The 406960-nt window shown below is 42.2% G+C and overlaps 3 protein-coding genes across 3 annotated transcripts; all 3 read right to left on the reverse strand.

The window, feature by feature from the left end:
- Nucleotides 1-1178: 1178 nt before the first annotated feature.
- LOC124550986 (XK-related protein 7-like) lies at nt 1179-49804 on the reverse strand. Its single transcript, XM_047125812.1, has 5 exons — nt 49384-49804; nt 30914-31015; nt 19428-19642; nt 7291-7446; nt 1179-2133 (listed from the first exon to the last, which is right to left on the reverse strand). Exons 1-5 carry the CDS (start codon nt 49659-49661, stop codon nt 1385-1387), a joined length of 1500 nt encoding a protein of 499 aa, XP_046981768.1. The 5' UTR covers nt 49662-49804; the 3' UTR covers nt 1179-1384.
- A 15192-nt stretch (nt 49805-64996) lies between these two features.
- On the reverse strand, nt 64997-264076 carry LOC124551013 (peroxidase-like). Its single transcript, XM_047125858.1, has 14 exons — nt 264009-264076; nt 252005-252154; nt 187015-187264; nt 173194-173399; nt 163715-163891; nt 144995-145185; nt 133441-133639; nt 122857-123054; nt 114679-114826; nt 104660-104816; nt 91951-92121; nt 80713-80902; nt 66636-66741; nt 64997-65155 (listed from the first exon to the last, which is right to left on the reverse strand). Exons 2-14 carry the CDS (start codon nt 252144-252146, stop codon nt 65089-65091), a joined length of 2202 nt encoding a protein of 733 aa, XP_046981814.1. The 5' UTR covers nt 252147-252154; nt 264009-264076; the 3' UTR covers nt 64997-65088.
- Nucleotides 264077-381895: 117819 nt separating this feature from the next.
- Nucleotides 381896-388963, reverse strand: LOC124550717 (testis-specific gene A8 protein-like). Its single transcript, XM_047125437.1, has 2 exons — nt 388658-388963; nt 381896-381985 (listed from the first exon to the last, which is right to left on the reverse strand). Exons 1-2 carry the CDS (start codon nt 388961-388963, stop codon nt 381896-381898), a joined length of 396 nt encoding a protein of 131 aa, XP_046981393.1.
- Between the last annotated feature and the right edge of the window lie 17997 nt (nt 388964-406960).

The raw sequence follows: 406960 nt of genomic DNA on the forward strand, positions 1-406960 counted from the left end.
GAACATGGTTCTGGTAGGCTGTTCCTTTCTACATGAAGTCGTCCTATTATAGCCATGGAGAGGAAGTGGATACAAAATGAAACTCTGCATTCACAACAATGAAATTGTGTCTGGCACTGTTGCTTGAGAATACTCATCACACACTGTCACTTTTCACTATTTATTCACAGTGTGGTGCTAAGAATTCACAGTTCATTGGGATAGACCACTTTTTTCTGAGTTTCTTTATTAACCTGGAATTCCAGTCCTGTGCAAAAAAAGCTGTGAAGCTTTTGCAAATATTATACTTCCTTATTCTGTCCATAATACTGCAGAAACTGCTTTCTAAAAACACATTTATCTGTACAATCAACAAATTATTATTTGTGTGCAATCTGCTTATTCTACTTTGGGGCATTGTGTTCCTCTTTCTGCAATTTGCACAAAGTCGACTGACTATACTATTGTTTGTCAGCATTTGCTTGGACATCCCATCACCTTCCTTGTCAGTGCTAATCACACCTTACTTGTTCTCATTGTCTGTCAAATTAATGACATTAACAGAAATGGTGTAAAGTTCCTGGGCATTAGGTGAGATAGCACCAGATTAGTAAGTGAACTAAAAAGATCACTTGCACCCACTTTGCACACAGTAATCTTCCGTGTTGTGTTGACCAGCACATTCTTCAACTCAGTACTGTCCTATAGCATAATATTCCAGTGCAGGTTGTCAATCTTTTCAACATGTGGAACTTCTTTTAATGTCTGCTTTTATTGTCAAACTCCTCATTTGTTTTTAATTTAAAATTCTGTAAATTAATCCTTTTTAGGGTTGGTGGTTTGTGTGTACAAAATTTTATACATTAGCTCTATTTACTACTAACAGATTTATGAAGAACTGCAATTTTCAAGACATACATATTTGTTGTCTTATTCCCCTAGCTCTGCTGTTGCTAAATTGTAATGACATTCCCCCTTTCACTGCCTGAATTTTAACACATTTGTTTAAATTAACTTAGTCTGAAGATTTTTCTGGTGCCAGCTTACAGAAAAGCACTCAAATGCAAACCTTAGAGGATGTATTTTTAGATGGATAAGTAGGACCGGACATGTATGACTGAAATAGCAAACAACAACTAAACAAATTTTTTCTTTTGTATTTTATAAAACAAAAATGTAACATTTCCAAAATAGCTGCAACAGCTCAGTGCTTGGCACCTACAGTTTGAGATGTATATTACAAAATTTAAAAATCCTTCGGAATTATTTGAGCAGAAGGAAAAAATGTTTTGTTAACAAAAATAAAGAGTATAAATATTATAAATATTTGATCTGTTACACAAATCAAAAACTATCACTCCAGTTATAAACTTTGTACTCAATAACAACTTCAGTAAATGCGTACCTATGCTGTACTCTGTGGGTCATTGTTACACTGGTGTACTTCCATATCGGATACAGAAGGTACATCCTGTTCACCGTTTTCCAGACTTTCTTCATCGTGCTGTCGCTGTGATTGCTTGTGAGATTTTATCTCAATTCTGATCACTTCGGCACAACTGTTGCCTGCCTGTTCACTGACTGGGTCACTAGCTCCATTGGCAGATTCATTGCTAGGTTCGTGCGTCAATGAATTCCGTTCCACACTGCCACTGTTGCTACCATGCAGCTCCACATCTCCCCTTTTGGACCTGTCGTGGGACTTACCACAACACTTTACCCTTTGTAGTCTAGGGTGAAAACACAAGTAATAGAGAAGCATAAAACCTATACCTATAACAAAAGGCACAATGCACCCAATCAAAAGTGGGTAGAAGTACCACTTCTCCTGCATCACCGTGTCAGCTGTGGCCCACGCTGTCACTGCCAGAACGTTCTCTGCAAAGCAGACCATGTAGTAGATGGTATACCGAGTCCTGTTCCGCCCGTCCTTCGGTGTCACGTACGTAAAAATGTAGACGAGTCCGAGGACGGAGCAGAAGAGTATCTCTGCAGCTTGCTGCTTTGCCACAGAAAATTTCCGTGACGAGCAGAAGTTCGTGCGTTCCCACAGGGACAGCCAGCCCGTCATGATTAACCAGTGCACACCACACGCCACAGCGGTCTCTGCGGGAAACATCGCTGAAGCCACAGAAATTGACAGAATTCTCGAAACTGAAACAAATTGATAAACATGCTGTGCCACCAACTGAAAGTGGACCTAATACAGTAAAATAAGAAACATGAAAAAAAATTACACACATTACTCTCCGTCTATTTAACTATCAAGTTCTGTGGGAAAATGTGAGCCTGACCTGGTATGTGTCGGTGTAGAGAAAACTGACCAGAAAACATATAAAAAACAAAAGACTCAATTAAAAAAGTAGAAAAACTGTGATAATGTATGCAAATAAGTAACACATTGAAGATAAAAGCTCTCAATTACTGCAAGGAACTTGTGTTCACAACAGCAACAAAGAAACCTTTCAGCTTGGATTTGAATATTCAGGGTTTATCACAAAATGCTTTCAGCTCTATTTGAAGTCTACTGAAAATGAAACCTGTTGAATTGTACTCACCTTCCTGTACAATGCTTAAGGAAGTGTTATTCATCCATATATTTTTTCCACCTAGTATTCCCTGAATGTATACTTCTGAATGAGTCAGTACTGTCAACAAGATACATGATGGAATATAAGTACAGGGATGGCACAGTTGTAATTCCTAGAAATCCAAAAGCAGCTTTTGAAGTGATATGACAAATCAGTCTTTCCATCCTTTTTTGAGCCAAGAATATTCTTGGCGAGTGCACAGAATGCCCCAAAATATAGCCCCATATGAGGCAAGAGAGTGAAAGTAATCAACATGAACAAGCCTTAGAGTATCAGCGTCAGAGACAGTGGAGATTATTCTTGTAGTGAAGAAAGCAGTATTCTGTTTCTGAACATTTTAAACATGATTCTTCCAAAAAAGCCTCTCATCTACCCTCAGTCCTAAAAATTTTAAATATTCAACTTCACTAAATAACTACCTTGGGACAATAAAATTTCGTTTTTACAAGAGCTCCAAGCCAGAAAAAATATGCACTGCATTTTGTTTAACCCCATATAAACAACAGAAATGGATGTATGTGCGAGGGTCGTTTGATAATTCTGGTAAATTTCCATGAAAGAATGGAAATTTTGTTGTTGTGCCTTCATAGTTGATATCCTTTATTACTTCAAGGATTGTCTAAAAATTTCAACAATGCACAGAGTAAAGTTCATGGTTGACAGCGTCTGAATTGGCCAGTGTGTCAATTGCAATTGTAAATGGAGAAAACCGAGTTTTGTGCTGTTATTAAAAATATTGATTTAAGGGCTGGACTGCCACACAAATCAAAACAGAATTGCATGAAGTTCACACAGACTCTGTATCATCATTGAAGACCATTAATGAATTTAAATGTGGTCAGATAAGCATCAGAGACGAATCGCACTCTGGCCATTCAATTAAGGTCATCATAAAGGAAACCACTGAAAAAAAAAAAAAATCAATCATATGGTAACGGACACTGGAGAGTAGCTACAAATGAAACATCCTACAAGGAAATAGAACCAGTAATAAGTACAATCAGGAAGAAACACATTTCATTTTTTTGGCATCTAATCGGAACAACAGAGAACAGGATCATCAGGAGGATAATAGAAAAATTGTGGAATAGTAAGTGCAACATTATGTCGATTTCAGAAATCAAGGAAGATGTGGATGAGCTACAGATTACCTTGGAAGACCTAAGAAACAAAACTGACAAAATCAGGAAACTCACAGACAAACACACCAGACTGCAAATGAGAATCAACAAACAGACAATAGCAAGGGTGATTTCTGATGAAGGAAGAAGGATGAGATCCAAGAGAATGAAGAAGTACTGAGCTGACAGGAAACTGAAAAATTCTTTGTATGAAGTTGGCTAAAGTGGTCCAATGAAGGCCATAAAATGTAAATAAATAAAAATGCAAGACCACTGAATAAAAATTCATGAGATTGCTGAGATTGTGGCCATCTCAACGGAGCAAGTGCATAATATTCTGCACAGAGAATTGGCTACGAAGGAGTTGTGTGCGAGACAGGTGCCACAATTGCTCACAATTGACCAAAAGCTCATCTGGTGCAACATTTAAACAGAATGTCTGGCAATGTTTAATCGCAATCTGCAAGTCTTTTTGTGCCAGATTTGTGACTGTTGCTGAAGCCTGGACCCAACATTACAGACCAGAGTCCAAAAAGCAGTCAAAACAATGGACAAAGGCTGGTGAAAGTACAGCGAGGAAGGCCAAGACCACTTTGTCAGCCGGTAAGGTGATGGTCAATGTTTTTTGGGACTTCAAGGAATAATCCTCATATATTACTTGGAAAAGGCAGAACCATAACTGGACCATGTTGTGCTTCATTGCTGGGTCATTTGTGTTGGCTGAAAAAGAGACAAAGGCTGGGATGCAAAACAGTGTCTCATCACCAGGGTAATGCACCATCACACACAAAGTGATAACAATCATGAAAGCGCATGAATTGGGCTTTGAATTGGTTCATCATCTGCCCTATTCACCAATTCACCAGGCTTAGCCCCAAGTAACTTCTTTCTGTTCCCTAACTTGGAAATTTGACTTGCTGGGAAAACATTTTCATCAAATAAGGAAGTGATAGTTGCAGTCAATGAGTATTTTGTGGAGTTGGACACAACCTACTTTCCAATTGGATGAAAAAGCTGGAGAGTTGCTGGACCATGTGCATAACTTTCAAAGGGGACTATGTCAAATAAACATCTTTTTTTGCTTTTTACCAGATTTATCAAACCACCTCATGTGTGTGTGTGTATGTTCCACATGTCCTCCTAAACCACTGTACTGATTTCAACCAACTTGGTACACATATCCCTTACTGCCAGGCAACAATCACTGTGGGGATAAGAACCACCTGTCTATCACAATTCAGAAGATATAACAACTTGAACAACAAGGTGTGTGAAAAACTGCTGCATCATACATGGCACTTGAAGATATTACTTCTTTGCTACTAAATCTATTTGTAACATTTTTCACAGACAGTATCCACACATGTCACTGAATGTGACTACACAAATGTGTCACTGTATGACTCATACTTCAAGAGATATGACATCAAACACTGAGACATGTGAAAAATTTCCACATTGTACATGATGTTTAAATTAATTACATGTGTCCTACTAACTCTATTCACAATAAATTTTGCAGACAGTATTCAAATATGCTGCTAAATGCACCTACACAATTATGTCAGGGTATCACACATAGTTCAGTAAATATGATATCATAAACACTGAGATGTGTGGGAAACTGCCACACACAGTGAATGAAATTTAAATTTATTAATTCTTTGCTACTAACTCTATTCACAACGTATTTTGCAGACAGTAATCACATATGCTGCTGTATGTATCTACCGGTCACTGGCTACATAAACATCCATTTTAGTTGCAACTCTGGCTGTCTATTTTTGCATCACAATATAAAAACTTATCAATAGATCTTTTTGGGAAGTGCTCTCTTCATTTTCTTTCATGGAAACTTGACATTTTTCCTTCCAAAAATATATTAGGAAACTTTAGAAACAAGGAAGTATTACAGAATGGAATTAGCGATTTCTTGAGGACAGAATTTGAACTCAGAGTAAACCAAAGAAAGATGTAAGTTGTGAGAAGTGCCAGAATGAAGTTAACCATAAAAAAAATTGTGGATCCTTTAGTTGACAAAGTGAAGAAATTCTGGTGCCTTGGAAGCCAAATAATGAATAACAGATGAAGCAAAGAGGAGATTAGAATCCCATTGGACCAGGGTAAGGGGTGGGGGGAGTCATTCTACACCAAAAAGAAGCCAACTGGTGTCTAACGCAGGTCTTAATGTGACAGAGAAATTGTGAATATATTTTCAGAACACAGCATTGTATGCGACTGAATTGTTGACTGGGGGAAGTCTGGAAAAGATAATATCCAAACCATTTATGATGCAATTTATAAAAGGATGCTGTTAATCAAGTGCATTGATGACATAAAAAGATGTGGAGATCTTTTGCAGATGTAGTGAGGACAACAGGACATGTGTTAAGACATCAGTTGATAGTAACTTATGTGGTACTAGAGGAAATTATACAGGGTGTTACAAAAAGGTACGGCCAAACTTTCAGGAAACATTCCTCACACACAAATAAAGAAAATATGTTATGTGGACATGTGTGTTTTTCCATTCCATGATTAATGTGATTTGAAGAGAAGTAATAAAATGAGCTCTAACATGGAAATTAAGTGTTTCCGGACACATGTCCACATAACATCTTTTCCTTATTTGTGTGTAAGGAATGTTTCCTGAAAGTTTGGCCTTACCTTTTTGTAACACCCTGTAGAGGGCAAATGGGAAGAGGACATCATGGTGGGCTGGATAAAACCAGTCAGAAGACCAATTTGGGTGGAGCCAGGATGTAGGGCGGTGGAGGGGGGGGAATAAACACATCATCCATTGTTCGCTAGGATTATGACTCATTGTAGTCATCCTCTGGGCATAGCTTTCATTTTGTTCCCATTGATAATGTATGTATATATGTAAAGCAGATGGACAAGTCCAAGCATTTAAATTTCTAAAATTCAGTGAAGAGCAGAGCCCTAAGATAACAGCAGTCTCAAATGAAGACAAGACTTGTAAACACCATGTGTTCAGTCTCAACTAACTTTCAGAGTATCTTATGCTTGTCTCCACATTATCTGCCTCTTTCCTTTTACTACAAGGTCACACTGATGCTCTATAGTTAAAATTTACTGTCATATTTAGTGTTAGCACCAAGTATACCACAACATTTATGCCTGTTGAGGATGACGATTACAGCTATATTACTGCACGTTGTATACTTTTAAGTCCATAATTTATTTTTAGGCCTCCCAAAGAGTAAATTATATTCCACACTAATCCGTTATTTACAGAAAGCAAGTTGAACTGTATTACATGAAGATTTCAAAATATGCTCATTTATTTGTATTACCGAGTAGTTTCACACTGTTAACAATTTTTAATTAATCCTATTGACTATAATAATAATAATAATAATAATACTGCCAGAGTTGGCAGTGATTTGTGAGAGAGTTGTGCTTGCTTGGATAAATGAAGTGTGTTTCTCTCTTTCTGATGAAGGATGAGGCCAAAAGATCGTGTGTAAGTGTCTTAATTGTGTCTGTTTGCAACTTGGAGTGTTACCTTTACAATAAGGTGCAGTCTACCTTTTCTTACATGGTTAATAACAATTAATAAAGAAAACAAACCTTACCTGTAACCATAAAGTGCCAGAGGAACTGCATTACTGTTCCTTTCCACGTTATGTTCTCTTTATCTTGTTGTGCAAACCGTATTACTCTTTGATAGGAGGCCATAGACCAGCCCATGCTTAATATTGAACTTCCAAAAGATGCTAACTGACTGTAATCTAGAAAGAGAAACGTGCATTCAATGTTACTGAGCAGATATTTCACAATGAAATAAATAAATAAATAAATAAAGTGCATGTTTGATTCACAGAAACATACTACTGTTTCCACATGATTGTAAAGATACATAGTGAACCAAAATTAACTCCAGTATGATGATGTACATGTAAGCAGACTGACAGAAAATGGTGTAGTAAGAGAAGAAACATACATTAATCATTTCTCAAAAGGAATGTGCATGAACTTGAGAAGTATGTGCACAAGGAATATATAAATCTTTTTCTTTTCTAAGGTGGGGCTTTCTCCAGTTGTGCAGCATAGCACCCACATAGCTTACACAATAATCAAATACAGAGAAAATGTTAGTAACATGGAAAATTTACTTTTGTTAAGTCTGGCAGTTAAAAAAAAAGTCGCAGATACCCAGCAGCAACAAACTGAAGCACCAGTGGTCACTATGTATGAGTGACAGAGAGAAAATGTGTGCACAGAAACTTCCCGGATGCAATGGTTCGCCCCCCCCCCCCCCCCCCTCTCAGACATACCAAAGTTGGTCTCTCTGGCCAGCCAGCGAGTCTTCCTGGCATGTAGTAGTAGTAGTAGTAGTAGTAGTAGTAGTAGTAGTAGTTATTAATCTCACTGGCTGATGCAGCCAGACATGGAGCTGCTGCTGCTCAGACTGCCTTAATTCTTGTATCCGGCTACGGCGTGAAGTGGTGCTCACTGCAAGAACCACACAGCTTCACTGCTAGGAAACAAATTTTGGAGCATGGTAGTGGGGAGGAAAAGATTGGCACCAGGTATCATAGCTTAGTAGCATTCAGGCCACCTTACACCTATGTTCACAAAATGCAGCAATGTGAGATGATTTTAATAATGACAATATAACAATTAGAGGCTTGAATCTCTAAACACCAGGTGTTAATGTGAACGGTGATGAAAAGTGTGTTTGACAGTACTGAACTACAATGAATATATAAACCACTACGACAAATCCACAGAAATGAAAGCCCACATAAAAAATGATGCCAAGTTTAGGCACACCCTAGGTGTAAACCCAACTCTTTACATTCCAAAGGCACTACAATTATAGTTGCAGGAGCTTTGTATGAGCTTCATAATGGAAATACCTCTTTTAAAGTAATATATCAGGTTCTCTCTGAGCATTCTTGAAATGGCACCTTACTTCCCCTACTAACATGATCTATTATTTCCCTCCAGGTAACTTCCAAGGAGAAAAAGAAAACTTTTCTTAGAGCAAAGACATTCTCCAGTGACACCATTACTTTATTAGCAATTCTCTACGCACAGTGGAGTATCTCCACAAATGTGATATTGACTCAAAGAAATTTTTCTGGTAGAACCAAGTATGTTATTCTTGACGATGAGTGTTCAACAGAAATGAAAGTAATGCTAGGTATGCTCTGGAAGTATAGTAAAATGTTCTGAATATCATGGAAAATTCGACAGTTACACTAAAGCATTGGTCTGTGATGTTTTGTTGACTGTTGGAATTTATGCTGTCTAGACCAAACGAAAATGTAGCATGTACTGTCAGGGAATATAAAATGGAGGAAAGGTGATATTGTTCTGACCGAACACTGACAAATTTAGAGAACTGACATTTGATGCTGGCTATACAGCAATTATTCTACCTTCATCACACATCTCACATAAAAGCTGTGAGGATAAGATAAGAGGGATAGCACGTATACAGTCATTTTTCCCCTCCTTCAACATGCAAATGAAAACTGGACAGTAAACTTGCCCATAGTTGAAGGTGGGATGACAATTGTGGCAGCTTGAGAACATGCAGTAATAAAGGGAATATTCAGCTTTTGCCTGCCGAATTAATTTATTCAACACACAACAGATTTCATACAGATAATATTATATTACTGACTTTTCCTTTAGTAGCGAAATTTACATATGTATGTGGTGCCTTTTCTATCAGTCATATCCAACAAAACAGAAGTCATATCCAACAGAACAGACAACAAACAAATATATACATTTCTGTACGAGAGTGACGGCTCCTTGACATTTGCCTCAGTGTGGATCCACTAATATCGTCCAAACTCCTACAGGAATCAACAACTTGCAAATAGAGAGTTAATAAACAAGGGATGCTGCACTGCAGCATGCAGTAAATTGGAAATTTGGATCAGTCAGGGCCCGTGTCTGGATGGCCGAAGTGGTTAAGGCAACTACTCGTGAGAAGCGGTAAATCCAGATTCGAGTCCTGGTCTGGCAGAAATTTGCAATTTTCACAATTGCATTATCATAATGCCCTGCATGACTGCAAGTCACAAATTCCCATCCATCCCTTCCCTTTCTTTCCCCATTCTGCATTTCACATTAGTACAAGAAGTTACTCTGTTGTGAAAACATGCCTTGCGATCGAAACAAGCATTTGGAACACGAACACCTACAGTAGGTCCTGTTATATGCAGATTCATTATCTGTGTTTTCACATACGCGCAATTTTATTTTTTACCTCCTTCACTGCTATTTGTTAACACTACCTCGAAGCAGTAATGTGTTACGCATCTCAACAGGCATCTTCTGTCATGTTTGTCGAGATGAGAATCATCGATTCAGGTTAGTAGAGTTGTGAAGTTGCACTTGACAGGTTCCATAGGGAAAAAGGAAAGAAAGTGTGACTGCCGAGGAAAAGAAGTGTGTATGAAGGTCGTATTCATTAGAAACAAGGATAGAAGTTTCGGACTGCTGTACAAAAGATGGATGTGATGTAAACGTTCAGCTTTCAGCTTGGAGGAAATGCTAAGCCACTGGATTGAGCAGCATAACAAACAGCACATGCCTCTCTCTGGAGCAGCTATTCAGGCTAAAGACAAGACGTATGCAGATTTATCTAAAGAAGAGACTGTTCCAGCACCTTCCAAAATTGTTTTGACCACTCCAAACATCGTTTTGGATTTCACAACATTAAAATGACAGGAGAGGCAGCTGTAGCAGATTATGTTGGAGCTGAGAAATTAAAAAAAATGTTTAAAGAAGTTGTGGCAGAAAAAGACTATATTACGAAACAGGCTCATTTTTGAAATGAGTGCCTAACTGTGTATTCACTTCTGTTGAAGAAAAAGCAACACACGATTTAAAGTTTCAAGGACCGATGCAGCCTTCTATTCAGATGAAATGTTGCAGGGGACTGCAAATTAAACACTTTATGATCTACTACTCTCAAAATCCTAGGAACTGAAGGGTTGTCACAGGAGCAATCTGGGAATTCAATGGAGAATGAATAAAAAAGGTTGGATGACTTCTGCTATTTTCAGTGACTATTTTTTAACTGACTGACTAACTAACTAAATAGAAAACTGAAAGCCTACTATGGGGGGTGGGGGTTGATTCAAATAAAAATACTGAAGATCTGTTTCCACTACCAAAGACATCAATCCTGCAACCCATGGACCAGGGAGTTATTTCTACATTCAAGGCATACTATCTGCATAAAATTTTATTCAATCCCATAGAATATGTGATTTGGGTGACAATCTTACCATCAAGATTTTCTGGCGATAGTTTAATATTAAGGTGATGACTAATTTTGTTATAGATGTGTGGACTGACATCACTCCAAAATGTACGAGTGGTGTATGGAGGACACAGCGCCCCGAAGTTGCATCAGTGCTACAAGATGAAGCAATTACTGATATCACCATTGCAACGAGATAAAGTGCATACGTGGCATGATATATTGGATTCAGTGATGTCAACAAAAAGAATGTGCGTGCTCTCCTACAATGTCACTGTGAGGATGAGAGCAATGAAGATTTGAGACTTTTCAGTGAGAATAGTAACAAAGAAGAAACAGAAGTCAACAAACTCCAGCCTGTTAGAAAGTTGACAAAAAAGAAAATGGCCAAGTCTTTCAAACTGATAAACACTGAAATGATGATTTTTGAGGAACAGGATGCTGAAGGAGTAAATAGTGCAATACTAGAGAGAGAAGTTGAACATTCTCTTAAATGTTACAAAGAGTTCTGTAATCAAATGGCAAAGAAGACTCCACAGCTCACAAACATTTATATGGAAAACACTGTGGCAGTTCAAATGAATGACAAGCACCTAGGAAGAACACTTCACCTATAAAGAATCTACATGTGAGGAAATTCACCACGGAAACTGAATGGACTGTACCATCATCAAATTTTTCTGATGTAGATGATCCAGAGGCTATTTAGGATGTAGGCTTAATTAAAATAGTTTGAGAGTATTCTTGTGTGTTTCAGTGTTAATAAGCATATAAATCTTGCATTAAAATGAATTTCAGGAAGACGGTAATGGTTATTTTTCATAAAAATACTGAGAAACACTGCTATTTTAAACTTAATGTGTGAATATACATGAACCTAATCACTTATTTTATGTAATTCGCTAATTCGGCATATGTGCCAATTCCACAGAACATAACTATTCTGTATAATGAGGTTTACCTGTACATCTACATCAACATTTACACTTACTTACATATCTGCATTGACAGAGGGTACCCTGTACTACTACAAGTCAGTAAGTTTCCTGTTCCACTCACCAACAGAGTGAACAAAAACAACTGCCTTTGTACGGCCCTCAATTTCTCTAATCTTGTCTTTGTGATCTTTATGGGTAATTTATGATGGCATAGGTGGAACTGTTCTACAATCAGCTAAAAATGTCAATTCTCAAAATTTTCTCAATAGTGTTTTGTGAAAAGATCATCTTCCCCACAGTGATTCCAATTTGAATACACAAAGCCTCTCTGTGACACACTTATGTTGACTGAATGTAGCAGTAACAAATTTAGCAATATGCCTCTTAACTGCTTCATTGTCCTCCTCAATCCAACCTGGTGAGAGTCCCAAGCACTCTAGCAGTATTCAAGAATGGACTGCACTGGAGTTCTGTATGTCATCCGCTTTATAGATCAGCTATGCTTTCCCTATATTTGTTCTTATATGCTATTTCCATTTCATACCACTCTGTAATATTACACTTAGGTATTTCATCAATGTGACTTTGTGAATCAGCACACTACTAATACTATACTCCGAAATTTACACTGTCATTTTTCCTACTTGTCTGATTTAACTTAAATTTTTCTGTATTTAGGGCAAACTGCCATTCATCACATCAAATAGAAATTCTCTCTAAGTAATCCTACACCCTTCTACAGTCAACAATGACACTTTCCCATACACTTACACTGTTTTCAGCAAACAGTTGGTGGCAACCTTGTTCATCAGATCATTCATGTATAAAGATAACACTAGCAGTTCTACCAGACTTCACTGGGGCATTCCTGACTACACAATTGCCTCTGATGAACACCTGTTGTCCAGGACAAAGTGTTGGGTTCTGTTACAAGAAGTCTTTGAACCACTCACCTATCTGGAAACCGTTCATAGACTCTGACCTCCATTAAGAGTCTGCAGTGGGGCACCATGTCAGATGCTTTTTAGAAATGTAGCAATAGCGAATTTGCCTGTTGCCCTTCAATCGTGGTTTGCAGGACATGATGTAAGAAATGGGTGAGGTAAGTTCCACTTGTTTTTTAAATCCATTTGTGGACAGAAGCTACTCCATCTCAAAGAAATTGTTTATATTTGAACTTAAAATATGTTCAAGAATTCTGCAGCAAACAAATGTTAAGGATGTTGATATTTTAATTTTGCAGGTCCATTATTTTACCCTCCCTCGGGAGAGCCTGTAACTCCTAGAGGGCGCGTCCCCAGGTGGCGGATCGGGGAACGCCTCCCAGATATGGGTGGTAGGAGGGAAATCAAATACCTCCCGCGGACCAACAGGCCGGGCAGAGCAAGTTCGTTAGCTGAAGTGAAAGCAACTGCTCTAGGGGTAGGCATCCCCGAAATCAAGACCCTGGTCCTCCAGGTTGGGGGTTGTGCTTAGGGCCAGCGACCCTATCACAGGATCCTGTAGGAGAAAATGGATTGCTACGAATCAGAATGACAAGAATGCTGGGCCACCAAACTTGATGACGAACTTGCAAAATTTAAAGGTTATGAATATGGGAACATGGAATGTATTAAGTCTCTATAGATCAGGATCACTGATAAATGTCATACAGGAACTTGAAAGGTATAAAATGGATTTAGTTGCAGTACAAGAAACCAGATGGACGGGTAATGGAAGTATAAACAAAAATAAGTATACAATAATGTATGGGGGAAATGATACACAAATACATGCACTAGGGACAGGATTTATAATAAACAACAAATTGTTACCTTTTATTAGGAAATTTGAGGCAGTGAATGAAAGGATATCTCACATTACGATTCAATGCAAATATAAGACTTTAAATGTTATAAATTGCCATGCTCCAACAGAGGATAAAGAGGACAATATTAAAGAAGAATTTTACAACAAATTGGAACAGGTATATGATACATTCTCGAAAAATTCAATTAAAATAATTCTAGGAGATTTCAATGCCAAGTTAGGACATGAAAATCATTATAAACCTACAATTGGACCTCATAGTCTACATCAGCAGAGTAATGAAAACGGAACAAAACTTATTAGCTTTGCCACTTCCAAAAACATGTTGATCAAAAGTACATATTTTGCACATAAAGATATACATAAACAAACATGGGCTTCAAGAGATGGCATCACAAAAAATCAAATTGATCATGTATTAATCGAAAAACAACATCATAAATGCATACATGATATCAGAAGTCAAAGGGGAGCAGACTGTGATTCGGATCACTTTCTTGTAAAAGCCAAGTTCAAGATCTCACTCTCAAGACATAAATGGTCTAAATTAAATGGTGTTCCTAGGTTTAATACAATGAAACTGAAAAACCCAAACATTCTCAACCAGTACATTAGAGAATTAGAAACACACAAACCTGAAGTGGAAAGTAAAATTAACAATGATGATACTAATCAAGCCTGGAACGCTCTGAAAGAAAATATCACACGAGCAACTACCTCAGTTTTGGGACATTTTACTACAACTAAGAACCCCTGGTTTGATGCCGAGTGCTCGAACGCTATCGAAGATAGAAAATTAGCAAGGGAAAAATTCCTACAAAAACCAATAACACAAAACAAACTTATTTTTGAAGAGAAACAGAAACTTGCCAGGAAACTCATTAGGAAAAAGAAAAGGGATTTTATGAATTACAAATTAAAAAGAGCTGAGAATGACCGTACCACAGACTCCAGAGGATTTTTCAAGAGCATAAATATGTTTAAAAGTGGGAATATAAAAAATTATGGACAGTTCATAACAGACCCAGATGGCTCCTTGCTAACAGAAAGAAGTGACATTGCTAACAGATGGAAGGAATATTTTAATGAGTTACTAAATGCTCCAACTATAAGCGTCTCTCAGGAAGATGACAATGAATATCTTACTGCTGACCCATCGGACGAAGAGCCCAGCTTAGCAGAAATTAAAGAAAGCATCAAGAAGCTGAAGAGACATAAAGCTCCTGGAAGTGATGGTATAGACACAGATATATGGAAGCTCAGTAAATTTCCTTTTGTAAACTGCCTACACAAAATCATCACCAACATCTGGAAGCAGGAAAAGGTCCCACATGATTGGAAAGAAGTAGTTGTGTGCCCTATATACAAGAAGGGGGACCCAACAAATTGTTCAAACTACAGAGGAATTGCGTTACTAAACACAACATATAAAATTCTGACAAATATACTGTTAGCAAGGATAAGCCCTTACGTTGAAGACTCCCTAGATGATGCCCAATGTGGATTTAGACCTAACAGATCGACTATTGACAATATATATGTCCTAAGGATGTTGGGTGAAAAGAAATATGAATTCAATCAAAATGTACATATGCTTTTCATTGATTTTAAAAAAGCTTTTGACAGTATCAACAGGGAATATTTATGGAAGTGCATGAGGCAGATTGGCATCCCTAACAAATTGATAAATTTAATAAAATCTTGCACTTTAAACTCAAAATACAAAATAAAAGTAGCTAGCAAACTTTCTGAAGACTTTGAGGTTAAAACTGGAGTCAAACAAGGGGATTCACTCTCACCAGTTCTTTTTAACATAGTAATCAATAGAATAATCCAAAAAGTAAAGCTACTACAAATTGGAGCACAACTGGAAAGCAAAATTAACATTGTAGCATACGCTGATGACATTGCATTATTATCTGACAGTGAGAATGATTTGAAGCTTCTTACAGCACAATTAATTAAAGCCACAAATGGCACAGGCCTCCAGCTGAATACAGACAAAACAATGTACTTTATCTTATCCCGCTATCCATCAAATAATAATGTACTGCAAATTAATAACACAGCTTTCACAAAGACAAATGAATTTAATTACCTTGGTACAATAGTAACCTCTGACAACTCCATAAAAATTGAAATAGAATCACGAATTCAGAAGGCTAACAAATGCTACTATAGTCTCTTGACAGTTTTCAAAAGCAAGTTAATTTCTAGGAACACCAAACTACAAGTATACAAATCATTGATTATACCAGTACTCACCTATGGATCTGAAACCTGGACTCTCACAAAAAAAGAGGAAAACAGATTAAGAGTATTTGAACGAAAAATTTTGAGAAAAATATTTGGACCCATAAGAGATAGGATCAGTGATGAATGGAGATTGCTAAATAACAATGAAATTTACAAATTATATAAAGACTCCGATATAGTGGCCAAAATTAAAGCCAAAAGACTGAAATGGATAGGACATGTCATCAGAGCACCACCAAACAGGACCATCAAGAAAGTGACTGAAGAGATTCCCACCGGAAGACGACCTCTTGGACGCCCACGCATGAGATACTTGGACAATATTCAAGACGATCTCAGAAAACTAGGACATGACAGACAGTGGCAAATTACTTGTAAAGACAGAGCAAAGTGGTTCAACATTGTCCATTCTGCAGCAAAAAGCCTTCATGGATTGTAATGCTTAATAATAATAATAATAATAATAATAATTATTTTACCCTTCTTATATACAGGAGTCACCTGCACTTCTCTCCCGTCACAGGACTTTCTACTGGGTGGTAGTTCCGAATAAATATAAACTACGTGAAGAGGCAACACTATAGGGTACTCTCGGTAAAGTCAGACAGATTCCATCCGGATCTGGTGATTATTTGTTTTCCACTCTTCAAGTTGCTCCTCTATGGCAGAGATGCTTGTTAATTACTATATCCTCCATAAGGGAGTCTGTGTGGCAATCAAATGAGGGTATGTCTGTACAACACTCCTGCATTACTAATTTCTTAAACCATTCTTTGATGAACAAATTCATTCAATGACAGAAACTGAACAGTTTTTTTTATTGCTGCTTCAATAGATCAGTGTTTTGATAACACTGCTAAAAATAGCCTCCTCACCAATATTGTACAGTGGCTTGTGGAACATAGTTGTGTGCACAGATACTGAAAGAACTGTTCACCTGTTCACTGCCTCCATACCTGCAATTCATCAATATAATGATACGTATATGTGCACAGAGAGAAGGGCAAAAAGAGAGAAGGGACAAAAGTAGTAATTTACGTAGTGAACAGTATGTATAAATGTTTATTGTTGTTATAAATTTTCTGCAATAGCTATGCTGAAATAAAAACACACACATATTCATTAAAATTACAGGAGTATGGAGCAGCTGCATGGAGAGGTACTACCAAACCTGTCAAAGTTCTGATTTGGTTTTAAATGATGTTCACCATTATCTGCATTCGAGGAACATTTATGTTTAAGAGGTTCACAAACATGGGAGATTCAATTAAATTTCCCAATGACAACAGAATTTTGCACATAAAAACTTACAGCCATACAGGAAAAAATGGTATGCATTTCAGATACTTTCATCTCTCATGACTTAGTGCATAAGGATTAAATCATTGGGGGTATACAGGAAAGTTCTTAAACCTTCCAGAACTTCACTGTGCATTATTCAACTTAAAAAGTAAAATGCAATGTGTATTTAAAAAAACAAAATAACAGTAGTTATATAATGTTCCCAGTAAAATATTTATAAATGCTACACTATTGTCTCTCTTTCAGCCACAACACACAGTAAGCCAACAGTAAAAATCATTGCTTATGTCCATCAGCAGATATTTAACCACAGCTGTAATGGATGTCCTGTTCATTCATTCACTGTAACACTAAGTATATAGCAAGGAAGGGGCGCACACACACCAAATCATTTCTGAATCCACGTGAAAAGATATGGCTTTGAGGTCACTAACATAATAAGATGTGTTAAATCTTGGGAATTACAAGAGTCTTACTGAAAGTTGTGAGCAATGGTTTGTCATGAAAGTAATTCTTACAATATAATAAAAATGACTGCATTATCATAATACACAAACTTTACACTATGTGGTGACACATTGTAACATCAGATTGTACCCAAGCGCAGAAGTCCTTTTGCTATAGTAAAAAATAATTGTCCATGTAATCATTGTGGCATTAGCACCAAGTGAGAGCAGAGAAATTGCTTATGCTGGCTCCCATGTTTTGTCAGATATGTCATTGAAAGAAACAAGATTAACTAAAATAGAATAAAAAGGCAGAGTTTGAAATCTCTTAGAATGCCGACATGTTTAATGTTTACTGGAAGGTCCAATTGTACACGTAGTATTGTTACATTTTAAACACTGAATTACCACAAAGAAAAAAATATACAGTAATATAGAATTTTACGTGTGAACTACATTATCTATATTAATTAGAATTCTGATTTGTGTTAAAGATCCACACATCAGTGTAAGCCAGATATAACACTGTGATGAAAATTCCTATTATCTATCATTAGCTTTATTTACACAATGGCAGACACTGGCATTTCATGATGACAGAATGCCACCTTCGAATTCTTTAAGTATGCAAATGGATATTTGCACATTTGTGTTAGCAGTGATAGAAGACACCTAGATGGGAACTGTTGCATCCTAAATGAGCCTCACAGTGGTTGACATCAAACTGCTCCGTAGTGCACAACAAGGAAACAGTTGAATAGTCCTTTGGAGATTACTTAAGTCTCGCTATCAATGAAATCACAACAAAACTTTTATTAGAAGATAAGCAGTATAGGTGAGAATTTGAAGCTCGGTTTGGAAGGAGACTACTTTTGGCAAGTACTGTGACATTTAATGAAAGCTATTTCCATCATTACGAACCCGAGTGAAAACACCAGAGCATATAATGGCACCTTTTGGATTCGCTATCACAAAAGATAGTGAAGAGCGTGCAGTATGTTGGTAAAGTTATGGGCACTATGTTATGGGATGCAGAGGGTTGTAATTCTTGTTGGTTGCTTTGGAACTTCTCAGGCTATATATGAGGGCATGCTGGAGACTAATGCCTCTAAATTTTTTTTACATGAAAACTCTTAAAGCTTTTTAAATAAAACAAACTTTGTTAACACACTAAATTTTTATTCTTCATGTCTACATATTTATTTCTCAACACAGTCACCCTGGTGACAAACACATTTCTCCAAATGAGACACTAGTTTGTTGATACAGTCACTGTAGAACATTGACTTTATTGACTGAACTGCAACTTCAGGTCTGCTTGCTTTGCTTCTTCACTATCAAACTGAAGTCACTGAAGGTGTTCTTTAAGTTTTGGAAACACAGTTGTCCACTCTGAGGTGTGCCACACACACACCGAGGTTAGCATGACCAATTCCTCCATTACGAGCATGGACAACCCAACATTGCACATTCCTGCTGGCAATACAATCATCAGTGTAGAGAACTTTCCTCCTTCTATGGATTTCAATTGGAGTCACATTTTCTGCAGTTAGAAACTTGATTACAGCATGTTATTTCTCATACACTGACACAGTTATGTTACACATTGCCATGTTACAATTAGGAGCCATCTAGTGGGAGAGGGTTGCAACTTGTGTCAGTATAACGAGAAAGTCAGCGAAGTAATAATGATTAAAATATAAAAAAGCAGCTGTTCCATAAAATCTTACACGTAAAAGTTGAAACTGCTTTTGTTCTTGTTAGAATAATAGTTGCCTGTAGAACCTGTTGAGGTGCTGCTTCCAAGAAGCATTCGAAGAGACGCAGAAGTGCCGCATCTGAGTCCTCCTTCACCATCAGTTCGTAATACTTGCGCTGGTTTATGAAGTCTTTATCTTTCTCTGCTTTCCACGATTGCAAAGCATACATCAGAACATCGCAATGTCTGGAAACGTTAAAAACACCAGTCAACATATCAATTTCTACGGTGGACACAGTAAAGATAATACTTAAATTACATAAGATAATGACAAAGATGGGTGTGTTCAACCTGGCAACACCAGAAGTAGGCTTTGATCCATGATAATGCTATCAAAGGTACACAGACAGAGAGAGAACGGAACAATGACAATATTTATTTAAATTGTGGTGAAAGCAACAACATACACAGCAAGGGCCTGAGGATGGGGGCATGTGCTTCAAGGGCCTGAAGATGGGGGCATGTGCTTCACCCTCCCTCACATCCCCCCAATCTGAAGGACAAAAAATCTTTGCAAATCAAACTCGCATCCTGTCCTGACAGACAGGCAGACTTATCAGTTCAGTATCTGAAGAAAGTTACAACATGTGATTTATTTATCTGTTTATAACATGTGACAAAACATGCAGGAGCTTAACTTGTAACATTACATTTACAATTCTGTGATGCTCAAATTAATAGCAAAATACTGTGGATTTAAAATACGCATATTCTCAAGTGTCAAAGCTAAACTTCATAAAACAGTTAGTAGCACAATACTTTAATCTTTCCCTTCCCCAGTCCTGGGGCATATGGACATTTACCTATAATCCATTTCTTGGTTTTCACTTCAACTTTTTGTCCTCTTAACATTTTGAGCGCACTGGGTGATGAGTTTTAGTAAATGGCTCCTGTGATTAAGAGTGTTCGTGTGATCCTTAATATTTCTGAATTTAGACATGAGGTTACTCCCATAAAGCATATTGACTATATGTTACTTGATTACATATATGATAAACTTGCGGTTTCTATATGCATCAAAGATTTGCCAACAGGGCTTCTACTGTCCAGTAGACTCTATTCATCATATTCTGTTCATTTGATCCACCATGCTGAAAGTACAATTACACTGGGTTTTTGAGAGGTTAACCATTAAATTTTCATTTTCAGTGTGATTTTGAGTTTTCTCCATCAACTTTTGAACTTTCTTATGAAAATTACCTGGATCTTTTTCTGCAGTAAAGACCAGATGTACAATAACATATGTGATAATGACTGGTTCATAACTTAGGTACTTGGAAGATCATTTACACAATACAAGGTGTCCCTCTCAAAAGAGGCCCCACAAACATTTAGCAATTCCGTTGAAACTGCTCTGTGTAATTTGTGACTTTTGACAAGGGAACACTGCACTCTGCAACATCATTCGACACAATAGTGTGTTTCTGCATGTCGCTGTTGCTGGAGTTCAGAATTCACTGTTTAGTGATAATGTATCGCTATTCTGTCATAGAGCGCGTATTTCTTGTGAAACAATATTGGATTACTCGTTTCATTAAGACATGTCAGTGAATGTTTGTTGAATGGTTTGGTAACCAGCATATACCATTTAAATGCTGCAAGATGGAGAGCAGTGGAACGGTGTTTTGAATCTACACAGCAGGGTGTGACCGCCATTAATGGAAGAAAGTGGCTGACATGGAACAATGATTATTGGTCTTTCCTGCACATTTGTTTGATGTTTATCTCAGGAATGTGGAATGTTGTGGAGCACATGTCACAGAGCTGCCATTGGTTTCAGAAATTTGTGGCTCAGAGGCCATGAATATTGCAGGACACATTGTTCAGTGATGAGGCATGGTTCCACTTCTCTGGTTATGTACACTCTCAGAATACATGTTCGTGGTGTAATGAAAATGCACATGCACGGGTCGAACAACACCTGCATTCACAAAAGATTGGTGTGTTCTGTGCAATATCACAGTGTTGTGGACCAATTTTTTTTGAGTCTACTGTGACAACTGCAGTTTACATCAAAATGTTTCGGTAATTTGTGAACCAGTTAGACACTTAAGAACTTACCCTTGGATCGTACCAACAGAAAGGTGCCACATGCCACACATTTCGAGTGACCGTGGCTGAGGTTGAATCATTTTTCCAAGTTTAATCATTTTTCCCAGCAGAGTGATTTTGGAAAGACTCTGGCCCCCAAAGGTCATCTGATTTAACACCACCTGACTTTTTCCTCTTGGGTGGAATAAAAGGCAAAATCTACAGTAACAAACTATACAACTTGGAAGATTTACAAGAATGCATTATACGTGAAATCCAGGCAGTGACACCAGAGGTTTGACCGCAACACTCAAGTTGGTTGGTTGGTTTGTGGGATTGAAGGGACCAGACTGCTACGGTCATCGGTCCCCAACATTCAAGTCTGTAGCATCGTGTTCAACTGTGTTTGCAAGTCGAGTGCAGTCACTTCCAGCACCTTGTGTTATTCACCTCAATTTCGCCATGAACAGTATTACAAGTTCATTTCATTTCCTGATTTTTATGCAAAGCCTCATTAACTGTAACTTAAACAAAAGATTGTGGGGCCTTTTTTTTGAGGGGGCACCCAGTATCTTACAAAAAGAAAAGGTCCAACTATCAAGCCCAATGACACACCGAATTTTATGATCCTCATGCTGAACCTTTTCATGTCTACAATGGTCCCACTGTTTTTACAATGCTAGTGCATTACTGCTCATTTATCAAATATGACTCATGTAATGTCATAAGTTCTCCACTGAGAGCATCATCTGCATGTTTTCAGAGAGCAGTGTAGCATAGTGAACCTACTAAAAAGCTGTGTTTATTGACTAGTAGATAGCATACCCTGCAGCTCTTGTCATGGGATTTCTAAACTATATCGTCATTGAAAATGCAATTAGCATGACTTGCTCCCACTCCTTCCCTAATCTTCCAATGCTCAGAGCCTGGGAACACTGTTGGGTGACAGACTGAAGTGTAGCATTGGCTGAGGTCTACATCAGGATCAAATGTGGAAGTATGGCTCTCAGTAGGTAGAATCTATAATGTGATGACTCAAGTGTATGAATCTTCTTGTGGCATATATTTAAAGCATACTAGATTTAAATGAGCAGTTTCTATCCACCATTTTGATGATGTCACAGATCATAGCAGACAAACGGTATTGGTATGTTCAATAATCTCATCAGACACTTGCAAAAGTACATAAACACTAATAAAACAGAGGAAGAAACTTAAAATGAGATAGACATCTCAAGCTCATAGCATGAAATACTGAATTGTTCAAAATGAATACAAAGATATTAATTGTTTAATGTGTATCACAGATGTGATGCAAAACATAATTCAACATGAGAATGAAAGAACAAACTTTTCAATGCACCTGTGTGCACACTTTAAAGTAATTTACAATCACCACTGTTTGAAAGTTTCCAAACAGAAGTCTTTCACGTTACAAAGGATGAACATATACAAGGGGCATTCACATATAAACTGGAATACTGTAACATATCAACACAACTGGAGTGCCTTACTTTTCTACACAGTTTCTTGTAGTAAAAGTACCTTTTTCCATCAGACAGAAAAATTTTCCTTCACAGAAGAAAGTAACTGGCTGCCCCAATAGTGCGTCTACTGTTTGATTGCAGTGTCATCTTTGAAACGATCCCCTCCTAATTCCTTCCTCTGTGGACCAAACATGTAGTAATCATATGGAGACACGTTCAGACTCTAAAGGCGGGTGTTCAAGAGGCTAGTGTAGCTGACTGCTGTACATGGCAATGCAGAAGAAGTGCCAATGTACTTCTTACTGGCAAGCTGATAATATTATAGTGTTGAGCAAACAATAAATAGGCATTAACTGAAACTTAAAATACTGACAGTGTTATTTGATTATTTGTAACTGATCTAAATGCCTACTGATTCATCCACTGGATGAGAAATGAAAATGTTGATCAAAGCAATTAAGGCCAAATGGTAACCTTTCAGAATGCTGTGGTGGCCAGAAGGGAGATGACAAGGCTTCTTTTCCAGTGGCCTCCATTGTCACCTGACCTAATACTTTTGAGATTTATTTTTTAAAGCATATGTAAAAGACTGATTGTACTTGCATCTGCAGTTTGGTGACTTTCCCAAGTTAAGAAAAGCTAACACTAACTTACTTTTTAATTCTACATATCACTTAATTGTCTAAATCAAAATTGAGAAATGATATTGTTAGTCCATATTTAGGTGAAATTTGAAGTACTACTGATAGAAACATTTAAAGTTCAGAAAAAAACTGTTTTCCTCATATATACAATATGTAGTACTTGGAATTTCACCACCTGAAGCTATGTCACTGATCAGCCACTCTGCCTCTTTATAATGTTACAAACTTCCTTTTTGGTACAGTTAACAAATATGAAACAGTTTTAAGACCCCGATATCCTTATTGGCACACTTGACATAGAAAGAACAGGTTTTACCCCTCCAGATGTTGGTATAAGGTGATTAAACCTTTGAAGAGAAATTTATGAAACAACTGTAAAATGAAATTAGACAGTAGAATAACCTCTTCTTCATCATTACACTCTGTTGTTGGTTTTGTTTTTATAATAATTGTGAAGAACTAGCCATCTTATTGGTTTCTGTAGCAATCTTGATAAGATCTAAGAGGAAAACTTTTACTTAGTAGACAGCATCAATGATAAAGTTATGGGTACACAAACGGATAATACAACTTCTCTAAAAGTTGTAAAAGCCCAAAGACAGTAGGAGAGAGGGGAAGGGGACTTTGTTTGTTTGTTTGGTTTTTTAGGGCGCAAAACTTCTATGGTCATTAGCGCCCAGTCCGTGACTTAGGAAACAGTAAAAAGCCGAAATTGAAAACCAGCAGCAATGGGAATGAAAGTCATAAAATTGGAGAAACTAAAAGCAGAAGGATGGCTTAAAAATCCACTACAGAAAGGGGTTGGTTGTCCCCAAAAAAGGCTTCAAATGACTGACGTCATTTCACTGGCACTAATAAACTGTAGAACGCGGTCAGCTGAGCGCGTGTCATCTGCTAAAATCAACGATAGATCAGGCGATAGCTGTAGACGGGAGCGTAACGGATTAAAATAGGGGCATTCAATTAAAAGGTGTCTGACCGTCCACGGCTGAGAGCAGTGGGGACAGAATGGGGGAGGATCACCGCTTAAAAGATGTCGATGACTAAAAAGACAGTGCCCTATCCGGAGTCTAGCTAAAATTACCTCCTCCCGACGACGCGTTCGGGAGGAAGAGGTCCATGCGCAAGGAAGGGCTTTCACTTCCCGCAATTTATTATGGGGAAGTGTTGACCAATGCGCATGCCATAAATGAGCAACTTGGCGACATAAACCGCTCCGTAGATCGGTAAACGGAAGAGACTGAATAGCTGGCCGAGGAAGAGAGACTGCAGCCTTGGCCGCTATATCGGCCGCCTCATTTCCACAGATACCAGCGTGTCCCGGGAGCCAGAGGAACGCCACTGAGACGCCCCCCAGGTGGAGCAAGCGCAGACAGTCCTGAATCCGGTGGACCAGAGGGTGCACAGGGTAAAGAGCTTGGAGACTTAGGAGAGAGCTGAGAGAATCTGAGCAGATTACGTACTGTATCCGCTGATGGCGGCGGATGTAGTGGACAGCCTGGAGAATAGCGTAAACCTCCGCAGTATAAACCGAACACTGGTCGGGAAGCCGAAAGTGATTTGGGGTGTCGCCAACAATATAGGCACTCCCTACACCTAACGATGTTTTCGAGCCATCGGTGTAAATAAATGTAGCTTCCGTCATTTGTGCACATAGAGCAGCAAATGCCCGACGGTAAACAAGTGTAGGGGTACCATCCTTGGGAAATTGACATAGGTCTCTGAGCAAGTCGATCCGGGGACGGAGCCAAGGCGGTGCTGTACCCCAAGTTGTCAAGAAGGTTTTAGGGAAGCGGAAGGAAAGAGAATGAAGCAGTTGACGGAAGCGGACTCCCGGGGGTAGTAGGGAGGAGGAGCGGCCTGCATACCCGACATCAAGGGAGGCGTCGAAAAAAAGGTCATGGGCTGGATTAGCAGGCATGGAAGACAAATGGCTAGCATAACGACTCAGAAGGACTGCCCGCCGATTGGACAGCGGAGGTTCAGCAGTCTCAGCATAAAGGCTTTCCACAGGGCTGGTGTAAAAAGCTCCAGACACTAAACGTAATCCACGGTGGTGGATAGAGTCGAGACGCCGAAGAATAGACGGCCGAGCAGAGGAGTAGACTATGCTTCCATAATCCAATTTCGAGCGCACTAAGGCGCGATAGAGGCGGAGAAGGACCACTCGGTCCGCTCCCCAAGAGGTGCCATTCAGGACACGGAGGGTGTTAAGGGAACGCAGACAGCGAGCCGAAAGTTAGGAAACGTGGGAGGACCAGCACAGTTTTCTGTCAAACATGAGACCCAAGAATTTAGCGACGTCGGAAAACGGAAGGTTGACAGGACCTAGATGTAAGGAGGGCGGAAGAAACTCCTTACGTCGCCAAAAATTAACACAAACGGTCTTACTGGGTGAGAAACGGAAGCCGGTTTCGATGCTCCACGAGTGGAGGCGATCGAGACATCCTTGAAGACGTCTTTCAAGAAGGCTGGTCCGTTGAGAGCTGTAGTAGATCGCAAAATCGTCCACAAAGAGGGAGCCCGAGACATCAGGAAGGAGACAATCCATAATTGGATTAATGGCGATGGCAAACAGTACAACACTCAGCACGGAGCCCTGGGGTACCCCGTTTTCTTGGGAGAAAGTACGGGAGAGAGTAGTGTTCACCCGCACCCAAAATGTGCGCTCTGCCATAAATTCGCGAAGAAAAAGGGGCAGCCGGCCTCGAAAGCCCCAAGAGAACAGTGTGCGGAGGATGCCTGTCCTCCAACAGGTATCGTATGCTCTCTCCAGATCAAAAAATATTGCTACCGTTTGGCGTTTCCGGAGGAAATTGTTCATGATATAAGTGGAGAGAGCAACAAGATGGTCAACGGCAGAACGATGTTGTCGGAATCCGCATTGGGCTGGTGTTAAAAGACTGCGGGATTCCAGCCACCAAGCTAAACGGTAATTCACCATACGCTTCAAAACCTTACAGACACTACTCGTGAGAGAAATTGGGCGATAGCTAGAGGGGAGATGTTTGTCCTTTCCAGGTTTCGGAACGGGGACGACAATAGCTTCCCGCCATCGCCTGGGAAAGGTACTGTCGGTCCAAATTCGATTATAAAGGCGAAGGAGGTAACGCAGGCTATGGGTTGATAAATGCAGCAACATTTGGACATGGATACCATCCGGTCCTGGGGCGGAGGAGCGAGAAGAAGAGAGTGCATGTTGGAGTTCGCGCATGGAGAAAACAGTATTGTAGCTTTCGCGATTTTGAGAGGAGAAAGCAAGATGTCGCACTTCCGCTGCACGTTTCTTCGGGAGAAATGCTGGCGGGTAATTTGAAGAGCTCGAAATCTCAGCAAAGTGCTGACCCAATGAGTTAGAAATTGCGACGGGGTCCACTAAGGTATCATGCGCGACAGTGAGCCCAGAGACCGGGGAGAAACTAGGCGCGCCTGAGAACCGTCGAAGCCGACTCCAAACTTCCGAGGAGGGAGTGAAGGTGTTAAATGAGCTAATAAAGAATTGCCAGCTTGCCTTCTTGCTATCGCGGATGACGCGACGGCATCGCGCACGGAGCTGCTTATATCGGATACAGTTGGCCAAAGTTGGATGGTGACGGAAAATGCGAAGAGCACGTCGCCGCTCACGTATTGCGTCACGGCATGCCTCATTCCACCAAGGAACTGGGGGGCGCTGGGGCAATTCGGAGGTGCGTGGTATTGAACGTTCCGCAGCTGTGAGAATAATGTCGGTAAAATGTGTGACCTCATCGTCGACGCTGGGAAAGCGACGGTCATCGAATGTCGCTAGAGACGAAAAAAGTGTCCAATCGGCTTGGGCAAACTTCCAGCGTCGCGAGCGCATATATGGCAGTTGAGGCTGCAGTCGAAGAACACATGGAAAGTGGTCACTCGAGTGTGTATCATCAAGGGCGAACCATTCGAAGCGCCGAGCTAGCGGAACAGTACCGACCGCAAGGTCCAAATGAGATAAATTTGCAGTGGATTCAGACAAAAATGTGGGGACCCCAGGTTGAGGCAGACTAGATCCGCTTGGTGGAAGACGTCTAGCAATAGTGAGCCACGTGGACAAGGATGTGGAGATCCCCAAAGCGGGTGGTGGGCATTGAAGTCCCCAACCAGCAAATAGGGGGGTGGAAGCTGATCAAGAAGATGAAGGAGATCAGCTCGTGCCAGTGGTGTAGACGATGGAATGTATACCGTACATAGAGAGAACGTGTATCCAGAAAGGGAAAGATGGACGGCGACAGCTTGGAAGGAACAGTTTAAGGGGATTGGGTGATAATGGAGAGTATCATGGAGCAGAATCATGAGTCCTCCATGGGCTGGAGTGCCTTCAACAGAGGGGAGGTCATATCGGACGGACTGAAAATGAGGGAGAACAAAGCGGTCATGGGGACGCAGCTTTGTTTCCTGAAGACAGAAGATGACCGGCGAGTAGGATCGTAAGAGGATCGACAATTCATCCCGATTGGCGCGAATGCCGCGGATATTCCAGTGGATAATGGACATAGGGTGAACAGAAAATGGAGAAACGTGACCAAGGGTGCTGTCAACTCAACGACTGCTCAGAGCTTGCGACCGACAGCATGGAATGGCATTCAGTCGAAGGCAGAAGATCCTGATCCATAGGTTGGTCAGGAGCAGCTCCTGCCACCAACGATCGGCCAGTTGACCGGCCACCAGCAGTGCGCCTCGGCGACACAGAAGATGGCCGAGGGCGATTTCCGCCTGGTGGTGCTGTAGTTGGGACACGCCTTGGCGGAGAAGGAGAGGAACTGCGTTTCTTCGTAGCCTTCTTGGAGGTATGATGTTTAGATGAAGGAGGAACCGATGGTTGTGAAGTTGCAGTACGTAAAAACTCTTCACGAGAATGCTCTTTTTTCGAAGACTTGGCGTCTGACTTTTGGGCTCGAGATTTAGCAGAACCCGACGAAGGGTGAGCCACAGAGTGGGCAGGCGAAAGTGGTGAGGTTGAACGGGCGATCTTTGCGCTGGCCGATCTGACGACCGTGGTACTAAATGTGAGGTCGCAAGTCTGCGTGGCCGCCTCCTTTGTTGGCCGAGGAGAAGCAAGGACAGTGCTGTATTTTCCTTTCTGAGGCACGGTGGGCTGTCGACTGGCGAGTAACTTTCGAGCAGCAAAGGTCGACACCTTTTCCTTCACTCTTATTTCCTGGATGAGCTTTTCATCCTTAAAAACGGGGCAATCTCGAGAGGAAGCAGCGTGGTCACCCATACAGTTGATGCAGTGAGGGGATGGAGGTGGACAAGCACCCTCATGGGCATCCTTGCCACACGTAACACATTTGGCCGGATTGGAACAGGACTGGCTGGTGTGATTGAACCGCTGACATCGATAGCAACGCGTAGGGTTTGGGACATAAGGGCGAACGGAAATTATCTCATAGCCTGCTTTGATTTTTGATGGGAGTTGAACTTTGTCAAATGTCAGGAAGACAGTGCGGGTTGGAATGATGTTCGAGTCAACCCTTTTCGTAACCCGATGAACAGCGGTGACGCCCTGGTCAGACAGGTAGTGCTGAATTTCTTCGTCAGACAATCCATCGAGGGAGCGTGTATAAACGACTCCACGCGAGGAATTTAAGGTACGGTGCGGTTCCACCCGGACAGGGAAGGTGTGGAGCAGAGAAGTACGCAGCAATTTTTGAGCCTGGAGGGCACTGTGTGTTTCTAACAACAGGGTACCATTCCGTAATCTGGAACAAGACTTTACAGGACCCGCAATTGCGTCGACACCTTTCTGAATAATGAAAGGGTTGACCGTGGAAAAGTCGTGACCTTCGTCAGACCGAGAAACAACAAGGAACTGTGGCAACGATGGAAGAACCGTCTGTGGCTGAGACTCAGTGAACTTACGTTTGTGAGCAGACATAGTGGAAGGTGAGGAAACCATTGCGGAAGAATCCCCCATGATTACCGGCGTCTCCGATGGCGCGCTCCTCCCTTGTGGGGGCCCTCACCGAGGGCACACCCGCCTTAGGTGATTGTTCACACCTCAGGTCACACCTCCCGACAAACGGACGGAGGGACCAATCGGCACTTTCGGAAGGTATCAGCTCGGGTAATCACCCCTCCCTGGGCCTGGCCGTTACCAGGGGGTACGTACGTGTCCTACCTGTCTACCCGGGGCGGGGAATTACGCGTTACCCCGTCACCGGCTATGCATGGAAGTGCGTGGGTCGGCCTTCAGACACGCACAGGGAGGAAAAAAGAGAAAGGGAAAGGAAAGAAAAGGGGGTCTCAAACGCCGCAGCGGAGAAAAGGGCAAGGAGAAGAGGGAAGGAAAAGAGAAGGACAGAGGAAGGACGAGGACTTGCAAGTGTAAAAGCAAGGAATTTGGAACAGTTTCGAGCGTCCGTCTCCGGACGTAGGCACAAACCATACTCCCAGAGGGGGAGAAAGGGAAGGAAAGAGACAGAGGTGAAGGGGGGGGGCGAAGATGGGGGACGGGGAGGGATGCGGAAAGGGAAGGGAAGGTATGCAGCCCGGAAAGGAAGGAGGGCCACATTAGCTCGGGGTCCCGTGCTCGCTACGCACGTGTCCACAAAAGAGTTGTGGACCCCCTGGGGGGGGGGGGGGGAAGGGGACTGATGGAGCAGTCAGATATCCACATCAAGTCATTAAAGTCATCTAAGAAACAATTACTACTGAAATCGTTCTGTTCATTTAGCACTGACCTCCTTTTACTGTGTGGAAATACTTCCACACCAAAATGTTAAGCATGTGCCCCTTGGGTGCAATATGTACCCATAATGGCTTTCTGTCTTCTACAAATAGGGGAAGCCCTGCTGAGTTTCATTTTAAAGCTGAACTCATTTCTCTTTAAATTTGCAGTCATAATAACTAATTGTGTTACTGACTGGAACTCTTCCAGCCTATATCACAAGTTCCAGTGGAATTAACACCGAGCTGCAAGTTGTTATGCAAGGATCACTACTTTTAAAAAAATTAATCCCACTACACATGCACTGTGCTTACACAAACACAGATTCATGGCTACTGAAATGGCACCACAATGACAACAATGTCTAACTACATAACAATTCAAATGCATAGTACTTGAGTCATTATAAATCAAAAACTCTCGGATCTTTTTGCTACACCCTGAAAAATGATGTCAGAATCAAGATTTGTGAGAATATCCAGTAGACAAGTGTTACATACACCTACTATGTCATACAATAGTTTTGCACTGGTGCTAAGCTATCATATGAATTACATAATGAAAAGTACTACATTTTAAATAAAATGCTACTATTTAATATAAAACTTGCCTTAAAATTGGTGCAATCTGGAAAAATAGCACAAACATTCGAAGTAGCCATCTCTTCGTGGCTATCTTAGTAAGTGTCATGTTATCTTCATCCGCAACATACCTGTGAGCATCAAAAGTATTTAGCTGACTGAAATAATCTTAGGTTTACATCTTAATTAACCAACAACAGAACAGTGACCAAATAAATTAAACATAGCACTTTGCACACAGATATCGCTGCTCCAAATACACACAGTCAGAAAACAGAAAATGGCCTGGAATGAGAGGGCCAGACATAAAGATCTTGGCAATTACATAAAATCAATGCATGCTTGGTGTCCCAGTCATGACATCTTTGGTCATGAAGGAAACTACTAGCAACCTACAGAACCCCAAACATGCTGCTGAAAACAGCAGGGTTGATTGTATGGGATGTTTTCAGAATATTTCGTAGTGTTTACAGTGTGTGTGTGTGTGGGGGGTGGGGGGGTGGGGGGGGGGGGGGGGGAGAGGAGTTAATAATGAACTGGACCACTTTTAAGGATCCTTATCATAATATTTTTAAGCATGTAAAACTGAGACATTGCTGAAGCAGTGGAAGGGATCCACAAAACTGCTGTCCAATATCCTTAGCATCCATTTGTTATAGAATGTTAGAACATATGCTGAGTTCAACAGGGCTGGTTTAAGGCCCGAGCGACACAAGCCGCTGCTTGGGGCACGGAGCTTAGAAGGGCACTAGAGGTGTACCACAACTATAATATTTCTATATGGGGCTTATCAAAATTAGTAGCATATAAGTCCCTTATATGGAAAAATTTTCTCTACCCAACCCTGGAGATGAAATACAACAAGTTGTTTACCAACTCTGTGCCACCCAACACAGATCCCAAAAACATGGATTATGTGAAACCCAACTCTCACTTTTCTCACATGACATGGAGGAATGGATGAATGGTATTGGCAGTAAACAGAGTAATAATCAGTGCCCTTTCCGAAGAGTGTGGTACTGGTGTATTAGTAGCAAAGGCAAAGGCCATACCATTGTCTACATTAATCTATATAAAGAAAAGTCACTTTGCCAACTTATTAATGATGATTCAGATGGACATCAGCTATATACTTTTTTTTAATGTATATAATATATAAATGTATACGTAATATTTGAGGGAGAAAGCGTTACCAAAAATCTCAAAACGTTGTCGACTGATTTACTTCAAATTTTTGGATGATAATCTAATAACATTCGGACAGAAATAGGCTACAGAGATTTTTTTTTATTTTTTATGACAAAGTACAGGTCTTCTGTTAAAACACACAACAAAAGACTATGCTGTGAAAATGTGTGGCATTTCGATTTCTTTCTCAAAGTCAGTTTCAACTTTGATGCAACAGCATCTAAACCATGAGACAAATTGTTTCTCCTACATATGTTAGTTATCACTGCATTTTTGTCAGATGCAAATTGTATACCCAAAAATGTGCTTTTTTGTTTTCTTCCTCACCATGTTTGACAGAAAACATAAAAATTTTCTGATCAGACTACTACTACTACTACTACTACTACTAGTACTAGTACTACAAGTAGTAGTACTGAATCTGAATAATCTAAAACTTCATAATCCTACCCTTTCACAGATAAAAACTATTTGAAACACTGTCACCGAAGCTACTATCATGACAGTTGCGGCACCTGGCGATGTGTCACTCATACAGTATATACCAGGGGAACAGGTGATGCACAGAGAGGGAGGGTAAGAGGGGGGGGGGGGGGGTGAGGAGGAGATGTGCAGAAAGAAAAGGGGTGGGGAAAGGCTTTAGGATGTAATTCATTTCCCATATACAATATATATTTAGCAATTATGAAGTATTACCGGGTTCACTAGTAGTAGTCATAAAATAGTGGATGCCATTAAGATGGCTGCCTGTTTATGGAAATAGTATGAGCCAGCCACACATACATACATTAAAACCTTTGTTCAATAAAATTGGGCAGAAGTCATGACGCCACACAAAATGTCAACAATTGCTCACTACTGTTTCAACACCACCTAAATCCCTCACTAGACCAAAGGCTTCTATCGTATCAGCACACAAAACACATGATGATAAAACACAGTGCACCACGAATATGATGCTGCAAACACTGTCTTCCGATGGATCTCCGTGCCGCAAAAGATAAGCGGGCGTCACTATGTTGTGTAGAATACAAGGGTGACTGACGACCACTTTCTCCCTTCTCGGAGTTTGAAAGGAATTGCGCCACGGTCTAATAGTCAGTCTGATTGGTGGCAGCACACTGTTCGGCACTTCTGCAGGCACTACCTTTCCCACACAGCCAACACTATCTTTGACACTTACTACAAGACACCCTGTACTAGGCTGTTAAGGGTATTTTCCTCACCAGCTGTTTTTGCTGCTCTGTCAGCTTTCCCATTTCCCATGATTAACGTGAATGCAGGGACTCTGCAGAAGGCCGCCTCTTTCTTCTGTCTGTGCAGGAGGTGGATATTGTTGGTGGACCATCTGAACTACCCTGTCTGCAATGAACATTTGCTGACTAGCCATGCAGAGCACTAAGACAGTTCATGCAGATAAGAAATTTCCCTCCACCAAAAAGACTGATGTGCTACAAAGGCTAGCGGGCTTTCAAAATAACTACAAACCCTCAGACTCAACGTTGCATACTCAGAGTTGCAATATTAAAAGTTTTCGCTGGTTTTGTTGTCTAGGGGCTGGGATACGTAGTTGCCGCATTACAGGCCAAATACTGCTGAGTCTACACTATATGATAAGAATGCACAAGTGAATCAGATGGTCGAAGGTTTCTATCACTCGGCAGTTGCAAATTATGAAAGTAACATATAAATTTATAAATGAAAAATTGCAATTAAATAAAATCTGCATTTACTATCTTAATGACTTTAAATGATGAGTACGATAGTAGAAGTACTTTCAAGATTGCGGTATATTTCTGCAAAACTCTTATTGATGTCAACGGTCCAGCAATTAAATGAAATATAAGTTGAATAAACTGCCACACTTCCAGAACTAGCTCCCACCCAGTCTCCCCATTCACAAGCGCTGTCATTGGCTAGAGCACTCGTGCCATATTTTCAAGCCAACGCACCGACACACATACTTAAGCACATATGAAATACTGGATTTACATTTAAATACTTGAAATTAAATAAAGATTCCTACGGCTGGACCATAAACACACTCTAACACACATTATTAACTAAACAAACAAATTAAATAAACATACATAAAAAGAAAAGAAGCAAAAGTTAGGCGAGGAGCCTAATGTCTCTGTGCTTTCTACAACACAGTAAATAATTGACCAGTTTCTTCATGAATAGCATATATCGGATATTAACAAAGATATAAATGAATCAATATATTTATAAGCATGCTGCTACCATTTTTTCATGTAATTGTGGAGTACTTATGGCCTGACGCGATCGATAGTAATCGGCCACTTTGACCTCCAATAACTCATGTACTATTTAAGTTACATGCCTGTAATTCATACCAATTTAGGTTTACACTAATAGCATTTTAAAGACATGGCAATAGACAAAATCGGATCAAGCATTTATATTTTGGAAATTCATTGCTGGGTGTTACTCGTATAATTTACCGTCAGATACTAAACTTTAAACTAATAAAGATACTGAAAATATGATTACACCATCAGAATCATCGTGCAAATAATGGTAATGTACATGTTTCTTTTTGAGGTATCATGATTCATCTGGCTACTATTAATTTCTGTACATACTGTGAAATGTCTGCCATTAAGGTTTCACACAGTCCGCCACCTTTGGCACTCCCGGCATAGACATATCCTTCATCAACATAAAGCACTGTCCTTTCGAATTGGTAGGGATTCCCAGTTTCTGTGTGTGTGTTAGGTGTGAACTTGTCGAATATCAAACCACCAGAGAGCGTAATACAATCACGAAAACTAGACAAGGAGTCAGTCTACATGAAAATCACTTTTATGTGTTGTATTGGGACTATGTACATCGCAGTTCAGTTGAAACAGTTTCTACTACATCAAAGCTTAAAGTTGCAATATCAACTGTATACTGTGGCTTGTGACATCTTCAAGATCGTGAGTAGTCCTATTTCAAGCCCACCCCTTGTGGTTACAATTACTGTTCAGTTACGCACAGAGGCCCAGTGTGGACTGTATCATATGGCAAGCAAAACTTGGTAGATATTATAATGTGTGAATGCGGAACTGATTTATGCTGGAAAAAAAATTAGTTTCAATTTTCGCCACAAGGTGCAAATCTGGCACTGCACAGCATCTCGCCAACGTCTCCGGTGCTATTTTGAACAAACTGTGTAAGCAGCAGTTAATAATACCAACATTATGACTATCTCACTTGTTTGACCTGTTCTGCCCATGTCCTGTCCCTAATCCATTACATATGAAAACATTTCTATGAGGTGAATGAAAATCAAGCAATGAGATTAACTTTTTATTTTCCAAAGTTTTTATTTGTAAACAACAATCTTGTTCCCTTTGGCAGCTATACACCGTTTAGCCATCACGTTATGGCAAGCAAAACTTGGTAGATATTATTCCCAGTCTTGGTAGCAGCACTGAAATGTTTCTATTGGTAAGGACTTTAACACATCGTTCACATTCTTTTGAATAGTCTCCAGAGTCCCAAAATGATGTGCTTTTAAGACTTTTTAAATTTTGAGAAAAGAAAAATTTCACAAGGACTAAGATTTGATGAATAGGGGTGGGATGAGGGGGGGGGGGGGGGGCTGTGAAACACACAGGAAAGAGATCAAAACTTCTGTAATGCAAGTGGCCGTGTGACATGGAGCATTGTCAAGATGTACCACCCACTTGCCTGTAATGTCAGGTTTCACTCCGTTCATCCATTTCCCGAGCCATTGAAGGAAGTCTTTGTAAAACACTTGGTTGACAGATGGTCCTAGAGGAATAAATGCCTTACGCATGATACCCCTACAGCTAAAAAGCAAATCAGCATTGTTTAAATCTTCGATTTGCTCACTTGAACTTTTTCCAGTTGAGGAGATATCTCAGCATGCCACTTCTCACATTGCCGCTGTCTCAGGATCATACTCAAAAAATCCAGGATTCATCACCTGTCATCACATGACTGAACCAATCATGGTCATTGGAAATCCTCTCAGGAGATCAATGCATATATTTCTTTGATTGTCTTTCTGTTCATTTGTGAGGTTTTTTTTGGGGAGGGGAGGGGGGGGGGGCGCGGAGGAGGGGCACCATTTTGGCACAAACCTTTTGCATGTGCTAAACTTCAGTCAAAATTTGATGTACGATGAAAGTGTAAGTTTTAACACATCACCCATCATTCTTATTGTTAAACGTCTGTCTGATCTCACAAGAACAAACACGTTTGATGATTTCACCAATTTTTGAAGTTGAATGTCTCCCTGAGGAAAGTTCATCTTCAACGTGTTCTCAGCCTTCCAAAAATCATTTGTGCCAGTGAAAAACTTGTGCTCTTGGTACAGAATGTTTCCCATAGGTCTGTCTCAACTTTTCAAGGGTCACACTTGCAGATTACCCAAGTTTAACACACAAAACTTGATGGCATCACATTGCTCTAAAATTCCAATTTTCCATTATTGTGAAACACAACAAAAAACAATTTCACTGATGGCGCTCTCAAACATAACGTGATGGCTAAATGGAGCTGAAACATAGATTGAGCATCTGGAAAGGATGAATACACAGATCTACACAACTAGAACAACATAGCATTTCCAGATTGCTCACACTGTTTTCAGTCTCATTACTTTTCTTGTACACCTCGTAAATGTCTTTCTTGCATTGACAGTGCCAGATCTGCATCTGGTGGCCAAAATTGGAACTAATTTTTCTTCAAATGTAGATCAGTTCTGCATTAATTCCTTAGCATAACTACCAGGTCCCACTGTCATACAATACTTACAGCCCACACTGGGCTTCTATGAGTAGGTGCACTTTAATTATAACCACGTGGTACAATATGGTGACCACGATGTCATTCATTACATCTGCAAACAAACATAAATAACATTAACTCCTACAATAAAATGAAACTAACAAGACAGCTAAGGGAAGTAGCAGTTTTGTGCAGCAACTAAGTAAATATAAGCCTATAAGAATAATGACACTAACCCAAAAATGAAGCACATGGAATTCTCAAAGGTGTACTTTTTAGAGCCTATGTTTATTAGACTTTTTAACTTTGAATGATCATTCCTGTCATATCGCTGCATATTAACTGTTCCTCCTAGAACACCCTACACAGCTCATACGAGGCCCTCGATACCACAGACCAGCACACTACTCCAAAACTCAATACTGCAAATTTCACCTGGCCTACATGGCAGCTACAACAAAACCCACAGTACTAAGAGCAGCACACTCAAAAGTCATCTGCAATCAGTCCAAATAACTATAGGGACTTTGTCTTACTAGCTAACATTCTTCGCCCATTGCAATGAGCAGAGACCTACTTGTAAATTTCCATCATATCTATGGCTAACAAATAAGGAAATATAATATTAAATCTCCAAGCATATTAAACACAAGGCACTAGTAATTAAGCACTAGTAATTAAGCACTAGTAATTCCGAACATAAACAGTCCATCAGTGATAATACATAAAGTTGAGTTAAGTCAATAGGAAACTAGCATAAACTCTTTGTAACAACCTGATACATTCAGTTCACAAATGTCAAATGACTCACTAACATACCTAACGCACAACTTTGTAACATAGACATCTAACGCAAGAGAGAGCCACCAAATACTACAACACACCATCTACAGATATGATGTGACTCAAGAACACTGAGCCACTATAATGTCACACAAAAGAACATAGTTACATCATGGGTCGAAGCAAAAAATGGAATCACAACTCTTGGTTGATCCTTAATAACCAACAGCAAAAACTTTTAAGGAGTAAATGCACTGGAAAGTGTGTGTAAGTATTCTAAAATCCTCAAGAAACACTTCTACAATATTTACAGCTACCTACTTTACACAATATTCTTACTACTTACTTGTGCTGAACAAATGCTATACTTCCTTTAGAAGCATGGCCCAAAAGATAAGTCTATAAGACGACAATATGCAAAGTAAGTCAACATAGTTTAATTATAGCCTTGAAGAGTAGATTAAAAGTGGTAGTGTTAACTGAATGCATTGTACATCTGAAGAACCACTTCACAGATTTTTAAAGAACCATACAATGAACCTAAGAAAACCTACTTCAAAAGTTAGATTACAAACATTACAGGAACAAGTGAGCAGTTTACACCTTACACTCCTTGCATTCAACCACTATTTACTATTACCACAAATTTTATGGTAATAAAGTGAATGAGCACTGACTGAATAAAGGCTTGTCAGAAACGACAACTCCCTCAGTTCAAATTGGAGAACATGTTTTGCAGAGAAATACTCAGGAATGGTGGCAGTTGCATATTGGTAAAACATAAAATTCAGCAACATAGCCAAATTTGAGAGCTTGTTCAATGAAAGAGACATAGAACTCTCAACAGCAGAGCTGCCACATCAAGATATAATTATCCATATATTTGCCACACGGTGTCAAAAATGTTGACATGGTCACATGGAATAATTCGTTTAAAAAATATGTACACCGGCAAGTAAAATACTGTCTCATACATGGAGCCTTTAATGTTGATTTAATGTTGATTTCCTCAAGGCCAATAAATTTAAATGAAATCAAATATTTACTGAAATCCCCTAGCACAAAACTAACCATAGCTGACACAGCTCAAATAAACAGTACTTCTACAAAAACTATTTAGTAGATTTTTATACATACAGACAAACAGGCCGGAAATACAGAAGGGTCCGATTCCACCCGTCTGCTTTGAGTCACGTCGTCACAAATATGGCAGAAACGACCATACACTATGACTCCAATATGGCATCTATGACGTCATTATGTAAACATGACAACAAAGACAAAAATACATTGAAAAACCGACACACACACACACACACACACACACACACACACACACACACACACACACACACACACACACACACACACACACACACACACGTTCCACAAAAAACCTAATGAAACTAACAGGACAAGCATGGGAAATTGGGGGGGGGGGGGGGGGGGGGGGGGGGGTTTGGGTGGGGACAAAGTAAATATAACCAAATTCAGACAGACACCACCATACCAAACCACACAAAACGACGAAAAAACAAGCAACACAAAACTCCCCAAATTCCACTAAAAACAATATCCTCTGGAATCGGACACTTCCTTTGGCCTATATAGCTCAACAGCAGCTCCCGATCCCACAAACTGGAATTGAACACTTCCCTTGACCTATACAGCTCAACAGCAACTCCCGATACCAGAACGCAGCCACAACCACACATCGGACTCTAACACTTCCCCTGACCCAAACACACAACAAATACACTACAAACAAGAAAAATAAAAACTTACCACAACAAAGTTCCGGCGCCATAACCTAGGTCGGCTACCACAATCACACACAGGTACACACACAGGCGCGCGCGCACATGCACACAAACCAATGGAAAAATACACAACCAAAAGAAAGGCCCAACCCACCCACACCCTACCCCCAACTCAACCTCTTCCCTCACCCCAAAATAAAACACCCATAAACAAAAAACAGACGCAAAATAAAAAAATCTCAATCACACACTACAACTCAACAAAATAGATCCTACACAACTAAATCACAAACCCCCCCCCCCCCCCACAAACAGTACCAACAATTAAACCTCCCCCCTCCCTCCTCCGACTCCGAGCTGCAGCCACCCAAACCACCCTAACCAACAACCTTCAGCCTGTACATCTTACTAATAGCCCTTAAAAAAAAAAAAAAAAAATATAGCCCTCAGGGACGCTATTCCGCCAACAGTACTCATCTAAATGAGACTAAAGGTTAGAAGAGCACCTCTTCACACTCCCAAGAACTGACTTAACGGCCCCTCACATTCCCATCAAAAGTATTTGTACAAGCCCCCGTCTTATAATTTTTAAACTCTAAACTATGGTTCACAACTTAATGATAATACCCCCTCTCACCCAACCCCCTATAAGAAGAAAAAGCATCGGAGACTACAGTGGAACCCAGCTCTATAAACTCCTCAATTAACCCCACTAATTCCGCCTTAGACCGCCTCTACACAACCCTAAAAACACATCACGAACACCCACTCCCCGGTACAATAGCCCACCACCCCACACAACCTGAGACCAACCACTGACTTACCCCTCCCATACTTCCTTTTCCCAAACTGCAACTCGTCCACTTCCAACACAACCCCAGGGCCACTCAACTTACCCCTGTACTTAATAAACTCAGAACATACTTCACGACGAAACAAAAAATCAGTCAAGCACACTCCTCTCACTCACGCCAGACTCATGTGCGCAAAAACTTTGAGAGTATCTATAACAAAAGTAATATGTCAAAACACAATCTCGCGCAAGCCTAACCTAAACTTCTCGAATCAGGAAATGCGACGTATGGAGCGCCATAGGTTATCCCTACGGCACCGCCACATATAACTGTCCCTGGTCCGAGACACCGGAACTTTTGCCAATGTCATTTCATGCCAACAAACAGCGCACTTAACCATCTCCGCAATCAACCAAAACAGGTGTAGAAATTTTATCAACTCCAACGGAGTCGCACCCATCATAGCATGTAATCGCACACTATTAATTTTATCGGTCCTATCCATACCTAACAAGAGCAACAACAAATTAATTTACTCAAATTAACACACAACAGTGAACAGCACTACAATAACTTTCACACAAAAACAATAAATCGTTAACTCACTGAAAATTCCGCTACACACACAGCCAAAATGAGAACCAGCCAGAAGAAGCAGTAACATCAAAATGAATACAATACACCAGACAACACAAAACCCCTAAACACACCACCAGAGGGCACCACGAATGGCAACAACGACCTACAAACACGCCACACTCACAAACCAAACTCCGCACCATCATGACGTCACACATCACAACAGCCTTACATCACGGGTCAAAGCCGACGCGTGGGATCGGATGCTCGGGTCGACCCAACAGGCCTACAAGACAAAAGGCAACATTGGTTTTAGTGATCACCATTCGCAGATTCTGAAATGGCTATTACATGAAACCACAAAAATCAGAGCTAATGTATGTAAGTTCGGTGATGAAAATGATGTTGATGAACACCCCCCCCCCCCCCCCCAAGAAGAGGAAATGGGGCTGATGTTTACAGTTCAAATATCACACACACATATTCCAATAAATTTAAGGCCACATACAAACCTGTTATTTTTTTATAGTTTTTCCAAAACAAATATCAGTAAAAATTCTATACAAAATTCAAATTAGTGATAATATCAGGAATTAAAATAAAATCCCAGAATAAGAGGAGATTCTATGAATGCTCAAAGCAAACCACAAAACATGTTTTCATTGTTTTAAATAGTATAAACAGGTAGCACAGTTAGAAAATGACAATCAAAAAGCAAATTTCAGGCTTGAGACAAAAGCAATGTTGAAAAATAACCCAAAAAGATGTGGGAGCTACAAGAGTTCACTGCAGCAACTTTGAACTTCATGAAAGTAACAATAAAATAAATAATTCCAAAATAGTGGCTTGTATTTGTACAATAACACTACTCATGTCTCTTATTAACACATGAGGAACAAGCCAGTAAATATAGTAATTTACACAATTACAACACCAGAACAAAATATAACTATAAATTTCTTGTAACACAGGTCCATAGTCTGTATAAATATACCAAAAGGAAGTCACATTTTGCTTATACCCTTCATAGTTATAGGTGAAAAGATTTCCTTTCAAAAAGAAAATAATTCCTTTCAACAAAGTGGAAAATGAAAAGTGACAGATCTAAGTCTCACTACAGGTGGCTTACTATCACTGTGCAGTCTGAGTGACTGCAACCCCTTTAACCTTCTCTTAGGTTTTCCTCGAGGAATGAACTATTATTTTCTCAAAAGCATTTAACATGGTTCCCCTTGCATAAAGTATGAGAACATGGAGTAGGTTCCCAAATGTGTGAGTGGCTTAAAGATTTCTGAAGCAATAGAAAGCAATATGCTGTCCTTGACAGTGAGTGTTCATTCACAAAGGTATCATTAGGAGTGCTCCCTAGGAAGTGTGACAGGACTGCTTTATTCCCTACAGACTTATAATGTGGCGGACAGGGTGGGCAGCAATCTGTGACTGTTTGCTGATGATGCTGTGGTGTCTGGGAAGGTGTCTTCAATGAGTGACTTAGACAAAATTTCCAGTTAGTGTGATGAATGGCAGCTAGCTCCAAATGCACAAAAATGTACACTAATGAGGATAAGTATAAAAAACAATCATGTACTGTTCAAATACAGTGCTAGTAATGTGCTGTTTGACACGACCATGTTGATTAACACTGCAGAGCAATATGAAATGAAAAGAGCACATGAGGACTTTGGCAGGGAAGGAGAATGGTCAACTTCGGTTTATTGGGAGAATTTTAGGAATGTGTGGGTCATATGCAAAAGAGAGCATGTGTAGAACACCAATGCAACACATTATTGAGCAATACTCGAGTGTTTTGGATCCCCACCAGATCAGATTAAAGGCAGATACTGAAGCAATTCACAGGGAGGCTAGTGTTAGTTTTGTTACCAGTAGGTTCAATCAAGATGTAAGCATTACAGAGATTCACTGGGAACTCAAATTGGAATCCCTGGAAGGAAGGCAATGTTCATTTTGAGGAACGTTACTGAGAAAATTTGGAGAGCCAGCATTTTAAGCTGGCTGCAGAATGATTCTGTTGTTGTTGTGGTCTTCAGTTCTGAGACTGGTTTGATGCAGCTCTCCATGCTACTCTATCCTGCGCAAGCTTCTTCATCTCCCAGTACCTACTGCAACCTAAGCCCTTCTGAATCTGCTTGGTGTATTCATCTCTTGGTCTCCCTCTACGATTTTTACTAAATTGGTGATCCCTTGATGCCTCAGAACATGTCCTACCAACCGATCCCTTCTTCTTGTCAAGTTGTGCCACAAACTCCTCTTCTCCCCAATCCTATTCAATACAGAATGATTCTACTGCTGCCAATTTACATTTCGCCAAAGGACCACAAAGAGGAAATAAGGGAGATTAGGGCTAATACGGAGGCTCATACATAGTGTTTTTCCTTCTACATCTGTCTGTCGGCAGTGCTGGTCAGCAATTTTGACTCTTAATTTATTAGTTACCTCATTTGCATTTTCCTTTGGTACAAGAAGCACATTTTCCAAGTTTAATTACTCTTACATTTCAAGTTTGCAACATTCACCTATTTGATGTCTACAAAACAAAAAAGTAAATGTAAAAAAATAAACACCTTTCTGTTGGTAATTTCCTTCTTTCTTTGCCATAAGTTTCCAAACAACTCTTATGGGTCACAAGCAAAATTTAGACTTTGGAAATGTTCTCTGAATGCAAAACACAAACTGAAGTAGCACGCAAGTTCTCGTTGGTCCATAATACAACATGTTTTATGCTTAAAAGGATAATAAAAAAGGGGTGACAATATCCAATATGGATGGCATAATTTCACCAAAGATAGCACCTAACATTTAATAAGAGAGAGAGAGAGAGAGAGAGAGAGAGAGAGAGAGAGAGAGAGAGAGAGAGAGAGTGAGTGAGTGTGAGTGTGTGTGTGTGTGTGTGTGTGTGTGTGTGTGTGTGTGTGTGTCGGGAGGGAGGGAGGCAGGCGCACTGTAAAACAATAGATGTTAACCACATGCAAAGGGCATCTCAAGTAAAAAAAACAGTTAAATTTTATGGCAAACATGTCATATCCCCACTCTAATGGTTGGACCAAGCATATTCTGCATCACCAAAATGAAATTGTGTGTTATCGGTGGCAATGATAATGCTGTGTGTGTCGATTGTATTAGACAGCTGTAGACTCCTGCAAAACGAAAAGCACAAAGCAACAAGCCACTGTCTAATTTCTTCACGGTAAGTAGCAATCTGAGTCAGTCCATGTCAAATCAACACACCTATTTTACCTCACCCTCTTAGATTTTGCTGAAAGTTCGTATACTTATAGTGGGCACTGAGACTAAGAAAAATACCAAATTTCAATTTTTTATCTCAAACCATTCCTGAAATATGGCTATGTAAACTTTTCAAAAACCAGCCAAAAATGTGTGAACGACTTTTTTTTAATTGTCCTAGGAGCTGCCCTAATTATATTTCCATAACTTCTTCATACTGTTGTAAATCACATGGCAAAATATAAATCTGGGGTGATGATGGGTTCATTGTTAAAAAAATTATTCCGGACTCTTGTTTTTCACTAATGGCCCTAGTTTGACCGAATTGACCTTTAACAATCAGGAATTTCTTTAAAATATACTGAAAGGTAAGTAAAAAGAAGTATTAGAAATATCAAAACATCACCTTATTAAACCAAAACTAATCATCATATTTTATAATTAAGTTGATTGCTTATTTTAATTTCATACAACTTCACTAACAGTATATTAACCGATATAACAAAAACAAGACATTGAGCCTTTAACTACAAACTGAAATAACTACAAGTATTTACATAATAGTTCTGGTCCATGATGTTTGAAATGGAACTATTAAAGAAATTAAATACGTAATGTTTCTTTTTGAGTAACAGGTATCTGTACATGCTAGATTTAACACAATAGGTACTAACAATAATTTTGAAACAACTTTCTATAAAATATATGTTAACACTAACCTGAGACAAAAATTAAGTTTTGAGTTGAAAGCAGTTTCCCAATAAATTGTCTTGGAACTTCACATACTACATTTTAATAAAGCTGACTGGGCTTGGTTTACATCACTTTCATTAAGAATGTATGTTCTCCCTGTCGGAGTAAATGGGTTCACTTTTGTGAGAACATCCACAACTGACACCCACAGGACATCTGCATGTGCAGGATAAGAGAACGACTTAGCTGGTTCCCATGGATGAAGAAAAGTTATTTTCACTTCATCAAGTTCTTCGTTTTTTTCTAAAATTTATCCAAGCCGCCAGTTTCTGCCATATACAGTGGTGACATAGCCTGATACACCTTGTAACTTCAGTTTGTCTGGTGATGTAGTTACTTCTCTCTCCCAACTCTGCATATCACCTGAGAAGTATTTGACTATTAATTTTGATGCAGTGTTGGGAATGAAAGTGTGAAATTGCTGTGTTCCTTTGATTGTCAATGCCTCTTCAAGTTGGCTTTTTAAGAATATTTCTGAAGCAGCATAGTCTTCTTGAATGGAATATGCAAAATCAACATTTGTGATATTATCTACTGCCCACTCAAATAGATCTCGTGCAGTTTGGATCTGATTTTGGTATGGCCTTTGCAAACTTGCACGAGATGCCAGTCTCTTTACTGAACCCCCTACTCCATCACAAGGCCCTTTCCCATGTGCTGTGGCTGAAAATTGCCACTCAGCTTTTATGTTGAAGTCTTCCTCCTGAAGGCAAAAGTTCAGGAAGTTTTTCTTATTTTTATACTGAGCAGCAGAACTGTCAGAATAATAGTATATCTTTTTTGGAATCTTTTGAAATGTACACTCCTGGAAATGGAAAAAAGAACACATTGACACCGGTGTGTCAGACCCACCATACTTGCTCCGGACACTGCGAGAGGGCTGTACAAGCAATTATCACACGCACGGCACAGCGGACACACCAGGAACCGCAGTGTTGGCCGTCGAACGGCGCTAGCTGCACAGCATTTGTGCACCGCCGCCGTCAGTGTCAGCCAGTTTGCCGTGGCATATGGAGCTCCATCGCAGTCTTTAATACTGGTAGCATGCCGCGACAGCGTGGACATGAACCGTATGTGCAGTTGACGGACTTTGAGCGAGGGCGTATAGTGGGCATGCGGGAGGCCGGGTGGACGTACCGCCGAATTGCTCAACACGTGGGGCGGGAGGTCTCCACAGTACATCGATGTTGTCGCCAGTGGTCGGCGGAAGGTGCACGTGCCCGTCGACCTGGGACCGGACCGCAGCGACGCACGGATGCACGCCAAGACCGTAGGATCCTACACAGTGCCGTAGGGGACCGCACCGCCACTTCCCAGCAAATTAGGGACACTGTTGCTCCTGGGGTATCGGCGAGGACCATTCGCAACTGTCTCCATGAAGCTGGGGTACGGTCCCGCACACCGTTAGGCCGTCTTCTGCTCACGCCCCAACATCGTGCAGCCCGCCTCCAGTGGTGTCGCGACAGGCGTGAATGGAGGGACGAATGGAGATGCGTCGTCTTCAGCGATGAAAGTCGCTTCTGCCTTGGTGCCAATGATGGTCGTATGCGTGTTTGGCGCCGTGCAGGTGAGCGCCACAATCAGGACTGCATACGACCGAGGCACACAGGGCCAACACCCGGCATCATGGTGTGGGGAGCGATCTCCTACACTGGCCGTACACCACTGGTGATCGTCGAGGGGACACTGAATAGTGCACGGTACATCCAAACCGTCATCGAACCCATCGTTCTACCATTCCTAGACCGGCAAGGGAACTTGCTGTTCCAACAGGACAATGCACGTCCGCATGTATCCCGTGCCACCCAATGTGCTCTAGAAGGTGTAAGTCAACTACCCTGGCCAGCAAGATCTCCGGATCTGTCCCCCATTGAGCATGTTTGGGACTGGATGAAGCGTCGTCTCACGCGGTCTGCACGTCCAGCACGAACGCTGGTCCAACTGAGGCGCCAGGTGGAAATGGCATGGCAAGCCGTTCCACAGGACTACATCCAGCATCTCTACGATCGTCTCCATGGGAGAATAGCAGCCTGCATTGCTGCGAAAGGTGGATATACACTGTACTAGTGCCGACATTGTGCATGCTCTGTTGCCTGTGTCTATGTGCCTGTGGTTCTGTCAGTGTGATCATGTGATGTATCTGACCCCAGGAATGTGTCAATAAAGTTTCCCCTTGCTGGGACAATGAATTCACGGTGTTATTATTTCAATTTCCAGGAGTGTATTTATTAGATATGAAATTAGCTTCTTTTGAAAGGTGTAAACCGCAGTTGTAGTGTGCTCCAGGCAATCAGAAACAATGACAAAGCTCATATGCTCAATTTTGTCTTCCTGTTTGTAATATATAACAAAAGGATGAATGGTAATCTGTTTTCTTGTCCAGTGGAAACTCTGAGCTTCATCCTGTAGAACTATACTATAATTTTCTGAAAAATCACATATGACAACAATTCCATGAGGTTTAGTTAGTGAAAAACAAGAGTCCGGAATAATTTTTTTAGCAATGAACCCATCATCATCCCAGATTTATATTTTGCCATGTGATTTACAACAGTGTGAAGTAGTTATGGAAATATTTTGAAAATTTTCAATTATGTACTTTTTGTAAAAAAATTAAATCAAAATATTAATTACCATTTTGAAAAAGGTTATTAATTAGAATCTATGTTTTTTAATCTATCACTGGAAAGAGCATGAAAAATGCTGCAAAATGACACCTTTCCCAGTTCTCTAGCTCAATTAGGGCAGCTCCTAGGGCAAATTTAAAAAAGTCTGTTCACACATTTTTGGCCAGTTTTTGAAAAGTTTACATGACCCTATTTCAGGAATGGTTTGAGGTAAAAAATTGAAATTTGGTATTTTTCTCAGTTTCAACACCCACTATAAGTATGCCAACTTTCAGCAAAATCTAAGAGGGTGAGGTAAAAATTGTATTTAAAGTGTGTTGATTTGACAGGGGAATGACTCATCTATCTTTTCCCACAGTGTTGATATTCCTACCTGGAGTTTCCATTGTTTGATTGTAACAGCATTCTCTAATGACAAATTATGACCCAACAGCACTCCTACAGACTGACTGTTCCATATTACATTAACCACTGTCAATAACTGATGTGATTCATTCGTTAATTAGTTCTTAATTCATTCATCAAAAAGGGTTGTGCTTTTGGGTTCATACTAGACCAATGATTCATGGGATAAGTATACGAAGTATCTAAATGGTAAACTGCCAAGTGTGATTTTTCTACTAAATAAAGTAAGGTATTGTATCAACAAAAAACTACTGGTTCTCGGCTACTATGCATTCTTTCAGTCACAGCTGCAGTATGGGGTACTGTTATAGGGAAATCTGCTACATACAAACTGCATTTTCTGATGGCAGAAAAAAGCAGTCAGATGTATTCAAAGATTGGTCAGAAAGAATCCTGTAAGAAATATTTCAGTCAAATCAATATAATGACAATCCCATGTCTTTATATGTATAACTACTTAATATATGCCAAAGAAGAAATAAAAAAATTTACTCCAAGAATGAATGTACATGTACACAGTACCAGAAACACCTGCAGGTTACACATTCCACATTCAAAGGCAAACACTAATACATAATAGCCACAAACACCTAAGTCTGACAATGTATAATAAACTTCCACAATCGGTAAAAACCCTGACTAAGTAAATTTAAGATAGTAACAGAAGCACGACTTTAAAATACGACATTATTATTCAGAGCAGAATACCTTTAAAGCAAAACATTGGACATGAATAATGAGGGAAAAAAAACTCGTAAATACGAGTATCATAGCTGTGTAATCAAAATATACTTTTTCGTTCATGTAAAGTGTAGATAGGCCCTACATCATGTACAGAATGTGAAACGGTAAAAAAATGTGCGTACTTCTGCAGTTAACACGCAGAATGGATGAGATGATGTTCTTATTTAGATAGGATTATGTAGATATGCAATGATATATACTAAATTATGTAACGAAAATCAGTTTGTAAATGTGTTACTAACTGCAAAAATTTAACTAAAAAGTACACATGTAACTTCAACTGATGAAGCCAACTGCATGGTAAACATGCTGAAAGGCTAATAAACAAACATCTAAACTTCATGTACAAATTGTGTAAATACTTAGAATCTGGGATTCTTCCAGATACCATCCATTCACACCACTGTCTTATACCATGAGATTTTTTTAAAATTGCAATTTCAACATAGCATTATGCAGTATAGTATGTATCGTTATATTAAAAGTAATCACTTCATTCAATGACACACAAACACATTAGAAACTATAGTAAGTTTATGAACGAGAATGTGGAGGGGGATAACAAATATTTGCCCAGTATTGTGTGACACAGTTAGGAATGTATTAACAGAGTATTTTGGTGTAGTATTAAGATAGAAGCACTTGGCCAACAGAGAACGCTGATGATTAAGAAGACAAAGAGTAACAACAGTAATGACAAACTAAGACCAAATTGCAAGTGAAAGGTGAAGACCATTATTCCAAACGTTTGTTTGTCATGTAGCGTCCAAATACAGTTCATCAGTTTAGGATTGCATGACACCTGGGATAATTAATCGTTTAAAAAAAACACGCATAATTTTGAAATAATATTACTTACATTCTTGTGCTAATCACGGTGTTTACGAGTGCTGGGAATAGTATAAATAGAAGTGTTAACTTGAAGTAAACATATTCGGCGCTAGCGTAGTAAGAATACGCCAGATTAGCATCGAGTGCAACGTCTGCAGTGTGACTTATTATTGAAATTATCGGTGATAGTATGTCTCGATATGTAATACGACTGGTTTTTGGAACATAGTCCGTATCGTCCAGTCTCGTAGCTGGACGACAGTTTTCATCTTCTGTTTCACTGGTATCGCTTCTAATAAACTGCATTTTAAGCCCCTACACAGTACTCGCTCACATATCGCTTTTCTATGGCTTACTGTTAGCTCTTTGTTACACATTACATCACGCGTATTAGCCTCCTTTTCAACTGACAACTTCGCACATGTCAACAACCTGTACAAACTGTTTGACAGCTTATACCCCGATGTCGTAATCGATTGTTGAGCATGAAATAGTATCGTATCGAAAAGCTAGAACTCTGGTAGAATTCCGGCAATACGTTCCAAGAAAGAGAAATATTATCTGAATACTGTCTATCATTTTAATAATATTCTTTATTATTGCGCCGATTTGAATAACATAAAAGTATTTTGTCGAATTACGCTCCACCATTGATGTATTTCTTAGCAGAGTCGACAGGTTTGTATTTGTTAGTAATAATATCAAACAATATCGGAATATTAGGTACTATTTCACTTCTTTAATTCAGTGCAGTGATACAGTATTGTAAAACTGTATTATGCACCCCAATATTAAACATTTGGCTGTTTAATGACAAGTACTTGAGGCGTTAATGGAAATCAGTCACAAAATATTTAGAAAAACATAAACTTATAAATAACAGTCAACATGTTTTCGAGCAAGGTACAGTTCAGAAACATCCATCTCGGACTACGCAACAGAAATGGTAAGAAATTTGGAGTTAAATAAATATGTCGTTAGAATTTATTTAGATTTGTCAGAAGCTTCCGATAATGTGAACCATTAACACATACAGGTCGCTGCCCATTAGAAACTACGAGTGCGCATTTATTGCCGTAGCAGTCGGCGCTCGGAAAACCTCCGCGCGCCAACTTCTTGATTTTTATTTCAGGTTGTGCAGCACTGAGCAGTATATCTGTGCGGTGATGTCTGGCGATGAGTTTTTCGTTCTTGTAGTACATCGGATGACCGATAGATGGCGTTCCTGCCTCCTCTCAGCTGTATGTGACTCGAAAAAGGCGCCAAAACAATTTCCGCGCATTCGTTCTTGCAGTGTGCTTCTGTAGTTCTCTTATCGCAAACGTTTGTTGTAAAATGGGGGACAGTTTGGCCGAAGAGGAAATTCTGAGGCTGCTCGAAGAATATGGATCTGAAATTGACGATAATGGGTCTGAAACTGACAAAGTTCTTCTGAAATAGATGGTAATTACAGTGGTCAGTCATTGTGTTTAGGGATCACAATTATATTATCGGCAGTTTCACTGACTCGTGTAATTTATTTTGAAGGTAATAACGAGTGTTCCGAAAATGAAAATGGGCCATCAGATGTATTTGAAGAGTGTGAAGCTCCCATTCAAAGAGGCAAAGGCAGAATACAACAACAGCAGGAATCTCAAAGCAACGTCATTGAATGGGTAAATGACGATGTGCAACATCAATTAAGGCCCTTTGAAGGCATAAGTAATGTCTTGGCACCTTAGAACGCCGAAAGCACTGAATACGACTGTAGGAGCGTCTTCATTAACGCGAATGTCATAAAAAACATAAAGCCAGAAACAAACCACTACGAAGCAGCAACAATTTCCAAATTGCGGAGGCACAATAAGATAACTTCCTGGTCGCTTTGGACCAATTGGTCTGCTATGACACTATCTGAGATATATCAGTTTTTTGCTATACGTAACTATTCACATGTGCCTTGCGCACAAACCTAATGTTGACGGACTATTGGAGCAATGAGCTAATACTAGATTCCTCTTTACCTGTAAAAATCACGAAAAGAGACAGATTTAGGTCAATTTACTTTATGCTTCAGGTGAATAACAATGATAATTACGTACGAAGGAGTCAACCAAACCATTATCCTTTACACAAAATCTGACCTTTTTTTGATAACTTTGTACTGAAAAGCAAGAGCAGTTTTTATCCTGGCGAAAATCTCACAGTTGATGAAGGTTTATGTCCAGTCAGAGTGAGAATTCGATTTCGAGTGTACATCAAGAACAAACCGAGCAGGTATGGTATAAAATTTTGAAGTGATTCAGCAACTGGATATGTTTTGAACTGCGAAGTGTACACTGGTGCAGGTGAAAAAGACAACAGTGCAGATTCAGTGGTGCTAAGTTTGTGTAACAGTTATCTACGTAAGGGTCATACACTGTACATGGACTGGTTTTATACTTCTTTAAATTATTTGGAAGATTGTTTGATGAGGACACATCTGCTATTGGCACAGTAATGAGAAACTGAAGAGACCTACCAAAGGAATTCAAACAGAATATAGCCGGCAGAAGTGGCCGTGCCGTTCTAGGCGCTGCAGTCTGGAACCGCGAGACCGCTACGTTCGCAGGTTAGAATCCTGCCTCGGGCATGGATGTGTGTGATGTCCCTAGGTTAGTTAGGTTTAACTAGTTCTAAGTTCTAGGGGACTGATGACCTCAGATGTTAAGTCCCATAGTGCTCCGAGCCATTTAGCCAAACAGAATAAGCTAAGAAGAGGTGAAATAATATTCAAGAGAAAAAATTCCATGCTAGCACTCCACTGGAAAGATACTAGGGATCTGTTTGCTCTTTCTACCAAACATAGAATGACAAGTAGTGTTACAAAGACAAAATCCAAGGCTGGAATGGTATAAAAACAACTACAATTATTTTCAATGATAAACAATGAAATGGTGGGAAAAGGTATTTTTTCATGTATTTATGATGTGCGTGATCAATTCTTACATTCTGTACAAGAAACTTCGGCCTATCTCTCACAAACAAACCAGCTTGTTTACTTTTATGGTGTCCACCCCCAGTAGCAGAGTGGTCAGAATGTCAATCCTAGGGGCCCGAGTTTGATTCCCGGATGGGTCGGAGATTTTATCCACTCAGAGACTGGGTGTTGCATTGACCTAATCATGATCATTTCACCCCAATCGACGCGCAAGTCGCCAAAGTGGCGTCATATCGAAAGACTTGCACCTGGCGAACGGCCTACCCGATGGTAAGCCCTAGTCACATGACATTTACTTTTATGGTGAACCTGGGAAAACAAATACTCGAGAAATCAGGTGAAGCTTTCAACGAAGATGAAAAGCAGGGTTCAGCAGCAAACAGTTTAACAGCAAGACATTTCCCCACTCACATCCCATCGACAACAAGCAAGAAGTATGCTTCAAGATACTGCATTGTTTACACACAGGGCGCACACGTACTGGCAAATGAGAGACCAGATGGTGGTGTGAATAATGTAATGTAGGATTGTGTCTACCTGGCTGTTTCAAGCAATATCACGCAAAGACAAATTTTGCTCAATGAAAAGAGTTGTATAAATTCAGTTACATAGTTTTGTACATTTATTGTATAATAAATTCTGATTTATTGTAATTACAAACTTTTTCTACCTCTGAATCATCTAATTTTCAAAATATAATGATTCTGTAAATATGTGATATCTTTCAAACAACTTTAACCAAATGTTGAGGTATAGGATGATAAGACAAACATTAGTTAAAAGGTTTTACTTTTGTTCATTATCTTTTGGTCAGGAGCCAATGAAAAAAGGTGCCAAAATGTACGACTTCTAAGGGACTGCAGCAGTCCCTGTGGCCCAACTGCACTGTGTTAAACACTATTATGGAAACTTGAAGCAATAGTTATTAGGGGTACTGTCAAAAAAAGTTTTGAATTGTACATGGAAAACATGTCACAAGTTGTTGAGCTGAGTCATCTCTCAATTATCATAATATTAAACTCCTATCAGAACAAAAAAAAAAAAAAAAAAAAAAAAAAAAAAAAAAAAAAAAAAAAAAAAAAAAAAACCCTGTAATAGGTGTTCCACAGGGCCGCATCCTGGGTCCATTGTTGTTTCTCATTTATATCAATGATATTACAGGTCCCACAAAGCTCTACCAAAATTCTGCTATTTGAAGATGACGTAAAAAGTGTCTTAGTTGGCGATATAGAAGAAAAAGTGCCCTAATACTTACAGTCATAGTTTTGTTTAAATAATTTGTCTTTAAATAAAAAAAATAACTTTATACAGGGTGTACAACTTTGCTTCCGCCGTTTTTTCGCCAACATTTGAGGGTTTAATGAAACAAATTGGTTACGCATGTATCATTCAAAGTATTTTCCATCGCTGGCCACTACCTTCTGCCATCTTTCAGGCAGTGTACTAATCCCATGTCGAAAAAATTGTTCATCTTTTGAAGTGAACCACGAATTGATCCAATTTGTAATTTCTTCACGAGATGTGTTGGTCAGCCAGGCCACGTGTCATTGATCTAAACAGGTGATAGTCAAGAGGGACCAATGTCTGGAGAATATGGCGGGTGGGGTAGGACATCCCATTTTAACGTTTCCAAGTATGTTTTGACCTCTTTTGCAACGTGGGGTCGAGCGTTGTCGTGCTCCAAAATCACTTTATCGTGCCTCTCATTGTATTGTGGCCATTTGTCTTTTAATGCTCTGCTCATACGCATTAAATGCCTTCGATAACGTGCACCTGTGATTGTTTCACTTGGTTTTAACACCTCATAGTACATGACGCCGAGTTGGTCCCACCAAATGCAGAGCAAGATCTTGGGGCCGTGAATATTCGGTTTGGCTGTCGACATGGAAGTATGACCAGGATATCCCCATGATTTTTTGCGTTTGGGGTTATTGTAATGAACCCATTTTTCGTCCCCGGTCACAATGCGATGCAGAAATCCATTCCATTTTTGCCTCTGAAGCAACTGTTCACAAACACACAAATGCCGTTCAACATCTCTTGGTTTCAGCTCACACTGGACCTAAGTTCCTTCTTTCTGAATCGTGCCCATAGCCTTGAGACGTTTTGAAATGACTTGTTGTGTCACTCCCACCAATCGTGCCAATTATTCTTGAGTTTGACGTGAGTCTTCACTCAGCAATGTCTCCGATTATGCATCTTCAAAAACATTCTCTCTTCCACCACTTTGCCGGTCTATGACGTTAAAATCACAAGCGTTGAAACCACTCACGACACATTCTTTCGCTAATAGCGTCCTTACCATACTTACTTGACAGCATTTGATGAGACTCGGCCACTGTTTTATTCATATTGAAACAAAACAGTAACACCTCCCGCAAATGATGAGAATTAGGCTCGTAAACTGACATTTTCAATCAAGAACAACTTTATAATGCAGACACAAACCGACTAATGTTTGAGTGAGGTTATGTTGACCAAGGTCCAAGCTAACTGCCTGATGTCTGCGATCTGTTTCTTTCGACCGCCACTTAGTGTTGTCGCCACCTATTGGCAAATGGCGGAAACAATGTTGTACACCTTGTACATTATGGGAGTAAATGTCAAGAGGGAAACAAGTGCATTATGCTGTAAAACAAACAAACAGAAAAGGTGTGTACTGCAAAGCTTCTCAGAGTGTGGATTGACCAACGTTTAAACAGGAATGAACAGGCAGCAACAGAACTCAATGGGGATACAACTACACCAACCAAGACTGCGAAGAAGTATTCAAATGGGCAGAGATGCACAATATTTTTCTAATATATGACCCCAAAGGAGCACATTCCATTCTGCTAGATAGGGTAGAGACTACTGTCCAGATTTGTGCTTTGTCACAAAAGATGTACAAAATATACTTTTATGTTGCAACAAGAAAGTCCTCTCCGATTTTCCTTGCAGTCAACATAGGCCTGTTCTGCTCAACATGAGGACACAAATTCCTGTCAGCAGATCGATTCCTAAACCCCAATGGTATTTTGGTAAATCTAACTGGGAGAACTATATTTCTGAGCTAGAGTTTAACATTCAATGGATTCTCCTAAAAGCAGAAAATTATGGACGATTTGTGGGCCTGCTATTATTCATCGCCAGAAAGCATGTCCTCAGGGGATATCAGAAAACAAACATTCCTGCATGGAGCCAGGAATTCACTGTAATCCATAACGGATACTTGGAGAATGCCGGCACTGACGAGTTTTTGCAATGTTTGGACTCACTCGCCGAGAAAAATGGCACACATTAATGAATGAAATGAGTTTCGAACATTCTGGTAGAAAGGCATGGCACTTACTGTCAAGGCTGGGTGTGACTTCAATGAAAACAGTACACAATAGTTATGACATAAGTCCCAATGATGTTGCCAAAAGGATTTTGAAACTTACACATAGAACGCCAGAGACAGATAGAAAGAAAACCAGAGAAAGCAGAGCAGAACTGAAGAGCGTCAAAGGAAGAGCATGTGAAACTGACGCCTCAAAGAATTTTGAGACATACAAGATCTCCAAGGCCATTAAGGACCCAAAAACAGGGAAAACCACAGGCATCTAGGGCATATACCCAGAATTTTTGAAGCATTGCAGGCCCAATGCTCTACATTGGTTGAGAGAATTCTTCAACAACATATTGCAGACTGGAAGGCTGTCGGCCCTTTTTATGAGAAACAGAGCAACAGCAATCCTAAAACTGGGAAAGCACCCTGAAGACTGAAGTGCCTGCTATAAATTGCTAGAGAGGCTCATTCTTAACAGAATAAAACCCACTGTTGAGGAGAAGATACCAGATGAACAGGCTGGCTTTAGACCTTAAAGGAGCTGCACCGACCAGGTACTGGTAGTAACTGTACATATCGAAAGGGGCTTTGAAGAAAAGAAAAAATCCAAAGCTGCATTTATTGATCTGTCATCTGCGTATGACACAGAATGGAGACAAGGAATGCTGTTGAAATTCCTATGCATCATACCTTGTAAAAAACTGGTCACACTGCTTAACAACATGCTGGCAAATAGACACATCGAAGTACACCTTAATAGCAAGGAAAGCCACAACTACCAACTCAATCACACCCTTCCCCAGGGATCAGTTCTTTTGCCTCTGCTCTCCAATATACACATATCTGACCTACCAAACACTTACTCTAAAAAGTTCATTTAAGCCGACGACATATGTTTAATTAGCCAATCTGTCGACTTCCAGACATTAGAAATTACTCTTGAAAACGATCTGAAAAAGATGGAGGAATATTTCCAAGTATGGCGAATTAAACCCAACGCCATGAAGACAGAGACAGCTTGCTTTCACCTAAACAACAAGCAGGCACACTATGCACCCAGAATCGCTTTTAGAAATCATATGTTAACCCTCAACCAGAATATCTGGGATTAACGCTAGACGCACTCTCACCTTCAGAGCCCACCTGGAGAAGACAGCCAGCAAAATAAAAACTAGAAATAACATAAGAAAAAAACTGACAGGAAATGGCTGGGGAACGAATGTGATAACCCTCAGGACATCAGCCCTTGCTCTTGTCTATTCAGCAGGAGAATACTGCAGTTCTGCGTGGTTAAACAGCAGTAGATACGCGAGCAGTAGATATTCAACTCAATAATACTATAAGGCTGATACTGGGAACCATCAAGTCAACACCAACCCAGTGGCTCCCTGTTCCCAGCCGAAGTGGCCGTGCGGTTAAAGGCGCTGCAGTCTGGAACCGCAAGACCGCTACGGTCGCAGGTTCGAATCCTGCCTCGGGCATGGATGTTCGTGATGTCCTTAGGTTAGTTAGGTTTAACTAGTTCTAAGTTCTAGGGGACTAATGACCTCAGCAGTTGAGTCCCATAGTGCTCAGAGCCAGCTCCCTGTTCTGTCCAACATCCATCCTCCCCACTTACGAAGACAGCTAGCACTGAAAAAAGAGTGGCAAATATGCCTAGACAACTGTCAACTCCCTGTACATCTAGACCTCATCTCCCAATCTCGACTAAGGTCTCGTAAACCATCATGGAAGGTGGGAGTGGGTTTAGTAAGAGAATGTTTTAACACTGATGATGCTTGGCGCTGAGAATAATCTTCCTCCAATCCAGACTCAAATAATCTAATCAAAGTTCCGAGCCAATGCCCTGTCAGATTTGAGCTACCAAGGAGATCCTGGACATCACTCAACCAGTCCTGAACCGAGCATCAAAATTGTCACTACTGAAGGCATAAATTGGGCATGGTTGATAGAACTTGACTGCGACTGTGGACACATGAAACAGACACTACAGCATATCGCCACTGAATACCCTTTAAGGAAATTCCAAGGCACCTTCCAGGACCTTCATTTGCTTAAGGGAGAAGTTACTGCCTGGCTGAAAGGACTGGACACCCATCCTTGAGCAGTAAAGTAATCACAACTATATGCTCACCTTATGAAATTGTACATGACTTATTATTTTATTCTATGTAACTTGATATTATGTACATTTGTCAATATCAGTGTTTTATCTTATAAACAGTATGTATTGTACATATATCTTTTATCTCAAAATGTACCAGATGTAATCTGATGCTGTTTTTAAAGCCATATGAAATAAATAAAATAAGCAGTTTATGTACCTTCCTCAGAAACACATTTCAGCGTATTTTGCCTTAAGAATAATATTCAAGTTATGTAACCCAGAATGTGCTAGAACTGTGTACTTTGATTATTTCCAATAAGTTGGAACGCCGTAAGTTTTTGGGGCAAAACCAAGTCAAGATTAAAAGAAATTTTTGTTATACAAAAAAGAGCTAATCGCATCATGACTCACAGTGCACCACAAACACACTGTAGATTCTTATTTAAACAGCTAAAGATATCAAAAATGCCACCTATATGTATTTTAATATGCCTGGAAATGGTTAGTAAAAGTCTCTGTAATCTTCAAACCAACTATAGCTACTATAACAACAATACAAGGCATTGTGAAGACGTCCACATTCCCAATGTAGAATGTAGCAAATCAGAAGTCAGACTCATGTAAGCCATTTACGAAAAAAGCTCAAATGCAAGTCCATCCCAAATTAAAGAGATGGAAGACAAAAGTAAATTCAAGCATGAACTAAAAATATACCTGACGGATAAATGCTTCTACAGTGCCAATGAATATCTGTCTCAGACAATAAATTGGAACCTTTACTTGCTTCCAATAATTCAAACGAATTTAATTTTTTTAAATTATGAAATATTTGTGAAGATTCTGTTAAATGCCCTCTATACATTTTGTGTATAAAGTGCAGTTAATACCCTACATACGTTTATCATGAGTATGCGTTTTGAATGTTCTGTTTGTTTTTATGTACTGTGAATATGTAATTTGCGTTGCTTGTTTATTATGTAATGCATTGTTGTCATGTGTTACATGCTAAAATTCTAATGACATATCCTGAATCACTTGTATAATCTTTCGGATGATGAATAAAATAAATACCCTAATAAAATTTCGGCCAACGTTAAAGTTCGAGAAGATTCTCTGCGGAAAAAGAGTTAATTTTGCCATTAAAAAGAAGACGTGTGCAAATTGTAATGACGAAATCACGAAGTTAAAAGAACGTGTATCCAGCTTACAATTTATAATCAGTGGTCTGAAAGTGGATATCTCGAATTTTCATCTTGGAAAAAGTGAGCCGAATACTCAACAAGTTCTGCAAACCATCGCGCCTGCCAGCGAAAAGTGGTTTAAAGTCACTTACAGAAACAGCACGCATGACCTGCAAAATCGTGTAAACGGTAAAACTACCGGTGACACAGTCTTGGTGCACGAAAACCCGTTTGAAGTGCTTTCAACTGCAGACTGTGATAGATCAATGAGCTGCGTCGAACCCAATGGAAAGAAAAAGGATATCATAAAAAACGACAGAGTTGCTTTCAACCACAGGAAAAAAACAGTTCAACCGTGAGTGTAGTCATCGACAGATAATCAACATCAAGTTAAACAGACAGTGCCACCACGCAACATCCAAGTACCGGTAGGCATAAAAATAGTTATCATCAACCAGCAAAAATGTGTAAAATAAAACTATTTGCAGATAGTCAAGGACGGAACATAGCGGCCGAATTTCAATCTAGAAGCAGCCAAAAAATAACTAGCATAATGAAACGGGGGGCAAAATTTCAGGCAGTGACTTCCATGAACCACGACATGAAAACAACGACAAATAACGACTTTTCGTGTTATTAGCGGGAACAAATGACGTAGCAAAAAATGAAACGAAAGACCTAGCGATCTATCTTAAAAGAAGACTACATGAGCTGAGAAGCTAAAACTTGATCGTCTTCTCTGTTCCACATTGTCATGACTTGCCATCTTGTCGTGTGTAAATAGAGATATGCGAAGCGCAAATAAACAGATCCTAAATATATGCACGAGGTTAAAAAATGTTACACCTGTGGACATAAGCTGCGTAGGAAGAAGATTCCACGTGTCCCATGGCCGACATCTCAACAGACTGGGGAAGGACTTAGTTATAAAACGGATTCAAGAAATAGTGAACAGCAAACTGAATGTGCAGTGTTGTGCCATCCCTCTCAAGGACAAAAATAACGAATACTTGGGACAATGAACCACGAAATGCCAAGTCAGTAAAACAATACATCAGCAGGACGAGACCGATATTTTTTTAAGACAATAAAACCTTTCACCAGAACAACACCAGATGCAAGTGTATGTGTTTCATATGTGCCTCAAACAGACGTCTCTCCACACGAGAGTAAATTATCACTTTTGCATTATAATCTACAGGGTTTGGGAAACAGAATAGGTGCTTTTGAATCATTTATCAGAGGACTATCTCCACATGTAGTAATAGATACTGAACACCAGAAGTCAGTGAAGAACATTCAGTATTGCAAATTAGAAGGCTACACCCAAGCTACGTTCTACAGCAGAACATACAACATAGGTAGTGGTGTTGCCAGCTACTCAAGGAAATGTAAGATCATAACCACCACGGAAAAAGTGTTGTGGGGGAACAATTTCTGTGTTGACAAAGATTTCGAAATTGCAATTCTTAAAATCACTTTTTGCACTGTTCCTTTCTGTGTCATTGGTGTATATAGACCACCCTGTGGAAACTTTGATGGTTTTCTGAAATCACTTGATGGAGCTCTAAGTAAATTTATTGTCACGCTGTATAAGTGTAAATTTTGTCATACTGGGAGGTTGGGAGATCTGAACAACAACACTTTACATGATGGTCAGGAAAGCAAATGTTTTACAGATTGTATCCTGCCTTTTGGAGCTAAAGATTTTCTTAGACTAGTAACCACCGGAATAGCTAACGCACACAGCAGTTCAATTGGTCATGTTATCACAAATTGTGACCACATCATCTCAACAGACATAATAAATGGTAATTTCCAAGAATGATTGCCTATCGAAGTGGCGGTGTCAAAACGATACATTTGAACTTGTGATCGTAAATCGATCATGTGACTCTGCTGGCGGGCATTATGTTTACGGTGGTCGCTACAGCAAAATGCAAAGGATCATTTAGGCCAAACACTAGTACGAGTACAGGTGAATATTATCTGCAAACAACATTGCTACACTAAGACATAGTTTAAGCCAGGAATTATGGGAATCAGTAATGACTATCATTGGGGGTCAACAAAAAATGGGACATGTTCACAGAAATTATGACTGAGCACTGAGCCATGACATTAAAAAAGTAAGTGTACAGGAAAATCAACCTTCAAAATTAAAACCTATGCCATTAGATTTTAAAACAAAAGGTCTGAAAGAAAAAATGGAAAACATGTATAGCTTACACAGACTGACTAACTCAGAGTTACATAAAGAACTCTACAAGCAGTACAACTGTGAGTACCACAAAGAAGTCAGGACATTAAAATCACAGAGAATCAGCCAACAGATATGAGGTTCAGATAAAGTTTCAAAGACCTACTGGTCAATTGCAAATAAAATCAGAAACAATGAAACAGAAACTGAAATTAATAATGTACAATTAACTGTGAATAATGAAGACATCTCTGACCTCTATTAGTCAGCAATATTTTTAATAATTACTTCATAGATACTGTTGAAAATGGTGTCTCTATGAAACAGGATTTACAGCACTCATTTGAGTCCTGTAATAAACAGCACTGCAATACACCACCCACAGTAAGCCCATATGCCAATCTGCAGCTTATTGATAACCTCAGGAACAAAAAATCAGCAGGATTAGCTGAAATTTCTACATATCTATTGAAGAAATGCAAACATGAACTAATGAAACCACTAATTCATCTAATAAACTGTGTTCTTGAAGACAGTATGTTCCTTGACAAGTTGAAACTGTCTGTAGGGAAACAATACACAAAAATGGGGAATAAAGCATGTACAGAAATACAGACCTGTTGCCCTAATCTCAGCTATCAGGAAACTGATACAGTTGAAACTTTACAACAATGCTGACATATTATGTGATTACCAGAAAGGTTTCAGAAGAGGTCGAAGTACCACATCAGCAGCAGTACAATTTGTCCATAATGTACTTGAAAAAATAAATTAAAGATCACAAGCAGCAGGAGTATTCCTGGACCTCTCAAGGGCTTTGGTAGAGTACATCATGACGTGCTCTTATCAAAAATAGGAAAGAGTGGTGTCACTGGAAAACTCATGCAATTGCTATAAATGTATTTAAAGGGTAGACAACAGTGCACAGAGATTATGTACTCTAATGGAGAAATACTGGAGAGGAGAAGGTCAAGTATAAGAAAGATACATTTTGGTGTTCCTCAGGGCTCCATTTTATGTCCAGTCGTATTCATATGCTATGTAAATTATTTCTCAAGTTCTCTTGACAATAAGCAGTTGATTACTATGTATGCAGACAATACATTTGGTGGATGTTATGCAGACAATGGCCCAGCCTAGTTGAAGAGATACATAATTTTATTGAAAAGGCTAGAGCTCACTTCGAAAGAGAGAACCTAAAAGTAAACATAGAAAAAACCAATATTATTCATTTTAAACCACGTGGTCCAAACAGACAAAATACTGTGATTGATGAAACGCTACCAAAAACCTGTACAGATTGTAAATTTTTGGGTTTATGCATAGAAGATCGACTTTCATGGAAGCAGCAAGGTGATTATGTATGTAAAAAAAAAAAAAAAAAAGCATCACCCAGTCTATATGTATTAAGGCAATTATCACAATATCTTAATTCTGAAACCCTAAAGACTGTACGTTATGGATTAGTGTATCCTTTTTGTCTCATGGAATAGTACTGTGGGATGGGACATGCCAAACTAATATGAAAAGAGTTTTCATATTGCAGAAGCAAGCCTTGAGAATCATAGCAAAACTAAAACCACAAACTTCTTGCAAACCCGTATTCATTCGACACAATATTGTTACTCTTTATGCCATGTATATACTAGAAACTATAATGCTAGTGAAAGAAGACAATAAGGTCACAAAAAGAAACATGGATATTCACAACTATCAAACAAGGCATAGAAAAGATTTTCATGTGGGTAACTGAAGATTAATTTTAACAGTGAAAAGCCCCTATGTCAAAGGGGCTGTTTTTAATAACTTGTTACCAAATGGAGTTAAGATTTTGACAGTGGATACTTTTAAAAAGTGAGTCAAGCAGTGGCTTATCCAAAAATGCCCTTTGAATTTATCATGAATTATAATGTAATAAGAAATTATGTAAACTAAAAAAATTGTAGTTGTAAAAACTGTATATTTAGCTGAAAACACACCTGCTTGTAAAATTACATGTTATGAGCAATAAACTGAATTGAATTTTAAATGAAAGTATGTTTAAGATGTATTCTACATCTATGAGGTCCATCTCACTTTGAATCTCTGGAGTGCACATTAGTATACCTGTTTTACTTTGTAAATTTTTACATAGTGTTTATTGTTGTTTTCTGACATATTCTACACCCTGGACCTTCCTCCTGTGAGTCTATTAGAATAAAAAGTACATACAATCTAATTTAAACACTATTTTTTTTCTTAATTTCAATCCAACTAGCGATTATTAACTAAATGAAAAACTTTGTTAGCCTTGTTTCACAAACTTTATTATTATTGTGCAGCAAGACTTCAGATTATAAGCCCATTTTCTAGTACATAACTGATCCCAAAGATGAGAACCAAGAAAAGACAAACATGTCAACATTTTAAATCTATCAATTCTTGACTTAAACTCTAAAAGTTATCTGCATTGACAATTTTGAAAAATTACACATAGATTTACCAAACACATTAATGCATCATTTACAATGTGTATGACTAAAAATACACTACAGTAGAGCTGTGCACAGGAGTGGAACTTTTTGCTATGTGAACGAAGGCAAAAAGGTTCTTTTTCTATGTAGGAGCTGCAGTACTGTCTAAAAGGGGCAAATAATTGAAATGAGTTTGTTCATTCAATAATAAATATAGGGGATATACATATCTGTTTCTTTAATTTCTAAATTTCTAACTGAGTGAGCTTTGCTCTCTTTCTTTCATGTATCAAACCTCTACATCTATTGTATAGGAATTTTCAATTATGCAATGTTTGGCAAAGGAGGAATTTGGCTTCTTTAATCTTCAACTTCTACAGTGTTCTCTGCAGATTGACCTCCCAGTCTATCCAATTTAACAACACTGAAACTTTCAGAACAAGGTGATGATTATTATTATTATTATTATTATTATTATTTTAAACTGTTTTATGTTACCAGAACGGTTTGTGGTCTTAACCTAGAGAATCATGTTGGAAGCTTTTTCCAAAATTATAGGAGTATATATATTAAAAGTAATATTTCTTGTGAAACAAATTAAATCCATACTTAAACTGTGACCTACACCAGAATGATACAAGACAAAAATTACAATACCATGTAAACATATGTGATTGCAGTCTTTCTCGGCATATTCCACTGATGAATTCTTCTTAGGTTATCAGCCAATGTGGTGGCGTCATCTTGTCACAGCATTTCAATGAGTTTCACACCCATCAGTTTCTGGCGAAGTCATAAATTCTTTGAAACGTTGTGACAAGATGACGCCACCACTCGACTGATAACCCAAGAAGAATTCATCACCATGTAAATAGCCACAGAACACCTATATAGGAAAAAAATGCACTTCATACCTGGCTGAAGTTAGCCGGTGCCTTACTAAACAGTCTCACAGCCCTTTTTACTAGCAAATTAAAAGCCCAGCTAAAAAGAATTTTAACTGAAAATCCATTTTATTCCCTGGATGAGTTCTTTGTCTTTATGAAAAGTGTTTTGTAAGTATGCCAAGCTCACAGTTTTAAGAAATACACATGTGATAAAATCATAAAAAATATTTGTTAACACTGTCATTTGTATATTATCAAACGCAAAACTCATTAAAATGTTAAATTTATTGTTACACACATACCTTTAGTTTGTAATTTGTAAACTAATGTATTCAGAAGAATAATCTGTACAAGTCCAGAAACTATATTATTTCTAGGGATTGTATTCGATTATTCAGTGTTGAATAATAATAATAATATTAATTATTATTATTATTATTATTACTGAAATTGACCAGCTTTTTGTTTACCAAATTTTATAAACAGAAATTTTTGCATGGGAACAGAGAAAGGAGTTTAGTATGGATTAAAAAATAAAATCAAGTTGAAGTACACTGTTCACAAAAGCACATTTATTATATTCTTCAGTATCAGTGTAACATGTAACAAGATCATCATAACTGATTTGGAGTGCCTTCAATTGTCCTCTTTCCAGAAGTCCAGTTTCACAACAGGCAAATTTTTGCAGTCCGTCACCTGATTCCTTGAGAAACAAACAATATTTTTAATAACACTACCGAAACACACTTACATTTTAAATTTGAAAATTTACAGATATTACGCAGTGGTTGTGATATGTCTAGGCACTATAACAGTTTATACTTTACTCTTTAATGTGGATGCTTAATAATAGAAAAGAGCACGCTCTTTGGAATTTGAAGCTGTCAAGGATAAAATCCAAGAAGCAAAAGGTTATCTAGAACTTGTACAGAATTTGTAATAATTGAAGGACACAGAAGGGATGCAGCAGTGGAGAAAGGCATGAGCCAGCACTGTAGTCTATTCCTGTTGTTATTCATGCCACACATTGAATTAGCAGTAGAGGTTGAATAAGCAGCAGAGGAAAGGAAGGAGAAATATGGAAAAAGAATTTAAGTTTAGGTAGAAGAAATAAAACTCCCAAGGTTTTCTGATGACACTGTAAATCTGGTAGATATGGTGAAGGATTTGGAAGATCACTTTAACTGAGTGGACAGTGTCTTGAAAAGAGATTATAAGATTAACATCAACAAAAGTAAAACAAAGGTAATAAACTCTGGCACTGTTGAAGTAGTTAGATTAGGAAATGAGAAACTACAAGTGGTGTGCTAAGATTTGCTTTTTGGATGACAAAATAAGTGATTTTGGTCGAAATAAGGAGGATAAAATAAGTAAATTGGTAATAATAAGGAAAACATTTCTGAAAAAGAGATACATGTTAACATCTAATATAAATATGTATGTCAGGAAATCTTTTCTGAAAGTGTTTGTTTGAAATGTTGCCTTATGTGAAAGCAAAATGTGTTAGATAAATAGTAAAAACAAGATAAACATAGAATCCTAAAGATCAGTCTGTGAGGGTATAGTGTCCCCTCATCACAATGGATTCGCAGTATACATGATGGAGTGAGCTGAGCTTCGATAGTGCATTCATCAGCACTGCTTGGTAGCAGTTTTAAGGCTTTTATAATGTGACCGTGCTGCGATTGACCATTGCTTAACTTTCAGCATGGAAGCAATCAGTTGTAAATTGTGGTATGTAGATTGAAATGCTGAATGTAATCAATAGTTTGATGTTCAGTGAGTGTTTGAATAAATTATAATTTGTGACCTCTTAACTATCGATGTTATCACTTGGAACAGTCATTACAGTATCCCTGGAGGGATTATTTTATGAGATTCACTGTATGGAAAGTGTGTTGGAAAAGTATGGAGAGACTGTGATCTAATACCGCAGGGTCATTAAAAGTTAACAAGACACATTCTGAGGCATCAAGGAGTTGTCAGTTTGTTAAAGGATGACAGTGTGAAGTGTAAAAGTTGTAATGGGAGCCCAAGGCTTGTCAACAGTAATCAGCTTCAAGAGATAGTAGGCTGCATGAGTTATGCTGAGATGAAATTATTAGAACTAGGATTCAAGCTGTAGTTTGAAATAAACAAATGGAAGGAAAATACACATAAAATGTATGGAAAAATCAACTTACTTGCTGGAAACTAATTTGAAACTATTGGGCTGTATTCTTGTTATATTATCAGCATTATCACATAACAGTCTGGACATGGTTGCCTTTTTGATTTCATTGATCTGATCTGGAAACAAGGAAAACAAAAATAAATGTAATACAATGTTGTTTTCTGTTTATTAACACTTGCATGTGGTCAGTTATATTTTTCTGTTTATTAACACTTGTATGTATTAAATTATATCCCTGCCCTCCCTTCACTTCAGCATTTTTGTACTTAACATCTTCCCCCTCCTCCCCTTCCCCCACAAAAAAGAGAAACTCAGTATCTTTGTGTCTTATATACTTCATATATGTTTTCGCTTTTTGATTAATATTCAGCATTCATCTGAGCACTACTCAGTTGTTTTTTTCCCAGTGGTGGATAGCCTCCTACTTCATTGCCAATTTTGTTATTATCTAAACACAATCTTAATTGCGTTAAATTTTGACTTTTTGGTTGTTAACTGCAACACATGAGTTTGATATATGTTCAGATTCAGCCATTCTTCAGATTCTTGCCCAAGTCTTGATTATACCCATAAACTTGTTTGTGTGTTTGATTTGTCAGGCAAATTATAGCACATATATAAATGACAGAATGGTGTCACACAAAGTCAAAGAAGTTCATCGAATGTGTAGTGTAGTGAGACAGAGATCTCTGTCTGTGGCAAATTAATCATAAAAATAATAACTGTCACCAGAAGGAACAAGTTATGTATCCAAAATTTATAGAAAAACTGAAGGAAATAAAGCTTTCATTCAACAGACTGTAAGTTCCAAAATAACAGTATTGAAATCAGTTATAAGAGGACTTTTCTCATAACAATACCTTCCATCTCAATCAATGGAGGAAATAGCTAAATGGGATAGAAATATAATGTCACCGAGCATTCATAAATAATTATAGTAATTTAGGAGTACCCTGAGATAAGTGCAACAAATTAACATGGGAATATGCTTGACTTTTCTTCAGACATTTCTTTATGCTACATAACCCTTTTTTCCCAACAACATTCAAAATGGTCTTGGCTCAAAATGGTCTTGGCTTGTCAGAACTAAATCAAGTCTTTTAAGCACGCAGAGGTATCATTGGAAGATGCTGAATTATCAAGTACCATTATGTCTATATCAAGTGAGGGCACTACCAGTAAAGAAAATACAGTTTCTCTCGCTCACCAGAGACTAGCCAGCCATCAAATTTAAGCCTGAATGGCCACAGGCTCTCTCTCAATCTTTCAAGTTTACTGATGCTATGTTCTAATATCAACCATTGCTTCTCTAGACAACAGACGCTTGCTGGTAACAAATTAGGCTGCTTGTAATGCTATGCATTTTCACTATGCTTGTGTGCGAGATTGCTAGAGTGTATTTATGCTTCAGCACCTATGAACTGGTATACCTACTCAGCTATGTGAAATAAATCCACCACCACCTTATAAATTTCCTCACACCTGTGTTTCCTATATCCAGTTTAACCAGTGCGGGTTAGTTGTGTGAATGCTTTTAATTTTCTCGTGACTCAGAAAAAATATTTAAGTGTGAGTAGTTGATTTTTGTTTCATGTTGCATTGTACTTATGGAAATGTAATAAATAACTGTTGTCATATAACAGTGAGGTAAAAGCCAAGTAATGCTAGATCATCATCAGTTGAGTCTGTGATTAGCCAATATACTGACACATCACATCAACTGTGACTGACTGCCTCTAGCTGGCTTAAGTCTGTATGCAGAAAGAAAAAAAAAAAAAAAAAAAAAAAAAACACACACACACACACACACACACACACACACACACACACACACACACAGCTTAGAACTACAATGTATTGTCTGGAGGTAAATAAATGGAAATGTCGTGTGGCTAGGGCCTCCCGTCGGGTAGACCGTTCGCCTGGTGCAGGTCTTTCGATTTGACGCCACTTCGGCGACCTGCACGTCGATGGGGATGAAATGATGATGATTAGGACAACACAACACCCAGTCCCTGAGCGGAGAAAATTTCCGACCCAGCCGGGAATCGAACCTGTCTGGAGGTGAAGGACTTAGTAGTGTGTTAAGTGAAGTAGGTGAGAGGAATGTGGGGGAGAGTGGAGAGGTGGTACAATGGTACGCAATGAAATAGGAAAATACGAGATTTGGTTTAGGGGCAGGGGGTGGTTGCTGGATTTAACAGAAGTGAGAAATTTTGGAGCAAGCACATTCTATCAAACAGGAGTTCCAATTTGTTGAAGAAGACTTTAAAGGACTCATGTTTTTCATTTATTTTGAAAATTTCTATAATGAATGGTAAATCATTTTATTCAAAAATTATTTCAGGGTTTTCACCAAATGGAGATACAATCTCAGTGCTTAGGAGTGCTGTATTTAGGCAAACCACTAGGAAGTATTCATGTTCCAGTCTCCCTTCCCCCATCATTTGCCTAAACTGAAAATGGGAAACTACAGAAAACCATTTTCAAGACTGCCGACGGATGGATTCAAATCAACTCGCCTCCCAGATTCAGGGATTGCTAGCTTAGTGGCTTAACATGCAAAGCAACCTCAAATTGGTGGAGAATTTGGAAAAAACTTGTTGTTGTACATTATTTAAAATAAAATGAGTCACAACAAAAGATTGAATTCTGACATTGTAAGTTTTTTGTTTAATTGTGCATGTTTAGTTATTTGATAGTGCATGAATGCATGTATATTTAAAGATTTAATTGTGCATGTAATTGCTGGCTTCATTTATGGGTAGGCTTGTAGGGTGCAGTCGGACAAACTCAAGCAGCCCGCTTAAAAAAAAAAAAAAAAAAAAAAAAGATCTAGAAATGAATGCGCTTTCATCACATAGCCCTTCTGCTCTGTTTTGTATTGGAACTGGTTTTCATAACTGAGTACCACCCAGATGAGCAGATTGGGCGATACTTTGCCATTTGGGATACTAATGATAAAATTTTGAGCAAATTTTTGAAAGAAATGCATTCATCGCCGTTTAGGTGATATTTTTGTTGATCGAAGTGATTTTTGGGTGATACAGACAGATTCAGGTGTATTTTTATGCACCAATTTTAATTTAACGATATTCATAACGATGTTTGCCATTCCACTGCCTTTTAACGTACTGGAATATTGCAGCCACAAAACTCTACTGGCCTCTAAATAACAGCTCCAGTGCTATCATCAAACTGCTGTAAATAGAGTTAGGCTATTATAGTAGTGCATACATATTTTTAACTTGATATAACGCTAAATCAAAATAACTTTTCCTAGACTTTCTTGTTACAAACTTATCCCAAATTGTAAACTACCACATCAACAAAAAGCACATGAAAAACAAATGGTAGCTCTTATATTAAATTCAACTGCAAGTAAGAACTGAACTGATTAACAAAACAATTGACTTGAGGCTAGTTCAATAACTGGACTCTGCTAAAATAGCAACGGGCGATAGCCGATAGTGCTGTGGATGTATACGTAGTTTAAATCTATCATTGGCCTTGCTGGCTAATGATAGTGCACACCCCTTGTCGTATGACTGAAAATCAAAATATATTTCAGTTTCACTACACAGCAACTAGGTCGTACATAATTTCCTTTAGGTCAGGGCTTCACAACATACGTGCTCGCGGAGCAAGCTGTGAGCAGCAAGGCGCGAGCATGGAGCAGCGCGAGCTCGCTACCCCCACTACCGGACCAGAGCGGAGAGTGAGGAAAGTCACGTGGGGCAAACAACAGCTGCCGCCAGTCAATGTAAATCCGCGGCCACCTGCAGGGATATCACCCACGAATTATTACTGCAACAAATGAAACAAATAAAGGAGAATGTACACGTGCCACATAATTTTATTAGCTTAGTGTATGCCTCTACATTCGCATTAATTTGTGAACTGTTACACAATAAAAGGTGTCACTGAAGTGTGGGATTCTCGGTAATCTTGTACTTTTTGCCCTTTACAATTGCGTCTATGTTCGGAGTAATTGTTCTTGTGCATTTTAGGCGCAGCGTGCAGTTTAAATTTCGATCAGACAATGCGTTTCTCAGGCGCGTCTTGTTACATTTCACTGTAGAGAACAGTTGTTTACAAACATACGTGGAACTGAACATTGATATTATTGTAGCCGCCAGTTTGTGCAAACGAGGAAATCTATCCTGAGGGAAGTGTCTGTAGAATTCCAAAATGTTTTTCTTGTTCTGAAATTTGTCTCTGTATTCTCTGTCACACTGCAGGTCAATAATTTCTTGCTGCAACTCAGGACGAATCTCTTAAATATTCGCTGAATATGGAGAGAGCAGATCACAATCACTGTCTAGTGCTGTCAGATCTTGAAAGCACTGATCAACTAAACTATGTGAATAACGTTCAGTCTTTGTGAACATCTTGCATGGATGATAATTTAGGAAAATGAGCTAGGTTTCCTGTTTCCAGCTGACTCACCCAAAGTGTCAATTTCATTTTAAAAGCTCGTATTCGATTTATGAAATGAGTAATTAGGAGATCTTTACCTTGTAGTAAAATGTTCAAAGCATTCAGATGGCTAGTTAAATCTGCTACGAATGCGAGATCACATTCAAACGTGCGCGCGCATTTCCCCTCCCTCCCTACTCCGCGACCTTGCACCTGCTCGCGTGCAAGTGCCTGAGCAGACGCGAGTACTCGTGCTCAAAACCGGCTAGTTGTTAAGCCCTGCTTTAGGTTATAGGGCGGGTACAGATCTGCTGGACTCCCCCTTTGGCTATGCCCTTGCATGGAGGCATTAGTGTAGGTGTTGATTAATAATCAGACGTCTGAGCTAGAGTTAAGTGGTGGGGGGCTGTTGGACTTGCAGTAGTGACTCCCAGTGCTGGAACATCTTTCTCAAGATTGGCTATGGTTGTGATGATGGTGTTCTTTGAATGAGAGCATCCTACAGACATTCATTCTGATTTAACTCTGGAGAGTGAGCTGGTCATTATTTATGCATAATGTCCTCATACTGCAAATACTCATTGAACAGGCGAGTCCTGTGTTATTGGGCATTAACCTCCAACAGATTATACCCAGATATGCACACTTTTGGAAGAGGCGCACGCACCACTGGTCGATGTCATCACTACGGAGCACAACTGTCACATTAGCCTAAAGAAATGTAAATAGTAGAATGCATACTCCCAATGTGATGGTCTTTTGGACAAAAGCACTGATGGCAGTTACACAGGTACCCACATGGCAATGTTTATGCTAACCTGTTGATGGACCACCTAAAGAAATCCTTCCTATCTATTCAATAACCAACATTCTGGTTTTCATTTATTGAACATATCTTTAATTGCAACCATGGCAATGATTGCAACCATGGAAATGATGACCCCTGCTCTTTCCTCCTAAACCACATCATCTATTCCCTAAGTTGCTTCACCTCCTTCCTCTCAGTTCAGCATGTTGTTTTTCTAGACGCTGCTCCCTGCTTCTTAGAGTTCCCCGTACAAATGCATCTATATCAGATGCACCAACCACCAACAGTATTTTTTTTAAACAGCTGTCATCCAATTGACATAATAAAGTGCCGCCCCTACAGGATTGACACACATGGCCACTGCATCTACATCAGTAAGTACACATTATCCAAATTTGCTTATAACCTTGTTAAAGTCTCTGGTGCCGTACTTCCTATGGTGTTAACAAACCCGATTTAACTATGAATCAGTCACTGAGCAGTACTCCTCCTATCACTTACACCTGGAGAACCTCAACCACATCCTTCATCAGGGTTTCAACTACCCTCTTAATTCTCTGAGATGCCATCTCCTAACTCAGTCCTGTGATTGGCATTTCCTACTCTATAAAGACGGTGCTACATATAGCAAACCAGAATTTGTAGAAACTAATATGTTCTCTAATATCAAATTTCTGTATTTAATTCAGTTACCAGTTTCAATCTTTATGATCATCATCAGATTCATAAAATATGTGTATATTTATGAGTAAGAGCAATATAGTATACTACAACAGTATTATTAGTAGTAGTGATTCATATGACCCGAGAAGCATCTGACAAATAACGTACCTGTTTCCTTAACACTTAGAATGGAACATCTATCTGACAGGTGGATACAGTTTATGTTTGTTCTGCCAGAGATGCTGAAAATCACCCTATGGTTCTACATAGCTACAGGCATCTCATTTGGTACATAGTTGTACTGTAATGGAGGTCACGTGTCTAACAGCATTGATTTACTGAACAAAACTTGCTTTCATTCCAGACCAACACCACCTCCCAGGTGGGTGTTCTGAGTAAGTGCACATATTCACCTGCCTCAAAGACTGATGTTCCTGAACTCACAGTGGTGCCTCACAGGCAGATAATCCAACTTACTCTTTTTTAAGTTCTTTTTCATGGCATTTTCAGGTGTTTGACTACTGTACAGCTAAATTTGTTTCAGTGAGTTTGCTTAGAGGAATTTGGAGGGAATAACTGTGCGTGTAACATCACACGTACCAAATTATTTACTTTTAAACGCAGTTTCAGTTCTTTTTAGTGCGTTTCTCATTCTTTATAAACTACAATTTTACTGATTCAAAATGTATTCTGTACATAGGTATGTACTTCACACAGTAACAATTTTGATTTAATTTATTATGATTCATTCATTTCACCATTGTTTCTTGGTTGTTTACTAGTTTGTGAAGACAGGTAGCTCTTTTTACAACTCTTTTCATCACTTACATTCCACAAGGAAGTCCTGACAAATACTGGTTCCTAAATCAGGCTGGAAAAATACCTGAAAATGTCTCTAACAAAAGCAGATGAATTATGCAGATGATGGATGAGATGTTTTATGAAGACTGACTCTGAAGTTGACTCCAGTGATTCATATGCTCCTGATGAAATTGTTCTATCAATGGTACTGCGCGATAGAGTCTCAGACATATCAAAAAATGAGCTGGATAGAAATATTTTTTATGAAAATGGTTCAAATGGTTCTGAGCACTATGGGACTTAACATCTGAGGTCATCAGTCCCCTATAACTTAGATCTACTTAAACGTAACTAACCTAAAGACATCACACACATCCATGCCCGAGGCAGAATTCGAACCTGCGAGCGTAGCGGTCACTCGGTTCCAGACTGAAGCGCCTAGAACCGCTCAGGCACACTGGCCGGCTTTTGTTTTTTTATTTTATTTATTTATTTTTTATTGTATGAAGACAATGCAAGTACTACTACTGAAGTTGACCAACATTACCCAATGGAAAAAGTGAGCAATCTCAGTTCTGATGATAATGTGCTAGATATGATAAAGATGGAATGTGACATTATAGATTTCCCATGAGTTCCATATTCCTCTCTTAGTTTATCTTTGGACTACTGAAGCTATTTTCTTCAGCTAAAATATTGTACAAGACTGATAAAACATTTTTAAGAATGACGGATTTTCATTGTGAAACTGAACAAAAAATTAAACTCTTTGAATATTAACACTTCTTCATTAATTTTAAATTTTCAGGTAAATTCCAATATTTAACACTGGCTTAATACATGTCAGAAAAATCAATATTTGCACTACAGGTGGATGTTCCTACTCGCTACCCACCTCCCAGGTGGATATTCTAACACCCTGTCCACCTCCCAGATGGACGTTCCCCAGAATACAGTGTAAAACGATGTCCCTACCTAAGTGTTAAACTCGTAACTTATGCTAAAAGCTGGAGATAAAATAATACCCGTGGTTGGAATCATTACAAGATATAAACACATGATAATAATGAGATCAACACTCATAGCCCATGATGCAGGCTGGCTGCTAGCACACTTTGCTTATAGCTGCAGTACAAACAGCTGTGGGTACTTAGCTGCTAAGTGCTGCTGTCTAAGCACAGTTTACAATGGCTTCTTATAGAGCGAGGAATGGGATTTAAAGATTCTATGTAAGCCATAGTAAGATGAGTTAAAGATGTAATGAAAATGGAGTTGGAACATAAAATTGGGTCCACAGTGAGATATTAGTTGGAATTACGAATGTTATTTCTTGATAAGTGTCTATAACATTAGTACATTATGAACTTAGCTGAAAGCAGCATACTAGGGGGAAAGAAAACCACCACAGGTGCAATGAGCTCGTGAAAATGGTGCCATGAATATGCGAACACTCTAAAAAAGAAATGGCATGTATATTTGCAACCGAGAAGTGGGAAATTTGGGGTCAGGGATAGAAATAAGAATGGACAGAGTCAGGAAAGCAGGATGTGCAAGAACTACAACAGTCTATCATACGGTGGAAAATAAGTGTCTGGGTTGAATTCATTTTGTTCATTTAGAATTTTATCAGATGGTATTCTTCTTTTAAATTTTTTGCATCTTCCTGGCTGTGTTTTCTCGAGCCTGTTGTGTCTGCAGCTTCTTGCATGTCTCGATGAACTACTTTCATCCAATTTCGTAGTGTACCATGTACGTCATAGGAACCTATAGGGTGTCCGTGCTAAACATACAATAATATAAAACATAATAACTTGAGACGTAATAGAGATACAATTTGTTTCTAAAAGTGTGGTAAGTCAAAATGATTTCCGTGTTTGCTTGCAGCAGTTGGCACTGCTTTCACATGCACATAATTGCTTTGTTGATGTAAATGTGTGTTGGTAGCTATGCAGACTCTACACAGAAGGTGTTCTGTGTGCTTCCTCTCAAGGAACTTAAGTCTTTTACACAGGTACAACATTGTTTCTGATATGATTACGGATTGCAACTGAGTGATGATGTTCCCATTTACATAACAATCACAAAATGGGACAAGTGGCTTCAGGAAACCGAGAGTTTGCTTTCAGTGTCGGGCCACCATACCAAGCCTGTCCTTCCAGTGGAGCTGCAAGTCAATCCAGCTAGCAAGTAGGCAGTTTCAGTTAACTCATATGACAGTACACAATGTCACCCATGAAAATGTTGCCTCTACAGGCATACAAACAGCAGATTCATCACAAAATCAAGCCTGAGGAGAGGCCACAATGGAAAACATTCAAAGAGACAGTTCTGGTAAAAATAGATAAAAATGAGGCATTGCTCAGTTTCATCTGTTCCTTGGACGAGGCTACAGTCCACACTTCTGTCATGGTAAATATGCGCAACTGTCACGTGTGGGGAACTGAATCCCCCCTGTAACGATAGAGTGTGAACATGACTCTCCAAAAGTGGATGTGTGGTGTGGATTGTTGAAGGACAGGGTTATAGGCCTATTCTATTTCACGGAGCCTACAGTTAATCCAACATGTGTGCAGACGTGTTGGAGCTGTATGCTGTGCTCCAGCCTCCTCATGGTGTGATCTGTCAACAAGGTGGTACATCATGCTATTTTGTGAACGCTGTGAGGGATTTCTTGGAATAGGAGTTCTCAGATCGCTGGACTGGGAGAGGTGGTCTGTCGATTGCTTGGCCCCTAGAAGCCCAGAAATTACAACACTTGATTTTTTTCTGTGGGAGTTTGTCAAGAATCAAGTGCACCAGACATCAGTTCGTGATCTACCAGATGTCTGCCTTCTCACTCGTGCAGCTGTTGTTCCTGCAAAGCTGCAAAACACTTGAAGAGAACTGGACTGGAGATTACATGTTGTCATGCCACAAGGCACATATGTTGAGATGTATTAGGTGTGTAAAAAACATTTTTAGTTACCATACTTGTGAAAACATGTTGTAAATAAATACCTGAATTACTTCAAGTTATTCCATTTTATGCTATTATATGTTTAAATCAGACACTCTGTATTTGACAGCTGGTATTTTTAATTTTAACTAATATCTTACTGTGAACTGAATTTTATACTCCAGCTCTATTTTAATCACATTTTTAACTCAGCCTATTTTGGCTTGTGTAGAATCTTATACATCCTGTCACTGCACTTACAGTGAGCAGCACATACTGGCCCAGCCACCTCGGCTGTTGGTATAACAGCTGTAAGCAAAGTGTGCTAATAGTCACCCTACATTTTGGCCATGAATGTTCAGCTCATTATTGTCATGTTTTTATCTCTTGTAACAATTCCAATTGTGACTAAACATTTTATGTGCTTCTATTCCTAAGTTTAATGAGACAAGTATGGCATTTGTCAGATGCTTCAAGAAAAGTCTTTCCTTCTTTCCTGGCCACTAAGCCTCCCCTGAACTGGAGTTCTGGCTGACTTTTCCTCCGAACTGTACCCCTTTTCCTAAACCTCTCCAGTCCTTTTCCTTCTCCCCTCTTTTCCTTCCCCTTCAGCTCTTCTGGCAGAAGAGGGAGCCACTGGCTCCAAAAGCTTGCATAAGTTAAATCTTTTTGTGTGTGTGTTTACTGCTGCTGCCACTTGTAGACTTTTTTTAACTATCCAATTATGTTATATTGTCAACAATTGATAATTTTCGTAGTTATATTAGTTCAGTTGTCTTGTGTGAAGAAGTGAATGGTATCTGTGCAGGATCCACATGACACAAGTCATGGAGCAGCCACACACTGCCACTGGGTTGTCCAAGTCACAGTCTGATGGTTGTCATTTGTTCAGGTGAAGATGTGGTTGGTGTTTATGTCCACATGAAAGACAATGCAGAAAGTTCCAGTGGACTCGATATATGACACAACAGCTTTCACAGCTGGCCCTGCATGTGATGGTGTAGGATATGCCTGTAACTATAGTCAAATGCAACAATCATTCTTACAGTAAAAAATGTTTCGATATGATCAGTTGCACAATTCTCCCCACACCCTTGCTGCCGTGTCATACACCTTTCTAACTGTTGGTGCCAGTACAGCACTAACATCAAACACGAGTGTTTACTTACTGTTTATTAATGTGATTTTAAAATGTATGACAAGAGAAATGATCCCACTGAATGTGAGATTTATGAATGCAAAAATAAGATTTGCAGACAGATAACTGAAGTTCACAGAAATGTGATGAATGAAGATTCAGTTCCAAAATGGTGTATAACATTTAATGGTGGGAGAATGAATGTTAATGGTGAAGAATGGTCAGGCTGATCTTCAGTTGTGACAGAGAATCGAGGAAAGAGGAAAAATTTCAACAGAATAGACATCATTTTCCTATTGATGGAATGAGCTGCTTCTTTTCTGAAGTTTCAAGATAAGTTTTTTTTTATAAAATTATTACTGGTGATTTACATAGTAGAAGAATGTATGCTAGGCAGGATCCTTAGCTTTAGACAGATGGACACAAAAAACAACGAACGGAATCAAAAGGGCATTCTACACATCAGCACATCAGCACCTTCAACAACTGAGCTGAGCAACTCAAAACAAATGCTATGGACTTTTGTCCACTAACATTTTGCTTCTCCTCAATAATGCTTTCCTGCATTTTGCTGCACTATTGAATGATTTTCTTTGACAGTTTCAGCGGGAAGTTTTTGAACATTTGCCTGTGACCTGTACTTGACCCAAGTGGTTACCACCTTCAACCTAAATGGAAGGAATTTTTGTGCAGAAAGGACTGTGGAAATGACAGTGAACTGGAAGAGGGTGTTAGTGGGTGATTCAATGAGTCCGTGGCAACTAACTGTGCAGGAAGCATTTAAATTTGAACAGCAGCCATACAGAAAATGACCAAGGTATGAAATTACACTGCTGGAAGAGAAAATTGGTACACCTGGAGAGACAAGATCAATTTCAATCTGATGACAGCATATGGCACCTAGCAGATAGTAGATCTACTGATAATGGTTTCAATGTCGTCTGCCAACAGATAGTGTTGTGGCAGAGCTATCAGAGTGCCACCTGTCTAATCTTTAATAAGGAATGCTCACAGCCAGAAGGCTCAGCGTGGTGGAAACATGTGAAGCAAGTAGGCGCCCAAGCAACGAATATACACTCGTGATTTGTGCAGCCAACTGAGCAAGTTTGAAAGGGGTCTAATTGTGGCATTCTGAGTGGTGGATTGGTCCTTTCAGAGAACTAGCACAGAAGTTGGAGGTGCTGAGTCAGTTGTGCAACAATAATGGTATAAGTGGTCACATGGACATTTTCGCACTCATAGGTGCAGTTATTTGCATTCATGTGGCACAGATGCCAGGATTGTCATATTGTAAGGGCAGTAGTGACAGATTGTACAGCTGCAACTACACAGATAAGAAGATTTGTGAGCCCAGACGTGTCAACACGAACTGTTGCAAACTAGTTATTACCAGTGGGACTATGGGCATGCACACTTGTAGACTGTCTTCCACTCATTCCACAGCACTGACACACAAGGCTCAACTGATGCTGTCAGAGAATCACTTGGAAGATGGAATGGCATGCCGTGATCTTCAGTGATGAAAGCAGATTCTGCATGCACACAAGTAATGGTCGTTTACACATACAGTGTAGACCTGGTGAGCGCTGTCTTATTGAATGCATTCATTCATGATACATCCGAGGCATTATGCTCTGAGGTGCCATAAGCTACAACTCTTGATTACCTTTGGTGTTTTTGGAGGGGATGCTAACAGGTGCCCGGTACATGCAGAATGTTACTAGACCTGTTCTTTTGCCGTTCTTGCAAAAGGAAGGTGACATTTTGTACCAACAGGATAATGCTCTCCCACACACTGCCCCTGGCCAGCACACTCTCTGGACTTGCCTCCAATTGAGCTTGTATGGGATATGATGGGATGAGAAGTGATTTGTGTGACTCATCAACCGACAACTCTTACAGAACCACATGAACAGTTCGTGCAGGTTTGGCACGATGTGTCCTATGACAGTACTCACCATCTGCATGATTGACTGGGTGCCATAGTCAGTGCCTTCATTGCCGCCTGTGGAGGCTGTATCACATATGAATGCAAGTGATTCAGCATGAGTCAATACTGGGGGTACCTCAGAATCGCTTGTGCTATTGATCTGCAAAGTAATCATTTCATCTCCTCCATATGCACTGTTGCAACAATAAATCTCGAGTGAATTGGAAGCTTCTGAGGGGTTTTAGGTGATCACTTTGAGAGGGATAGCAAGGAGTTTGGGAAGGGAATTCATAGCACAATGAAATATAGTTATGCTGGCAGTACTGGGTAATAAAAAAAGGGTAGGGGGAGATATGATACTTTGCATATCGTTAATGAGAGCTGTTGGAATATTAAGAGAATGTTTGAATATGACATGGGAAATCTGTTTGCGGATTCAGTTTCAAGGGTAGGGGCTGTCACCGAAGGCCTTAGTAGTAACTTCAACAGCTCGTCACAGTAGGTGCACCATCTATGGGCAGATAATCTCTTTTAGTAACCAACAAATTCCACATTCCACATATAAACAGGTTTCTATTTTAGTTATCATGTTGACATATCCCATGAACATGTTAAATTTAGATACTTACATAACTTTCAGTTTTATAAGTCAGGACAGTATTAACTTCATCTCATCTATCATTTCCTTTTTAGTCTAAAATGATACTTTCACCAAGTCTTGGCAGCATGTCCAGCTTCAAAGCACAAATCACGCTCTCCCCCCCCCCCCCCCCCCCCTTACAACCCTACAAATGTACCAGTACCACACGAATCAATACTGGGGCAGCTGTTGTTCTTCATATATGTGAATCAATTACTATTATATATACTAGAAACAGAAATAGCTTCTTTGCTGATAATGCAAGCACTATAATCAAGCATAGTAGAGAAACTTCAACAGTTGAAAATGAAAATAACATTTTCTTGGAAATAATAACACATTCCCTGGAAATGGACTCTCACTGCAGATAGATAAAACAAATTCGATGCAATTCTATACTCCCCAAGGTCTGACTACACCATTAGCTACAGTCTGCACTTAACTATATAATAATTACAGACATAGAAGAACTGAAGGTAGCTAAGAGAAATGGAAGGAGGGAATTGATGTTTTCTTGTGAAGGTCATCACAAAATCAGTATTAAATTCAGTATTAAATATGTTCAAACCATTTTGGAAAAGAGAGAGAGAGAGAGAGAGAGAGAGAAAAGGAAAATATCATTGAGCAGGCTGTTCGGAAACTATCTGCTACTGTAATAAAATGAAAAGTCAAGGTTAATTACAGCAGCAACAACTTCATAAATGACTAAGTTAACAGAGTACAAATATAAGAAAACCCGAAATTTTCTGATACCTTGTGTGAATGGGTAAGGAGATCCACTATAATCATAGAAAAATCTGTCTCCACACTTCCAGCGGTAGAACTGTTCGCAAAGTATAGCCTCCCGTACACTCAGTATATCCTGGTTCTTTTTTTCGAGCAGCACCATCATAAGTTCAACATCATCTGGATGCTCATAAAAGTGGGACAGGGCCATGGCATCCTGAAAAATGAAATTTTATTACTGTAGGCACCTTGCAAATCTGGTCTTACATTTGCACTGTTGCTTAGTGAGAATAAAATTAGTTATAAATTGATGAAATTCTTTTCAGTAGGTGGTGCTCCATATTTTGTTGAAATTTATCAAAACCTGTACTATTTCTACCTATTTCTACCAGTTTCATTAATCACAAATGAGATAGGACATTTTTGTGCAGGATCAATATTATTATCAGTTTTTTCCTAGAATATTTCAGTGAACAGCATGTAATCAATTAGAAAAGTGTAACAAAATGCGTAACATTGCTCTAAATAATCAATATGGATTTAGGAAGGAGTGAAATATTGTGCACACTATTAAGAGCTATTCACTAAAATAAGGAAATGTCATGATAACAAGCTGTGCATATCTGATATTTTTTGTGACCACATTAACACATTTGAAATGGAAACCCATAAGCTGCTGCTTCACAAAATGGCTGCTTATGGTTTCCATGGAAAATCTTTATGCTGGTTCTCTAAAAAATAGAAAGCAGATAGTAGTTGTACAACAAAAAGGTGAAAGAGATGGTCTAGCTAGTAGGAGATACAAGCAGATGTACCCACAAAGATTGATACTAGGCCTGTTTTGTTTCTGTATTAGATAAATGTAAGTAAGATGAACTCACTGACAATTCTGTATGCAGATGACTCAAGAGCAGTAGTCTGCAGTAAAAACAATGAAGAACTAGCATAGGATACAAAAAAAGAAAGAAAGAAAAAAAAATCTCTGTAAAAATTTGAAACTTGGCTAAACAATAATGCTATGAATGTGAACCTTACAAAATCACAAACAGTACAATTCAGGACTAAACAAACTGCTGAAAATATATCACAGTTAAACCATAAGGATGAAGAGATGGTCGCTGCAGACTCTGTCAAATTTATTGGAATTACTATAAACAAAAACTTGTCATAGGCTGATCACAAGAGTTGCTTAGTGAAGTAATTAAACAGTTTTGTTTGTGCAATGAGAGTTCTAATCAAAGTAACTGGCTTACTTAATAAGAAAATGCTTTGTAATTCATATGTTATACCTATGGTGACATCCACTACAATACACATCACTAACATACTGTAAGGGGATATCTGTGACCAAAGATGACACGGTGTCACAAGATATGGTTTGGTGTAAGGTATGCGTCTGTATGTTGTGGCTAAATAAAATAGATTTAGGTATAGCAGCCTTGTGTACGCTATTGGAACACTCCCTATTATTTACGTAAGGATTTTGTCTACAGATGTGATACTGACAATTTGCGATGACCACACACGAGGTAATTTTTATGCCGATACGGTTACTATATGAGGACAAAGTAACCCTCGCGTAATTGTTGCATGCCAGAATTCACATGCCACACTGATGGTTTCCATTCTGACCAGTGCAGTGCTTCTCAACTGACTTTTTGACCAGCTGGATTCATCAATTGTTCAAGTGACATCCATCAGTATTGTGATTCAACATATGACACTAGTTCTGAACAAGTCAAAGCAACAAACAGTTTATTGTGTGACCTCATTGCTGCTCCTGTCTTGCAGAAACACCAGGCAATGGTTGAATAGCAACATTCGATATCTGCTCAGATTTGTGAGTCATTCACCAGTATTTGATGCATTTCACGGACAACTGTGGACTAGTTACATTGAAAAATTCCACTGATCACCAACAATGCGCCCACACCATTGACAACAGTGCTGGTGGCCATGTGGTGCAGTATCAGCTTTGGCGTGCTTACTCCCATGCATCAGCGGAGCCCCACCTACTTCACCTGACTATTCTGACTCTAACGTCACTGTGCCCAGCTGGAATGATGACCTTCATACAACACCGACAAATACTGTCACACGTCATGTCTGCACAGCCACAAGATATGGCTGACCACACCACACTACACCTGAGCAGAACCATTTTTGTTCATATCATGAAACGCACGTGAGCAATCCAGTGACACTACATGCAATTGTTGTCTGTGATGCAACTACTTAACAGTGTGGACAAGTGATTTACAGGTTCAACAAGAGTGTGCTCCCTGCCACCGTTGGATAAGCAGCTGCAGCAGCAAGTCGTATACTCCTAGCTCACTCATTTGTTACATAGTTTAATTCTTAATTTCTTTGCGTGTTTTTGGTACTTGCATTGTCTAATTCATAAATTTCGGGCGTATTATAGTATTTAAGAGTTGTAGCATCGCGTTTTAGTACCTGAATAGTGTAAAATTGCGTAGTCTCCTTCCGCCGCCGAGCAGTGTGTCAGCAGTGCACAAGTAGCAGCATTACTGCATTTACTAGGCAATCTTGTATTTTAATAACCGTTTAAATTTTGTGTCGATTTGTTTGCGCTCTCTGTAGATTAGTTCAGACGTTCTTTGCACAACAGTTTTTAGCATGGATAGGGACTGCAACTGCTGTGTTCGGATGCAGGCTGAGTTGGCATCCCTTCGCTCCCAGCTTCAGGCAGTGTTGGCTTCGATCACACAGCTTGAGGCTGTTGCCAATGGGCATCACTGTGGGGTTCCGGATGGGGGTTTGTCGGGGATGGCCAGCTCGTCCCACGCATCCCCCGATCGGACTACGACTGTGGTTGCCCAGGATACTGCCCGCATTGAGGCTGATCCCTCACCTGTGGTAGAGTGGGAGGTCGTCTCAACATGTGGCAGGGGGCGAAAGACATTCCGGAGGGCTGAACGGAAGGCCTCTCCAGTTTGTCTGACGAACCGGTCTCAGGCTCTGTCTCAGGCTGATACTGATCTTCGGCCTGACATGGCTGCTTGTCCTGTTCCAGAGGTTGCCCCTCAGACTGCAAGATCCGGGCAGTCACAGAGGGTGGGCTTACTGGTAGTTGGGAGCTCCAATGTCAGGCGCGTAATGGGGCCCCTTAGGGATATGGCAGCAAGAGAGGGGAAGAAAACCAATGTGCACTCCGTGTGCATACCGGGGGAGGTCATTCCAGATGTGGAAAGGGTCCTTCCGGATGCCATTAAGGGTACAGGGTGCACCCATCTGCAGGTGGTCGCTCATGTCAGCACCAATGATGTGTGTCGCTATGGATCCGAGGAAATCCTCTCTGGCTTCCGCGGGCTATCTGATTTGGTGAAGACTGCCAGTCTCGCTAGCGGGATGAAAGCAGAGCTCACCATCTGCAGCATCGTCGACAGGACTGACTGCGGACCTTTGGTACAGAGCCGAGTGGAGGGTCTGAATCAGAGGCTGAGACGGTTCTGCGACCGTGTGGGCTGCAGATTCCTCAACTTGCGCCATAGGGTGGTGGGGTTTCGGGTTCCGCTGGATAGGTCAGGAGTCCACTACACGCAACAAGCGGCTATACGGGTAGCAGGGGTTGTGTGGCGTGGGCTGGGCGGTTTTTTAGGTTAGATGGCCTTGGGCAAGTACAGAAAGGGCAACAGCCTCAACGGGTGTGGGGCAAAGTCAGGACATGCGGGGACCAAGCAGCAATCGGTATTGTAATTGTAAACTGTCGAAGCTGCGTTGGTAAAGTACCGGAACTTCAAGCGCTGATAGAAAGCACCGAAGCTGAAATCGTTATAGGTACAGAAAGCTGGCTGAAGCCAGAGATAAATTCTGCCGAAATATTTACAAAGGTACAGATGGTGTTTAGAAAGGATAGATTGTATGCAACCGGTGGTGGAGTGTTCATCGCTGTTAGTAGTAGCTTATCCTGTAGTGAAGTAGAAGTGGATAGTTCCTGTTAATTATTATGGATGGAGGTTACACTCAACAACCGAGCTAGGTTAATAATTGACTCCTTTTACCGACCTCCCGGCTCAGCAGCATTAGTGGCAGAACAACTGAGAGAAAATTTGGAATACATTTCACATAAATTTTCTCAGCATGTTATAGTCTTAGGTGGAGATTTCAATTTAGCAGATATAGACTGGGACACTCAGATGTTTAGGACGGGTGGTAGGGACAGAGCATCGAGTGACATTATACTGGGTGCACTATCCGAAAATTACCTCGAGCAATTAAACAGAGAACCAACTCGTGGAGATAACATCTTGGACCTACTGATAACAAACAGACCCAAACTTTTTGACTCTGTATGTACAGAACAGGGAATCAGTGATCATAAGGCCGTTGCAGCATCCCTGAATATGGAAGTTAGTAGGAATATAAAAAAAGGGAGGAAGGTTTATCTGTTTAGCAAGAGTAATAGAAGGCAGATTTCAGACTACCTAACAGATCAAAATGAAAATTTCTGTTCCGACACTGACAATGTTGAGTGTTTATGGAAAAAGTTCAAGGCAATCGTAAAATGCGTTTTAGACAGGTACGTGCCGAGTAAAACTGTGAGGGACGGGAAAAACCCACTGTGGTACAACAACAAAGTTAGGAAACTACTGCGAAAGCAAAGAGAGCTTCACTCTAAGTTTAAACGCAGCCAAAACCTCTCAGACAAACAGAAGCTAAACGATGTCAAAGTTAGTGTAAGGAGGGCTATGCGTGAAGCGTTCACTGAATTCGAAAGTAAAATTCTATGTACCGACTTGACAGAAAATCCTAGGAAGTTCTGGTCTTACGTTAAATCAGTAAGTGGCTCGAAACAGCATATCCACACTCTCCGGGATGATGATGGCATTGAAACAGAGGATGACACGCGTAAAGCTGAAATACTAAACACCTTTTTCCAAAGCTGTTTCACAGAGGAAGACCGCACTGCAGTTCCTTCTCTAAATCCTCGCACAAACGAAAAAATGGCTGACATCGAAATAAGTATCCAAGGAATAGAAAAGCAACTGGAATCACTCAACAGAGGAAAGTCCACTGGATCTGACGGGATACCAATTCGATTCTACACAGAGTACGCGAAAGAACTTGCCCCCCTTCTAACAGCCATGTACCGCAAGTCTCTAGAGGAACGGAAGGTTCCAAATGATTGAAAAAGAGCACAGGTAGTCCCAGTCTTCAAGAAAGGTCGTCGAGCAGATGCGCAAAACTGTAGACCTATATCTCTGACGTCGATCTGTTGTAGAATTTTAGAACATGTTTTTTGCTCAAGTATCATGTCGTTTTTGGAAACCCAGAATCTACTATGTAGGAATCAACATGGATTCTGGAAACAGAGATCGTGTGAGACCCAACTCGCTTTATTTGTTCATGAGACCCAGAAAATATTAGATACAGGCTCCCAGGTAGATGCTATTTTTGTTGACTTCCGGAAGGCATTCGATACAGTTCCGCACTGTCGCCTGATAAACAAAGTAAGAGCCTACGGAATATCAGACCAGCTGTGTGACTGGATTGAAGAGTTTTTAGCAAACAGAACACAGCATGTTGTTATCAATGGAGAGACGTCTACAGATGTTAAAGTAACCTCTGGCGTGCCACAGGGGAGTGTTGTGGGACCATTGCTTTTCACAATATATATAAATGACCTAGTAGATAGTGTCGGAAGTCCCATGCGGCTTTTCGTGGATGATGCTGTAGTATACAGAGAAGTTGCAGCATTAGAAAATTGTAGCGAAATGCAGGAAGATCTGCAGCAGATAGGCACTTGGTGCAGGGAGTGGCAACTGTCCCTTAGCATAGACAAATGTAATGTATTGCGAATACATAGAAAGAAGGATCCTTTATTGTATGATTATATGATAGCGGAACAAACACTGGTAGCAATTACTTCTGTAAAATATCTGGGAGTATGCGTGCGGAACGATTTGAAGTGGAATGATCATATAAAATTAATTGTTGGTAAGGCGGGTATCAGGTTGAGATTCATTGGGAGAGTCCTTAGAAAATGTAGTCCATCAACAAAGGAGGTGGCTTACAAAACACTCGTTCGACCTATACTTGAGTATTGCTCATCAGTGTGGGATCAGAACCAGATCGGGTTGACGGAGGAGATAGATAAGATCTAAAGAAGAACGGCGTGTTTCATCACAGGGTTATTTGGTAACCGTGATAGCGTTGCAGAAATTTTTAACAAACTCAAGTGGCAGACTCTGCAAGAGAGGCGCTCTGCATGGCGGTGTAGCTTGCTCGCCAGGTTTCGAGAGGGTGCGTTTCTGGATGAGGTATCCAATATATTGCTTCCCCCTACTTATACCTCCCGAGGAGATCACGAATGTAAAATTAGAGAGATTAGAGTGTGCACGGAGGCTTTCAGACAGTCGTTCTTCCCGCGAACCATATGCGACTGGAACAGGAAAGGGAGGTAATGACAGTGGCACATAAAGTGCCCTCCGCCACACACCGTTGGGTGGCTTGCAGAGTATAAATGTAGATGTAGATGTAGATGTAGATGTAGACTTGTTACTGGCCTTCCAACAGGATTTTGCTACAGGTTCACAACAGTACCTGCATACCGCCAAATGGAACTTATCCCACATTTCAGTGTGTTTCAAGGGACAACCACATATTACACACTGTGTGTTGTGACTGGTCTTTGGCACGCTCCAAACATGGTCTCACAATTGGTCACAATATGTGCACTTCTGCGAACCGTGTTTTCAATTGTGGGACTGTCCCCATCTTGCCATGTCACATGGGCGTTCTCTGACAAAGACATCATAAAACCACACTTAGGAATGGACTTTTTACATTACTTCATCTCTAACCAGTCGTTCGACCCACCATGCTGCTGCATTTTGACATGGGCTGCAGGGTCCCAAGATCTTTTTCCCTGGTGCCTCCACTCTTGCCTAGTACATTGACAAACAGCAAGAAGAGAACTGTACATCCACCAACACACTCAAGGAGTGTGCCTCCTCAGCCAACGAGCTCTTAAAGATTCCCCTAATGCTACGTCAATTGCTGTGCGGCACTGGATACATTCTATTCAAAGAACACATTGTTCCCACACCATAATAATGATATATCCACTGTTTTCATAGCAGGCAGTTCCTTCTTCAGGGAGAGAGTCAGGGGAATGCTGGAAAGAAAGGGTGGGAGCCCAGGATATGTGACAAGATATTGGAGTTTTCTTACTGCTGTACTTTGCACCTAAGCACTTACAGGTGTGAAACATATTAGTAATCTAATATGTATCAAAGTGATTTATTTGTGTATTTTATTCTCTTGGTGAGATTAAGGGCTTTAGGCCAGTCTTACATCTAACCAGATTTCCTTAGTGAGTAAGCATTACAATTTGCATGGCACATGAGCAATATACAGGGTAATTTTGCTAAGTGGGAACAAACTCTAGGAAACAATCCCTGGGAGGATAAGGAACAAAAAAGGTCATCATTATGGACATATATATATAAAAAGGATTTGTACCCTTGTGTTTGCGTAGTGATGAATTTACAATATCTTCATATAATGATACCTCCTGAACTAATTAACATTAAGTAAAACCAACTGCAACATAGTGTTCAGAACTGAAGGAATTATACATCTAACAATAAGAATTTATCACACGAGATTAAATAAGCAATCGAGAGCTGTTTAGAAACATCACACTTATGCAGAAACATACAGAAAAGAGAACAGGAAATAAATGGAAGGGAAAACAGTGATTGTAAGAGGAGACTCTGGGAAGAATGAAGGAACAAGACAAAATCATGACTACTCATATTCATACGTTTTCTTAAAAGGGAATATTTGAAAATAATATTAATAATAACTTTGTAGAGAACCAGGTAATACTTGAGAAGGTTCAGTTCCCAATATGAGCAATAGCTATACACAAAATAATGATTTATTTATTCATCTATAGAACAATATACATTGTATGGATGTCATTTATACAACAGTTCTTATTAAAATAATCTTTCCTCTTATAGTGTTTATAGCTCCTATACTTCTAATCGTGTAATAAATTGTTATGCAGTACAACATTATTTAAAAAACAGTCATAGGTTGCACAATACTATTTATTAACTTAAGAACAATGTGTTTTACTCAGATAGGACATCATCGAGTTATCTGAAAATATAAGAGGACGATGACATTACAATAGAGCCAGCATGGTCCTATCCTGGACTTAAAAAAATTTTCTGCCAAAAAGCATCCATCGAGAAGGCACGATACCAAATAAAATGTACTAAAAGGCAATCTATACACAACAAATATTGGGAATTAATGAAATAGAATCATTGGGATTAGACATGAGTAGAGAATGAAGGAGAAACCGAAAAATGTGTATTACATCATGGAGGCGATGTTAGGCAGAGCAGCACAGAACAGGACATCACATACGAACTGTAAACACAGCCATACATTACAAAGGCCCCAGAGGCCCATCTATATTCACATAGTGAATAGTTGTTGTGTACAGCTGTGCTTACAGGTAGAACGTGAGTTCCTGTCCTTCGCTGCTATGCCTGTCGTTGCCTCTTCGGTTTTTCCTTCGTTCTCTACTCATGCCCGATCCTGGTGATTCTATTTCACTAATTCTTAATGTTTTTCCATATAGGTTGCCTTTCATTATGTTTTACGTGGTATCATGTCTTCTTGATGGATGCTTTTTGGCAGGAAATTTCCGATTTTATAACATGAGTTACATTATGTTTCTCTATATAATTTGGTTTGGTCAGTTTTTGAAGCTTATTTTGTTTCTATGGTAGTCCAGGATAGGACCACACTGGCTTTATTGTAATATTGTCATCCTCTTATGTTTTAAGATAACCTAATGATGCCCCATCTGCGTGATGTGTTGCTCTTAAATTAACAAAGAATATTGTACAACCTACAACTGTTTTTTATGTAGCAGCAATGGAAACTTGCTGCACCACCATGTCACAATGGAATGGAATAATTTTTGCATAGTGTAATGATAATGAACATTAAGTTACTATCTATAGTTATTTTAAAGATTCATTTACAGTGTAGTATATATTAGTTAGTAAATATTATTTTAGGCTTTGGCGAAAGGTGTAGGGCTCATTTGCAATTATTATTTCTTGTACTAGTCTATCGTACAATCTTAATTCAGGGCGTAATACACCATTTCGAGTTTTTTTTACTTTTTTCTTCTGTTTAGATGTAAACACTGTCTGGATTTGGTTCCATGGCCATGTATTGTGCTGTTTGTGGTGTACAGACTAAGATTTTTTCTTATGCACATTATGTTGTGGTAGATGTATTCACATAGAACTGTTAGAATTTCTAACTTTTTGAATAATTCTTTAGAGTGTGTTCTGTTAGGGCTATTTGTCACTATTTATACAGCTATTTCTGTATCTTAAAAATAATGTGTATGTTCCCAGCAATTATTCCTCAAAACATGATCCCATAGCTGAGAATTGAATGCATATATCCGAAGTAGGCTACTGTTGCTGTCATCAGCAAGTCATATTTTTTCTCTGTGCCTGACACACTGTGTAAAAACAGTCATATATGTATAAGGAAGACAATTTGGTCCAAAACACTCCGTAGGGGATGCCTATATTAACTTATTTCAGGTCTGATAAGTGTTTCACTACTAGTCTTTTAGAAATAAGTGAGATTTCAACTCTTTGCACCTGGTTTTCCAAGCATGACTTAAGCCAATTCTGTGCCATACCCCTTATTCATAATAACTCTGATATGTGCAGTAAAATTATGTGGCCAACTGTGTTGTATGCCTTTGATAGATTTTTCTTTTTTTTTTTAAAAAAAAAAGGAAGAAGAAGGAGAAAAGGTAAAGTTTGTTGCAGTCTCACCCTTAACTAGGGTCTCAAGTAAGAGAAGTTTGTATTTATTTAATTACTCCATTAGTGTATTTTTCATTATGATTTATGTTGTTTTGGAAATGAAACATAATAAAGAAACTGGTTTGCAGTTTTCTGCATTTTCCTCATTACCATTTTATAGTACTGGTATTACTTTTGTTTGTTTCAGGAAAGCAGCCAGATGTGAAATATTCATAAATTATTATTGTTAATGGGTTTTTATGTTGTTTACACATTTCTTAAGGACACTGTCTAGGATCTCATCTAACCCTGTGGATTTATTATTGTTCAACTGGTATATTACCAGTGCCACCTCTTTCTCTATTGTTGGAAAGAGCACCACTGAGTGTGGTTACTGGTCCTTGTGATGCAGAACATATGTGCATGAAAATTTCTCTTGCAGTTTTGAAGCAACGCTACTGAAGTGTGCATTCATGAAATTTGCTTGTTCCTTTGGGTTGCTGATTTGAACATCTTTGCTTTCAATCTATTTTTCCATATGTTTTTGTGCAACATGTGCTGTCTCCTGTCTGGTTACATTCCAGATTGCTTTGCTTTTTTACCTGCCTTCAGTAATGTTTTACTGTTTGTAAGATTTTATTTTGCAGGTAGCAATACCTTTCTATAATGTCTCCCATAAATTTTGTAGATTCTGAAACAGCTGAGTCAATCTGGCTATTTTGGATAGATACGAGATCCCTTAGAGTTTCAGAGGATTTTTGATACCTGTGGTCACCATAGACATTTTTGGAGCTCCAATGAAATGAAATGTTCTGGGAAAATGCTTCCTCAAATTTTAATTTTAATAGTGTCATAAATATATTAAATATTTGTTTATATTTGTTTCTGCACACACTTTCTCCTACCTTTCATGTTGCAACTGGGATGAGAAATGATGTAGGTTTGATTCTCAGAAGACCCTTTTGAATGCATTCAATTCAGCAGACTTTTCTGTGTAAATGTTTGCTTTTGATATATGCCAGAAATGATCTGATCAGCCTAGATTTTGAACAAGTAACTGGCAGTGATTTCTTTCTGTGTCTGTTGCTAGGAAGATTGTTGAGGAAGATTGTTTGGTCATCACTCTTGTTTGGAACAACGAGTTACTTTTTGTGGTAGAAAAGAGGAGGCAGAGGAAACTGGAGGTTGGAGGGTGGAGGTTGGGAGAGGGGGAGGGAGTGAGAGGGGGGAGGGTGCAGGAAGAAAGAAAGAATAATACAGTACAGTAAATTTCATTATACGCTAGCTAAGAAATATGACAGAGAATTATTGTATACTATCAGTGAGAGGTTCCTCATCATATCATCTTTAATTCAGTTAAATTCTAAACATATGTTGTTACAACTCAGTTTATAATATTTACAAGCAAATAAGAGTGCAGAAAAATGATTGTTGATGTACAAACCTCATATGACATAAGATCAGCAAAGTCTTCAAATTTTTTAGCTCGTGGTAGGTTTATTAATTCCCGGTAATCATTGTAGCTTCCCAAACCATTATCCCTTCCTCTAAGAATGTCAAACATATCTAGATCTTGACCATAAGCCTGATCTACTCTGAACAGGTTTCTGTTAAGCTGAAATTGTTAAAATTACACCAGTCACATTATTGAGAATAAACAAATTAGTAATAGTTACAATTCTGCAAACAATTAAGAATTTTAAAATATCTGTGACAAACAACATATAATTTGATGCACTATCATTTCATAGTCCACAGGTACACCCACTGTCATTGTCTTGGAGAATGCCTAATATGGTAAGTTTAGTACAGTATACTCATGTGTAGCCTGTAACCGTTAATTTGTCAGTAGTTTGCCATCCTTTTGGTGACAAGTTGCTGAAAATCATAATTATTGTAAAACACCTTTGAGTAATCATGAGGAATGACCTAACTGGCATGTGATCTGATGTTTCTCTGGCGTATTTCTAACTTGTAGAATTCTTAGAGGTCCATCCGGATCACAGTATAAGTACTTCATCAACATATGATGTGACCTGCATGGACACCTGTGAATTCTGAAAGACTTGGACTGGAATGTCCACTTAAAACAGATAGTAGGAAGAACAGGTGCCAAGCAGAGATTGATTGGAAGAATCATAAGGAAATACAATTTGTGTATGAAATAAGTGACTTATAAAATGCTCGTCTGAGCAACACTTGAATATTGCTAAACAGTCTTTTACACCTATAAGGTTGGGTTAATAGAAGAGAGAGAGCAGATTCAATGAACAGCGGCACATAATGTTACAGACGTCTGTGTAGAGCACATGAGAGCATTATGGAGATGATCATCGAACGTCAAGTGCAGATGCTACAAGAGAGGCTTTGCGCATCGCAGAGAGGTTTACTACTGAAATTCTGAAAGAGTATGTTTCGGGAAGAGACAGACAACATATTAATTACTTCCCCTCACAAATTACTTCCTTCCATGTGTTAGTTCCTCCCACATATGGCTGTGTCCCACATATTACTTCCTTTCTCCTGGATATTCCTTTCCACATATTACTTCCTCCCATGCATTACATCCTCCCATATCTTATTTTGTTACATATATTACTTCCTTACACATACAGGGTAACAATTATTGAACTGTATGAAAAAAAAACATAAATTAGTTACAAACTAAGCTGTGCACACACTTTATTCAACATGTAAACATCACTACCGATATTTGGATTTAGGTTATGGCATGTTAGATATGTCTGCCATCATTGGCGATGATGTGGCACAGATGAAGAGCAAAGTTCTGCATGACCCGCTTAAGTGTCAGAACATCAGTGCTGTTGATGACCTCTTGAATGGCTGTTTTCAGCTCAGCAATGATTTTTGGAGTTATTGCTATACACATGATCTTTAATATAGGCCCACAAAAAAGAGTTGTATGTGTTCAGATCCAGAGAATATATAAGCCAATCGAGGCCCATTCCAGTGGCCTCTGAGTACACCAGAGCCAGAATGATGTCCCCAGAGTGCTCCTTCAGGACATCAATCACTCTCCTGCTTTGATGGCGTCAAGCTCTGTCTTGCATGAACCACATCTTATCGAAATCAGGGTCACTTTTGATAATGGGGATGAAATCATCTTCTAAAACATTCACATACCATTCAGTAGTCAACGTGTCATCAAGGAACATCACACCATCACGAATCTGCTCCAGTCCGGAATCCCTGAACCATTACACCAACAACCTGACAACAGCTTTCGCATCCCGCAACTACCCTTCGGACCTGGTACAGAAGCAAATAACCAGAGCCACTTCCTCATCCTCTCAAACCCAGAATCCCCCACAGAAGAACCACAAAAGTGCCCCACTTGTGACAGAATACTTTCCAGGACTGGACCAGACTCTGAATGTGGCTCACCAGCAGGGATACGATTTCCTCAAATCCTGCCCTGAAATGAGATCCACCCTTCATGAAATCCTCCCCACCCCACCAAGAGTGTCTTTCCGCCGTCCACCTAACCTTCGTAACCTGTTAGTTCATCCCTATGAAATCCCCAAACCACCTTCCCCACCCTCTGGCTCCTATCCTTGTAACTGTCCCCGGTGTAAAACCTGTCCCATGCACCCTCCTACCACCACCTACTCCAGTCCTGTAACCCGGAAGGTGTACACGATCAAAGGCAGAGCCACATGTGAAAGCACCCACGTGATTTACCAACTGACCTGCCTACACTGTGATGCATTCTATGTGGGAATGACCAGCAACAAACTGTCCATTCGCATGAATGGACACAGGCAGACAGTGTTTGTTGGTAATGAGGATCACCCTGTGGCTAAACATGCCTTGGTGCACGGCCAGCACTACTTGGCACAGTGTTACACCGTCCGGGTTATCTGGATACTTCCCACCAACACCAACCTATCCGAACTCCGGAGATGGGAACTTGCTCTTCAATATATCCTCTCTTCCTGTTACCCACCAGGCCTCAATCTCCGCTCATTTCAAGTTGCCGACACTCACACCTTTCCTGTCATTCAACATCATCTTTGCCTCTGCACTTCCGCCTCGACTGACATCTCTGCCCAAACTCTTTGTCTTTAAATATGTCTGCTTGTGTCTGTATATGTGTGGATGGATATGTGTGTGTGTGGGAGTGTATACCCGTCCTTTTTTCCCCCTATGGTAAGTCTTTCCGCTCCCGGGATTGGAATGACTCCTTACCCTCTCCCTTAAAACCCACTTCCTTTCGTCTTTCCCTCTCCTTCCCTCTTTCCTGATGAGGCAACAGTTTTTTGTGAAAGCTTGAATTTTGTGTGTATGTATGTGTTTGTTTGTGATTCTATCGACCTGCCAGCGCTTTCATATGGTAAGTCACATCATCTTTCCACATGGGAAAAATATATCTAAAAACAAAGATGATGTGACTTGCCAAACAAAAGCGCTGGCAGCTCGAAAGACGCACAAACAAACACAAACATACACACAAAATTCAAGCTTTCGCAACAAACTGTTGCCTCATCAGGAAAGAGGGAATTACTAAGAAAACGGCTAAAAATTATCAGTGATGTGGGAAAAACGGAAATGGAAATAATGCGAAAGTTATTAGAAATAGCTGAAATGGTTGTTTAAAAGGTGAAAGGAACTGTTTGTGAACTAGAAACGGTGGATTTTATAGCAGCGGTAGTGTTGAAAGCGGAAAAAATTTTTTTTCGGTTACGGTTTGGAAGTGGGTTACGTATTATTGAGTATATATAGGCGGGATAAAATTGTATAGCAGATCCTGATGAGGCAAAAGTTTGTTGCGAAAGCTTGAATTTTGTGTGTATGTTTGTGTGTCTTTTGACCTGCCAGCGCTTTCGTTTGGTAAGTCACATCATCTTTGTTTTTTGATATATATATATATATATATATATATATATATATATATATATATATATATATATATATATATATATACAAAGATGAGGTGACTTACCGAACAAAAGCGCTGGCAGGTCGATAGACACACAAACAAACACAAACATACACACAAAATTCAAGCTTTCGCAACAAACTGTTGCCTCATCAGGAAAGAGGGAAGCCTTGTGTCTGTATGTGTGGACGGATATGTGCGTGTGTGCGAGTGTATACCTGTCCTTTTTTCCCCCTAAGGTAAGTCTTTCCGCTCCCGGGATTGGAATGACTCCTTACCCTCTCCCTTAAAACCCACTTCCTTTCGTCTTCCCCTCTCCTTCCCTCTTTCCTGATGAAGCAACAGTTTGTTGCGAAAGCTTGAATTTTGTGTGTATGTTTGTGTTTGTTTGTGTGTCTATCGACCTGCCAGCGCTTTTGTTCGGTAAGTCACCTCATCTTTGTTTTTATATATAATTTTTCCCACGTGGAATGTTTCCTACCATTATATATATATATATATAAATATATATATATATATATATATATATATATATATATATATATATATATATATATATATATAAATATATATATATATATATAAAAAACAAAGATGATGTGACTTACCATATGAAAGCGCTGGCAGGTTGATAGACACACCAACAAACACAAACATACACACAAAATTCTAGCTTTCACAACAAACGGCTGCTTCATCAGGAAAGAGGGAAGGAGAGGGAAAGATGAAAGGGTGTTGGTTTTAAGGGAGAGGGTAAGGAGGAGTCATTCCAGTCCCGGGAGCCCAAAGACTTACCTTAGGGGGGAAAAAGGACAGGTATACACTGGCATACACACACATATCCATCCGCACATACACAGACAGAAGCAGACATTTGTAAAGGCAAAGAGTTTGGGCAGAGATGTCAGTCGAGGTGGAAGTACATAGGCAAAGATGTTGTTGAATGACAGGTGAGGTATGAGCGGCGGCAACTTGAAATTAGCGGAGGTTGAGGCCTGGTGGGTAACGAGAAGAGAGGATATACTGAAGGGCAAGTTCCCATCTCCGGAGTTCTGACAGGTTGGTGTTACTGGGAAGTATCCAGATAACCTGGATGGTGTAACACTGTGCCAAGATGTGCTTGCCGTGCACCAAGGCATGTTTAGCCACAGGGTGATCCTCATTACCAACAAACACTGTCTGCCTGTGGCCATTCATGTGAATGGACAGTTTGTTGCTGGTCATTCCCACATAGAAAGCTTCACAGTGTAGGCAGGTCAGTTGGTAAATCACGTGGGTGCTTTCACACATGGCTCTGCCTTTGATCGTGTACACCTTCCGGGTTACGGGACTGGAGTAGGTGGTGGTGGGAGGGTGCATGGGACAGGTTTTACACCGGGGGTGGTTACAAGGGTAGGAGCCAGAGGGTAGGGAAGGTGGTTTGGGGATTTCATAGGGATGAACTAACAGGTTACGAAGGTTAGGTGGATGGCGAAAAGACACTCTTGGTGGAGTTGGGAGGATTTCATGAAGGATGGAACTCATTTCATGAAATGTAGCGCATTGTATCTTAGTGCTAAAAAGGTGCTGACCATAAGAGTGCATCATTGAGAGTTTACTGTCACAGGAACCCATCCACTTCAAATAAGTATGGACCAATTAACCTGACTCTCTGAACCACACACAATACAATAACATGGTTGTTATGTAATGTAGTGGTTTTTCATGAAGGTCATGAGGGTTCTGTCCACTCAAAAATAAAAAAATTCTGATTATTAATGCAATCCAAATAAGTGAATATGTGTTTTATCATTGTAGGCACATTTCAAGGATGTTTGCATATGACCTCACAAGCTATCATAATCACGTTTAAACAATTTTTGAACAACAATGATCCTCTATGGATGAAACTGCAAGTCTGTTGAAAAACTCAATGCACACTCTGGGAAGTGCCTCTGGAAAGATATCTGGGCAGTGGTGATGGAATAATCATTTACCAGAAATGATTCCACAGTATTACCATGTTCTTTACCCATCCACCGCATGACTGGAATTCATTACAGACTACAATTTAAAGTAGCTGAATGTAAATTCCATGTATTCAGTGTCCTATCCAATCCTTGTTATTTTAATCAGTCTATCGCTATGGCAAAATGTGGGAACAAAACTTCCAACTTCATAAATATCAGTCATTTTAATATAGTTTATTTATTTTGATCCATCTCTTTTCGATTTGAACTTTAAATGAGGAAGGATGTTTTTCTGCATCCTTTAAATGTACATTAACTTTAAAAACTACTTCAGTGGTGGCTTGAAAAGTTATTTAGTGTTCCTAGACATCTACAACTCGCTTTATGGAAGAAGAAAATGTGTATTAGGAAGACCATTGACAGTTAAGTAAACTTATAAACATTCAAATGAAAAATATCAAGCCTCACCCAAAATTTAAAATACTTCACAAAAACAAAGTGAACTACAAAAATGTTGACACAAAAGTATTATAACACGAGTGAATGTGGCATGAATTGGCTAATTTCTGTTAGAAGAAGAAAGTGACACCATCAGGATGTGAGTCTCAGTTATAAAAAACAGCCAGCCAGGAAACATAACCATCCCGTTCCAATCTGCAGGTAGTATGGGTCAACTGTACTGTCTCTTTGTAAACTCATCACAGAGACATACTGAACCAGAAAAAGCAGGATGAAATGCAAGACAGTGAAACAAAAGCTAAGAACAATTAGTGGTGTCAAAGTAATAAGGCGTAAAGAGCCTTTGGAAAACAGTTGAGGTTGGATACTTCTTTTCCCAATTGTATCATTTTGATACCCTATCCATCACACACAAGACTTCACTTGTAATGAAACTGGACAGTGTGTTGCACTCAATTTTGTGTATAAGGGGTGTTCAAAAAGACACGAGCCAGAGGCATAATTACAGAAACCAGTACCTGTATGTTAGAAGTAGTGACCATGGTTGTTGAAACACTTGTCCCACTGTGACGTAAGGCAGTGAATGGCTGTCTCATAAAATTCCCAATGCTGAGATGTTAACCAGCTCCGCGCATACAGCTGAATTCGTCATCCGAGGTGAACTATTTGCCCCTCAGAGCAAAAATGGCGTAATCACAGGGAGAGAGGTGCAGACTGTATGGAGGGTGGCCGAGAACCTCCTATTTGAATATCTGCAGGAGTGCCGCGACTGTGTTGGCCATATGAGGCTTTGCATTGTCAAGGAGCAGAATGACCCCACGGGTGAGATTGCCCGGTCGTTTTGATTTGATCGCTTGGCAAAGGGTGGTCGAGGTTTGCAAGTAACGCTGGGCATTCACTGTTGTCCTGTGCTTCACGAAGTAGATCGGAAGGGTGCCATCTTTGTCAAAGAAGAACGTCAGCATAACCTTTCTTGCACTCGTGTGGATGGCCTTGGTTTTTTTTGGTGGTGGTGACCCTGGATGCTTCCACTGGAGACTGTCATTTTGAATCTGGTTTGAAGTGATGACACCATGACTCATCTCCAGCCACCACTTGTTCCAGGAACGCATTCCCTTCCCGAGCATAGTGCTGCAGATGAGCAAGACAGTGGGCCATTCGACATGCTTCCTGGTGTGGTTGAAGACTGTGGTGCACCCACTGAGCACACCCTTTGTGCACGTGCAGTCGTTCCTTCATGATGGTGTGAACACTTGCCAACAACTCTGACATCACAGTCCACGGTGCCACTGAGCTCCGGCTCCAGCTTGCACCAGAACTACAATTCCGTTAGACCTTGCATGTTGCTACTGTGGTTTGATTTTCTTAAGCATTTTGGTCTCTCTCCCAACCTTCATTTGTCCGCCTTACCAGCACGTGCATTTCTGGCTCCTTCACTCCTTCCCCTCTGCCCCCCACCACTAGTTCAGTACGACCCCCTTTTTGTGCTACCTCCAAGTGCTGCCATTTGACAGTAAACTTCGTCATCTCGTTAGCTGAGCCTGCAACTCAGTGCTGCGAGATCAATGCCCTCTGCTCCAACAACAATATCCTTCATCAGCTGGTAGCCAACATTTCAGCCAACCTGGCACAGGCTCTTTGCACAGTCAACAACCTCACTGCTTGCTGCTTCACGTCATTGGTTGTATATCCACACTCATCACTCCCTCACCCCTGACCACACTTCATAAATGTTGGGTCAGTGACATTGAAACAATCAATGTTTCGTGTGGTCAGATACTTCATCTCTTGATACATGTGTGTTCCTTCCATAGTTTATCCATTACAGAAGATCCTCCAGTTCATTATAAGGCCCAATGCCTAACCTCTAAGAAACTTCATCATGCAAAAGCAACCATTCATGAATTCTTACATGCAAGAATCGCGCACCCATCAAATAGCAATTGGTCATTGCCCCTTTATCTAATCCCTCAAAAGGATGGTTCATGCTGATTGTGCAGGGACTACTGCAAGCTCAATGCACATACTGTTATGAACAACTACCGTATTCCTCACATACAACACTGCTTGACAATTCAGTGGGGCATGGGTTTTTGACTTGGTTGACTATCACAAAGCATATGATCAGATCCTTATGTACAAAGACTGCATGGCAAAAACAGCCATCATTATGCCATTCAGTCTGTTTGAGTACTGCTTTATGCCATCTGGTCTCAAGAATGCTGTTCAGACTGGCAACAGTTTGTACTTCTTTCCCTACATTTTTGCTCTATCTATCTTACCGACATTCTCATCTAGTCCATCTCCACTGAGTGGCATGAGCAGCACTTAACACAGGTCCTTAAAGTGCTTGTCGACACAGTGTGGAGATTAACCGTACCAAATCACAGTTGCGCTACACTAGTGCTGCTTTCCTTGAGAATACTGTCACAACTGAGGGAAACCGTACGACATTAGACCATGCCTCTTTTATTGGTGACCTGCCATTACCAGAAAACTACCACATCTGTAATGATTCCTCAGAATGGTAAATTTTTTCCGGTGCCATATACCTCAGCTGCTTCTCTCCAGACTCTGCTGATAGATGCCATGGCAGGCAAGAACATTTCTGTGGTGTGGAAAGTACAATGGTCTGATGATATGATCCACACATTCCGTGCTCTTGAGACTTTCCTTATGAGTGCCTTTACACTTGCTCACTCACTTACTGATGCTTACATCTCTAGCATGACTGACATGAGTGCATTGTCAATCAGCATCGTTCTTCAGTGACAGGTCAGTGACATGACCCGACCTCTCCATTTCTTCTCAAAAAATGCTCCCCTCCTCAATGCAACTGAGCAGTGTTCAACCAGGAACTCCTTGCAATGTATGAGGCTGTGTGATACTTCCATGAGGACACTGAATAACATGAAGTCACAATTTTACCAACCAAAAACTGCTCACAGATGCGCCCTGCAACCCTGCTAATTATCTTCCCACTAGACATTTCTGTCACATGGACCTCATTAGTCAATACACCACAGGTGTGACTAGATCAGGGGACCTCATAATGCTGTCGCTAATTACATGTCACATGTGCAGGGCATTTCATCTTCCTTCTGCAGACGACGACTGAGACATTCAAAATTTACTACAGTACACTACCAATGTGTTGACAGTGGAATACCACGTATTCCTGGCTCCTCCCATCCAGTGCTGTGTGATACCTCTACAAGTGCTCTCCACCCCCTGGTCCTGTCTTCCCTACAACATATGTTTTCTTTGGCCATTCATGATTTTGCACACCTGGAAATAAAGGCTACCACATGCCTAATGACAGACAGTTTCGTGTAGCCTGCAGTAAAAAATGACACGCATGCTTACCTTGCCGCCATAGCAAGGTTGTTTGTCATGTTCGACCCCTCTGTAGGACAATGCGACAAAAGAAAGGATGGTTCCTTCACGTACATCTCAACCTTGTGGGTCCTCTTCCTCCTTCAGAAGGTTTTATGTACATACTACCTGACACTGATAGTGCCAGCAGATGGGTGGAGGCTGTTCCCATCTCAGACATATTTGCTGATCTGGGCACATGAGCCTTTGCCACTACATGGCCCTCCCAATTTGGCTGTCCATCTTCTATAATGACCAACCAAGGGAGACAATTCAAGTCACTCCTCTTTACCAGATTCTGCGGCCTGTGTGGTGTCAACAAATTCCACATGACTGCGTATCCCCCCTTGAGCAACGGACTCGTTGAGCGTTGGAACTGTACACTTAAAGTGGTCCTCAAGTGACTTCAGGCTCATAGTCAGAGGCTGTTCTATAGATGTTACTCAGCATCAGCACTGCCTTTAAAGATGACCTAAATTGTTTCTTAGAAAAGGTATTATGTGGTGTGCCTTTGACACATCCTGTTGTTTGTTGAAGATTGAAGACTATGAGCTACTCCCCCCTCCCCCCCCCCCCCCCCCTCTAATTCCCCTCCTCACTACCAAGCTCCCCTCCTGTCGAACACATCCACTCGCACATTACTAACATCCACACTCTGCCCCCACATGCTTCCCACCATACTGTGAATGTTTGTGCACAAAGACCTAGAAGACTGCAAGTTTTTTATGCTCCAGGATGACGTAGTCTGGGAAGCGTTTCAACCTCCTAGCTCCAGCCTGCACAGGGGTGTTTTCACACACAAATAATACTTTAGACATTTGCCTCAACAAGAAACAGCAGACTATGATGGGCCCTTGACGAGGATCCTCTATCAAAATATGATTCTGAGATGTCATCCAGGCCATGGCTTACTCTGTGTGTGTCAAATAATTGACGTTCACGTTCACCTCTCCATGTATATCCACTGATGCCAGTGTCCATCTGATGATTCCCTGCTGGACAATGTGCCCTCTCACTGTGTGACCTCTATACCATCATCACTTCACTCTTCTCGTAATGTTGTGATATTCACGCTTGACATACCTGCATTATGTGTTGAGGATCACTCTCTCCAACTCAGAGATGGCACTCTCTACATTCTCTGTGGTTCTCCACATACACTTGATTCAACATCTGCCAACATCACTCTGCTCGGCTCCCTCCATCTTGTGCATGGTGCCAATGAGGGCAACATCACAGCTTCCTTTGACAACAATGGTCACCTCTCTAACATGGTCCTGCTCTTTGTGCACCCTCCCTCTACAATCCCTCTCTCTTGAGTGGGAAGACCTATGCATCCTCCTCACTGGCTTCAGAACTAAATGGTCTCTGGTATCCACAACCTCACACCACCTGTGGCCTCAAGAGATGGTCCACTCATGTTTTCGTCACAAGCCTGCTGTGAAATGATTGGTCGCACAGTCTTGCACAACTCCTTGCCTGATACCAACCAGCCGCCTCTCCACCACTTACCAGTAAAGGGTCATTTGTTGTTTTCTAGAAGGCTTTTTGCACTATTCTCTATGAGCAACTTGTAATCAAATTGTGTGCCTATGAAGTATCACCTCAGTCTTGCGATTTCATTAATGATTGCCTGTTACAAGGGTCACAGTTTGTGTAATTGATGGGAAGCCATCTATTATAACCAAAGTGATATGTGGGGTACTCAATGGAAAAGTTATAGGTCCTCTGTTGTTCTTAATCTATATAAATGATTTAGGAGACAATCTGGGAAATGCTCTTGCAGTTTTTGTAAAGAATGTTGACATATGTAACATCTAGTAAAGTATTGAAAGATAAGAAAGAATTGCATAATGATTTAGAAAAGATGTCTGCACGATGCAAAATGTGGCAGTTGACCCCAGAAGATAAAAAAAATTTTGAGTTCCTCCACATAAGTACTAAAAACTTGTGTTAAATTTTGGTTACATGATAAATCACACAAATTTAAAGGTTGTACATTCAATTAAGTGCCTACGGATTACAATTACAAACAACTGAAATTTGAACCATCACTCATGAAATTATGAGAAGATGTCAAACCAAAGACTATGTTTTATTACCAGAATACTTTGAAGATGCAACTAATCTACTAAAGAGACTGCCTACACTACACCTGTCTATTCTCTTCTGGAGTATTGCTTCATGTTATGTCATCTTTACCAGATAGAACTGAAAGAGGACATTGAAAAAGTCCAAAGAAGGGCAGCTTGTTTTGTATTATCAAAGAATTGGAAGAGAGTGTCACAGATATTATAAGCAAGATGGAGAGGCAATCATGAAAACGAAGTCATTTTTCATTGTGGTGAGATTTTTTCATGAAATTTCAATCACCAACTTTGTTGCTAAAATGGCAAAATACTTGGTGTACTCCCACCCATATGGGGAGAAATGAGCATCACAGTAACATAAGAGATATCTGAGCTAGTGTGGAAAGATTGAGGTGTTCATTTGTCCCACATGCTGCTCAAAGTGGAACAGTTGAGAAAGAGAGTACTTTTACAAACCCTAAGCCAATACACTTAAGCATGAATTGTGGACTAATTATGTAGATGTTGAAGTCACACAAAATTTATGTAGAAAAGTAGTAGTGTAAAAATTACAAACTTGTGTCAAGAATATTGGTTAGAAAGTTACACTATGTGTAATCCTCAAGGGCAGTTTGCATTTGGAAGCACGTAGAGTAGAATGTTTACAGGGTATGTGTGAAACATTGTATATGATTATGAACTGGCCAAATATGCTAATGTTAATATTATACCACCATGCCCAGAATGTAGATCAAAAAATAAATCACCAGCAGCAAATAAAAAAATTGAAAAACCTTAGAAATATTTCAGAAAATAATCACCCTTATAAAATGAAGGAAAAAGATGTGCAATATGATGGCAGGTACATTAGAACAGTATTTTGCTAATCACATACAGTTGTTCAGACCTGGTGGAAACTTGCAGTAACCGGCAGATAAATTCCAAAAACCTCAGTTGAACAGTGAGAAAGCACATTTGGAAGTTGCCAAAAACCCATGAATAAAATTTAATATTTTTCAGTCTCGCAATGAAGTTTATATTGTTTTAACAAGTGAGAGGCCATTTAAAAAGCTTTCTAAAAGTGGGACCTGTCATCATCTACTCAAGCCTTAGAAGATTCTAGTTTATTTGAATACAAGGCTCTGCAACAGATTAAAATTTTGAAACCCTTTTAGTTTACCACAAAAATAATGTCACATGTCCTCTGACTGATAAACTTTTCAGTGTTTTGCCACCTTTGTGATTTTGTGCATTCATATTTCCAGTAAGAAACCACTAGACCAACTTAAATGTTCACTTAACACAAATATAGGATCAAACTTCTAGGTTTACTAAAGAAAACCATTTGACTTGTAAAATCTAGATGTAAGTCACCAGAATTACAATTTATAGGACACTTACCTCATACACTGTCCATTTATCATCTTTTGTGGCAGGTTGTTGAGTAAGACCAAGTGTGAGCTGATTCAAGTGCTGATCTTGAACAAGTACTTCTGGCTTATCCATCCATTTACTTATTTTGATTTTTCCAACTGGACATCCTATGTCTTTGTACATGCTGAAAATGTGAATTTGTTAGTTCTGTTCACTGATAAGAAACTGTTCATTTTTAAAAATACACAGTCTTGAAGTCTGTTGCCTTTGTTTTTCCCAACATGACTCCTACGTGGAGAGTGGTTGTCTATGTCCATAGAGTTATTTGTGCCCCGACACCAAGTAGTCATGAAACAAGACACCAGGCGATCACAAAACAAGTAGCAGTTTCAAACCATGAATTAAAAGTTTTATATCAAACCCTTCTTCACAATCTACAACAGTTACGTTTTGTCTTCTGTCAGTATCTCATGAAAATGGGCAAGATGCTGATACCAATTTAGCAGGACTGTAAATAGGTATTTACATAATACAGCTTCAGCCAATATTTTCTTATCAAAGATGATCTTAATTCAACATATTCAGGCTAACGAGCACTAAGATTTTAATGATTCTACATAGAATTTGCAGCTCAGTTAGCTCCCATTTCAACCACAATGTACTCATAGATTCTCAAATAAATAATTCTGCACAATGTGAAACATAGCAAAACCAAGTTATTCCACCCACCATTATTCTACTCCTTTGTAATACTATTTTTTTTGTTTATCTGGTGACTATGTCCATCTAAGTCACTACTCATCATAAGCTAATTGAATAAAAAACAAACAACTGGTCTTATAAAATAGCTGAATGCTTTATTGAAGTTACAGAAGATCTAGAAATATCCTGATAAAGAGATAGCCTTTACGTAGACTTTTTAGATCACTGTATTACCACTTGTACAATTTTTCCTTTAGTTTCCCACTTTTCCTAGACAGTATCCATAAATTTTAGACAGCCTTAGTTTTAGGTGGAACAGTGTTGAAATTTTTATTACAGTCATTATTATTCAATTATAACCACCTTTGTACAATGTTTTTAAAACAAAAAATTATTAGAAAACATCTTCACAACAGGTTAGAAACAATAGCAGAGGTGTTTGATTTAATAGCATTTCACTCTTGTGTTTGCATCTATAATTATCTAAAAAAAATATAGCAGTGCACTCTGGTATTTGTATCTACAATTATCACAAACAAACAAGATTAACTTAATTTTTCCAATGGGTTACAATGGGTAGTGACTTTGGCCCATCCTGTATATATAAATACTGTTTGTAGAATATTTTACGTAACCTTATTGCACAGTCTGCTGAATTTAATGGTGTGTTTAATTTTTTTTAAAACTTTGTTAACGAAGAGAAGCTATTACCATAATTCTAGTTGTCTCAATGTCACATGACTAGAAAAAAGTCAAGAGCTAATCAGTAAATTTTGAGGGGATGGACACAGCTAGCCTTGATTTCACTCTTTACAATAACCAATCTCATTTTTCCATAAACTAATTATGTTAGACAATATCTGAAATTAAATTTAAGCCACATACAAAAATATTTTCATTACTTGAGATTTTGCTTAATTCCTAGATTTGACATTATTCTTTTGCTGCCTTAATTTTTTTTAAAAATCAAATAGGGCCATTAGTTTTCCGAATCATCCATTTATAATTAAGAAATTTTCTAAAGTAGCTAAATTATGAACCTGGAGATTTTACACAAAAATAATTCACCATGGAGATGTAGAGAGTATTAACCAAATAATAATATGAGTATTAATACTTTTCTAATCACCTACTATTCAGTTAAACCAAATTATTCTTGAGCTGAACAATCAAAAGTCTGCACTAAAATTTTGGCAATATTATAAATAGGATAGAATGCTACTAATAGTAAAGGTGATATGCTGAGTTGCAGATATGCACAATGAAAAGACTGTTACACACTGACACACAGAGCTTTTGGCCACAGACTTCTTCAGAAAAGAAAGGAAAATATGAGCGCGCACGCGTGCACACACACACACACACACACACACACACACACACACACACACACACACACACTGCATCTGGCTCTCTGGCCATACTGTAACTGTGGTGTTGAACAAAAGCACCGGTATGGGGTAGGGAAGGGGGAGGTAGGAGGGTACAGATGGGGGAGAGAAGAGCGCTGTCTGACAGCACGTGCAGGACTAGATGGTGTCAGGACAAGGCTGATGCAGAATTGGGAGGCTGTGTGGATGAAGCTGGGGGAGGGGAGGAATTTTTTTTTTTTTTGGTGGGGTTTAAGGGCGCTCAACTACTGAGGTCATTAGCGCCCAGTCACCGTTGTTAGAGCACATGGAATCTAGTAAAACTCAAGGGGAGGGGGGACACCAGAAAGACCTGACAAAGATGCAGATAAAAGAAGTAAAAAGGTCAGATATCTTTGGACAAGCCAGTTAAAGTTATAAAACGCAGAACACGAGCAGCTGCTCGAGCGTCGTCAGCTAAAATATCCGGTAAAGTAGATGGCAGGGACAGGACAACACGAGATTGACTAAAGCGGGGACACGACAATAAAACATGGCTCACTGTGAATGCCTGACCACAAGGGCACTGCGGGGCTGGGTCACCGGAGAGCAGGTAGCGGTGGCTAAACCGGCAATGCCCAATCCGCAACCTGGTCAGAAGGACCTCCTCTCGCCGAGACGGTCGGGAGGAGGTTGTCCAAGCAGTTGGGAGCGGTTTTACTGCCCAGAGCTTGTTTCCTTGGAGGGATGACCAAGCATCCCACCACAACGACACAAGCCTCTTACAAACATCCCCACGAACGTCGGATGACGGGACACAATGGGAGGCTGGCCGAGGCAGGAGGACTGCAGCCTTGGCTGCAGCATCCGCAGTCTCATTCCCAGGCACTCCTACATGTCCGGGAACTCACAGAAAGCTGACAGGAGAACCATTATCAGCGAAAGAATGGAGGGACTGCTGTATCTGTTGAATCAAGGGATGGACCGGATAGGGAGCTCCAAGGCTCTGAAGAGCACTGAGTGAGTCAGAGCAGAGTACATACGAGGAATGGCGGTGGCGGTGGGCATACTGAACGGCCTGATGGAGAGCAAAAAGCTTGGCCGTAAAGCTCGAACATTGGTCGAGGAGCCGGTATTTAAAGGTGGCGGCCCCGACGACAAAGGCACAGCCGACACCATCGTCAGTTTTGGAGCCATCGGTGTAAATAAAGGTGTGACCGGCAAGTCAAGCACGAAGTTCGACAAACCGTGAGCAATACACTGCAGCCGGAGTACCCTCCTTCGGGAGTGAGCTGAGGTCGAGATAAATATGAACCGGAGCCTGGAGCCAAGGTGGTGTCGGGCTCTAACCCTCTCTGAAGGTGGTAGGGAGGGCAAAATCCAATTGTCGAAGCAGGCGACGGAAGCGGACTCCGGGGGGCAGCAGGGCAGACACAACCCGTACTGACGGTCAAGAGAATCGGCGAAGAAGGACTGATAAGAGGGGTGGTCGGGCATAGACCACAGCCGGCAGGCATACCGACACAGCAGTATGTCGTGCCGGTAGGTCAATGGTAATTCAGCAGCTTCAGCATAAAGACTCTCAACAGGACTAGTGTAGAAGGCTCCGGTCGCAAGACGTAACCCCCAATGGTGGATGGAGTTGAGATGGCGTAAGAGGGATGGCCGAGCAGATGAGTAGATGAAGCTCCCATAATCCAGCTTCGATCGGACTATGGACTGATACAAGTGAAGCAGGACAGTGCGATCCGCTCCCCAAGATGAACCACTACGAACTCTGAGGACATTAAGGGAACGTGTACAATGGGCCGCCAAATAAGAGACATGCGGAGACCAACACAGTTTCCCGTCCAACGTGAGCCCTAGAAACTTAGTCGTTTCCACGAATGGGAGAACAATGGGACCGAGATGTAAGGATGGCAGAAGGAATGCTTTATATCGCCAAAAGTTGATACAAACTGTCTTCTCTTCAGAGAACCAGAAGCCATTTGCCACGCTCCATGAGTAGAGGCTGTCTAGACAACGCTGAAGGCAGCGCTCCAGGAGGCATGTTCTCTGGGCACTGCAGTAGATCGCGAAGTCATCGACAAAGAGAGAGCCTGAGACATTAGGTGGAATGCAATCCATAATTGGATTGATCGCGATGGCAAAAAGGGCTACGGTGAAGATGGAGCCCTGAGGCACTCCGTTCTCCTGGAGGAAGACGTCGGACAATACGGAACCCACACGTACCCTAAACTTTCGATCCGTTAAAAAGGAATCAATAAAAAGGGGCAGGCGACCGCGTAGGCCCCACCTGTTCATAGTGCAGAGGATACCTCCTCTCCAACAGGTATCATAAGCCTTCTCCAAATCAAAGAACACGGCTACCATTTGGCGCCTTCGCAAAAAGTTGTTCATGATGAATGTCGACAAGGTCACAAGGTGGTCAACAGCAGAGCGGCGGTGACGAAAGCCGCATTGGACATTGGTAAGCAGCCGTCGAGATTCAAGAATCCAAACTAACCGAGCATGAACCATGTGCTCCATCACCTTACAGACACAGCTTGTAAGAGAAATGGGGCGGTAACTAGAAGGAAGGTATCTATCCTTCCCGGGTTTGGGTATAGGGACAACGACGGCGTCACGCCAACGCATGGGGACCTGACCTTCGGTCCAGACGCGATTGTAGGTACGAAGAAGGAAGCTTTTGCCCGCTGGAGAAAGGTGTGCCAGCATCTGAACGTGAATGGCATCTGGCCCCGGAGCAGAGGATTGGGACAGTGCAAGCGCATGTTCTAGTTCCCGCATAGTAAAGGGGGCATTATAAGTTTCCAGATTCAGCGAGTGGAAGGAAGGTCGCCGAGCCTCTTCTGCCTCTTTTCTGCGAAGGAAGGCAGGGTGGTAATGGGCGGAGCTTGAAACCTCCGCGAAAAACCGGCCGAAGGCGTTGGAGACAGCCACAGGATCAACGAGGACCTCATTACCTGAGGTCAGGCCAGGTACCGAGGAGTGGGCCTTAATGCCCGACAGCCGCCGCAGGCCACCCCATATGACAGAAGAGGGAGTAAAACTGTTAAAGGAGCTGGTGAAAGAGGCCCAACAAGCTTTTTTGCTGTCTTTGATGACTCTACGGCATTGCGCTCAGAGTTGTTTGTACCCAATACAATTCGCCAACGTAGGATGGCGGCAAAAGGTGCGTAAAGCACGTCATCGAGCACAGATAGCGTCTCTACAAACCTCGTTCCACCAGGGGACGGAAACGCGACGTGAAGAAGAGGCAGTACGAGGAATGGAACGTTCGGCAGCATTGATGATAACAGCCATGAGGTATTCGACCTGACTGTCACAACTGAGAAAATCGTGGTCCGAATAGGTCGCCAGGGAGGAGTAAAGTCCCCAGTCAGCTTTCGGTATGTTCCAGCTCGAAGGACGTGGGGATGGGGTGTGGTGCAGGAGACGAACGACACAGGGGAAGTGGTCGCTCGAATAGGTGTCAGAAAGGACATACCACTCGAACCAACGGGCAAGAGTGGTAGAACAGATCGAAAGGTCCAAGTGGGAGTAGGTATGAGTAGAGTCCGAGAAGAAAGTCGGGGCGCCAGTATTGAGGCAGACAAGATTGAGATGGTTGAAGACATCCGCCAAGAGTGAGCCTCTTGGACAGGATGCAGGAGAGCCCCAGAGGGGATGATGGGCATTGAAGTCGCCAAACAATAAAAACGGCGGGGGAAGCTGAACGATCAGGTGCATCATGTCAGCCCGACTAACAGCAGATGACGATGGAGAGTAGATGGTACAAACTGAAAAAGTAAAAGCAGAAAGAGTAATATGGACAGCTATTGCTTGGAGTGGGGTGGTCAATGGGATGGGATGGTAATAGATATCGTCCCGAACGAGCAACATGACCCCACCATGAGCTGGGATACCGTCCACAGGGGTGAGGTCATACCGCTCCGAGGTATAATGGGTAAAGGCAATACGGTCAGTCAGGCGCAACTTGGTTTCCTGGAGACCAAGGACGAGCGGACAGTGCAGGCGGAGGAGCAGTTGTAATTCCTCCCGATTAGATCGAATACCTCTTATGTTCCAATGTAACAAGGCCATCGCTAGTCAAAAAAGAGGGGGAACGAGACGGGGGAAGAGCTGGTCACCTCGACGGCCGCGGAGGGCCAGGTGTCGAGGGAACAATGCTACAACCGACGGGAGGCGGATCCTGTTCCATCGAGTCGTCGCCAGCTACGGCCGCTGTCCCTGGTTGTGTAGGAGGGGCAGCATCATTTGCTGACGAGAGGCCAGCTGAGCGCCTGGCAGCAGAGCGTCCCGGCGAAACTGAGGACGGCTGGGAGCAGCGACTCACGGATGGAGCATCAGACGAAACGCGCCGGGGTGGAGAGGGGGCACAGGGATGGTGGGCTGGACCCGAAGAAGGTCCTCACACGCGGGGTCCGTTTTGGAATGCCGGACCTTGGAATCTGGGGTCCGGAACGTTTCCCCGGTGGACGCCTGAGAAGAGGATCGCTTCTTTGGCGGCAGGGGGGGGTGGGGAGGAGGAGGAAGGTTGGCCCCTGGGGCAGAGGGGGCGGGGGCCACGGGGGAGGAGGATTTGGAAGGGAGGGATTTGGGAGGCGGAGGCAGAGACCCCGGATGGGGGGAGGAGGCGGAGGGGGGGACAGGATAGAGGTGAGGATACCGCGGAAGGAGTGGACACAACTGAGGCAAACGAAGTGGTCAACGGCACGGGATGGAGGTGGTCATACTTCTTCCTGGCCTCAGAATAAGAGAGCCGATCCAAAGTTTTGAGTTCTTGTATCTTCTTCTCCTTCTGATATGCGGGGCAGTCTGAGGATCTAGGCGAGTGGATGCCAGGACAATTAACGCACCGAGGTGGTGGGGTGCACGTATGTTCCTCACGAAGAGGACATCCACAATCACCACAAAGGGGCTCAGCCTCACACCGTGACGACATCTGCCCAAAGCGCAAACACCGAAAACAGCGCATAGGAGGTGGGATGTAAGGTCGCACGTCGCACCGGTAGCACATCACCTTTACCTTCTCCGGGAGAACGTCCCCCTCGAAGGTGAGGATAAAGGCCCCGGTGTCGGTGTGACGGTCTTTGGGGCCACGCTGGACTCGCCGGACGAAATGCACACCTCGGCGCTCCAGGTTGGCCCTGAGCTCCTCATCAGATTGTAGCACGAGGTCACGATGAAAAATAACCCCCTGTGTCCTATTTAGTGCCAGATGCGGGACAATGGACACTGGGATGTCCCCTAGGCGGTCGCACGCCTGGAGTGCCACCGACTGTGTGGCGGAGGTGGTCTTTATTAGAACGGACCCCGAACGCATCTTACTGAGAGCCTCGATTTCCTCGAAGATGTCCTCAATGTGCTGAACAAAGAACATGGGCTTGGAGGTGGCGAACGTCCCCCCATCGGTTCGAGAACAGACCAAATAGTGGGGGAAGTACTTCGCCCCAAGCCGGCGGGCCTGTCCCTCCTCCCAGGGAGTGGCCAAGGGGGAAAGGGCAGGAGAACCAGAACTAGAAACAGTACCTTTCCTTTTGAAAGACTCGGCCGCTGAGCGACCTGATACGTGTTGACGTTTCATCTGCGAAACGTCTGACCCGATACCACCCACTCCGACCAGGGGCTCTCCCCACGGGCGCCACCCAGCCTCAGCAAGGGTCACCTGGCAGGATGACCATTGCCGGGAGTCCTGATGCCCCAAGGAGACGGGCATCTACTCCTTGGCCGACGTGGGGAGGGTGCAGCTCAGGTATTGGCAGTACGATCCCTGTGTTGTCAGGGGGCTACAACCTAGAGGGTACATGATGACCCCACCACAACGGGCTGGCTACCGTGCTGGATTTCTGGTGCCATGGAAAGTCCATCATGATCGTAGGTGCAGATGGGGATGCACTATGGGCGTAACTTGTACAACCCATCAGGCGTTTAGGCCCAATTTGAGGAATAGTGGGTATGGTTACAACGCCGGTACAATGCTGAGTGCCAAGGTTTTAGTGCACTGAGGACCAGTGGTACACCACGTAAGGCGTCCTTCCCCAAAAGGCTCGTACTTCTGTAGAATTTTGAAAAATGGAGGTCAAACCCCAAGGGGGACCATCACATGGAAGGCCGAAACGGTTGAAACTCCTTTTAGTCGCCTCTTACGACAGGCAGGAATACCTCGGGCCTATTCTTACCCCGGACCCGCAGGGGGGGGGGGGGGGGGGGGGGGGAGGGGAGGAAAGGCTGTATGGGAGGGATTTTTGGTGTGGAAGGAATGGCAGATCTCTAAATGCAGGCACTCTTTGGGATTGGTTGGTGTAATGTGGACAGAAGTGTGGATGGAACCATCAGAGAGGATGAGGTCAACATCCAGGAAGGTGGCACACTGTACTGACGAGGATCGTGTGAAGAGGATGGGAGAGAAGGTGTCGAGTTGTAAAGCAGTAACAATAGGGCATCTTGGCTTTGAGCCTAGATGAAGAAGATATTATCAATGAACCTAAACGAGACCATGGGATTAGGGTTTTGGGAGTCTAGAAGGTGTCCTCTAGGTGTCCCATAAACAGGTTGGCATAAGGGGGTGCCATGCAGGTACCCACGGCTGCATTGTAGATTTATTTGTGTACCTTCTCTTCAAAGGAGAAGTAGTTTTGAGGAGGACAAAGTTGTTAAGGTGTATAAGGAATGATGTAGTGGGTTTTGAGTCCGAAGAGTGTTGGGAGAGGTGGTGTTCAAAGAGGCATAACAGTGGGTGTGAGGGATGTTGGTGTATAAAAAATGTGGCATCAACAGTCCCTGGAGGTAAGGGTGTGGAGTTGATGGAGAGTCAGTGATGGAAGGGTTTGGTATCTTTGGTCTGGCAGGCTCAATTACAGGCAGCTGGATGGAGTTGTTATCCTTCCGATAAATATTCCAATTTGGACTTATGATTTTATGGCTATTCATTTATGGTTCCAGCAAACTCTCTGTTTTTAATACTACCTGAGCATTAAAGCCTTCACGTGGCAATACTAATTCTGAGACTTTTCCTTGGGTGCTTCTGAGCTATCTCAGCACAACTCACAACCTGCCCTTGCAGCTGTACTTCCACCAGTACCTCTTCTCCTACTTTCCTAAGTTTCTCTTTTATACTCTGCTGGTCTAGCTACCCCAGAAGAAAAGGATATTGTGGGGATGGGGCTTACTCACAATCTGCGTGATTATTTCCAGGTGCTCTGTTTTGAAATTTCCTCACAGGTAAAAACTTTGCACCAGACAGGGACTAAAACCTGTGACCTTGCATTTTGTGGGCAAAGGAGATGATGTTCTGGAAGTAAAGCTATGAGGGTTTGTCATAAGTCATGCTTGTATAGCTGATTCAGTAAGAGCATCAGCTGCTAAAGGCTAAGCAGGATTGAGTTCCAGTCTGGCATACAGTTTTAACCTGCAAGGAAGTTTCAAATCAGTGCATGCTCTTCTGCAGAGCATTCCGGGTCATTGAGGAAGCTTAGAGAAGCAGCATTTCTGATAGACTGCGGAATGATTCCAACAAATAAGGATGACTAAGCATTTTATGGAGGATGCAGTCACCCAGTTTTTTTCCCTCAGTTCAATTGCGTGGAACAGGAAAGGGAATATCTAGCAGTGGTGCAAAGTACCCTCCATTGTGCACAGCAAAGTGGCTTTCAGAGTTTGTACATAGACGCAGACATACCAAATGTTCAAAATGTTTTCATTTGGTGCCATTACAGTACATTACAAATACACAGAAGTCTTATTTCTCAGTATCACATTAGTTGTTTTGACTACTCCAGTTTGAGTTGCATGAACATTTAATTTTTAAGTTTGACCTTTTGAATCGACACAGAATTTCTGTAGGGCTCTGGAAGAACTCTATTAATGTGCAGACCACATAGTTTGGCTACCACTGACACAGAAACCTGATGAGTACTGATTACACGGTGATAGATAACTGTTATTTCTAAATTTCACCATTTTAAAAATACACAATTAAGTACTACTTACAGCAAGTCACTTTGAGCAACCCCATGAAATACTCTGAATATAGCATGAGTGAACTCTATCATTGTTGCTGGGTTTATGGAGGTGTCATAGCAATTACTGTAACCCGTTTCATTTGGTTTTAAATGAAACTTCTCCAACCATTCCTCACCTGTAAACAACAGTCAAATCATACTGGAAATATAATCTGTAATTAGGAAAGACACAGATACACAGAAAAAAGTAAGTAATAATATGAAATCATTCGATGCATTTAAGCAGCAGCATTAAGGGGGCAAAGAGAAAAACGAAATAAAACAGCACAGCACATCTTCCAATGCTATTATTAAAAGAATTTGTGACAAATATTCCTATAGAATGGAAATCCATAATCTAATTGTAGTTTTGAGCCAGGATCTCAAATCCTTATTGTGTCACCTATTTTTGTAGGGATATTCTTGCTTTTGATATGCTGGGTTGTGATGAAACACTGGATCATAGCAAGATGGAATAGACCCACTTGCTATAGTTTCAGTCATTAAATAATTTTTTTCTTTTCTGTTTCCTATTACAGGGAAAGGTTGGGTAAAATGGCTGGGGGTTGGCCACTGTATGTTTTTTGCCGTGAATAGTGCTTCTTGCCTGCCAAGAAGTGGTCAGACTAGTTCTAATATACACTTTCTTTGTTGGCAGTGAGTTGTTCCATTATTTTTTAGTAAAAGATTTTAGGATTTTTATTCATTTGACATAACATATGCCATTTACATTATTCTCAATTACTTATACGCAGAGTAATATGTCTTACACCAATGTTTAAACAATGTCTTTTTGTTTGCAAATGTAGTTTCCTGTAGTTTCTTTCAATTTGGCACCTTCATCTGTGAACTACTAATGCCACCATGGTGCCCAACTGCAGCACTACATTTTTAATCTGTTTACCCCAATAAGAGTTAGTTACTACCATACATCACACTTAATATTGCACACTGACTTCTAAATATTTCTATATACAAAACTATTACCCATCATTTTACAACTTGGTGACAGAGGCTGGAAATCAGAGTAACAACACTGAAGCCTGTTGTGAACAAAAATGAAGCTAAGGCACTAAAAAAATGATTGTACGCCTACATTAGAATGAAGAGTTCTGGAAGAAATATAAATACCTAACATTAGTGTAACAAAGATTTTAAGGTCAACATGTACAAGTTTTTTGATACATTTAAAACAGTCTAAGATAAACAATTTCATCGTCTTCATCATATTTATAACCATTGGCAGTCCAGTCCAAGAATAGTGAAGTGCTTGTACTTGCGGTAGCAAGCAGGTGGCATTACTTCAGCTAAAAAAGGATTGCTGTCCACTTTTGGAGTATATACGTGCACAATGAAAAATGTTTGTCATATTCATTATATATTTTTTAACTATAAATATTTAGTATGATAGACTATAATATGTAGATTTAAATATATGAGCGGCAAGCTTCTATTAATAATCATGTTTTGGTGAAAATCCAACTTTCTTAGAGCAGGCACTGTACCCTCTGTCCCCTTACATGAAACAGATAAATTATTATCCTTAGTGTATTAAACTAAACTTTATTATTGAATGTATAATTTTTAGACCACTAATGATAACAGTATAATTAGTTTTTGAGAAAACATTTTCTTTGATGAAATATGCTAAGTGTACAATTCACTAAAACTGTATGCTCCTCAAAATTTGATGCCACTAATAATTATTTGTTTTAGGATTGACATATGTTAATTGTAAACTCTTTTTTTCCACTTTCTAATAACATTTAAATTTTTCCAAAAACTACACATTTAAAAAATTATACTTATTCAAAATTATTATTTCCAGATTGTTTAAATCTTAACATATAATCCAGTAAAAATTCCACTGTTATAAATTTGTCAGCCAATTTTTATTTTATAATTTTCCTAGAATAACATGTTAGTTCATAACCATTCCAATAAGAAAATTTAACTTTCCAGAAAATCCTTGGTGTGGACTTTGGCAATCCCAGTACACACTAAAATTTCCACATCATAAAACAGTGTCTATTATTTTGTCATTTTTCAAATTTTAGTGTCTTTAAAAAAGAAACAAGCTGAAAGCTGTAAAATGAAAATCTATAAAGGAATTGTAATGCTGCTGCCTAAGGAAGAAACTGTGATTCGTATAAAATCTCTGAGGCTCCAGACTCACTGCTACAGGGACACACACACACACACACACACACACACACACATGTATCGACAGAGCAAGAACATGTGTGAATCAACCATCTACTGCACTCAATAGTAATGAAAACAGAGGAATCGAGACTTCAAAAGAAGAGCAAAGAGGTCTCCCTTACATTGGAGCAAGTGCGGGGAATGAAATTCATCAAAGAATGTCTGCTGCAGTTCCAATGCTCAGCCTGACCTTTGCGAAAATTGCTGCCTCCATAAGCTTCCAGTCTTCAATAATGAGGGTATCTACCTACTGGGCTGTGATACGGGTAATGTGGTGTGCCATTTCACATAATCTGTCATCGGTCGATGACATCCATCCCTCCTCAAATTGCTTGTACCATGCCTTGATCCTTGCAATGGACATTCAGTGCTCTCTGTCCAGTTGTGGTATTCTTTGATGAATTGACAGTACTCTTTCTGCTGTCAGGACCCTTCTTTTGAAGCTTCCATTTCTCTGTTTTCAGTCCAATAGAGTACAGTGGATGGTTGACGAGTGCAGGAGCTGGCTCTGTAATCACTTAGGTGTATGCCTCTGTCCCTCTAGTGGTAAGTTTGGAGCCTCAGCATACTTTCTTCTGTCAGCAAAGGCACTACAGTCCTTTCAGCAGTTTTCATTGTACACATTTTAGAGCCTCTGTCTTGTTTCTTTGTGAGTGATGCTAATATATAGTTTGTAGTTAATTGAGGCAACTTCACTGCCTTACGTTGTTTTAGTATTTTTTGTCTCTGATGTCTTTTGTGTCAACATCACAAATATAACAGCATTGTACTTTACCATTTTGTAGTTCCTCTATTACACACATCTTTATATATGTGCTATTCACAAAGCATGTCAGCCTGTAGGAAGCATTCAACACATAAGGTTGCAGAGTAAGTCAGTGCTGGACATTCCATATGTACAATCACAATGTAATTAGTCTGTCAGGAGTGAGCATTTGGTCAATGCCACCATTTTGTTAACTGGACTAGTCTGTTCATTCTTTTTTTGTCATCACTAAGCAAGTTACTATACATTGTCTGTGTTGCCACTTGTGAAACTTTTTTAGATCACTTGTAGACATTGTGAGCTGCTGACTTGGTGATATTAAGTGTCAAAGTTACTAACCGAAAGGCTGACTTGGTGATATTAATTGTCAAAGTTACTAACCGAAAGTTGATCATCGTAGGTTTAAACCATTAAATGCAAATGAAATAAACAAGTCAAGTAGATTGTGTTGTGATGTTATGTCATCATTTACTTTTGAAAGACTCTATTAATTAGCTGATGAAGGGTCATGAAGATGAAAATCTATGAGACTTGAAGAGCCACAATGACAGGCAGTAAATTTACATCATCACTCATGTGCAATAGAGCTCACTTTTTTTAATGTGTAATATTTTGCAAATAGTAAATGCAGACTTGTAGATATATTGTGCCTTATATTTTCAGAAGACATTCAACATTGTTCCACAATATCAGCCAATAATGAATGTTTCCAGACTGAAGATGTAAGAAGTGCCTTCAATAAAACTACAGCCTTAAGGATTATTTTCTCTGGTATGCAGCTGTCTCAAAGAATATCTGACTTAGAGAATCTAGTATGTTGCACCAGATGGCAAATTTTAATAGAGACTAATGTAGCTTGTTTTGAAATTTCACATGATGCAACGAGGAAACTACGTTCAGAGTGGAATTTATTGTGGGATACTTGTCCATCTTGTTAACACAACAATTTTTATTGATTACTGGTTTGTAATTTCACAGAGTTTTTTTCCAGATCTATGGAAACAGAAGAAAAAATAACAGAAAAGATTATAACACACACATAAAAAGAACACATAATGCTATCATACAAACTGCTCTCTGCAGCAAATATGAGTGTGTAAAATAATGTGGAAGTAACTGCCATAATTATCAGTCAATGTGAGTAGACTAGCAATAGCCATAATTTGTTGTTCTACACTTTACAAAAGTTGCTGCCAGTTACCATGAAACTTGATACATTCCACATTCACAAAAGCTCTTCTCCCTGACGGGCTTGGTGGAACATGATGTATAACTGAATGAATGCATCACGAGTGTCGTGTTTACCCTTCTGTGCACTATACCTCCCATCGCTGAGTTCAGGCGAAACCTGCTAACTGACCACAGTTGCCTGAGGTGCAGCATCAAATTTTCATGTGTCAATGACACAATGTGACACAAAACAGTTTTCAAAAGACAAAGGTTGGAATGGTAAAAAGTATAACCAATAACTTCCAGAATCAAAATGGCAATGACAACAACAGAAATGCTGTGATTTTAGGCATTCCTGTCATATGATTATTTTGAAATGTTCTCGGGTATTCGACTGGTGGTGTCATCCAAATGGTGCTGACTTTGTGCTGATTTGGCAGAAGCACACAATTAAGCTTACTTGTTGCCATCTGCAGTTCCCTCCCACTTCCAAACTCAGGTCCCCAGTACCTGCCAGTCAGTGTGTTACTGGGTTATGAGTCGCTTTACTCAGCCTCTGCAGCACCACTGTGGGGTCGGATCACTGCTGATGCATGATGCAGAGGAGGTATGTCTACGTGGTGTGAGCTCAGCTCTTCAATAGGCATCGCACAAATGGAACTTCTAATAGACTGTCATCATGTTTTGAGCATGCTGGCAACTGCTGTCTTTGTCATCTCATTCTGTACCACGACCTTCCCAAATTCCTTTAAAACACAATTCCAGCAAGTGCTGACCTGTTTGAGCAACTTGGTGCCAGTATAATTCATGCTATGTCCATTGGAGATGTAGTGCTCCATCACAGCCAACTTTGTCAATTGACCTTCATCTATGTGATACGTTTCCCATATCGTCTGGACCATCTGACCTAAGTATATTTTTCCACAATGGCACGGGACATAGTAACCCATTTCTAGTAGTTCTAGGTCATTCCTAACAGACAAGAGCAAGGCTTTTTTCTTGGGTGGTGGGTGAAAAACGCACTTGATGTTACTTTTCTGGAATTTTCAAAGCAGGCCAATAGATCCTGAGATTGAGTTTTAAAAGAATTTATAGATCTGGCTACACCTTCCAACACCCAGCATTGAGCATTTACAAAGATTTCTCAATGGTACTGTGCTCCTTACTTAGCTCACATTTATCGCAAATCTCTCACCCAGCACAAAACCCCGAGTGACTTGAGAAAAGAACAGGTGACTCCAGTGTATAAGGATGGTAAGAGGATGTACCAACAAAATTACAGACCAATATCTCTAACATCAGTTTGCTGCTGAATTCCTGATCATATTCTAAGTTTGAATATAGTAATTTTCCTTGAGATTGAGAAGCTTATGTTCACAAATCAGCACAGTTTTAGGAAGCATCTCTCACATGAAACTCAGCTTGCCCTTTTCTCAAATGATATACTGCGAACTATGGAGGAAGGGCTGCAGGCAGATTCCATATTATAGCTTTCTCAAAAGCATTTGACATTGTGCCCCACCGCAGACTGTCAAGAAAGGTATGAGCATGTGGGATATGTTTTCAGATATGTGAGTGGCTCGAACACTTCTTAAGTAATACAACCTAGTATATTGTCCTTGACGCTGAGTGTTCATCAGAGACAAGGGTATCACGAGTAGTGACCTAGGGAAACGTGACAGAACCATTATTATTTTCTATATACATAAATGATTTGGTGGACAGGATGGGCAAAAATCTACGGTTGTTTGCTGATGATGCTGTGGTGTACAGTAAGGTGTTGAAGTTGAGTGACTGTATGAGGATACAAGATGACTTAGACAAAATTTCTAGTTGGTGTGATGAATGACAGCTAGCTCTAAATGTGGAAAAATGTAAGTTAATGTGGATGAGTAGGAAGAACAAACCTGTAATGTTCAAGTACAGCATTAGTAGTGTCCTGCTTGACACAGTCACATCATTTAAATATCTGGCCATAACACTGCGAAGTGATATGAAATGGAATGAGCATATGAGGACTGTGGTAGGGAAGATGAATGGTTGACTTCGGTGTATTGGGAAAGTTCTAGGAAAGCGTGTTCATCTGTAAAGTAGATTTTATAAGATGCTAGTGCAACCTAGTCTCGAGTACTGCTCGTGTGTTCAGAATCCACACCAGGACGGATTAAAGGAAAATATCAAAACAGTTCAGAGGCAGGTTGCTAGATTTTGTTACTGGTAGGTTAGAATAATATGCAAGTATTGTGGAGATGCTTAAGGAGCTCAAAAGAGAATCCCCTGAGGGAAGGCAACATTCTTTTCAAGGAACACTACTGAGAAAATGTGGAGAACTGGAATTTGGAGCTGATTGCAGAATGATTCAACTGCTGGCAACATACTTTGCACATAAAGACCACAGAGATAAGATCTGACAAACTAAGGCTCATTTGGAGGCACATAGACACTTATTTTTGCATCGCTCTGTTTACTAGGGGAAAGGAAATAACTAGTAGTGGTACAAGGTACCCTCCATCATGCACTGTATAGTGGATAGTGGAATGTGTATGAAGGTGTATTTGTAGATGTGATACTGAAGTCAGTATGACTGTGTTGGTTGAACAAGCCTGCATCCTCTCTTACAGAGAAAAACTTGTTTATTTTTGAATGTATCTTATGGACTTTAAACTGCAAAACCAAGCAAGCATAAAATATTCAAACGTGAAAAAATCTTTCTTGTAAGACAATTAAACTCACCTAAGGTCAATGAAAGAAGGTATGAAAAGTAAAAATGTTTCAATATCCAAGCAATTCCAACCGTGGAAATGTCCTATTCTAAAGCCCATTGTTGGAGCGTTTGATGTCAGGGTAAGCAGTGTTTTATGCAAGAAAACATATGTGGTCTGTTTTACTACAATGAAAAGCTGGGCTATTATTTTGTTCCAAGACTTCCTTACCTCCAAACATGATTAATTATATTATTATTGAGTTCCTGATGTAAATCTACAACAATAATGTTTGTATCACCTACAAGCAAAACTTAAGAACTATTTGCAGGTACATATACTGAAGAAAACGTAATTTTTGACCTCAAGCAGTTTATTGTGAATGACTTGACACTCATTCTTCCACCAATTTGTATCTTAAAGATTAAGCATTAAATGTCCTGGTAAATGAGGATAAAAACCCAAAATTTCTTAATGAGAGTGTAGCAAGATTTGCAGGTATTTACTTTACACAATGTTCTAACTACTTTCATCTGCTCAATAACTATTTTGTATTCTTTAAGTGAATTGTCTGGAAAGATACTTCTGTAAGATTACAGGGAACAAAAACAAACAAAATAATCTAAAACTGTTGTCTTTATGTCAACAAAATGAGAGACGCTTCTAAGAGTAACATATGCGTAACTGGTCTTGATTAATTTATGGTGTGTTGAGTCCATGTTAACTTTTTATCCAACTGGATCACAAGAAATTGTACATAAATGTTTCATTTAGAGTACGACCATTAATATCTCCCTCTGGTGCTAGCAGGTCATTTTTGCTGTTGAATTATTCTGTTGATTATTTGTTTTTATCAATAGTGTTTCTGTTAAATACAAATCTCAGTAGTTGTACAATGAACTACAGTCCAGGGAACTTTTTAATTTGTTTGCCAGCATTTATTTTTCACTGGTTTCCATTTATTAGATGGTATGTTGAATATGACGAAACAACTGAAAGAAAGTAGAACATATGATACAGCAGAAATAAAACATAGTTCATTGTTCATAGATAACATCTTGCTAACACAGATTTCTGAGAGGCATTTTGGCACTATGCTACATTGTTGACTAGTAACCAAGATGTGGTTATAATGGGGACTCTTCACAATATGAGACTGCACTGATGAACATGTAAATATCATCTATCATAAGGAACATAAAAATCTAGAGTAAGACAAAAAAGAGTCATAGAGTCAGAATATTTTCTTCAGAAAATTTGGAAAGGAAACAATAGAATCTCTTTTGATAAAACATATTTGTGTACACATATAAGTAACACTTACGCAAAATCTGTGGCAAATACTCATTGTAGACGATATGTTGGTATTCAGCAATAAAAATTCTGCGGGCCTCTTGGTATATCTTCTCATCGTTCCAGTGCGGGTTCATGGAATACAATTCGTGAGCTATTCTGTTGTGTTCTCGTAAAAATACAATTTGAAGTGCTGACAGCTGGGTATTTTGATTCACTCGACCATCACCTAGTTAAACAGTTTCATCACACACTAATCAATGTACATAGAGCCTTGACAGAATTGTAGCTAGTGCAATTAAGTTAGTGTAGAGTGTGATAGCTTAGTCAAATGTACTTAGCTCTACATTACCAATGGTAAACACTGGGAAAGAAATTTTAAACCGCCACTAATTCAAAGGAAATTTTAAATACATGAAATGCATTGATAAAGTAAGTTTCAATGGCTGATAAAGAAAACAAAAACATCTAAATAAGCAATATTTATTGGAATATTTACATAAATTCATTAGTTACTTCTCAGCATAGTCACCACCGTCAAGGCACGTATAGTAATGGAGCACCATCAATTGAATGCCCACATCATAGAAATCTGCCGCCAACATCAAGGGCTATAAAGTCTGTACTTCGGAATCATTGTGGAAATGTTTCTCTACCAAAAATGTTTCATGAGATGGAAGTCACTTCGGACACATTTGGGGTTGTAGGGTTAATGATCGAAGATCTCTCATCTAAACTGATTCCATACATTTTGTGTGCTATTGACTGTGTGGGGTGTTGCACAGTCAGGCACAAGCATAATACCTCTTGTCAACATATGACATCTCTTGTTCTGGATCACCCTCCTCAGATTTTTCAATGTCTTATAAAACCAGTCAGCATGTACGGCATCCCATCACGATAGAAACTCACACAGGAGGACACCACATTGATTCGAGAAGACACTGCACATTATTTGTTTGACAGAGAGTGTCTGCTTGAATTTGGCCTTGACTGGTGAACCACTAGGCTACAAATGCACAGACTGTTGTTTTATTTCTGGTGTGGCATTTGACACCCTTGTTTTATCCCAAGTCAGAACATGGTCAAAAACTCCTCACATTTTTAGTGTACCACTGTAAGAATGCCAATGCTGTGACCCGACATTTGGTTTTGTGCTCCTCTGTCAGTTGTCTTAGCACCTATCTTGCACACACTTTGTGAAAACCAAGCCACTGGGAAACAATTTTGCACAACAGTGAGCGGGACATCCGTGGAACTGATGAGAGAGGTCTGAAATTGTGAAGTGCCGGTTCTGCATAACTGCTTGCCACGCACTTTCCACGAGTTCTGGTGTTACCAGGGATGGTTGGCCACTACGGTCTTCATCATGAGTATCAGTTTGTTCCTCTGTGAACTGCCTGCACTATCATCTAACCATACTGATACTCATAATGTCATGTCTATACAAGTGGAACAATTAGCAATGATTCTCTTCTGGAGACTGCTTCTGAGTGTGCAAAACTTGGAAACTGTACAAACCTCACAGCTGGTGGGAGACAATATCAGCGGAACCATTTTATCCCATCTGATCCACGAATGAGGGTGGATCGCAAAAGTCAAGGCACTGATGGGGATTGCATTGTTGTTGGCCCCAAGTGACAGCTGCAGTATGCATGTACAGGTGCTTTGCATTTGTTGAAAGTGTGTATCTTGCAAATTATGCTTCTCACTTGCTTATGCAGAATTTGTCACTTACCACCACCATCAGCTATGACAACTCACAGCAAATGGAACAGAAGTTCACTGAGCCACTCGCTATGATCAACTTTAATGCTCACATTAGCTACGGCATTCACAGCACAGCACTCAGAACAGTAATGAACTGCCATTGGCTGTTGAAGAATATATGACATTGGTGTGCAGAAGAAGCCTGAACTCAATCACCATCATTCATGATTCCAACTATAGCACTGTGCGACAACCACAGCCATCACAAGACAAACTGCAGTCCATTATTCCCACATATCTCTTCTCTCTCTCTCTACTCTTGTATTTGACATTCCTATCCAACTACTTGTACCATCTTTGAACACGATCAGATCTTACTTTCAGGATGCACCTCATATGTTATTAACAGCACCTTCTACATTACGTCATCATTAATTCATTCACACATTCTGCACCACAGGTACCATAAAAAAGAAAGAACTTCAAGGATGTGGAATCTACATCTACATGTACATACATTAACAAAGTGTAAGAAAAACATAGAAACTTAACTAGTACACAGTTTTAACAATAAACTTTAACTGTACAGCTTGTCATTATTTGTACCCATGACTGTTAAATGTAACCTAGTAACCCACAAGGAAAGTGAAATGTAGCAAGTTTGAATTTAATATATTTGTTGTTTTCTGCTACTAAGAATAATTTTTCACTTTTTTATTTTATATCTAATGCAATTGTACACATAACAAGTAATTTCTACAGGAATTTGTAAAATTATATCTAAAAATAAAGATGATGTAACTTACCAAACAAAAGCGCTGGCATGTTGATAGACACACAAACAAACACAAACATACACACAAAATTCAAGCTTTTGCAACCAACGGTTGCTTCATCAGGAAAGAGGGAAGGAGAGGGAAAGACGAAAGGATGTGGGTTTTAAGGGAGAGGGTAAGGAGTCATTTCAATCCCGGGAGCAGAAAGACTTACCTTAGGGGGAAAAAAGGACAGGTATACACTCGCACACACACACATATCCATCCGCACATACACAGACACAAGCAGACATTAGACATTGCTTATGCAGATTTTGTCACTTACCACCACCATCAGCTATGACAACTCGCAACAAATGGAACAGAAATTCACTGAGCTAAAATGTCTGCTTGTGTCTGTGTACGTGCTGATGGATATGTGTGTATGTGCGCTAGTGTATACCTGTCCTTTTTTCCCCCTAAGGTAAGTCTTTCCACTCCCGGGATTGGAATGACTCCTTACCCTCTCCCTTAAAACCCACATCCTTTCGTCTTTCCCTCTGCTTCCCTCTTTCCTGACGAAGCAACTGTTGGTTGTGAAAGCTTGAATTTTGTGTGTATGTTTGTGTTTGTTTGTGTGTCTATCAACATGCCAGTGCTTTTGTTTGGTAAGTTACACCTTCTTTGTTTTTAGATACAATTTTCCCATTTGGAATGTTTCCCTCTATTGTATTCATATCAGGAATTTGTAAAATTGTTAGTTATATAAAATCTCAGTTACACTTATACTGTAGCTCAGTTGTTTATATTTATCTTCCTGATTACAATGATGCACTTAATTTTACTAGAAGCCTTAGGAATTATAAGTAACAGCTAACTGAAGCTTCAACAATGATGTATAATGGGAAGAAACATTTTGTATATGAAGATGGTATCTGTAAATATATATCTGTATATCTAAAAACAAAGATGATGTAACTTACCAAACGAAAGTGTTGGTATGTTGATAGAGACACTAACAAACACAAACACACACACAAAATTCAAGCTTTCACAACCCACGGTTGCTTCATCAGGAAAGAGGGAAGGAGAGGGGAAAGACGAAAGGATGTGGGTTTTAAGGGAGAGAGTAAGGAGTCATTCCAATCCCGGGAGTGGAAAGACTTACCTTAGGGGGAAAAAGGGACAGGTATACACTCGCACACACACATATCCATCCGCACATATACAGACACAAGCAGACATACGTAATGGCAAAGAGTTTGGGCAGAGATGTCAGTCGAGGCGGAAGTACAGAGGCAAAGATGTTGTTGAATGACAGGCAAGGTATGAGCGGCGGCAACTTGAAATTAGCGGAGGTTGAGGCCTGGTGGGTAATGGGAAGAGAGGATATATTGAAGAGCAAGTTCCCATCTCCAGAGCTCTGATAGGTTGATGTTAGTGGGAAGTATCCAGATAACCCGTATGGTGTAACACTGAGCCAAGATGTGCTGGCTGTGCACCAAGGCATGTTTAGCCACAGGCCAGCACATCTTATATATATGATGGTATCTGTTCTTTTGGACATGTCTGAAAGAACAGATACCATCTTTTTAAGACTTACCTTAGGGGGGAAAAAAGGACAGGTATACATTCGCGCGCGCGCACACACACACACACACACACACACACACACACACACACACACACACACACATACACACACACATATCCATCCGCACATATACAGACACAAGTAGACATTTGTAAAGGCAAAGAGTTCGGGCAGCTCTGCCAGTCTTAGAGTACATTTGGCAAGAAGTTTACAATATAGTCAACTCAAGCACACTCAAGCAGTAATCTGCAATGGGAGCCACAGGCGTTTTGTAAGGAGTCTCCCCTAAAGACTGACTGCTTTTTCCCAGTATCCTACCAGTAAAGCAGTTGCTTTACCTGCAGCTGAGTCTTGTGTGATCTTTTGCTTAACAATTAATTTATTTATACATTTGTGTTGGCTACTGCTGTCATCAGATCAGAACTTAGAACTTGTAAAACTACATTCAGTGTCATCAATAACACCTACACTTGAGTGAAGTATAACCAATCCCCTCATCCCATTTCATACCCCCACAAATTATTACACCCAGGTATATGTCGAGTTGACTGATAGAAGTTCTCATTATTATTGTCATGAAATACTACTTTTCTGCATTTTATGAAATGCTCCATTTTACATTTTTGCAAATTTAAAACATGTTGCCAATCTTTACTCTACGTTGAAAACTTATCAAATTTTGAATGAATATTTGTACAGCTTTTTGAAGACAGTATTTACTCGTAGCCTCCCCACCTCTCGAATCTTTAAAAAATCAAACTCCCATGTACAAGACATGTTTAATATTTGTTGGAAGTTGCAAAATGCTTTCATAATCAAACATTGCATGAGTGTAGTCTATTTAATGGGTGCTCCATTTTAAAAAAGATAGTTTCTTATGTATTCTACCTGTATGATGTGAAATCTTCTGAACTATGTGCACACAGTGACATAATTCTGGAGGTATATTCAGGAGTATAAAGGTGCGATCAAAAAGTTCCTGTTCAAATGCTGTACAATCCAAAATCGATATGGCAATTACGCAAAATCTTTGTGAGAACTGAGGCAATCATCCCATCAATGCACCAGGTTGAAGATACCCATTTGGTAAAACACCATGTCTGGCTGTGTGAAGAATTCTGTAACAGCCTGTTGCACATCCTCGTCTGAGAGGAATCGTTAATTCTTCAAAGGCCTTTTCTAAGGGCTGAGGGTATGACAATCACATGGAGAAGCATCAGGACTGTCAGGCAGGTGCTCAAGTGTCTCAAACTTGAGTTTGCATAACTCTGTGTTATGACATATATGGGGACGTGCATCATCGTGAAGCAGCAGCATCCCTTGGAGCACCATTCCACAACGGTGGTTTCTGACAGATGTGCTACCTCATACACATTCTTCATTCCCTGATGAATGTTTACTAGTGTTTCTCCTTTGGCAGTCAAAAGAAGAATAACCCATTTGGACACATTTGGTAATAACATTGCCACAGTCCACGTTCCCACATTTATGTCAGAGAGACACGAATGCCACACGAATCCTTCGCCAATGTGTTGGTGCTTATATACCCACAATGGAGTTTTACTATGCTGCATATTTGCTGCAGCAACTTCCTCAAATGGAAACTTTTTAATTGTCCATTATATACATGGATACTGTCTGCAAAATATGTTGCAAACAGAATTTGTAGTAAAAAAGTAATGAATTAAAACATAATGCCTGCTGCTAAAGTTTTACTGTATGAATGACAAAAATGTAGTAAGTGACAAAATATTTTCCTTTCATTATTTTGTGATGGTGTCAGAAAGATAAAGTTTGGAAAAGTTTCAAATTATGCATAAAGTTTGTTGGAAGTTTCTAGGTACTCTAACTCTCAAATATTGGATGAATGCAGCTGACACAGTCTGTAGGCCATGAGTTATGTTGCCTCAAGACATATGTACACCCAGCTCCTGACTTTAATACTGGACTTTCTGTGTTAAACCTTTAACATACAATTATTATAATCTTCTTAATGAAAATATTATGACATCATTTTAAATTTTTAAATTTGGGCAATTATCATAGGAAATACTGAAAATCAAATTCTCTTTGCCTTTCGAAGTCATCAGATGGACAATCTACAGCTGGGACCATATGACCATTCTAGCTGTTTAGTAATACAGAAGACCGATCGACCACAGGCCTGACTACACCATTAGCAAGAAGGCTGAGATTACTGCAGTATCGTCTGCTGGGTGATTAGTACACAACATGAACTTGCCTGGTGCACACTTTAAATTAATTCTACTTTTGTCAATGACTCTCTATCCGAGATAATGGTCTGTGTCTGCCCTTACTAAATTACCCACTCCAGCTACAAATTTTGTTTGATTCCACATTGACTGTGTTTCTGATAATAAACATTGGGTTGATACAGAGTCACAGGGGATGATTTTTGGAAGTCAAGAAATACTCCATCCACGTGATTGCCATGTTCCATAGCATCATCTGCCCTCACAACATTCAGTCCTCCACACTGGTGATATGTGCAAGGTCTACCACAATTGTTTGTCATTGCTGCAAATGATGATGTTTCTTGAAATTCACTGGAATAACATAATGAAAAGTTTTGCAGGTGGAATGTAGTGTTGTGGATACCATTCGGAGTACAAAATGATGATGTTTCTTGAAATTCACTGGAATAACATGATGAAAAGTTTTGCAGGTGGAATGTAGTGTTGTGGATACCATTCGGAGTACAAAACATGGGCCTGTTTGTTAATGCCATTATCTAAATCATCCCAAAACATGGAGTCTGTCAGTTCCTGCATCAATCAAATTGAATGTAAGGAAATCAAAATCTATTCATTCTTTGACTGTGTTCCTGTTTCCTCTATTGTGTTTATATTTTCCTTGTTTCCTTCCTTTCTTCCACTTCAAATTTCATATTCATAATATTGTTTCAAAATTTTGCCTCTTTTATTTATCATTTCCCTGTTGATTTCTGCTTATTTCAGGTCTTCCTTCTATTTATTGAAGCCAATCATTTTTTTAATCTGTTTACCACATTAAAAATCCTCTTAGTGAATCTGTTGCTTTTTTGTTCTGTGCAAGTATCCATACAATGTTAGTCAATGTTTTCTGATATTGTATGTGAATCTGTCTGTGTGTGTTCACATAATTCTTTGGTTGGTCTCTTCATCCATACGTACTCTTCAGACCAAAGAGTGATGCACAGTGAAAGAATTATCTGAATGGTACAGAAATTGGTACCTGTGATCTGCTTGTACAGGCAAACAAATGGGTACAATTTCAGAATAACTGGATGATTTATTTGGGAGAAAGATCTCCACAAATTTAGCAAGTCAGTTACTTGTTGGTCTACCTCGCCCATTATGAAAGCAGTTATTTTGCTTGGCATTCATTGTTGCTGTTGTAGGATGTCCTCTTGATGGATACTGTTTCAGATTCTGTCCAGTTGTCGTGTTAGATCCTCCAAAACCTGAGCGCGTTGGAGGGCCCTTGCATAATTCTCCAAATGTTCTCAATTGGTGGGAGTCCCACTGACCTTGCTGGGCAAGGTAAGCTTTGGCAAGTATGAAGGCAAGCAGTAGAAACTCTTTCCTTGTGTAGGCAGTCATTATCTTGCTGAAATGTAAGCCCAGGATGGCTTGCCGTGAGAGGCAACAAAACAGGGCATAGAATATTGTCGAAATACCACTATGCTGTAGGGGTTCTACGGATGGGAATGAAAGGAGTCCTGCAATGTAATGAAACGACACGTCAGACCATCACTCCTGGTTGTCAGGCCACATAGTGGCTGACTGTCGGATTGATATCCCATTGCTGCACAGGGCATCTCCTCACACATATTCGCTAGTCATTGGTGCTCAATTTGAAGTAGGTTTCATCATTGAAGACAATTCTACTCCAGTCAATGACATGTATGGGGATATCCCAGACAGTGGTGGGATACCAACCTGACTATCGCTCACCAGACAGCCTGACAGTCAGGAGTGATGGTTTGGGGTGCCATTTTTTTCATGGCTAGATGCCTTTCATTCTCAAGCACAGCACCACAATAGCACAGTGGTACACTTATTATATTCTAAATCCCATTTTGCTGCACTTCATGGCAAGCACTCTTGGGCTTGCATCTCAGCAAGATATTGCCTGCCCTTATATGGCGAGACACGCTACTGTTTGTCTAAATGCTAGCAAGTCCCCACATTGGCCAGCAAGGTTGCTGGAGCTCTCCTCAACTGAGAACGTATGGAGCATTAAGGGTAGGATTCTCTAACCATCTTGGGATTTTGATGATGCATCCATTGCACAGAACAAAGCATGATATACCTCAGAAGGACATCCAACAACTCTGTCAATCATTATCAAGCCCAATAAATGCTTGCATAAGGACCAGGGGTGTGCCAATGTATTACTGACTTCAGAATGAGATTTTCACTCTGCAGTGGAGTGTGCGCTGATATGAAACTTCCTGGCAGGTTAAAACTGTGTGCCCGACCGAGACTCGAACTCGGGACTTGACCAGTTTGTGATGCTCTTTCTACTGAATAAACCATTCAATTTTTCTGAAATTGTAATAATTTGTTTGTTCATACATGTACATCACCTCTACTGATTTCTGTCCCATTTGAATAATTCCTTTGTGTTGTGTCCTTTTCTTGTCTTAAGAGTGTTCTTTCTCTGTGTATTGCTCCAAAAATTTTTCTGAGGGTTTAACATTCTATTTTTTCTGTCTCTGTGATACCTGATGCTCTAATTGTGGTTCTTTATGATGCGTAGTGGACTTTAGGTAGTACAGTTGTTTTGTATTGCATGAGTTTGGCTTGTCTTGATATGTTTCTTTCATCGTAGTGCACCTATGTGAGTCTGTAAACTTTCTGATGTTTTTTGGTTCTTAGTATGATTAATGCCTTGCTTGATCCTCCTATTTGCATATATTCCCCTAGATACTTCAATTCACCTGCTCTTTTAAACTTTAAAATATATATACTTTTGCACACATTAAAACCAATTCTAGAAACATTTATTTCTGATGTTATATTGGTACCACAAAAACATGGTTTTTGAAAGATTCAGCCGCTTCTTGAAGTGATGAAAATCACTGTCCACATGTTCTTTTTTCCTGTGTTGATGAGAAAGAAGGCATTAAGGCAATAAATGAGGCAAAATCAGGACATGAGGCATTAATTCAGTGTTTTTCTCTTTCAAATACTCTATTGTTTGACATGTATGACAACTGACATGTTAACAACGCAGAATGATGTAAGTTTTCTCCCTGATTTCATCAATAACTTGTTGAAAATAAATTATTGTGTAGCATTCAGTATAACTGTTTTCCAGTCCTTTAAATCAATGATCATGACATGCCCAGTGTGACCAAAGTAACAAGATATCATTTTCTTTGAAGTGTCTCACAAACAAACCATTTTTGTAGCCCTCAGTTAATCTTGGAACAGCCAAACATTTGTCTGGTATTTACTTTCTGGGATGTAAGAATATGGCCAAGTTTAAACTACTTTTGTGATGCTGTATGTGGATTTTTCATTTCCTTGGTTGACTTATTTTTGTATTTGCCCAGCTCATATGGCCCTTTTTTCTTTAGCTCCAGTCAAATTATGCAGGATCCACCAGGAAAGATGTCTTTTCCATTTAAAAATATATGCAGAATCTAATATTCTATAATCTTCAGTTTGTTTAAGGATGCTTGTATCTCTCTGTGTGCAGGAGAGAGTCATCGATGAGTGACTCTAGGAGGATACAAGGTGACTTAAACAGAATTTATATTTTGTTTGATGTATGGAAGCTTGCTCTGAATGCTGGAAAATATAACTTATGCAGACGAGTTGGAAAAACAATACTGTAATTTTCACAGTAATGGAACTGTGCTGGTTGATGCAGTCAAGTCAATTAAATATCTAGGCATAATATTATAAAGCAATACAAAATGGAATGAGCATATAAAGTCGGTAGCAGGGGAGACAAATGGTCAGCTTCAGTTTATTGAGAGAGTTTTAGGAAAATGTAGCTCATCTATAAAGGAGACAGTCTTGAGTGTTTCATGTACCCTTCAGCCGAGATTAAAGGAAAACATTGAACCACTTCATAGGCATGCTGCTACAGCTGTTATTTGTAGATTTGATCAACATATCACTATTATGGACATGCTTTGAGAACTCAAATGGGGATCATTGGTGTTAAGGCGATGTTCATTTCGATGAGCACTATTGATAAAATTGTCATTTGTGGTGACTGAAGAATGATTCTACTGCCACTAACATACATTTCATATAAGGACTGTAAGGAGAAGATAAGAGAAATTAGAGCTGATACAGACAATAGTTTTTTCCTTGCTCCATTTGTGAGTTGGACAGGAAAGGGTACCCTCTACCATTGTATTAGCAATAACAGATCATAAATTTTAAAACAGTAGTAAATTTACATCTCAGTAGTGCCATCTACCAGTCATTTATAAAAACTTAAATTGTGACACGGTGTCAGAAAGTTTGTGGGACACTTTTGTTTAATTATTGTTTATAGAACTTAATGTTAAGAAGGACTCTATGATCCTCACCAGCAAAAAAACAGGTTCCATTATTCGTAGGCAGGCTGCAGGACTGCATTGGATTGTCATTCTGGGGCAACACCTTTCTGCCATCAGGAAGTTCCTGTGTCCTGAGTTGTCCTTTGTCGAATTCTCTTAACTGATCTGCTCGATCCTTGTCAGATCCGTATGTGAAAGAACAATCTAGTATATGATTATCAGTGTTAGTCTGGAACAAAAGGCGATGGTTATTAATATATACAAACAAGTAATGTTGAGTACAGAGATGATGCTAATAATGTCACTAAAAAGCAAATACTTGTATGGGCTGGGTAATGTACCAGATTTTGTTCACAAAAAAGGCTCTGATTGCATCAAAACCATTAATGCACATAGTTAGCACATCCTTCACAACTGGAACTTTCCCCAGTGCTGTTCTTCTTCTCCTTCTTCTTCTTCCTGCAGTATGGCTCCAATAGGGCTGTGGGCAGCCCCTTCAGGGATTGCATTTTCCTTTCCTCCTGTCAAAACCTCTTAATGCTTTCTCTCCTTCTCTGCTACTCTTTCTGAGACCTTCAATAGCCTCTTCTCTCATCTGCCCATTGGCAACTATAGTTTCCCTGTATCCTTCTCTGTTGTCAAACTACAGTATATCATTTGGCGTGTATTTGATACTCCAATTTTCCTTTCCCTCCACCTTGAGCCCCAATTCTAGCCAATTCTTCCAGGGTTCAATAACCCATCTGGATCCTTTCTTTCCTCTTGTTCTCCCTTTTGATCATTCTATCTGTATTCATCTATATAACATGTCCAGCAAGCCTTGTATTTCAATTTGATTTCTTCTGATATGGTCCTCTTGTACCACATGGTTATAATTAAAGTGCAGCTACTCATGGAGGTCCAGTGTGGGCTTTAATTATCATATAGCAGTGAGACTTGACAGGTATGCTAATGCATTAATGTGGAAATGGTTTATACTGGAAAAAAATTAGTTCCAATTTTGGCCACCCATTGTAAATCTGGCACTTTATTTATTTATTTCGTGTTCCATAGATCAATATGGGAACATATCCCTGGATATAGAACGAGTGAAGGTTTTTACAGATTATTGTTTTGTGCACAGATATATTGATCTTATCATTAGATTAAATAAACTGTGAAGTTAGCATATACCCTTACATATTAGTTAAGATAGATAACATCTGAAAGAATATACAGTCATACATAAATTTGGGTACTGTTCTTAAGTTATGCAGGCGTCATATACAGACATACACAAATTTGGGTATTTTATTAAGTTACACTGTACTTACAGAGTATGATTAATCAATTGTAGAGGTCACGCAGTAAGGTTTAAGCATGAACAAGAGATTCTATGCATTTTTGCTAAGAAATTCATCAATACTGTAACAAGATTCAGCTATCTGTGTGTTGGTATGACATCCACACTGTCATTTGACAGTCCACTGTACACTGTACACTGTTAGTTGAACTGTTTTATGTGAAATGTAGCAATTACAGTGGTGCATGGAGAGAGTGCTGCCAACTGAAAGATTTGAGGAGAGACACAATGTTGTTGAATTGTTTAAAAGAAGATAATGAAATTAAGAAACACAGATGATATTGGTGTAGCACGTGGAAGAGTATGGCATCCTATTGCGTTTGAAGTTATTGATGAGGTTGCTGTTGCTGTGAGCCATTGCACTCACTGTATGTGACTGTGTGTTGTGGATTCACGAGCACTCTTATTTTCACTCTTTTCCTCTTTGAAGAGAGTAAACCCAGAAGGCCTTTCAGGTGTACTAAGATATCCGCACATTATTCAGACCTCCTTGTACAGCACACGTTCCTGCTTTGTAAGAATGGAGCTCTGTGCAAAGTACTGTTTTCATGCAAGATGGGGCAACACATCATATTGCTCACCTGGTGAAAGATCTGCTTAATGCAACCTTCCACAAATGTATTATATTCAGAGGTTTTCTATATGAATGGCCTGCAAGACCACTTGATTTGAATCCATGTTAGTTTTGGATTTGGGGATATCTGAAAGAATGCATTTACCAGGGACACATTCGGTCTCTACCTGATCTGAAGGCAATATACAGGAACACACGGCTCAGATTATACTAGAACTGCTGTGAGGAACAGCTGATCACATCATTTTATAGAAGCAGCATCTTGTCGATGTCTGCAGTGCTTGTACTGAACAAATTATGTAAGTGGTAGTTAATAATAAAACCAACATTATGCCTTTCTCTCATTTGATATTTTCTGCCTACATGTCAATACTAATTCATTGCAAATGGAATTTGTATGCATTTTTCTCGCATTCACAGCACCAGATTTGTAGCTGGTGATCAAAACTGGAACTATTTTTTCCAGTGTACATCAGTTCTGCATTACACTTCAGAATATCTATCAAGTTTCACTGTTGTACATTAATTACAGCCCAAAATGGACCCCTGTGGGTGGTTGCACTTTAATTACAACCACTAAGTACCAGTATATTCTGCTTGTGTCTTCACATTCAACTCTTGCCATTTCTTTTATGGCCTAGTATTTTCCTCAATATTTTTTTCTCTTCTCTCTCTAGCCAATCTGCGCTATTTCTTCTTAGTGTTATCATCTCAGCCACATACAGAACTGCATTCCTCACCACTGCTTTGTAGTGTCTGATCTTTCTGTCTGCAGATACATTATTTTATCATATATATTTCAGCCATGTATAGAATCTCATTGCTTACCAGTGTCTTGTGGTGTCTGATCTTCTTGTCTTTAGGTGGTATTCCTTTTATTGTATATATCGCTTATCATACAGGCTGACCTCATCTTCTTCATCCTGTCTATTAGTCTCTCATTGTTCCTATTTCTTGCTGTTATATACCTTCCCATGTATTTAATCTTGTCCACTTTTTGCACAGTGCCTTCTGGCGTTTTCTGATCCACAGTAGTATTCAATGCCTCTGTCTTGTTGTAGCTGATCTTCAGTCCCACACTTCTGGCTATCTTTGTTAGGTTTTACAAATGTGCATTTGTGTCTTCTTCCATCTCACTATTACTATGACATCTGCAAATGCTAGGCAGAGCTGTCATTTTCTCATTTACCTCTCTATACTGCCTGATCACTTTGTTCTGCACTATACTGAACAAAATTGGTGATGATCCATCTCTCTGTTTGATACCAGTCTTAATCTCAGACTGTCTCTCTAGTGCTCCTCTCACCTTCGTCAGAATGTCTGTTATCAGTTCTTGTGTAGTGCTGTCTTGTCCTCTGTTCTTCAGGGTCCTCCTAAGAGCATGTCTGTCGATGGAGTCACATGCTTTCATGAAGTTCGTAAAGGTTTCAGTTGCCCGAGACTGCAGTCGTGTGTGTGTGATTTGTGTCAGTCGTGTGTGTGTGATTTGTATTTGTGTGTGTGTGTGTGTGTGTGTGTGTGTGTGTGTGTGTGTGTGTGTGTGTGTGTGTGTGTGTGTGTCTATTGTTGATGAAGGCCAATGGCCGAAATCTTTAATTGTGAGAGTCTTTTTGTTGTGCCTATCTGCGACTTAGCATCTCTGCTGTACGGTGAGTAGCAATTTTCTTTCTCATAATACTGTTACTAACATCTTTGTTCTTTAAACATGTATGTTCCATCAGTTTTTTCAGGATAAATATCTGTTCTATGCATCCTCTTCCCTTGCTACACTCCCCTTCATAGTCTCCAATTGTACTTTCTACCTGTTCTTCTAATCTCTCGAGGAGGAGTTTTGACAGCATCTTGTAGCCGACCTCTAGTAGTGATATTCTTCTGTAGTTGGCTGCAGTACCTCTCATCCCTCTTCTTATGTTTTAGCACTATGATCACATTCTTCCACCCTTCTATTACTCTAAAAGTAACTGAAGCAAGTTCTCTCTCCAATAACTCAACTCAGCAGCTCTCTCTCTCAGTTTCTATTAAGTAATGGAAAGAGTTCCTTTTATACTGTTCTTCAATAGTACATTATACAGAATTCTTTATTACCACAAGATTGCCATGGCTTTAGCAAATATAAAAGTCTCTGTTAATCACTGCATTTTAGCACTTAGAGTCTCTCTTCAAAGTACTGAGTGACAGTGACATATCACTGATACTTTTCTAGGCCTCTCAAATGCATCTTATACGAGAAAAAGGAGAAAGAGAAAAGTATGTATGCTAATACTGGTTGAGAGACCCCAGTGGGTGAGTTCACCCACTTGGTGGGAAAGGGTTTTCTCCTCCTGCACACAATGAACCCTCTCCTGGCATGTGTGAGGGGTGTGTTAAGGTATTTGTCGAGTGTAGGTGTCTGTAATGGGTGTGTGCAGTGTGATGTTATTTTAGTGTCGAATGATGGTGAGAGAAGGCAGATTGTGAAACACAGAGCCAGCACGTATCCTACTCCTCTCGAGTGCCACTGAGGGGGCTGCCTGGCTTAACGGCCCCCTCTGACGGGCGGATCACCACTGTCTGTGTCACGTGCCCCCACCCCCTGACACACTGTGGAGAGGTTTAGAACTTAACCGAGAACATTGGCAAAAAGTCTGGCGATTGGGAACTTCACACCACTACATTTCCTGCTAGAATTTTCCGGCTAAATACTAGCAGTAGTAATTTTGCCCACCTCCAGGATTTCAGCCAGCAACAATCTAGCACCTTTGCTCAGCTATGGAGGCAGATAAGATGAGACATAAGTGGCCATGACATTCTTATTCACTAGCAAAAATAGGTGTCAGAAGGGCATACCAAAGCAGTGGATAAGGTCTTACCTGGAAGACAGGCCACAATCATATTAACGCGTGTCGATCCAAAAGAAAATGTCATTTTAAAAACAATACATTTATCCAATAAATCACTGATTAAGTATGGTGTACCACAAGGGTTTTATACTAGGAGCTCTTTACATTGATGATGTCAACAATTTTACTGAAGCAGAAAAATAAATTTTATTTGCAGATGACATCAATATTTTATTTATGGCTGTAGGGATCAGCAGATGACATTTCAATCAGTGTGACTACTAAATGGTTTCACCAGCTATTAGAGATTCATGCAGGCTTTTGTTGTGAAAATCAGACACATACTATTGCTCTATATGTACATGTTGGGGGCATCACTATTTGTTGAAAGACATGAAATTAATCAGGAAAATACGAAAAAAGGGTACATCACATAACTAATGAGGAGGTATTGAATAGAATTGGGGAGAAGAGGAGTTTGTGGCACAACTTGACTAGAAGAAGGGATCGGTTGGTGGGACATGTTCTGAGGCATCAGGGGATCACCAATTTAGTACTGGAGGGCAGTGTGGAGGGTAAAAATCGTAGAGGGAGACCAAGAGATGAATACACTAAGCAGATTCAGAAGGATGTAGGTTGCAGTAGGTACTGGGAGATGAAGAAGCTTGAACAGGATATAGTAGCATGGAGAGCTGCATCAAACCAGTCTCAGGACTGAAGACCACAACAACAACAACGAAAGAAGTCCAGATATTTACAATTGTGCAAGACAGTGAGATAATCTTCATATTTTGTTTACAGCCATAAAATGATGCCAGAAGGAAACCTGTCAGATGGGGATGAAACTATGCAGTGAATGTCCGAACAGAATAAAATCTATGACAGATGCAAAAAGTTTTCAGACACGTAAGGGCATATCTACAGTACCGCTTTAAATGAGAAACTCGACAATGTTTTATAACTGTATATATGAATTTCTTTAAACCTGTGAAACAGAATGTGCGAATGTAAATAAATGCTGTATAACCTTAGGTTTAAGTTGTCCAGTATCAAAGTATGCTATACTGTACATGATCCAGTGGACAGATAATAAATAATAAATCAAAAACATAATAGAAAGGTTCCAATTTGGAACTGCAGGGGTTGGACTCAGTGATATGGGTCCTAAAAGATGGCACCACACCAGTGAAGATCTTGTGGGAAGTCGGTTCAGCAGCAGAAAGTGGATGCCAAAGTAGCCAAGACTGACCAGAATGTTCCTTCTACAATGTTGCAGAATATTCTACAAGAATGTAGAATCTTCCAGAAGGTTCAAGAATGTACTAGAATTTTCCAGAATGTTCAGCAATTTTTCAGGATGCTCGACCTTTTGTGGTGGGGTATGTTCCATCTCAGAATGGTATATAGAGTAGCTGGAGAGATGTACATGTGAGTATATTTTTGGAAATCAGTTAGAGCAGAGCAAGGAAAAATGAAATAAATTTAAGTGGAAGTGAATTAATTAAGGTAGAGAACAATGTATAAAATGGAGTTTTAATGCGTTAAATAATATTAGCATTTAACAGGATGATGGAATATAAAACAAGACGAGGTCTTACCAGCTATGAATAGAAAAGAAGGAAACAGAAAGAATGGTGAAGAAATGAAACAGATGAGGAAAGAGAAGCACATTTAGCTTCGCAAGGGAGGAGAATGAATAGAGTAAGAGAAAACTTAACAGATCAATGATGAGATGAAATTAGAGAAGAGGATCAAGTGAGAAACTCAGCAAGCAGATATAGAGAAACTGCTGAAGAAACAGGATTACAAAATTAACTAAGTAGAGTTATAGTGAACAAAATTTGTGAAATGTAATGATCAATTTCTGTATTTAAAGGTTCATATTTAATTGGAGCTGGCTGGCTTTGTTTGAGCAAAGTGAGGGTAGCTCCATCTACATATATTAAAATCCACCCACCACTAATCACTGGCTTTTGTGTATGGTGCTATCGTTGGTTCCTGTGTTGAGCATTGTAGTGGTTGTGCCGTGTTTGTGGAGAAATGAGTGATTGAAGTAGTCAGTATCACATTGTGGTGGTCCCCAGGGCACTTTCTTTCTCCTTTGCATCAATGCATACTTCAAGGGAAAAGATTCAAGATTCATCTTGCCATATCCTAGCTATTGCCTGTAGCTACAGCAACCCGGTGACACCACAGAGCAGCAGGTTGCCACACTCCAGAAGCACAGGAATCTACCAACAGAGCCTCCCGTTGATTCTGGGCATCAGTACTTGATTTTTCCCAGCTGTTTTTGACTTCCAAGGCCTGCTGTCCAAGACTGAGTCTGTCTGGACTTAGACTTGAACTGATAAACAGTGTGTAGTGATTGAAGTCTAAACCCAGAAACATTTATTTCAATTGTTAGTGCATTTGACACACATTGCAGAAAGCATTTAGTCACTATCAATTATTAATCAGGAAGGTAATTTATTTGTGATCAGCTGAACTTGCTAATTAGCTGCTTCTGCAGATATTTGCAGTGAATCAGTAATTTCATGCTAATTAAAATAAAGAGTTTATGGTTTTATCTCTACTTGGGAATCTTGTCTGGTGTTGTGAATCCCTGTAAGGTCACCACACATCTACAATGTTCTCAAGCATTTACAAATATTCTTGGATGTTAAGGAATGTTTTTGAATGTTCTAAAATGGTCTTGAATGTTCCAGAACCTCCAAAGCGTTTCAGATTATTTAAGAGTGTTCTTGAATACTTTAGGATGTTCTCCATGTTCTATAAAGGAGTGAACAAGTGAGTGACACAGTACTTTATTCCAAATTAGGTTACTGTTGAATAATTAAGTTGATTTAAGAGTGTTTAGGAGTAATTTTGAGCATTCAAGAGTATTTATGAGCATGAGATACAAACATTTCTACATTTTCTTTTTTCAGTGTTCATTTCTACAATATTCTCAAATGTTCTTGAGTGATCTGAAATGTTCTCAGAAAACAAATGAGGATAAAGACAAAGCAAAATGATCATTTTTCCATCTAATAAACAAAATAAGATAATAATGAATAAAGATAAAAATTGTGTTGATGAATTTCCTCTTTTCCTCACATCTACAATAAAGAAGTTTGACAATACATTATTGAAGTCAGTTTATGAAATTAAGTTCTATGAATGACACTGCAAAGTCACTTTAAATGGGATGGTTATGCGGAAGCTCTAGAAAAAGACTAAAAAGCTTGCCGCGCTTCACATGTGTTAAGCGAGAGTGAACACAGGTTACCTACCAGTGATTCAAAAATGTTGTGCTCATTTCCATTAATTTGTATGGTTGGAGCTGGTCTTCTGGGGAAACCCATCTCACAGCAACATCTTTAGGATGCAGAGAAAGCTGGCAGGCCTTAAATATCTAGTCAGATTTTGATAAGATTTCAAAGTGGTACAAATGTTCAGAAATATAAAATTATAAAATTGTTAACTTTTCCAAAAAAAAAAGTAACAACACTGTGGTACCCTGTGACTACAACAGCAAAGAGTTACATTTGAAGTCAATCAACTCATACACTGAAGGCCTTCACTTAATGGCTGAGAGCAGCAATGTTTGCACAAGGTTGTCAGTACTAACAAACATGCAACACTGGATGAAATAACCACAGAAATCAATCAACCAATGGAAAATCCAGGATGGAATGTAACAATATTATGAAAAGGAAAGTTGCTACTCACCATATAGAGGAGATGCTGAGTCGCAGATAGGCACAACAAAAAGACTGCCCTTGCCTGAGACTGTGTGTGTGTGTGTGTGTGTGTGTGTGTGTGTGTGTGTGGTGAAGGCCTTAATGACTGAAAGCTTCATTTACTTGTGACAGTTTTTCTGCTGTGCCTATCTGTGTCTCAGCATCTCCACAGAAATCAATGTGTGATATACGACAAACGTATCCAGAACAGTGTGGTGAAATTTGACATTAACGGGCTATGGTGATAGATGGTTGATGCGAGCATCTTTACTAATAGCATGACATCACCTGCAGTGCATCTCCTGGGCTTGGAACCATATCAGTTCGACTCTAGATGACTGGGAAACTGTGACCTTGTAAGATGAGTCCTGATTTCAGTTGGTAAGAGTTGATGGTATGGGTTTGCGTGTGATGCAGATCCCGTGAAGCAGTGGACCCACGCTGTCAACAAGGCACTGTGCAAACTGGTGGTAGCTCGGTAAAGGTGTGGGCTGTGTTTACGTGGAACAGACTGGGTCCTCTGGTCCCTCCAAATCTATTAGTGACTGGAAATTGTTATGTTCAGTTACCTGGAGATCATTTGGAACCATTCACAGACTTCAGTCCCAAAACAACGATGGAATTTTTATGGATGACAATGGGCCGTGTCACCAGGCCTTAACTGCTCACGATTAGTTTGAAGAGCATTCTGGACAGTTCAAGCAAATGATTTCGCCAACGAAACTGCCTAACATGAATCCCATCGAACATTTATGGGTCATAATCGAGAGGTCAGTTTGTGAACAAATCCTGCACTGGCAATGCTTCCGCAGTTATGGACGGCTGTAGAGGCAGCATGGCTAAATATGTCTGCAGGGAACTTCCAACAACTTGTTGAGTACAGCCACACTGAGTTGCTGCACTACACCAGACAAAAGAACTCCCAGAATGATATTAGGGGGTATCCCATGACTTCGTTGCCTCAGTGTACAAAAACCTGGGTATAACAATTTGTGGTGATATCAAATGGAATGATACACAGGCTGATTCATAGGTAAGACTAGTGGCAGACTTCAGTTCATTGGTAGAAGAGTGGGAATATGCAGTCAGTTTGTAAAGGAGATTGTTTACAGATCACTTGTAGTCTCAAGTGTGTGGAACCCATACCTTATAGGATATTGATTGTATACAAAGAAAGGTGGCACAAATGGCCATAGGTTTGTTTGACTCAAGGGAGAGCATCACAAAAATGTTGGAAAATCTGAATTGGCAGACCCTTGAAGATATATACCAATCACCCCACAAAAGTTTACTTTCAAAGATTCAAGAACTGGTCTTAAGTGAAGAATCCAAACATTCTTCAACTCACTGTATATTACTTCCTCAGGGATCATAAAGATAAGCTTAGACTAATTATTAATGAATGGGAAGAAGCAGTAACATGTGGTACCTAGCTGAGTACCCTCTGCCACGCAATTCACACTGGTTTGAAGAGAGTGTGTTTACATGTAGGTGCGAAGAAACTTCAATTGTGTAGAAAATGCCTCATTCAACTGAAAATAATAAACCTACCCAGCCTTTACAAGTGTAACTCTATCCTGTCTGCAGATGAGTACCTTTTAAACAGAAGTTGGGAACTGTAACATTCAAAAGTCTACCAAATCACTTAAACCAGGAACAAAATAACAGTTCCATTGAAAATAAATCTATATGATTTCTGATGGAACATAGCTTTTATTCAGTAAAAACATTATTGAATTACTACTACTACTACTACTACTACTACTACTACTACTATTACGTTGGCCACACAAATCAGTCAGTCTTTGGCTTCACCATTCAGCCTGCTCCACCTTCTTAGTTGCATATATTTTTCTCCAGCTAGTCCCATCATACTCATATCCTTTCTGATCCCTTCCATCCATCTCAGCTGCGATCTCCCCCCTCATCTGTTACATATGATGGCTTCTTCCACCACCTGCCTGGTGATCTAGCTTTCTATGCACATTATGTTCCTGTACCACTTCAGTCTCCTCTCTTTCACTGGTGCTAAAATGTCCAGTGCTTTGTACAACTCCCACAGGTCACACTTTTTTCCTTTTACTCCAATCATATTTATCCCCCTCAGGTCCAAAAATCTAGCCAGGAGTTTTCTTTCTGTCTTTTGGGCCAGAGTCCCCATCTCTATTCTGTATAGGGCAACAGACTGTACTGTATTACATTTTTGTAGATCCTAATCTTCATGGATCTCAATAGAAGCAGGAACTTTAGCAGATTCCAGAGTGCAAATCTAGACCTGTTTCCTGCTTGAATTCTCACCCATACTTCCTGGTCAGTCTCATTCCCTTCACTAAGTACTTCCCCAAGATACATTAACTTTTGTATCCTTTCAAAGATTTTACCATTCACATCTAAAGGTCTGTCATCATTCTCTTTGCTCACTGTGAGGTATTTGGTCTTATCTGTATTCATCTTGCAGAGTTACTGTTATGGTTGTTTAGGTGTGGTGTGGTACACTTCATGTACGATCTGTCACCCTGATGCACATGTGTCAGCTTTACCTCTTAAATAATTTCTGGTTGCTGTTATTGAAGTGCTCATGCTGTGAAGTGCCAGAGACTGTGATGTCCGACTTCTTCTCCTTAAGCAGTGGGGGCAGGTGCAAGAACAACTGCCTAAACTACATTCTCAGTTTCTACAAATACCTTTTGTCAGCCTAAGAGAACAAAGGTATAACATATTATTCTGTATAATCCCATCTTATGCTACAGTCCTCAATCCTGCTCTCACTGCTTCTTCCATTAATCATGCTATCATCTGAATCAAATCTTGCTCATTCTGTGCTTTAAAACTACATCATCTGCACAGGCCAATGTGTTGATCCTCATATCCAGCTGAATTCCTGTCTCCAGGCTTGTTACTTTTTTCAGTGCTCCTTCTAGTACTTATTAAATTGTAAAACACAATATTCACAAGCTGAAATTCTAATTATTGGAATATTGTAATGGTTGATTATATCTGTAATTTGTAATTTGAAAATTGCACTGTGTTTCTCTCTGCATTTGTCAGATTGTACTTGTCCTGTATTGAGTGAACTTTTAAACCATGTAATATATCAAAATGGGCCAGTGTTGATGATCAAACTTACACCCTCTCCAGGGCCTAGATATCCTCCCACTGTGTACTTCTTCATTGACCTCGCTACACTCATGCATGTCACTCCTTTATCTGCGTAGTATTTATCATGTTTTGAAATTTTCACTGGGTAACATCCAATGCTGAGGCTCTTACATGGGAGAGGAGTTGCATTATGTGAACAGCATTCAATGCCAAGTCCATCTGTAAGAGATAATAAAATAGATTTTACACACTTTATCAGTAAAATTAGTTTTCTGAAGAATCATTGCATAATTACATGAACATATGCCTGCAGCATTATTCTAATTACATTTTGCAAATAAAGCCTAATTTTCACTGTGTCTTCCTTGTCTGACACAGGGAGCCTAAGTAAATGTAATTATTAGCACAAATATCAGCATGTGTACATAAAATACAAATGAACCTCTGATGTAGCTCTCAGCTGCCAATAATGGTGTTACCTCTATTAATCTAACGCAGCATCAACAAAGAAATGATGTATATGATTTCAATGGGAAACCATGGTGTTCCAAACTAATTCAAGAACATAGTTCAACAGAGCATAGCAGTACAACAGAGGATCTTGTTATTTCCTCAGAATCAAGGATATTATCTTGTGGTGTGAGAATTGTTTAACTGACTGATAATCTTGAAGCTGAATGCCAGTGATCTGTACAGTGTGAGCATACAACATGCGCACTAACAGTGTCTTCAGTACAGAGAAATATGATACTAGACAACATAATCTGTATCACTTCAGGCAGGGGGGTTACATTCATAGTCTCGGATGTTACTGAATTTAGCATAAGTTAAAATTCAGAAGTAAGTAAGAAACACACATTTTTTTGTTTTCTCCAAAAAATCTTTGTGCACAGAGATACAGGCCTCCAAAGACAACACTGTGAACACCGTTTTGATGATGTGAATTTCGGAAACAGTTCTAGATATTTTGTTAGAGTTTTTTCATTTGAAAGTATTTGCTTTATGATTTCATTTGGACATATCTGTCAAAGTTCTTTTACTGCCTCCTTTTGAATTTTTTTATAATTTACAGAATTATTTTTTTCAAAAATGCCAACCCAGAAAAGTTAGATTTTTTTCTGTTGATTAATGCCATGTAGTACTATATTCTCTGTAGTACTATATTCTCTGTAAAGGAGAGCTTCCACTTTTAAGTTGGAAATGTCTTCTGACTGGGACCACATGAGCGTGAAGTGTGCTGACTATTTGCATATCCATAAAAGAGTGATATATAAGACAAACAAAAAACAGACTTTTTTCCAGCTTGGGAATAAGTGTTCTCATTTGAAGACTCTGTTTCAAAGTGAAGATGTCTCCAGTGACGACTTTTTGTGTTCTAAATGTTTTGGCAGAATAACAACAATGATGGTGTATGAACAAGGTGAAGCCTCCCATGGTGCAGTTGATGTAGATTTTGCATCAATAGAGGAAGAATTAAATACCCTGAATCAGCCAACTACAGAGGTAGGTGTTAGTCCTGTTAATAAACCGTGGTCAGTGAAGTCGAGTCATAAGCTCTATGCACCAAGAAAGTGCAGAGAAATTATTAAAGCTATGGATGAATACACTACAGCAAAACTGACCACACTGTTCAAAGTATAAATTCCATCTTCAGAAGAAAATGAACCCAAGCACTCCTGCACCTCTTGCCAGGAATTTTTCACAAATATCAATTCAGCTGTTGAGTATTGAGCATCCTACAGTGAAAAGATGCAAGTTTTAACTATTTATCCAGACATTGTCAAAGAAGACAATTTTGAACCACGTTCCATCAGTATCAAAGTACATGGTAGACAAATCAAGATATCTGAGGTCTGTAAAAGGAGTCTTTGGAAGACCAGATCCCTATTATGGTGCAGTCATTTTATCTGGAAGATAAATGGGACTGTTCTTGTCAGAGTGCCAACAAAAAAGACGCTATAACTGTAACAGTTGAAGGTAAAAAGGTTGTGAAAGTGAAGAGGTACATGACTTGCAGTATAAAAGAAACTTTTGTAATGTATAAGAGCAAATAAACAACTTCACACTTTGGAAGATCAGAATTTTATGCACTACGACCTAAGTGGGCAGTTCCACACCCACCTAGAGATGTCTGTTTATGTGGGTACTGGGTGGATTTTGAACTTTGTGTGGTAACTTTGAAGAACTTACTGAAGCATGTGACATATGACACCTCGGTTGGGCACGTGAAGTCATTTGTAGTCTGTGGCGTAAAGTGAGAGACTTGTTTGCTTCAAGAATGTGGTGACTTCCCTGGAAAGGTGGGACTGTTTTTACAGACACTTTGCCTGGAAGACGTAGCAGATAACCTAGCAGAAATTACTTATGGGACATGGTAGAAGAATAAACTAATTAAGAAAACTATTGCCTTTGACAGTTTCATTGATGAACTTGGTAAATGGTCAGTGAAAGCAGTAACACACCAGCATCTGAAGAAATTGCAACAACAACACATTGCAGAAGTGAAAGGGTGTGTACAGGCTGAAGAACTATGTTTAGTGCATCACTGTGATTTTGCTGAGAACTGGTCTGCAATTCTCCCAAAAGAAGTATAGTCTGTCTGTAAACTCAAGAGCGAGCAGCGCTTTTGGTGGGGGAAGTGGCCCTTCCCAGAAGAACGCTGACACCGGCCTACAGGGGCACCCAAAATCAGTTGCCCATTACCTGTCCAATGGTGTAGATCAGCGTGCAGTGATATACGTTGTTTCTGTTCGGGGATCGTAGTTTCCAGTGTCAGTCAGTTAACTTTGTATACTCACTGATATACTTAGGTATCCGGAAGTGATGGATAATCGTCCTGCATTGCAATAAAATGTGCAGAATACGAGGAACTGGATGTGTTTGCGGGCTAATGAGCGTTCAGTCAGCGTGTGTTAAGGAGGCGACACAAAAAGAACTGTTTGCTAATTTTACCAGTCCCAATCAAAGGGCAGCAAATTATGCAAACGTCAGTCTTGCCACAATAGGACACATGTTGTTGTTGTTGTGGTCTTCAGTCCTGAGACTGGTTTGATGCAGCTCTCCATGCTACTCTATCCTGTGCAAGCTTCTTCATCTCCCAGTACCTAATGCAACCTACATCCTTCTGAATCTGCTTAGTGTATTCATCTCTTGCTCTCCCCCTATGATTTTTACCCTCCACGCTGCCCTCCAATACTAAATTGGTGATCCCTTGATGCCTCAGAACATGTCCTATCAACCGATCCCTTCTTCTGGTCAAGTTGTGCCACAAACTTCTCTTCTCCCCAATCCTATTCAATACTTCCTCATTAGTTATGTGATCTACCCATCTAATCTTCAGCATTCTTCTGTAGCACCACATTTCGAAAGCTTCTATTCTCTTCTTGTCCAAACTATCTACCGTCCAGGTTTCACTTCCATACATGGCTACACTCCATACAAATACTTTCAGAAACGTCTTCCTGACACTTAAATCTATCTTCAGAAACGCTTTCCTTGCCATTGCCAGTCTACATTTTATATCCTCTCTACTTCGACCATCATCAGTTATTTTGCTCCCCAAATAGCAAAACTCCTTTACTACTTTAAGTGTCTCATTTCCTAATGTAATACCCTCAACATACCCGACTTAATTCGACTACATTCCATTATCCTCATTTTGCTTTTGTTGATGTTCATCTTATATCCTCCCTTCAAGACACCATCCATTCCATTCAACTGCTCTTTCAAGTCCTTTGCTGTCTCTGACAAAATTACAATGTCATCAGCGAACCTCAAAGTTTTTATTTCTTCTCCATGGATTTTAATACCTACTCCGAATTTTTCATTTGTTTCCTTTACTGCTTGCTCAATATACAGATTGAATAACATCGGGGAGAGGCTACAACCCTGTCTTACTCCCTTCCCAACCACTGCTTCCCTTTCATGTCTGTCGACTCTTACAACTGCCATCTGGTTTCTGTACAAATTGTAAATAGCCTTTCGCTCCCTGTATTTTACCCCTGCCAGCTTTAGAATTTGAAAGAGAGTATTCCAGTCAACATTGTCAAAAGCTTTCTCTAAGTCTACAAATGCTAGAAACATAGGTTTGCCTTTCCTTAATCTTTCTTCTAAGATAAGTCGTAAGGTCAGTATTGCCTCACGTGTTCCAGTATTTCTACGGAGTCCAAACTGATCTTCCCCGAGGTCGGCTTCTACTAGTTTTTCCATTTGTCTGCAAAGAATTCGTGTTAGTATTTTGCAGCTGTGGCTTATTAAACTGATTGTTCGGTAATTTTCACATCTGTCAACACCTGCTTTCTTTGGGATTGGAATTATTATATTCTTCTTGAAGTCTGAGGGTATTTCGCCTGTTTCATACATCATGGAACGTGAAAATAAGCCACATAGTTTACTGGAATTGCCACAAAGTCAGTCATATGATAAACGATTGAGGATTTTTACATAAACCAAAAACTAGTGACATTATGGAAATTGCTTACTGTCGTGAAACAGAAAATAGATTTTCCTTGGCAGAAAGATGTTTTACACAAGACACTGCGTGAAATGGTATTTCCCTGGAAAAGATCTGTAAGTAAACGAAAGATTCTGGTAAAGAGATGTAAGTACCTGATCCAAGTGAGGAAATTAAGGGAGCTAGGCAGAAAATTCTTTTATATTGATGAAACTTGGGTGGAAAACAACATTACTTACAGAAAATGTTGGCAGGGCCCTGGCGAAGATGGCATTATGGACACTGTTAGCGGAAACAATAGGATCATACTGGTCAATATTGGATCAAAAGATGGGTTATTACCCAACGCACAGTTGATTTATAAACCAGGATGTGCAACGGGATACTACCATGGGCAAATGATAGCCGAAAAATTTTCAGATTAGATATCGACTAAAGTAATTCCAAATCTTCCACTGAACTGTGCTGTTGTTATGGACAACGCTTCACATTACAACAAGGAGCATTACAAAGCTCCAATTAGGTCTTCGAATAAGAGAGAGATGATCGCTTGGTTATTAAATAAAGTGGAAGCTGACTCTTCAGCGGGAAAAACAAAATTATTTATTTAATTAAACAACATAAGCTGGAGGAAAAAGTAATTGAAATTAATAAAATACTTGAAGCTCATGGACACATTGTGCTGCAGCTTGCACCATACAACTGAGACTTAAATCCAATTGAAATGGCGAGGGCAAAACTCAAAAATTTCGTCAGAGGAATAAATATTTTTAGAGATATTTGCATGACGATGTTGCTACAGTTGGGGAAAGAAGGTATGTAGCCATTTTATGAGTTCCTATTTTTTATTCGATACTAAATTTTACAGTAACCAAAAAATAGCATATACAAACACTTGTCCCGATTGTTACAGGTTTTGAAATGATAACTCAAGATGACTGGAGTGCATACTGCCTCCACCTGGAGAAACTTGAAAGACAGCACTGGGTTAAGGATGGGATTATTGGAGATATACTAGATGCCATAGTTATTAATTTAGAAAGTGACGACGATGACAGTGATACTGTTGATGATGACCTCTAAAATACGATGTATGTAAACAGGCAATGAATAATTTCTTAAAAAATACACTGTGTGTCCTTTCAAGGGTGACTATGCTCATACGCTATAAAGTTTCTTTTGGTAGAAACGTACTACATGGTAGTAAAAGTGTTAAACAGTTTTCCAAGATAAATACACCCAAATATGGTCCAATGCAATAAATACCTTTATCACTAGTTGTAAAAACTCAGTAATAATATAAGGACTTCATAGTCCTCTTCGCTAATAGAATGTGATTCAATACTTAAAAAATTTGATGCTTATGGAACAGCAGCATTTCAATGTATTCTGTCACAAAGTCTCGGAGATGCATTCACATATTACTTTTTATTTTTGGTAAGAACTTTATTTGTTAATCTACAGCAATGTTATCCTCTTCAAAACATTCCCCGCTACAAACTATACACATATGACAGTGCTTTTTCCAATTCCCAAAACACTTTAGGAACTGTTTCCTTGGTATAATTTATAGGTCTCTTAACTATGCATTTTGAATCTCATCCATGCTTGTAAAACTGCTGTCCTTTAAGGCATGCTTTGAAATGTTTATACCACTTGTATGCCCTTAGTATACTCAGACTCATCAAAAGCAATATTGAACATTTCTAAAAATTTGATACACTTTATTCCATTCTTATGACAAAATTTAATACAGAATCTCTAATCTATTTTTATGCAAAACAAATAATCGTTGCTGCTACTAAAACACAGAAACCTTTTTGGCAACTGACAACAGAGTAAGTACCCAATATCCATAACATTGTACAGATACTTTTCAGACTTGTTTATGAAGGCAGGCAAAAAGAGTTATACAACGCAAGAAATTATAAATTTCTGGTTACTTTTTAAATACTCTTCGTATTGCAAGAATTGTTAAGTTTCAATGCAGCCCTTTAAAGGAAACTCCTAACTTTTAGTAGAAACACAAAGTAGGAACAAACCTTAAATTCTACAGATTGACTGCACTATATGGGATTCGCTTTACGAATAGCAATAGAGGAACATACATTGACATGAACAGGCATTCGGTTCTATGTTTGTAATAGAATTCTGACTTCTGTTCTTTGTTAATATTATTTACTCTATAATGTTGTGTTTCGGAAGAAGCTATGGTCTTTTGTAATCCTTATAGTCTTAGTGCATTTGTCTAAAAATAAATGCTGCCGGAACATATCTGTACACGGCATTGCCACAGATTTAAAGTGCGCGCCGCGGCAAGGCTGGCACTACGTTGTGAAACAGCCTGTAGAAGTGCCTTGTGACGTAGCTGGGTAGGCATAGTGGGGACTCGCTTGCTCAGTCTTCAGTTTACCCACAAACTATACAAGGGTATCATTTGAGTAATGACCAGGTTTCAGTTTTTACAGGAGTGATATATTTTCAAAATAAGACCACAAGTGCTGTAATTATAAGTGATGACACAGGACATGACTCAGCACATGCTTTGCTAGCAGTGTGCAAAATTCTTCAACCGCAAACAGGGGCAGAGAAGATCATCATTATTTCTGATGGCACTCCTAGCCATTTTAGAAAATGTTACCATCTGTTTGAATTGATTACATTGCTTGTGCCAACTGACTGGGTATACAGTGCTACTGGTCAAAGGAAGGGGCCTTGTGATGGTGTAGGAGGCCTGCTGAAGCACCATGCTACTAAACGTAATCTTTCCAGACTAAATATAGCTGCAGTTCAGAATGCTGAGGATTTTATGAGTCATGAAATCTTACACATCCACAACCCTCTTTCTTTTGTCCAAAGAGGAAATCAAAGAATTCCATGGAAAAAAAGAAGAAGAAGAAGAATGGTTAAAACAAAGTACTCATGTGAAAGGAATTCGGAAGACACATTTTTGGACTCAAAGTGATGGGAAAACTCATATTGCATGCTTTTTAAATAGTTAGAAAGGAGAAATTTCATTTGTTCGGCCAACATCTCAGAAACAGCAGGATAATATTCAGATTCACAACCTGAGATGGGGGATATTTGTGGCATGTGTGTGTATGACTGCGGCTGGTGGATTGCAGAGATTATAGACACCAGTTATGAGTTAAATGAAACTGTAGTGAACTTTGTGCTGCCACATGGACCAGCTGCTGGATGTAGGTTTCCAGCTGAAGGACACCAACAACATCATCAGTGCTCACTTTCTGTTCACAATGTTTTGAAGATTGTAAGTGCTCCAGTTCCTATTGGTTCAACTGGAAGACATCACTCTATATCAAAGGAAGATACTGAAGCAGTGGAACACATTTTTAGTTCATTGACTGGCTAATTTGAGTGCAAAACAGAGTGCACAGAAGTTGTACAAATTGAAACCTTTAAGTCTTTGTACTTTTCACATACATTTTGGAACCTTTAATGCTTGAAAAATGAGTCTCTTACTCATCTTTCAAAACTAAAATTATGTTAAATAAGGCTAGGTTTTGTTTTTTTATGAGCCTGTTAATGTGGTAATAAAACAGGTTTTATGTATGGCAAAAATTTCAATTGTTTATAAAATCTATATGGTACTAATCAACACAAAAAAATCAAAATTTTGTGGATTGGTAATTTTGAAATTTTTTTGTAAAAGAACTTTGACAGATAAGTCCAAATGGAGGATTTCTTTGTAATTATAAAGCAATTATCTTTCAAATAAAAAAAAACAACTAAACATCTAGAACTGTTCCAGAGATACATTTTAGAATTTTTTCCAAAATTCACACCTTCAAAATGGTATGCGCAGCGTCATCTTTGGAGGGCTGTATGTCAGAGCAGAAATTTTTTTGAAGAAAACATAAAAATATGTGTTCCTTACTCAGTCCTTCATTTTAACATATGCTAAATTCAATAACATCTGAGACTATGAAGGTAAGAGTTTTCCCTAGCCTGCCTGAATTGATGTGGACTATGCCAGATGCACAATGAAATGCGAAATTGACATGTACTAGTAAACAGATAACTAGAATTGGCTCTCACTCAGCCTGACAGCTAAATGCAGTCCAGGCATGACAGAGTATCCAATGCAACAGACACTATAATGATTTTCCAGGTATGGGATATTGGTCCATTGAGCATTCATCTCCTTATTTTCACTGCAACATGGTATCAGTTAATTTATTTTATAATTTTCATTATGTGGAGATTACTTTTACAATTTTCTTTCCATGTTTTAAATAAATTTATTGAAATATGATTGTGCTTGTGGTTCTGTCACAACCAGATCTCCTGTGAATCATTTTTATATTTACTTGATCATGCTGTGGACTGTAAGTTTAAAAAAAAAGTTATTTCATTTTATAAAATCAGTTATGTACACCAGAGCACTTGCAGTAATCATATTCAAATTCAAAATGTAAAAAATTGCATACAAGATAAACATTTAACAATATTCCCTTCATCTTTTTGAACTGTGTATCTTGTATGATTATATGTGATTTTGGCAAGGTCGCAATGTTTTTGAATCATTTCACATTCAAGTGTTGTTGGGAGAGGAATGGAAGATGAACTTTGCATTTAGATTAAATGCGCTGTGACCAAAAGAAAATAAATAATGTGTTTGCTGGAAATTCTTCATGATTCTTATCTTTCCCTCGCAATCCTTACAGGGGATGTACGCTGGTGGCAATATAATCATTATACAGTCTCTTGAAATTAACTGTTCCCTAAACTTTCTCCATAGTATTCCCCTCTATGGATTCCCATTTCAGTTCACAGAGCATTTCCATGATACTCCTATGTTGATCAAAACAACCAACAACAACGCTAGCGAGATGCCTCTAAGTTACTCCTGTGTCTTTCTTTAATCTGATCTGGCGGGGGATCCCAAACACTTGATCAGTACTTGAGAATAGATTTCATGAGTATTTACTTGCCATAAAGCGGAGATGCTGAGTCACAGATAGGCACAACAAAAAGACTGTCATGCAATAAGCTTTCAGCCAATAAGGTGTTTGTCAAAAATACCCAACAGACACACACACACACACACACACACACACACACACACACACACACAAACATTTTATTTTATTTATTTATTTCTTGTTCCGTAGATCCAGTTAGTGAGTCAATCACAAGGATATGGAACGTGTCAAATTGTACAGGTTTCAATTTAAACTTACAATAAGTACAAGGGCAATTCAATGGCAAATTGTACATAGTTTAAGTAAGACATACTATAAATACAGTAACAGATACAATGTCAGCTAGATAACATAACTACCATTTGACAGAAAAAGGAGTTTCAAATAAAGGTTAAAGATAAGAGCACAAAGTTAAATCAGATATTAGGCCTACAAGAGTAAATACATGTACAGCCAATCTGTTGTTACAAAAAGTGCGCTAATGCCCAAATGCACAATAAAATCAATTGAACTAATTCTAGACACAATAAGTTTAGTGATGGTATACATTTTCTTTCAGGTATTCATCCACAGTATAATAAGATTTCTCTGTCAGGTAATCTTTGAGAACTTGTTTAAATTTTGGCAGTTCTGTAGGAACACATTTGATATGTAGTGGTAGAGCATTGAACAGCTTAATGCTGGATTAGTAAACTCCTTTTTGTACCAGAGTGAGACGTTTCATTTCTAAATGTAGATTGTTTTTGTTTCTGGTGTTATAACCATGGAATTTACTGTTGACTTGGTAGATGGAATAATTTTTGCACACAAAGGTCAGCAAGGAAAAAATATACTGTGAGGCAGTTGTTAGGATACCTATCTTACGAAACAAGCGCCTGCAAGAGTGTCTTTGATGGACCCCACACATTATTCTGATTGCTTTTTTTTTGGATGGTGAAAACTTTTTTTGCAAGTGGTTGGTTCCCCCAGAATATGATAGCAAATGACATCAATGAGTGGAAGTAGCCAAAGTAGGCAACCTTAATAGTGTCAACTTCAGCCACTGAAGAAATTACCCATAATGCAAATGTTGCCGAGCTAAGTTTTTTACATAGATGAAGAATGTGAACTGACCAATTACATTTACTGTCTATGTAAGCACCCAGGAATTTTGTGTCTTCAACTTTCTGTATTGGTTGAGCTCTACATTTTATGTTAATTTCATCGGGATTACTTTGTGATGTATGGAACCAGTTTCTGGCACCTGAAGCCAGACTACAAACAGCAGTGCATGATGAGAGAGGCAACCGGATGGAGGCAAGGAAGAGGCTGGGGCAGGGAGGGGAGGGTTAGGAGGGTAAGGGTGGGGAATAGTTTAGTGCTGCTGCGGGAGCATGCAGGAATGAGGTGGAGAGAGGGTAGAGCAGCTAGGTGCAGTTGGGAGGCTAGACAGAGGGCAGCGGAGAGTGGGGTAGCTGGAAATGAGAGAAGTAGAAACACTGGGTGCATTAGTAGAACAGAGAGCTGTATAGTGCTGGAATGGGTACAGGGAAGGAGCTAGATGGATGAGGGCAAGGACTAACAAAGGTTGAGGCCAGGGGGTTATGGGACTGTAGGATATACTGCACGGAAAGTACCCACCTGCGCATTTCAGAATAGCTGGTGCTGGTGAGAAGGATCCAAAGGCACAAGTTGTGAAGCAGCCATTGAAATGAAGAACACTGTGTGGGGCTGCATGCTCAGCAACAAGGTGGTCCAGTTGTTTCTAGGTCACAGTTTGTCGGTGGCCATTCATGTGAACAGACAGCTTGTTGGTTGTCATACCCATGTAGAATGCAGCACAGTGGCTGCAGCTTAGCTTGTAGATCACATGACTGGTTTCACAGGTAGCCCTGCCTTTGTTAGGCATAGGTGATGTTTGTGCCTGGACTGTAGTAGGTGGTGGTGGAAGGATGTATAGGACAAGTCTCGCATCTAGGTATAATACAGGGACACGAGCCCCGAGGCAAGGGATTGGAAGCTGGCGTTACATAGGGATGGATGATGATACTGTGTGGGATTGGTGGGCAGCAGAATAACAACGAGGGAAGAGAGGGGGGGGGAGGGGGGAGGGAGGGAGGAGGGGGAAGGACACTTCTCATTTCAGGGCACAAAACATGGCAGTAACAATCCTCATGGAGAATGTAATTCAGTTGCTCCAGTCCTGGGTGGTATCGAGGCACGGGGGAATGCTCCTCCCTACCAGAACAGTGGGACTTTGGGAGGTGGTGGGTGAGTGGAAAGATGAAGCACAGGAAATCTGTTTTTGTACAAGGTTGGAGGGATAATTATGGTCTGTAAAGGCCTCAGTGAGACCCTCAGTCTATTTTGAGAGAGACTACTTGTCACTGCAGGAGTTGCTAGGCTGTATGGAAGGGACTTCTTGGTATGGAATGGGTGGCAGCTGCCAAAGTGGAGATATTGTTGGTGTTTAGCAGGTTTCATATGGACAGAAGTATTGATGTAGCCATCTTTGAGGTGGATGTCAACATCGAGCAAGGTGGCTTGATGGGTTGAGTGGGACCAGTTGAAACAAATGGGGGAGAAGGTGTTGAGGTTATGAAGGAATGTGAATAGGGTGTCCTCACCCTCAATCCAGATCACAAAGATGTCATCAATGAATCTTCACCAGGTGAGGGGTTAAGGATTCTGGATGTTTAGGAAGGTTTCCTCTAGATAGCCCATGAATAGGTTGGCATCGGATGGTGCCAAGTGGGTGCCCATGCCCAGGAGAAGTAATTGTGGGAGGATATAGTTGGTCGTGGTGACTAGGAAGGAGGCTGTTGCTTTGGAATCCGTTGGGTGTTGGGAAAGGCAGTTTTCAATAGTGGTAAGGCCATGAGCATTAGGAAAGTTACTGTAAAGGGAGGTGGTGTCAATGGTGGCAAGCAGGGCACCGCGTGGTAAATGGACAGGAACTGTGGGGAGTTGGAGGAGGAACCACTTGGTATCTTTTAGATAGGAGAGTAGGTTCTGGGTAATAGGTTGAAGGGGTTGGTCTATGAGAGCAGAAATTCTCTGAGTGGGAGCACAGTAGCCCCATAGAAATATCGATCCTTTCTACAGGCCTCATCTTTTGCCCCACACCCAAATTCAATCATGCAGGACTTGTTACAGAACTTCTCTCCTTCTCCCAGTTGCTACAGTGGAAACACTTTTTCACCACCAACCCTACCAATCAAACTCAACCAAAGATCAATGTTGAACTCTGCTTGACTCAGTTCATTTCTCTAGCCAACTGTTATCCACCCAAAATGCACCCAAATCACCCGCTGTTAACTTTCCAGAATTTCTTAACTTTGAAGCTTGCCTCACCATCATCCCCCAAATCCCTTAAATGCAAATAAATCTTATATCTGCAGAAAGAACTGCAGTCTATCACCTATGAACTGATCCTGTACCTATAATCCTACCTGCTGACAAGGCTTCACCACTGTTGTTTGAACTGCAAAGATTACCTGGCAGGACTCTGCCAGCTGTCAGATTCAGACACCTACAAACCCTGCCACAGTTATCCCATAACTGAGATCTAGCAGGATCTCTAGTCTCTCCTCAAATCCTTTGGCCCATCCGAGGACCTCTACCTGGAGGCAATCTCTGCTCACCCCAACTACTCCCCGCACTCCTACTTTCTACATGCTTCCTAAAGTCCATAAACCCAACCACACAGGATGCCCCACTGTGGCTGGTTACTGTTCCCCCACTGACAGAATCTTTGCTCCTGTAGACCAACACCTAACAGCCTATCACCCGCAACTACTCTCCTACTAGAAAATAGCAATCGTTTCCTCCACCGACTCCCCACAATAATTTCTTCTATGAAGGCATTATCTACAAATAAATCTGGGGTATCATTATGGACACCATGTGGCACTATTCTATGCCAACCTATTCATGGGCCATTTAGAAGAATCTGAGCTATGGTAAAATTTGCTGTTTGAAGAGTGCACCGCAGCAGGTAGTGTAAAGCAGTCGCCCTCCGTTTCTGGCGGAGCCACCGCTGTGGCAATTACAGCTTTGGTGTCTCCCTCTGGTGTGAAAGGGGAAAGGTAGCCTGTTCACGTGCATTTAAGGGGTGCTGTAAGGTCGTGAGTTGCAGTTGGTCAGTCGGAGAGAGGCTGGTCAGTTGCTCGGCTGCGTCAGTGTGGGGCAGTCAGTGTCTGTCTGTCGTCCGGAGTGCTAGTATGTGTTAGGCCGCCAGTCTGCTTGAGTTGTTCAGGCAACGGTCATTTGTGGTTGGATCGATCGGTTGGTCGGTCGCACACTGAGACACAAGATGGCTTGTCCGCCTTGAGCATTGGCACATGTGAGGTACCATTTCCATTCCTCCTACGGGGTGCATAGTTTATGTGTTTGTGTGAGTTGTTAAATTTTTAGTTTAAAGTAATCTGGTGTGTTGCAGATTAGCAGAAGTGTGGTCTGTCAGAGGTTGTTGTGAGCGGTCATGTTAAAAGGGAGCGGCAAGCTTCTCAGCCCGAAAGCTCATACTGTCAAAAAAAAGGGGGGGAGGGTATTTCTGTCTCAGAATAAATTGTAACTTGATATTTAGAGGGTGCTTTCTGATTATAATTTTTAAATCTCTCTCTTTTTTTATTTTTTATTTATTTATTTTTTTTATTTTATTTTTTTATTTTTTTTGTAAGAAAGGATTTTTAGGAATAAAATTTCCATTAGTTGAAATTTAATTTGTTTTCATCAGTTACCCATTGGCAACTACTTCCACATAATGTGATTGAATGTGTTAATGTTCTTGATGAATCGTTAGTAAATAAAGTAAATTCTTTAAGATAAGGTTTTGAAAGTAAATTCACGGTTCAGAATCATTCCTAAACATCATCACCTGGTCCAGATTCACTTATGACAGCTTTGTGATCTGGACTGAGGATGAGGACACTATTCACCTTCTCCAGAACCTCAATACCTTCTACCCCATTTGCTTCACCTGGTCCTACTCAACCCATCAAGCCACCTTCTTTGATGTTGACCTCCTCCTTAAAGATGGCTACATCAGTACCACTGTCCATAACAAACCTACCAACCACCAAAATACCTCGACTTCAACAGTTGCCACCCATTCCATTCCAAGAAGTCCCTTCCATACAGCCTAGCCTTTCATGGCTGTCGCCTCTGCATTGACAAGTGGTCCCTCTCAAAATACACCAAGGGTCTCTGATGCCTTTACTGACCGTAAGTATCCCTCCAATCTCATACAAAAACAGATCTCCCGTGGCTTATCTTTCCAGTCACCCACCACCTCCCAAAGTCACACTGTCCAGCCTCGTGACTCGGTACCACCCAAGACTGGAGCAACTGAATTACATTCTTCACCAGGGTTTCGACTACCTCTCTTCGTGCTCTGAAACGAAGACTGTCCTGGCCACTACCCCCCCCCCCCCCACCTTCCCCCACTGTTCCCCCCTGCCAGCTGTGCCATTCTGCCACCTACCAAACATACACAATATCCTTATCTATCTTTCCACAACCCCTGCTCCCAACTCCTTGCCTCATGGAACATATCCCTGTAATAGACCTAGATGCAAGACCTGTCCAATACATCCTCCCGCCACCACCTACTCCAGTCCGGTCGCAAACATCACCTATCCCATCAAAGGCAGGGCTACCTGTGAAACCAGTCACGTGATCTCCACGCTAAGCTGTGCTGAATTTTACCAACAAGCTGTCTGTCCACATGAATGGCCACCAACAAACTGTGACCGCCTTGTTGCTGAGCACACTGCCCAACACAATGTTCTTCATTTCAATGACTGCTTCACAGCCTGTGCCATCTAAATCCTTCCCACCACCACCAGCTTTTCCGAACTGCCCACGCAGGAACACTCCCTGCAATATATCCTACAGTCCAATAACCCTTCAGGCCTTAACCTTTTTGTTAGTCATTTTCCTCACTCATCTAGTTGCTTCCCTGTAACCATTCCAACACTATACAGCTCTCTATTCCGCCAATGCACCCAGTCTTTGTACTTCTCTTGTTTCCTGCTAACCCCCCCCCCCTCTCCCACCACCCAATCCTCTCTCCCCCGCCCTCTGTATAAACTCCCAACTGCCCCTAGCTGCCCTACCCTCTCTCCATCTCGTCCATGCATGCTCCTGCAGCAGCACTTTATCATTCCCCATCCTTACCCTCCTCCTCTCCTCCCCAGTCTCTTCCTTACTCCCACTCAGTTGCCTCTCCCATCTTGCATTGCTGTTTGTAGTCTGGCTTTAGCTGTCAGAGACTGTGGTCATGTGTGGTGTGTGTGTGTGTGTGTGTGTGTGTGTGTGTGTGTGTGTGTGTGTGTGTGTGTGTGTGTTTTGGCTATTTACTTTGGCTTGTTGACCAATAGTTTATTGTGTGACAGTCTTTTTGTTGTGTCTATCTCTGACTCAGCATCTCTGCTTTATGGTGAGTGGCAACTATCCTTTTCATTATATTGTTACATTTGAGCCTGGCTTTTTCCCTTGTTTGATTTTGCATGAACACTTGGTACAGGGTCTCCTTTATGGATAAGCCACACTTTCGTAGAATTCTTCCAATAAACTTCTTCCAATAACCTTATAACAGACCTATTGTGCTTGTTCCATTGATGTCACTTCACAACATTATGCCTAAACATCTAATTGACATGACTGTGTCAAGCAGTACACTGCTAATACTGCATTCAAACATAACAGGATTGTTTTTCTTACTCATCAGTATTAGCTTACATCTTTCTACTTTTAGAGCAAGCTGCCATTATAACACCAAATAGAAATTTTAAGTCATCCTGTATCCTTTTGCAATTATTCAGTGACACTTTTCCGTATACTACAGCTTCATCAGCCAACAGCTGCAGACTGCTGCTCACCATTATCTGTCAGATCATGTATGTATATGGAGAACAATAGTGGTCCTATATCACATCCCTGGGACACCCCTGATGATGCCTTTGCCTCCAATGAACACTTGCCATCAAGGACAACACACTGTGTTCTATTATTTAAAAAGTCGTTAAGCCACTATGTATCTGAGGACCTATTCTTTATGCTCAGAGGTTTGCTACCAGTTTGCAGTGTGGTACTGTGTCAAATGTTTTCCAGAAATCAAGAAACACAGAATCTACCTGTTTACTTCATATATGGTTCACAGGATATCATGTGAGAAAAGGAAAATCTGAGTTTTGCATTGCTTTCTCATTATATGTCAATTTAAGGATATAAGCTCTTCTCTCACAACAAAATTTATTACATTGGAACTCAGGATATGCTAAAGAACTCAGCAGGAAACTGATGTTAAGGATATTAGTCTGCAATTTTGCAAATGTGCTCGTTTACCCTTCTCCAACACAGGAATCATCTGGGTTTTTTCCTGTCACTCAGGATTTCTTTTGTAAAACTGACTTCAAATTCCATCTGGACCAGGTGAGCTGTTTTGTTTTCAACTCTTTTAGCTACATTTCAGTGCCACGGATGCCTATTTTTATGACCTCCAAGAGAAGGTTGTGTGGCAGTCAAATTATGGTATGTCTGAACAAAATCATGTGTGAATGATTTTTAAATGTGAAATTTAAAACTCCACCTTTCCTTTTGTTGTATTCTTCAGCAACACCAGACTGCTCTTAGACTACTCAACTTACTTAGTGACTTTATGCAGGACAGAATTTTCTTGGATTCTCAGAAAGATATTTTACTAATGTGTGATGGTGGAAGTTGTTGCATGCTTTTGTGCATTGATCTTTTTATAGCTGCACGAGTTTTGGCCAACATTTGCATGTTGATACTCCTGCATTACTTTTTGAAACAAGTGTGCACCAATCTCTGCTTCCTCAGCATTTTCTGAGTTTTGTTATTAAACCACAGTGGGTCTTTACTGTCTGTAATCCAATTATCAGCACATACTTCTTCATATTGCAACTAAAAGACATCCATTCTTAGTGTACATAGGAAGTTAACAACTGCTTATTTGTTCTTTCCAGCATAAAAACTCTCCTTGCATTTTTGATGGAGTTGTTAGCTTTAGTACTATTCTGGCTATGATAACATTATGATTGCTAATCTCTGTCTCTATACTGACACTGTCAATAAAGTCAGGACTACTCGTAATTACAAGGTCTAAAATATTTCTGTTGTGAATGAATTATTGCACTATTTGCTCAAGACGGACCATGGGGAAAGCTTCCAAAATTTCTTTGCAGGGCTGTCTATCCATACCACCTGCAACAAATCTGTAGACATCCCAGTCTATATTGGTATGTTAGTGTCACCTCTAACCAGTATTGTATGATCAGCTTACATCCGTACTACTGAGTATGGAGTGCCTTTGAATGATTCTACAACTGTTATAGCAGAATCATGTCGACAGTAAAAACATCTGATCATTAATTTTAGTTTACTTAGGCTGGTTGCTGGTATCAGGCTGGTTGCTGATATCCAGACAACTTCACAGTCAGGTTTAATACTTTTTTCAATTGGAATGAATGGTCCCCCTTATGTGATCACAAATCTGATTTATTTCAAGAAACTAAATCTTGTTTTGCAAATCTAGTCCTCACGTTGATACCCTACTTGTCCACTTCCCTCTCTTTTCTCTGGTATGAAAATTCATACAAAAATGTATTTCAAATCACTAATTAATTTTTCCATTCATTTATTTCCCACTCTTTGTTTGGGTATTGAAATCCATACAAGAATCCTTCGTGAAGATTTCTCTCAAATAACTATGTTTTTCTTAATCACCTTGATTACTTTCAAACAAATTAAATGTATTTTTTTTGTAGAAATAGACCTCACAATGTTCTATTCAATACATTATTTGTCTATTTCCCTCTCTTCATATGACTATGAAAATTCAGACACAAACCCATTGTATACTTTGTGGGGAGCCATGTTTTCATTATACAAAAAGTTTTACAAAAACACCGCTTCAAAAAGAATTTTGATATTTCATATGCACACAGTATATTGATTAAATAAGCAAAAGGAAGACAAAAGTCTTTGTATAAAGAGTGATATGAGTGCAAATGGAGTTTTAAGCTAATGAACTAACACAACGCCAAAGGAATGTTGGAATGGCTAGAAAACATCACTGCTGTAGTATGGAAATAAAGGATTTTATTCTTGTTCTCCATTCTACTTTTTTAAAAATGTATTTTATATTTAATGAATTATGAGTACGACTTTGTGATAGTGAATGAGTAAATACATACATTGCATTTGGGAGAAGTCAATTCCTAACACTTGCCAGGAAAGCCTTTATAATTCTTGTTATTTTTCCCATACTTGATATGTGCAAATGGGATGTTAACTATAGTTTTTCTTCCTTACTTGGAAACATCATAAGTAAGTTACTACTCACCAAATCCAAGCGAGTCTGCACTGAGAGCTGTGTCATGTGCTATTATTTGCCCAAACTGCATGTACATGAGAGAGTTGATTTTGTCATTAAAGTCTCCAGTAGGAAACAGATGTGTCCTCAGAACTCTGGGATTTGGCAGCTCTTTCCCTGTTACAGACTTTTTTGGTTCATTGATACCTGAAGAGAAAGAAGTCTACGATTACTATTCCAAAGAATTTATTGAGCATCTTCATTCATTCCAGTGAATAAATGTAGAAAGTCGTCATTGAGGTCTTCCATCTGAAGACTGGTTTAATACAGATCTCTATGTTAGTCCAGCATGTGCAAATCTCTTCATCTCTTAATAACTACCTCTTACTAAATTTAAGCTGTGGTCTCACTTTACACTTTTATCCCCCAGGCTTCCCTACATCACCAAAAATTAACAACTGTTTCATGCCTGGGGATATGTCTTATCAACAAATTTCTTCTTTTAAGCAAGTAATATCACAAATTTCTTTTCATCCTGATTTGATTCAACATCCTTTCATTAGTTCCCCTCCCCCCCTCCCCCTCTGCCTCCCTCTCTTTTTTAACCACATTTCAGAAGCTTCTACTCTTTTAATGTTTATCATTCACATTTGATTACTAGGTAAGTCTACACTGCAGACAAATATTTTCAGAAAAGACTTACTAACACTGTTGTACAGATTAACAAATTTATTTTCTTCAGGACAGATTTTCTTGCTATTGTCAATCTACATTTCATATCCCCTTTCTTTTGGTTATTGTCCGTTGTTTAGATTCCCAACTTGCAAAACTCATCTAATCCTTTAAGTCTTATTTTCTTATCTACAGTGCCTGACAAGAAAAGTGAACCACTCAGAAGGGAAGGGGAAACAAAATGAAAGTCGCCTTTTGAGAGTCCGCGTGACGTTATTTCAGTGATTACAAAATTGAGTAAAATTTACAGAGAAAATGGCAATCTCAGCCCACTTATCAGTATGACACTATCTCCTCTGGTGTGGATGCACACACTCATCAATTGGAATGCTGTCATACAGCTTTGTATCCTCTCTCGAAGCACGCTGGCCTACAAGTGCCGCAAACAGTGTTCAATATCCTGGATATCGGATACCGACTCTGCGCCGGAGCTGACGTCCAAACTGGTCCTACATGTGTTCTACCAGGATTACCTCAACATTGTGCAGACACATCATCGAGATATGTATTGTGTGTAGATGAGCACTTTCCATTGAAAAACAGCATCATGAAATGTCGCACAAGAGGCAACTTGTGGCAACACAGGATGTCCGTGATGTATCACTGTGCAGTCAGAGGACTCTCAATCGACATCAGCCGTGACCTGAGGTCATACTCAGTGGCTCCACAAATCATGATGCCAGGAGTAACACAACTTTGTCTCTCCAAAACAAAGCAAGGATAAGACCTCTTCCCAGGTAACCGCCACACTCACCAACGGTGGTCATCCAGGGTAGTACAAAATGGAAATTCATCACTGAACACAGTGCGATGCCATTCATCAACAGTCCACACTTGCCAGCCATAGCATCACTCCAAACACAACTGTTTGTGCTGTGTTGTTGCCTACAAATGATATGATATTTCCCTAGTACATCTGCAGCTAGTCTCTAACTGATGGTGTAGGCTGACACAAAATGTCCATCATTTTTTGTCAGGTGGCAGGCACAAATGTGAACAAATCACAATGTGCATAGTGTACATTACGGCGATTCCCCCCTTGTGTGGGTGAGATATACAACCTCTGACAAAGTTCAGTGAATAGTCCTGTAACATAAATGAACTATGAACTACAGTTACCTTACTGTCCTTTGAAACAGTCATCTCCCATAACTATGCACCACTGAGCTCAGCGATACATGTCCTGGAAACTTTGCAGGAAGTCTTCCTTTGGTATGGTGTTCAAAAGCCACGTCACATTTTGTTGGATGTCAGGAATATCACGAAATCTATTTTCTTTCATAGCAAAGTTTGAGTTGAGGGAAAAGGAAGAAGTCTGGAGCATTGAGATCCGGTGAGTATGGTGAATGTTCAAGTTGCACCACACTCTTTTTTGGCAGGAACTGTTTGACGATATTGACTGTTTATGGTGAGCGTTGTCGTGAACAAAAAACCAGGAACCTTGTTGTGTGTGCTGGGATTGTACCCTACATAGATGTTGCATGAAATGCGTCTCAATTTCAATGTAATGTGCAACTTTCAACGTCATTCCCTCAGGTAGGAATTCCTTGTGGATAATACCTCAACTATCAAAAAAGGTGATGAGCATCGTTTTGGTGTGTGATTTTTTGGCTCTGACCTTTTTCTGAAGAGGTGATATCGGAGAACACCATTCCGTGCTTTGTTGTTTCATTTCAGGGTCATACCGTAGACACCAGGTTTCATCCTCAATGACAATACAATTCAAGAAATTGGGTGTTGCAGCCACCATTTTCACAAAATCCTGTGAAGCCTCTAAATGTGCCTGCTTCTGATCATCAGTCATGTGATGTGGCACAAGATGACAGCACATTTTCCTCTTCCCTAACTTGTGGGTAAGGATTTGTCACACGGATTCACGGTTCATCTGCAGTTCATCCACTATGATGCGCACAGTTAATCGACAGTCATTCATGATTAATGTCCTCACTTTCTCAATATTTTCATCACTGACAGCGGCCACCAGTCGTCTGCTACGGGGATTGTCAGAAACAGTTTCCCGGCCTCCTTGAAAATCGGTGAACCACTCGTACATACACTTCATGGGCAGTACTGGATCCCCACAAACATGTATCAGCATTGCAGACATTTCTTTTGGTGTCTCGCCAAGCTCAAAACAAAACTTTAAATTGATCCTTTGTTTGTTCATTGTCCTGTTCTCAGTTCAGAACCAATGCACTAAACAAACACTTTGCCCAACAGGTTTAACATGGAACACACACGATGTTCAACTGAACTACAGTGTGGGAGGTTGTCAACACTGGCCACTACACAGGTACAGTGTTGTGAGTCACCAGTGTTGCCTGATTGATCGTTCTGACTTCATTCACTGAGCTTTATTGTCGGAGGTTGCAGTTGCCAGGAACCTTGGCCTATCCTCAGGTTCATTTGCCATCCAACATGGGGCTACTATCACACACAAATGTCTCACAAATCTGGATATCACACGATTCCACCAGCTGGTCAAATGCAAACCCAAACGAGGCCTCTATCAATCTCTGTCAGGTGGTGACAATGCTACCTCAAATGAGTAGATGGCATCTCCATGTCTTTCATGAATGGACACAGGCAGACAGTGTTTGTTGGTAATGAGGATCACCCTGTGGCTAAACATGCCTTGGTGCACGGCTAGTACATCTTGGCACAGTGTTACACCGTCCGGGTTATCTGGATACTTCCCACTAACACCAACCTATCCGAACTCCGGAGATGGGAACTTGCTCTCCAATATATCCTCTCTTCCCGTTATCCACCAGGCCTCAATCTCCGCTAATTTCAAGTTGCCGCCACTCATACCTCACCTGTCATTCAACATCATCTTTGCCTCTGTACTTCTGCCTCGACTGACATCTCTGCCCAAACTCTTTGTCTTTAAATATGTCTGCTTGTGTCTGTATATGTGTGGATGGATATGTGTGTGTGTGTGCGAGTGTATACCCATCCTTTTTTCCCCCTAAGGTACGTCTTTCCGCTCCTGGGATTGGAATGACTCCTTACCCTCTCTCTTAAAACCCACTTCCTTTCGTCTTTCCCTCTCCTTCCCTCTTTCCTGATGAGGCAACAGTTTGTTGCGAAAGCTTGAATTTTGTGTGTATGTTTGTGGTTGTTTGTGTGTCTGTCGACCTGCCAGTACTTTCATTTGGTAAGTCAAATCATCTTTTTTTTTAGATATGTATTTCCTACGTGGAATGTTTCCCTCTATTATAACCGTATCAAAGTTATATTGACATTGACTATGTCATCTGTGTGCTTCACTTTTTTTGTCAGACGGTGTAATTCATTCAGCATCAACTGATTTAATTCAATTACATTTGATTGCCCTTGATTTAATTTTTCTACATCAAGGAAAAATGTGATTTAATTTTATAACATTTTATAGCCATTGCTTTAATCTTTTTACATCAAGACAACACCCCACCTCATATTGCATTATATCTTTTCAAGAAACTACATATTTTCTTCAACTGATCTTCCAAGTTCACTCATCTCTGACATCATTTCAATGGCATCAGCAAACCTCAAAGTTTTTATCTCTTCTCCCTGAACTGTAATCCCCTTTGCAGATTTCCTCTTGGTTTCTTCACTGCTTGCACAGTTTAAAAACTGAATAACACTGGGGACAGACTACAACCCTGTCTTATTTGCTTCTCACATACTGCTATGGTCATCAACTTCCACAAACCCCAATATGGACGTCAATGATAACTCCAAATTTTTATGCCAATCAGCTGAGATTTTATTAAGTGAAGAATGTGCAGAATGTGCTAATCAGAAAACTTATCTTAATCAGTTGAATATAAAAAACTGCTCTAATAAGTTCATATTTAAATGCTGCAGAGCTTTTATAAATACTCAGAAAACATTTGAAATATTGAACATGAACGTACACCATTCCATCATGAGGCAATTTTCTGACAAAATTTGATTTATCTATGTTTTCTAGTTTAGTCAACTTTGTCATTTATAACAATTAAAAAAATTCCTGACAACTGCAGTTATAAGTTATAACTTAAACATTTTGTCTTGGACAAATTGTTATTGATGTGTGCTATCCATGGATGCTTCTTTTATCATATTTCCATAACTTATTTAAGAGGTGAATTATACATTATTACTTTGATGTTAATCATATTCATACAGCAAAATACTAATACCAAGTGTTGGCTGTTGATGTTTGATGTCTATTGTCTGCACATAATTGCAATCTGTTTGGTGCTACAGATAGTATGGCTTCTTTTGAATGGAGCATCATTCATTGTTGTCCAAACTTTTCAAAACTCAGTTCTGACAAATGGCTTTAAATTAGGCAAAGTCAAATGTAAATGCATGTCTAATTATAAGTAAGCAATTGATATACCATAATGTGATTCTGACAAACGTGTTGTAAGACAAATTCATTCTTCAGTGTACTGATCAGTGACATATAGGCCTAACATTGATGGAATTTTGACAAATCAGTTACACAAGAAAGACAAATTAGTGAAAAGCATTACATTAGCATCTGTACAAGGTGGATAAAGGACAATTTTTTTAACCTTGATATACAAGAAATCCCTTACTATATGGGGCTGCTGGCAACCCTAACTACTGCTTTCCTTTCATATTCTTTGACTCACATGACACCAGCCTACTTCTGCACAAGCTATAAATAGCCTTCTGATCTCAGTATTTGATCGCTGATAACATTAGAATTTCAATTAAGAAATGAATTAAAAATGACAGTGTAATCATTATTTATACATTCCAAAATAAGTACAGCAATCAAAGGCACATTCATAACAGTATGGCTTTTGTAAACCAAGGAAAATCATGAAAAAATATGAGAGACAAAGCTTTAGACAAACACCATTGTGTCAGCCTGGTATAGGGCATGTAATGTCTTTTTACTTCCACCTGTTTCCATTCTGCACTATCATTATCTCTTGGTTTCTTCACTAGTATCTACGTCCTTTTCTGTAGCTCCTTTTTTTAATGATATTCTTATTTGCCCACTTTGCGAGGTATGATACTGTGAATAGAATGTCACAGAGCACTGAAAGATCTAAGTGGAAATGAGGTTTCTGGAGTAGATGACATACCCTCAGAATTATTGGTCCTTGGGAGAACCAGCCATGATAAAATTATTCCACATGATGTGCAATATACATGAGACAGGGAGAATACTATCAGAGTTCACGAATAATGTAACACTTAAAATTCCAAAGAAAGCAGGTGCGGACAGGTGTGGATACTGCCAAAACACAAGTTTAATAATTCATGGTTGCAAAATATTGACATAAGTTGTTCACAGAAAAATGAAAACATTGGCAGAAGCTTATAGCAATCCAAGACTTTTTCATTCTTCTAAACTAAATCATTTGATACCATGTTTGATTGAATTCTGGCGATCTTCAATTTTTGTTAAAAACTCAGTTTTCCATTACTTTTATCTCGATTTGCTATTTCACTATTAATTTTATAAATTATTTAAACATTTTAGTTTGATTTACACAGACCACCTGGTTAGCCTGCAGTCTAACGTATGGCTTTCCGGAGTGGGAAGCAGTGCCTGGTCCCTGGTACGAATCCGCCCGGCGGACTTTTGTCAAGGTCCGGTGAGCCGGCCAGTTGGTGGATGGTTTTTAGGTAATTTTCCATCTGCCTCACCGAATGTGGGCTAGTTCCCTTTATTCCGCCTCAGCCACACTATGTCGGCAATTGCTGTGCAAACAAGTGCTCCACGTATACGTGTGAAATCAAGAGCCAATTCATATGGAATTGTATTTGAAAGTGGTAACTATTACTGGTGTTGAAAAAAAGAGCTGGTAATAAATCAGTGATGTTAAAATGGCATTAGTGTTCTGAGAAATTCTGAGACCTGAACCAACTAATTTCAGATCATGAAGAAATTTACTCTGCCTCTAAACAACTGCATCCATTCCAAAATTACTGACACAAGCACGCAACAGCCACACAATATTATTATTATTATTCATGTTGCAAGATGTTATTGTTCAATTATTGGTTGGTCATGTATAATGTGTGTGCTGAATGCAGGGAGAATCAGTTTGGGTTCTGGAGAAATGTAGCAAAATGTGAGGCAATACTGACCCTAGAAGTTATCTTACGAGGGACACACACACACACACACACACACACACACACACACACACACACGTATAAACCAGTTCTCGATTTAGAGCAAGTTTTCAACAATGTTGTCTGGAGTACACTCTTTGAAATTTTGAGGGTAGCAGGGATAAAATACAGTTAGTGAAAGGGTATTCACAACTTGTACAGTAACCAGACAGCAGGTATAACAGCTGAATGGCATGAAGGAAAGCAATAGTTGAGAAATGATTGCAACATTGTTGTAGCCTAACGTCTTGTTTTTCGATGAGCAAGCAGTAGAGGAAACCAAGGAGAAATTTTGGAAGGGGATTAAAGTTCAGGGAGAAGAAATAAAAACTTCAAGGTCTGCTGATAACATTGTAATTCTGTCAGAGATGGCAGACTTGGAAGAGCAGTTGTATGGATTTGATAGTGTCTGCAGAAGAATATATAAGATGAACATCAACAAAAGCAAAACAAGGGCAATGGAATGTAGTCAAATTACACCACGCAATGTTGAGGGAGGTAGATTAGCAAAAGAGACACTAAAAGTGGTAGAGGAGTTTTGCTATTTGGGCACCAAAATAACTGATGATGGCCAAAGTAGAGAGGATATAAAATGTAATCTGGCAATAGCAAGAAAAGCATTTCTGTTAAAGAGGAATGTGTTAACATCAAATAGAAATGTAACCATGGGAGTGAACGATAAGCATTTCAGACAAAAAGTGAATAGAAGCTTTTGAAATATCATGCTATATAGGACATATGCCGAGACATCACGGTTTTGTCAGTTTGGTAATGGAAGGATGTGGGAGGATAAAAATTGTAGAGGAATACCACACTGTAAACAGTTTCAAATGGCTGTAAGTTGCAGTAATAATACAGAGATGAAGAAATGAAACTTCCTGACAGAATCGTTCTGGAAACATCCCCCAGGCTGTGGCTAAGCCATGTCTCCACAGTATCCTTTCTTCCAGGAGTGCTAGTTCTACAAGGCTCGCAGGAGAGCTTCTGTGAAGTTTGGAAGATAGGAGATGAGGTACTGGTGGAATTAAAGCTGTGAGGACGGGTCGAAAGTCGTGCTTGGGTAGCTCAGTTGGTAGAGCACTTGCCCACGAAAGGCAAAGATCCTCAATTCGAGGCTTGGTCCGGAACACAGTTTTAATCTGCCAGGAAGTTTCATATCAGCGCACACTCCGCTGCAGAGTGAAATTCTCATTCCAGAGATGAAGAAGCTTGCTTCACTAGGAGAGCAGAGTTGCAGCAACCCAGTCTTTGGACTGAAGACCACAACAAAAATAGAATTTTTTCATTTTCAGTTGTAAATAGTGCCACAAATTTTCAACACAGCTTATCTGTGATTGCTGCTACACTTTGGATCTTGTAAACATGTAGTGAGTTAGCTTGCTTAGCTTTTCACATTGCAACTAATTGAAGATGTATTTTTGGGCCTCCCACTAGGTTGAATATTCCATTTTACACATAAAATCTGAATTGTTAACCTGTCTGGATACGTTGTTGTTCATGATTCTAGCACCTTCATTAGCCCTGGAGCAAAAATGTTGTAAACAAGGAGTAGGCCAGACATTTAACAGTAAAGGTGAACTTATTTCAATGTTACTGGATCAGATTCAACTTTTAAAATGTCAATATGATGCATTACTGAAAAAAAGCCAGTAAAGTGTACAGGAAAACGTGATTCTCCATTCCAATTCAAAACAAAGTTTAATAATCAGTATGCCTACAGCATACAATTTGAAACCAGTGACCATTAGCATCAATATTCCACCAACACTAAACCACCTGAGCTTTCCTTATGGAAAACTAGAGTGATATAGAAGTTTTTGAAAGAAATTTCTGCCACCTGACTGTTAATTGTTGATTTGTTTTACACAGTCATGATTTTATAGCTATTCTCAAGTGCATATTGAAATTTTAAAACATGCCTGATCTGTGTGACATTTCATGTCATGTGTCATAATTGAAAAAAACATTTCTGGTCTTTTAGACCAGTTGTCATATTACAGGATATGAATACATATCCAAGATACATAATATGGCTGACATTGCATACAATGAGAAAGCATTAACACATAGTGTAGCATATTTAACACCAATAAATGCGTACATGCTGGTCACAGGAATATACTAACTGTTAAATATGCCATATTGTATGTTATCAGTTTTTCATATTGGGTATGTACTTGTATCCTGTATTGTATTCACAGGAGAGGAAGGAGAAATTATCAGCAGGGCTCAAGAGATATTGGGAATGGAAGAGAGCATCGAAGAACTAGTCATAAGAGCTCCTTAGTGGGCTTAAATCAATAATAATAATAAAGTATCCTGTAATACAACAACTGGTCTGTAAGACCAGAAATATGTTTTTTTGCCAATGACATGTCACAGACAAGTCAGACACATTTTAACATTTCAATATGCACTTGTGAATGGCTACAAACCTAAATCATTAAGGTTTACTATGAATGAACAATTAACGCTCAAATGGCAGACCTTTCTTTTGGTTTCTTTTAAAGAAATAAAAAGAAGATACTCTATCTATCTAACTAACCCAATTTAAATGGCTGGAAGCACAACAAGCTTTTATTAATATGTATTATCATGAGGCAATGCATTTGTAATATACATTTATGCATAAAATATCTTACCATCGAGGAAGACCGATTTGACAAGACGTGTATATGCAGTACTTGTCATTGCCCATGCTGGATGCTCCAAATTGTTACATGACGCATTGTGTGTTCTGTAGATATCAGAAGCATCACATGTAGGTATTTGCAGAACATGAGCTGGATCTGCAGGAACTTTTAAAGAAATCAGGAAGTCTCCCATGGCCTCCGGGGGTATGTTAAATCTGTACAGAAGTGATAATTCAAGAAAGTTATGTACTCAAAATTTACAACAAGAGATTCAGGTATAATTTTTTATGAATTCATTTACACAATTTTCCTATGGAATTGCATTCATGATGTAACAGTTAAAATCTGTACAAACCAAAATTTCTGTGTGATTTAAACGTTGGAAGGGACATACGAGGTGTGATTGGAAAGTTGTAAGAATGGATCTGCTACTGCTTACTGGTTTGGCGGACAGGTACACGGAGGGTGGGGAGTGAGTCATTGCCTTGTCCTAGAACGCACTCTGACAGGAAACTGCATTTCTTTCATTCAGTTTGTTGTGGCAACTGGTTGAGTGCAAGCCTGTTAGGGCTCCAGATTCTGTCTGCATGAATAAAGATGGAGCAACGAGTTTGTGTGAAATTTTGTTTTAAAACCAGGAAATCAGCTTCTGAGACTTATGAACTATTAAAAACAGTTTCTGGAGATACAGTAGTTGTATGAGCCAGTCAAATGTTTTTGTCTGGTTCAACAGATTTAAAAATGGCCGCAAATCATTTGAAGATGCACCATAGTCTGGCCGTCCTTCCACCTCAAATAACGAATGAAAATGTTGTGAAAGTTCATGACTTACTGCACTCTGATCTTAAACTTACAATTAGGGAGATGGCTGATGAACTTAATTTAAGTTTCTATGCAGTTCAGTCAATTATAACAAGATCTGAGTTGGGAGCTACTCATCGTGCCTCCTCCATCATTGAATTTTTGATCAGATTCAAAATTCCTGTGCTTCTACAACCGCCATATTCCCCTGGATTGGGCCTTCTACCTGTTTCCTAAAATGAAATTTTCATTGAAATGGAAGCGATTTGACTCAATTTAAGACATCCAGCAGATACGGAGAGCGTCCTTAACACACTACAGGAAAAAAATTTCCAGGAATGTTTCCAAAAGTGGAAACACTGTTGGAGTTGGTGTGTTCAGTCAGAAGGAGTCTATTTTGAAGGAGATGCATCACAGTAGCTTGTAAGTACAATTACAGCCCATTCTTAAAACTTTCCAATCACACCTCGTATATATGAATTACATTTCAGACAAATATTTAATGCATGGGTACTTCAAAAAGTAAGTTACACATTTTGTCCTATACTAAGACCATGACACAACAGTAACTGCACATTTTCAGACGAGAGTACATGTTCAAGGTTTCCTGCAGACACTCTCCTACTGCAGGGCAGGTAACAGGTGCATCAAATTTGGGAATGAAATGACATGCAAACTGGAAACGTACTCCAAAACTAAAGTACATGGGGCAGCACAAGTCTTGTGGGCAAAACATCTAAGTTGCACACTGACTCAACACAGAATTCTGGCAGTATAAGGACCAAATGCAATGTTGTATCCAGACAAAGTGAAATAGTGCCAGTAATTCAACAACGGCTGCACAATTGTGGGTGATACCAATTGGGAAGAGAGGCCATTAATATCTACGGCCAATGATAGTGTCCAGTCAATCCAGGATCTGATTTAAAGCAATTACAGATTTTTTTATGATTTGGAAGTTCATACTGTAGCTCTCGAAAGGATCGGTGAACAAGATGCAGACTTCAGTTTATGAGGAACTGAATGATTAGCGGAATGTTCCAACAACTGTATACAGAAATTGGTGACTATACTGAAAAATAGTAGTGTATCTGTGTTACTTTGAAGTGTAATGCAGGATTTAGTAAAAGTTAAGTTGGTTTGCCATAATAATCTGTAACTTACCATACTTTTTTAAATCCTCTTGTACACTTAAATAACACAACCAGGAACATTAAGGTCAATGCTTTACAGGTCACTGGATTCTCTTACTGTACTTCTGCAAATATGGCAAACCATTTTGCAAATAGCTTAATATCACTGATATAACAACGAAAACAATCAATTTTGTTCATATCACTGGTGTGTTACATACAATCAGGAATTTACATTTGAAAAAAGAACTCAAACCCATGTGAAATATCAGTCTTGTGCAGCACAGTGTTTGTGAGTATTACAAGGAGGATTTTCAGAATCTGTTGTTAGAAATGGGAATATCAGATTTTTCAGTCATCTATTATCATTAAAAATCATACCGGTTGATCTGATATGTAATTTATGTTGGTGGTGTATGATGTAAACTATAAAGAGAGATTTATATGAATTTTAGAGTTCCTAACACGTTTTTTACAGTGGCCAACAAAGGGCACCAGTCGTTATGCAAGATACCCAATAGCACGTATAATGGACCTCCGTGGTATGACTTCTTTATGTATTTTAGGCAGACCATACAATGGGGTCACCCAACAGAAAATTCCTCACTGTGTATTTGGAAGGGACACTAATACAGGCAATATTATTTCATGCATGTAGGTAGGCATCTTGTGGAGAGTTATATAAGGACTTGTGAGCATGCTCATGGGGCACATACTGTATCATTTTAGTGGGCACCAGAGTGTGATGGATTGCCACCCTGGCTAGTAATAGTGTGTTGGTGGTGATTAAGAAGTGATTCCCCAAGTCCTACCCAGAATAACTGACTGGGTAAGGGGGCTGTATGCACCCAGGGTTGTTCTAATCAGAATCGACAGCAGACCAACACCAACAACAATAGTTCAGGTATACATGCCGACGTCGCAAGCTGAAGATGAACAGATAGAGAAAGTGTATGAGGATATTGAAAGGGTAATGCAGTATGTAAAGGGGGATGAAAATCAAATAGTCATGGGCGACTGGAATGCAGTTGTAGGGGAAGGAGTAGAAGAAAAGGTTACAGGAGAATATGGGCTTGGGACAAGGAATGAAAGAGGAGAAAGACTAATTGAGTTCTGTAACAAGTTTCAGCTAGTAATAGTGAATACCCTGTTCAAGAATCACAAGAGGAGGAGGTATACTTGGAAAAGGCCGGGAGATACGAGAAGATTTCAATTAGATTACATCACGGTCAGACAGAGATTCCGAAATCAGATACTGGAGTGTAAGGCGTACCCAGGAGCAGATATAGACTGTGATGAAGAGTAGGCTGAAGTTCAAGACATTAGTCAGGAAGAATCAATACGCAAAGAAGTGGGATACGGAAGTACTAAGGAATGACGAGATACGTTTGAAGTTCTCTAACACTATAGATACAGCAATAAGGAATAGTGCAGTAGGCAGTACAGTTGAAGAGGAATGGACATCTCTAAAAAGGGCCATCACAGAAGTTGGGAAGGAAAACATAGGTACAAAGAAGGTAGCTGCGAAGAAACCATGGGCAACAGAAGAAATACTTCAGTTGATTGATGAAAGGAGGAAGTACAAACATGTTCCAGGAAAATCAGGAATACAGAAATACAGGTCGCTGAGGAATGAAATAAATAGGAAGTGCAGGGAAGCTAAGATGAAATGGCTGCAGGAAAAATGTGAAGACATCAAAAAAGATATGATTGTTGGAAGGACAGACTCAGCATACAGGAAAGTCAAAACAACCTTTGGTGACATTAAAAGCAACAGTGGTAACATTAAGAGTGCAATGGGAATGCCGCTCTTAAATGAAGAGGAGAGAGCAGATAGGTGGAAAGAATACACTGAAAGCCTCTATGAGGGTGATGATTTGTCTGATGTGATAGAAGAAGAAACAGGAGTCGATTTAGAAGAGATAGGGGATTCAGTATTAGAATCGGAATTTAAAAGAGCTTTGGAGGACTTATGGTCAAATAAGGCAGAAGGGATAGATAACATTCCATCAGAATTTCTAAAATCATTGGGGGAAGTGGCAACAAAACGACTATTCACATTGGTGTGTAGAACATATGAGTCTGGCGACATACCATCTGACTTTCGGAAAAGCATCATCCATACAATTCCGAAGACAGCAAGAGCTGACAAGTGTGAGAATTATCGCACAATCAGCTTAACAGCTCATGCATCGAAGCTGCTTACAAGAATAATATACAGAAGAATGGAAAAGAAAATTGAGAATGCGCTAGGTGACGATCAGTTTGGCTTTAGGAAAAGTAAAGGGATGAGAGAGGCAATTCTGATGTTACGGCTAATAATGTAAGCAAGGCTAAAGAAAAATCAAGACACTTTCATAGGATTTGTCAACCTGGAAAAAGCGTTCGACAATATAAAATGGTGCAAGCTGTTCGAGATTCCGAAAAAAGTAGGGGTAAGCTATAGGGAGAGACGGGTCATATACAATATGTACAACAACCAAGAGGGAATAATAAGAGTGAATGATCAAGAACAAACTGCTCGTATTAAGAAGGGTGTAAGACAAGGCTGTAGCCTTTCACCCCTACTCTTCAATCTGTACATCGAGGAAGCAATGATGGAAATAAAAGAAAGGTTCAGGAGTGGAATTAAAATACAAGGTGTAAGGATATCAATGATACAATTCGCTGATGACATTGCTATCCTGAGTGAAAGTGAAGAAGAATTAAATGATCTGCTGAACAGAATGAACAGTCTAATGAGTACACAATATGGTTTGAGAGTAAATCGGAGAAAGACGAAGGTAATGAGAAGTAGTAGAAATGAGAACAGCGAGAAACTTAACATCAGGATTGATGGTCATGAAGTCAATGAAGTTAAGGAATTCTGCTACCTAGGCAGTAAAATAACCAATGATGGACGGAGCAAGGAGGACATCAAAAGCAGACTCACTATGGCAAAAAAGGTATTTCTGGCCAAGAGAAGTCTACTAATATCAAATACCGGTCTTAATTTGAGGAAGAAATTTCTGAGGATGTACGTGTGGAGTATAGCATTTTATGGTAGTGAAACATGGACTGTGGGAAAACTGGAACGGAAGAGAATTGAAGCGCTTGAGATGTGGTGCTATAGACGAATGTTGAAAATTAGGTGGACTGGTAAGGTAAGGAATGAGGAGGTTCTATGCAGAGTCGGAGAGAAAGGAATATGTGGAAAACACTGATAAGGAGAAGGGACAGGATGATAGGACATCTGCTAAGACATGAGGGAATGACTTCCATGGTACTAGAGGGAGCTGTAGAGGGCAAAAACTGTAGAGGAAGACAGAGATTGGAATACGTCAAGCAAATAATTGAGGACGTAGGTTGCAAGTGCTATTCTGAGATGAAGAGGTTAGCACAGGAAAGGAATTCGTGGCGGGCCGCATCAAACCAGTCAGTAGAATGCACCCACGTATTTAAAAGTGAGAGGCCCACTGTTTCTCCACAATAACATGAGTAGCCCGCAACGCTCATGCCACGTAGTCACACAAATCGAACTTAATGGTATAAGGTTTTCTGAATGCTTGTATTCCTGACTGGGAGCACTGTGTGGCGTGCCATTAAGTTTTGTTGTGGCACAATTACATAATGCACAAATCACTGAGTGATGGCATCTGAGGTGTTGCTTGCTCAGCATCCTTGCGGGAAGTGTCAGTTGTGAGGCAAAGGCTTCAAAGCCACACTCTCTTCAGAGAAAAACCCGCCTATGGCAAAGAGGTTGTGGGGGAGAGAATCTTTGCCACATTTGGATGCTTACTACATACAAACAGTTTGGCGCAAGTGCACAAATCGCCTGCTATAGTGTTTGAATGCTGGGGAGCATGTCACCACAAATGTCATTTTTCAGTGCTTCTACAAGAAAGGTGACAGGGGCTTGTAACATTTAAGACGGCACAGCCCCAGGGGACAGAGAGGGGAACACCTCCATGACATGGGTGGTATCATGGGAATCAAATACCTCCTGTGGACCAAAGGGCACAGCAGCATCTGATTCCAGGTGAGCAGCATGCAGCAGTTAACAGTGACTGTCTCCATGTTTATCTTGAGTGGCTGACATCTTGTGATTTGGGAGACGGGGGGGGGGGGGGGGGTGAATGTACTAACGTACGAAGTGAATAAAGCTGAGCACATGCCCCTTGATGCCTTCCTAAGGCGTTTGTGTGAGGAGATTTGTGTCTCGACGAGTGTGAGGGATAATTTGTGTATCCTTTTCAAACACGAAGTGTTACAATTGTGGACATAAGTAGAAGTAGTGCCACCAGCCTCACTGGAATAAGAGTTGTACGGATCATCAACAGCATCACGGTAACGGTAGCAGGGGATGAAGAGGTCAAAGCAAGTAGCTGTTAAACATAAGAGGAACCAGATGTTCACCAAAATGTGTCACTGTTAAAATTAGAGATGGAATGTGCATTAGTGAGTGCATTGATGGAAAAGAAGTATAGGTTTTTATTAGAAACAGGGGCACATGTGTCTGTAGCCAGTAGGGACCTAGTGGGTCAGAGGCACTGAAACCCACTATGTTATATATTGGGTAGGGTGGAGGATAATTATATAAGTCAGTGGAAATGGATTTTTGGTCAGAGGCAGTTGGGTTTCAGCCATTTGTTGATATGGTGCCTCATGTAAGCAGTTGGGTTTAAGCAGTGTGTGGAGGTAACGGCTCATGTAAGGGGGCGGAGGGGACTACAGCACGATCCTGGAGCTAGACTTTTTGGATCAACATGTCATAATTGACCTTTGGCAGTGTGTTGTGGAACTTAGTGGGACGACATTCCAGCTAGGGGCAGCCAGGGGAAGCCATCACCAATGACAATCTTTTGTGAAGTGCATCCATCACAGTGGGAAACCTGATTAAACCAGGTACAAATACTCTAAGGCTTGACTGGCCTGATTGTGTGGCAAGTAGCACTAGGAAGTCGCTTTGGGTGAGTGTGGAGCCATACTTACTAGTCAATATTTTATGCATAGTAGAACCACTGGATAGGAACAATGTATTAAATTCTATGAGTTGTTTGGTTAAATGGAGTGTTGTATGTGTATGGGAAAAGAGTGATGGGAAGGTACTACCTGTCAATATTGACAATTTTGGCACTGAAGTAGTCAAGGCCACAAAGTGGAGTGGATGCTGATAGCGAGATTAGACATTCTGGAGGAGGAGGATTGCTGCACAGATGCAAACCATAAACAGCCACAGGACGCCACTGCTCGCACTGCGTAAGAAGGGGAGCATCTAAAGGGAATGGAGAGAACCTGGATGGAGAAGCTATTGGTTGAGTTTGAAGATTTGGTTTTTCTTCTGGGTCTGTTTCCTGCAACACCTGTTATGCAACACAGAGTTCTGACAGGAAATGAAGCACCAGTGTACCACTAACCATATACAATACCTCAATATTTGCAACTGATTCTGGAGGAGTCTATAAACCAGACGTTAGCTGATGGGATAACAGAAGACAGTAATAGCCCATTGGGAACAGGAATTGTGCTTGTGCTGAAAAAGTCTATGAGTGATTCCAAGAGATACTTATTTTTCTGTGATTAGCAGTAAGACTGTGACAAAAGCACACCCCATATCCAGTATCACAGAGGACACTGATAATTTGGGGCCATTGTAAGGCACCACTCTGTAATTTGTTGATTTCTTCTTAATTATTACTTGCAATAGTTTGTCTGGTTGGAATACTAGGTGTCAGACATCCAGAAGTAGCCAGTCTTCGAAGGTGAACTTACTCCAAAGGCACACGTGCCAATAACTAAAGTTCTGATAATGTACCTGTGATGCATGCCCTATCTATTGTTCCACACTGTTCTATATTCCTACAATAATGAAGAGGTTGCAATGACAAAAGTAATTTACTTCACTTGAATTTCAAGTATCATGTCCCCACTTGATCTGATTGCACTCACACTTTAAATACAGTCACTCATTTAACATGAAATTAAATGAGTTCATCATTGCTGATTCCTTATAGGATAGTTGTCATTTAATTATACCGGGTCATCAAAAAGTCACTATAAATTTGAAAACTGAATAAATCACAAAAAAAAATGGTTCAAATGGCTCTGAGCACTATGGGACTCAACTGCTGAGGTCATTAGTCCCCTAGAACTTAGAACTAGTTAAACCTAACTAACCTAAGGACATCACAAACATCCATGCCCGAGGCAGGATTCGAACCTGCGACCGTAGCGGTCTTGCGGTTCCAGACTGCAGCGCCTTTAACCGCACGGCCACTTCGGCCGGCTAATAAATCACAGAACAAAGTAGATAGAGAGGTACAAATTGACACACATGCTTGGAATGACATGGGGTTTTATTAGAGCTAAAATAGCAATAATTAGCATAACAAAGTAAGACAAAGCAAAGATGATGTTCTTTACAGGAAATGCTCAATATGTCCACCATAATTCCTCAACAATAGCTGTAGTCGAAGAATAATGTTGTGGACAGCACTGTAAATCATGTCCGGAGTTATGGTGAGGCATTGGCGTCAGATTTTGTCTTTCAGCATCCCTAGAGGTGTCGGTTGATCACAATACACTTGTGACTTCAGGTAACCCCAAAGCCAATAATCGCACGGACTGAGGTCTGGGGACCTGGGCGGCCAAGCATGACGGAAGTGGCAGCTGAGCACATGATCATCACCAAACGACGCACGCAAGAGATCTTCATGCCTCTAGCAATATGGGGTGGAGCGCCATCCTGCATAACCATCATACATTCCAGCAGGTGTTTATCAGCCAGGCTGGGGATGATGCGATTCTGTAACATATCAGCGTACCTCTCGCCCGCAGCACTTAAAAAACCAGAATCACGCATTTCCTCAAAGAAAAAAGGCCCGATAATGGTAGATGTGATAAATCCAACCCATACCGTGACTTTCTCGTCTTGCAATGGAGTTTCCACGACAGTTCTAGGATTTTCGGTAGCCCAAATTCTACAGTTGTGGGTGTTGACAGACCCTTGGAGCGTGAAATGAGCTTCGTTGGTCTGCAACACGTTACTCAACCAATCGTCATCTTTTGAAATGACCACACCGCATATGCCCTCCACTTCAGTAAATCACCAGGTAACAGTTCATGATGCCGATGGATTTTGTACAGATAGCATCGGAGGGTACGCCTCAGTGCCAACCAAACAGTAGTGTATGGAATGCTGGTGCAACGTGCGAATGCATGACCGCAGACTTCCCCGTGCATAGACGAACCCACTACAGTCTCCATTTTTTCCTGAACTGTCTCAGCAGCATTATGCCTTGTGCTCGGTCAGCCACTATGGGGTCTATCGTCTAAGCAACCCATGGCTTCAAACTGCAAAATCATTCTCGCCACAGCTGCATTTGTCAACGGACCTTTACCCGTTCGAATTCCCTTCCTATGGCGATAGGATCATAATGCTGAACTAGCACATTCCCCATTCTGATAATACAGCTTCACTAAAAGCGTCTTTTCAGGTAACATCAACATGCTGTGACTGCTGGCACATCTGATACTCTCTCATTACAGCTCCTTTTATACACAAGTGTCATGCGCAGTCACTGACGTTTTGCTGTCCAGCGCCATCTGTAAACATTTTGTGAACATTTTTTTTTCCCCTAATAAAACCCCATGTCATTCCAAGCATGTGTGTCAATTTTTACCTCTCTATCTACATTATTCCGTGGTTTATTAAGTTTTCAAATTTATAGTGACTTTTTGATCACCCGGTATAACAGCCCACTCAATACAAAATTAATCCTAGGCTTCAAAATTATTTTTAACCATGATCACTTTTCTCACATACATACACATCCTACTCGTATGAAGGCTTTGACATGGCAGACTCACTAATCCATGCCAAACGATCTCTAGACACCAATCAGTCCCTTCTAGAACTATGGGGGACCTGCATCAGTGATGCCACTGTGCTGTAGCAAAGAAGCATAAGGGTAGATCCAATCCATCAACTATTGGATGGAGATCTGTACCCTTACACATTGCTGGTATTTCTCTACCATGGATTTAAAAGTGAATACTATCAGTTGCAAGTGGTTCCAGAGGGCCAACTGAAGACAGCTTTCTTATTACCCTGGGGCCATTACCAGTATCGGAGAACACTGTTCAGGTTGAAGAGTGTTCATGCCGTCTGGGCTGAAGAATGCTTATCATGTTTTAGCCTTTGATGGATGGAATATTGTAGGGGCTGAAGCCTCACCAGTATTGAATTTAAATGATGACATAACTGTGTTCTCCAGGAACAGGGAAGAACATAGAGAATGTTTGAGAGAAATATTTAAGAGGTTGTGGGCGGCATATCCGACCTTGAGTATGGAGACATGTAATTTTGCATTGGAGAAGTTACTTAGGATACGTGATTAGTGAATATTGGGTAAGAACAAATCTGGGCCGGGTATAGGGAGAGCAAGATTTTCCAGTGCTAAAGATGACAAAAAACCTATAATCATTCTTAGGTCTTTCAAACTTTGGGAGGAAGTTCACAAAGGGGTTCTCTGACACAGTGCGACCATTCACATAACTAGTGAAAAGGGGCATGAAATATGTGTGGTCAGAGGAGTATCAGGGTACATCTGAAGAGCTTAAAAGATGCTTTGACATTGAATACAGTGTTGGTGTTCCTGGATTTCCAGAGGGAGTGTACAGTCATCGGAGATGATTGACATGTATGTGTAAGGACTGTTTAACAAGACTCCAGTGGAGAATCATTTCATAGTAATGATGATCAGGCATTTCTCTCAGTGTGTCAAATGATACCAATGCAAAACCAGAAAGCAGTTACGTCACACAGGCAATGGTCAGTAGGTGGATACTGAATTTTTGAATACTGGAAACAATGATTACGGATTGGGGGATGAACTTCATGTCAGACTTAATGAATGATGTCATTTGTTACATGTGAAGAAATTAAGAAATAGTCCATTTCACCTTCAGTTGAATGGAAGGAAGAATTAGGTTCACTGGATGATTGGGAGAATGTCGAGTTGCTATGTGAACTTTGATAACAATGATTGGGACAAGTATCTTTCATTTGTAGTGCATGCATACAATTCAGAGATCCACACTAGTTCAGGGTTGTCACTGTATGAGGTAATGTATGGAAAAAATGCCATCACCATTTGATACATTGTTATAGGGACAGCAGTTTAATGTGTGATGCACGATGCAGCCATAATTACAGTAAGTGTTGAAAATGGTTTACATGTGCCTCAGTGTAAGCGTGTATGCACCATAGCATGTTCTGTCTCACACATTCACATCGGCCAGGCTGCATCCGAACAGTGTCAAAGGTAGCATGAATATGCTGCTCCAGTGTCTCCACATCTGGAACACATACACGATACTTCTGACACGGCCCCATAACCGGAAATCTAATGGATTACGATCCAGTGAAATAGCACGCCACCTCATCCCACCCATCAACCAGGGAAGACAAGATTGATATGTATCCGGATGTTAACAGTGATATGTGCTGGAGCACCATCACGTAACAGCCACATAACACTTAAAATCATCAATGGCACTTCTTCCAGCAGGGGAGGCCAAGTTACCTGCATGAAACAAGTCTGTTAGGTGACATGGAAGGAAGAATGGTCCCAAAATACGGTTGCCAATTATCCCAGCCAATTGCGGCTGCACCGATGCTTATGACTCCCTGTCACCATATCGTGGGGGCTCTGCATACTATGCCACAAATAACATAATGAAAGCTGAAGATACCACTCTGGGTAAAGGTGGCCTCATCTGTGAATAGGATGGAGAATACATATTCCAGAACTGTGATTGCCTGGTGAAGAAACCAGTGACAAAACTGCTACCAATGTAGAAAGTCTGTCACTAGTAAGCCCTGCACATGCTTTAAATGATAATGGTAGTAACAGTTGTCGTGGAAAATGTTCCATACAGTCATCTGGCTTACCCTGTGCTGGCAGGTCAACTGCCTGATACTGACACGGCAGTCACTTTCCCTCCAAGTCTGGTGTCCGAACATTTCGGGTATGTCCTTCATGATTTCCTGCTTCCTGAAATGATCCTGTCTCAGACAAATGATGAAACACTGTTGCAAACATTAAATGCCATGGTTATTGTTGGCAGGAATAGGTCTCCTGATACAACCTTGCTGCCTGCCACCCATTGCCATTTGCCTTTCCCCAAGTAAAAACCGTGTCAGCAAGCTCTCATTTCGAATATAGAACCATTGTGCACAATGCTGTATCACATCCACTACAAGGTGAGTCAGCAAGAGAAGTGAATCGGACACAACATTACCAACTGCAATGGCAGGCGAGGGTGCTAGGGCATGAGAAAGAGTATGACTCTCTGGGAGGAAACCATGCATACTGTAGCTGTGGTTACATGATGCAGCACATATTAGCTTGTATGACTGAATAAATTGTCTCTAGCATGGAAACCATGCACTTTCAGACATAAGTTTATTACATATCTTTGGTCCGTATCCTCTCATCGATCACGCTGTAGGGTTTGCACATGGTGGAAACAATTATTCTGTATAGCAATAATTTAATGAACTAATATAAAAATATATGTTACAGTTGCTCAAAGGAAGAGTAATGATTTTACTTTCATAAATATCACATTCATGAAACAAAAAGAAATTTAGTGCAGTATTAGTGCAAAAAAGCATGAATAAATTTTAATACTTTGTAAATATAATACCGATAAAATTTGTTCAAAAAGAGAATGTAATGTATTTTGAAAATATAGCTTTGAAAACAAGGGAGATATGATTTTCCAACCTGCTTATGGGGTCATGTTGATGCCAGTGGTACTAGGCAAGGTACAGCAACAGCTGATGCAAGAAAGCCTAACAATGCATACAAAAGTAAGTGGGAAATAATATTTTAACTGTAGCAGGTGTTTCGTATAACAGCTGCCCAACATAAAATTCATCATTCTGTTTTCATAAATCACAGTCAGAAACAAACAAACAGTTTATGCTGGGGTCATATTGTTTTGGTTGGCAGGAGAGCCAACACCGTGTTACTAGAGGAGGCCAAAAGGCACGCGTTTTAGCTCACGCAGGCTGGCGTGAGGTCTGGAACAGGACAAGGAAATTAGAATTTAGAAAAATGGAGGTTGCTGGTGGAATACATAACTTTAATCCATTAATGAAGAACGTCGGTCTTGCCGGTGCATGATTCACAATATCAATGATAACTAATAATGGCGCCTTGCTAGGTCATAGCAAATGACGTAGCTGAAGGCTATGTTAAACTATCGTCTCGGCAAATGAGAGCGTATTTTGTCAGCGAACCATCGCTAGCAAAGTCGGTTGTACAACTGGGTCGAGTGCTAGGAAGTCTCTCTAGACCTGCCGTGTGGCAGCGCTCGGTCTGCAATCACTGATAGTAGCTATACGCGGGTCTGACGTATACTAACGGACCGCGGCCGATTTAAAGTGTGGTGTCTGGCAGTGACACCACACATATTGACCCCTGTGGTCCTCATTGTCAGTGCAAAAACCAAGAATAAATTTTTAAATTTGTAAATATAAAAATGAATGGAATATCTTTGGATGCAACTGACTCATGGGAGAATTCCTTATATTTTGAAAATAAAAGTTTTGAAAACAAGGGATATATGTATTTCCAATGTGTTTATGGGGTCACATTCACCCCATTGGTACTAGAAGTGCTGGACACATCATACATGGTCTACATTTCACAAAAAAATTGAACATGGTCTATGTTTGACACACACATGTCAAACAAAACTGCACATTGCCTAGTATTTGACAAAACTAGTGCTGTTTGACAGATTGTTTGGTAGTTTACAGAGGCTTTGTGCTTTCCCATGAAGCAGCTAACACATCTGAGGCAGACTGTCATACTGGGCCTGACAACTCGAGTGCCGTACTCACTGCTTTGAGAGGTGCCTTGCGAGTGCGGTGGCATTGGCGAGGTCCTGGAACACGCCCTTGACCTGCTGCCTGTCACTGTCGCTCGCCTCATTGGTGAGGTAGTGGTGGTACTCCGGCGTAAACAGCGGCACGTTCAGCCACTCCGACACCTGCTTCTCGTGCTCCAACAACTTCTGTGCCAACCTGGCACCCTTCTGCAGCCCTGTGTGCACCTCCTCCTCCAGCTCGGCATCACTCACGTCCAAGTCGTCTGCAACACGACACGTCAGAGCGTACCACATATGGCCCCACTGTTTCCTTTTGCAGAGTTCACAGACAAATATGCAGGGTTTTGTAATCAGTGTCAAGCTCACTAAAAACCTTCCCAGATCAGCTTAAAAATTAATTAAAAAGCTAAAATACTAAAATCATCGATGTTCGATGTTGCTGCAGCAACTTTCCTTGAGGCACAGACTTATTAGCTGGGGAGTGAGGGCCACAGTGTACTGGGTTTCTAAAGGGATCTTAAGACTACATTTGTGACCTGGTGCAAATACACTGCCTGACAAAAGAGTGAATCATCCAGAAGACACTGTCGGTTGTCAATGTAACTTTGTACACATACTTTGTAACTGATTAGAGTTTCTGTTGCCTGTGGCAATTAAAAAGGGCACAAGAGAGCATTAGTGTAATTCATGTTTAGTACTGCCAGGCCTGGTAGAATATATAAGGGGCATGAACAGCGTTGGATGTTGAGTGATCACTGTGAGGGAAAAGGAGATGCCACATACCCAAATGAGACAACACTGTCAGCACCTGACAGAGTTCAAAGAGGGCCTCATTGTGGGTCTCCATTTGGTCAGCTGGGCGAATTGTGCAACATGCAGATTTGTGGGATGTCCTGATGAGACACTGGCCCGGTAAAGGATGGCAGGAATATTTGTGCTCAAGGTTCCAGTCGACCATGTCCGAACACTGCAAGGAAGGGTCACTGAATTGTGCACCGAGCACATCTCAAATCCTGTGCCTGCCATCGAAAACAAGGGTAAGACATCCCTGCAACATTCTGTGTCATCCAACACCACTGGTGAGAGTTAGCTACAGATGACCAAAGGAATGCCTACCAATGTGTAAACTCCACTATACAGATGACTATGTCTAGAGTATTGCTGTGGCCAAGAAACATGAACTTCTAATGAACGGTGTTGCAAGGTATTCAGTGAAGAACTGTGTTTCTTCTTTACTTCAGACGATCAGTTTTGTCGAGTATCGTGGCAAACTGAGGAAAGGTCCCATTTTTCAAATGTTTTGGAGAGGAACAGCGGTATTACTCTCGGAGTCATAATGTGGGAAGGCACGGGATGTGCCTTCAGATCATAGATGGTAGTGACAGAGTATGTGACTGTACAATGTTACGTGATGGACATCCTTCATCCTAATGGGTACCTCTCACGTGACAGTATCCTGTTGCTATTTTCAACAGGATAATGACTGTCCACTTGAGGCATGTGTCTCTGTGTGCTGCTAAGGTTCTCTCATGGCCCATAAGCACCCCAGATTTGACCTTGATAGAATATACATGGGAACACATCCTTCCCAGTGCCAATATCCAGAATATCAAGTATCGATTATGTCAGTTGCAAGTCTGCTTGCTTCAAGAGAGGATACAACAACTTTATGTCACCATTCTCAACAGAATGAGTGCATGCATCCAGGCCATAGGGGGTGCAATGTCATGTTAATAAGTAGAAGAGTTCCTAGATAACAGAATGCAGCATATCATTCTCAATGGAGAGAAGTCTTCCGAAGTAAGAGTGATTTCAGGTGTGCCGCAGGGGAGTGTCGTAGGACTGTTGCTATTCACAATATACATAAATGACCTTGTGGACAACATCGGAAGTTCACTGAGGCTTTTTGCGGATGATACTGTAGTATATCGAGAGGTTGTAACAATGGAAAATCGTACTGAAATGCAGGAGGATCTGCAACGAATTGATGCATGGTGCAGGGAAATGCAATTGAGTCTCAATGTGGACAAGTGTGATGTGCTGCGAATACACAGAAAGAAAGATCCTTTATCATTTAGCTACAGTATAGCAGGTCAGCAACTGGAAGCAGTTAATTCCATAAATTATCTGGGAGTAGGCATTAGGAGTGATTTAAATTGGAATGATCATATAAAGTTGATCGTCGGTAAAGCAGATGCCAGACAGATTCATTGAAAGAATCCTAAGGAAATGCAATCTGAAAACAAAGGAAGTAGGTTACAGTACACTTGTTCACCCACTGCTTGAATACTGCTCAGCAGTGTGGGATCCGTACCAGATAGGGTTGATAGAAAAGATAGAGAAGTCCCAACAGAGAGCAGCGCGCTTCGTTACAGGATCATTTAGTAATCGCGAAAGCATTATGGAGATGATAGATAAACTCCAGTGGAAGACTTTGCAGAAGAGATGCTCAGTAACTTGGTATGGGCTTTTGTTGAAGTTTTGAGAACATACCTTCACCAAGGAGCCAAGCAGTATATTGCTCCCTCCTACGTATATCTTGCAAAGAGACCATGAGGATAAAATCAGAGAGATTAGAGCCCACATAGAGGCATACCGACAATCCTTCTTTCCACAGACAATACGAGACTGGAATAGAAGGGAGAACCGATAGAGGTGCTCAAAGTACCCTCTGCCACATGCCATCAGGTGGCTTGCAGAGTATGGCTGTAGATGTAGATGTGGACTCATAGTGCAAGCTCTTTGACAATTTGACTATTTTCTAATCACTGAGATAACGTCACATATCCTCTCAGCCAGCTAAGTTTCAAATGTTTCCTGCTTCCCTTCTGCATGGTTCACTTTGCTTTTGTCATGTAGTGTATTTCAGTTGGCACAGTAAGTATACTGAAAAAACAGATGCGGTGGCAATGGGATCCCTGGTCACAATTCTAGTAGCGGTGGACATCTTCATGTAAGCACTTGAATGAAATGCCTCAAGCTCCACGTTGTCCTCACCACTATGTTGGCTGTGATACGTGGATGATAACTTCATCATTTGGCCACATGGGAAAGCAAAGCTGCATTAAACTCCATCAGAATATTAACAGCTTACGATAGAACAGGATTATAATGGTTCAATTCCACTCCTAGATGTGGACGGCTATAGAAATCCCAATGGAAAACTCAGACATAAAGTCTACCGAAAACTTATCCACACCAACCAACACCTGTAAGCCAAATCCCACCATCAGCTGATTCGGAAGCCTTCCAGTTTTTATTAGATCAACTGAACAACTGTTTTGCTCATCCCTCCATTTAATGCTCATAACGGAGAAAACTCTCTCTGTGAAAGCATTTTAAGTAAATACACTCAACACAAATGTCACTAAAACACGGCACAATTTTGATGCACCAACCATTTCTATGATGTATTTCCATCTCTGTGATATTGCTTTCAGCCGGCCGGTGTGGCCGTGCGGTTAAAGGCGCTTCAGTCTGGAACCGCAAGACCGCTACGGTCGCAGGTTCGAATCCTGCCTCGGGCATGGATGTTTGTGATGTCCTTAGGTTAGTTAGGTTTAACTAGTTCTAAGTTCTAGGGGACTAATGACCTCAGCAGTTGAGTCCCATAGTGCTCAGAGCCATTTGAACCATTTTTGATATTGCTTTCAAATGCTTATTCCCTTCTCTCCAAAACAACTCAGAAACCATAGTGACCTCAAAATACGTATTATCTGCACTAAGAAAACCAACAATACAAAGTTATTCGGCTAATTTCAAAATATTTTGAAATTAAGGTTTTTTTTCAGGTGACACACAGTCCATTAACGACAAAAATAATCAATCCATTTATTTCAACATTTCAGACAAACTTATATTCTTCCAGTTGTGTTTGTTTTTCACCTGGGGTCAGGTCCTCCAATTTATCTAGCAACTGTTGCACCTTATAACCAAAAACCAGATCATTTATCCTATGTTCCAACTCCATTTTTATTTTCTCCATCACACGGTATACTCTACAAATTGACAGTTCATTTTTTTTCTAAGTTGAGTACACCCTTCAAGAAAATGTTAGTTAAATGCATGGAAAGTTGTAGATATAATTCCACTAAAATAAGTTGTTTTCCTGAACCAGACACACCTATGAAGTTGTTTTTAGTGAAGCCACAGTAGAAAAGTATGATATAATTGCAGGACGATTTTCCAACAATCTTTCTATGGCAGGCTTTAAGCTTAACCACCTTGTAGGCACTTGCCTCAACAAAGTGTTGTATTCTATATCAACAAATTGATAGAGATCTTTCAACAGAGATTCCCCTTTTAGCTGAATTTGAGAAATAGTTAAAAGTCTTAATTATTAACATTTCATTATCTATTGACACATAGCATTCATGACACATTTACAGCAACTATGGACTATATGCGCACAGCAATTTGAGTTTGCTATACCACGATTTTCCCTTTTTTAAGTGAACGTAAACAGTATTTTTTCCCAGTAGTTTGTATTGTCTGCAGTAAAACTTGAAACATGGGGCAAACTCAAATTGTGTTTTGGAATCCTTTTCAAGATCTGCTCAAACATTGCAAATGCAGATTCACCAGAACCCTCATAGAGATCTAGATTTTTATTTATTTATTTATTACATATTCCATGGATCTGTAGTGTGATGAATCACAAGGATGTGGAACGAGTCATGATTACATAACACAGAAATAATACATGTATATAAAATGACAAAAATGCGCCATAAAATGATGAGTAAGCTTGATAGTTAAAATCAAATCAAAGGTATAGCTCAAGTAACATGAAACAATTACTGAAAAAGAAAATATAGCACATTCTCCAACTTAAACAGTTAAGATGAGGTATAGCAAATCACATTAAAACAAAGTTTTAGCAATATAAATACCAATGGCAATTTAAAAAAAAAAAAAAAAAAAAAAAAACAATCATTGCTTTATCTGCAGGTACTCATCAAGAGAGTAGAAGGAATTTCCCATTAGGTATCCTCTTAATATACATTTAAAAGTAGGTAAGACATTAGCATGAAATTTAATAACTGAACGAAGAAAGGTGAAAATTTTTGTGGCAGAATAATGAACACCTTTTTTGCACATGAGTTAAATGTTTCAGATCCCTAGTACTATGATCATGACATTCAGTATTAGTTTTGAAAAGAGACAAGTTATCAGAAACAAAAATGATCAAGAAAAGTATGTATCGAGAGGAGACTGTTAATATTAGTAACTTATGGGATTTCTGCAAGAATATCTAGGATGAACACTGCTCATGATTCTCACAGCTCTCTTCTGTGCAGTAAATATGTTTTTGGCTAAAGGCCAGTTACCCCAAAATATTATTCCATATGACATGATAGAATGAAAACAGCCAAAGCAGGTAGCTTTGACAGCATCCACGTCACCAATGAGATTGACTACACGCAGAGCATAAGTTGCCACACTGAGCCTTCTATGTAGGTCTACGATATGTACAGACCAGTTCAAGTTGCCAACAATCAGAATGCCCGAGAACTTAGATGATTCACAACGTAGTATATTTAGTTTAGCACAGTTTAAGTAGCATAATTAATTTTCTTGCCCGAGGTGTGTGATATTGTGTAAACTGAGTTTTTTTTTTCAATATTTAGAGTTAGTCCACGGCACTTACACCAGTGTAGGATGTCAACAAGTACAGCATTATATTTATTTTCTAGGTCATTGTTAGTTCGACTTTCAGGCAGAACAGTGGTATCATCAGCAAAAAGAGCAAATTTACACTCCGTGTCTGTACATAGTGGGAGATCATTGATGAAGATAAGGAAAAACAAAGGTCCCAAAACGAATATCCTTGAGGCACTCCACACTTTAATGTGTCCCAATCAGATGAGATGGGACTATAATTGGCACCATTAATTATCACCTTCTGTTTTCTGTTTGTAGGTATGATTCAATCCACCTACCAATGCTACTTCTCAAGCCATAAGAATTAGCCTTCTGTAAGAGAAGTCACAGAAAATTCCAATAGGCGACATTGTATAGTTTATTGACTCCAAAATTTCATTTGTGAGAGTAAAAATAGCCCGCTCAGTTGATCTACCTTTTTGGAAACCAAACTGGTCTCTGTTGAGTATGGTGTGGATGTTCAGATGTTCTACAATTCTTTTAGACATTAGCTTCTGCAATACTTCTGCAGTTCCAAGATGGCGCCGGGTAGAAGTGTACAAATTGCCGATCCTCCAGTTCCAACGAATTTTGACCGTAATAAGTGCAAAATATGTTAAAAAAGAGTTATATGAGGTATTCTGTGTATTAACTGTAATTACTTGAACCACGAAAAATGCGTCAAAGTTAACCTGAAATACTTTAACAGTGAGGATCAGTGGACATGCCGCCAATGCATTATACTTGCTACGGAATCCAAAGCAAACAATACTCTAAAAACGCAGGATCGCATACTTACGTCGTTGAAACAAGAAATAATGGCCCTCAGCCTCAAGCATGAAAGCCTATTGATGAAGTATCAAGAACTATTTGTGAAGTGTAATGAACTTGAACTGGCAGTAACCAATAAACACACGAACAATTAACTCGCTATCCGCAACCAGAACGTAAATATAGGTAACAAAAACTGGAGTTTGACGGAACAGCGTACTACGAGAAATAGTCAAGCCGTAAATCATGCTCAGAATACGATGCTGGATCCGAACAGAAATCGTGTGTTGTCTAGCGCGACGTGTGATCGTAGCCCTGTACAATCTGCATGTAAACAAACTGCACGGTAAACAAAGCTAATATGATGGTAGGCCTACGTGAAATGGATCCAGAAAGTGATTATAGAATTGTAACTTCTGATAACCACCTGGTGCAAGATGCTAGCAAGGTCAATATACAGTCTAACGTTGCACAAGATCTTATGCAAAAATTAACCCAAAGTGAACAATCTGCCACACAGTGTATGAGTAATCCGCTAGTGGACATAATTCCTCAAGCACCAATATATGCGCAGGACAAAACCGAAAGAAATTCCAGAACGTTACATAGCAAGAAAATCATGGATAAAATGAAAGTACTAATATTAAGTGACAGTCATGGAAGAGGCAGTGCTCAAATACTGCAAGACAAACTAGGATCCTCATACCAGGTAAAAAGCATAGTAAAACCTGGCGCTTCACTAAAAGAGGTGATAAAAAACGGAGAAAATTTGACAAGAAGCTTCAGTATTCGTCATACTTTGATTGTAATTGCGGGCGGGGAGGGGGGGGGGGGGGAGGGGGTTCTAACAACACAGACAAACTTCGTGATCTAATGATGAAACATGTGGTAGAACCATTGGAACCAATACTCGCTCTAAGTCACAAAATGAATATCATTACACATCCTATACCCAGGACATATGAAGTTCATAATTTAAATAGTAAAATTAATACTGCAAACCTCCACCTGATACAAGCACTGAATTTAGCAAAACGTGCATACAAAAAAAGAATTGTTGTGAACTTTGAAATAGAGAGACTAGCCAGAAACCACTTCACAACACATGGTTTCCATCTAAACAAATGTGACAAGGAAATTATCTGCAATAGGCTGGCCTTCCTGACAACTAAGGGAGACAATAAGAAACCAAAAGTCAGAAACCATAAACAGCCGCTTATAACCAATTGGATCAAGACAAACAAGATTGGAAATAAAAAGAGTAATAGTGGCCATACTGTGCAAACTACACTAGACAAATGGGTCATGAAGTCACAGGACGAAACACAAACCCCCTGACCCCTCAAAAAGGTCAGGAACCTGAAAGGATCAATAATGTGGTGGTGAACATTATTGAGACAGCCTTCCAAAATGACAATGTGATGCCTCAGCAGTGTGATGTGCATGTGGATAGTTTTCAGGACCAGCTGGTAGATCAGCTGCCAGGGACAACTAACAGAACCAGCACAACTGCTCTGAAGTCAACATATCTGGAATACAGCACAATTTAAACTAAAGGTCAGTGACACAGTAAATATGACTTTGAGCCCCCTAAGGAAACCCCACTCAGACCTGAAAATCTATTATCACAATGTCCAATCCTTAAGCAACAAAACTGATGACTTAAGCATTTTGCTGACCAGTGAACTCAGTGATATCTCAGTACTATGCCTAGCAGAGCACTGGCTCTGCACTGGCTTAGTTAAGTTAATCTCACTACCAAATTTCAAATTGAGTGAACACTACTCCAGATCAAATGATGGATATTTTGGGGTTGCCATCTTCATGAAACAACATGTAGAATTTAGTCAACTGCCTACCGTAAAGGAAATAGGAACAGACAAGACCTTTGAACGTGCAGCCATAAAGCTTACAGATCTAAATGTAATTGTAGCTACAATTCACCATCCCCCCCCCCCCCCCCCCCTCCAGTAGTATTAATGATTTTCTGTTACAAATGGACTTGTTTCTATCCAAAATAAGTCACTGGAAACAGGATGTAAGTATATGTGGTGACTAATATAGACTTTCTCACCCACAACAGAAACAGGGAGACATTGATTAACATTGCAAAAACTCATAATCTGGATGGCCTTGTAAATGAGCCCACTAGAATAACACCCACATCCAAGACAGCTCTAGATCAAATTTTTGCAAATAGAAATAAACTTAATCCAACACTAGAAGGATACAATGCAGGATTCAGTGACCACCAAGGTGTCATTCTAAAGGTCAATGTTAGCAAAGATACCTCAAACCCAGTCCCACCTAAAACTTTACAAAGGTTTTTCACTCAAGATAACTTGAACAAGCTAAATTCCCTCCTTAGTAAAGAAAAGTGGACAGAGGAGTACCCAGCCAATGATGTCAACATGAAATTCAACATATTTCTTGACGCAATGATCCACCACTTTGAAGAGACTTTTCCACAAAAACCAGTAAGAATAAATAATAATAAGAGAAACAAGACTCAGATTACACCAGCTATAAAAATCTTTTGCAAACATAAAAGAATACTCAACATGTTATGTGTTGGAATTGTGTGAACAATATATTTCGCGTGTCACAGCGCAAAGTGCAATGTGTAAAACAGACCTCTTTGGCATTGTCTAACACTCTTTGTGTGCGCTAATTATTCTGTTGTTTTCGCTGTAAATTTTTTGTTGTTCTTGAATGTGCAAATATAGTTATTAGTAAAATGTCCTTTTTTATCCTTAATACTTATTCAGCTGCGCAAATCCCAATAGGTTATGGGCCCAGGCTGCATTTGGAATAAGTATATCAATAAAATAGTAGGGAGAAAGTATTGGAAAAGTTCCAATTTACGTGAAGTGTGAGTTATCCTTACAAGACGATCGCAATTTTTTTCCGCATTATTTTTCGGTGTTCTTTACGGCAATAAAAAGCAAGTTACCGTTAAGAATGAGTGCGGCACAAATTCCACAGATTGAAAGACTTATAGGTCGCGAAAACTATGCAACCTGGAAGTTCGCAGTAGAAGCGTATTTACGTTTAGACGACCTATGGGACGTGGTAGATGGGACAATGAAATCCACAGATCAGAATTATTCAAGTAAGGATAGGAAAGCAAAATCAAAATTGATATTACTGATTGATTCGGTGAATTATGTTCACGTTGAAAAAGCTGCTACAGCGAAAGAAGTCTGGGACAATTTACGAAGTGCATTCGAGGATGGTGGTCTTACGAGAAAAGTAGGATTATTAGGCGAGTTAATTACCACTCGTCTGGACAAATGTAAGAGTGTAGACGAATACGTTAACAAAATAATAACCACGTCGAACCGACTGAGAAACATCAGATTCGAGATCGCTGACGAATGGATAGGAACATTGCTGTTGGCAGGACTGCCCGAAAGGTATGCACCTATGATTATGGGACTTGAAAGCTCGGGTATACCAATCATAGGCGACAGTGTTAAGGTGAAAATCCTGCAGGACGAAAAGAGTGCTCCAAGCTGTTGTACATTGGAGAAGGAAGGTGCGTCTGCTCTCTACTCAAAAAACAAAAAGAAGAAATCGGTGAGGTGCTATAAATGTCAGAAGATGGGACATATTGCGTCTCAGTGCAAAGAAAAAGTAAGCCCAAGATCAGACACTCAGCAAAAGAGGTATGTTACTGATAGCCCAGATAGAAGGACCAATAACAAAGGTAAGGCACTCTCATGTTTTTATTCTTTTGGTGGGATGAGTAATCGTGATATGGAATGGATTTTAGGCTCAGGTGCGTCTGTGCATATTGTTAAAGATAAATCACTTCTTTATGACATCAAAGGTAAGACTCATATGGGAATATCTACTGTTGATGGCAACAAGCTCCAGTGTCACCTGGCTGGGAAACTAGACCTACATGTAAGTGTAAATGGTGTCTCAGATATGGTTACAGCACACAATGTTCATTATGTGAAAAATGTGGCAACTAACTTGCTGTCTGTAGGGGAAATTGTCAAGAAAGGAAATACAGTCACTTTCGACATGCAGGGTGCAAGAGTAATCAGTGAAAGTGGTGAAGTTATAGCTACAGCAAGTAACGAAAGGGGTATTTTTAAGTTGGTTACCATTGACAGTAAACATGAAAATGTTAGTGATTCAATATATTCAGCAGAAGGTTTTTTATGGCACCGGAGGCTTGGACATCTAAATAGAAAGAGTATGTCTATAATAAAGGATATGGTAAAGGGAATACAGAATTTTAGTGTGTCCAAGGATCCTTGTGAGACATGTATAAAGGGAAAACAAGCAAGGTTACCCTTCAAGACTAGTAAGAGTAAATCCACAGAAGTCTCAGAGTTAATCCACACAGATGTATGTGGCCCGATGGAGTGTGAATCCATAGGTGGGAGTAATTATTTTCTTACGTTTATTGATGATTGCTCACGATATACTGATGTTTATTTTCTTAGTTCTAAAGACCAAGTGAGAAATATCTTTGAGGAATATTGCAATATGGTTGAAAGGTGGACGGGAAAGAAGATCAAGATCATCAGGTCTGATAATGGGAGAGAGTATATTAACCAGAAATTGAAGAAACTTCTGGCAGAAAAGGGAATCAGAAATCAAACTACCATAAGGTACAGCCCATCTCAAAATAGGGTTGCTGAGAGGGCTAATAGGACCATTGTTGAGAAAGCAAGGAGCATGATGACTGACTCTGAATTATCCAAAGATTTTTGGGCAGAGGCAGTGTCAACAGCTGTATATTTGAACAATAGATCACCTACAAAAGCATTAAAGAATAGAACCCCTTATGAGATATGGATAGGAAAGAAACCTGATCTAAGCAATATAAGGGTTTTTGGGTGTGATGCAATGGCACATATTCCAAAACAGCTAAGGGGAAAATGGGATCCGAAAGCTAAAAAGTATATTTTTGCAGGCTGTTGTGAAAATTCAAAGGGCTACCGATTAATGGATCCATTGACTAAAAAGATTGTCACAAGTAGAGATGTAATATTCTTTGAAAATAGAAAGGACTCAAAAGAGAGCAAAACCACTAAGTCAACTGCACCTAGTTCAGAAGGTGAAACCTTGTGTGAGGAAATAGAAAGTGAAGAAGAGGAAGACGACAGCCAAGGACAAATGGATACAATTTATGATGGCAATGAGTTAGAGGATGAAAAAAATGAAGAAAACAATGTAAGGCGTTCTTCTCGTGTACCAAAACCGAAGGAATATCCGGATTTTGAGATGTATACAGCACAGTCTTTTAATGATGAGCCAAGAACAGCAGAAGAAGCAATGAGTGGCCCAAACTCTCAAGAATGGAAAGAAGCGATAAGAGAGAATTAGAATCTTTATATCAGAACGAAACCTTTGAATGGGTAGATATGCCAGGAGATAAGAAACCACTGCAGGCAAGATGGGTATTGTAGTGTTGGCAGAAGCGCCAACACTGGGTTGCTAGAGGAGGCCGAAATGCACGCATTTAATTACACGCTGACTGGCGTGAGGTCTGGAACAGGACAATATCTTTAGAATTGCAAATAAAATACGTAGTTGATATAATATTTAACTTAAATCCACAATTGTAGAACATCGCTCTTGATGATACATACTTCACTTAATAAATATCAATTGAATACGGCGCCTTGCTAGGTCGTAGCAAATGTAGCTGAAGGCTATGCTAACTATCGTCTCGGCAAATGAGAGCGTATTTGTCAGTGAACCATTGCTATGAACGTCGGCTGTACAACTGGGGCGAGTGCTAGTAAGTCTCTCTAGACCTGCCGTATGGTGGCGCTCGGTCTGCTATCACTGACAGTGGCGACACGCGGGTCCGGCGTATACTAATGGACCGCGGCCGATTTAAAGGGTACCACCTAGCAAGTGTGGTGTCTGGCGGTGACACCACAGGTATTCAATTTGAAGAACCCTGAAAGCTCATCACCAAAATACAAAGCAAGACTTGTGGTAAAAGGATATTCACAAAAACAAGGGGTAGATTACGAAGAAACTTTTTCACCTGTAATCAAGTATGCATCATTGACATATCTTTTAGCCTTGGCAGTAAAACGAAATTTAATAATTCATCATATGGATGTTAAAACGGCATATTTAAATGGGAAATTGGAGGAGGAGATATATGTCATTCCACCAAGGGAAGCCATAAAAACCAGATCAGAAAGTAAAAAGATTTGGCGTTTGAGAAAAAGTATTTATGGACTTAAACAAAGTGGTCGTTGCTGGAATCGATGTCTACATGAAACTCTTAAATATGAATATGAAGCAATCCAAGGCAGATCCCAGCATTTACTATAAAGGGAGAAAAGAAGAAATAATAATAATGGCGATATGGGTGGACGATTTCTTTATCCTGGCTGAAAGTGAAGGCCAAATGAGAATTTTCAAGAAACAGTTGCAAACCAAGTTTAAGGTGCATGATTTGGGAGAAGTCAAACGTTATTTAGGTATGCAGATTACTTAGGATGAAGAAAGACAAGAATTGAACATAAGCCAATCATCATACACGGAAAAAATATTAAAGAAATTTGGCATGAGTGATTGCAAAACTATAAGTACTCCAATGGAAGTAGGAGTGAAGTTAAGTGTAAATGAGACTGATGTGGAATGTGACAAGAATGTTCCTTACTTAGAAGCAGTAGGGAGTCTGTTATATTTGTCTCAAACGTCACGACCGGACATTGCTTTTGCCACCAACGCAGTGAGCAGATATTGCAGAGACCCAAAGGAAAAGCACTGGAAAGCTGTAAAGAGGATATTCCGATACCTGAGAGGAACCTCAAACTATGAGTTAAAATACCATAGAGATGGTAACGCAAAACTAGAGGGATATAGCGATGCGGACTGGGGGAGTGAATTGGGGGAGAGATACTCCACCACTGGCTACTGTTTTAAAGTAATGGGGGGCCTCACATCATGTTCCTGTCAAAAGCAAAGAACTGTTGCATTGAGCACCGTAGAGGCCGAGTATATGGCACTATCTTACACCACACCGGAAGCATTATGGCTACGAACATTAATAAGTGAAATAGAACCCAATTTAATTGAGGAACCTATAACCATCTTCTGTGACAATAAGGGAGCCATAAACCTAGCTAAAAATGATGTTACTAGTGGTAGGACAAAGCATATTGATATACGGCACCATTTCATTCGGGACCACATAGAGCGACAGAACATTGCCATGGACTATCTGTGCACAGAAGACATGTTAACTGACCTTCTGACCAAACCCTTGGAAAGGGAGAAGTTTGAGAAGATTGTGGGACTATTTGGTTTATCTTGTGGAAGCAACACACAAAATATAAGTTCAAGGAGGGGTGTTGGAATTGTGTGAACAATATATTTCGCGTGTGATGGCGCAAAGTGCACTGTGTAAAATAGACCTCTTTGGCATTGTCTAACACTCTTAGTGTGCGCTAATTATTCTGTTGTGTTCGCTGTAAATTTTTTTTTGTTCTTGAATGTGCAAATATAGTTATTAGTAAAATGTTCTTTTTTCTCCTTAATACTTATTCAGCTGCGCAAATTCCAATATTATGTAAACAAAGTAGTGACTCCCCCCATCTAACAGAATACTATAAAAACTACACATGTATCCTAAGAAGAGTGATAAGACAGACAAAAAGCATGCAAAACGATGAGTACATTGACAAATCTAGCAATAAAGTAAAAGCAATGTGGAATATTATAAAAAGGGAAAGAGGGGAAATCAAAACTACACACACGAACATGGAAATCAAACTCAACAATGAATCTATATCTAATCCCGAAGTTGTGGCGAACTTTCAACAAATTCTTTACGAGTATAGCTGAAAAACTGCCCAAAAATAATTCTAACACCAACTTCCGACCAGCAAACCAAAAATATCACCCATGTGCAGAGCAAGACATCTTCCATGAGCTTTCACACAACACAAAATGCAAATTCCTCTCAGCCACTTGTCACTGTACATAACCAGCCAATAGATGCTGACACTATTTTCAGATTCCTGGGTCTACGGGTTCAAGATAACCTGAAATGGAATACCGATACAGGAAAGGTAAAATCCCGAGTTAGTACTGGCAGTTATATATTGAGTGTACTGAAATCATGTGCCAGCCTGAAAACATTAACCAGCGCGTATTATGCTTACATTCAAGCTCATCTAAAATGTGGTGTGATATTCTGGAAAAATTCTCCAACTGCCCTGAGCACATTCTAAATCCAGAAGAGAGCAATGAGGATTATCACTGGGAGCATACCCAGAGACTCCTGCAAACTCATCTTCAGAAAGTTGGAAATCCTTATACTGCCTTGCCTATACATTCTCGAGACTAAAATTTTTCAGAAACCACATAGTGCCAACTGACTCCAGGTTCGTAAAAAATAATGGAATACATAAATTCAACACCAGGAAAAACTCAAATCTGCATGTTTTACGTACAAACACTCGACTGTGAAAAAATGGGAGCTTTCCACATGGACCTCCTACTGTTCAACAATTTTCCCACAACATAAAATTTAGCAAAGCCGTGAAGTCATATTTGTTGTGTCTGTTTTTACTCTATAAATGAATACCTAGAACAGTAATCTTGCTATTTATGTTAAGTTGAAAACATTGAGCAATGGAGTGAAATATACTTAACCAATCTTTGCAACATAACACATTAGGATACTGTATGTTACTATATATTAACAATGTCAACTGATATTTTCTGACATCTGTAACACACTGTGTACCATCAGATCACATGGAATAAATAAATAAACTACTTAGTAGTGATATTGGACGGTAGTTAGATAAATTGGTTTAGTCACCCTTCTTGAAAAGTGGTTTCACAACAGCAAGCTTTAATCTCTCTGGGACGTCTTGTTGCATAGACTCATTAAAATGTGACACAGGACTTGACATATGTGGTCACTACAACGGGTTAGAATTTTTGGTGAAATGTCAAAATCTGTGGAATTTTTATTTTTTAAGGCCTTGATGGTATTTTTAACTTCAGTAACAGTGACATATGTGGTCACTACAATGCTTTAGAATTTTAGATTAAGTTGTGTCAAAACCTGTGGAATTTTTATTATTTAAGGCCTTTATGGTATTTTTAACTTCAGTAATAGTGACGGGGGCAATACAAATTGGGTCATATGTCCTGGGATTAGCTCTGTGTAATAAATGCATAGCAGCATTTAAGAAACCCCTACAACCTACATGTTCTGCTGCAGTTAATAGAGGATGGTGAGCAACGTTCATATCCCCTAGATTTACAGAAAAAAAATCTTACTTACTTTTGAGACTCCTGATATTTGGATGAAAAATAATAAGATTCTTACAGATACCTTCACCGTCCTTTTACAGGTCTGTTTGCCCATTCACACCAATTTTTTCGCAGTTGCACTCAAGACTGTGTTGGATACATTTTGATCTATGTCGCAGCTGGAGGTTTGTTCACTCCAGCCATGACATAGATCAAAATGCTCCCAACGCAGTATAGAATTCTGTGGGACATGCCTGCTTGCAAATCAAAGTACCTTACAAACAGAGTTAAATTATTGACGCTGTTTGGTCCCAAAACACCAGTAATTAATGCCCCACATTTTGCTTTACCAAACGTGATTTTTTTTCCTTGGCAATTTTTGAATCTGGGAATAACCGAGAAGATATTTTTACATTGCAGTCACTGCTGGCATAGCTAAAATGATGATTAACTGTGTGAAACGCGAATGTAAGCTCAGACACTGTTATAAGAAAACGAGGAAAGAAGCACTAATAATAGCATCTTTTATAATTGCCTAAACAGGTCTAATATTAGCTTGAAAATTAGAAATGTTGAAATTAGCACGCACCTGCCACATACCTTATCTGCTTGAACAGAGTCCACGTTGTAGAGACTTTTCATCAGTGTGGTTTATACCGATGTTAAGCGCCTGAGTTTGTGGTTGACACTGTTAAAACGATGCCTAACATCGGTTACACTGCCATGTGAAATCGAAAATCCCTCTCCAGCTTTTCCAACACATAACGTATACCTTGTTTTATATACATTTCCTGGAACTAGCCGCAATTCTTTTTCTCAAACTGGTCTTCTATTCCGTTGTGTGCTGGTTTCAATATCTAATTTTCTTTTCGTGTGGTTTGTCACAGTCCCATCCATTTTGAACACACTGCTTCCACAAATAAATAAATTCTAAGACGTAAAATATACGATGGCTTGCAATAACCAGTTGAACCTGCTCCCGAAATTAACAAAACAATGTGCCATGTTGCATAGAGTGGAAGTACAGCTTGGTTACAAAAAGAAGAAAAATTCTGATTTTTTTTTTGGGGGGGGGGGCGGTTTTGAGAGAATAAGCCGCACTTCCATCACGCAGTGCTAGTACTACACTCGCACTTACAAACCGGTATCAATTTATGCCCAAGAAAGGCTACAATCGGAATTGATGGTGTCACATTGAATGATAATGCTCTTTTTCTCCTAATACTGTACCATAGACATTTCGAAATTGGAAAGAGCCAGTAATAAAATTTACGTTTTGACGATGAAAATAACATACTACAACAATCACTTGGCAATGACTACAACACAAGGTTCTGTATTGGATCGCTGAGGTTGGCAACGACCGAGCCAGAACTGGGCAGGCCTCGCTGATGACGCAGTGCCGCTTCTGACGTCACATCCGTCTCACTCTCAGTCTCAACTGCTATCACACGCGCGCCCTAGCATGAAAAACGTAATCCACATAGTAAAATTTGGTACTGGACGATTAAAAAATATAACTCACTATGCCTCATGTTCAAAATTGGAACATTCGGCGGACAGTTTAAGGTTTCTACCGTGCCCCGAACGAAACGGGAAAATTCCGTATTGTTCGGGCTAAAACTGCCCGTCTGGCAAACCTAATCCAGAGGTTTGAGGGGAGGTGTGGAACATACATACATATCTACACACATACATTTTAATGATATGCATGGATATCTTTTTTTTCCGTGATCTCCGAGTTTGATGAACTGAAGCCTACAGTGCTCCAAACTATACTCTAGTTATCTCCGGAAATCCCAGGAAAATCGTCAAGTACTTTAGGAGATTAGTGTGTTCAAAGACAGACACACGACTGCTTTACAGATTTATTATTAGTATACAGGTTTTTGCGTTATTTACATAGTAAATAAACCGAGCTAAAATTGACTATACTGTGGGTTATTTGGCGTCTATCTTGAAGCGGCTGCTAGTTCAAGTTCTTCAACATGTGTGTATCGCTCTCTCATGTCTCCAACAAATCTTTGACTGTACGTTTCGCCCTTCTTTGCACATGTCAACTATCCCCTGTTACTCCTTTGGTGCAAGTCTCATCCACTTGAGCAACACTCTTGGATGGGTCGCACAGGTGTTTTCTGTGTAAACTTCTAGACTGATAACATTTTCCTGGTATCCTATGGGTAAATGGAAGCCTGCCACCAACTTTATCTGTGACTTACACTGAGTGATCATTACATATTGCTTCCTTTCATATTGTTAGGCTCAGGTATTTGTATGAGCTGATTGATTCCAGCTGTGTCTCAACAGTATTATAGGCATAGGATACCACTTTCTTTGTTTTTGTTTTGTGACGTGCACAGTTTCACAATTCTGAACATTTGACGTAACTTACCAATCTTTCCACCGCTTTTAAATTCCATGAGGATCCAATGAATCCTTGTGCAGCGTTTTCACATGGTACTTCATTGTAGATAACTGCAGCATCTGCAGAAACTGTTGAGGTTCAGAATTTGCAAGGACAGAATCTGTTGTTGCAGCGCAACGTGCATTCCGTATTAAGTTCCACTGTAATCAACCTAGTGATAACAACATTTGTGGATGGCATCACCAATTTGGAGACACCAGCTGTCTTTGCAAAGCAAAAAGTACAGGAGGACCAAGAGTGACTGAAGAATGCATTGAACGAGTGAGAGATCTTTCATGCATACACAGACCCAAGAAATCAGTTTGGAATGCTATTCGTGAATTAGCAATCCCAGTGATCTCTGTGTGGAGACTTAATGCAATGCTTACAACCGCATCCTTATCGTTTGCAATTGTTACAAGCTCTAAAGCCTAAAGACTATGGTTTATGTGTCACGTTTGGAAAAGGAATTTTGCTGCATTACGATGAAGATTTTCTGATATTGTCTTCAGTCGTGAATCGGCATTTCACCTACATGATTATGTGAACACTCAAAGCCTACATCTGTGGGTCAGCAGAACCCCATGACATGGTATAGTTGCACCGAGACTCCCCTAATACTGATTGCTTTTTTATGAGTTTATGGGCCTTTCTTTTTTTGGTGAAGCAATTTATCATGAAGTAGTAGAACTATGGTTCTGTCCTCAACTGAAATTAGATGCAGCACAGATCTTCATTTGGCAGCAAGATGGAGAGCCACCCGAAGGGCATAGTTCAGTACACGATTTGTTAAACGATGCTGTACACAACCATTGGATTGGCCACAAGAGGCCGGATAACAGAACTTGTTTCACGTGGACTCCACATTCACACTATCTGACTATGCGATTTTTACCTTTAATGGTTCGTAAAGGATCATGTGTATGTGTCTCTGCTCAGAGGTGATAAAACCCAGTTTAAGAAATAGGGATGAAGCAGTTATTGCAACGATTATACCAGACAAACTGGTCAAGGTTTGGGAAGAACTACCTCACAGAGCCGATCTGTGCTGTGTGGCGAATGTTGGTGACATTGAACACTTCTCATAAAAACTGTTTTGAGCTGTTCTTTCATTTGATGTATTCACAGTTGTAATAAATGCTACAAAACCTTACACACTGATATAAATTCTGGAACACACTGTATCTCTCCAGTAACATCCCATCCCCACTAATTCTTTAAAGAATCAAACTCTTATTTTCATACACCAGCTGCTTCATATGTCTCCGGAGGAGAGTTGAGGTTAGATGACCTGGTTGGCCAGGCCACAGGACTGCCTTGGCAAACCCATCAACTCCTGAAGGTGGCTGTTAGATGATTCTACACAGCAGTGCTGAAATAGTCCAGTGCAGATCGTGCTGGAAGTACATCCTTTCTCTAACATTCAGAAGTACATCCTGCAGTAGTTCTGGATACACTGACGTGTAATGAAAGAGTGCATGGTCCAGTCAACCTGTCACCAAGAGTGCCGGCCCACACAGCAACACTGAATTGCTGTTGTTGAGCACTAGGTCGAGTACCTCGTGGATTCACATGTGACAAAACATGCGAGTTGTGGGTATTAAAAATGCCGACATGAATATACGAATCTTCATCAGTGTATAGGACCTCGGCCAAAGATAAGGGGTTTGTCTGCTGTACAAACAATTCTGTGAACTGTATACAGTGGGGAAAATCTTCAGGTTCTAGTGCTGCTGTGTGTTGAAGATGCAAAGGATGAACTTGCTGGCCATGCAACACATCCCATACGAGACTATGTTTGGCGCCAAGGATGTGCGTAACAGGTTGTGTACTTGTGGAGGGAGTGTCTTCGACATGTCGCAAAATCTCATCTTCCATTTCAGGAGTTCGCACTGCTCGATTCCGACCTGTATGATGCATACCTGCACGGAAATGGCTGTTTCAAGTAGCATATGATGCAGACGTGCGAATATTTGGTGTTGTGGAACTTTCAGGTGGGTAAGCATACACATAAACATACATTTTTTTATACACTACTGGCCATTAAAATTGCTACACCAAGAAGGAATGCAGATGATAAACGCACATTCATTGGACAAATATATTATTCTAGAACTGACATGTGATTACATTTTCACGCAGTTTGTGTGCGTAGATCCTGAGAAATCATTACCCAGAACAACCACCTCTGGCCGTAGTAACGGTCTTGATATGCCTGGGCATTGAGTCAAACAGAGCTTGGATGGGGTGTACAGGTACAGATGCCCATGCAACACGATACCACAGTTCATCAAGAGTAGTGACTGGCGTATTTTGACGAGCCAGTTGCTCGGCCACCATTGACCAGACGTTTTTAATTGGTGAGAGATCTGGAGAATGTGCTGGCCAGGGCAGCAGTCGAACATTTTCTGTACCCAGAAAGGCCGTGCAGGATCTGCAAAATGCGGTCATGCGTTATCCTGCTGAAATGTAGGGTTTCACAGGGATCGAATGAAGGGTAGAGCCACGGGTCGTAACACATCTGAAATGTACCGTCCACTGTTCAGAGTACCGTCAATGCGAACAAGAGGTGACCGAGACGTGTAACCAATGGCACCCCATGCCATTACACCGGGTGATACGCCAGTATGGCGATGACGAATACACACTTCCAATGTGCGTTCACCACGATGTCGCCAAACACTGATGCGACCATCATGATGCTGTAAACAGAACCTGGATTCGTCCGAAAAAATGACGTTTTGCCATTCGTGCACCCAGTGTTAGTCGTCGAGTACACCATCGCAGGCGCTCCTGTCTGTGATGCAGCGTCAAGGGTACTTGCAGTCATGGTCTCTGAACTGATAGTCCATGCTGCTGCAAACGTCGTCGAACTGTTCGTGCAGATGGTTGTTGTCTTGTAAACGTGCCCATCTGTTAACTCAGGATTCGAGACGTAGCTGCACGATCCGTTACAGCCGTGCGGATAAGATGCCTGTCATCTCGACTGCTAGTGATACGAGGCCGTTGGGATCCAGCACGGCGTTCCGTGATACCCTACTGAACACACCGATTCCATATTCTGCTAACAGTCATTGGATCTCGACCGACGCGAGCAGCAATGTCGCGATACGAGAAACCGCAATCGCGATAGGCTACAATTCGACCTTTATCAAAGTCGGAAACGTGATGGTGCGCATTTCTCCTTCTTACACGAGGCATCACAACAACGTTTCACCAGGCAATGCCGTTTAACTGCTGTTTGTGTATGAGAAATCGGTTGGAAACTTTCCTCACGTCAGCCACCGGCGTCAAACTCGTGTGAATGCTCTGCATTTGCATATCACAGCATCTTCTTCCTGTCGGTTCAATTTCGCGTCTGTAGCTCGTCATCTTCGTGGTGTAGCAATTTTAATGGCCAGTAGTGTAGTATGTGTGGATTTGTCAACAGTAATCATTAAACAGATACACAGCCACAAACTTCCTATCATCATTTTGCATTTATATAATGGTTAGTATTGAGCAATAAGGAGTATATGGTTACTTGAATATACATTTGTGGGAACTGCATGATTAAACTTCCATTTAAGGCCACGGTTTGAAAATGGATGTGATAATCCAAAACTGGGCGCCACAACGAAATGGCTGTTATCACATCTATGTTGGATATTGAGAGGAAATAAAGATTAAATAATGCAAGTTGCTGGTCCTATTCTCCATAAATATGTCAGAACTTCGTATAAATGTGTCTGTCTACTTTTGGGCCTAGTCATTTCAGTCCATTGACATCCTGCATGGTGTTGAGTGTGGCCTTCCTGAAACCATAAATTCCATAATCATTTGACAGGTGTGGGATGCTGCCCAACACGAGCAGCAACACCGCTGAATGGTAAACCGTATTCTCGTTAGTCCAGTATTTTAGCGTGTGCTGAGAGATGTTTCTCCTTCACATCCGAGGCGTAACATGATGTTCTAATAAAGATCTATTTCTGAGCGAGAAAACCATTGTGTCACCTTTCTTTATACCCTATCTGATCAAAAGTTTCTGGTGACCTTTTAGTGGACACTAATGTCTGTTGTGTCAATCAACATTTCACCTTCATGGTGGCTTGAACTCTGGTGAGGGCACTTTCAGTGAGCTGTGCGAATGTCTGTAGGGGAATGGCAGCAAGTTTTTCGTCATGAGCCGGAACCGGAGTAGGTAGAGATGTTGGATACTGGGGTATGGAGGAAAGTCGACATTCTAACTCATCCCAAAGGTGTTCCACTGGGTTCCGGTCGGGACTCGGGGCAGGCCAATCTGTTTCAGTAAGGGTGTATGAGGGGCGTTTGAAAAGTCCGTGCAAAAATGAAAACTACTTACGTATTTGGTGTAAACCTTTTTTATTTTTCGACATAGCCTCCTTTCAGACGTACACACTTCGTCTAACGCTGTTCTAATTTGTTGATCCCTTCCGAATAATAGGGATTGTCCAAGTCTGCAAAGTAGCTATTAGTTGCTGCAATCACCTCCTCGTTTGAATAAAATCTTTGTCCCGCCAACCACATCTTTAAACTGGGGAACAAATAGTAGTCCAAGGGAGCCAAGTCTGGAGAATAGGGGGGATGTGAAACGAGTTGGAACCCTATTTCCATTAATTTTGCGACCACAACTGTTGAGGTGTGTGCTAGTGCATTGTCATGATGGAAAAGGACTTTTTTGTGGTCCAATCGCCTGCATTTAACTTGGAGGTCGGTTTTCAAACGGTCCAATAGCTTGAATAATATGCACCTGTAATAGTTTTACCCTAGTCGATGAGGAATATCCCTTGTGAATCCCAAAAGACAGTCGCCATAACCTTTCTGGCGGAAGGAATGGTGCTCGCCTTTTACGGTGCAAAGTCTCCCTTGGTAACCCATAGTTTAGATCGTTCTTTGGTCTCAGGAGTATAGTAATGTATCCATGTTTCATCCACAGTGACGAAACGACGCTTAAAGTCCTGCAGATCCTTCTTGAACAGTTCCAAACCATCCTTGCAACACTTCACACGATTCCGTTTTTGGTCAAGCGTGAACAGTCGGCGGCACCCATCTTGCGGATAGCATTCTCATGTCCAAATATTTATGAAAATTATAATGTACCCGTTCATTCTAGATGCCCACAGCACTAGCAATCTCACACACCTTAACTCTTCTGTCATGCGTCACCATATCATGGATTTTATCAATGATTTCTGGAGCTGTAACCTCCACAGGGTGTCCAGAACGTTTCCCATCACTTGTGCCCATATGGTCACTCCGAAAATTTTGAAACCACTTATAAACTGTTCTAACCGAAGGTGCAAAGTTACCGTAATGTTTATGAAGCTTCTCTTTAGTCTCCTGAGGCGTTTTGCCTTTCATAAAGTAATGTTTAATCACCACACGAAATTCTTTATAGTCTATTTATCAATGTGGCTGAAACTTGGTGTGTGTTCTTTCCAAAGATGCTATTAACTAACACGATACACGCCGGGAGTATCATCTCTCGGACTTTGCACGGACTTTTCAAATGCTCCTCGTATTGTCAAGCAAGTACAAGCAATCATGGCCTCAAAACTATTTCTCTGTTGTAGGCAGCACGCAATGCTGCAAAATGTGCTCACATGCTACCGCATTTATCATTTTCTTAAGCGCCGTAAGAAGACTACATCAGAAGCACAAAAACGCCCTCTATACAATAACACTACCTTCTCCATACAGTACTTTGCTGTTGGCGCTAATACAACGGCAGGTAACGTTCTCCGGGCATTCAGGAAACCGAAACCCTTCCATCGGATTGCCACAGGGTATACTTTGATTCCCCACTCTAAATCACTCGTTGTCAGTGATCCAGTACCCAGTGGCGTTGCTCTTTGCACCACCTCGTCAACATCTACGTCTACGTGATTACTCTGCTATTCACAATCAAGTGCCTGGGAGAGGGTTGAATGAACCACCTTCAAGCTGTCTCTCTACCATTCCACTCTCGAACGGCGCGACAGAAAAACGAGCACTTAAATTTTTCTGTGCGAGCCCCGATTTCTCTTATTTTATAGTGATGATCATTCCTCCCTACGTAGGTGGGTGCCAACAGAATGTTTTCACAATAGTAGGAGAAAATTGGTGGTTGAAATTTCATTAGATGATCCCGTCGCAACGAAAAACGCCTTTATTTTAATGATTGCCACTCCAATTCACGTATCATATCTGTGACGCTATCTCCCCTATTTCGCGATAATTCAGAAGGAGCTGCCCTTCTTTGTACTTTTTCGATGTCATCCGTCAGTCCCCCTGATGCGGATCCCACACCGCACAGCAGTACTCCAAAATAGGGCGGACAAGCGTAGTGTAAGCAGTCTCTTTAGTAGACCTGTTGCACCTTCTAAGTGTTCTGCCAATGAATCGCAGTCTTTGGTTTGCTCTACCCACAATATTATCCATGTGATCGTTCCAATTTAGGTTATTTGTAATTGTAATCCCTAATGTTTAGTTGAATTTACAGCCTTCAGATTTGTGTGACTTATCGCGTTATCGAAATTTAGCTGATTTCTTTTAGTACTCATTCGAATAACTTCGCACTTTTCTTTATTCAGGGTCAATAGTCACTTTTCGCACCGTACAGATACATTATCTAAATAATTTTGCAATTCGTTTTGGTCATCTGATGACTTTACAAGACGGTAAATGACAGCACCAATTGCAAACAATTTAAGACAGCTACTCTGTCTCCTACGTCGTTAATATAGATCAGGAATAATAGAGGGCCTACAACACTTCCTTGGGTAACGCCGGATATTACTTCTGTTTTACTCGATGACTTTCCGTCTATTACTACGAACTGTGACCTTTCTGACAGAAAATCACGAATCCAGTCGCTCAACTGAGGCGATACTCCGTAGGCACGCAGTTTGGTTAGAAGACGCTTGTGAGGATCGGTGTCTGAAGCCTTCTGGAAATCTGAAAATATGAAATCAATATGACATCCCCTGTCGACAGCACTTATTAACTTCACGAGTATAAAAAGCTAGTTGTGTTTCACAAGGACGATATTTTCTGAATTCGTGCTGACTATGTATAAATAAATCGTTTTGTTCGGAGTAATTCATAACGTTCGAACACAGTATATTTTCCAAAACCCTACTGCAAATCGACGTTAGTAATATGGGCCTGTAATTCAGCGGATTGCTCTTATTTCCCTTGTTGGGTATTGGTGTGACTTGAGGAATTTTCTAGTCTTTAGGTACGGATCTGTCTGTGAGCGAGCGGTTCTATATAATTGCTAAATATGGAGCTATTGTATCAGCATACTCTGAAAGGAACCTGACTGGTATACAATCTGGACCGGATACCTTGCCTTTATTAAGTGATTTAAGCTGTTTTGCTGCACCGAGGATGTCTACCTCTGTGTTTCACATCTTGGCAGTTGTTCACGATTGGGATTCAAGAATGTTTACTTCGTCTTCTTTGGTGAAGGTGTTTCGGAAAACTGTATTTAACAACTCGGCTTTAGTGGCACTGTCATCAATGACTTCACCATTGCTATTGCGCAGTGAAGGTATTCATTGCACCTTGCCACTGGTGTGATTTATGAACGACCAGAATCTCTTTCGGTTTTCTGCAAGATTCAGAGATACAGTTTCGTTGTGGGAACTATTATAAGCAACTCGCATCTCAAGCGTCGCTTAGAATTGACGAGAGATATGTGTAACCTTTAGGAGCGGGTCTGGAACCGCGTGACCGCTACGGTCGCAGGTTCGAATCCTGCCTCGGGCATGGATGTGTGTGATGTCCGTAGGTTAGTTAGGTTTAAGTAGTTCTAAGTTCTAGGGTACTGATGACCTCAGATGTTAAGTCCCATAGTGCTCAGAGCCATTTGAACCTTTAGGAGCGACTCGACCATGTTTTTAACTTCCTACACAGAGTCATTGTGCTAGCTAGACTGCTGGTAGCACTTTGGATATCGCGAGTGTTTCCTTCTATTGATTTCGTGCGACATGTTTATTTAAAACCACCCTCCACAATGCTCGATGCTCCCTGTCCATCAGTATGTGGGTCTGCCAAGTCTCTATTCAGCTGCCGTTATTCCTTCGCATGCCTACTTCAAAATCTCCTTGTCGCCAACAGTCGACTTCGGCAACTGTATAATGGTTGCAAAGTCCATGATGGATCTGTTACTCAGGTGACATTCAACAACTCGTTCTCATTCGAAGCCACTCAGCTCTCCTGACCAACCCTAACAACACAATAGTCTCTGCCCCCTTTCATACTGACAGATCTGTCTCTCGTGACAACTGGTGGTCAGTCCCACATTAGGTAGGCGTGTCTGGATAGTTTTGATCAGACAGTGGATCCAGGATGTAGGCGGCATCGCCGTCCGCTGTGGCCGAGCGGTTCTAGGCGCTTCAGTCTGGAATCGCGCGACCACTACGGTCGCAGGTTCGAATCCTGCCTCGGGCATGGATGTGTGTGATGTCCTTAGGTTAGTTAGGTTTAAGTAGTTCTAAGTTCAAGGGATTGATGACCTAAAATGTTAAGTCCCATAGTGCTCAGAGCCATTTGAACAATTTTATTTTAGGTGGCATCACTCCTACCTGCTTTGGAGAAATGTGCTGAAATGCTAATCATTTACATATCTAAGCATGTAGTAATCTTAATGCCAGTTGATGTATTTAGTGTGCTGTCTACATGGTTTTGCATTTTTCAATGGCCATTAGTCTATTGTAGGTGCTTTTAGGAGAAGAGGGAAAGCATAGAAATGTTGGAATACTCGAGGCAATACCGACCCTACCACTTACCTTTGAAGATACATTAAGAAACCGCAAACCCACGTTTCTAGCATTTGTACACCTTGAGAAAGCTTTTGGCAGTGTTGAGTGGAATACTCTCTTTCAGATTCTGAAGGGGAGTAGGGTAAAATACAGGGAGTGAAAGACTATTTACAATTTGTACAGAAACGGAATTGTGGTTATAAGAGGCGAGGGGCATGAAAGGGAAGCAGTGGTTGAAAAAGGAGTAAGACGGGATTGTAGCCTATCACTTAAGTTATTCAGTCTCTATATTGAACAAGCAATAAAGGAATTAAAATCCATGCACAAGAAATAAAAACTTTTAGGTTCGCCCATGACACTGTAATTTTGGGAGAGATTCCAAAAGATCTGGAAGAGTAGTTGCACGGAATGGACAGTGTTTTGATAAGATCATAGATGAACAACAACAAAAGCAAAACGTGGATAATGGAATGTAGTTGAATTGAATCAGATGATTCTGAGGAATTAGATTAGGCAATGACACTTAAAGTAGTAGATGAGTTTTGCTATTTGGGGAGCAAAATAACTGATGATGATTGAAGTAGAGATGATATAAAATGTAGACTGGCAATGGCAAGGAAACCGTTTCTGAAGGAGAGAAATTTGTTAACATCCAGTATAGATTTAAGTGTCAGGAAGTCTTTTCTCAAAGTATTTATATGGAGTGTAGCCATGTATGGAAGTGAAACATGGACGATAAATAGTTTAGACAAGAAGAGAATAGAAGCTTTCGAATTGCGGTGCTGCAGAAGAATGCTGAAGGTTAGGTGGGTAGATCACGCAACTAATGAGTATGTACTGAAAAGAATTGGGGAAAAGAGAAATTTGTGGAAGAACCTGACTGAAGAAGGGATCCGTTGGTAAGACATTCTGAGGCATCAAGGAATTATCAGTTTAGATTGGAGGTATTCGTGGAGGACAAAAATCGTAGGGGGAGACAAAGAGATGAATACACTAAGCAGGTTCAGAAGGATGTAGGCTGCAGTAGTTACTCGGAGATAAGGAAGCTTTCACAGGATAGAGAAGCATGGAGAGCTGCATCAAACCAGTCTTTGAACTGAAGACCACCACCACCACCACAACAACAACAACAACAACAACAATAACAAGCGACGTCAGCACTGTAACTACGGTTGCATCTTGAACTAATAACTGTAAACAACAGACGTGCATTCGACCAGTCATTTGTGAGCAGGCAGTGTTAAGCACTCGACGTGTGGGCGTAGAGAGTCACTGCTGTTGTGTCACGAACCGTAACAGAGCAAAGAAATGAACACCTCTAAGTCAAGCCTTCTAAATATTCTCCAGTATATTTTGTGGCAGAGAAAACTGTGTGCGAAGTTCATTCCGCACACCTTGAATCCCGAGCAAAAATGGCACCTGCTGCGAGTTGATTCAGATGAAAAACGAGGACAATTCTTTTCTAAAAAAATCGTCACGGCTGATGAGATTTGGTATTATCAATACGAATGTGCCACAAAACATCGCAGGACGTATCTCTGACGAGGCCCAAAAACAAAGAAGGCGCGAAGTGAAGTACGTGCCGAACAACATTCCAAACAAGGACTTTGAGAGTTTTGCATGGTTGTACGAACGCCCTGTACGTTGTACTTACTACTCAACTGTGGGTGGGGGCTATGTCGAACACGTGAAGCATTTAAAGTACCATCTTGACTTATGTGTGATTTGAATCATGCTTATCTAATAGATACCAGAAAGTGAAAATAACTCATGAAGGTAAAACCTACATTTCTGGATATGAGAAAGTTACTCATGGACTACCTCAAGGATCGGTGTCGGTTCCCCTGTTGTTCTTGATATTAATAAATGACTTACCAAGTTATTTAATACAAGATTATGCTGTACAGTTTGCTGACGATACTGGTCTCATCGTTAAAGCTCAGAATGTGACTTACACAAAATAATTGACATAACAAATGAAGGAGTAGTTAAATGCTTTGGAGAAAGGAGTCTATGGGTCAATGAAAAGAAAACGTTATGGCTGAATTACAGGCATACATCATATAATGTAATCCCTAACATAATAGTGAAGTTAGGCGAACAGCAAATACTACAAACTTCAAATGCCAATTTTTTTAGGAATTTGCTTAGATGAGCATATTGAATGGGATAAACATACAGAATGTCTCAATAAAAAGATAAGTAAATGCAGTTACGTACTAAGAAAGCTCAAAAATTCCTGCAGTGAAGAAACAGTGATGAATACTGACACACAGTGGTTACGGTTACTACAAGCCACACCACAAGTTGGGAAACGGGGCCAAATTTCTAGTAGTTTACTGTCGAGTTGAGATTTTCACAAATGTTTTATTCTTATCTTACAGAAACTAGCAATACGGCAATAAACAGCCTTTTAAACATGCCGCTAACGGCAATCCAGTAATTTATAGCAATGCAACAATTTAAAAAAGAACGCAGATGCTAGCACTACGGCAATAAACAACCTTTTAAAACACGCTGCTAACGCCAATCAAAGTAATTTATAGCAATACAACAATTTAAGAAAATTTAAAGAACATTAGTAAACAGGCTACTAAAGTAAATACAGAACTTTGTTAATAAAGTATGATGAGGTAGTGAAGCTACCAACACCGCCATTTAAAAAAAATTAAACAGTTCTCAGCAAACACACGATTAATGGCAATAAAAGGAGTTTACAAACTTGGAAGAATTTAAAAAAAAATTTAAACAAAAGTATCCTGGAATATCATTAGAACATAACAAATATGACGGACCCGTGTAAGGCGGCCACAAATCACCCACTCAGGGATGCTCAGGCTAGGCAGAATACTGACCAATTTAAATACGCCCGTAAACACAATTGCCACTCTCAGGCTGGTCACTGCACCGACTTTTAGCCAGCGAAAACATGTTATAAGATGGCTTAACTTGCTGACAGAATTAGGGCTAAACTCGTGCAAGGAAATATTACACCACACAGTCCTGAATGAGCGACCACATGATCAACCAACAAGAAGCATGAGTTTACTCATAACACACGACAGAATAGCGAAACAATTAAACTGCCAAAACTACACCTCCCATCGGACAGAAACGAGAGGAGGAGGAAAGATCACTGTCTTCAATTACACCGGTGCCAGGGATAGGAAACCCGGTCGCCGGAGGCCACAAGGCAGAAGAGACGCTGGTTACACAAAATTATTACTTAATGATTAAACCTTCCACGAACTTAACTTGCAATTATGCTCGAACAGGCAGTACACGACCTCCGATGGCAAGGATCCACACATCCGACCGCGCACGCGTCGCCAGCGTACCCAACACGCCACGGTCACGCGACAACACGCTCTGTCACCGGAGTTCACGTCTTCTCTGCAACATTGACGGGTAGTGACCGCTCCTTCATGTTAGGTGTCTCCTTTTAAACTCCAGTGTTGAAACGGAGGACTTAAAGAAGCTTGTTAACGTCCCACCAAGGCGAAATGAACAGGAACCATTCGTGGGGCGATTCTGTATACAACCAACACGCGGGGAGCTCTTCCGTCAACTCGACCCGTTCGTTTCACACAACCGACATCCATCACGTGGCGACTCTCTCCCGCGTCCACCACGCTCTCTGCGAGCCACGCTCCTACTTCAACGCCACCACACGAGGTTACAACCGGTCAAAGATCTCACTTCCTCCATAGCAGTTTCCCGGAAGCAAAAACGCAGATATCGATAGCAGAGGGAAAAGACAACCAAGCAGCCACTTAATGACAGACAACATATCAAACAAACATGTCAGGAGAAGAAAAGGAAAACCAATGTAATCTAAACACAAGGTGTAGCACGAGTCGATACACGACTCAAATACCTATTATACGCTCAATCATAATCTATTGCGGTATGGTTTCTTATTTTGGGGTTTTCCAAGTCTAGAAATACACTCCTTTACTATTCAAAAACGAGGAATAAGAATTATAAAAGGGGTTGTACGTAGGGAGTCCTGTAGGGAAATATTCAAAGAACTGAAAGTTGCCCGCATCTCGTGGTCGTGCGGTAGCGTTCTCGCTTCCCACGCCCGGGTTCCCGGGTTCGATTCCCGGCGGGGTCAGGGATTTTCTCTGCCTCGTGATGGCTGGGTGTTGTGTGCTGTCCTTAGGTTAGTTAGGTTTAAGTAGTTCTAAGTTCTAGGGGACTGATGACCATAGATGTTAAGTCCCATAGTGCTCAGAGCCATTTGAACCATTTTTGAACTGAAAGTTTTGACTCTTCCATCTATATATATCTATGAAAGTCTATGCTTTTTGTAATCCCGTCCCCAGCTCTTTTCTATGAACAGTGATTAGCACGATTATTAAACTAGACACAGAACTGACTCGCATAGAGAAGTACATAAGAAAGCCGTGTATCAAAAAATTCTAATATATCATCCCAAAATTCTTTTTAGTGCCCTCCCCTTAAGCGATAAAAAGATACCAAAGTTGCACATTTCTAAAAATGAGCTCAAGAAAATACTTATAAGTGAAAGCTTTTTCAATGTTGACGAGTACATAAATTTTATGAATTTGAGGACATCCATAACTTAAGATAAACATAGCCACTGGATATAATGTAAATGTAGACTTTGTTTGGTTTACGTATTTGGTTAGCCGTATGATTTTATCTGTATCTGTATGATTCGCTTCTGTTTATGTGCTTAATTATCTGCATGAGTTGTATACAGACTTACGGTTTTTTGTATCAACATATGACAAGTCCTATATCATTGTATATGATAAAATGCACTCCGTCTTCAGGCCACAAGTGGCCTATCGGGACCATTCGACCGCCGTGTCATCCTCAGCTAAGGATGTGGATAGGAGAGGCGTGTGGTCAGCACACCGCTCTCCCAGTCGTTACGATGGTTTTCTTTTACCAGAGCCGCTACTATTCGGTCGAGTAGCTCCTCAATTGCATCACGAGGCAAATGGAAACTCATGGCGGCCTGGATGGTCACCCATCCAAGTGCCGGCCACGCCCGACAGCCCTTAACTTCGGTGATCTGACGGGAGCCGGTGTATCCACTGCGGCGAAGCCGTTGCCTATATGATAAAATGGATGATCAATAAATCGATCAAGCATTTTATTAATTCAGTTTTGAAACATTTTGGACTGACAAGTTGTTAAGCAATGGACACACCGTTCCTATGTAATAAAGAGGTGTTTTCATTTTTATATTTAGATAAAACTTTTGAGCGTATTGAAAAATTGAATTACTATATACTGCAGTTTCACTAATTTTCTAGTTTATCGTGGAGTCACATAGTGACAAGACAGTATATGTTGGAAAAACATTGTGTTCAGGTATGGATTCTTCTTCTATTTTGGCTCTACAGCTCATGATGAACCTTGGCATCTTCTACAATTTCCTTCCATCTCACTCGGTCCTTTGCCAATACTCTCCAGTTTCTATAGCCCATCTTCCTAAGATCTTCGATTACTCCATCTTCCCACCTGGCTCTTGGCCGACCGCGTCCTCTCTGCCCTCCTGGCTATCCTTGTAATATTCTTTTTGGTACTTCTGTGTCATTCATGCGAGCCACATGTTCCGCCCACCTCAGTCTGGATGATTTCACTATCCTTCTGATGGGTTGGTCTTTGTATATGGTATACATCTCATGGTTGTATCTCCTCCTCCATCTTCCTCTTTCACAGATTGGGCTGATAATTCGTCTAAGTACCTTTCTTTCAAATGCATCCAGTGTTCCAATATCTTTAGTTGTTAATGTCCCGGCTTCAGAGGCATATGTCAGCACTGGTCGTATAAGTGATTTGTACACAGCTAATTTAGTGGTACGAGTCAGGAGCCTTGAGGATAGAAGTCTTGTTGCGCCAAAATAGGCTCTGTTGGCCAGTATTAATCTCTGCTTAATTTCAAAGGAGGTATCATTTAGATGTGTAACTGTCGAGACCAGACACTTGAAATGTTCAACTCTCTCAAATGTATAATTGCCCATTGTTATTGCATTTGGCATATTTTCTCTATATACTTTTCCAGCTACCATATATTTTGTTTTTTGTTCATTAATAGTTAACCCCATGTTCCTACTGGCCTGTTCGAGAGCTCTAAATGTCTCTTCCTTTGCTTTTTAGGTTCTTGCTGTTATATCTATGTCATCTGCGTAGGCCAGTATCTGCACCGATTTATAGAAGATCATTCCTCTGCTCAGAAAGTTTGCGTTTCTCATCACCTTCTCCAGGGCGGTATTAAAGAGAAGGCATGCCAATGCATCCCCTTGTCGCACTCCATTTTTAATGGCTCTGAGCACTATGGGACTTAACATCTGAGGTCATCAGTCCCCTAGAACTTAGAACTACTTAAACCTAACTAACCTAAGGACATCACACACATCCATGCCCGAGGCAGGATTCGAACCTGCGACCGTAGCGGTCGCGCGGTTCCAGACTGGAAGCGCCTAGAACCGCTCGCCCACAACGGCCGGCTACCCCATTTTTAATACTCAATGTGTTGGACATCATTCCTCCTATTCTTACACTACCTTGTGTTTCGCTCGTTGTCATTCTCACCAGCCTTACCAACTTTCTAGAGATTCCCAGTCCATCTAGAGCTTGATATAACTGCTCTCTATTTATGCTATCATAAGCTGCTTTGAAATCTATAAAGAGGTGATGCGTGCCAACTGTTAATTCGTTTGTTTTTTCCAGGATTTGTCTTAAGGTGGATATTTGATCTATGGTTGACTTCAGATATGGATGAAGTGCCCAAAAACACCGTAGGAGGAAGTCAACGTATAGTAAAAGGTAACAAAAGATATTTTTTCGCTGTCCCGTGTTATCCACGATTTCAAGGTGAAAGTGAATTTGTGCCACCAGAACGACCCTGAAAGCAGTAGGCACTAAGTGGTTCGGTTACATTCGCACGCGGCGGGTAATTAGAAGAGTGCTGGCTGCTAATGCAAATGAAACGAGGTGGCTGTCCGCTGTTGTGATACGGGCAGCCTGCCTTACGTAACCTGTCCGCTATCAGGATCAGTGTCCGTCCCCGGAAGCCGAGTGGCCGCCGGCACGGTAGCTCAGCGTGTTCGGTCAGAGGGTTTAGCTACCCTCTGTAATAAAAAAAAAAAAGTGAGTGAACGGATCAACGAACAACCTGAACGAGTGTCATTGGACGTCCGCCACGAACAAATTCAACGAACAGTACAGAACAGAAAAAAATAACAATAAAAAAGTGGTCAGCGCGACAGAATGTCAGTCCTAAGGGCCCGGGTTCGATTCCCAGCTGGGCCGGAGGTTTTCTCCGCTCAGGGACTCGGTGTTGTGTTGTCCCAATCATCATTTCATCCCCATCGCAAGTCGCCGAAGTGGCGTCAAATCGAAAGACTTGCACCCGGCGACCGGTCTACCCGATGGGAGGCCCTAGTCACGCGGCATCAGGACCAGTGTGACTACAGTAGGATTGGCGCCACGTAACTTCTTTATGTACGCCTTTCCTTTCTTTTTCGTGTCCAGAGATCAAAGTTTTTCGGTCCAAAACTGAGCTACGTCCGATGCTTCCTTGCCACAATTCAGTGAGGGTACAGTTACCAGGTGTACCGGTATGAAATGAGCGTTAAGATACAAATGTGTCGATAGGGAACATTTGTTGTGAACGAGCCTTAATTTTTTTTTGTTTGGTTGGTATGGCATCTGTCAAAGATATTTAGTATACATCAAGTCATGGAACAAACAACATCATACGTTTTCATCGTGTTAACAATGTCGAATTTTGTACCAGAAAGCAATGATTTGCGGCAAGCATTAATATTTTCTTTTCATTTGAAAAAAAAGTGCTACAGAGTCGCATCGAATGCTTGTCGAGGCATATGGTGATCATGCTCTATCAGAAGCAACATGCAAAAGATGGTTTCAACCGCTCAGAAATAATGATTTTGATGTAAGAAATGAAGAACGTGGAAGGCCGCCAAAAAAGTTCGAAGACGACGAATTGCAAGCAATATTGGATGAAGATATAGTCAGAAGCAAGTAGCAGCAATGCTAAATGTTGCACAGCAAACAATTTCTGACCGTTTGAAAGCTGTGGGAAAGATCCAAAAGTCTGGAAAATGGGTGCCACATGAATTGAATGAAAGACAGATGGAATACCGAAAAACCATTTGTCAAATTTTTCTTCAAAGACATGTAAGAAAATCAATTTTGCATCGAATTGTTACTGGCGATGAAAAATGGATTTATTTTAAGAATCCTAAAAAGGAAAAGTCATGGGTTAATACGGGACAACCATCAACGTCAACTGCAAAACTAGATCGATTCGGCAAGAAGACAATGCTCTGTGTTTGGTGGGATCAGAAAGGTGTGGTGTATCATGATCTTCTAAAACAAGGTGAAACTGTGAATACTAATCGCTACAGACAACAAATGATCAATTTGAACTATGCATTGATCGAAAAAAGACCAGAATGGGCCAGAAGACATGGCAAAGTAATTTTTTTACACGACAATGCACCTGCACACAAAGCAAAACTGGTTCAGGATACAATCAAAACACTTGGCTGGGAGCTGCTACCCCACCCACCGTATTTACCAGACTTGGCCCCTTACGACTACCATTTGGTTTCATCAATGGGACACGCACTGGCTGAGGAAAAATTCGATTCCTATGAAGAAGTCCAAAATTGGGTGCCTGATTGGTTTGCTTCAAAAGACGGACATTTCTATTGGCGTGGTGTCCACAAATCGCCAGAAAGGTGATCAAAATGTTTAGAAAGCAATGGTCAGTACTTTGAATAAAATGTTTTTAATTTTCAATTCAAAATTAGTGTTTCATTTTCACAAAAAAACCACATTTCATACCGGCACACCTGGTACTGTGACAGGACAGATCAGGAGATACTTCATATCCTGACATTCTCCATAAGCACATTCTGTCGCCATGTTAATCTACAAAACCCTACGTGATCAGGGTTAGCTTCAGTGGTGTTACGCCCGTTCTGGTGTGGTTCCGTATCTCCCCAATCCTACGACTCGAGTTCTCGCCACTGGGCGTCTCCTGAACTGGAAGGCAGTCGTTTGAAGGCTCACGAGCATTTAGAGGGGCTTTATAGTCTTCCAGTTTCACAGAGAGCTCGAAATAAGGAGTGGCGATCATCGATGATATACTTCAGCTTCTCTGTATAAGTGTACCCCCTGTTCGGAGGCTGCGCAAGGAGTCGACTCGACCTAACGAACCCATCGGTCGTTCTTGTGATCTTTCGACTAGACCCTCCGACAGACAGATAATTCCCCATATACTCAGAGAAATACAGTAATTGAATTTGCTGCCCATTGGATCGCATAATAAGAAAAGAAAGGCAGCCGTAAGTGAGTCCTGGATGTCGGGTCTTACAAAATACACTGAAGCGCCAAAGAAACTGGTATAGGTGCGTACGTATTCAAATACAGTGGTATGTAAACAGGCAGAATACCGCGCTGCGGTCGGCAACGCGTATATAAGACAACAAGTATCTGACGCAGTTGTTAGATCAGTTACTGGTGCTACAATGGCAGATTATCTAGATTTAAATGAGTTTGAACATGGTGTTATAGTCGGTGCACGAGCGATAGGCCACAGCATCTCCGAGGTAGCGACGACGTGGGCATTTTCCCATACGACCGTTTCACGAGTGTACCGAGATTATCAGGAATCCGGTAAAACATCAAGTCTCCGACATCGCTGCGACTGGAAAAAGATCCCGCAAAAACGGGACCAACGACGACGGAAGAGAATCGTTCGACGTGACAGAAGTGCAACCCTTCCGCAGATTGCTGCAGATTTCAGTGCTGGGCCATCAACAAGTGTCAGTGTGCGAACCATTCAACGAATCATCATCGATATGGGTTTTCAGAGATGAAGGCCCACTCGTGTTCCCTAATTGACTACACGACACAAAGCTCTACGCCTCGCCTGGGCCCGTCAACGCCGACACTGGACAGTTGACGACTGGAAACATGTTGCCTGGTCGGACTAGTCTCGTTTCAGATTGTATCGAGCGGATGGACGTGTACGGATATGGAGACAACGTCATGAATTCAAGAAAACTGCATGTGAACAGGGAACTGTTCAAACTGGTGGAGGCTCTGTAATGGCGTGGGGCTTGTGCAGTTGGAATGATATGGGACCCCTGATACATCTACATACGACTCTGACTGGTGACACGTACATAAGCACCCTGTCTGATCACCCGCATCCATTCATGTCCATTGTGCATTCCGACGGAATTGGGCAATTCGAGCAGGAGAATGCGACGCCCCACACGTCCAGAATTGCTACAAAGTGGCTCCAGGAACAGTTTTCTGAATTTAAACACTTCCGCTGGCCACCAAATTCCCGAGGCATGAACTTTTTTGAGCATATCTAGGATGCCTCGCAACGTGCTGTTCAGAAGAGACTTCCACCACCTCTTACTCTTACGGATTTATGGACAGCTCTGGAGGATTCATGGTGTCAGTTCCCTCCAGCACTACTTCAGACGTTAGTCAAGTCCATGCCACGTCGTGTTGCGGCACTTCTGCATGCTCTACATGATATTGGGCAGGTGTACCAGTTTCCTTGGCTCTTCAGTGTAAGTAACGATCAGCAGCTGGAGTAAGTTGTCTATCTACAGAATTGACAACACTGGTCCAAATTAACCCCAATTTTATTTACTCAATCCGAGCACAAACACGAAAAGAAGCACGCATCAATCTTATTAAGAAAATACAAGAACAAAAGAGATCATTAGTGAACATCGGGATAATGTACTAGAGCCCGCAAGGCCAAAAGTGACAGTCATCTCAACAGGTAGTGTCCAGTGAAGCGCATAACTGTTGTTGGGTTGTAATGATTGCTCCGAAAGTTATCTCAGCGGGTAGAAAATTAGGCACCCCAGTGCGCATGCACCGATGAATAGTTAAGCCTTTACAGATAGCGCAGCGATAGAGTCACGAGCTGAACCTCGTGCACACTACCTCTATGTGAGCACAAGGCGGTAGCGATGAGCGCAGTGGCGGATACATATGGTGGCGCCCCTCCCCCCACTCCCCCAACCCTCCGTCCTCCATTGTGGGGTCGCCAGCATTGCCCCCGCCCCCCCCCCCCCCCCCCCCCTGTCAATTCGCACGCTATTCGTTCGTTTCCTTCGTCAGTCGACTCGACTGAATCGAGTTATCGAGTAGTTGTACTTTCCTATGTAGCACGCGCGTCCTCGTCATCGTATTTTATACGTTTCTGTCTAGCACGTAGATAGCTAACACATACGTCCGAGAAAATTCGCGGCCATTCTAGTGATATCGATACGCTACTCTGTCTGGCATTTGTTCGAGAAAAGTCGCGAATATTTTCCTGTTTTCTTGTACAGAGAACCTTCGATACGTAGCGTTATAAATACGGACTATTCGCCGAATAGGAAGTCAGTTTACATTCAGAAGCAGAATGAATAAGTAAAAAGTCCTAGTTGTAGCAAGTGTAAGCGTGAAGATTAGTTAAAAGTGAGAGTGATCAGACGATTGAGAAGTTATAATAACAGTATTTCATAATAATTTCTTAGTAAAAATATTGTTACGAGACTCTTAACAATATTTTTAGTAACAACGTTACAATAGTTTGCCATACCTAACTCGTAATACGAGTATTACAAGTAATGCGATGGTATTGTCTTGTATACCTGTATAATCAGTTTAAATAAAACTTTCTTAAACTCTGCATGTGACAGAATTATTTTTTAATACGGTAAAGTATATGTAGCTTAAGATATCTTTAGCGCCCCCATCTTTGAGGTTTTTCTGTATACGCCACTGGATCGTCGAGACACTTATGGTTCAAATGGCTCTGAGCACTATGGGACTTAACTTCTGAGGTCATCAGTCCCCTAGAACTACTTAAACCTAACTAACTTAATGTCATCACACTCATCCATGCCCGAGGCAGGATTCGAACCTGCGACCGTAGCGGTCGCGCGGTTCCAGACTGTAGCGCCTAGAACCGCTCGGCCACTCCGGCCGGCGACACTTATGTCTCAAGGAGACATTGCACGGAAACATGAGTAAATATAAGGACATGATAGAGTAGCAAAAAGGGGCAATCGTGTTCGGCCGTGCCGGTGGCCATGTGGTGTCTCAAGTTGCAGGATGACAACACAACACCCAGTCCCTGAGCGGAGAAAATCTCCGACCCAGCCGGGAATCGAACCAGGGCCTGTAGGACGGCAATCCGCCACGCTGACCACTCAGCTATCGGGGCGGACAAGTTGCACGATTTATTGGTGCTTGGGGTCGGATTATTAAACGTGTCTACAAGCAGCGGTGTCACTCTCGTGGCCACGAAACGACGTCAGAATTGTGGGCGGAAAAAATCTTGACCGAGAAGGATAGGAGACACGTTCCAAGGCTTGTGAATCAATATCGCTTTCAAACCCGGTAGGAATTGCTGCAGCCAATGAACGACGGTGCATACCAACCTGGTAGCGTTCTCAGTTGGGGCTCCATGGCGCATACAGCCCGATCGGTGTGGTACCACAGAGTCTCGATTAGGTTCAAAGCCGGGGCGTTTGCCGGCCGGGGGAGTACGTTCAACTCATCCTGGTGTTCTACTAACCACGCACGTACACTGCAAGCTGGCTGACACGATGCATTGTCCTGCTGGTAGGTGCCATCATGCTGAGGGAAAACGGGTGGTATGTGAGGGGTGCACGTGGCCCCCAAGGATAGATGCACACTTATGTTGATTCACAGTGCCTTCCAGAATGACGAGGTCATCCAGGGAACAGCACAAAAACATTTCCCATACCCTAACGCTTCCTCCTCCTGCCTGGACTCTTACAGCGATTGTTGTAGGGTGTTTGCCTTCAGATGTTTCATGCCGTACACACCAACGGCAACGGCCAACAGCATAAATTGTGATTAACCTGCAAAGGCCACCTGTCGCCAGTCATTTTGGTTATTCTGGCTTTTGGCAGGTAGTCACATTAATGTGACAAGACAGTGTAATATTGTCTGCAAAGTCATTAATACACAAACGAACAGCATGGGTCTCAAGACACTTCCCTGGAGCGCTCCTGAAGTTGACTCTACGTCTGTCAGTAACTCTCCAGTCAAGATTACATTATGTGTCCTTGTCCTAGTCACAAGTCTCGCGTGGTGCCCCATTTTATCGTACTACAAGTGCGTGTGAGATACTGATTCAAATGCCTTTCGGAAGTGAAGAAACATAGCTGCTACCTGGCCGCCATGATCCATAGCTTCCAGGATATCACGTCTGAAAAGCGCGAGTTCTGTTTCACACGATCAGTGTTTTCGGAACCCGTGCTAGTAGACGTGAAGAAGGTCATTCTGTTCGACATACCTGATTGAGCTCTAGGATTCTACAACTAATGGATGTCAAGTTTATTTGACGCTACTTTTGTACATCACTTCTGTCGCCCTTCTTGTAGATGCGGGTGGTCAGTGCTATCTTCAAACTATTGGGCACAGACATCTTCAACTTTTATAGTCCTGTCTTCCTCAGTTGCGTGTAATATTACGGTATATTGATAATTTTTACTTATGGACCGTCTGACACACACACACACACACACACACACACACACACACACACACACACAAACGCACACACAAATGCATACACGAGCAGACCACAGATACTTCAATAGTTACACTCATAAGTTTGGCAATAACATTCGATCTTTGGCAAAAACATTTGACAGTCGGCAACAGAAACCAAAACATTGCTTTAAAACAAGCGTTCAGTGCATAGTGCTGTGGAATGTGGAAAAAAACCGCAAATTGGCGTTCATAAGAAGAAGAACAACACCAAAAACGCAACAGGAGCGTAATATGTAAGAAATTGTCCACGCAACCTGTAAGTACAGTTCAAAACATTACTACTTAATAGGAAATACCAACCACCAGAACTGTTTATAACCTATAGGCACAATGACAAAAACGTAAATAAAATAGCTAACATATGTACATATTCCAGGCCACTGATGATGCCTTGCAGAAAATAAAGACGAAACGCGTATGCCACTAAAATTGTGTTTTATTCAGTTGCTGTCAGACGGTCCATAAGTAAAAATTATCAATATACCGTAATATTGGGCACAGTGTTTTGTTGGAAGGATCCTCGGTATATTACGGATAAAAGAGGGCTAACTCAGTCACAAATTCCGTACAGAACCTGATGGAGGTTCCTTCAGACCCTGGAGCTCTCTTCAGTTTTAATGATTTCAACAGTTTCCTTACACCAGTGCGACTAATGTCTGTTTTACCATCTTTGCAGTGGTAAGAGAATTGCATTGGAGTAATGCTCCTGTGTTTTCCTTTGTGAAGCAGTATCTGAAAGCGGAGTTAAATATTTTTGCTTGTGCTTGGTTACCCTCGAATTCAGTTCTTGGCTTGTCCACGAGTGTCTGGACACTAGCTTTGGTATCTCTAGCAACTGTTACGTAGGACCAGAATTTCTTCGGGTTTTTTGAAAGACTATTTGACAATATTCTGTAACGGTAATCACTGAAGGCTTCACGCGTTGTTATCTTAATCCAAACGCGTTTCATTTAGCAGCTCTCTATCTGTAGCCCTGTACTTTGTTTTACACCCGTTATGCAGTAGTTTGGAAATTTCCTTGTAGTGACTGTATAGTGGTTCATGGTGTGGGTTCCTGTAGTCATGTCCTAGTTCATGAACCACGGGCAACGTATGAGTGGCCAAGTAAGTGGTCCCGACAGTCGGATACCAGTTACTTTGGAATAAGGCTGGGCATCTCGGACATATTCTGAGGCGTGGTCACCTTTGTGCTCATGCGGCAAAGACTACCAAATCCACCGGTTAGTCCCTCAACCGTTAGGGGTAAAACCCAATCGGACTCGGGGCTAGTAAGGCTAGCAACCTGCTTCCCTGGTACTTTAAATATGATGCTGGCAACAATCAGAACAGAATGCCTCGGACCTTTGGAGGTGACCGAGTCCCACCTCTAACTGACAAACCAGGGACTCCTAAGATACGACTTGGCAAACAAATGGTAATGAGATGGGGAGCTATTAATATCAACGGGGGCTACTCTGGGAAGAAGGTAGAACTGGCAGAGGCTGCAAGTAAGATGGGGCTGGACGTTTTAGCTGTTAGTGACATTCGGGTAAGGGGTGAGAAAGAAGAGGAAGTGGGAGAATACAAGGTCTACCTGTCAGGAGTCAAAGCAGGAATAGCACAATGGGGTGTAGGGCTTTACATCAGGAAAGAAATGCAACCCAGCGTAGTTGCAATAAGGTATGTAAACGAACGACTGATGTGGATAGATTTGACAGTGTCTAGCAAGAAAATTAGGATTGTGTCAGTATATTCGCATTGTGAAGGGACAGATCAAGATAAGATGGATAGTTTTTATGAGGCACTCAGTTGTTAGAGTAAAGAACAAGGACAGTGTTCTGTTCATGGGTGATTTTAACGCTAGGATTGGAAACCGAACAGAAGGGTATGAAAAGGTTATGGGTAAATTTGGAGAGGATATGGAGGCCAACAGGAACGGGAAACAACTCTTGAATTTCTGTGCCAGTATGGGCTTAGTAATCACAAACTCCTTTTTTAGACATAAGAACATTCACCGGTATACTTGGGAAGGCAGGGGAACCAGATCTGTCATTGACTATATAATAACAGATCAGGAATTCAGGAAGGCTGTGAGGGACACACGTGTATTCAGGGGATTCTTTGATGACACTGATCATTATTTAATCTGTAGTGAAATTGGGATTGCGAGGCCGAAAGTGCAGGAGGTCAGGTCCATATGTAGGAGGATAAGAGCGGAGAAACTTCAGGATAAGGAAATCAGGCACAAGTACATAACAGCGATCTCAGAAAGGTAGCAGTTAGTTGAATGTAGTTAATTACAGTCATTGAAAAAGGAATGGAGAAGATACAGGGACACAGTACTAGAAGTGGCTAAAGAATGTCTTGGAACAGTAGTGTGTAAAGGAAGGATGAAGCAAACAGCTTGGTGGAATGACACAGTCAAGGCAGCCTGTAAAAGAGAAAAGAAGGCGTATCAAAAATGGCTACATACTAGAACTCAGGTAGACAGAGAAAGTTATGTTGAAGAAAGAAACAAAGCCAAACAGATAATTGCAGCATTCAAGAAGAAATCTTGGGAAGACTTTGGTAACAGGTTGGAGACTATGGGTCAAGCTGCTGGAAAACCATTCTGGAGTGTAATTAGCAGTCTTTGAAAGGAAGGTAAGAAGGAAATGACAAGTATTTTGGATAGGTTAGGAAAACTGCTGGTGAATCCTGTGGATGCCGTGGGCAGATGGATGGAATGTTTTGAAGAGTTGCTCAATGTAGGTGAAAATACGATCAGTAATGTTTCAGATTTCGAGGTAGAATGGGATAGGAATGATGATGGAAATAGCATCACATTTGAGGAAGTGGAGAAAATGGTCAATAGATTGCAGTGCAATAAAGCAGCTGGGGTGGATGAAATTAAGTCGGAACTCATCAAATACAGTGGAATGTCAGGTCTTAAATGGCTACACAGGATAATTGAAATGGCCTGGGAGTCGGGACAGGTTCCATCAGACTGGACAAAAGCAGTAATCACACCAATCTTTAAACATGGAAACAGAAAAGATTGTAACAACTACAGAGGTATATCTTTAATCAGCGTTGTGGGTAAAATCTTCTCAGGTATCGTTCAAAGGAAAGTACCAGTATTAGTTGAGGACCTCTTAGAGGTTGTCAGGACTAGATCTTTAGCTTACGGCAAATAATGGAGAAGTGTTATGAGTGGAACAGGGAATTGTATCTATGCTTTATAGATCTAGAAAAGGCATATGACCGGGTTCCTGGGAGGAAGTTATTGTCTGTTCTACGAGATTATGGAATAGGAGGAAAACTTTTGCAAGCAATTAAAGGTCTTTACATGGATAGTCAGGCAGCAGTTAGAGTTGACGGTAAATTGAGTTCATGGTTACGAGTAGTTTCAGGGGTAAGACAAGGCTGCAACCTGTCTCCACTGTTGTTCATATTATTTATGGATCAGATGTTGAAAACAATAGACTGGCGGGGTGAGATTAAGATATGTGAACACAAAATAAGCAGTCTTGCATATGCCGATGACTTAGTTGTGATGGGAGATTCGATTGAAATTTTGCAAAGTAATATTTCAGAGCTAGATTAGAAATGTAAGGACTATGGTATGAAGATTAGCATCTCCAAAGCGAAAGTAATGTCAGTGGGAAAGAAATGTAAACGGATTGAGTGCCAAATAGGAGGAACAAAGTTAGAACAGGTGGACGGTTTCAAGTACTTAGGATGCATATTCTCAAAGGATGGCAAACATAGTGAAAGAACTGGAAGCGAGGTGTAGCAAAGCTAATGCAGTGAGCGCTCAGTTACGATCTACTTTCTTCTGCAAGAAGGAAGTCAGTACTAAGACTAAGTTATCTGTGCACCGTTCAATCTTTCGACCAATTTTGTTGTATGGGAGCGAAAGCTGGGTGGATTCAGGTTACCTTATCAATAAGGTTGAGGTTACGGATATGAAAGTAGCTAGGATGATTGCAGGTACTAGTAGATATAAACAATGGGAGGAGGGTGTCCACAATGAGGAAATCAAAGAAAAACTGGGAATGAACTCTATAGATGTAGCAGTCAGGGCGAACAGGCTTAGATGGTGGGGTCATGTTACACGCATGGGAGAAGCAAGGTTACCCAAGAGACTAATGGGTTCAGCAGTAGAGGGTAGGAGGAGTCGGGGCAGACCAAGGAGAAGGTACCTGGATTCGGTTAAGAATGATTTTGAAGTAATAGGTTTAACATCAGAAGAGGCACCAATGTTAGCACTGAATAGGGGATCATGGAGAAATTTTATAAGGGGGCTATGCTCCAGACTGAACGCTGAAAGGCATAATCAGTCTTAAATGATGATGATGATGAGTGACTGTATAGCATGGAGGGTCCCTGCCAGCTTGAACTGACCCACTAGGTACGTCTCTATCCAGTACATTGTCACCTATTATTTTAAACTTAAGCCGTAGTACCTCTACGTGCTTCTACCCTGACGTAAAAGTTTCCAGCTATTTGCTGAGATGTGATACTACTGTTGTTTTACCTAGTTTACGGAACATACACGTATTTCTAGTTTTTTTTGTTGTCCTTTGGTAATCAGTGTTTGCTACAACTGCCTCAAGGTCAATGACACCAGATTCGATGTGGACGTTTTCAAAGAGATCAGGTATACACTCCTGGAAATGGAAAAAAGAACACATTGACACCGGTGTGTCAGACCCACCATACTTGCTCCGGACACTGCGAGAGGGCTGTACAAGCAATGATCACACGCACGGCACAGCGGACACACCAGGAACCGCGGTGTTGGCCGTCGAATGGCGCTAGCTGCGCAGCGTTTGTGCACCGCCGCCGTCAGTGTCAGCCAGTTTGCCGTGGCATACGGAGCTCCATCGCAGTCTTTAACACTGGTAGCATGCCGCGACAGCGTGGACGTGAACCGTATGTGCAGTTGACGGACTTTGAGCGAGGGCGTATAGTGGGCATGCGGGAGGCCGGGTGGACGTACCGCCGAATTGCTCAACACGTGGGGCGTGAGGTCTCCACAGTACATCGATGTTGTCGCCAGTGGTCGGCGGAAGGTGCACGTGCCCGTCGACCTGGGACCGGACCGCAGCGACGCACGGATGCACACCAAGACCGTAGGATCCTACGCAGTGCCGTAGGGGACCGCACCGCCACTTCCCAGGAAATTAGGGACACTGTTGCTCCTGGGGTATCGGCGAGGACCATTCGCAACCGTCTCCATGAAGCTGGGCTGCGGTCCCGCACACCGTTAGCCCGTCTTCCGCTCACGCCCCAACATCGTGCAGCCCGCCTCCAGTGGTGTCGCGACAGGCGTGAATGGAGGGACGAATGGAGACGTGTCGTCTTCAGCGATGAGAGTCGCTTCTGCCTTGGTGCCAATGATGGTCGTATGCGTGTTTGGCGCCGTGCAGGTGAGCGCCACAATCAGGACTGCATACGACCGAGGCACACAGGGCCAACACCCGGCATCATGGTGTGGGGAGCGATCTCCTACACTGGCCGTACACCACTGGTGATCGTCGAGGGGACACTGAATAGTGCACGGTACATCCAAACCGTCATCGAACCCATCGTTCTACCATTCCTAGACCGGCAAGGGAACTTGCTGTTCCAACAGGACAATGCACGTCCGCATGTATCCCGTGCCACCCAACGTGCTCTAGAAGGTGTAAGTCAACTACCCTGGCCAGCAAGATCTCCGGATCTGTCCCCCATTGAGCATGTTTGGGACTGGATGAAGCGTCGTCTCACGCGGTCTGCACGTCCAGCACGAACGCTGGTCCAACTGAGGCGCCAGGTGGAAATGGCATGGCAAGCCGTTCCACAGGACTACATCCAGCATCTCTACGATCGTCTCCATGGGAGAGTAGCAGCCTGCATTGCTGCGAAAGGTGGATATACACTGTACTAGTGCCGACATTGTGCATGCTCTGTTGCCTGTGTCTATGTGCCTGTGGTTCTGTCAGTGTGATCATGTGATGTATCTGACCCCAGGAATGTGTCAATAAAGTTTCCCCTTCCTGGGACAATGAATTCACGGTGTTCTTATTTCAATTTCCAGGAGTGTATTTATTGACACTAGATCTCATACACTTCTATTACGAGTGGGGTTACGATCTGTGTGTTCTAGGCACATAGTTTAGAGAGAAGGCGTTTAGCAATATTCCGCAGGATGCCTTGTCACACCCACCAATAACACAACTGTAACTGTTTCAACTGACTACTTGACGATGAAAGTCTCCTCTGATGACTACAGTATGATCGAGGAACTTGCGTAGAAGCTAACTGAGGTCTTTGCAAAAATTTTCGATCACGGTAAGGGTACGTACGGTGGCAGATAGAAGGATCTAACTATAATTTTATGCTCATCCTTCATACTCTTATCCAAAAAATCTCGTACGAGCTTCAATTTCTATCTCGGTGGACCTAAGTTTCTTGTCTACTGCGACGAACACAAAATCTGCATTTCCCATTGGCTATGCTTTTGATTTACGCTTAAATTTTTCCCAAAAATCATACTGCTGTCAATTTCGTGTTTTAATTGACTTTCTGTACCTGGCGTTGTGTGAGCGCCACTGCTTTTTAAGACAGCTTACAACTCTCGCATTTCCTTTAATGTAAGGCCGTAGATTACCCCCACAGCTTTTTCGCCACAGATGGCGTACTCCAAAGAGTAACGACGTACTGAAGATATTCTGCGACATTTTGGACGGCTGCGACGACAGTCGCAAATCATATGTTAAGCGAGCGACGCAATTTACGATGTTCCTTGCAGTACGTACAAGGCGCTTCTACAAAATAATGGAAATAAAACAAGGGGGTACGGATTGCTGTACTGAACCGTTTTCGACGCTGTACTAAAGTACATGAGGTAAAAAGATACAGAAATGCCAAGAGGTTTCACATACAAATTATATATATATATATATATATATATATATATATATATATATATATATATATATATATATATATATATATATATATATCGGAGCAAGGCTTTTATTCAGTAAATAACTTTTTGGAATAAGGCTATAAACGTCAACTGGTCCGTTAATAAATGTTCTCTTATGCATGCTAAATTGTGTGTTATGTGTATATGGCTCCTTAACGTTATGTTATGTTATGTTATGCTATGTTAACCGGGGACCTAGAAATGACGGAGAGGCTCCGTCCCCGCCGCAGTGCTCCGCAACCCCACGACGACTGCCGCAGTCCACTTCACCACTCCGCCGCCCCACACCGAACCCAGTCTTATTGTGCGGTTCGGCCCAAGGTGGACCCACCCAGGGAACGTTTCACACCAGACGAGTGTAACCCCTATGTTTGCATGGTAGAGTAATGGCGGTGTACACGTACGTGGAGAACTTGTTTGCGCAGCAATCGCCGACATAGTGTAGCTGAGGCGGAATAAGGCAGACGGAAAATCGGCTAAAATCCATTCACAGACTGGCCGGCTTACCGGACCTCGACACAAATCCGCCGGGCGGATTCGTGCCGGTGACCGGTGCTCCTTCCCGTCCGGGAAGCCGTACGTTAGACTGAGTTTGTCTGTATTTGTTCTTGTTTTTGCTCTCGTCATGTGTCATTGTACCACACATTATTTCATCTTACAGTGAAAACAAGTTGCAGCGTAGTAAAAATAAGTTGTAGTCTACCTCTAGCGACAATACTGTACATAGTACCTCATCGAAAGTTTCCGGACACCTGTTAGTAGACATCAGTGTTGGGTGTGTCCGCCTTTCACCTCTATTACGTCTCGAACTCTGCTGACAACACTTTCATAGCGCGATTCATCACTCCAATCACTCGTTTCTAGACATTCACTGTCGTGTGTTTTCCCTCGTCACCAGTTATTATTCTCTTAAGGAACACCGCGTTCTCACCTGCACCATCCAGAAGCTCTTCACAGATTTCTAGGCGAAGGTCTTTCTCGTCTTGACTCATGAGTTGAGGGACGAACTTGGCGACAACACGTTGTATTCCAAGTTGCTGCGTCAGGATTTCATGACATTATCCAACTGAAATGTTACGTTCTCTCGGACAGTCAGTCTTCGATTGGTACGCAGAGTTACATTGACGTTCTTGGCATGAGCGTCGTCGGTAGGAGTCGAAGGGCGTCCTGAACGAGAGTCATGTTTAACTTCCGTCCGGCCATTTTTAAACTGTATGAACCACTCGTAACACCGTTCTAGGATTAAGCACTCATCGCCATAGGCGTCCTGCATCATTTGGCGAGTCTGTAAAGATTTTCTCGAGTTTCACTCAAAATTTAATGCTGACGCCTTGCTCCCCTAACTCTGCCATTTTGAAATTCGCAAACTGTGTGACACAACGTTCTACTCAATACTGCACTGAACAATAGCTAACAGACATACAACAATGAAACTTCCGTCAGTTACACACTAAGCAGAGGCGTGAGCAGGGATGTCAACCGCGTTTCGCTCCAACACGTCATTATGTTCCGTGATGTTTTGAACGGACCTCGTATATTAGAATTGTCTGATCACTTATCGGCCGGCAGCATCTCTGTTCAGGGTAGAAAAATATGCAGTGGCCACCTTTCCTGTCCTGATCACTTTAACGCACCTACCCCTGCCGTTCTTACGACTAATTGGCAACTACATAAAATAGTACGTTGTATAAATTAATAACCGTAATTACAATGTGAGACACGATCACAGACGTTTACTGTGTGTTTTGTCATGTTTCCTTTACTCACTGTGTTGTGTTACAACAGCCGTAATTTGATTTCATACTACTTGCTACAAACATATGTACATTTGAAAATGACAGTGTCTATAATGTGCATTCACGAATCCGTTTGACATTTGCACCACAGAAGCGGATCGGTGCGAGTTGCTCCCACTCGTGAGTTGTCAACATTGGAAGACAGAAAATAGAATACTCTCCGGCTTACTTCAGCGGTGTTCGCGCTACACCCCACTCCGCTTATGATGTAAGCGGCAAACTTTACCTTGTATGTTGTATGTTAACCGCGGACCTAGAAACGACGGAGAAGCTCCGTCCCTGCCGCAGCCGCAGTGGTCCACAACCCCACGACGACTGCCGCAGTCCACTTCACCCCGCCACACCGAACCCAGGGTTATTATGCGGTTCGGCCCCTGGTGGACCCTAGGGGAACATCTCACACCGGACGAGTGTAGCCCCTATGTTTGTGTGGTAGAGTAACGGTGGTGTACGCATACGTGGAGAACTTGTTTGCGCAGCAATCGCCGACATAGTGTAGATGAGGCGGAATAAGGAGAACCAGCCCGCATTTGCCGAGACAGATGGAAAACCGCATAAAAACCATCCACAGACTGGCCGGCTCACCGGACCTCGACACAAGTCCCCCGGGCAGATTCGTGCCGGGGACCAGGCGCTCCTTCCCACTCCGGAAAGCCGTGCGTTAGACTGCTCGGCTAACCGGACGGGCAACTTTGCCTTACTTCACTGCCGAATTCACCAACGTGAATTAAAATTAAACACATCTTAAAATATTACCGTCACTGTAAGTACTTTTGTTTGTTACTGAGCGAGGAAAAAACTCTATAAAAGCTCTTAATGTTAGCTGACGTTTTTGGATTTGGCTGTTAGTTGCTAGATGCATATTATTATAAAATACGACTAAGAACCACTGACAGCACCCACACTCGTTCCTGGCGTGTACCCCAGTCTAACATATCAGTCGCGACACTCCATCTTGTTTTTGTTAACCCCAGCGATAGCAGCGCCCCAAGTGGCAGTAAAGCGACACTAATGCGTAACGTATCGGGTAAGTGCGAATACTAACGTCTATATTGATTTTTAAGATAGTATTTGCGATAGGAAGTGTATGCAGTGCCATAAAAATTGACAATAACTATAAAATTAGACTGTATTTTTGATTATTTAGTTTCCTAAGGACCCTGGAAGATACGAAACAGTGCATTACAGGACAATTTATTTACGATTCTCTTGTAACGTACAGACATATACTGAATAATATCGTTTTCCTTTAATAACAGGAACTTGCTAGGTAACACCAGCAGACCTGACCTTTTACAGAAAGACGTCTTATACGTATCCAACAAAGCAGAGTTTTGTTCGCTACACTTTCAGCCAAATCAGTAAATTTGGAACGTGGGAAACCTATGTGGAACGTATTATTTAACGTATCCAATAATTCCCCCACAATTGAACCTTAAGGGAAAACCATAGAGATGTGATAATACTAATTCCACAATTGTTGCTAAATCTGAGGCAAGACTCTTCACCATATTCGCTTTTCATGCAGAAATAATTACATTTACAAAAATATTCGTATATTGGAAAGTCGAGTGGGGTGCAAGAAAGGGCGAATCATTGGATTCCATAAAAATTCTTTTAAATGTCAAGGAAAGTGCTTGTGATAACAGCAACAGATGACGACAGAAATGTGTGTGGGCAAGCATTGTCCTGCTGAAATGTAAGCCCAGGATGGCTTGCCGTGAAGGGCAACAAAATGGGCCGATGTACCGCTGTCCTGTAAGGGTGCCATGAGTGACAACCAAAAGGGTCCTGCTATCAAATCAAATGGCACCACAGATCATCACTCTCAGCTGTCGGGCAGTATGATGGGTGACAGCCAGGTTGGTATCTCGGCAGTGTTCGGGACATCTCCAGACATGTCTTCGGTATGGTATCTCACTGACTAGAGTAGAACTGTGTCCAGTGATCGCTGGTCATTGGGACTCAGTTCGAAGGGGGACTCATCACTGAAGACAATTCTACTCCAGTCAGTGAGATTACAGGCCGAAGACATGTCTGGAGATCTCCCGAACAGTGCCGAGATACCAACATGACTGTCGCCCGCCATATGCCCGACAGCTGAGAGTGATGATCTGTGGTGCCATTTGATTTCATAGCAGGACCCTTTTGGTTGTCTCCAATGGCATCCTTACAGGACAGCGGTACATCGACCCAATTCGTTGTCCTTCATGGTAAGCCATCCTGGGCTTACATTTCAGCAGGACAATGCTTGCCCACACAATGCGATAGTTTATGTTGCCCGTCTTCGTACTCGCCATACCTATCTTGGCCAGCAAGATTGCTGGATCTCTCCCGGAAAGAGAACCTTTGGAGCACTATGGGCAGGCCCTTCCCACCAGCTCAGGATATTGAAGATATAACGCTCCATTTGGACGGAATTTTTCAAAAAATCCTTCAGGCTGATATCTAACAACTCTATCAAATCAATACCAACCCGAACTAAGTGCTTGCATAAGGGCCAGAGGCGGACCAACGCGTTACCGACTTGCTCATTTTGTAATGCTGTTTCTCTTGAATAAATCATCCAATTTTTCTGAAATTCTAAACATTTGTTTATCTGTACATGAACATCACATCCTATTCGGATAACTTCTTGGTGGTGTGTCCTTTTTTGGTCTTACGAGTTTATCTAAGCGATCGTTGACTTAATAAATTATGATTGGCCCATTCAGTTGCTCCATATAGGGTTCTAGTTGTGGCTTCTTGATCAGAGTATAAATTTCTTATGAGGTGGATGAGGTGATCTGGTACTCCCGTGTTTAGAGTGCTTCCCATAGTTTACCTTAGTGGACAGAATAAAAGGCTATAGCATAATGAATGAAGCAGAGATAAACATCTTTCTGGAATTCTCCAGGCTGCTCCATATTCCGTCAGATGTTGGCAGTTTGATCTCTAGCCCATCTTCCTTTAGAAAATTCAGCTTGTTCTTGAGGTAGCTCTCGAGAGGAAGTTTATTTTTAAAACTTGAAGTATTACGTTACGTAAAGGATATATTATTTGTTGAAATGTTTAGTAGGAATCCGTTTCTCGCGAATGTGTGGACTTTATTTATTTATTTTTGAATACGTGAAGGGTTGATCGTAAATCTCTGTAAATCAAGAAACATCTACTGTAATCGCAAAGAATATCAGCGATATGAAATAAAAACAAAACCCATGTTTAAAATTGTTTTTCGCTTGTCTTGTCTTATGAGCATAGCTCAGGGTATCTTTCTTATGTCTTCCTCCTCGGCCTTTCGTAGCGAGCAGACGCATTTTCTAAGTTCATTCGGTGTTTGCTGGTTTTATTCTTAGAAGCAGATGTAAAAAGCGTTTTATTATTATCACCAGTTCTCCTAGTATGGATATTTACTAATTCTGTACAAATTAATACAGTTTCAGTCACTATGGCTGAAATAACAGAGTTAGCAGATGATTATGAAGAGATGTAATGAGATTAGGTATTAACTTGTTACTGCTCGTAGCAAATCGCGGCCCTGATTTTACATGCTGATGATTTGAAGGCATGTTGCGCTTATTACGTGCATGAAATTATTGTGAATGATTCGGTCATTCATCTCTGATCAATGATTCTGTCGGGCTTCGATACCATCAGATACAGGCCTCCCTAAATAATGCTGATCAATGGTGGTTGACAAAACTAGCTCATGTATTTGTTAGTAACATGTCTACGACTTTTACTGAGCATATATATTGGCCACGACATCTTGGTAGATGATTGTTGCAGTGTCTGTGTGTTTATGGGTTGCATTTTTTCGTATGACTTGTCAAGCCAATGGCAGCACGGCATCTCTTGCCGCAATTGCCACAACTGTATCTCGCTGCTGAGGCAGGAGCAGTGGTAGCATTGCGAAGCTTTTTCTGCCTTAATCTAACAAGACTTCATCGTGCTTCGACATTCCAGATGATATATCATCACGCCACTCTGGTCTCATGCTAGCCCGTGCCTCCCATCTGTTTGTGTCGATTCCAAAGCTCTCCATATCTCGTTTACAGGAGTCCCCAAAACAGGACGTCCTACAGATCTTTTGGCTATAGACATCTCTCCAAGCATCACCTCACGTGGTAATCTGTCAGGATCCATACGATGGACGTGTCCCAGCCAGCATACTGCAAGGTAATACCACGTACAATAGCGGTACGTTATTAAGGCCGCATTCCTACTATCTAAATGATGTCGGCATATCCATCTTTGTTAAACAGGAAGATAGAACCACAGCCGATAGGAATAATCTGGGTTAAGTTAAGTATCAAAGGTGGGTCAGATATGATAGTCGGATGCTTCTATAGACCACCTGCATCAGCAACCGTAGTAGTTGAGCGCCTCAGAGAGAACCTGCAGAACGTCGTGAAGAAGTTTCGTGATCATACTATTGTAATAGGGGGAGACTTCAATCTACCAGGTATAGAATGGGATAGTCACACAATCAGAACTGGAGCCAGGGACAGAGACTCTTGTGACATTATCCTGACTGCCTTGTCCGAGAATTACTTCGAGCAGATAGTTAGAGAACCAACTCGTGAAGCTAACGTTTTAGACCTCATAGCAACAAATAGACCGGAACTTTTCGACTCCGTGAATGTAGAAGAGGGTATCAGTGATCATAAGTCAGTGGTTGCATCAATGACTACAAGTGTAATAAGAAATGCCAAGAAAGGAAGGAAAATATATTTGCTTAACAAGAGTGATAGGGCACAAATCGCAGAACATCTGAGTGACCACCATCAAACGTTCATTTCTGAGGAAGAGGATGTGGAACAAAAATGGAAAAAATTCAGAAACATCGTCCAGTACGCCTTAGATAAGTTCGTACCGACTAAGGTCCAAAGCGAGGGGAAAGATTCACCGTGGTATAACAATCATGTACGAAAGGTACTACGGAAACAAGGAAAGCTTCATCATAGGTTTAAGAGTAGTCGAATCATAGCTGATAAGGAAAAGCTGAACGAAGCGAAAAAGAGCGTAAAGAGAGCAATGAGAGAAGCATTCAACGAATTCGAACATAAAACATTGGCAAACAATCTAAACAAGAACCCTAAAAAGTTTTGGTCATATGTAAAATCGGTAAGCGGATCTAAATCCCCTATTCAGTCACTCGTTGACCACGATGGCACCGAAACAGAGGACGACCGAAGAAAGGCAGAAATACTGAATTCAGTGTTCCGAAACTGTTTCACTGCGGAAAATCGTAACACGGTCCCTGACTTCAGCCGTCGCACGGACGCCAAAATGGAAAATATTGAAATAAACGATATCGGAATTGAAAAACAACTGCTATCACTTAGTAGCGGAAAAGCATCCGGACCAGACGAGATACCCTTAAGATTCTACAGTGATTATGCTAAAGAACTTGCCCCCTTTCTATCAGCAATTTATCGTAGATCGCTGGAAGAACGTAAAGTACCTAGCGACTGGAAGAAAGCGCAGGTCGTTCCCATTTTCAAGAAGGGTCGTAAATCAGATGCGAATAATTATAGGCCTATTTCGCTTACGTCAATCTGTTGTAGAATAATGGAACATGTTTTGTGTTCTCGTATTATGACGTTCTTAGATAATACAAATCTCCTTCATCATAACCAACATGGATTCCGCAAACAGAGATCATGTGAAACTCAGCTCGCCCTATTTGCCCAAGAAATTCGCAGTGCCGTAGACACTGGCGAGCAGATTGATGCCGTATTCCTGGACTTCAGGAAGGCATTTGATACGGTTCCGCACTTACGTTTAGTGAAAAAATACGAGCTTACGGAATATCGGACCAGGTTTGTGATTGGATTCAGGATTTCCTAGAAGAAAGAACACAACATGTTATTCTTAACGGTTCAAAATCTGCAGATGTAGAGGTAATTTCGGGAGTACCGCAGGGAAGCGTGATAGGACCTTTATTGTTTACAATATACATAAATGACTTAGTTGACAACATCGGTAGCTCCGTGAGGCTATTTGCAGATGACACGGTTGTCTACAAGAAAGTAGCAACATCAGAAGACTCGTACGTACTCCAGGAGGACCTGCAGAGGATTAATGCATGGTGCGACAGCTGGCAGCTTTCCCTAAACGTAGATAAATGTAATATAATGCGCATACATAGGGGCAGAAATCCATTCCAGTACGATTATGCCATAGGTGGTAAATCATTGGAAGCGGTAACGACCGTAAAATACTTAGGAGTTACTATCCGGAGCGATCTGAAGTGGAATGATCACATAAAACAAATAGTGGGAAAAGCAGGCGCCAGGTTGAGATTCATAGGAAGAATTCTAAGAAAATGTGACTCATCGACGAAAGAAGTAGCTTACAAAACGCTTGTTCGTCCGATTCTTGAGTATTGCTCATCAGTATGGGACCCTTACCAGGTTGGATTAATAGAAGAGATAGACATGATCCAGCGAAAAGCAGCGCGATTCGTCATGGGGACATTTAGTCAGCGCGAGAGCGTTACGGAGATGCTGAACAAGCTCCAGTGGCGGACACTTCAAGAAAGGCGTTACGCAATACGGAGAGGTTTATTATCGAAATTACGAGAGAGCACATTCCGGGAAGAGATGGGCAACATATTACTACCGCCCACATATATCTCGCGTAATGATCACAACGAAAAGATCCGAGAAATTAGAGCAAATACGGAGACTTACAAGCAGTCGTTCTTCCCACGCACAATTCGTGAATGGAACAGGGAAGGGGGGATCAGATAGTGGTACAATAAGTACCCTCCGCCACACACCGTAAGGTGGCTCGCGGAGTATAGATGTAGATGTAGATCACAGTTTTCAACACTACCGCCAGTTGTAATTTCATTATCAGTTTTTTAGCAACCGGGTTCGACGTTAAACTTCGTCATCATAAGGCCCCCTAGATACATATCGGCTTAATTTTCCCGAAAGACATCAGTCGGAAAGTTTCACGTGGAAATAATGGCATCCACATCAGCTCTTGCAGTAAGCAAGAACACACAGTGAGACCGCAAACGGATGTCAACACATTGCGTATACTGACCAAGTGCTCATACCTCTTGAGGTAGGATCTTAGACCCCATGTTTACTGGATATTTCCTCTCTTTTTTGGTCCGTACTATCTCCTCCAGAAACATGGAAAGCAGAGAGCTAGTAATAGAAGAGGAGTGTTTCACAGTATCCCAGAGTAACAAGTGCTGATAGCTCTTCAGGTAAGCATTTTAGAACCCATGTTTACTAGGCATTTTTTGGTTCATACTACCCCATCTGAAAGTTTGTCGGTGTAGTTATGTTTCACCTGTATACTGTGCAAACCGCTGTGAAGTGCATGGCAAACCACTTACTAGGGCTTCTTGCTGTTCCCCGTGCGTATGCGACTTGAGTTTTCTGTCGCACGAGAGCTGATATGGATACTGGTTACTTGCACGTGGGGCTTTCTGTTTGATCTCTTTCGGGAAAATTCAGCCACCATGTATTTAGAGGGCCTGATGATAAAGTGTGTCGTCGAAACCGGTTTCCAGCAAATCGATAATGAAATTACAGATTGCGGTAATGATGAAAATTGTGATATATCTAAATGATATGTTGCTCTGTCTTTCCCTCTGGCGTTAGTTACATTTATGTTGAAGAATTTCGTTAACGTCAATTACCACTAAATTAAACTGATCGCCACACTTGGGAATCTTAAGCTCAACCCAAGCTGCTACTAACCTCTAGGAGAGAAACGTGTCAGACTAGAACATATCCAAAATTTTTCTGCGCGTGTGTCCATCCTTGCGCCAGGAGGTCTGAGGGACTACGGCCGTTCACTATTGCAAGGAACACCTACAGCCATCCTTACGTTGTCATTTATTGTGTAGCCACCAGTTTCGGTGCTTCAATGCACCATCTTCAGGCCCCGGGCGATGCTTAAGGGGTTATCACAATCTATATATACACTCCTGGAAATTGAAATAAGAACACCGTGAATTCATTGTCCCAGGAAGGGGAAACTTTATTGACACATTCCTGGGGTCAGATACATCACATGATCACACTGACAGACCCACAGGCACATAGACACAGGCAACAGAGCATGCACAATGTCGGCACTAGTACAGTGTACATCCACCTTTCGCAGCAATGCAGGCTGCTATTCTCCCATGGAGACGATCGTAGAGATGCTGGATGTAGTCCTGTGGAACGGCTTGCCATGCCATTTCCACCTGGCGCCTCAGTTGGACCAGCGTTCGTGCTGGACGTGCAGACCGCGTGAGACGACGCTTCATCCAGTCCCAAACATGCTCAATGGGGGACAGATCCGGAGATCTTGCTGGCCAGGGTAGTTGACTTACACCTTCTAGAGCACGTTGGGTGGCACGGGATACATGCGGACGTGCATTGTCCTGTTGGAACAGCAAGTTCCCTTGCCGGTCTAGGAATGGTAGAACGATGGGTTCGATGACGGTTTGGATGTACCGTGCACTATTCAGTGTCCCCTCGACGATCACCAGTGGTGTGCGGCCAGTGTAGGAGATCGCTCCCCACACCATGATGCCGGGTGTTGGCCCTGTGTGCCTCGGTCGTATGCAGTCCTGATTGTGGCGCTCACCTGCACGGCGCCAAACACGCATACGACCATCATTGGCACCAAGGCAGAAGCGACTCTCATCGCTGAAGACGACACGTCTCCATTCGTCCCTCCATTCACGCCTGTCGCGACACCACTGGAGGCGGGCTGCACGATGTTGGGGCGTGAGCGGAAGACGGCCTAACGGTGTGCGGGGCCGTAGCCCAGCTTCATGGAGACGGTTGCGAATGGTCCTCGCCGATACCCCAGGAGCAACAGTGTCCCTAATTTGCTGGGAAGTGGCGGTGCGGTCCCCTACGGCACTGCGTAGGATCCTACGGTCTTGGCGTGCATCCGTGCGTCGCTGCAGTCCGGTCCCAGGTCGACGGGCACGTGCACCTTTCGCCGACCACTGGCGACAACATCGATGTACTGTGGAGACCTCACGCCCCACGTGTTGAGCAATTCGGCGGTACGTCCACCCGGCCTCCCGCATGGCCACTATACGCCCTCGCTCAAAGTCCGTCAACTGCACATACGGTTCACGTCCACTCTGTCGCGGCATGCTACCATTGTTAAAGACTGCGATGGAGCTCCGTATGCCACGGCTAACTGGCTGACGCTGACAGCGGCGGTGCACAAATGCTGCGCAGCTAGCGCCATTCGACGGCCAACACCGCGGTTCCTGGTGTGTCCGCTGTGCCGTGCGTGTGATCATTGCTTGTACAGCCCTCTCGCAGTGTCCGGAGCAAGTATGGTGGGTCTGACACACCGGTGTCAATGTGTTCTTTTTTCCATTTCCAGGAGTGTACGATGCGTGAGTGGCCAACAGCTGGTTTACGCAGACTACCTGTAACTGACGTTGTCTCTCCAACCATCAGGAGCTGATGGGTGGGAGAGATGACGTCACAGATACAGGTAGTCTGCGTAAACCAGCTGCAGGCTACTGATGCATCGTACACTGAAGAGCCAAAGAAAGTGGTAGAGGCACGCCTATTCAAATACAGAGGCATGTAAACAGGCAGAATACGGCGAAGTTGTTAGGTCGGTTACTGCTGCTACAATGGCAGGTTGTCAAAATTTAAGTGAGTTTGAACGTGGTGTTGTAGCAGGAGCAGGATCGATGCGACACAGCATCTCCAAGGTAGCGATGAAGTCGAGATTTTCCCGTACGAACATTTCACGAGTGTACCGTGAATATCAGGAATCCGATGTAGCATCAAATCTCCGACGTCGCTGCGGCCGGAAAAGATCCTACAAGAACGGGGCCAGCGACGGCTGAAGAGAATAGCTCAACGTGACAGAAGAGCAACCCTTGCGCAAATTGCTGCAGATTTCAATGCTTGCTCAACAACAAGTATCAGCGTGAGAACCATTCAATGAAACATCATCGATCAAGGCTTTCAGAGCCGAAGACCCGCTCGTGTACCCTTGATGACTGCATGACACAAAGGTTTAATCCTCGCATGGGCCCGTCAACACCGACATTGGACTGTTGATTCCTGGAAACATGTTGCCCGGTCGGACGAGTCTCGTTTCAAATTGTATCGAGCGGATGGACGTGTAGGGGTATAGAGACAACCACATGAATCCATGGACCCTGCATATCAGCAGGGCACTGCTCAAGCTGGTGGAGACTCTGTAATGGTATAGAGTGCGTGCAGTTGCAATGATATGGGACCCCTGATACATCAAGATACGAGTCTGACAGGCGGCACGTACGTAAGCATCCTGTATGATCAACTGCATCTATTCATTTTGAAACCTCCCCTTACAAAAATTTATGAATAATTGTGCTGATAAACTCCTTACGTTATTTGATTTTCAAACAGCTGAGTAAAACTGAACGCGCACAGACATTTCTCTCTTTACTTATTCAGATCATTAATAAACTGACACACAATATTTTTAGCACAACGCAATCTGACTTTCAATAATCCCTAGGAAAGACTGGCCCTGAGTTACTATAACCTATACCTTTCATGAATCACTTACTTCACAAAAATCTTCGTTACTCGAACTACTGCAATACAGCAAGCGCCACTACTGCCAGCTAAATAAAAGTGAAGGCACTAACTACTGATAAGCACAGTTAGCAAAAGAAAGATTTTGATAGAGAACAAACAATGTATTTACCTTAATAGCGCTCAAAAATCAGTATATCTTACAAATTTAGTCTTTCTGATGGACACACTTTCAGATCATCCGCTCTCAAAATTCCGCCATCTCTCTCCCCACATCCACCAGTGCTGGCGGCTCAACTCCAACTGCGCACCGCTACGCGCTGTTCACATCCAACTGCCCAACACTACAATAGCGAATATTACAACAATGCCAACCAACCACAAACTGCACACAGCACAGCCAGTGATTTTCATACAGAGTGCTGCGTGGCGTTACCAATATAAACACCTAAACAGACTACTTGCAATGTCCATTGTGGATTCTGATGGACTTGGGCAATTCCAGCAGGACAATGTGACACCTGACTCGTTCAGAGTTGCTACAGAGTGGCTCCAGGAACACTGTTCTGAGTTTGAACACTTCCGCTGGTCACCGAACTCCCCAGACAAACATTATTGAGCATATCTGGGATGCCTTGTAACGTGCTGTTCAGAAGAGATGTCCACTCCGTCGTGCTCTTACCGATTTATGGACAGCCCTGTAGGATTCATGGTGTCAGTTCTTTCCAGCACTACTTGAGACATTAGTCAAGTCCACGCCACGTCGTGTTGCGGCACTTCTGCGTGCTTGGAGGGCCCTACACGATATTAGCCAGGTGTACCAGCTTTCTTGGCTCTACAGTCTATGTATGGACGCTGTGGGAAGGTTTGAAAGATACAGATAAGCATCGCTATCTTTTACAGGTTATTTAAATGTACAGAGACAATAAGGTATAGATTAAAAGAGGTTCAGAACTATCAGGAAGAGTAATCACAGATCGCACGGAAGGATTTAACTGTTCATTTCTACTGCACGGTGTTAAGAGGGGAACAGTAGATAAATAGTTCGAAAGTGATTCGATGAGCCCTCTGTCAGGCAATTAAGCGTGAATTGCAGAGTAGTCACGTAGGTGTGCAGGGTGATTACAACTAAAGTTAAGCTTTCGGTAGAAATAACACCACTGGTCAAAATTGGCGTCAAATTGCAACGTAATATTGTCGGAGAAGGGGGAAGACGTATGGCAGAAGAAAAATGTAGCAATAGATGGCGCTGTATGCATGATGGTTTAATATTGGTCGACTATAAATGACAAATGAATCACACAACAATGCCTAAGGTGTACGTTTGACAATAAACAAACTGTACTACTCAGTGTTCAAACGGCTCTGAGCACTATGGGACTTAACATCTGTGGTCATCAGTCCACTAGAACTTAGAACTACTTAAACCAAACTAACTTAAGGACATCACACACATCCATGCCCGAGGCAGGATTCGAACCTGCGACCGTAGCGGTCACGCGGTTCCAGACTGAAGCGCCTAGAACCGCACGGCCACACCGGCCGACACTACTCACAAGGGAACCTCTCCACCGCACCTCCCTCAGATTTAGTTGTAAGTTAGCACAGTGGATAGGCCTTGAAAAACTGAACATAGATCAACCGAGAAAACAGGAAGAAGTTGTGTGGAACTATGAAAAAAATAAGCAAAATATACATACTGAGTAGTCCATGTGCAAGATAGGCAACATCAAGGACAGTGTGAGATCAGGAGCGCTGTGGTCCCGCGGTTTGCGTGAGCAGCTGCGGAACGAGAGGTCCTTGGTTCAAGTCTTCCCATGAGTAAAAAGTTTCTTTTTTTTATTTTCGCAAAGTTATGATCTGTCCGTACGTTCATTGACGTCTCTGTTCACTGTAATAAGTTTAGTGTCTGTGTTTTGCGACCGCACCGCAAAACCGTGCGATTAGTAGACGAAAGGACGTGCCTCTCCAATGGGAACCGAAAACATTTGATCGCAAGGTCATAGGTCAACCGATTCCCCCACAGGAAACCACGTCTGATGTATTCGATACGACACTGGTGATGGCATGTGCGTCACATGACAGGAATATGTTGTCGACCCACCTAACTTGTACACTTGGCGAATGGGTAAAAAGGTTCTTCTACCTTGCCCGATTTAGGTTTTCTTGTGGATGTGATAATCACACCCAAAAAGTGATGAAAACATAAGAGTTTGTGACATAAACTGCAACAAATGAATGCAACAGTTTCACAGTCGCACAGTTTTCCCTGTGCTCTGTCAAAGCATGTGTTTAACGTTTTCAAATTTTTCCGTGTGTAGACCGTCAAATCCTGCGTATGTCCAAGCAAATCTGAACATGTCCTGGAATTTTGGAACGCGAAGTTTTTGTGTCAGTGCCTGCACTTTGATAAGTGTCTGAAAATAAAAAGATTAAACTTTTCACTCGAGGGAAGACTTGAACCAAGGACCTCTCCGCAGCTCCTCACACTAACCACGGGACCACGGCGTTCTTGAGCTCACTTTATCCTTCATGTTGCTTATCTTCCATATGGACTACTCAGTTTGCATATTATGCTTATTTTTTCATAGTTCCACACAACTTCTTCCTGTTTTCTCGATTGATCTGTGATCAGTTTTTCAAGGTCTATCCACTGTGCCAGCTTATAACTAAATCTGAGGGGGGTGCGATGGGGAGGTTCCCTTGTCAGCGTGCATCGGTGTCCAGGTGTGATACTGTTAGTTACGTCAGCCCATTGACGACGGCAAGGGTCATATCAAATCGGATGGAAAAATCGGTTTTAAATTGTGTCGAGGCCAAAAACCGCATAAAAAGTATCAATGACATTGGTTTTTAATTGTCCTGAGGCCATAAACCGCATAAAAAGCATCAATAAAAATAAAATCGGATTATTAATTTCCGTGTGACAGCTGCAGAACATGTTCAATATGGTGTCCACCGTTTTCTGCAACAAGTTGAAATCGAGAAACAGCGTGTTCCACAACTGACCGAAGTGTCAGCTAACGCGTGAAGGCGGTGCAATGAAGCGCCGAAAGTGGTAGCTACACTGTAAATGACGACACAAGGATGGCCGTAGGTGTTTCGTTGTCTTACAATATCCACCGAATAATCGAGGAAGTCGGGCGGACATGAGACTCGGAGATGAAGAAGCTGGCACAGGACAGCAGATGGTGGCAGACCGCAACAAGTGTTCAAATGTGTGTGAAATCTTATGGGACTTAACGGCTAAGGTCATCAGTCCCTAAGCTTACACACTACTTAACCTAAATTATCCCAAGGACAAACACACACAACCAAGCCCGAGGGAGGACTCGATCCTCCGCCGGACCAGCCGCACAGTCCATGACTGCAGCGCCTCAGACCGCTCGGCTAATCCCTCGCGGCAAATTGTTTGTTACACAGTTCTACAATATAAGCGATAATACCCGCTGTTGCTAAGAAAAATGTAGCCTTTTGGCAGTTACATTTCACTAAGCATCCAATATATCTAGCAGCGTTCGCAGGGCGTCCCAAAAAGCAACGAGAAACTTTAGGGACAGGTTCTCTACACAGAAATAAGAAAAAATGTCCAGTAAACGTGCGCTCTAAGACACATACTTTAAGAGGTGTCAGCACTAGTTCATCTTCGATACTAGAAAGTAGAGCTCTTCTACTGCAAGGTCTTTGCTCTCCATATTTTTGGAGGGAGAATTATTGACCAAAACAAGAGAAAAAAGCCTGGCAACAATGGACTCTAAAATGCATACTTTAAGAGCTGCGAACACTTGCTCATTTTCACTAGTGTATACACTTTAGAGTCCACGGTTACTAGACATTATTTTTCTTTTTATGGCCCATATATCTGCTCCAAAATATGAAAAGCAAACAGCTTGCAAGAGAAGAGACGTTTCATAGTATTCAAGAACAAGAAATCTCTTAACCTATGCGCTTTGCAGCCCATGTTTACTAAACACTTTTTTCTTGTTTTGGTGTAATGAAACTGTTTATAAGTTTTTCGGATTTTTTCCCTTTGGGGTCATACGTTTCAGATATGTTTGTGTGGCGTGCGTACTGTAAGCCCTTCGGTACACACATCATCAGATTATTCGACTTGTCGGTCTAACGAAGCAGGCAAGTGTCAGCAATATGTCTCGTGGTCTTATCATGGAGTGTTTATCTTTTGCCGTTAGGTCAGACGATAGAAATGCCACTTGCACGCTTAGAGTAGCAGTTTGACAGTGACCAACTTTAAACAGAACTTGATTAATTTTCACACACATTTATTAAAATAATAACAACCATAAAAATAACTTAACTTGGTTCTGGATGCTATCTACAATTGACAATCTGAAGTTCCTTTGGTTTTGGTACGTTAATCTTATTCTCACATATCTCTGATACTTGACAAAGTGTCTATACATTTCTCTCCATGGCTATGTACAGGAATATGGTAATCTTATTACGCGCGGACTGAAACTTGACTATAGACTAATGCAGACTGGTACAGACTGGAGCAGACAAATGCAGACTGACTAATCAGAGGTCTGTGCACTCGTTATAATACCTCGAGCGTTCAGGTATCACCGCGCGAGTGTGATCCGCGAGGAGAAAAGGTTCTACATTAGCAGCAATCTCATTGGCTGTGTTACGTATTAATATGCGGATCGGCGGAAGCAGAATTTGGTCCGTCTCTATGGCTGCACCATCTCGTAGTGCAGAGACGGACGAGCGCTGCGCCTGCGCTGTTGTGCTTACCGGGGTGTGCTCTAGTGGGAAAGTTGTGTACTCCCTGATTATGCGGAACTATGTACACAACAGTTTGACAACACCATGAAAACTCCCGTGAATCGGACATATACACAATGTGATCAAAAGTATCCGGACACCTGCCAGAAAATGACTTACAAGTTCGTGGCGCCCTCCATCGGTAATGCTGGAATTTAATACCGTGTTGGCTCACTCTTAGCCTTGATGGCAACTTCCACTCTCGCAGGCATACTTTCAATGAGGTACTGGAAGGTTTCTTGGGGAATGGCAGTCCGTTCTTCGAGGAGAGATGCACTGACGAGGGTTATCGATGTCGGTCTGTGAGGCCTGGCACGAAATCGGAGTTCCAAAACATCCCAAAGGTGTTCTATGGGATTCGGGTCAGGAGTCTGCAGGCCAGTCCATTACAGGGATGTTATTGTCGTGTAACCACTCCGCACAGTCCACGACTGCAGCGCCTGAGACCGCTCGGGTAATCCAGCGCGGCGCAGACCGCAACAAAAGCTGGCGTGAGACCGGGCAGTCAGCACAAAGAAGAGGCGGAGTACTCACCCCTGGAGGCCCTGAGCCGGCAGGGCTCGGTGTGGAGGATGTAGGGCGGCACCACGTTGTCGCCGCAACCGCCGCGCTCGCCTGCAGCCACCAGACACGCCCCCAAGAGCGCCAGAGCCAGCCATGTCATCGCCGTCGCCATGCCGACACCTGTGGGCACGTCACGCACTCCACACTCGCACCACGGCCCATGCACGCGGCAGCGGCGCCACAGCCCAGCTCAGCTCAGAGTGGCCGGCGCGGGCAGCGGAGAGCGCGGACACGACGAACGCTGCCCGCACCACATCCGCGATTCCCTCAGCCACATCCGTAAGTCGTCTATCTTGTTTTTGGGGCTGAGTTGTCTCATACCAGGGGGGACCCAAAAGAAACCGGATTGTTGTCATAAAAAATTTATTGAAGAACCTTTTCACAAAATTACTTCAGTCACCTTCAAAACACTCTCCATTACATGCAATGCACTTGTCAAGTCTCTTTTCCCACTGTTGGAAGCATGTTTGCAACTCTTTAAGTTTGATATTGTCCAGTGACCTTTGCGAAGCTGTTTTTACTGCCTCCACATCGTCATAACGCTCCCCTCTTAGCGTTTTTTTCATTCGTGGAAATAGGAAAAAGTCGCACGGGGCTAGGTCCGGCGAATACGGAGCGTGGGGAACGACAGACCACCTCTGAGGTGCCAAATAGTGGGTCACTCGTAAGGGCGTGTGTGCTGAAGTGTTGTCGTGATGCCGAAACCAGTCACCTGATCGCCAAAGTTCCGGCCGTTTCCTCCTCACATCCTCTCGCAGACGCCTTAAAACATCCAAGTAAAATTGCTGGTTAATAGTCTGGCCAGGGGGTACGAATTCCCGATGCACAATTCCACGAACATCAAAAACAATGATCATCTTCTTCACATTTGACCTCACTTGCCTTGCTTTTTTTGGTCTGGGAGAGTTGGGAGTCCTCCACTGGCTTGACGCTTGCTCGGTTTGTGGGTCATACCCGTAACACCAACTCTCATCCCCTGTAATGACTTTGTTCGAGAAATTTGGAGCACGTGTAATCTCCATTCTCAAGTTATGACACACATTCATGCAGATGGTTGTTTGCTCCTGTGTGAGAAGGCGCGGAACAAATTTAGGAGCAACACGTCTCATGTGCAAATCCTCGCTCAAAATCCGCTGGCACCAGCTCCAACTGATTCCTGTCTCTGCTGAAATTTGGTCGATCGCTTGGCGACGATCCTCGTTGATCTTTTGGCGGACCTTTTCAATGTTCTCCTCATTTCGTGATGTTGAAGGGCGTCCAGAAGGAGCTTGGCCTTCAACACACATCTCACCACGTTTAAAGCGCTCAAACCACTCGAAAACCTGTGTGCGGCTCATACGTCCTCCTGGAAAGCTTCCTGAAGCATTTGGTGTGTCTGCGTTGCAGTTTTTTTAAGCAGGAAACAAAATTTCACACACGCTCTTTGTTCTTTTCAAGTTGGCCCAACGACTTCGCATAGGTAACACGCCAACAGTCAGAGAAACGCAATACCACACTTGCACGTTCAGCTCTGCACAGACGCGGTCTGGACTGCTGTTTCATGAAGGTCACAACTAACACCATCTAGTGTGAGAACCTTGCACTACGTCTACGAGTGGCAACGCCCTCGGAGTCCGGTTTCTTTCGGGTCCCCCCTCGTATATACACTACTGGCCATTAAAATTGCTACACCACGAAGATGACGAGCTACAGACGCGAAATTTAACGGACAGGAAGAAGACGCTGTGATATGCAAATGATTAGCTTTTTAGAGCATTCACACAAGGTTGGGCGCCGGTGGCGACACCTACAACGTGCTGACATGAGGAAAGTTTCCAACCGATTTCTCATACACAAACAGCAGTTGACCGGCGTTACCTGGTGAAACGTTGTTGTGATGCATCGTGTAAGGAGGAGAAATGCGTACCATCACGTTTCCCATTGTGATAAAGGTCGTATTGTAGCCTATCGCGATTGCGGTTTATCGTATGGCGACATTGCAGCTCGCGTTGGTCGAGATTCGATGACTGTTAGCAGAGTATGGAATCGGTGGGTTCAAGAGGGTAATACGGAACGCCGTGCTGGATCCCAACGGCCTCGTATCACTATCAGTCGAGATGACAGGCATCTTATCCGCATGGCTGTAACGGATCGTGCAGCCACGTCTCGATCCCTGAGTCAACAGATGGGGACGTTTGCAACACGACAGGCATCTGCACGAACAGTTCGACGACGTTTGCAGCAGCATGGACTATCAGCTCGGAGACCGTGGCTGCGGTTACCCTTGACGCTGCATCACAGACAGGAGCGCCTGCGATGGTGTACTCGACGACGGACCTGGGTGCACGAACGGCAAAACATTTTTTCGGATCAATCCAGGTTCTGTTTACAGCATCATGATGGTCGCATCCGTGTTTGTCGACATCGCGGTGAACGCACATTGGAAGCGTGTATTCGTCTTAGCCATACTGGCGTATCACCCTGCGTGATGGTATCGGGAGCCATTGATTACACGTCTCGGCCACCTCTTGTTCGCATTGACGGCACTTTGAACAGTGGACGTTACGACCCGTGGGTCTACCCTTCATTCGATCCTTGCGAAACCCTCCATTTCAGCGGGATAATTCACGACCGCATGTTGCAGGTCGTGTACGGGCCTTTCTGGATACAGAAAATGTTCGACTGCTGCCCTGGCCAGCGCATTCTCCAGATCTCTCACCAATTGAAAACGTCTGGTCAATGGCGGACGAGCAACTGGCTCGTCACAATACGCCAGTCACTACTCTTGATGAACTGTGGTATCGTGTTGAAGTTGCATGGGCAGGTGTACCTGTACACGCCATCCAAGCTCTGTTTGACTCAATGCTCAGGCGTATCAAGGCCGTTATTACGGCCAGAGGTGGTTGTTTTGGGTACTGATTTCTCAGGATCCACGCACCCAAATTGCGTGAAAATATAATCAAATTAAAAGGTAAACTTTCGAAACGCTGTAGAAATAACACCACTGGTCTGAATGACGTCAGATTGCAAAGGATTATCATCGGAGAAGGGGTAAAACATATGTTAGAAGAAAAAAAGTGTGAAAACTGATCAATAGATGGCGCTGTATGTGTCATAATACGTAAATGAAAACACCTGTCATTCGCACGACCCGCTGAAATTGGTATAAACACGCTGGGTACATGGCTTTTCCTCCTTTCGCGCCTGCGATGTTCGCCATGACTTTCTCAATGCAGGATCGCGCTCTGCTTGTAAAGCTGTATTTCAAGAATGACCTCTGTGCACTGTTGCTCTGCAGACGTTCCAGACACTGAAGCGCTGGAAAAACAGGCTTTGGTCCGATGACTGCTGTGAGTCTGGAGAAAATGATTCGGAAATTCGAAAAGACGGTTTCTTTTGATATGTAATCTGGTAGAGGGAGGAAACGAATTGATTCGACGTCAGTGGAAGCAGTGGCCACAGAAATGCAGGAGGAGACGACTGTTGGTGTGCAAACGTTTAGTACACGGAGAATTCCCCGGACATTGGACATATCTGTGATCACGGTGCGTAAAATTCTACCGAGCATCCTTCTTTGCTATCCACTCAAAATTACGCATGCGCACGAGTTGCTCCATGTTGACCTGCCAGCAAGAGAGACCTTTGCTTTAGAATTTCTTGTTTGCATGGAAGTGGACAATGGTTGGCTGTGGAAGATGTTGTGGAGAGACGAAGCCCACTTCCATCTGACAGGATATCTCAATACACAGAATTGACGAGTATGCGCAACGGAAAATCCTCACGCAAATCAACCATCCTGAAAAGGTCACTGTGTGGTGTGGGTTTACGGCATCATTTATCATACGGCCATATTTTTTCGGAGAGACAGGCGCTTCCGGTCCTGTTACCTGTACCGTCACTGGTAAGCGCTACGAGTGTCTTTTGCGCTACCACGTCATTCCAGCTCTCCAACAGCGTGGATGTGTGGATGGGATCATTTTTATGCAAGATGGCGCACCTCCACACATTATAAATCCAGTGAAGCAGCTGCTGAAGCACCATTTCGGAAATGTTAGAATTATCAGCCTTCATTTCCGTAAGGCCTGGTCGTCCCGATCAACTGATCTTAATCCGTGTGACTTCTGGCTGCGGGGCTATCTGAAAGATGTTGTGTTCAGTGTTCCGATTGCAAAATTAGCTGCATTGAAGGCACGTGTTGCACAACACATTGTGAACGTAACCCCAGAAACACTTCGATCAGTTGTGGAACATGCTGTTTCTCGATTTCAACTTTTTGCAGAAAACGGTGGACAGCATATTGAACATGTTTTGCAGCAGTCACACGGACATTAATAATCCGATTTGATTTTTATTGATGCTTTTCATGCGGTTTATGGCCTCAGGACAATTAAAAACCAACGTGATTGATACTTTTTATGCGGTTTTTGGCCTCAGCACAATTTAAAACTGATTTTTCCATCCGATTTGATATGGCGCTAGCCGTCGTCAATGGGCTTACGTAACTAACAGTACCACACCTGGACACCGATGCACACTGACAAGGGAACCTCCCTATCGCACCCCCCTCAGATTTAGTTATAAGCTGGCACAGTGGATAGGCCTTGAAAAACTGATCACAGATCAATCGAGAAAACAGGAAGAAGTTGTGTGGAACTATGAAAAATAAGCAAAATATACAAACTGAGTAGTCCATATGGAAGATAAGCAACATGAAGGATAAAGTGAGCTCAAGATCGCCGTGGTCCCGTGGTTAGCGTGAGGAGCTGCGGAATGAGAGGTCCTTGGTTGAAGTCTTCCCTCGAGTGAAAAGTTTAACCTTTTTATTTTCAGACACTTATCAAAGTTCAGGCACTGACACAAAAACTTCGCGTTCCAAAATTCCAGGACATGTTCAGATTTGCTTGGACAAACGCAGGATTTGACGGTCTACACACGGAAAAATTTGGAAACGTTAAACACATGTTTTGACAGAGCACAGGGAAAACTGTGCGACTGTGAAAGTGTTGCATTCATTTGTTGCAGTTTATGTGACAAACTCTTATGTTTTCATCACTTTTTGGGAGTGATTATCACATCCACAAGGAAACCTAAATCGGGCAAGGTAGAAGAACCTTTTTACCCATTCGCCAAGTGTACAAGTTAGGTGGGTCGACAACATATTCCTGTCATGTGACGCACATGCCATCACCAGTGTCGTATCGAATACATCAGACGTGGTTTCCTGTGGGGGAATCGGTTGACCTATGACCTTGCGATCAAATGATTTCGGTTCCCATTGGAGAGGGACGTCCTTTCGTCTATGCACGGTTTTGCGGTGCGGACGCAAAACACAGACACTAAACTTGTTACAGTGAACAGAGACGTCAATGAACGTACGGACAGATCATAACTTTGCGAAAATAAAAAAAAAAGGAAACTTTTTACTCATGGGAAGACTTGAACCAAGGACCTCTCGTTCCGCAGCTGTTCACGCAAACCGCGGGACCACAGCGCTCCTGATCTCACACTGTCCTTGATGTTGCCTATCTTGCACCTGGACTACTCAGTTTGTATATTTTGCTTATTTTTTCATAGTTCCAGACAACTTCTTCCTGTTTTCTCGGTCGATCTACGTTCAGTTTTTCAAGGCCTATCCACTGTGCCAGCTTATAACTAAATCTGAGGGGGGTGCGGTGGGGAGGTTCCTTCGTGAGTAGTGCCGCCGGTGTGGCCGTGCGGTTCTAGGCGCTTCAGTCTGGAACCGCGTGACCCCTACGATCGCAGATTCGAATCGTGCCTCGGGCATGGATGTGTGTGATGTCCTTAAGTTAGTTGGGTTTAAGTAGTTCTAAGTTCTAGTGGACTGATGACCACAGATGTTAAGTCCCATAGTGCTCAGAGCCGTTTGAACACTGAGTAGTACAGTTTGTTTAACGTCAAACGCACACCTTAGGCATTGTTGTATGATTCATTTGTCATTTATAGTCGACCACTATTAAACGCCAGCCGTTGTGGCCCTGCGTTTCTAGGCGCTTCAGTCTGGAACACGTGGCCGCTACGGTCGCAGGTTCGAATCCTGCCTCGGGCCTGGATGTGTGTGATGTCCTTCGGTTAGTTAGACTGAAGTAGCTCTAAGTTCTAGGGGCCTGATGACCACAGATGTTAAGTCCCATAGTGCTCAGAGCCATTTCAACCATTTGAACCACTATTAAATTATCATGCTTACAGCGCCATCTATTGCTACATTTTTCTTGTGGTATATACACTCCTGGAAATGGAAAAAAGAACACATCGACACCGGTGTGTCAGACCCGCCATACTTGCTCCGGACACTGCGAGAGGGCTGTACAAGCAATGATCACACGCACGGCACAGCGGACACACCAGGAACCGCGGTGTTGGCCGTCGAATGGCGCTAGCTGCGCAGCATTTGTGCACCGCCGCCGTCAGTGTCAGCCAGTTTGCCGTGGCATACGGAGCTCCATCGCAGTCTTTAACACTGGTAGCATGCCGCGACAGCGTGGACGTGAACCGTATGTGCAGTTGACGGACTTTGAGCGAGGGCGTATAGTGGGCATGCGGGAGGCCGGGTGGACGTACCGCCGAATTGCTCAACACGTGGGGCGTGAGGTGTCCACAGTACATCGATGTTGTCGCCAGTGGTCGGCGGAAGGTGCACGTGCCCGTCGACCTGGGACTGGACCGCAGCGACACACGGATGCACGCCAAGACCATAGGATCCTACGCAGTGCCGTAGGGGACCGCACTGCCACTTCCCAGCAAATTAGGGACACTGTTGCTCCTGGGGTATCGGCGAGGACCATTCGGAACCGTCTCCATGAAGCTGGGCTACGGTCCCGCACACCGTTAGGCCGTCTTCCGCTCACGCCCCAACATCGTGTAGCCCGCCTCCAGTGGTGTCGCGACAGGCGTGAATGGAGGGACGAATGGAGACGTGTCGTCTTCAGCGATGAGAGTCGCTTCTGCCTTGGTGCCAATGATGGTCGTATGCGTGTTTGGCGCCGTGCAGGTGAGCGCCACAATCAGGACTGCATACGACCGAGGCACACAGGGCCAACACCCGGCATCATGGTGTGGGGAGCGATCTCCTACACTGGCCGTACACCACTGGTGATCGTCGAGGGGACACTGAATAGTGCACGGTACATCCAAACCGTCATCGAACCCATCGTTCTACCATTCCTAGACCGGCAAGGGAACTTGCTGTTCCAACAGGACAATGCACGTTCGCATGTATCCCGTGCCACCCAACGTGCTCTAGAAGGTGTAAGTCAACTACCCTGGCCAGCAAGATCTCCGGATCTGTCCCCCACTGAGCATGTTTGGGACTGGATGAAGCGTCGTCTCACGCGGTCTACACGTCCAGCACGAACGCTGGTCCAACTGAGGCGCCAGGTGGAAATGGCATGGCAAGCCATTCCACAAGACTACATCCAGCATCTCTACGATCGTCTCCATGGGAGAATAGCAGCCTGCATTGCTGCGAAAGGTGGATATACACTGTACTAGTGCCGACATTGTGCATGCTCTGTTGCCTGTGTCTATGTGCCTGTGGTTCTGTCAGTGTGATCATGTGATGTATCTGACCCCAGGAATGTGTCAATAAAGTTTCCCCTTCCTGGGACAATGAATTCACGGTGTTCTTATTTCAATTTCCAGGAGTGTATTTCCCCCCTTCTCCGATAATATTCCGTTGCAATTTGACGCCATTCTGACCAGTGGTGTTATTTCTACCGCGGTTTGAAAGTTTAATTGTAATCACCCTGCATACCTACGCGCTTCACGCTTAATTGCCTGACAGAGGGTTCATCGAACCACTTTCGTACTGTTTACCTACTGTTCCCCTCTCTAACACCGTGCAGTAGAAATGAACAGTTAAATCCTTCCGTGCGATCTGTGATTACTCTTCCTGATATTTCTGGTCGTGCATATCTGTATCTTTCAAACCTACCGACAATTTTGCTCTAGGAACAGAGTCATGCGCTTCTGCTAGAGCTGCAGCAACACGGCGTCAACTTTAGCGCCGATGCCTGCGGCGCCGTGGATCTCGTCGAGGACGCAGTGAGCTGAGTTTCGCAAGATCTCCGCTTTCGCAATGAGTGTTGCTTTTTTATAGGGGAGATTTTCCTTCTCCAAAAAAATCGTAATACCGGAGCATAAAACATGTTGCATATCGGTGTTTGACGCTATTTTATACGTGAATGTTTGATTCTTTAAACGCTCGACGGGTTTACTGATTTCTACCGAAATTTATATGTGTGGATTATGATACGCAGGAGGAGTTAGAGCACGAACGGAAAACTCCAAGGGATTGAGTGCCCTAGAAGAGCCTTCATTCCGCTTCGTGGGAGCATTCGGTAACTGCTAAGCGCCTTCTGTTACTACGAAACGGAACTGGAATGAGTGACGCAATGCAGCAGCTGGTAGGACGGAGCACACAGGATACACGTGTGAAAGTCGCGGAAAACCGCGAAGAAGGGAATGTCGCCACTTTTACTCTTTCCAGATGTCCGCAACATCTCTGTCCCCTGCAGGAAATAGCGCTTTGAAACCGATATAGTGGTACTCGGTCCTGAATGAACATTAAACAATAATACACTGCTGACCATTAAAATTGCTATACCAAGAAGAAATGCAGATGATAAACGGGTATTCATTGGACAAATATATTATACTAGAACTGCCATTTTCACGCAATTTTAATGCTGTGTACCAACGTTTGCGTGATACCGGGTCATTCTGCAGATTACCTGGGCAGGGACGCTGTCGCACCGTAAGAACGCTGCAATTTGAGGAAGCTGTCTTGCAGCGGGATCCTTCAATCTGCACTCGTGCAATTGCACGTAACATGGGGACAAGTCAGACGAATGTAAGAACAGTCCTTCACATACAGCGTGTCCACAACCTTGAACCAGTTGATTATCCACCCAGAGCACAGATTTCGCAGTGGTACCTAGAACAGTATGAAATGCAACCTACATTTCCATCCTCTGTGTTGTTTACCGATGAAGCAACGTTCGGGCGTGATGGAGTCTTCAACATGTACAATTCGCATGTTACTAGCGCTCATCAAGTGCGGTTCATCGTTAATGTGTGGGTCGGTGTTGTTGCGAGCTGTTTAATTGGGCCGTATCTGCTACCTAGGCCATTAAATGGCAGGCACTATTATCATTTTCTCGCCAGAGCATTGCCATAATTGCTGGAAGACGTCCCGCTCCCTACAAGACAACGCATGTGGTTTCAACATGACGGGGCGCCGGCACGTTTAAGTCGTCGTGTGCGTCGATTCCTGGACCGACGGTTATCAGAAACGTGGATTGGCAGAGGTGGTCCTGTACCATGGCCTGCTCGATCACCAGATATGTGCCCTCTGGACTTTTTTGTGTGGGGAGAGATGCGCAACCTTATTTACGCAACTCTTGTTGCCTCAGAAGAGGATCTGGTTGCCCTGATAGTAGCAGCAGCAGGAGCAATTCAGGATACTCCTGGGGTTTTTGCCCGTGTCAGACAGACCACGAGCCGACGGTGTAATCTTTGTTTACGTGTAAATGGAGGCATTTTTGAAAATTTGGCCGGTCGTGGTGGCCAAGCGGTTCTAAGCGCTGCAATCCGGAATCGCGCGACTGCTACGGTCGCAGGTTCGAATGCTGCCTCGGGCATAGATGTGTGTGATGTCCTTAGGGTAGTTAGGTTTAAGTAGTTCTAAGTTATAGGGCACTGATGACCTCAGATGTTAAAGTCCCATAGTGCTCAGAGCCATTTGAAACATTTTTGAAAATTTACTGTAATTGAAGTTGGGTTGTGTTAATGTGTTACCGCTTGGTCATAAAAAAATTAGGAAAGTGTTTGTTGGTTTAATTAATTTGCCGCCAGGAAATCTTCCTCTACCGGCTTAAATACTCCTCATAGGAAAAAATGGCATTTGGGAAAAATATTTGTTTTCATGTCCCCTACAACCTCCCAGAGTTTGTCGGTTTAAATACTTTTCACCCTGTATAAAGGCTTTCTAGAGCTTCACGCAAACTTTAATGCAGACGCGTTGCTCCTCTGTCTCTGCCATCTCGAAATTCTTTGAGACACAACGTTATTCACAATACAGCACTGGACAATAACTAACAGACATACAACAATAAAACTTCCGCTAGTTACACGAGCGTGTGCAGCCGGCGTGGGATGCCGAGTGGTTCTATGCGCTACAGTCTGGAACCGAGTGACCGCTACGGTCGCAGGTTCGAATCCTGCCTCGGGCATGGATGTGTGTGATGTCCTTAGGTTAGTTAGGTTTAAGTAGTTCTCAGTTCTATGGGACTGATGACCTTCGAAGTTAAGTGCTCAGAGCCATTTGTACCATTTGAGCATGTGCAGGGATGCAAACCGCATTTCGCTCCAATAAACCATTATGAATGTTCCGGAACTTTTTTGAATAGACTTCGTACATCAAATGCTCTTATTTTTTGCCCTTTTCGGATAATTGATTTGTAGATTTTTGGTCTTAGACTATATTTTTATTTTTTTCGTGCTTTCTGAACAAAACTTGAAATTACAAAACTAAGAAAAGGCGGTCGGAAGTTTTATGAAATGTTTCGTCTAAAAGTAATAAACAAAATACACTGAAGCGCCAAAGAAACTGGTACAGGCACGCGTACTCAAATACAGAGATATGTAAACGGACAGAATACGCCGCTGCGGTCGGCAATGCATATTTGAGACAAAAAGCGTTTGGAGCAGTTGTTAGATCAGTTACTGCTGCTGCAATGGCGGGTTATTGAGATTTAAGTGAGTTTGAACGTGGTGTTACACGCATCGCACGAGCGATGGGCCACAGCATCTCTGAGGTAGAAAGATTTTCCCGTCCGACCGTTTCACGAGTGTACCGTGAATGTCAGGAATCCGGTAAAACATCAAATCTCCGACATCGCTGGAGACGCAAAAAGATCGTGCTAGAGCGGACCAACGACGACGGAAGAGAATGGTTCAACGTGACAGAAGCGCAGCCCCTCCGCAAATTACTGCAATCTTCAATACTGGGCTCTCAACAAGTGTCATCGTGCGAATCATTCAACCAGACATCATCGATATGGTCTTTCGGAGACCAAGACGCACTCGTGTACTCTTGATGACTGCATGACACAAAGCTTCAGGCCTCGCCTGGGCCCGTCAGCACCAACATTGGACTGTTGATGACTGGAAACATGTTGTCTAGTCGCACGAGTACGGTTCCAAATTGTATCGAGCGGATGGACGTGTACGGGTATGGAGACAACCTCATGAATCCCTGAACACTGCATGTCAGCAGGGTGCTGTTGAAGCTGGTGGAGGCTCTGTAATGGTGTGGGGCGTGTGCAGTTGGAGTGATACTACTCTGACAGGTGAAAAGTACGTAAGCATCCTGTTTTAATTCCAGCATTCATCTGTGTCCATTGTGTATTCCAACGGACTTGGGCAATTCCAGTACGACAATGTGACACCCCACACGTCCAGAATTGCTACAGAGTGGCACAAGGAACCCCGTTCTGTGTTTAAACACTTCCGCTGGGTACCAAACACCCCAGACATTAACATTGAGCATATCTGGAATACTTTCCAACGTGCTGTTCAGAAGAGATCTATACCCCATTGTACTCTTACGGATCTATGGACAGCCCTGGAAGTTTTATGGTGTCAATTCCCTCGAGCTCTACTTCGGAAATTAGTCGAGTCGATGCGGCGTCATGTTGCGGAACTTCTGCGTGCTCGTGGGGGCCCTACGCGATATTACGTAGGTGTACCAGTTTGTTTGGTTCTTCAGTGTAGATAAGAGAAACATTTGATGCGTCTCGTTTACCGCATACGACTTCGAGCATCATTCCAACATTCCTCAAATGGTTTTTCAAATCTAGTTTGTTTATTGCTTTTAGACAAACCATTTCACAAAAGATTTTACCGTATTTCTTCCCAAAAAATTTTACATGTAATAATTATTCTAACGAAAGTGAGATAACAGCGCCTGGCTTACCTGTGATGCTCACCCAGCCAACGCTCAGTCACTACGACAGTGGGAATGTCGTGCGCCTCCGTTTTTAAAACATCAGCGCTAAGTCGAGGCCTATCTAATCAGGGGGGTCAGACTCCTGGACTCGGAAAACTTCTCGCGATTGGCGACGTGGTCACACCTGTCGGGCGGCCCCACCCACCACCACGGCGCACCGGTAGACCCCGGAACGCGGGAAACTGCCGGCGGGAACGCCCCTGGCTAATCAGCAAGGACTGCGCAGGAAGGCAAACGAATTAGCGGCAGAAAAAAAGTGAGACAAAACGCCCGCGGCGGGACAAAAGATGGGTATTCACAGTGCAGGCAGCGGTACCTATTGTTCGCTTGATTTAAGACGTCCCGGAAAAGCGGGCGACCGGTCCGAGTATCGACTGCGGCGATAACGTCACTTCCTCCACATTTGTCTCAGAGACAGGTTCTAGCGGAGGGCAGGCACTTGTCCATTTCACGTCCAGTCGAAAATTCATTCGGCGTGACGGAGTGCGCATATCGTTCCGGTAAATAAAAAGAGCAGGGTGTTACCCACGTGGCGTATGTGTCCAGTACTGATGGGAGAAACTGACCGGTAAAGGCCGCACGACAAGGTGAAGGCCGAAAATATTGCTCAAATCCAGGATTTTTTATATCCGTGCCGGAATTTAGTAGAGAAATGCAATTTGCTGAAATGAACAAAGCGTACTTTGAAGTTATTATTGGTAATTTTTAATGAAAAATATTAATATGTTGACTGTGTAATGAGATTTTTCCAGCCGGCTGAAGTGGCCGTGCGGTTCTAGGCGCTACAGTCTGGAACCGCGTGACCGCTACGGTCGCAGGTTCGAATCCTGCCTCGGGCATGGATGTGTGTGATGTCCTTAGGTTAGTTAGGTTTAAGTAGTTCTAAGTTCTAGGGGGCTGATGACCGTAGATCTTAAGTCCCATAGTACTCAGAGACATTTGAACCATTTCGAGATTTTCGCGAGGTAGCTCTCAAACGAGATAGATCAACGGTAGCTGCTGTAACTCCGGTTGTGGTTTTACGAAACATGAAGTTAACATGTTACCCTGGTCCTTACAGATACACACTGAAGAGCCAAAGAAATTGGTACATCTGCTTAATATCGTGTAGAGCCCACGCCAGCATACAGAAGTGCCGCAACACGACGTGGTGCGAACTCGACTAGTGTCTCAAGTAGTGCTGCAGGACATTGACACCATGGATCCTGCAGGGCTGTCCATAAATCCGGAAGAGTACCAGGGGGCGGAGATCTCTTCTGAACAGCACGTTGCAAGGCATCCCAGATATACTCAATAATGTTCCCGTCTGGGGAGTTTGGTGGCCAGCGGAAGTGTTTAAACTAAGAAGAGTGTTCCTGGAGCCGCTCTAGCAGTTCTGGAAGTGTGGTTTGTCGCATTGTCCTCCTGGAATTTCCCAAGTCTGTCGGAATACACAGTGGACACGATTGGATGGAGGTGATCAGACAAAATGCTTACGTAAGTGGCATCTGTCACAGTCGTATCTAAACGTATCAAGGGTCCTGTATCACGCCAACTACACACGCGCCACACCATTACAGAGCCCCCACCAGCTTGAACAGTCCCCTGCTGACATACAAGGTCTATGGCTTCATGAGGCTGTCTCCATATCCGTACATGTCCATCCGCTCGGTACGATTTGAAACGAGACTCGCCCGACGAGGCAACATGTTTCCAGCCATCAACAGTCCAATGTCGGTGTGGATTGGCCCAGGCGAGGCGTAAAGCTTTGTGTTGTGCAGTCATCAAGGGGTACGCGAGTGGGTCTTCGGCTCCGAAAGCCCATATCGATGATGTTTCGTTGAATGGTTCGCACGCTGACACTTGATGGCCCAACACTGAAATCTGTAGCAGTTTGCGGAAGGGTTGCACTTCTGTGACGTTAAACGGTTCTCTTCAGTCGTCGTTGGTCTCGTTCAAATTCAAATGGTTCAAATGGCTCTGAGCACTATGGGACTTAACATCTATGGTCATCAGTCCCCTAGAACTTAGAACTACTTAAACCTAACCAACCTAAGGACAGCACACAACACCCAGTCATCACGAGGCAGAGAAAGTCCCTGACCCCGCCGATAATCGAACCCGGGAACCCGGGCGTGGGAAGAGAGAACGCTACTGCACGACCACGAGCTGCGCACTTGGTCTCGTTCTTGCAGGATCTTTTTCCGGCCGTAGGGATGTCGGAGATTTGATGTTTTACCGGATTCCTGACATACGCGGTACACTCGTGAAATGGTCGTTAAGGGAAAATCCCCACTTCATCGCTATCTCGGAGATGCTGTGTTCCATCGCTCATGCGCCGACTGTAACACCATGTTCAAACTCACTTAAATCTTGATTACGTGCTATTGTAGCCGCAGTAACCGATCTAACAACTCCGCCAGACCCTTGTCTTATATATGCGTTGCCGACCGCAGCGCCGTATTCTGTCCGTTTATGTATCTCTGTATTTGAATACGCATACCTACACCAGTTTCTTTAGGTCTTCCGTGTAATTTTAGTTCATCGTAGCGATTTGCAAAAAATTATTTTTTGACGAAATTTGACAAAAATGGAAATTTTTAACCTTTGTTTTTGGGCTGATAAAAATATTAAATATCAATATAAAAAAATCGGCTACGATGTACTGAAGGTAATTCATCTTTCATTCTTGAAGGGAAACCGAAAAACATTAAAATCGGATGAAAATTGTAGCGTGGGCGACGAGAAGCATGCCGAAAAACATGGTTTTGAGAGAAACGCGTTTAAAGTTTGACAATTATTTATCATGTAAAAGAAAGGGTCAAGGCTTGAATCTTAAGCGATATCGTTGATGCCTGGTCCATAATAACTATCGCCCCGGCTACTGGATCGCCGCCCTCTGCTACTTTGACCAGATAAGCCCTCATTTTCTTCCTCAAAGCCCTTTTCGTAGGTGAACGCATCGCCGCTGGCGTCTCTGTTTTCACAGAATCGGCGCATTTCATCGAATATTCCGATTTTTAGGGCGTTTGCCCTGTGCATTAGTGCAGTATGCCCTACATTTGATACGTATACGGACAAATTTGAAGCAATGTGTAATTTCCAGAATGAGATTTTCACCCTGAAGCGGAGTGTGCGCTGATATGAAACTTCGTGGAAGATTAAAACTGTGTGCCGGACCGAGACTCGAACTCGGGACCTTTGCCTCTCGCGGGCAAGTGCTCTATCATCTGAGCTACCCAAGCACGACTCACGCCCAGTCCTCAAAGCTTTACTTCTGCCAGTTGCTGGTCTCCAAGGAGACGAGGAACTGGCAGAAGTAAAGCTTTGAGGACGGGGCGTGAGTCGTGCTTGGGTAGCTCAGATGGTAGAACATTTGCCCGCGAAGGCAAAGGTCCCGAATTCGAGTCTCGGTCCGGCACACAGTTTTAATCTGCCAGAAAGTTTAAATGTGTAATTTCTTTAACCAGTGGCACAGGGCCATGGATGGGGTGGCATTAGATACTTAACTGCTCAATAAATCAAAAAACCTCCGAACGTATATGGTTCAAATGGCTCTGAGGTCATCAGTCCCCTAGAACTTAGACCTACTTAAACCTAACTAACCTAAGGACATCACACACATCCATGCCCGAGGCAGGAATCGAATCTGCGACCGTAGCGGTCGCGCGGTTCCAGACTTTAGCGCCTAGAACCGCTCGGATACCCCGGCCGGCTCTGAACGTATACTGTTCGATAAAAAAAGTCTGAAGAAGGCAGCAGTAGATGCTATATTTGAAATTCAAAAGATTCCACTGGCCTGCTTCTTCAAAAAAAGGAGAAAAAGATGCACAGATCTTGACAACAGGTTAAAAGACATAGCCCCCAAATCCTCCAAAAATAAACGATAAATATACCTATTCAAAAAAGCTTGTCGTTTTCCTGAGGGACAATCTCCACTCCTTCCAAATTAGCTGTGTAAATGTAGACCAGATGTAGTTTGAATTCAAAGAAATAGTATCGACAGCAGTTGTGAGATTTATACAAAATAAACTAACAAACGACAGAGCAGATCCTTCTTGGACACAAAACGGGTCGCAACACTGTTGCAGAAATAACGAAAAAAACATGCGAAGTTCAAACGGACGCAAAATCTCCAAGATTCGCTATCTTTTACAGAAGCTCGAAATTTAGCGCGGACTTAAATGCGAGATGTTTATAATAGTTTCCACAACGAAACTTTCTCTCGAAGTATGGCACAAATCCAAAGAGATTCTGGTCGTATGTGAAGTATACTAGCGCCAAGACACAATCAGTGTCTTCTCTCCGCCATACCAATGGTAATACTATCGATGACAGTGCTGCAAAAGCACAGTTACTAAACACAGCCTTCCGAAATTCCTTCACCAAAAACGACGACGTAGATATCTCAGATTTCGAATCGAGAACAGCTGCCAACATGTGTAACGTAGAAGTGGATATCCTCGGAGTAGTGAATCAACTCACTTAACAAAAGCAAGACTTCCGGTCCAGACTGCATACCACCGTACTTAACAATCATATACAACTGTTGGATCGGCGAAAGATCCATATCTAAACACTGGAAAGTTGTACAGGTCACACCAATATTCAAGCAAAGGCAGTATGAGTAATCCACTAAATTACAGGCCCATATCATTAACGTCGATATGCAGCAAGATTTTGGAACATGTACTGTGTTAGGACATTAGGAATTACCTCGAAGAAAACGGTCTATTGCCACAGAGTCAACAAGGATTTAGAAAACATCGTTCTTGTGAAACACAACTAGTTCTTTACCCTCACGGAGTGTTGCGTGCTATTGATAAGGGATTTCAAATTGATTCCGTATTTCTAGATTTCCGGAAGGCTTTAGAGACTGTAACACAAAAGCGGTTTGTAGTGAAATTGCGTGCTTATGGAATATCGTCTCAGTTATGTGACAGAATTCGTGATTTCCTGTCAGAGAGGTCACAGTTCATAGTAACTGACGGAGGGTCATCGAGTGAAACAGAAGTGATTTCTGACGTTCCCAAGGTAGTGTTATAGGCCTTTTGCTGTTCCTTATCTATATAAACGATTTGGGAGACAATCTGAGCAGCCTTCTTCAGTTGTTTGTAGATGACGCTGTCGTTTATCGACTAATAAAGTCATCAGAAGATCAAAACAAACTGCAAAACGATTTAGAAAAAATATGTGAATGGTGCGAAAAGTGGCAGTTGATGCTAAATAACGAAAAGTGTGAGGTCATCCACATGAGTGCTAAAAGGAACTCGTTAAACTTCGGTTACACGATAAATCAGTGTAATCTAATAGCCGTAAATTCAACTAAATACCTAGGTACTACAATTACCAACAACTTAAATTGGAAAGAACACGTAGAAAATGTTATGGGGAAGGCTAACCAAAGGCTGCGTTTTATTGGCAGGACTCTTAGAAAATGTAACAGACCTACTAAGGAGACTGCCTACACTACGCTTGTCCGTCCTCTTTTAGAAAACTGCTGCGCGGTGTGGGATCCTTACCAGGTAGGAGTACATGGAGAAAGTTCGAAGAAGGGCAGCACGTTTTGTATTATCGCGAAAAAGGGAGTGAGTGTCATAGAAATGATACAAGATTTTGGATGCACATCATTAAAAAAAAAAGGCGTTTTTCGTTGCGACGGAATCTTCAAGAAATTCCAATTACCAAATTTCTCCTCCGAATGCGAAAATATATTGTTGACACCGACTTACATAGGGAGAAATGATCATCACAATAAAATAAGGGAAATCACAGCTCACACGGCAAAATATGTGTCGCCATTTTTCCACGCGCTGTACGAGAGTTCAATAATAGAGAATTGTTGTGAAGGTAGTTCGATGAAGCATCTGCCAGGTACTTAAATGTGATTTGTATTGATGTAGATGTAGATAAGAATGTATAACGACTCGTGGGTTTTAAGAAGGTTTAAAATCTCTGGATTTCGTACAAAAAAGTGAGTGAATAATTAAAATTTCATAAAAGAATAGAAGAAATTTAATCATTTTCTGCAGTAATGTTGCAGAAACAAAAGGTAAAATAAAAAATAGAAAAGGTAGAAATAACAAATTAAAAAAAAAACAAATTTAAAAATCTCCTATGTATCGTGTGTATGGCCATTCCTAAGCATGGACAAAACGTGAAGGGAAATTCGTATTACACGACGGTCGGCAGAACCTCCCTAATGCGGCGTCCTTTGACGGTCGGAAACACCACGATGACGTCACAGGTCAGGTCGCGAAGCCCGCGGCCGGAAAGCCCACACGCCTTGAACGCGGCCGCTAGTTCTACTGGCTGAGGGCCGGGATTCTAAATATTTCCGTGGAGCTCGGGAAATCGGGGAGTCGCCCGAAGGCCCTCGTGGCGTGCAGAAACGGGGTGCCCTCTGGAGCGAAGATGGCGTTTTCGTCGTGAGTTTCTCTAACTGCGAACGGGTGATACTTTGTGACGAACCAAGTTGCTGACAGCAGTACAGAAGACTGAAAAAAAAAAAATAAATAAATAAGGGGAAAAAAAGAAAATGTAAGTGTCGTGTGGCATTATTTGATGGGATATCACACGGCGTGGGTTCAGGCGACTGCCCTCTACCCACATTCGCAACTTCCCTTGTGGATACATGAGACTTGTGTCTTACGTGTACTTTGCAGAGAGTGGTTGAGTGTAATGGATGCGCGTATACTGCAGTCTCATGTGTGTGTTGTAGGATGATACTGAGAGAAGAGAGAGGGTCAAACACGGTGTTTGCGCACAGATTGGCTCTCTTGAATAGCTCTACATCTACATGGATACCCTGCAAATCACATTTAAGTGCGGGCAGAGGGTTCATCGAACCACCTTCACAATTCTCTATTATTCCAGTCTCATATAGCGTGCGGAAAGAATGAACAACTATATCTTTCCGTACGAGCTCTGATTTCCCTTATTTTATCTTGGTGATCGTTCCTCCCTATGTAGGTCGGTGTCAACAAAATATTTTCGCATCCGGATGAAAAAGTTGGTGATTGGAATTTCGTGAGAAGATTCCGTCGCAACGAAAAACGCCTTTCTTTTAATGCTGTCCAGCCCAAATCCTGTATCATTTGTGTGACACTCTCTCCCATATTTCGCGATAATACAAAACGTGCTGCCGTTCTCTCAACTTTTTCGATGTACTCCGTCAGTCTTATCTGGTAACGATCCCACACCGCGCAGCAGTATTCTAAAAGAGGACAGACAAGCGTAGTGTAGGCAGTCTCCTTAGTAGGTCTGTTACATATTCTAAGAGTCGTGACAATAAAACGCAGCCTTTGGTTACCCTTCCCCACAACATTTTCTACGTGTTCTTTCCAATTTAAGTTGTTCGTAATTGTAGTACCTAGGTATTTACTTGAATTTACGGCTTTTAGATTACACTGATTTATCGTGTAACCGAAGTTTAACGAGTTCCTTTTAGCACTCATGTGGACGACCTTCATTATTTAGGGTCAACTGCCACTTTTCGCACCATTCAGATATTTTTTCTAAATCGTTTTGCAGTTTGTTTTGATCTTCTGATGACTTTATTAGTCGATAAACGACAGCGTCATCTACAAACAACTGAAGAAGGCTGCTCAGATTGTCTCCCAAATCGTTTATATAGATAAGGAACAGCAAAAGGACTATAACACTACCTCGGGGAACGCCTGAAATCACTTCTGTTTTACTCGATGACTTTCCGTCAATTACTACGAAGTGTGACCTCTGACAGGGAATCGCAAATTCAGTCACATAACTGAGACAATATTCCAAAAGCTCCCAATTTCACTACGAGCCGCTTGTGTGGTACAGTGTCAAAAGCCTTCCGGAAATCCAGGAATACGGAATCGATCTGAAATCCGTTGTCAATAGCACTCAGTACTTCATGCGAATAAAGAGCTAGTTGTGTTTCACAGGAACGATGTTTTCTAAACCCATGTTGACTGTGTGTCAATAGACCGTTTCCTTCGAAGTAATTCATAATGTTCGAACACAGTATATGTTCTAAAATCCTGCTGCATATCGACGTCAACGATATGGGTCTGTAATTTAGTGGATTACTCATACTGCCTTCCTTGAATATTGGTGTGACCTGTGCAGCTTTCCAGTCTTTGGGTATGGATATTTCATAGAGCGAACGGTTGTATATGATTGTTAAGTATGGAGCTAATGCATCAGCATACTCTGAAAGAAACATAACTGGTATACAGTCTGGACCAGAAGACTTGCTTTTATTAAGTCATTTGAGTTGCTTCACTACTCCGAGGATATTTACTTCTACGTTAGTCATGTTGGCAGCTGTTCTCGATTCGAATTCTGGAATATTTACTTCGCCTTCTTTTGTGAAGGCATTTCCGAAGGCTGTGTTTAGCCACTCTGCTTTGTCAGCACTGTCTTCGATAGTATCTCCATTGTTATCGCGCAGAGAAGGCATTGATTGTTTCTTGCCACTAACATACTTCACATACGACCAGAATCTCTATGGATTTTCTGCCAGGTTTCATGACAGTTTCGTTGTGGAAACTGTTATAGGCGTCTCGCATTGAACTCCGCGCTAAATTTCGAGCTTCTGTAAAAGATCGCCAATCTTGGGGATTTTGCGTCTGTTTAAATTTGGCATGTCTGTTTCGTTGTTTCTGCAACAGTGTTCTAACCCGTTTTGTGTACCAAGAACGATCAACTCCGTCGTTTGTTAGTTTATTAGGTATAAGTCTCTCAATTGCTGCCGATAGTATTTCTTTGAATTTAACCCACATCTGGTCTACACTTATATTATTAATTGGGAATGAGTGGAGATTGTCTCTTAGGAAGGCGTCAAGTGAATTTTTATCTGCTTTTTTGAACAGGTATATTTTTCGGTTATTTTTCGTGGATTTGGGGATTACAGTATTCAATCTCGCTACGACAACCCTGTGTTCACTGATCCCTATATCGGTTTTGATGCTCGTTATTAACTCAGGATTATTTGTTGCTAAAGCGGTCACGTGTGTTTTCACTACCGCTTACTATTCGCGTGGGCTCATGAACTAACTGCTCGAAATAATTTTCAGAGAATGCGTTTAGCACAATTTCGGATGATATTTTATGCGTACCTCCGGAATTAAACATGTATTTTCGCCAACATACCGAGGGTAAATTAAAGTCACCATCAACTATTATCGTATGAGTCGGAAAGGTGTTTGAAATCAAACTCGAGTTTTCTTTGAACCTTTCAGCAACTGTATCATCTGAACTGGGAGGTCGGTAAGAGGATCCAATTATTATTTTACTCTGGTTGCCAACAAGGACCTCTGCTCTAACTCACAGGAAGTATCAACTTCAATTTCGCGACAAGCTCATCTACTTGTAACAGCAACAAACACGCCACCTCCAGACGTGTTTAGCCTATCTTTTCGGAACACCGTTAGCTTCTTCGCAAAAATTTCGGCTGAGCTGTATCCGGCTTTAGCCAGCTTTCAGAGCCTATAATCCAAGGCAGTGCTTTCTATTAGCGCTTGGAGCTCTGGTACTTTCCCAACACAGCTACGACAACTGTTATACTAATGGTTCCTGTATCTAGCTTCTTCCTGTGGTCAGCCTGCACCGTTTGTGACTGAAGCCCTTCCTGTGATTTCACGAGACCCTCTAACCTAAAACACCACCCAGTCCACGCCACACAGCCCCTGCTACCAGTATAGCCGCCTCCTCCAAGGAGGAACCCGAACTTAACGTCCCCATCTGGTGGACGGATCACCATCTACAGTGTCACATACTCTCACTCCATGAGACACTGCGGTGAGGTTCGGAATTTAATCCAAGGCAGTGAGGCAAAAGTCTGGCGATCAGGGACCTTACGTCACCGCCTCTCCTCGCCTTGCCTGCGACTCAAGGGCAGTGAAAATGTCATCCACCACAAGGATTTAAACCGGCTGACCTCCAGGTGAAGCGCCATGCACCGGCCTGCGTTAGCGAGTTACATCCGCTGAAGCGCCAAAGAAACTGGTATAGGCATGGATATTCAAATGCAGACATATGTAAATAGGCTGAATGCGGCGCTGCGGTCGGCAGCGCCTATATAAGACAACAAGTGTCTGTTGCAGTTGTTAGATTGGTTACTGCTGCTACAATGGCAGGTTATCGAGATTTAAGTGAGTTTGAACGTGGTGTTATAATCGGCGTGCGAGAGATGGGACACAGCATCTCCGAGGTTCAATGTGACAGAAGTGCAACCCTTCCGAAAATTGTTGCAGATTTCAACCCTGGGCCATCAACAAGTGTCAGCGAGCGGACGATTCAATGAAACATCATCCATATGGGCTTTCGGAGCCGAAGGATCATTCGTGTACCCTCGATGACTGCACGACAGAAAGCTTTACACCTCGCTTTGGCCAGTCAACACCGACCTTAGACGGTTGATGACTGGATACATGTTGCCTGGTCGGACGAGTCTCGTTTCAAATTGAGTCGAGCGGGTGAACGTGAACGGGTATGGAGACAACTTCACGAACCCAGGGACCCTGCATGTCAGCAGGAGACTGCTCAAGCGGGTGGAGGCTCTGTAATGACGTGGGGCGTGTGCAGTTGGAGTGATATGGGATCGTGATACGTCTAGATACGATTGTGACTGGTGACACATACGTAAGCATCCTGTCTGATCACGTGGATCCATTCATGTCCATTGTGCATTCCGACGGACTTGGGCAATTCCAGCAGAACAATGCGACACCTCACATGTCCAGAATTGCTACAGAAACACTTTTCTGAGTTTAAGGGGAGCCGGAGGTGCGTATGCTGCCCACGTTAAAATCACTAAGTTTGAGGAACATTTATGAATAAACTACCAAATAGAAAAATTTGAATTTTTTTTTACATGTAGAGTGGTTTAGTATTGCAGTTATGACAGAGGGATTTTGGAGTATCTTTTCTAGTTTCCTTCCAATTTTTTTTATTAATGACCCAAAATTTTTTACAAATAATTGCTTTATAATTAAACTGAAATGAAACTACTGAACATATTGCCAAATGGCTGTGTTACAATGTAAGTTCGACCACTAGGAGTGCTGTATAAAAATTTCATCTCTCTAGCTTGAGTGGATTTTGAGAAAATGTTCCTTATATTCGAAAAATTCTAATTTACGGGAAATGTCTATCAAAGTTTCTCAATACATTCCTGCACTATAGGATGAATTATCAGGGTCTTCTTCTTCATCCTCCAAAAGCTTCCTCTTCTGTCTTCTTTTCTGGCCTGTTGTTCCATCATACTTCATATGCCTTTCTCTTCTTTTTGCTCCTCTTATCCTTTCTCTGTCAATATTTCTTAGTGCTCGTAGAGTGTTCACCCCAGCTGTAAATCCTAATGCCTTCAGAACATCACACTTCACACTGTTCCCTTGGTTGTAGGTTGCTACTGCATCATAAATGCCAAAGTACAGTGTTTTTATGCTTACAAACACCCTTTTAGGAATCACTTTCCAAATCAAATTGTTTACGCTCTCATTAGGATTCTGCGTCTTTCCGTGTAGACATTTGTGTAACAATTCTGGCTGTGCTAAGTCATGAAAAATTGGTTTTATTGTTCCCTCCTGATTCTTGTACATACTGCATATTACCCGCTTTAGACAAGAAGTATAATACTACCAACAACAGGCGCTATGAACATTATTGAGCATACCTGGAACATCTTGGAACTTAACCATTCAGAAGAGATCACCAGCCCGTTGTATTGTTACGGATTTATGGACAGCCCTGCAGGATTCACGTCGTGTTGTGGCACTTCGGCGTCCTCACGGGACGGGGACCCTACATGATATTAAGCAGGTGTACCAGTTTCCTGGGCTCTTCAATATACTCGTATATATATATATATCGTGCACTCTGTCTTCCCTGCGCGAATTTCATCCCGTGCATATTTCGGGCAGTAAATGGACTTTAAAGACTGGGTCAGCGGTCGCATCGGATTAGGGAAGGAAGCCGGCCGTGCAGTTTCAAGGGAACCACCCTGGCATTTGACTGAAGCGATTTAGGGAAATCACGGGAAACCTAGGGTAGACAGATCACGTGACTCATTGTGGTATAGTGTGCGAAATTTCATTAACGAGACGGAGGGAGATCTGCTGGCACGAGCTGTGGTCGCTGCACTAGAAACTGAAGAGACACCAGGTGAGATGGAGACAGTGTACCAGAACATGCGTGGCAGGTACAACATGTGCAACAACGCTGGTGGTCGCCACATCGAGTCGCTGTTGTAATGCGTCAGTACTGTTGAGTACGTACAGTATGCTGCTTTCTTTATTGTTCTGGAATAATGAGACCATGCAAGGTTTAAGTGTTAGTGCAAACATATGTCCTTAGGTGATAATTGGATATGTTTCGTCATGTTTCCTTTCGAACTGACATGTAATAAGTGTACTGCGTCACACCCAATTCAGTTCGTCAAGCAGAAGTGGATAAGTTGAACATCTCAACTGAAACTGTCGTGGAACGGAAACGATATGTTTATGGACATGGGTTCCTATTCAAATTATTATGTACTCACTCCCCTGTACATGTCCTAGAAGTTCGTAATGGGAATTTCCGAACACTCTGGAAAGACATTGTTGCTTTCAGAAGTGGCAATTCTGTGAACTAATCACGCATCCTGAATACTCCGAAATCACAAACTTAATACGTATTCTTCCATATGTACTACAAACGCTCAACAAATAAAATATTGTTGTTCGATATCATTCTTGATGTTGCAATTGTATACCTACAGGTAATTGGCACAGTGACTTATCAAATACCACCAAGACGGTTACGTGAGGTCACCTGCGCGACCGTGAAACAAGAGGCAATCGACGGATTTGTAAGAAATGGACGACGGACGCTTATCAAACTTCGCCTTGCATATAATTATGAGTTTCTGTTCGCGACATGTGACTTAACAACCAGAACTTCGTTGAGATACTATGTAGGGAGAAGGAATTCTTGTTCCTTTTATCGCTAAAACTACGTTCTTGGAAATTGACGCTGTTGTCAGTATTAAAGTAGTAGTTTGCATGAATTAGCTACGTGACAAATTGCCACCAGTTCTTCGTACTACGGCTCTTGAATGACAAGCAGCTTAGTACTCAAGGCATAGCACCTGGGCTGTGTGACATCTCCATCCTTAAGCATGCAGTACTAGTCTGTGGGGGTGAAGGTAGTGATCTGCAAACGCCGCCGACTTCATACTAAATCCGCGTCTGTATACAACACCAGAAAAGAATTAGTATACCCCTTTGGAGGTTTCCAATTCAGGCAAGATTTATTGTTGCAACAGTGCGTATGGAGTACATGAATCGATTACGAGGGTCACTCCAAAAGAAATGCACACTACTTTTGTAAAAATACAGTTTTCATTCTGCATATGTGAAAGTTTTAAAGTGTGTAGGTATATCCTTCCCGCTTGTTTTCAAACTTAGTTCAACCTGTTCCCGTGACTGGCTCCGTCACAGCATGTCTTCAAGATGGCTGCTACACTTTACGTGCGTCAGAAGCAACGTGCTGTCATAGAATTCCTGTGCTGTGAAAACTAGACAGTGGGAAACATCCACAGGAAGTTGAAAAAGGTGTATGGAGATGCTCTTGTCGATCGCAGTACAGTTAGTCGGTGGGCAATCAGGTTACGTGATGAAAGCGGGCACAGCAATATTGAGGATTGTCCTCACAGCGGCAGGCCTCGTACTGCACACACTCCAAACAATGTGCAGAGAGTTAACGAATTGGTGACTGCTGACAGACGCATCACAGTGAACGAATTGTCACGCTACGTTGGGATAGGGGAAGGAAGTGTTTGCAGAATACTGAAAGTGTTGGCGTTAAAAAAGGTTTGTGCCAGGTGGGTTCCCAGGATGTTGACAGTGGCTCACAAAGAAACACCAAAAGCTGTATGCAGCGATCTTTTGGAACATTACGAGAATGGTGGAGGTGAATTTCTTGGAAGAATTGTGACAGGTGATGAAACATGGCTCCATCATTTTTCACCAGAGACGAAGAGGCAATCAATGGAGTGCCATCATGCAGATTCACCCAAGGAAAAAAAAAAAAAAAAACAAAACCACACCTTCTGCTGGAAAAGTTATGGCTACGGTGTTTTTCGATTCCGAAGGACTCTTGCTTGTGGACATCATGCCAAGTGGAACTACCATAAATTCTGATGCATATGTGACGACAATGAAGAAACTTCAAGCTCGTCTGAGTCGTGTTCGACCACATAGGCAAAAGCAGGATGTTTTGCTGTTGCACGACAATGCACGGCCACATGTCAGTCATAAAACCACGGAAGCGATCGCAAATCTCGGATGGACAACACTGAAACACCCGCCTTACAGTCCTGACCTGGCTCCGTGCTACTATCATCTCTTTGGGAAACTGAAAGACACTCTTCGTGGAACAAGGTTTGAAGATGATAGCTCCCTTGTGCACGCTGCCAAACGGTGGCTCCAACAGGTTGGTCCAGAATATTACCGTGCGGCTATACAGGCGCTGGTTCCAAGACGGCGTGTGGCAGTTGAGAGGGATGGAAATTATGTGGATAAATGATGTATCTACACACTGTAAAACTTTCAAACATGTAGAATAAAAGATGTATTTAAAAAAAATAGTGTGCATTTCTTTTGGAGTGACCCTCGTACATTTTCAGATGATTAGCACGAGCGGTTCGGAGGTACCAGGTATCGTCCCATGCTGAAACACCCATATTAGTACATGGTGTAGCTTCCACAGGCGGCAATACAGGCACTGTGGCATCCAGTCGATCGTACAGATGGCGAATACTGCTCTGGGATACGTTGTGCCACTTCTGCTCGAGCTGTTCATGTAGTTCTGTAAGAGTTGTTGGTTGATGAGTCGCACAAGTCACTTCTCGTCCCATCATGTCCAGTACATGTGTAATTGGAAACAAGTCCGGAGACTCGTGCTGGCTGGGGAAGTTTGCTGCACGCCTTGCAGAGCAAGTAGAGCTTCAGGGATAGTGAGTTGACACACACAGTGGTTACGGTTACTACAAGCCACACCACAAGCTGGGAAACGGGTCAAATTTCTAGTAGTTTACTGTCGAGTTGAGATTTTCACAAATGTTTTATTCCTATCTTACAGAAACTAGCAGTACGGCAATAAACAGCCTTTCAAAACACGCCGCTAACGCCAGTCAAAGTAATTTATAGCAATACAACAATTTAAAAAAAATTAAAGAACGTTAGTAAACAGGTTACTAAAGTAAATACAGAACTTTGTTAATAAAGTAGGGTGAGGTAGTGAAGCTACCAACACCGCCATTTAAAAAAAATTAAACAGGTCTCAGCAAACACACGATTAATGGCAATAAAAGGAATTTACAAACTTGGAGGAATTTAAAAAAAAATTAAAAACAAGTGTCCTGGAATATCATTAGAACATAACAGATACGGCGGACCCGTGTAAGGCGGCCACAAATCACCCACTCAGGGATGCTCCGGCTAGGCAGAATACTGACCAATTTAAATACGCCCGTAAACACAATTGCCACTCTCAGGCTGGTCACTGCACCGACTTTTAGCCAGCGAAAACATGTTATAAGATGGCTTAACTTGCTGACAGAATTAGGGCTAAACTCGTGCAAGGAACCATTACACCACACAGTCCTGAATGAGCGACCACATGATCAACCAACAAGAAGCATGAATTTACTCATAACCCACGACAGAATAGCGAAACAATTAAACCGCCAAAACTACACCTCCCATCGGACAGTAACGAGAGGAGGAGGAAAGATCACTGTCTTCAATTACACCGGTGCCGGGGACAGGAAACCCGATCGCCGGAGGCCACAAAGCAGAAAAGAGGCTGGTTACACAAAATGATTACTTAATGATTAAACCTTCCACGAACTTAACTTTCAATTATGCTCGAACAGGCAGTACACGACCTCCGATGGCAAGGATCCACACATCCGACCATACACGCGTCGCCAGCGTACCCAACACGCCACGGTCACGCGACAACACGCTCTGTCACCGGAGTTCACGTCTTCTCTGCAATGTTGACGGTTAGTGACCGCTCCTTCATGTTAGGTGTCTCCTTTTAAACTCCAGTGTTGAAACTGAGGATGTAAAGAAGCTTGTTAACGTCCCACCAAGGCGAAATGAATAGCAACTACTCGTGGGGCGATTCTGTATACAACCAATATGCGGGTAGCTCTTCCGTCAACTCGAGCCGCTCGTTACACTCAACCGACATACATCACGTGGCGACTCGGTACAACCGACCACGCCTGCTTCGCGCTGGAGAGCCACACTGCCCTCCCGTGTCCACCACACTCTCTGCGCGCCACGTCCCTACTTCAACGTCACCACACGAGGTTACAACCGGTCAAAGATCTCACTTCCTCCAAGGCAGTTTCCCGGAAGCAAACGCAGATATCGATAGCAGAGGGAAAAGACAACCAAGCAGCCATTAATGGCAGACAACATTTCAAACAAACATGTCAGGGGAAGAAAAGGAAAACCAACACAATCTAAACACAAAGTGAACCACGAGTCGATACACAGCTCATGAGTGTGCGAGCATTATCTCGTTGGAACAAAACATCACCGCCCTGTTGCAAGAATGGCAAAAGAACAGGTCTAACAACATTCTGCATGCAGCAAGCGCTGGTTAGCGTCGTCTCCAGAGACACCAGAGGTGAACCAAAATGCAGCTACTGACACCCCAGACCATAACGCCTGGGGTCGGCCTGTGTGTTTTGGACGAAGCACTCAACGAGACAACGTTCGCCAGGTCTACGTCATATGCACAAATGACCACGACTTGTGGTCATGCTGTATGTGCTTTCATCGCTGAAGACTACGGCGCGCCATTCCACCTTCGAAGTGATCATCTGATGGCACCAGTCAAGCCGTGCACGTCGTGAGTGGAAGACGGGCTAGAGATGTGTGTACCAGTAGTCTCTTTGCTAATAAGTGGTTAGCAGCAGTTCGTGTTGACACGCCTGGATTCATGTGCCCTCTTACCTGCGCTGTGGTATCTACAGAGTGGTCCCTTGATAGTGACCAGGCCAAATATCTCACGAAATAAGCATCAAACGAAAAAAACTACAATGAACGAAACTCGTCTAGCTTGAAGGGGGAAACCAGATGGCGCTATGGTTGGCCGCTAGATGGTGCTGCCATAGGTCAAACGGATATCAACTGCGTTTTTTAAAAATAGGAACCCCCATTTTTATTACATATTCGTATAGTACGTAAGTAAATATTGTAAGACGTGTATATTTATATTGTCTATTGTCAAATTTATATTTTATTAATAGGATTAAGTAGGAATAATTAATATTTGTCATGTTGGAAATAATTGTGGTAGCGGGGAATGTCTGCACCAAAGTATTGTTGGCAAGAGAGACCGCAAATTGATATAATTTTAAGAAAAGAGCGGGAAAGACCGCACATTGATACATTTTGTAATGGTAGCAGGGATTGTCTGCACCAGAAAGCATTGTTGGCAGGAGAGACTGCACTTTAGCGTTCGTAGGAAGTCAGTAGTAAGCGAGAAGTGAAGCAAGTCGGTAGCAGGTCTGAAGCGAGAGGTTGAGAGGAGCGGTGTGCCTGCCAGCCACCAGCTATGATTTACAAGAGATTATAAACGGATGTACAGAGACGTCAGCTAACTATTATAATAAGCGGAACTAAAATTATTGAATTAATTTTTTTGAGAAACTTAAGTCCCATTTGAACGTTTGTAAAATCATTTCATTACCAGCAGTAAATATTTGAAGCGTTTTCAGAATATAATTAATTTTTGCCAGGAATGTTGCATTACTGATTATAATCCATCCCAAAAACGATTAACGTAAAACTTTGCAAAAATTTTATTGGTGTCAAGAAAAAGTGTAACTATGAATTACGTAACTTCAGTCAAATTAATTAAAGAATAACGTCAGCTTTGCTATTAAAGAATAACGTCAACTTTAGTAATAAATACAGCCACTTGTTATGAAATCCCACTTGCAGCTAATAGAGTATAGTAAAACAGAGTAAGTATATTCGTGTCACAGTTCTATGTAGCAGTCAGATGGCGATCCAGTAACAGTAAAAAAGGTAAGGAACAGTTTTGGGTTATTGCAGATAACGACTGAGGGCCACGACGACGACACATTCTATGTTTCGTCGAAATAATCAGAAAATCACTTTTAATAAGCAGCAATAAAATTTGTTTGCGAAGATTGAGAAAGAGAATAAATTTCAAAGGAAGATTTCATTTGTTATCATTTATCAAGAGATAGAAATCCTAAGGGAAGTTTACATAGGTTGTTGTAAAAGGGAAGGTTATCATTAACAAAAGAAGTATAGAGGAGACGGTTATTGCGTAATAACAAAAGAGTTATAGAGGAGACGGGAAGGTTTCAATACGAATTTTTTAGTTGGACCACTTTTTTCGCTTTGTGATACATGGCGCGGTAATAGTCACAAACGTATAAGTACGTCGTATCACGTAACATTCCGCCAGTGCGGACAGTATTTACTTCGTGATACCTTACCCGTGTTAAAATGGACCGTTTACCAATAGCGGAAAAAGCTGATATCGCGTTGATGTACGGCTGTTGTGATCAAAATGCCCAACGGGCGTGTGCTATGTTTGCTGGTCGGTATCCTGGACGACATCATCCGAGTGTCCGGACCGTTCGCCGGATAGTTACGTTATTTAAGGAAACAGGAAGTTTTCAGGCATATGTGAAACGTCTACCACGATATGCAACAAATGGTGATGCCCAAGTAGGTGTTTTAGCTGCTGGCGCGGCTAATCCGCACATCAGTAGCAGACAAATTGCGCGAGAATCTGGAATCTAAAACGTCGGTGTTGAGAATGCTACATCAACATCGATTGCACCCGTACCACATTTCTATGCACCAGGAATTGCATAGTGACGACTTTGAACGTCGTGTACAGTTCTGCCCCTGGGCACAAGAGAAATTACGGGACGATGATAGATTTTTGCACGCGTTCTATTTAGCGACGAAGCGTCATTCACCAACAGCGGTAACGTAAACCGATATAATATGCGCTATTGGGCAACGGAAAATCCAAGATTCCTGCGGCAAGTGGAACATCAGCGACCTTGGCGGGTTAACGTATGGTGCGGCATTATGGAAGGAAGGATAATTGGCCCCCATTTTATGGACGGCAATCTAAATGGTGCAATGTATGCTGACTTCCTACGTAATGCTCTACCGATGTTACTACAAGATTTTTCACTGCATGACAGAATGACGATGTACTTCCAACATAATGGATATCCGGCAGGTGGATTGGTCGTCGAAGCACCATACCATGGCCCGCACACGCTCATCGAATCTGACGTCCCCGGATTTCTTTCTGTGGGGAAAGTTGAAGGATATTTGCTATCGTGATCCACCGACAACAACTGACAACATGCGTCAGCGCATTGTCAATGCATGTGCGAACATTACGGAAGGCGAACTACTCGCTGTTGAGAGGAATGTCGCTACACGTATTGCTAAATGCATTGACGTTGACGGACATCATTTTGAGCATTTATTGCATTAATGTGGTATTTACAGATAATCACGCTGTAACAGCATGCGTGCTCAGAAATTATAAGTTCACAAAGGTACATGTATCACATTGGAACAACCGAAATAAAATGTCCAAACGTACCTACGTTCTGTATTTTAATTTAAAAAACCTACCTTTTACCAACTGTTCGTCTAAAATTGTGAGCCATATGTTTGTGACTATTACAGTGCCAACTATCACAAAGCGAAAAAAGTGGTCCAACTGAAACATTCATATTTCTTTACGTACTATACGAATTTGTAATAAAAATGGGGGATCTTGTTTAATAAAAACGCATTTGATATCAGTTTGACCTATGGGAGTGCCATCTAGCGGGCCAACCATAGCGCCATCTAGTTTCCCTCTTCGAGCTAGACAAGTTTCGTTCTTTGTAGTTTTTTCGTTTGACGCTTATTTCGTGAGATATTTGGCCCGGTCACGATCAGTGGCCCACCCTGTATACGGAGTGCCACTGCTGCCCTTACAATACGACGATCCTTGCGGGCGTCTGTGCTCCGTGGGTGTCCAGAACCACGTCTAGGAACTGTAACGTTCCAGGCATTTGGGCGAGCCAGTGGGCTCCTGGCAGGTGAGGTGTGTTTGATGTACGGCCGAATGCTAATGGGCCCGGGACTCAGGCTGGAGCACAGAGGTTGCTTCAGGCCGGCCCAGGACAAACACCGGATGCGAGTAAATGCCAGAAGTAGCAGCTGGACAATTGTCGCTCGCTCGGTAGAATGGGGAATGAACAGCAATGGCGGACTCAGATAGAAGCTGAAAGATGGCGTCTTAGAGCTATTAAATGCAGATCTGGATGCATCTGCGATCTCAGAAAAATGAGGCACATCCAATGACGCAACAATATTTCAAGATACTTAAAACTACTGAATATAATTTTTCACAGTGAATAAAATTTAACACAATGAACGTCTGAATTCACAACTTTTAACGTCTTCATGCGATTTCAACAAACGGTATCTCAGATGAAAACACTGCATTACAGCGATCATCCTTGAAAGCTATGTATCTGTATCTATTTTATTTATCGATGTATTACGTTTTTGCGTGTTTTTACCTCGCAGATGTTTGTCGGAACGTCGTATTCGCCACATAAACATAACAAATGAAAACAGCATCTGTACCTCATATTTTGCCATATTTGGTTTTTTTTAATGAACGGTTTACTATTGCCAGTAACTGTATTTAAATGTTGATTACATGTGCTATTAAAATTGTGCTAATTAGCGTTACCAGAAGTAACAAGACGTCCATATTCAAAATTTACAGGAAAAATACAATGACCGACGCCAGAATCCCTTCAACATCGTATCACTCAGACATCCATAATCAGGCAGCATACGGATCAGTGCAGGGCGTGAAAGCAGACTTGCGTGTCTCGACCCTGTGACAACATCGAGCTACTGTTTTTAAAAAGAGCTGTGCATAGCCCAAGTGCCTAAAGTACGAGTTACCATGGGTAAAGGCGCAACTCGTTTGCTCGTACGGATGGAAGTGCAACTACCGGTAGGTGCCGTCGCAGGGTGTCAGAATGTTCACGTGACCACTGATAGAAATACGTCCAACTTGTGTGGAAATTCTCCGCAAGGACCATTCCGACACTCGGAGGGCCATAATTCGACTTCTTTCAAACTCGCTCCGTTGGCTGTAGGAAGCACGAATGCATCTCTGTGGCATGGTTGCCTGCTTTCCTCACACGTCTGCACCACACTGAGATACAGAAAGCGCTCTGCTAGTTTTGCCGCTACGCTATCTGTTGGCGGACAACGCTGAAACCATTATTAGAGCCTCTACTTTTCCTAGGTGGCATATGCCGTCATCGGATCAAAACTGTCGTCGTCTTTCCAGGAGCTCTAATTCTTTCTTCCGACGGTGTACATATTCTGCGATCAATCGTATGATGGCGTACATTGTACCACTACCAGTGATTTCCTTTCCTGTACCACTCGTAAATAGAGCGGGAGAAAAACGACTGTGTATATGCCTTCATATGAGCCCTAATTACTTCTATTTTTGTGGTCCTTACGTAAAATGTGCGTTGGCGGCAGTCGAATCGTTCTGCAATCGACATCAAACGACGCTTCTGTAAGTTTTCTCAGTAGCGTTTCCTGAAAAGAACATCGCTTTCCCGCCAGGGATTGCCATTTAAGTTCCCAAAGCATCTCCGTAGTACTCGCGTGTTAATTGGTTAACAGCCCGCCATTGAACTGCTTCGATGACATCCCTTAATCCGACCTGGAGGGGATGCCAAACACTCTAACAGTACTCATGATTAGGCTTCACTAGTGTTCTATATGCTGTTAAATTTATAGATGAGACCCACTTTCCCGAAATTTTCCCAATAAACCGAAATCTACCATTCGCCTTCCGTAGTGCAATCCTTACACGATCGTTCCATTTCATATAGCTTGGCAACGTTACGCTGAGATAATCAATGTGACTGCGTCGAGCAGCTCACTGCTCATGCTGTATTCGAGCAGTATGGCATTGTTTTTCCTACTCATCTGTATTAACTTTCGTTTCTCTACATTTAAAGCAATCTACCATTCATCACAACAACTACGAATTCTGTATAAATCATCTTCTGTGCCCCTACAGCCACTCAGCGGTGGCACCTTACCGTACACTACAGCATCATCAGCAATCAACCGCAGATTGCTGCCCATCCTGTCTGCAAAATCGTTTATGTATACAAAGAACAACAGGGGCACTCCGGACGATACCCTTTTCTCTGATGAAAAATCGCTGCCGAGGACGACATACTGTGTTGTATTGCTTTGGAAGTCTTCGAGCCACCCACATATCTGAGTACCTATTCCATACGCTCGGACCTTCGTTAACAGCTTGCATGGGGCATCGTGTCAAATGCTTTCCGGAAATCTACAATTATGGAATTTGCGTGTTGCCCTTCATCCATGACTCACAGGAGGACAGGAGCATTTCCGCCTCAAAGACATTTATTAAATTCGAACTGAGAATATGTTCAAGAATTCTGCAGCAAACCGATATTTAAGGAGATTACTCTGCAATTTTGCAAGTCACTGTACGTGGCTGTCGTATAATGTTGATTGTTTACATTTTGCGTTAAGACCGGAACTTTAATATTACACCTATTTCCACTATTTTTACATAGTTATTTCTTAGAAACAGCAATGGTGAACCGATTTAAAAAAATACTTATAATGGGTAACGGCGACAAAAGTTCATTTACAGTAATCTAAGTACAGGGAGATTATAAATGAATATCGGGGTTTTAACGCTTTATAACCGCAGGGGGCCCAATGACAGGGCTTGCTTTGCCTGGCCTCCACGTTCACCCGACCTAAAGCCACGCAGTTTTTTTTCCTTTGGGGCTTCATCAAGGATCGACTGTTCATGCCTCCGCTACCAGCAGACCTCCCTGAATTAAGAAACCCGATTGAAGCAGCTGTTGCTACAATCGCTGAAGACACACTTATCAATGTTTGGGAAGAACTCGGTTACAGAATGGATGTGTGCCGTGTGACAAATGGTGCTCACATTGAACATTTTAAGGTTCTTGGTAAAACTGTTTGAGTTGCTCTTTCATGTGACATATAATTTATAACTCTAAGTTTAATGTAATAAATATTACAAAGCGTTAAAACCCCGATATTCATTTACAAACACTCTGTAGTAAAGCGCGCAATACGTGTTGCAGACTTTCGGGAGATAAGTTCTGGACAAATATGGTAGCATGGAGGACGCTGGCAGTCAATCCGTTGAATGTACACACATTTCGAACAACTTTCACCTGTAGATAAGATTTATATATGAGAGTCAGAGCTATTTCGCGCAGGTTACACATATCTCAGAGCGATTGTTTTAAAATAGCCACAATACCAAAGTCTACAACTAGGTGGTTTACCTATGACGTGGAGAATGATTGCGTGATATTTATATTTTTCTTTCCGCGCGGATGAACAAAGGTTAAAAACTTGGTACCAGAAAGTAAATGCGGAACGGAGAGGTGTGATAAACGCCTAATTTGTTGCATGTCATGGCTCCAAATTTGAAGTGTTTTGGGATACTTACACTTTTGAGTACTGGGAAGCCATTTCGCAACACCGTTACGAGGTGCAGCATGACGCGTCTGCTCACGCTAGATTACTGAAATTTGGTTTTAAGTAGTAATTCAAATTAATCACTGGAAAGAAAACTGTTAAAATCAACTGGAGCAGACAGCCGTTTGTGATGGTGGGTGCATATTTGTCAGCTACAAAACTGACTTCTAGAAAAACGCTATAAAATTTAGAGAAGGTTGCATCTTTTAATACCACCATCAATTTTGCGGGTGCATTACCAAACCCGGCTCGCAGCAGCCCTTCCTGGACCGCTGCTTCGTCACAGTACCGAGGTAACCCCCTTAGAAGTGCCTTGGTGGTCTTCTGCCTTCCAGCGGAAGGTGCCTTTTCACGCACTGCCCGGCGGTTCGACAATGTGGACAACCAGGGCGATCCTCGATCGCCCTGTGATCAGCCACGTTTGCTGCCCGAACGCAGATCAGCGAGCCTGTGTCGAGACACTCATAGACCACCTCGTTCTGGGCGCAATTCGTCATTAGGTCGCCTTTGATGTACACTCTTTGACATAAAACTCGACCGGCGGCCGGCCGCTTCAGAGGCTAAGTCCGCGCCGATCGCGACATGGGACAAAATAACTGGCCAACTCGCTAATTCTCTAAGTCCGGTTATCTGCACAATCTGGCAACACTGTAGACTGCGGCACTTCCTGGAGGACAGCTTGTCCCATGATAGAAAAACACTAGTCTGATTACGCCTGTGGTCTAGCGGTAGCGTGCGTTGTTTCTGTTCGTAATGTCTGTGGATCGAGAGCAGCGGGCATAAATTATTTTTATAGCCTCTTCTGTCTGAATGCTGAAGACGTGAATGTAATGGTAGCGCAGATTCAATCTATTTCGCTTTCTGACACACCGATATCAAAATTTTATCCAGTAACGATTTTGCGGCAGATTTCCTGCAGACTGTCCTCCTCTGGACGCCGTATGCGGCAAAGCTCCGGGATCCATTTGCTGGCTACCGGCAGCGGCCGTGGCGACAGCAGCGGCGCTGCACTCCCCCGTTCTTTATCGAAAGCGCCTGCTCCCGCTCATCGCTTTTGATGATTTAAAACGCTTTATTATTAAATGTTGCTCCACAGAAAATTTCTACGATTTTCATTCACGCTCAAAAGCAACGGAGACAGACGCCCTGATTAGTAGGCGGGTATTATATTACATTAATCGGCAAGAGCTGAGTATGGCCCAAAATTAATTTTATAGACTGGGACGAAATTAAACCACCTCGCTACATTCGATGAATTTATAAATGCTTCATACCTCGTTTCTTTTCCTTTCAAACTCAATTATTTGTGCAACTTTTGGTCAATGTTCGGATGTTTTCGTCAAGCCGGGGTGAACGTCTGTGGTGTAAAGTGTATTACAGTTCTTGTTTCATTCCTTATGGTAACTCTATGCGATAAACTGTGTGAATACCTCGCAATCCATGCTCTGTAGCAGTGTAGGAACACTGCACATTTGGAGTTCCTTGTATGGGTTCATGAAGTATTTAATGTTGATCGGAAGTGATAGTTAAGGTCATCAGGTTTAGACCAGAAAAATTTGTCGTTTTGGAGGTTTCAGAGAACGGAAAGGAATTGCTAACGCCGGTGTTAGAAAACGTCTACAGTTAAATGCTATTGCAAAAATTTAGAAGAGGGGAACTATATTAATCAACATGTGCACTTCATAAACAACCTTCTGACATGTTAGACCTATATGACGAACAAAACTCAAATTTATATCGTTGACAGTCGCTTTGAATCTTTTCAGGATCTATTTTACAGTGAAGCACCTTCGCATTTGCAAAGCAGACATCCATGATATTAACTTAATTTACTAAGTCGAATCGGACGAAGATTGATGTTTGAAGGCATTCTTCAGATTTCGTATACAGAATTTTTACTAGCCGTTTGCAACTCCATTAATTAAAATGGAAAATAAAAGGTTGTAGTCAGCGGCTTCCACCGAGATTGGAACTGCTATGTCATACAGTACGACCACCGCAACGCACAAGGGAACCTCTTTTTTTTTATTTTGCTCTTTTTCTTTTACTTTTTTTGACGATTACCCTTTTTTTCTCTCTTATTTTAAAGCCCCTTAGGAAAAAGGCAATAAAAAAAGAAACTAAGTGCCACCGCCACTTTTCATCCTATTACAAAAAAAAAATCTGGTCCACTTCAGGCGTTGGCTCCTGACTAAACCTACAACAAGAGCTGCCTATATACCAGGGGAAATATGGGAATTCAAGGTTAGGGCTATCATTACAAACAAAACAAAATCTTCCTTTTTCTGAATTTTATTTTCATTTTGATTTTTGTTTTGTTTATTTTTGTTGTGTATTTGATCAGACGCCTTCTGAGCCCCGCTGGTACTATGTTGAGTCACGTCTTCTCGAAATTGGTGTGTTCCGTTCAGTAGTTCAGAAATGTTCACTGGTTCAAACTGGAAACCTTCTTCACTCTTGGCTTAACACATTCCAGCTGCGAGGCGGGTCGTGGAAAGCACTCCCAAGGAAGTTCGAGATAAATTTTCTGTATTTTGGGTAGCGGACAACGACATAATGACGGTCGTTGAGGTATGTCCAAAAATCGAGTACAGAGTCTACAGTTTGTCCAACTAGGTAGTGAATGGCATGTCCGCGAATACAATTCACAGCATTGGTCTTTGTCCGAGGAAAATAGTCACGTCCCGGAACTAATAATGAAAGGGGAGTATTCCGATTCAGAATGTCCCGCGTTAGAAAAGCCACAATATGACGAATAACCTCTGAGCTAACGACACACTGGCGACCACAGACGGACTATAGTCACTGCGATGTTGCCTGAGCCTCAAAACGCAACCTTAAAACACACAAACAGGTGTTACTTATGTGAAGAACGCCGTTCTTGGAGTCCAGAAATTAATTATACTTTCTAAGTGTCTCATCTTACAGTGGATTCTATCGTACGAGTTTTCGATGTGGAAAACGAATGTCAAGTGAATTTAGCGAGGTAACGCCGGCCTACATACGGAAGTAAATGCATTATCAGAGTGTTGACAAATACTTGCTACGACGCTGCCATTTCTCGGTTCTCTTACGAGGCAGCTCTTCAGCGAAATGCTTGCCGTGATTCTCCATACGGTCCTTCAGAGTGGAGACGCGCGCGCACGTTTGGTTTTTATGCGGCGTTCTCCCCTGATGGTTTCTGACGTCGCCTTGTGGGATATGTCTACATTTGAGACATTCAATTATCATTAATCCAGAATGATACAAGTTTCAGCTACCGGCGTGGGAGAAGGCTGTTGACGCCGACATTATATCATTTCAACGTAGGGAAAGCAAAACGGGTCATTCAATGTTTCTCATTCAACATAAAGCATGTGAGATAATTTTCCGTAACGTTCATAATCATCTAAAAATACAAACGAAGTAAAAATACACCTGAAGCTTATTCGAATTGAATATAATGTAAGATACCAAACGCTTTGCTCCTCGATGTCGATTTCTTTCCACGTGCAATCTTTTGCAGCATACAAAAAGAATGTCATGATTACCACGAGAATGAAGAAATATGTTGGTACGGATGGAAGCAAGGGGAGACGCAGTCAACAAATATTCGATTCCTCATGGCATTCATTTCATTTGAGACGTAAGAAGAGTTAAAGTGGGATATTACTTTCGTTAACACGAAAGATATGCCGCACATATTGATAACGAGGAAGTCTGCGTCTTCATACGTTTCCTCATTGAAATCTGTATGCTCTCTTATATACTAAGTAGCCTGATCATTGTTTCAGTAATGTTACCCTCTTGTTTGACCCCGTAACGATGAACAGATTCCAAATGCATGTCTCTGCATGAAAGTAGCTGTTCGAACCCTTCCTGGGTTGCTTTTTGTGTTTTATTGCTTGGAATTCCTGAAGCAGACCACTGTGCCTTCTCCCCTTGTGGGTTAGGTCTCAAAACTAAACCGCTTTTTATCCAATGGCATAATTTATTCAGACAGCATCAGCACAAGACTGTCAAACAAAGCCTTCCATTTACAGTTGCAACACTCTAACCAGCACTGACCGAAGTGTAATCCACGGTCATGGTCCGAAATTAGCAGCTGTCTGCTACTGTGGCAAAGTCCGTACTACACTTTCGATTCCGCAGCACCATTTTATCTGGTAACACTGTGCAGTTGCAGAGTTGTGCCAGCATGTCTGTCCTCACACTGTCAACTTTATGTATCTCACTTCTCCTGTAGCGTTGATCACAAGGAGCAGAAGTAAATGAGTGTATTCTGCATGACGTAACATTCAGTATTCCCTTCTTTCATAGCCACTCTTCATGTGCATCGATACCAAATAGGAATGTGAAAACTCTTGCGAGTGAGAGAATGACAATAACAATCGTAACAAGAACAATCAAATAATGAATAATGTTTATTCCAACGCAGAACGAGAATGGCTTTAAATATAAAAATCTATATCTATATCCATATCTATTGATCTTTGAGTTGGCACAATGCAAATATATTCTTAGCATTTAGTTACTGAATTTAGTTCGGGATGTTTGCAGAGAAAAGGAAAAGTCGGTACTTCTCGCTAGTGTAATATAATGTGAACCAGCAACTACCCTTTCCTTAGAACACGACTCAAGCAGGTCCCCAAGTAGCTTCCGAGCCACTGCTGCATTCTGTTCCCTGACATTGCTCTGACGACGGTTAATGCAGATAGTTCCGATTATGAAATACAAAACGTATTGCAGGTTAGTTCCTAGGATAGTAACATTAAATTTGCGTTGTAGACGGCACATGAACGTGACGACTATCCATATTACTCATCAATATAAAAAGACAATGTTATGGGCATTTAGCAGGATTACTCAACATGAATTCTGAAATTGGTTGACTGACCGCACAGGTGCTAAACGTCGTCAAGAGTATACGATGGCCTAATCGCATTAGGAATATGAAGATCGTCTTCGACAGCTCGCAACTTTCACATTGCTATCTCCACCCTACTCCAGACAGCCCTCGGTGGAGTTGCACTAAGTTGCCGTTGCAATGTAAGGCCTTCAAACCGACAACAGACCACATATTGAAAAATACAAGCGAGTTCTCTTGCAGCGTAAGCTTATTGTAACTAATCTGAAAATTATTGGACAGGAACATTGGCCTATTCAAAAAAAGCTGTCTAGCAGGTCCTCTAATCGCTCCTTGGTAGAGTCGTTTGACTATTGAAAATGGTTCCAACAAGTCACCACTAGAAAACACTGCTATGTACCGCAATAACTCAAGATGTAAAGTAATACCACGATACTACAAATATCAGGGAACACCTTATCACAGGTAAGACTGTCCTTAAGGCTCGTAAGCTCACATTTATTACAATAAATGACATACCTGAAATGTTACCACTCTCATTATTACGTCAGATTGGTAATGCACGTAGTAAGTTCGTCGTATTCATGATTTCCTCTTCAAAGTAACATACCGTACTTATTATTTAACACAAAATGACATTAAAAATTTAAGTTATTCGCGAGCAGCTAGTTGAGAATATGTATGAACTTCAAATGACACGACGAACCGTCTTGTTCCGCATATGGATTCAAACCCAGCTCATGCAGACTAAGCAAAGATTTCGTTACTGACGGAAACTAACAGTCATTCCTGATTAAGCATACAGAGAGTGATATACCTCGATTTTAGACAGTATCAGTTAGCAAATATCAACTTTAAATTGCATAACGCAAACATGTTTAACAGACGCGAATTCCTACCCATCATCTATTGTCCCTGTTAACGAACTACGAGAGATGTTAAATATTGCTTCTTCGCAAGTAACTTACTTGAAATGCCTCGAGGTAAAGCTTTGTGTTAGACACGGATTCGAACCCAGAACCTAATCGGATTGCTATCGAAGCACAGTCAAATGTGACATATCGGATTTTCGCGGCAGTAGCTAGATGTTTTAACTGAAATGACGAGACGAAACATTAATTTTTTCCTTCCCAGGACTCCTACCCGGCACCTATAGCTGTTATATTCTAGAGAAAACGAACGTTAAATATGGGTTTGTTGCGCCAGCAGTGATATGTGAGCATATTTGAACTAGAAATAATATGACGAAGAGTTCAGCGCTCACTGGGAATAGAGCCCCACACATATCGTTGTTGACTACACACAAAGAGACGTCAGCTACCGAATTTTTCTCCACCAGCTGCTCAGAATAACATCTTGAACTTACAGTCATCTCGCAAATAGTTCTGTGTCTCACTGGGAGTTAAAAACGTCAGATATCGTTAGTGTTGACAACAAATGAAAATACATTAAAAATCATAGTTCTTATCCACCAGCAGATAGGTGTTCTCATGCTAGAGCTTGATAATACATAATTAAATCTTTAGTGCCGGGCCAGGATTCGATCCCATTCACGCGCAATATGTGGAGATGTTGAGGAATCTGCAGTTTTGAACAAACAACAAATTGTAGCCGAGCAGTATTGTCACGAAGGGATCAAATTCCGCGTTAAGGGCGGTCTGAGTTGCATTCCCAGTTCAGAACCAATCTTATTGACATACAGAAGCTCAGATAAAAGATGGAATAAGTGTCCTGTGACCATACATAGCGTTTGTTTCGTCACTTGAAATAAATAACTAGTATAAGAAAGGTTACTGGTGATAGAGTTTCTACATGTCGCCACTCCAGACTTTATTGTGGTTCAACCTACCGTCTACTTGGTAGAGAAGGAAAATCATCTTTAATGTGAATTTTCAGACCACACTGCCATTACACCTCCTTCACTTGGTGTAGCCAGGAGAGAATGGACTCTGTCTCTCCCTATCTAAAATCATTGACAGAAGTGGGAATCCAACCCAGACCATAGGTATAACAACCTACCATCCGTCCAACAGACCACGAAATCCTCTTCTCTCATTTTTCTATCGTAACGCCGTTGCGCCACACTGGATGAGAATTCTGACACACAGGCGTCCTGTAGTAATTTGCACCATGTTCAGTAAATTCATTTACTTGGTTGACCGAATCACCATGAACTAGCTGCCTCGGCTACCCAGTGCATACATTCCACTCTATATTTTGTAATCACCGAAATAAAATCACGTTACTGCCACCTACACAGAACTGCCAACAGTGTAGGATGCAGAAGTTTAAATAGGAAGTGTTCCTTTCCACTTGAGCTATTCTATTGCGCTATCTGTTTGTAGAAAACGTCGTTAAGTAAAAAAAAAAGAAATGCTGTAACTGTTTGTCTCTCAGAAGTCAAGACCTGGCCATATGCATAATCTCACAGTGCTGTGGAATCAAAAAGTTCTGGAGGAATAGTTGTCGAGCTCTGGAGCTGTTGTAGCTACGTGTCAGCTAGTAGCGTAGATAAGATGTCGCGAGTTCGAATACATTCAGTGCTACATTTTTTAAAACGCAATTCTGCTGTCTGCTGAAGTTGTCAATCTAATGGAACTTTGAACATACTTCCCTTCACTTCTCAACCCAAAGTAGTTGCATGTGAAAAAAGGGCTAACTACTGTGACATTTTGTTCTGTTCAGGTTTAATACACAGCAGGCAGCAGATGCATCTCGAAGATGTGTAGGGAGAGCGCATCATGCCATAGTATGTCAGAAAAGTATTTTTCTACATTAGCTGTCGTGTGGTAGTGAGTTTTTATTCTACTTCAAACTTTGTTTGACAGCTTTAACTCAGAACAAGTTTTCTACATGCATGTAATCAATAAACTGCACGTGCATTGTCATACAGTCATAGATAACATCAGAGAATTCGCATATATCGTTGATGATTAATTTCTCTCTCATGTTTACTATTGTTTTAACAACACTAAAGGAAACCTTACTAGAATTGTGCACTGTATTATAAGAAATGAAATACAACTAACCACGATAACCTTACGACGAAAGTATGTTTTAATAAAACCGAGTATCTGTACACAAATGTGCCTCTATCGACACGAATTAGTAAAATACTACTCACTTAGATTTTGATTGGGTCTGTGTTTCATTGGTATGCTATGTCGTACTCAAGAGGTATGCAAATGTGGCATTTCATAAACATAGTTACGTATTCCTAGAAACCCAAAATTCGCTTGTCAGCAGCGGAAAGAGGCGTTGCCTGTTGTGCAGCATTGTAAGTTTTTCAACATTGCACTATGAGCCGAAAGTATTTTCTTGCGATTTCCTTACTGATGTTTGATCCGACTCCTTGTAGCTCTTTCACAGAAGGGATAAATACGTTTCAGTCAGTGAGACTGGAACTGCAAACCATAACAGACGCTTTTTCACAGGTCAGCATGTTACCACAGAGCTGGCGAAGAGGTATGGGTCTGAGCGTCCTCTTACGACGGCAATAGTGCCTAGAACTCGTAAACCGCTATTTAAATGTCGAGATTAGTTGCGATTTCCACCTGCAACGACTTTCCTGGGCTGAAAACCGTAAATTTACAATCTTTTGTTACCCTTCAAGCGATAATAACTCAGATTATTCAATGGAAATGACAGGTAAAATCAAGTGAACTTTGAGGCTTAATTCCGTGCGCACCAGAAAGTAACTCGTCGATCACAGAGTTGCCAAACATACGTTGCCTTGTTGCCAAATCTCAGTTATAGTACCAGCAGGAAGAAGACGAACCGATGTGATCCTACAGCGGGCTGGGAAGTGACCATAGCTGGTGTCTCCAAGTCGCGGCTGCTACGGCCTGGAATACGTAATGCGTCTGACACGCTTACTGTAACTAGGTTTAGGGACTGGAGCGTGGTTACTAATAATACTCAGAACTGACTGCAAACTATGCATCATAAATCAGTAACTCTCATTGTTGTTTTTATATTTCTTTAGTAAGTGTACTCAAAACTAAGAAACTCATTCACAGGCGTTTTCGTGCCTCGCCGATAGTCGAGCACAACAAACAAATAAAAATAAAAAAGAATGTTTATATGTGTGTGTGTGTGTGTGTGTGTGTGTGTGTGTGTGTGTGTGTGTGTGAGAGAGAGAGAGAGAGAGAGAGAGAGAGATAAAAAAGAATGAGAGTGTAAAAAATTGTTGTAAAGAAATTGAATCATGGTATTTAAAGAAATCTTTCATTGTAATGACACGTTCCATATCATTACGAAATGTCGTATTCATGATCTATGGAACAAGAAGTAATCTAATGTAATATAATCTAATCTAAATACATAATATTGATGACTAGCCATAAAGAGTCATGAATTACCGAAATTGTTACCAATACCAGTAACCAAATCTAAACTTGAAAATAAAAGACGACAAGTTTTGTAATAAACCGTGACTCCTATCAAGACCCTTTCGTCCCTGTTATCTAACCACGAAAGATGTCTGATATACCTCCATTCTGAAGCAACGGAGTGTGCATGAATTTAAAGATGAAGTGCATGATGTGACGTTCTGTGACGGAGATACAAACCCAACACGTAATCGGATTGTTAACTAAGAAAAATCAAATGTTACGTATCGGTTTTTCTTACGAGCCGCTAGGTGTCTGAATCTAAAATAAGGATACAAACTTCTGTGCCTAAGATACAATCGAACTGCACACCTACCGTGCATCCACGAAGGTAGCTTAAGTATCAGTTTCTTACTCACGAGCAGTAAGATGTGTGCGTGTTTGACCAGAAATAACGACACCTATTGCGATTGTTGGCAACACATGAGCAGACATTAAAAATGCGCGTTAATTTTCACTAGCAGGTGGGTGTGCACTTGATAGAGCTGGAAATGAAATTATGAATATTTTTGTACTGGATCAGGATTCGGACCCACATATTTGCCTTTGGAGGAGACCTAGAGAAGACTGCAGTCTTGGGAAAAGGAACGAAATGATTGAACTATACTGTTCCGAGAGATTCAGATCCTCGAAAGAGGAGATACGAATGCGAATCACAGTCCAACACCAAATTTTTCAACGTCTCTAGTTCAATCAAGTACAAGTAAACTAAGAGCCCTGTCCCTTTAAATGGCTATCGGTTCATCAAATAAAATAAAATTTGCTAATGTAAGTAAGCTTGCTGGCGACTGTATTTCTGTTTACCATGACTTCCGCTGTGTCATTTCCCAACGTAAACTGGCTCTGCCCAGTTGGTAAAGAAGGAACGTGATGCTTAATGCTGATTCTGGATTATAACGTCTTTCTCTTGAGGTTACCAGAGGTAAAATAAATCTGTTTGTGCCTCTTAATAGCAAATGCATGAACCCACGAATGCTGTAACGGATGATGTGCTTAGCTTACAAAATTAATCACGGTGGAAAAAATGCGAGTCTGTTAAATGGTTAAGTAGAAGCATGCTTCTGACGCAGAGATTATGCTATTCTCATGTCAGCAGGATGTAAAGACTCTTCTAGGCATCATAGGCTGGATGTGAAGCCCTTTTTGATTTTCCACAAATTCAGCAAATTTCTTAGTTCGAGAAAATCCACTGTGAAGTGTGAAGTTGCCGGATAATTCGATTATTACTGTTATTATTACTATCATTTAATTCATGCCGCTGCTGGAACACAAGTGCTTGAAGATCATTTAATGCCTTTTGGTTACTATAGAAGTAGTTTCCCAAGAACAGGTTCTTTCCCTGTCTACGGAATCCTTTTCATGTAAATATCAAACATCAGCAATTACTCTTAGATTACATTAAAACTAAAGTAATTGACGAAGATGTTACTTGATGGCAAAAACGCGCTGCCTTTCGTCATTTACTTGCACCTAGAAATGGCTATCGAGTACTGACAAACCAAAAGGCAAGAGATCTTACTGCCTTCCGATATAAGTCGCTGTCAGTTCTTCCACATGATTTGGTCGACATGACCTGTTTCAAGTTGTGTATGACAGACAATGTTTTAGAAAATCTATTGTTTCCCTTTGAAATAAACGGAAGTATTTTCATTCTAAGCTGTGCAAGTTCAAAATTTTCGCAATATTAGTTCAAATTTAATATTCGCTTCTATAATGTAGGAAAGTATTTCACAGTTGCAAAACTCGCATCCGAAACTTTGACCTGACCATAAATTCTAGCTCAGAGTGACACCAGTTTAAATAACCTCATGTAGCGAAGACTGTTTGCCAGTGTTCTTTCTCACCGGAAAATACGCAATCCACTCATTTGGCTCCATAAGTACACTGTAACAGTAATTTCTGTCTGAAATTTGTTAGTAAGCTTTTGCCTTCCAACCGGCGAAATACGGCAGAGTGCGGCCGGTAAACAATTCACAAATCAAAGACGATTTCTTTAAACATTATCGAAGCTGAGGGAATTTAGTTTCTGCTTAAGTCGTCTTAAGGAGCAACGTTCACAGATATCTCAAATAGGAAAAAGCTCATTATCCAGGTACGAAGGTTGTGAAACAAACTTCCCACAGTTTGTGTCAGGTTGATCTTTTCGTCTGATAACACTGCTTAAGTATTTTGTCTAAGAGGTATCACAAGTAGTGTTCCTGTAGCTATGGGAATCATTGGTTGAAAACGAGTTTAAAACCAATTGGTACAGTGCTGCTAAATATTCAAAATTATTATCAACCTAAGTCTGAGCTCATCCGCAAACTGAGGCGTATTTATAATATTGAAGCTAGACTGTGTATCCTTGTCTTCCTTGAGTGGTCATTGGAAGGCGTTTACACACACGTATACAATACTATGAATACTTCGAACGCTATGGTTAGCGTTGCTCTCATAAACTACTTTTGTTTTTTTAATTCTTCTGGGTCTTCAGCATGCAATATGTGTTGTAGATACAGTCTTAGACCAAAAAATTGACCGCCGAGTCCTTCACGTAAGGTGGACAATATAGTCGTGCTCCTCTCAGAATTCTATGTCTGGCAACATGCTCGATCTGGCAACATGTAGACTGCGGCACTTCCCAGAGGAAGTCTTGACTCCAGTCTTAGTACATTACTCTTCACTACGACCGTAGTCTTGAGGTAAAACGCGAGACCAGATAATATTATATAGTAGATTCGCTTGAATTACACTCATAGCTTCAGCACCGAGAGGAAAGGGGCGATAAAAATTTTGTCGATATGTGCTTTCGGTCGCCAGACGTCATATTAGCTGGTCTCGCGTTTTACCTCAAGACTACGGTCGTGTTCCAGCAGCGGTATGAATTAAATGATAGTAACAATAACAGTAATAATCGAATTATCCGGCAACTTCACACTCCACAGTGGATTTTCTCGAACTAAGAAATTTGCTGAATTTGTGTAAAATCAAAATGGCTTCACATCCAGCCTATGATGCATAGAAGAGTCTTTACATCCTGCTGACATGAGAATAGCATAATCTCTGCGTCAGAAGCTTGCTTCTACTTAACCATATAATAGGCTCGCATTTTTTCCACCGTGATTAATTTTGTAAGCTAAGCACATCATCCGTTACAGCACACTCCAGGGGCTGGGAAATGTGGCCACAATGGTCTGGTGGAACGAACTATCACAGGTGCAATTCGTGGGTTCAGGCATTTGCTTTTAAGAGGCACAAACAGATTTATTTTACCTCTGGTAACCTCAAGAGAAAGACGTTATAATCCAGAATCAGCATTAAGCATCACGTTCCTTCTTTACCAACTGGGGAGAGCCAGTTTACGTTGGGAAATGACACAGCGGAAGTCATGGTAAACAGAAATACAGTCGTCAGCAAGCTTACTTACATTAGCAAATTTTATTTTATTTGATGAACCGATAGCCATTTAAAGGGACAGGGCTCTTAGTTTACTTGTACTTGATTGAACTAGAGACGTTGAAAAATTTGGTGCTGGACTGTGATTCGCATTCGTATCTCCTCTTTCGAGGATCTGAATCTCTCGGAACAGTATAGTTCAATCATTTCGTTCCTTTTCCCAAGACTGCAGTCTTCTCTAGGTCTCCTCCAAAGGTAAATATGTGGGTCCGAATCCTGATCCAGCACAAAAATATTCATAATTTCATTTCCAGCTCTATCAAGTGCACACCCACCTGCTAGTGAAAATTAACGCGCATTTTTAATGTCTGTTCATGTGTTGCCAACAATCGCAATAGGTGTCGTTATTTCTGGTCAAACACGCACGCATCTTACTGCTCGTGAGTAAGAAACTGATACTTAAGCTACGTTCGTGGATGCGCGGTAGGTGTGCAGTTCGATTGTATCTTAGGCACAGAAGTTTGTATCCTTATTTTAGATTCAGACACCTAGTGGCTCGTAAGAAAAACCGATACGTAACATTTGATTTTTCTTAGTTAACAATCCGATTACGTGTTGGGTTTGTATCTCCGTCACAGAACGTCACATCATGCACTTCATCTTTAAATTCATGCACACTCCGTTGCTTCAGAATGGAGGTATATCAGACATCTTTCGTGGTTAGATAACAGGGACGAAAGGGTCTTGATAGGAGTCACGGTTTATTACAAAACTTGTCGTCTTTTATTTTCAAGTTTAGATTTGGTTACTGGTATTGGTAACAATTTCGGTAATTCATGACTCTTTATGGCTAGTCATCAATATTATGTATTTAGATTAGATTATATTACATTAGATTACTTCTTGTTCCATAGATCATGAATACGACATTTCGTAATGATATGGAACGTGTCATTACAATGAAAGATTTCTTTAAATACCATGATTCAATTTCTTTACAACAATTTTTTACACTCTCATTCTTTTTTATCTCTCTCTCTCTCTCTCTCTCTCACACACACACACACACACACACACACACACACACACACACACATATAAACATTCTTTTTTATTTTTATTTGTTTGTTGTGCTCGACTATCGGCGAGGCACGAAAACGCCTGTGAATGAGTTTCTTAGTTTTGAGTACACTTACTAAAGAAATATAAAAACAACAATGAGAGTTACTGATTTATGATGCATAGTTTGCAGTCAGTTCTGAGTATTATTAGTAACCACGCTCCAGTCCCTAAACCTAGTTACAGTTAGCGTGTCAGACGCATTACGTATTCCAGGCCGTAGCAGCCGCGACTTGGAGACACCAGATATGGTCACTTCCCAGCCCGCTGTAGGATCACATCGGTTCGTCTTCTTCCTGCTGGTACTATAACTGAGATTTGGCAACAAGGCAACGTATGTTTGGCATTTCTGTGATCGACGAGTTACTTTCTGGTGTGCACGGAATTAAGCCTCAAAGTTCACTTGATTTTACCTGTCATTTCCATTGAATAATCTGAGTTATTATCGCTTGAAGGGTAACAAAAGATTGTAAATTTACGGTTTTCAGCCCAGGAAAGTCGTTGCAGGTGGAAATCGCAACTAATCTCGACATTTAAATAGCGGTTTACGAGTTCTAGGCACTATTGCCGTCGTAAGAGGACGCTCAGACCCATACCTCTTCGCCAGCTCTGTGGTAACATGCTGACCTGTGAAAAAGCGTCTGTTATGGTTTGCAGTTCCAGTCTCACTGACTGAAACGTTTTTATCCCTTCTGTGAAAGAGCTACAAGGAGTCGGATCAAACATCAGTAAGGAAATCGCAAGAAAATACTTTCGGCTCATAGTGCAATGTTGAAAAACTTACAATGCTGCACAACAGGCAACGCCTCTTTCCGCTGCTGACAAGCGAATTTTGGGTTTCTAGGAATACGTAACTACACTCCTGGAAATTGAAATAAGAACACCGTGAATTCATTGTCCCAGGAAGGGGAAACTTTATTGACACATTCCTGGGGTCAGATACATCACATGATCACACTGACAGAACCACAGGCACATAGACACAGGCAACAGAGCATGCACAATGTCGGCACTAGTACAGTGTATATCCACCTTTCGCAGCAATGCAGGCTGCTATTCTCCCATGGAGACGATCGTAGAGATGCTGGATGTAGTCCTGTGGAACGGCTTGCCATGCCATTTCCACCTGGCGCCGCAGTTGGACCAGCGTTCGTGCTGGACGTGCAGACCGCGTGAGTCCCAAACATGCTCAATGGGGGACAGATCCGGAGATCTTGCTGGCCAGGGTAGTTGACTTACACCTTCTAGAGCACGTTGGGTGGCACGGGATACATGCGGACGTGCATTGTCCTGTTGGAACAGCAAGTTCCCTTGCCGGTCTAGGAATGGTAGAACGATGGGTTCGATGACGGTTTGGATGTACCGTGCACTATTCAGTGTCCCCTCGACGATCACCAGTGGTGTACGGCCAGTGTAGGAGATCGCTCCCCACACCATGATGACGGGTGTTGGCCCTGTGTGCCTCGGTCGTATGCAGTCCTGATTGTGGCGCTCACCTGCACGGCGCCAAACACGCATACGACCATCATTGGCACCAAGGCAGAAGCGACTCTCATCGCTGAAGACGACACGTCTCCATTCGTCCCTCCATTCACGCCTGTCGCGACACCAATGGAGGCGGGCTGCACGATGTTGGGGCGTGAGCGGAAGACGGCCTAACGGTGTGCGGGACCGTAGCCCAGCTTCAAGGAGACGGTTGCGAATGGTCCTCGCCGATACCCCAGGAGCAACAGTGTCCCTAATTTGCTGGGAAGTGGCGGTGCGGTCCCCTACGGCACTGTGTAGGATCCTACGGTCTTGGCGTGCATCCGTGCGTCGCTGCGGTCCGGTCCCACGTCGACGGGCACGTGCACCTTCCGCCGACCACTGGCGACGACATCGATGTACTGTGGAGACCTCACGCCCCACGTGTTGAGCAATTTGGCGGTACGTCCACCCGGCCTCCCGCATGCCCACTATACGCCCTCGCTCAAAGTCCGTCAACTGCACATACGGTTCACGTTCACGCTGTCGCGGCATGCTACCAGTGTTGAAGACTGCGATGGAGCTCCGTATGCCACGGCAAACTGGCTGACACTGACGGCGGCGGTGCACAAATGCTGCGCAGCTAGCGCCATTCGACGGCCAACACCGCGGTTCCTGGTGTGTCCGCTGTGCCGTGCGTGTGATCATTGCTTGTACAGCCCTCTCGCAGTGTCCGGAGAAAGTATGGTGGGTCTGACACACCGGTGTCAATGTGTTCTTTTTTCCATTTCCAGGAGTGTATGTTTATGAAATGCCACATTTGCATACCTCTTGAGTACGACATAGCATACCAATGAAACACAGACCCAATCAAAATCTAAGTGAGTAGTATTTTACTAATTCGTGTCGATAGAGGCACATTTGTGTACAGATACTCGGTTTTATTAAAACATACTTTCGTCGTAAGGTTATCGTGGTTAGTTGTATTTCATTTCTTATAATACAGTGCACAATTCTAGTAAGGTTTCCTTTAGTGTTGTTAAAACAATAGTAAACATGAGAGAGAAATTAATCATCAACGATATATGCGAATTCTCTGATGTTATCTATGACTGTATGACAATGCACGTGCAGTTTATTGATTACATGCATGTAGAAAACTTGTTCTGAGTTAAAGCTGTCAAACAAAGTTTGAAGTAGAATAAAAACTCACTACCACACGACAGCTAATGTAGAAAAATACTTTTCTGACATACTATGGCATGATGCGCTCTCCCTACACATCTTCGAGATGCATCTGCTGCCTGCTGTGTATTAAACCTGAACAGAACAAAATGTCACAGTAGTTAGCCCTTTTTTCACATGCAACTACTTTGGGTTGAGAAGTGAAGGGAAGTATGTTCAAAGTTCCATTAGATTGACAACTTCAGCAGACAGCAGAATTGCGTTTTAAAAAATGTAGCACTGAATGTATTCGAACTCGCGACATCTTATCTACGCTACTAGCTGACACGTAGCTACAACAGCTCCAGAGCTCGACAACTATTCCTCCAGAACTTTTTGATTCCACAGCACTGTGAGATTATGCATATGGCCAGGTCTTGACTTCTGAGAGACAAACAGTTACAGCATTTCTTTTTTTTTTTACTTAACGACGTTTTCTACAAACAGATAGCGCAATAGAATAGCTCAAGTGGAAAGGAACACTTCCTATTTAAACTTCTGCATCCTACACTGTTGGCAGTTCTGTGTAGGTGGCAGTTACGTGATTTTATTTCGGTGATTACAAAATATAGAGTGGAATGTATGCACTGGGTAGCCGAGGCAGCTAGTTCATGGTGATTCGGTCAACCAAGTAAATGAATTTACTGAACATGGTGCAAATTACTACAGGACGCCTGTGTGTCAGAATTCTCATCCAGTGTGGCGCAACGGCGTTACGATAGAAAAATGAGAGAAGAGGATTTCGTGGTCTGTTGGACGGATGGTAGGTTGTTATACCTATGGTCTGGGTTGGATTCCCACTTCTGTCAATGATTTTAGATAGGGAGAGACAGAGTCCATTCTCTCCTGGCTACACCAAGTGAAGGAGGTGTAATGGCAGTGTGGTCTGAAAATTCACATTAAAGATGATTTTCCTTCTCTACCAAGTAGACGGTAGGTTGAACCACAATAAAGTCTGGAGTGGCGACATGTAGAAACTCTATCACCAGTAACCTTTCTTATACTAGTTATTTATTTCAAGTGACGAAACAAACGCTATGTATGGTCACAGGACACTTATTCCATCTTTTATCTGAGCTTCTGTATGTCGATAAGATTGGTTCTGAACTGGGAATGCAACTCAGACCGCCCTTAACGCGGAATTTGATCCCTTCGTGACAATACTGCTCGGCTACAATTTGTTGTTTGTTCAAAACTGCAGATTCCTCAACATCTCCACATATTGCGCGTGAATGGGATCGAATCCTGGCCCGGCACTAAAGATTTAATTATGTATTATCAAGCTCTAGCATGAGAACACCTATCTGCTGGTGGATAAGAACTATGATTTTTAATGTATTTTCATTTGTTGTCAACACTAACGATATCTGACGTTTTTAACTCCTAGTGAGACACAGAACTATTTGCGAGATGACTGTAAGTTCAAGATGTTATTCTGAGCAGCTGGTGGAGAAAAATTCGGTAGCTGACGTCTCTTTGTGTGTAGTCAACAACGATATGTGTGGGGCTCTATTCCCAGTGAGCGCTGAACTCTTCGTCATATTATTTCTAGTTCAAACATGCTCACATATCACTGCTGGCGCAACAAACCCATATTTAACGTTCGTTTTCTCTAGAATATAACAGCTATAGGTGCCGGGTAGGAGTCCTGGGAAGGAAAAAATTAATGTTTCGTCTCGTCATTTCAGTTAAAACATCTAGCTACTGCCGCGAAAATCCGATATGTCACATTTGACTGTGCTTCGATAGCAATCCGATTAGGTTCTGGGTTCGAATCCGTGTCTAACACAAAGCTTTACCTCGAGGCATTTCAAGTAAGTTACTTGCGAAGAAGCAATATTTAACATCTCTCGTAGTTCGTTAACAGGGACAATAGATGATGGGTAGGAATTCGCGTCTGTTAAACATGTTTGCGTTATGCAATTTAAAGTTGATATTTGCTAACTGATACTGTCTAAAATCGAGGTATATCACTCTCTGTATGCTTAATCAGGAATGACTGTTAGTTTCCGTCAGTAACGAAATCTTTGCTTAGTCTGCATGAGCTGGGTTTGAATCCATATGCGGAACAAGACGGTTCGTCGTGTCATTTGAAGTTCATACATATTCTCAACTAGCTGCTCGCGAATAACTTAAATTTTTAATGTCATTTTGTGTTAAATAATAAGTACGGTATGTTACTTTGAAGAGGAAATCATGAATACGACGAACTTACTACGTGCATTACCAATCTGACGTAATAATGAGAGTGGTAACATTTCAGGTATGTCATTTATTGTAATAAATGTGAGCTTACGAGCCTTAAGGACAGTCTTACCTGTGATAAGGTGTTCCCTGATATTTGTAGTATCGTGGTATTACTTTACATCTTGAGTTATTGCGGTACATAGCAGTGTTTTCTAGTGGTGACTTGTTGGAACCATTTTCAATAGTCAAACGACTCTACCAAGGAGCGATTAGAGGACCTGCTAGACAGCTTTTTTTGAATAGGCCAATGTTCCTGTCCAATAATTTTCAGATTAGTTACAATAAGCTTACGCTGCAAGAGAACTCGCTTGTATTTTTCAATATGTGGTCTGTTGCCGGTTTGAAGGCCTTACATTGCAACGGCAACTTAGTGCAACTCCACCGAGGGCTGTCTGGAGTAGGGTGGAGATAGCAATGTGAAAGTTGCGAGCTGTCGAAGACGATCTTCATATTCCTAATGCGATTAGGCCATCGTATACTCTTGACGACGTTTAGCACCTGTGCGGTCAGTCAACCAATTTCAGAATTCATGTTGAGTAATCCTGCTAAATGCCCATAACATTGTCTTTTTATATTGATGAGTAATATGGATAGTCGTCACGTTCATGTGCCGTCTACAACGCAAATTTAATGTTACTATCCTAGGAACTAACCTGCAATACGTTTTGTATTTCATAATCGGAACTATCTGCATTAACCGTCGTCAGAGCAATGTCAGGGAACAGAATGCAGCAGTGGCTCGGAAGCTACTTGGGGACCTGCTTGAGTCGTGTTCTAAGGAAAGGGTAGTTGCTGGTTCACATTATATTACACTAGCGAGAAGTACCGACTTTTCCTTTTCTCTGCAAACATCCCGAACTAAATTCAGTAACTAAATGCTAAGAATATATTTGCATTGTGCCAACTCAAAGATCAATAGATATGGATATAGATATAGATTTTTATATTTAAAGCCATTCTCGTTCTGCGTTGGAATAAACATTATTCATTATTTGATTGTTCTTGTTACGATTGTTATTGTCATTCTCTCACTCGCAAGAGTTTTCACATTCCTATTTGGTATCGATGCACATGAAGAGTGGCTATGAAAGAAGGGAATACTGAATGTTACGTCATGCAGAATACACTCATTTACTTCTGCTCCTTGTGATCAACGCTACAGGAGAAGTGAGATACATAAAGTTGACAGTGTGAGGACAGACATGCTGGCACAACTCTGCAACTGCACAGTGTTACCAGATAAAATGGTGCTGCGGAATCGAAAGTGTAGTACGGACTTTGCCACAGTAGCAGACAGCTGCTAATTTCGGACCATGACCGTGGATTACACTTCGGTCAGTGCTGGTTAGAGTGTTGCAACTGTAAATGGAAGGCTTTGTTTGACAGTCTTGTGCTGATGCTGTCTGAATAAATTATGCCATTGGATAAAAAGCGGTTTAGTTTTGAGACCTAACCCACAAGGGGAGAAGGCACAGTGGTCTGCTTCAGGAATTCCAAGCAATAAAACACAAAAAGCAACCCAGGAAGGGTTCGAACAGCTACTTTCATGCAGAGACATGCATTTGGAATCTGTTCATCGTTACGGGGTCAAACAAGAGGGTAACATTACTGAAACAATGATCAGGCTACTTAGTATATAAGAGAGCATACAGATTTCAATGAGGAAACGTATGAAGACGCAGACTTCCTCGTTATCAATATGTGCGGCATATCTTTCGTGTTAACGAAAGTAATATCCCACTTTAACTCTTCTTACGTCTCAAATGAAATGAATGCCATGAGGAATCGAATATTTGTTGACTGCGTCTCCCCTTGCTTCCATCCGTACCAACATATTTCTTCATTCTCGTGGTAATCATGACATTCTTTTTGTATGCTGCAAAAGATTGCACGTGGAAAGAAATCGACATCGAGGAGCAAAGCGTTTGGTATCTTACATTATATTCAATTCGAATAAGCTTCAGATGTATTTTTACTTCGTTTGTATTTTTCGATGATTATGAACGTTACGGAAAATTATCTCACATGCTTTATGTTGAATGAGAAACATTGAATGACCCGTTTTGCTTTCCCTGCGTTGAAATGATATAATGTCGGCGTCAACAGCCTTCTCCCACGCCGGTAGCTGAAACTTGTATCATTCTGGATTAATGATAATTGAATGTCTCAAATGTAGACATATCCCACAAGGCGACGTCAGAAACCATCAGGGGAGAACGCCGCATAAAAACCAAACGTGCGCGCGCGTCTCCACTCTGAAGGACCGTATGGAGAATCACGGCAAGCATTTCGCTGAAGAGCTGCCTCGTAAGAGAACCGAGAAATGGCAGCGTCGTAGCAAGTATTTGTCAACACTCTGATAATGCATTTACTTCCGTATGTAGGCCGGCGTTACCTCGCTAAATTCACTTGACATTCGTTTTCCACATCGAAAACTCGTACGATAGAATCCACTGTAAGATGAGACACTTAGAAAGTATAATTAATTTCTGGACTCCAAGAACGGCGTTCTTCACATAAGTAACACCTGTTTGTGTGTTTTAAGGTTGCGTTTTGAGGCTCAGGCAACATCGCAGTGACTATAGTCCGTCTGTGGTCGCCAGTGTGTCGTTAGCTCAGAGGTTATTCGTCATATTGTGGCTTTTCTAACGCGGGACATTCTGAATCGGAATACTCCCCTTTCATTATTAGTTCCGGGACGTGACTATTTTCCTCGGACAAAGACCAATGCTGTGAATTGTATTCGCGGACATGCCATTCACTACCTAGTTGGACAAACTGTAGACTCTGTACTCGATTTTTGGACATACCTCAACGACCGTCATTATGTCGTTGTCCGCTACCCAAAATACAGAAAATTTATCTCGAACTTCCTTGGGAGTGCTTTCCACGACCCGCCTCGCAGCTGGAATGTGTTAAGCCAAGAGTGAAGAAGGTTTCCAGTTTGAACCAGTGAACATTTCTGAACTACTGAACGGAACACACCAATTTCGAGAAGACGTGACTCAACATAGTACCAGCGGGGCTCAGAAGGCGTCTGATCAAATACACAACAAAAATAAACAAAACAAAAATCAAAATGAAAATAAAATTCAGAAAAAGGAAGATTTTGTTTTGTTTGTAATGATAGCCCTAACCTTGAATTCCCATATTTCCCCTGGTATATAGGCAGCTCTTGTTGTAGGTTTAGTCAGGAGCCAACGCCTGAAGTGGACCAGATTTTTTTTTTGTAATAGGATGAAAAGTGGCGGTGGCACTTAGTTTCTTTTTTTATTGCCTTTTTCCTAAGGGGCTTTAAAATAAGAGAGAAAAAAAGGGTAATCGTCAAAAAAAGTAAAAGAAAAAGAGCAAAATAAAAAAAAAGAGGTTCCCTTGTGCGTTGCGGTGGTCGTACTGTATGACATAGCAGTTCCAATCTCGGTGGAAGCCGCTGACTACAACCTTTTATTTTCCATTTTAATTAATGGAGTTGCAAACGGCTAGTAAAAATTCTGTATACGAAATCTGAAGAATGCCTTCAAACATCAATCTTCGTCCGATTCGACTTAGTAAATTAAGTTAATATCATGGATGTCTGCTTTGCAAATGCGAAGGTGCTTCACTGTAAAATAGATCCTGAAAAGATTCAAAGCGACTGTCAACGATATAAATTTGAGTTTTGTTCGTCATATAGGTCTAACATGTCAGAAGGTTGTTTATGAAGTGCACATGTTGATTAATATAGTTCCCCTCTTCTAAATTTTTGCAATAGCATTTAACTGTAGACGTTTTCTAACACCGGCGTTAGCAATTCCTTTCCGTTCTCTGAAACCTCCAAAACGACAAATTTTTCTGGTCTAAACCTGATGACCTTAACTATCACTTCCGATCAACATTAAATACTTCATGAACCCATACAAGGAACTCCAAATGTGCAGTGTTCCTACACTGCTACAGAGCATGGATTGCGAGGTATTCACACAGTTTATCGCATAGAGTTACCATAAGGAATGAAACAAGAACTGTAATACACTTTACACCACAGACGTTCACCCCGGCTTGACGAAAACATCCGAACATTGACCAAAAGTTGCACAAATAATTGAGTTTGAAAGGAAAAGAAACGAGGTATGAAGCATTTATAAATTCATCGAATGTAGCGAGGTGGTTTAATTTCGTCCCAGTCTATAAAATTAATTTTGGGCCATACTCAGCTCTTGCCGATTAATGTAATATAATACCCGCCTACTAATCAGGGCGTCTGTCTCCGTTGCTTTTGAGCGTGAATGAAAATCGTAGAAATTTTCTGTGGAGCAACATTTAATAATAAAGCGTTTTAAATCATCAAAAGCGATGAGCGGGAGCAGGCGCTTTCGATAAAGAACGGGGGAGTGCAGCGCCGCTGCTGTCGCCACGGCCGCTGCCGGTAGCCAGCAAATGGATCCCGGAGCTTTGCCGCATACGGCGTCCAGAGGAGGACAGTCTGCAGGAAATCTGCCGCAAAATCGTTACTGGATAAAATTTTGATATCGGTGTGTCAGAAAGCGAAATAGATTGAATCTGCGCTACCATTACATTCACGTCTTCAGCATTCAGACAGAAGAGGCTATAAAAATAATTTATGCCCGCTGCTCTCGATCCACAGACATTACGAACAGAAACAACGCACGCTACCGCTAGACCACAGGCGTAATCAGACTAGTGTTTCTCTATCATGGGACAAGCTGTCCTCCAGGAAGTGCCGCAGTCTACAGTGTTGCCAGATTGTGCAGATAACCGGACTTAGAGAATTAGCGAGTTGGCCAGTTATTTTGTCCCATGTCGCGATCGGCGCGGACTTAGCCTCTGAAGCGGCCGGCCGCCGGTCGAGTTTTATGTCAAAGAGTGTACAAAGGGGGAACAGGCTGCGACTCGTCTTCTCGGGTCTTCTTTGCTTGGTCGGGAGACTCAGTGAGTTGCTCAACCGAAGGACCCCTCGTAGCAGCAGCTTTCCTGTGAGCGTACTTCCCAAGCTGTGGGGCGCAGAACACGACAGTCTGCTGCCTTCGTGAAAGCAACACGTGACAATTTGCTTCCCGCGGCGCTCACAGCACAGAACGTTTTTACGAGCTCACCGTGGCCGAGTAAGCGTAGCGCGCAGCGGCAGCGACGCGCCCACCTCGCTAGCTCAGGCCGTTCGACGAACAGTAGTACTGTGTGATTTCGAGTTTCTCCCGGCGTATTTCACAATCAAAATATCCACGGGTGTACTGCCGGTCTACATCTACATCTACATCTACATTTATTCTCCGCAAGCCACCCAACGGTGTGTGGCGGAGGGCACTTTACGTGCCACTGTCATTACCTCCCTTTCCTGTTCCAGTCGTGTATGGTTCGCGGGAAGAACGACTGTCTGAAAGCCTCCGTGCGCGCTCTAATCTCTCTAATTTTACATTCGTGATCTCCTCGGGAGGTATAAGTAGGGGGAAGCAATATATTCGATACCTCATCCAGAAACGCACCCTCTCGAAACCTGGCGAGCAATCTACACCGCGATGCAGAGCGCCTCTCTTGCAGAGTCTGCCACTTGAGTTTATTAAACATCTCCGTAACGCTATCACGGTTACCAAATAACCCTGTGACGAAACGCGCCGCTCTTCTTTGGATCTTCTCTATCTCCTCCGTCAAACCGATCTGGTACGGATCCCACACTGATGAGCAATACTCAAGTATAGGTCGAACGAGTGTTTTGTAAGCCACCTCCTTTGCTGATGGACTACATTTTCTAAGCACTCTCCCAATGAATCTCAACCTGGTACCCGCCTTACCAACAATTAATTTTATATGATCATTCCACTTCAAATCGTTCCGCATGCATACTCCCAGATTATTTACAGAAGTAACTGCTACCAGTGTTTGTTCCGCTACCATATAATCATACAATAAAGGATCCTTCTTTCTATGTATTCGCAATACAACGGGCACATTGCAAAAGAATACTTGACCATGCAGTTGACTGATACGTACCCAGTAGAACAGTTCATAATGGGAGGCTATGGTGTAGAGTCTTTGTTAGGAAACTTCTAAAGAAACTGAGAGCACTACACAGCAGTTGTAAAAAAAAAAAAAAAAAAGCATAGGACTCTAGACAGACTGCAACGCGTTTGCTGTCGAGAGAGCAATGCGTGAAGTCTTCAATGAATGCCGTAGCAGAATATTGTCACTTGGTCTTTCATATAACACAAAGAAATTCTGGTCGTATGTATATGCTGTTAGTGGCATCGAAGTTCGCGTCCACTCAGTCCTGAATGACACAGGAATGGGACAAGAATTGAAATTAAGGGTAGCAGTGCAAAACCTGCAATGTTTAACTCAGTTTTCGAATGTTTTCAAAGGAAAACCCTGGAGAAATTCCCCAATTTAATCCTCGTAATACTGAAAAGATGAGTGGAGTAAGTGTCAATGTCAGTGTCGCTGAGAAGCAATTGAGATCGTTAAAACTGAACAAAGTTCTAAGTCACGATGGAACCCCTATCAGATTCTGTGCTGAATTTCCACTGAGTTAGCCTCTCTTCTAACTATAATCTGTCGTAGATCCCTCGAACAAAGAATCGTGCCCAGTTGTTGGAAAAAAGCACAAGTCAAGCTCGTCTACAAGAAGGGTAGTAGGTGTGACCCACAAAACTACCCTCTAGTATCACTGATATCGATTTGTTGCAGAATCTTGGAAGGTATTCTGAGCTCAAACATAAGGAGATACCTTGAGCAGAATGACCTCCTCAGTGCCAACCAGCACAGACTCCGACAACATCGATCATGTGAAGCTCAACTCGCACTTTTCTCACGTGACATTCTGAAAACTTCGTATCGGGACAGTCAGGTACTTCTTTATTTCAGAAAAACACTTCACTCAGTACCACACCTACACTTATTGTCAAACGTATGGTCATATGGTGTATCAAGCGAATTTGCGACTGAGCTGAGGAGTTTTTGCTAGACCGGACGCACCATGTTATGTCGGATGGAGTAGCAATTTCGGGTGTGCCCCAGCGAAGTTAGTTGGCACCTTTGCTCTTAATTTTGTATATTAATCATTTTGCAGACGATATTAACAGTAACCTCAGACTTTTTGCAGAAGATGCAGTTATCTGTAATGAAGTACTGTCTGAAAGAAGCTGCGTAAATATTCCGTTAGACCTTGATAGAATTGATGGTGAAAAAACTCGCAACACGCTTTAAATGATTAAAAATGTAAGACTGTGCACTTCACAAAGCGAAAAACATAATATCCTATGACTATAATATCTGTGAGTCACTGTTGGAATCGACCAACCCATACAAATACCAGAGTGTAACGCTTTGTAGGAATATGCAATGGAATGATCTCATAGGTTCAGTTGTGGGTGAAGCAAGTGGTAGACTCTGGTTTATTGGTAGAATACTGGGGAAATGCAATAAGTCTACAAAGGAGATGGCTTACAAATCACTCCAGCGGCCCATCGTAGTATATTGCTCAAGTGTGTGAACTTATACCAGATAGGACTAGCAGATGATATAGAGCATATACAGAGGATGGCAGCACGAATGCTCACACATTTGTTTGCCCCTTGGAAGAGTGTCACAGAGATGCTCAAGAAACTGAATGGGAAGCCCGTTTAAGGTAGCTGTAAAATATACTGAGAAAACCTAATTACTAAGTTTCAAAAACAAAAACTGGCTACAAATATCATTCAAAAAAACGGAACGCATGACATACAATAAACAAGCACCAAAGTTTTGAACACGAAATATGGAAAAATGAAAACGGTGTCTCAGTTTAAATACTTGGGGGAAATACTACAAGAAAACGGTCTGGAAAAAGCTGCAAATGAAATTCGCTGTCAAAAGATGGCAACTGCATTCAGATTAACACAAAATATTTATAATAAAAAAACACTTTCTAAATTCAGTGAACTTAGACGTTACAGCACTGTAATCAAACCTGAATGTCTTTATGGAGCAGAAACTTCAATTTTAAATAGGAAGAGGGATACTGAAGAAATTCAAAAGAAAGAAATAAAGATTATTAGGAAAATATAAGACCCCAAAATTGCTGTTGGAGAAACTTATAGGCTGAGAAGTAATAAGGAAATAGAAGAATACACAGACATACAAGGTGACACGAGAAAACGAAAACTTAAATTTCATGGGCACATTAAAAGAATGGCACCCCCTAGGTTGACAAAACAAATAGTAGAATTCTACGAAAACAGAAGTAAGGCCAAAACTGAGCCAATGAAATGGATCGCTGCGATTAAGGAGGATCTTAAAGCAGCCAGTATAACCCAGTCAGACCTTACAGATAGAAAACATTCAGACAAAAGATATTTGATTGGAAAGTTGGTCAGAGGGAAATTAGAGAACGGACTGGAACACCGTTGTCTGATGAAAGAAAGAGACTTCATTTTGAAAGGATGAAACAAATTTGGGCACAAAGAAAGGCCAACCACCAAACGTGACACTGATGGATTCTACCTCACGTGGTCCTACTGGGCCCATACGTGAATAATAAATACCGTAACCCCCTAAGTCTCGCTCACATAGGGATCACTGGGAGAAGATTAGATTAATTACAGAATGCACAGAGGCATTTAAATAGTCATTCCATACACAAAAGGAACGGGAAACGTGCCCTCTGCCATGCTCTCTACAGATGTAAATATATAGGAAGAAAGTTGAATACTATCCTTTATCAATGGAAAAAGAATATATATTAAACTTCTATTGAAGGGCTGACGAGAGGGTTGCATAGGGCCTGTAACACTATCCAGCAAGATTTTCGTAGTAGAAAAATTCAGAAAAATAAACTGGATGGACAACAAACAAGACAAGGAGGAAAAGGATAAAGATTTTGGAATGTGAGCAAACTACTCTCGGGAACCAGGAATGTTCTTGGATTAGCTAGTAAGGAAACAGAACTTATTTGAAGAATTAAAGGAAAGAAAATCTAATTTAGTGGTTCTAACAGAAATAGAAAAAAAACTGAAAGGATCTCATTATACAGGAAATTACACCTTGATTTTAGTGGAGTTAGTAAACAACAGAGAGCAGGTAGTAGAGTTGCAGTAATCCTTGATAAAACATGGTCCCATAAGAGAGTCTTACACTTTTGTTAATGACAGAATGGTTACTGTTACATTTAAAATACCTAGTGATCATCTAGTCGTAATTGGAGTATATGCCCCAAAGAAGACAAAAAGGAAGATAGTGAAAAATTCTGTAAAGAACTAAATAATGTAATGAGTAACTATGAAAAAAGTGATTACCTTATATTATCAGGGGATCTGAAGGCATGAGTGGGTAACTTACCGATTACAGATGTTATAGGTACTTTTGGTGAAGATACTTTGAGCGATAATCGAGAGAAGCTATGGCAGTTTTCAGCATTTAATAAATTAAAGATAACAAGTACTCTCTTTAGGAAAAGACATCCATAAGTTTGCTGGGTGTGCAAGGGGAGATAGATCGCTAATTGAATATGTCATTGCAAATAAAATTTGTAAATAATAGATTTCAGCTATCAGTCGTCCTTTTGAAATTTAATTGGCAGATCTAGATTTCAGCTAGAAACTAGCCATTCTCAATGCACTTTCATTTTTGATCAATGCATGTAATGCCTGTTGGTCGGGCTTCATCCACAGTTCATTGAATTCAATGAACTGTGGATGAAGCCCGACCAACAGGCATTACATGCATTGATCAAAAATGAAAGTGCATTGAGAATGGCTAGTTTCTAGCTGAAATCTAGATCTTCCAATAAAATTTCAAAATGACGGCTGATAGCTGGAATCTATTATTTACAAGTCAAAGTAACGGTCGCTGCGTGCAACAGGCTCTGAATGGAGGGCAACCTGATGAATAAAAAATTGTCATCCCAAGTAAAAGCCATTAGAGTCTATCCGAGAGGTGATATATTAATGGACCACTATTTGCTAATATCAAAAATACGTATCCTAACAAGGTGGAAGAAAATGAAAAGCCGTAAAGAGCAAATTATGAAGTATTTAAAATATACTTGTCACAACAAGAGAGAATAAAAACTTTGCAACACAGAAGGTTATCTTCTTACCTACGAGAACAAGAAATTAGCCAAGATGTTTATGAGGAATGGGGTAACATTATACAAGCTGCAAGAACTACAGCTAACGAAGTGTAGGTAAGAAAAGGCAGTACTGGAGAAGAAATTGCAAATCCAATAAGAGACAAGAAAGTAGCTCATCTGCAAGCCTTACAAAAACAAACGGACGAAGCAAGAAAGATATGTAAGGCAAAACTAAATGAAGCAAAAAGTATTGCAAGGAAAGTTCACCACGAATCTTGAAACAATTTTATAAGCACCATTGCCAATGATATACATGGAAGAAAAGTGATGGCTTATAACGTGCGTAACCACCTAGATGTGAAGAAAAAGATGTAGCCAATATACATATTATTGACGAATGGATACAACATATAAAGATTTGTGGTCTAATAAATCCCTGGAAAAATAATAAGAAAACGATGACACTGTGTATGGAAATATACGTCGCTTTACGTGAGAGGAATTAGAAACAGCTCTGAAAAATGAAGAATAGGAAGGCTACAGGAGAAGATGGAATAAGCGTAGATTTATTTAGATGTGGGGGCGCAATGCCAAATCGTAGATTTCTGAATCCTATTAATAGGTGTTGGTATGGACGTCATATTTCAAGATTCTGGTCACATGCTCAAGTTATGCCAATATTTACAAGGGTGGTAGAAACAGGTGTGAAAATTATAGGTGAATAAGTGTTTTAGATACAGGATATAAAATATATGCAAGGATGTGAAGTAAAATAGTTTGAGCCCTCATAGACGTTTTACTACTAGAAGACGAAAGTTGTTTTAGACAGGGTCGAGGCTGTACAGATGCCACTTTCACAGTTAAGCAGATAACAGAAGATAATATAACGTTGAAACACATACAGTTTTTTTCCATGTTGAAAACGCTTTCGACCAGGTAGGTAGGGAAAAATTTTGGGAAATAGTGAACAAAGAGGATATTAAATAAAAGTATTAAAACGGATATTTAAAGAAACAACCATAAGCGTATATGTCGGTAATGGGAGTGAAGTAAAAAATACATATAGGGTGATTGAGCTGACCCTATTGATTCGTTTTATGCAACCCATACTGCGTCTGTACCAGGAACGGTACACAGACAGGTGACAGCCATGTAATCGATACCTTCCCTCCCAGAGCGTTGGGCGACTCCTAGGAAACCAAATCATACTATATAAATACAAGTGAGGATTGGCGAGGCGTTACACCGTATTTTTTGGACCAAGCTGTACCTTACTTCTGCCATAGTCATCCATGTGTCTTCGATCTCCCTCTGCGTAGTTAAAGGCGTACTCATACAGGTTTTGTTGCCTTATAAAATGTGTTTCACCATCTAAAACAACGAAACTAACGGCAGATATCAGAATGGGAAACACGAATAAAACAACTTTTATAAACGGAAGAAACTTACAGAGACATCCAGAACCGGTACGACTACATCGCTAATTACATAAAGAAAGACTTGAGGCACTTGGATACGTATGGACCTGTATATCGATTACGTGGCTGTCGCACGTTGAATGCCGTTCTTGATACAGACTTACTGCGGGTTGAATGAAATGAATCGGTGGAGCCGGCCGCTGTGACCGAGCGGTTCTAGGCGCTACAGCCCGGAACCGCGTAACTGCTACGGTCGCAGGTTCGAATCCTGCCTCGGACAGAAATGTGTGTGATGTCCTTAAGTTTGTTAGGTTTAAGTAGTTCTAAGTTCTAGGGGACTGATGACCACAGATGTTAAGTCCCATAGTGCTCAGAGCCATTTGAACCATTTAAATCGGTGGAGGCAACTAAAAAAATTATTGAGTGTCATGTAATATTTTGCCTAAAGTAATATCTTGTATAGACACCTTTTATTAACCTGACACGTTCCACATCATTACGAAGTGTCGTATTCATGATCTGTGGAACAAGTACTAATCTAATCTAATCTAAAGCATAAACCAAGGTGTAAGCGATGATCGTAGCTCGTCTCCTATTTTGTTTAAAATTTGTATAGACGACCTGATTAAAGAATGGAGGACAAAATCTACAGGGGCATTTTTATTGCACCAATTTTTGCACCTATCTGCTGGTGATAAGATTTATTATGAGTAAAACTGAAGACAAGATGCAAAAAGCAGTGTACATTACAGAAGTAATATTTGAGAATTACAGTTTTAAGGTTTCCGTAAATAAGACAAAAACAATGGCTTTCACTGGTAAATACACGTTAGAAGCAATATTGTAACCAATGACATTATATTAGAACAAGTTACGGATTTTAGTTATTAAATCTAAACATATATCAGTTACAAATATGAAAAAGATTTTAAAAACACATAACTCATGTTTCAGCAAACATGCGGTGAAGCCTAAAAACTAAACCCAAGAAAGAAACATGGATGAAGTTCTAAAAAACAATGTCTGTGCCTGATTTTCTCTATGAATCTGAAACACATACGTAGACGAGCTGATGAAAACAAGATACAGACTGCCGAAATGAGATTCTTTTAAGCGAAATTTCCAGTGTCAGGGTGCCATATTGTGGAAAAATACTCCAGAAGAGAGCGAACAAGCTTAGTGCAGGCAGTCGCTTTAGTGGACCTGTTCATCTTCTAACTGTTCTACCAATAAAACGCAGTCTTTGGTTCACTTTCAGCACAACTATATCTATATGGTCGTTCAAATTTAAGTTCTTTGTAATTGAATTCCAAGGTATTCAGTCGAACTGACATCCTTTAGATTTGTGTGGTTTATCGTGTGATCTAAATCTGATGGATTCATGTGGATGACTTCATACTTTTCATTATTTAGAGTCAGTTGCCACTTTTCACACCATACATGTACAATATCTAATCAAAAGTATGCGTACACCCCCAAAAACATACGTTTTTCATATTAGGTGCATTGTGCTGCCACCTACTGCCAGGTACTTCATATCAGCGGCCTCAGTACTCATTAGACATCGTGAGAGAACACAATGGGGAACTCCGCGGAACTCACGGACTGCGAATGTGGTCAGGTGATTGGATGTCACTTGTGTCATATGTCTGTACACGAGATTTTCACACTCCTAAACATCCCTAGGTCCACTGTTCCCGATGTAGTAGTGAAGTGGAAACGTCAAGGGACATGTACAGCGCAAAAGCGTACAGGCCGTCCTCGTCTGTTGACTGACAGAGACCGGCGACAGTTGAAGAGGGTCGTAATGTGTAATAGGCAGACATCTATCCAGACCATCACACAGGAATTCCAAACTGCATCAGGATCCACTGCAAGTACTATGGCAGTTAGGCGTGGGGTGACAAAACTTGGATTTCATGGTCGAGCGGCTGCTCATAAGCCACACATCACGCCGCTAAATGCCAAACGACGCCTCGCTTGGTGGAAAGAGCGTAAACATTGGTCGATTGAACAGTGGAAAAACGTTGTGTGGAGTGACAAATCACGGTCCACAATGTGGCGATCCGATGATAGGGTGTGGGTATGGCGATTGTCCGGTGAACATCATCTGCCAGCGTGTGTAGTGGCAATAGTAAAATTCTGAGGCGGTGGAGTTATGGTGTGGTCGTATTTTTCATGGAGGGGGCTTGCACCCCTTGTTGTTTTGCCTGGCACTATCACAGCACAGGCCTACATTGATGTTTTAAGCACCTTCTCGCTTCCCACTGTTGAAGAGCAAGGGGATGGCGATTGCATCTTTCAACATGATCGAGCACCTGTTCATAATGTACGGCCTGTGGCGGAGTGGTTACTAGACAATATCATCCGTGCAATGGACTGGCCTACACAGAATCCTGACCCGAATGCTACAGAACACCTTTAGGCTGTTTTGGAACGCCGACTTCGTGTCAGACCTCGCCGACCAACATACCTCTCCTAGGTGCAGCACTCCGTGAAGAATGGGCTGACATTACCCAAGAAACCCTCCAGCAACTGACTGAACTTACGACTGCAAGAGTGGAAGTTGTCATCAAGGCTAAGGGTGGGCCGACACCATATTGAATTCCAGCATTGCCGATAGAGGGCGCCACGAACTTATAAGCCATTTTCAGCCAAGTGTCCGGATACTTTTGATCACATAGTGTATCAGTAAGTAGGTGAGATACTGCTGTAGCGTGTTGTCTTTTTGCATCCCTAATGAGGTCGGATAACCGTGGTAGTCTTGCGACTTCAGGTATCCCAGCAACTAGTAGTCACACGGAACGAGGTCTGGGGACCTGGTAATGGCGGCTCAACACGCGATCCTCACCAAGAGATGTGCGCTAGAGATCTTTCACACGTGTAGCAATATGCGGTGGAGCGCCGTCGCACCTTCCAGCAGGTGTTTGTCGGCCAGGGTTGCGATGATCTGACTCCCTCTCTCACTACAGCTCATTTTCTACCCGATTCTCATACGGCGTTACTGGCGTGTTGCTGTCCACCGCCATCAGTTGGCCAGTTTCTGTACTCGGTTTCAATAAAACCCACGTCATCTCAGGCATGTGTGTCGATTCTTACGTCTACCTACATTATTTGGTGAATTAGCGCATTTTCAAATGTTAGCGGCCTTTTGGGTTAGCAAGTTGAGGGCTGCTCATCTAACGACTTCCAGCGGCAACAAAAATTTGATTTCCAGATGGCATCACTATCCTCAGTGAAGAAAGATTACGGGACGTGTTGAATGCAATGAACGGTCTAATGAGTACGGAATATACAGGGTGAAAATTATTTCAACCGACAAACTCTGGGAGGTTGTAGGGGACATCAAAACAAATATTTTTCCCTAACGTCATTTTTTCCTATGAGGAGTATTTAAACCAGTAGAGGAAGATTTCTCTGGCGGCATATCAATTAAACCAACAAACACTTTTCCACTTTTTTTATGACCAAGAGATAACACATTAACACAACCCAGTTTCAATTACAGTAGATTTTCAAAAATGCCTCTATTGACACGTAAACAAAGGTTACGCCGCCGGATCATGTTGTGTCTAACACGGGCAAAAACCCCAGGAGTATTCTGACCGAGCGGTCTAGGGCACTACAGTCATGGACTGTGCAGCTGGTCCGGCGGAGGTTCGAGTCCTCCCTCGGGCATGTGTGTGTGTATTCGTCCTTAGGATAATTTAGTTTAAGTAGTGTGTAAGCTGAGGGACTGATGACCTTAGCAGCTAAGTCCCATAACATTTCACACACATTTGAACATTTGAACAAGTATCCTGAATTGTTCCTGCTGCTGCTACTATCCGGGAAACCAGATCCTCTTCTGATGCAACAGGAGAGGGAGAAACAAGGTTGCGCATCTCTCCCCACACAAAAAAGTCCAGAGGGCACATATCTGGGGATCGAACAGGCCATGGTACAGGACCACCTCTGGCAATCCACGTTTCTGGGAACCGTCGGTCGAGGAATCGACGCACAAGACGGCTGAACTGTGCCGGCGCCCCGTCATGTTGGAACCACATGCGCTGTCTTGTAGCGAGCGGAACGTCTTCCAGAAATTCTGGCAATGCTCTGGCGAGAAAATTGTAATAGTGCCTGCCATTTAATGGCCTAGGTAGCAGATACGGCCCAATTAAGCAGTCCCCAACATCACCGACCCACACATTAACGAAGAATCGCACTTGATGAGCGCTAGTAACTGTGGCATGTGGGTTATCCCCACTCCAAACATGCGAATTGTGAATGTTGAAGACTCCATCACGCCCGAACGTTGCTTCATCGGTAAACAACACAGAGGATGGAAATGTAGGATGCATTTCACACTGATCCAGGTACCACTGCGAAAACTGTGATCTGGGTGGATAATCAACTGGTTCCAGGTTGTGGACACGCTGTAAGTGAAATGGACGTAACAATTGCTCTCGAAGGACTGTTCTTTCATTCGTCTGATTCGTCCCCATGTTACGTGCAATTGCACGAATGCTGACTGAAGACACCCGCTCCACATGTTGCAAGGCAGCTTCCTCAAATTGCAACGTTCTTACCGTGCGACGGCGTCCCTGTCCAGGTAATCTGCTAAATGACCCGGTCTCACGCAGACGTTGGTACACAGCAGCACAGGTCGTATGATGCGGGATATGGTGATTAGGATATTATTGCTGATAAACAGGCTGTTCAGCTCGTCCGTTGTGGTGCGCTACGTAGTACGTACCAATCATATCAGTGTACACGCTCCACGTGTATCGCTCCACTGGTAAACAGAGACAATTCACTATTACACTGGTGGACAGCAGTTGCCTACAACTGAAGAGCGTAATACGCTGTCTAACAACTGAAGATCGTAATACGACATCTAACAACTGAAGAGCGTAATACGGCCTCCATCGGTTTAAATAATCCTCATAGGAAAAAATGACATTAGGGAAAAATATTTGTTTTGATGTCCCCTACAACGCCCCAGAGTTTGTCGGTTTAAATACTTTTCACCCTGTAGATTGAGAGTAACCTGAACAAAGATCACGGTAATGAGGAGTAGCAGAAATGACATTAACAATAAAATTAACATCAAACTTAGGGACCACGATGTAGACGAAGTTACGGAAATGTGCTACCTTTGGATAAATAATACAAGACGGAAGGACCAAGGAGGACATAAAAAGCAGACTAGCTCTGGCAAAAAGGGCATTCTTCGCCGAGGGAGGTCTGCTGGTATCAAACATGTGCCTTAATTTGAGGAAGAAATTTTTGAGTAGTTTTGTTTCGAGCACAGCATTGCATGGACCTCGGGAAAATCGTGGACGAAGAGAATCGAACCATTTGAGATGTGGTGCTACAGGAGGGTGATGAAAATTTGGTGGACTGATAAAGTTTGGAATAAGGAAGTTCTCTGCAGAACTGGCGAAAGAAGAAACATATGGAAAACTGGCAAGAAGAAGGGACAGGATAATAGGACACGTGTTACGACGTCAGAGAATAACATCGTTCATACTAGAGGTTAAAAACTGTTGGGGAAGACAGAGATTGGAATACAAAAATGGTTCAAATGGCTCTGAGCACTATGGGACTTAACATCTTAGGTTAACTAACCTAAGGACGTCACACACATCCATGCTCGAGGCAGGATTCGAACCTGCGACCGTAGCGGTCGCGCGGTTCCAGACTGAAGCGCCTAGAACTGCTCGGCCACACCGGCCGGCGGTTGGAATACATCCAACAAATAATTGGAGACGGAGTGTGCAAGTTGTGCTGATAATTTTCCGCCACACGATACAGGGACAGTGAATAGTTATAGGTATCGTAATTTTAGTTACAGGAATGATTTCCTGTTATTGATGATGTAGAAATGTGTGTTTTCTTAGTATCGTGTTTTGAGCGTGGAGCGTGGCAGCCGCGGAGGGAACAGGTTTTCTGTCAAGAGGCACCCACGGTCGCACGGCTACAATGGCGTCGAATCGATGGCCGCTTCCCAGAAGAGACATCCTGAACCAAATTGCCTGGCCCCGTGTTAACAAGGATGACAAAAGAAACACAAGCACTTTGTATTGTAAAATTAAGCAATGTATTCAGTTCGTGTTCAGTTTTGGCCACAGTTAGTTCGAATCAACTGACTCATTCATTAATGTTTGAGACGTGGTGGTATTATCAGTGTGTGTAAAGTTAATTAATAAAGGTTGAAAAAGTGAACAAAAAATATTGAAGATTTTAATCCTACCTGAAGAACATTTTCATGAGTCATTGCCTTAGGTGAAAGTTTTTTCAGATCAAGCGAGATAGTCTAAGCTGAAGTGCCATTTAAAGAACGTGGGGCATTCAATAAGTAAAGCAACACACTTTTTTTCCTCGGCCCGTTTTAGGTTGAAAAAATGCGGAATTTCTTGTGGGACGTCGTGGAATATTCCTACATCGGCCTCTATAGTTTCAGGAAGTTTTGGTAGGGTGAGGAACTATACGTAGCCGCCGAAACGGAGCCTGTAATGAAGGTGCGTTCCAAGCAGAGAGCTGTCACTAAGGTTTTTTTTTCTTTTTTTTCTTATTGGCGTAAAATCAGAGGATCACAGACCTTCATAGGCGCTTGGAAAATGTCTGTGGAGACATGGCAGCGAACAAAAGCACGTTGAGTCGTTGGGCGAGGCGACTGTCACCACTGCAATAGGGTCGTGTAAACCTGTCAGATCTCCCGCGTGTCGGCCGACCAGCACACAGCTGTGACTCCTGCAGTGTTGGAGCGTGCGGACACTCTCATTCGAGGTGATCGACTGGTCACACTGAAACACTTCGCTGCTCAACTGGACGGCTCTGTTGGTAGTGCTGACACACTCGTCCACCAGTTGGAGTACTCAAAGGCGTGTATCCACTGGGTTGCTCGCCACCCAGCTGAAGACCATAAAGCGCAACGAGGGACCATCTGTCCAAAATTGCTTGTGCATTACGAGGCTGATGGTGACAACTCTTTGTTGGGCGTTGTGACAGCTGATGAAACATTTCCAACCGGAAACAAAACTGCACTCCATGCAGTGACCCCGCACCACCTCTTCTCCGATGAAAAAGTTCAAAGCCAGGACGATCACGGTGACGGCCTTCTCGGCCACTGAAGGTGTTATTCTGTTCGGTGTTTTCCCTCGTGATCCAACGACCAACTCAGAAGTGTATTGTCCTACCCTGAGGCAATTGAAGAATCGACTTCAGCGTGTTTGTCGTCACAAAATTGCAAACGAACTTTTCCTTCTCCATGACAACGCAAGGCCTCACACAAGTCAGTATATCCGAGAGGAGCTCACAAAAGTTCATTGGACTGTTCCTCCTCTTCCACCTATAGCGTCCCCAGTGCTATATTACGACAAGACTTAAAAAACAGTGTTTATAAAGAAGAGACATTTAAAAATTGAACAATATATTTTTATCATGTAGCCGTAAAACAATAATTTCTCTATCGAGAAATGCAGGGAAATGCAATGCAAAGAAATAATTTATGACAAAATGATCTAAAGAGACGACAAGATACGCTCTTTTGTTAATTTTTTTAGTCGACTTCACTTCTTCACTTGTCTTGATGTGTACAGACGGACATCTTGCGAGTGCTGGCAAATGTAAGCATATTTGTATGAGTTAAGCATATAATATACTGATTTAATATTATTGTGCACTTTTAATTTGTAAGAGGTGATCCCGATTTCATGTCCGGCTTCCTTGAATTAACCTGCATTCGAGTAATTTACAGTTCAACAATCGCAGTGGCCGATGCAGCCAACGGCGCCATTACGTGGCGATATTAACTTATGAAAAATTAGCGGAAGCGGAAAATTCGCCCGCTATTAACATAATATTAATTTTTCTCCACAGCCGCCCGACGTTGCAGAAAATACCTAGCTTTAAGATTCTTATTTTCAGTACCATAGCCGAGAGCCAGAGCCAGGACTTCGACTACAATACAATGGTTAACGGAGGTAAGAAAAATACTCTCGCGCGTGTGTGGGCCCAAATTTTAATTAATAACTAAAGATCTTTTGCTTTAAAGTGAACTGACTAGCCGAGGAAATTAATATGAAAGGTTTATTCCAGTGTTCAACTTATATACTCATGTTTTAAGATTCAGCCAGTCTAACATTCATTAACATAACAAATAATTTGAAATTAATATTGTGAAAAAGGAGAACTTCAGGAAAGCTTTTAATCGTAAAATCAAAATTAAATGGAATATCATTTTTATTAAGGCCCACCACGTAAATCGGCAACAATCAAAAAATAATAATAACAATAATAATATATTAAATTGCGACGGCCGATGGACGTGAGACACCCTACACCTCGGATCTCGCACTTTCCGCCTCCATCTGTTTGGTCCAATGAAAGATGCTCTCCGTGTGAAGCAGTACATGGGTGATCAGGAGTTTATCGATGGAGAAAGATGTTGGTTCAGACGTCGACCAATAGAGTGGTAGCATGGGGATATACAAGCCCTCCCAGAAAGTTGGCGAGAGGCGTCGCACTGAACGGAGATTATGTTGGGAAAGAGGGTTTTATAGGGAAAAGAACGGGAAATAATATGGTGTACTTGAGTCCTAGATAAAACCACCTTCCTTTCAGAAGAAGGTGTTGCATTAGTTATGGATGCCACTCGTATATCTCGTAAGACATGATACGAATAGTAACATTGTTTAGTCACTGACTTTACGGTACTGAGTTGATCTTATTTCACGATATTTTGTTGAGAAAGGTATGAAGGGCACTTTTCCAAGACTAGACAGGATTTATTTCAATTTTGGACTGGAGGAAAATGAATTAAACTGTGGAAAAGGATTTAAGTGACAGTTCTTGAATAAAAATATAGAGATCATTCCGGCGAGTAAAGCGGAGCTTAAGCAAGCAACGATACTGATGTCTTCTGACGCTATAAATTGCAACACCTGTGATATTAATGCTGAGTATTATCGTGCCTAGGAAAGAACTGTGATGAAATAACGTCTTCATGCTGAAAGCATTTCTTATGATTGGCTGCACAGGTTTATATTTCGTCAGTTGGTTCTACACAATCTCAAACTGAATGTTGACGGACCAGAGATAGTACACTGCGTCCAGCTGACACGAATAAACAACACGGTGATCACGCTATCCAAATCTTCAACATTACAACCACTATTAATGATGACGAGCTTAAGCCCCCGACTTTCGACCACCAAAGTATAATCTGCGACCTACTTAGTTTTATCTTCGGAACTGTACAGTGGTTGGCGCCTATTGTACGACTTAAGCATTACAGCAGCAACAGCTCCATAAGCGAGAGGGTGGCACGACCTGGGGTACGTGCACCTACCAACCACTCTAAAGTGCGTGTCCGAGGTAAAGAGGCTTGCGTTGCGGGCCTTAAGAGCCCAGTCAGAAGACTTGCGACTCCAAGCGACAAAAGAAGTCATATAATAATTGACCAAATTTGTTCCCACTTCCAACTAAGTAAATACTTAAGTTCCGTCTCATATACACGTTACGCAAACGTTGAGATCAAATTCTGACACTTGAACATGAGATATACTTTACACACAGAGAGGTGGGGTACACATATGCCATCCCGGAGGACGGGGGAGATGGGGGGGTGGGGGGGGGGGAGGGGGGACTTTAACGATGGCCTCAGGAAGGGCATCTAGGCATCCAGGTACTAACAAATGGTTGAAATGGCTCTGAGCACTATGGGACTTAACATCTGAGGTCATCAGTCCCCTAGAACTTAGCACTACTTAACCCTAACTAACCTAAGGACATCACACACAGCCATGCCCGAGGCAGGATTCGAACCTGCGACCGTAGCGGTCGCGCGGTTCCAGACTGAAGCGCCTAGAACCGCTCGGCCACACCAGCCGGCCAGGTACTAACATTGCATCCGCTAGTATCACAATGCCCACCCCGCAGAAAACGTGAACAAGCAAGGATGATGAAGATGATAAGATGATCATCTAAAGTCAGTAGGACTCAGGGAACACGAGAGGAGGATGTGGCTCATACCATGCAGCCAGTCTGCGACGGCGGAACTCCGCAATGAGGACGGAGGTCCCGACAGCAGCCTCAAGGTCACGTGGCAGTGAAACAAAGGCCAGCGAGAGGTTTCGAACAAACTGTGGACTGTCAGCTATCTCAGTTATTACAAACTGCCTTGCCTGCAATTACCTACCTCTGTTTCCGGCTTACAACTTCACAAACAGGACTTCGTTAAGCTTTTTCTTAGCGCTAAGAAAATGTTATAGGAAATCAACTGAGTTGACAATCCACACAAAGTACTAGTTTGCACTAGCTTCTTGATAAAAACTGTGGACTTATCTCAGTTATTACAAACTGCAGTTCCTGGAATTACCTACCCCTGTCCCTGAGTTACAACTTTAGACACAAAACTTTGTCAAGCTTTCTGTTAGCGCTAAAAATATGTTCTAGGAAACCAGCTGAGTTGACATTCCAGAGAAAGTACTGGTTTGCACTCGCTCCTTGATAAACGACAGGCAGTTCCTTTTACTTCAGCTTATGGACGGTAGTGACGTCCGGGGTCAGTGCAAAGTGTTGCCATATCCAATGTGCAGAACATGGAGTCTTAGGGATTCGTAGCTTAAAAAATCAACTGTGCAAGGACCTAAGGGTCGAGACGCAAAAAGAACAAATCATAAGATAAATATTTCCTTATAATACAGAATGTCTGGTACACAGGAAAGGTTTCCCCATTATGACATAATGTGACAGTACACGGAGAGAGCCGCCAAGCATCCAAACAGCAGATATGCACTTGAAAATAGACGCATTACAGGAAGTGTTCCGCATGCATAACGTTCATGCGAAGGAAGGCTTCAGTACTTTCCTCATCAATGGCTGTAGACATTAAGAAATCCCAGGTATGCTATGAATATACTGAAAACCATCCACAATACGTTCCCAGTGCCCATCGACACTACCAACATGGCTGGAATACACAGAAGTCTTCAAAAATCTCCACAAAAAGGTTGGTTGAAGCCACAGGAGCTGAGAGCCTGTGGTATGGGTGAGCCACGGCCAGTGCATTTAAATAGTTGTTAAGTACCCAGAACGATGATAAAATCAAATGAGGGCAGTTCATCACTTTGTAATTTACGCCTCACTTGCAATGTTTCGAAATAAACGTAGCCTTAGACATGAATAATGTTATAATATTGGCACAAGTGCATTTGTGCGTACATCGCAGTGGAAAAGCCATTGCTTTCCTGGCCTATGTTTATTAGGGTTATTTGCTTGTTTCAATGTCCTCTACTCGTCCTTTCCTTTGTACCTTGGAGGTCAAACAGCTTCTGTATTATGAACAACTCCGGAACAACTATACTGGAAAGTATTGGTACCGCATCGCCTGTTGTATCTGCCTGGCAGTTGTTTTTTCCGCACATCACGCATGCTGTGCTGGCAGCCGCCCCGCCAGGAGCACGTGTTTAAGCGGCTCCCATCGAACCAGAGATACACTGAATAGCCAAAGAAACTCGTAAGCTTGCCTGATATCGTGTAGGGCTTCCGCGAGAACGCTGAACCGCCGCAGGAACTTGCGGAAAGGTTGCACTTCTGCCGCGTTGAACGATTCTCTTTAGTCGTCGTTGGTCCCGTTCTTGCACGATCTTTTCCCGGCCGCAGCGATGTCAGACATTTGATGTTTTGCCGGATTCCTGATATTCACAATACACTCTTGAAATGGTCGTACGGAAAAATTCCCACATCATCGCTACCTCGGAGATAATGTGTCCCATCACCATGTTCAAACTCGCTTAAATATTGATAACTCGCCATTGCAGCGGCAGTAACCGATCTAACAACTGCGCCAGACACTTGTTGTCTTATATGGGCGTTGCCGACCGCAGCGCCGTATTCGGCCTGTTTACACATCTCTGTATGTGAATACGCATGCCTATACCAGTTTCTTTGATGCTTCAGTGCACTATAGAGTACTAATGATGTAATCTGTTTAATGTTACGTTATCGATTTAACTGCGAGTCTCACACGTAGTTGTTTTCTTTCTCTGAGTGCGAGATGGCCAGCGTGTTATCAAGAAATTCATTTTACTGAACTGTTAATCCAGTCCACGGTGTACAGTCCCAGTCGCAGGTATCCTAGCCAGGGGCAAAAGCAGTTTTTTTCAGTCTTTTGTATAATTATTTACTATAGAGCGGGAGTTCTGACGTTGCTGTTGATAATGGAATCAAGACAACAAAAATCAAGACACGTTCATAGGATTTCTCGACCTGCCAAAAATGCGCTCGACAAGGTAAAATGGCGCAAGGTTTTCGAACTTTTGAGAAAAATACGAGTAACCTACAGTGGAAACGGGTAATATACAGAACCAAGAGGGAGCAATAAGGATCGAGGACCAAGAACGATGGGCTAGTATTAAAATGGATGTAAGAAAGGGATGTAGTCTTTCCCCCTACTGTTCAATCTATACTTCGAAGAAGCAGTAATGGAGATAAAAGAAAGATTCAAGAGTGACTAAAATTCAGGTTGAAAGGTTGTCAGTTGTAAGTTTCACAGATGACTTTGCTATTCTCAGTGAAAGATAAAGAATATTTAGACGGTCAATTGAATGGGATGAACAGTTTCATGAATACGGAACATGGAATGAGAATAAACCGTAGAAAGACGGAGGTAATCAGAATTTGAGACTGGAAGTTGAGGAAGTCAAGGTTTTCTGCTACATAGTAAGTATAATAACATACGACGATCGAAGCAAGGAGGGCATAAAAGCCAAACTAGCACAGGCAAATAGTGCACTTCTGGGTAGGAGAAATCTACCAGTATCAAACATTTGTCTCAGTCTGATCAAGAAATTCCTGAGAATGTACGTTTGCACATGGTATTGTACGGTAGTGAATCAGAGTGTCGGAAAACTGGAAACGAAGAGAGTCGAAGCATTTGAGAGGTGGCGCTACAGAAAAATGTTGAAAATTAGGTGGACTGAAAAGATGAGAAATGAAGAGGTTCTCTGGAGAATCGGCGAGGGGAGGGACATATGTGAAAACAATGACAAGAAGCACGGACAAGATGACAGGACACATGTCAACTCATCAGGAAATAACTTCCATGGTACTAGAGGGAGCTGTAAAGGGTAGGACAGAAATTGAGATACATGCAACAAATAACAGGACGTAGATTGCAAGCGCTACTCTGAGATGAAGAGGTTGACACTGGAGAGGAGTTAGTGGTAGGCCGCATCAAACCAGTCAGATTACTGATGACTCAGTATTATTTACAGTGATTTCAGTGACTAGAATTCATTCCATGACATTCTTTCATGGGATAGCTGTTGCCTCTGTTCTGATTTCTGGGCCGCTCATTTTATGTCCTGACGGCACGTGACTTCCATATGTATGCTCTGGCCCCATGGTTGGGAGTCAGTTGCAGCAATTTCTACAATAAATAAAACCATCCCATAAAAAAACACCGAAACACCTTAACCGCCATTTTCCCTCTCGTCTGTAATAAAATTTAAGACCCTTCCACACAAAGCACTTGCTCTTCGTGTTTTCTGTGTTGATAAATCAGTTGTTTCAAAAAAAAAAAAAAAAAAAAAAAACTTCGACGAATTGTACAGTGTACCAAACTCTATTGGTCAGCTGCCTACAAAAGTGATTTATTTATCTCCAGCCCCATCATGGCTACTACATTCCAGTGCTCTTTTAGGTACGTCGCTACTCGCTTTTATCACCACATAAAAGTCAATGAAGAAAGAAACCGAAAGTAGTCATTACTCAAAAAATGAGAAGTGAAAGTGGTATTCGTCAAGTAGCAGAAGACAATGAACTACTTGTTAATCGTTAGGGTACCATACAAGTCTTTTGTACGGTTTCTTTGGCTGAACTACCTCATTCACTTTAACGAACTGTATTGAAACGCCCGCTAAACCTGCTGGGCAGAACAGGTGACTACGATTGTGGAAAGGGCCAAATAAGGTTGGGGTCAGTCTCACCTTAAAATTGTAATTTAATAACACATTTACAACTAAAGCGGCACATAGCCGCACAAGTACGAGTTTCAGACTCCGTATCTTTCACGGCTGAAGGCCTCCAAACAAGAAATCTTAAAAATCAACAAATTAAATTTCAAGTGACTAAAAACACGCAGATGCAATTACAGCGACAACAGGTGAGGAAAGGACACTGCCTGAAATTACGTTAGTGGCCACGGCAGGTAACCGGAACACTAACAGCCACAAGGCAGAAAATTCCGCTGGTGCACTTGAATTGTAGAGGTGAACTTGAATTGTAGTCAACCAATATAGTTAATTCCACCGCATGGCGGTTAAATTTCAGCAATACAAACACTCGGTGTTGCTCACAGGAAAACCTCCTCAACAGCGAACGACCGAAACGAGCCACACAACATGAATGGACGTGGCCTGGGTACTTGAAACCACTACTCAACTTTGACGTCCAGGGTCGGTGAACCACGAAACTCGTAGCGATCGAACAGCTCCACACACGCTACCTTTGGTACACGGTGCAAATATCGATACACATCGCTGCTGCCACACGTAGAAGGAAGAAGAACCACGGCGTAACCGCAACAAGGGCGGGAGACCAAACACAGATAGACAGCCAAGTTCACGAAAACGCATAGCTGGGAGTGAGCACGGCTCACGTATGAAAACTTCAAGCGAAACAAAAACCACTTCCTCATTTTTCTCAGAGTTGTCTCATTGCAGTAACGATAAGGGGACATCTGTGACCACGTGCTACGCTGCTCCCCTGCATCCACAATACAGACTGTCTAGTTCACTGTTTTCTAGTAGTTCTTAGCAAGGCCTTCAGCACTGTTTCACGTAATATCCTAATAAACAAAATAGAATATTATGGAATTAAAGGCAGTGAACTAGCACTTCCGAGGTCGTATTTAGCTGACAGCCAGCGAATGGTGATTAAAAAAAGTGTGATTTTCTGAATGTACGTTATTGAGTTCCATAAGGTCCTGTACTGAGTCCTTTCCCACTCGTTATATATGCAAATGATTTGCCATGTCTTGTAGCATGTAGAGCCGTGGTGTATGCAGATGACACGACTTTCGTCAAATCTCAAACAGATGGAAAGGTCACGATACAGATGAATGATGCAAGTCAGTGGCTCAAGAATAATACACTAAAGCTAAATGATGATAAAACAGAACTTAGACTTTCTTCCTCAGGAATCTTGATACTGACCTGCACAATCCCAATGAAAATTCAGTGAAATTGTTAGCCACCCATTTCGGCAATAAGGTATGTTGGAATACTCAGACAGAAAAGTTTGCCATAACTCAGCTAGAGTAGCGTACCTGATAAGAAAGTTAAAAGTTAAAAAGCTGTGTCAATGAAGACCTCATCCGATTGCTTAGTCTGCTTTTTTCCAAACACACTTGAACTGTGGGATAATAGTCTGGGAAAACTCTGGATTAAAGAATGCATTCCATTGGCAGAAGGAAGTATAAGATGCATGTTCCGTCTAGGAAACACAACTTTCTGGAAAAAATGCTTTATTCAATACAAAATACTTAAATACTTACTGTTGCCAGTTTGCACATACTTCAAATTCTTGTTTATACCAAAGAGAGAGGAAAAGTAAACACACACACACACACTTTATGTATAAAGTTTTGCATCACTTCGGTTTCGAGAGTTCCGGAACCTGTATAGAAAATTGGAATGGAGATCAACATAAACATAGTTTCCGCCGTTTTTATTGCTCATGAAATCCACGCATTACATGTTGTACCACCATACAGAGAGTCCTTCAGAGGTGGTGGTCCAGATTGCTGCACACACCGGTACCTGTAATACCCAGTAGCACGTCCTCTTGCATTGATGCATGCCTGTATTCGTCGTGGCATACTATCCACAAGTTAATCAAGGCACTGTTGGCCCAGATTGTCCCACTACTCAACGGCGATTCGGCGTAGATCCGTCAGAGTGGTTGGTGGGTCACGTCGTCCATAAACAACCCTTTTCAAACTATCCCAGGCATGTTAGATAGGGTTCATGTCTAGAGAACATGCCGGCCACTCTAGTTGAGCGATGTCGTTATCATGAAGGATGTCATTCGCAAGATATGCACGATGGGGGCGCGAATTGTCGTCCATGAAGACGAATGCCTCGCCAGCATGCTGCCGATATGGTTGCACTATCGATCTGAGGATGGCATTCACGTATCGTACAGCCGTTATGGCGCCTTCCATGTTCACCAGCGGCGTACGTCGACCCCACATAATGCCATCCCAAAACAGCAGGGAACCTCCACCTTGCTGCACTCGCTGGACAGTGTGTCTAAGGCGTTCAGCCTGACGGGGTTGCCTCCAAACACGTCTCCGACGATTGTCTGGTTGAAGGCATATGCGACACTCATTCATGAAGAGAACGTGATGTCAATCCTAAGCTGTCCATTCGCCATGTTGTCGTGCCCATCTGTATCGCACTGCATGGTGCCGTGGTCGCAAAGATGGACCTCGCCATGGACGTCGGGAGCGAAGTTGCGCATCATGCAGCATATTGCGCACAGTTTGAGTCGTTATACGACGTCCTGTGACTGCTAGAAAAGCATTATTCAACATGGATGCGTTGCTGTCAGGGTTCCTCCAAGCCATAATTCGTAGGTATCGGTCATCAACTGCAGTAGTAGCCCTTGGGCGGCCTGAGCGAGGCATGTCATCGACAGTTCCTGTCTCTCTATATCTCCTCCTTGTCCGAACAACATCGCTTTGGTTTACTCCGACATACCTGCACACTTCCCTTGTTGAGAACCCTTCCTGGCACAAAGTAACAATGTGGACGCGATCGAACAGCGGTATTGTCCGTCTAGGCATGGTTGAACTACAGACAACACGAGCCGTGTACCTCCTTCCTGGTGGAATGACTGGAACTGATCGGGTGTCCGACCTCCTCCGACTAATAGGCGCTGCTCATGCACGGTTGTTTACATCTCTGAACAGTCAAAGGGAATGTGTCTGTGATACAATATCCGCAGTCAACGTCTATCTTTAGGAGTTCTTGGAACCAGGGTGATGCAATACTTTTTGCATCACCCCAGTTCCTAGAACTCCTAAAGACAGACATATATATATATATACTACTGGCCATTAAAATTGCTACAACAAGAAGAAATGCAGATGATATACGCGTATTCATTAGACAAATATACTAGAACTGACATGTGATTACATTTGCACGGAATTTAGGTTCATAGACCCTGAGCAATCAGTACCCAGAACAACCACCTCTGGCCGTATAACGGCCTGGATACGCCTGGGCATTGAGTCAAACAGAGCTTGGATGGCGTGTACAGGTACAGCTGCCCATGCACCTTCAACACGATACCACAGTTTATCGAGTAGTGACTGGCGTAATGTGACGAGCCAGTTTCTCGGCCACCATTGACCAGACGTTTTCAATTGGTGAGAGATCTGGAGAATGTGCTGGCCAGCAGCAGTCGAACATTTTCTGTATCCAGCAGGGCCCGTACAGGACCTGCAACATGCGGTCGTGCATTATCCTGCTGAAATGTAGAGTTTCGCAGGGATCGAATGAAGGGTAGAGCCACGGGTCGTAACACATCTGAAATGTAACGTCCACTGTTCAAAGTGCCGTCAATGCGAACAAGAGGTGACAGAGACGTGTAACCAATGGCACCCCATACCATCACTCCGGGCGACACGCCAGTATGGCGATGACGAATACACGCTTCCAATGTGCGTTCACCGCGATGTCGCCAAACACGGATGCGACCATCATGATGCTGTAAACAGAACTGGATTCATCCGAAAAAATGATGTTTTGCCATTTGTGCACCCAGGTTCGTCGTTGAGTACACCAACGCAGGCCCTCCCGTCTGTGGTGCAGCGTCAAGGGCAACGACAGCCACGGTCTCCGAGCTGATAGTCCATACTGCTGCAAACGTCGTCGAACTGTTCGTGCAGATGGTTGGTGTCTTGGAAACGTCCCCATCTGTTGACTCAGTGATCGCGACGTGGCTGCACGATCCGTCACAGCTATGCGGATATGATGCCTGTCATCTCGACTGCTAGTGATACGAGGCCGTTGGGATCCAGCAAGGCGTTCCGTATTACCCTCCTGAACCCACAGATTCCATATGCTGCTAACAGTCATTGTATCTCGACCAACGCGAGCAGCAATATCGCGATACGATAAACCGCAGTCGCGATAAGCTACCATCCGACTTTTATCAAAGTCGGAAACGTGATGGTATGCATTTTAAATAATTATGGAATCACGGCTAAAAAGAAAAGCCTTCTGTAATGTTGAAGAATTCATAGGTAATAGTGTAAAGGATTTAATAATTTAACCATAATTTAAAGTAAATGCTGTACATTGTAAGAGGTGTAATATGCAAATGTAAATTGCAGTTTACTTAAATTAAATGTAATTCTGTGTAACATTATATTCTGTAATGAAGTAACTTCTACCAGACGATATCTCATGCAACAGCAACGTTGTCTTCAGGCAATTAAAAAGATTTGATTTGACAGCAGCATTGATGCGTTCTCTGTGCTGTTACAGTGTTCTTGGGAGTGGGCTTACGTGAACTCGGTTCTTAATGAGTCACAAGGCACTACGTCAAGCGACTTGGGGAATGAAAAGGGGGGGGGGGGAAGAGAACAAGGGCACATCACTTTCACCACAGCGTCCAGTCCAGCGGCGCAGAAGTTCCTCGTTCAGGTCGCAACAAATATCGCTGCTCTACTGAGGGGCGTCCCGTCTTATTGGAAGATGAAGTTTTCGGAATCAGCAGTCAGTTGTGGAAACAACGACAACTGTCACCATCAAGGCAAGATGTGCACGTTACAGTTCTCTCACAGAAGAAAAGCGTCCCATACAGCTTCGTCTGCGACTTTGCACAGAAAACACCATCCTTCGGAAACAGTATGGGGATTGAGTCCGCACTGATGCAAAACAATTTTTGTTGTTTATTTATGGGGAATAAATAAATAAATAGATGACAAATAGTGTTTTGTATCAAGGTGGACTCACAGTTTCCATATCGTTGTTTTTGTGCGCAAACACGGACCAAATGGAAGGGTTTCAAGATAACACTATTACTACACTTCGGCGAATGTCGTTCATGCGCCACAATTGCCGATGCGAACGCACAATGCTCTGTTTATATGTCGGTTGTTTACCTTAATTCCTTCTGAGCGCAAGTTGCACTGTTGTAACAGCTGGACATCTCGCATTACCAACAGAAAACAAACTCTTATCTTCCTTTGTCGCCATTTTGTCAAGGCACTCCAGCCGCAATGCCTGCTGGTGGGTACAACACAAACTGAGTGAGTTTACGGTTCTACTCGTGCCTCGATCGTATTTGTACATGTAATACTTCGGAAAACATAGAACCCTGAAAACGAGTGAACCATTTATAGTAGCTCCGTTTGAGGCAGCACATCGTACATACGTCAAAGATGCTAAGTTGCTGGCTATCATAACTACAACTCCAGGATTGTGCATATACAGTATGTATAGTAGGAAAAATTCATTATCAAATTTCTGGATTATTTTGGGATGTAGAGAGTGCGAAATTTCTTACAGAGATCAGCTACCTGTCGCTTCAGTACTGTCTCTAACCTGCGTGCGAATCTTGGCAGACCTCTACCCTGCGCCACTGTACATCAGTCTTAGTGGCTGGTAAATGGTGGCGGCAACTCACGACCACATGTTTCCATTAAGTGGGAGTGTTTGGACGTGACGGCCAGGGCAAAAGTTGCTATATTTGACTGAAAGCCACATTGGTATTCTCTGAGGATACTTTCAGCGCACTTTTCATCCTTTCATTCAACACCCCAGAAAATATATCGTAGGCAGTGTTTAATAAATTTATGCCTCTATAATTTTGACAAGATAGCTTTTCTCTTTTCTTATACGAGGAGCGATCAATAAGTAATGTAACAAATTTTTTCTCCGTTGAAAAAAAAATGCTGAATTTGTTGTGTGACATGGTGGAGTTTTCGCGAGTCAGCGTCTATAGTTTTACGAAGTTCCGATAGATGGCGGTGCTGTACGTAGCCTTCAAAGTGGCGTCTGTAACGGAGGTGTGTTCCAAGCAGAGAGCTGTCATTGAATTTCTTCTGCGGGAGATCAGAGCGCCGCAGATATTCATAGGCTCTTGCAGAAAGAATACGGAAACCTGACAGTGAACGAAAGCACGGCGAGTCATTGCGCAAGGCATCTGTCATCTTCGCAAGGTCACGCAAACGTGTCCGACTTCCCGCGTGTCGGCCGGCCGCACACACAGCTGTGGCTCTTGCAATGTTGGAACGTGCGGACACACTCACTCGAGGTGATCGACGGATTACAATCAGACACCTCTCTGCTCAACTGTTGGTAGGTACTGCTGACACATTCGGCCACCAGTTGCGTTACTCAAAGGTGTGTGGCCGCTTGGTTCCCTGCCTCTTAACGGAAGACCGTGAAGAGCAACGAAGGACCATCTCAGCAGAATCGCTTGCACCTTACGAAGCTGATCGTGACAATTTTTTGTCGAACACCGTCACTGGTTATGAAACGTGGTTTCATCACTTCGAACCGGAAACAAAACGGCAATCCGTGGATGGCGTTTCACCACTTCTCCTCCGAAGAAAAAGTTCAAAACTGCACCTTCAGCCAGTAGAGTCATGGCGACCCTCTTATGGTACTCTGAAGGGGTTATTCTGTTTGATGTCCTCTCTCATGGTGCAGCGACCAATCGGAACTGTATTGTGCTACCTTCCAGAAATTAAAGAAACGACTTCAGCGTGTTTGTTGCCACAAAAATGCAAACGAACTACTCCTCCGCCATGACGACGCAAGGCCTCCCACAAAACTGCTCGCCCGAGAGGAATTCACAAGCTGCATTGGGCTGCTCTTCCTCATAAACAGTACAGCCCCGATCTCTCATCTTCCAACATGTATCTGTTTGGCCCAATGAAGGATGCGCTCTGCAGGAAGTAGTGAGTGGATGAGAGGGAACTTATTAATGCAGCAATATTTCGCTCCTACGTCAACCAGTAGAGTGATACCATGAGCATATACAGGCCCTCGCAGTAAGATGGTGTGAGGTCGTCGCATTTAACGAAGGTAATGTTCAAAAATAGGGTTTTGTAGAGAAAAGAGTGGGGAATAACGTGGTGTGTTGGAATCCTGAATAAAACCAATCTGTTTTCAGGAAAAAAAGTGTTGCATTACTTACTAAACGCCTCTGGTTTATGGGGGATTTTATTACATTTTTCCATTGTTCAGGCGTACTTTCATTTTCTCGTAAGTCATTTGTTAGTGTTCTTCAAATTCACGTCCGACCTAACAGATTTATGATTTCTGTCATTTCCCTCCAGGCAAATTCCGGGATGTTTCCCTTCAAAGAGAACGGTCAATTTCCTTCCCCTTTATTGTTACAGTCAGAGTTTGCGATCCGTCTCCAATGACCTCCTTGTCAAAAAAATGGTTCAAATGGCTCTGAGCACTATGGGACTTAACATCTGAGGTCATCAGTCCCTTAGAACTTAGAACTACTTAAACCTAACTAACCTAAGGACATCACACACATCCATGCCTTAGGCAGGATTCGAACTTGCGACCGTAACAGTTGCACGGTTCCGGACTGAAGCGCCTAGAACCGCTCGGCCATCGCGGCCGGCTGACCTCCTTGTCGACGGGTTGTAAAATCCTAATTGCCTTCCTTCCTTTCTTCATTTCGTTGCAATTTCACTGGCGATCTGTGTAGTTCTCGTACTGAACTCCACAACGTCTCACTGCTTTGTTGCCTGATCATTTACACATATAATCCCCACTTGAATGGGACTGTAGGTTAATTTCTTCCGTATGTCCTTGCAAGTGCCACAAATGGAATAGCATTCACAACTGATAACGGCTGTAATCAAGCAACTGAACGTTTGTTTTTGTTCCACTGCATTACCCATTTTTGTGACAGGGTAAAAAATATAGTAGCAGACAAGGGCTGGAATCCTTAAGCACTTCTATGGCGGGGAGTTGTTACGACGATTACCATTCTGTAGCCCGCCATTATACTCACGCGAGATTTTTGGATTAATGATAACTGCAGGAACGTAATTAGAATCTTATACTTCGCGAACACGGGTTCAAAGTTTCCGAAATAACATTGGTAGTTTTTTCCGTTGTTTGTCACAGAGGGAAAGGGCGACGCTTCTATGGGTACGAATTACCAGCAACGTAGGCAGACAGAACCTATTTTGCTACTCTCTAATTACAGTAACACCGACGGGGGCAGATCCAACAAGGGAGGGGACGAGGGTGGTCGTGGGGAACAAGAAAAGTTAACGTGGCCGCATTTATATTTTTTAATACGAACAGCGTTAAAAAATCTACGGCAATTATTTTTAATAATTTTATTTACTCCTCTACATCAGTGTTATCCCCATCAATATAGCGCCAATAGGACATTGTACGTTTACGCCGGGGCTTTCTCCAATTCCCGAAACACTTCTGGGACGCGAATACCGGGACAGCTTTCAGGTCTCACAGTGATGCGTCTTTAATCTCATCTACGTTTGTAAAACGAAGTCACTTAAAGCTTTTCTTTCTTATGGGAACATTGGGCTATAACTGGCGAATTTGAAGTCTAGGGCATCGTTGTTTTGGGCCAAACCTCATTAACAAGCAACAAGGATTCAGCACGTGCTTTATCGCAGAGGGAAAAAAATGAATAGCTTGTTTCGCCACGAATCCGGCTTTTTCTTTCCAGGCTGCTTCACGCAGATAGCGTTGAACTTGTAAGCAGTACTCGTCATTGATCGTTCGACGCACGTGCCATAAACTCACGGCCCATTATGCTCTTAAAACCGAACAACAGTCAGCACAACCTTCATATTTGACCACACTTGTCCGCCTTGGCGAACCACAATGTTTCCACTTGGACGATTGGGACTCGTTTTAGACTTTGTATCCACAAATCCATGTTTCATCACCCTTTACGACACACTTCTGTAGATCTGCATCGTTACTAACTTCATATGCTGCCTCCCGAGCAACTTGCATTCGCTGCTGTTTTTGGTAGTAATTCAACAATTTTGGAACAAATTTTGCTGTCACCCGTTTGATATCCGAAAGATCCGAAAGAAATGTCACGTCATGAGCGAATTGATATGCCAGCATCATCAGTGACATCGGTAAATGTGATTCGGATACCGTTCATAATAATTTCTTTCACTTTTCCACGATTTCATCGGCTGACAGCGTCCTGGGGCGTCCAAGACCCCCGACATCTTCAGCGTCTTCGTGGCCTTCTTCAAATCGTTTTACCACTCGTAAACACTTGTTATACTCACAGTAGACTCACAAAAAGCAATACTAAATATTTATCAATCTTTGTTCCACTTCACTCTGTTCTTATAGCAAGCTTAATACAAATTGTTTGTTAAAAAAAAAAGTGTGTGAAATCTTATGGGACATAACTGCTAAGGTCATCAGTCCCTAAGCTTACACACAACCTAAATTATCCTAAGGACAAACACACACACCCATACCCGAGGGAGAACTCGTACCTCCGCCGGGACCAGCCGCACAGTCCATGACTGCAGCGCCTCAGACCGCTCGGCTAATACCGCGCGGCAAATTGTTTGTTACACAGTTCTACAATATAAGCGACAATACCCGCTGTTGAAAGACAGATGTAGCCTTTTGGCAGTTACATTTCACTAAGCATCCAATATATCTAGCAGCGTTCGCAGGGCGTCCCAAAAAGCAACGACAAAATTTAGGAACAGGTTCCCGTTGTGGACTGGCAAGACAGCCACTCCACTGGGAGGAAGCCGAAAGGCACGCGTTTAAGCTCACGCAGGCTGGCGTGAGGTCTGGGACAGGTAAGGTAATTATACTAGCAAGAAAAGTACGTAGCTGCTGGAATACTTAACTTTAATCCATAATTGGTGAACATCGCTCGTGACGGTACATGTTTTACAGCATCAATAGTGACTGGTAATGGCGCCTTGCTATGTCGTAGCAAATGACGTAGCTGAAGGCTATGCTAACTATCGTCTCGGCAAATGAGAGCGTAATTTGTCAGTGAATCATCGCTAGCAAAGTCGGCTGTACAACTGGGGCGAGTGCTAAGAAGTGTCTCTTGGTGACATGCGGGTCCGACGTATACTAACGGACCGCGGCCGATTTACAGGCTACCACCTAGCAAGTGTGGTGTCTGGCGGTGACACCACATTCCTCCCCCGCAAATCGGCGAACGGTGGTGCTTAAGGCTTCCGCCCGTCGTGGAGAGGACCCCATGTTGGCGTATGCGACGAGGTGGGGAGCCTAACAACAGGCGAGGCTGTGCCACCCGCACCCTGCCATTCGGTCCGAGGGGAGCTAGGAAACGCCTGAAAACCTAGTCCAGGGTGCACGCCAACATGCGGTGTATGCGCCCTTACGAGGGGCCGAAGGGTCGACCTCCATCGAGCCGGGGCACCCGACGGGCGAAGACGACATATGGTCCGGAGCGGGCAAGAGTTCCATGGCGGAGGACAACTGGTCACGGGAAGCGATCGGCGGCGCGTGACCCAGGGAGGCGCCCAGCGGTTGCAGCGACGCGTCCACTGCGGGCGTCGCCGGCGGGAGAACAGGCGGCGGCGGCGGCGGCGGCGGCGGCGGCGCGTCGCCATGGGGCAAAATGGAAGGCAGCGTCGGCAACACCTGGGGATGAGGCGAGCCAGTAGATGGGTCCCCAGGGCGCTGACCGGACGGCACCGTCTCTGAAAGCAGACGGGGAGCGGCAGATCCCGTGCGACGACAGAGGCGCAGCTGATTGAGATGCCGACACACCTCACCAGAGGCCCCCAAAACCAGATACATAGCGCGGCCGAGGCAGCGAAGAATGCGCCCAGCGAGCCAACGCCGTGAACCTCGATAGTTGCGGTAGTAGACAACGTCGCCTGGGGCAAAAGCAGTTGTCTGCCGCTGCACAGGAACCTGATGCGGCGGATGTAGCAAAGACGTCAAGGTGCGATGAGGGCGACCGTGGAGCAACTCAGCCGGCGAGCGACCATCTCGGGGCTGAGAGCGATACGATGACAAAAAGGGCAACAACGCGTCCTCCCGAGAATGCGACTCTTTCAGCTTCAACATCTGGGACTTGAAAGTCCTGACGAAACGTTCAGCGGCACCGTTTGACTGTGGCGAAAACGGCGCGGACGTCAGATGTTGAATACCATTGGCCTTGCAGAATGACTGAAATTCTGCGGACATGAATTGTGGGCCATTGTCGGAAACAATAGTCTGCGGAAGACCTTCAATGCAAAAGATAGCGGATAACGTTTGGATGGTGGCAGATGACGTCGTGGAAGACATCCTGACAACAAAAGGAAAATTACTGAATGAATCTACCACAACCAACTATCGAGCATTCCAGAATGGACCAGCAAAATCGATGTGTAAGCGTTGCCAAGGGGAAGTGGCTTTTGGCCATGCAAAGAACTTCCGCGGTGGTGCTGATTGTTGTTCGGAACACGCCATGCAAGAAGAGCACATATGCGTAATCGCGGCATCGATTCCGAACCAAGTACAGTGCTGACGAGCAAGTTGTTTCGTTCTCACTATACTCCAATGTCCTTGGTGTAAAAGCCGTAAGACAGAGGACTGTAACGAACGTGGTACCACGACCTTGGACTGATCATTATCTGAGCGCAACAGCAAAACACCACGTCGTACAAAAAGTCTCTCCTTGTGAGCAAAAAATCGGCGAACCAGCGGATCCTCGATCCGTGACTTTGACAAGGGCCATTGCGTAGCAACCAAACGCAGAACGGAAGCAAGGACAGGGTCTGCAGCTGTGGCTGTAGCTACACGATGAAAATGAATCGGAAACGATTCGACCACGTCATCGGTTTCCGAATCAATGAACATGCAAGCAAGTTCGGAGGAATCGAATGCTCTATCCTCAGCAACAGGCAAACGGGACAACGCATCGGCGTTTCCGTGCTTAGCAGTGGACCGATACAAGATATCGTAGCGGTACTGCGAGAGGAAAATAGACCAGCGAATGAATTTCTGCGCTGTACGTGGAGGTACAGGCTTGGTCGGATGAAAAAGCGATGTCAAAGGTTTGTGGTCTGTGAGGATGGTAAAGTGACGACCATACAAGAAATCATGAAACTTTGTAACACCAAATACGAGAGCCAATGCTTCTTTCTCGATCTGTGAATAATTTCTTTGTGCAGACGAGAGCAATTTGGACGCAAAGGCAATAGGGCGATCGTGCGAACCATCTTTGTGCGCAAGCACAGCACCGATCCCGAAATCCGATGCATCGACCATCAACAAAAGGGGTTTCCGGGGATCGAATGGCGTAAGGCAAGTATTGGAAAGCAACGCCGATTTCAACTGGCGAAAGGCGCGTTCGCATTCCGTCGTCCAGACGAACGGAACACCTTTACGGCGTAAGCGATGAAGCGGAGCTGAAATGGAAGAGGCGTTGTACACATAGCGATGATAATAATTTATTTTTCCCAGCACACTCTATAGCTGCTTCAAATTCTGCGGCGAAGGCAAGTCTTGTATGACACGGAGGTGCTCTGTACTCGGATGTATGCCTTGGGCATTGGGTACATGTCCCAAATAGGGTAAGTCACGAGCAAAAAACACACATTTTTCCTTCCGCAGGGGAAGACCATTTCGTCGCAAGACCTGAAATAATGTCCTGAGATTGGCTAAATGTTCTTCATCCGTCTTTCCGGAGATCACAATATCGTCCAGATAGTTTGCTGCAGTAGGGACCGACGCACAAACAGTTTGTAGATATTGCTGAAACAATGCAGGGGCGGATGCACACCCGAATGGCAGTCGTTTGAATTGATACAAACCAAGATGCGTGTTAACCACTAAAACGCGCTGGGATTCTTCGTCCACCGGTATTTGCAAGTACGCATCTGCTAGGTCCAACTTGGAAAAATATTTACCCGGGCACAGTTTGTCAAAAAGATCTTCCGGGCGGGGTAAAGGAAAAGTTGCAATCACTAGTTGGGGATTCACTGTTGCCTTGAAGTACACGCAAAGTCTCAATTTTCCGGAAGGTTTTTGCAAAATTACTAAGGGTGATGCCCAGAGAGAAGCCTGCACACGTTCAGTTACACCTTGTGATTCCAAATCGTGTAATATTCTTGCGACCTCATCGCGCAATGCGTGGGGAACATTGCGCGCTCTGAAAAATTTCGGTTGCGTGTTTACTTGCAGTTCCAAATGTGCTTTATAGTTCTTAGCGCAACCAAGGCCCGGTGCAAAAATGTCTGCAATTTCTTCACATAGACGAGAAACACTGGCTGAAGGCACAGTCTGGTTCACTGATAGGACCTGATTGACTATAGACAAGTTAAACAACTGAAACAAATCTAAACCAAACAAGTTCACTGTAGAAGAAGAACGAAGTACGTAAAATGACACAAGTTTTGTTTGTCCCTTGTATGTTCCAAGAAGGCTGCACTGTCCTAACACAGGGATCGCTTGTCCTGAATAACTACGTAACTTAACATTTGCGGTACGCAACGGAGGTGTGCCCAGCTGTTTGTACGTGTCTTGATTCATCAGTGAAACTGCAGCTCCGGTATCGAGCTGGAATGGTATCACTTTGCCGTTAATGTCCAAATCGACAAAAAGTTTATTGTTCTGCTGACGACTAGAGCGACTGTCTCGTGCAACGTGAACTGACACTGGAACATAATCACTTGCGACTTGACGGGATTTCCAGCGACGTCGACGCACACTGTTGGTGGGACGAACACAGTCACTGTTAGAGAGAGTGGCACTGGGCGGAGTGGAATGAACTATACGAATTTCCATAGGCGAAGTTTCACGAGCCTGAGTATCCTTGGTTCGATTTCGATTCCAGCGCGAAGCAAAGGGCCTGGAAGGGTTGTGAGTCTCCGATCTGAGCTTTTTCTGGCAAACACTTTGAAGATGACCTTTTTTATTACAGAAAAAGCAATTCTCACACGAATGTCTAGTAGCATACCGCGGGCATGATTTCACTGCAGTTGCTTGCTGGCGCGGTACACGTGGCTGAGAGCCAGGCGGCTTTGGCGCAGCCGGGCGCGAGGACTGTTTGCTGTTCCGTGCAGCTCGCCCGGTGGGCCGGTTAACCTGACACACGGGTGGCGAAGTTTCAAATGATTCCTGAGCAAAGTCAAGTGTGTCCTGCCAATCCAATATGTCCATCACTTGTTGAAGGGAGGGATTGACTAGTTTCAAAATCTGTTCCCTTATACGAACATCAGAAACGTTCTGTGCAATAGCATCACGTACCATAGTATCTGAATAAGGGAGTCCACATTGACACTCAAAAGCACAATCCCTAGTAAGGCCTTGCAAGGTTGCAACCCACTCCCTATTAGTCTGACCGGCCGTACGTTTTGTACGAAAGAATGTATACCGTTTGGCAACTACATTGACTGATTCTTTGAAATATGCATCTAATGCAGACAAAATTTCTTCGTAGGACAGAGTTGCTACGTCGCGTCGGGGAAACAATTTGACTATCACACGGTACGTGGACACTCCGACGCAAGAAAGGAGAAAAGGCTTCCGCTCATTACCTTGAATTCTGAAGGCGGCGAGATGGAATCCAAATTGGCGTGACCACTCCGTCCAGCTTTCAAGTGCAGCATCAAAAGGACGAAAAGGTGGTGTAACCGTGTGTTGGGGCTGCGGGAGCGGTGGAGCGGCGGCTGCCGCATCGTTTTGCATTGCACGTTGACCCTGGACGAGCTGTCCAAGGGCATCCAGTAAGGCCTGCGTCTGCTGATTCTGTAAGCGATAAAATTCGGACAGTACATCTGGAGATTGTGGCGAAGCCATTACACAAGTAAATCAGTCTGTATAGTTACGAACGCGAATTGGCTTGTCGCCAATCCTCGGCGCGAAACTGTTGTGGACTGGCAAGACAGCCAATCCACTGGGAGGAAGCCGAAAGGCACGCGTTTAAGCTCACGCAGGCTGGCGTGAGGTCTGGAACAGTTAAAGGAATTGAGTCTAGTAAAAAAAGTACGGAGCTTCTGGAATACTTAACTTTAATCCATAATTGGTGAACATCACTCTTGACGGTACATGTTTTATAGCATAAATAGTGACTGGTAATGGCACCTTGCTAGGTCGTAGCAAATGACGTAGCTGAGGGCTATGCTAACTATCGTCTCGGCAAATGAGAGCGTAATTTGTCAGTGAACCATCGCTAGCAAAGTCGGCTGTACAACTGGGGCGAGTGCTAGGAAGACTCTCTAGACCTGCCGTGTGGCGGCGCTCGGTCTGCAATCACTGATAGTGGCGACACGCGGGTCCGACGTATACTAACGGACCGCGGCCGATTTAAAGGCTACCACCTAGCAAGTGTGGTGTCTGGCGGTGACACCACAGGTTCCCGACACAGAAATAAGAAAAAATGTCCAGTACACATGCGCTCTAAGACACATACACTCCTGGAAATTGAAATAAGAACACCGTGAATTCATTGTCCCAGGAAGGGGAAACTTTATTGACACATTCCTGGGGTCAGATACATCACATGATCACACTGACAGAACCACAGGCACATAGACACAGGCAACAGAGCATGCACAATGTCGGCACTAGTACAGTGTATATCCACCTTTCGCAGCAATGCAGGCTGCTATTCTCCCATGGAGACGATCGTAGAGATGCTGGATGTAGTCCTGTGGAACGGCTTGCCATGCCATTTCCACCTGGCGCCTCAGTTGGACCAGCGTTCGTGCTGGACGTGCAGACCGCGTGAGACGACGCTTCATCCAGTCCCAAACATGCTCAATGGGGGACAGATCCGGAGATCTTGCTGGCCAGGGTAGTTGACTTACACCTTCTAGAGCACGTTGGGTGGCATGGGATACATGCGGACGTGCATTGTCCTGTTGGAACAGCAAGTTCCCTTGCCGGTCTAGGAATGGTAGAACGATGGGTTCGATGACGGTTTGGATGTACCGTACACTATTCAGTGTCCCCTCGACGATCACCAGTGGTGTACGGCCAGTGTAGGAGATCGCTCCCCACACCATGATGCCGGGTGTTGGCCCTGTGTGCCTCGGTCGTATGCAGTCCTGATTGTGGCGCTCACCTGCACGGCGCCAAACACGCGTACGACCATCATTGGCACCAAGGCAGAAGCGACTCTCATCGTTGAAGACGACACGTCTCCATTCGTCCCTCCATTCACGCCTGTCGCGACACCACTGGAGGCGGGCTGCACGATGTTGGGGCGTGAGCGGAAGACGGCCTAACGGTGTGCGGGACCGTAGCCCAGCTTCATGGAGACGGTTGCGAATGGTCCTCGCCGATACTCCAGGAGCAACAGTGTCCCTAATTTGCTGGGAAGTGGCGGTGCGGTCCCCTACGGCACTGCGTAGGATCCTACGGTCTTGGCGTGCATCCGTGCGTCGCTGCGGTCCGGTCCCAGGTCGACGGGCACGTGCACCTTCCGCCGACCACTGGCGACAACATCGATGTACTGTGGAGACCTCACGCCCCACGTGTTGAGCAATTCGGCGGTACGTCCACCCGGCCTCCCGCATGCCCACTATACGCCCTCGCTCAAAGTCCGTCAACTGCACATACGGTTCACGTTCACACTGTCGCGGCATGCTACCAGTGTTAAAGACTGCGATGGAGCTCCGTATGCCACGGCAAACTGGCTGACACTGACGGCGGCGGTGCACAAATGCTGCGCAGCTAGCGCCATTCGACGGCCAACACCGCGGTTCCTGGTGTGTCCGCTGTGCCGTGCGTGTGATCATTGCTTGTACAGCCCTCTCGCAGTGTCCGGAGCAAGTATGGTGGGTCTGACACACCTGTGTCAATGTGTTCTTTTTTCCATTTCCAGGAGTGTACATTAAGAGGTGTCAGCACTAGTTCATCTTCGATACTATAAAACAGAGCTCTTCTACTGCAAGGTCTTTGCTTTACATATATTTGGATGGAGAATTATTGACCAAAACAAGAGAAAAAGTCTGGCAACAATGGACTCTAAAATGCATACTTTAAGAGTTACGAGCACTTGCTGATTTTCGCTAGTGTATACGCTTTAGAGTCCATGGTTACTAGACATTATTTTGCTTTTTATGGCCCGTATATCCGATCCAAAATATGAAAAGCGAAGAGATTGCAAGAGAAGAGACGTGTTTCATAGTATCGAAGAAGAACAAGTGTTGATATCTCTTAAGCTATGCGCTTTACAGCCCACGTTTACTAAACACTTTTTTCTTGTTCTGGTGTAAGGAAACTGTTTATAAAGTTTGTCGGCTTTTTTCCCTTTTGGGACTTACGTTTCAGATATGTTTGCCAACACAATGAAAACTCTTGCGAATCGGACATATACACAATGTGATCAAAAGTGTCCGGACACCTGCCAGAAAAGTTCGTGGCGCCCTCCATCGGTAATGCTGGAATTTAATATACTATTGGCCCACCCTTAGCCTTGATGGCAACTTCCACTCTCGCAGGAATATGTTCAATGAGGTACTGGAAGGTTTCTTGGGGAATGGCAATCCGTTCTTCGAGGAGAGCTGCACTGAGGAGAGATATCGATGCCGGTCTGTGAGGCCTGGCACGAAGTCGGCGTTCAAAAACATTCCGAAGGTGTTCTATAGGATTCGGGTCAGGAGTCTGCAGGCCAGTCCATTACAGGGATGTTATTGTCGTGTAACCACTTCGTCACAGGCTGTTCATTATGAACAGGTGTCGATCGTGTTGAAAGATACAATCGCCATCCCCGAATTGCTCTTCAACAGTGGGAAGCAAGAAGGTGCTTAAAATGTGATGTAGGCCTGTGCTGTGAGAGTGCCAGGCAAAACAACAAGGGGTACAAGACCCTCCATAAAAAAACACAACCACTCCATAACACCAGCGCCACATAGTTTTACTGTTGCCACTACACACGCTGGCAGATGACGTTCACCGGACATTCGCCATACCCACAAGCAATCATCGGATCGCCACATTGTGGACCGTGATTTGTCACTCCACACAACGTTTTTCCACTGTTCAATCGTCAAATGTTTACGCTCCTTACACCAAGCGAGGCGTCGTCTGGAATTTACTGGCGTGATGTGTGACTTACGAGTAACCGCTCGACCATGGAATCCAAGATTTATCACCTCCCGCCTCACTGTCATAGTACTTGCAGTGGATCCTGAAGCAGTCTGGAATTCCTGTGTGATGGTCTGGATAGATGTCTGCCTATTACACATTACGACCCTCTTCAACTGTCGGCAGTCTCTGTCGGTCAACAGACGAGGTCGCCTGTACGCTTTTGTGCTGTACGTGTCCCTTCACGTTTCCACTTCACTATTTGATCGAAAACAGACATATGACACAAGTGACAACCAATCACCTGACCACGTTCGAAGTCCGTGAGTTCCGCGGAGCGCCCCATTCTGCTCTCTTAAGATGTCTAATGACTGCTGAGATCGCTGATATGGAGTACCTGGCAGCAGGTGGCAGCACAATGATCCTATTACGAATAACGTATGATTTTGGGGGTGTCCGGATACTTTTGATCACGTAGTGTGCATTGTGTGTTACAAAAGTTCTATTACTTTTTGAGTAAGCCTTGTACACCCGTTTCCAAATTCCACAGTTCAATTTCAGATGATAAAGTACCATGGAAACTAAGTGCCGAAACTGATTCTGCCGTTATAGCCGACAAATCACAAGAAACAAAGTAAGGCAACTCAGAAACGGAAAGGAGAGGTAGGCGGAAGCACTTGCGCAGAACAGTTTGCAGACCAGAGTTCACAGTCGTAGTTCTTTCTGAAATACTGGCAATTCTGGCCATAGACTTTGCTTTTATATTGCGTGAATTCTGGCTTTATCGAAGTTATGGTTATTTATTCCTATTTTAGTAGTTAAATTAATTGCATGAACCGTATCATTTTCAAATTTTTGGATGTATGCTTTCATAGGCTTTACGCCAAGGCAATGTAGTTTTCACTGATGTAAGCAATTTATTATAGCATTAAAATATGTTATGTATAATATGGTAATCAAATAATTTATTATTAAAACAATTTAAACATTTTACTACTATTATTGTTGAAATAGCTGAAATTCTTGGCACATCGTCCCTCAACACTATTCTTCCGTCCCTTTAGTTTTTGTCTCGTCTTGGAAGTCTCTGATTATGATACCCATCCGTAATATATTTTATTCCTTATTTGGGGCTGGATTCGGTCGACAAAATTATCATTACGTTTGTTTGAATGTACGTATATTGTGTTTCTCATGTACTGATGGTGACCCAGGCTGGAATTTGCTTGAACGATGGAGGGAATTGGCCTTAAAAACATGTGGATGGGAGTGCGATGTCGCGGAGGAAGGGGGAGGGGGGGGGAAGGGGTTTCCCAGACAAACAGTCACTCAGTACAGTAAGCAGGAGTCTGTCTGGTTCATCCTCGTGTATCTATAGCAAGGACTCTGAGTGTTAACTGTGCGTGATTCGTGAAGAAACAAACAATAGCATACCACTTCTACATGTGCAGGGTGATCTGCATCTGTTCATTCGGGTTAATACAGGAGGAAGAGAACATCAAAACAGACATGTTTAGTTATGGGAAATATAGTCCCTGACTGCAATTTCTGATGTTAGAAACGATTTGCACAGAAGCTAGTTTAGTACGCTTATTACAGCGATGGCATTCACAGGAACTGCTCGGTGGGCGACCGTTGGCGTGTATGCACGCAGTTTTTGTATTACCATCCTTCTGATTGAAAGTTTGAGGAACTTCAACCGTTCACTTAAGTAATAAAATGGAACAATCATGGTTGCAGACAAAACATCGTTTTTACAGGTAGTCTGTGAAAACCAGTTCCTAGACGTTGGCCACTGATTAGTCGTGTATACGGACGGTGTTAACCCCCTCACCGTCAGTTAAGGCCTGAAGATGGTGCACTGAGGAGTCGAAACTGGCAGCCATACGACAAATGACATGGTAAGGACGGCTGCAGGTGTTCCATGTTATTACATGTATGCACGTAGCACATCGTCGGCCCCATTGAATGTCTTGTCCATTCGAACATCCTTGGCATGTCCGCTGAGGTGCCAGCACCGATGGCAATTCTAGCGACGAGGTTTCCTTCCGTTTCTACAACTGTTTCGCACACCAGGTACTTCATATGCTCCCAGAAGAAGAAATCCATACACGTAAGCTCAGGTGACCCTGGTGTCCAGGCGACAGGGCGACTTCGGGTGATCCATCGATTCCCGGGAGCGACTCTCAGACGATGCCTAACAGGACTGCTGAAACATATGTTCCACGAAGTTGCGATATCTCCTTCTGTTGAGGCGGAACTGAGTAATGCAGGGCCAATCAACCTATCATCGAGAACGCCGGTCCACAGATTAACACCGACCTTCTTTTGATGAGCAGGAGGTCGAGTACCACGTGGATTCACGTGCCCGAACATGCAAATTGAGAATAATGAAATAGCCTTCACGACTAAACGAAGCCTCGGTCCACAGGGCCCCAACGGGAAATAAAGGTTACGGGCCAGTCTGTTGTAAAAAGCATCGAGCGAACTGCTCGCTTTGGGGGAAATCCTTAGGTGCCAGTGCTTGCACGTGCTGAAGATGCAAAGGATTAACTTGTTGGTCATGTAACACATTCCACACAGTGCTATGTCTGGCGCCAAATATGTGCAAAATACGTCATGTACTAGTAGATGAAGTGTTTTCAACACGATGCAGAATCTGGTGTTCCACGTTGGGAGTTCGCACTGTTTGATTCCGACCTCTATCACGCATACTTGCACGAAGAGTACCTGTTTGACATAGCAGGCGATGCACGCGTCCGCATGTTTGTTGTTGTGCAACCAGTCGATCGGCAGAGCTCTCACCGCAGACTGATCACGCACAGACCTGTCTACGAGATGAATGTCAACCTTTTCGGCACAGGTAAACCTCTCCGTGTTCATAATGGCTGCGACTGAATCGGTTTGTTTACAAGGAAATCACAGTCGTTGTCAAAAGGCGGCGATGCTCGCGAATGAATAGATTTGTGTCCAGGCAGACCTCAGAGCCAACAATCCGTACACAGATCAGTTTTGAACGTCAGTACACACTCCCAGTCGGCTACACCGACACAACAGCTTATGCCAGCACCCTAACATTACAAGTAGACTTCGGAGATCACGTGTTCTTTATCGAAGTAAGTACATATATACTCTCCTCCCTGCATTAATTTAAACGAATAATTTCGTAACGCCCTTTATATTTGCGGTTCCCACATATGCAGGAAAATTATGTTTCAGTGAAAAGTTGACTTCGTAAGAAATCTGTTGTGACTGACAATATGCAGTTTTTCAAAACACAACTTTTATTGATGTAAGTTCACAAGGTTGATGACTGAGCAAACAAACGAAAGGTAACAATAACGAAAAAAAACCTCTCCTAATTGAGGCAAACAAAAGTTCGCTTTTCATTTTGCACAAAGTTTCGTGGTAACACACTGACACACACTACTGGTTGTAGCCCCTAAATAGATGTCTCCAGCCAATCAGATTTCGGCGTAGTGATACTTCCTGCAGGTAGTGGCTCGAGCTCCCCCTGCAGGAAGTAGTGCTCGGAATGTCTGTTTCCATTATCTGGTGTGTAAATAGTCGGTGTTTACTACGCTGTTTTTTGGGTACGCCTTTGCGGATAGACAACCTCGTCCTCTTTGCTGTTATGTGGGTTGCCGGCCCCCAGGGGCTACCTTGGCCCCGCTATAACAAAATGCATCTTTTGAAAAACTGTCATTAGTCAGTCAGAAACCTATAGGCATATTTTCTTAAGGTCCAAAGCTAGGTCTGTGGAATAGTATCGACAACAAATATTTTCCTCCCTTCAATAGGCGACGTGCTATTGCAACCACTGTAGTGCATTTCAACTGTGACTGTTTCCAAAAGATAAAAGCGAGTGGCTCTGAAGACATACGGCGTAAATAAGAGTAAACTTAACAAAATAGACATAAGCGGCAGAAAGAAATTGCATTATCTGTGGTACACTTGTTGGCTCTGTCACGTCAAATATCTACAGGAAAAGTTAAGAAGCTATATGAAGTGCTACGCAATAAAAAAGTCAGTTTTTTAAAAAGTCCACCGAAGTACTATGATTTTCATAGTCTGTGAATATATATATGTGTGTATGTATGTATGAAACCAGGGACCTAGAAAAGACGGAGAGGCTTCGTCCCGCCGTAGCCCTCAGTGGTTCACAACCCCACAACGGGCCACAGCAGTCCACCCACCCCACCGCCGCCCCACACCGAACCAGGGGTTATTGTGCGGTGCGGCCCACCAGACCTCGACACTAATCTGCCTGCAGGTTCCTGACGGGGACCGACACGCCTCCCCCCTCGGCGGGCTCGTATTCTGAGAAAATTTAGCACCTTTCTTAAGGATAGTGAATTCACAACTGTCGTACGACAGACACGGAAGCGCCAAAGAAACTGATATAGGCATGCGTATTCAAATATAGAGATATGTAAACAGGCAGAATAAGACAACGTCTCAGTGGCACAGTTGTTACATCGGTTACTGCTCCTACAATGGCAGGTTATTGAGATTTAAGTGAGTTTGAACGTGGTGCTATAGTCGGCGCACGAGCGCTGGGACACAGCATCTCCGAGGTAGCGATGAAGTGGGGATTTTCCCGTACGACCATTTCACGAGTGTACCGTCAATATCAGGAAGCGGGTAAAACATAAAATCTCCGGCATCGCTGAACCGGAGAAGATCCAGCAAGAACGTGGCCAACGACGAATAAAGTGAATCGTGCAACGTGACAGATGTGCAACCCTTCCGCAGATTGGTGCAAATTTCTATGCTGGGCCATCAACAAGTGTCAGTGTCCAAACCATTCAACGAAACACTCTGTGACCAAAATGGTACTGAAACAGAGGATGACAGACTAAAGGCCGAAATACTAAATGTCTTTTTCCAAAGCTGTTTCACAGAGGAAGACTCAACTGTAGTTCCTTCTCTAGATTGTCGCACAGATGACAAAATAGTAGATATCGAAATAGACGACAGAGGGATAGAGAAACAATTAAAATCGCTCAAAAGAGGAAAGGCCGCTGGACCTGATGGCATAGCAGTTCGATTTTACACAGAGTGTACCGCAGGTCTCTAGAAGAGAGTAGCGTTCCAAAGGATTGGAAAAGGGCACAGGTCATCCCCGTTTTCAAGAAGGGTCGTCGAACAGACGTGCAGAACTATAGACCTATATCTCTAACGTCGATGTTGTAGAATTTTCGAACACGTATTATGATCGAGTGTAATGACTTTTCTGGAGACTAGAAATCTACTCTATAGGAATGAGCATGGTTTTCGAAAAAGACGATCGTGTGAAACCCAGCTCGCACTCTTCGTCCACGAGACTCAGATGGCCATAGACACGAGTTCCCAGGTAGATGGCATGTTTCTTGACTTCCGCAAGGCGTTCGATACAGTTCCCCACAGTCGTTTAATGAACAAAGTAAGAGCATATGGACTATCAGACCAATTGTGTGATTGGATTGAAGAGCTCCTAGATAACAGAGTGCAGCATGTCATTCTCAATGGAGAGGAGTCTTCCGAAGTAAGAGTGATTTCAGGTGTGCCGCAGGGGAGTGTCGTAGGACCGTCGCTATTCACAATATATATAAATGACCTTGTGGATAACATCGGAAGTTCACTGAGGCTTTTTGCGGATGATGCTGTAGTATATCGAGAGGTTGTAACAATGGAAAATTGTACTGAAATGCAGGAGGACCTGCAAAGAAATGACGCATGGTGCAGGGAATTGCAATTGAATCTCAATGTAGGCAAGTGTAATGTGCTGAGAATACATAGAAAGAAAGATCCCTTATCATTTAGCTACAATATAGCAGGTCAGCAACTGGAAGCAGTTAATTCCATAAATTATCTGGGAATACGCATTAGGAGTGATTTAAAATGGAATGATCATATAAAGTTGATCGTCGGTAAAGCAGATGCCAGACTGAGATTCATTGGAAGAATCCTAAGGAAATGCAATCCGAAAACAAGGGAAGTAGGTTACAGTACGCTTGTTCGCCTACTGCTTGAATACTGCTCAGCAGTGTGGTATCCGTACCAGATAGGGTTGATAGAAGAGATAGAGAAGATCCAACGGAGAGCAGCGCGCTTCGTCACAGGATGATTTAGTAATCGCAGAAGCGTTACGGAGATGACAGATAACCTCCAGCGGAAGACTCTGCAGGAGAGACGCTCAGTAGCTCGGTACGGGCTTTTGTTGAAGTTTCGAGAACATACCTTCACCGAGGAATCAAGCAGTATATTCCTCCCTCCTACGTATATCTCGCGAAGAGGATAAAATCAGAGAGATTAGAACCCACACAGAGGCATACCGACAATCCTTCTTTCCACAAACAATACGAGACTGGAATAGAAGGGAGAACCGATAGTGGTACTTAAGGTACCCTCCGCCACACACCGTCAGGTGGCTTGCGCAGTATGGATGTAGATGTAGATATATGGGCTTTCAGAGCCCAAGGCCCACTCGTGTACCCTTGATAACTGCACGACACAAAACTTAACTCCTCGCCAGGGCCCGTCAACGCCGACATTCAACTGTTGATGGCAGGAAACATGTTGCCTGGGTTTGCACGTCTCTTTTCAAATTGTATCGAGCGTTTGGACGTGTAGGGTATGGAGACGACCTCAAGAGTCCAAGGACCCCGCTTGTCAGCAGGGAACCGTTCACGCTGGTGGAAGCTCTGTAATGATGTGGAGCGCGTGCAGTTGGAATGATATGGGACCCGACAGGTGTAGATACAACTCTGACAGGTGACACGTACGTGAGCATCCCGTCGATCATGTTCATTGTGCATTCTGACGGACTTGGACAATTTCAGAAGGTCACTGCGACACCCCGCACGTCCAGAATTGCTATAGAGTGGCTTCAGGAACACTCTTTTGAGTTTAAACACTTCCGCTGGCCACCAAACTCCCCAGACATGAACATTATTGAGCGTATCTGGGATGCCTTGCAATGTGCTGTTCCGAAGAGATCTCCATCCCCTCGTAGTCTTATGGATTTATGGACAGCCCTGCAGGATTCATGGTGTCAATTTCCTGCAGCACTACTTCAGACATTAGACGTGTCCATGAAGAACCTTACTATTTTTACTTAGAACTTAAAAAAATTTCTTGTGCATTTAACTATCGGACTGATATCTTTTGGTATTTTATTAACGACAGATTAGATAACCGTAAAAATCTTATTTACAGTAGGCATGAGAAGAAACCGATTAAGCTTCAGTGTATTTTACATGTGAAAAAAACTTTCTAGACCATTATCTTTCAGAAGACAGAGCATAAATTTTTAATACAATTTTAAATAAGATTGAAGCAGATTTCATCCAGGAACAAACATCCATTTTAAAACAAGGGCTAAAATACAATGTAATTTCAATCGTGTCAGACCAAAATGTGGTTGAAAATGCGATTGTAGATCTTAAGATTGGTTTAGACACTATTAAAGTGGAAAATTACTGGCAAATAAGGATAGCCAATGACATATGCAACATTGATAACAAAAATTTAATTAACATGTTCATTTAAAAATCACAAAAATTGATTATAAACGTACCAAACTTAAAGAAAATGAGTCCCATACAATGAAATCAGATAAGGGTATTTCTTTAGTTATTGCCAGTAAGCACGACTATCTAACAAATACTTTAAAGTTTTTTTCGAGGAACGCAGTGTTTCAGAACTGAGCGAAGATCCAATCGCTGCATTGCAGAAAGAAATTAGATCTGCTGTTGGTGACGCACGGACCGTTCCATAAAAGATACCTAATTAATATGAATCCACAGGCCACAAATTGCGCTCACAGTTCAAAAAAAATCGTTCAAATGGCTCTGAGCACTATGGGACTCAACTTCTGAGGTCATCAGTCCCCTAGAACTTAAAACTACTTAAACCTAACTAACCTAAGGACAACACACGCATTCATGCCCGAGGCAGGATTCGAACCTGCGACCGTAGCTGTCTCGCGGTTCCAGACTGTAGCGGCTAGAACCGCACGGCCACTCCGGCCGCTCTCACAGTTCAAGGTACACAAATTACATCACCTAGTTCTTCCAATCGTAATTAAAGGGTGTTTATAAAAAAATCATCCGATTCTGAAATTAATAAACATACAATGAAGTTTGTTTTTTGATGAACGAGAAACTCAAAAAATTTTTTTTCATACCTTTTCATAGGTATTCAATATGCCCCCTTGAGATGCACTGCATATGTCAATGCGGTATTCAGATTGTTCCACACTGCAGTGAGCATGTCTTGAGTTACAGCTTCCACTGTTGCTGTTATGCAATATCTCAGTTCATTCACTGTTGTCGGTAACGGAGGCACATAAACAGAGTCTTTTATAAACCCCCGCTAGAAATAATCACATATAGTCAGGTCCGGTGACCTTGGCGGCCAGGAATGTAAGGCTGAATCATTTGGTCCAGAGCGACCGATCCATCGTTCAGTAATCCTTTGATTTAAAAATTCCAGCACTTTCAGATGCCAGTGTGGCGGTGCCCCATACTGTTGGTAATTGGAGTCGTTCGAATCGGTCTCCAACTGTGGGAAAAGAAAGTTCTCAAGCATATCGAGATGCATCCTGTAACGGTGTTCTCGGCAAAGAAAAATGGACCATACATATTTTCCCGTGAAACTGCACAAAACACTTGGAGAGTCACTCTCATGTTGTACAACTTCGTGTTGTCGTTCTGTACCCCACGTCCTCACATTATGAGGGTTCGCCTTTCCATTTAAATGGAATGTTGTCTCGTCACTGAACATTAAGTGTGGAAGAAAACTGTCACCCTCCATCTTGCCAAGAACGAAATTATAGAACTGCACACGTTGTTGTCACCTTCACGAAGAGCTTCCAGCAGCTGAATTTTGTATGGTTTCGTGTGTAAACGTCGACGCAACACACGCCAGACGGACATCGGCGGAATGTTGAGCTGTCGAGCTGCACAGCAAACGGAATTCTGCCGACTGCTTGTGAAACTATGGTGGATGCGTTCGACCTCTGTGTCAGACATTCGGGGACGACCCGGCGATTTGCCTTTACACAGACAACCTGTTTCCCGAAATTTTTCATGCCATCGTCGGATGCTCCGTGCTGTAGGAGGATCCACACCATATCTAATATGAAAGCCACGCTGAACAATTATTACTGAGTCGCACTTCGCTAAACGTAGAATACAAAACGCTTTCTGTTGTCCCGACATAATTTTTTCTAGAAATGAAGTGGGCGCACAGTGCGGGAAACCACGAAAAACTCGAGAGTTTGTTCTTTCCAACACTACGCTGTTCACGCACAGATCTCAAATAACATAACAGTTACGATTTTTTAAAAATCGGATGATTCTTTTTAATACACCCTGTAGTGTGAAGAGTGCTTATCATGCTGGAAACATCCCCCAGGCTGTGCCTAAGCCATGTCTCCGCTATATCCTTTCTTTCAGGAGTGCTAGTTATGCAGGGTTCGCAGGAGAGCTTCTGTAAAGTTTGGAAGATAGGAGACGAGGTACTGGCAGAAGTAAAGCTGTGAGGACGGGGCGTGAGTCGTGCTTGGGTAGCTCAGATGGTAGAGCACTTGCCCGCGAAAGGCGAAGGTCCTGAGTTCGAGTCTCGGTCCGGCACACAGTTTTAATCTGCCAGGAAGTTTCAGAGCTTATCATGATTAGAGAAAATTTCATCACGATAAATTTAACTCGTCAGTTTTGAAAATAACTGCGCGGTCAAAAACAGTCAGAATCTAGTAAAGAAAATTAAGGGCTCAGAATACAATCAAGATACAAAATTATTTTCATTCCATATTATCAACTTCTGAACCATCTTGTAGAATCGGGCGTACTGCCGGTGGTCTGCATCTTCCCAACATAATATTTCGAATTTCTTGATGCAATAATTTACAAACAGCCGTATGTATTGTAGAAATTTATTTTATGGACTTCTTATGTGCTACCAGTTTCGGCATTACAAAATCGATGCTATCTTCAGGTCCCACATGTCACAGTAGTAAAATCGCTATACACGGAAGGAGCCATATAACTGGATCCGTGAATCAAATCTAAAATCGCTACGCAACAGCTCTTGGTGTCCAGGCGAATCCGACTGGGGCGGTTTGCAAACATCGATATTACGAGTATGACGTGTGGGCCCTGAATATGGCATCAATGTAACGCCGAAACTGGTAGCACGTAAGAAGTTCATAAAATAAATTTCTACAATACATACGGCTCTTGGTAAATTATTGCATCAAGAAATTCATGGGAGCCGTTGTCCCACAGTCCATAATGGATCAACAAAGATTAATATTTCGAAGGCGTTAGGCGGCACCTTCATTAGGTGCTTCCTGTGACTCGTCGACAAGCTGGCCGTGTCCAATGCGTTTCTCGGCTATCCACCGCGCCCCTGTCTCTCTCCTGCCATTTTCGGTTCTGTACTCCCCTAGAAAGTGCGCTACCTGCCGCATTAGGCTGCTGTGGGAGTTGCATAATCTGCCCCTGCACACAGCAGCAACCTTTCGTCTATGCTTCCGTACAGTGTCTGCTCGTGGGACGAATGGTGCCTGAGGTATTACGTGGGTGACGTTGTTCACTCTGTTGTACGTGAACGCTGCAGTTGTCTCCCGAAGAGGCGGCTGCTGCCTGGTGCTCCGTAAGAGATTCGATCCCGTTAATTACACCCCTTGTTGTCCGAGGTTCGTTACCGGAGAAGAGAACTTTTTTCCGTTTTTCCGTTGTTTCTTTAGTAATTCTAAAGCCGGATTTCACTCCGTATTGATCCCACTTCAACTGGCTGACACCTGCTCATCACAAGGCGAAGTCCTAAATATCAGTGGCTTCCTCAAAGCCATCACCTTCTCCCCGACTAACCTCTTCCAACGGCGCAAAAACGAAGTAATTCACACGCTCAGACAAATGGCCCAACGATTCTTCGACAAGGACTAAATGCAGAATACGATTGGCCAACAAGTGACTCCTATCGTAGCACGCCGCTCCTGCGCACAGACATTTAAAGCCCCCGACCAAGCCACACCTCCCCCTGCCTCCCCAAACAAGGCGCACCCAAACTGGCACACCTCAGTCTCGATGGCTGTAAATGCAGGAGGCGTCAGGAATAGAAAACATTTGCTAAATGACATCATAACTAGACACGACATAGACATCGTGGGCATAGACGAGCTTAACCGTCACACAACATCAGCCTGAACGGGGATTACGACCAGACGGTAGGGGCGGAGCTGCAATATACGCGAAAAAAAAAAAATGAAATCTCCCGCGACACAAGAAACCCGTCTCCCCATCCAATTCAATAACACACGGAGCATTTGTGGTCTAGGGCTTTGCCGGCACGGTAGCTCAGCGCGTTCAGTCAGAGAGCTGGATGGTCTCTGTAATAAAAAAACTTAGTGAAAGGATCAATAACGAACTTCCACAGATGTCATGTGACGTCCGCTACGATATAAAAAAAGGGGAGGGTTAGCTATTTGATTAATAATTGAAACGTCCTCGGTCCTGTATTTGAAACCTGCCACCACTTACATTTGGATTCACAATTAGCATTGGCGGCCGAAGACTTCTGGCATAAGAAGTTACCCTCATTCTGCCAACGGCCTTGTCAAAGAGTGCGGAGGACTGGATAGAGGTTCAGGGCACTCTCTTGTCCTAGGGGTGCGAAATTGCCCCTAAAGGCGGAAGAATCAGCAACGTTCAACGACATCAGGATGCAGAAGATAATAGAAACCACTGCATTGAAGACACATAAGGTGTATCCACAGAGCATGTGGCCTGTAACTGAAAAAGTGTCATGATGATCTCTCTATTGGCAAAAGATTCCTTAATAGTCCCCCAATCGGATCTCCGGGAGGGGACTGCTAAGGGGGAGGTGACCGTGGGAAAAAAGATTGAATAAACAACGAAAGGATAACGTTCTATGAGTCGGAGCATGGAATGTCAGAAGCTTGAACGTGGTAGGGAAGCTATAAAACCTAAAAAGGAAAATGCAGAGGCTCAATCTGGATATAGTAGCTGTCAGTGAAGTGAAATGGAAGTAACACAAGGATTTCTGGTCAGAGGAGTATAGGGTAATATCAACAGCAGCAGAAAATGGTATAATGGTAGTAGGATTCGTTATGAATAGGAAGGTAGGGCAGAAAGTGTATTACTCTGAACAGTTCAGTGATAGGGTTGTTCTTATCAGAATCGACAGCAAACCAACACCGACAATGGTATTTCAGGTATACATGCCGACGTCGCAAGCTGATGATAAAGAGATAAAGTATATGAGGATACTGAAAGGGTAATACACTACATAAGGGGAGATGAACATCTAATAGTCATGGGGGACTGGAATGCAATTGTCGGGGAAGAAGAAGAAGAAACAGTCACAGGAGATTATGGGCCCGGGACAAGAGAGGAGAGAGACTAATTGAGTTCTGTAATAAATTTCAGCTAGTAATAGCGAATACTCTGTTCAAGAATCACAATTGGAGGAAGTATACTTGGAAAAGGTCGGGTGATATTGGAAGATTTCAGTTAGATTACATCATGGCCAGACACAGATTCCGAAATCAGACACTGGACTGTAAGGTGTATCTAAGAGCAGATACAGACTCAGATCAGAATTTAGTAGCGATGAAGAATAGGCTGAAGCTTAAGAGATCTATATGCAAAGAAGTGGAAAACGGAAGTATTAAGGAATAACGAGATACGTCAGAAGTTCTCTAAGGCTATAGAGACAGCAATAAGGAATAGCTCACTAGGCAGTACAGTTGAATAAGAATGGACATTTCTAAAATGGGCAATCGCAGAGGTTATAAAGAAAAACATAGGTACAAAGAAGGTAAGGGTGAAGAAACCATGGGCAACAGAACAAATTTTTCAGCTGATCGATGAAAGAAGAGAGTACAAAAATGTTCAGGGAAATTCAGGAATACAGAAATACAAGTCGCTGAGGAATGAAACAAATAGGAAGTGCAGGGAACCTGAGATTAAATGGGTGCGTGAAAAATATGGAGAAATCTAAAAAGAAATTATTGTTGGAAGAACAATCTCAGCTTATAGGAAAGTCATAACAACCTTCGGTGAAATTAAAAGCAAGGGTGGTAACATTAAGAGTGCAATGGGAATTCCATTGTTAAATGCAGAGGAGAGACGGGGAAGATTTGCCTGATGTGATAGAAGAAGAAACAGCAGTCGATTTAGAAGGGATAGGGGATCCAATATTAGAATCAGAATTTAAGAGAGCTTTGGTTAACATAAGATCAAATAAGGCAGAAGGGAACGATAACATTCCATCACAATTTCTGAAATAATTGAGGAGAAGTGGCAACAAAACGACTACTCACGTTGGTGTGTAGAATGTATGAGTTTGGTGATATACCATCTGGCTTTCAGAAAAATGTCATCCACACAATTCCGAAGACAACAAATGCAGATGCGTAAGTGCGAGAACTATTGCACGAGCAGTTTAAGAGATCTGGTATCCAAGTTACTGACAAGAATAACATACAGAAGAATGAAAAAGGAAATTGAGGACGTGTTAGGTACGATCAGTTTGGCTTTAGGAAAGATATAAGCACCAGAGAGGCAATTCTGACGTTGCGGTTGATAAAAAGGATAAAGAAAAATCAAGACATGTTCATAGGATCTGTCGACCTGGAAAAAGTGTTAGACAGTTCAAATGATGCAAGATGTTCAAAAAAAATGGTTCATATGGCTCTGAGCAATATGGGACTTAACATCTGTGGTCATCAGTCCCCTAGAACTTAGAACTACTTAAACCTAACTAACCTAAGGACATCACAGACATCCATGCCCGAGGCAGGATTCGAACCTGCGACCGTAGCGGTCACGCGGTTCCAGACTGAAGCGCCTAGAACCTCTCGACCACACTGGCCGGCGATGGTCGAAATTCAGAGAAAAATAGGGGTAGGCTATAGGGAGAGACGGGTAATGTACAACATGTACAAGCGCCAAGAGGGAATAATAAGAGTGGATGAATAGGAACGAAGTGCTCGAATGAAAAAGAGTGTGAGATAGGGATGTAGTCTTTCGCCCCTATTGTTCAATCTGTACATCGAAGATGAAACGATGGAAATAAAAGAAAGGTTCACGAGAGCTTCTGTGAAGTTTGGAAGGTGGGAGAGGAGGTACTGGCGGAAGTAAAGCTGTGAGGTCTGGTCGTGAGTCGTACTTCGGTAGGTCAGATGGCAGAGCACTTGCCCACGAAAGGCAAAGGTCACGAGTTCGAGTCTCGGTCCGGCACACAGTTGTAATCTGCCAGGAAGTTTCACATCAGGGCACACTGCGCTGCAGAGTGAAAATTTAATTCTGGAATACAACTACAAAACAGACTGGACCAATTACGAAGAGACCATAAACGACTAACTACTGGCACCACTGACTGTCAATAACGATTCGGAGCTAGACCCAATAAACGACAGGATTGTGGACACTAGCAAAACTGCAATAGAGACAGCCATCCCCACCGAGACCATAGACCACTGGAAACCATATCCTCCTCCCGATGTATTACTGCTCATCAGATGCATAAGGCAACTGTACACAGTAATAGTTAGGACAAATAACCCGTACCTCAAGCCACTATGGAACAGAGTGAACGCTAAAACAGGGAAGCTAGGTGCAAATTAAAGATAGTATAGTCAGTTTTCGAACTGGAACACTGTGAGACTCCAAAATATCTAGGAGTCATCTTTGATAGATCTCTTACTTTCAAGAAACAATGCACGAATCTGAAAAGTTTCCACCAGGAACTCTCCTCTGTGGAAAGTGGCTGGACTGGAACCTCTGCAACGGCATTATGTTATTCTGGGGCTGAATATGCATGTCCTGTTTGATATAAATCGACACTTGTCAAACAGGTGGACATTGCTCTCAATGACACCTGCAGAACCATGACAGGTTGCTTGAAATCCGCTTTCGTTGAATTGCTTCACTGCCTCGCAGGAATAACACCACGGCCTGTTGAAGGAGACTCCCCCTCCCTCGCCTCCCCCTCCTCAGAAAGGCTACCTCCTGGCTATGGTGAGAAATAGATGACCTAAAAGTCCCTGGAGAGACTGGGACCTGGAGTTGGCAAATCAAAGGTTAATTTGGCAATATGAGTCTACACGGATCAATATGATATTCAGTGTGACTATGGAGAAGATCAAGCTGTTGATCATATGCTTCAGTGCCGACTGCGTCCAGCCTCCCACACAGAAGATGAACTTCATCAATGAACAGAAAATGCCTCAGAAAAGATCACGTTTTGGGCAGAGGTAATATAGTCACAACTGTCTATAATAAGTTATGAAACATCACCTTAGAAAAATTATACATGACTGTGCTTAAAGTGACACACAATATTTTTTTTAGGGCAACGCAATCTGACTTTCAATAATCCCTACAAAAGAATGGCCCTGACTAACATTAACCTATACCTTTCACAAATCACCTCACAAAAATCTTCGTTACTCGAACTACTGCAATACAGCGAACGCCACTACTGCCAGCTAAATAAAAGATTCAAACTATGGAAGGCACTAACTACTGATAGGCATAGTTAGCAAATGAAAGATTTTAATAGAGAGCAAACAATGTATTTACCTTAATAGTCATATATATCAGTTCATGACATCCATTCTTTCAAATGTACTGTTTCTGATGGACACACCTCCAGATTATCCATTCTCAAAAATCCGCCATCTCACTTCCCCACATCCACCACTGCTGGCGGCTCACCTCCAACTGCGCAACGCTACGCGCTGTTAACATCCAGCTGTCCAACACTACAATGGCAGACAACAATGCAAACTAGCCACAGACTGCACACAGCACAGCCAGTGATTTTCATGCAGAGCGCTACGTGGCGTTACCAATAAGAAAACCTAAACAGCCTACATACATAGCCCCACTGCTACCCACAAAAAAAATTTTACAATTTGTTTTGGGCACTGGCCAATACATATTTGTTAAAATTTTTCACAATTACAATAACAAAGAAATCAAATGCACACACTTATTGATACAATGTTGGTCAAAAGCTAAAATTTTCTCACAGTCCATAAAAACAGTCCTGATTTTTCACACAGTAAAATTGCAGTGTTTTTCTCAAAGTCTGAGCAGTAAAAGGAAATGCACACGGAAGTAGTGGATTTCCATGGAGTCTCGAAGAAGTAGTGTTGTCCTTCCAATGGAAAGACAGTGCTGACTTTTGACATGCAGACAGGTAATGGGCCACAACAGAGCAAACCCACAGCAGAGTCAGTCGAAGTTTTGAAGAATATTGGTAGGTAGGTCATCACAGAGCAGACCCACTGTAGTCCTGGTAGAAATAATGGTATTGGTGGGCCATCAAAGATGCAGACCCACTGTAGTCCTTGTAGACACGGTTAGCAGCCATCTGTTGCGACTGTGCAGGTGCACAATCACCATCGAAGAGTCTTGCAGAGAATGTAGCAAGTCCATGAACCACCACCTGTGCACTCACAAAAAATTTTTTTCAAATGTCCTTAGAACCAGCAATGCTGTTATCCAGTCCCTTGGTGAATTATTAACACACGTCCAAACACTAACAGTCCCAACATCTCACATATTTTGCATATACTATGACCATCAGAAATTTGATAAACTGGTGTCAATTACAATTTTATAACATGAGAATACAATAACAAAGGTACCAAATACATTATTAAAGAACATAATAATACAGATAAATTTGTAGTAGTACAGACTTTACAAAAAAATAGAAATAAACAGATACATCAGTGTTACAGGAATTGTGACATAAGTGAATATATAAAATAATGAGAATAGTTTTCGAAACATTAATTTCACACATGAGCATTAAAACAGAACAGAATAAATAATGTCTAAACATCTTTACAAAGAAAATAAAATAGTATTTGAAAAATTCTACAACATAAATCTTATTAGCTAAACACATAAAGACAGGAAAAAGGCAAATACACAAGGATACATAAACACATAGTGGAATAATACAAAAGGAAAGACGGTTCGTTTTCAGGGTAACATTTGATACTGCAGTCCAACCCAAAACTTCAGTCCATAGATCTTTCGTCTTACTTCAACATTTGTTTCCACCAGAAAAATTCAATCCAAGCTTGCTTTCTGTATTTATATGTTCACATATTTCTTACCTCATTATTTATTTTCCATTATCTTACCTCATCATTTATTTCCAAGAAAATCCTACCTAAACCTGTTGTCCCTAAACCCTACTTTTTTTTCATATCCTCTTTCAAATACTTTTTTGGCCAAACCATTTTCTTATAGCTTCTCAATGCATTTCTTTCCATCCATCACAACTCGTTCTCTTATATAGCCTACCCCATCTTAAGCTAACTTAAATCTACTGAGCTCAGATGCTAAACTAAGGGACGAGGTAATGCAGCAGCGCAAAATAATTAACACAAACAGGAATGATAAAAAATGCAAATTGGCAAAGCAAGCAACATAAATTGCCAAGCAAATGCAATATTACAACTAATATAAGGCAATGTGCAGCAAACAAGAAAAATAAATCCATAGTAAAACTGGCTTAACAGAGTAATACAAAGTCAAATTCAGTAACACTATGCCTGGCAAACAGCAGCAGCAAATGCAGTAACTTATACCTAAACATGACATAGCTCAAGCAGAAAAAATATTACAGTAAAAATGGCCATGTTTAATACCTATGTCACATCTTAACACTAGCGTGTTGCATCACAATAACTTACTCTACCAAAAAAATTACCAAGTAGTTGAAAAGAAAATTATGTATGCAGTTACTGTTATTAATCCCTTCTTATTGTTCTTTCCATTCCAAGTGCTCCTTTTTCGAAGAATATGGATCATAAAATTATTATTTAATAGATCTGTTGGCAGAAAGTGTTCACATTAGCAAATGCACTTAATTTTATTTTATAAAACCAATGCTGCAACACAGCTGGAAACCAGATATTAAACAAAATGAGCACTCTTTCAACTAGAAATACGATAGATGTAAAATGTTTCTCATCATTTCATTAAGCATTTTAGTAAATATCATAAATTAAGAGCTCCACAGTGTAATCATATGTTTTCAAGTTTGAGTGTGTCGTATTTGCGATGCTTTCAACAAAGGAATGTCAATAGCGAGGATAATGGCCTCTTTTTTTTCCACCTGTGCCTCTGAAAGGCACACACTAATGGCTTTTTTCCAGGCCACTGTCGCGCAGCTGGGTGCTTACAGTGACCTACCTTCCTTACCGAAATATTTACGACACCAGTTTGCACTACAGTGAAGTCTCATATAAAAAATTTCATAGGTCGAGAATTTGCATTGCAAATGTGTAGAAACAAAATCCTATGAATATAACAGTGTGCACAAAATTTTCGCCTGCATTGTGATACATTCACACATTTACACACATTTCATAACTCTTAAAGTACGATTCTCAGCTTATTGATCATTAACATACCTCAACAGCATAATACACATCGTCATCGTAATAATAACATCATAACAGATCAATCACATCTCAGAATCGTCGCAGCTTCTTTCAATAATTTCAGGACCTTCAATAAAGTCATCTACCGCAAATCATGATCCCTTACCAAATAAATCATTCAAAGCTCTCATAGTATCAGAATGGTTCCGAAAAAATATGAACAGTTCACAAAGTACAGACAAAATACAGTTTCATAAGTGTGAAGTTATTCAACTTTGTAATTACGTAAACATCTGTCACTGATGTAGTAAAATAAATGTTTGTCTCTCCCAGTTAAATGATCAGATAGCTGTGTGATTTATGTGTTAGAGAAATATCGTACCGATGTGTAAAGTTGTATAAGCAAATTCCATATTAGCTAGGGCTCCTTGTGCTTGCCAAACACATGGTATACAAAGGACGCATGTACCCCCCTGAGGATTAATGTAATTATACCCTCAGGTGTTACAGATTACAGCAATGGAATGAAATGTATCACGGAAAACCTTTGTGTCATTGTAATTCAAAAATCTTTAAAAATAAATGTTTTAAGTACAAAACTAATCACTCTAATACGTGTACTGTAGCGCTAAACTGTGCGTCTTGTTGTAAGATACTCTCTGTGGAAGTGTCGTAGTTATCGTCCTCCGAAAGCTAAGTTCTGCAGAAGTCAATGTACTTACCTCATGATAAACAAAAGTGAAATGCTTTGCGTATAGATATCTTAGTTATTACGCTTATTGCTGTGATGAAGAAAGTACTGTGCTGTAACGTATTGTTGTGCTACGGAAAAGGCTGTCTCATTGTAGCTATACCACAAAAGATACTACTAAAACATGTTTTACTTTCCAGAAGAATTCAGAAAAACAGAGACACTGCAAAAGCAACAATGTAAATTGTGTCACACATTAGTAGCGTCGTGATAAAATCGTGTAGCTGTCAAAGAAACCAAATGCTAAGCCATCTTTAATCCCACAGAAAGTACTTCAAATATAGAATGTCTTTTCAAGTAAACCAAAATGTTGCATGAAAATCTCATTAGTACTGCCGGTATATGTTCTAAGTATGTGAGCCTTATAGTCATTACGTGATCGTGCAACTAACAAGCAAGAATGAACACACTCAATAACACTGTGTCGTCTGTTCACTATAACAATGCATTTGTAATTACTTCTCTAAATAAGTTCCCTAGGTTCTTGACTGGATAGTTAACTTTAAAACATAGTTGCTTGTTAACAGTTTCTAAGTGTGACAAAAATACTAGTAACGTGAAGTGAAAAGTTTTATGGCAAAGACAAAGTTAAGAAGCAGATTATCTCTCAATAAGCGGTTTTACATGTGAAATGTGGTGTAATCCTTTACCTTTCCTCAGAACGCAGCAAATCAACTTGAACGCAATTGTCATGCGGTATACGTCGGTAAAGAATACTGGAATTTTTCTCAGGGTTAGCGCTGTGTTATGCACGTGGTAGCCTGCCAGGTGCGAGTCATTGTCTGTTTCTTTTTTTTTTTTTTTAAACATTAGTTAATTCATTACTCGGCGGCGCTAACCCACTGCTTTCGTTTTCACTGTCATTTCTCATTTGGAGCCTAGTATTACGTTTTTCACACGCCATTATTGTCACAATATTTCACACGACAACACAGAAAACCACAATTTGAAGAGCAAAATAAGAAAACACATTAACATAGCATTGAAAATAATATCTCGTTAATTGCAAGCGCAGCTGCGAAATACTTGGTGCAAATCTACATGCATGGCACAACTGTTTTACTGTACAAGAATGAAAAACAACAACTACAAAGGAAATTCTCTCTACAATTACGCGCTAGCAATAAACAAAGGCTGCACTAATTACACAAATTACAAGAAAAAATCATAAGATTCAAGTAAGGTATCCTCGCCTAAGGGTCGACATATGAAACGTCCCCTTAGAAAAATTATACATGACTGTGCTTAAACTGACACACAACATTTTTTTAGCGCAACGCAATCTGACTTTCAATAATCCCTACAAAAGAATGGCCCTGGCTAACATTAACCTATACCTTTCACAAATCACTTACCTCACAAAAATCTTCGTTACTCGAACTACTGCAATACAGCGAACGCCACTACTGCCAGCTAAATAAAAGATTCAAACTATGGAAGGCACTAGCTACTGATAGGCATAGTTAGCAAATGAAAGATTTTAATAGAGAGCAAACAATGTATTTACCTTAATAGTCATATATATCAGTTCATGACACCCATTCTTTCAAATGTACTGTTTCTGATGGACACACCTCCAGATTACCCATTCTCAAAAATCCGCCATCTCACTTCCCCACATCCACCACTGCTGGCGGCTCACCTCCAACTGCGCAACGCTACGCGCTGTTAACATCCAGCTGCCCAACACTACAATGGCAGACAACAACGCAAACTAGCCATGGACTGGACACAGCACAGCCAGTGATTTTCATGCAGAGCGCTACGTGGCGTTACCAATAAGAAAACCTAAAGAGCCTACTTACAAAGTATGTTTCCGACATGAGAATAAATGAATAAGAAAATTACTAATCACTGCATAGTTAATTTCAATTTATTTTATGTTGCTGTATGTGTGATTTTAGTTGTTATGATATTGTGTTTTCCTTTTACAACTCGCAACGGCGTTACATTAGCAGTACTGAATTCATGATTAAGTAAAAGAGAAACGCCTGTAGGAGTGTGTAATATTAAAGTAGTAGTCGATTGAGTGCGAGTTAGTTGTGAAACATTACGAGACGTCCTATCAGTTCTGAAGTTGCGTGAACATTATCATAAAGAAATGGCTGAGAGATGATCCAGTTAAAGAAACATCGGCCTGGATAAGTCCGATTTCAGAAACGGTACTTCGTGATTAGATGGGTTTTGGAAACTTCATTTGTCATACCTGTATAGTGGGAAAATAGGTTATTGAGGTCTTTTTTTTTTTTTTTGCAAAACACGCTATACCACAACTATTATTATAGGTTAATTAAATATTTATAAAAGTGAGGTTTGAGAGATTGTGGAACCCTGTTCGCATGCACAAACTATAATCTCAGAACAGTAGTTACTAAAATTAATGGCAGCGTAATTGAATCGCATATTTTTAAACAGGGGTTAGGTCAATCGACACATATTTGTGGGAAACTGTGAAAAACTTTAAATTGTATAAAAACGTCGCGTGCATCTTTACCAGCATCGTTATTTTATGTGATGCAAATGTCATTGTAAGGCAAGCGTTTGAATTTCTAACGTTCCACTGTCTAGTCACATTAATGTTACCACATGTCAAGTGATGAATAACCTCCATTTGCGGCGCGGACTGCTGCAAGACGTCCAGGGAGAGTCCACGAGGGTGTGGAGCCGGGCTGACTCCAGTGGCATGGACACCTGTGCTAAGTTTCTCGGCTGAGGATGAATGGTGCGAACAGCCTGAGTGAGGTGGCCCCACAAACTCTCGACTGGGCTTATGTCTGGGTAGCGCGGTGGTAAGGGGAGTATGGTAAACTCATTCTGGAGCTATTCAAATGTTGTGCATACACTGAGAGCTATGTAACACGTAGCATTAAGCTGCTGGTAAAAGCAAACTGCTTGTTGGGGTGGACGCGGTCCCTGAGGATAGATGCATACTTTTGTAGATCCACTGAGCGTTCCAGAATCACGACATCGTACAGAGAATACCACGAAAGTATTCTCCAGTTCATAGCAGTCCTTCCTTTGCCTTGGACCCTTCCGACGATTGTTGCAGAGTGCTTGCTTTCAGACATTTCACGCCATATACGCCAACGGGCATGTGCCATCTGAATAGGCGACCCGTCACCACTCTGTGAACATCCCTTGCAGTATGGGAGTGCAAATCCAAGCCTCACTGACGAACAGCAGGCAGCGTGAGTGCATGAAGTTGGCGCCAGCTGTGGAGGCCCGTACGCAGCTACGTTCGCTGAACTGTCGTTGAGGCGACACAGTTGGAAACCCTTCGGTTCATCTTGGTGATCAGTTGCTCAACAGTTGCACGTCCGTTCTCCCACGCACATGTCCACAGCCGCCTTTCAACCCTGTCATCTATGGCCCATGGTGCACCACTGCTGCCTCAGAGCCAGTTTGGATAGCGCCCTTTTGCCATGCATGGTATACTCTGAGCATGGCATCATGCAAACTGTTTACAGACGTAGCCATTTCAACATTATATGATTGGATATAACAGCTCTTCATTTCGCAATAACGTCTACTAATGAATTAATAGAAATCACTAAACAGTGTTTGACTGTCCATTCCCTCATTGTCCTGTCTGTCGTTCTCAATAGGCCAAAATGTCTTCATAGAAAGGTAGGTCTTAATCAGTAGACAGCGCTGAAAAATCTGTCTTTGGTCGTACTGTACTTAATTGGAACCTTTTCTAAAAATAATGGCTCTGAGCACTATGGGACTTAACATCTGAGGTCATCAGTCCCCTAGAACTTAAAACTACTTAAACTAACTAACCTAAGGACATCACACACATCCATGCCCGAGGCAGGATTCTTCGAACCTGCGACCGTAGCGATCGCGCGGTTCCAGACTGAAGCGCCTAGAACCGCTCGCCACAGCGGCCGGCTAACCTTTTCTGCTGGAATACTTTTCCCGCTATGAATCACATAGCCTTCACCACGTATCCTTGCAACTTTGATTTTACTCCCTTTTTAATATTCCATTTGTTTATTTTTTTCTCGCTTTTTTCGAATTATAACACTGCTCTTCATCAGTAACACTACTTCTGGAAGTATTCGTTGTAACAAATAATCAGTAAACACTAATTCCTACATACGACTCAGTGCAGGTTTCACAGCTTATGTAGCAGAGACAAAAACGTAAAACAGTCATAACAATTGCAGTATATTGTTTGCTTATGAACCCTACTGGTAATGCCACTTAGGGGTGCGAGTGGAAAGCGATAGCGATATGCAGCATCGTCTGTGCAGCTATACAAGCTTTGTTTTCAAGAGGGTCAGAATCAAGAGGGATGCCTCTTTACCCTTAAAAGGGCGTGGGTCATTCAATAATGTTCTTCACAGGTGTCACTACGATAGACTTGTGTCCTGCTGTACGTCTATTTGTGCTGCCTTTTTAAAATAAGAGGGTCACTCCCCGTCACTCCAAAAGAAATGCACACTATTTTTTTAAAAAAAATCCGTCTTTTATTCTACATGTTTGAAAGGTATACAGTGTGTAGATATATCCTTTAGGAACAATATTTTCATTTCTCCACATAATTTCCATCCCTCTCAACTGCCTTACGTCATCTTGGAACCAGCGCCTGTATACCCGCATAGTAAAATTCTGGACCAACCTGTTGGAGCCACTGTTTGGCAGCATGCACAAGGGAGTCATCATCTTCAAACCTTGTTCCACGAAGAGAGTCTTTCAGTTTCCCAAAGAGATGATAGTCACATGGAGCCAGATCAGGACTGTAAGGCGGGTGTTCCAATGTTGCCCATCCGAGTTTTGTGATCGCTTTCATGGTTTTTTGACTGACATGTGGCCGTGCATTGTCGTGCAACAGCAAAACATCCTGCTTTTGCCGATGTGTTCGTACACGACTCAGCCGAGCTTGAAGTTTCTTCAGTGTCGTCACATACGCATCAGAATTTATGGTGGTTCCACTTAGCATGATGTCCACAACAAGAGTCCTTCAGCATCGAAAAACGCTGTAGCCATAACTTTTCCAGCAGAAGGCGTGGTTTTTAATTTTTTTTCTTGGGTGAATTTGCATGATGCGACTCCATTGATTGCCTCCTCGTCTCTGGTGAAAAATGATGGAGCCATGTTTCATCACCTGTCACAATTCTTCCAAGAAATTCATCTCCACCATTCTCGTACTGTTTCAAAAGTTCGCTGCATACCGTTTTTATTGTTTCTTTGTGAGCCACTGTCAACATCCTGGGAACCCACCTGGCACAAACCTTTTTTAACGCCAACACTTTGAGTATTCTGCAAACACTTCCTTCCCCTATCCCAAAGTGGCGTGACAATTCGTTCACTGTGATGCGTCTATCAGCAGTCACCAATTCGTTAACTCTCTGCACGTTGTCTGGAGTGTGTGCAGTACGAGGCCTGCCGCTGCGAGGACAATTCTCAATATTGTCGTGCCCACTTTCATCACGTAACCTGCTTGCCCACCAACTGACTGTACTGCGATCGACAGCAGCATCTCCATACACCTTTTCCAACCTCTTGTGGATATTTCCCACTGACTCGTTTTCACAGCACAGGAATTCTATGACAGCACGTTGCTTCTGACGAACGTCAAGTGTAACAGCCATCTCGAAGACATGCTGTGACAAGGCCACTCACAAGAATAGGTTGAACAAAGTTTGAAAACAAGCGGGAAGGATATACCTACACACTGTAAAACTTTCACACATGCAGAATGAAAACTGTATTTTTACAAAAATAGTGCGCATTTCTTTTGGAGTGACCCTCGTTGTTACCAGCTGTGTGCCGCCACCACCCACACAAAAATCCATCTTATTATTTCCAGATATTGCTGTGTGTTGCTTCTCAAACTTTCGTAGTAAACTAGTTACTTGTATCACGTGAGTGTAATAATATGCAATGATTTGTAAGGTGAAACATCAATAAATAGAGGTACTTTTAATTTAGCCTGTGCCTACATAAAGTCTGGATCCAAAGGAAGTATGGAGAACGTGTATCTTAATTCGTGGAGTCACGTGCCATGTCATACTAACGACTTTGTACCACCGGAATCCAGCTATGCACGGCCATTAAGAATTAGGGGAGTTCAAAAGTGTGTTCTTTTTGTCCTAGTACCCATTTCCACAAATACTATGGCCAAGATGCAGCGCTGGTGCTATGAGGCACTGTGCAGTTTTTCTAAATGTTGAGTGAGTGATACAGTTTCAATCTAAATATTTCATTTTTAAAGCAAGAAAGGAAAAAATAAAGTCAAAGTGGAGAAGCCTAAATACAAAAAATTGATTCTGACTGAAACAAATTAATCAATGTTTAAATTAAAAAGAAACCTAGATCGTATACAGCCAATTACACGCTCCATGAAGTTAAAACCTGGAATGATGGATTTTTTTGATTACACCAGAGCAAGAGACCTTGTCGAGACGATCAGCTACAACTCTGAGAGAGCCGCCAATGATTGTCCAGAGTCGGTCATGTGTCCTGTGTAGAGCTCCAGATCTGGATCCATTTAAATGTGGTGCATCCGGAGTCTCCCTCTGTCGCCGCTGAGTTGAGAGAGTGAGTAAGTACAAAAATGTTCAGATGTGTGTGAAATCTTATGGGACTTGACAGCTAAGGTCATCAGTCCCTGAGCTTACACACTACCTAACCTAAATTATCCTAAGGACAAACACACACACCCATGCCCGAGGGAGGACTCGAACCTCCGTCGGGACCGAGTAAGTACAAGCCATTCACTTTAACACAGCGTTTCTTTACGTAACAACAACAAAACAGTCAACGATGTTATACAAATATACAGGGTGGCAATTATTGAACTATATGAAATGAAATCGTCATAACTCCTGAACGGTTTGCGTTAGGACATACAGACTGCACAGTTGGTGCGGGGCATGTTGGGAATTAGTATATACGTGCATGGTTTGGTTTAGCGATGATGTCCACATTCATTTGGATGGGTTCGTCAATAATCAAAACTGGGGCATTTGGGGGACTCAGAATCCGCATTTCGCTATCGAGAAGTCTCTTCATCCTCAACGGGTAACTGTGTGGTACGCAGTGTCCAGTCACGGAATAATCGGTTCGATATCCTTTGACGGCACAGTGATTACTAGACGGTACGTGAAGGTTTTGGAAGATGATTTCCTTCCCATTATCCAAAGTGACCCTAATGTCGACAGGATGTGGTTCATGCAAGACGGAGATAGACCTCACCGAAACAGGAGGCTCAGGACAACGATGTAAAATGTCACTGGTCTGCCACTTCCTCCACACTCTGGCTGATTTCTTGAGTGACGACCAGCTGGACTGGCCTGATAACGTCTCTTCCATCGGAGTAACGATGACAGCAGTTTGAGGTAATCTGTCTTGACCTGTTTGCAGTTCTTTCAGTCTTGGGCTCTTCTGCATGGAGTGGGGAAGTACATCGTCTAGAAGCACAGAGTCTCCAATCTGCTAAGTACCCACTCGTGGAATAAAATATACAACAGTTGCAACACAGATGAAAAGCAGGATAATATCATGGAAATTTACAGGCATTGTTTCGAAATGCATTTCCAAAAAAGAGAATAATTTTTAAAAGCCCCAGAAAACCCTAAACTTGGAATACATCAGGGGTCAAAGTATCATGTAGAAAAAAAGAGAACTTTTTGCACTATCAAGAACAGATACCATCCCTGAATTTGCTCACTACTTCAAAAAATACAAGTTAACTCTGAGTCATGTAATAAGGGAAGTCAAATTAAGGAAAAATGACAAACTTCTTATGGAATCATCAAACGAAGCTAAGACAATGTGGAACACGGTACAGAGACTTACTGGAAAGGTGGAAAAACACAAAAATAATGTATTGTCACAGGCGGGCAGCAAGATCACTGATCCAAAATTAATTTCTAACCACTTCAGTAGTTACTACACCAATATTGCTGGTGAGCTAGTGAAGGAACAAATGGGAAAATCATCAAACAAAGTATTACAGGCAATTTCTGGAAATAGTGTAACAAATAAATCCATGTTCCTTCGACCAATAACTAGGGAAGAACCGTTAAACACCATAAAGTCATTAAAAAATAAATGCCGGCCGAAGTGGCCGTGCGGTTAAAGGCGCTGCAGTCTGGAACCGCAAGACCGCTATGGTCGCAGGTTCGAATCCTGCCTCGGGCGTGGATGTTTGTGATGTCCTTAGGTTAGTTAGGTTTAACTAGTTCTAAGTTCTAGGGGACTAATGACCTCAGCAGTTGAGTCCCATAGTGCTCAGAGCCATTTGAACCATTTGAAAAAATAAATATTCAGCCGGAGTTGACGATGTGCCAGACTATATTATAAAAGTATCAGCTGAACAGATACTCGCACCACTGCTAGCTATATGCAATTCTTCACTATCAAGTGGTATTTTCTCACAACAGTTAAAAACTGCAAAAGTTGTACCCTTTTACACAAAGGGCGATCGGCAGCAGATGGTCAACTACAGGCCTGTGTCACTCCTCTCAGGTTTTTCAAAAATCATTGAGAAACTAGTTCTTCCACAATTAACTGATTTCTTTAACAAAAAAATATGATCTCAGGATGTCAGCATGGCTTCAGGCCTCAGTGCAGTACTGAAACAACCACTTTTTGCCTTATAAATCGTATTTTAAATTCAGTGGATAGTCACAAAAATGTTTTGGGGATTTTCCTGGATTTAACAAAAGCATTTGATTTAATAGACAATGAAATTCTCACAAGAGTGGTATGGTGTAAGAGGCCTGCCATACGAGTGGCTGAAATCCTACCTAGAAAATCGCTCTCAGATAACAGAGGTATAAAACATGGGAAACAATGAAATTTTAAGCTTATCAATCGAAACCTTTCACATTAACCCACTGTGTACCACAAGGCTCAATTTTAGGTCCCTTTCTCTTCTTAATTTTCATAAACGACTTCCCCCATCAAGTTCAACACCGAACCAGTGCTATTTGCAGATGACACAAGCATATTAATTGAAGGCGAAAACGAAATGGCTCTAAGTTTAAATGCTAAAGTCACAAATGAAAAGGTCACAGAGTGGTTTATGAGGAGTAAATTACTGATAAACCCTCAAAAAAAAAAAAAAAAAACAGTCGTCTTTCACTTCCATACACAACAAAATAAAAACCCATTAAAACCAATCATGCCCATGGAAAACCAAAGAATTAACAGTGTCACTGAAACAAAATTTCTTGGCATCTACTTGCAAGAAAATCTTAAATGGAATTCCCACATCTCATCATTAAATTCTAAACTATCGAAAATGACTTATGCGATGAGGATTACATGGAACAATACAAGTCCTGAAACAGTTAGAGCAGAGTAATGCGCTCGCATACACTCCCTACTGAGATATGGCATCATATTCTGGGGAAATTCTCCTCATAGCATAACGACATTCCGGTTACAAAAAAAGATTGTGAGGATAATGAAGCATGCTAACAGCCGAAAATCATGCAAACCATACCTTAAAGAAGTGGGCATTCTACGCCTACCATGTATCTACACTCCTGGAAATGGAAAAAAGAACACATTGACACCGGTGTGTCAGACCCACCATACTTGCTCCGGACATTGCGAGAGGGCTGTACAAGCAATGATCACACGCACGGCACAGCGGACACACCAGGAACCGCGGTGTTGGCCGTCGAATGGCGCTAGCTGCGCAGCATTTGTGCACCGCCACCGTCAGTGTCAGCCAGTTTGCCGTGGCATACGGAGCTCCATCGCAGTCTTTAACACTGGTAGCATGCCGCGACAGCGTGGACGTGAACCGTATGTGCAGTTGACGGACTTTGAGCGAGGGCGTATAGTGGGCATGCGGGAGGCCGGGTGGACGTACCGCCGAATTGCTCAACACGTGGGGCGTGAGGTCTCCACAGTACATCGATGTTGTCGCCAGTGGTCCGCGGAAGGTGCACGTGCCCGTCGACCTGGGACCGGACCGCAGCGACGCACGGATGCACGCCAAGACCGTAGGATCCTACGCAGTGCCGTAGGGGACCGCACCGCCACTTCCCAGCAAATTAGGGACACTGTTGCTCCTGGGGTATCGGCGAGGACCATTCGCAACCGTCTCCATGAAGCTGGGCTACGGTCCCGCACACCGTTAGGCCGTCTTCCGCTCACGCCCCAACATCGTGCAGCCCGCCTCCAGTGGTGTCGCGACAGGCGTGAATGGAGGGACGAATGGAGACGTGTCGTCTTCAGCGATGAGAGTCGCTTCTGCCTTGGTGCCAATGATGGTCGTACGCGTGTTTGGCGCCGTGCAGGTGAGCGCCACAATCAGGACTGCATACGACCGAGGCACACAGGGCCAACACCCGGCATCATGGTGTGGGGAGCGATCTCCTACACTGGCCGTACACCACTGGTGATCGTCGAGGGGACACTGAATAGTGCACGATACATCCAAACCGTCATCGAACCCATCGTTCTACCATTCCTAGACCGGCAAGGGAACTTGCTGTTCCAACAGGACAATGCACGTCCGCATGTATCCCGTGCCACCCAACGTGCTCTAGAAGGTGTAAGTGAACTACCCTGGCCAGCAAGATCTCCGGATCTGTCCCCCATTGAGCATGTTTGGGACTGGATGAAGCGTCGTCTCACGCGGTCTGCACGTCCAGCACGAACGCTGGTCCAACTGAGGCGCCAGGTGGAAATGGCATGGCAAGCCGTTCCACAGGACTACATCCAGCATCTCTACGATCGTCTCCATGGGAGAATAGCAGCCTGCATTGCTGCGAAAGGTGGATATACACTGTACTAGTGCCGACATTGTGCATGCTCTGTTGCCTGTGTCTATGTGCCTGTGGTTCTGTCAGTGTGATCATGTGATGTATCTGACCCCAGGAATGTGTCAATAAAGTTTCCCCTTCCTGGGACAATGAATTCACGGTGTTCTTATTTCAATTTCCAGGAGTGTATTTATTCAAAATAAATCTGTACATGAACACCATACAAGGGCAAATAGTGACATACATATCACACTGTGCAAGAAAGGTGTATATCACTCAGGTTCATATTTATTTAATAAGCTGCCAAGTAACTTAAAGGCCATGAACAAAATCCATAGCTTTAAAAAATCTGTAACTTCATTTCTCTTGGAAAACTGTTTTTACTCAGTAACACAGTATCTTGAAAAATAAGTTAATTTCGGTTGTAACAATATAAAAATGTAATGTAACAATATAGCAATATAACAATGTAACAATTTACAAATATAATGTATACAATTAGTGTAACAGTATATTAATATAATGTCATTTTGCCCAACATCTAAGGTATGGTATATGTACCTGAAAGATTCAGGACGTAAATAAATAAATAAATAAATAAAATCCGGACCTTCCATTGTTCTTGATGGAAGGTGTGAAGGAGCAATAAATACTTTTTGCTCCACCACTTTCAAAAGTCGTCAGACATCTTCTGCAGCAGCTTAAATTACATTACCAAATCTGTTATTTTCGGTGGCCCAGGCTCCATGGTTAGAACGGTGAGTCTTCCTTCCACTACAAATGAGCTGGGGTGATCACTTCATCCTCTGTCTGTGTGATGGGTCTTGAGTTGGGGGCGGCTTCTACGTTCCCAAGTATAGTTTGTAGGCTTCCTCGTCCATACTGCAGTGGACCGCTACTTTGCAGAGGCATCGTCGGAGCTAACTGTGTGCTCCCACCATCCTCCTCACCAAGCCGCTCGTGACAATATGAACTTACATGTGCAGTCAACTGGTGTGTCTTGTCAGCAGGTAGAGTGGTCCATATTTCTGTGATCTCTCGGTTAGCGGCACGGAAAGTTTGGGCGTTGCCACTATACATAGTATGTGGAATACCATGCCGACCTATAAATGTTTGGAAGGCTAATAAGAAGCAGTCCGTTGTCAAATTGGTTGTTAGTTCCCAATATTCCAAGTGTTTAATAGCATATAACACTTATTTACAGTAATGCCTAGTTTCGACTATAGGGGGGCCGCGAAATCAATAATGGGAACTTCAAACAGCTTGTGAGGTTTCACTCTCTCAGCTGCTAGTGGCGCTTTCATCAGTTGGCCGGGGTAGACACCTACGTAGGACTGTTCTAATCAATGACGGGCATGTAGCATCCAGGATGACCCTCTCAGTTGTAAAAGTACCATTTGTACCTGAGGATTGTGTAGACTGATATGAGTGTACTAGGTCAAAAATTTCGCGAGGTGACGGTTTCCTTCAAGAATAATGAGATTACATTCTTCGATTGACGCCTCAGCGTGGTGCAGGCGACCTTGTAAACATAATAAATCATCATCTAAATATGGATTGAAGCATTTTATCTTGGATTTGCCTGAAAGTGGAAGGTGTTTGCTTAGAGTGATGATTTCCAAGGAGAAACTTTCTTGCTGCACAGTTTTAATCCAATAAAGATGAGCTTCTGCTGTCTCTTCTGAAATGAATTCTTCTCACGAGTTTAAAAGACAGCAGCTTAAATGACATTGGGCTCTGAACAATAGACGAGACTGGATCATTCTCACACAATGTCACGGTAGAACTAGACAACTTTTCTTCCATGCCCTCTTGGGCCTAGAAAATTGCGTGTTTCACCTTGTCGAGATACTCGTCGCAAATAACCAAGTCCATGTTACACTCCTCGTCTGAGAGATGACTATGTAAAGTGTCCTCAAATTGTGAGAGAAGCGTCAACTGTTCTTCCGAGAATTCTTTGCAATAGTTAACAGTGTCCTATAGCGGTGTGTCATCTGAAAATTCTTCCATCACGGATACTAGAAGCGTGATGACTTCTCTGACGAGATCGTTTCCTTTTCAAACCTCGTAACTCTTCAGAGTCATTGTTATTCTTAGTTTTCAAATAATACGCTACGGTCACTGACAAAATATTCCATAGCTTCGAGTAAGCAAAGATTGACTACGTGAAGCACCTGGCTGCTGTTCAGAGATGCTGTTGCCTGCCGCCTGTGAAAATTAATGAGCAGTTTTAAATTAAATAGGCACATCAATATGATCTTGTCTGGTTAGATCAGGCACTTCCTAGTGTTTCTCAAACGGAAACAGAAAGCTCTGCAGTCTGTGATTGTTTTCTTCTCAGCCGCAAGAGCTGTGGCCAGTGTCCATAATGTTCCATGTAGCAGGCCTTCTCTACAGCGTGAAACTGGGTCATTCATTTTCAATGTTGTAGCATTCCATGATGCTACTCTAGGCGGGTATAAAATGAATGTGCGCAATGGAGAATAATAAACGCTAAAATGAAGATTTGGCTCTGTCTGACTACCCCTGAAGCAGATCTTAGGATCTCTTAATTCGATAAATTACAATCTAAACATAAATGAATGATGAAGGCAACTAATCCTATTAAATGATAAACATTGTTCCTGCTTATATATTTATTGTAGATTAAAAAAACCTTACATTACAAAGTTTACATTTCCGAAGTACAATTACTAATCAACTGCCCAACTCTGCCCTTTAATATGGCTGTGTGATCTAATATCAATAACGCGAAATGACTGACTTCACCTCCGCACCAAACACTAGAAGACACTACTTTCAAAGATGATCTACGGTGGTGTGGAACCTCAGTGGAAATAAACTAACGTGATCACAGCTGTTTAGCTTAATAGCCCTAATAAGCCGAAGCAATTTGACATATCACCGTATGTACTGCGTCTGGTGCGTCGGCATGCTGGTTCTCGTATGCCTCTGTGTTGATGGAAGAACTCCAGCCACAAAAATAAAAACTCTTCCAAACACTAGGACGGCAGAAGGCGGTCCTCTGACTAATATACTCCAATACTGTCTTCTCCTCTCTGTGTTCTACAGACGAGGAACGCGAACTCCCAGCCACAAGAACGGAATTGAGATAACATCTCAACGTAAGTATACGCAGAAGAAGTGCTCTCAATTACTGAATGCTGCATACTCAACGACTACTTCCAACCCGGAGGTGAAGTCCAGAATCGTATAGGTTCGCAACAGTACAGTGCCTAACTGTTCTAACCATAAACTGTCCTAAGAGCAAAGACAGCAAGTCCGTCTGTGCCAAGAAAGCTGATATCGAGCGACCGTCACACACGGGCGCTCACAACGGAAGACCTCGTCTCTCCACCGCTGGCCTCTCAGCAAGGCTCGGCTCCCCACCATCGTAATTCCGGAAACGAATCATCTTCCCGAAACCACGGAATATTTTCCCTCTCTGCAGATTCTTCCGAACGCCGACCAACGATATTTTAGTCTTTTGTCGTCCAGTGCGGAAAGTTTGCAAGGAAAAACTTATACTCGTACAATGGTACGCTTCTGAGTAAAAATCCTTGGAAATAACACAGCGTGCGTGGTTTCTGAGGTGCTGCTTCTTCGTTCCTCTCACCTGCGTCCAAGATTTCCGTAGTTTCCGAAGTACAACCCTTCTGGTTCGGCTACAAAACCGGCCGGTCGCGACTCTATTGTGCTCCAGCAGTTAGGTGCTACGACGTTCGTCTTCCTACTTCCCGTGTTTAAGCAGGACCGACGCGCCTGTGTGGGCCTTCCACCCAGGGCTTGAGTTCCGTTTGCCGTTTCATTTCCACTGTCGTTTCAACCTCTACTAGTATGATAATTGTTATATCCTAGCCAGTAACGCCACCCGAGCCCGCTGCCAAAAGGTTGGCAGCATCAAAGTCCGGACGCCGTCCGCATAAGCAGCGCCAGTGAGACAGGAAATCGCCGCAAGTCTGCGCGTGCCACCGCTGGCTTCTGGTTTCTTAGGCGCTGGAGTCGCGAGCGCTAGGACAGTTCTGTATTCGCCGCTCAGTTGTATACTCGCCACCGAATCGTGTACTTGCTAGTCAGTTGTGTGTTCATCGCAGCAGAGTTGTTGTTTGTCGTCAGCCGACGTTGACCTAGCCGCTCCGACTCGAACTAGACAGATTTCTGTAGACACGGAGTTCACTACTGTGTTTCTGTATCTTCGTTAATAAAGATAAGTACCGACTTTTATTTAATCAGAGTGTTCGGGTTTTCATCTTTCTGTTCACTGTTCCAGCGGACCGGTCGTCCCGCTATTAAATGTGTGGCGGTGACTTGGTAAGCCGTCTCTACAGCGAATTGTTTGTCGCTACGAACGCCGCCACAAAACTGGCGACGAGGACTTCCGAACTCGTGTGCAGGGCTGGTTCGACTTGTTTCTGGTTATACTAATTATAGCGATAAAATTTTGGGGGCTGGTTTAATTTGTGTTCACTATGTCTGCCGAATTTCAACAGTTGATCTTGTTACAGAGTCAGCAAATACAAAGTCTGGTGGAAGCAATCGCCAAACAAGCGGCTAATCCTCCAACACAAAAGGAACAAGCACAGGCAGCACCACCTTTCCGTGCTTTTGATGCATCAAGAGAAGAATGGCGAGAATATTTCGCGCAGTTGCAGGCGCACATGACAGTCTACAAAATCACGGGTACTGAGCGGCAGCTTTATTTAATTTCCACTGCAGGCGTGGAAGTCTATCGACTACTTTGTAAGTTGTTCCCGGAATCCACGCCAGAAGCTTTAGACTATGACGTTGTTGTTAACAAGCTTGCTGAGTATTTCGAGTCGCGAGTTCATGTGGCAGCAGCCAGATTCAAGTTCTTCAGATTAAAGAAACTGCCACATCAATCTAATAAACAGTGGTTAACAGATTTACGGGGCCTCACCCGTCAGTGCCGATTTAATTGTGTGTGTGGAGCTTCCTACAGTGATGTCATGTTACGAGACGCTATTACTCAAAACATTGCAGATTGTCGTATTCGTGCTGCTATCTTAAAGTTGCCTGACCCGTCATTAGAGACTGTGATGAACATCATTGAAGCCCAAGATACTTTTGACTATGCTGAGTGTGAGTTAGATCAGCCATGTATTTCTCAAATTGCCTGTCCTAAGCAAGTTACGTCACGCCCGCGGCCCCACCGGCAGAGTCAGACTGTAAACACTAGCCGGCCGCGTCATGTTAAACACATTCGTCAGCCGCGTGTGCAAAATGATAGAGTTAAGTCTTGCCCTAAGTGTGTTCTTGCTCATCCTCGTGAACGTTGCCCCTTAAGAAACGCGATTTGTCACTTTTGTCAAAGGAAAGGACACATCCAGACTGTTTGTTTGCGTAAACGCAAGAACAATTCTAGTGCTGCCCAGCCCATGGATATTCATGTTCTTCAAAGCCAGCCCGCCCAGAAGGTCGCGTTTAAAGACTCTTCCACGGTTCGTGTGGGTAATAAACTTGTTCGCAATAAGCCACCCACCCAGCCCTCTGCTATGCGACCCAAGCGTAATTCAAACGCTGTAAAACGTAATGTACAGACTGCAAGTGAAGCGGGAGTTGTTGTTCCACCCGCCCAACCCACGAGTTGTCGTAAGCAGCGAACACGCGCTAAACGCGCTGATTTTGTGTCTTCCGCCTCCACTGCACCGATCCAGAGACAGTGTAATAAACTATTTGTGAAGCTACGCATCCAGGATAAGACCTTCAATTTTCAATTAGACACTGGTGCGTCTGTGACTCTCATAAATAGTGCTACGTATGCGGCTATCGGCCGCCCTAAACTTTCAGCGGCTAAACATTCTTTGGCTACTTATAGTGGAGAACAAATTCCTGTGTTAAGTGTATGTAGCGTGCCAGCCACATTCCGTGGCAATACAAAAACAGTTTGCCGGCCGCGGTGGTCTAGCGGTTCTGGCGCTGCAGTCCGGAACCGCGGGACTGCTGCGGTCGCAGGTTCGAATCCTGCCTCGGGCATGGGTGTGTGTGATGTCCTTAGGTTAGTTAGGTTTAAGTAGTTCTAAGTTCTAGGGGACTTATGACCTAAGATGTTGAGTCCCATAGTGCTCAGAGCCATTTTGAACAAAAACAGTTTCATTCACAGTGCTCCGCGCTACAGACAGTGTAAACATTTTCGAATTAGACTGTTTTGACTTGTTTGGCCTGTCTATCCAAGACAATGTGTTGCACATTAATTCTGTTGTTGTTCCTCAAGACAGCATAACCGATTTGTGTAAACAATACAGTGACATATTTAAAGACGAACTAGGTTGTGCTGCGAACTTTGCCGCTCATATTACGTTAAAAGATAATGCTCAGCCTCGATTTTTTCGTGCTCGTCCAGTGCCTCACGCCCTCCGGGCACCTGTAGCAGATGAACTTCGTCGTTGGCAAAACAACGGTGTTATTCAACCCGTTTCAGCGAGCCAGTGGGCTTCTCCCTTAGTTATTATAAAGAAACCGTCTGGCAAGTTACGTTTGTGTGCTGATTTAAGTCGACAGTTAATCCTCAGCCTGTCATTGATTCTTTTCCTTTGCCTAGACCGGACGAGCTGATGGATAAGTTAGGGGAAGCTCGTTTCTTTTCCAAAATTGATCTCCGTGAAGCATATTTGCAATTGCCCCTCGACGAGCAATCACAACAGTATTTTGTCATAAACACGTCGTTGGGGTTGTTCCGTTTTCTGCGTTTGCCTTTTGGTTGTACGTCAGCTCCAGCTGTTTTTCAGCGTTTTTTGTCACAACTTCTGGCTAATGTACCATCGTGTTGCAACTATTTAGACGATATTGTTGTGTCCGGTCGGACGCCTGCTGAACATTTCCGTAATTTGGAGTGTTTGTTTACAGTGTTGCCTCAGGCAGGCCTACGTTGCAACATCGATAAATGTTCATTTTTCCTTACGGAGATGGGGTATCTGGGACATGTTATTAATGCTCAAGGCATTCATCCCTCCCAGTCACATTTAGCAGCTATTCGTGATTTGCCCGCCCCATGCAATCTGCATGAATTGCAAGCAGTTCTTGGCAAATTGACATGTTGTATTAGGTTTATACCTAATGCATCACAGATTGCTGCACCGTTGCATCGTCTCCGCCGTAAGAATGTTCCGTTTGTGTGGTCAGCTGATTGCCAATCAGCCTTTCAGCAGCTTAAAGAGGCTTTATTGAATGATCGTTGTCTGGTCCATTACGACCCTAACAAGCCTCTGGTGTTAGCTTGTGATGCCTCTTCTTTCGGCCTCGGTGCTGTGTTGTCTCACCGAGTCGGTAACACCGAACGTCCTATTGCGTTCGCATCTAAGTTGCTAAACAAAGCTCAGTGTAATTATAGCCAATTGGACAAGGAAGCGTTGGCTATTGTGTTCGGTGTCACAAAATTCCATCACTACCTCTATGGTAGACCATTCTATTTAGTAACAGATCACAAGCCCCTGACGTCACTGTTTCATCCGTCTAAACCAGTTCCTCAGCGGACAGCTCAGAGACTACAACGTTGGGCTCTTTTGTTATCAAAATACCAGTATGAGATACTGTATCGCCCTACAGCTCAGCATGCAAACGCTGGCGCGCTTTCTAGATTGCCGATCGCTGCGGATGATGTCTTCGATTCCTCTGACGACTCTTGCCATCAGATTGACGCCGATGAGCATCAATCCCTCCGGGATTTTCCGATTGATTATCGTCAGGTGGCACGTGAGACAGCTACGGATCCTCATCTGCGTTTACTATTACGTTTTGTTCAACGTGGTTGGCCGTCCAGGGCAAAGGACATATCGGATCCTGTGGTTCGTCGCAATTATCCGCAACGTCATCTGTTGTCTGTTTCGCACGGAGTTTTGCTGTTACGCACCGAGAATGACCAGCTTCGTGTAGTGGTTCCCCAAGTGCTCCAATCCAAGGTCCTCGACTTGTTGCATCAAGGTCATTGGGGAGTGGTCCGCTCCAAGCAGCTTGCCCGCCGTCATTGTACATGGATCGGCATTGATAAGCAGATTACGCAGATGTCTACAGATTGTTCGACGTGTGCCGAACACCAAGCTGCTCCGCCTCAACGGTATTTTGAGTGGGCACGCCCTGCTGGTCCCTGGCAGCGAGTACATATTGATTTCGCTGGTCCATATTGGAATTCTCGTTGGCTCATCGTGATAGATGCATTTAGTAATTTTCCGTTTGTTGTGCCCATGCAGTCTACAACGTCTGCACAAACTATACAGGCGTTGACTTCAATTTTTTGTATTGAGGGTCTTCCAGAAGTTTTAGTGTCTGACAATGGTCCACAATTTACCTCTGCTGAATTTGAAAGTTTTTGTTCTGCCAATGGCATTCGCCATGTTCTTACTCCGCCGTTCCACCCTCAATCGAATGGTGCAGCGGAACGTTTTGTGCGCACATTCAAGGATCATATGGACCGCCTTCGTGCTACGCACTCTCGTCAGAAGGCCCTCATCACGTTCCTGTCGTCGTACCGGACCACGCCACGCGACGGCCCTTCGCCTGCGGAGCTTCTCCACGGCCGTCGTCATCGCACCCTACTACGGTTGTTGCACCCCCCGGATCGACCCGCCGCTTCTGAGCATCGCACGCGTTTTCAGCGCAACGACGCCGTTTTTTTCAGAGTTTATCACGGTCGCCGTCGTTGGGAACGTGGTACCGTGATGAGTGTCCAGGGTCGCGGTTTTTATACTGTTCAAGGTACTACTGGGGTGCACAGGAGGCATCAGAACCAGTTGCGCCGCGCTGGCTGCCCGGATTCTGCCGCTTGTTCTTTGTCCACAGATTTGGTCCGCGGCGGGTTCCAGCCGCGCCTTCCGACTTCGCTGCCGCCCCCAGGGCAGCAGCAGCAGCAGCAGCCGTCGCCGCTACCACGCCGACAGCCCGTCCCGTTGATGCCTCCCGCGCAGCTTCATCCGGGAGCGCCCCAGGTGGTCGGTCCGGCGCCTGCGGTCCCTCTTCAGTCGCCACCGCCTTCGGAGCTGATGGACGTCGACCCCTCAGCCGGGCCGCCTTCCCAAGCGGTGGCTGTGCAGCCTGTCCTGCAGCCGCTTTCCTTGGGCACCCCCAAGGAGTCTGACACCGCAGCGCCTTGTCCGGCGCCCACTCAGCAGCCGTCGACGCAGCGTCAGGAGACGCTGCCTCTCTTCGTGGGTCCCGACGCCCCGTCGCGTCCATTACCAGAAGCTGCGCCCGTGGTCACAGGCGTGCACCCTGACCTCGGTTTTCAGTCGGTGTTTCCCGAGGCCCCGCGCAGCCAGTGCTGGGGTGCGGACCGGGGACTGCCACCGACAACAGTCTCCGCCCCGGTCTCTTCTGCTACGCCTGCGGCCAGACCCCTCCCCCGCCGTCGACGCTCGCCACGTCATTATTCAACGACGGTGCGGCGATTTGGGGGGGGAGGAGTGTTATATCCTAGCCAGTAATGCCACCCGAGCCCGCTGCCAAAAGGTTGGCAGCATCAAAGTCCGGACGCCGTCCGCATAAGCAGCGCCAGTGAGACAGGAAATCGCCGCAAGTCTGCGCGTGCCACCGCTGGCTTCTGGTTTCTTAAGCGCTGGAGTCGCGAGCGCTAGGACAGTTCTGTATTCGCCGCTCAGTTGTATACTCGCCACCGAATTGTGTACTTGCTAGTCAGTTGTGTGTTCATCGCAGCAGAGTTGTTGTTTGTCGTCAGCCGACGTTGACCTAGCCGCTCCGACTCGAACTAGACAGATTTCTGTAGACACGGAGTTCACTACTGTGTTTCTGTATCTTCGTTAATAAAGATAAGTACCGACTTTTATTTAATCAGAGTGTTCGGGTTTTCATCTTTCTGTTCACTGTTCCAGCGGACCGGTCGTCCCGCTATTAAAAGTATGGCGGTGACTTCGTAAGCCGTTTCTACAGCGAATTGTTTGTCGCTACGAACGCCGCCACAAAAATAATAAAAACACTCTGTCACCTTTCATGCAGTAAGCGTTAACAGTTATTTACAAGGTGTACGTGACAATGTCAGTCTGCTTTAAATATTCATATATACGATGTGCTAACTATCAAATAATACCTAATGTGGTTGTAGATCACGTCGAAGTATGTGGATTAGTGATTGCAAGTTGCGAAGTTGTAGCCACCTTACAGCATCTCCGGCCCGTGTCAGTGCCATGAACACGGCAGCGTATCGTCCAGTGTCAGCCCACTAGCTCCCAACTGTTGTGTTTCGGCACCATAAAATGTCGCTGTCGGCTTGAGAAAGTAAGGGAGAGTGTTTCTTTACGTAAATATGACAACAAGACAGACATCGAGATTTTCCAAAAAATATGTACAAACATGGAGGTAAAAATGGAAGGGTTTTGTCACTATGTCAAAAACTTGAAGCCGACGTCCGCCATCGCAAATAGCGCAAAATACACTGAAGCGCCAGAGAAACTGGTTATAGGCATGCATATTCAAATACAGAGACACGTAAACTGGCAGAATATGACGCTGCGGTCAGCAACGGCAATACAGGGTGAGTCATAAATGAGGAAAAATACGTCACGCAAATTGTCACTCCCAGAGCTACAAACATAAATTCGTTTTCCGCGTGTTCCTACGTCAATAAATGACATTGCAATTGAATGGTAAAAATCTGGAAATAAGAAGTGGACTTTTGGATGTTACTGTGCGCCGACATTGGCCAAGGGGCAGATCGGCAACAGGGGACAACATGCGAGTGTTGCAGGTAGTCTAGCCGCTCGCGAGAAGGCGAGGCATGCGGCGCCAAGCGACGGTCAGCGTGACACTGCGAGCAATGTCTCGTACCTGTTACGCTGGCCGGTATTATGTATCGTGGCTGGTTGGCACAGGGAAGAGTAGGGGGCTGCACTACTGTACATGCATGTTTTATAATTTGGTTTCTTGTCCCAGACTTAATTTTAAGAAACGAGCACATAGACTCAGAATACAAAATACAAATACACACGCACGTGACAGTTAATACAAACGAATACAATACAGCTGTACAAATCGAAACTAACATAGAAACACACGACAAGAAGCTGCAGTGGTGGTTTATAAGTACTGTTCGAAGTGACGACCGCGATGTGTGTGGCAAAGTTGAACTCTTCGCAGGAAGGATTGGCTCTGAGCACTATGGGACTCAACTGCTGAGGTCATTAGTCCCCTAGAACTTAGAACTAGTTAAACCTAACTAACCTAAGGACATCACAAACATCCACGCCCGAGGCAGGATTCGAACCTGCGACCGTTGCGGTCTTGCGGTTCCAGACTGCAGCGCCTTTAACCGCACGGCCACTTCGGCCGGCGCAGGAAGGATTGCTGAACATGATCCAACATGTCTGTATCTCTTTGCGTAATATCACAGGCATGTTGTATTCTGAATTGAAGGTGTTGACATCAACAACCTCTCCTTCATGAATCACAGATTTAAGGTGGCCCCACAAAAAGAAATCCAGTGGAGTCAGGTCTGGCGATCTTGCTGGCCATGCTACAGGGCCTCCACGACCGATCCATTTCGAAGGGAAGGCGTTGCCCGGATGGCGTCGTACTGAGCCGCTGAAGTGAGCGGGGGCACCGTCATGCATCTACCAGAGATTCATACGAGAAGCCAAACCAACGTCTTCCGACAATTCCCGTAATGCAGCAACCAGGAAACGCAGATACCGCTCTCCTGTAAGCCTTTGTGGTAGCACATGTGGCCCTATGAGATGGTGGTCAATAATACCACAACAGGTGTTGACACCGCATCGTTGTTGGTATCCTCGTATCACTGTGCTGTTGGGGTTCTCGTCCGCCCACTCCTCCCAATAATGCGAATTCACTATACACTCCTTCGTGAAATAGGCTTCGTCGGTGAACAGTACTGTTCCTGAAAAATGCTGGTCGTGGGTCTGACGCCGTAGTCCAGCTTCCTCTGGTAGTCTTCCGGCAATAATGCCTGTACCTTCTGCATGCGAAAGGGGTGGTAACGGTTTTTATGACGTGCTCGCATAGCAGTAGATTGTGATATTCCGACCGCAGTGGCGAGAGACCTGGTGCTTACTGTTCGGTCCTCCGCAACAGTTTGTAGCAGTTTTTCTTCGTCATCCGCACTGTACGTCAACGGTCGGCCACGACCACTAAATCCTGGATGTGCTACACACGCACCACACTCCCTCAAGCGCCTGTCCACGGAGTAAAACGTTTTTGTTGATGGAAGGCGCCGGCTAGGAAACCTCTCGTGATACGGTTGCCTTGCAACGTCAGCTCTTCCATCTGCAAGCCCGTAGATGAGGTGGATGTCGGCGTATTCCTCGTTTGTGAGACTTGCCACGGTACTGTAGTGACACTGCGACGCGGCCGTTAGCAGCTGTCGACACGGCGAGTATCGGGCAGAGTGAGCAGCTAAGCGGTGTTGCGAACACGTCATGCACGCCGCGGTTCTACTTCCGCCCTTGACCACTCTTTCCGCTTACAGGACACACATTCCCTAACATGGGACTGTATACTCCGTTACCACCGGCAACGTGTGATTCACAAGTTCTGATACAATTTCACATACATTACGATGGGATTTGTTCTTTCTCGTATCTTTCAAACGCTGGCAGATGCTCATCAGCTCATTGGTGTGTCACGTGTTGTATCTGTGGGTGAATGACATGTCGTGATCATGAGGCTCGTCGGTTTCTCGTTCAATAGTTAACAGGTGTTTTTGTTTTAAGTACACAGTACACCGACGTGAACGAAATTAAGAATGGTGTTACACATAGCAGCACGCGGTCCTCGACATTTTTCCTTCATTTATGACTCACCCTGTATAAGACAGCAAGTGTCTGGCGCGGTTGTAAGATCGGTTAGTGCCGCTCCAATGGCGGGTTATCAAGATTTAAGTGAGTTTGAACGTGGTGTTATAGTCGGTTCACGAGCGATGGGTCACAGCATCTCCGAGGTAGTGATGAAGTGGGGATTTTCCCGTACGACCATTTCACGAGCGCACCGTGAATATCAGGAATCCGGTAAAACATAAAATTTCCGACATCGCTGAACCGGAGAAAGATCCTGCAAGAACGGGACCAACGACGACTGAATAGAATCGTTCAATGTGACAGAAGTGCAACTCTTCCGCAAATTGCTGCAGATTTCAATGCTGGGCCATCAACAAGTATCAGCGTCCGATCCATTTAACGAAACGTCATCGATGTGGCTTTCGGAGCCGAAGGTACCCTTGATGACTGCACGACACAAAGCTTTACGCCTCGCCTGGTCTCGTCAGTGCCGACCTAGGACTGTTGATGACTGGAAACATGTTGTGTGGTCGGACGAGTCGCAATTCAAATTGTGTCGAGCGGATGGATATGTACGGGTCTCATGACTCCATGGATCCTTTATGTCAGCAGGGGACTGTTCAAGCTGGTGGCGGGTCTGAAAAGGTGTGGGGCATGTGCAGTTGGAGTGATATGGGGACCCTGATATGTCTGGACACGACTCTGGGGAATGACGTGTACGTAAGCATCCTGTGTGATCAACTGCATCCATTCATGTCCATTGTGCATTTCGACAGGCTTGGATAGTTCCAAAAGGACTACACGACGCCCCACACGTCCAGAATTGGTACCTAGTGGCTCGAGGAAAACTGAGTTTAAACAGTTCCGCTGGCCATCAAGCTCCCCAGACATGAACATTATTGAGCATATCTGGGATGTCATGCTGTTCAGAAGAGATCTCCATCCCCTCGCATTCTTACTGATTTATGGACAGTCCTGCAGGGTTCATGGTGTAATTCCTCCCAGCACTACGTCAGACATTAGTCGAGTCCATACCACGTCATGCTGAAACATTTCTGCATGCCCGTGGGGGCTCTACACGCTATTAGGCAGGCATACCACTTTCTTTGGTTTTTCAGTGTATTGGGTGCACCGCAGTGATACTTCCCTGGACATCACTATGACCTGCTCGTACTCAGTTTCGAGCACTGGGGACAGCCATCTGCTTTCGTGTCTCTGTCCCAAACAACGTCTGGTGCTTTTGTGTATGGAGACATAGCTGTTTCATCAAAAATGTCAACTAGCTCCTTTTATTGGTGTACTATCAATACGATCGTAAATGTAAGGTTTAATGGAATCATATTTCATTTGTAAGTGGAGCCGTTGACGCAATATTTTCTTCTGTGTATGTGAATCATGCTTATGCTGCTTATTTCTGTCATTTGACTTCTGATTTCCAATCAATCCCTAGGCAATTCTGTTTCTTCTGCATTTCAGTAATTGTTCACTTTGTTGACATACCGTACCAAGAATGACAGCATCCCTTGCTTCTTTCCACATTGCACACGTTTATGTGCTAGCAAAGAACACGTGGGTAAATTTATTTGTAAAGATGGACGTTAAAAATGTTGTGCATACGAGTTGAAAACTGAAAATGTAGCAAATAAGAAACAGGACCAGTAAGCAAACAAGCATTGTTTTCTGAGTTCCAGTGTCATTTGCTGTCGATACAACTACAGTAAAAGTGGAATTAGATAGTGTACGAAAGCATGCTTTTCACTTCACGTCCTTCTCTTCTTGAGTGATTCGAAATACATCAACAAGAATGTGACCGAATGTGTCGTGTTAGGCTAGAACAACAAATATTATAAATTATTGTTTCTGTAATACACATAAATTATAATGGTGGTATTGAAGAGTCCCCTATACATTAAAGCTTGTGATTTAACTCTGTTTGTTATGGGACAATAAAAATTCTGATTCTGGTTTGGCCGAAAGCTTATGTGAACACTCGTTTGGACGTGCCTGCCAGCTGCTCGACATCTCTTCTTTGCAGTGAGTAGCAAGTTATGCTTTTCACAATATTGTTTATATCCCAACCAGTATTTTCATTCCATTGTTTACTATATTGCAAAGCAGAAGTAAAAATGCCCAACCCCATATACAGGCGTCTAGAAGTCATAGTTGGTGAAGGCCACGTCATATTCTTACACCACGTTTTTGAGCAACGAATTATCTTCTTTCTTAAAGATAAGTTACCCCGTAACATTATTCAGTGTGCCAATATTGAATGGAATCTACTGATCTGACTCTATTAAAAATTTGCAATGATTCAGAGCGCAAATGTGGCTGAAGTAAGTTGCCTTGAGTTCCGAAATGTTCTTTCTTTCAGATTAAGTTCTCGTCAATCATCATCATCATCATTTTGGACAGTTTCCAGCCACTGGCTGGGTCTGTCGGGAACACAAGCCTCTCCATCGTGTTCTGTCTTTCCACCATTCCCCCTCTTCCACCTTCGTCCAGTTCTCTCCTCTTCTCGTCACACATTCCTTCACTCCCTTCACCCATCTATCTCTCGGTCTTCCCCTGGGCCTCTTCCCCTCCAGTTGCAGATCAAACATCCTCTTTGGAATTCTTCCCTCATCCATTCTCTTCATGTGTCCATACCACTGCAGTCTTGATTTTTCTATCCTGTCCTGTATTGGTTCCTCCTTTAGTCTTTCCCTCACATACACATTTCGCAATCTGTCTCGTCTTGTTACACTCAACCTGCTCCTCTGGAACTTCATTTCACTAGCTTGTATTCTACTTTTGTCGCTTTTGTGCATTACCCATGTCTCACTTCCGTATGCCAATATGGGGACAAAGTAGGTTCGATATATAATTCCCTTGGATTTCTGTGGCACCACCTTGCTCCAAATAAGCCCCCTAATGCATTTGAAGAACTGCCCTGCTTTTCTGCACCTTTCATTTATTTCCATTGCGTTTTCCCCCTTACTTTCAATCATGCTTCCCAGGTACTTGAAGTTCTCTACCACTTGTAGTTTTTCTCCTCCACAAGTTATATCCACATTTGGCCTATTCTTCTTCCTTGTTGTGACAATTATTTCACTTTTCTTTGCAGAGAAATGCATTCCATATTATGCTGCCGTTGTCTCCCATACATCTAACTGCTCTTGCACCTCCTTCTCGCAATTTCCCCATAACATCAGGTCATCGGCAAAAAGCACTGCTTTCATTTTATGATCTCCAATTGCATCTGATACTTGCTGTAGGATTTCATGCATAATAATAGGCTCTCCATCGCTGTTAGTTACCTGCTTGGCGGCATTCAACAGATCTTCAAAGTACTCCTTCCAAATCTTTTTGAGCTCATGCATTTCCTCCACAACTCTTCCATTATTATCCATGATCCTCAGGCACTCGCTTCTGTCGTTCCTCTTATTTCTTACCATGGTGTAAAGTACTTTTTTGTTCCCTTCACTGTCCTCTTCTAACATTCTTGTCCATTTTTCCATCCACTTCTTCTTCTCCGCCCTTACTATGGTCTGTGCCGCTTTCTTGCTTTCCTTATATTTTACCCTAGCTTCCACTGTTCGGGTCTGGAACCATTCTCTGAAGGCTTTGTTCTTTCGAAGTACTGCCTCTTTACATATGTTGTTCCACCATGGGGTTTCCTTACTTCTCCTCTTTGTGCTAGTTCTTCCGCACACAGTCTCACCTGCCTCAACTAGAGCCCTCTTAAGATCTCCCCATTCTTCTTCCACTGTTCTCTGATCTTCCTTTGGCAGCTTCTTCCTGATCAGTGTCCGGTACTGGGTCCTCCGTTCATCCTCTTTCAGCATCCATGTCTTCAACCTTTTCTCCTGTATGTCTGTTGCTCTCCTATCTTTTTTCTCTCTCAGGGTGGCTACCAACAGCCGATGGTCACTGTCTAAGGCCTCAGATGGAATGACCTTAACATCTGTGAGGCTGCTCATCATCTGCCTATCCACTAGTACATAGTCTACTACTGAAGTTTGGGACCAGTCTCCACTGTACCAAGTTATTTTGTGGCTACTTCTCTTCTTGTACCAGGAATTTGCGATCGCCAGCCCATTCCTCTTGCAGAATTCCAGCAACAATTTTCCTTCTCTATTTCGGTTCCCCCAGCCCTCTGGTCCCATTATCTCCTCGAATCCTTTCCTGTCTGTGCCAACATGTGCATTGAGGTCCCCTATTATAATCTGATTACCTCCATTTAGCTGCTTTTGCATGTCATCTTCAAATTCCTCCTTCTCCTTTTTGTACACCCCACCTGTGGGGCATATGCTTGAATGATTTCAATGCTTTTTCCTTTCACTCGTACTCTGGCTTTTATCATTCGATCATTGATACCTTCCACCTCCTCCTGCAGACCCTCTCTGACCACTATTGCCACTCCATTTCTTCCCCTCTCATTCCCTATCCAGTACAGTTTACATCCTTTACTTAGTGGTTTTTCACCAACTCCTCTCCACCTAGTCTCAGCAAGTCCCAAAATGTCCAATTTCCTCCTTTCCATCATTTCTACAATTTCTTCTAACTTCCCAGTTAGAGTCCTTACGTTTAAGGTGCCCAGTCGTAAACCATCTCGTAATCCTTTTCCATTGCTTGGTCGGTTTCCTTTAAATCCGTTCCGTGATCCGAGGCATGTTCCCTTTTTGAAAGCAGTTGATTTATCCACTACTGGCTTGCTAGGCCTATCGCAGCTTCACCAGAGCCCCGTTAGCCGTCACGTTTCAGGGTTCCCATAGGGCCTTCCCAGCTACCGTAGCGGTCCTGGGGCACACGAAGTCCCCGCTGTACATCGCCCCTATAGGCACTCCCCTACTTTGTGCCGTTGCCCATCTCCCACGACTTGGACGAGGGGTTGGACTTATGGGAGACAATATCCCTACTTATTATTTTCTCATCACGTGTTACGTTTATCATCGTAATAATACCTCTAGATCTAAAGATCTGAATATCTTGTGTCTTTTTAAAATCGTAGGTTAGACCATTTGCAGACAGTCAATGATATTTCTAAGAACACTGTTTATCATTACTTCTGTTACTGTGTGTATGCATTGATTGATAACAGTATTAGTGCCATCGTCAAAATGAGCTCCGCTGCAACTGTTTTAAATTACTTTAGCATAACTGAAAGCAAGGGCAAGAGGTCTTTGTTAACTTATTTTATCAAACTATTTAATTCCATATAAACAATACTGTTGGAGGAACATCCCCAACTGAGCATTATACAAGAAGTTGAAAATACCGCTCATTTGTAAGTATCTGTTATCACACGCCCACCGCGGCGCTTGGGGGTCACAGCACCAAGTTACGACACCTGAAGATGGGCTTAAAAGAGCCCGAAACCGGTCGTGTGATAATAACTTTACAACTGTAGCGGTACTTTCAACCTCTGGTAATTCCATATAAATGTAAGCAGCATGAGATACGACAAGGAAATGATAACCATATTGCAATATATGATGAATGAGCTCCTCTTAAGCGTCTCTTGTATCTGTTTCGAACAAAAATATTTTCATCTGCGAGAAGGAGAACGTTGATATTTACTGGCCCTTAAAAAGTACAAGTTTAGTGTATTCTGATCTCAATTTTTTGTATGTAATGCATCTGTTGCCCATTTTGCAGAGTTTCTGTCATGTCAGCAGGTACCTCTTGGCACTCGTCTCTCTCAGACTTACGAATTTCGTTATGTGCTAATAATGTCTTGTAGGCTGACATGAAGTGATGTGCAGTTGGGTTATTGTTCCATCTGCCACGACTTCGAGTGGCACTGAAAAACATTTCTAAATGGCTCTGGAAGCGTTTGTAAGTGGGAAGGAATATCAGTGTGGGTGCACAAGATTGAGGCTCAACTAACGTTTCATAGGGTGTAAAACACCAGAAATACTTATAAGGAACCCAGCAAATCCTGTCTTCCTGCTCGATTCCACAACTCTTGGACCTGGAGGTATTGGAGACACAGTGAGTGCTTTGATGTACTTCTGTGCACCCAACAAAAATCTTTCCACAGCTGTAAGGTTCTGAATGGTCAAGGGCCACTTCCATTCATTCTGGATGCTCCTGGAATTCAGTACATCAAAAACGAGGTTGAATATGCAAAAGAATCTGTCACAGAAGCATCGTTGAAGCCAGTTATCTTCACGCCAGAGCAATATTGCGTAGCCTCTGCTGGGGAACTGCAGAGCAGTTCGGTTGCTAACTTCACTTTCTTTTATTACTGAGGAAATCAATGTGGCTTCTTGTGATGCTGTTGGCTAAACAGAGTCCTGCTTTTACCTTGACCTTATGAAGTAATTCAAAGAAATACCTTGAAATGATATCACCTTGCTCATCCCACAAATGTTTTTCTCCCAAAGTGTTCCTAACAAGTTTCAACACTAGTGGATGATCTGACATGAAAGCCACTTCATAACTGATACCTTCAACAGAAAATGTCATCAGATCATGGGGGTCAAGATTGCACCCCAAGCATTTGGCCATGGACGAATTAGCGGCACTGCCATCACAAGGTAGACGCACTACCCGAATGCCACAGGCACTGCCAAGGCTGAGGCATTGTCAGACTAGGTTAGCATTCTGCTCCCAGTTCTTCCACAAGTCAGAAAAGTACTGCACTGGAAGTTTCCAGGAGCCATTAACAGCTACCAGAATCAGTACAAATGCCTCTTTGGCTACAGGTAACCCATCCATGGCAATAGGGAACCCATATCAACATAGCCATAATCCTGAGTACCGTTAAACTCATTAAGTTGCCTGATTGAAATCTCATCAACTAATAGGGTGCAGAGAATGACATTACTGAATTCACGATGGAAAGCGTTTGATTTAATTACGGCAGAAGCCTTGGAAGTAAAATTGAGTGTACCAGCTAAGCGTACTGTGCTAGCTCTAACCCCTCACTGCTTTCTGTATACTGTTATCGATATATGCATGGCTAATACTCATAATAACAATTAGAAACAAAAATTTTATGCTATTGAAATGAAGCAGTTTATACAGGAGGTTACGATACTTTTATCATTACACATGCCCCTCCATTTCATCACAAGTTGTTGCCAGCCGGTCCCCGGTGATGGGGAACCCGTCCACAACCCGCTGCTCGGCAACATCCAGCTGGAAACACAAAAGTTCGTCCCTATCGAATGCCAGATCAGGACCCATGGGAAAGCAAGACAGTGCATCAGCATTCGCATGTTGAGCCGTCGGCCGGAAATGAATCTCATAATTGAAACGAGACAAGTAAAGAGCCCAACGCTGGAGGCGGTGTGCAGCCTTGTCGGGAAGCGACATTGATGGATGAAACAAGGAAACAAGTGGTTTGTGGTCCGTAACAAGATGAAACTTGGATCCATAAAGGAAAACACCAAACTTATGAAGAACATAAATAATGGCCAAAGCTTCTTTTTCAGTTTGAGAATATTTTCGTTGGGCATCCGTGAGCGTTATGGAGGCATAAGCAATGGGTTGTTCAGAACCGTCAGAAAAAAGTTGCGCAATGACTGCACCAACCCCGTATTGAGAAGCGTCCGTGGCAAGAACAAGATGTTGGCCAGGTCGATAAGTAGCCAGGCATGGGGCCTGTTTCAGCATAGCCTTCAATTCCTGGAAAGCCACATCGCATGATGCGGACCAACGAAAAGGCACGTTTTTATGCAATATATGTGTATATACACTCCTGGAAATGGAAAAAAGAACACATTGACACCGGTGTGTCAGACCCACCATACTTGCTCCGCACACTGCGAGAGGGCTGTACAAGCAATGATCACACGCACAGCACAGCGGACACACCAGGAACCGCGGTGTTGGCCGTCGAATGGCGCTAGCTGCGCAGCATTTGTGCACCGCCGCCGTCAGTGTCAGCCAGTTTGCCGTGGCATACGGAGCTCCATCGCAGTCTTTAACACTGGTAGCATGCCGCGACAGCGTGGACGTGAACCGTATGTGCAGTTGACGGACTTTGAGCGAGGGCGTATAGTGGGCATCCGGGAGGCCGGGTGGACGTACCGCCGAATTGCTCAACACGTGGGGCGTGAGGTCTCCACAGTACATCGATGTTGTCGCCAGTGGTCGGCGGAAGGTGCACGTGCCCGTCGACCTGGGACCGGACCGCAGCGACGCACGGATGCACGCCAAGACAGTAGGATCCTACGCAGTGCCGTAGGGGACCGCACCGCCACTTCCCAGCAAATTAGGGACACTGTTGCTCCTGGGGTATCGGCGAGGACCATTCGCAACCGTCTCCATGAAGCTGGGCTACGGTCCCGCACACCGTTAGGCCGTCTTCCGCTCACGCCCCAACATCGTGCAGCCCGCCTCCAGTGGTGTCGCGACAGGCGTGAATGGAGGGACGAATGGAGACGTGTCGTCTTCAGCGATGAGAGTCGCTTCTGCCTTGGTGCCAATGATGGTCGTATGCGTGTTTGGCGCCGTGCAGGTGAGCGCCACAATCAGGACTGCATACGACCGAGGCACACAGGGCCAACACCCGGCATCATGGTGTGGGGAGCGATCTCCTACACTGGCCGTACACCACTGGTGATCGTCGAGGGGACGCTGAATAGTGCACGGTACATCCAAACCGTCATCGAACCCATCGTTCTACCATTCCTAGACCGGCAAGGGAACTTGCTGTTCCAACAGGACAATGCACGTCCGCATGTATCCCGTGCCACCCAACGTGCTCTAGAAGGTGTAAGTCAACTACCCTGGCCAGCAAGATCTTCGGATCTGTCCCCCATTGAGCATGTTTGGGACTGGATGAAGCGTCGTCTCACGCGGTCGCACGTCCAGCACGAACGCTGGTCCAACTGAGGCGCCAGGTGGAAATGGCATGGCAAGCCGTTCCACAGGACTACATCCAGCATCTCTACGATCGTCTCCATGGGAGAATAGCAGCCTGCATTGCTGCGAAAGGTGGATATACACTGTACTACCCTCCCGACCTGGTACAGAAGCAAATAACCTGAGCCACTTCCTCATCCTCTCAAACCCAGAACCACCCACAGAAGGAACACAAAAGTGCCCCACTTGTGACAGGATACTTTCCGGGACTGGATCAGACTCTGCATGTGGCTCTCCAGCAGGGATACGACTTCCTCAAATCCTGCCCTGAAATGAGATCCATCCTTCATGAAATCCTCCCCACTCCACCAAGAGTGTCTTTCCGCCGTCCACCTAACCTTCGTAACCTCTTAGTTCATCCCTATGAAATCCCCAAACCACCTTCCCTACCCTCTGGCTCCTACCCTTGTAACCACCCCCAGTGTAAAACCTGTCCCATGCACCCTCCCACCACCACCTACTCCAGTCCTGTAACCCGGAAGGTGTACACGATCAAGGACAGAGCCACGTGTGAAAGCATGCTCTGTTGCCTGTGTCTATGTGCCTGTGGTTCTGTCAGTGTGATCATGTGATGTATCTGACCCCAGGAATGTGTCAATAAAGTTTCCCCTTCCTGGGACAATGAATTCACGGTGTTCTTATTTCAATTTCCAGGAGTATATATATATATATATATATATATATATATATATATATATATATATATTAATAGAGGGAAACATTTCACATGGGAAAAATATATCTAAAAACAAAGATGATGTGACTTACCAAACGAAAGCACTGGCACGTCGATAGACACACAAACAAACGCAAACATACACACAAAATTCAAGCTTCCGCAACAAACTGTTGCCTCATCAGGAAAGAGGGAAGGAGAGGGAAGGACGAAAGGATGTGGGTTTTATGGGAGAGGGTAAGGAGTCATTCCAATCCCGGGAGCGGAAAGACTTACCTTAGGGAGAAAAAAGGACGGGTATACACTCGCACACACACACATATCCATCCACACATATACAGACACAAGCAGACATATTTAAAGGCAAAGAGTTTGGGCAGAGATGTCAGTCGAGGCGGAAGTGCAGAGGAAAAGATGTTGTTGAATGACAGGTGAGGTATGAGTGGCGGCAACTTGAAGTTAGCGGAGATTGAGGCATGGTGGATAACGGGAAGAGAGGATATATTGAAGAGCAAGTTCCCATCTCCGGAGTTCGGATAGGTTGGTGTTAGTGGGAAGTATCCAGATAACCCGGACGGTGTAACACTGTGCCAAGATGTGCTGGCCGTGCACCAAGGCATGTTTATCCACAGGGTGATCCTCATTACCAACAAACACTGTCTGCCTGTGTCCATTCATGCGAATGGACAGTTTGTTGCTGGTCATTCCCACATAGAATGCGTCACAGTGTAGGCAGGTCAGTTGGTAAATCACTTGCGTGCTTTCACACGTGGCTCTGCCCTTGATCGTGTACACCTTCCGGGTTACAGGACTGGAGTAGGTGGTGGTGGGAGGGTGCATGGGACAGGTTTTACACCGGGGGTGGTTACAAGGGTAGGAGCCAGAGGGTAGGGAAGGTGGTTTGGGGATTTCATAGGGATGAACTAAGAGGTTACGAAGGTTAGGTGGACGGCGGAAAGACACTCTTGGTGGAGTGGGGAGGATTTCATGAAGGATGGATCTCATTTCAGGGCAGGATTTGAGGAAGTCGTATCCCTGCTGGAGAGCCACATTCAGAGTCTGATCCAGTCCCGGAAAGTATCCTGTCACAAGTGGGGCACTTTTGTGTTCCTTCTGTGGGTGGTTCTGGGTTTGAGAGGATGAGGAAGTGGCTCAGGTTATTTGCTTCTGTACCAGGTCGGGAGGGTAGTTGTGGGATGCGAAAGCTGTTGTCAGGTTGTTGGTGTAATGGTTCAGGGATTCCGGACTGGAGCAGATTCGTTTGCCACGAAGACCTAGGCTGTAGGGAACACTACCGCTGCTATAAAATCCACCGTTTCTAGTCCACAAACAGTTTCTTTCGCCTATTAAACAACCATTTCGTCTAGTTCTGATAACTTTCGCTTTATTTTCATTTCCGTTTTTCCCACATCACTGATAATTTTTAGCCGCTTCCCACAGGTTTTAACGTCATTATTTCTTCGCCAGACAATTTTTAGCCTTATTTTCATAATCTGCCACTATAAAACCACACTTTTTAATACATTTACACGCCGTTTTTTCGAAATTTTCCCGAATCTCTCCATCCTTTAACGTGTTTTGGCGGCAACACAACCACCTAACCTTTGAGCACATCGTTGTCTACCAACCCAAGTTCACCACAGGATCAACATAGCCCAGTTTTATCCAACACTTTTTCGCCCTTTTTTCACAACAGATCTCCAGTTACTTTCTCCAGTTATTTTCATTTTCATTTCAACCTCATGTTACACTTTCCACCTTCTAATACCATGTCACCCTCACAACACCCCCACAACGACCCCGTTAAGTTTTATTTACATTCCCTCCGCAAACATGCCTTCACCCTAGCCAGATTACTCTCGCATATTTTATTTTCTCAGGCTTGTCTGACATTTGGCATTACCCCCAAAGGCCTCACACTTAAAGTTCCCATCTCTGGCTGCAACCCTTCTTTCCATCAGTCCCTATACCAGTTCCAAACTGAACAATCCATTGCCCTCACCCACCTAATCCTTCACCTTCACATCAACTCAGCCAATGAACACACCCGTCAACTCCTATCCTTAATAAAAGTACTCAATCTTTCCTCTCCCACATCCACACTGGCTGTTCAGAGCATCCTCCTACAGGCCAACCGCAAATTAGAACAGCATGCCACCCTTCACCTCAAAAAACTATCCAATCTCCTGGTTTCCCACCTCCGGAAAGGCAACTCACTCACCCTTCACAACCTTTCCAGCAAACCTCAACCTCCTCTCATTGCACACAAACCTAGTCTCTCCCATCTACTCAACCTCCCACTTCCAGCTCCACTCCCTCCAAAACCTCAAAATTCCAATCAACACAATCCGGAACCACAACACCCTAATTCAGTAGTTAACCTTTCCTCCAAACCTCTCTCCCAATCCGAAACCTCTGTCCTATCCAAAGGCCTCACCTTCAGCCCCACTCCCAGATTCAACCAAACAGCCCTCGTCAAAGATTTACTGTCCTACACTCGTACTCTCTGCTGGAAGTATCACTTTGCCATGAAGAAAAATGATCCTAATCCTACTCCTAATGATCCAGCTCCCCAAGACACTACCCAAATTGAACCCTGTCTGGAACAGTTCCGTCCTCCGTCACAGCGGGACCCACCTCCTCTTCCTCAAAATCACCCTCTCCAAACCTTCCAGGAATTTCTGACTTCCAGCCTTGCCTCTCAATCCTTCTTAAAAAACCTTAATCCTACTCCCAACATCACCACTGCTGAAGCCCAGGCTATCCGTGATCTGAAGGCTGACCGGTCCATCGTCATCCTTCCGGCGGACAAGGGTTCCACGACCGTGGTACTTGATCGTCGGGAGTATGTGGCTGAGGGACTGCGTCAGCTTTCAGACACCACCACATACAAAGTTTGCCAAGGTAATCCCATTCCTGATGTCCAGGCGGAGCTTCAAGGAATCCTCAGAACCTTAGGCCCCCTTCAAAACCTTTCACCTGACTCCATCAACCTCCTGACCCCACCGACACCCCGCACCCCTACCTTCTACCTTCTTCCTAAAATTCACAAACCCAATCATCCCGGCTGCCCCATTGTAGCTGGTTACCAAGCCCCCACAGAACGTATCTCTGCCTACGTAGATCAACACCTTCAACCCATTACATGCAGTCTCCCATCCTTCATCAAAGACACCAACCACTTTCTCGAATACCTGGAATCCTTACCCAATCCGTTACCCCTGGAAACCATCCTTGTAACCATTGATGACACTTCCTTATACACAAATATCCCGCACGTCCAGGGCCTCGCTGCGATGGAGCACTTCCTTTCGCGCCGATCACCTGCCACCCTACCTAAAACCTCTTTCCTCATTACCTTAGCCAGCTTCATCCTGACCCACAACTTCTTCACTTTTGAAGGCCAGACATACCAACAATTAAAGGGAACAGCCATGGGTACCAGGATGGCCCCCTCGTACGCCAACCTATTCATGGGTTGCTTAGAGGAAGCCTTCTTGGTTACCCAAGACTGCCAACCCAAAGTTTGGTACAGATTTATTGATGACATCTTCATGATCTGGACTCACGGTGAAGAAGAACTCCAGATTTTCCTCTCCAACCTCAACTCCTTTGGTTCCATCAGATTCACCTGGTCCTACTCCAAATCCCATGCCACTTTCCTTGATGTTGACCTCCACCTGTCCAATGGCCAGCTTCACATGTCCGTCCACATCAAACCCACCAACAAGCAACAGTACCTCCATTATGACAGCTGCCACCCATTCCACATCAAACGGTCCCTTCCCTACAGCCTAGGTCTTCGTGGCAAACGAATCTGCTCCAGTCCGGAATCCCTGAACCATTACACCAACAACCTGATAACAGCTTTCGCATCCCGCAACTACCCTCCCGACCTGGTACAGAAGCAAATAACCTGAGCCACTTCCTCATCCTCTCAAACCCAGAACCTCCCACAGAAGAAACACAAAAGTGCCCCCCTTGTGACAGGATATGTTCCGGGACTGGATCAGACTCTGAATGTGGCTCTCCAGCAGGGATACGACTTCCTCAAATCCTGCCCTGAAATGAGATCCATCCTTCATGAAATCCTCCCCACTCCACCAAGAGTGTCTTTCTGCCGTCCACCTAACCTTCGTAACCTCTTAGTTCATCCCTATGAAATCCCCAAACCACCTTCCCTACCCTCTGGCTCCTACCCTTGTAACCACCCCCGGTGTAAAACCTGTCCCATGCACCCTCCCACCACCACCTACTCCAGTCCTGTAACCCGGAAGGTGTACACGATCAAGGGCAGAGCCACGTGTGAAAGCACCCACGTGATTTACCAACTGACCTGCTTACACTGTGATGCATTCTATGTGGGAATGACCAGCAACAAACTGTCCATTCGCATGAATGGACATAGGCAGACAGTGTTTGTTGGTAATGAGGATCACCCTGTGGATAAACATGCCTTGGTGCACGGCCAGCATATCTTGGCACAGTGTTACACCGTCCGGGTTATCTGGATACTTCCCACTAACACCAACCTATCCGAACTCCGGAGATGGGAACTTGCTCTTCAATATATTCTCTCTTCCCGTTATCCACCATGCCTCAATCTCCGCTAACTTCAAGTTGCCGCCACTCATACCTCACCTGTCATTCAACAACATCTTTTCCTCTGCACTTCCGCCTCGACTGACATCTCTGCCCAAACTCTTTGCCTTTAAATATGTCTGCTTGTGTCTGTATATGTGTGGATGAATATGTGTGTGTGTGCGAGTGTATACCCGTCCTTTTTTCTCCCTAAGGTAAGTCTTTCCACTCCCGGGATTGGAATGACTCCTTACCCTCTCCCATAAAACCCACATCCTTTCGTCCTTCCCTCTCCTTCCCTCTTTCCTGATGAGGCAA

Source organism: Schistocerca americana, chromosome 9 (genome assembly GCF_021461395.2).
Source record: "Schistocerca americana isolate TAMUIC-IGC-003095 chromosome 9, iqSchAmer2.1, whole genome shotgun sequence".
In the NCBI taxonomy this organism is placed as follows: Eukaryota; Metazoa; Arthropoda; class Insecta; order Orthoptera; family Acrididae; genus Schistocerca; species Schistocerca americana.

Bases quoted from the DNA above. Each gene is read 5' to 3' on its own strand.
- LOC124550986 (XM_047125812.1), bottom strand. From the start codon at position 49,661: ATGCAGTTTATTAGAAGCGATACCAGTGAAACAGAAGATGAAAACTGT. The intron at 7,447-19,427 runs GTAAGATTTTAT...TTCTCTTTCTAG, and splicing joins AGCAGTTTCAACTTTTACGT to ATTACAGTCAGTTAGCATCT. The intron at 2,134-7,290 runs GTAAGGTTTGTT...AATTTGTTTCAG, and splicing joins CTGGCACTTTATGGTTACAG to TTTCGAGAATTCTGTCAATT.
- LOC124551013 (XM_047125858.1), bottom strand. From the start codon at position 252,146: ATGGCGACGGCGATGACATGGCTGGCTCTGGCGCTCTTGGGGGCGTGT. The intron at 123,055-133,440 runs GTGAGGATCATA...CTGTTTAACTAG, and splicing joins TGGAACCTGTTTTTTTGCTG to GTGATGGTCGAGTGAATCAA. The intron at 114,827-122,856 runs GTAAGTGTTACT...TGTTGTTTACAG, and splicing joins GTATTTGCCACAGATTTTGC to GTGAGGAATGGTTGGAGAAG.
- LOC124550717 (XM_047125437.1), bottom strand. From the start codon at position 388,963: ATGGACGCGACGGGGCGTCGGGACCCACGAAGAGAGGCAGCGTCTCCT. The intron at 381,986-388,657 runs GTAGCGGCGACG...TAATTTTCACAG, and splicing joins CGGGACGGGCTGTCGGCGTG to GCGGCAGGCAACAGCATCTC.